General features: G+C 29.2%; 7 protein-coding genes and 2 non-coding genes across 11 annotated transcripts; 3 read left to right on the top strand and 6 right to left on the bottom strand.

Moving 5' to 3' along the window:
* Positions 1–5,626: 5,626 nt before the first annotated feature.
* LOC123296415 lies at positions 5,627–13,649 on the top strand. Its single transcript, XM_044877883.1, has 7 exons — positions 5,627–5,909; positions 10,479–10,620; positions 10,983–11,145; positions 11,214–12,214; positions 12,304–12,370; positions 12,566–12,734; positions 13,355–13,649. The coding sequence occupies exons 2-7, from the start codon at positions 10,492–10,494 to the stop codon at positions 13,476–13,478; spliced, it is 1,653 nt and encodes a 550-aa protein (XP_044733818.1). The 5' UTR covers positions 5,627–5,909; positions 10,479–10,491; the 3' UTR covers positions 13,479–13,649.
* A 3,693-nt stretch (positions 13,650–17,342) lies between these two features.
* On the bottom strand, positions 17,343–24,260 carry LOC123295818 (zinc finger protein 91-like). The gene is made up of 3 exons (XM_044877279.1): positions 23,690–24,260; positions 19,819–20,760; positions 17,343–18,845 (listed from the first exon to the last, which is right to left on the bottom strand). The coding sequence occupies exons 1-3, from the start codon at positions 24,258–24,260 to the stop codon at positions 17,419–17,421; spliced, it is 2,940 nt and encodes a 979-aa protein (XP_044733214.1). The 3' UTR covers positions 17,343–17,418.
* Positions 24,261–26,010: 1,750 nt separating this feature from the next.
* LOC123297014 (nucleolar GTP-binding protein 1) lies at positions 26,011–30,702 on the top strand. The gene is made up of 5 exons (XM_044878776.1): positions 26,011–26,151; positions 26,237–26,511; positions 27,631–27,868; positions 29,128–30,315; positions 30,482–30,702. Exons 1-5 carry the CDS (start codon positions 26,104–26,106, stop codon positions 30,635–30,637), a joined length of 1,905 nt encoding a protein of 634 aa, XP_044734711.1. The 5' UTR covers positions 26,011–26,103; the 3' UTR covers positions 30,638–30,702.
* A 10,344-nt stretch (positions 30,703–41,046) lies between these two features.
* On the bottom strand, positions 41,047–430,570 carry LOC123296842. The gene is made up of 6 exons (XM_044878515.1): positions 430,217–430,570; positions 166,337–166,499; positions 91,501–91,643; positions 84,023–84,170; positions 41,599–41,713; positions 41,047–41,227 (listed from the first exon to the last, which is right to left on the bottom strand). The coding sequence occupies exons 1-6, from the start codon at positions 430,302–430,304 to the stop codon at positions 41,093–41,095; spliced, it is 792 nt and encodes a 263-aa protein (XP_044734450.1). The 5' UTR covers positions 430,305–430,570; the 3' UTR covers positions 41,047–41,092.
* Positions 430,571–432,395: 1,825 nt separating this feature from the next.
* LOC123295813 lies at positions 432,396–434,041 on the bottom strand. The gene is made up of 2 exons (XM_044877274.1): positions 433,395–434,041; positions 432,396–432,944 (listed from the first exon to the last, which is right to left on the bottom strand). Exons 1-2 carry the CDS (start codon positions 433,936–433,938, stop codon positions 432,556–432,558), a joined length of 933 nt encoding a protein of 310 aa, XP_044733209.1. The 5' UTR covers positions 433,939–434,041; the 3' UTR covers positions 432,396–432,555.
* Positions 434,042–451,692: 17,651 nt separating this feature from the next.
* LOC123297023 lies at positions 451,693–451,886 on the top strand. Its single transcript, XR_006535211.1, has one exon. It is a non-coding gene; the product is annotated as a U2 spliceosomal RNA (small nuclear RNA).
* Positions 451,887–484,710: 32,824 nt separating this feature from the next.
* On the bottom strand, positions 484,711–494,213 carry LOC123295819 (platelet glycoprotein V-like). The gene is made up of 4 exons (XM_044877280.1): positions 494,120–494,213; positions 488,405–488,538; positions 486,410–487,393; positions 484,711–486,310 (listed from the first exon to the last, which is right to left on the bottom strand). Exons 1-4 carry the CDS (start codon positions 494,211–494,213, stop codon positions 485,312–485,314), a joined length of 2,211 nt encoding a protein of 736 aa, XP_044733215.1. The 3' UTR covers positions 484,711–485,311.
* A 2,029-nt stretch (positions 494,214–496,242) lies between these two features.
* Positions 496,243–540,236, bottom strand: LOC123294541 (KH domain-containing protein akap-1). 3 transcript variants are annotated; one of them, XM_044875602.1, is made up of 7 exons: positions 540,020–540,236; positions 509,256–509,300; positions 498,906–499,928; positions 498,491–498,808; positions 497,153–497,368; positions 496,935–497,071; positions 496,243–496,549 (listed from the first exon to the last, which is right to left on the bottom strand). In XM_044875602.1, exons 3-7 carry the CDS (start codon positions 499,882–499,884, stop codon positions 496,478–496,480), a joined length of 1,722 nt encoding a protein of 573 aa, XP_044731537.1. In that variant the 5' UTR covers positions 499,885–499,928; positions 509,256–509,300; positions 540,020–540,236; the 3' UTR covers positions 496,243–496,477. The 3 variants fall into 3 exon arrangements, with proteins under 3 accessions (XP_044731537.1, XP_044731538.1, XP_044731539.1); XM_044875603.1 differs by lacking the exon at positions 509,256–509,300; XM_044875604.1 differs by lacking the exons at positions 509,256–509,300; positions 540,020–540,236 and adding an exon at positions 507,380–507,390.
* LOC123297051 lies at positions 505,207–505,340 on the bottom strand. The gene has a single exon (XR_006535235.1). It is a non-coding gene; the product is annotated as a small nucleolar RNA SNORA3/SNORA45 family (small nucleolar RNA).
* Positions 540,237–576,716: the final 36,480 nt, after the last annotated feature.

Raw genomic sequence — 576,716 nt, forward strand, 5'->3', positions numbered from 1 at the left:
CACTCAATTTTTTTCGAAAAACAGCGTAGCGTTAACGTCTGTTCAACAATGCTTTCCGACTACCAGGATGTCATGAAACGTATTATTACTGGAGATGAGACTTGGATTTATGAATTCGACCCGGAAACAACCGACCAATCAGGCGAGCGAGCCGGTTGCCGGCCGAAGACCTTGGCTAGTCCAAGGCTCATGCTCATTTCCCACTCCACGTGGTGTGGTTGGATATAAGAGAATTCTTTTATCTTTTATGTTATCCATATAAAACAAACTGGAATTGATATGGACCGATCATGTGACGATACAACGGCTTCTGCCCTGCAAGATGTCAGAAAACATTAGTGGAGAAGCGGGACCTTCATGGAAAGAGGATAATGTACCAAGTTGTGCTACTAATGAAGAATGTAATGAAGGTATTACTGACAAAATGCAAGAACAAAAAGCATACATTGACCAAAATATCGTGTTTGGATTTCGCGAAAGAGCTCCCCTAAGACGAATCATCCATGACGTATTTAAAAGAGATCCTTCCGGTGACAGTGATCGAACTCTTGAACGAGTATTACAACAAAGCTTCGCCGGAACAGTCTTTATTGTCGCAACACACAACGACCACTACCACGTCATCCACGACTGTACCTACAACTCCTACCAATGTCGATGTGCAAGAATCAACAACTTCCCAACCGATAGATGCAATAGAAAAATTGTTTCAGCAAGGGCCTACACAAGTAAACATTGGCGTAATACCACAATATATTTGTATAAAGGGGAAGGGTCAATTATCTACTGCGAAATCGCCGGGAGAGACTGCGTACGAGGTGGTGAAACTCCTACCAATGTCAATGTGCAAGAAACAACAACTTCCCAACCGATAGATGCAATAGAAAAATTATTTCAGCAAGGGCCTACACAAGTAAACATTGGCGTAATACCACAACATATTTGTATAAAGGGGAAAGGACAATTATCTACTGCGAAATCGCCGGGAGAGCCTGCGTACGAGGTAGTGAAACTCCTACCAATGTCGATGTGCAAGAAACAACAACTTCCCAACCGATAGATGCAATAGAAAAATTATTTCAGCAAGGGCCTACACAAGTAAACATTGGCGTAATAACACAACATATTTGTATGAAGGGGAAAGGACAATTATCTACTGCGAAATCGCCGGGAGAGCCTGCGTACAAGGTGGTGAAACTCGATATCTAACCCTTCAAAGGTATTCGCAACAAGGACAAGAAGGACTATTGGAAGGAAGCCAGAACTCGAAGTCAATTCAATGTCTCCTCGATTGCGGATCCACTGCATCGCAAGATCGAAGAAATAATGCAAATAGGTGCGCAAAGACTGGCGGAAACGGCCATGGCTAGTCCAGGGATCAAGGTAATTTCCCACTCCACGTGTTGGGGTTGGATAAAAGAGAATTCTTTTATCTTTTAATGTTACCCAACTGTATAAACGTCACGTACACATTTAGTATATAAGCAGGTGGAGTGAGTATACTTCATTAGTATGTCTCAAGACGATCTTACACTCAGTCAACAATTAGAGGAATACTTAACTTATCCTCAAGAAACACAATTTGATTTTCAACAAGAATTAAATTTGGCTTGTGACGAAGATATTGAAAATGCCGAAATCACGTCGACCAATTCAAGTTTCGAGTGGGTCCGAGTCGGAGAGCGACCAAGAAATTCAAACCAAGAAGAGGAAAGTGCAATTCAACCACGACGACATGTGTCAGACTCAGGATCTGATAGCGGGAGGAGTCATGGAACGAGAAGACGACGAAGAGCCGAACAAGGAGGACACATTCCTAAACTGGCTCGAGTTGATATGGATAGACAACGTGACCATTCACAAACTTCTACCAGCTATGATCCATTGCCAGAAACGCCTTGTGGAGCAGCGGAATCTGGCCGGAAAGAGAATTTTGTACCCGATAATTTTAGCATTGAAGGAGTTTATGAAAGCTTTGCTGACGAAGTCAAAAAATCGAAAGAGTACATTGACCAAAACATCATGGTTGGATTTCGAGAAAGAGCTCCGAGGAGACGCATCATTCACGACGTTTACGAACGAGACACTTCCGGCGACGGTGTTCGAGATGTTGAACGAGTGTTACAACAACATTTCGCCGGAACAGTGTTTATCGTCGCAACCCACACAGACCACTACCACGTCCTCCATGATTGCACCTATCATTCCTATCAATGCAGATGCGTCCGAATCGCAAATTGGCCAACAGACCGATGCAATAGAACAGTTGTTTCGGCAAGGACCTACAGTTTCCAACACTGGAGTAACACCACAACATATCTGTTTAAAGGAGAAAGGTCAATTATCCACTGCGAGATCGCCGGGCGAACCTGCATACGAGGTGGTAAAACTAGATATATATACCCCTTCAAGAACATTCGCAACAAGGAAAAGAAAGACTACTGGAAGGAGGCGAGAATACGGACGCAGTTCAACATCTCCTCCATTGCGGACTCTCTTCACAGGAAAATCGAAGAGATAATACAAATAGTAGCAAACAGAATCAACGAAACGGAGAAAACAATAGAAGAAAAGGAGACAAAATTCTGAATTGGCTTAAAATGCATTTATCAGCTCCCTTGTCTCTTATTTTCAATACTTCTATTTATCACCAAAGTGATTTTGTGTATACTTATAACAAGTCACATCCGTTACTTCAAACCGTTTCAAATATTTTAGCTACGCAAATTATGGACATGTCGTTTAATGAACTATATGATTTTTACAACGAAGCAGAAGTGTGTATTTTTAATGCGCCTAATGGTAATATTTCGGAATATTATTATGATGTGAACCAATCATTGGATATACTGGACGCTTTAATTAAGTTTCAACATCCTGATGATTTTTTGGATTTAAAAAAAAATGTATATCAAATATTTGATAAGACTTTGACTAAAATAAACACATTACAAATAATATCCGAACCATCGGCAGGAAAAACATATTTTGTGGATGTTATATTATCATATAGTTTATGTTTTGGTTCAATTGGCAACTTTAACCGATATTGTAATTTTCCTTTGCAAGAGGCAATTGCTAAACGAACATTAGTCTGGAATGAACCAAATTGTGAACCTGCGGCTCACGACATGATTAAAATGCTGTTTGGAGGAGATAACTGCCCTGCTCGTATTAAACATCAACCAGATGGTCTTGTAACACGCACTCCAGTATTTGTAACTTCTAATAACGTGGTTTTCCCGGTATCAAAAGCATTTGAAGATCTTTTCATACACTGTTAAAAATGTTTGTAAAATTACCATTTTTTTACTCAACATAAGGTGCTTAAATTACTAATCAGTGTTTACGAATTCAAATTATAACACATTTTGAGTAATTTTAAGCAATATATGAAAAAATTTACTAATATGCGGTGTAATTTTACAATCGTTAAGTATAAATTCTAGTTGTATTGTAATTTTACAAAACTGTTTATTAAATTTTTATAGCAAACTGCAAAAATTTACGAAAATTCTTAGTAATTTGAGTTACAAAATTTTTTTGGCAAATTTACAAAATATTTGATAGTTCATATTACCGTGAAGCAATGAAAATTTACGAACTTTTTTATTATTTTTACAATTTTGACTGTAAAATTATGTCACGCATTGTATAAATACTAAAAAACATTACTTCTCATAAGCTATATGTAATATTACTAAACTGTTTGTAAATTTTCGTGACCAAGCTTATCAAATTAACAAACATTTCTGGTCTTTTAATATAATAATTTTGTTATAAATTTACAAAAAAATTTTGTAATTTAAATTACAATCAAAGTATTAAAAACTCAAAACATCTTTTTGATAATTTTAAAATTTTTGTTGTAAAACAACTAAACGCACTGGAAAACTACTCAAAAACATTATTTTCTATCAGCCCTGTGTAATTTCACTCAGCATTTTGTCAATTTTCATTACCAAACTTTTTAAATTTACAAAAATTGTTTGTGTTTCAAATGACTCATTTAGTTGTGAATTTACAAAAAAATTTTATATTATAAATACAACACAAGCATTGAAACTTTTTAAAATTTTTTTTATAATTTTACACTTTTTGTGGTCAAATTATTCAATGCTTTTTAATTTCGATAAAAGATTTCAGTTTCCTTAAGCAACTTGTATTATTGTCAAGCAGACTATCAATAGCATTCTCCGTATTTTCATTTACATTATTGCCTTGTAAAATTTTGAAAAATAATTTTAAGAGAATTTATTTGAAATTTAATAATCTTTCCATTATTTTCATTATTTTGATTGTAAAATTATACAACATTTCATGAAATTAACTGATATATCAGATTAATATTTTATTAAAAAAACCAAAATTATTTGTATTTTAATTTACCATAGTCTCCTGCAGAATCACAAAAAAAGTATTTATCGACTTGACTGTAAAATCATTTCAAATTTAACAATTTCTCAATCATTATTATTACTTATACAATTATAATTACATTTTTTTTATTCAATTTGAATACATACTGTTAAAAATCTTCAAGCCAAATTTTTGAATAATATAAATTTTTAAATAAAATTTTGTTTTAGGGAAAAATGAAATACATGTATTTTATTTTACTTATAAAGCATTGATTTCTTTTCTTATCGATTTTTTTTATAATTATCATTCAGATTTTAAAACTCACTTTGCATTTAAACGTATTATTTTCTCTTAGTTGATTTTATGTATGGAGAATTTTTATATAAACTATTATTTTTATTATTAAATATTCGATGATGGCTTAGAGATAAAAATTCTTAGTACATAAAAAACGTCATCGGCTTAACCTTGAATTGTTTAAATTCCATTTTCCTTTGTAAAAATCATTTCAGTAGTTTCTTCTTTCTTGAAGACTACCTTTCTTCCATTCACCTAAAAATAGTCATCTTATAATATATGATTTTTTATGTTTTCACGAATCATTTTAATTATTTCAAATAAATAAGTCGAATTATGTAACTGAATATTTTCTTTTACATTTTTATTTTATTTGGAATCATTACTTTTTGTTTTTTTAATATTGAATATTCTAATTCTCCATAAATTTTTATTTTATTTATAAAATATGTTTTCTTTTAAACTATAAAGTTTTGTATATTTATACTAAAGTAAATAATCATTCACTGTACTAAAAAAAATAAATTCATCTGATCTGTTTTGAGAAATGCTCTCAATGTGTCGTCAATGACTCGTCATTCGAAGTATTTTCGATCGAAAATTAAATACAAGTATACGGATGTAAAAAAAAATAAGTATACGGAGGTCACATTAAATATTTGGTTAAGCCTTAACGTAACTTTTTAGATTTAATAATAGTTGAATAAATCGTAATAATAATATTAATAATAATAATAACCGTTGTGGTTATTGTTGCTAAAATTATTTCAATTAATATCATTTTGATAAATACCCAGTAATTTTATAATAATAAGGTTATGTAGAAAGAGTGTATACATTAGAAAATAATCCAAACATTAAAAACTTAACGTGTGTATGTGTATACACACACACACATAATTGTGTATTAGTCCTTAATAGTATACATTATACGTCTATACGGCTGTAGCATGATCTTTTGTTTTGGCGGTAACTCGGCTGGGTTTGCCGGCACGACAATACATATAGTGACACTTGTTTTAGTGGTGGGACAGTTGTGAGTAGTACACGAAGGTTGTAACGTCGTTTTACACTCAATACTTTTATTTATTTGTGTGGACTATTAATAATATATATTAAATGTGAAAATGATTATAAATCATTAATTAATAATTATTTATGTGAATAAAGTGTTAGTCATTTGTTTATTACGCATCTGGATTTTTTCAAAGCAATTTTGTGCTACGGACATCAACGTTAATAAATTTGCGGTATGTAAAATCCAGTTAATTATAGGTATATAAATTTCTTCTACGTCTCTCATACAAAGAATATTTTTTTTTATTGATTTTTTATTTAGTATCTATCTTTATTTATTAATAAATCCACTTTTATAATTTTACGTTATTATAGTTCAAATCAAACAGAAAGAAAAATTATTCATCTATTAAAATTAAAGCAAGTTGAATGCACATTTGTTTTCCATAACATTTTTTAACAAATTATTTATTCATTCATAAATAAAAAATAATATTTTTATATCTATATTTTTTTATATCTATTAAAAATCGATTAAAAATAATATTTTTATATCTATATGATATGAATAAAATAACTAATTGAAACAAAAGAATGGAATTCGATATAATTAGGTTATGCATAGTTTTATATCACAACAAAAAGGAATAATTTAGTAATAAATAAATGATTGGAAATTAGTTTTCCTTCAAGTTTTATTAATATTTATTTTTAATAAATTGATAATAATACGTGTTATCAACTTTAAAAACCTAAAATAAAAATTATAATTAAACACCAACAAACATTTCAACTGTTTTTCACTTTTTAATTTATTTTATTGATGAGGCTTTGTTTTTTTTTGTATTGAGGAAATGTATGAGAGTATGTTTGCGGATAAAATTATAATAAATGATAATGCAAAAAAACTACAGAATTAGTTGTTTCAATCGTGATTATTCTATAAGAAATCATGTTGGTTTTTTATTTTCGAGACTGACCTTTTGATTTATTTTTAATCGACAAATGTAGTTTCACAAGTACCGAAATTTTTTTAAACAAAAATTTTTTTTATTCAATTTAATATCAGTTGTTTATTGTAAATTCATACTAAATTAGTATGATTTTTCTTGTTGATTAGAAAAAGAAGTTACCAAGTAAAATCTTTATCACATTTAATAAAACTTAATTTTCAAAGAACGGAATTTTCGGATTTATAAATTTATGAAATCTAAATCTAAACTTATAATCACTTATAAATTCAAAGTCTAAACGCACAACCACTTAAGAAATTTAATTGTCTAATATTTATTATGATTTTCTTACATACATGAAAATTTGTATACACATAAAGACATCCAAATAATATATATTCATAAATACTTGATAATATTTTTAAACAAATTTTATTGAAATTTGTTCCAGATTTTTGATTCGTCAATCAGTTTTAAATATTATATTATTATACTTCATTAACATTTTTGCGATAAAATTAATGTCATTTAGCCAATTATAACAGTACTTAAGTATATAATAATAGAATATAAATATGTTACGTTTTTTTAATTTTAAAATTATTAAACAATAAAAATGTTTAGAATGGATATTTTAAATTAGTATAAGTATACATTGAATTGTATTATCACGTAAATTGTATAATTTAAAAATTGCCAACGAAATGTTTTACTGTCAATTCTGTAGTTTTGTGCATGTAAAGTTTAATTGTTATCTAAAACATGTTAAAGATCACTCTAGCTTGACAGATAAATTAGTGTGTGGATTTAACCGTTGTAATAAAGTATACACTGTATTAACATCACTGCAAAGTCACGTTCATCGTTGCCATAGTATTAAAACAATTAATGACGTTTCTTCATCAGTAGTAAATAATGTTGTTAATACTGCTACTCTCCTTTCTGAAGCATGTTCAGTAGAGTTTTGTACCCAAAAATTTATTGATAAAAAGCAAATGATGAGTCATTTAAAAATCCACATAAACGATGGTATTAAGATAAAGTGCGGCTATTTAAATTGTGACAAAACTTATAGTATAGTAAATTCATTTTCATCGCATGTCACAAAAGTTCATAAAGACAAAACAACTATGCAACAAACATCTGACTCAAATATCAGTAATAATAATGTAATAGATTCAAATATTAGCAGTAATAACGTAATTAATTTCACTGATACAGTCGTTGAACGTGATGATAATTCAATAGATGATTTATTATCTGTTGGTGAACATCATCAAGACTATAAAAAACATAATTCGGATATTTTTTTAATGAATTTGGCGCATTTTTTTTTAAAGTTAGAGTTCAAGTTTTCTTTACCAGCATCCACAGTGCAGTATATAGCGACAGAAATGTGTAAAATAAATAAAACCAATGATCAAATTATAAGAAATAATTTACTTATACATCTGAACAAATGCAATATTTCCGTAGATGTCACTACAGATATTATTGATAGCTCTTTTAAAAATAATTTATTTGATAATATTGATGAATTTTTAGGAACAAGTTTCAAACGTAGAAAATATTACCAAAAAAATTTTCCATACGTTAACCCAGTTCAAATTCCGCTTCCCACACCAAATGGAAAAAAACGTTTTTATCACTATGTTCCCCTGAAAGAAACACTGAAAAAATTATTTTATAACAAAACTCTCACACATGAATTAAACTTTAATCTACCGAAAAACAATAGTAATGTATTTAGAGATTTCACTGACGGAAGTGTATTTAAAGAGAATAAATTTTTTCAAGACAATCCAGGTGCGCTGCAATTAATTTTATATCAAGATGCTTTTGAAACAGTCAACCCATTAGGTTCAGCTAAATCTAAGTATAAAATTTTAGCTGTTTATTTAAGCATAGGCAATTTTCCAGATAGAATCAGATCTCATGTTAATTCAATGTATCTGGTAGCATTAAGTAAAGAGAAAAGTTTTGATCACCATGCAATTTTTGGTAAAATCGTTGAAGATCTTAAAGAAATTGAAACTGTGGGTGTTGAATTTGCGCCGGGTCAATTTATCAAAGGTTCCTTAGTATTTATAACTGGTGATAATTTAGGGAGTCATGGCTTAGGGGGATTCACTGAAAACTTCAGCACATCGCAATATTTTTGTCGGTACTGTTTGATCACCAAAAATTCATTCGAATCAGATGATGGTATATTCGAAATTTATCCTGAGAGAACGATTGATTCATATAAAAAAGTTATAAATAAATTAGATAAGAAAAGAAGACCTCGTATCAGAATCAAGAAGGTGATAAAAAAAAAACCATTAATAATTCAAGGTATTAAATTTGATTCTGCTTTCAATAAGTTAGGATTTTATCATGTCTGTCTTCCTGGCTTACCTCCTTGCTTAGGACACGATGTTTTCGAAGGTGTACTTGCGTATGACGGTAAATTGTTTCTCGATTATCTGGTTGAACAGGATTGGTTTTCATACAAACAATTAAATAAAAGAATAGAAATTTTTAAATACTCTCCTGAAGATCAACGTGACAAATTATGCTCTGTATCGCCAAAGTCTCAGAAGTTGTCAGGCGCTGCTTGTCAATTATGGACGTTTATTCGATTACTGCCGCTACTAATACATGATAAAATTGATGATGATGAGAATCCTGTTTGGAAATGTATTTTATTGCTATCCGAAATAATTGAAATAATATGTGCTCCTGCGATACACGAGACTTGCATCGTTTATGTACATTTACTTATTTGCGAGTACATAGACTTACGTCGAACATTATTTCCACTTAAATTACTCCGTCGAAAACATCACTATTTTAAACATTATGGAGAACTTATTCGCAAATTTGGACCGTTAATGAAGTCATGGACTCTACGTAGTGAGAGTAAACATTGTTTTATGAAACGTGCAGTACGATTTTCAAGAAATTTTATAAATATTACGAAATCACTGAGTATCAAACATGAGCTATATCAATGTTTTGTTCGTTCGGGTGGAGAGATTAAGTCTGATATTGAATTGAAAAACACCGTAAAATTAAACGTGGGAAAATACAATGAAGCTATTAGACAAGCTTTAGCGAAGTTTGAACTATGTAAAGAAACTGTAGATGAGTGTCATGAAATCGTTAAAAACGGTATAACATACCGTAACGGCGATGGATTATTTATTTCACGATCTGGATATCAATATAAAATAATTGTCGGCAAAATTTGCATAATATTGTATGATTTTGTTGAAGTGTATTTTGTAGTGGAGGTGTTAGAAACTGAATTTATCCCTTACTTAGGCTTGTATAAATTAGGAAAAGCAACAGGTTACCAATGCTTGAAAATTAATCAACTGATAAGTTTAGAAAATTTACATATCTATAATACGAAGTCTTTTTCATGTGTTAAGCCAAAATATGGATTAGTTGAACAGAGTTTACATGAATACTAAAGATTTTTAAGTCTCAAACACGCAAATAATTTGATGATAAGCCCACTAGCAAGGTTAATTTTAAAGGGCAAAATAAAAAAAAACAATTTATTAATTTAATGTGATATCATACTCAAGAAATATGAATGAAGTGTACTTTTATGATATCAAAATTTAAATGTAAAAGTATAAAAGTGGATTATATACTTAACTCCAAAATATTTATAAGCTGTGGCACATAATTAGTACATAATAATAATTAAAAAGTCAATACATGAGACTACAAAACAAAAATGTAATCATAATTTAAAAATATTTTGAAAAATAAATACATAAACTTCTAACTTTATCGCATAGCTTAAAAATTGTAATAAAAATGCATTTGTAAAATTTTAAAACTGATTGACAACAGCAACAACAGAGTCATGGCGTCGTTGTTCAAGGTCTGTTCAATTACTAAGCCAGATGAGCGGAAAATAGTAAAAGCTGACTCAATTGAAAAGCTCATTGCTGCAGCGATAGATAAATTAAAGCTTGGAGAGTGGAAGTATAAGGTATTTTAATTTTTACTTTTATGTTTTGTTTTTTTCTTCTCATATAATACTATTAAAACTTATGTATATTTTAAAACTTTAATGAAAGAAAATACTGTTGGACTCGAATTTTTTTATTATTATAGTTAATAATTATAATCAATTATTGAATTTTCTTTAATACATTCAAAATTCAATGATCCATTTAGAAAATCTTTTGAGCCAAATTTGATAAAAATGTTTATTCCCTAGAACTTATTGTTTTTTCTTTTTCACTGAAATGGGTCAAACAAATATTAAATGTAGTCAAGAACAACACTGTTTTTCTTTTATACATAAACTTTTTGCCTATGTAAAATTTATAATTTTTATTATTCAAACAGGTTTACACCGATGATTTTACTGAAATAGATGAAGATGATATTTTGATTCACTTGGCTAAAGTCAAAGAAACTCAAGGACAGCAACTTGTTTTAACTATTGTTCCTGACGGAATTGATTGGAACAAAACAACTGCTCAAAAATATGCTCTGGATCAACATGCAGGTATTTTTTCATAGATTATTTTTAAATTGAAAAAATATAACTAATTATATATTTATTTTTTATTTCAGAAGTACCTAATGAAAATACTCCTACAAAACCTTCCAATGTACGTCAAGCAACAGCAAATAATAGTTCATCACACTCAGGAGCAACTTTATCGCAATTGGATCATTTGTCGAAAATCTATCCCAAATTTTCGACACATATTCAGACAATTTTACGTAAAGGCGAGAATTTAAAACCAAAAGAAAGGACGCAAATTGTGCACACAGTACGTGATTATATTATTTATGATTTGAAAGATTTGAGTCTAGGTACTGCAGGAGCTATCAGTACTCAACTCGTTTCAAAATATGAGGAAAACTTTACGACAAAGATGGGCAGTATTGATGGTGAGATTCAGTCTTTACAGCAAGCTGTATATAGCGCAGTTCGTTATCAAAAAAAAAGTCAAGGGGAAGATGTCTGTAAAGTGTCTGACTCTTTAGCTGATAATGATGACGAGCTTGTCGATAAGCCGAAGATGCAGGATGAATACGGTTGTGTAGCGTATTTACCAGTTCAACCGCCGTCTGAAGAATTAAAGTCGATGTATCAACAACGATCGGAATTGATAGATGAATTTAAAACACGGGGTGACGAATTGACCGATGAACAACTGACTTCAATGCAAGAAACCTATTATCTGCAAAGAAAGGATGTACATGTGGAACCGGATTTATCAGTAATTTTCGAGCTATGGCCTTTTTTCCATCACTATAAACTAATTATCCAGCACGCTGATGAATTATTAGGCAAAAATACAAGTTCTACATGGAAAGAATCTTTACAAAAATTGGCAAAGCCTATTAATCGTTGGGCAAAAAATGAAGAAATTGCTCGAGAAGTAAAAGTTAAAAATAAAAAAAGTGCAATAGATGAAGAAAGAAGGTTTGTTCGTGATAGACTGAAACTGGCAACCAAGTACAGTGAGAAATTTAAAAACGACATACCTTATCAAACGGTTGTCTTTGAATTCATTGTCAAATATATGAAGGAGGATTCGACATTTCTGTACAATCTCATAAGTGTAAGTTGTAAATTTTTTTACTATTCTGAATCACAAATATTAATAAATTAATAATACGATGTTCAATATAACCATAATTGTTTTTATAGGAAGACATGGAAGATGCGAAAATGTTGGATTCCATTCCTGTTGCAAATCCTGTTTTAGTAATTCGAGGTACGGAAATTTTGTATATTTTTATCAAATTCATAAGATAACTTTTTTTTCTTAATAGAGAAAAAATTTGAGTTGTGTTCATAATGTTATCATACTATTTTTTTACGTATTTGTTCTTGAATAATGATTTTACTAATACTAATCGCTTAAATAATTTAAAATAAAATTTTTAAATATATTTTTTTTTTGTTTTAGGCCAAGATTTACATGATGCCGAAAATTTATACGATATAGTTATAAACAAAGAAATTATCATACATGCAAAATCTTTTTCTGAAGGGCTTTTAACAACATTTCTATGCTATTACGTATTTCGGATTGCTTATCCCCAAGAAATCGAGGGAACACTCGAAGCAATTCAGCGGTGAGTACTAAAGAATTAATTCTAAAAACTTTTTCATAAATTAAATTTTTTTATGCTTAAATTAAGAAAGCTCGTTAACAAATAATATTATTTTATGATAGATCTTGACTTAATTGTATAATATAACTATTCTGTGATATTATCACGTACATGCACGGTTGGAAATATCTAAAATAACCGAAACATATTTAATTGCTGTAAAATGATTAGTTATCAAGAATAAAATATTGAATCGAATATAATATTATTGGATGATAAAGCTTATGATTTTTACTTTAAAGGTACTGAAAAGTTTCATACTTAATCCTCGGTCTTAAAAAATTAATATTGTTCACAATTTTGAGTAAATAATGTTGTTTTCCTATGAGCTTCTCGATTTAATATACTGATTTTTCTTTACTTAGACATATTCTTTGACTCACATTCAATATCTAGATTTTATATTTTTAAGATTTTACTGAAAAATGTTATGTAGCATTATATTTCAGTTTCCAGATGATCTTTCAGAAATAGTTCTACGTGATTTTTCTTCGACATTTTTTAACTTTCTATTTGAAATATAATATAAATTTTTACTGTTTACTTTTTTAAATTTATTTAAGATTTAATTTTCATTACAGATTATTCTTACTGATTTGTCCCCCGAAGGGTACGAAGAGAGGCGGTAAAAGAAAAGCAACCAAGATTCATCCTAAAGTCACCAAGATGACCAAAGATATTGACTGCTACCTCGCAGATGACTGATACGAACTAATATCCATAGTTTTTTTTACATTTTAAGTATATTATCTATGTATATGAGAACTTTATTTCGACATGAAGTAAATTTATTTTATTTCATTATAAAACTCAGTGCTGATATAATTCAAAAAATGTTTGCCATATTATACGATGTACAACAAACATTTTATGCTTCTGCTGATATTAATATTTCATTAAAGTTAATAAATAGTTTTCTTATAAAATTTATTCATATCTTAATTTTTAATTTGTCAATGACGTTTTATTTTTAATGAGTATTCATTTACGATAACGGCTTACAGGTTAACTGGAAGCATGTAAATAGCTAACAGTATTCATTGCAGATATTTTGGGAAAAATTAGTGCATCAGTTTAATTTTCATTAAGAACTATTCAATTAACGTAATTACAGAATTGTTGAGTTGCGAAACTATTTTAGAGTAAAAAATTTTAAGAAAAATTGTGATGAAAAAAAAGACACCGGTAATTTTAATAATCTTAATTGAGCTTAATCGAACGATATAATTGCAACATTGTATCGTAAATGTACTTATTAAATTTACTGTCACTGCTTTGTAAATTTTGTAATTATTAAATAAAATAATTATTAAATAATAAAATTAATTATTAATTATAAAATGTTTTGTAATTTTGTTAAACCTAATCGAAGTAAATTAAATCGAATAATTACAATACTGCTCAGTAAATTCACTAAGCATTTTATGATAAATTATTCGATAAAATTACAAATCAGTGTAGGAAAATTACTAATCAAATTTTATGTAACCGTTTAGTAAATTTCAAAAAATATTTCGTAATTTAATCAAACCTTATTGAAGTGAATTGAATGGTATAATTACAATACTACATAGTAGATTTACTAAGCATATTTATGATCATTTGTTGAATATAATTACAAAACTGTATAGGAAAATTACTAATGGAATTTTCTGTCACCGATTAGTAAATTTCAAAAAATGTTTCGTAATTTTATCAAATTGTATTGAAGTGAATTAGCTGGTAGAATTAAAACACTGCATGGTAAATTTACTCAGCCTTTTTATCGGAAATTAATCACTAAAATTACAAACTTGTTTAGTAAAATTACGAAACAAATTTTCTGTAATTGTTTGGTAAATTTCACAAACTATTTTGTGATTTTCTCAAACTAAATTGAAGCATTTTGTGTAGTAAATTTACTAAAAAGTTTTGCGTTAAAACTTCCTAGACATTTTTGGTAAAATTACCAAAGAAATTTTTAACAGTGTATCTATAGCTTCCATCTTTGGATAAAACTTGTATTTTAACCACTAAGGAGTAATGAAAAGAACGAGATACACTGCACTAACTATAATAGAATTGGGAATTGCTTGGAAACGGTAGAGTTGAGCGAAAATAAAGATTGAAATCTAACGCAATTAGGAAAGTTGCAACATTTAGGAAATAAATTCATTCACGGCTCAGAAATTTGGTACCTGAAGAAACAATGGTGTATCTTCCTTGGAAAAACGAATATTTAGAAATATTGAGTTGAGATTTTTTGGGAGATCTATCAACAACATTTGGAAATTATTACCACTAGCCGGCGTAAATATAATTATTTTTAATCAGATTCAGAATTGAATGAAGCATTACGTGATGCATACAATCATCAAAATTTGGTACCTGAATCAATTTTTACCGTTTGCAGTTCTTGAAATTACTTTCTGCTACTTATCAAGCATTGACATACAAATTCAATTTTGTTCCTGGTATTAACCCCAACTCCGTTAAAATTCTTCTAAGTGCACCAACTCGTCGAGCTGCGTCTGTCATTGGCGGTTCGATTTTACATTCTTTGTTCCCACTACCAGTCGATGTACGATTGAAATGCGACCCCTCAGCAACGATACAGCAAATTCATTTTTTTAAAAATTAATTTCGTTTATTAATAATTGACGAAATCTCCATTTTAGGTACTAAAATGTTACTTAGTTTAAATTCCCGAGTAAATTTTCAAAAGTAATTTATCTTTCGGAGGAATTTAATTGTTGGTTTTGGGAAATTTACAATCACTCCCTCCCGTTGTTCGATAAATTTAGTGTTTTATCCGGCTGTCAATGATCCTTATTCAAATATAATTGGTGCACATTTGTGGAATCATTTTAAATACTTCGAACATTAACCAATATTTCATGGTCGGACTTCGAGAAAGGCCTCCCAGACAACGAATCATCCATGACGTGTAGAGATTTTGTCGGTAAATGGCAATAGTAACATCGAAATTCTTCAACGGTTTCAATCAAAAGTATTTCATGTAATTACTGAATCTCTGTAGTACGTGCGTATTGACGACATTCACCGTAGTATCGAAGTCTTCACAGTGCGTGAAGAAATTGGGCGATTCAGTGAAGGTTATTTGACTCGCCTTGAACGGCATCCAAACGTTGAAGTGATCAATGAATGATCTTAGAAAATATTAAAAGAGAAGTCATTACTGGAATTAACAATTGATCGAGTGGGACATACCAGAACTAGATGGTATGTTTCGAATTTTCTTATGTTGTTTTTTTCCAACTTGTTTTGGTGTTGTATTTGACAGTCCTAGTGACTTTCAAAACTTTTGGACGAAATCATTAGCAACTTTAGAGAAATTGACACCGGAACTACAAATAAAACGAATAATAACGAAAAGAATTCAAGTTTTCAACGATGTTTGGACGAATATATCAGAAAAAGAAACTGGGAATGGATCGCACAATTTAGAGAATAATGTTGTCTAGACGACCATTTATTCTGCACAAAATATTTCGATGCAGAAATAAACGAGAAATTAATGATATTCTTCAAGAATTGGAAAAGAGAGTCGCAAGGTACATGGGACAAATATTGTGGGTCATTCTATGATTTTAGACAATAGTAAAAGAGCAAAGGGCAACTACTGGCAATAGTAACATCGAAATTCTTCAACGGTTTCAACCAAAAATGTTACGTGGACCACATAACAGTCCAAAAGATTTGGCCGACATTAATTAATGCAATGCCAAAAAAATGATGATGAAGAAGCGGGACCTTCATGGAAAGAAGAAATTATATTCATTGATACAAATAGTAAAAGAGACATTGAAACGTCTGTTGACGAAATGCAAAAACAAAAAGTATATTAAGCAACATTTCCAGCTAAACTTTGATGAAATATTATTCCCCTACAGCAGGGATCTCCAAATTTTCCAGCCTAAAGGTCATACTGATTACTCCAGTAAGTTCCGAGGGCCAAAACCATATTATCATTGTTGCCGGTGATAAAAAGTGAAATAGTCCACTGATGAAAAAAGTCCGAAAAAGTACGCAACGTTGAAAAAAGGCTGCAAATCGGATTAAAGTCCGCAATACGGCAACACTGCATATTATTAATTTTCCTGCATACGACAACACTGCATAATATAACATTAAACGTCATTATGAAACAAAACTCAAAACTGAACAAGAGGCTGCAACCCGTGCCAGCTTTCGTGTGGCTCTTGAAATTGCAAAACGTGGAAAACCATTCACCGATGGAGAAATGATCAAAGAATGCATAATTGCAGTAGCCGAAGAAATGTGCCGAAGTAGGGCCTACAAGATTGTCAATTTGAAATGATTGATCACTTGAAGACGGTTTTTTTTGTTGAAAAATTTTCGGTTTTAAATGTTTTATCATTTAAAAAAGATTCTTCTACTTCAGCATTATTGTTATTTAATATTTTATCACTTGAAAAACGTTTTTCCCCTACAGGATTGTTAATTTGAAATGCTTTATCAATTGAGGGTGGTTTTTCTATTACATAATTGTTTAATTTTAATGTTTCTTCTTTTGGAAATCGATTTTTTTGTTGTATGATCGAATAAATGGTTAACAGCGGTAAAAGTGTCATTAAAAACATCGCTTCGAAATGGTTTATCTTCTGTATGATTCAGTGAAGCGTCATGATTGGTATATTGATATATGATTGGATTTTTCTTCGATATGAATTCTTTTATGGCCAGCTAAACTGCTTTGATGAGTAAAAGTTTTATCACAAATTCCACAGGTAAAAAGTTTTTCACCGGTATGTATTCGTTTATGTTCAATTAGATTACCTTGAAATGTAAATTTTTTATCACAGACATCACACGAATGAGGTTTTTCTCCAGTATGTGTTCTTTTATGTGCAACTAAATTACTCGATCGATTGAATTTCTTACCACAAACATCACACGAGAATGGTTTTTCTCCTGTATGAATTCGTTTGTGATTACCTAAACTACTCTGTTGTGTAAATGTTTTACCACAAACATCACATGAGAACGGCTTTTCTCCAGTATGAACACTTTTATGATAGTGTAAACTGGTTCGATGGATAAATTTTTTATCACAAACTTCACATGAGAAGAGTTTGATTCCTGCATGAATTCGTTTATGCCTTACTAAACTATTTTTTAAAGTAAATTTTTTGCCACATTCATCACATGAATGTAATAATTTTTTCGTAGGAATTGCTTTGTAATTGTCTGTATTGATCTGCGTGGTTAAAATTTGTTGAGATAAATCTTCATGGCCATGTTTTAATTTGTGTTTAATTAAGCTACTCTTCAAAGTAAATGTTTTATTACAAACATCGCATGAATTTTTTCGCATAGCCTTTGAAAACGACTCATCAGAAGCATTAGAAATACTTTTTTCTCTAGAGTGAGTTCGCCTATGTCTAACAGAAGTGGTTTTACAAGTAAATGTTCTGTCACAAACATCACAAGAATATGGTTTTTCTCCACTATGAATCCTAATATGCACCATTAAGTTATGTAAACGATTAAATGTTTTCCCACAAACATGACATGAAAAGACTTTCTCTCCGGTGTGAATTCGTTTATGTCTCGTTAAATTGCTTGATTGAGTAAATGTTTTACCACATAGATCACACGAATATGATTTTTCTATTGTATAATTTTCGGTCGGAAATTTTTCATCATTTGAAGGTTTTTTTGTCACAGGATTGTCAATTTGAAATGATTGATCACTTGAAGATGGTTTTTTTGTTGAAAAATTTTCGGTTTTATATGTTTTATCATTTAAAAAAGATTCTTCGACTTCAGAATTGCTGTTATTTAATATTTCATCACTTGAAAAACGTTTTTCCCCTACAGGATTGTCAATTTGAAATGCTTTATCGCTTGAGAATGGTTTTTCTATTACATAATTGTTTAATTTTAATGTTTCTTCTTTTGGAAATCGATTTTTTGTTGTATGATCGAATAAATGATTAACAGCGGTAAAAATTACATTACAAACATCGCTTGAAAGTGGTTTATCTTCTGTATGATTCAATGAAGTATCGTGATTGGTATATGTTTCATCATGAATAAATGAACTTTCTGCAACAAAAAAGGAAATGAATTAATACAAATTTAGAGAAAACTAATGAAAATAAACATTTATTCGAGTAAAATTAAAACTGTTTTGTGATTTACTGTCTTTAATAATTTATACTATTGTTTTTTGTATATAGAGCCTGAAGAACCTATAAATCAAATAGCGAAACGTTGCAACAAAATGTTTACTGATTGATCGTTATCCTGATAATAGTATTGGTACAAGAGCTCGCAATGTCAGCAGAATAAGAATTTTATTATATGTTGCTCTTCTTGTTCTTTCAGTTAGAGCTTGGGCCATCTGGCTGGCGGTAGTGGTTGCGTTTACTACTGCGCAGCCCATATGTACTGGTAATAATCCTAAAATGTACAGGTAATAATCCTTTTAAAAGTGTTTTAGCATGTCTGTAATTTTAATATTCTGTTATTTAAGTATACAAAAACCTAAAATTAAAAAAAAAAAAACAATAGAATTACATAAGATAATAAAAAATAAAAAAAAATTGCTGACTGCTGCTGGATTCGAACTCGGAACTAATAATCCCTAAAACATTAAAAATTAAATACTTGCGCCTTAACGATCATGGCCATTTAACATCTATACAGATTGTCATAACTTAAGATAAACATAACACTAATGTCCAAGGTTTAGCAACCGAATTACCGATTGGCAAATTAATTTCAGGTTTTTGTATACTTAAATAACATAATATTAAAATTACAGACATATTAAAACACTTTTAGAAGGATTATTACCTGTACATTTAGGCTACGCAATACTAAAAGCAACCACTACCACCAATCAGATGGCCCAAGCTTTATCCTAAAGAGAACGAAGAACAACATATCATAAAATCAGCAATAATAAAATTCTCTCTCGAAAACGTTGCGAGCTCCTATACTATATTTTAATTTTTCGGATCTGATCTTATTAAATAAAAACTTTTTTAAAGGAATTTACTATTTTTATGCTTACCTAGTGTATGTGTGTGATCTTGTAAATTATCATTTCCATTTGAAAAAGAATTTTCTATATTATCCAATTGCTTGTGTTCATAGAAATTAGATTGAACAGTTTTATCACAAACATCACGTGAATATGGTCCTTGTTTCGTATGAATTCGTTTATGATTTCCCAACGTACTTTGTTGAGTAAACGCCTTATTACAAACATCACATTTAAATAGTTTTTCACCTGTATGTGTTCGTTTATGCTCGACTAAATTACCTTGAAATGTAAATTTTTTATCGCATACATCACATGAGAATGGTTTTTCTCCACTATGAATTCGTTTATGTGCAACTAAATTATTTCGTCGATTAAATATCCTTCCACAAATATTACATGAAAATAGTTTTACTCCAATTTTATTTAAATTGTTTTGTTGAATAATTGATTTTTCAAAAGAATTATTTTCTCCAATATGATGACTACTTTGATGGATAAAATCAGTTTGTTTTCTTGTGTGAACACGTTTATGTTTAACTAAAGTGGTTTTACATGTAAATTTTTTCTCACATATATCACATGAATACGGTCTTTCTCCAGTATGAGTTCGTTTATGATCCACCAAATTACTTTGAAACGTAAATGCTTTGTCACAAACATCACATGAATACGGTTTTTCTCCACTATGAATCCTAATATGCACCATTAAATTACTTTGTCGATTAAATGTTTTCCCACAAACATGACATGAGAAATATTTTCTTCCAGTATGAATTCGTTTATGTCTAGTTAAACTGCTTTGTTGCGTAAATGTTTTATCACAGATATCACATGAATATGATCTTTCTCCAGTATGAATTCGTTTATGTACATCGAGGTTCCGTTGCATTGGAAATGCTTTATTACAAATATCGCATTTAAACGGTTTTTCGATGGTGTGAAATCTTATCTTGTGTTCTATTAAATTGCCTAAAATAAAATAAAAAGTCTATGAATATGTTTGTTCTTCAGATATAATACTTTTAAGTATAATGGTATAAATTATATATGTGAATCTGTCTTTAGATTGTTAAATTAACACCGTGTGAATTTGTCTTTAGAATAATAAAAAGTTACTAAGAACCATGGATATAAGAATATTTTAAAAGGGGTGGAGTATTAACCGAGTGGGATGAGTCTCACTCAGGGGGAAGAGGCAGGGTATCATTGTGCCTACTTTCTATTGGCTGTTAACTAGGTGCATGCTGAAAGTATGCTCAAAGCCTTCTTTAAGGTAGTACCTACACGAAAGTGATATTCCAAGAATTTCTCAAAACTCAGAATATAAAATATTTAATTCATAATACACTTGCTGTTAAAATTAGAAGATGATTTACCATGCCATACATGAGATATTAGCAATTAAAAGTGACGCAATTTGTACGTGTACATGGGAGAAGTGTATAAAAATACACAAATTTACAAATATTATATTTATTTACCAATGAATGACGTCCACCATCTCTATGAAAAACTAATATAATGTAGAATACTATATTTAGAAAATATATAAATAAAAATAAAAATTATTTACCATATAGTTTCGATAAAAAACTTAAATAAATAACTCGTTTTAGCGATAATTTTTGTGGAAAGCATATAAAAACTAATGGTAAAGGTATATATCAAAGTATGTGTGTGTATACGTATAGAATATATAATGGTGAGTAACTACAGTCTTGTGAAAATAATATATGGTATATGTATAATAGTCATAGCACAGTTAATGCACTGAATGATAGTATTAGTCCAAAACTTTTTGACTGGACGGTCGCGGAGGAACTACCTTAAGTGTTTTTGATTCGTTTGTAAGCATGGAAACATGTTTCACGTAATCACGTATGGTTGACGTGTGTGGACAACATAAATAAATAAAAAGAAAAGTGAAATTTGTAAAGAAAAATAAGTACGTGAAGTATTTAGGCTTGTTTTAAAACAATTTTTTCAACGATATAAGTAACCTAAACGCAACCCCCAATATTCTATTCAATTTAGTGAATATTAAATCTTCAATCCTACAACTGTTAAAACTATTTTAAGTTAGCTACTGAAATTCAAAAGAAGACTTGAAAATGCGTCGATTAATTTTCAATACTAAATTTGAACGTATTATAGAATGTTTAAAATATGAAATTAATGTAAAAATTTATTTGGGGAAATTATTACATATTTATGTATTGAATTATGTACCCATGAACCTAATCTTAATTTAAATAAGTGAAGTTTTATTTTTATTATTTTACAAATTATTTACAACATATTCTTTAGGTAATTAGTCGGGGTCGTAGGAATATTAAAGGTATATTCCTTCATCCAAAGGTAATTAGTTAAAAATATTATATTTGTAATTAATTTCTAAATTGTATTTTTTTTTAAAAATACTTTTTTTTTCTTTAGGGTACAATATTTTACTTCAAATAGAGATTTTTTGCTCGGAGCAATCTACAACACACGTAGAATTCTCGAACCAGTTAAATTTTCCCGCAATTGAGAGTGCGAACAGCCGCAGCCAATCAAAAGCAGGTATATTGCTTGAGGCAAGCTAAAACCATGGATATAGAAATATTAAAATCGCAATCGAAATAATAAAACACATGAAATATTATGGTTTTATTTAAATTTCCTGTAAGTAAAAGCCACAGCCAATCAAAAGTAGGCACATTGCTTCCCCCCTGAGTGATACACCCCCCCTCGTCTAAAGTAGGACTGTATACTACATCCCTACTATAATTACTAGATCCGTGGTAGCGCTAAAACATCTTCAATAGCCCGTGATTTTTTGGACTGTTGAAGATGTCGATTGTACACGGAAGAACTATACGTTAAACATAAATGCAAAATGAACGAAAAACGTAACTGGTGTTAATATTTATTTTATTTTGAAGCTTGACTTTCATTTACTACACCATACAGCTAAATGAAAATGTAAACTTTTTCTTAACATGTATTAACAAATAAAACGCCATTTTGTAAAGAATAGTGATAAGATGGTGTACAAAATGGCGGCCAGATAACTAAAAGATGAAAAATGTGGTTTTAAGGTAGTACCAGCATGAAATCACTTTTCGACAGATTTGGCCGAATTTTTTTTCTCGGGTTTATAATAGCTTTATTTATGAATTCCTAAAATTTCATAATTTTTGACCGTTTAGATCGCGAGATATTTAAAGACAAAGTTCGCGATTTTGAGGGTCATGTCCCATTTAAAGCATGTAAAATGTCCGGTCTCTCCAACTATTTTTTATGATATTATTATATATTGAAGAAAAAGTAGAAAAAAATTTTTATACAATACAATTCTAAAAAAAAAATTTAGAAATTAATTTTCACTTTCGAGATATTAATTTTGACGTAAATTGATCGATTTTGGGACGTTGGCATAATTATTTCCCATTTTAAACGGTCAAAATTTCTGAAACTTTGGGAATTAATAGTAAGCATTATTAAATTCTTAAATTTAATTTTTCATTAAATTCTGTCGAAAAAAAAATTGTACCATTGCTTTAACATAGAAACTGCAAATACCATGCTGGAACATCGTTAAAAACGAATTTAGTTTTCTACAAGTATTTGAAACAATTTTCATTCAGGTTTCCATAAGAATATCGGGCATATCCTTGTGGGAATTAATTTGGCATATAAATAGTCTAATTAATGTTACTTTTGCACATTTGCAAGACAAAAAAAACTATCAAAAACTAAGAATTTGACGGAAAAAAATTTACAGTACTGTTTGATTTAAAATTAGTCAAAATATTAAAACTGACCAAGTTTACCTTTTTTTTCGATTATTTCTTATTTAGAATGCTAATACTTTTTGTTTAAAGGAAATAAAATATTATATTTTAAAATAAATTACCTTGAAATCCAAATTTTTTGTCGCAAACATCGCACGAATATGGTTTCTCCCCGCTATGCGTTCTCTTGTGTGCAACCAAATTACTTTGTCGATTAAATCTTCTATCACAAACATCGCATGAAAATGGTTTTTCTCCGGTATGAATTAATAAATGATTTCCTAAACTACCTTGCTGAGTAAATGTTTGACCACAAATATCACAGGAAAAATTTTTTTCACCAGTATGAACATTTTTATGATAACGTAAGCTACTTTGATGGATAAACTTTTTATTACAAATATCGCACGAAAAACGTTGTTCACCCGTATGAATTCGTTTATGCCGGACTAGGTTGTTTCGAAACGTAAATTTTTTCTCACAATGGTCACATGAATATAATTTTTCATCACTATGAGTTTTTTTATGTACTATTAAAGTTTTTTTTGAGCTAAATATTTTGCAACAAACATCACAGCTAAACGATTCAATTGTTTTTTGTTTAATTTCAAATTCTTTTTTATCTTCAATTTTAATATTTTTACTTTTGATCATCACCAAACTATTAGTATTATAGAATAAACAATCAGCCATTTTAAATTTCTTATGTTTACTTTCAATCCATAATAAATAATATTTTTTTTTTTTTAAATAGTCACTTTATTTTACAAAAAACGATGGATTATTTTATGTTTTAAATTTAATGAAAACAAACACCACATAATTTATAATTTTTATAACAGAACAGCAAATAACACTGCCCTACATGGTTTCATGATGGCTTCCTTCGTTTCGTTTTAACTTCTTGATGTGATGTGATGATTGGATATGACATATGATGTGCTTGTCTTATATCCGTATCCGTTATATTGTATGAGCATTGTGATTGGTTCAGAATTAAGACCACGTACATAGAGCTGACAGTAGTACCACCATGAAGAATAGATAACCAAAAAGTATAGGATATACTCTTTGTAGATAACATGAAGCATTTCATGGTAGATAACTAGGGATTGAGTCACTAAATTTAGTCTTCTATAATAGGAAATATTCATGTATTTTTTTAATATTTTTAATTCCTTGTTTACATCGTTATAATAAAGTAAAAAATATAAATACTGTTTAAAAATGCTGTATTTAAGTGTAAAAAAATATTTAAAATACATTATAATTTTGAGATATTTAAACGCAGTTTTTTTGGCGCTCTCTGTTGATGGCGTATAAGTACGTGATCTGTCAATTGGTGACAGTTCAATGTATAATTTACATGCTAAAAAAATGAATTTACAACATAGAATTTACACTCGTTATTATTAAGTTTTCTAATAAAAAGCCGTAGAATAGTATAATTTAATGAAATACCAAAAAAAATGTAAGTAATTAATATCATACAGCATGTCAACAAATTTGACAAGCCTGTACTTTGATGTCACGTCCGTATACAAATTTGAATTTTCCGTTTTAGAAATAATGGTTTAGTTGAAATGCCCAGTCATTAAAGTTTCGGAAGAAAAATATTTGAACCAAATTTAAATTTCATGAATATTGAATATTTTATTTTTTGAATTATCATTTTCATACATCGTTAGTTCATGATTGTGAACCATAAACAAGTGTTTGTTCTTGAATTGTTTTTTTTTTTATAAATAATTATACATATAAAAATATACCTTTAAACTCCACCTCCCCCCACCCAATTGCAATTTTTAATATATTTTTGTTATTATTAGTCGTGCACATACTTAATGCAAATTTTAGATTTATACGGTTTTCTCATGGATGCCATTGTCAGAATTGAATTCATCAGCTTTCAAATAAAAAAAGAATCAACCAAATCGATTCACTCAGTCGAAAGTCCTTGACAAACTCATATTTTCTCGGAAATGAATCCAACATACTCTTTTCAAATTCCATAAATTTTGAAACTTAGGAAAGGTCTTTAAATTTAATGAACAATGGTATATCACAAGTCAAGATATTTGTTTCAAAACGGCGGAACAGGAGCCATTCGTTAAAATTGTACAAGTTTTTTATTACCTTTTTTTTTTTTGTTTACTTTTAATCATGTATACGCTATTTATTTTCATCATGGTCTCTCGATTATAATTGGTGTTTTTAATATTTTTAATATGATACATGCAATTTTTCACACTACACTTTACTCTTTTGTGCTTTTAAATTGAGGTAAATATTTTCCAAACGCCATAATTTAATTTTTTTTATAAATTATTTATTATTAAAGCTGTAACTTGAAATTAGTTTATACTTTGACAACCAGGTGTCATGCCTCCATTTGTCAGATTCCAATAATGAACAAACCTAATATGAAGAATATTTTGTTTTTTGAAAGTTGTAACATAACCTAAAATTCTTTTTAAATTACGCCACATGGCGTAGACATTAACATATTAAAGTAAAGAATTATTAAAAACGAAAAATGTCAATGTACAATTTTAAAAAAATCGCTGTGGTCCCTCCAGCAAAGGTAATTAAATGAGAAAAGTAGCAAATGAAAATAATCGTAATAGAAAACTAAATAACATACCTAATTATTATTTTTAAATTTTCAGGACTTCATCGATATAATATTATCGAAAACACAAAGAAAAACTCCAACAGTAATTCATAAGAATTATAAAATATCTCGTATACGTGCATTTTATATGCGAAAAGTTAAATTTACTCAACAAAATTTCCATGATCGTTTAAGTCGAATTTTACAAGAGTTTCCTAAATTGGATGATGTACATCCTTTTTATGCTGATTTGATGAATGTTTTGTATGATAAAGATCATTATAAATTGGGTTTGGGTCAATTAAACACTGCCAGACATTTAATTGATAAGTAAGTGAAATTTTTTTTTTTGAAAAAGTTTTTGTCAAGTGATATCTTTAAGGATGTACGAGCGCCAATACAATTTTGAACTCTAGTGCAATGAGTTTGAACTAAGTCTGAATCAATTCCGAAAATTTTAGAAGCGGTTTTCCAAATTATTTAAATAAATAAGTGACTTAGAAAGTAGGCATATTTAATATTGGTCTTATGGGTAAACGATAGATTCTCAAACTATTCAGCTTTCGATATTTCGAAAACACAAGGCAGATATCGATAAATTGTATTCTTATTTTTCGTCTACATTCATGAAGTTATAACAAAATTCATCATCAAAGTCTAAAATAAGGTACAAATAGTTTCAAGTACAAGTCTAAACTTACCTTGGCGCTCGTTCTACCTTAAATCAGTTAAAAATCCGTTTCGTAGGAAATATTATTAAATTTATCCAACTTACCTAACGATTTGTACGTCCTTAAATGAGCTGGCGGAACGAATGAATGTAGACCTGCTATGGGTACCGGGGTACAGGGACATTCCAGGAAATGGTGAAGCCGGCGAGCTTGCAAGATATGGCACGATGCTGCCGGACATAAGCATCAATAAATAACCGGGAGTTCCATTTGCGAACTGCAAGTTACTCCTGAAAGAGGATATTCTGAAAAAAGCCAATCTTAGATGGAAGGGAGAACGTACTTGTGGTACTACAAGACAGATATGGTCTGAGTACAATCGCAGGCGTTCCGAAGTTCTATCACTTCCAAGGGCCCCTGTTCGCAAAGTTGTTGCGGCTATCACAGACGACCTCTCCGACCTAAAGTCAGTCGACGTCAAATCCCTCCTGCTGTTCTAAAACAGCTCCAAATGGTTCATGGAGTAGTGGCCGGGGATGGGCAAACCCATTTACGGTATCACAACGGACCCTATGGTCTTAGTGTGTCCTACCCCAGGACAGCCACTCTAACCTAACCAACCTAACGATTTAAAAAAAAACGCTATAGTTATAAAAAAATTCAGGTGATTTCTGAGGACTCATTTTACTAATATTGTGAGTTTCGTGAAGTTCTTGTCAACCTAATAACAGTTTTGCGGGGAAATACCTTCAGTAATAATTTTATATTTAATTTACAGCGTAGCCAAAGATTATGTACGATTACTCAAGTATGGAGATTCTTTATATCGTTGCAAGCAGCTTAAACGTGCTGCTCTTGGTCGTATGGCCACCATAATGAAAAGACAAGCAGCAAATTTAACATACTTGGAACAAGTTCGTCAACATTTGGCTCGTTTACCTTCAATTGATCCTTACACAAGAACTATAGTTATTTGTGGTTTTCCAAATGTCGGTAAAAGTTCATTTATAAATAAGGTATGTATTTTCGAACATAAGTTCACACTTTTATCGAATAGGGAATATTCATGTATTTTTTTTATATTTTTAATTCATTGTTTACACCGTTATAACAAAGTAAAAAATATAAATACTGCTTAAAAATGTTGTAATTAAGTGTAAATAAATATTTAAAATACATTATAATTTTGATATATTTAAACGCAGTTTTTTGGCGCTCTCTGTTGATGATGCATAAGTACGTGATCTGTCAATTGGTGACAGTTCAATGTATAATTTACACTTTAAAAAAATGAATTTACAACACAGAATTTACACTTGTTATTATTAAATTTTATAATAAAAAGCCGTAGAATAATATAATTTAATGAAATACCATATAAAATGTAAGTAATTTATATCATACAGTATGTCAACAAATTTGACAAGCCCGTACTTTGATGTCACGTCCGTAAAAAAATTTGAATTTCCGTTTTAGAAATTTTTAAATGCCCTCACTGAATTTGTACTTTTATTAATTAATTTTAAGTAATTAAAAAGAATATTAATTACTAAAATAATGGTTAAAGGTGCAATTTCATGCTGACGCTTGACGCTGGTTAAGAGCGTCAAATCTAGTCACGTGGTCCGATTTCGACTAGAGTGCCATCTTTAATAATTCTAGCGTCAAAGCTAAACATTGTTTAGCTTTTTACACTGAGTACTTTCGTAAACTTTGATCTGTCTTCAAATTCAAATCTCTCTAACAAATCTTATAACTATTAGACAATTATTTTTATAAATATTGTGACAAGTGATTACTTGTCACAATAAAATTCTTTTTCGCTTAATTGAAGCTATCTCTGCTTCGTAAATTTTTTTTTGGCATTCGTAAATCCATTTCTGATATTTGTTGGCACCAATCATTTTTTGATTTGTAATAAAATATCCAGCTACGTATAAATACTCAATCTTTACTAATAAAGTCACAGATTCTGTTTACGTTTTTTTGTTTTGACGCTTTCACGCAAGGTTATGAGGTTTGACGCTTGACGCTCGTTGATTTGACGCTAGAATTATTAAAGATGACGCTCTAGTCGAAATTGGACCACGTGACTAGATTTGACGCTCTCAACCAGCGTCAAGCGTCAGCATGAAATTGCACCTTTAGTTGAAATGTCCAATCATTAAAGTTACAGAAGAAAAATATTTGAACCAAATTTAAATTTCATGAATATTCCCTATTGTACATTTTCGTCATAGAAAATCGATCTCATGTATTGTATTTTGTTTTATAGATTACAAGAGCTGATGTCGAAGTACAACCTTACGCATTTACAACAAAAAGTTTATATGTTGGTCACACAGATTATAAATACTTGCGATGGCAAGTTATTGATACACCTGGAATCCTAGATCATCCATTAGAAGAACGTAACGTGATTGAAATGCAAGCAGTAACAGCGTTAGCGCATTTACGTGCTGCAATACTTTATATTTTTGATATTTCAGAACAATGTGGCCACACTTTAGAAGAACAAGTAAATTTATTTGAAAGTATACGTCCTTTGTTTGCAAATAAACCGCTAATTACAGTAATTAATAAAGTAGATGTATTAAAATTGGATGATTTAGCACCAGAACGTCGAAAAATATTAGCTTCGATTGAGGATGATAACGATATTGAAGTTATTGAAATGTCGACTGTGAATGATTTAGGTGTAATGGAAGTAAAAACCGCTGCATGTGAAAAATTACTAAGCTATCGAGTAGATCAAAAAATGAGAACGAAAAAAGTTGACGGTGTACTAAATCGATTACATGTTGCAATACCAAAACCACGTGATGAGAAAGTACGACCACCTTGTATTCCAGAAAGTGTTTTACAAAAAAGACAAAAGGAAGATCAAAAGAAACGGAAATTGGAACGACATATCGAAGAAGAATTGGGTGATGATTATGTTTTGGATTTGAAAAAGAATTATGTTGAAATACCTGAAGAAGAACGATATGATATTATTCCTGAATTCTGGGAAGGTCACAATATTGCTGATTATATCGATCCAGAAATATTTGATAAACTTGCCGAATTAGAAAAAGATGAGGAATTACGAGAAGAATCTGGAATGTATGTTGTACCGAAAATTGAATTGGATGATACAATCAAAGAAATTAAAGCATTGGCTTTACAAATTCGTAATAAGAAAGCAATTCTACGAGATGAATCTAGAATTAATAAACAAAAAACAACACCTGTTATGCCAAGAAATACAACGGCTAAAGCACGTGGCAGATCTGTTACACGTTTGTGTAATGAAATGCGAGATCTTGGTGTTGATATTGATCCATCTGATGATGCACACTTTACGAAAACGCTGAAAAGGACACGATCTCGTTCTTTGTCTCAGGCTGCTGTTGCTTCTAAAAAGATGCGTTCATCTTCACGTAGTGTACCCAGAGATGAACAAGGAATTAAAGACGTTGCGGTACGTATATTAATTGTTATAATTCTTTTATTACGCAAAATTTATTCCCGTTCAGATAGCCCTATTTTTTTGCTTTTTAACACTACAACCCCCTTTTTGCCGATCCTAACTATTTGAAATAATATTATTTTTTCATTTTTTTTAATTTTTAACATTTATTTTTTAGATGAAAAGGAAACTTAAACAAATCGCCCATCGTGCAATTGCAAAGAAGGTTGGTAAAATGGGTCTTAAAGGTGAAGCTGATAGATTTATTGGTACTAAAATGCCTAGACATTTGTACGCTGGTAAACGAGGAGTTGGAAAAACGGATAGACGTTAGATTAATTAATGTTATGATGATGTTTACAAAAAATGTAAAACTGTACATTTATAAAATGATTCCGATAACATCAATTATTATTTTCATATATATTTAATAAAAGTTCAGAATGATATGAAAATTTTTTATTCATTATCTTTAATATTTTCTTTTCAGATTTTAATTTAACACAAAAAAAAGGACACTACATTCGCTATCAATTGCCAAAATCTGTTTTGGCAATTAGAAACTATACATCCAATCGATACATAAACCCGATTTTTGTATTTTTTGGATAAAAATTACCTTACATACAGAGTTTTATCGAAATCAGAAACAAAAATTTTTTCCCGATTTTTTTCGATTTTTTCTAAGGGGTACCCCTTGAGAAAAATACAAAAAATCGAAAATTTTTTTTGCCTTCGATATCGATAAAAATCATTATATAAGATAATTTTGACCTAAAAAATCCAAAAATCGGGTTTATTTAATAATTGGATGCGTGGTTTTTGAGGTATATTCCAAAATTGGACACGAGGAGCGATTTTTTCAGAAACAATGCATCCAATCGATTTATAAATCCGATTATTATTGAAAATAGCAAAAAATCTTGACCCTGTTGACCTATGTTGCTCAACTCGACCTCACTTACTTCCTGAGCCCGCTATGAAAATTTTAGCTTTATATCTTTTTTTGTTTTTGAGTTATCGTGTGGACAGGCAGACGGACAGACAAGCGAAACTGGACTAATTAAATGATTTCATGAACATCTAGATCAAAATTTTGTTCGTAGCATCAATAGTTTTAGGCGTTATAAACTCGGGATTAAACTTAGTATACCTTGATATATTTCATATATACACGGTATAATAAAAGAAGACAATTTAAAAATTGTTTTAATACATTTTATTATAATAATAATATTTTGGGTATACTTACAAAGTATATTTTGATTGATCTATTTTTTTCAAATTTTTCAACTATGTGGAATGCCTATACTAAATATTATAATAATCAAATATGTATTTTTCTATTCACATTAGCCAAAAATAAAGATAAATATATCTTTGAGACTAGAGTAAATTTATTTTACTTATTTTTATTTTACTTTTCATTTAATGTAACTAAAATTATAATTAGAAGTCTTTAAGGTCTGTCTACATTTGCCATTCGACGCGACGAGCCAATTAACTTCACCAAAATAACGATCTGTCTATACATCGGCATAATGTAGATGGACTTTAGTATAATTCATTGACTTTATAGTTATACATAGACCAAGCATCGCCTATCTTTCCGTAGGTACAGTGAGAAGCGTGCCAACAACTGAGGTAATTGCTTAGGTCAGCTAGGGACATTTATCAAAATAATATAGGGACATTTATTAAAAAAAACATACATTGAATGTTAAATTTTCATATCACAAATTGTTTTACATAAAATATCGTGATTTCACAGAACTTTTTCGACTTAAAAAATATTTATTACGTATCACTTTACATTTTTTCTTACGAATCTACAATGGTTGCGTCTAAGCAATTACCTTAGATGTTGACACACTTAAAATCGTTTGACACTCAGTCTATATAACTCTAAGGTCAATGGTATAATTCTAAATCCATTAGCATTTAATTTCATTGTTTAACTGAATTATTTAATATTTTTTTAAAAATATTTCATGTTTGATTGATTGAATCCTAATGGATTTAAATATTTAATTTTAAACAAACGGTGCTAATATAATAATTAAACAAAACAAACAGAAAATTATATGAATAATCTTAGGAATAAAGTCATGCATTTTGCTATACAATCGTATAAAGCTAAAAGCGTAATGCTCTCTCTGTTCAATTGTTTGATTTATATAACTTAGGTATTATATTTTATATTATATTATATTTTACTGAAAATTATTATTATTAAAAATAATTAGTTTGAAATATAAAAATTTAATGAAGATTTTCATTTATACAATGAAAAATTTAATTAATCTTAATTAATTCAAAAATAATAGTAGTTAAATTGTACAATTATTAGGGTTGTCTACATTAACTATTAGGGTTGCCCACTTTATTTGACAAAAAAAAAAAAAAAAAACTAAACTGTTTGAATAGGGGTTCAAATTTTTAGAGAATTTTATCCTCTACAACTTTTATAATAAATTTAAATACGATTAAAGGCAAAGGAAACGAGATATTCTCAAAAAAATCTGATTTTTGCGACCTTTGTTCATCCCTCTACATCGAAGTAGCATGAATATTTTATATAATTATAAAAAAGCTACACAAATAATTAAATAAATAACTTTTAACAGAATTAAATTTACAGTGATGTTTCCATTTTTTTTATTGAAATATAAATAATATTCAAAACATTACAAATAAAACACTTTACATGCTTTGAACAGAAATGTTCAAAATAGTTATTTTACATAAGTTTTTAAAAAATTTGATAACACTAACAGTTAACAATTTTCAACACCTATTTATAAAAATATCTATAAATCATATTAGCAATAGTCAATTTTATCATTATTTATAATATTTTTGGTAAGAATTATTTCTAAAAATTGAAAAAAGAATAACGAATGTCCATTATATTATTTATAAACTATTATATCTGTAATTATTTATAAATTTAGATGATTAAAATTATTTATATATAGATGATTAAATATAAAATAATTATTTTTACATTTTTACTTTTTATGAATTTTTCAAATATAATTGTTATATAAGTTTAAGTTTATGCAAATTGTACAATTTATAATCGGAAAAGTTATTAATTTTATAACGTCGTATAACGTCCAAAACATCTAGATGAATTTTTTTTAAAACAGAACCTATTGAAGAAAATTGATTTACTCGATATTTTCAATTGTCCCGGCCCAATCTTCTTACGAGGTTTTTGAAGTAACGAAGCTTTATTAACGGTTAATAATTCACTTATTGCGTTTCCTATGCTTTTAAGCCTCTATGTTATATATAACCAGGGCGGCCAGATTGTATAATCGAATACAAAAAGTGTATAATATGGTTATTTTATGTATCCAGTTTGTATAACAGATTGCCTCGTATAATTGGATACAAAAATAAAAATTCAAACGTGAAGTAAATTTTGTGAGAGTTAAAATACAGATTATTTGAGATAACGAGAGTTCGAACATTTCTTAATCGTAGATGGCGTGATGCGCTTGTCGCTCTTTCGAAAACTATTCTTATCGAAATGGACGCTCTCTGAGTAATATCCGTTTACAAGTAAACGTAAAAGAGACTTTTTAACGCAGCGCCACTTGCTACTGGAACTGTTTTTTTTAACAATTTTGTCGCTTTGTATAATGAGATTTGATTCTGTATAATTTCAGTGACCAAGCGGCATAAAATAAGTTGGCTCTACTGACAGTCCTGTATATTACCTTTTTGCTCGCAATGGACAAGAATGACACTATGACCGATTAAAAGTCATCTATAAAAACATTGATACTTAACTCATTTAGTTGTTATTTTCATTTCTTTAATATAATTATAATATCTAAATATAAAGAATGAGTTATATTTCTTAATCGAATTAAATATTAATTTTTTTAATTAAAGATGAACATTTTTCTTTTTTACTTTCTTTAAATGAAAAAGTAAATGAAATAGTAAATTAAAATAAAAAATAAATAATGATAAAAATGTTAATAGCTCAGAGAATACAACAGAAAAGTAATTTCATATAACTATTTTGTAAGACTCTCATAACAGCAGAAAAAAATATACCTTGTGTATTATTAAAAATTTTCCCTTATAAATATTTTTCATGACTGCAATTTCTGGCTGAAAACATTTATTTAGTCGTTGCGTTTCGTCCATCTCTGACGCTAGGCAAAATATTAATAATCGATCCTTTTTATCAATTTGTAGTAAACTGAATTTAACGTTTTGATTTCGGTTACGTATCTTAAAAAATGTAATCCATCACCGTGTATGACTGTGCAAAATTTCAAATCGATATTCCTATAAATAACAAAAATATTAGAGTGTCTTCATCTTAAATGCGACACACTGTATATAAAAAAGTTCAACTCAAAAAAAAGTTCTTAAGTGAAACCTTAACTCAACCCATCATACGTAATCAAATAACAAATTTTATGAACTGATAATTTTTTAATAAAACACCATATAAATAATACCAATAACAATATTACAGTACTCGTACAATATAATCTGTATTTTCTTTTTAACCACAATTTTCTTTTAAAGAATAAACGAATAATATCGTGATACATTTGTGAGTTTGGGTACTTACGTTGGCAGCAACTTCGATCCGATAATTTAGAAAAGTATTTCATTCTAGAATTTTTGTAGTTCATTCGTGTATACAGGATGATACATGCTTATAGAATATCTAGAAATCTATCTTTTTTTTATACTTACAATCTTGATCCACAGCCAAATGTAGATTTATTGTGTCATTTCATAGAGGCTGAAAATAAAGTGTTAACCATTCCCACGTACTCAATCGTAAGCCTATTCTGCGTCCCAAAGCGAGAGGCGTTCTCAAGAATGGTGCATCTGTCTCAAGAAAAGGATATAACCGGTTTCAACCAAAATAATCGATGTGGGATCGTCCGCTATGGTAGTGTGTGTATGGCGGGGGGAACGGGTTGTTAGATAGCCTACAACGCTAAATGTGTCGGGAAACATTCAGAGTGACAACAGTACATCTAGTAATTACATAGAAACATTTGTTTTATCCCTAACGGTTTACAAAATGGGTCCTACGGACCAAAGACCCAATTGACCTATGTTGCTCTTTTACGAACTCGACCTCACTTTTAACGTCTTAAGCACACTATAAAAATTTCAGCTTGATATCTCTTTTCGTTTTTGAGTAATCGTGATGACAGACGGACAGACGACAGACGGAAAACCAAAATTTTTTTCGTCGCATCAATATATTTAAGCGTTACAAACTTGGGACTAAACTTAATATACCTCAGTATATTTCATATACATGGTATAAAAATAGCACGCCGTACATTTAATAATACTTTTCTGTGTGTGATGTGTGACTGTATTAGTGTGTAATATTTCTATAGTTATTCTTTTTATTACTTATTTTGTTTCGAAGAATCTATATCAAGTATTATTTAACAAAAAAAAGAAAATTATATTAAAGTAAATGTTATCTTTCAATGTTATTGTTTCAATACTATAACTTTTACTTTATAAGATTTTCCACCTTTTCAGAATTTTAGAAGAGTAAATTTAAAAAATAATTGCTTTTATACTCATCTCAACATATTTCTGGAGTGATTCTTTTTCTTTAATTTTGACAAGGGTAAGTAAATACATATATGCTCGATATACAAAGTCGAACTAAGGATTCCATTGATGAAAAGACTGTAATATATTGTAAATACTAATTATTCCCGAATCGTAACGTAGTGTATTTGTAAAGATTTATAAAATGTACAATGGCAGTTTCTTATTCTTATTTACAATAGGTATATTTGCATATGTATACAGGGTGTTTCGTGACTCGATAGACAGAGCTTAAGAGCGTATTCTTTGGACAATTTTAAGTCGAAAGTGCCTTATATACATTTGTCCAAAACCCAATAGTTAAGGAGCTATGGTCAATATTAAATTTAACCAATAAAGTAGTTTAATGTTATATAAATTTATTCATTACTAGAAGGACTATTTTAGTCCATGTATTGCTCCAGAAAAGCTTCTTCGTCGGAATGTTCTGTATGAGACGTTCTCTCACATTTAAGAACACTCGTTTATTAGAAATTCTTCGATCAGAAAATCGTCTCTGATATTCCTGCGCTGTCTTGCATTCCAGCCACAATATTTGAAAATACAGTTAATATCGGTATATTCTTGATTTTTTAAGGTAGCTCTCCTCTTGACTATTACCTTTAGGGGCATTATATTGCACATAACTCCTTAACTTTTGGGTTTTGGACAAATGTATATCAGGCACTTTCTACTTAAAATTGTCAAAAGAATACGCTCTTAAACTATATGCATCGAGACAACCAACCGGAAAGAAATAGGTATTTATATACGGAACACCCTGTATAAGTACCTATTTTTATAGCATTTTTTGACTGTTTCGTTAAATTGAAAACATGCAGAATCAAAATTAACTTTTTATTTAAGTTATAACTATTTTATTTAATTGAATAAGCCTATAATTGAAACAAATTCAAAATTACTTAACTAGAAGTTACATCATGGTCGCCACCAATGGAGAAAAGGACAGGAAAGGTAAGCTGCCCCCCTAAGGACTCGAAAAAATTGAACTCAATTGTAGTCATTTCTCGTCCGATATAAATTTCCCGCCCAAAAGATTTTTTTTTTATTAAAATTTTTATATTTTACAATTAACAAATATGATTTTTATGTTTTATTCAGCACCGTGACCCCTCATACCCTCTCTCCGGACATTGGCTGGCGACGTTCTTGGTAAACTGTATTTATAATCAATCAGCCTTAACACACATTTAAAAAACTTTAACAAAATCTTACAATAAATTTTATACAATTTGATAAAGAAAATTATTATTTCAAACCTAATAAATAATTTTTCAAAATAAAAATAATTTTCGATATACTTTTAAATCAAATATGTTATTTTATATAATTATGTTAATAATAAAATTTAAAAATATTACTAAACAAAAAATATTTTTTAAACAACGCTTTTTTTTTTTAGTTTTTTTGGTCAGTGAAAAAAAAATGGCAAAACTAGTTTTAGGAGATGTTTATTGAAAATTTTAGATGCATTATTTAAAAAGTATTTGGTAGGTATTAACTTTTAATATTTAACATTATAATTATTAATATTTACACAGGAAAACTGTTTTCATAGAAATTAATTAAAAAATACATCATAGAAAAAATACAATCAATTTGGCACAATTGTTTATTTGGTTGTACCATCTTCGTACTCAAAAATCGATTACCCCGGGGTGGGGGGGGGGTTTGTGCTTAAACTCTTTTGCCACCAATAAAAAAAAACAACTGTGCCAAAATTAAAATTTAAAAGATGCAACATTTTTTTTCCATAGATATTTAATTTTATTGTACTACAAGACATGTATTATATACAAAAATGGTAAACTGAACTTGTTCAATTAGAACGTTATTGAGGTTGAATTCTTACTTTGACAATATTATATTTATATTATATAACAAATACTGTCAAATATATATTATATAAAGACTATTGTTATATTGAGAACTATTTAAAAATATTCAATTAATTTTAGATATTGTCAATATTTATAGAATATTTTTGAATAAATATATTGTTTTGTTTGTTTTATGTACGTGTTATATAAGATCTTATTTAAGATTGTCATTTTAAAATAGTATGCCATAGTTTATAAAAAAAAACAACGGGGAAAATCGTTGGAGCCGTTTCGACGTTTTCTTAAAATGAAGCATATCTAGATCGATTTTTCGTCCCAAAAAACCCCTGCATACTAAGCGTGTAACCACGCCATCTAATGATACCTATCTTTAATGTTTCAATGTCGGTAAAGCAGTTAACTGCTCCCAATTAAAAAAGTAAAAGTGTTACTACCCGCCAATAGATGACAGTAAGAATCACATTATTCAGTTTTACCTGAAAACACGGATAAATCGACAAGCAAGATCGATTTTTCGCTTGAAAAAACCCCTGCATACTGATTTTTTAATAATTAACACGTACAAAATAAACTACAAAACAATTTGCTTTCAGTGAGCACCTATTATCAATAGCATCTTTGTTACGACCGAGCTTTAATTTTATAAATAATTGTAAAATTGTTGTCATTTTAAAAATATTACTTATTTTTTCTGGTTGAAATTATAGGAAGTATTCATTGATAAATATTTTTCTTTTATAAAATGAATAATACTGAAAAATACTTTTACTAAGTTTAAAAAAAAAAGAAGTTTATTAAGAAAACCAAAAGTAAGTTGTAGCATTGATCAATTTCTAATACGTGGTTATATAAAATTGTCTATTATTTTAAATAATTCCACTTAAAGTATTTCGATATCGAAGAAATAAAAATAATCCAAAAAGTTTGAAATTTTACTTATCAATTAATCATTCTTTTATACGTCTTTTGTGAAAAATTCATATCGATTATCTGAACGGTTTAGGAGAAATTAACTATCAACAGAGTTTTTTTTCTTTTTTTGTAATAATTTTGCATTTAAAGACTCCTTCCACTATGATAAAACACATGCTTTGTTTAAGTAGTGTTTTATTGGATGAACTTGATTTTGAGGAATGTATTTCTTATTAATTGATTATAATACGAGTAAGTTAATTATCTCGTAAATTAGGCCTTAGATCCAAATTTGGTAGAGAACATTTTCTTCTTTTTTTTCTCAGCTTTTTCAGGAGGCAATAGTTTTGCAGTCAATAATAGAACACCTTGTATACCACCATGTAGAAAGGACTCTTAAAGAGACAATCGACTTGAAATTTATACAGAAGTCGTATTAAATACTCATTCATCGACACACAAAATATCAGTTTTTTCGTAACACTTTCGATTTGGTATCGAAACACCTTAATATTCTTTTCGTTTTATTTTTGATCAAAATGCTAAAACTCACCTTAGCTCTTCGAAAAATAACAGTACTTATCATCATTATTTATAGTTTTTGCTAAAATGGTTATTTAAAATTTTTACTTTATTAACTATTAATAATTATCTAGGATTGATTTTGTATTTTTATTTTTTTTATAAACTAATATGTACAAATGATATAAATTGAAATCAGTCTCTTAACTTTTTAAATTATATCATATATTTTTTATAATTTTTTCTTTGATATTGCATTTCTGATAAATATTTGGAAAAAATTTTTGTAACTCGATATATATATATAATATATTTTATATACATAATTTTGATAATATTTTTTTGATATAATTAATTACGCATTAAAAAAAAACATAAAAGGCACTTTTTCAAATATTAAAAAAATTATTAAAATGAAAAAACAATTTTTTTTTATAATTTTTTAATTCTTTTTTGAATTTCTAATTTTTAATAATACGTTATTTCTCTTTTCAATTAAATTCAGTTTTTTATACGTTTTGATAATTGTGACAGGGAGCATAGTAGATGTAAGGGACAGGTAAATCGACCGTAGTGCTGTTATCTTATAAAATTTGCAATAAATCATGCGTTTTATTTAAAATAATACATTGTCCTAGTCCTGAAATTAAGCACATAAGTGATTGCTAGCAAAAAACTGACATCTCAACTGAAAAGAATAACTCAAAATTAGTGGGTTTCAAAAAAAAATCCGACTTAATGACGTCATCAGAATCCAAAAAATTTAATTTTGCTCTCTCAAATCCAAATTTCATCCAATTTTGATAAACCAAGTATGTAATCCTACTATATTTGAGTCATACTTTTGAAATTTGTGCTCAAAATTAACCTAGCTCTAATAAGTTTCAAGAATGTGGAATCCTGGTCCTGGAATTAAGCACATAAGAGATAACTAGCGAAAACTGACATCACAGCTGAAAAGAATGGCCCAAAATTAGTGGGTTTTAAAAAAAATTCCAATCAAATCGGATCAAATTTGCCTGGGTTATCAAAAAAATCGAATTTTTTAACTTTATGACGTCATCAGAATCCAAAAAATTTTGCTCTATCACATCCAAATTTAATCCAATTTTGATAAACCAAGTATGTAATCCTACTAAATTTGGGTCATACTTTTCAAATTTGTCCTCAAAATTATTCTAACTCTAATAGTTTCAAGAAGGTGGAGTCCTGGTCACGGAATTAAGCATATAAGTAATAGCTAGCGAAAAACTGACATCGCAAATTTATGACTTTATGTAAATTAATGAGCGCCTTTTACATGATTCTTTACTAACTTTTTGTTTTACGTATAAAACATATTCCACGCCCTAGTTACGGGCCTGTCGATCATGAGCGAGTACATACTCCGACTCGCATTTAGCCGATTGTGTTGATTTGGGTGACTATACCGTGTCCATCACCTTTTTTTGAGTGCTGAATCCACGCCTGTATAACTATAATTTTAAATAAAATTTAAAACGTATAATCAACCATGATAAAAGTCCTAAAAATTGAAGAATCTAGACATTTATAAATTTTTGATGTTTTAGAATAAAAGTACATATATTTTTGACGATAATAATAGATACATACATTTTTCCAAACATTTTCAAATATAACCAGCATATTTTTTTTTTAAATTTTTCATTATATTTTGTACACTTTCTAAGAAATCTAACAAAATACGACTTTTTAATATTTGTTTTTCCTTGATTTTTTTAAATACATATATATTTGATATATAAATTTTTTATTTACATACAAAAAAACATGATATTGTTTTTCTTCATGAATTAAAATATATAATAAATTGTAATGTCTAGTAATAAATTAATGATGATAATATTTAATTACAATTTTTCCATTAATATCTAACTAAATAGTACATAGCCTCTTAATGTAACTAATATTGCTGTTAATGCTGTTAATAATGTTGTTTTCAATGCGAATGTTGCGGTAGCACTTGATGCACTGCATTGATCATCACCATACTCCATACAATGTAACTAAATTTAAATAAAAGACAATTTATTTTCATATTTTTTAAATTTTAATATGAAATAGACATTTAAAAAAAATCCCATTTCTTTTGTCTTAAAAGTTAGTTAAAGTCCAAAAAATGTCATCAAAGCTATCGAAACTGTTTTTTAATCATTCATTTAATTAAAAATTTAATGTTAAATTTCAAATTTTTGCAAGGTAATATGTATAAGCATCTTATATGAATGGTTCTGAATCCAAAGAGTTTATATACAAAGAGAGCGCGAGGGATCTGCTAGCATGTAAGTGGATGCGATATGATGAATGAAAGAGAATAGTCATAGTCATATGTGATAATCATATGATGCATAGAGATTTTGTGTAAATTATTACTTACTTTAATTAGGTTCGAAGACATACGATCCATAAATGAACGAGTGAATTGTGCTGCTTCTTCACCGCATGATTGTCGCATCGTGTTGGTTCCACAATTCATATATTCTTGAAATGAACTGAAAATAAATTTTAAATATGAGTAGTAAAATAGAAGTAAAAATTGGTAAAAGATATATGAAGACACTCGATTTAAATCTGTCGTTTTGATAGTCATATATGAATTTGTTTCTACTTTTTATTAGAGTACAAGCTTGTTATTTAAAAAGTATTTTTTATTTAAAACTATAAAAGGTATGTATAACAAAAATAAGGTGGAAACGATGGGAAAATTAGGCCATGTTTATTTTTCATTGCTAGCCCATATCATTTTTCATTTGATACTCATACCATGAGAGTGTATAAAAAATAACCACCTCGCAATCTTGGTCGATCTGTTATATTGGGTTTAGAATGACGTCTCTTGCATTGCTAACCGTGGATTGCCATCCTAACTAAACGCGTATGCAAAATTTCATACAAACAAGGCAAGTTTAGTAAAAGTTTGTAAAAAATATAAATTATAATCTGTCACCTTGTAAAATATTAAATGAAAAACATTTAATTAACTTTTAATAGAGATGTCACATTCGGTTAAACTATACGTATAAATTTTATCATTACTCAAATTACATAAATAAAAATAGTAGAATCAAATCAGAATTTTATTCGAAAAAACATATCGAGACTCAAATAGAATGGCTTCTACTATTCTGGTTTAATATTAATAATTTTGGATTATACTGCAATTTTCGCCTCATGATTACATGAGTAGTGACATCTCTTGTTGCTACTTATAACCACGTTTTTTAGAGTTCAAGTTTTGAACTTGGCGCCTTCCTTAGAGGTAGCGGCCTTTTACTGTAACTATCTTCATAACATTTTTTCGTGCGAACATAATACACGTGTTTAATGTTACTGTGATAAATTTATAATTTAAAATTTTTTATATTAACTGTGGATAGTAAAATAACCGTGTATTTTTATATTACTTATATATAAAAATGGGTGGTCACAAGAGAAAACACTCCGACCACGGTAAATATGAAAAATGGGAAAAACAACTTCGAAGAATGAAACGCAAATTGAAAAATACAACAAACAGAGGGATAGTGTCAGTGCCGATAAAGAAAATTTAGAAGAAACAACTCCTCTGAATCGCTCAATAGATCAAGGCAAGTGCATATTGGAATTATCTATTATTTAATTAAAAATATTGCATGTTATAAGTGGTGCGTAAAATAAACAATATTAAATAATTTTGAGATCCAGTCGAAAAATAATAAATTTAGTTTATTTATATAATATATTCAATCATAATATATTTTATTAAATTATTTTACGTATGTCATGCATTTCCAAGAAGAAATATGAAATTATAGACGTATTAAATATTTAATCATAGATATACAAAATATTTAGTCATAGACATATGAAATATATAACTATAGACGTTCAAAATATTTTACCATAGATTTACAAAATCATTTAATTTAAATTAGTAACACCTGATTCTGATATGTCGCCATTATGTATAAAACTGTCAATAAATAAACAATACCATTGAGGTTATGCGAGACATAACACAATACGGAAATACACACGGCTGAGCTTATACGAGAGATAAGACATAGCCGAAGACATATGGTTGAACTTACACGAGAGGTAAGGCATAACCAAATAAATCATTTAATTTAAATTAGTAACATCAGATTCTGATATGTCGCCATTATGTATAAAACTGTCAATAAATAAACAATACCGTTGAGGTTATGCGAGACATAACACAATACGGAAATACACACGGCTGAGCTTATACGAGAGATAAGACATAGCCGAAGACATATGGTTGAACTTACACGAGAGGTAAGGCATAACCAAATAAATCATTTAATTTAAATTAGTAACATCAGATTCTGATATGTCACCATTATGTATAAAACTGTCAATAAATAAACAATACCGTTGAGGTTATGCGAGACATAACACAATACGGAAATACACACGGCTGAGCTTATACGAGAGATAAGACATAGCCGAAGACATATGGTTGAACTTACACGAGAGGTAAGGCATAACCAAATAAATTATTTCCTTCTCTTCTCACAAAGATGGTACAAGGCCAGACAGACGACATATTAGAAATCGTAGATCGAGAATCTAATCAAGAGGCATTGTCGACAAATAACGAATTAGACAGAGAAATATTAAAAATTATCGGGGAAACACCGTCAGCAGAACCGCAAGAATTAAAGTTATCCAAGCATATTTCAACTCGGTAGAAAGCCTGGTTGAAAACAGGACGAACAAAAGAGATAAAAGAATTTCTTCTCCAAAAATACCCAAAATTAAACCCAGAATTATTCGCCTCATTCAATGATGGCTCCCTAAAAAGGGACAAATATTTTTCATACACTAAAAATTTAGCTTTCTCCGTATTATCAGAATTAAGTCTTGTTATAGAACCTCCTTTGAAAAAGAATAAAGAGGAAATTGGTTTTAAAATAATGCTATTACAATTGTGGGATACATCACAAATTTTAATTGACTTGTATCGGGGACAAACTGTAGCTAGAAAAGCTTGTATTCCTTGAGTCCAAAATCACGAAATCAAGACAATTCAAGCCAACAAGAATTCGTCGACACTAACTGAGGAATCTGAGGTAAAAATCGCAGGGAGATTAAGCTCGTTCCTCAATAGATGGGCTACAATAACATCAGACCCTTTTATATTGCAATGCGTTAAGGGCTATAAAATACCTTTTATAACGAAACCATATTATCGGAACCATCACCGGAGCGCAAATGGACAAAACCTGAAACTCTTGCATTAAAGTTAGAGATTCAAAGATTATTAAATCTAGGTGCACAGTTGAGGATCAATTTATTTCACCCTTCTTTATAGTTCCAAAATCTGATGGATTCAACAAGTTTATACTAAACCTTAAAAATATCAATCAATACATTGCTATAGACCATTTTAAAACCGTCTGTAAGTTAATAGCACCAAGAATTTGTATGGGAACTATTGATCTTAAGGACGCCTATTTTTTGATTCAGGGCATAAGTCATGTAGAAAATATTTATGGGTGTGGATTATGAATTTGAGTGCTTAGCGTTTGGCATTGCCAACGCGCCCTTTGTATTTACCAAAATGTAAACCAGTTATTAATATTCTTAGAGAGAAAGGGTTTTTATCCGTAGTATATCTTGATGATTTCCTCTGCGTAGCCTTAAAAGACAATTCTTGCATAAAGAATTTAAGAGCAATGACAGAATTACTAACTTCTCTTGGGTTCATTATCAATTGGGATAAAAGTAATTTAAAACCTAGCACATGATTGATTTGGGGTTCTATATTGACACAGAAAAATTCTGTTTGGAGCTAACTGATAAAAAACGAGAGCTTATCTTAAACCAAATAAATACCTTGATGACGAAATGATCTTGTAAAATAATATTATTTGCTCAAATAATCGGTTCATTAATAGCTGCATGTCCAACAGTTGAATACTGTATTTTGCATTGTAAGTTATTAGAAAAAGCTAAAACAGAAGCTCTTGCGCATAACAAAGAAGATTTCGATAAAAGTATGAAGCTACCAAATTATATCTTAGATGATTTAAGATGGTGGAAGGAAAATAAACCCAAAACGTCACGAAAGATTAGAATGGCTATTTATAAAAAAGAAATTTTCTCAGACGCTTCGCTAACCGGATGGGGAGCATATTGTGATGGCAAGCAAGCTCATGGTTGGTGGAAATCAGAAGAAAAAGGGTTACATATTAATAACCTGGAACTTCGAGCTACCTTCCTAGCATTAAAATGTCTCGCAGCTGATCTCTTCCATTGCGAAATTTTGATCAGAGTTGATAATTCAACAGCAAAAGCATATATAAATAAAATGGGTGGATCACAATACCTAAACTTACACTTACTTGCCAAAGAAATTTAGGAGTGGTGCGAAGAGCGCAAAATTTGGCTTTATGCCTCTTATACTGCATCAAAAGACAATAAAGAAGCAGATAAACAATCTCGCATAAAAAATATAGACATGGAATGGAGTTTGGCAGATTACTCATGTAAGCAAATCATAAAACAATTAGAACAAATCATATTTCAATTGATTTATTTGCGTCACGAGTAAACTCTAAATGTAAAAAATATTGCGCCTTCAAGCGTGATCCAGATGCTATTGCTATAGATGTTTTTACAATAAACTGGGAAAGTCATTATTTTTATGCCTTTCAACTTTTTGCCTTAATAACACGAGTACTTCAAAAATAATCAACGACAAGGCTTCAAGTGTTATTGTAATATTCAAACCTAATAAATATCTTTTAACTTCTCCGCTTAGCAATCATCACCATCATCCAATGGCCCAAACACTTATCCTGGCGGCCGCCAGGTTATCAGGGAAGAGAACCAGTAATAGATATTTTAACAGCGTCCCTAGCGGACTTAACATTAAAGCAATGCAATAGCGCATTAAAAAATTGGTGGATATTTTCTATAGGAAACGGACGTGATTCTTTCAATATTGATCCAAACGCAGTTCTGGAATTTTTATCACAAAAATTTAAAAATGGTGCAACATATGGGACGCTGAACACTGCAAGATCTGCTTTTTCGATAATATCAACAAAAATATTGTTTATGATCCATACATTTAGCGTTTTTTCAAAGGAATTTTCAAACTTAGACCCATAAAGCCAAAATATGATTCAACCTGGGACACAGAACCAGTTCTAAGTAAAACAGCCAATTTGTACCCGTTAACCCAATTATCTTTACAGCAATTAACGGTAAAATTGATAATCCTGCTGGCTTTAGGAACAGGACATAGAATGCAAACCTTTGCCTTAATCTCAATAGACAATATCCCACAATACGAAGACAGCGTTCGAATAAAATTCCAGCTATCATAAAAACTTCTAGACCAGGAGCTTTGCAACCGATTTTACATATCCCGTTCTTCGCGGATAAACCAGAACTCTGCGTGGCGAGCACGCTACTCAGATCCCTTGTCACAAAATCTATAAGAGCCGATGAAAAAAGACTATTCATATCTATTCGCTACACAATGCTGGTTCATCTCTAACATTAAGTCGTTGCATAAAGGCTTATTTAACAGAGTGTGGAGTACATGAAAAATTGTATGCCAATAGTAAGCGACATGCATCCACATCAAAAGCAGAAATCTAGATCTCATACGAAAAACAGCAGGATAATCCGAGAGATCGCAGGAGTTTGCCAGATTTTACGAAATACCAATAACAAGTCGATTTAATGACTTTGCGGAAGCAGTTCTTCTTAACTCTTCCAATGAAAACATATCGAAATAGTCACTTATTTAATAATTATGAAAACAGATTGACAATTAGAGTAAATTGAAAAAAAAAAAAAAAAAAAAAAAAAAAAAAAAAAAAAAATTGTTCTCAGGCTCTGAACATCTACTCATGTAATCATGAGGCGAAAATTGCAGTATAATTAAACGATCAAACGAACTTACCTGTACGTGAAGTTCGATCGTAATTATACGATATTTTCGCCGAAATGATTACAGTCCCACCCATACACTAAATCCCTAGGAAATTCTTAAAGAATATCCTTTCCCATAATTCTCTCGAACAATTTTTTAGGCTTTGAAAGTTATGAAGATAGTTACAGTAAAAGGCCGCTACCTCTAAGGAAGGCGCCAAGTTCAAAACTTGAACTCTAAAAAACGTGGTTATAAGTAGCAACAAGAGATGTCACTACTCATGTAATCATTTCGGCGAAAATATCGTATAATTACGATCGAACTTCACGTACAGGTAAGTTCGTTTGATCGTTTAATTATACAGAATGTTCGATTTACATCTAGTCATATAAATATCACAAGTATGACAGAATACATACGTTAAGCAATGCATTTAAGTGAGAGGTATTATATACATGTGTTGAAGCTTCGATATACGTTGAGATAGTTGTAAGACGCTTGGAGAGTGGGAGTTTCTTAGTTGAATAGATGAACTACAACAGATAAGCCACGATACAAGTCACTTTTGCAATTTAATATAACACCTATCATACCTCTTACTTAGATGCAATTCTTAACGCATGTAATCTGTCATACTCTTGATATTTATATGCCTAGATGTAAATCGAACATTCTGGATAAATAGTATTGTCTTAACTTTCTTATGTCTTTACTTAAAACAAGATGAAACGAAGGCTTAAAAGAGTTTTATTAATATTAAAATATCAATATCGTTATATTTAAATGCACAGGAATTTGTAAAAAAAATTTAGTTTTTTGTTCTGATTTAGTATTTGTGAATTATTTTTACTGTACTAAACAAATTTTTTAATGAAAATTGAAAATGTGTTCTGAACAAGTTGAAAATTATAAATACAACGAAAACTAAATGAATTATTTTAATTATATTAATGACTGCAATTTTAGTAGTATTTCATTATTGCAACATAATTTATTTTACCAATTTATTATAAAATAATAAGTACCCAATTTATTATAAAATGAATAATGTGTTTTGAGTGTGCATGCCACACAATTATATTAACAAACCTGAACGCTTCATATTTTAAAATAACATTTTATTAAATACTTGAATTTTTTTCTTAATATTTCCAACAAATAGATAGCTATGAATCTAAATATAAGCGATTTTACCAATTCATTTAATATAATATATACTACAAGTGAAATTTACAAAATTTAAAAAACATCCGACCAATTTTTCGGCTACGGAATCCTAAATTCGCACTCTCCATTAAATTACCTTTCAAATAAAACCAAAAAAATCAAAATCGGTTCATCTGTTTAGGCACTACGATGCCAAGGACAGACAGACAGATACACATAGCGTTCAAACTTATTACACTCTTTTTTTAAGTTCGGGGGTTAAAAATTAAAATATATATGTAGCTTTGTGCACCTCTAGTTCGAAAACTAACCGTAAAAATTTTTGTAGTCGCGAGAGCTTTTGATCAGAACAACCGGAAAAACATTTTGGAGGTGGTTTGAAAAAGTTTCACAGACAACCATTTTCCTATCTTATCGTACGAGATCCTTTGATCAATTAATAAAATTTTTAAAACGCACTTTAAATTGATAACGGAATAGCCATTTATCTGCCTAAAATGTAGCCAGTCATTGTAGTCATTGCTCTTTTCAATCATCGATGGTATTTCATGAAAAAAGATCAATCAATTATTTTAATTGAAAAATATATACAAACTTGTATTATGTTTATTTTATGGAAAACTAAAAAATAGCAGCTTTCTCATTCCATGTGAAATAATAATTACAGTAAACATTCTCTATTTAATCAATTAACAAATAAAAAAAACAGAATTGATTAGGTAAATATCGAATATAAAAATACTTTTAACAAAAAAAGTCGACAAATCAGCACCAGCTTTCAAATAAATAAAAAATCATCAAAATTGGTTCACCTAGTCAAAACTTCTAAGGTAAAAAATATTAAAAAAATACAGTCGAATTTAGAATATTCTTTTTGGAAGTGGGTTAAGACTATAGGATAAAAAATTCTTAGTTCTCATTTGTTCACCTCTAGAAATTCTGGCTCATTTCTGGAAATTTATCAAAATGTAGGTTGTAGAAAGTCATTTAGTTGGAGAAAGATTTAAAAGTTTACGCATCTTTTTGGTGAAAACTTAAAACATTAAGCCTTGCTTCCATTCAAACCCTAACACTAACAGTCCGCTGTTCAGGCAAAGCCGAAGATGATAACTAAATAACACGTAAAATTTTACAAAGTTTATACGCCATCTGATAAAGCGAAAATTATACCTAATGTTGGACAACTTACATCTTTTTGTTTTGAAGCGTAGAAAAGTAGGTACACTGAAGTCGAAATTGAACCAAGCCTTCTGGTTTGTCGGGACAACCTTTTACCATCATGGGTATCAATCATACGTTTGATGTCACATCTATATGTCAATAATTTTTAAACAAACCCTCCATCGACTCATTGTTAGTAAGTGGCTCATACAAGGTTCTATTTTTACCAACAGAATTATAATAAAAAAATTTTTTTTTTTTTGAAGTTGAAATCTCCATGAACATTCTATACAGGGTGTCCCGTGACTCGATGGCCATATTTTAAGAGCATATTCTTTTGAAAATTTTAAGTCGAAAGTGTCGTATATACTTTTATCCAAAACTCTATAATTAAGCAGTTATGTGCACTTTTAAATTTAACCAATAATGTAAAAACATTTTTGAGTAAATAAGTTTAATGTCCCCCCGTTGGCATCATTTGGTCATCAGACTCTTAACTCCTCTTGACATTATCTTTGGGGACATATTATCTCGAGACGACCCAATTGCTCTACAGAGAGACGTCTTCAATTATTAGGAGAGCAATAACGGGTTGCTAGACAGTGATAAAGACAAAAAAAAGAGAAAAAGAGCATATATACTTTAAGTAAAATACTGTCTATAAAAAAAAAACCATTTCTATCATGCTCATACATCCTTATAAATATTGGGTTTTGGACAAAAGTATATAAGACATTTTCGACTTAAAATCGTTTCTACACTATCACTATCGTTTCACAGGCACTCTGTATATTATATCACATCATTATATGGATAGTGATGATTCGGGTAACACGGGGGCGGAAGTCCAATCCCACATAATTGGACAGTGGTCAGATAAGTTGATAAATATAAATATATATATGTTAGTGGTATATTCATAATTGAATATTTACATAATAATTGAAACTTTTATTTTAATTATGAACAAATAAATAAATAAATAAATGATTTGCCTCTTGCCTAATAAATATTTGATATATATTGTTTATTCATTATTTATTATAATTGATAGAAAAAGTGTATTTATAATGAACATATATTCACTAACAAACAATTCAAAGTAATTTTATTTGTCCGATTTGTATGTAATTTTATTTGTCCGATGTACGATTGCATCTCATATTTGAATTCACTACCATAAATACAAGTGAAATTTACGAAATTTAAAAACCCCCGGCAAATGCGATTTATTCCTTGTAAACCGATTTTTGGTAACTTAGCTATATAATGTTCTCGATCAAGTCGGTTCGACCATTTAGGGGCTACGATGCCACTGAGAAACACGCAGGCGCACAGATAAACACTCTAAACTTATAACACTCCATCTTTAATCAATATCAAAGTGATGGTCAATGACATCAGATGAGATGAAAAGGATACTTAGTGAGCTATTATTTTTTGGGACAAATTTTTGGAAATATTTTAATTGAAATTGAAATATTTGAGTTCTCTCAAATAAAGGAAAATCTTTAAGTTGATTTTTCGACCCTCATCTTCTTGGTTCCCGATATTCCATACTTAGAATCCCTATAAATGAAATTGTCACCATTTTAAAAAAATGGAATTGTCAACAAATTCTGCAAGAATTGACTGCTAGCTTCTATTCACTCATAATAACTCTAGGATCATTATCTATTGTCAACAAAATAAATATTTTTTCAACAGGTTTCTTTTCTAGCCATCAAATTATATTAATTATTTTAATATTAAATTATTATTTCACGTATTATTTTAAAATTTTAAAATAATGATTACATTATTGTGGGCATTTCTCTATATTATATTATGTATAGTTTTTTGTTTATATTTGACATTTGTATTAATAAAAATATTCATATTTTAAAAAATGACTTTTTTAAAAATCAATTAAAAAGTATCAATTATATGTTTAAATTAATAAATGCTTTTAAATTATTTATGTCAAAAATATATTGGCATTAATAAAATCAAAAACAAAATTAATTGACAGAAATAACTGGGTATAAAATTGAACTAAAAAGATAATAAAACTATTAAAAAAAAAATGCACGGGAACGAAAAATGTTAAAATTGTAAAATGATTTCACACAACTTTTAAATACATAACTTATAACTATGGTAATATAAGATAGATTTTACGTTTGTTTGAAGTTCTTGGAATCGAAATAAAGTAGTAAAGACACGATTGTGAGTTAGAATATGAAGAATAAACAAAACTTAGTCCAACGTCAAGCTTAATCGTTAAAAATTCTTGTAAAGTATGTGTTTTTTAAACTATTATCAATGACGGTGATTTGATGTAAATTTAAGATTTCAAATAAAGGAAAAATCTGGAAAAACATGGAGAAATTTTTGGACAGAATTAAAAAGATAGTTTAAATGATTTTGTAACAGACGAAACACGTTTTAAACTCCTTTAAATAAATACAGATGGTGCGTTTACATGAAATTAGAAACTTTTGAACAATTTAAAATTATTTTGATAGAAAATTGAAAAACTTATCGATTCTTTTTGGAGTCAAATGATGACAGAAAATACCTACTTTCGGCTAAGAGATACACCAAGCCGACTACACTACACTAAGAGTTTAACATTAGGTTTACATTTGTGAGTTGTTTTCTTTCAAAAAAGGTGATTATCGTCAGTTAGATATCCAAATCCCTTATTCGACCGAAAACTGACGAAAATACTTCGTACTAATTAAAATAGGAAGTGGACCCTTTTTCAATAGTTCCAATTTAGACTACTAGGGGGCAACACTTGTACCAACATTTTTTAAAAACCACTCAAAATGTTCAAATTCAAATCAGATATATTCTGATATTCTGGCGATAAAAATTCATACTATTTAAAACTTTTTCGGTAGTTCAAATTTAGACTACCAGGTTTACTTACCATTTATCAATAATATAGTTATTATTAAGCATTGATTGGAGGGTGTTTAACACACCCATTTGCGGGGTTATTAAAGGTTCATTAATTTCTATTTTATTTTAATTTTATAAAAACCATATAAAATATATATTTTATGTTCAGTTCAACTAACATAAATACCAATTAATTGTATGATTTTAATTTTAAAAATATGATTTTATTTTTTAATTATAATATTTAATATGTTTGATGTATTGGATTTGTGATTTTTCAATTGTGTTTTTTTAATAATAATTAATTTATAATTAATATTTGTTTTATTTTTGTATGAAATATTAACCTTAATAATTATAAAAACAAATTATTCTGATTGAAAAAATTTTACTGCAAATATATTGCAAATAGTCCACGGGAAAACACATTTGAAACTTCGTGGATGCTTTTTTTTTGAGGAGTCTACCAAACTTTCTTTTTACGATTTTTTTCGAAAGTGCTACGTTTTCAAATGAACATGATAACGTCAGCAGAGGGAATTTGTCGAACACTATGACCACTTGAAAACATTAATAATCATTAAACAATAAAATAATAAGGTAACTCAAGCGATCTGTTTGTAATGGAGTGGTTATGTAACTTCCTACACTAAAAATTAATTTTCAATGCAAAACAAAAGTTGAGTTTTCTGACTTTTGTCCGGAAATTTGGTATAAATACTCGACTGTGCTGCGTTTTTTCAGACTGCGTTTCAGCGTTGAAAAAAAGTTTTGTAGATTCATCAAAAGAACGCTACTCAAGTTTCAAGTATGTATGGATCATTTAATAAAAACGTTGCTGTCTTGCGGACTATTTAATAAACCTTATTCGATAACCCAGCTATCGAAGTTCTACATGTATACCAACAGTTCATGTTTGGTAAAATGAATTTTCCAAGAACACAGAATATGTTTTATATAAACAAATGAAAGTAACTATAAATAAATCTTAAACAATGATCATAAGTGTAAATTAATTATCAAAATAATATTTAATTAAATAAATTATAAATCGAATTGTATTCATCAATTTCGTTGAAATATATTAACTGCAGAATAGAAGATATACATTTATATATATGAATTATAATATATTACATATTACATGACATTCGAATCCAATACAACATAATCCAGTCAGCGAATAGCAAAAATGAATAGTGATTATCATCTATGAACCAAATACATTTGGAAATTAGGTGTAGTCATCTAAATTTTACAAAACTAAATATTTTGTTTTGTAGTTAACTACAGTCGCCCTGTTAGCTCAGTTGTTAGCTCGGATAGGGTAGCGGGTTCGATTCCCGCCGTCGCAACAAATTTAATTTAATTAATACTTGATGGTCTGTTGTAGTGCATGGTATATGCATGAAGGAGGTGCACTCGCAGCCTCTGAAATTGAGGAGCTGATAAATGAAATTATCAGCGGAAAGGTGGTAAAACACATATATGGTATCACAATGGGCTCTATAGCCTAAGTGTGTCCTTCGTGGACAGCCAATATAACCTAACCTAACCTAACTACAATACTACTACTATTTCGTTTTCCAGGTTCTTCGGGTTTCTTTAATGGATAATTTAGATCTTAAACAATATTAAAGCCTAAGTGGTCTAAGGCGTTAGTGAATATTTCTTTCGAAAGAGTCTCAATCTATTACCATTTTCTGTCATTAAATGATTGATTAATCATTTATTTGATATTTTCAGACTTTTTCTGACATTTTCAGAGATAGTTTTACTTCATATATTCTCTTTCTGAATTCCGCAACAGATTTATTTTCACATGGGATAAGATACAGCATACCAAATATGCCACGCATTGATTGGAGTAACTTTAAATAATAATATATTATATAGTGATATATATGTAATAATTCCGTTCGTTATAAAGTTGATTAATGCTGTTTTAAAATGATAAATTGATTACATAATTGGTAGTGAATGTGAACACCAAAATCAACATATGTAGTGTATTTATTTTAAACCTATGATATTAGTTATAGCTTTGCCATTATATGTAAGTACAATGTGTAAGAAATATATATTGGTTTTTAATTTAAAATCATACGCAAGGAATAGACACTTTCAACGACGTTTCTAGTTTTTGAATATCTTTTAATGTATTAAATAATATTCCATAAATCATTTTTTAACTACAATTTTTAGCCAATGACATATACATTAGACAAGGACACAGTGAATTCACTGGCAGTCTTCTCAATTATTCATCATATCGCAAGTTTTGGGCCCTGACGTTCTTCTCTAGTTGTATAAACTCTTTAGTATTTTATGAAGTGTCATATCAGATGACGTCATGATTCATGACGCACGATTCTGAAGTGTTTTGATGTCACAATTTTTTTAAGCGAGTATATTTAATTCGAAACACTTTTAAATGTAAATTTTTTATTATAGGAATCATTTTTTTGGTCCCTACAATCGATTCGACGTGTTTTTGGTACATCGAAAAATTTACTGGAAGCGTCTATCTAAGTTCTGATTTCGGTTAAATATCTTAATAATCACCTTGTATGACTGTATGAAAATTTCTTGTTAATATTCCTAAAAATAACGAAAATATGAGGGTATTTTCATCTTAAATACGACACACTATATATCGATTAAAATCGTTCTTTGATTATCAATTCGAATTTGAAATTTGCAAGACAATAATAAGCATCTGTGAGATAGATCATCATACGTGATTTAATTAAAATCTATATCGCCATACATATTATAACAAGGGAAAACAAACAATTGAATAAATTAATTGCTGAAATACCCTGTATAGAAAGTGTTGAATGCCAGTGCTTGCATTATTTTTAATGAATTAGAAAAGTTTAGAAAAAGGGATGAATTTCAAAAAATCCTTTCTTATGAGGCACATACAGTATAAAATCGAAATTTCAAACTTTTAGCGTTAGCAATTTAGGTTATAAATCGATATATTAGTCGCGATATTGCCTATTCCCCCTCCAGATTCTTTCCCCCATCTGAAATGTTTCTAAATTTAAATAATATACAAAAAGAATCATTCTGAAAAAAAATCATCAAAATCGAAGCTGTCATTGAGATTAGCGATTTAGGTTGTGCGTCGATATATCAGTAGCGATATTGACTATTCCCCCTCCAGATGATTTCCCCCATATGAAATGTTTCTGATTTTAAATAAATCGGAGCTGTCATTGATACTCCCTAAGAATGGCTATTTTATTTATTCATTTATCCGACTAATTAATCAATAGCAACTTTTATCCAACGGGTTTATTCTTAGTGGACAAAAGCCTATTGCCTCCAATGCCTAATGTTTACTCCCGCCTTGCGTGGCAATCCTCAAATGTAAATTTAATAAAATGGGAAAATCTTAAGGATGTATGAGCACGGTAGTGGGAGCACAAATTTTAAAAAATATATTTTTTCAATTTTGATGATAAATTATATTATAACTTGACAATATAAGACGAAAAATAAGAATAAAATTTTTCAATATCTGGCGTTATTTTCGAAATATCGAAAATTGAAAATTTTGTTTAATTATTCAGCTTTCGATATTTCGAAACCCAAGGCACATATCGAAAAATTTTATTCTTATTTTTCGTCTACATTCATGAAGTTATAACAAAATTCATCATCAAAGTTGAAAATAAGATAAAAATAATTTCAACCCTAAATCTACCCTGCTCTTACATCCCTTATATGGACGGTGACACTTAGTTTTTTTCTTTTCTAATTCATTGCTAATATGTTTACTTTCTATTAAAAAGTTTTTTTTTAATTTGTTTTCATTCATTCCAAATGAAAATTATCAAAAACTTCCAAAATATGTCGTTTTTTGAGATTCCTCCATAAGAGCCAATCAATGTATTTTATATCGATTTTTAATGACTTTTTTCTTAAAAATTTGCACGGATACCTAAGCTGAAATTTTAACCACACATTCTTTGAGTAAAAGACTACCTACAAACAAATTTTGAGTCTTTAAATCAAACATTGTTGTCATGCTCATACATCCTTAAAATCTAAATAGAATCCAAAATATAAGACAACAAACAAGATTCTGATGATTTTGTGCCAAGATAATTTAAGATGTATTGTATATATTTTACAATAACAAACACGTTGTATTATTATATACGTGTATACACGTATTGTTAGAAGCTATACATATAATTTATAACGTATATATTCCAAAGAGTTAGAGAGCTAATACCTACCACATACTAGGTACTAGGTACTATTACTAACATTGTGTGTGCATCGCGTTTAGTTAATATCCCAGCTCACTGAATTCTGATTGCACTTTATCATTATACACAATCACCAATAATAATAATAATACTACTTCTAAAATACCTCAATGAATGTTATATAGTAGGTACATACACATAGGTAGATAGATGGATGTAGATGTAGATGTACCTACCTAAAGCTATCATATTAATAATATGTAATAGATAGCTAGCTCTCATCATCAAATATAGACTATAATCATGGAGGTTATAAAGAAGGAGAACGATCGCTATAGAAAATATTGTCCCCAAAATATGGACAAAATAAGTGAGGCGCTGGGATCGTTAAGTTGTCTCATTAAAAGCGGACTGTTGTGCGCTAATTTCAAATGATCTATCAACGTTTAATATACGTGTATATAATATCATTCAAAGGAAAAAAAAAAGCAAATAATGAAATTATTATTAATTACTATTATTATTTACTAATGAATAAATTATAAATTATCTATTCTACTTTATAAATTTGAATGGTACTAACTTCATCTACTTGTACTCATTAACAGCTAACTTCGCAGATACTACTTACCGACGACAGCGCGGCTGGTGGCTGAAAAATGAACTATAAATTCTACAAATTTTCAGGGACAGACGCGCTAATGCTTTAGCGCGTAGCGATCGTTCTCCTTCTCTCTAACCTCCATGGACTATAATAATAATCATAGAAAACATATAACTATCGATTTAATTCCTATCTACCTACCTACCTAAATACATACTTATTATACTGGCAGTATTAAAATAACACGGCACTAAATTGGAGCAGGTTCTTTAGCTCAAAAAAAAAACAAAAAAGTTCGTTGGGATGTGGCGTGAAAATTTGAATTAAATATTACAATTTAATATTAAAATTTTATGGAGATAGGCAATGATTGAATAATACTAGGGATTTCAATAAAACTTTATAAATACATTTTTTGATTAACAAAGTTTCCAAAAACCACAAAAAATTCCTAGATCATCGGGACTTTTTATGATTATTTTATCGTTCAAAGTTAGCTGAAAAAATGTTGAATCATATAGATTATCTGATATTTCTATATCAAAAAATCTAGAGAGTGTGATAAAAAACTATCTAAAATATTTAGACAATCTTGTAGTTTATAATATTACCATAAAAATATAAGGTTGTCGATGATATAAAAACAAAATTTAAATTTAATTAGGAATTCATAGAAGATTTGATGAACAGAGACGACTATAGTTAGAGTATTGATGATTGAAGAGTGATATCTTTAATATCAAATTTATAAGCATCACTTGCACGTAAAGCTAAAAATAACACATTATTTGACTACAAAGCATGTATTTGGTTTATATGTATGTACCGTGCAATAAACCAAAACTTTTTTATAATACTGTAGGGAAACAAGCTACTTAAAATCAATTATTTTAACTTTAAACTAATTAATGTTTGTAAAATATTTTCATTTCATTTCTTTAAGTGCTTCATAAGTATAAGACTGTTCTAACTCAAAATATTAGAATAAATCTAGTAATTATGTTAATTATAACAATGTCTGTTAATTTAATGTTTTTTTAAAACAATTCCTTTTGTTTATAATGTTTTGTACAAATTGAATGGAATTTTAACTATTTTCATACAAATACTAAATTTAAATTTTTTCGTCTAATCAGACAATTACAGTATATTGTCACGCATATACACAAACTATCACTAATTTTGGTACCAAAATGATTCAACCAAGAACACAATGTCTAGACGTTTGTGACATTTTAAAAGATACTTTTTTATCATAGTTATTTTAGTAATTAGTTGTAGGTGAAGTAAATTTAGGTAAAATACTAATTATTTTTTTGTTATATGCGACAGGAATATTTTATTTTAATTTAATTAAAGACTCTTTTTTAAGAATTTCATCGAGATGTAAGGTATTAGCACCCTGTAAGGCCCATTTAACTTCAAAACTTATATAAAAGGTGATACTTTTTTATGTTAACATATACTGGAAGCTCGAAAAATAATTTATAACGAGTTAAGGCGCACATCTTACGGAGGCATTAAATTTTACCTCGATTTTCAAGCGCAATGAAAAGCTTACTCTTACCATAACTGGTAATCGATATATGAACATTTTAAATTAGAAAGTTAGTATTGATTAAAATAACTAACATTTTTTGATCGAAAAATGTTTCCACAAACCGTACAGTTTAAGCAAAAACGAACTGAAAAATTTACAAAGGTATGTACAAAGGTTATTATTCCGGAAAATATAGTAAACAATATTTTTAAAAAAAAGTTCAGATTAAAAACTAATTAATTATTTATAATACGTTGATTTTATTAAACTAATTAAACATACTCATTTTATGCGGGTTATAAAATAATTAATTATTTTCATATATTATTTATATTATTCGCAAAAACAAAAATAAGTCATTGGTTCGATTATTTATTCAAAGCGCATTGTGGTTATTGGAATGAATTATTGTGAAACAGAATCGATATTTTATATTCTTTATATTTTTTCTATTTTGATGGATTATATTATAATTTAACAATATAAGACAAAAGGTTCGGTTAGGTTGGGTTAGAGTGATTGTCTTGGGGTGGGACACAATTAGACCATGGGGTCCGTTGTGATACCGAAAAAGCGTTGGCCCATCCTTGGCCACTACTCTATGAATCATTTGGAGCTGTTTTAAGAACAGCAGGAGAGCTTTGAAGTCGGCGGACTCCAGGTCGTCAAAGAGAGGCTGGCTCAAGTAAGTCCATCTACTCATGGAATAATACGAGTTTTACCCGATTGAGCCGATTTATAGCTTACCCGATTGAGCTACCCGCAGTTGATTTGGTTGTAAAACTATCCATGTCGCATTGTGGATAGATGATTATATCAAAGCAGAAGTTAGTGTTAAAAGTAAATTTTAATATTTTCTGGTATTTACATACTAAATGATTAAATAATAATGAATATGAAATGAAAATAATGATTAAATATTATGAAAATTTCAATATAATGAATATATATAATACAAAGTATGATAAGTGACAATCATTATTATTATTTTAAATAAAATATTTTCTATAAAAGCAGAATAAATAAAATATTACTCATAATAGGCAATGGATAATAATCATAATATATTGATAACTATCTATTGAAAATATTAATGATTATTGTTAGTGAAGTATTAAAACAACCCAGAGGGTGGTGGTTGTACATTATAATGGGGACAATATTTTGTCATAGATTTCATTAAAATTTATTAACATTTCATCCAGAGTATGATATAAATCTCTATATATTATAAATGTGAAAGTAAGAGTGTTTGATTATTTGATTGTTTGTTTGTTTGTTACGCGCTTTCACGCAAAAACTAGCGAATGGATATGAACGAAACTGTACAACAATATAGTTCATACATCAGAATAACACTTGAGATATAATTTACAAAGATATATTTAAAAAAAAAATTTAAAGTTAAATTGATTCTGACATTTTACATGATCATTATTTTAAACCATAAATTAAAGATTTCTGTAAAAATTTATAACAGTAAATGTCAAACAATTCATGGCTTTCTTTTCTGATATACTCAATGAATTATAACTATTTTACAATTGTAAAAAATGAAACCTGTGCATATATTTTATGCTGTGTAAAACAATCCCTTTGATTGTTATGGAAGGGGGATAAGTGAGATCAGGAGTGGTGGAGGCTATGAAGCGTTGTTTTTTACTTTTTGCTCAGTGAAACGGGCGGGTATCAAGCTAGTTAATCTATGATTGATTAATAAAAAATATGATATTATACTAAATGATTATATTAAATTATATCAATACCTAATATTAAACAAAGTCCTTTCCTGCTGTTTGTATCTATCATGTCCTACCATGTATGCTTAGATCTTTAAAACTACGCAAGGGATTTTTACTTACACAACCAGCTTCAACTAATGTTTTTAACCTTCAGGGGATGGAAAGATGAAGCGAGAAAGTGGGCGATGAAAACTCGAATATTTCAAATATACCGAAGTGGGGTATCAAATAAAAGACCATGATGTGGACATTACAAAACTGTAACCCCTACGTAAGAAGAAATGGGGGGGGGGCGGTATGTAAGTGGGGATGTTGCCCAGCAAAGCGAATTGTTCACGGCTAGTTTTATTATATTTAATTATATCTTATATAATATTTTTTTTATTTTTTTTTAGGCTTAGAATGGGACTTAATGTTGGAATTGAGTACCTATACGTCTTTCAGAAATTGAGACATACACATGGTCATGCCTCGCTTAAGAAACTGAAGATACGTACTGTAAATATAATTTTAAATTTTCACTCAAACGTACATTTCCACGTTATTTTGTCCATAATGAAATATCATGAATTGTAATTTCTAAACCTCCTCCCCCCCATTCTCTCTCGAGTCCAACGTAATGTATATTGTTATAATACATACAGTAACGATATAAATACTTATAATCGTAGAACATGTACATAGATACAGAATACAGATACAATACAGATAGATATATGTAATATTTACTAATAATATCAATTCAAAACTCATTATAACCAATCTGATTATTTTATCAATGATGCGTTCTCATGCGTTAAATTGAATTTTCGATTTTATATGTAATATGAAATATTTTCTTATTATATGATACGTCATCATTTAATAATAATAATAATAATAATAGGAACCGAACTTCACAACACAAAATACAAAACCGATTTGTTAATAGCTTTTTGTATTGTTTTACATATAAAGAGTGTGACAACGTAATGATTTTTATTATTTAACTATTGGAAATCACTATTTTTAACCCTCGAACTAAAAAAAAATGCTATGTGTGTGTGTGTCTGTCTGTGACATCGTAGCGCCTTTTTGGTTTTATATGAAAGGTAATTTAACGGAGAGTGTTCTTAGCTATGTTTCAAGTGCGAGCTTAGGTTTCCGTACCCGAAAAAACCTAAAAAATTATCGATGGTTCAGTTTGGAAAAGGCATGACATATAATTTTAAAATTAATAATTAATTTAATTTGGACATAATTTTCAATTTGATGCTGTTCGAATTTTAGATTATGAGTCTCAGTTTCTTAAGCGTAACATCAGTGAAATGTTTTTTATCAAGATCTTCGATACTGTTAACTTTAGGAGTGATACACAGGGTCTAAGTTCGTCGTATAGTGATATTATTTCTATAGCCAAAAAATTTTATTAATTAATTAATTTATTTATCGTTTATTGTTATATTTCTGAAACTTATTACAATTTGTTAACGCCCATAGTTATTTTGAAGTTATGGCGGGACTTTTTGAATTAAGTGTTGGTATAGTAGTCTTGAGTGTTTTAACAACTGTCACCACTGTGGTTGTTTACTTTCATTCTGTGGCTGGTTTCTACAACTTTAACTTCTTAGCTTTGTTAAAAAAATTTTATTTTATTGTGATTGGAATTACTACTGCTTAATTTATTGTTGATTAGATTAATGTGTAATATGAGTCAATCCTTATCTATATATTTTTTATTAACGATGATTGTTTTCGGAGGTTTATTTTTCAAACATGAGTGTTAACCTCAAATGTAAGATTTTTAATGTTTTATTTATGTTGATCTGGTGTATTTATGTCAATAACATTTTGTTTTCTTTATGCAGTTTACCTGATACGTCGTAACATTTGACAACTTAACATTCGCATTATTTTTTCCAAGTTCCTGATTCTAATTAATCATTTATAATATATAATTTTAACATATCAATAATTACTATGGAAATGAATGGTCAAATAAACCTGATTCAATTCATTTCGAAAAGTGAAATGGTAAAATAATTAGGTAATTCAAAACAATAATTCAAAAGAACCAAGTCAACTCAAATATTTCAATTTCAATTAAAATATTTCCAAAAATTTGTCCCAAAAAAATGATAGCTTTCTAAGTATCCTTTTCATTTTATCTGATGTCCTTGACCATGACTTTGATATTGGTTTAAGAAGGAGTGTTATAAGTTTAAAGTGTTTATCTGTGCGTCTGTGTGTTTCTCAGTGGCATCGTAGCCCTTAAATGGTCGAACCGACTCGATTGAGAATATTTTATAGCTAAGTTTCCAAAACTCGGTTTTACAAGGAATAAATCGTATTTGTCGGGGTTTTTTTAAATTTTGTAAATTTAATTTGTTTTTAAAAAGCATTATACATGCATGATATCATTATTAATTAAAAATTATGATAAAACAAAGTTGATTTTTAATCTTTAAGGTAGTTCGATTTTCGATACTCGTTAGTATATTTTTAATTATATTACGAAAGAAAAAAATTTATAAGTGTATGTTAAGTGTATTATAATAAATTATAATCAATATCGTATTATCAAAATTATTTTAAAACCTATATTTTATAGAATGGATATCGAAAGTATCTATAATTATGATTATGTTTGTATGAAAAAGATAATTCGATAAAAGTTCCATCATCATTTTAAAACATTATCAGCTTATATCAAGAGTTTATTTAAAACTTTCAAATATTATTTATTAAAATTAAAATATACGTTTATAGCAATCTAAACATACATTTATATTCTTACACAGGGTTTTCAAAAAGTATGGGAATGGCCGAAGAATCCGAGAAATACACTATTTGCGAGAATGAAATAGTAGTTTATGTCCTAGGGGTAGAAAAAGTGATGGGAATTTGTATAATTGTGTTTTCTAACTAAACTTGTGGTCAAAATGAAATATTTTCAATACAAGAATTAGTCAAAATCTAGAACTTTTATATGTCGTTTTTAACATAGCTGCAAAATTTCCGAGAAAATGATGAAAAACTGTCTTTTTTGTTTTTTTATTCTCATTCTCCAAAAGAGTCCAAAATTATCTGTTTGTGTCCATAATAATCATTAACAACCAACCCATAGAGCGTGTACGACAGTTCCAATAACTCGGAAGTATTATTTCTGAAAACGGCGGCACTGATGAAGATGTAGAACAAAGAATCAGAAAAGCCAAAGCAGCGTTTGCGCAACTTCAACCCATCTGGAGATCACACCAACACAGAAGTCACACTAAATTGAAAATATTCGAGACTAATGTCAAAAGTGTTCTTCTGTATGGATGTCAAACCTGGAAAGTCACCAAACTCCAGTAGCACCAACATCAAGCAACACAAATATGGTTGGATTGGTCACACACTCAGGCGAAACAACAGCATTGCCAAAGAAGCACTTGAGTGGAACCCCCAAGGAAAAAGAAGGGTGGGCCGACCTCGTCATACCTGGCGAAGAACCCTGGAGCAAGAAATTACTGAAGAAGGCAAATCCTGGGGAGAAGTCAAGTCTATGGCACAGAATCGAGTTCGGTGGCAAGCATTTGTTGAGGCCCTACGCCCCCTCGGGATCATAGGACATAAATATAAAATATATAAAACTTTTCCTAGCAGAAATTTGGCTGAATTTACCAAAAAAGGTAATAGACAAAAGTATAGCCAATCTTGAGGACCTTACCATAACATTTGAATGATGATAGTAGAGCAAAAAATTACTTAAAATATGTCCTAATGTGAATGAAGATTGACATTAGGACATATTTAATGATACCTTTGTTATCGTATCGTAATAGTTTAGTTGTTAGTGATGATAATAATAATGATAATGATGATTTTAGTTCATCGTCATATGATACACAAAAGATAATATCCATCCTTTCATACGTAACCACCAAAAACTAAACTAAATAACATATACGTACGTACTACATATGTGAATAATGAGAGGTTACGTTACAATCATATAGGTAATAATAATGATAACAATACATGTGCAATGTCATCCAACAATACATATTGTACAGAGAACTCTTTAACAATTAACTGTTGTGTCAACTTGAGAGAAAAGTGTGAACTATTTGTTAACTAATTAAACGATTTCTTACATAAAATAGAAAAAATAAATTATGAAATTTGATGAAAAATTAAAATTTATGTAGAAATATACTTAAATATTTTGATTTTCAGTCATAATAGCACATAATTGTTTTATTATATTAAAATTAAAAATCGTTATGTTTAAACTGTATATCATGTGACCTAAAAAAAGCGAGTCCTGATATGATGTCATATCGGTATTAACCATAGAATATTATACATAGATAACGTGAAGGATATGCTAGCCTGTAAGTGAAATAGCGATATGATGAATGAGAGAGAAGATTGCCAGTTAGTAGTGTCCGACCGAAGGTCGATTTTTGGCCGAAGCCGATTAATCGGCTATCGCCACAACCTTCGGCCGAAGCCGAAGCCGAGCCGAAGCCGAAGGTTTAAAAACATGATTTTAAAACTTTAATCTTAAAGTTGATCTCTAGAAGTTGATTTAGAGGTTATGATCTTGAGAAGTTGATCTAAAAGTCAATCTAAAGATGATTAAAAAAATTACCTTGAAATTTATTTCAAAATAATAACATTTAGTACAATTCGTTCAATTCCGACGTTTGCTAAGAACCTTCGGCCAAAACTTCGGCTTCGGCCTGAATTCAGGCCGAAGCCGAATGTTTGACCGAAGGTGGTTTTTTTAGCCGAAGGTGGCCGAAGCCGAAGCCGAAGCTTCGGTCGGACACTACCAGTTAGTTTCTATGTATCCTTGTCATAGTCATATGTTATAATCATATGATGCATAAAGATTTGTGTAATGTAAACAATATCTAGCTAATGACATATAGATTAGACAAGGACACATACAAACTAACTGGCAGTCTTCTCTCTCATTCATCATATCGCAAATTTTAGGCAATGGCGTATAATATTCTATTACATTGACTGTGAGTTCAATGTAAACAGTTGAGTAAATATCTGTCATTTATATCTATTTAGTTATAAAAATGCAAATAATAACCACTAACGACATGATAAAAAAAAAGGTAAAAACCGATGAAGGCAAAAGTATTGATATAGTGACAAGGGTGGTAAATAATTTTTGTGATGGATTTTGAAACAAATAGCACATTTTTTAACAACATAAATTGTAAAAACGCAGAAAAAGTGACCAAGAATCAACATAGACGTGGTTTATGGTAAGAGTTGGTACGCTATGGGGAGAATGACTTACTGCCTCGAAATGTTTTGAAGTAATGACTGTTAGGTAATGCCGAATGAATATCACAATGTATCCTCGAGTGTTCTATCCTCGAATGTCCTATTATGAGCCAAGCACAAAAATTCTACGTGAAAAATAATTTTTTGATGCAACGTAGGTAAGTTTGATTCAAGGCATACATACATTGGTAGACCATTATAAAATACAATAAGCATATATAGTTAGTTCTACTTTATACCGGATGATGTCTCTACAATAGCTTTAAATAGCTGATGATGATGCTACTGATGATGATGATGGTGAAAGAGGAGGTAGTTGACTAAAAACATTATAGTCACTATCTCTAATGTGTACACCTCAATGCACAATTTTACTATAACTACGACTTTACCACCATCAAATACCAAAACATTACCTACCACTGTGTTCTGTTAGCATTATAATAATCATCTACAACAAAATCATTACATCACGTGGGATGATGCAAGTGATTTGAGTATGAGTTGCTTCTTTGATTTGGTTTGTTTTGGCATTATCAATCCTCCTAGTTGTACATTATACTGTGGCTTATTTTTAACCCCTGAATTAAAAACAGGAGTATTATAAGTTCGACCGCTGTGTATGTGTGTCTGTCTGTGGCTTCGTAGTCAATTTTTTTGGTTTCATTTGAAAGGTAATTTAACGATGAGTGTTCTTAGCTATGTTTCAAATGAAAAATTGGCGATGATCTTCAAAATCGATTCAATTTGGAAATGATATATAATTTTATCATATAAATAATTACTATGGAAATGAATGGTCAAATAAACCTGGCTCAATTCATTTCGAAAAGTGAAATGGTAAAATAATAAGGAAATTCAAAAAAATAATTCAAAAGACCAAAGTTAACTCAAATATTTCAATTTCAATTAAAATATTACCAAAAATTTGTCCCAAAAAATGATAGATCTCTAAGTATCCTTTTCATTTCATCTGATGTCCTTGATCATCACTTTGATATTGGTTTAAGAAGGAGTGTTATAAGTTTAAAGTGTTTATCAGTGCGTCTGTGTGTTTCTCAGTGACATCGTAGCCCCTAAACGGTCGAATCGACTTGATTGAGAATATTTTGTAGCTAAGTTTCAAAAAACGGTTTACAAGCAATAAATCGCATTTTTTAAATTTTGTAAATTTCGCTTGTAAAATCAAATTAATAGAATTTGAATCATTTTTGGGAATCTCTAAAAGGGGGACAGCTGTCCGTAGCTTTTTTGCCCGTATTAAAATGTTTTAGCTGTAATTGTAGTGCATTGTAATATATAAATAGCAATATGATGGACTAACTTCATATGTGTTGACAAAACATTTTGTTCGATGTTATTATTACAAAATTACAAAATATAGTGAGTGGTTTAATAAAATTTATACGGAAGACATTTGAATTGATGCTGGACTAATTTTCTTACAGATGTAAGGAATAATAATTGTATACAAATTTCGAATTATCTTATCAAATTGAATTATTCGTTGGAAGTGGTTACTAGTCCGAAAAACTATACTCTAAATGTCAAAGCATTGATACGAAAACATTAGACAGTCTCGTAAAAAGAAATAAAACTTATGAAAGCATCACATAAATCAGATGCTCAGATAAATGAGTAATTTTCCTGACACATATCAATGATAATTTATTTCTTGTTTAAAGTACTACTTTTTAGTATGTCTATGAATCCCTCTGGGGAGTGTGAAACTACGTTTTGCAAGCAAAAAGAAGTTGTACTACCTGTGTAATATGTGAAAAAAGTTGACCAATTGATATAATTTATATAAAAGAAATAATTTATATAAAAGACCAATCCAATTTCAGTCAACAACCTATTTGAAGAGATCCACGCTATAACTAATGATTGTTTTTGGCAGTACCCAGCGGTAAATGTGCAATGCATAATAACATTGTATTATAACAACAAGCATATTTAGTAGAATCAAAACATTATCTAACAAAACTATCATACAGAGACTTTATGAAATAATGAAGACAATGATAATGTAAAGTTATCAAATTAAAAATGTTTTGTAAAATCACGGACTTATTCACGGAAGATATTGGGATTATGTTCCTTATTCTATGAAATTGCTGCATAATATTCTGCTCCACGAAACTTTAAACGCGTTTTCCCAAAACAGCATTTTCAAAGTCGGTGAGCCAGATTTCTCCGAAACGGCTCGATCGATCGATTTCGAATTTTTACAAAAAACTTTGTATATATTTTCCCCAGGTAGTATTATTCGAAGGAATAACATTGCTGAAAATTATTTCGATATTTTGCACCACTTTGAAGTCGACATCTTGTCAAAAATAATTATTTTGACAATTCCTTCAAAATTTGTATTCATCAATCGATTAAAGAAATTTTCTAGATGTATCCATTTTGAATAATCCAAACCAGAGGACCTCCAGGAGATCGCCTACAGAAACAGTACAATATCAAATTTTTGAAATCGGACAACGGGATCTTAAAATTAAAGCAATGTCCTACCTGTGTCCTTTTTTTATATTTATGTAAAATAAAAATATAATGTTTTTTTTAGGGCTCGAAGCTGGATATAACCCCAAAATTATTACTATTCTATACATTGAGTATATTCAAAAGATTTCCAATATGTATTCGCAAAGCAAACATAATAATGTTTTTGAACTCACTTTACTTATTATAGAGTTTGACTACTCCGACATTACGAACAATAAGAGTAATATCAAAAGCAACATTTAATAATAATAATACTCAGAATAATAATATTCATATCAACAATAAACCAATGCATGCATGTATTATTATATTACTTACTATATGGTATGGTTAAAGTAAGTACTTGTGAACCATTGTTATTACTTAAATACTTACTTAATTAGGTACGTATGCACTCAATTATATTATTATCCAAGTATTATATAACCAAAATGTTTTGTTTATGTTTACAAATTATATATTATGTAACCAAGATCAACATTCAATATGAAGGTGCAGGTAATAGGTACAGTGTACAAACAGAGGTGGATTATCCATACCTACAGGCGCGAGGTCACAAAGAGATACGCGTGCGAAAGTCTTTAAACAAACATACAAGCGAAATTAAAAATTTCGAGTAAGGAACCCTAAACTCGCACTTGAAACATAGCTAATAACACTCTCCATTAAATTACCTTTCAAACGAAACCAAAAAGAAAATAAAATCGGTTTATCCGTTTGGGTGATGCCACAGACAGATAAACAGACATACACACATAGCGGTCAAACTTATAACACCCCTTTTTTTTTAGTTCGGAGATTAAAAATTAATAGTAAGGATGCAAAAATTTACAGCCCGTTATAGTTTATATATACTTTCTGTAGAAAGGGAAAATTTTAACGAAATGAACAGCAGGTCTGGGAACTTTCAATAGTCAAAGAAAAAGACACAAAGAGGATACGAAAGAGAAAGTTCATTGCTGTCAAATCTGCCGAAGACATTATTTCTTTATTATCTTTCCAGGAAACATTTAGAGTGAAACTATATCTAATAATTTTGAGAAAAGACTTGTGGTCGAACTTTAAAAGAGGCGAGAAACATATATGACAGCAAGCAAATACCTATAAGAAATTGGATCAAGCATTACAAAGATTTATTTAATCATGATGATGCGTCTGTAAATAATATTAATTCAAACAACAGAACAACAGTTCCAGGTCTCGAATGGAGTGTAGAGGATGTACAGTGGTCGCTAATGAATGTCAAAAAGGGCAAAGCACCTGGAAAGGATGGCATTCTGAATGCATTCATTTTATGTCTTAGCACTCATCATAGCTTTGTAAGTGTGTTAACGGGACTCTTTCAAAAAATGGGGCAAAATACATATTTTCCGTCAGCATGGTCGACAGGTGTCATATGTAACCTCTATAAAGGAAAGGGGAACAAAAAGGATGCTAATAATTATAGGGGCCTGTCTCTGTTGCCTAACATAAGTAAAGTATACACGGGAATGCTTGCGAACAAAATCACGAAATGGGTTGAAGATAACAGTATTATATCTGAATATCAATCTGGTTTTAGGAAAGGATATGGAGTGCAGGACAATATTATTGTCCTTAAAGGCCTTATTGACAGAAGCATCCGTATGAAACGGAGTAAACTCTATTGTTGTTTTCTTGATTTTACCAAGGCTTTCGACTTGGTAAACAGAGACATGCTTTGGGAAAAATTATATAATATGGGCATACCAAACGATTTAATTGAAGCAGTTAAGTCGATTTACGTTAATGCATCATGGTGCATTAAATACGATAGTAATGCAGTAACTGAGACCTTTAGTAGTGATAGAGGTGTTCGTCAAGGATGCCAATTATCCGCTCTTCTTTTCATTCTATTTATAAATGATCTGCCCAAGTATTTGAATTCTTTGGACACTGTTGGACCTTGCTTTGGATCTCATGAGATAAAACTACTGATGTATGCAGATGACGTGGTTCTGCTTTCACAAAGTATAGGAGGAATGAGAAGAGCTTTGGCTAATGTAAATGAGTATTGCAATCGATGGCATTTAAATTTAAATACAGAAAAAACAAAAATGCTTATAATTAGTAAAGGCTCTAAGCATAGTGTGAAGGAGCAGTGGTCTATTAGTGGAAAAATTATTGAGAATGTGAAAGTATTTAAATATTTGGGAACATACATCAACTATAATGGGCAGTGGAAGACACACCATGAAAATATGATAGTTAAAGCAAGGAGTGTGTGGATGTCCATTCGTAAACAAATGTATGGATACAATGAATTTCCTTTTAAGGTAATAATCCAAATGGTTAAAGCTTTGATAATTCCATTACTCACATTTGCTTGCCAAGTATGGGGTTTAGAGCATTCTGTGGAATTAACAAAATTCTTAAACTTAATCTATAAAGAAATTCTGGGCGTAGCTAAGTGTACGCCGAGCGATGCAGTATTGCTAGAAATTGGTGAATTTCCGCTGGAAGCATATTCAACTCTGCAATCTCTCTCTTACATGTTTAGAGTTTTGAACAATGAAGGTAGGCTGATACAAAAAGAAAGCGCTAAAAATTGTATTAATTACATACAAATGAATGACTGTGCTAGAAAGTTAGTGGATGAAGGCATACTTCACGTTGGGAGCAATGTGGATTATATTATCCAATGGAAAAAACGCGTAAAAGCTCGTGTGGAAGATTTTTATAGAGATAATATGCTGAAAAGTGTTGCAAGCAAAAGGTCTCTACAAACCTTTAATATAATAGGAAAATTTGATAATGGAGCCCCATATTTAAAAATGTTAGATGATAGGAGTTTGAGAAGAGTATTAACAAATTTTAGACTCGGAAGATTTGCTTGGGAAAACAAGGCGAAGAGAGATGGAGAACGTGTGTGTGTTTTGTGCAATGGGTGCGAGTCAGGTCATCATCTTCTCTTAGACTGTGCGGGAGTTGACTTAGTAATGCGAGACCATATTATACGTGTATTGGGTGATACAGTTGACAATATTTTAAATGTGAGAGATCCGTCTATGTGTGTGAAAGTTTGTAAATTTATAAGTGGGTTTTTGGAAAAAAGAAAAAATTTTCTTGTGTAAACTGTTTACTCTGCATCTTTGTATTTTTTCTAACTTTTTAGTTATACGATTATTATATTATTATTTCTGTTATTATTACTAGTATTATTGCTTTCTTAATTTTTCTTTTTTTTTTTCTTTAACTTTTTGTCAGGATTTGTTATTTAAGTTTGAACTTTGTTTGATTCAAATTTTATTAATTTATATCAATAAAGCTTATTATTATTAAAAAGAGGCGAGAATTGTACAGCAATTTTTATAGTAAACAAGTTGCTCCTGTGAACTTCGTTTCACCTACAATTAATTTATTTAATTATAACTTTTGATATTATTGATTAGCTCGTTACAAATATTATTGATTAGCTCGCCTGCTCTTATTTAACAACGATAGCTCGAGTCTGAGAATTGTTACGAATAACCAACGAGATTTTACAAAAAAATTAAAAACTTGAAACTTAAAAACTAAATAAAAAGGTATTGTTTAATGGATTTTTATTACCGGAGGCGCTAATTTTTGAAACTGCCTACAGGCGAAAAATTTCTAAATCCAGCTCTGAATACACACAATGTTATTGAACGAGTAGTCACCGCTCATTACTAATTTCATGTATTTATGGTATTTAATCTATTTTGTCGTATAAACAGTTCAATCAATTTAATAAAATATGGTAAAACCTGATTGTGCATAAGTTATTTTGTACATTATAACTTACAAATTAAGCGGAAAAACAAAATTTGGAAGTTTTTGGTTATTACTAGTAAAATTAGTACAGAAGATCGACCTTCACCGATTTGACAACCAGATGAGATATATTTTTTATGAAATCTATCGAACAAATTTTCATGGCTATAACAGCTTCTTGCAGGCTAGCCAAATGTTCTGCCTTAAGATCAATTCAAATAACGAACTAATATTTACAAAAATAGATATTAGTTGAATTTATAAAATTTTAGTAAATACATTTTTGCTTCTTTCAAAAGTTACTCAAGATAAAATAATAAAAGAAAATTGTTTTGGTCGGCTTTAGTAAACCGCTGTTTACAATCAACTTAAAAACAGATTTTCAGATGAAAAAAGTTTACAAGTTAAACCTAGATTAACTTAAGTCACTTATTTTTCCATTCGTAAGAAATTACAATTCATAAAAACAGTAAAATAAATGGTGGAAGTGCAATTAAGTTATACACTATATCAATTCTTAATAAGCACTATGCATTTATTTGCGCTCCCACCATAATTATTACACGTACATATGTTTGAGAGACATAACAATTCAAAGTTGAATTTTTATGAAATTGTATCGTATTTCTATCAATTTTTGACACTCCAAATAAATAAATAAGATATGCAAATACATTTTTTAATTGATAAAAATGTATATTTTTGCCTACTTTTTTTGTTAAAATAATATTTTTTTATTATTAGGTTCTATACTTTACTCTATCGATTTGAAATTTGGATATGTTATAGGTATTCATATTCTACTCGAAAATCTTGTTAGTTTTCTCAATTTTCATTTTTCATAATCTCTCATTGAAATGGTGAAAAAAAATTTTCTTTTATCATTTTAATGGGAGTGTATTTTTAAAAATTTTTCTTATTCCACTGTACCTGGGTGTGAAAAATGAAAATTGGGAAAATTAACAAGATTTTCGAAAAATACCTAGGGCAAGTAGAATAGCATCCATATCAGTATAATAGTTAATAAAATTTAAACATTAAGTGAAGGAAAGTTTACAAAATAAAATAAAAAAGCAGTAAATAAATGTCAACAAGCATTAGTGTATAAAGTGTTTGACAGCGTTATTTAAATACTAAATATTACATACCATTATCTTTTGTTCCTATTCATTAAACAATAAAACTATCAATTAAATTACATTAAACAACACATACGTTGATGTTTTAGAAGCGGGTTGGGACGTGTTTTAAAACAATACATCTTTCAACGAGACTAGCTTCCATACATAATGTACAGTATGATCAAAACATTATAGTTCAATCAAAGGTAAGTGAAATTTCATACGATTTATTGAAGTTTTGGGTACTGCAATTGGGAACCCATGCCTTAGTTTTACCTGTTTATCTGAACAATAAAAAATTTCATATGCCCAGAAAATAAAACGTTTTTTACAAGTTTATGCAATTTACCCGAAAACTATGCATTTTAGAAAAAAAATAGATCAGTCCAAACTTATCGGGCGTAAAATTTTCGATCGATTTGTATATTTTTTTTGTTCTCAGTCTTTCGAATTTTTGGAAGTAAATTTCACCTAGCTTCATGGGACTTAGTTACATATTATACAACTAGAGGCCAAGGCCTTTCCATCATGTAGCAAGCGGAACCGCAATGTTGAAAGAGCAATAGTTTCGTACTGTCTTGTAAGTAGTATGTATATATATGAAATATATCAAGGTATACTAAGTTTAGTACCTAGTTTGTAACGCTTAAAAACTGGTACGTTGATGCTGCGAGCAAAATGTCGTTTGAATGCCCGTTCGCCCGTCTGTCAGACAACAACATAACTCGAAAAACGATATCAAGCTGAAATTTATAGCGTGCTTAAGATGTAAAAAATGGTATTGAGTTCTTTAATGAGTAACATAGGTCCAAAGAGTCTGAGTTCCGTAAGACCCATCTTATAAACCGTTAGAGATAGAACAAAAGTTTAAATGTAAAAAATGTTTCTTCTAAAAAAATAAACAACATTTGAAACATTTTTTCGTGAGTGCGCAAATTATATAGTATGTATTAAATGGGAACATCCATCAACTATGTGCGTGTGACATGTATGTATATGTGGCTCTTTAAGAGTGGTTATATTTTTAAATATATAAAAGAATAAGCAATAAAGTAATCTGAATGGTATTTTGATTCATATTTTATGTGTTTTACTCCGTCAACACTAAAATGATTTTACTTTTGAGCACTCTATATGATGAAATTACATATAATAATAATTATAAACAGTTAACAAATTAAAGATAAAAAATCTAATTTAATTAATTGAGGAAGCATCATATATCTATTTGCCAATAGGAAATAGATAAAATTTTATCATCTATCGTAAAAAATATAATTTTAATACTCATTTAGAAAAAAATATACCCATAGGTATTTTACTATCTACTAAATTATGTATGCTGAATTTCACAAAACAAAAATCATATAAAAAAATTTGATGTGGGTGGTGACATGACTTCCTTGTACTTTTTAAAACTAATCATAAGTGAAATTTACAAAATTTAAAAAACCCTCGACATGTGCTATTTATTCCTTGTAAACTAATTTTTAAAAACTTTGCTAATAAATGTTCTCAATTGAGTCGGTTTGACCGTTATGGGGCCACGATGTCACTGAGAAACACACAGACGCACAGATAAACACTTTAAACTTATAACACTCCTTCTTAAATCAATATCAAAGTGATGGTCAAGGACATCAGATAAGATGAAAGGGATACTTAGAGAGCTATGATTTTTGGGACAAATTTTTGGAAATATTTTAATTGAAATTGAAATATTTGAGTTGACTTTGTTCTTTTGAATTATTGTTTTGAATTACCTAATTATTTTACCATTTCACTTTTCGACATTCATTTCCATAGTAATTATTTATATGTCATGTCTTTTCCAAACTGAATCTACTTTCAAGATCATCGCCAAGTTTTTAGTTTTTTCGGGGTACGGAAACCTAAGCTCGCACTTGAAACATAGCTAAGAACACTCTTCGTTAAATTACCTTTCAAACGAAACCAAAAAAAATTAAAATCGGTTCATCCGTTCAGGCGCTACGATGCCACAGACAGACACACACACACATAGCGGTCAAACTTATAACACCCCTTTTTCTAGTTCGGATCAAAAACTGTAACATCCTAGAGATGAACATATCGTACATAAGTATGTGCGTAAATACGACAGGTTGAAACTAATCAAAATGAATTCGAGATGCTGAATATTTTCGTGCTGAAAATTGAAATAATCCCTAGTTTTTACAAGGAAGTAAACATAACATTTAAAAAGCCTAAATATGAAAACAATATGCAATATTTTTTTTTATTACTTATGCCTCAATTAGTTTCTAGTATCGAATAAATTAAATAGCACAATATTATAGCACCACTCTCTAACTCCGCACATATTATAGCGATCGCGTTTTTTGCGAATCAAATTTTTTTCTATGATCATTTCATTTTGTACAGTAATTAATACAATCAACTGTAAATTATGTGAATAAAAATGTTTTATTCACTCACATAACATCACATGTGTATGGAAAAAAAAATTATCATCCAGCTAACAATACAATAAAGAATGATATGATGCAATTTTAATATTTTTTACCTGGGTGGGTGTAATGACTACAATGTTGTATATATCATAAAGATATTCATATAGTTTGAAAATTTTAATATCGAAAAATAGATTATAGAATGAATCAATCAATTTTAGTGTAAACCGTTACTACCGCGTTCGGAGATAAATGTGATCAGAGACAAGATTCTTAGGAAAAATTTTCATCAAATTTTATAATATGCAAAGTTGTGACTATTGTAGTACTATCGGTAATAGACTTTGCATTCAGAATTTAATGAAACTTGGCATAGTTGTCCATTATTATATCATAATTAACCAGTTAAATTTTTAGGGTCCTTCAGAGAACTGAAAAAAAGATATTTTAACATTGATCCTTATGGGAAATCACAGATTTTTTTACCTTAATAAAATAGTGTATTAAACTTCTTTATTTAACAAATGAAAACAAACAACTGACGGAGTTAATTGTTGAAATACCATGTAAACACAGTGAAAGACAGTCACATTTCACATTCATACATGCCACACATACATAACTGATATTGCCATATAATACATACTATACAATTTGCGCCCTCACGGAAAAAATAGTGTTGTTTACGAAAAAATGTTTCGAACAAAAGTTGTTTATTTCTTATAAGGAATATTTTTTCCCTTTAAACTTGTGTTCTATCTCTACCGGTTTACAAGATGGGTCCTACGGAACCAAGACGTAATTGACCTATGTTGCTCATTTACGAACTCGACCTCACTTTTTACGTCTTGAAAACGCTATAGAAATTTCAGCTATCTCTTTTCGTTGTTGAGTTATCGTGATGACAGATGGACAGACAGATAGACAGACAGACGGACAACCGGAAAGGGACTTATGAAGTAATTTTATAAACACCTATAGAAAAATTTTGTTCGTAGCATCAATATTTTTAAGCGTTACAAACTTGGGACGTTACAAAACTAAATACAATCTTTTAGCCATCCTAGAAATGAAAAAATTTTTCTCGGTGTTTTATTTTTCATGAATACATGAATACGTCAATTCTGGGAAAACTTTGCTGCACATTTTTTCCAAAACTATAAAAGATATAGAGCCGAAAATTTGTAGGTATTCAAACCCATCTGAAAATATCAAAGGGGGCGAAAATGATTCAATTTTCGGAGAAAAAAACTAAGGTCTTTGCCATAAATGGCATTCAACATCGTCTACACAGAGTATTTCCACAATAAGCTCAGTCAAATTCTTTAAAAAAAAATTTAAATTCACTTTAAAAAAGCATTGTAGAAAGATTAGCTATCTCTAAAGACAGTGATACAAAGATTGTTCGTATGTAGTGATTTGTGGTCCAAATTCGATACTGATACATGTTTCTACACGTTCATTATATTTTTGTTACGGAAATTGTAAAGTAAGACTTTAAATCATTCATTTCAAAATATTTAACGTGTTTAATTTGTATAATCTAATATCAATTAAATTACAAAAATATCAGATTATTTTATTTTTTCAAGATTAAAAAAAAAAATTAATTTTTTTTCAATTTTGTTACAATCATTATTTTAATACAAACGGTATCAAAATATTAATTTTAAATTAGGTTTTATTATTTTTTTTATGACATTGTTTTTTATAATCTCTTTTGAATCCGTATATAATTTGATTCGTTTTATAATCTTTCAATTATATACTTTATCGTCAATGTAATAACCAATATATACATATTATATGACAGAAAAATTGAATTTTACCAATCAAAGAAATCAATATAGATTGAATATTTGATATATTTAATTAAAGTTCAGATATGAATAAATTATTGTCAAATATTATTTTTGTAAGTTGGTTTCTAACAAATTAAGAGCATTTTGTGATAAGAGGTATCAAATATCGAAAAGCATGAGCTTAAAGTTTTTATATCCTTATCTACATTATTTTCCTTAAAAGCTTGATTATATTTATTAAAATTTCAACATGATCACTGCAGTTAATTCCAAATGACTATAAATCGCGAGCCCATTATGCAGCGAAACTTAAATGGGAAGTTTATTAAAGTTTGACTGCTATGCATGTGTGTCTGTCTGTCTGTCTGTGGCATCGTAGCGCTTAAACGGGTGAACCGATTTTATGTTTCTTGATGTTGTTTGAAAGAAAATTTAATGGAGATTGTTCTTAGCTATGTTAACAGTGTGAATTTAGGGTTCCATACCTGAAAAATTGGTTGGAGGTTTACTATCCATTTTTATTGAAAGCATTCGTAAATCGAGCAAGCGATCTTTTTTTTAGGTTTTTTTTGTGTAGATGTCTTGCAACTAAAACTTCAATTAACATCAAATTGGAAGAATTATTATTTTAAAAGTAGCTTTGCTCAATTTATCACCTTTTTAAGAGTATTCTGCAGCAGGTAGGTAGACATTGCCTAGTAAGATATTTGAAAGCAATATAAAATATAACAAGAAGTGTGCCTGTATATTAAAAGTTGACGTGTGCACATGATATATCATCGACAATAAGTTAATTTGAAATAGTAATATAAAAAGCGTATAATTTGATATAATTGAATCAGCTTCAGTATATATATCATAAAATATATAATTTTATTGTGTGTCCTATGTGTGATAACAGATGTTTCTCTTATCATAAAAAACAAACTTTAAGAATGAAAACGAAATTGAAGAAAAAAGGCAGTACATAGTCAGTGTGGTACTGAAGTCGTGTGAGTGCGACCCCTGTAGTCCACACGACTAACTTCCCAGAGGGGGGAAAAACATTAAAAAAAGGTCTTTTTAGCCTTCCTAGATTATTCTTCGAACATGTACTGCAGCTTATGCTGGAACGATTATTATCTCCATAGATAAATGGCGTGTTTTATCCACTTTTCAGATTCTGTTTATTCAGTTTACTTCATTTTTTATTACCATTAAAAACGACTCAACTAATTCTGCTGAAAACACTTTCAGTTCTTAAATACACGATTACGTGTCGAATAAGCCTAGTCACGTTTTAATGTCATAACTGGTTCGCGAAATAATTGGAAATAAACACACACAGGTTTGATTTGAATACTGCGGCCTTGAAACCGCGGAAATATGTAAAACTGGAGATTTTCAAAATCGGCCCCATTACATTAACTACGTCTGGGAAGTTCGAAATTCAAGGAAATGTTTAGTACTTATTCAAAATAGAGTTTGAAAGATGAAAATTGTTACTGTAATTTATTAACAGGTGTTCTTGTAACAATATATGAGTTAAATGATTGTATTTTACCTTTTATGTCTAATTTAATTATGTTTTTTTCCATTATCCGTAAAAACTCCACACTACATATATATACACGTACCAATTTATTAAATGAAGTTTTTATGTTTATGGGCTATTTACAATCCAATAAACATAGATACACAACTTATAAAACAAAAATAAGGTATTTTACCTTGGTATAGTTTGTTTTAATATAATATTATTTATGGGGGAGCTCATGTGTGTTTAAAAGAGTCGTATCCTTTTAGAAATTGAACTCATTTTATTCTTAAACAATTATATAAAACATGTTTCAGATCGTAATGTTTTCTTTTGAGTTACAAAGAACTTCAACGGGTTGTTTTCCTATTGATTTTATGATAACAGATATAATATATTTTGGTTCAGTAGACCGACCAATCATATCAATTTTTGATCGATTTTAGATAACGTTTCCAATCGCCATCCATCTGAATTAAACTATTCCGTGGATATTTTTGTGATAATATAAAAATTGATTTTGTACCAACTGCAGGAAATTGATTATCTACGGGAGAGTCAAAGATTTAAGATCATCCGTCAGATACTCATTTGTTCAAGAACATACATGCTAAGCTAAGGTTACGTTTCTTACATTTTACTCTTAACACCCCAACGAACTAAAAAAAAAAGGGTGTTATAAGTTTGACCGCTATGTGTGTGTGTCTATTTGTGGCATCGTAGCGCCTAAACGGATAAACCGATTTTAATTTTTTTGGTTTCATTTGAAAGACAATTTAACGAAAAGTGTTCTTAGCAATGTTTCATGTGCGAGCTTAGAGTTTGTACCCGAAAAAACTAAAAAATTGGCGATGATTTTCATAATCGATTCAGTTTGGAAAAGGCATGACATATAATTTTAACATATAAATAATTACTATGGAAATGAATGGTCAAATAAATATGGCTCAATTCATTTCGAAAAGTGAAATGATAAAATAATTAGGTAATTCAAAACAATAATTCAAAAGAACAAAGTCAACTCAAATATTTCAATTTCAATTAAAATATTTCCAAAAATTTGTACCAAAAATCATAGCTCTCTAAGTATCCTTTTCATCTCATCTGTTGTCCTTGATCATCACTTTGATATTGATTTAAGAAGGAGTGTTATAAGTTCAAAGTGTTTATCTGTGTGTCTATGTGTTTCTCAGTGACATCGTGGCCCCGAAAAGGTCGAACCATCTTGATTGAGAATATTTTATAGCTAAGTTTCCAAAAATTGATTTACAAGAAATAAATCGCATTTATTCCTGTTGTTTAAATACTAAATACTAAATCTATGTTGTTCATAAATTGTATCAATAATGTTTAAATTTGAAACAACATAAACATACATTGATAGAGATTAATTTTAATGCTCTTTATTGCATCATTACGCTATAAAAAATAAATGAGATTATAAGATCACTCTTTTTCAATGGCTAGCTATTATTTTAATTGTATTCAATAAAAAAAATATGTTCACAATACATACCTACATGTACAATTTATGTAAATTATTGTCACCATCTACGTATGGGATTGATAGGATAGTAAATATGACAAAAATATCATTAAAACTAATTACAATTATTTATCTGTTATGGCATAGTGTTGGCAATAACAAGATTTATCGAAATTAAGCTATAAAATATTCTGAATCAAATTTTTTCGACCGTTTAGGGGCCACGATGTCACTGAGAAACACACAGACGCACAGATAAACACTTTAAACTTATAACACTCCTTCTTAAATCAATATCAAAGTGATGGTCAAGGACATCAGATAAGATGAAAGGGATACTTAGAGAGCTATGATTTTTGGGACAAATTTTTGGAAATATTTTAATTGAAATTGAAATATTTGAGTTGACTTTGTTCTTTTGAATTATTGTTTTGAATTACTTAATTATTTTACCATTTCACTTTTCAAAATGAACTGAGCCAGGTTTATTTGACCATTCATTTCCATAGTAATTATTTATATGTTACAATTATGCCTTTTCCAAACTGAATCAATTTTAAAGATTATCTTCGATTTTTTTGTTTTTTTGGGTACGAAACTCTAAGCTTGCACTTTTTATTTTATGATATTAAGTTGATTCGACCCAATTTATAAAAAATAAAAACAAAAAAATTTGTTTATAGATTTTTCAAACACATATTTCATCACATACTTACTTAATGTTAATTTTCCGTGTTTATAAACATTAAATATTAGAAATAACAGGTTATAAACACATTTTGACTGACGATCGTTCGTTTCTTTGTCGGATATGTAGTTTTGAATTGATATTACCTTCATATATAGCTTTAAATAAAACTAAAAGATAAATTACACTCGATAGCTTAATAACATATTTTGAAATATTATATGGGAATATTATTAAAATGACAAAATATAATTTGATTATAACTTTTATATACATCTGCCTATAGTTTATTGTATATATTCAAAGTATTCCAATCTAGTTAACATTCTAAGCACTTTGCTATATAGATCAATATCATTTTCTCTTTATGAGAGTCCTTAAAAATTCAAAATATTTTGTTTTTCTCTAAAAAGCGAAATTGAAAAATTATCTCTTTGAAGGGCCACTCCACTAACTCAACTCAGCTCGAGAAGAAATGCTAAGGAGCGATAAATAAAAATGGTCCTAAGAAAACGTGAATTTTTGGGAACGCCATTAAATTTGTTGTTTGTTTCAAAAACTTCTGATGAGAACCCAAAGCTAATAGTAATAAATTTATGCCTGAAAGCTTTAATAAACATAAATATACACAATCAATAATTATTGCAGTTAATGATCTGTATATCGGTAGCTTTAACACAAAAATTAATTCAAATTTATACTTTTTTTTTTTTTATTACAACTGTTAAATTATATCGTTTAGCAATTTGTTGAAAACAGCTTATACAGCGTGTATAAAATATAATTGTGTACAAGGGCGAAAATATCAGAGTGATTATTACCTAAATTGGTCCATTTTCCAGATATCAAAGGTTTGTTTTTCGAAAATCTGCCACACGACAAGATCACTAGTTAAAGCTTACTGCAAATTTTTAACTGCCTATATTTTGTAAGTTCGAAGAAAATGGATATCAAAGCTCTGTCCTAACTTGCGCCCTCGCAGTGACAAGTGTGGTAAAAGACTTTTCGACAGAATCAAAAAAAAGAAAAATTACTAATGTCAATACTTAAAAAAAATATGCTCTCTCTAAAAAAAGCGATTGTTGTAATGAATTTTGGAAAAAAGGAGCACATTTTTTCAATGAATAAATATTAGAAACGCAGAAAAATCAACATAGAAGTTGATAATGATGCGAGTTCTGCTATGGGGAGAATTACTGTTTTGAAATTCTTTGAAGCAATGATTGTTGATTTTACCAATATAAAGTCACCAAAATGGTTGACAGCGTTTTTGACAAAATAAAAATGGTTTCAAATTTAATTTAATTTTATGGCAAGAAAGCTTGTTAATTTTGCCCGAATATAATTTTTAGTGGCTTTTTACTAGGAAAATCAACTTTTTGAAGTACTTTTTCAAACATTGTAGAATACCCTTTTGCGAAAATTGAAATTAATTATTGATACTACAGCTACAGAACTATATCTACCTACAACTATCTTTCAGAAAATTTAGCTTTAAAAAGGTTGAAAGTATACTGAATGCAATAAAAAATTTAATCCCTTATTAGATACCAAATTAGGTGGGTACTAATATTGAGTGTGAAAATAAAGTAATATTTTGATAAATATTAGTGGTTATATTTAATTGTTTTTGTCACACCTCCAACTATCATTTTCAGTTTTCAACAACAACAAGCAAACAAACGTTGTCACACAAAACATTACTAGTTGACCTTTTATCTTTGAATTAGGTTATAAAATACATATGTTTTTATTGCATTCATAATAATAATTACAATTTTGTTCTGATAATCGTTGCTGATGTTGTGGGCAAGAAAATCATTCAATTTTGATAGTATTTACAAGCCTAGTTTATATTTTGGAAGGATATAAAAAAAGGTCATGTGTTTAAAATAACCAATACAAGAATTTGAATTATTTTCATCTTCTCTGTCACTGTTCAGCTCTTGCCACGAATAGATGGACATAATTGAGCTAGTCTTTCTTTAACAACCTCTCCGACCTAAAGTCCATTGATGTCAAAGCGCTTGGGGAAGCGTATTTCAAGATAATTCCAGAAATTGATTCAAGATATTGTTTTCTCAGAAATTACCCGGCCAATCGTTAAATGAAATGAAACTCGGTATATAAGGTATTTTGACCCAAAAAACACAAAAATCGGGTTCATATAACGATTGGGGAACCAGATTTCAAGATAATCCCAGAAATTGGTACAATATATCGTTTATCTCAGAAATTACTCGCTCAATCGTTAAATGAACCTGATTATTGAATTTTTTGGGTCAAAATTACCTTATAAACTGAGTTTTATTAAATTCCGGGAAAAAAAAATTTTCACGATTTTTTCGATTTTTTTCTAAAATCGAGACAAATTTATGGTTTCGGATTTCGATAAAACTCAGTATATAAGGTAATTTTGACCCAAAAAACACAAAAATCGGGTTCATTTAACGATTTTATCAAATTCCAGAACAAAAATTTTTTCACGATTTTTTCGAATTTTTCTAAGGGGTACCCCTTAAGAAAATTGCAAAAAATCGAGCAAAATTTTTGGTTTCTGATTTCGATAAAACTTAATATATAAGGTAATTTTGACCCAAACAACACGAAAATCGGGGAAGATTCATTTATCAATTGGGGAAGCACTTAAAAAAATAATAATTAGGCAACCTTTATGACGTAAATGTTAAGTGTTTGTCAAATACTCGATAACTATTATACATGTATAACGTATACGTAATTCAAGTTGCCTATTTGTTATTAATTTTGTGAGTCAACTTTAAAATCACATAATGTCCATCATTTTAATAATAATTGATAATTGATAATATTCTTGCAATATATAATAATAATAATAATAATAATAATAATAATAATATGAGTAACCTATATCTATACATTTGTGGTGCGAATATAATAAAATAAAGATATTCGAGAACGTACATTTAGAATATATAAGAGTGAGTAAAACTAACTAACTAACTATAACACTTACCAGCATACATTTTTAATGGTATCATTTTCGTTAGTTTCGTTAGATCGGTCTAGCTTGTTAATTGCTTCAAGGGCTGTCTGATATCTCATCGTACAAATCTCATAGTCTTTGACTACACTGTGCATACATGGCAGATGTCGTAGAAATTCTGAAACAAAAAAATTTATATGTATAAAAAAAAAACAGTATATCAAAAAAACAAAACTTGCAATTCATTCAGTTTTCCTTTGAAAAGTTTTCGTTTAGAATTTTGTAACGAATGTCACAAAAGTAATTGTCATGCAAGTTCAGAGTCTATATAAAGACGATATTTAACCCGTCAACATTCACGTCAACTGTTCGGTAATCTTTAATCGCGTGATGAGAGACTTTTCATTTCACGAGCTAAATATTCTTTAACTTTGTAAATCATGTGTGCAAAATGCTCATAACGCGAGTGTTGACGTATTAAGCCGAGTTTTATTTAGGTTTACTCGAATTTGCAACGTTTATGCTAAAGTATTTAATCTGGACGCATTTTATAAGTGAGCCTAGAAAAAACTACAATGTTTTTTTGAGGATTTTCAAAACTATTGCCGAAAAGAATTGTTATTTGGTATAAAATGCATCCATCTTAGACACTTAACGATGTATGAGCATGACAACAATGTTTGATTTAAAGGCTCAAAATTTGTTTGTAGGTAGTCTTTTACTCAAAGAATATGTGGTTAAAATTTCAGCTTAGGTAACCGTGCAAATTTTTAAGAAAAAAGTCATTAAAAATCGATATAAAATACATTGGCTCTTATGGAGGAATCTCAAAAAACGACATATTTTGGAAGTTTTTGATAATTTTCATTTGGAATGAATGAAAACAAATTAAAAAAAAAACTTTTTAATAGAAAGTAAGCATATTAGCAATGAATTAGAAAAGAAAAAAACTAAGTGTCACCGTCCATATAAGGGATGTAAGAGCAGGGTAGATTAAGGGTTGAAATTATTTTATCTTATTTTCAACTTTGATGATGAATTTTGTTATAACTTCATGAATGTAGACGAAAAAGAAGAATAAAATTTTTCGATATGTGTCTTGGTTTTCGAAATATCGAAAGCTAAATAATTAAACAAAATTTTCAATTTTCGATGTTTTGAAAATTAAGCCAGATATCGAAAAATTTTATTCTTACTTTTCGTCTTATATCGTCAAGTAATAACATAAATTTATCATCAAAATTGAAAATATCTATTTTTAAATTTGTGCCCCCACTACCATGCTCATACATCCTTAAGCATAAACTTTCAGTCAAATTCGGGCAAATCTACATCAAACATGGCTTGGTGTTCAGAATCAGGATTACTAGGTTGGCAGAAAGTACCCAACGGATCATGGAAGTGAGTATCTTCTTAATATCCGTGCATTACCATAATGCATCTCAGTCCAGGGTGAGAACAGATGTAGCCTGAAAGCCGCATTTGCTACACATTTCTCTCCTAGGAGGTCAGTTGGCGGGAGGTGCAGAATTACCTCAAGTGATTAAGATTGGGTTGTCCGTACATATTCCGAGATTTAGTATGGATTCTAACCGTTGGACTTAGCCCAGTATTTTTTGGTGGATTATCGAAGCTGGTGAACGTTTGAAAATGCACCTTTGAAGCAAAAGAAGTACAGTAGATACGGTATATGGTCAGAGTACAAAGGATCGTGTAAGACTTACTCCTAGCAGAAATCTAATCCAAATTGATTATCAAAATCCGGTATATTTCATCACAAATAAAAATAAATTAATTAAAACACTAAAGAAGCTTAACAGACTTCAAAATATAGTACAAAAAATGCGTTTGAACTCTCTGTAAAATAACGTAGTGAATAAATACCGTAGAGACAAAGTTTTTTTTCCATGTGAATGTGTTTGTAATGTTATGTTAGGTAGGCATTCGGTAGGTATAGCATAGCATACATTCATTCAATCCTGCTGAGTATAAAAATATTATTATTAACGGATATGCTTTAATTAGATTTAGCATTTTGATAAAATATATAATTTTTTAATAGCATTATATTCACCCATTTTATTTATTTATTTGGTTAGACAAAAAAAAATAAGTAATAAATCATTTTTTGAATCAAATTCACCACTACCAACCACCAACCATTCTGTTCTGTATAAACAAAAATAAATTGTGTTTTTTATCTTTCAGGAAAGACTGTGAATGTAGGAGATGGTTTTCTAGGTAGGCTGGCTATGTGTCTAGATCGTTCTACAGAAATATTACATTTTTCGATTTGGTTAGGTTAGGTTATAACGGCTGTCTACGAAAGACACACTTAGGCCGTAGCGCCTATTGTATGTGTGGCCCATAGATGTATTATAAAATAATACCTTTTCCGCTGATAATTTCAGCTCCTCTATTAATTTGAGAGGGTGAGTACACCTCCTTCATGGATATTCCTTGCACTACGTTTGCCCATCACAATTATTAATTAAATTAACTTTCATTGTGGTGGCGCGAATCGAACCAGCTATCTTTTCCATATCGCATAGGGAATTAGACTTCACCAACTGAGATATTAGGGCCGACTAGTTGCTCAGTTCGAAGATAATTAACTCAATTCTTGTCATTAAAAATTTATGTTCTATAGCAATTACTCCATGTGTTCTCCAATTAGTGGCAAGTAAATTTAATAAAAAGTTGTTTGAGACATAAATAAACATGGTATCATCATGGTAGGTATTGTGAATGCAATAAAAATTTAATTCAAGACTAAAAAAAATGAATATATATCAAATATGGTGGAATCGATGGGAAAATCAGGATGCCACATCACCACCTTACCATGCATTGTCATCCAAACTAAATGTGCATGCAAAATTTCAGCTCAATCGGAAACTGGGAAGTAGATCAAATATGATTTGAAAGATTTGATTACAGACAGCTTGTGAAAATGATTAGATTTCTCTCTTCAACGAAAATAACGGGGAAAATCTAAACTATAGCCCATCTTGACAACCTTCCCTTTTATATAATATTTTTTTGTTTATCATGATTGTATTATTTTAATATCTAGAAATTCCTTTTGTTAACAATAATTATTATTTTCTAAGATACCAGTAATAAGGACGGACGATTTCGAAATGATATCAGCTATATTTTAAACGAATTGTTAAGTAAATCATTTTTCAATTGATTGTATTTTCAGTAAAATTTCTTTATTACCCAGATTGAAACAAATATTAAATTTTATTTTCCTATGGAAATAATAAACTGAGAGATGGAAACATAAATGGCAAAAACTAGATGCATTAAAAGACATCTGGCTGCTGAATATTAAGGATGGTATAAGAATACAAAATACCGACATCTTCAAAAGGGTTTGTTTCCATAATGCCACAAGTCACAAGTGTACTTGTTGAAAGTGAACTAGTGACTTTTTAAAAGTTGTTTTTATACTTGTAAGTAGTACACATTTAAAAAACAAGTGAAAACAAACAATTGACTGAGTTAATTGTTGAAATACCATGCATAGTCAGTGTTGATTTCTTTATCACATAACACATACATACATGTGACACATACATAACTGATATTCAAGTATGGTACATACTATAAAATTTCCGCCTAATTGGCGCCCTCACGGATAAACAGTGATGTTTACGAAAAAATGTTTCAAACAAAAGTTGTTTAATTTTTGATAAGGAACATTTTTTACATTTAAACTTTTGTTCTATCTCAAACGGTTAACAAGATGGGTCCTACGGACCCAAGACCCAACTGACCTATGATGCTCATTTACGAACTTGTTACGAACTTTTTACGTCCTGAGTACGCTGTAAAAATTTCAGCTCGATATCTTTTTTCCTTTTTGAGTTATCGTGTCCACAGACGGACGGACGGACGGACAACCGGAAATGGACTAATTAATATTTTTATGCGTTACAAACTTGGGACTAAACTTAGTATACCTTGCATATTACATATATGCATGGTATAATAAGCTAGTGTAACGCCACTTTCTCATAAATTGACAGTGAGCCATTCAGGCTTCTGTAAATACAATCTATCTAAATATATAAAAATAAATGAATATATTTTTCTACTTATTTAAAAGATATTATTAAAAATAAATTGAAAAGTTTTTAATAGAATATCATAAGTCAAATATAAATGACAAAAAGAATGAGAAGAGAGGTAAAGAATACATTCAAAAGATTGATACGATAAACAAAAGAGCCATTGATGATATAACAAAACAGTAATATAAATAAATAAACATATTAGATAAAAAACATTGTTATTAAAAATAATTATTTTTTAATGAAAACGAAAAACAAACATTTATTTTTGTAAATGTGATCGATGTTGTCATTGCATGGAAAATTTTATTGCAAATAAAATACGCTTTTTTTTACCTCTTATCCTCTATATAGAGACTATATCGGTAAAACTTAAAATGTGGTAGAAACGATGGTCTATCGACAAATATCATTATTTACTTTGTAATAGAAAGTAATTAGACCGTGAGATATCACGGTTGTTTTTAAATGATAAATATATACTTGAAACTTCGTGAATGGCTTCCTTTAGACGACTCTACCGAGCTATCCTCTACGAGAGTTCTCAAATGAGCATGATGCCGTCATATTTAACTTGTCGTTTTGAAAAAACACAGCTGGGAATTTGTCGGACACTATGCCCACTTGGTAACATTAATGTTGGGTTGAGTATAGTAAATAGCGGAACTGGAATAACATTTAAATTTTTCAATGGGTTTAAAGTTTAAAATTTAATTTCACTCGCATGGAATGAAGTTCATAAATTAATAAACCTGCGTTAAGAACGAGAGCTTTAAGGTGGAAAGGTTAAACTGTTAAAGGTTGTTATATGAGTAAGAATGCATTAACTATGCTCGTGAAGGTTTTCTGAAATTGTATTTTGTTAAATACAGATTTTGGCAAAGTTACCACCAAAATCGGTTGCTAGCGCACTGCCTACAAATTCCTATTCTTAACCAACCTTCTTTCTTTGAGGTCATGATCATGAAATCAACGGATGTAATTTGATAAATAATATTAGAAATAATGATTTTGGTGGTCTCTGTTATCAGTATAATTAAAAACGAGAGTAAAAACAATTTATCCTAAACTATTGGAGCAAATAATTTAACTTTATACCATTAATTTAGGATCAGAAATAGCCCTTATTACGTGGAATTTAGAAGATGGGGATTCTGGTTTTAATATGATCGCATGGAGTTACAATTTGCTGCAATAATTTATCAATAAAACGCTAAGAAATTGTTATTCAATATCCAAGAATAAAGATCTAGTGTGCATATGGAAGTTATGGAGTGCACATAGTTTATAGCCGCCCCATTAGACTTAGATATACATGTGATTTTATTTTATTATTATATTTTTGTATTTATTATCTCTTAATATTGATTATGATTATGTTTTCTTATTATAGCTTAGTGCCATAGTAAGGTAATATGCAGTCAACCAATCATTGTAAACTTCATATTTATACATTAAACATACATATATACTTTTTAAATTGGGAGTAGTAGTATTCCGTAGCAAAAATTTGACGCTGTATTTCAAACTAACTCCACTACGTTTCTTGCTTGATACTAATTGCAAAATAGACCATTTTACGTAAATACACGTAGAGATTAGAGATGTGCTGACTCTAACTTTGGCCGACCAGCCGATTAATCGGGTGTAAAAAACCCAACTGGTCAGCCTAACCTGTCACAAGCCGGGGGTTTACGATAATCTACGCGATCTCAAAACCCCCTTGTAACGAGTTTGGATTGATTATACGACAAATTTCTCGAAAACTCCAGAAGGCGACGGGGATACCGTTGCACACATGTACCTCTGAAACCAATTCTGTCACGATATTCGTTTTCAGCGATCGAAAAAACGCTCGTGTATCGAGTTTAGACCGATTATATAACAACAAATTTCTCGAATAATCCAAGGGGCGACGAGAAACCGTTTATTCTGAGCACCAGGTACTTTTGAGACCAATTCTGTTATAATTGAAAATTAAACGTCTGGAGAAAAAAATTACAAGAGTACTTTTTTGCTTAAAACATAAAAAATACAAAAATATTTTTTATATATTAAGAAAAAATTCAAATTTTTGTACTTTGCGCACTTTATTACGACCACCTTATTAAAATAAATACGATTAAGCTTTAATAAATACGGAATACTTTATATTATAACTTGTTTCTCACTTAAAGAACTTTTTTTTTAGCCAACTGCCCTAAAAGAAGGAAAATATTTTATGTTTATTTAATGTTTATTATATTTTTATGATGAAAATCAGTTTTCTAATCAAATCAATCAATGAATTTTTCTTAACATGCAATCGTTGTCTAAACAATATTATTGTTTCAATTTATCATAGATTTTATTTGCTTAAATATTCGTTGCGTGATATCCTTTGTCTACTGATATTTTATTGAGTACATATAAGCTTTAATCGGTAGATATAGTACAATTTTGGATAAAACTTTTCAGTCCTTTTTTGTCTAAACTGTACGGTTTACGTAAAAGAATTTGGAAACACATTCATAAAAATATTGTACCATTTATTTTTCAATATTTTTTTGTAATTTATTTTTTTCTGTAAATAAAAATAGGTCATATGACAAATAATATGTTTCTTAATGTTTCTTCAGTTTTAATTTATTCTACCAATTTATTATTTTCTTTTATTATTTTCAATGACCTTGAGATTATTTAAATTTAATAAGTTACGTCAAAATCGCTTATTTATTTGTCTATAGAATAAAAACAAATAGTATTCTGTGATATAATTATGATATGTGAAACATGAGTCTATAATTGCTTGCTTTCGAAGCTATAGATGTCAAAACCACACTCGCCATTTGTAATTAAAAATTTTGAACATTTGACAGGCAGCACAAATCTGCTCGTCAATTTGCGGTTACATTTTCCAACACAACGATTTCGAATAACCTAGCTCATACGACAGAATAAAACATAGGATATAATTTATAAAGATACTGGCAGTTACCCGCCCACTTCCATGATCGATTTTGAAAACTACTGAATTAATTTTAATGAAACCTTACAATAATATTGCGCATGCAATAAATTAACAAGGATAACAGTTACCCGCTCGATTCGACTGTTATGCATGGGGAGGGGGGTATAATTGATATCATCCAGCGAAGCAGGCGGGCTAGACTAGTTCATTAAAAATTTACTTTACTTTTTCGTAGTTGTCTCAATAATTTATAAAGAAGGTTAATGGAAACCAAAAAAAGTATGTATAATTTTGTTAATAAATATTCTTTTATATAAAAAATGTTGTTTTCAAAGTTTTTTTTTTTCTCATAATAAGATTTATTCAGACGTTTACCTACATTTTAAAGATTTATTTTCTTTTATCGGTTAGAAAACTAAAATAACTTTTAATTAAAATAAAATTTTAACAAACAAAAAATAGGTTATATTACTCACCTTCTTGATATGGTCCTTCTTTGCATAGTTCTTTAATCACTGTTGATGTACCACGATATAATTCATGAAAATGATTGCGTTGGCTGAGTGTCATACAGCGTAATGTGTAGCTGTGTATACATAATAAACCTTTATGTAAACCTCTGCAACAAAAAAGAAAATGAAACATTATTAAGGAGATATGCAAGGATTGAATAATACTAGGGATTTCAATAAAACTTTATAAATTCGTTTTTGATTAACACAGTTTCCAAAAATCACAACAAATTTCTAGGTCATCGAGGTTTTTATTTATTATTTTATCGTTTCAAGTTGGCTGAAAAAATGATGAATCATATAGGTTATCCTTTTCAATTGGATATTTCTATATCAAAAAATCTAAAGAGTGTGATAAAAAACTATCTAAAATATTTAGACAATCTTCTAGTTTATAATAATACAATCAAAATATAAGGTTATCGATGATATAAAAACAAAATTTTAATTTAATTATGAGTTCATCGAAGATCCATCATTTGTTGAACAGAGACGACTATAGTTAAAGTATTGATGATTGAAAAGAGATATCTATATTATCAAATTTATAAGCATCACTGTCACACAATATATTATATATTTTTGTAGTTGCGTGGTATTGTAAAGCTAAAAATAACTCATTACTTGACTACAAAGCATGCATTTGATTTATATGTATGTACCGTGCAATAAACCAAATTTTTTTACAATTTTGTAGGTTTACAATCACCTTAAAAATATGATATTTCTAGTCGAAATCATCACAAAATAATATTACTGTAACAGTACATGTAATTCACATATATTGTTATACCTATAACAGTTAGAATGGTAAAACACGTGCATTTTTTGTGACACACCGAGTACATGGCCTGTGCTTTATAATCGCCAACGATAAAAACTAGAATGTTTAATGATTTTACTATCAAAATAAATTAAAAATTTATTTGAAAAAATTTGGCATTTTATTGTTTTTTTGTTGTATATTTTATATTCAAATAAAACAAACTATAAATACATATCTAATATTAATTTAAAATAAGCAGATGTCAATCATTTTTATTTTATAGCTATGTATCAGAAACAATTGATAAATAAATTATTATATATTAAATATTTTAGAGCATATTCTAAAAATATATAAGAACAAGTGAAAACAAACAATTGACTGAGTTATTTGTTGAAATACCATGCATAGTCAGTGTTGATTTCTTTATCACATTACACATACAAACATGTGACACATACATAACTGTTAATCAAGTATAGTACATATTATAAAACTTCCGCCTAATTGGCGCCCTCACGGGTAAACAGTGATGTTTACGAAAAAATGTTTCAAACAAAAGTTGTTTAATTTTTGATAAGGAACATTTTTTACATTTAAACTTTTGTTCTATCTCTAACGGTTTACAAAATGGGTCCTACGGAACCAAGACCCAATTGACCTAAGATGCTCATTTACAAACTTGACCTCACTTTTTACGTCCTGAGTACGCTGTAAAAATTTCAGCACGATATCTTTTTTCGTTTTTGAGTTATCGTGTCCACAGACGGACGGACAACCGGAAATGGACTAATTAGGTGATTTTACGAACACCTATGACAAAATTTTTTTCTTAGCATCATTATTTTTAAGCGTTACAAACTTGGGACTAAACTTAATATACTATGTATATTTCATATATACATGGTATAACGAATATAATATACTCGAATAGAATTATTTATTTTTTATATGTCTGTTGATGTTTTACAATTTCTTATTAGTAGAGTGAAATTACGCCTTGTGTATGGATTAAAAGTTCGAGCAACGAAACTTTGGGGTTTTTCTTTTCACATCAAAATAAGTATTTTTTGAAATTTTTTACTTTCCCGGAGTGGTGCAACATGTTTAAAAAACAAAATGGCGTCAAAAATGAAATTTTTTTCAGAAATTTTATCATTTTTATTTTATATTCGCAAAAGGAGGCATCGGTGCATATCCAAATTTGGTAGGTTTGTAGTCCATGTTAAGAACTACTCCTCATAATTTTTTGGTGGGGTTTCGTCCCTTCCCCTCCCAGTTATATATATATGTATTTACATATGGTAAAACAGTTCATTTGACTATAACTTGAAAAATATTCGATTGATTTTAATGAAACTAATGTCAATAGTAGGTTTTATTACTTACAACTTTCGGTTAAAATTTTAGCGAAATCCGTTAAATAGTTCGGCCAAAATTTCCAATTTAGGAAATTGTTTAAAATGGCTGCCATTTTATGCCATTTTGTCCTACGAGGTTAAATTTTTTTTTAAATTGTAGCATTTTTTATTATCTTTTGATTTTATAATAAGTGGCTTACCCGTAAAATGACTCCTTGATCCATATTTTTGCGAAAAACGGAAAATTTAGCACTTTAGGGAAATAATTGATTGGGGGGTGTATGGACTGGCTTTGGGGGGTGTTTTTTGCTTTGGCATGAGAAAACTATTTTTAAAAGAGGTCTATATGGTTTAAAGCAAAATTTTTAAGTTTTAACCCCCGCGCTGTAAGGGGGAAGGGGTGTATGAAATAAATGTGTCTTAAAAGATTTTAAAAAGAGGTCAAAATAGCTTAAAATGCTAAAGTAACCCAAAATTTTAGATGCTTTTATTAATATAGCACTTTTTACAACACCCACCCCTTCCCCTCCCGCTTTCATATTTTTTGCAAATTCAAAATTTTTATGACGTATAAAGAGGTTTTGGGGGTCGCTGATCTCGAACCAAATTTGGATATGCACCGATGCCTCCTTTTGCGAATATAAAATAAAAATGATAAAATTTCTGAAAAAAATTTCATTTTTGACGCCATTTTGTTTTTTAAACATGTTGCACCACTCCGGGAAAGTAAAAAATTTCAAAAAATACTTATTTTGATGTGAAAAGAAAAACCCCAAAGTTTCGTTGCTCGAACTTTTAATCCATATAACAGCCTTTTTTTGCTTAGATTTACTCCAGTATATGTTTATTGTCAAAAACTTCAAAAACTGAAAAATACTAACATTCAAATCAATAGATAAGAATATTTATTAGAATTTTCTTTTACAAATCAATAAATTGCTTGCGTTCCGAAATGTCCCGAAATGCTACAATGACGCCGATTAGAGTGTGTAAGCCTTGGTATTATAAATAATATTAATAATCGAAAGACTTTTGATGGTGTATTGTTTATAAAATTTAGTACGCTTTTCAATAATTTAAATTAATATATTTATGTAATTAATAACACAGATACCACAAAAACTAACTAATATTAATATGATTATTGTTGTTATTATTTTAATAATGTGATATGTTAATCTCATAAATGTTGTTGCTGTTATGTAATGTGTATGATGTTAACGAATAACATGTAAACGTAGAAGAATACATCATACAAACAATGTCGAAAGTTCTAAGATAAGATGAAGTCTTGTACCTTAAAGAGAATGTACATCACTCTACAGTTTCTTGAAAGATTTAGGTTTGGGTTTGTGATAGTCCTGATACAGGTAAAGTACAGTAATAGTGCAATATTTCATGTTTTAAGCACCCTAGATCAAATTTTTCAGTTTTGGAGATAATTTATGAAAACGGTTCATTTGGATGTTACGAAAAAACTTAATGTTTTGAGATATTTTATTAGAAACTAGAATAACGAATCCAAAATATTTAGAATCGACCCCTATTTATCAATTTGAAGTAGGCTGAAATTCTCGATCAGATTTTGCTTAAGTATCTCAAAAATTGCCACCCATCATCCCAAAAATATGAGGGTGTCTTCATCTTAAATGCGACACACCGTATAAATTCTCAAGGAAATACAACGTATAGTTCTGCTAAGAGGAAAACCTATTTCCACTGTTACATGTCACAGTACTCTCCCATATATACAACAAATACAAAACACACTTTATAATACTCTAATATTATTAATTTTATTTACAATGAAGTAAACAACATAAAATATTATTATAAATAAATGTAGGTGATTCTTAAATACAAGAGAAGTAAGATTTACACCATTAAACAAACGTTAGTTGTTCTTGTTATCAAAGAGAATATTTAAAGTACTTCCTAGAAAACCTTAATGCTTTTACATTCAAACTAACTTAACGTGCTGATTGTATTGTTTTTCTTTAATAAAATTCAATTTAAAAGGTCTCTGTTTACGTTTTACCATGCAAATAATATTTGATATAATTATACTGCCAGCTAGTGACTGAAAAAATAATACATTTTTTACAGATAGAAGACATCAGTGGCGTACGTTACATCAGAAAGACACTGATATCCCATATTATTTATGTACGAGTACTATCAATAAACAAAAATCTTAACGGGTATCATCTATAATTAAATTAATCTATAATTAAGTAACTCTATACGGCATACATTGAATTTTAAGTAACTTCGCATTGCGCTGCACTAACGCTGCTGAAAGACACGAACTATTCTAGCCTAAATGTTTATATGTGTTTATTCATAATGACACACTTAAGACAGTGTCTTTTACAACACGACAAACTACGACATTTACCGAAGTAGCTTCGTTTTTTATTCATTTAAATTCACCTACACTACAAGTATTTGATTGATCAGTTGTGAGTTGATCTCCATAATTTATAACGATTAGTGACCTACGCACATAAAGCACTATTATTTTCTTGTCTTGTTGCTTTTATACTGAGTCGAATCGAATATTTATTGTTTTGGTTAATTTGTGGTTATATTATCAGGTGTTTAAAATTTTAACGTTGTTAATTGTTTAGTCGGAAACTATTCCTGGGAATACTTCCCGTGTTTTTTCGATTCTTGATCTTGATGGTGATGTAGATGATTAAAATGTTTGTTCGTGAAATAAATGAAACACTTAATTTTTGGGTTTATGAATTAATGTTTATTCCCCAAGAGAAGAAAAATTATGCCAGTGATAACTGGGCAAAAAAAAAAACTCCTCAAAATTATGTTTTTGATACAAAAAAGTATATAAGACGAATTATCAATCACTTGGTATTTCACAAGCTTACAACAATAGTTTATTTATATGTAATCAAACGATATTTACTTGGTATTTCACAAGCTCAACAATAGTTTATTTATATGTAATCAAACGATATTTACTTGGTATTTCACAAGCTCAACAATAGTTTATTTATATGTAATCAAACGATATTTACTTGGTATTTCACAAGCTCAACAATAGTTTATTTATATGTAATCAAACGATATTTACTTGGTATTTCACAAGCTCAACAATAGTTTATTTATATGTAATCAAACGATATTTACTTGGTATTTCACAAGCTCAACCGCCGAATAATATAGTGATGCTAGTGTGGGAACTAGTTTTAAGTGATTCACGTTCTAGGAACTAGGAATCCCTTATTTTTGCACAAGTAATTCACGTTTCTGTTTTAAACTAGGAATTACTTCACTGATTTTTTATTATTTGATAACTATTCCATAAATGCACATAACACAAAAAATTGCACAATTTTGTTGAACAATGTTCGATAATTAGGATGAAAAAATAGTCAAAAGACGCTGAGACGTTTTTAACATTAATGGCGGATATCTTGTTCAAACCAAAACCAATCTGTCTATTAATGGCCGCTATGGCGCATTAATACATCATTTTGATAATCGTATGACATGAAATTAATGATTGTATGATAAATAATTCCTCACAGGATTATTTAGTTTACAATTAATAGTTAGAATATTTATCAACAAACAATATTTAGAATTAATTAACAAAATTCAATTAATTAATAATATAATTAGAACTACTTTCTTGTGCATGCGCATGTATAAGAATTTACGAATCAGTTATCAATTTAAATCAGAGATGTCGCCATGATTCTTAACAACTTAATAATTTAAATCAGAGATGTCGCCATGATTCTTAACAACTTATTAATTTAAATCAGAGACATCTCATGGGTTTAAACACACTCCCCCCGTTGCGAGTGAGTGAGCAATATAATATCTAGATGTTAATGTAATAATTTCAAGTTTGAAATTTTTTGAACAAGACAATACAGTAATTAAGTATTAACAATTAATAGGTAAAGGACATATTTGAGTAATATTTCTTTTGAATATTCCTTGAGTAGTTTTGATAGAAGCGACTCGAGCAACGCCATCATCTCCAGGAAAAGTTTCAACGATGATACCCAGATTCCAACGCATACATGGTTGATTTTTATCCATAAGTAGCACCACCTGATTTGGTTTGAGTTCACCTTTTGATGAATGCCATTTTTGTCGTATTTGTAATTCATGGAGATATTCTAGGTACCATCGATTCCAGAAATCTTGTTTTGCTTTAGTTATAAACTGCCATGCACTGAGACGATTATCTGGAACACTCAAAAAATTATTTTCCGGTAGCATTGTGAGAGGGCGTCCTATTAGACAATGAGCGGGGGTTAATGCAATAGGATCATTTGGATCACTTGATAGAGAACATAATGGACGAGAATTAAGAATAGATTCAATTTGAATCGCTAGAGAATTTAATTGTTCAAATGTAAGCAGCTGATCTTTTACTACTCTTTTAAAATGATGTTTAAATGATTTAACAGCAGCCTCCCAAATACCTCCAAAATGAGGTGAAAGGGGGGGATTGAAATGCCAAATGATGTTTTTCTGTATTGCATATTGGTTAACTAAATCCTGGTGTGATTGAGATGTGAATAAATTGTATAATTCACGTAATTGATTATTTGCTCCAATAAAATTAGTACCATTATCTGAGTATACATGAGAAGGAATACCTCGACGACCTATAAATCGTCCAAAGGCACCCAGAAAACCATCAGAAGTTAAATCACTGGCAATTTCAATATGTACAGCTTTGGTTGCCATACAAATAAAGACACAACCATAAACCTTGATTGTAGTCCTATTTCTATATTTACGTTCTTTAATAAACAATGGTCCAAAATAATCAACACCTACATGAGAAAATGGGGTTGATTCAGTGACTCTAGAACTAGGTAAATCTGCCATTTTACCATGTAATGGTACAGGTCGATTTTTTATACAGTCAATACAATTGCGTGTAATTTGTCTTACCTGGTTTTTACCATCCAATATCCAAAATTTATGTCTTAAATTGGATAAAGTACCTTGTATGCCTGAATGAAAATTATGTTTATGGATTTCTCGTATAATTATATCAGTGATATGATGATGCGAAGGCAATAATATTGGATGTTTTTTAGTAAATGAAATTGGAGCATGTTTCAAACGCCCACCAACTCTAAGTAAACCGTTATCGTCAATAAATGGATTAAGACCTCTTAAACGTAAATTTTTGATCTCACCAGTTTCTTTTAATTGTTCTATTTCAGCAGAAAATTGTTCATTTTGAATTATTTTTAAAATTCTAATTTCTGTTTGTAATTTTTCCTCTACACTTAAAGCTTTATATTTAAATGGATTATTTTTAAGATAACGGAGCCAATATGAACAAATATTTAAGAGTTTAGTGTAAGAAGAAAAACGTTCTAAGGTATCATTAGGAATAGAAAGTAAACAAACATTCTTTCGAATACCAGGCAAATCATCAGAAACTGTTGGTGTTAATACTGGCCAATTTTCTTGGTCTTGAGAGAGCCATATTGGACCTTCAAACCACATTTGATTATTAAAAAACTCAAAGGGCAACTGACCTCTAGACAAACAATCGGCTGGATTATCTTTAGTTCTAACATGTCTCCATTCAATTTTATCTCCTAGAGATTGAATTTCTGAAACCCGATTGGCTTCAAATACCTTAAGAGAATGAGGTGATCTTTGAAGCCATTGAAGTACAATGGTAGAATCAGACCAAAATATTATTCGAGAAACAGAAAAATCAAAGGCTGGTATTGTATCACGATATAACCGAGCAAGTAACTGTGCACCGCATAATTCTAATTTAGGAATTGTTATTCCTTTAAGTGGTGCAACTCTTGATTTTGAACAAGCTAACTTAACAACAACTTGTCCTTTTTGGTCCACTGAGCGTACATATAAACAAGCGCCATAACCAACCTGACTAGCATCACAAAAACCATGTAATTCAATATTAATAGGATTTGGAATAATTAGATTACGTTCAATAGAAAATTCTTTAATGTAAGGTAATTGTTCTGAAAATTTTAGCCATTGTAAATGTAATTGTGGTGGGACAGCTTCATCCCAATGAACTTTGGATTTCCAACATGCTTGTATTATAGTTTTTGCAGCCAAAACTATAGGACCTAATAAACCGATAGGATCAAAAATCTTTGCAATATTAGATAAAATTGTACGTTTTGTTATTTTACTTAAAGGATCTATAGGATTGACAGTAAAAATAAAACTATCCGTAAGAGAATTCCAAGCTACACCTAGAGTTTTAGAAACTGGATCATCATTTATAGCACAATCCAAATCTAGTGTCCTTTGATCAAAATTATCTAAAGCATGTTTATGATTGGATGCCCATTGTCTCAATTCAAAACCTCCTTTTCTAACTAGTTGAATTAATTCATCACGTAACTGAAGAATTTCATTCAAAGAATTAGCACCAGTTAATAAATTATCAACATAGAAATCACGTTTCAATATCCTTGAAGCTTTAGGAAAGTTATGAGATTCATCATCAGCAAGTTTATGAAGTGTACGTGTTGCTAAAAACGGAGCGGAAGAGACTCCAAATGTAACTCTTCTCATTTCATAAGTGCTAATTTTATTATTATGGTAATAAAATATTTGTTGATATTTATAATGATTTGGATGTACACATATCTGTCGATACATTTGAGCAATATCCGATGTCATCGCGTAAACATAACTTCTGAATCGTAATAAAATAATAAATAACGTATCTTGAATAGTAGGACCAGTTAATAATACATCATTCAAAGAAATACCTTTATCAGTTTTGGCTGAGGCATTAAAGACAACACGAACTTTTGTTGTAGTACTAGAAGCCTTTACAACAGTATGATGAGGCATATAATATCCTTGATAATGACCATCTGATACATGAACCATATGACCTAGATCAATATATTCTTGCATAACCTTACAATACTCTGTTTTAAGTTTCGCGTCAGAATTTAATCTTCTTTGCAAGGATAAGAATTGTCTATAAGCCTTACTCTTTGAATTCCCAAAATCAACATTTTCAACACGGAAAGGTAGTTTTACTACGTATCGTCCGTCTGAGTTACGAGTAGTATCACGTTGATAATACTGTTCACTCATAGAATCATCTAAAGTTTTAGAATTTTTTGTACCTACATCTTCAATTACCCAAAATTTAGTTAATTGATTTGATAAATCAGTAAGTTTACAAGATACCGATTTTATTTTGTTATTATTGTTGATTCCTCCGGCTATAACCCATCCAAGTTGTGTTTTTTGTAAAATTAAATCACAACCATCATGAGAAAGATTAATCTGACCGATTGATAATAAAGATAAAGTTGTTCCGGATCCTATCAAAACATCGACCGTTCGAGGAATATGAAATTGAGGATCAGCTAATTTGATATTCTTTTTAATCTGAATCATGTTACGAGGAAATGTTTCACTTGGACTGAAGTCCGAAATTTGATTAACAGTTAAAAATGATAATGACTTTTGATAATTGTTATCCAAAGATTTACAAGATATTTGCACCATATGTTTAGAATAAGTTTGCATTCCATTAACTGCTCCAATTGGAATAGAACAAATTTTCATTGGTAATTTTAATTTAGAAGCAAAATTTTCAGTTACAAAGTTAGCAGTTGCGCAAGTATCAAGTAAAGCACGAGCTTGTATGAAATCACCGTTTGAACCACGCATTTGAATTATTGCACTCATCATTAGTTGAAATCGTGGTAATTTTAAATAAGTAGTAAAATTATGTAGGGATAGTCATGCTGAATCCTTGTTTGTTATTAGAGAATTGTTAATTTCAAGATTAGAATTATTAGCATTAGTTGTATTGGGAATTGTTGATTGTTGATTCTGAGATTTGTTAGAATGTAACAAAGTGTGATGAAATTTATTACAAATTTTGCATTTAATGGAATTACAATTTCCTTTATGCAATCGAAGACAATTTGGACACAAACGAGATGATTTAACGAATTTTACTCTTTGATCAACAGATAATAATCTAAAATTTGAACATTTGTACAAAGAGTGAAGACCTTTGCAGTGAGGACAAGGAATTCGAGCTACAGTAGTGAATACTTGTGTTGAATTTTCATTCTTTTGAATTTTGTTAGCGTTACCGTGACGATCTGAACCTTTTCTTTTGAATGATTGATTATTATTATTATTCTGTTGTTGATCAGTTTTACGCGCGCTGAGTTTAAAAGCTGTCTTGGTTATAAATTTACTAAAAAGATCGAAATCTGGGAGAGTGTTATCATCATCAAAGGTCTCTTCCCATTTGTCCCTAATATCCATAGGTAATTTGAGTTCCAAAATTCTTACCAAAAATGCACCGGTTGGGCTAGCATTTAATGATTCCAAATCATTTAAGTGTTGACGCGCCTCATCAATAAATTTAGTTAGATTTTCAGTATTAGCTTTAGAAATCGAAGAAATATTTAAAATAGCATCATAATGTTTAAGTACTAATGCACGTTCTTTTTGATACGTTTCTTCTAACAATTTCCAGGCTTTTTCATAATTTTCAGGGCTAGCATTATAAAGCGATAGCTTGTTACGTGCCGTGCCAGTAAGACATCCGCGAAGATATAAAAATTTGTTAGTATCATCAATATCAGTTCGACTATCTATGAGTGCTTTAAAAGTGTTTTTAAACGATAGCCAATTCTCAAAATTACCGTCAAATTTAGGCAATTCAGTGGTTGGAAGTTTTGCAAGACGTTGTGTTTCAACAAAGGAAAAATTCCCTTGTGTTGAAGTGGAAGCACGAACGGTTGAATTAAGTAATTCATGTTCTTTAGTTTGATTATGTGCTTCAAAAACACCCATTAGATTAAAGTATTCTTGTCGTAAAAGATCAGCAGCAGATGGATCATTCTCATTTGGTTTAGTTAATTCTACGTCATTAGAGTCATCTAATTCTGAATTAGTAATAATGTTTTCATAATATTCATAGAGTGGAATTAATTTTTTAAAACGTATTTCAGCTACTAAAATAGTCATTTTTCCATTTTTTAGAGCATCTTGAATTTCTCGAATTCTCTGTAAAATAAGTTCACGTTTTCGTGATAATGGTACATTTGTATTATCCATTATAATAAAATATTAGATGCCGTTTAATATGTTGAATGAATATTTTGATTTTTTTGAATAATTAATAATTATAATAATTGATTAAATAATAAAAAAAAAAGAAAAAACTTAACTTATAAATTCACATCCAACGATATTGAAGTTGACTGAATAAGGGTTGACGAATTTGTGCTGAATTACTCCATAGATTGTGTGAATTCACCTCACAGGAGGCACCAAAATGTTTAGTCGGAAACTATTCCTGGGAATACTTCCCGTGTTTTTTCGATTCTTGATCTTGATGGTGATGTAGATGATTAAAATGTTTGTTCGTGAAATAAATGAAACACTTAATTTTTGGGTTTATGAATTAATGTTTATTCCCCAAGAGAAGAAAAATTATGCCAGTGATAACTGGGCAAAAAAAAAACTCCTCAAAATTATGTTTTTGATACAAAAAAGTATATAAGACGAATTATCAATCACTTGGTATTTCACAAGCTTACAACAATAGTTTATTTATATGTAATCAAACGATATTTACTTGGTATTTCACAAGCTCAACAATAGTTTATTTATATGTAATCAAACGATATTTACTTGGTATTTCACAAGCTCAACAATAGTTTATTTATATGTAATCAAACGATATTTACTTGGTATTTCACAAGCTCAACAATAGTTTATTTATATGTAATCAAACGATATTTACTTGGTATTTCACAAGCTCAACAATAGTTTATTTATATGTAATCAAACGATATTTACTTGGTATTTCACAAGCTCAACCGCCGAATAATATAGTGATGCTAGTGTGGGAACTAGTTTTAAGTGATTCACGTTCTAGGAACTAGGAATCCCTTATTTTTGCACAAGTAATTCACGTTTCTGTTTTAAACTAGGAATTACTTCACTGATTTTTTATTATTTGATAACTATTCCATAAATGCACATAACACAAAAAATTGCACAATTTTGTTGAACAATGTTCGATAATTAGGATGAAAAAATAGTCAAAAGACGCTGAGACGTTTTTAACATTAATGGCGGATATCTTGTTCAAACCAAAACCAATCTGTCTATTAATGGCCGCTATGGCGCATTAATACATCATTTTGATAATCGTATGACATGAAATTAATGATTGTATGATAAATAATTCCTCACAGGATTATTTAGTTTACAATTAATAGTTAGAATATTTATCAACAAACAATATTTAGAATTAATTAACAAAATTCAATTAATTAATAATATAATTAGAACTACTTTCTTGTGCATGCGCATGTATAAGAATTTACGAATCAGTTATCAATTTAAATCAGAGATGTCGCCATGATTCTTAACAACTTAATAATTTAAATCAGAGATGTCGCCATGATTCTTAACAACTTAATAATTTAAATCAGAGATGTCGCCATGATTCTTAACAACTTATTAATTTAAATCAGAGACATCTCATGGGTTTAAACATTAATAGAGAAAAAAGGATAATATTCACTGCCAAACTTGTTCAGATGGTGTGTGTATAGAAAAAATAATTATGCGTTTTCAAAACTATCTTTCGATGACAAAAAATAAGTGATCGTTAAAGATCGTTGTACACCGGCTTTGCGATTAATATATTTTAAGATACATTAGTCCTACTAGCTTAAATTCATATTTTATTTCTTAATTTAAAAAATTTTTATATTATAAAGAGACGATTTAGTGATCACAACTTAGAAACATGACCATAGTATAAATGAAATAAAAAAGAATCTTAAAGGAATATAAGCAGACAACGTGTTATAGTCAGTCGTTGGTTTTGGTTGGTATGTAAATCTGATGAGTAAGATGTGTGCAAAAAAACGTGCTACGAATACAAGAAAATTTGAGATAAATAATAAAATATTTATAGAAACCAGTCAATTGGTTTTTTTTTATTAAATGTATTTCAACTAGAAAATTGAACCTACATAAAATTATATAATTTTATGAACAATTACGATTAGGTAATTTAATGAACGATTGCGACGTCATTATATTAAATAATTATATTTATAATTATTAATAAATAAAATATAATGTTTTTTAATGTTTTCATAATAAAATAAAAAATTTAGTATACCTTGATATATTTCTTTAATAGATGGTATAACAAACTTGGGACTAAACTTAGTATACCTTGATATATATCATGTATATGTATATGGTGTGTTCAATTTTCTTTTAATAATAGCAAAAAAATTCTCCCTAATGTAACTTGCCAGTGTAAAATTTTATGTCAATGAAATCTATTATTTTATGTCAATGAAATCAAATATGCGTCATTTTCGTAGCGAGGACCGACTTCTACGAAAGGATCATTATCTTAAACGGACACAAACTTTTATGAAACTCCCATATAATACAGAGTAAATGTATACGCACAATATACGCATATGTTTGTATAATACTGTGAGAGATATAATAATTTTAATCAAAATAAATTGTTAACACACAAATATACTTAAATTACAATACTTGATGTGTTCTTAAAACTAAAATATAGGCGTAGAATTAAAGTATTTGTTTGATAAGTAAGAATAACTAACTCCAGTCGCTCTAATATTGTATATATGTTGCAGTCAGCTAGTTTAATTAGACCATTAGTTAACAGTCCAGCCTTTTAACTAAACGATGTTGCAAAGTGGGAGTATTTATATCAAACTACCGGACAAAAGACAGAAAATTCAACTGTTGTTTTGCATTAAAAGTTCTTTTTGAGTGTAGTTAAATAACCACTCCATCACAAACAGGTCACTTAGTTCAACCTCGTCTCCTGCCTGTTTTGTAAGGCGCAATCTACCTGCTCTTACGAATGCATGTTATTATTGTTGTCTCTCGACTTACCGTGTCATTCAATTTATGTTTACTGTGTTTGCCACTACACACTTCCATTGTACTTTTTTTTGCGTTAAAGCAATCAAACTGTGAGAAAAACCAATAGTATTCTTGCTTGCCGACGTCATATTGACAGTGTGTGAGTTTCAGCGCCAGGTGGCAAAAAGTTATGAGCTAGCTGTATGATTGAATTGCTGAATTGAATTTTTCAGGCTGTTGGTTGAAAAGCTCCGTTTAGTAAAAAGCCTAGGCTACTAATTAAACGGCTAATTAAAGTATAGATGCCTGCAGCATATATATGTCTATTACATTTACAAAACAAATGTACAATATACCAACCTATACTTGTATGAGTTCTATGTAACATATTTAAACCCTAAAATGGTAAGCCACCATTATTATGTACTTCGTTCTTGTTAACTGACATGGCTTTATATTTTATACAGATTGTTTTGACAACATGCAGACATTTAAAAGAATCCTATTTTAACTTATATTTTAGTTTTGAAAACATATCCACAAAAAGAAGTGTCTGCGATATTGGTGAATAGATTCAATTTTCATTAAACAATAAATTACATTGAGCCCGATTATGTGGCTGATACATTAAATATTCTGCTGCACGCATACCCCAAAATTAATTTTTTGTGACAAGTATGTCTGATATCCTAGATTGAACAGATGTCCATAAATTGAATCTCCTTTACGCTGTTTGATTCATATTATTTTTTATTTATTTTTTAATTATCTTTGCCAGTTATTCGAGGACAAAAACGCGAGCGAAGCCGTAGGTAATAGCTAGTTATTAATAATTATAATTACAATGTTCATAATATTTTAAAACTATTTATGTCGTTTCATTTATTATTTAATTATAATGCATATAATTTGCGTAATTAAACATTAATGTCAATTATATTACTAATGTAAATTTTATAATGAAAAGTATATGATAGTAATGCGGAAAATAGTAATATTTCCAAAAAGGGTTTGTGGCACAGTTAATTTTCGAGTAAAATAATAGATATTTATTTTGACGTAAATATTAACAACACAATAATGGTTATAATAATACTATAAGTACATTAAAATTTTATTCAGGCAAATTTAATTCATTTTATAAAACAATAACAGAGCAAAGAACTCAAAGAGATATGCAAGGATTGAATAATACTAGGGATTTCAATAAAACTTTATAAATACATTTTTCGATTAATAGAGTTTCCAAAAATCACAAAAAATTCCTAGGTCATTGCAATATTTATTATTATTTTATCGTTCAAAGTTGGCTGAAAAAATGATGAATCATATAGATTATCTTTTTCAATTGGATATTTCTATATCAAAAAATCTAGTGTGATAAAAAACTATCTAAAATATTTAGACAATCTTGTAGTTTATAATAAATACCATCAAAATATAAGGTTGCCGATGATATAAAAACAAAATTTTAATTTAATTATACGTTCATCGAAGATCCATAATTTGATGAACAGAGACGACTATTTATTAGAATATTGATGATTGAAGAGCGATATCTATATTATCAAATTTATAAGCATCACTTGCACACAATATATTATATATTTTTGTAGTTATAATGTAATTTAATACTTTTGGTGAGCATTTATTTTATAGCCGTGTAATTTTTTGTTCTCAAGGTATGAATTTTTGTAAAAAATTTAAAATCTCAAGTTTGCTCATAATTTAGAAAACTTTGTCTGGAAAAAAATTAGAAAATATTTTTGATCCTAATTTCTCAAAACAATCCTGATAAATGTTGTGTGTTTGATTTAATGGTTATTTTACGAAAAATGTGTTTTATTGTTCTGTTCATTTTTAGTTTCATTTCAACATTGCCTTTCCCATATTTAGCAAAGTAATTTTTTTGAACCCTACATAAGCCCTGTACATCTACTAATCCCTTTGAAATTGTAAAATATTTATTGATAATATAAAATAATTATAAAATATATTAATAATTTGTATAAATAGTATCTAAAAGCATTTATACAAAATATCTAGAGGATAGATATTCAACATATTAGTATTTAATAAAATTGGTTATGTTAATCCTACATTAATTATATCCATGTAAGGTGAAGTACCTTCCTGTTGGTATACCTAAACCTTTAAAATATAAAGTTATCACCTAATTCCCTAATATAATATTTATATGTAAGGCATAAAATAACAATAATAAAATCGATCATGTGGGCGTTGTGATCGAAGGTTCTCATTCATGATTCCATGTTCTATAATCACCAGCTAATTAAAAATAATTTGATTACGTGATTATTGAATGATGTTTGAGAGCGAAAATATACGACTTATGTTAAAGTAACGATAGTACACGAGCAGGCCCGAAATATTCCAAATTTTTCTACACTTTTACCTCGTTATGAGAGAAATTTTCACCAATTTTGAAGTACTTTAAAAAAATAATTTTAAAAAATCCAGATAGGTTGAAAAAATCTGAAAAAATTCATAATTCGAAAATAGATAAAATTCTATGAAGGTAGAAAAAATTCAACCACATATAGTTTCGACCACAGCGTAAGTACAATTCTCATAATGCCAGTGCTGGCGGGTTAATAGAGTTTCTTTTATTTTTCCAAAATATATATTTTTGAAAAATATTTAAAATCCGCTTTGTTTAATGCAAAGGTATCCTAAAAACTAAAATCATAACAACACTATTATATATTAGATACAATCGTTATGAAGATTAGTCAAAAACAGTGTTACAAAGTGTGGAGACTATCTTCCTAAATAAATACTATATACAAACCTCAACACTAACGCCAAAATATTCAAACAATATGGGTAATTATTATTTAATACCAAAAGGAATCTCTTAATTAACATATTGTTAAACTTATCTTCTTATATTTAATATACCACCCAGATAAACGCAGGTTGCTATCAAAGGACTTCATAAACTTAGCGCAAAAGTGGAATATAAAATAAATCCTTTATCAGTTTTACTAACGTATGTCTTCGTTAATAAAATAATCTATTAATGTATGTAAAAATACAATAGTTTGAAATAGGTTATATAAGTTAACTCTAAAAACACTTACAAATTCCAATAAGATGGGATCAAATTTGATTGTGTTATAAAAAAAAATCGAATTTTTTAACTTTATGACGTCATCAGAATCCAAAAAAATTAATTTTGCTCTATCACATCCTAATTTTATCCAATTTTGATAAACCAAGTATGTAATCCTACTAAATTTGGGTCATACTTTTCAAATTTGTGATCAAAATTAACCTAGCTCTAAAAGGGTTCAAGAATGTGGAGTCCTGGTTCCAAAATTAAGCACATAAAGGATAGCTAGCGAAAAATTGACATCACAGCTGAAAACAATAACCCAAAATTAGTGGGTTTCAAAAAAAATTCCAATAAGATCGGTTCAAATTTGCCTGTGTTATCAAAAAAATCGAATTTTTTAACTTTATGACGTCATCAGAGTCCAAAAAATTTAATTTTGCTCTATCACATCCAAATTTTATCCAATTTTGATAAACCAAGTATGTAATCCTACTAAATTTGGGTCATACTTTTCAAATTTGTGAGCAAAATTAACCTAGCTCTAAAAGGGTTCAAGAATGTCGAGTTCTGGTTCTGGAATTAAGCGCATAAGAGATAGCTAGCAAAAAATTGACATCACATCTGAAAACAATAGCCCAAAATTAGTGGGTTTCTAAAAAAATTTCAATAAAATCGGATCAAATTTGCCTTGTTGAAAATACTTACTGCCCAGCAATAGCATCATTTGCACAATAATTTCGTTCTAAATTACATAATCAATATTCTTTTCTCCAAACGTAGCATATTTAGAGCATATGTGTAGACAAGTGTAAGTAGGTAATATGAGAGTTATTTCACTGAATCGTTGCCAATATAATTTGTGACACTATAATTTAAGTCCAACAATACAGAATGTACGGTTCGAAATATCCTTAATTTAAACACTGAACAAAACAGATTTCGGTTAAGCATCATAAAATATGTGACCAATCGCTCTGTATTTTGTACAAAATTTCAAATCGATATTCCTATAAATTATGAAAATATGATAGTGTCTTATCTTAAATGCGACACACAAGTAAATGGAATTGAAATATTTGAAATCACTGTAAAATTGCAAGGAACGTTGAAATGCACAAAGAAAGTGCATTGGGGTAGAATAAGGTTGTCTATTAATTAATTTTTTAAGTCATCTTTAAATGGACCGTTTTATTTTATTAATAACTAGCTGACCCGGTGAACTTCGTATCACCTGCAACTTTTTATTTTACATGGTTCGTGATTATGTCAACCTTTAGACTCTAATTTATTTTTGTCAAAAATTAACACTTGTTGTATTATCTACGGTTAAAATGGTATTATCTTATTAAATGAAACTTGTTGGTCATTTTAACATGTTTTGTGTGTTTTATTAACACAACAAAATATAATCAATACATAACAAAACATAATAAATATATCTATGCAATTTAAAGCTTTTTGATAAACTACGTTTTTAGTTTGGTTTTTCGGAGCATAAATATATAAAGACGATGGCTTTCCTACACTTGAACACGCGACATATAGTTGTCCATGCGAAAAACTTCCAACGACTGGCTTTGCGATTTGTTTATGATCATCGCAAAGGCCATGCGCACGGGTATGTTAATAAACATACACAATATAAACAATATGGGAATAAACACAAATAAAACAAAAGTAATGATAAACATTCTTCTTGAGTTTCTTCTTGAAATTTTTGGTTATGTTTTACAAACTGAATATAGATAAATAGGATAACTTCGCTGTATACTTGTACGTATCTTCCTATATATTGAACAATTTTGGAACACTCTTGCAACCTTGAGGATCAAGCGTAACAATAACGATTCCGATACAAAATTAATAAATTTTGATTTCTCTTTAGTTTAATTTTTGGGTTTTTTTTAATTTAGTTTAGTTTAATTTTGAAAATCGGTCCAGCCGTTTTTGAGTTTTAGCGAGACTAACGCACAGCAATTTATTTTTATATATACAGATCAATAAAATTGAAAAAAAAACCCAACTCAACCCACACCCACACCCACACCCACACCCACAACTACACCCACACCCACACCCACACCCACACTCATCCCAACCCAACCCAACCTAACCTAGCCTAACCCAGCCTAACCCAACCTAACCCAACCCAACCAAAAATTACAAAAATTTTTTTTTTTTTAAATTTTTTATGATTTTTTCTATTTTTACAAATTGCAAAAGTGTAAAAAAATTTTTTCTTTCCAATTTCGATAAAACTAAGTTTATAAGGTAATTTTGACCCGAAAATTACAAAAATCGTGTTTATTTGACCATTAAATGAGCAATTTTCGATATATTTTATGAATCTGACTGTAGAGCCAACATTTTCATTCCGTTCTGTCTCTGAAATTATTCCGCATTGAATCTAATTATTCCTAAATTGTCCTCTAAACATATATTAAATAGATATATACAGTACAGATAACATTTAATAAATAAAGATCGACATATAAAATTTAAATGTAAGTAGGTTTGAACTATCCTTGTTTAATAAATAAATGGTATATGTACAGTTATGAAGTCCCACAGGAATGCTGTCGAACGGGATAAAAAGTATCCTATGTTATTCTCGTGGCTCTAAACTACCTCCCTGCCAATTTTCAGCTAAATCGGTTCAGCCGTTCTTTAGTTATAAGTAGTGTCACTAACACGACTTTGTTTTATATATATAGATTTACGTTTACGAATGATTATTTGACCAAAAAAAAAAAACACATTCTTAGTAGAAGGTGAGCGGTTTTTTCATTTTTAACCGACTTCAAACAAAAACGGAGGAGGTTATCAATTCGACTGTATTCTTTTTTTTTATGTTTGTTACCTAGAACTTTTGACTGGGTGAACCGATTTTGATGATTCTTTATCTCTTTAAAAGCTGATGCTTCCCGTTTGATCCTATTTCATTTTGGTCCAGTTCTGAGAACGGCATCCATGAGAAAACCATAAAAGTCTTTAATTTGCATTAAGTATGCATGACTTACTGTACTTCAGATTCACTAAAAAACACAAAATAAAAAAACTTTTAAAAAAAGAAAACCGACTTCAAAAGAAAAACTTTTCCAAAACAAAATAATATGCACTAAAAAGTGAAAAAATAACGATAATATAATGTAGTTAAAATTATTGTTATTTTTGGAGTCGGTGTCAATTAGCTAATGTAACTGTTCTGTCAGAGTTTTTTCCTTGGCCGACACCGACTCCAAAATTAACAATAATTTTAACTACATTATATTATCTTTATTTTTGACTTTTTAGTGCATTTTAATTTGTTTTGGAAAAGTTTTTGAAGTCGGTTTTCTTTTTGTTAAAAGTTTTTTTTATTGTAACAACTATAACTGTACCTATTATATAGAAAAATATTTGTTAATGGTTTACAGAATAAATCCAGAGTGAAATTCCTAACTTACATGTAATGTAAGCAAATAGTAGGTCAAATTATTACTTTTGTGCTTAGTTTCTCATACATATTTATGTTTTTAATAGCGAGTAAGATAAAACTAAATAAAAAATGACCTAAACTAAACTACAAGCATGTATTATTATTATTATTATTTCTCTTTTAAAACTATTCGTTGTGTGCGTAGTCATGCTAGGGACAATAAAATCGATGCCAGCGTATCAGTGAACAATTTTGGCGTTAAAGAAGGCTGTTATGACTAATTTGCAATTCTTTACATGTTAATGTTATAGAAAATGTCAAATTAAAATTATTGAAAAACACTAATTAATTAAACTTAATGCATTAAAAATTGTGAAAATAAGAAATCAAATTGCACAAATATTATTTTTCAAATTATCATAATTATTTGTTTAAATATGTGAGACAATAATATTAAATTTTCAATGTAAGTCTTAAATGCAATCCATACAATTATATATGCATCCATACAATTCTATAATTAAAGTAGTGTATCGTTACCATGGAAACGCCTCCAAAAAAACTCACGCACGGTGCGAATAGGTATATAAAAAATGTTTTTAATAAATGATTGCAGTAAAGTATACAACACGGTATCCCTAATTTATAATAATTATGTTTATTAACTTAGGACTCATTAATTAAAGTTGTAGTAGTTGAATATAAGTCTACATGGAAGTACGATGGTTATGGAGAGCAACAATCACTTGTGTAAGATTAAAAATTTGCAAAAAATATTGTAATCTATATTAACCCGTCAGCACTCGCGTTAAGAGCATTAATTTTTCAATTTTTCAATTTTTTCTATCTTCATATAATTTTATTTATTTTCGAATATTGAATTTTGCAGATTTTTTCAACCTATATACCGTTTCTTTAAAGTTCGTCAGAAATTTTGACAATTTCTCTCATCACGAGAGCAAAGATGTAACCAAAAAAGTATTAACTTCGGAAATTTTCGGGTCTGTTGTGTACTTAGTTAAATGTAAGTCGTACTGCATAAATAAAAAATCTTGTAATAGAAATATGGTGAAACTAGCTTGATACCCGCCCGCTTAACTGCGCTTAAAGTAAAAACTATCACTTTATAGCCTCTACCTCTCTTGATCTCATTATGCCGTTACGCGCATTAACGGTTTACAAAATGGGTTCCATGGACCCAAGATGCAATTGATTTATGTTGCTCATTTACGAACTCGACCTCACTTTTTACGTTCTAAGCACGCTATAAAAATTTTAACTTGAAATTTCTTTTCGTTCTTGAGTTATCGTCATCACGACGGACAGACAGACGATAGACAGACAGACACACAGACAGACGGGAAACCGTAAATAGAATAATTAGGTGATTATGAACACCTATACCAAAATTTGTTCGTGGTGCATGACATAAGTTTTTCTTAAATGTACCTACAATTCATATTATTCTTATTCTTCATAAAGCAACTTTCTTCCTCTTTGCCCATCAGTTGGCGACGCCCTTGACTTGATTGTCAATTATCATAGTTAAATATTGACTAAAAACTCTAAATGACCATACAACAAACTCATTAGAAACTCAATATGATATTGTATTTCATATTATATTATAAAAATGATATTCAATCATCTAAAACTTTGAATATCTATATATATATATATAGACTATAGATTGACTGTAAACTGTATATAAGTTGTATTAAATGAGTATTTTGTTCCCTAAGGAAGGTACATTGTAGATTGTTTGTGTAAGCTGTTTCCGTTACATGAATTATTAATTTTCTAAATAATAATTTAAAATCCATTTGTTGTGTATAAACATACATAAATGATTGATTACTGATAAACTGTAAATTATTTTATGACGTGAAAAAAAAAACATAAAAATAAAAGTAGCAAACAAAATCAATAAATGAATTCATAATATTTATAATGAAGGATAATCAAATTTATGTAAATATGTACCATACTAGCTTGATACCCGCCCGCTTCATTGGGCTTAAAAGTAACAACCACCGCTTTATACTTGATCTCACTTATTCCCCTTCCATAACACTCGAACGGATTGTTTTACACAGCTAAAATATACTCACAGTTTTCAATTTTTTAAAGTGAATAATAGTCATTTCAAAATAAATTTTTCATTTTAGTTTATATGAAAGTAAATCCACATTGACATCCAGTCTTTATCCTACCTACATTCTGATAAAATGCCCTCTTTTCAATTATAGTTTTTTTAAATATATTTTTTTCAAAATCTTCAGAAATTGTGGGATGGCTATGTAAATATGCTGTCCAGTAAATATCAATATCTGACAAAAAACTACAGAATTATACTTTACAGGTACTACATGTTACCTTATATTTATTTTGTTTGAGATTTAATCTTTAAGTGAATAAAAAATTATAATACATTAATTCTTAAAAAATTAGTAAATATATTTGGAGTATACAAAATATATACATTTTATTTTTATGTACTAATGCGTTTGTTGTACATTAATAATAAAAAAAAATGAAAAGTTTGTTGTTTTATTACATTTAAACATCCTGTTGATCACGTCAAAATCGAGTTGATAAAAAATTATTTCAAGAAGTAAAAAAACATTTTTTATGTCTTTATTAACATATTGATTTAAATGAAATGTCTTTAAATATTGAAAATTATGAACATAATTCGACAATTTTGAACAATTTTTATGATTGCAATTTTATATTAAAGTTTATAAATACAGTATGTTACGAAGAAGATGTTATCCACAAATTTAATGATTATGTCCACGTTGAAGTATTTTGTTTTAAATTGAAAAGTTATTTCACTAAAGAAGTTAAATAAACATTACTTTCATTAAAGAAATTGATTTTAGTTTAAAATCATGCATTTTATTGATGGAAAATAAAATTGTACTTAGTGTGGAATATATAATCGTGTAAATAAATCGAATCGATGAATTAAAAGAAATTTTCTTTGCGTTTGCTTTAAATAAATGATTTGGTTATGATGATGACATATCTATCATGTCTGGTCCATATGTGATTATGCCAACTACATGAAGATTGTTGTTATTCACTTAAAGAAAGTTTGAAATAAACTTATTGATCATTTTTATATCATATACCATTTTTAACACTTATGGAACAAGCATCGATAGCGCAGTTGGTTTAGCTGAGAACTTAGAACACTTAAATCAATAGTCATTGATATGTAACTTGTTCAAACCCGACTCGAGGAAATCTAATCATTTTTAAATAAACCAATAAGCAGATATAAATCTTTTATTTTTTTACTTGCTCATGTAGTTGTGGCAATCACATCACTATTTTGTTATAATATTTATATAAGTGGCAAAAAAGATTGTTTAAAACCATGTTGCATTTCAAAATAACAATATTTGAAATCTTTTAGACAGTATATTATTACTCTCATACAAACAGCTCATGCGATTGTGTCAACTTCACCACTCAACCCCGTATGGTAGTTATATCACATTCGTGGCACTATTCGTCATATTTGATCTCGCGATGAGGTTGAGACAACCTCATATCTATATATTTTTCTATGTATCAAATACCAAATTTTTGGAAATTGATATAATCGTGATCTAAGTGATCTGTTCAATAAAATTTTTATTTATAATTTGGTATAATGGTGTATTTTATACACATACCTCCTTCCACCTCACCTAAATGTACAAATGTAGTACCTTCTATTATTAGTTAGATGTGCACTTAAGTGATCTAAAATTAAATGCTTTTGGGAATTCTGGAGGATCTAGATATCTATAACGAATACAGACAGGAATACGTTGTATATCCAAGGTAGGTAGGTAGTAGCTACATATGTTTGAGAGATAACTAATGTATGTGACAAAACATTAAAGGCATACACATATAAGTATAACGTAGATACTCAATGTCCCATTTCAAACAATCCAATTAAATTTATTGAGAAAATGGAGTGGAAATTTGAATTAAAATAACTATTAATTTAACTCTAACAAAAATTATTTTAATTTAATTCAAGACGAAAGATTAAGTTTTACAAAACAATTTGCCCAAAATAATAAAAATATGAACTGATATTGGGGGCTAGGTGAAGTAAGGTTAGATTATATTAGCTGTCCACGAAGGACACACTCAGGTTATAGAGCCCAGTATTTGGGATTAAGTTGCGATTGATTTTATACAAATCATATTTGCCATTTTATGATACCCTTTTAAAACCCTTAGTTTTTGTAATAATAATGTGGTTTCACCTTCGTTCCTCATTATTTTTAATCTTTATTTATTTAAACTCCATTGGAATACATACAATTACGTTTATGATGTGGGTGGTACTTCCTTCTTATCCAAACGACGACAGTGTGATCAATTTACCGCTACATTAATTGTAATTGATTAGATTGCTACAAAAAAAAAAAACGAAAAAAAAAAAAAAAAAATAAAAAATTAACTGTCCACATTCAAACCCATAACCTACCAGCTTTTGTATAAAATTCGAGCTTTGTTAGTTAAGGTATTTCTAAACCGCGCTTACATATTATACAAGTGCATCGATACCGGCATCATACATTTATTAAATATATTTTAAGTGTAAAGATGTTAGATGTAGATGTTAAATTTTGTGTGTGTTCAAGTGGATCCGATGATGGTTTAGATTTCGATTCACTACAACTGTTTTTGAGGGCTCCGGACCAAAAAAATGAAATTTCATTAAGTGGTGGGAGCGCATTTAACTCATATATTACATTATCAATACATAGTATAAAACAAAGTCGCTTTCTCTGTCCCTAAGTCCCTATGTCCCTATGTCCCTTTGTATGCTTAAATCTTTGAAACTACGCAACGGATTTTGATGCGGTTTTTTTTAATAGATAGAGTGATTCAAGAGGAAGGTTTTTATGTATAATACATCCATATTATAGTAGATTAAGGGGTTGAAATAGGGGTTGAAAAGGATATGCTTCAAAAAATAAAAAAGTTGTGCATCGATTAAGCTCAAATATTGACACGATATACAACCAGCTTCAAAAATCTATTGTTTTTATCTACTTTTAACCTTCGGAGGGTAGAAAGGTGTAGCGAGAAAGTGGGAAGGAATTATCGAATATTTACAAATATACCTAAGTGGGGTATCAAATAAAAGAGCATGACGTGTACATTACAAAACTGTTATCCCACGCAAGGAAATGTGGAGGGAGGGGTGCAAGTGGGGATGTTGCCCAGCAAAGCGGGTAGTTCACAACTAGTATTACATATTTTAATAATATTGAGGTATTAATTATTTTTATCATTGAAAATTACATTATCATTGAAGTTTGAATGTTATCACATGAGTTTGGAGTGAACTGGGTAGTTGAGGTCGAATTCAAATAAACTTCTATCAAAAAAATTAGCTAAGAAATATAAAATTTGATTGTTTAAAATGGTACATCTGGTATACAGACAATTTTCGGGAATGCTATATATAAAGTTATCTGTCCTAAGTGAAGCAGATAATGTAATGACAGGGATATATTTTAACCATAAGGGAAAGTACTATTTTATATATGTATATAATATTATTTTATTTATAAGGATAATATTTCATTTTCATTTTGAATTGTAGTATAATTTTATTTATTTAAATTTTAATGTTGTTTAGTAAATATAATTAATTTATTTTAATATAATTACGTTAATTTATAATATACTCAAAAATAAAATCAGTTAATTAATATTTAAGGACTTATCATAACTTGTAACTACTCGAAACAGTTCGGTTACCATTTCATAATCTGGGTTGTTTTAAAATCAAATAGCCCACAAAAAATTTCTAATCTAGCTTAATTTTTTTTAAGGCGAACTTTAGACTACAAGGATTTAATAATACTATGGATTTCAATAAAACTTTATAAATACATTTTTTGATTAACAAATTTTCCAAAAATCACCAAAAATTCTTAGGTAATCGGGATTTTTATAATTATTTAATCGTTCAAAGTTGGCTGAAAAATGATGAATCATATAGATTATCTTTTTCAATTAAATATTTCTACAGCAACAAATCTAGAGAGTGTGATAAAAAACTATCTAAAGTATTTAGACAATTTTGTAGTTTATAATAATACCATAAAAATATAAGATTGTCGATAATATAAAAACAAAATATTTATTTAATTATGAAGTCAAAAATCCATCATTTGATGAATAGAGGATAAACTTAGGTTGGAAAGGGTTAAATTAAAATTTTATATCTGAAATTCTATCTAGATTTTATCGAGTAACAAATGAGCCATTAACTACGTGGCTAAACTCTCATACTAGCTGAATAAATTCTCCCTCTAGCTAAAGTTTTATGAACGCTTTATATATATTTTTTCAGTTTCGTGTTCGCAAGGGCTACGAGTAATAGATAATATTAGATTGCTTAAATAGGTCAATATTATTACAGATTTAAAGTAAAAATGATTGTACTTCCACTAAGCTAATTAAAATGTAAAAGAAATATATTAAATCAATAATATGAATATAACTGTGTATGTTAAAGCTATGGAATAGAATGTGTTTAAGTTAGCATTACAAAAGTTAGCAAACTAACAAAATAAATACAGTGCTATTCCAGTATCGTTCTTCAATTTTTGACATATCTTAGTTCCAATAATTTTAGAAGAGATGTTAGCTTCACAAAAAAAAAACTCGTATCACAAGAGCTGCGTTAGCTAAGTGAATTCCCTCAGAGATTGAAAAATAACACATTTTTCTAAAAATTGAATATTGCATTTTTATTTTTCAATAATTTTTATTTCGAAAATTAAACGTCTAGAGAAAAAAATCACCAGAGTGCTTTTTTGCTTAAATTTGATTCAAAAATACCATAAAATCAGAAGTATGCCTTTTTTAAACTAATATTACAATTGTTCAAACAATAAAAAGTCAAAGTAGCTATCAAATTAAATTCTTTAAAGAATAAAACTAGTATTTGAATATCTTGTAAATAAAAAAAGTAAGCGTTACACCTATAATATACGAAGGTACGAAAGGAACATAGTTTCTACTGGGTATCCCAAGACACCTCCCATTCTTTTTTTTTGTTAAGTTAGCAGGTCATTTTTTATATTAAAAAAAGACGGAACTATAGCTGGAATCTGCTAAGAACTAAAAAACTATACTGGCTGCCACTACATTTTTCCTTTTTTATATAAGGTAAAACTCTTGTCAGCATGTGTAGAATTTATGAGATGCTAACTTCACACACAACATTAAAATAGATATGTATAAAGAAATTTGATTTTATTAAATAAATGCATTTTACAATTATGATATTTTCTATTTAATCCTATTTCATTTTTTTTTTGCATTTAAAAATGACTTCTTTGCGAACCGTTTATATGTACAAAGCAGCTTATGTTATTATCTTTAATATTCTTTCTATATTTTGTTGTAACATTAGCTAAATGAAATTACTTTTATATTACTATTCTGACTGCTTCTGCTGTAGCTAGTGTAGAGTCTTTGTAAGTAAGACTAGAAGAAAATACTAACTAAATAATAAATATCTATATTACTTTATAATATTCTTATTACCTTGCATACAAGCTTATGTTTGCGTACGATGTTTAGGACAGAGAAAGTTTGGGAGAATATCGCGTTAGTCAGAAGCAAGACCAAAACCAAGACAAAGGTCTTCTCACTCTTGGGTCTTGGATTTGAGGATGCATAAGCACGGTAGTAGACGATATAAGACGAAAGAATACAATTTTTCAATATCAGGCGTATTTTTCAAAAAATCGAAAATTGAAAATTATGTTTAATTATTCAGCTTTCAATTTTTGGTGAATCAAGCAGGTATCGGAGAATTTTATTATTATTTTTCGTCTACATTCATTAAGATATACTAAAATTCATCATCAAAGTTCAAAATAAGATACAAATAATTTCAACCGTAAATTTACCCTGCTCGTACATCCCTTACGGAAGGAGACACATGGTTTTTTTTTCTTTTCTATGTCACTGCTAATATGTTTACTTTCTATTAAAAAGTTTTTTTTTTAAATTTATTTTCATTCGTTCCGAGTGAAAATTACCAAAAACTTTCAAAATATGTCGTTTTTGAGATTTTTCCATAAGAGCAATGTATTTTATATCGATTTTCAATGATATTTGTCTTAAATATTTACATGGATACTTAAACTGAAATTTTAACCACATATTCTTTGAGCAAAAGTATATGTGCCTATAAAAAATCTACCTATAAAAAAATTTTGAGCCTTTAAATTAATTATTGTTGCCATGCTTATACATCCTTAATCTTGCAGCAAGACTCAATTTTCAAAAGAGAAACCAGTACACCATCTCACCCAAGAAAATAATTTTTCCGGCTTGTTCAAAATTTGAATTTTTAATTTCAAAGAATTTAGAATTCGATCTATACATGTAAAATTCACCGTTGATATCAAAAAATTTTATTTTTCGTCTACATTCATGAAGTTAATTCATAAGGTACAAATAATTTTACAACTAAGTCTAAAATTGCCTTGTCGCTCGCACTCCCTTAACTTGGCCGTTCTTATGCTTTTATGACTAGTAAAAATTTTCTAGAGCCAAAAAAATAAGTACTTGTAGGTTGTGTCAAATAAACTTTACTACATAAAGGAATACAATAATTTACTGAATCAGTAAGAAACTTGGTTGGGTCTCCAAATCTACACAGTTTGTCAAAGAGTGATATTTTGCGCATGTGGTTAGTTGTTTTTGTGAATACAGAGAAAGAATAAATACTATGTTGTAACTAAATATATAAATATCAAATTGGTTTTATTCCCAACGAGTGTGGAAAATCCTTCCATCTATTTATATATGGAATTTGTTATTCGTCAGTCACAAGTTAGAATTTGTTGACAAAGTAAAAGCTTATTGTACAAAAAAAAAAACTCATTACTTTAAACTAAAAAGCCCGCTAGCACCAAAAAGCTATTCGAGAATAGGTAGATGTAGAACCTGTTTGTCGACATAAACTCGTACATAGGTACACACCACATTTGTTTGTAAGTTCAGTATAAACACCGGTTGTTTAGTTTTTGTTATACAGACATTTGTCGCCGTTAGGTAGAAGAGTATGCAAGTAAAAAACATGCATTTTAATGCGGGCAACGCTTCTGGTTTGATTTAACTGCCCCGAACGTAGATATGACATTGGGAGGCCGAAGAATGTAGGCACGTTTTGAAATTTCAGAACGTGTTTATGTAAATAAAATTTCAATGATTACTTCATTTTCAATGCGATTTTCAGGTTATATTAAGCAACTTTTTTAGAACTATGTTCCTAATCGCACGTGATCGTTTTGATTTGTTTGCAGGTTGGGCGGTTAAATCGAAAAAATTATAATAAAAATATCGACACCAAAAACCGATCATTTTCATCTAGGTCACCTAGGAAACTAAAACTTTTTCATTCGATTAAGCTTGCCATGAATATTGAGAATATGCAAAAATATTTTTTGTTAAAATTTTATGTTTTTTTCATTTAAAAAAATGAGTTGTGAAAGTGAGTTATCAGAAGTTAAAGATAATAGAGATAACTTAAAGTAAATACAAGGAAATTTTACGTTATGTCATAATAAATATCCTGATCAAACCAAATGTAATGTACGCACATATTGCGTTGACTACTAATTCAAAAGTAGCTAAATTGTAAATAAAAAAGTAACCGCTACATTAATCATGTACGAAGATACGAAAAGAACATAGTTCCAACCAGGTGCTCACGATACCCCTCGTTCTTTTTTGTGTCTTAAGAGACTCTTCAGGAATGAATACTCCCAAACGACAATCCTTGGAATTAAAAAAACGTTCAAATCGATTTTCTATCCTGTAACTTAGGTTAGAAGGGCTTTGTAAGTGTGAAAAGTCTTAAAACATACGATTTTGTGATATAAATAGCTAGAAGTCGATCTGCAAAGTTGATATCCTCCAATCATAGCCTAAATCCAGCCTTCAAACCCATTTCAACCGTAAAGCTCAATTTGGAAAGTCCGCATGGATGTACATGTCCATAAAAAGGTTGATAAAAATGATATTCCCCTTATGAAACACCTCAAAATTATCGCAATGATCTTCCCTTCATAACTACGCACCCTAAGTAGCGATAAGATTTTAGCTTAAGATTTGAGTGACAACTTGGAAAGACTTCCATACAGCTTCTCCAAATTGAGTTACAGGTGTGAAAATCGGTTTTTAGGCTGGGTGCTTCATCAATGCTTCTAACCTCCCTTAGGAGGAGGATCTTCCCTTTATAACTACGCACCCTAAGTAGCGATAAGATTTTAGCTTAACTTGGAAAGACTACCATATAGCTTCTCCAAATTGCGTTACAGGTGTGAAAATCGGTATTTAGACTGGGTGCTTCATCAATGCTTCTAACATCGTTAAAATATTTTGTTTGTAGAAATGTATAAATGTATAGCTACCTATCTACCTGTATAAGATTGAATACCTTATTCAATAAAATGTTATATAGGCTTTATACATTAAAACACAACCTACGATTTATAAAGGTAGGTAGATATATTAGGTTTCGTATAGGTAGGTATAGGTATTTGTTTGAATGACTAAATTATGGTAAAATACATATATAGACAATATTTTATTCAATATGTTTTAATAGAAAATTATTTCGAATCAAAACTTAATAATGACAAAACATTAGATCCTTCAAAGGAAAAACTAAAATTTTTATACCTTAAACAAAATTAATGGAACTTGAATTTAATTACTATACAATGTTGGAAACACACTTGAAATCATTTAAATCGGTTTTAGAACAATACGAAACCTTGTTGATATAATTAATTTACTCTGACTTTTAACATTGTTCGAAAAATCAAATAAATTATATAATATATCGTAACCTTTCTGATATTTAAATGACTTTCAGGCAACAGGAATTCAGTTTCTAAATATCTCGCATCTTTTCGAAGCTTAAATGAGAAGTAAGGAATTGATTTTTTTTTAAAATGAGTTCTATAAAGGTTCAATCAATTGTACTTGATTAGGTTTTAATTAAAAACGAAATAAGAATGGAATTGGGTAGATAATTGATATCGAATTTGCCACATTACTCATAAAATTTGAAAGTTAAATTAAAATTTATTAAAAATCGAAGAACTTTGCATTCAAACATAGTTTCCCATCTCTTTCTTGCTAAACTGAGGTTTATATGTAATCTCTACAGCGATACTCAACAATGACGTCACTTTCAAAGTATTTCTCTCTTTGTTTAACTAGAAGTTTCAAACGCTCGCGTTTTGCGTACCTACTACTAAAGATTTTCAAAAACGTACTTTTCTGTCCGTATAGTGAGAATTCTTCATCCGAAGTGAAAACAAATTTAGTCATTATCTCTATTGAGTTCTTGACGATTGATAAAGTGATTGACGACAGGTTCGAACACAAAGTTATTATATACTTCATCGTATCATAATGAAAAAGAAAATAAGAAACGGTTGACAATAGATTATGATTAAAGTCACGGAAGCACGACAGGTTGTTTAACTTTAAAGTTTGCTTTAGCTCGAAGAATAGTTTTTTTTACCTTGAAACATACTGTATATAAAAAAAAACCCAACCATGTCTATTTTATTTCTGCAAAAAATTATAAATGTTGCAAAACTACAAAAAAAAGTAGCATTTACCAACTTTTATTAGACGCAATGCAGTTATAATTATTTAAGATAGCGTTACATATGAAACAAAGTTTATTTTGGTTTTCTGGTTTTTATTTGTAGAAGAATGTAAATAATAATAAAAAAGTAAGCATTTTTTTTGTGACGAATTGTTATCACTTATTACAGTTTCTAAAAAAAATGAATATTGTTCAAACAGCCACTAACTATTTTAAGCTGGTTAATTAATTTAAAATTCTATGTAGATTTGAAATATATAAATGTAACAAGAATTTGTTTTAACAAAAAAAGCATCTTTTACAAGGATAAACCTTGGCACACCTAGTCCATATTGTACCTATCGTTAAATAGTATTGATTCATATGCGAAATTTCGAAATCCAGTTCGTAAGTGCAGTTTTACTGTCACAGGCTCTAGGGGTAATATAGATACGATTTTAATGAGCAATTTTTGCAATATTTATAAATAAAAAAAATGACTAAAAAGCACAACAAAAAAAACGGCTAACCATGCTAAACCGGCTAGACTAGAAGTAAAACTTGTGTGCAATTTTTTGAAGTCGTTTCAATTTTATATATTGAATGAACCTCATTGTGTTCTGACATTTTTATCGTTTTTATGGATATTATTTTACTGATTTTTTCATAAAAATTTAGAATCTTTTCATAAAACAATCTGCTATTTACTCTCAAATGCACTCTACTTCAACAAAACAATTTCAAATAAAAAAGACTTTTTCTTTTCTTTCTTAAACATTAACAAATTGTATTCAAAATGTTCATTTGTGCTTGTAGAGTCAGTCGAAGAGAGAATAACTATAATTAAATAAAAAGTTATTATAACAAAATTGAACATTAAATATTAACAGCGTCATTTATTTAAGTCATGATGATAATAAAAATGATGTCATCACGTTAATAGAGAATGTCAAAGAAGAATGATAAAGAAGAACATTACCAACTGATAGAATGAATATTAATAATATTCATTTTGGTTGTTGAATGAAATAAGGTTGGTACTTCTAGTTCACTTCTCATTTGTTCATTTTTTTCCCCAACTTCCATGCACATATTACGTGTGGATAGTATGCAGTTGTGGATAATATACAACTTTTGTATGAGATTTAAATGTTTGAAAGAGTATTGTACAGCAATTTGTATGATATATAGGACCAGATGAATGTGACCAACAGGTTTGCTGGGTGTTGTTTCTGCGAAAATTCAATTTTCCTATTATTGACCGCATAAATACGGTTCGACATCATCGACGGCATTGTTTGTATTTACTTTTAAGAGCCCTATATTAAACCTAAATGGCCGTAATAAAGAGCCTAAATGACCGAGTGGTCTAAGGCTTTTGCCTTGGATCCAGGCAGCGGCAGTGTGAACAATTTATAATTAATGGGAGTGCAGAATTGATCACATTGTCGTCGCTTGGATAAGGACGAAGTAACCGACTCCACCTACATCAAAATGTAAATAAGTTTGTAATTAAATAAATAAAGATTAACAAATAATGATGTGGGTGGCCTCTGTTATAGGCGTATATGTCAGAGAAACGGAGGTTAAACCCCATTATTATTATTATTATTATTATTGTTATTATATTAAACCGATCACGTTTCGAGGACGTTCGATTAATGAACCAATTATTTTAAGCCGTTTCAAACATTTATAAATAATTGAAATATATGTAAAATATACTCACTAACTAAAATATATACCTCTCTTGATCTCTCTTGATCTCACTTATCCCCTTTCCATAACACTCGAAGGGTTTTCAACTTGTTTAAGTGTAAAATAGTCATAATACATTAAGTAGTCCTTAAATTTTCCAGCCACATTCTGACATCGTAGTCTGCGTACAGAGGTCTACGTACCATTCACACAAAATTTTTAAATACAGAATATTCTTCTCTTATACATATTTTACAATTCTTATTCACAGCTCAAACAATTTCTCATTTCTTTTGTTACACTAATATCTTTTCAATTTTCTCCCGTCTTACGTTTTTTTCTATTTCGTTTTCTTTTTTATGCTATCCATTCAACAGATTATTATTATTATTGTTATTTAGTAGACATATTAGAGGTAAAAAAAAAGTACGTGTTGTAAAAAGGAAAAAATATTACAAAATGGTTACAATTGTATAATAATCATAATGAATTCTATAGGGAATTCCCTATTGTGCATTTTTTTTACCTTACTCTATACAAAACAGTTTGTAAATAAAATTCTACAGATTTTCATGTGTAATAATCATATTTTCTTTTATCGAATATACAAGGAAAAAAAAATTTTGGAAATAAAATTGACTTTTCATTGTATACGGAAATTAGATTTTTATTTTGATTTCGTTTAAATCAAACGCATCATAAAATGTTTTTAAAAGAATCATGATTTTTGTTTTGTGTTTCTTTCATATTTAAGTTCTTTTTCATTAAGGTGTGACAAAATTGGTTTTTTCAATGCCTATTGAGCTTTATTTATAAGCCTTTCATTATATTCGAATATAGAGAAAAGTGCTTTGATAATGATCCCTCGAGGTAAAATGATCCTTCGCTGTTTTAAGCTTCCACGGCGATGTATAGACGTATCAGCTATTTTGTGTTTCATAGCAAAAATATTAATTCTACTGCTTATGATCTATAGTAAGAAAAACTTCAGCGTAAAATTTCTTTCGATGGCACAATTTGATACAACTTATTTTGATAAGCGTATAATACATTTTAAGGCCAGTTTCTATAACGATTTTTAAAAATGTCCTTACGAGTAAAATGATCCCTATTTTGCATGTAAAACTATAATAGGTAAAATCCCCATCATGTGACAGGTCTTAAATGTGTTGCTTTAGATGATTTTACTAGTGATTTTTGTTTTAATATTAATCGTTGATGCAATGTAAAAGAACAATTAATATTTTATGGGAACAGTTTGGTAAAAAATGCAATGAGATCATTTTACTCACCGATTTCTACAGGGCCAGTAAAACGATCCGTTTTGAGAAATATAGTTCTAAAAATATGAATAAATCAAAGAAATTGAGGCATGCCAATATTGCAAAACTTGAATGAAGAAACCAAAACTATATTTACGTTACACATATCTCGAAATTCGTAGTTTGGCATCCGAGAAGGTGTACTTTCAGCTAGGGAATACAGAAATTAATTAATTTAATAAAAATAGTGCTGTATTTTCATTTATAAATTTATAAAACATTTTAGAGTGTGCTGCTATGTTCGAGCAAAAATTTATAAATGATAAAACAGTTTTTTTTTTGTTAGGTTTCGAAAATTTATTCAATTTCTTTTGCTACACTATTCACAATATTATATGCCATTAGTTAACTGTAAATATTCCAAAATATATATAAATTGTGATCATTTAGTATTCCAAAAAGGGTTGGTTTATTTTCATTACTTGAATGTTTGTTTCCAAAACCTAATCTAATTTGTGCTATACGAATAAATATATAAATCACCATTTTATTCGGGTGAAGTTGTGATACATTTACATTATCTGTATACAGGGTGTTCTCCGTTTAAATTGCCTAAAATCACAAAGGTAGCACAGGACTGCCGTACGTCCTTAATGAGTTAGACAGTTGACAAATTATTGTAAACCTGATATCCATAAGAGGATATCTTAAAAAAGGCTAATCTTAGATGGAGGGAGGAACGTACTTGTGGTATTACAAGACATATATGGTCTGAGTACAATCGTAGGCGTTCTGAAGATCTTATATCACTTTCAAGGGCCTCTGTTAGCAAAGTTGTTGTGGCTATTACAGGACACTGGTTGGGCGGTAGGCAGACTGAACGCCTGGTTCTGCCAGTATATCATGACTATTGCAGGAGCTGTCACAGTGGTAAGTAGGAGGAGAAAATGTCCCATCTTCTCTGGCACTGCCCAGCTCTTGTCATGAGGAGATGGACTTACTTGAGCCAGTCATTCTTTGACGATCTCTAGAATATATAAAGTCCTAGGACAATGTCTCATATTCTCTGCCACTGCCCAGTTCTTGCCAGGAGGAAATGGACTAACTCGAGACAGCCATTCTTTGGCAACCACTCTGACCTAAAGTCCGTCGACGTCAAAGCGTCATTTTCTTGAGATTTTTGGAAACTTTGTAAGTTGTTAATAATTTATAAAGTTTTATTGAAATCCTTAGTGTTATTTAATTCTTGCATATCTCCTTAAACCGTGAACAATCTGTATATGTAAAGTAAGTAAATGTAAATAATATTGTAAATTTATGTATATCTAAAACATAAATAGTTTTAGTTGAATTTGTTTTGATGCTGCACCATATAAATATAATGAATATTATACAACTTTTTACTGATATCAACTTACTATTTACTATTGGTCGATAAATACGTTCAAGTCTATACAAAATATATATCACCAAGATATCAGTATAACGGCCAAGATATTAGTATTACTATTGTTATCTTTAATCAATATTACTATGCACTACAGACCCTCGACTACGCTTCATTCGATTCAAATTCTAGAAATCATGTTCAAACACCAACGGCATAATATATTTTCAACAAGAAAGTGCACGAATTGCCGAGTCCGATATATTTTCGTAAAATTTAGAGACGGGAAAACTGTTCAACAACTGTTAAAGAATGATAGAGACAAATTTTCTGTCTAATCTAACAAACTGTTCGAGACAAATTAAAAATTTCAGTAGTTTTTGTTTTTCGAGAACCTTTCTTTACACTAATTGCAACTCCCTGTATTTTTGATAGTTTTGTAGAAAATGGACACCAAAGTTTTGCCCAATAAAAGTTGTTTATTTTTTATAAGAATCATTTTTTACATTTAAACTTTTGATCTACCTTTAACGGTTTCAAGATCGGTCCTACTGACCCAAGAGCCAATTGACCTATGCAGCTCATTTAACAACTAAAACTCACTTTGTACACGCTATAAAAATTTCAGCTTGATATCTCTTAACATTTTTGAGTTATCGTGTTAGTGGGCGGACCAACGAAAATGGACTAATTAGGTGATTTTATGAACATCTATACTAAAATTTTGTTCATGTCATCAATATTTTTCAGCATTACGAATTTGGGACTAAAATTAATATACCTTGATATATATTACATATATTCAAGGTATACTAAGCCAGCAAATATATCAAAACAAGTGAAAACAAACAATTGACTGAGTTAATTGTTGAAATACCATGCATAGTCAGTGTTGATGTCTTTATCACATTACACATACAAACATGTGACACATACATAACTGATATTCAAGTATGGTACATACTATAAAATTTTCGCCTAATTGGCGCCTTCACGGGTAAACAGTGATGTTTACGAAAAAATGTTTCAAACAAAAGTTGTTTAATTTTTGATAAGGAACATTTTTTACTTTTAAACTTTTGTTCTATCTCTAACGGTTTACAAGATGGGTCCTACGGACTCAAGACCTAATTGACCTAAGATGCTCATTTACGAACTTGACCTCACTTTTTACGTCCTGAGTACGCTGTAAAAATTTCAGCTCGATATCTTTTTTCGTTTTTGAGTTATCGTGTCCACAGACGGACGGACGGATAACCGGAAACGGACTAATTAGGTGATTTAGTGAACACCTATGACAAAATTTTTTTCCTAGCATCATTATTTTTAAGCGTTACAAACTTGGGACTAAACTTAATATACTGTGTATATTTCATATATACATGGTATAAAAACGGTGGTGGTGCAAATAAATACATCATACATAGTAAGATATGATATACTACATAGTTTATTTGCGTTTCCACCATTTATTATATTATATCTTAAAACATTCAAATACGAACAAAACTTGAAAACGGTAGAAGCTTACTTTCTAAAATGTTTTTCTATAGTTTCTATTTTACAGTAAAACGTTAAAGTGATCTTTAGAAGGCAGTAGTTTGCAATTCTAGAGACAAATATTTCCTTATCTGAAGCTATAAAAGTAAATAAACTTTGGTATAAAATACAAATAAGATCTTTATCTAAGTCTTCTTAAAAGACCTTGAGTCTAAAATTTATACGAATTATTATATTTATTATTATTATCTCTATGTATTATAAATGTGAAAGTAAGGTTGTTTGTTTGTCTATTTGCGACGCTTTCACGTAAAAACTATTGAATGGATTTGATTGAAACTCTACCGTAATATGTAGTCAATGACTTTTCTTTTTAACAGGAAAACAAATTACCGCGCCGGTAAATGAAACTTTCTTTGCTTCGTTATTTTTGTTTTTTCATATTTCTCAGTTTATGTGAAAAGATTTAATACATATAAGATAATAAATTTCATAAATTTATTATTTTTTCGAAAATAAAATAGGTCTTCACGTAGCCCGTTCCGAGAAAAACTGATCAAGTGTTTAGTTAAACATTTTATTTACAACGAACGGTATGTAATGCCTGAATATTTATCTATTTTTTTTCAAAAGTACAAAAATAATAAAGTACATATAATTTAGTATGTAAAAGCAATTTAATTTTGTATGAAAATGATTTTGATTTAACCTTAAAAACAAGTCAGGGTTGTCTAGTGGTCTAGACAGCATGTTTATAATTGAAAACTTAAAAGAATAGAAATCGATATTTCAATTAAATAATATGTAATTAATATTTTCAATTTGTATTTGTTAGTATGAATTTTATTCTAAGAATTATCGGCATAAAATGTTTTATTCTACTTTTTATATGACTACTGCACAAGTTTCGTACTTTTAATAAAACTACTTTAAGCGAATAAATAAAACCCAAAAAACCGTACTTGTGTACAACTCGTTTTTGACAGAAATAAAAATTATTTTGTGGTTCCGGTCAAAAATTTAATTTGAAAGCAATTAGAAATTATATTTTAGATAATTCTAAGTATTTTTTTATTTGTGAAAATTTTCAATAAAACTCACTGTTTTCGATATAACCCTACGTAATAAAAACCTTCCCCACTTCAAATTTTGTATATCATTCTATCTAAGCGCTTCTTTTCTACCTCCAACTTTGACCAAAACTTTATTGGAATCTATTTGATTCACGGAATCCAGTCATTTGTCACAAACAAAAAAACAGAAAAGTAGATGTTATTTTCTATTTGCAAAAACAAGTGAAAACAATTAACTGAGTTAATTGTTGAAATACCATGTATACCATGAAATGTTGATTACACTGTCATATTACACATACATAACTGATATTACCATATAATACATACTTTTTAATTCGCGCCCTCACGGGTAAACAGTGATGTTTACGAAAAAATATTTCAAACAAAAGTTGTTTATACCTAAGGAACATTTTTTACATTTAAACTTTTGTTCTATCTCTAACGGTTCACATGATGGTACAATATGAAGACCCAATTGACCAATGTTGCTCATTAACGAACTCGACCTCACTTTATACGTCCTGAGTACGGTATAAAAATTTCATCTTGATATCTTATTTCGTTCTTGAGTTCAGATGGGCAAACGAACAGATCAACAGACGGACAGACAGACAACCGAAAATGGACTAATTAGGAGATTTTATGAACACCTATATCAACATTTTGTTGGTAGCATCAATATTTTTTAGCGTTATAATCTTGGGACTAAATTTAGTATACCTTGATATTTATTACATATATACAAGGTATAAAAATACAGACATATCCAAACACAAAGTTATCATTATTATCAATAAACTTTATATATCAAAATACTTATGTATGTTCAATGGGAATAATATTTACAAAGCCCTTAAAAAAGACCTTTAAATTGAATCGTATATAATATTTTGAATTAGGAATAAAATATTACGATGAAAAGAATTCTAAGAATTGTTTAATTGCAAAGAAATATTTAAATAAACCTCTTGATTTTTTTTTTTTGCATAGAGACAGACATGTATGAGTTAAGTGGTAGCGGAAACATTTTATTAACTTTGTATAATGTAGTAACGAAGTGTTAAACGATTGTTCGAAATAAAAACATAACAGTTAAACGTATTTGTTGATTACAGATCACGTTCAATTCTAGGATAATCTTGAGTCGTGAACGTGTCAAAGAAAGGTACCCATATAATATATATTTAATATACAGAATGGTTCATAAAAATCTATCAAAAGCAAACTATCGAATCGAATTTTTTAAAATTTGATTATATAATGTAGGATAGATTAGGTTATAATGGCTGTCCTGGGGGTGGGACACACTTAGACCATATGGTTCGTTGTGATACCGAAAAAGGGTTGGCCCATCCCCGGCCATTACCCTATGAACCATTTGGAGCTGTTTAAGAACAGCAGGAGAGATTTGGCGTCGACGGACTTTAGGTTGGAGAGGTCATCAAAGAAAGGCTGGCTCAAGTAAGTCCATCTCCTTATGACAAGAGCTGGGCAGTGAGCTATATAATGTAAAATTCTACGAATAATTTTATGTTGGTAATAAGCAATCAAAGATTGCATTCAACGATTTTCCATCCTGTTTTAGCAAAACAAAGCTTTATATGTATTCTCTATAGCGATACCCACGTATTACGTCGGTATGTTCCTCTTTGTTTAGTTAGGAATTTTAAACGTTCATATCTTGCATACTAGTAAAGATTTTTTAAACCAACTTCACTTTTCTATTCGTGAAATGAGAATTCTTCATCAAAACTAAAAAATTTAGTCCGAACCCCAATTGTCTTTAATATTAAAATATTTCACTGATGTTTTCGATGAATTTTCCAATCTGGATAATAGACCACTCTGTAAACGTACAATAATATATATTACCTAGTTGTTTTTGTATGTATAAAATAGAATAAAAAAACCGAAAAAAAAGGTTTTTGTTGGTGATATATTTATTTATTTATAAAACACAAATAAACACATACTATGCACAATTGAAAAAATAATTTAATTTGATTATTTTACGCAATTGAGTCAACAAAATTGACTGTTTTTTGGATTACAATAAATATACATTGTGAATTCATTTAAGTTGAATTGCTTTATTATGGCGCTACATAGAAAATTCTTTAAGTAAGGGATTATTCACGGTTTAACACCACCTCAAACAAATTCCTAGTGAATAGAAAATGTAAAAAGTGGTATTATTTCGTTTCTATTTAAATTATGGCTTTATTTTCGGACAATATGTCAAAATTCTACGTAAGCAAAAAATATCTAACTAACTTTATGTTTGTCCAAATAGAGCTGTTTGACAAAGATATATCTTTTGTGTTTTTTTGATATTCTGATTAAAAATAAGTAAATGGTAAATTCAAATGAAAAGGTGTATTGGTTTTCTGTGACTTATGTTAATAGTACACAGTATTTAGCTTGTAGTCAGTGACGTATTTAGAAATTTCTTCGGGAAGTCATATTTAAAATTTTCGAAAAATCCAATAAATTGCGAAATTTATCAAATAGATGTACCATATGAAGGTTTTGTCATGAAGACTAGGGAACCTGAATATCAGAAGGCACATTCGGCGTAAATACGAAATCCCTCTCTCAAAAGACACCACCGTGTGATGTGGACTAATCTCCAATCAAAAATGTACCCGAAAAAAATATTTTGAAAAATACGAATTGGTTGGCTTGAGTTTTGTCGACTATAAAGAAGTTTGGTTCGGCCCTGATGTTTTAAGTCTTTGCATTAAAAAATTGGACACTATTACATTAAAAATGTCCGAAAGTTTAGGAAGATAAAATTAATAAAAATAATTCGCCAGGACGGTTCGGAATGACACGTCGAGACATAATCACCAATATAAGCTCTAACAAACACACATCTGCCCATTTCCAAGAATGTATTTAATACTTTTCTGGACTCTAAGTAGTACAGATGATTTCTATTATTGATAAAAGTGCATCCAAATTACATTTTAAAGTCATAAAGTCGCTAACATTACAGCTGTTGTAATAGTAACTATCTTTTATGAGAGAAACCAAATAAAACAAATATTAGTTTTTTGTAAGAAAATAATGTAGAAAACATGGAATAAAAAACACAACGAATATAGAAAACAAAGTTTATTCATTAAGTCTGTATATTATATAATAATAAAAACGAAAACCATATGTTTATTGTATTGTTTGTTTAAGAAAATTGTTATTTTACACTTAAGAAAATTCAACGAAATATCTAGTTATTTACTTAGATATATACAGGGTGAGCCATTTAAATCTATACACCTAAATATCTCAATTTGTAGTTAACTAATTAAAAATGATTTAAACAAAAATTGTTTGTTCTTTTATGAGCATCAATTTTCTAATTTAAAGTGTTGTTCTATCTCTTACCGTTTAGGATCTAAATGGACTAATTAAGATTCCCGGTCCAATCTGATGTCAGAATATGATATCCCCCATCAAATTTGATTGGTTAGCTAAAAATCGATCTATTAACTATTATAAGGTAAGATGTTGTACCTAGAGTATCATTTCAAAATTTGAATAGTTAAAAATGAGAATTTAAAAACAAACCAATCAAACTCTCTGAAAGTAAGTATAAGACTATCTTTTCGGAATATAAAACAGTCTTTTTTACGCGTTTGATTCCATAAAAAGCAATGGATGGAATTTAATATAAAAATGTTATTTGTACAAAATAACACAATAATATTATTATTATAGTCATTTAATCCTTCTTTTTTATCTTTATTTTATTTGCGTTGTCACATTTTCGTGTAGTTTGGTACAATCACATTTTTTTTTTTTTTTTTTATTATAAATGATGAATGAAATATTATGTAAGTAGTAATAACTATTGTATTGTATTATTTTGTGTTAAATACATATCAAACATTTAAGTGTAGAAAATCTTTACAAATTCGTAATTATTTTATGTAGATAGTGGAATCTACTCCACATGCTTAATTATTTTTCGATTCATTCTTGATATTAAGCGCCTCAAGCTTTTACCAATTAGTCAGGTATGAGTGACTCATAGATAAAATTTTTTTCTACTTTTTAGTACAATAAAAGCTTGTCTCTTAAAAAGTATTTTTATATAAAAATTTACGACTAAAAAATGTATATACAATCAGTGTTCGTTACATCTAGGCTTATAAATATAACGAGTATGATAGAATACATGCGTTAAGCAATGGATCTAAGAGAGAGGTATTATATACATGTGTTGACCCCCACAGAAGATCTGTTGAATAGCTTAAAGGACATCGAAGCCACGATAAGTCACTTTTGCAATTTCATATAACACCTGCAATTGCTTGATGCAATGCTTAGAGCATGTACTCTGTCATACTCGTGATATTTATATGCCTAGATGTAACGAACACAATTTGTATATATCAAATATGGTGGAAGCGATGGGAAAATCAGGACGCCACAACCTTACCATGTATTATCATTCAAACTTAATGCGCATGCAAAATTTTAGATCAATCGGAAACTGGGAAGTGGATTAAATTTGACTTGCAAGATTTGATTACAGACAGACAACGGGGTGCAGGTGCAACTAAATAAAAGCTTGTAAAATCAAGTTCAATCTTACATAGTACCAACTTTATGATATTTGAACTATACACATAATAACATTATTATTATAACAACAGAATTCAGCATAGATACATTTTTTTAATAGTGTTATGTTTTATGTGTGAAGTTATATTACATGGTATACAACAACAAAAATATAACTTTATTATTTTATTAATAAATGGGGTGAGAACAATTTTAAAAACAATGTTATTGTCTTGTTTCATGATATGTGTTTGTGCAAAAAAAATGGCTGTTTTAATGATTGACTTTACAGTTATTGTATAAGAACGAGACGAGTGACGAAAAATGTATACAATTACGAAAACTTGATAAAAATATTACTTGAAATTGAGTTTGTTGTATTATTCCATTCTTAGATTAAACAAACTGGTAAAAATCGTCACGTAAGCATGTGAGATATGTACCATATCCATAGGAAATTGAGCTTGTTGTATTATTCTATTCTTACAGTAAACAAACTGGTAAAAATCGTCACGTAAGCATGTGAGATATGTACCATATCCATAGCAATCACAATATGTTCACCTACTTGACACAAACCAAATTCATTATTATTTTGTTACCTGTCAAACAAACAATAATCTATAAGCGTCAATTATTTATTAAATATATTATAACTATAAGTTTATAACTTTATTTAGGTGAGCAATCAAAAACAGATTACATAAATAATACGGGTTTAGAGAAGTAAGTCAAAAAATTGAATATAAGGATTTATTTAATGTTAACATTTGCTTTGTACAGGTTTCGTAACGAATTTCGTTCCAATCGGGGGTCTTACGACCGCACCTTTTTATAAATAATGATTTGTTTTTACAGTTTTTTTGTTAATTTCTTGTTAATCATGTTTTCTCTGATTCATATTGCAATTTCCATTGAATTCATAATTTTAAATAAGATTTGTTTTCAACAACATTTGAAATATGAGATTTCATATTCAGATTGGTAATCCTTACTTAAGCCACATCCGTGCTCGTATAAGAAGAGATTTGTACATATACAAAAAATAAATTGAACATAATCCAAAACAAGATATCATATAAATTACAATATGTTCCATGAGAAACGAATAAAATATTGAACAAGCAGCAGGTAAAGAGTCAAACAGTAGACATCTCAGAGAAAAATACTACGCTTAGACAATACTACGTTTAGATAAATATCTTAAAACCTTAAAGAATTCAAAACAAGTGAAAACAAACAACTAACTGACTTAATGGTTGAAATACCATGCATAGACAGACATGTAAGAAAATAAAGAAAATCATACTTGACTGTCACTCTTAGATAGTCACAGTCAAGTATGTATAACACGCCTTTGGTGTCACATACACAAACCCAAGGCTGATCTATGTTGCTAATTTACTAACTCGATTTCACTTTTAACGTTCTGAGTACGCTATAACAATTTCAGCTTGATATCTCTTTTCGTTCTTGAATTATTGCGTACACAGAGAGACAGACAGACAACCGGAAATGAACTAATTAGATGATTTTTGCAACTCCTGTACCAAAATTTTGTTTATAGCCTCAATATTTATAAGTGTTACAAACTTGAGACTAAACATTGACTTATATTACATATATACAGGTTATAAAAATACCCACATACCAGGAGTAGCGCCCGGTTCTGTGTATAGGGACTTCTAATAAAAATTGTTTCCCATTCACAAACAAAAAAATCTAAATTGCTCCATCCGCTAGGAGCTACGATGTCACAGACAGAAAGACACTCACACACGCATGCACATAGCGGTCAAACTCATAGCACCCCTCTGTTTCTGGGGTAAAAACCGGTGTACAAAACCAATAGTTTCGTTGCACTGAAACATACTGTACATGAGAATATTTGATGATGTATATTAAAATCTACTATTTATATATTTACTGCAAAATCAGTTTTCTTAGTATAAGTTTGTTGTATATCATTGAATATGGAAAATAGATTTCATACTTTTATTCACAATAATCGATAAACGAAAAATTTTATTCTGTACACGTAAAAATCGTAAAATGGATTATTTTCCAATATTTTAACAATGATCAAAAGTATAGAAGAGTATAATTTTCTTAAAGTAAAACGGATGTAGTAAAATATCTTTTGTAAAATAGATAAAACTTAAATAATTATTACTACTTAAAACATTCATTCGTCGATTTGAAAATTCACTTAGAAAATGAACGAAAATTAACAAAATTCAATAGAGCATGAAATTAAAGCATACTAATCAATTCACAACTAATTGAGATAGGAAATTAAATAGTTCACTTTTCTATCTATACAATCTAGTTCAAAGAAAAGGATACAACATGCACTATTTTGCTTTTTTTATTTTTCACAACATACAAGGGATAAGGAATACTTCTTCTTCTACTTGTTTTATACACCTGTGTTATTCTTACTTTTTAAGGAGGTATGCAAGGATTGAATAATACGAGGGATTTCAAAGAACAACATCATAAGAATATAAGGTTGTCGATGATATAAAAACAAAATTTTAATTTAATTATGTGTTCATCGAAGATCCATCATTTGATGAACAGAGATGACTATAGTTATAGTATTGAATATTGGAGAGCGATTCATTACACAATCAATGTTAGTGGTGATATCTACTCGAATCTATGTGATTAAGTAATCGAAAAAGTTATATTTTCTGCCTAGTTGCTTACTGTGGGTATCATTTGATACGGAGAATATGCTTGTCAAATTTTTTTAAAGAAATGATCTATGACTTAGACGATACAGAAAAATTTACGTTCCTAAGCTTTTGCATCTACCCTTAAATGTAATTATATTTAGCACAAGTATATCTCTTGATTTAGAAAACAAATATTACTATTATTATTTTTCATAAAATTAATTTATTTATGTAAATAAGTTCTGTTTCAATACAATTTCAATGATGAATACTGCCATTCGTGACTAGTTTCATAATAATAAAAATATTTAATAATTTTAAAATGAACAAACAATATACATAGGTATGTTTAAGGGGTAACACCCACCAAGTCATAATCTTAAAATATTCTTTTCTAAAATAAAGTATTCTTTAATAAGCTCTCTCTAAATAAGACATTCCAAGCTCACAATTCAATTTGTACTAAAAACTTTGGTTTATTCCATATTTTTTTTTAGAAGAATAGGTATGAGAAATCCATTTTCCTTAAACTTTTTCATGAAAATTTGCATCAATCATTTGTTCAAATGAGAGTCAGTTTCGCACACGATCGTAATGTCCTCTACGATTATAGATACATGCTATTTTTGCAATGCCATCTATTATTATAAATAAAAAGTAACAATCTAATTTTTTTTCGGTTTTCAATTATCGAATGCCCTCTATAAATATAGATAAATACTATTTTTTGCAATGTCATCTATCATTATAAATAAAAAGTACTAATCTAATTTTTTTTGTACTAATCTAATTTAATAATTTTTATTATTAATTTGCTTTCTTTTTTCTTTTTTTTAATATTTCTAGTTATAGGGGCGTTAGTACACACTTTGTCGAGCGATAATACACACTTTCGTCAAAATTTCAATTAACTTATTGCGGTTTATAAGATACTAACCCGTAGACAGGCAGGCAAGAAACAAATAGTAATACTATCTTAAATGTTTTCTTCGGTATTTAAGAACTGCAACGCGTTAGTTATCCGAGAATTAATAATTAATAATATGGTAAAATGATAAATTAATATTAAAACAACGAATTTTTCCATTTTCTTTAGATTTAGGTATAAACCCTTAAATTTTTTCAAAATAAATAACATATTACTTAAGAGTGAATAATAATCAAATCGAATTCATAAAATTTGTTATAAGATACATCAAACAATGTTTTTATATATTATGTAAATCAAAATTAACAATCTAAATATCTCTATTATAATGAAAAACAAAGCTAATAAATAGAATAGAAACGAATGACGACATGAAAGATAGTTATTTTAAATGAAATAACATTGATAATAATTCCAAAAATTGTATATATATTCAAATCAAATAAATTCATTTCTATCTTCTCCATAAATTTTTATTTGAATTTGCTTTGCAATGTTTTACTGTTAAAAGGTAAACTCTGCGTCACTTACTTTGCACAAGTTGATTAGCTATTTTTATTAATTCAGTAAAAATTCTAAGGTTTCTAAGGTTTAAAATAGTTATGACATGTATTTATCACATGTATTCATCAAATATATTTTAGAGAAAAAGGTATGACACCTTTTTTAATTTTATTTTGTGCAAATTTTGTGACACCGAGTATACATAGAGTATATACAGGGTGTCTAGCTAAGTTGGCTACATATAGAAAACTTTTTTATTGTAAGGTTTACGAATAAAATGTATAGTTTATAAAAAGCTCTGCTTTCAAAAAATTGACATTCAGCTATTAACTTTTGACATCGAATAAACAGGATTTAGAAATGTAGACTACTTTGATCAGATAATAAGAGAAACAGTTCAAGACATCACTCCCGATATATGTAGGAGTGTATTTAACAGTTTTGGATATAACAATTTGATAAAAACCTGTCCTTCCGGGTCAAAATCGGTAAAAACTGAAATAAGTCCAAGATTTTCGGGTTTTTTTTTATTTTTCGGCAGGATCCGGTCGTTTTCCGAGGTCAAAAACTTGGATTTAACATTGCAAACAACATATCAAAAAAACCAAATATATCTTATCTGATGCAAGGTTCTCACCCCTTTTTAAAGTATAATTTGACTGGATCAAAACAGATAGAGAGATGTCTTTCGAATTTAAATTAACATAGAAAATTTAATTAATTTATACAAATGAGTAAATTTTTTTAATCAAAAGTAAATATAAAATATTATTGCAACGAAACAGAATATTGTGAATTACTGAATACACTCTATTCTCCGTTTATTTGCATTGAATTGATATCAATTCTATGAAATATCATTATTTATCAATGCCATAATAATCACTGTAATCATAACAAATAGTAATAACATAAATATAACCGTACTAGCTGTTTAACCCGCTTCGCTGGGTTGTTTTTGCACATTCAAAATTGTTAAATGAAAGACTTTTATTCTCGAACATTCTGGAATGTTCTATGGATTTTTATCGAATTTTCTCAAACTTTCTCGAACATTCTGGAATGTTCCATGGGTTTCTATCGAATTTTCTCAAACATTCTCGAACATTCTTGAATTTCTATCGAATTTTCTAGAACTTTCTCAAACATTCTGGAATGTTCTATGGATTTCTATCGAATTTTTTACCGATCCCAATATTATGTCTACACTCTCTGTGTGTACGGAAAAGTAAGATTTTTTTGGCCGATCCCAATATTATGTCTACACTCTCTGTGTGTACGGAACAGTAAGTTTTTTTTTGGCCGATCCCAATATTATGTCTACACTCTCTGTGTGTACGGAAAAGTAAGGGAAAGATCGATAGAAACCCATGGAACATTCCAGAATATTCGAGAAAGTTCTAGAAAATTCGATAGAAATCCATAGAACATTCCAGAATGTTTGAGAAAATTCTAGAAAATTCGATAGAAATCCATAGACCATTCCATAATGTTCGAGAAAATTCTACAAAATTCGACAGAAACCCATGGAACATTCCAGATTGTTCGAGAAAGTTTGAGAAAATTCAATAAAAATCCATACAACATTCGAGAATATTCGAGAAAGTTCTAGAAAATTCGATAGAAATCCATAGAACATTCCAGAATGTTCGAGAAAATTCTAGAAAATTCGATAGAAATCCATGGAACATTCCAGAATTTTCAAGAAAAATCGAAAGACATTTGCGCCAGTAGCGCCATCTAGTGAAAATTGTACTATTGACAGTGGCGCCATCTATTGAAAATTATTAGAACTATTTTTTAATCTATTTTCTATGAATTCCTAGATCATTTTTAATTCCACCCCCACCAAACTCCCTTATTCACAATGGGAGCCTAAGGGCTACCCAATGACATAATCCCCTACCGAAGGTCAATGGTTAGTTTCAGGGAAAATCGGGGACATACAAACAAACACTCTCTTTTTATATATATAGATTGACGGTTACATAAAAACAAGAATATGTAAAAATAGAAAATATATTTGTCAATTGTGTTGTTATTTTTATGTAGATGATATATGAAAAAGAGGTTGGCCCATCCCCAGCCACTACTTCATGAACCATTTGGAGCAGAAATTGGATTCCTTACTAAGAAAATATACAAGTTTAGCTTAAAACACTTTTTTCCAGGACTAAAAAAAGCAACAGACCATTTTATACATCCAATTGAAACAACATTATTGCGTATTGATTTGGTTTTTATTTTTAGTAATCAGATTTTTATATAATTTAATTGTATATTTGTATCGATTTTATTAATATTTACTTTTCATTTTCATGTATTATTTGTTTTTAATAAACACAAAAAATCACTTTAATGTGTTGAAAAATTTATTAAATTTTATTTTATTATTTTATCCTTTTATTATATTACAAAAATGAATGAATTTAATTTATTTAAATTTTTTGTATGATTATATGTGATAATATATAACGTGTTTATATAATGGGAAAATATTTTATATGGGGGGGGGTGGTAGGGGGTAGAGAAATAATGAAAAACTTTATTATTATTATTTTTTTGGAACACATCATGACTTTAAACTAATTTTATTCTTGTGTATGTGGTCCAATCATTTGTTTATTAAAAATAAACATTTTTGTTAGTATCCGCGATTTTTTTCCCCATTGTACCTTATATATTTACCCGACTGAGCAACACAAAGGAGTGTTAATATGTTTATCCCTAAATATTATGAATGTGAAAGTAAGGATGTTTGTTTGTTTGTTACGATTTCAAACTAAAACTCTTGAATGGATTTGAATGAAATTGAACGATAATGTAGTTCATACGTCAGAATAACACATGGGTTATAATTTAACAGATATATTTAAAAATTAAAAAAATTACATTTAATCTGACATTTTACTACTCCATCTATGGTCTTCATTTTGAACCATAAATTAAAGATTTCTGTAAAAATTTAAAATAGTAAATGTCAAACAATTCATGGCCATCTTTTCTGATATACTCAATGAATTAGGACTATTTTACACTTAAAAAAATTGAAAACTGTATAAAGTTCAGCTGTGTAAAACAATCCCTTCGAGCGTTATGGAAGGGGGATAAGTGAGATAAAGAAAGGTGGACGCTTTAATGCGGTGGTTTTTACTTTTAAGCCCAGTGAAGCGAGCGAGTATCAAGCTTGTCAGTCTATATATGTGTGTTTCTATATAGCACACTAGAGACCAAAAGCGTGGGCCGTTATTGTTAATTCAAGCGTCAATCGATTTGTCTGAAAAAAAGGACAGCATAATAAACCCCATAACTTCGAGTAAGTATAAGCACCGCTCCTCGAATATAAGTAGAGTGTGATATAATATTACAACTTTATAGATATTTAAATTTCGAATAATTCCTGTGACGAGTAAAAGGTATTCTTATGTACATAATTATTATCCAGAAAATAGTGATAATCTAATAGAATATTCGAAGATAGTAAAAAGCTTAGATCTTCTCATCTGCAAGTTTCAAATTGTTATGGATGAAAAACACATTCAACAAATGATATTTTCTAAGTATATTTTCATTTAAAGAGAAAACTTACTATAGAAATGTTTATTCTTATATGAATATTTTTCCATGACCCCATTTCTATAAAAATGGCTTCATTTTACCAATCAATAAAAATTTAAATTTTCGATATACTTACATAAAAACAAAAAAAAATATATATATATAAGATATCTTTCAGATAAATAAGCTGTGTATAACTAACTTGTCTCTTTAAACTGTTTCAAAGAATTATATAATATTCATAAAAAAATCATCTTATATTCTCAATAAATTCAATTAGAAAATGTTTATTTGTAGTTGACCTGCTTCAGTGGAAGTAAATAAAAGTAAAGGAAAAACGAAAACTATTATTTCATATTAAAATTAATACAAATACATGACAGAGAGTTTAACAAATTATATCTCTACGAATTTGTAATAGAATAGTGAAAATTAAACCGAAATTTCTAATTGCTATAATTTATTATTTAGTTTTCAGTGTTTTCCATCATCCATCCGATAGACCTTTTCTGAATTATCACAAATTATTAATCGATTTTAGTCTGTATTTGTAAAACTATTCGACCAGTCAGCAAATGAACCCGATATTTGTACTTTTTGGGTCAAAATTACCTTATATACTGAGTTTTATAAAGATTAGAGGTAAAAACATTTTTCGATTTTTTGTAATTTTTTTAAGGGGTACCCTTTTGAAAAAAACGAGAAAATCGCAAAAAAATTTTTGTTTTGAAATTTGATGAAACTCGGTGGATAGGGTAATTTTGATCCAAAAAGTATAAAAATCATGCTTATTTAATGATTGGATGCAGAGTTTCTGAGATATCGCAAAATTTGAATCGATTTTAGTCCGTATCTCAAAAACTATTCGACCAGTCAGCAAATGAACCGGATTTTTGTAATTTTTGGGTGAAAATTACCTTATTTACTGAGTTTTATCAAAATTGGAGGTACAAAAAATTTTTCGATTTTTTGCAATTTTTTTAAGGGGTACCCCTTTGAAAAAATCGAGAAAATCGGAAAAAAAATTTTCTTTTGGAATTTGTTGAAACTCGGTGGATGGGGTAATTTTGATCCAAAAATTATAAAAATTAATTTAATCATTCGACCTATAGAAACTTACAATATCAGCGAGTATCATTAAAAAGAAGAAATTGTTCAGCAAAGTGGGCGGGTATCTGCTAGTTTAATATAAAATTTGTATCAAATTACTTAAGAATTGTTGAGATAAACATTTTGGAACACCCGATATAAATATATATAAATGATATTCATTTAATTAATTTATCTTTTTCAATGTTCGTTACATTATTTTAATATACATTAAGTGGATTTACATTATGTCAAGTTGAATTCTCAACAATTTTTCCTCAGCAGATAGAAAATTTTCATATAATGTCTTCTCTTCATTGAAGTAGTATCAACCAAGTGAAACGAATATTTTCAAGTAAGTATCGTTGTATCATTTAAATTACATTACCTATATATATTATTTATACAGGCTTGGACTACCCTTATTATTACAAGACTAGGAATGTTCCGATTATTCGGCGACTTATCGGTTAAGCCACTCTCACAATCGGCGAATAATCGCGCAAAAAGCGTCGACTTGCGCACTAGCGACTAGCGGCAAAATATCTTGATTGCTAATTAACATTTTTATTGTAGCCAACAGTCCTACATATTGGGTTGGATGTCGGTGTGTTTGATATGGTTGTTCAAATTCGTAGTATTTGCTGTTTTTCCATACCCACCGTGCCAAATTATCATTTGGCACTGATTATACTTTACTTTACGGGAATCATTCTCCAACATTGTTCTTCTCAGCCCGAAAACAAATCAGAAACGTGCGGTAAGAAATATAGGGACAAAAACTAGATCAATTCTTGACAATGATAATTCCTAAAAAATCGAAAATCACTCGAAAGAATATTATATTATCATTAAATCTTGTATTTTACGTGTATATAAAGTTATCATGTGCAATCATTGATTTGTTCACGTGTAGGAAATACATTTTGCTTGGCTTCTCTAAACACTATTATCAGTTGATTTCCCATAATATGTTTACAAATTCTCCACACTTGTTATTGTAACAAACATACTATGTTGTCGATTGTTTATTAGACCATGCGTCATTAGAAAATTTTCACTAAATGTAATTGAATATTGAGCTTTTTTGAATTTTGTGAGAATAGGTGAATTATATTTTTGTTTTTGGAACTATGTTCCATATTATACGTTCTGATTTGTTTGCGGATTGGGACTTAAGGCATAGAAAAGTGAAACATTAAAATGATACAAAAAATCGACCATTTTCACCTAGATCACCAAGAAAACTAAAACTTTCTCAATCAATTCAGCTTGCGATGAAATTGAGAATATGCAAAAATAATGTTATAATTTTTCATTTGTACTTTTTAAAATTTTATGTTTTTTCATTTAAAAAAATTACTTGTGAAAGTGAGTTATCAGAAGTTAAAGATAATAGAGATAACTTAAAGTAAATATAAGGAAATTTAACGTTATGTCATAATAATTATCCTGATCAAACCAAATGTAGGTAATATACGCACATATTGGACTGACTACTAAATCAGTAGTATGTCTTTTTGAAACTAATATTACAATTAATTCATACAGAAAAAAGTAAAAGGCACAAAAAAACCACATGGTTGAAAATAGAAGAAGCATATTTGTTTTGAAATTTGCTCTTATAAATTCACTGAGCCTGTGCTTCATTAACTATTTTGGACACTTGACATCTACGCCACAAAGTTTTGTTTTTCTCCTAGCCAGTTTCCCTGCAATTTTAGTTTAATTTAATCCGTTTTATATCAATTTATTCTTGCCTTAAAAGTAATTTTCAATCATAATTACTAGCATGACAGAAACTTGCATTCATAAGCTGACTTTTAGAGAAAATTTCTAAGAAATAAATAATTATAATTTGTGGATAATAGAAGGAAGAATGCAAGTTGAATGAATCTGATCCCTCCTGCTAACAACAGAGACTACTCGTGTAAAAATCAAATGTCGTAGAACTGATGTTGAAAATGACATTTAAAAAAAAAACATAAATTAAAAATTTATTATTTATGATGATATTGAAAATTGATGGAATATGATTAAAATATCACAAATAAATGTCATTTAAGATTGAGGTTATATGCTTCGAGGCTATTGTTCGAACTTACATTTTATATATATAACAATAACATATAATATAAATAAATATATGCCTATATTTGATTTATCGTATCATCTAATATAGAAGACACATATACAACCTTAAATACTAAAACTGAAACACCTTAAGGTGTTTGTCTTACACCATGGCACCTGGATGACCGAGATTTACTCGATATTTTTTGAGTTAAAAAGGTACAAATTTTATCAATAAGAACTATTTAAAATGTCTCTACACAAATACACAAATTTGAATGTTTCCGGTCATGTACTTTAATTCGCCACCAATAGATGTCAAGAAGAAAAATATTTTGTAGTCAATATTTCAGTTTTTGCTGAAATCATGGATAAAGCAATTTTCTAAAAATGTCGATGTCTAGCTAGATCCGATTTACATGCTTGTTAGATAATTATTGTAAATTTACGCTGTCTTGGATCAATTTTTTTGTATTCATGCGTACGCTTTTAAACTCAATATACCCTTGAAATGAATGGAATCGATCACAAAATGGAAAAAAACAATGTTATTCATTATTTTTTGTTGTCAATTGAAATAGAAATATTTGTCGGCCGTCATTTCATCAATTCAAATAGAAAACGATGAATAAAGAAGAGGGACAGTTTCCTTTTTCTCATGACGTGACAATACATCGATCGACACATCATTTTAACAGCATTGATATGTCACGCATTCAATAGATGATTATATATAAACGGGAAAATTTTGCTAATTTTTTCTTGTTTTATTACATTTTCATGAATGCACACTTTTTTTTAAGGTTTTCTTACATTTATCAGAACTTTCTTTTTATACCCTGTATATATGTAATATAATATAAAAGTATACTAAGTTTAGTCTCAAATTTGTAACTCAAATTTAAAATTATTGATAGTACGAACAAAGTTTTTGTAGGTGTTCATAAAATCACCTAAAGAGCCCATTTCCGACTGTCCACCTGTCTGTCTGTAGACACGATTACTAAAATGAGGTTTTTGTTCAAGAATATTTCAAAATTATATAATTAAATTTCTTTCGAAAGTACACAGAAAATTGTTGTAGTTCTAAAACATTTTGGAGATACATTTCAAAATATACTCTGTTAACACGTGTTTTTTAACACTTATTACCTTACATGTACAAGTTAAGTCGTCGGTTGCAGTTGTAAAAATAATAAAATTATGAATTTTTAAATATGTTTTTTTTTTTTAGAATTCTGATTAAAAGTAAAAATATTTACAAACTTTAACTTTATTATAAAGTTAGTACTGAGCCAAACATACGATTACTTTTGATGCTTATATTATTTTTATAAACGTCGTTTATAACGCTACAACTATAGCTCTTTTTAAAGAATAACATCTTTCTTGTAACAAGTTTAAACAAAAATATTTGTTGATCTCTAATTCTAAACAATACAAACTTTAGATAAAATTACTATGATAGCATGTATACGACAATTTGAACAATTTCAGAAACGGAATTTTCGAAGTTTGATACAGTTCTGAAGCTGTCGAATATTTGATACCTCTAGAACTATAATAATGTTCGAATATTTTTTTATTTTTTCATATGTTTTCATATTTTCAAAATTTTTAAGTTTAAAAAATTAACTGCAGCTTAATCATTTATTGTATATACATTAGGGCTGACTGGCCAGCTCTGTTCTCACATTTATCTGACTGATATTAACTGTTATTTATATGCAATATACAATCTTTATCACAGTTTTCGGCTTTAGTGAATTCATTTAAATACCATGGCAATCACAAACGTTTTGATAGCATATATCTGACTCCTTTTAACTCCCAAACTAAAAAAATGCGATGTGTGTGTCCCTGTGTGTATGTGTCTGTCTGTGGCATCGTATCGCCCAAATGGATGAAGCGCTTTTAAGTTTTTTGGTTTCGTTTGAATGGAAATTTAACGAAGAATGTTCTTATTTTTGTTTCAAGTGCGAGCTTAGGGTTCCGTAACCAAAAAATTTGTCAGGGTTTTCTTTAAATTTTGTATATTTCACTTTTTTACCGTTCGTTTGACTGACCGTAGTATGTGTCTATACACAACTACTACAACCAATCTTCAAATGATCAGCTTTAGTCAATTCTGATAATTTTTATTGGCCTAGCTCTTAATCCATTATGAAAGTCACCAAGATTTAAGAATACAATCGAATCGTACATAATTTGCCCTGTACATTTTAAAAATTTATATACTTTATAATAGGAATTACGAATTTCTACATAAAACTATGATTTTCATACTAATTAACAGGAAATTATTAAGAAGTGAACTGTGAAAAAACTACGATAGAACACTTGAAAGTTTCTTTTTTAGTATTTAATGAAAATAATTGTAGAAAGCAGAAAAGTTTTTAAGAAGCACAACTTGTTACAAACATTAATTCGTTGACTTGGTTGGTATATATGGTTCGTTCTTCTTTCTTATACATACTTTTATTTTACTTAAATTGTAGGTACTATAACTAACTAACTCTCTAACTAAACTCTTTTAAAGAATTAAATAATATAGTTTTAAAAAACTATCTAGTGTTGTACACTTTATGTCATCTACATTATTTATTTACAGTATACATTTATTTTTTGTGTTTTATATGTATTTTTTGATATTCAGTTTATCAGTAATTAAATTATTTATTATTTTAATTTAAACATTTACTAATTTAGAGTATTTAACGATATAGAAAATAGATCCAGGGGCGTAGCTACGGGGCCCCCGAAAGGCCACAACTTAACGTATGTAAGCAAAATGTTATCGGACTTGTCCCTATTGTCTATTGAGGAAAAATTTTTAGAAAAACTGAAGTCTTCGTCTTCAAAATTTGAAAATTTCAAATCGATATTCCTATAAATAACGAAAATATGAGAGTGTCTTTATGTTAAATGCGTAACACAGTATAAAAAATGAAGGTTTGAAAATTACTGACGATTAAAAAATATTTGAATTGTAAAATTAATTCGAATATCATGGTTTATATATAAATTTCATTAATAATATTAAGTAGTTGTATCTTGCCTTATATAAAATGTTTAAAATAATACAATAATAAAAATATAAGTCACGTTTAAGAATTATCGAATAATGAAAAGTTTTAGTTAGAGCAAATAAAACGTAATTTAATTCCTTGAGCATGAACCTTTGAAATAACACGATTCTCTATAAACAAAAATCAAATGTTTTTCTAAAACCAACAAAGCTTATTCAATAAATCAAATCATTTGTGTATCATTGTAAGAATACATTTCATAAAAAGAAAAAAGAAAAGCGTATACTTCGCGAAATGTAAAAAGGTAATTAAAAAAAAGTTTTTAAAAGTTAAAAACGTTTCAGTAATAAATATGTGACATAGTCGTCATCAAGCGTAGCATATTTACATTCTCACCGACCATTGGCGTAAGGTGTTTAAGTTACATTGTTTTTGTTTGTGCTTAAGCTTTTTAAGTATATTAATTATAATTTCTTCTTTTTGACTTTTTACCAATTATTTCCAGTCAACATAAAATATTCTTAAAAATGTTTTCTTGTTAATTTTGAAGCCTTAAATTTATAGGAAACAAGTGAAAACAAACAATTGACTGAGTTAATTGTTGAAATACCATGCATAGTCAGTGTTGATTTCTTTATCACATTACACATACAAACATGTGACACATACATAACTGATAATCAAGTATAGTACATATTATAAAATTTTCGCCTAATTGGCGCCCTCACGGGTAAACAGTGATGTTTACGAAAAAATGTTTCAAACAAAAGTTGTTTAATTTTTGATAAGAAACATTTTTTACTTTTAAGGGGGCGTCCATAAATTACGTGAGATGATTAAGGGGGGGAGGGGGTCGAGTCAAATATCATCTAATCTCACGTTGGGGAGAGGGGGGGTCTCGACAAATATCACGCAATTTTTTTTTCTGATTGAAACAAAAAAATATTATACTATTTTGTTGAATTTAATCCAAATTGTATGTACATGTTTAAAATTTAATCTTAAGCGTTAACGTAATATGATTACGATTATTCACTAATTCGTTCGGAAAAAAATTATTTCATTCATACTTCGACGTTATATATCTACTGAATGTCGAACCACCATATTTATTTTATACTAAATAGCTCAATTTAGTCTGAATTCACGGTACAGTGTAGCCTGTCCTTTGTTTTCGCGCCACTATCAGCTTTTTACAATAAACAATCTAACGCGTTTACGTAATAAACCCACATTCTGAAAAATCTCACGTGAGATTGGGGGACGGGGGAGGGGGTTGATTAAAACCTCACGACATCTCACCAAGGGGAGAGGGAGGGACAGAAAATTTAAAAAAACACCTCACGTAATTTATGGACGCCCCCTAAACTTTTGTTCTATCTCTAACGGTTTACAAGATGGATCCTACGGACCCAAGACCCAATTGACCTATGATGCTCATTTACGAACTTGACCTCACTTTTTACGTCCTGAGTACGTTGTAAAAATTTCAGCTCGATATCTTTTTTCGTTTTTGAGTTATCGTGTCCACAGACGGACGGACGGACGGTCGGACGGACCGACAACCGGAAATGGACTAATTAGGTGATTTTATGAACACCTATGACAAAATTTTTTTCCTAGCATCATTATTTTTAAGCGTTACAAACTTGGGACTAAACTTAATATACTATGTATATTTCATATATACATGGTATAAAGTTCACATTATCACATTAAATTCTGGTCATTAAAAAAAAATTTTGATTGAGTGTCAATATGTGGACGAATCGGGGATTCATAATTTTGTATTTTAAGTGCTATAAAATTAAATAAGTGTTTTCAACAATTTTCCAACAAGTTACGACAATTGTTAATTAATTAAACTTAATCGAATTTTTGTATCCAATATCAAGTTTTATTTTTCTAAAGAAAATCTAAAAAATAAAAATATTTACAGTTTTTAAAAAGAACCATTAAATTTTATCTGGTTTCTTTTCAATATAATTTATGCCAATCATTAAGAAACAGGATCACATCTGTATGAAATTGAATCGTTCTAATAAACTGACAAGTTAAAAGGTTATTCTATAATTTTTAAAAAATGTCGTATAAATGTGAAATTCTATCGCAAAACGTCTAAGTTAAGCTTTTTAATATTATCTTATGTTTTTATGTTGTAGTTAGTAATTATATTATTTTGGTTTAAATGGTAATAACATTAACATTTATATGAAAACATATTATTATATTATTTTAATTAAAGAAGAAAAAACAATGGCTATACCTTAGTTACAAGAAACTTCATAAATGGTCTGTAATATAAAATAAATTTTTAATAATGTTCCAAAATACTGCCGTAAGAATTTCATGAAAAGTTTGTATTAAATTATTTTTCATACGACTGTGTGGAAAATTTTTATTTTGGCCCAATTTAATTGTATTTGAATGAATTTCTTTTTGAAACCCACTAATTTTGGATCATATTTTTCATTTTTCGTGAAAAGTTATTCGTTTATATAAGCCCTGATACCCAATGTAGAAAACATAATATTGTATTATCGAATTTAATTGTAGATATGTTAAATTTGATCAAATATTTGACCCAAAATTAGTGGAAGTACATACTTGATTGATCCAAATTGGATAACATTTTCGTGTGGTAGAGCAAAATCAATTTTTTTTGGATTTTAATGACGTCATAAAGTTCAAAAAATCAATTTTTTTGGAAATTTTAGCCAAATTTTTGTATTTGAATGAATTATCTGTTGAAACCCACTAAGTACGATATATTTCAGCTTGATATCTCTTTTCGTTTTTGAGTAATCAGGTTGACAAACAGACATAAAACCGGAAAGGGACTAATTAGGTGATTTTATGAACACCCATTCCAAAATTTTGTTCGTAGCATCAATATTTCTAAGTGTTACAAACTTGGCACTAAACTTAGTATACCTTGATATATTTTATATATACATGGTATAAATATATTTTGTGATTTTCAAACGGAGCAACTTTGTATTCAGATAAGTTTAAGATTAATCGACTGATTTTGAAGTTAAGTGTACGTGGTAGATCATTGTCTCATTTTTCAAGACCACCCTGTGGAGATAAAAATGAACTAGTGGCTCTGTACAGAACAGAAAACAATGGAACTCAACACGCAAAACAAAATACAAAAAAATACTAACTGCATTATTATTTATTTATTAGATTTGATCTGTTGTACTTCCTTGTGAGTTTATTTATAAACAAAATTGAAAAAAAAAAAAGAAACAAGCATCTAAATTGAGGAATAATTTTATTATCCACTATATGCACTTTCTTGTTGTGTTGTGAACGAACGAAACGAACGAATGGTAGCATGTTGTTACAAAATATCTTATTTATTTATAATAAATGGTATCTTTGTTTTGTATTTTTATTTATTAAAGTATCTACGTGATAGGGTAGTTATCTATCTACATGTTCCATGGATACCAAACATATGATACGATCATATTTTATCACATACATATTCAATTTCATAAAAAAATGTTCAATCTACCTACAACACAGTACAATTCAAAAATATAAAAGTTAGGTTATGTGTGTCACCCTGGTAGGTCAGTTGGTAAAGGCGTAACCAATTCCGCCTACAGTATGGTCAGGGTAGCGTGTTCGATTCCCGCCGTCGTATACTCAATAACCTTGCCTCAACAACCTTAAGTGAGTGTTGACTCATTAATGTGCTAAAGATCAATGCCTAAAGCGTTAGGTGATTGTAAACCTACAGTATTGTAAAAAAGTTTTGGTTTATTGCACGGTACATACATATAAACCAAATACATGCTTGTAGTCAAGAAATGAGTTACTTTTCACGCAACTACAAAAATATATAATATATTGTGTGCAAATGATGCTTATAAATTTGATAATATAGATATCGCTCTTGAATCATCAAAACTTTAACTACAGTCGTCTCTGTTCATCAAATGATGGATCTTCGATGAACTAATAATGAAATTAAAATTTTGTTTTTATATCATCGACAACCTTATATTTTTATGGTATTATTATAAACTACAAGATTGTCTAAGTATTTTGGATAGTTTTTTATCACACTCTCTAGATTTTTGATATAGAATTATCCAATTGAAAAGGATAACCTATATGATTCATCATTTTTTCAGCCAACTTTGAACGATAAAATCATAATAAAAAGCCCGATGACAAGAAATTTTTTGGTAAGTTTTGGAAACTATGTTAATCAAAAAAATGTATTTATAAAGTTTTATTGAAATTCCTAGTATTATTCAATCCTTGCATAACTTCTTAGAAAAAAAAATTTTGATGGACATTAGTGTACATTATTACAAATATAAATTGCAGGTATTCCGTTTGAATATTTCGACAAAAAAGGTAGATAGAAGTATGTAGAATACTACAAGTATACACACTTGATTTATTTATACCTAAATTTAAGAAGATGAATACTATTTAATGTATATTTTTTTATATCATATATGTGTAAAAAAAAATCTATTTATGATGTATAAATACTTACCTTTATTCTAGTATTATACAATAGCAGTTATAGTAAGTATAGTAATTGAAAATTTTGTCTAGTATCTATCTACTTACTTTATCGTAACTTACTTTTATTATTATTTCATTTGATGTTTTTTTTTAAATTTTTATGTATTTATGTTTTGAATAAAAAATGATACATATGGAATAGACATGATATCATATATGAAACTACTTTGTGCTTTGAATTTTAGAAAATATCAAACATATAACAATAACTTTTTGATTCAAAAATATAAATAATTAGTATAAGTACACAGTTACCATAATTTTAACCATGGAAATAAAATTACGAAAAAGTTGCAATGAAATTTATAAAAAATTATATGTTCTAAAAATTGGCTTATTACCATTTTTTAACTCCCGAACTAAAAAAAGGGATGTTATAAGTTTGACCGCTATGTGTGTGTGTCTTTGTGCTTGTCTGTCTGTGGCATCGTAGAGCCTGAACGGATAAACCGATTTTAATTTGTTTGGTATCATTTTAAAGGTAATTTAACGGAGAGTTTTTTGTTATGTTTCAAGTGCGAGCCCGAAAAAACTAAAACATTGGCGATGATCTTCAAAATCGTTTCAGTTTGGAAAAAGCATGACATAAAGATAATTACTATGGAAATGAATGGTCAAATAAACCTACTTCAATTCATTTCGAAAAGTGAAATGGTAAAATAATTAGGTAATTTAAAACAATTAATCAAAAGAACAAAGTCAACTCAAATATTTTAATTTCAATTAAAATATTTACCAAAATATATCTTTTTAAATTATAGCTCATGTGTTATTCTGATGTATGAGCTGTATTATTGTAAAGTTTCATTCAAATCCATTCAGTAGTTTTTTCGTAAAAGCGGAACAAACAAATAAATTAACTTACTTATTTTCACATTTATAGTATACATTTATAGGGAGTATTCTACTTTTGAATAAGTGGAATTTGATTGAGCCATTTTCCCAGAATATACTAATTACAGTACAAGACAATGGTAGTGACTCATGATCTTGTTTTGTGCATTACAACTACATTCGTTTACAGAAAATAGAACTAATATTATGCAATAACAACAATTCAATCTAACGTCCTGCTGACATCTTTGAACTTTGTGTTTCTCTAAAGAACAAGATAATCACACAAACATACATTTATAGAATGAACATTTAGACAAGACGAATTGTTCGTATTTGAAAGAAAAATTTATTCTACTCAACATGAACCAATAGGGTACTTCACAATTTATAGTAATTAAGATTGAACTATTCAGTACTTTACCATAAAATCGTAAGAGAAAAACATAAACCCCTGAATTTCCACATATATATAAAATACAAAAGGTTTTCATTGCGTTTTAAAAAATATTCTATTCAAATTATCCTTTGATTATTATTACGAAAACATTAAACAGTTTTTATACAGAGTGAAACACTATTCGCAGCGACTGTCCAAAAATTTTCTTATTTTAAGAGTAGCTTGAAAATAAATAATAGTTTAAAAAAAGTAAAAAACACGCTTTTATAAGAAGCTGTACTAAAAAGTAGAAAATAATTTCAACAACAAAAAAGTTCAACAAATTCAGGAAAGTACAGAAAAAATTATTTAATACAACATTGTTTATGATAACAATTTACATTTCGAAAACATAAAGAACTAATTATTGAAAATTGATTTAGATTTTTAAAGCATGGAAAATGACTACTTAGAAATTTTTTACAACTTATTCGTAGTTATGAGACACTAAGTATGTGATTGATAAATATAGTAAAAGGGGTAGCTTTTATCAAAGGTTTTTTTTTTTACTCTTGTTTTTATAAGCAAAAATATTTACGAAGCTTATGTTATTATAATAAACGCATTTGTTTTTCTTTTAATCAATCAGAAAGCTTCATCGGATCGATTTATTGTAAAAAGTACCTACTAATAAACTCTAATGCTGTAGATTCCATGTTTGTTCAGATGCTGTTTATATATCATAAAATATAATACACTGAGTGACATAGAAAACGAAACTTAAATACAATAAAGATAAATCAAAATAGAAATGTTAAATGTTCCCGGTCGTATAATGCCAGTGATAGAACAAAATTAAATTTTTTGAATTCTGAATACGTCATAAAGTTAAACAATTCGATTTTTTTGATAAAACAGGCAAATTTGATCCGATTTTATTGGAATTTTTTTTTGTAACCCACTAATTTGGAGTCATTCTTTCCCACTGTTAAAGAATGGGTCAATTTTTCGCTAGTTATTACTAATTGGGCCAATTCCGGGACCAGGACACCACATTCTTGAAACCTATTAGAGCTAGGTTAATTTTGATCACAAATTTGAAAAGTATGGCCCAAATTTAGTAGGATTACATACTTCATTTACCAAAATTGGATAAAATTTGAAAGTAATAGAGCAAAATTAAATTTTTTGGTTTTGATGACGTCTTAAATTTCAAAAATTTGATTTTTTGATAACACAGCTACAGGCAAAATTTATCCGATTTTATTGGAATTTTGGGTCATTCTTTTCAGCTGTGATGTCAGTTTTTCGCCAGCTATCTTTTATGTGCTTTATTCCGGGACCAGAACTCCACTAGGTTAATTTTGATTACAAATTTGAAAATTATGGCCCAAATTTAGTAGGATAGCATACTTGTTTTATCAAAATTGTCAATATGGTACTTTTTTTTACCTTAGTTTTCACTTCAATAACAAAATAAGGACATATAAAAATGTGCTAAAAGTCTTTTAAATTTCGAGACATTTAAACATGAAGTTGGAACGAAAATATTATCTATATAATGAATGTATTCAAAATGAAAAGTCATCCAAAGGTTATCATCTCCAGTCCTTGTAGTGAGAAATTATTGTCCCAGTGTTATATTCTAATATGTTTCCATATATAGATATGATAATAAGATTATTTATTTTGATTATAATTAGCCACAATTGTTTGATCTAAAGCAGTAAAACTTTTGTATATAAAATAATTTTAACATATTTTAATATTACTATTTATTGGTAGTTCTAATTTAAATTTTATAAGTCAACACACATAAATAAACACACAAATTTGAAATGAAATAAATTTTATTTAATTGTGGTAAATATTGGAAAATTAATATTTATTTAATATTATTATAACAAATTCGTGGGCGTTTTTAATACTTCATAATTTATTCAATATTAATATATTATAATTTACGACGGGAAATTGGAAATTTCAATAATAAGTTTTATCGAAAAAATGCTTCTGATAAAAAAAGTTTGGTATATCGACGCATACCTAACTCAAACATGAATATAAAATTGGCATAAAATTGTCTTTTCGATTTTTTATTGGGACTACAATATTTTAATTATAACTCATTCACTAATTGATATATGTATACTTCTTATTATAGTTTTCTATAGCATGAAAATTTTTAAAAATTATTCTGATTTGTGCGTATTCAGTTCTAGAACGCCGTAGCTATACTGGGGTTTCAAAATTATTATCAATCAATAATACGTCATATTTTACAAATATCATCCATCAATTATCTATTTCATTTAGAAATTTTATGTGATTTGAAATTACTTAGGATTATGTAGATGAAATATAATAAAATATCATATTGATTGATTATTACTTACTCGCGGAAATGTGTTATGGTATTATTTTCAATGATATTTTGTAAATTAATCAAAAATTTTACAAAACACGTGTTAGTCACTCTTACATACAAAGAATATCTTTCTTCTCACTTCCTCAGTGGAAATATTAATAAACAAACAAATACATAATACATACATTAAATGTACACTTGATACAATACAATATATGTACATAAAGGCTTTAACTTAATTTGTACCCTTACGGGTAAACAGTGATGTTACGAAAAAATGTTTCAAACAAAAGTTGAAACTCCGTATAGTCACGATAAAGACATCTTCCGAATTTTATATTTATTTATTGATTTGGTTAATTATATCGGCTTCAGATCGAAATTTTGTAAAGAGATTTTTCGTTCGTCTTTATAAGCTTATTTAGGAACTGAAGAGTTCTGGGATCAATTACAGAACACCCTGTATATCATACTATTGTGATGGCATACATTTTTATGTATTTAAAATTAAAAAATTTTATATATTAAAAACAATTAAATATTTAAAAAAAAAAAAAATTAAAAACAATAATTTCAATTAATCATAAAGCTTCAAGAACAATACCACAAATATTTATGTATTGAATTTATAAAAAAATTTATAAACAATAAAACAAATTAATTTGAAAAGGCAATTAAAAATATGAAAATAATCCTTAATAAGTACGATAATAAATACAAAAAAAAAAAAGGAATTGATCACCATAGATTTGTTATTGTTATTATAAATACATAATCTTCTTATATTTTATACCTATATAAATAATATGATAATATTCAATATATGAATAATATTTTTTCTTTACTCACGCAGGGTAAGTTCTATCTAAACTGGTTACCTTATCGCTAGTGTGCTTGGGTACTCTCTGTATATTTGAACAAAGAACGTACATAATAAGGACATAATACTTCATATGCCGAGCTATTCGCTCCGTGCGTGAGTTTCGTTTCCATGGTAACGATACACTACTTTAATTATAGAATTGTATGGATGCATATATAATTGTATGGATTGCATTGAAGACTTACATTTAAAATTTAATATTATTGTCTCACAAATTTAAATAAATAATTATGATAATTTACATTTGAAAAATAATATTTGTGCAATTTGATTTCTTATTTTCACAATTTTTAATGCATTAAGTGCTGGCATCGATTTTATTGTCCCTACCATGACTACGCACACAACGAATAAGAGCCCGTGGTTGAATGAAAGGTGCCTAGCTGGATGGCGTTTAGTCATCGGTCCTTGCGTACTTTGTACTGCGAATCAAGCTGTACAGTTTTCAATCACTTTCAATTGATTAAAAAAGATAAAAAATTGAAAACAAAAGACAACCTGATGTGCACAGAACCAAGTACGCAACGATAGAGAAGACTAGACCTACCTGAGGCGCCTTTTTTCTTGCTACCCTCTCCACTCGAATTTTACGTCCTTGTTACATACGTTCTTGATTTGTACATATCTATATTTTGATATCACAAATATTGGAAAAGTCACATGCCATCGTCCTTAGATATTCAAGGTCAAAGGTTGACAAAATCAGTTTTTTGAGAATAACGTTTTTTTTTTTGCCAGTATCATCATAAGAAAAGTACACTAAGCCCAAAACGCCTCTCTTTCAAAAACGGTTCAATGTATAAAAAAAAGGTTTCAACGAAATTTGTAGAAAATTTTATCCTCTTTTATAATAAATTTAAATAATAATAATAATGGGGTTTAACCTTCGTTCCTCTGACATATACGCCTATAACAGAGGCCACCCACATCATTATTTGTTAATCTTTATTTATTTAATTACAAACATATTTACAATTACATTTTGATGTGGGTGGAGTCGGTTACTTCGTTCTTATCCAAGCGACGACAATGTGATCAATTCTGCACTCCGATTAATTATAAATTGTTCACACTGCCGCTGCCTGGATTCGAACCCGCAACCTAAGTCTAAATGGACAAACAGTCCAAGGCAAACGTCTTAGACCGCTCGGCCATTTAGGCTCTAAATAGATTTAAATACCATTGAAGGCAAAGAAAACGAGATAGTCCCAAAAAAAACTGATTTTTGTGCTCTTTGACTTCGAATATCTAAGGACGCTGAAGAATCGCTACATGTGAATTCGAGACGACATTTGCACTAATCAAAATAAGGGTTTGTGCAAGTATTCAGCTTATTCCGTTAGATTCCGAGGGAAAACTCTATAATGATTAGACTAACAGCTTATGATATAATTTACTTATCGCTAGAGAATTACCATTGGCTGAAATTTGGTAATTATCTATTTGCCATTGCACGGAAAATCGTATAGAAAGAGAAGCAACTTGTACGGATTTTCTATTACATGCTTGAATAATAAAATTTCCTTACAGTGTTCGACAATTTACGCACTTGTTGTACAATATACTAAATTCAAATATGTACATTTATTATAAATGAATAAATGTATTATTTATAATATCTGTTGCTACCTGTTGTTGATTTATTAAAATAAATATTTAACCACCAAAGTTTTCGTTTATATATTATTTGAATAAAATATTTGAATTTAAATTAGATTATTTTTTAAAGGATGCTTTCATCATCTTCATGTCTAGATCAGGTATATTGGATTAAAAATATTGTTTCTGCTCAAAGGAATACTTTAAAAAACTTTTTAAGATCCGATGGAAAATATCATGGACTTAGTAGTAGTTAATTTCTTCTAAGCCGTACAGAGAATCGATATGCATTTTTCACAAAAGACATATAAAAAGATAATTAATTGATAAATAAAATTACAAATTTTTCAGATCATTTTCATTTTTTCGGAATCAAAATACCTTAAAAAAAACAACCTATATAAAAAATCACCTATCTGGTATTTTTTGTCTAGGTTATGATAGCGACTGTGTTATAAAACTACACGAGTGTGTTTGTAACATCTAGGCATATACATATCTGTAGTATGACAGAATACATCCGTTTAGAAATGCAACTAAGCGATAGGTATTATATACATGTGTTGTAAGATTACAGATACGATACGACAGATCTTCTGTTGTATGCATGCAGAGAGTGGGAGTTTTGATGAACTTACTAGTTACCTGTAACTAAAAAACTCCCACTCTCCAAGCGTCTTCCAACTAATGTTCAATAAATGTATATAATACCTCTCGCTTAGATTCATTACTTAATGGATGTATTCTGTCATACTACAGATATGTATATGCCTAGATGGTACAAACACACATGGTATATGAATCAATCTCATTTTACTAGCACCCAATCCAATTTAATTAAAAGTATCTCATTTCACTAGCCTAGGTTTTTAATGTCCAATCCAATTTAATTATAAAAGTATATAAATAAAAAGATAATAATATAATTATGAAGAAATGAATTTAGTCAGTAGCTGCTGTCAGTATCGCATTGGTGTGGATGATTTTTAACACATCGAAACAGTTAAAACAAATCAAAATTTGAATAAAAGTTTTTAACGAATATAAAGTATCATATAATGTGAATCTTTATATCTTTTTTTATAATGAAGAAGTAGCTAGTTTTTGTTATGTGCGTTCATCACTAGGAAAACGACAAGCGACAAATGCTGAGAATTTTTTTCTTTAATTTGTTCCATATGTGACTGACACTACATTTGACACAAAGTGCATCTTATTTTGCGTCATATTATGATTAATATTATGTAAGCTATTTTAGTCTTAGTATAATTTTATGGTTGATTCTACATTAATCCCTCTGTAGTAAAAAATGTGCTCATAAAACTTCATGATATATGATTTATTTAACAAAATGCAAATGCGTCTGACACTGCATGCAAAAAGAAGTCGCGTTACAGAGTGATTTTAAATTGTGACAGGGGCCAAATTACATAAAACAAATTATTGGAAAAAGATAAAATAAAGAATCTTAAGATTTTAGAATCCAAATTTAAAAAAAAAATCGTGACTGCAACTAGCATCACTTTGGATTGCAAAATAGTTATATTTGAGTAATTTTTTCAAAGAAACCTTAGAAATGAATATTACAGGACACAAGATAAGAACTTCTTAACCCCCAACCTAAAAAAAGGGGTGTTATAAGTTTGACCGCTATGTGTGTGTGTGTGTGTCTGTCAGTCTGTGGCATTGTAGTGCCTAAACTGATGAACCGTTTTTATTTTTTTTTGGTTTTGGTTTTGTTTGAAAGGTAATTTAACGGAGAGTGTTCTTGTACGGGTTTAGGGTTCCGTACCCGAAAAATTTGTCGAAGGTTTTTAAAATTTTGTAAATTGTACTTGTAAGGATATAAAAATGTACTAGAAGGCTATTTTTGTAGTTTAATTCATATAAGAATCGAAAAGTTACTAATAAAATTTAAAATAATTGAAACTTTAACGTTCTTATAAACATAAACAGAGAAATTCTAATGAAAAACTTAACAATTACGAAGAAAAATTCTATTTAAGTATTTAAGATACTGAAAGCTAAAAGTATACTACTGCGATGGCACCATATACTAAAGTATTATTACCATCCAATCAGTAAAATTTGTTTCCATTCATGGGAAACTTTTTCTTGAAATCACTCTTTTTAATTTTCTCATAATAATACTACACGTTTTGAAATAAGTAAGGTGTTGTTGTCATAAGATATGAGACTTTTTTTATTACAAGCGTCTGTGATATTAAAAATTATACAAAAACTTATTTTATGTATTTTATTCGTTGTGTGCGTAGTCATGGTAGGGACAATAAAATCGATGCCAGCGCTTCCAGTGAAAAATTTTGGCGTTAAAGGAGGCTGTTATGACTAATTTGCAATTCTTTACACGTTAATGTTATAGTAAATGTCAAATTAAAATTATTGAAAAACACGAATTAATTAAACTTAATGCATTAAAAATTGTGAAAATAAGAAATCAAATTGCACAAATATTATTTTTTAAATGTAAATTATCATAATTATTTATTTAAATTTGTGAGACAATAATATTAAATTTTCAATGTAAGTCTTAAATGCAATCCATACAATTATATATGCATCCATACAATTCTATAATTAAAGTAGTGTATCGTTACCATGGAAACGAAACTCACGCACGGAGCGAATACATAACGCCAAATACACTTAAATTTACGTGTAGTATGAAAACATTTCTATGTCATAAAATTTACAGACTTGAAGTTCGCGTATGATGCTATGAACGGACAACAGCTAGTTAATGTATTTATAAAGTTAAATTATTATCATTTAATGGTCCTACTTATGATGTAAGAGTATTTTCGTGTATTCACTAATTAAGAAGTCAACTAACTACGAGTAAACTTATTACTTTCTGTCTTTTTTTTTGCAATGTTCTCTAATGCATTCATGATTCAATATCAAAACTTCACAAAAAGAATTTCAACAAAAAATTTTGTAGAATATTACACAAAACAAAGGGTCTTCTTCTTGAGAAATTTTAAGTAGAACTCGAAACGAAGACCACACGGGCAACTTGAATTAGTCTTTTATTCACCAAAATGGCTAAAAATCAAACCAAGTTGACTAATTGTCGTCATAGAATTAAAAACAAATATATTTTGTAAGAAACTCTGCATCCAATATATCTCGATACCTGCGATATCTCAGAAACTCTGCATTCAATCATTAAATTAACCTGATTTTTAAACTTTTTGGATCAAAATTATTTTATCCACCGAGTTTCATCAAATTCCAAAACAAAATTTTTTTTTGCGATTTTCTCGATTTTTGCAAAGGGGTACCCCTTAAAAAAATTACAAAAAATCGAAAAAATTTTTTAATCTTCAATTTCGATAAAACTCAGTATATAAGGTAATTTTGACCCAAAAATATCAAAAATCGGGTGCATTTGCTGACTGGCTGAATAGTTCTTGAGATACGGACTAAAATTGATTCAAATATTGCGATATCTCAGAAACTTTGTTGAAAAATTAACTAAATTCTTTAAAATGTTTCGAATACACCAATTCATAATTTAAAAAAAAAATTTTAAAAATAATATTTATCACCCTTGATAAATATTACAATATTACAATTCACAAAAATTTTTGGCGTGAGATACTCGTATTTTACACTATTACTGGAGATAGACTTCCGGAAGTAAGAGTTTTTTTATTGGAAATTCATAAACTTTTTTTTTTTAAATTTATTAAAAATATTCTGACACATTTTTCTAGATATCACTCCGACTCCAACGAGTTATCACACGTATTTCTACGACAAATTTCTCACGAATTCGAACTTCATCGACTCGACTAACTTACATGAACAAAAAATAATTAAACAAATTTTAATAAACGTAATAAAAACAATTATTCATTTATTCATTAAGTATTATATTAATTATCTGTTAAATGATAAATGATGACATATTGGTCATAAAATATATCAATGTTGACATATTTTATTAGTATATAATGAATAATAATCATTTTAATATTAATAATAATTTAAGTTTTTTATATATTATAATTATCATATGATAGTAGAGTGAAATTACGCCTTGTGTATGGATTAAAAGTTCGAGCAATGAAACTTTGGGGTTTTTCTTTTCACATCAAAATAAGTATTTTTTGAAATTTTTTACTTTTCCGGAGTGGTGCAACATGTTTAAAAAACAAAATGGCGTCAAAAATGCAATTTTTTTCAGAAATTTTATCATTTTTATTTTATATTCGCAAAAGGAGACATCGGTGCATATCCAAATTTGGTAGGTTTTTAGTCAATGTTAAGAACTACTCCTCATAATTTTTTGGTGGGGTTTCGTCCCTTCCCCTCCCAGTTATATATATATGTATACATACATATGGTAAAACAGTTCATTTGACTATAACTTGAAAAATATTCAATTGATTTTAATGAAACTAATATCAATAGTAGGTTTTATTACTTACAACTTTCGGTTAAAATTTTAGCGAAATCCGTTAAATAGTTCGGCCAAAATTTCCAATTTAGGGAATTGTTTAAAATGGCTGCCATTTTATGCCATTTTGTCCTACGAGGTTAAATTTTTTTTTAAATTGTAGCATTTTTTATTATCTTTCGATTTTATAATAAGTGGCTTACCCGTAAAATGACTCCTTGATCCATATTTTTTGCGAAAAATGGAAAATTTAACACTTTCTGGAAATAATTGTTTGGGGGGTGTATGGACTGGCTTTGGGGGGTGTTTTTTGCTTTGGCATGAGAAAACTATATTTAAAAGAGGTCTATATGGTTTAAAGCAAAATTTTTAAGTTTTAACCCCCGCGCTGTAAGGGGGAAGGGGTGTATGAAATAAATGTATCTTAAAAGATTTTAAAAAGAGGTCAAAATAGTTTAAAATGCTAAAGTAACCCAAAATTTTAGATGTTTTAATTAATATAGCACTTTTTACAACATCCACCCCTTCCCCTCCCGCTTTCATATTTTTTGCAAATTCAAAATTTTTATGACGTATAAAGGGGTTTTTGGGGTCGCTGATCTCGAATTTTGCAATAGATTATCAAAAACAATTGTAATATTTTTAGGGGGTGTACTTATTTGGGCCAAAAAATCGTGATCAGCGACCCCCAAAACCCCTTTATACGTCATAAAAATTTTGAATTTGCAAAAAATACGAAAGCGGGATGGGAAGGGGTGGATGTTGTAAAAAGTGCTATATTAATTAAAACATCTAAAATTTTGGGTTACTTTAGCATTTTAAACTATTTTGACCTCTTTTTAAAATCTTTTAAGATACATTTATTTCATACACCCCTTCCCCCTTACAGCACGGGGGTTAAAACTTAAAAATTTTGCTTTAAACCATATAGACCTCTTTTAAATATAGTTTTCTCATGCCAAAGCAAAAAACACCCCCCAAAGCCAGTCCATACACCCCCCAAACAATTATTTCCAGAAAGTGTTAAATTTTCCGTTTTTCGCAAAAATATGGATCAAGGAGTCATTTTACGGGTAAGCCACTTATTATAAAATCGAAAGATAATAAAAAATGCTACAATTTAAAAAAAAATTTAACCTCGTAGGACAAAATGGCATAAAATGGCAGCCATTTTAAACAATTTCCTAAATTGGAAATTTTGGCCGAACTATTTAACGGATTTTGCTAAAATTTTAACCGAAAGTTGTAAGTAATAAAACCTACTAACACTGATAAGTCCCCGGTCTGACACATAGATGGCGTCGCTAGTATTAAATGCATATTATTTTTATATAGTACCAACCTTCAAATGATTCGTGTCAAAATTTGACGTCTGTAAGTCAATTAGTTTGTGAGATAGAGCGTCTTTTGTGAAGCAACTTTTGTTATTGTGAAAAAAATGGAAAAAATGGAATTTCGTGTTTTGATAAAATACTGTTTTCTGAAGGGAAAAAATACAGAGTCCGGAAACTCATTATCAAGCCAAGTTTTTGCTTCCACTGTATTTTTTCCCTTCAGAAAACAGTATTTTATCAAAACACGAAATTCCATTTTTTCCATTTTTTTCACAATAACAAAAGTTGCTTCACAAAAGACGCTCTATCTCACAAACTAATTGACTTACAGACGTCAAATTTTGACACGAATCATTTGAAGGTTGGTACTATATAAAAATAATATGCATTTAATACTAGCGACGCCATCTATGTGTCAGACCGGGGACTTATCAGCCAACCTATTATTGATATTAGTTTCATTAAAATCAATCGAATATTTTTCAAGTTATAGTCAAATGAACTGTTTTACCATATGTATGTATACATATATATATAACTGGGAGGGGAAGGGACGAAACCCCACCAAAAAATTATGAGGAGTAGTTCTTAACATGGACTACAAACCTACCAAATTTGGATATGCACCGATGCCTCCTTTTGCGAATATAAAATAAAAATGATAAAATTTCTGAAAAAAATTTCATTTTTGACGCCATTTTGTTTTTTTAACATGTTGCACCACTCCGGGAAAGTAAAAAATTTCAAAAAATACTTATTTTGATGTGAAAAGAAAAACCCCAAAGTTTCGTTGCTCGAACTTTTAATCCATATAACAGCCTTTTTTGCTTAGATTTACTCCAGTAGGTAAAAGGTACTTACGGACACACTTTATCCAATTCAGCTTTTGATGAAACAAATGTTAATTCAGTACTATCCGATAAAATATGTAAACGTTGTGCACATTGTACCAATTCCTCGTGTCCACATCCTTGATGGTGTTGGTTATGTTGTTGTGGCGCACCATTTATCAGTCTTGTATAGACTAGAAAGAAATAAACAAAATGAAAATTAGTTTAATTTTTTCTCCTGAATTTCCACGGGTTAATTTTCATTTATCTGGGTTTTTTAATTTATCTATTATTTATTAAATTTATCTATTATTTATACCGGATCGTATGATTTTCGAACAAAAAAGAAGGAGGTTTTCAATTCGACTGTATTTTTTTAATGTTTGCTACTTTTGGAATAATTAATTGCGCTTGACCGTCTGAAGTTAAACATATGTCAAAATAGAAAAGAAAGTGAGTATTGCCAACTGTAGCAAAAACAAAAAAATTTTAATAATTTATTCTCAACTTTCGTTTGGGTGAACCAATTTTGATGATTCTTTTAAACCGACTTCAAACAAAAACGGAGGAGGTTATCAATTCGACTGTATTATTTTTTTTTAATGCTTGTGACTTCAGAACTTTTGACTGGGTAAACCGATTTTGATGATTTTTTATCTGTTTGAAAGCTGGTGCTTCCCGTTTGGTCCCATTTCTTTTTGGTCGAGTTCTGATAACGGCATTCATGAGAAAACCATAAAAGTCTCAAATTTGCATTAATGCACGACAAGAGGACGAATAACTCTGACACCGACTCCAAAAATAACAATAATTTTAACTACATTATATTATCGTTATTTTTTTACTTTTTAGTGCATTTTAATATATTTTGGAAAAGTGTTCCTTTTGAAGTCGGTTTTCTTTTTGTTAAAAGTTTTTTTTATTCAATTTGAAGCTGGTGCTATTACATTAATGCATTTAATCAAACACGCTATCTACGGAAAAATATCACTGTTTACTCATTAGGGAGCAAATTAGGTTAGAACAAATATAGTATGTATACATGTATTACATTGCATTGAGTATTCATGAATTAAGTATATATGTATGTGTTTGTTTATTACTATGTCAGCTGATGAAGTGAGAAGAAATATACTCTTATTACTTTGTGTGTAAGAGTAACTATATGTTTTATTTACATGACGTAAAAAATAAACGATTGCGTATTCAAAAAACTGTCTATACATAGTGTTTCAGCAATTAACTCGGTCCATTGTTTGTTCTCACTTGATTCATTATAATTTATTTGATAGTTTATTTGTAGTAAATAAATGAAATATTATTAATTATAAACCCGTAAACTATTCAATTCACGAGCATGTTAATTTTAATGTTGTTTTTATTAATAAAGCTACACATAAAGCTAAATAAATTTATAAATAATTAATTAGACAGTTCATTTGTTTTAAATAATCCAATGTTTTAATTAGTAGTTTTTTTTTTTTTTTTTAAACTAATCGATTGATGGATTTTTTTTAATAAACTAAAAGTTGATTCTTAATGTAAAGGACAAGCTTTTTACCAAAATTTTACCAGATTTATAATTCGTATCTACTTATTCTCTTTCACTCAGTACTTGTCTGATTGAAATGAATGAAAAAGTTGTCTGATTAATCGAAATATTCTAAAAATTAAAATATATAATTAACAAAGGTTCTTCTCGTCAATAATATATGCTATCGTTTGAAAATGACTTAAAACAGTATGAAAAAAGTGAAATTGTAGCATTGGATACGTTCTCCATGACACATTCTGTATAATCCTCGTAAAAATAGGTCAATTATATTTCAATTCATTCAATTGCATGATTAACCTTCGTTTTATTTGTTCAATTTTATTTTTGTACTCAAATCATTAAAAATAATTAAATTTTACTAAGTGAACATTATTAAACGCTGAATGTCAGATTCATATTTTATAGAGAATACAATTTTATTATGAAATCAAAATGTAGAATAGAATAGAGTAGTTTACTTTTAAAAATAATCAATCATAATCGTTAGCGAATGTTAAAGCTTAACGAAATTCATCAGTTATTAATTAACTTGTATTTGTAAGCTACTGCCAAATTTCGACAAAACAGGTTAATATATACCTACAAAAAAATATACAAAGAAAATTTAATATATCATAATTTTTAAGGTAAGAGTAAAAAAAATTTAAATCATATTAAAAAAAAAACCAATAAATCTTTTTCGTCATAATACTAAAATGAAAGATATATCGTAAATATCTCAAAGGAATATTAAAAAATAAATATTCTCTATAACTGCCTTATTTATAATATTGATATTTATGAATCTGCCGAAAAAAGAAAACATCTTTTTATTAGGTTATGGAAAATAAATAGTAAGCGAGTATGTAGGGAAATTATATATTTCCTGAAAATTGTTTAAATTTGGTCGTTGGAAAAATTCTACCAAAACTATTATATTGACACGAAGAAAAAGAGAAGAATTTTTAAAGTGCTATGAATAAGAATTCTTGGCCATTATTCTAAAACTGTCTTTGTCCAATATTACAATGTCTTTGTCTCTCGTCAGGTTGTAGATTTTCGATATTGTTTCGATAATTATTGACCAAATGTACCATATTTAATATTCGATTTTTATTATTTCTTAGTAAATTTACAAATTTGGAAAAAATTATATCTTACGAACCCTTAATTGCTTCACAATACAAAATAATCGTCCTAAATACTAGTAATATCCTTCGAGTATGTTTATTCTAATATATTCACTATGGAATTAAGTTTTTTTTAAATAATTTCGATTTGTATAAATTTGTGATACGATTATATTTATTGTTATTCCCAAAGAACATATACGTTGAAAAGTTGTTTATGGGGTGTACCTTAATGACCCCATTCGAACAAAACAGTCATACAACAGCGATACCTGCGTAATCCGTAAAAAATTGAAAAATTTTCGGACTTTTTTCAGTTTTTGCAGTTTAATACAAAAAATTATTAGTTTTTGACAATAAAGTTCCATATGACTCTAATAGTTTTTGGCATATGATGCTTGAAAAATTTACATGGATTTCAGAAAGATTTTGAGTTTTGTTTATGTTAATCTGTTATAGATAGAACAAAAGTTTAAATGTAAAAAATGTTCCGTATAAAAAATTAAACTTTTGTTTAAAACAATTTTTCGTAAGCATCATTGTTTTCTCGCGAGAGGTCAAATTAAAGAAAAACTTTGGTGTCTATTTTCTCCAAAAATACAAAAGGCAGAGAGTTGAAAATTTTTAGGTAACTTAAACTAGCGACCTTTATGAAAAAGTTATGAAAAAAACAAGTTTTCTAAAAAATACAACTGTCAGCGTGAAGGCGATATAAAGCTGCTTTTTTGGATCCCTTTGGAGAGTGTGAAACTACCTGCATATTAAGTGAACAAATTTTACCTTTTTTTTTTAGCACAACGTAGTTTCCTAACTCCTTAGGGGGTTCAAATAGCATACCAAAAAAGCAGTTGTACATTCTTTTTCACGATTTTAGTTACTTTTTGTAAGCATTTACCAGCGTAATTAATTAACTTACTAAAAATTATATGTCTAATTTCTGAAATAAAACTGAAACAGGATGGAATGTAAAGGGAATGCAAAAAAAATTATGATAAATAATCTCTCCACACTAAGCCATTCAGTATATATATGTTTGGTTTTGAATAGAAATTAATATTCTAAGGAATAAAGAATATTTTATATTTACCAAAATAAGTAAATAATGTTTATGGTTTCTATAATATAATAATCATCAAATGAAAACAGTAGTTTATTGACATTCTATTTTCTATTTTATGTACATAAAACCTCGTTAATTTTATAATATCATATTATTCTTACATCTTGGGCCCCAGCCATAAAAGATCGATCATAATTTACCATAAAAATTCATGCAATTTTGTGCAAAAAAATTTTTGTTTTGGAAAAACTCAAAAACTATTCGACCTATCAGCAAATGCACCCGATTTTTGTACTTTTTGGGTCAAAATTACCTTATATACTGAGTTTTATCGAAATGGGAGATAACAAATTTTTTTTCGATTATTTGCAATTTTTTTAAGGGGTAAAAATCCCTTTGTAAAAATCGAGAAATACGAAAAAAAATTTTTCCTTTGGAATTTGATGAAACTCGCTGGATGGGGTAATTTTGAACCAAAAAGTATAAAAAACCGGTTAATTTAATGATTGAATGCATAGTTTCTGAGATATCGCAATGTTTGGATCGATTTTAGTCCGTATCTGAAAAACTATTCGACCAATCAACAAATACACCCGATTTTTTTACTTTTTGGGTCAAAATTACCTTATATACTTATTTCTGTCGAAATTGGAGATAAATAAAAATTTTTTTCGACCTTTGTATTTATACATTTGTTTATCGAAATATCGAAAAGATAAAGAATATCAGAGTTTTAAGGTCAAAGTTTGTACCCTTATTCAATAGCAATTTATAACGTTTCTACATAAACAAACAACAAACATCAATATGGAACAATAATAATAATTAATGAATTCGTATGTCATCGGTTAATTGATATGACTTGTAAAAGTTCATAAAATTGATTTCTATAAACAATTATCATTTTGTTATTAATCTAGATCATTCTAATAAACATTATACTGGAAATTTAAATAATTCAAGCAATAAAAGATTAATCGTTTTTAATTACTTATTAAAAGCACAGATGTTCAACACTTTCTATACAAGGTATTTCAACAATTAACTCAGTTAATTGTTTGTTTTCATTTGTTTAAAATTGTAGATAGGTTGAAAAATCTTAAAAATTCATAGTTCGAAAATAGATCAAATTCTATGAAGATAAAAAAAGTTTCAACCACGTATTCGTTCCGTGCGTGAGTTTCGTTTCCATGGTAACGATACACTACTTTAATTATAGAATTGTATGGATGCATATATAATTGTATGGATTGCATTTAAGACTTACATTGAAAATTTGATATTATTGTTTCACAAATTTAAATAAATAATTATGATAATTTACATTTGAAAAATAATATTTGTGCAATTTGATTTCTTATTTTCACAATTTTTAATGCATTAAGTTTAATTAATTCGTGTTTTAAAATAATTTTAATTTTACATTTCTATAACATTAACATGTAAAGAACTGCAAATTAGTAATAACAGCCCCCTTTAACGCCAAAATTTTTCACTGGAAGCGCTGGCATCGATTTTATTGTCCCTACCATGACTACGCACACAACGAATACCATTCGAAAAATAAAAATTAAGTATTTATGTTTTTTTATCGAGCTTGATTAAAATAATTAAAGCGCGAGTGCTGACGGATTAAGAAATCATCTTATCAGAAAGAGTTATCTTAATCAATCCACCAAAGAACAGACAAAAAAATTTTGCTTCACCATGAGAGCGTACTGACTAATAATAATACTGTCTTACTCTTACATAAAACGTTTATATGTATACTAGAGTGATACCCAACCACTTACACCCACTGGGTTTAAAAGTAAAAATTGCTCTCGCTTATCTCCTTTCTATAGCACTCGAAATAATGGTAAGGATTGTTTTACACAGGTAAAATATATGTATGGTTTTCTATTTTTTTATTGTATAATAGTAATTATTCATTGAGTATATCAGAAAAGATGGCCGTGAAATATTTTATATGGACTATTTTTACAGAAATCTGTAATTTATGGTAATATCAAATTAAATTCATTTTTTATTTTTTTTTTGTAAATATATCTTTATAAATTATATCTCATGTGTTATTCTGATATATCAGCTATATTGCTGTATAGTTTTATTAAAAACCATTCGCTAGTTTTAGCGTGAAAGCGTAACAAACAAACAAACTAACTAACAAACAAACATACTTACTTTCGCATTTATAATATAATAGAGATAGAGATTCGAGTTATAAACACATAAATAACCATATAAAACGAATAATAAATAAAAGAAAAGCTCCCGATCTAATCATCAAACAAATATTTATTAAACTAAAGAATTTTATTGAGTTTATATATCAAGAAAAATACAGCATAGATACTTGTTTATAAGGACTATAAATGTTTTATATAATATCATATATAATATGAAAAAAAATTGTAAGAGCAAAAGATAACAATTTAGCATTAAGTAGAAAGGGTTGAGAGAATGAGAAACGTAAAACAGACATACCAAACACAAGTCAAGAATCAGCATCACAATGATATGAAAACATATGCGTGATAAATATATAAACTATATAGCTTTGCTTTGGCATATAAGCTATTCAAAAACATCTTCTTTTCAAAAACATCTTCCCTTATTAACACATTTTTATTTATAAGCTTGATCTGTTTGTATGAATGTAACAGACTTTTTCAACGTAATTTTCCTCAACTTGTAGATTGCAATTGATTTGAAAATTTGCAATCGTTTAAAAGACCAAAAATGAAAAGTGATATCAATCTGAAATTTTTTTATCTTACTCAGAATGTAAAAAGTGTGGGAAATCTCGTATATTAGCAACATGAGTCAATTGGGGCTTGTAAACCGTTAGATAAAAACAATTTACGTTGATTACGCAATTTTTTGTTTTATTACGTCATGTATATAAAGAAAAATAGCCACTCTTACATACAAAGTAATAAGAGTATCTTTCTTCTCACTTCTTCAGTTTACATAGTAATAAACAAACATATACATATATACAAAATATGTATACTTGATATAATTACATGTATACATACTCTATTTGTTCTAACCTAATTTACGCCTTCAAGGATAAACAGAGATGTTTACGAAAAAAATTTATCAAACAAAAGTTGTTTATTTTTTTTTATAAGGAGCTTTTTTTACTTTAAAATGTTGCTCATTTACGAACTTGCCCTCACTGTTACGTCCTAAGCACGCTATAAAAATTACAGCTTGATATCTCTTTTCGTTTGAAAGCCTGGGCCTGACAGTGTACCACGACTACTGTAAGAGATATCACAATGGCAAAGAGGAGGAAACAATGCCTCATCTTTTCTGTCAATGTCCAGCTCTTACCATGAGGATGTGGACTTACTTGAACCAGTCTCTCTTTGACGACTTCTCCGGCATAAAGTATGTCGACGTCAAAGCACACTTGTTATTCTCAAACAGCTCCAACAGGTCGTCGAGTAGTGGCCAGGGATTGGCCAATCCTTTTTCGGTATCACAATGGACCCTATGGTCTAAGTGTGTCCTACCCCAGGATCGCCACTCGAACTTAGCCTAACCTAACCTCTTTTCGTTTACGAGTTATCGTGCTGGACAGATGGACAACAACCAGAAAATTACTAATTAGATGATTTAATGAACACTTATTTTGTTCGTAGTATTAATATTTTTAAGCGTTATAAACTTGGGGCTAAACTTAGTATACCTTGATATATTCTTTTAAAGTCAAAAATTTTTGTAGACAAAATTTGTTACATTAACTTCTTTTTATATCTATATGGTATGCTTTGACTATCCTAGATTAGAAATTCGAAGTCTTTAAAGTATTCCTTACATAAATACAATTCAATTGAATTTGATGATATTTTTGAATGATCTATAAACATCGATTTGAACAAACAATATTTTTCCGTATCAACAAAATATTTTTATGAAATATTTCTTTATTTGGAAAAAAAAAAAAAACAAAGAAGTAATAATTTTTTGTTTTTTGTTAACAAATGATCAATAAAAAATATTTTCATAAAAGTATTTGTAATATAAAAACAAGACAAGAAAAGCATGCACACATAAAATAATATTTGTAAGGCTGAGTAGGGAAAAGGTAAAGGAGGAACAACAACAGCGGAAGACGAAGAACACACACATACTCTTCACTTTTTGAATTTATTTTTCTTGGAGCATGTAAGCAATATTTCATATGTTTTTGATTGTTCGAAGAAGAACATTTTATTATAAGTGTAAAGTGATAGAATGAGTTATAAAAAGGCACCATCTCGAAGAATTGCCAACGTGATAAATCATATGTTATTCAATACTTTGTGCAGCAGAAGCAGTACCAACTGTGTTTTGTGAGTGTGTTGCAGAATCATATATACCAAAAGACAATAACTATAGGAAAAGTTATTTATAGCAATGTTGAAAGGAATGTAAATATTTGGATATCCGTAAAATTTTATGAGATAATAATATCATGATGAAAGATTGGCTCACGCGTTACAATAATACAATACATAATTTTATAAAACAGAAAAATAATTTAATTCATTTTAACTAATTTCATCATATTTCTATCACATGTTTTTTTAATTTACTGAGTACGACTTATACTAAACTAATGAATGTACACGAACAGCTCGAAAATTTCAATGTTTTTGCTAACAGCATTACTCTCGTGGTGAGAGAAATTCTCATAATTCCTGAAATACTGGAAGAAATTATAGATAAAATTTTTTTTATTTCTAAATTTTATATAAAATTAAGGGGTAACATTTTCCACCCATTCAATCTTTCAAAACTAGAAAGTACAAGTTTTCAAATGAGCTATTAAGGTTCCGAATTCAATGATTTTTCTCGAAGATACAGCTCTTTGAAATTTAGATAAAGTTTTGTGTAAAAATTTTATTCATTTAATAAAGTGGCGCAGTATATTCCAAGCGGTTTTATAGTTAAGGTTTTGAAAGAAAATAACGATATTTAATTAAAAGCGTGGAATGTATGGTTCACATATCGTTCAAAACTACTTTTACTATACTTTTACAACTACCAGTTGGTGGGCTTTTGTACTATTTTGATCCTCCTATACGATTATTATTACCTCATATACCATGTGTGTTTGTACCATCTAGGCATATACATATCTGTATTATGACAGAATACATCCATTTAGTAATGAATCTAAGCGAGAGGTATTATATACATTTGTTGTAAGACTACAGATTCGATACGACAGACTTTCTGTTGTATGCATGCAGAGAGTGGGAAATTTGTTGCATATTTACCAGTTATCTGTAACTAAAAAAGTCCCACTCTCTAAGCGTTCAACACATGTATATAATACCTCTCGCTTAGATGCATTACTAAACGGATGTATTCTGTCATACTACAGATATGTATATGCCTAGATGGTACAAACACACATGCTATACAGTTATATACATAACCTACAGAATGCTACATTTAACTTGAGACTAAGTTCAAAATCCAAAAAATTATTTTACAAAAAAAGTTAAAACATATAAAGCTATAGTACATTTTAATTGAGCTGGGAATTTCTCGGCTAAGAGGTGTATGTTTTTAAAAAGGTCCCATACCCAAAAAGTTTATTTGGAGTGGAAGTATTTTCCCGATATAAAGTTATTTATATCGCAGATATCAACTGCAGAAAATTTCCCAACAAAAAAGAACTTAAAGGAAATCGAAGCCTAGAAAAAAAAATGTAGGTCTCTATTTAAATAAATAAAGTTATCTCTATTTACGATAAAAGCGTTCATTCAATAGGGTATTATAGTTAGTCAAAAATAAATCATGAAATTTGAAAAAAGTTACAATTTATGTAAAAATATACTTAAACATTCTGATTTCGAGTCATAAAAGCACATTTTTCTTTTAAAATATTAAAATTAATATTCGTAATTTTTTAAACTGTATATCACGTGACCTAAAACGCGGGCAAGCCTTGCTGTGATGTCATATCGGTATGAGAAATAGACCATCAGTTAGTTCAGTGTAGACAGCTGGGTATAATATATCCATAGATAATAAGTATTTATATTTATTATAATCAGATGTCTATGAATATATCTGTCAAAGTTATTTGTGTTATTTCGTATAATGATACCGATATTACGTCATCAAATTGGATGACCGCGTTTTTGACAGTTTAAAAAAGGTTTAAAATTTAATTTAAGTTTTTGGCAAGAAAGCGTGAGTATTTATCCGAAATAAAGTTTTGGTGGCTTATTATTAGCAAAATCAACATTTTGAAGTACTTTTTCAAAAGTAGTGGAATGCAATAATGTAACAAAATTTTAAAGCAAAAGTGCACCTTTAAGATGAGAAATTCCTGTGTTGATTAAAATGAATCACTCTATAAGATATATAATCTGATAAATCATTTATCATCTCTTTTAGTAATAGTATTGCTGAATGCTGTGCTGATTCTTACCTATTCTTCGTCTCCCTTAAATATTTGCTCTGTTTGTTGAATTTGTTATTAGATATAAGAGAAGTAATATCTCTTACAGATCTTATTAATTTCTTTTCATGTTTTCTTGTTCATATAATCAATTATATTGTTTGTTGACTTTTCTTTTATATTGTGAATAGTTATGGTACATAGTCTAGAGGTTATCGATAAAATGTCATATTATTTTATTCCCAGAATACCTATCAGATTCTAATTAATCATTTGGAATAATCCACAAACATAAATAACATTAAATTTGAGGAAAATTCGTCATTTTTTAATTAACTACTAAACCGATTTTAAAAATTATTTCACCTATAATAAGATACAATGTAGAGTTTCTGAGGCTATCGTATATTTGGATCGATTTAAGTCCGTATCAAAATTACCTTTTATACTGAGTTTTATCGAAATTGGAGATTAAAAAAAAATCTTCGACTTCTTTGCAATTTTTTAAAGGGGTACCTCTTTAAAAAATCGAGAAAAACGCAAAAAAAATTTTTGTTTGTAGTTAAATGAAACTCGTTGGATGGGGTTATTTTGATCCATAAAGTATAAAAATCAGGTTAATTTAATGATTGGATGCAGAGTTTCTGAGATATCACAATATTTGGGTGGATTTCAGTCCGTATCTCACAAACTATTGAAGGCACTAAAAGCTCAAAGTTAAGAAAAAAAATGTATGATTTTTCTGATAAAACTGCAGTAAAGTGAATTCGAGAGTTATAATCAATCAACGAACCAAAAGGCAAGTGTAAACGTCACAATTTGTCATGCATATATTTGTTTAAATTGTATCTCAACGCCCAGACTATACGAAATTTAGATAGGTCAATTGAATAGGTGGCCTATTTATTATATTTTTACCTTATTTTCGGATTTAATTTATTAATTCTGAATGATTATACATATTTTAGTAAATGTTTATTTTTATTTTTTTTTAATAGAAATAATGCTCTTTTTGTTAAATTATAAATAATATTTTTATTCTATTCATATTTTTCACTTACAGTGCGGATCAAAATAAGAATACTGTTCAGTGTATTTATTTTACTCTTATTACACCAGAACAAAAAACACAAATCTAAATTTTGGTATTTTTTAGATTTTTTGTTTGTTTTCAACCAAAATTTCAGATAGAAGATTATATACTTTCATGATTTATTTATAATTTTTAATTTGAGTTTAATTTGTAATTTATTATTTTAAACCTAAAAAAATACTCGAATAGACTTTCGCATAAGGATCATGCTCATTGCCCAAGCACTAATCAACTGAAGGAAGCTGATTGGCTGGCGTCACTGACACTACAATTTGACAGATACTTTGAACAGTAAAAGTTGTAGGTACACGAAAATATCAATGTGCAGTCCGCCACCAAATTAGCAACGAATAACATACATAATAAGAGTAATTACGATTAGCTAATTCATACTCATGATGACTACTTGGTAGTCGAAATACGTATTTATAAAATACAAAAAACTGACCAAGGATATTGGGGCAAAAATCGAAATTTATATTGATTGCAGTAATAATATTCCATAGAATTAAAAACTTTCTTTTTTGAAATCGGTTAAAATATTGAATACGTTTGTGTATTTCATCGATTGTGTGTTTTTTTAATTATAATAAATATTGTTTGATCAAATATTAATTAAAATTTTCAATTTGATATAACAAAACTGAAGTGCAGTTTAAAAATAAAATTTTAACAATTTATCCACATAAATTGTTTCATTAATTATATCAAAATTTTTTTTCCATTTTATAAATTTTTGATATTATCTATTTTTCATTTGTTTGAATTGCTTTAATCAACTAATGGCTTTAATTTAAATTGCTGTGAGTTGTGAATGGTTCTGAACAAAAAAACCGAAAATTCGGTAACGATTGTGCTTAATTTAAATAGGTAGATGTAATTTAACAAAAACATTATTTGTGGTTTATGATTATCTGATGATCGGGGAGACAAAAGGCTTTTTTCGGGAACTAATATTTCGTAGAAGGCTTCGTGTCGATGTTTCGATTGTATGTGGTATGTTCTCTTTTACGCAGTTTTGAAACTTTTTAATCGCACGAACAAGATACACATGAAAATCAATACAATCGTTTTAAATTTGTAAACCTTTATATCGGAGTTTTATCAAATTTAATAAAATTAACTAGCTGATAAACTTCTCATCTATTTTCATGCAAACTTAATGTACCTACCACAACGAAGCATAGCAGGGTACAGCTAGAATAATAATAGATATTTTATTGACATAATTGTTTAAAAATATAATATATCAGTGTAATCATTTTAATTGAATTGAGATTGAATTTTACCAAAAAATACTAATCAGCATACCTACGTGTGTTTACCTATTGAATATAATTTTAATTCGAATAATTATATATATTTTATTCATCGAGAGATGAAAGCACATAGCGTTCATTTGTGTTGCAGATTATTTCACTACTTCCCAGCCGAATAGATTTTTTGAAAAATGCTGGAAACTTGTTAAAAAAAAGTCTATTCTCCTTGGTACAATGGTAAGCTACAGTACACGACTCGATTTTCAGTAGATATTTTTATTTCAGTAATAAATGAAATTTACAAAATTTAAAAAAACCCCCGACAAGCTTAAGCTTTTCTTAAAGCTTTTTCCAAACTGAGCCGATCTGGAAGATCATCGCAAATTTTTCAGTTTTTTGGGTACGGAACCCTATATTCGCACTTGAAAAGCTGAAATCTTTCAAACAAAACCAAAAAAAATCAAAACCGGTTCATCCGTTTAGGCGTTACGATGCCACAGACAGACAGACAAACAGACACACACACACATAGCGGTCAAACTTATAACAACCCATCTTTTTTAGTTCGGGGGTCTTTATTCAAATTTCACTTCAAATAATCTACGTTGAATTCGCGAAAAATTACTGATTTGCTATTATTTTGCTATGTATTTCCTTGATATTATTTATCGGCGCGTGTTTGTGGAAGTTTTACTCAAACAAAAGAAATTATTGCTACATATTCAGGTTATCAAGTTATTCGAATATTCTATTAACTTACAATCGATCTCTTGGTGAATTGTATATAGTGCAGATTTGTTATTTTTGTACCTTGCTTTTTGTTTTCATAACAATCATAACTCATCATTGTCTATGTTTTTGGTTTATGTATAGCTCATGTGATGATAAAATAACCTAATAAAGGTAACATTACATTGAATTTATGATTTTATGTTAGTTTTGCCGCGGCAATGCATACAGGGTGCTTTTTGAAAACAATAGAATAACATAATTGTTGCTTGCTGCTTGTGTTATGTTTAGAAAAGTTACGGATGTTTTCAGTAAAGCTTGACAAATAAATATATACTAGCTCGGCCAGAGAGGAATTCCATAGTTAGCGTAAATCGGTGGCTACCCTGTGTTTGCTTTAAAGAGAGGATTTGGTCCATATGTGATTGAACCAACTACATGAAGATTATTGTTCCTAACTTACAGAAAGTTTGAAATAAACTTATTGATCTTTTTAGGTTAAGCTGTAGACACTAAAATCAATAGTAATCCATATGCCGCTGGTTCCAATCCGAGTCGAAGAAATCTAATTTTTTTTAATAAACCTATTAGCAGGTATAAACCTTTTAGTTTTTTTACCCGTTCATGTAGTTGTAACAATCACATAAGTATTTTGTTATAATATTAATAAGTGGTAGAACCAATCGAAACAAGATTGTTTAAAATTATATTACATTTCAAAACAACAATATTTAAAATTTGTTAGACAGTCAACTTCACCAGTCAACCCCGTACGGCAGTTGTCTCACATTCGTGGCACTATTCGCCATATTTGATCTTACGATGAGGTTGAGACAACCTCATATAGGTTGGTATAAATAATTTTTTTTTCAGTTCGTGAATCGCTACATATTTTTTACAGTTAATTAAAGTTTTAGATAAAAAAAAAGACAGAAATTAATTTAATTAATAACTTTAAAAGTCAACTTTTCATTTATTTATAAAACTATGAAATTACTAAACAAAATTGTATATTATTTACCTATTATTATTATTATTATTATACAATTATTTTATGAATATGATTTTAATACAGATATAATTGGTATATGATAGTATTGTAATATTATTTTATTTACTATTTTGTTAATTATATTTTTATACCAATATGTAAAATAATTTATAATAAAATATCAACTCAGCTGGAAAATTATTTATTAGCAATTATTATGATGTTATGTTAGTTTATTATCATGAATATTTATTGCATTTACAGATGATACATAAAGCAACCGTAGCGCCCGTTCAAACAGAAATACATAACTATACCCCAAATACAATAATCAATGGAATGAATATAAGTATATTAAGTTAGTACAATCAAATTCATGTTTTGCTACGAACCGCAAAACCAAGCGTTTATCATTAAGCCAAGTATATAGTCCTACTAAACTTGGGTCATATCTTTCAAATTTATGGTCAAAATTAACCTAGCTCTAATAGGTTTCAAGAAAGTGGAGTCCCAGTCCCAGATTTAAGCACATAAGTCATAGCTAGTGAAAAACTGACATCGCAGCTGAAAAGAATGACCCAAAATTAGTGAGTTTCAAACAAAATTCCAACAAGATCGGATCAAATTTGCCAGTGTTATCAAAAAATCAAATTTTTTAACTTTATGACGTCATCAAAATCCATAAAATTTAATTTTTCTCTATCACATCCAAATTTTATCCAATTTTGGTAAAGGAAGTATGTAATCCTATTAAATTTGGGCCATACTTTTCAAATTTGTGGTCAAAATTTACCTAGCTTTAATAGGTTTCAAGAATGTGGAGTCCTGGTCCCGGAATTGGCCACATAAGTGATAGCTAGCGAAAAACTGACATCGCAGCTGAAAAGAATGACCCAAAATTAGTGGGTTTTAAAGAAAATTTCAATAAGATCGGATAAAATTTGACTGTATTATCAAAAAAATCAAAATTTTGAACTTTATGACGTCATCAAAAACAAAAAAATTTAATTTTGCTCTATTACATTCAAATTTTATCCAATTTTGGTAAATGAAGTATGTAATCCTACTAAATTTGGGCCATACTTTTCAAATTTGTGATCAAAATTTACCTAGCTCTAATAGGTTTCAAAAATAGTCCCGGAATTAAGCACATAAGTGATAGCTAGCGAAATATTAACATCGCAGCTGAAAAGAATGACCCAAAATTAATGGGTTTCAAAAAAAATTTCAATCGGATGTTTGCCTGTGTTATCATAACTGTGTATAATCATATTTTACGGTCGATGAAATTTTATATGTAATTTTACTGTACTAGATATCTATAATATATATTTTTTCAAAAAACACAAATTGGATAAAAAAAAAACTACGCTAGAATTTTAATTGGATTTATTCACAAATATTCAATCAGTTATAACCCAAACATATTTATCATATAATGAATATACCTAAATGATAATAATTATCTGTAAACTTTATGAAAATACTATAACTAAATAATTTTTTTAAATTATTCTTAGATCTTACGTGGGCACTATATAGCCACACACATGTCCTAGAAAGCCACACACATGTAACTGATATTATCATAGAATACATACTAAAAACTTTGCACCTAATTTGCGCCCCCGCTGGTAAACAGTGATGTTTACGAAAAAATATTTCAAACAAAAGTTGTTTATAAGGAACATTTTTTACATTTAAAATTTTGTTCTATCTCTTACGGTTTAAATGATGACTATTGACTTATGTTGCTCATTTACGAACTCGACCTCACTTTTTATATACTGAATACACTACAAAAATTTCAGCTTGATATCTTTTTTCGTTTTTGAGTTATCGTGTACACAGACAGACAGACGGACAGACAGACAGACAACCGAAAATGAACTAATTAGTGTGATTTTATGAACACCTATACCAAAATTTTGTGCGCATCAATATTTATAACCGTTACAAACTTGGGACTAAACTTAGTATACCTTGATATATAATACAAATATACATGGTATATAAATAAATAATTTGTCACATATCAATCAATAATATTTTTTAATAAATGAAAATAAGTCAATTGGAATAACATAACACATACGTATACGAATGTAATAAAATGCCAATATGTCTGAATTAAGTTCTTACCTCTACCTATATGTATGTATAAACCTATTACAAGAAATAATATTTCTTATATTAAATGAACTGTTCATAATTGACGTGTTAAAAAGACGATATATACTGAAAAATACTTCTTAATACATATATATTTCTTTTATTGAATTGAAAAACCATTTATATATATATACGTTTATTTTATATATTTCGTTCGACAAATATCGTAAAAATAAAATTATGATATAAAATTATTAGAACTATCTCTTTAATTTTTGTGTTCATTTTTATATTTTTACTGCAAAACATGTGCTTTTTTACAAATAAAATATATAAACAAACATTTTAAAGGCAAGCTATTATATCACAATGAAATAAATAAAAATCAACTGTTTCTTTGAAATATTTATGTTTAAAGAATTTTCTAAGGTCTTTGATAGTATCGAGCAATGGTATGCTCAGGGTAGCGGTCGATTCCCGCAGTCGCAATAAAAAATTAATTTAATAGTTGCGATGGGCTGGTGTAGTGCATGGTATATGCATGAAAAAGGTGCACTCAGCCTCTGAAATTGAGGAGCTGATAAATGAAATGATCAGCGGAAAGGTGGTAAAACACATATATGGTATCACAATGGGCTCTATAGCCTAAGTGTGTCCGTGGACAGTCAATCTAACTTAAGATAGGAAAAATTTAAAATATTCTGTATCATTTTTTTCGTTATAAATATTATTTTCACATTGTATCGTGTGTTTTATTGGTCCTAGGGACCACCTACGATCTCTTCCTTTTGTGTCTCTGAAAAAGTTGAACAGCAAATATCTCCAAAAACATGCAAAATAGACCAAAAAATTATAGGAAAAGGCGTAAAATTTTCTATAAAAATATTCTTAACATTCATATTTGTCACCGATATCGAGAAAAACGAACGTAGAAACGATTGAAAGAATAAATATATTTTCTACGCATTTAAGTATCTAAGAACACTCCATTAAATTGGCTTCTTCCTTAAAGCCTTTTTCAAACTGAACTGATTTGGAAAATTATCGCCAATTTTTAGTTTTCTCGCTTATGGAACCCTAAATTCGCACTTGAGATCGTTTATCACGCGAACCTTAAAGATTAAGGCGATTCACTTTATTACAAAAGATACTCAGAATTATTGACTTTAGCGCGTTATCTAAAAATTAATGGAGCATCATTCCATTTGAAAATTCGATTTTAGGGCATATAAGGTCAACTTTCGGTGTAACCGGAAGTGTCACAAATCTGAAAGTATTTTAAGCGGATATATTCCAGGCGGTTATGGCGGAATAACAATTTTCAGATTTCTATTGTACCTGGTTCTCCAGAAACTTCTAATAAGCGGTCACCGTGGGACACTCTGTATATACAAGATACGTGCGAAAAACAAAACCACTCCTTAATAATCGGGTAAAAAATAGTTACAAATTTAATTAATATTCTAAAAATAAAAGTAATCTACAATTTTTTCAATCAATATGTATTATCTTTTAATATAAAAAATGTTTTTCGCAAATATTAAATTTTTAATAATAAAGTAAATAAATAAAAAAAATTCATATATGGTGTCTTTTATTTATATTTTATGACCATATGGTGAAAATATTTAATATATATTTTCTCAAAAGCACTTGCTAATATACATTTATTGCTAATGATAATTTATGAGAAAAAAAATTTTTTCAATTAAATCTATATTCAAATATATCTGGAAAGAATTATATTTCCATTCCGGGAAGTATTGTTCTTCGATGGAAGTTCCATTCTATTTACTCATGTTATTACTGGTTAACTTCACAAATAAAATGAACGAAAAAAAAGTAGAATACTAAAAATATATTAGAGAATCATGCATTTCGACATGAAGAAGTTATAAGCATTCAAAGATTGTTGTTTATCTCTTTTTAGCAAAACAAAGTTACTACTCTATGGTGATATCGGACAACGTCATTAATCTATATCTTCTTTTTTTGTCTTATTAGGAATATAAAACGTTCATATTTTGCGTATTTCTAAAGATTTTCGATAATCAACTTCACTTTTCTGTCCGTACAGTAAAAATTCTTCACCTGAAGTGAAGTAAAAATTTAGTCAACATGCCTGGGTCTAATTGATGATAAAATAATGATCATTGAGAAAATCATGATCGTGGTCTTTTGCTCATCACTTATTTTGTAACTACAGAACTTCATTCCTGTAGATAGTTCTGCCTATAGATAACATTCATGTTTATTCGTTGTGTGCGTAGTCATGGTAGGGACAATAATATCGATGCCAGCGCTTCCAGTGAAAAATTTGGGCGTTAAAGGTGGCTGTTATTACTAAATTGCAGTTCTTTCCATGTTAATGTTATAGAAATGTCAAATTAAAATTATTGTAAAACACGAATTAATTAAACTTAATGCATTAAAAATTGTAAAAATAAGAAATCAAATTGCACAAATATTATTTTTCAAATGTAAATTATCATAACTATTTATTTAAATTTGCGAGACAATAATATTAAATTTTCAATGTAAGTCTTAAATGCAATCCATACAATTATATATGCATCCATACAATTCTATAATTAAAGTATTGTATCGTTACATGGAAACGAAACTCACGCACGGAGCGAATAGCTAGTTCTGGCGTTTATGCCTCCAACGAGATGATAATTGTGCCTTGCTCAAAAGTTTATGATATCTTTACTTTGGGAAAGAATAAACCCAAGGTTTTCTGGGTTTTTAATTTATTTCTCTGTGTATGACCCAACCCAGCGCGTTCGTTTCTGTTCCATTTAACCCACATAGTATAAAAATAAAGAAGCATTATTGTAAAATTTTTATAATACCAGTAATAAATATCCTTCCTTTCATACAATAATATTTTGTCATTAAATCAAAGGAGTTGGTATAAGAACCGGAGTTCGTTATTATAAAAGAGGTGTACTGCTGCCAGTAGTAAGTAACAGAATAGCAACAACTCTACTAAAACAGTAGATATTTTTAATTTCCGACATTTTTTTCTTTTCATTTTGAAATATGACATTATTTTTATGAAATATAAAGGGCAATTATTATTAAAAAAAAAAAGAAGAAAAAAAAAGCTTCTTCTTTCATTACACACACAACAGAGACACAGAAATATAAGTACTTACCGCCGGCCGTGCTACATCGCCACTACTATGTGAAGAACAAGCTTTAAAAAGTCATTAAATCTTATACTTTTTTCATTATAAAGTTATCTCATTTATTATTTTTTTTTTTTTTAAGTTTCATTAAACTTTAATGTCAATTAAAAAAATTTCTTTCTTTTTTTTTCAAATATACATGGATAGAAATTAAAGGGGAAGGCCGCACTTACAACGTTGTGTGTCTATTTACACGCTAAAACAACCGATTGTAGTTTGTATGAAGTCAAAATAACGATGTTAACATCGTTCATAACTGGAGGTAATAATTTACGGTTTACATTAAAAATTAGCTCTTTTAGCTTCTTTTGGTTAATTATTTCATATTCATAAGTTATAAAACATGCACTCACTATTTTATGTCACTGAAAACTAAAATCCAACATTAAAATGGCGGTGTATTTGCGCATAGATGGGATTGCCTTTTTGTCTGTGATAGTTTTTACGTATGCCCACGAAATATGAACCGGCAACGGGTCAGAATTAGCCACTATCATAAGAACCGGAACCTCATTGGTTTTACTATCTCACATTACCAATAAACAAGGGGCCCATTTAACTTAAGACTGAGCTGTAACTCGAAGAAATATTTTGTAGAGTATACAAAGTAGTTCTTGGTCAGTAATGCTAGACTGATCTGTACAAATGAGGTATTTTGAAAGTCAATCTCCGCTCAATGCTATTAAGACATAGCGACATTGTATCTGACAATGAGTCCAGTGTTCTGCAACTAAGTTACTGGGTCTCTGTGTAAATGTATAATATTTAATATACTTATAGTATGACATTGATGTTGTTATGTTCTTGAAACGTAATTCTTTCTCTTTCTATCTTCACTAACTCATATCGTCCTCTCAACTTGATCACACCTTTCGTAACAAGCTTGATCAGATATTTACGTAACATTCTGATTATACTTTCTCCAGTTTACTGTCTTCTACTTATTTTGCTCACAGAAGTGATACTTTCAAACTATTCGAGTAAAATTATGTGCTCGTCAGCGTGTAAATTGAAATATATTCCTAAAATATACATAAATAGAAATTAAAGGGGTAGGCGGCTAGAAGCAACACTTACTTGTAAATGTAATTTATTATTACTTTTTTTTTATCATGTATTAAAACCAGAGTTTGTTGTAGACTTTCATCTGATTTTTGTTCAAGTTATGCAATAATTTGTTAATCTTTTTTTCTGAAGTGTGTTTTTTATGTCTTTAAATTGTTAATTTTTCTTTGTTAGTTGAAATTTAGTGCTTTTAGTAGCTTAACAATTGAAAGTTTTTAATTAAAATTAGGTCAATAATTAGGTCAATGGCTTTGGCATATGAAAAACTTCAAAAAAAAACTGGGTAATATTTGTCGGGAAGTTCATTTTCTTTGTTAGAAGAAATATTTAGGGTAAGGAGTAGGGATTGTACGAAAAACGCTTGAGATAATCGATTGTATCGGGAATTGAAAACGAAACTTGTATTTCTTAACGTTGTATAGTTTTCTAACATATATTTTAAAGTGAAAACTTCTATAGCAAATACGTAAGCAAATTTTCAATGAATTTAGACTCCCGCTGTCGCTCTGTACTAAAAATCCTAAGAAAATTATGTACTCTCTCTCTCTCAACTAATAAAATTTTATTAAATGTTAAAATTAGCAGTTTTCCGAGAATTGAATTTATTATGTTAATTCTCGGAAAACTGCTAATTTTAACATAATAAATTCAATTCTCGGAAAATTCATTTATTCATTTTAAGAAAGAAAAATAAAAAGAAGTTTGGTAAACTAAAATAAAATAATAAAAAAAAGTTATTAATATAAATTATAAATATTGTTAACCGACTTCAAACAAAGAAAGGAGGAGGTTATCAATTCGACTGTATTTTTTTTAATGTGTGTTACCTCAGAACTTTCGAAAGGGTTAACCGATTTTGATTTATCTATTTGAAAACTGGTTCTTCCCGTGTGGTCCCATTTCATGTTTGTCCAGTTCTGACAACGGCATTAATGAGAAAACCATAAAAGTGTTAAATTTGAATTAAGTATACACGACAAGAGGACGAATAACTCAACATTACGCCAATCGATTTCGATGATTGCTTTATTAGTGACAAATTAGTTAGTGTACTTCAGATTCACTAAAAATCACAACATAAAAAAAAAAACTTTAAACAAAAAGAAAACCGACTTCAAAAGAAAAACTTTTCCAAAACAAATTAATATGCACTTCAAAAGTAAAAAAATAACGATAATATAATGTAGTTAAAATTATTGTTATTTTTGGAGTCGATGTCAGCCAAGCTAATGTAGCAAACTGTTCTGTCAGAGTTATATCCTTGGCTGACACCGACTCCAAAAATAACAATAATTTTAACTACATTATATTATCGTTATTTTTTTTACTTTTTAGTACATATTAATTCGTTTTGCAAAAATTTTTCTATTAAAGTCGGTTTTTTTTATGTTAGGTAAAAGTTTTTTTTTATCTTGGAAACATTCTTATTACTTTATAATTAGCTCAGGAAAGTCCATTGCTAAAAAATATGCGCAAAAAAAATTGGTCAAGGTCAAAGATCGTGAAAAAAAGTTTTTTTTAAAAAAATATCTCGTTAATTATTCGTAATAGTATTCGGTACTAGATGGCGTACCAATTACTCAGTACTCGGTACATATCGTTTATTACAGCTTTATATATAAATCAGTTAATATTTTCTTTTATCTTTTGCGTCATTACAAATACATTTCAACTAAATAAGACCCATCTGTTTATTTAAAAATAAAAACAATTTAAAAATGTCATTAATTTTGGATGAGTATAAAATAAGTTCTATATTGTTGTTGTTGTTGTTGTGTATTAAACAAAGAATTGATTGTTATTTAATGGTTTGTTGTAGAACAATCAGCAAATAAATAAATATTTTTATTTACTCCTAGCCTTGCCTAGCTCCCTAGTTCTATTGCATTCGTTCGTTCATGTATATACATTACGTTCGTTATTTTAACAATAAGTAACTAGAATAACCTCAACATATCAATTTTCTCTCTCTACAGAGTTGATATTGGTTTGTTTATTTATATAAATTTTATTTGTGATTACAAATCCTTTTAAAAGTATTTTTTTACTTTGATCTGATAAGTCAATTCATAAATGGAAATGATTGATTATTGATTGATAATTACAATAGCTTCTGTGAAATTTTAATTTGTGTATCTATATATGTATTATCCCTATCAATTTTATATTATAAATGTGAAAGTAAGGATGCTTGTTTGTTTGTTACGCTTTCACGCAAAAATTAATGAATGGATTTGTATGAAACTTAACAATTATATTGCTCATACATCAGAATAATACATAAGCTATAATATATGAATTATTAATATATTAAATTTAACCATAAATTACAGATTTCTGTAAAAATAGTCAATGTAAAACAGTTTATGACCATCTTTTCTGATTTACTCAATGAATCATGACTATTTTCCATTAAAAAAAATAGGAAACTGTACATATGTTTTACCTGTGTAAAACAATCTCTACCATTATTTCGAGTGGAAAGGCGATAAGTGAGAGCAAGGAAGGTGAAGGCTATAACACGGTGGTCTTTACCAATCTGTACTTTGAAACCCAACGAAGCGGGTGAGTATCAAGCTAGTACATAATAATTGAGGGGTTGAATTATTAGGGGATGATTGGATGCCATATCATCCCACGTGATACATGATATATGATCATTATTATTTTATTTGAAATGTTCTGTAATCGTAAAATTAGCAAATGGTAGGAGTATATGCTAAGTTGTCAAATCAAAACACAAGGCAGAGAGTAGGTGGAGTGGACAGGTAAATCGACCGCAGTGCTGGTATGTTATAAAATTGTTAATAAATCATGCATTTTATTTAAAATATAACTAATTTTCAATTGTTTATATGTAAGTGGTGTAAAATCAAATTAAAATTCTTGAAAAATATAACACGTATATATTTAATATATCAAGGAATACTAAGTTTAGTTCTAAGTTAGTAACGCTTAAATATTGTTACGATGTTACGAGCAAAATTTTGGTCAAAAGTTTGGTAAAACAAGGAAGCGAAATTGACTTAGTATTCAAATGATTGTAAGAAATTTAAGCAAAGTAGCTTTCGAATAGAAAACGGTTAACGCATTTTTGAAAATTATTGTATCAATATTATTTCATTGTGTCCGATTTTTGTCTTGACCAAGATATACAACCTAGTGGTAAACATTGAAACGACAAACTACTATACAAAATGATTTCAAATCAGTGAATATTGTAGTTGTTCGAAGCATGTTAATAAGAGTAGATATGTTTTATATTAAAACCACAATCCACAGTAAATCTTCAATCATAAAAAGTTCCAGTTATTTGTTCTGAACTAATATTAGAATTTTATAAAATTGTTTTATTAGGGCCTGATTACCATATCTGTAAATTAATTCTAATAGGGGATCGGACTAAATTTTTTTAATCACTTTAAATGAGAGAGAGAAAAGTGAAGTTGGATTTTAAAAAATCTGTACTAGTATGCAATACACTCTAGTAAGTTAGTTGGATATGGTTTAACCAATTCCGTTCGCGGTATGCTCATAATGCAAGTGCTGACGGGTTAAAACATACTGTGCTTTATACTGTCAAACAAAAGTGTCAGCCAAAGCTAATGTAGCAAACTGTTCTGTCAGAGTTATATCCTTGGCTGACACTGACTCCAAAAATAACAATAATTTTAACTACATTATATTATCGTTATTTTTTTACTTTTTAGTACATATTAGTTTGTTGTGGAAAAGTTTTTCTATTAAAGTCGGTTTAACAGTCCAACTTCGAAAAAATAAAGTTATTTATAACTTTGAACACTCAAAGCACGAGTATTGACGGGTTAAAACATATTGTGCTTTATTCTGTCAAGCAAACTTCTCAACTTCACATTAAAAAAAAAAACATACATACTTAAAAAGGAGTTATTTTTTAAATAAACTTTCATTATTTTGGTAAATAATATAAAAGCAATATGAGTAATCAATTTTACACTTACAATTTACTGCTCCATTAAGCTATCTATATTTTATATATCTACCTAAATTCTATACATCATTCAAAAATGTCATTAGTTTTTACCTAATTAAATTACTTTCAAATTACTTATAATCGAAAATTACGGCAGCCTCATTGCGATACTATACTTTTTAACCCCCGAACTAAAAAAATAGGTGTTATAAGTTTGACTGCTATGTGTGTGTGTCTGCTTGTCTGTTTGTGGCATCGTAACGCCTAAACAAATGAACCGATTTTAAATGCTCTTAGCTATGTTTTAAGTGCGAGTTTAGAGTTTGTATCCGGAAAAGCGAAAACATTGACGATGATCTTCAAAATCGGATTTTGAAAAAGTTTGGAAAAGACTTTAAGGATAAAAGGTTAATTATTAATGGAGATTGTTCTAAGCTATGTTTAAAGTGCGAGGTTAGAGTTCCGTACCAAAATAATTTATCGGAAGTTTTTCAATGTTGTAAATTTCATTTGTGTTTTTATTTCCTATGCTTCAAAACAATTTCGGCACGCGAAGCAAGCAGTTGAAATTCGTTAGAGATAGACAAATTTACGCGCACGCGCTTACAACGCTAATACTTGATAAATAAGCGTACGACAGCTAACCCGGTTTGGACGGAGTATTCGTTTTGCGTGATTTTCCTAAATATGTAAAGTAACAAAGTAATTTTGAATAACCTGTAGTATTTGTATACCTACATTGTATTCTAGTACTAAATGTTTGAGTGAACGAACCTTTGATGATATTCTATTAGAGTCAATTTGTTAGGTGTATTGAAACATACAATCTATACTAATTGAATTCTATCTTCTATTACCAAAAGTAAATAACTTTCTAGATCCCTTACAGTTCTAGTTGTTAATAATTAAACATGTTAAACAACATAAAATATTTGAATTCTTCTTTTAATGTATATCGATTATTTCATAGTAACATTTTTATCCTTTTTTTTACTTTTATCTTTAGTGTACAATGTAGTTTATAAAAGTACACTGAAAAAAAATTCTTAATGTCAACCGATATGAGATTGTCTCAACTTCATCGCGAGATGAAATTTGGTACAACTACCGTACGGGGTTGAGTGGTGAAGTTGACACAAACGCATGCATTGTTTGTATGAAAGTATTATACTGTCTAACAAATTTTAAATATTGTTGTTTTGAAATGCCACATTGTTTTAAACATTCTTTTTTTGATTGGTAGTACCACTTATAAATATTATAACAAAGTAGTGATGTGATTGACACAACCACATAAGCAGGTTTATTAGGCTTATTTTAAAAAAAGAAGGTCTAAATCAGTCCAAATGCTTCTTTGATCCCAGCACCAACTTGCACCCTACTGTAGAGGAATAATAACTTGTAATAAAGATTTTTGGAAACCCACTAATTTTGGGTCATTCTTTTCAGCTGTGATGTCAGTTTTTCGCTAGTTATCACTTATGTGATTAATTCCGAAACCAGACCTCCACATTCTTGAAACCTATTAGTGCTAGGTTAATTTTGACCACAAATTTGAAAAGTATGGCCCAAATTTAGTAGAATTACATACTTGGTTTGTCAAAATTGGATAAAATTTCGATTTAATAGAGCAAAATTAAAAATTTTGAATTTTGATGACGTCATTAAGTTCAAAAATTCGATTTTTTTAATAACACAGGCAATTTTGATCCGATCTTATTGGAATTTTTTTTGAAACCCACTAATTTTAGGTCATTCTTTTCAGCTGTGATGTCATTTTTTCGCTAGTTATAACTTATGTGCTTAATTCCGAAACCAGACCTCCACATTCTTGAAACCTATTAGTGCTAGGTTAATTTTGACCACAAATTTGAAAAGTATAGCCCAAATTTAGTAGAATTACATACTTCGTTTGTCAAAATTGGATAAAATTTCGATGTAATAGAGCAAAATGAAATATTTTGAATTTTGATGACGTCATCAAGTTCAAAAATTCGATTTTTTTAAATAACACCGGCAATTTTGATCCGATCTCTTTGGAATTTTTTTGAAACCCACTAATTTTTAATCATTTACTTTGTTATTTATTATTATTATGATTCTTTGAATGTAAAAAAAGGATATTGGGTAGCAATTTTTGAAGGGTAGACTCTTCAGTACCTAGAAATAATAAAGGAAAAAATTGATTAGGTATCTGATTGTTACACATACAGCATAGTAAACGAAAGTATCTTCTAGATTATATTTTTGTAGTTGCATGGTATTGTAAAACCAAAAATAACTCATTACTTGACTATAAAGCATGTATTTGGTTTATATGTATGCACCATGCAATAAACCAAAACTTGTTTACAATCACCTTAAATAAAAGACATAATTTCCACTATATAATTTGCTTTTCAGGTTTTAGATCTTAACATTTCACTTTGCAACGTATTTTATAAAAACAAGTTCAACTTTTTCACACAAACTCCTCAAACACAACACTAACCTCTCATCAAATTTATTATCATTTGAACTTCACTAAACAAACATTACGAAATACAAATTTTACCAAATATTTAGAGTACTTACTGATAAATAACTTGCTTTATTTATTTAAAATAAAATAAAATTATTAACAACTTTATATTTTATTATTTACCTAATACTCGGCAACGAAAATAATATCATGAGATAAAAGTTTTAATATAATTAACAAAATTCAAAATTTATCATTACAAATGTACTCTATATTTAATAATTTGTGACTAAATCTATTAACTGTTTGTTAGGGAATTTTATACTCCTTAAAATATTATAAATAATATAATCAATTTTAATTAACCGAATACCTAAAAAGATTTCACTGATTTTGGTAAATCAGGTTCAGATACTGCAGAGAAACATAAACCTTGAATGCCTGAAAGTGTTTCAAATTAGTCATAAATTAAAAATTTTAATAAAAAAATACTATTTAAGGGACAAGCTTTTCTTGTATTAAAAAGTAGAAAATAATTTGTAAAAGCTTGAGTCTAGAAAAAGCTATAAGAAAAAAGGAAATTTAGTGGAAAGTTTTCTTAGATGTGTTTCAAGTGCAAGTTTAGGGTTTCGTACCGCAAAAATTTGTCGGGAAGTTTTTAAATTTTGTAAATTTCACTTTCGTTGTTTAAATTGAACGAACAAACACACAAAAAGCCAGATTTTTGATATCAATTACTGTCTACATTCTTCGGTTCACAAAAAAATGTTTAAAAAATGTTTGTGTATTTATAAAGAAAAACTTTCTAATGAGAAGCGTTCATCTAATGTTTACCAGTTATGAATCAGAGTGAAGTTTAAATTGAATCTGAAAAGATCGAATTCGATGTCGGTGTATGATGTGTGGCTTTGAAACTATAATTTTGCGTTTGAAACATTTTACTCGATTATATTTATTTATCGAGTTTCAAGCATATGTCAACTTAAGAAAGGGAAACAAAAATTCAAATTCGATGAGTTGAAAAAAAAGTACACTCAGTGCCTAGAGTTCGTATGGCCGAATTGATTAAGGCGCTTGACATGAAACCAAGAGGTCCGGCATCAAATCCTGGTACAAGTATATTTTTTAAAAAATTCTCTTTTATTAAGTTAATCAGATATATGATGTATGAAAGGGCATATGCATTATTTTATTTTCACCATCCTTCCATCCAAAAAAACTAAAAAAGAATAGTTATTTTCAACCCCTGAGTATCCTACATTAAAACTACATTCATCAATAAATGATTAAAAACAATAAAAACATGCATGGTATCATTTGAACATTATTTTTCAATATATCTATAAATCTATTGAATATTTTTAGTTAGCTAATACAGCTACCAGCTAGCTAACATGAAGAGAGATATTTTGTATCAATTGAAAATCTAACATTCAAGCATATATTATTTCACTTCTAAATGTGTATCAGCGCTTCAAAATAGAAGAACTGTTTCTATAAAAAGTTTTCATTCATAGTATCTCTACTGGTAATAAATTTCATTTGATATGGTAACGTTTGTTATACAAATATATGCTGTTGTATAAGTACACGAGTACAGAATGATTTTGAATAAATATATTTTTAGTATAAGGTTAAATTTTTAATAACTTCGAGTTGAGACATAATTATTAAAATATAAATACCACGATACTCGAAATAAAATTGTATATTAAGAAATTTTATTTAAAAAATATAATTCAAAAACATAAAAAAATTGCAACGCAACCATCGTCAGTAGCTAAATTTATGCATATAACACATTACAAACATTTTTTACATAGTTAAAAGTAAATATATGAAACATTACAGTATTATTTTATAAAAATAAAATACAAACATTATCACAAAATTGACAAATTTCTCAAAACCACCAAATTTTTTGTAACATTTCACAACAAGTTATTTAGTAGGTTTAAACATTATTTTATCGACACTAATTTATATGCGTGGGTTGGATGAAAATTTGGTATCGTTTGTGAAATGGGTGTGTCTAAATTCGCTATGACTGACGAGAATTGTTTTATGGCTTTACTTTTTAACAGATTTCCATTTTATCAAATCAGAGTCAAGTATAGGACCTTTTCCAGTTGAAAGTCTTATTGCCCGCCTTGTGGAGTAAAATACTTTCGTAAGCATCTAAGGTATTGTGATACCTAACAGTTTTAAGTAACTTTGAAGGTAGAATTTTGTTTTCTACACTTTAAACATGATTCGCAATGCAATAATTTTCGATTCGATGATTCATGACATCGCTTTTATGTTCCTTTTCGCGAATTTTCAACTGTCGTTTCGTTTCGAGGTAAATTTTATCACATTTTGAACACGAAACTTGGTAGGTACCCGATTTCTGAGAGTTCGGAATTTGATCTTTAAAATATCGACAGTTGAAAATTTTATTTAATTATTTGGCTTCTGAAATAAGGTACAAACAGTTCAATGCTAAATCTAAAATTGCCTTGGTGATCATACTTCCTTAAATTAAATTTTGTTGAGATAGAGAGAATCCGACCCATAATACTTATGTGTACAGCGTACGGGAAAATTGGAACACAAGCAGTGGCTGTGCTTTCAGCAGTTCGGGAAAGTTATTTTCATCATTTTGGGAGGATGTTTATGTGGGCATAAAGATCACAGTCATACGAACAGCATGTTTTCAAAATTTTCTTCGTTCAAAATCAATTTAGTAACAAATTTCATGAGTCATTCTGTCGACAATGGTCTAGGTACATAATACATTTATTATACGAAAGAAGTGAATTGGATAAAACAGTCAATACATGATTCTACTATATCAGTCCATTATATAACACAGGTACAAGAGAGTAGAGAGTCAGTCCTATCGATATCACAAATACTTTGTATATAACCATTCTATCTATGTTATATGGGTAGATATATATGTATATGCATGTGCATTTTAAATTTTATTACCTATGTTTTATAAAACTGAACATTGAAATTATTGCAGCATACGTAATGTCTGTCTATTTTACTAAATTTAGAATAAAAATAATAAAAAAAAAAAAAAACCAAGTTACCTACATTTGTAGATTTATCGTTTTAGGGCGGATTTATTTCAAACAAATTTTTTAAAATTATTTACTTGCATTACAATTTAATAAACTTGATGATTATATTCAACGATAAATAACACAACCGTTTATACGACATACATTTCCTGTTAGTGGATTTGATCGCTTCGTAGTCTAGTTAACAAGTTCAAATTGGTGAAATATATAAATAATGATCGTAATAATACCCAATTTTTCATAAAATATTAATAATTTTTTAATTGACTGAGTTAATTATTGAAATGATGTAAGAGTTGAAAAGACATTTGACGACCCGTAAGTAAAGAAAGATATCCACTTTTCGATAGCCACACATTCATAACTGATATTTCTATATAATACATACTTTAAAATTTGCATCTTTAGTTTGCGCCCTCTTGGGTAAAAAGTGATGTTTACAAAAAAATGTTTCAAACAAATGTTGTTTATTTTTTGATAAGGAACATTTTTTACACTTAAACTTTTGTTCTATCTCTAACGGTTTACAAGATGGGTCCTATGGACCCAAGACCCAATTGACCTATGTTGCTCATTTAAGAATTCGAAAAATTTCAACTTTATATCTTTCTTCATTTTTGAGTTATCGTGATGACAGACGGACAGACGACAGACAGACAAACAGACAGACAACCGGAAATGGACTAATTAATCAAATACAATTAAATATAAAATGAAACTAATTGAATTATTAAACTAGGAATTTTGCTATAATTTAGAAAATACAGTTGAACTAGAAAGAATAATTTGATTCGTTTAGAACTAAGAAACCATTCTTGCCATGTTTATGGATTTCCAGAGCCTCTATTAGATTCATTCTTGAACCTTTTTGGGCAAAATGTAAAATTTTCATGATATCTTTAGGTTTATCCTCTGAATCCACTAGGTGTTTTGAAAAGGTGGAATCATTAATGTTTTTTGGATAAGAGCTTAAATGTTCCCTTTTTCTCAATTCAAAATTTCTACCGATCTGCCCCAAGTATACTTTCGAGCAATCTTCGAAGGTTAATTTGTAAATACCTGATTTTTTCATTTTTTCTACTTTTGATTTGTTGTTAAACAAGAAATTAGATAACTTCACAAGTTAATCTACGAAGAATGCTCGGGAGTATACTTGGGGCAGACCTGAAAAATTTTGAATTGAGAAAAAAAGAAAATTTAAGACCTTGCGGGGTTGCAATATGAAGGTTTTAATAAAATTCAATTTTTGTGGAAAATTTATTAATAAATATATGGTGGATGGTATCTGTCTAAGGTTTATGTCTTTTGTGTGTTACTTTTCAAGACCTTATTTAAATATTGACTATGCAAATATGTATAGAAAGCAAGTATATTATTTTATCTTTCTAAGTTGATGGTTATGCATGCTGCCATGCTATGCCGCGCCGCCTCTTGTCTCATTAATATAACCAAGCACGTTTTTTACACATTATTATAAATTGTTTCAAATTTGTGACACATATCTATTTTATTATATTTAATAAACCTATTTTTTTTTCAATAACTTTTTGCAATTATTATATTCTATTAGTTGATGGTATACATATACTTTAGTATATTCAAGCTTCAAAGTTCAAGCTTCAGTACACTACGAATATATTTAGGTTAGTGTAGCTAACCTGCTAACCTAACATATGTGACTTAGGTTCAATTTAATTTGTTTGAATAATTGAAATCACTGATTTGTTCTTTTTTTTTCACCTATCATAAGTTACAATGCAGAATTTCTGAGAAATCGTAATATTTCGATCGATTTTAATCCGTATCTCAAAAACTATTCGACTAGTCAGCAAATGCACCCAATTTTTGTACTTTTTGAGTGAAAATTACCTTATGTACTGAGTTTTATCGAATTTGGAGATAAAAAAAATTTTTCGATTTTCTTCAATTTTTTGATAAAAAATTGAACCACCCCTTTGATAAAATCCGAGAAAATCCGAAAAAAAGTTTTGTTTTGGAATTTGATGAAACTCGATGGATGGGGTAATTTTGACCCAAAAAGTATAAAAATCAGGTTAGTTTAATGACTGGAAGCAAAGTTTCTGAGATATCGCAATATTTGAATCGATTTTAGTCCGTATCTCAAAAACTATTCGACCAGTCAGCAAATGCACCCGATTTTTGTATTTTTTGGGTCAATATTACCTTATGTACTGAGTTTTATCGAAATTGGAGATAAAAAAAATTTTTCGATTTTTTTTAAGGGCCCTTTGAAAAAATCGAAAAATCGCAAAAAAAATTTTGTTTTGGAATTTGATGAAACTCGGCGAATGGGGTAATTTTAACAAAAAAGTATAAAAATCGGGTTAACTTAATGATTGGATGCTGAGTTTCTGAGATATCGCAATATTTGGATCGATTTTAGTCCGTATCTTAAAAACTATTCGACCAGTCAGTAAATGCACCCGATTTTTGTACTTTTTGGGTCAAAATTATCTTATATACTGATTTTTATCGAAATTGGAGATAAAATAAATTTTTCGATTTTTTCCAATTTTTTTAATTTTCCTATGAAAAAATCGAGAAAATCCGAAAAAAAACTTTTATTTTGGAATTTGATGAAACTCGGTGGATGGGGTAATTTTGATCCAAAAAATATATAAATCAGATTAATTTATTGATTGGACCTATATAAAGCAAAAAAGATGAACATTACACCAAAATTACACCATCAGTACAATAGCAATAGCTCCATTTCCTTCGGCAAATCGCTAAAAATTATAGCTTCATGATTTTCTAAAACGTTTTACGATTATATTTAACTTATTTAATTGTGTAAAACACTGGCTTTGATGACACACGAACTAAAAGTCAGATAAATTGTACAAAAAAAACTTCAAAAGCACCAAAGAAGGAAACATGAAATTTGTATGTTCATTTAAAAAACGTGCGACTAACTACATTCCATATTGACAAACATAATGGAACTGAAATCAAACTTTATATATAAACAATAATAAAAGTAAAAAAAAGAAAATAAATCATGTGTATTGATAAAATTTAATAGAAAATACACATAAAAAAGAAAAGAAACAAATAAAATGAGAGAGTAAATGTTGTTATTGTATGAGCGATTTTCTTTTGTTGAGTAGATGATCCTCGAAAAATATATAAAGCGTCAGACATGTGAGAGAGTACTAAACAAAAAAAGCTCAATCAGGAAATAGATAATAGTCTATTTTTATTTTTTCATTGTTTTTTTCTAAAGGTGTTTGGTATATATGCTTAAATGTATTGGATGTACAAAATAAAGCGGTACGACTAGGTATTTGAAGAACTATTTACATGGTCGAATTCAAAAGGTGAAAATATATATTTTTAATGTCTCTGTAAAAAAATTAGATGACATTGTATTTATTTTGAAAATTCTTTATTTATTCTTCCAAATCAATTTCATTCCCTTCAAAGTAATCCCCTCCCGATGCAATGCACTTATGCCAACGGATTTTCCAATCTTCGAATCACTGGTTGTAGTCACTTTCCAGGATTGCCTTCAGTTCCGTCTTCGCTGCCGCTTGAATCTCCTCTATCGTATCAAAACGGTGTCCCCGTAGCGGTCTTTTCAGCTTGCTGAATAGCCAGAAGTCGCACGGCGCCAGATCAGGTGAATGCGGTGGTTGCGGAACGATATGGGTTGAGTTTTTGAAAAAATTATCACGAACTATGAGTGCAGTAAGGGATGGTGCATTATGGTGGTGTAAAAACAATGAATTTTTCCACAATTCCGGCCATTTTAGGCGGATAGCGTTACGCAAATGACGCATAACATTCAAAAAATATTCCTTGTTGACTGTTTGGCCGTTCGGAAGGAATTCATAATGCACAACAAACGCGCGCAGCTTAAATTCAAATGTCACCTTATATTTACTTATCCAATTAATTTCTATATTTTTACCTAGACTTATCATAATTTGACAAATGAGGTATCGATCATCTTGATCGCCCGGTGGTTATGGGCTATGTGACGTCACATTAAATTTAATATGACGCCCACAAGAGGATATAAAATTATGATCGAAAAACAAATATCTGTTTAATGAATTCGTGTTTGGTATCAAATGAAAGGGCGTAATGAGGGCGTACTTAATTATGAAATTATAACGGTAAAATAAATTAAAAAGTACGTATTTTCGGCTAGTCCCTCCCAGTTTCTAAACTACTTATCATAATTTGACAAATTAAGTATCAATAAAAGCCATCTATGAATATCATAACTAAAATTTGACAGAAGGACAAGAAAACTTGCCTTTTAATTTTTGATTTGAACAATTTGAAACATGCTGTATGACAATTGTGGTGAATAGAGTTGTTATAGTCGTAGTTTTTCGTGTTCACTTATTGGTTAAAGTTAGTTGGTTATACTTTCTAGATGATCTAAGAATCTGGTATGAGTGATCACGTCAAATTTACTCTTTTTTTCGATTCTATTATTATATTTCATATCATGTTTCGTTTTGCTTCTTTTGTTTATTATGTAATAATATCAAAGAAAAATCATTTTACTATAGTAATACCTTTTTTTTTCTATTTTGAAAAAATCATGTGAAATACAAGCACATTCGTATGCTTATAGAACGTTCTATATCAAATACGAGAGTTGGATAAAAATTTCTGTATAGATAATTCTTTTTAAATACCTTTTACAGTTCTACTATTCAGGCTTGGTGAATAACAATGAACCGAAACAGAAGAAATAAACATGTATGAGGTTTCAGATTACAGAAAATCTTTTTCTGTTTCAATACCATAAAAAAATTAAATAAGTATTATTATAACATTGAAAATGAGATAATATGCACATCACAAAAGCTGATCATTTTTAGAAACATTTATTTAGTTTCTGCTGTCTATTATTTGAAATCAAATCATGTCAATCGGATGATAATACATTTTATAGAATGACCTGATTTTGCTATCGCTTTCACCATACTTGATATAACTATTAAAACATGAATAAGAACTACTTCCTATACATTGTAAAATAATTACAAACTTAATATAAAAAAAAAAAAAAAAAAAAAAAAAAAAGCATTTGACTGTATTTACAAAAAAATTAATTCTGTAGTTATTGAAAATTTTTTAATTACAAAGTAAATACGTACATAATACCTACATTTATAAACAATTGATATAGAATAGGAACAACAATAGTAGCCATTAATTACAAATACACCACACCACCATATAGGAAAAATAATTATTAAAATGTCCAAATAAAATAATAAATGAAAATCTATTGTTAATGCTTGAACATAAACATTACAATTACGGGTTCTGTAAAATCTAAATGTATATAATAGTACAACTTATAAGTCGGAATGAAAAGTTGGGAAAAAGCAGCGATTTTATTGAAACTTTTTGTAACGTGTTTACAAGACCCCACTGAACATTTCACCAACTTAACCTTATAATAAGAGGGCATAAGGTACCAGCGATATTTTTGAAATGCTTATTTTCGCTTAAAACTTTGCTCTAGAAGGTATTTTTGGCCGCTGATTAAGAATCCGATGTCAAATTACGCAAATTTTGTCATATTTCTTCAAAAATTCTCTCATTTTTTGTCAAGAATTTCACTTTTGTAGCACAAAAACTGTAAATTAAGTATTTATCGTCCAAACTCTAGGTATTTTTGGTTGGTGATTACGTGGATTTTGTCATGTCCTTTGAAAATCGTGCCATTTCTTGCCAAAAAATTTATTTTTTTGGCACAAAAACAATAAACCAAGTATTTATAGTTCAAACTATGGTCTAAGAGTTATTTTTGGTCACTGATTATGAATCGTAGAATCCGTGAGAATGGACATCGGATTTGTAATGTTGTGCCAAAAAAGTGAAATTCACGATTTTTGTAATACGTGATAGAATTTGTTAATCTGACATTAGATTCGTAATCAGCCACCAAAAATATCTCCTAGTTAACAGTTTGTACGATAAATACTTAGCTTTCCGTATTTGTGCAATAAAGTGGAATTTCCGTTCAAAAACAGCATGACTTTTAGAATACGTGGTGGAATCGTGTAGTCTGATTTTGGATTCGTATTCTGCGACCAAAAATACCTACTGATGACAATTTCAAGAAAAAATAAGCAATAAAAATTAGGGTTACATATGCATGGGCTCTTATGACTAGCACATGGAATTTGTTCATTTATATCTCTCAAAAAAAGGTGCTGCTACATTGATCTTTGTTTTGGTCCGAGACTAATTTTGCTCTTCACTACTTATTGTATAATCTAGTTTCCCGTTTATCCAAAATCAGCCGTGCATAAGTAAGTATACAAATGTCCAACAATAGCCTGCGCATCCAACAGAAGATCTCATGGAATAACGATTGGAAAATGCAATTGGATAAAAATAACTATTGGAAATGTTTTGAAAGCAATTATTACATTTCCAGGTATGGAACCAGTTTTAGAAATGAAAAATTAAACACCCACGAATACATAATCAGTAGCAACAAAATACAAAACTTGAAAAAGTTAGAGAAAAATAATGATATCAAATATACATAACATGGATACATACATACATGTTATTTTACTATTGCGTGTCGACTTTTATCATATGATTACAACTCTCATACAACCTAAGACTTAGCTACAAAAACGAACGTAGGTAGGTATTGTACAAATTGCATGTTATTAATATAAAAAAAAACTAACGCCAATTCATAATGTATATTTAATATTATTGGCACTTAAATTTCAATATCATACGAGTAGACTAGAGCTCAAATTGCTGTCATTACTAGCAATTGTCGTATGGAACCTACTAGTTTTGAAGCATATGTTTTGCATTATAGGTATGTGAATTTTAATAGTTCAAGAGATGCAAGGACAAAGTCATAAATACCAGTCGTAATCCAAATCACGAGAGAGAGATATATACATCCAAAAAAATAGTCAAATTAGATAAGCCTATCTCATTGCACCTAATTTCGTACACACTTCTTCAATAAAAGTGGAAACATACACCTCCAAAGTTTGTGAATTTTATGAAAGTATGTAAACGAAATTTGAAGTGGACTGGTAGATCTTTCAATATTTATCTGTACATGTTTCACGGTATAGACATGTCGAAAAAGCAATCGCGGATCTATTTACGTTTTAGGGATTTATCTTCCATTTTTCCAATTAAACGAGGTAAAATGTTTATATACTTCTATGTACTTATTTAACAAAAAATGTTTTATAGTTAAAGTTTAGGCTAGGCACTATAGATTTTAAACGTATTTTGGTAAACAAACGACAATTATTAATAACTTTGAACTTGAACTTCGATTTAATCGGTGTTAAAGAATTTTTACGTATATACTATTTATACTGTTTGATAACAGATCTATTAATGCTTTTTTCTGGAAATCGATTGACTTTGTAATCCTGGGAATACCCAACTTTTGTTCCAAGACGTGGCAAAACAGGGATTTTTTTCTAAAGTAGGACAAATATGAGTTTTGGTCTAAATATTACATTAATTCAAGCTCAGGTGGGATAGCCACCTTGACTTGTCCTCCATCTCGGTGTGCCCAAGTTTGTAATCGTGTTATCATCATAAAATTAAGTTACAAATAAATACAGCCCCCGATCTTGGACTATAACATATGTAGGTATACATATATAATAGGTTGGCTGATAAGTCCCCGGTCTGACACATAGATGGCGTCGCTAGTATTAAATGCATATTATTTTTATATAGTACCAACCTTCAAATGATTCGTGTCAAAATTTGACGTCTGTAAGTCAATTAGTTTGTGAGATAGAGCGTCTTTTGTGAAGCAACTTTTGTTATTGTGAAAAAAATGGAAAAAAAGGAATTTCGTGTTTTGATAAAATACTGTTTTCTGAAGGGAAAAAATACAGTGGAAGCAAAAACTTGGCTTGATAATGAGTTTCCGGACTCTTTATTTTTTCCCTTCAGAAAACAGTATTTTATCAAAACACGAAATTCCATTTTTTCCATTTTTTTCACAATAACAAAAGTTGCTTCACAAAAGACGCTCTATCTCACAAACTAATTGACTTACAGACGTCAAATTTTGACACGAATCATTTGAAGGTTGGTACTATATAAAAATAATATGCATTTAATACTAGCGACGCCATCTATGTGTCAGACCGGGGACTTATCAGTGTTATATATAGGATTTTACACAATATATTAAGTATATAATACTTTACTAAGAAGGAATATATATATGTAGACGACATATATTCATAAATATTAAAGTATGATTTATAAATTAATACGTATTACAATAACATTTTGCAGTCAATTTTATATAAAATATTCATTTATTTATGAATACTTAATAAAAAGCATATTTGTTGCATATTGTAATATGCAATAAATAAGTGATTCACAAACTTTTCTTATTTTTTTATTCTTTTAAATAAGTTCTAGCATTTTGTAGAACATATTTGAAAAAATAAAAGTTATATACCTGCAAATAGTTTTATAAAGAAAACATAGATTCCGTCAAGTCAAATTTGAACCAGCGACATATGGATTACTATCGATTTTAGTGTCCTAAATTTCAAATTAACCAACTATGCTATCCATGCTTGTTACATAGATAACAAAAAATATGGTAAATATTATAAAAAAGAATCAATATGTTTATTTCAAACTCTTTGTTAACTGGTAACAACAATCTTCGTGTAGTTGACTCAATCACATATGGACTAGACATGATAGATATGCGATCATAATAATCAAATACTCTATTTAAAACGAGTTCTTTTAATTCATCGATTCGCTTTATTAACACGATTATATATTCCAACTAAGTGCAATTTTCCATTAATAAAATGCATGATTTTAAAATACAACCAATCTCTTTTAGAGAAATAATGATTTTGTTTATTTAACTGCAGTGATTTTGTATCAATGAATTCATATTTTAAATTCAATCCTATTCTATTGTAAGTACAAATATTAAGCTGTACTTGTTCCAATCGTTAGACAATTATTTGAAAGTATTTTTACTTTATTTCGATCAACTTCGGAATGAGGTTGTTATTATTTTAATTTTTTGTTCACTGTTGGAATAAGTGATGAGGTGAATTTACCCCTAGACTATTCTATATATATATATTCACACTATTATTATTTAATTTTTAAATATTATTTATAAAATAACTATTTCTATATAAATATCGTTTGTGACATTTTTACAATAATCACGTATGATTGTTTTGAAATACCATGTGCTACAATTATAAATATATAGTTGTGTAATATTATAATAGTACATGTGGGGGTGGGTAGCTATATTGTATATAATAGCTTTAAAAACGTAACATAAAACACGCAGATCAATGATTACAAACCTACAAAACAGTTTTACTTAGAAATATTATTTTTTCTTAATAGAAATATTATTATTTCTATTTCTTATGAATTTATATGAACAGAATGTCCCATCAAATAAAGTGAAATTTAATGAAATTCTGGTGGCTCTAATAGGTTTCAAGAAGGTGAAGTCCTGGTCACGGAATTAGGTACATGAGTGATTGCTAGCGAAAAACTGACATCGCAGATGAAAAGAATGATCCAAAATTAGGGGGTTTCAAAAAAAATTCCAATAAGATCGAATCAAATTTGCCTGTGTTATCAAAAAAACTTAATTTATTAACTTCATGACGTCATCAGAATCCAAAAAAATAATTTTACCCTATCACATCCAAATTTTATCCAATTTTGATAAACCAAGTATGTAATCCTACTAAATTTGGGCCATACTTTTCAAATTTGTGCTCAAACTTAACCTAGCTCTAATAGATTTCCAGAATGTGGAAACCTGGTTCCGGAAATATGCTCGTAAGTGATAGCTAACGAAAAACTGGCATCACAGCTGAAAAGAATGACCCAAAATTAGTGGGTTTCAAAAGAAATTCCAATAAGATCGAATCAAATTTGCCTGTGTTATCAAAAAAACTTAATTTATTAACTTCATGACGTCATCAGAATCCAAAAAAATAATTTTACCCTATCACATCCAAATTTTATCCAATTTTGATAAACCAAGTATTTAATCCTACTAAATTTGGGCCATTCTTTTCAAATTTGTGCTCAAAATTAACCTAGCTCTACTAGATTTCCAGAATGTGGAAACCTGGTTCCGGAATTATGCTCATAAGTGATAGCTAGCGTAAAACTGGCATCACAGCTGGAAAAAATAACCTAAAATTAGTGGGTTTCAAAAAAAATTCCAAGAAAATTGGATCAAATTTGCCTTTGATATAAAAAAATCGAATTTTTTAACTGTATGACGTCATCAGAATCCAAAAAATTTAATTTTGCTCTATCACATCCAAATTTTATCCAATTTTTGTAAACCAAGTATGCAATCCAACTAAATTTGGGTCACACTCTACACATTTGGGATCAAAATTATTCTAGCTTTAATAGGTTTCAAGAAAGTGGAGTCCTGGTCACGAAATTCTTCGAAAAATGTACCATTTAATTCCAAGAATGATCCACCTTCTTGTGAATTTTCCAAATACATTACCAACAATAAACTGGGTGGATGTTTTGTTGATTCTATTAATAATTAATTTTATTTATTTATTATATTTATTCATTAAAAGCTTTTGACAAATATTTATTTTTACAGTGATTATAAATAATATATATAAACGTGAAATACAAACATTAAAAACCTTTTTTTTAACATATTTAACATTTATTATTGGAAATAATTATAACAATAAATATATTTAAATATTTAAACAATAAACGTGTGTAGTATTCTATAAATAATATACAGCACAATATTCATTATGTAGGGTAGGATAGATACAATTAGTTCCAAAATGTTTAGCAGTTAATTAACTTTGAGTTAATAGGAAATATTCATGAAATTTAAATTTGATTCAAATATTTTTTTCCGTAAATTTATTGGCTGAACATTTCAACTAAACCATTATTTTAGTAATTAATATCTTTTTAATTACCTAAAATTAATTAATAAAAGTACAAATTCGGTGAGAGAAATTCGAAATTTCTAAAATGGAAATTCAAATTTTAAAACGGACATAACGTCATAGTATGTGGCTTGTCAAATTCGTTGACATACTGAATGGTATTAATTACTTATATTTTGTATGATATTACATTGTAGTTATATTATTCTACGACTTTTTATTAGAAAACTTAATAATAACGAGTGTTAATTTTGTGTTGTAAATTCTTTTTCTTAAAGTGTAAATTATACATTGAACTGTCACCAATTGACAGGTCACAAATTTATACGTCATCAACAGAGAGCGCCAAAAAACTGTGTTTAAACATCTCAAAATTATTCTGTATTTTAAATATTTTTTTCACTTAATTGCAGCATTTTTAAACAGTATTTATATTTTTACTATGAATTAAAAATATAAAAAAGTTCATATTTCCTATTCAAAAGCGTGTGACGATAAACATTGATTCAAATTTTTGAATGGGGACGATCAATAAATATTTTTATTAGTGCTAGGTGTAAAATTATCATTGCACGGATACAAAAGTGAAGTTGCAGTTGAAGTTATAAGAAAATTCATTTGTTCATTCCCACTGACAGGAGACCGTTATGAGAAAAATTTGAATCGGTCTAGATTTATAATGGGTCCCCAATTTTAAAGTTGTTCGATTTCAAGATCATTAGAGACCATTATCATAACGCAATTTGTATTTAAATAAATGAAAATATTGTGTATTTAATTGAACGTTTTCAAATATGTCGTTTGTGTATTTAAAATGTTTTAAAATATATTCATTAGAATCTGTTTTGGTTGGAACACATTAAATGAAATGATGATAATAATAATAAATAAATAAAATACCAATTTATAAATGATAATTTATGTAAATAATTATCTTTAGTGTGAATATTTCTATTTAATTTATATTTTATATTTTATTCGTAATTAACTAACATTATTATTTGTTTTTTATAAAAAAAAACACAAAAGGACAATATAAAAAAAATCATTTTTAGGGATTTTCAACAATCGATTTTAGCAGTTTATCCGCGGGGCCCTAATTAGATTGTACCATTATAGTATAGTATTAATACTGTGTCTAAAAAATAAGGTAGCATTTGGCAACAAGGAATATTATTTGAACGTTATGCGTCACTTGCGTAACGCTATATACTGCACTCATAATTCGTGATAATTTCGTCAAAAACTCAACCCATATCGTTCAGCAACCACCGTATTCACCTGATCTGGCGCGCGCCGTGCGACTTTTGGCTATTCAGCAAGCTCAAAAGAACGCACCGGGGACACCGTTTTGATACGATAGAGGAGGTTCAAGTCGCAGCGAATATACAAGTATCTATCTATCTATTTTCTCTTCAGTCAACACTGTTTATACATGGTATTTCAACAATTAACTCAGTCAATTGTTTGTTTTTTACTTGTGTATAACCGAAAATTCCTCAAGTAGACATACATTTGATTAAAAAAAAACATGTCTTTTTTTACAGCCATACAATAAAGCATTATTTTTTTTAGCTGTACAATAAAATTCATTGTCATTGTAATAGTGCAATAAATAAGCCGGAAAATGTGGAAAAGTGGTGGAACAGCTCCCATTTCAAAAATTTTTGGTGTACGTATTCCTTAGACCTCTGGGAACATTCAGCCGCACTAACCTTGGCATAACAAAAAAAACTGAGAAAGTTAGGGTAGTTATCCCATCCCCAAAACTCTCCAAATAGTAACAGTGAAAACAAATCAATATTTCAACTCAAAAATCGTCTTCCGAGGATTTTTGAGGTCGTTGATCATGAATTCAAGGTTAAAAAGCAACTGAATATGGTTGCAACCCCAATAAAACTACCCTTAAAGCGATAGAGACAAAAACTTTATTAAATTCAAAATTTTGCCTCAGAAATCGTGTCTCGTGGAGCTTTTAGGTTCGGTGTTCACAAATTTAAGGTCAAAAAGCAATTGAGGATTGTTTCAACCCCATTAAAACTATCCCTAGAAGTGTCAATGATAAAAAAAATTTGAAAATTCTGAATTTCACCTCAGAAATTGTCTCTCTCTGGTTTTAGAAGTCATTGATAATGAATTGAGGGCAAGAAGCAACTGAATGTAGTCCCAAACCACCCCTAAAGGCCACCCTTAGAAGTGACAGAGAAAAAATTTAAAATTGTTCCTCGAATATCGTCTTTCGGGGGGTTTTTGGAGCCGCTGATCACGAATCCAAGGTCAAAAAGTAACTTGGACGGTTGCAACCCCATTAAAACTACCCCTAGAAATGTCAATGATAAATTAATTTTGAAAATACTGAATTTCACCACAGAAATTGTCTCTCTGCGGTTTTAGGAGTCGCTGATCATGAATTTGAGGTCAAAAAGTAACTGAATGTCACAGCATCCTTATTAAAACCTCCCCTAGAAGTGACAGAGATAAAATTTTAAATTTGAATTCTCTCCTCGAATATCGTCTTTCGGGTAATTTTGGGGGCGCTGATTACGAATCCAAGGTCAAAAAGTAGCTGAAGAGGGTTGCAACCCCAAAAAAACTACCCCCAGATGTAAAAATGATAAACATTTAAAAAAATTCAAAATTTTCTATCATTCCCACTTCTAGGGGTAGTTTTAATAGGGTTGCAATCATTCAAGTTACTTTTTGACCTTGAATTCGTGATCAACGATGCCAAAAACCCTCCCGAAAGACGATATTCGATTAAAAATTTTAAATTTTATCTCTGTATCTTCTAGGGGTGGCTTGGAACTACATTCAGTTGCGTCTTACTCTCAAATTCATTATCAACGACTTCAAGAACCGCAGAAAAACAATTTCTGAGGTCAAATTCAGAATTTTCAAAATTTTTTAAGTATTGACACTTCTAGGGGTAGTTTTAATGGGGTTGCAACCATTTTCATTTGTTTTTAAACCTTGAATTCATGATCAGCGACCTCGAAAACCCTCGGAAGACGATTTTTGAGGTGAAATATTGATTTGTTTTCACTGTTACAATTTGGGGATGGCAAAACTACCCTAACTTTCTCAGTTTTTTTTCTTATGCCAAGGTTAGCGCGGCTGAATGTTCCTAGAGGTCTAAGGAACACGTACACAAAAAATTTTTAAAATCGGAGCTGTTCCACCACTTTTCCACATTTGATGGTATTTTCCGGCTTATTTACTGTAGTATAAAGGCAATTATTGTTATAAAAGAACACCACTACAGTACAAAGTTTATATGTTTTCAAGCCTACTACATTTTCGAGTACTAGCTTATAACATAAATATATGTTAAAGGTAAGTATTTTGAAGTTAGCTATGACAAACAAAAACAAGAGGTGGAGAAAATCTCGTAACATACTTTTTTTTCTGAACAAACATGAAATAACAACAACAACGATGATAAATGTTATTGTATAAATAAAAAACAAGCCCAATTTATTTATACAAAAAATTTTTGTCAACACTATAAAAAGAAAAATTAGTCTACATGACTACTATATATGTTTGTGAGACATTTATAAAAACTTAAAAGAATTATTATAAGAAAAATAATTTTATAAATAAATAATAAACAAAGAAGTTAGTAGCAAAAGAAAGCTACTAACTTCTAGAAAGAAAGAAAGAATAGCGCGGGCCACTAATCGTCTCTAAATAGACAACATTAAAATTTAATTTAAAATTATTTATCGCGTCCAAAACGTTTATAAACAAATTGAAACACAGTTAAGTTGAACTAAGAATCATCAATCAGAACATTACAGTTGATCCTGTTGTACGTTTCGTATCTTTATTGAGACTTCTTCAGCAACTACAAATTATAATTATCTAAATGACAATACAATATATAGTCTTTCGATTAGGTATTAAAAACACACAAGAGGGATCTAAGGGGTTCACGGTTTTTTTTTTTTATAGCAAGAATCGTTCAATGGGTTATTAAAAAAAGAAAAAACCGCGGAGTGCCATTCTTAATTGAAAATATCTCATGTTAGACATGATAAATTTTCTTCAAATTTTAACAGCGTGTGCACTAGGTTTTTTATTACTTATATTTCAAGTTTTAAAGATATTTTAAGGCTCTGATTGCGTGGCCCATCTACCTGAAGGTAATTTTTGTGGTAAATTTAGAAAATACTTTTCGTAAGTCATCATTCAAATGAATACTATAATTGTCATCTTGTATTCTTCTTGTAACTTGTACATATGATCATTTGTAATTGAGGAGCAAAAAGTCGTGTTAAAACGAAATACTTTTGGTGAAAAATTACAAAGCTGGTTGAATGAATTTAAACGATCGATTTATATGTTATGTTGAATACGTGTTAAGATTATTTTGATACCAAGTGTTTCAATAAAACAAAACATTAAAATGATGAATGATATAACGAAGTAATTGAATATTATATCGTAGCGGCTTAACCCGTCAGCACTCGCGTTATGAGCATTTTGCTGATGAAACTTGGCGATGATTTTCAAAATCAACTCAGTTTGGAAAGGCATGGCATATAATTTAAACATATAAATAATTACTATGGAAATAAATGATCAAATAAACATGGCTCAATTCATTTAGAAAAATGAAATGGTAAAATAATTAGGTTGTTCAAAACAATAATTCAAAAGAACAAAGCCAACTCAAATATTTCAATTTCAATTAAAATATTTACAAAAGTTTGTCCCAAAAAATGATAGCTCTCTAAGTATCCTTTTCATCTCATCTGATATCCTTGATCATCAGTTTGATATTGATTAAAGAACGAGTATTATAAGTTAAAAGTGTTTATCTGTGCGTTTATGTGTTTGTCAGTGGCCCCTAAACGATCGAACCGACTTGATTGAGTACATTTTATAGCTAAGTTTCCAACAATCGGTTTACAAAAATTTAATCGCATTTGTAGGGGCTTCTTCAAGGCTTCTGGAACCATTATGTATATACAAACAATCTTTTCACGGAATACTAATTTTAATGTTTAATTGAAACATTATGAAATAATCAAATAAAAACCCCAAAGATATAATTATTTGACTAAATTTTATTTTAATAAAAACTAATATAACCCATAATTTTTCATAAGAAACCTTTATTAAATCCATTCTACCAAATGAAATCATCTATTTTTTGGTACACACAAAAATATAATGTACTTTGTTTTAACGATATTACTGTAATAATCTTAATATATTGGTGTACTTTGGGGTGGTGCATTGCGGTCACACTCAAATAAACAAAAATATATGTTGGGTATTTGTTATTACATATGTGTGTTGTTAATATAAAAATGTTTGAGACGACAGTATAATAAGAAATTATATATTAAGAGAATAATCGAAATAAAGAAAATTAAAAATAAATGATAGGAAGTCGTGGGGACTGCCAACAAAAGTGAAAACTTAAAAAGTTGAAATAACTGTGTTTTTTTTAAATATAATTATAGTATGATTGATTAAAATTGAAATGATTAACATACCAGCTAAATCCGGCCACGTTTCGCTGTGGTTTTTTTTCGCTGAACCCAACCCAACCCAACCCACTATTAGGGAAGTAAATAAAACTTCCCGTGAGAATTTGAGAAAAGATCTTTGGTAAATTCTGATTGTTGTTCAGAGATGCCTTTTTACGCAAATACAATTATGATCATAAAATTGATTTATTTTTTTGTTTTATTATAATAATTAATAAGAAAATGCTATTTTCATTACTTAAAAACAAATTATTAAATACAATTTTATAACCATTCCTTCATTGTGCTAGTTATTCAATAATTTATATCGAAAGGAACATAGTTAGTACCGAGTGGCCCACAACCTATCGTTCTTTTTACTTCTTTTTGTTCTCATTTTGTAAACAAACAAATCAACGCTAAGCTTTCCGGATCAGTGTATTAACTAAATTTTACTAAACTAAATTTTACAAAGTAAAACTTTTTTTTAACTGTAAATTTGCACCGCTTAGAGAAGTAAGCTCTGACGAATATAATTGTAATATACACATTATAGATTTTATTGGGCAATTTATCATTTTTTAGTTATATATTTGTGCCTAATATTTGTCTTATATGTATTTCTAAAACTATATGCAAGTCATCATCAATTTCCTGTCTGAAAAAATTCGACAAACATATTTACAAATAATGTTTTGCACGTCTTTTGTGTTACCAAATCCAATTATTTATGAATGTAGGCATATGGCGTATACAAAAATGACAAGATATAAATTATAAGAAAAGTTACCTATATTATCATCACAACAATAAATGATAAGTTTATGGAAATACGTAAAACGTGTGATAAATTTTCTGTATACATACTGTTTCCGCAAAGTGCCACCAAAATTTTTTTTACCTGCAAAAAAAAAAAAAAAAATTAGAATTACTACTTGTAAATGTTTTCTATCTCTGTTTAAGTAATATAAAACGATATTGTTCATTTCTTTTTAGAATTGTGTAGAATTCTAGATAATTAGGCAAGCGAAGCGAGTCTCTACTAGGTTAAAATGTAACTTTTTGGTGGTAAACTTTACAAAAAAAATACAAAAGATTTAGACATGAAAGGAAATGTTCTATTTCCATATTTATGTCCAGATGTGTTATCAATCATTATTTTTAGAAATAATTATATAAATAATAAATAATAAAAAATAACAGTATTTTTTATTTATTACATGTATGTATACAATCTATATACATGCAGACAGTGGCACCATCTGTGAGCTACATCTTATACTAGTATATAATTGGCTACATTTAATATTAATTTTAATTGAGTGGCCATCTGTAGATTCTTTCAAGTATTAAAAAACGTCATAATGAAAAATACAAAAAAACGTGATAACAAAACATAAACAATTAATTTTAGCAAAACATAAACAATTAATTGGATATGTGTGTGACCCGTTGAATGAATATATCGTCGGGTTGTTTATAACGACGGATTATTTATATTGTCGTGTTAATTGTTTAACACCACAAGCCTTTTCAATTTCCTGATGTAAAAAAATTTTATCCGACTCGCCCAAGAATGAGTATTTCTATTGTATTCTAATTAAACAAGCAAATTTTACAAGTCTCTATTAAGTTGGGTACTTTTGACGAATCACTCTGTATAATTTTATAGTAAAGTTTATTTTAATGATATTTCAAAATAATAATAATGATCAAGAAAATCTCTTTTTTCCATCAGGTTAGAAATATTGAACAAAAAAAAAATTTATTTTAAACATTTTGTGATCTTTCCTTTCTAAAATAAAGAAAAAATATACGATTTTCACACATATTCAAACATACATGTAAATGAATGTGTAAGTAATGTGCAAAAAAAAAAAACAAGTGAAAACAAACAATTGACTTAGTTAATTATTGAAATACCATGTATAGACAGTGTTGATTACTCCCTCATATTACACATACATACGTGTCACACATACATAACTGATATTCCCATATAATGCATACTATATAATTTGCGCTCTCACGGGTAAATAGTGATGTTTACAAAAAAATGTTGCAAACAAAAGTTGTTTATTTTTTTATAAAAAACATTTTTTACTCTTACACTTTAGTCCTATCTCTAACGGTATACAATATGGGTAATACGACCCAAGACTTAATTGACCTATGTTGCTGATTTACGAACTCGACCTCACTTTTTACGTCCTGAGTACGCTGTAAAAATTTCAGCTTGATATATCTTTTCGTTTTTAAGTTATCGTGTCCACAGACGGAGGGACGGTCGGAGGAACAACAAAAAATGGACTAGTTAGATGATTTTATGAACACCTATATCAAAATTTTGTTCGTAGCATCAATATTTTTAGCGTTATAAACTTGGGACTAAACTTAGTATACCTTGATATATATATTCCATATATACATGGTATAAAAACTAAAAGTTTTACTAGAAAACAAAAGCAAAGTGTATGAAAAGTAGACGAAAAGCATCAAATAACAAGATAGCTGGAAATGGTTGTTCGTTGTAATAACATAACGTTGTTACTACCACACATCTCATCTAAAGAGGCATTGGTCCGCGAAAATGCTTTCATATAATAATAATAGTACCTACCTACCTTACAAAGTACATTTTGTGCTACTACGTGTAGTATCATCGCCACACACATAAACATCCACACATACCTAGATCTATATAAAAAGTAGTAAAGTGCAGTGTGCAGTTCTTAGAATGAAAATATGAGGCCAACCAATGTTCATGTTGTTGTTGCCAATGCAAACGCAGCACCGAATAACATACGAACGGAACGTCATACATATAATGGATGGTAGTGTCTTCAATTCAAGTATTATTTTCTTTTCGTTCTTAACCCGTCACCACTCACGTAAATTGTTCGGTAATCTGTAGTCGTGTGATTGAAATTTGTTCACGCGTTCTGCACATTTAGACGAAGAAACGAAGAGATAAAGTTAGAAAAATTTGAACAGTAAGTCGGATTTGAATGCAGCTTTCGGCATTCGATTCGTTAGAGCGTCAAAAAATTTTGTGACCTTGTCTGATTTATCAGAAATTAAAAATATGCAATAAGCATCATTAATATGCATTTTATAATTGAATTTTAAATGAACCGTTAATTTTAAATTCACAATTCACAATTATCATGACAGAATGGGTCTCAGGGATACCTGGTGCAACGCTATCCCTGTCGCCTCCTGTAGTTTTCGAGAAATTCGTCATATAATCAGTCCAAACTTGTTACTCGGGAGTGCTGTTCCGCGGACTAACAAGTTCCTTAGTACAAAGTTGGTCAGTTTGTACTAAGTTTGTCGACACAGAAGAATTGAATTAAGTAAGCAAAATAGTTTTTGAAGAGAGGGAAGCCATAATCAGTTTTTATATTATTGATAGCTTGTAATGATTCGGCATTTTGTCAGTTCTTTTTTTATAATATTTCTATGTTATTAGTTGACCAAAATGATAAAGCTGTTTATGATGAGTCTTAAGGATGTTCCCAAAAAAAATGAGTATATAAATATTGACGGTGGATTCTGTTTGAATTTGGAAAAATTGGACGAAAATGAAGATATACTTTTTCGATACATACCATAATTTTTGAAATATTTATGTCTAAAGATTTAGAGAAAATCACTTTTAGAAGAAATAACATCATAAATGCCATTCATTTCATCACTTTAAATGTATTTAATGCAAAAAGGAAAGCTGCTTGTAATAATTTTCATTATAGGAAAATATTTGCATTGTTTTTAACTAATTAATATAATTTTTACAAATGAATCTATAGAAAATTATATCTTTAAAAACACTTCAATAACGGATTTATATTTTAAAACCCAAACTTTAACAGCGCAAATCCGTAACGGGTATTAAAACATTTACCTCATTATAAAAGGCATTAATGAGAATGCATAAACACGATTTAATAAAGATAATTCTAAGAAAAGGTAATTTTTTGGGAACGTCCTTAAAATCTTTTTATTATTTTATTTGCCTTTGTTACAAGAAGCAGTGATTTTGCATTATTTTTTTGCAGATTTCATACTCTGTCATATACGGAATTTTAAGAGTTTTAAAAAATATCTTATAGAGAGACTCTATATATAAGTACACATAACCCATGTATAAAGGAATACACTTATGCAGGGTTATAATATTGTACAATGTCAAGAATGAGAATATCCTTTGAGAATACAAAGGTTTCTCGAATTGGTAGAAAGAAAAAGAAAGAGTAGTAGAGTTCATTCCATAAAAGTTATCATTATTCGGTATCAAACTTTTTTAAAAGAAAAAACTCAATATCAAATTCCAAATATTATCAAACAAGTATCAAGAGGGCTATAATATTTACCTGTGTATAATACAATACAAGTTAAATGAGAATTGTGAAAATCGGTTTCTTACCAATTACTATTTAAATTTGTTTTTGATGTTATCTGATGTTATCAGATAGTATTCATGACCTGTATAATTTCGTGTATAATAATTTCTGCAATATTTAACACATAATAGTCTTGACTTATCCCCAACACCTCAGGATAATTGCAACTTTGTACACAATTGTCACCTTGCAATTTTCACCAATATTTCTAAAGAATTTATATATAAGCTAACAATTATTGAAAATTTAATACATTTTTTAATGAAGCTAAGTGGCCGAGCGGTCTAAGGCACTAAACTTTTTGTTCACTTAGACTTAGGTTGCGGGTTCGAATCCAGGCAGCGTCAGAGTGAACAATTATTAATAGGGGCGGTATTATTGATTTTCGTCGAGTGGATAAGAACGAATTTACCGACTCCACCCACATAATAAAAAAGGTTAACAAATAATGATGTGGGTGGTATTTGTTATAGACGTATATGTCATTATTAATTTACTATTTTCTGATAAATATAAATAAGTAATTATGTGAATTTACATTTAAAAAATATTATTTATGCATTTTTTTTGAAAACCTTCTAATTTTGGGTTATATTTTTCATTTTTCGTGGAAGTTATTCGCTTCTGTTATCCCTAATACCACATTTTGAAACCATCAAACTGAATTTTCGAAATTTTTTTAAAGATCGCTTAAATTTGACCCAATATATGAAAAGAATGGCCCAAGATTAATGAGATTACATACTTGATTGATCTAAATTTGGTAAAATTTGCGTTTGGTAGAGCAAAATGAAATGTTTTGTATTTTTTTGACGCCATAAAGTACCAAAAATCAATTTTTGGATATTTTCGTCAAATTTTATCGTTTTGGAATGAACATTTTTTCAAAGCCACTAATTTTTGGTCATATGTTTCATTTTTTCATGGTATATATTCATTTTCATTAATCCTTATAACAAATGTAGAAACTACGATACTGCATTTTCGATATTTATTGAACATACGTTAAATTGGATCAAATATTTGAAAACAATGATCCAAAATTAGTGGGATTACATACTTGATTGATCTAAATTGGATAAAATTTGCGTGTGGTAGGGCAAAATCAAATTTTTTTGATTTTTGTGACGTAATAAAGTTTGAGTTTGATGAAATCCATTTTTTTTTTATATATTAAGTTTTATTGTGATCGAATGAACTTCTTTTCGAAGTCTTAGTCATTTCCATTAAAACAATTTATTTCAAATAAAATAATGATTTTTACTGTACAAGTAAGTATGAATGCTAGTACAAACATTTTACCTTCAATTTAAGTAAGCTCCTTAGATACAATTTTCCAACTACTTATATGTTAGCGAACAAAAAAATGAAAAATGTTTATATACTGACAATTTATTAAATGATATAATGAAAGTTGAACGTGTTATATGTCATACATTCTGTTAAATAATCTACATTTTATAAGGGTTCCTGCTCTCAAAATACTTATTTTTTACTTACTTTTACTGAAAGCGTAACTTAAATACATTCGGTAGTGAAAAATAAATTATAAAATTTGATAAAAATTAAAATAGCCAGAAAAACACATTATTGTTTTATTATATTAAAATTAAAAATCGTAGTTTTTAATCTGTATATCACGTGACCTAAAACTCGAGCCGTCATGATGTAATATCACAACGGCAAAACTAATATGCATTAATTACTAATTTGTTGATGGCTTTCATAGTACTTGTAGGTTGAATTCCGTTAGAATTTGAGAAAATAAAACAAAAATTAAGTGTAAAATTTTTCGTTATATACCATAATTTTGGTGTTTGAAGATTTAGAGAAAATCATTCATAGAAGATATAACACACAAATATCATTCATTTTATCACTTTACATGTATTCTATGGAAAAACGAGTGCCGCTTGTTATAATTATACCATGTATATATGAAATATACATAGTATATTAAGTTTAGTCCCAAGTTTGTAACGCTTAAAAATAATGATGCTAGGAAAAAAATTTTGTCATAGGTGTTCATAAAATCACCTAATTAGTCCATTTCCGGTTGTCCGTCCGTCCGTCCGTCTGTGGACATGATAACTCAAAAACGAAAAAAGATATCGAGCTGAAATTTTTACAGCGTCCTCAGGACGTAAAAAGTGAGGTCAAGTTCGTAAATGAGCATCATAGATCAATTGGGTCTTGTAAACCGTTAGAGATAGAACAAAAGTTTAAATGTAAAAAATGTTCCATATCAAAAATTAAACAACTTTTGTTTGAAACATTTTTTCGTAAACATCACTGTTTACCCGTGAGGGCGCCAACTAGGCGAAAATTTTATAATATGTACTATACTTGATTATCAGTTATGTATGTGTCACATGTTTGTATGTGTTATGTGATAAAGAAATCAACACTGACTATGCATGGTATTTCAACAATTAACTCAGTCAATTGTTTGTTTTCACTTGTTTTCTTTTAATTTTCATTAAAGGAAAATATTAGTAATGCTTTTAACTAATAAACATAAATTTTCCAAATTTTTCCTAAGAACATAAGCCTTGTTACATAATAAAGCATACCTTTAAAAGTACTTCACTATGGGATTTATATTTTAAAATTTAACAGTTCAATTCTATAAATTTCACATCGGAAGTGGTATTAAAAAAATGACCTGCTTATAAAGGGCATTAATGAGAATGCATATACACGATTTAAAGCTGATCCTAAGGAAACGTGATTTTTTATGAACGTTCTCAAGCAAACTTTTATTTGGACAACGCATTTAGGTACCTATAAATAATTATATCTCTCCTTTGAATTATTTTCTAAATCAACGAATATTTATAAATGATTATAAATAAATTTTTTTTTTAATATTCCTAGTTTTTTATATATTTAGCTTTTAATAGAATTGATTATATATTTTATCATATGTTCCTTCTTAGAATTACTTTCTTCATAAAAATTCAAAAAGATAAATAAAATTTATCAAATTTAACCCTTTACTTTCACAGATAAATTTTAATCAAACATTTCGAACGAGTTTCTGAGATATCGCAATATTTGGATCGATTTTAGTCCGTATCTCTAAAAACTATTCGACCAGTCATCAAATGCACCCGATTTTTGTACTTTTTGGGTCAAAATTACCTTATATACTGAGTTTTATCGAAATCGAAACTAAAAAAATTTTTTCTATTTTTTGAAAATTTTTTAAGGGGTACCCTTTGAAAAAATCGAGAAAAACACCAAAAATTTTTCAGTTATTTGACGTTAAATGCTTCGATTATCAATCGCCAATACCTCGAAAAGTGTTGACTTTTCGAAATATACTTAAATGACACTTTTTTTTCGATTCTATTGCTCAATATATTTTTTTCTACCCCCTAGGGGTGGTAGTTACCACACCCTATTCAAATGCACCAATGGGTACCATATTACTTTTGTTTCTCGGGTTCTATTATCTACGTACCGTCAAATTTTCAAGTCAATCGGAGCCATAGGAAAGAATTTGGAGGATTAATCCTCGTTCTACTAGAGTAGAAGTGAAGAACTTTAAAACAAAACAAGTGAAAACAAACAATTGACTGAGTTAATTGTTGAAATACCATGCATAGTCAGTGTTGATTTCTTTGTCACATTACACATACAAACATGTGACACATACATTACTGATAATCAAGTATAGTACATATTAAACAGTGATGTTTACGAAAAAATGTTTCAAACAAAAGTTGTTTAATTTTTGATAAGGAACATTTTTTACATTTAAACTTTTGTTCTATCTCTAACGGTTTACAAGATGGGTCTTACGGACCCAGGATCCAATTGACCTATGATGCTCATTTACGAACTTGACCTCATTTTTTACGTCCTGAGTACGCTGTAAAAATTTCAGCTCGATATCTTTTTCCGTTTTTGAGTTATGGTGTCCACAGACGGACGGACGGACAACCGGAAATGGACTAATTAGGTGATTTTATGAACACCTATGACAAAATTTTTCTCCTAGCATCATTATTTTTAAGCGTTACAAACTTGGGACTAAACTTTATACATACTATGTATATTTCATATATACATGGTATAACAACCCAAAATTTGTTTTGATTTTACATCTAGAAAATAAGGTATACCCAGGGTTAATTCTGGATACATATAATAAAAAACATATCGTTATGGTATACGAAAAAGAATTTTTTATAAATAAAATGGTAGTTTTATTATATTTGAGAATTTTCATCATTAGTATGTATATACCGCACACTTGAAGTATAAAAAATTCATGTCTCACCGATTTCTACATCTTTTCTCATACAATAATAATATAAATATTTTTGAGTACGGTAACAACACATTTTCTTCTCAGAGTTTTATATTTTGTGTGTGTGTTGTTGTGTGTTGTTGTGTGTAGTTATTATAATCTCTCATTTTTCCCACCGTAATGTGAAAAGCACAAATAAAGTGTAATAATAATGGCCTGTCATACCAATAAAATGGTTGTCATAAACAATATGAAATAACTGAAAACTACTTAAATTAAAATATGACGAAAAAATGAAACGATAGCAACTTGAGCTACTCATTTTTAAAAATAACTGTGATTTACACTGTTTTAATATCGATGGCTATGTAGTTTTTTATACCTCCATATATAACACAGTACTTAAGGAGCAATGCAAGGATTGAATAATACCAGGAATTTCAATAAAATTTTATAAATACATTTTTTGATTTTAACAAAGTTTCCAAAAATTACAAAAAATTCCTAGGCCATCGGCCTTTTTATTATTATTTTATCGTTTAAAGTTGGCTGAAAAAATGATGAATCATATAGGTTATCCTTTTCAATTGAATATTTCTATATCAAAAAGTCTAGAGAGTGTGATAAAAAACTATCTAAAATATTTAGACAATCTTTTAGTTTATAATAATATCATAAAAATATAAGGTTGTCGATGATATAAAAACAAAATTTTAATTTAATTATGAGTTCATCGAAGATCCATCATTTGATGAACAGAGATGGCTATAGTTAGAGTATTGATGATTGAAGAGCGATATCTAAATATCAAATTTATAAGAAACACTTGCACACAATATATTATATATTTTTGTAGTTGCGTGGTATTGTAAAGCTAAAACTAACACAACACATTATTTGATTACAACGCGTGTATTTGGTTTATATGGATGTATCGTGCAATAAACCAACCTAAACTTTTTTACAAAACTGTAAGGAAACGAACAATTTAAATACATAATTTATATAAAAAATTAGCAAAACTATCGAAATTTTAAAAGACTAGAGGAGCAAATAGGGCACAACACATTAAAATGTAAAATGGAAGATAGGTATCTTTTGTCTTTTCATTCAATGAAACAATCGGAGTTTAAAGTATGATTTACATTTTTTTACTGGTGGCGCTAGCATCTTAGCTTATGTCATAGCTCCGTTTAAATGAGTAGTCGCGTAAATTACAATTTCTTATTTTCATACTTGTGCTCACTGCGCGGCAAGTTTTGAGTCAAGTACAAGTACATCTCATCAAGAAAAAAGTATACATGTATTATTTTATTTCTATATCGAGGTCCTGCTTTTATTACTAGATATTTTTGCTGTCGCTTTTGTTTCTTTCTATCTGCATCATCAACTTTTCAAACTTAAAATGTTATAATATCAGTATAATTTTATTATTATTAGCATTTTATTAAATGATTTTCCAATTTTCGCATGATTAATGCCATATTTTCGATACTTTAACGATTACATATTTTATAGAATGCGATATTAAAACTAAACAAGTGTTCGAAAATTTCTCGTATAGATAATAGCTTGATGCCCGCAAGCATCGCTCGGTTTAAAAGTAAGAACTGGTCAAGACCACCTTGTAATAATCTCCACCTACCTTATTTTTAAATTTTCTTTATTTTTCCCTAAGCGGAACATTTTGAGATCGTGAGCCTATCTTTCGTCAGTAGTCAGCACGATAAGCTTAAAAATGAGAGTTAAATCATGTAGTTTGATACAAGAATAAGGAAGATTTTCCCTGAACATGAAAAAACAGGCTAAAAAAATAACATAAAATATATATATTCGCTTAAAATAAAACAAATAACACTTGAATAATATAATAAATAAGACACACAAAAAACATAAAATGGTAGTATTTTTCACAGATATGTAATATCTATAAATATATATTATTTTTGGTCTTACATAACAAATAAATAAATATTATTATCAGCTAATAAATCTATATTGAATGTCACATTTTTCGAATATAAAATTATGTCTCATAAATGCTTTGTGAAATAGTATCACTATCTTGTTGCACATACATACTATAATGCAATAAATATTATTCACAATAACAATACCATTTTTGATATTTTGACATTATATTTATATTATATGGATAACACGTTATAAAATTTACTATTTTTTAAACTAAACTTTAAGCACTCTGCTCATAAGAAGAGCAGGCGCAAATCCAGCCCTCAAAGAAGGTGATGGATACGCTACACCCAGCCGAAAATCGGCCAAATGCGAGTTGGGAGTATGAACTGGCCCATGATCGATTAGGTGCATTTCTACAAAGGAGATGTTTTAACAAGTGAAATTTACAAAATTTAAAAAACCCCCGACAAATGCGATTTATTCCTTGAAAACCGATTTTTGGAAACTTACCTATAAAATGTTCTCAATCAAGTCGGTTCGATCGTTTAGGGGCTATACCACTGAGAAACACATAGACACACAGATAAACACTTTAAACTTATAACACTCCTTCTTAAATCAATATCAAAGTGATGGTCAAGGACATCAGATGAGATGAAAAGGATACTAAGAGAGATACCTTATTCAAATTAAGATGAGCATTTCTGTGGGCTGTATTATGCATTTTGTTAAAATATATCCCCTTAAGGACCCACAATAAAAATATTTAGCTAGATTATAAAATTATAGCTAAATATTTTTATTGTGGGTCCTTAAGGGGATATATTTTAACAAAATGCAAGAGAGATACCATTTTTTGGGACCAATTTTTGGAAATATTATAATTAAAATTGAAATATTTGAGTTGACTTTGTTCTTTTGAATTATTGTTTTGAATTATTGTTTTGAATTATTGTTTTGAATTACCTAATTATTTTATCATTTCACTTTTAGAAATGAATTGAGCCATGTTTATTTGACCATTCCTTTCCAAAGTTATTATTTATATGTCAAAATTATGCCATACCTTTTCCAAAATGAATTGATTTTGAAGATCATAGCCAATTTCTTAGTTTTTTTTCGGTATGTAACACAAAGCCCGCACTTAAAACCTAGTTCAAATATTTAACATTTAAAATAAACCTGTCAATACTTTTTTCGACAGTAACTTTAACGATCAACCCCATTATTTTTACCGTTGTTTAAATCGTATATATATATTTTTAAATCGAAATAATTTTAAATGAAAACATAATTCATGAATACATAAGATATTTTCGTGGAATAAACTCAATTTATTGTTAATACATTTATAAATAATTGCAAAAAAATTACATATTCCATGAATTATCTAAAAATAACCGTCTAGATATTATTGTTGAGATCTTATTATAGCGCAAATGTTGCATGTAAAGATTACATAAACCATTTTTGATTATTGTTTTGTCTGTATATTTATTCTTTTTTACTTTTCTTCTATTGAAATTTATTTATTTTTTTCGGTAACTAAAACACGAAATATATCAATTCATGATACATATAGTTATTGTTGAATAGAAAATTTATCTGATTGATAAAAACTATTTTTATTAATCATTTATTGAATGATTTACAAATAACAAAAACAATTATTCAAACAATGAGTATGTACTTTATAGATTTGAAAAATAAATTTCTAGCTTTCTGGTATTTTCACGTTTTCAGGTTTCGCTTCAACCATTTTTGTAATGTTTAACACTGTCTGAATGTACGAATTTATTGTGATCGTTTTACAAATCACAAAGTTTGACTATTGATAACATAAGAGGAAGCAGAGCACAGAACTGTTTGAACTTCTAAAAGAAAACTGGTGAGTTGAAATATGTCCGTCAGAAAAGCACCCCTTAATGCGGATTGTCATAAAATACTGATTCATTGCCCATCGTTGGTACATAAACTTTTGTTTGTCCATCCTTGAATTTTAAACGATGAGGACTGTAAAATTTACTTCAGAACCCCCAAATTCAAATTTCAACAAAATGCAAATTCGTTAAGCCAGGATTTATCGAAGTTTGTCGATTCCAAAAATTTTCTTTGTCTGCCCTTTAATTTTAAATGTTGAGATAATTCAGAATTTGACATTGGCACCCTCTAATGCCAATTTTTACAAACTTTAGATACACCATTTGTATCTCGATTGGAAATTTTAGTCAAATCTGGCCCAGATTGGGATAGTAGCGCAGTTGCGAGGTCCTCTCAAATTTGCCTTCCTGATTTGGTAACAGTTTGGAAGCCAAATTAGAGAGAATCTCGTAACTGCGTTACTTCCCAAAAGTGGCCCTGATTTGAATGCCTCATTTATCGCAAGTTTAAAAGCCAAATTACAGTACTTCAGCAAATCTCCAGTTTTCGTTACTTTTTGCCAGTCAGATTTTCCTTATTGTATGCCGGACTTGTTCATTGCTATAGATTTCGCTAGTTACATCCAATATTGGCAAGTCGAACTTCAGAAAACCTCCGGTTACCATTACTTTATACCAGTCAGCCATTTCAATGTGTGCCATCATTCACTTTATTTCTCTTGAGAGTGAAACGAATCTTTAGAGAGATATATTAAATTAGAGATATAATTTTAGCTGAGATATCTGTAATTTTTATACAGTATCGAAGTACTAAGAAACATTAACTTTATCATAGAAGAAACACGAATTAAAAACTATTATTTATTAGTTTAAATTAAAAAAATATACAAAAACACACCTAAATTATAAAAAACTAATATTAATATGGCAAATAAAATAATGTAATAAAATTTATATGTATTTACAATAAATATAATTAATTATTTATAACTAACTATATGACATTTATATCTAATTTCATTTTATCATCAATACAGAATGAAGGCTCTATCTAGTTTTCTACGATAGTAAAGGTAATAGGTAATATACATAATGTATAATAAAGGCATCTACATAACATTCATTTGATTAGGTTTATAACAGGAAGTAATAAGGAAGGAAGATATATTTAACTATATCGATTCACCAATATAGACAGAGAAATAAATTGAATTCAATCCATATATATGTGACAATTAAATTTCAAATATTATATACAGTCAAACTTGTATGAATGGTAGCAGGAAAACCGAAAAAGCTCTATAAGCGAGAGTAATCACTTAGTACCGCCATTTATATAAATTTTAATAAAAAATACTTTTTAAGGGACAAGCTTTTATTGTACTAAAAAGTAGAAAATAATTGTTTCTATGGGTAACTTATACACGACTATTTACAAGAGGAGGTGTTCACTTAAAAATATCAAGAATGAGTGATCCACGAAAAAAAAAGCTTAAACGCTTCTATCATAGTTTTTCTATTGAAAAGTGTTCATGGCTATTTTTAATTAGATTAGTTTTAATCAATTTTTTTTCATGACCGACTTTTAATATACCATTATTTTCGTAATTAAACTATCTCTCTTTTGATAACAATTTCGATTGGTTAAGAGATCGGTATAATTGCCTATTATATTGACTTCATATGGTATGAACAGATCTGTTAACCAATCAACAATCTACATCGATCTGTTAATCAATCGAAAATTGATTAATATTAATTAAATTAAAGCCAGGAACATTTTTTTATAGAAAAGCTATGATAGACATGTTTAAAATCAATTAAATTTTCCAAAATATATGTCTCATCTGGTTATCAGATGGACGAAGACCGTCTCTTGTACTATCAAATATGGTGGAAGCGATGAGAAAATCAGGTAATGCTTTCAATAAAAATGCATGGTCATTCGATTTACATATTCACGAAAAAATTCAACTCAATCAAGATATTTGCTTCAAAGTTGAGTTTCAAGATTCCACTCGAACAAACATACATTGTAAATTAAATAAAGGCTTGTAAAATAGGAACCTTTACAAGAGACAGTCTTTTTACCCTCGTAAACCTCAAAATATTACAAGATTTTAATAATAAATCATTAAACAAATTTTTATATCACTTTCAGAGACACTTGGTATCTTAAATAAGCACAAATTTATTTTAAAATAAATTTGATTTTAATAATATTTTATATTCAAATTTGATATTTACGAATTGACTGACTGACTGATTTGATAAAATATGATTATATGAAAAATATTGAACATTAAAAAAGTTATAATTTGATAAAATTATAATAATAAAAGAGAGATTTCACAAAAATATAAGTAAAAATTGTGCATGAGAAAAAAAATTGGTATTAAAACTGTTTCTGAATACTAAATTCATAGCAATTTATCAAACTCGATCAAATTTAAACTGATTCTTCGATGATTTTGTCTCTTTATTTTTTTTTTCTATAAGCACATATATATAGATATAATATAAGATATAAGATAGATACGTTGACATTGTTATAGTTAACAGTCACAATTTTTTACACTTTATAAAGGTTGAGAAGAATTATTTCCAATTCGTGATAGTTACATGACTTGGTAGTTAGTCAAGACGAGTTAAAGAGAATATAAAAATTAAAATACGAGTTAAAAGAAACTTAAACTCAAGCACGCAAAAGATGAAAACAATGAAATAAAGTGAATTATTAAATTATAAATTCATTTGAGAGGTCTGGTAGTAACGTGTCAGTACTCGCGTCAACCGTTCGGTAATCTTAAACGAAAGTGCACGAACAGGCCAAACAATTTTGTAACCTCTTAAAAGCGATAGATGACTAAAAAACGATGAGATCTGTCGCTAAAACATGAGAGATTTGGCAGCCCTGATTTAAAAAAACAATTAGTTATAAAAATCAATATATGTGTACGTATTCGGCAGACAATATCAGAGAAAACGAATTCGCGAACAAATCGGATGAACCGATTTTGATTTGTTTCGTTTGAAAGTTAATTTGAAGGAAAGTGTTTTTAGCTATGTTTCAAGTGCCAGTTTAGGGTTTCGTAACTAAAAAAAACAAAAAAGTTGGTGAAGATCCTTAAAATCGATTCAGTTTGGAAAAGACTTTAAGGAAAAAGGTAATTTAATGGAGAGTGTTCTTCGCTATGTTTCAAGTGCGAGTTTAGAGTTAAAATTTGTCGGAGATTTCTTAAATTTTGTAAATAATGAACTAAGATTACAGCATACTTGCTCTGTTTTCACCAAATATTAAATTCGAAAATTGAAAAAAATTTCTATGACTGAAAATCAAGTTTCCTACATTATGTTCGGTTTCCTACAGAATCGGAAACATATTTTTCGGCTTTGATTCTAATCACGATTTGTTGTAAATATTACAAATATAGGATTGATTTTTCTTTAGAAAATCGAGCCTTTTTTTATATTGAAAACATTGTTTTTTATAAATGCGTATCCCTTAAAATACGTGAAAAAAAAAACACAAAAAAACAGGTTAAATTACGTTTTGTGAAACCATAAACCACAAAAAAAGGAAATTGACTGTAATCAAGCAGAAGTATTATGATATAACATCCTTTGAAATTGATTAACACATATTTAATGAAACACACAATATTGGAACGGATATGATGCACGATACATGATCCAACCCAACCCAAACGAAACATATGTGTATATTATTAGTAAGTCTATAATAGTGTACACTCAACGGTCAAAAAATTTGTACAAACAAAGACTAAAACAGCTTGGACGCATACAGCAAGTCAAAATAGTGTACTTATGAGAAAAACCTTTTGATCGGAACTTATTTTTGATTATAAATTAAGGTGATTGTAAACCTACAGTATTATAAAAAAAAAAGTCTTGGTTTATTGCACCAAAGAAATCAAATACATGCTATGTAGTCAAGTAATGAGTTATTTTTGGCTTTACAAGACCACGCAACTACAAAAATATATAATATATTGAGTGCAAGTGATGCTTATAAATTTGATAATATAGATATCGCTCTTCAATCATCAAAACTACAGTCGTCTCTGTTCATCAAATGATGGATTTTCGAAGAACTCATAATTAAATTAAAATTTTGTTTTTATATCATCGGCAACCTTATATTTTATGGTAGATACTATTATAAACTATAAGATTATCTAAACATTTTAGATAGTTTTTTATCACACTCTCTAAATTTTTTGATATAGAAATGTCCAATTGAAAAGTATAACCTATATTATGCAACCAACAATGTTTTCGAACCAACTTTGAAAGATAAAATAATAATAAAAAGCCCGATGACCTAAGAATTTTTTGTGATTTTTGGAAATTTTGTTAATCAAAAAATGATATTTAAGTATAAAGTTTTATTGAAGTCCCTAGGATTATTGAATCCTTGCTTATCTCCTTAATATACTTTGGATATAAAGAATAATAGTACATGTAGTGCCGTCAGGGTCAACTAAGTAAGTGTTTTGATTACTAACCGATTTTGATGTTTAACATTTCATTTTGTTCGTAATTTTATTTACAAAAAAGTCCTTAAATTAGTTGGTGATCCTTTCAAACTCCCTCTTTCGGTAATTCGAGTTAAGTGTGTCCTAATAAATTAAGCTCATTATTAGTTCAGTGTGAATGATTATTATTATTTGTGCTAAAACATTCAAATTTTTGTATAATTAAAAAAAGATTTCGTGATAGTTTCAGAAAGAAAATACAATTTTCATAGAAATTATCATCCGAAAATCATCTCTTGTTATAACTTCAAAAAAAAAGTACCAAAAAGAAAGGATCGATGAAAATGGTGAATGTAAAAAAAAAACTAAAACGAAAAATTTGTATGGATAATGTGACACATCAAACGTTTCATTTTTTGGTTGATATGAAATTGTTGGAGAAAATGATGATAATATTATATATATTTGTAGTAGAACTGAGTGTAAAGACGGCGAAAAGTAGAAAAAGCACCAACACATCGACCGTAAAAGTATACTAGATAGATACAACACCAAGCCAAAGTGACTGAATGTCGTCGACATATATAGTTTAGTTCTATGTAGTTAGAATCTTTTCTCTCTATAAGTCACGTTCAAAATGGTTTGATGTTATTCTTTACCACGACAACTATCATGGCCTTTGCCACACGTTGTTACGTTACCGAGTATGCATACAACAAAAGTGTTATGTGAAGAAAAACCATGGAAACTCTCAACGGAAGTGAAAGCTTAAAGATTTTCTCGATTTATTCAAAACCCCTTAAAAAAATTGCAAAAAATCGAAAAAATTTTTTATCTCCAATTTCGATAAAACTCAGTATATAAGGTAATTTTGACCCAAAAAGTACAAAAATCGGTTGCTTTTGTTGGCTGGTCGAATAGTTTTTGAAATACCCATTAAAATCGATCCAAATATTACGATATCTCAGAAACTCTGCATCCAATCATTAAATTATCCGAATTTTTTTACTTTTTGGATCAAAATTACCTCACCCATCGAGTTTCATCAAATTCCCTTGAATTTCATCAAATCATCTTGAGTTTCATGAAATTCTTGAAGTTGTTCTCTTACTTCTGAAAATCAGCGATATTCACCAGGCAGATTAAAAGGAATATTTGTACAATAGGGATCTTTCGTATAATGTATAAACTTATTTATTATAAGACGAAACCAATCTATTATATCCTTTTTTGTTTCGTAATCAAATAAAATTCTATCTAATTTACCAAATAAATATCTCGACAATAAATACTAAGATAACTACTGATATTGTATCACACACTTGGGATTTATAGAAGAAATAATAAACTTCAATAAACTTTTTTTTTTCTTAACCAAAATCAGTCCAATGATTTTGTAATTTATTGTTATAAAAGAAGTAAAAACACGGATGACTTTTATATATATATTTGTACATTATTTTAATACTTGACAAAAGTTTTGTAACACGGAACACCTTGTAATAATCTCGAACTAACACTCTTAAAACTTTTGTCAATGATAGAAATACGCAACTTAAAATATACAGTGTTATTCAAAATAAAGAAAACACTCTGATAACTGTTTACATTAAATTTCGAATCAAACGGATCCCAGTCGATTGAACCATCGTAAACTTAGTGTAGACCATTTGGGCTACAAGGGACAATGATATAAATCCACGTCAGGATAATCAAATCTACTTTAATCAATTTTCCGTGATCTTTGGAGACAATTTCGTAGAGATACTAGAAATATGACTACGAGCTATTCATTCTATCGATCTTTTTCAGTTACACTGCGATACTACATGGAGATTTGAGACGCCATCAACTGAGCCATGGTCTGTGAATATTTTGAAGATATTCCAAGAAACTTCGCTACCCTATAGTTCTGGACTAGCCAGGGCCCGAGCGAACCAACGATAAAAGCGAATTGAAGAAAAAATTCTATTGCCTTTCGAAGGTAACTCAGCAACTAGTTGATTATATTTCTCAAGATTTAGCTGTCGAGCTACATCTGGGGCATCTGGGGCACCTTCAAATGGAATGCAGATGTCAATGATTTTTAACTTCCCTGCTACTCTCATCCAGGACCACAGGATGAAGAATATTCCTAATGCCGGGTACTAGTCTGTTTATGTTCAAGACAGCACCTCTTTATCTCCGTTCCCGAACCGTCCTGTTCCATTTAATTGGACGACGCCAAATCGAACACGGTAGATAAGGCGGTAATCTCAATATCGAGTGTATCGTCAATTCAGCAGGAAGTGGGTGTTCGATTCCGTTAGATTTGTACAAGAGTATGTCATTCCCTGATCTGGTTTTCGTAGCAGTCTAGCAAGAAAGAAAGCTCGTAGAGTGAGCAGACGAACTCCAACGGAGCGCGCCGTCTCCGGGACAATTATACCTCCGGTGTTTTTCCAGAACGGTTGAAAGTGGAAACCCACAATTATTTTGCTGTTAAGGTGACGAGCACGTATTTCTGTGACCACAAACTAGAAATGTCTCCGCCGCCGCGTGCCAATTGGATCCACTTCGATGTGACGCCTCCTTACAGGTTTCAAGCAGGACCACGGCCTTTCGCACCCTGTCAATGGTGTCTTTGTAAGTTAACAGTCTTAAACTAATTACTTTTCCATAAACATCATTTTGTGTTATTTTCAAGACCAACCGATTTTCCAATAATTTTATTTTCGAAAATTATCGACAAAACTTAAATGTATGGTAGACTCTCGCAACCTTTTATATATTTGCTTCAAACAAAAAACAAGTAGTCGTTTTCGGCCAGTTACAAGATAGAATTGTTACTCGAAATGTTTTTAAATTGCACTGTACATGTGAAAGAAGTAGAGATACCTTTTACATGCTCACACATACACAGTTTGACGCCTTTTCTTCCATTCTTTATTTTTTCTATATATTATTTTGTTCACTTGATTTGAGTTAAGAAAAGATTGGACAATATAAGAATATTAACAAGTATTTTATAACTGTTTCATTCTCCTAACTCCACACTCCCACAATTTTTATATCGTTCAATGAATGTTGATGCTTATCATGTACTAGTATTATTATTATGATTGTTATGGTATGTATACAATTGTTAAATGAGATTCAATACAATTTTCTATCTTTTATCCAAGAATTTTCTCACAATTTTTTCATGTTTCATTTGATAATAAATAATATTATTTTTTAATAAGATAAAAAAAAAACATTTTATCAAAAATTATTTGTATACAGTTTTTATGTTTTGTAAAATCGGGAATTATTTATTCATCGCTTTTATATTCTGTCTATATAACTTGTACAATTTATAATTCATGCCTTGCGAAAATTGTTGAGAGTTTGGGGTGCCACTAGAATATTATTTAGTGTTACCTAGGCTAGGTTCGGTACAGGAATATTCCAGGAAATTGTGAAGCCGACGAGCTTGCTATAAATGGCACAATGCTCCCGGATACAAACATCAATAAATATTCGGCAGTTCCATTTGCGAATCGTTAGTTGCTCCTCAAAGAGAATATCTTAAAAAAGGACAATCTTAGATGGAGGGAGGAACGTACTTATGGTACAAACGTAGGCGTTCCGAAGATCTTATATCACTTCCAAGAGCCTCCGTTAGCAAAGTTGTTGCGACTATTAAACGATATTGGTTGGGCGGCAGGTATGCTGCCTGGGCCTGACAGTGTATTGCGACTACTACATGAGCTGTCACAGTGGTGAGTGGGAGGAGACAATATCTCATCTTCTCTGTCATTGCCCAGCTCTTGCCATGAAGAAATGCACTTACTTGAGCCAGTCTCTCTTTGACGATTTCTCCGACCTAAAGTCCGTCGACGTCAAAGCTTTCCTGCTGTTCTTAAACAGCTCCAAATGGTTCATGGAGTAGTGGCGGGTGATGGGCCAATCCTTTTTCGGTATCACAACAAACTCTATGGTCTAAGTGTGTTCCACGGAGCTATTTTATTTATGACAACATTTTACTGTAATTTTTCACTTTGATTTAAAAATAAAGTAGAAGGGGAATGAAATAAAAAACATTTACCGGAAGGTATGATAGAAATATATAGAAATTTATTTCAAAGGATTAATAAATCTTTGACAAAGCTTGTTTATTATTTTTTTCATTTTACAAAAAAATTATTATTATTTATTGATTCATATTTTAATTGAAATTTTTCCTTTTTACTGTTTATTCTTCAGTCCAAATACCCAATAGTGCAGGCCATAAAAGCGCATGAGTTGGGTAAACTATCAGACGAAATATTTTAATTGGTTTTTCTTAAGGGCTCTTGAATGATTGCCGATGGATCAACGCACAGCATAAGCCGGTGATCATAGAGACCGATAGTATAAGATTTTCCAAAATTCTACCCCTAAAGAAGTATAAAACGGGGGCCACTTTTGTATAGGAAAACGTGATTCCTTAGTCCAATTTACTTCAACATTTGCATAAACATTCTTTAACAGAAAACTAAGGGAGGCGGGCGGTTATCATGCTAGTACTTTCTAGTACCTAAAAAAAAACAGTAATAGTAGAAATTAATTTTTAAATGAAATCGATGCTCGGGTTATTGTTAAAATCTTTAATTGATTTAAAGAGTAAAATTCTAAAAAGAAAGGTTTTGAATCAGAATTTTTATAGTCAGCAATATTAAAGAAAATAAAAGTTTCTTAAGTTATTATTCATTATTTATTCAGATAAACACCAAATATTTACATAATACATAAACATAATCGTATAGTTTACTTACACACGTAAAAATACTACTTTTTAAACGTAAATATTAGACTCCTATCCCCAAAGAAAAACATATAATGTACAATAAAACATGTATGTAATATGTGTACCTAAACTTTTAAGGTTGAATAAGACCGCCTAAAATATATATTTCAAAGGTTATTATTATAACAATATTTATTTATTATTGTATTAAATTACATTTTTCATTTTATATTATATTTATATATTTTTATATTATATACACAAGGGATTACGAAATTTAAAGCTTTTAGTTATTGAAAAAATGCGATAGTTACTTAGCACACACCAACCAAACGAGAAAATGGAAATATAACGACGAATATTTAGTCATACGGTCTGTATACATCAAATATTATAACGTAGACAAAAATTTATAAATCACTTAATGGACTAGCCATTGTATGTTAGTAACAGCACCCTTTGATTTTTTGGATTTTTACGTGAAAAGGATAAGGAAGGTCTAAGAAACCTTCCGGTGAAAGTATAGACTACACAGAAGATGGAAGGTATACACCCTTAATTGTTTTTGACCTGATGTGATAATTATTTTAAGTGAAAGCACGTCGATTTAGGTATCGCCGGCACAATCAAAAATTGAAGTCTAGAAAATTTTAAGTTTCATTCCTTCACCCCCACTCACCCTAACTTTGAAATTTCAAATGGTTCTTCCTATTATGAGATACCTCATTTTCAAAGGTATAAAATTCTCACTTTAACCATAATAAAAAAATTAAATCATAAAAAATTCCTAGGTCATCAGGCTTTTTACTATTATTTTATCGTTTGTTGTTTGTTGAATAAATGATGAATCATAAAGGTTGTACTTTTCAATTGAATTATTATATCAAAAAATCTAGAGAGTGTGATAAAAAACTTTCTAAAATATTTAGACAAACTTGTAGTTTATAATAAATAATACCATAAAAATATAAGGTTGTCGATGATATAAAAACAAAATTTTAATTGAATTATGAGTTCATTGATGAACAGACTATCTAAGATCTATCATTTGATGAACAGACACGACTATAGTTAGAGTATTGATGATGGCAGAGCAATAACTATATTATCAAATTTATAAGCATCACTTGCACACAATAAATTATATATTTTTGTAGTTGCGTGATTTTGTAAAGCTAAAAATAACTCATTACTTGACTACAAAACATGTATTTGGTTAATATATATGTACCGTGCAATAAACCAAAACTTTTTTACAATACTGTAGGTTTAGAATCATCTTCAACAATAGAACTTTAGTCTCTTTGAGGCGAAAAGAAAATAGTTCACGTTATTAGATTTGATGTATATACCTATCACATATACCTTTTATTGTGTAAATAGCCTAAGTAAAGTCGTATCATCATGATGATATCGTATCGTATCATATATACCTACTACATTCTACCGAATTCTACCTTTTAACCTCATATATATATATTACTACGCTATACATATTCAAATGCCTGCAGCTGTTGCGTTCCTCCTCAATTTTTAAATCTTCAATCTTTTTATTTTTTTTACCTTTGTAAGGATATAACCTTTTTTTCACAATCGTCTAGATTATCTTTCTATTATTTATTTTTCATATTGGAGTTTTACAAGCTTTACAATTCCAATCGTCATTTTTATGTCTGTACATCATATATATTATTATATAAATTATTAAAAAGGATTATTTATTTTTTTATAAAAGCACAAGCCTTTTGTAAATTACAATTTTAGGTTGAATCACACAGGAGCCAGTATCTAACGTCAAATGTACCGCAAATCCTTATAGTTTACTATAATTCAAAATTGCTACAAAATATAAAATTTTTGGGCATAAATTCATGAGACTTTATGGGGAAACACGAATATCGTGACAGAATTGGTCTGGGAGGAACCTGGTGCCAAGGATGAACGGTATCTCCGCCGCCTCCTGGATTTCGGAGAAATAATCGTCATATAATCAGTCCCAACTCATTACTCGGGAGGTTCTTGGGGTTGCTGAACACGAAAATCGTGACAGAATTGGTCTCAGAGGTATCTGGCGCGCAGGGTGAACGATATCCCCGTCGGATCCTGGATTTTTCAAGAAATTCGTCATATAAGTAGTCAGAGAATTATAAATTACAAATTTTCATTTTATAATCAGAGAATTATTACAGTTACAAATTTTCACTAGAAAACTACGTCCATTTCTTTTTACTTTTGACTTAAGCTATTTTATTCTCTATCCTTGTCTCAATCTTCAAAGAAAAGGCGCAAGTTTACGCAAGATTTTTTTTCATAAAATTCTTAAAGAATACTTGAAGTTTGCCCAGTTTAAGGACAAATAAACAAAAAGCTTTGAGTTTGATAAATTAAATGAAAAAAGTTATCTTTTTTAAGAGCAAATATGAATCAAAAATATTTAATTATATAAATAGACATTAAATACTAATAAATAAATCACAATCCTCGGTCTTCAGTATAAAACAAATCCTTACTTAATTGCACTAACAAAAACGGTAAACGTAAATTGAATGATACGGTAAATCGAGAGCAACAATAATAACATAAAACCGTAAGAGCGCGGGTAGATTGCGGCTTACAAAACAGGCGGAAGGCAAAGTTAAGATAACTCAAGTGACCTTTTTGTGATAGAGTGGCTATCCCAACTACACCAAAAACCACTTTCAATACAAAACAAAAGAGTTAAGATTTCTGACATTTGTCCCGGTTTGGGATAAATACTCTACTGTGCATTATCATGGAAAACTTTTTCTTGACTTTCTAATTTTTCTCTTAAAAAGTATTGTAATGCAACGCTTTGTTTATGGAATACTCCGTTATTAAAATATAAAAGTTATGTTTAGTAATATAAGTGTGTCTATTGTTTATAGATGCAAAATAAAAAAAATGAAAATCGTTATACACAAAAAATATAAATATAATAAATAATAAATAATAAAATAACAATTTGATTAAATATCTTTAACTGTATATTTGAAATAAATATTCAAACACAATATACAAAAACGGCGTATGTACACGCATATACATATATGAACTAATAATACAGGATGAGCTAAAAGATTTAAGCGACAAAAATTAGGTACCATATGCTGATTATACAGAGTTGACATAAACCAAATACATACTTTGTAGTGAAATAATCGGTTATTTTTAGCTTTACAATACCACACAACTACAAAATTATATAATATATTGTGTGCAAGTGCTGCTTATAAATTTGATAATGTAGATATCACTCTTCAATCATCAATACTCTAACTATAATCATCTCTGTTCATCAAATGATGAATCTTCAACGGATTCATAATTAAATTAAAATTTTGTTTTTATATTATCGACAATCTTATATTTTTATGGTATTATTATAAACTACAAGATTGTTTAAATATTTTAGATAGTTTTTTTATCACATTCTCTAGATTTTTTGATATAGAAATATCCAATTGAAAAGGATAACCTATATGATTTATCATTTTTTCGGAAAACTTTGCCCGTTACCTAGGTATTTTTTGTGGTTTTGAAACTTTGTAAATCAAAAAATGTATTTATAAAATCATTGCTTATCTCCTTAACTCCGAACCAACAAATTAGAACGATAACGTGTGATAAGGAACATCAATAAAAACTGATTCGCGATACATGTGACTCACTCAGTTTACAGATAGACAAGAGCTTATTTAACATTAATAGCCTTACACTACATAGTATGAAGTTAATACTACCAATTTTTATTTTTTTTAAATCACAGTCATGTGTATAGTATTTAGGTAGGTGTAAAAATATTATTACCTGTGTATGTAGTATATATGTCATATTTTTTATGGTATAATTTTATTGCACAAAAACAAATCGAAAAAAAAACAGAAATCCAATAATCTAGCATTACCTTCCAACTACTATATCATATATGTACATATAGAAGTATAGAATACATTTTTGGTTGTACATAATATTTCCATGATTTGTTACGATTGTATACATTTTATCCCTATCTCTATATTTTATAAATTTGAAAGTAAGGATGGTTGTTTGTTTGTTTGTTTGTTTGTTATGCCTTCACGAAAAAACTAGCGAATGGATTTTAATGAAACTGTACAACAATATAGCTCATACATGAGAATAACACATAAGCTATAATTTATAAAGATACATTTAAAAAAAAAAAATTAAATTTAATCTGACATTTAAAAATAGCAAATTACTGGAGTAAATCTAAGCAAAAAAAGGCTGTTATATGGATTAAAAGTTCGAGCAGTGAAACTTTGGGGTTTTTCTTTTCACATCAAAAGAAGTATTTTTTGAAATTTTTTACTTTCCCGGAGTGGTGCAACATGTTTAAAAAACAAAATGGCGTCAAAAATGAAATTTTTTTCAGAAATTTTATCATTTTTATTTTATATTCGCAAAAGGAGACATCGGTGCATATCCAAATTTGGTAGGTTTGTAGTCCATGTTAAGAACTACTCCTCATAATTTTTTGGTGAGGTTTCGTCCCTTCCCCTCCCAGTTATATATATATGTATACATACATATGGTAAAACAGTTCATTTGACTATAACTTGAAAAATATTCGATTGATTTTAATGAAACTAATATCAATAGTAGGTTTTATTACTTACAACTTTCGGTTAAAATTTTAGCGAAATCCGTGAAATAGTTCGGCCAAAATTTCCAATTTAGGGAATTGTTTAAAATGGCTGCCATTTTATGCCATTTTGTCCTACGAGGTTAAATTTTTTTTCAAATTGTAGCATTTTTTATTATCTTTCGAATTTATAATAAGTGGCTTACCCGTAAAATGACTCCTTGATCCATATTTTTTCGAAAAACGGAAAATTTAACACTTTCTGGAAATAATTGTTTGGGGGGTGTATGGACTGGCTTTGGGGGGTGTTTTTTTGCTTTGGCATGAGAAAACTATTTTTAAAAGAGGTCTATATGGTTTAAAGCGAAATTTTTAAGTTTAAACCCCCGCGCTGTAAGGGGGAAGGGGTGTATGAAATAAATGTATCTTAAAAGATTTTAAAAAGAGGTCAAAATAGTTTAAAATGCTAAAGTAACCCAAAATTCTAGATGCTTTTATTAATATAGCACTTTTTACAACATCCACCCCTTCCCCTCCCGCTTTCATATTTTTTGCAAATTAAAAATTTTTATGACGTATAAAGGGGTTTTTGGGGTCGCTGATCTCGAATTTTGCAATAGATTATCAAAAACAATTGTAATATTTTTAGGGGGTGTACTTATTTGGGCCAAAAGTTCGAGGTCAGCGACCCCCAAAACCCCTTTATACGTCATAAAAATTTTTAATTTGCAAAAAATATGAAAGCGGGAGGGGAAGGGGTGGATGTTGTAAAAAGTGCTATATTAATAAAAGCATCTAGAATTTTGGGTTACTTTAGCATTTTAAACTATTTTGACCTCTTTTTAAAATCTTTTAAGATACATTTATTTCATACACCCCTTCCCCCTTACAGCGCGGGGGTTTAAACTTAAAAATTTCGCTTTAAACCATATAGACCTCTTTTAAAAATAGTTTTCTCATGCCAAAGCAAAAAAACACCCCCCAAAGCCAGTCCATACACCCCCCAAACAATTATTTCCAGAAAGTGTTAAATTTTCCGTTTTTCGAAAAAATATGGATCAAGGAGTCATTTTACGGGTAAGCCACTTATTATAAATTCGAAAGATAATAAAAAATGCTACAATTTGAAAAAAAATTTAACCTCGTAGGACAAAATGGCATAAAATGGCAGCCATTTTAAACAATTCCCTAAATTGGAAATTTTGGCCGAACTATTTAACGGATTTCGCTAAAATTTTAACCGAAAGTTGTAAGTAATAAAACCTACTATTGATATTAGTTTCATTAAAATCAATCGAATATTTTTCAAGTTATAGTCAAATGAACTGTTTTACCATATGTATGTATACATATATATATAACTGGGAGGGGAAGGGACGAAACCTCACCAAAAAATTATGAGGAGTAGTTCTTAACATGGACTACAAACCTACCAAATTTGGATATGCACCGATGTCTCCTTTTGCGAATATAAAATAAAAATGATAAAATTTCTGAAAAAAATTTCATTTTTGACGCCATTTTGTTTTTTAAACATGTTGCACCACTCCGGGAAAGTAAAAAATTTCAAAAAATACTTCTTTTGATGTGAAAAGAAAAACCCCAAAGTTTCACTGCTCGAACTTTTAATCCATACACAAGGCGTAATTTCACTCTACTAAATGTAAAAATTATTGGCCATCTTTTTTGATATACTCAATGAGTTAAGACTTTTTTTATAAAAACTGTACATATTATTATGGAAGTTATGGAAGGAGGATAACTTACAGCAACGGTCTTTGCCAGTCTTTACTTTAAAACGCACCGAATGAAAACGTGAATGAGTGAGAGTAAGTAAGCGGGCGAGTATCATGCTAGTAAACCTATAAACGTGTTTTATATTTAGCTAAATATTTTGTTTGTAATATTTATGAAATTGAATAAAATATAGAAAACAAATTAAATTTTTTTACGCAAAGAGATTAAATTTTTTTTTTTTAATCTTTTAAAAAATTGGTTTCATAAAATATAAATATGTCCAACTTTGTCAATTTCAATTAATGTTGTAAATTGTAAGTTACACTGAAATGAGGCCACTCACGAAGTTTCGTAAGGTTATATTGGCTGTCCACGAAGGACACACTTAGACTTTAGAGCCCATTGTGATACCACATATGGGTTTTACCACCTTTCCGCTGATATAATTTCATTTATCAGCTCCTCAATTTCAGAGGCTGAGTGCACCTTCTTCATGCATATACCATGTACTACACCAGTCTATCACAACTATTAATTAAATTAATTTTGTTGCGAAGGCGGTAATCGAAATCGCTACCCTAAGCATACCGCAGTCGAAATAAGTTACGCTTTAACCAACTTAGCTAATAGGGCGACTCGTAAGAGTGTTAGTCACGAAACTATAACCCGTCTCTGTACTGTAGACTATTAATTGAGTAGTGTTATTTTCTACTGTCATCTATTCGTTGTGTGCGTAGTTATGGTAGGGACAAATCGATGCCAGCGCTTACAGTGAAAATTTTGGCGTTAAAGGGGGCTGTTATGACTAATTTGCAGTTCTTAACATGTTAATGTTATAGAAATGTCAAATTAAAATTATTGAAAAACACGAATTAATTAAACTTAATGCATTAAAAATTGTGAAAATAAGAAATCAAATTGCACAAATATTATTTTTCAAATGTAAATTATCATAATTATTTATTTAAATTTGTGAGACAATAATATTAAATTTTCAATGTAAGTCTTAAATGCAATCCATACAATTATATATGCATCCATACAATTCTATAATTAAAGTAGTGTATCGTTACCATGGAAACGAACCCCACGCACGGAGCGAATACAACACTCTGTATAAATTATCTCAAAACGCTCAAATCATTTTCGGTAGCATTTAATAATTTAATATACAGTCTTTATTATTTCTGTTGTTATTTAATACATGAACAACTAAAACTAATTACAGCAACTGGTAAAGTAATAATATTTATGCTCCATCGATCTATATTAATATCATACACATAAAATACGTTGATTGTTGTTCAATAAAATTTTATAATAAGTTTACCTTCTTACTTACTTCTCGACTACTCGTAGAACAAACTAGGTGAAAGCATAATTTAACTGACTGACTACACATTATATAATTTATAGATGTATATTTACATCGAACATTATGGACTAAATTTATTTTGATAATATATTTCGTTAAGTCGTTTATCTATAGTTTGTTGCACACATGAGATACCTCTACTAAACTCTCTTAGTGTATACCCAACTTATATATTAAATGATGTGTTTAAACAAGATTGGCAAAGTACCAAAGATTAAGTTGACGTGATGTAATTACACACGTCATTTTCTTTTTTGTTTCATCTAATTTCATCTAATCATTATCACACTACTTAGAGATACAAAATACAAAACTTTCTAATAACTATTACAAACTGATTAATTAACATTTGATTAACTTGCTTTAAAAGAAAGTGTATCTACAGGATATGGGGTGAAAATATATTTTACATTTATTTACCAAAATTATTTGAATTTCATATTTTCATACTTTTTAAGGGAAAAACTTTTATTGTACTAAAAAGTAGAAATTAATTTTATCCATGAGACACTCATACCCGACTATTTGTAAAAGCTTGAGGCGCTCAATTTAAAATATCAAAAATGTATCGGAACGCCTCATCTACCCCACATGCCTAATTATTTTTCGATTCAATTTTGATATTCAGCGCCTCAAGCTTTTTCAAGAGTAAGGTATGAGTGACACATAGATAACATTATTTTCTACTTTTTAGTACAAATTTGGTGGAAATGATGGGAAAATCAGGACGCCACAACCTTACTAAGCATTGCCATCCAAACTATATGTACTCGCAAAATTTCAGCTCAATCGGAAACCGGGAAGTGGATCAAATTTGACTTGCAAGATTTGATTACAGACAGCAGGACAAATGAAACTAAATAAAAGCTTGTATTAATGAAGAAAATAATAATTTAAACTACTAGCTGACTCGGGAAAGCGTCCCGCATTACAATGAATGAGTGTCGTGCTCGCTAGGAAATTTCAACTTTAATGTGAATTGTGCAAAACGACAAGTCAGTTCGACAAATGTTTGAATAACTTTTGTGCTCATTAATATTTTTGAAAAATTTTCTCGAGATTAATTTAAGAGAATAATCCGTTACCCATTTTACCAGTGTAAAAAAATCAATGCCTAGCATGATTGGTAGTATTATAAATAACTAAATTGCCTACAAAAAGTTACTGCATAATATTAGGAAAAACAATTGACTTTCGGATTCAGCAGAAAAAAAAAATACACCGAAAACCATAGATAGCTTTGGTGGAACTCAATATGCCACGAACACCATCTCATCGGCCGGAATATATCCACTTTCTTTAAAAATTAGAACCACACAATATACAGTCTCGTTATTACTTCCAACGTTATAAAGAATGAAAAAATACAATACTCTGAAAAAACATAAACTCGTTTCGAAGAACTTATTTTTTAGTGTGTATACTCGGGTATTTATCGGTCTAAACGGTTTTTATCTAACTTTATATAAAAATAAATAACCATAAAATTCGAAATTTTAATAACAACGTAGTAAAAAAAAATTTCGGTTAACCCAAGTAAACAATTTCTTTTTTATTTATGACTAATATTTATATTAAACAATGATTTTTCATGTCATAAAGACAAATTATTCTTAGTACAAAACAAAAAAAAAGTAGAAAAACCTAATCCATTAGTGTCATATTCAGATAAATTCATATACCTAACCTATAATAATATTACATAAAAAACAAATTTATTTATCCATTTTCTGCTATAAATAATTTAAGAATATTTACACATAATATTTTGCAGAAACATATAAAATATTATAGAATACGAAATTTTTTTTGTATATATTATACTTACAACTTACAAGTCTTGTTTGTTTCTATACGTTCTATGATAAAAAGTTACGTTACAGGGAAAATTATAGTAGCCGATAACTACTAGACAAGTACAATATCGATAGAAAAATCGATTCCGTCTATCTCTAGAAAAAAATAATAATTTAAGATGATTGTAAACCTACAGTATTGTAAAAAAGTTTTAGTGTATTGCACGGTACATACATATAAACCAAATGCATGCTTTGTAATCAAATAATGAGTTATTTTTAGCTTTACAATACCATGCAACTACAAAAATATGTAATATATTGTGTGCAAGTGATGCTTATAAATTTGATAATATACTTATCGCTCTTCAATCATCAATACTCTAACTATAATCATTTCTGTTCATCAAATAATGGATCTTCGATTAACTCATAATAAAATTAAAATTTTGTTTTTATATCATCGACAACCTTATATTTTTATGGTATTATTATAAACTACAAAATTGTCTAAGTATTTTAGATCGTTTTTGATCACACTCTCTAGATTTTCTGATATAGAAATATGCAATTGAAAAGGATTACCTATATGATTCATTATTTTTTCATCCAACTTTGAACGATAAAATAATAGTAAAAAGTACGATAACCTAGGAATTTTTAGTGGTTTTTGGAAACTTTATTTATTAAAAAATGTATTTAAGTTTTATTGGAATCTCTAGTAGTTTTCAATCCTTGTATATCTCTTTAAACAGAAGAGAATTAATATGGTATGATCGTTAGAAGAATATATTCAATATCGATTTTCAAAAATTTTTTTACTTTGCATGGATACCTAAGCTAATTCAGCATCTATTAACGAATCAATTAGCAACTTTGAATTTACCTAATTATAATCTAATCTGATTGTAACAAATCTAAAATAAATGGTATGAGTTCTAAAAGTTTCGATGTTCTTTCTGACCTTTGTCCATTAGAAAAATGTTTTCATTTCAAAAGAATTTCACAATACAAAAATTTGTTTATTCCACACAGCATAAATAAGTTTATAACTATAGGTCGGTACAATTTTATAAAATAAATTGTACCGAAATATAAGATATAAGTTATACCTTTACAAGTTATATAAGTATACTAGCGGCCCCGACGGACGTTGTCCCGTAAAAACGTAACTCCAATTCATGAATACCTATACTACGTTTAGCCTGTCTGCTACACTCATCCCGCTAAACCCCAATTTAACTCCTATTTATTGGAGTGGCCTGACCTTCGACCTTTGGCCTGACCTTTGATAGTAGGGCTCGCTGCGCTCGCATATGGCTCTAATAAATGCCTATTGACAATACCTGAATACTATTAAAAATACATAGTACACATAGTATACATAATGTGATATGATTTATATGCGCTCCCACCATTTAATGAAATTTCATTTTTTTGGTACGGAGCCCTCAAAAACAGTTGTACTGGACCGAATGGTAAATCTAAACCATTCTCCAATCCCCTTGAACTCACACAAAAAATTTCATCGAAATCGGTCCAGCCGTCTAGGAGGAGTTCAGTCACATACACACGCACACAAGAAATATATATATTAAGATTTACCTATCTTATAATAGATATCATCAGTACTATATATAATATAGCTAGAATTCAAGTGAACTTACGAGGTACTAAGTATGTAAATTCTACTAGCTAGAAATGTGAATAAATACAACTTATATATAAACATTGTTATTAAAATAAAAATAAGAATGAAATAAATTTTTATTTTGTACATAAATAAAATAAATGTTAAAATATAATTTATATTTATAAATGTATTGCATTATACAAACACCTTTTTCTTGAATATAGTTCACATATGTGACAACAATTCCGTGGGACAGTATCCTTTTGTTTATTTATTAATACGTATTTGAAGCTTTGTGAGTAGCTTCCTTTTGGCGAGCCTATCAAACTTTCTCTTTTAAAAGGCTCAAAATTTTTTTTTTTTGGCATAGTCTTTTACTCAAAGAATATATGGTTAAAATAAGGCGATGATCCTCAAAATTAAGGTTAAGTTCGTAAATGAGCAGCACAGGTCAAATGGGTCTTTGGTCCATAGAACCAATCTTGTAAACCATTAGATAATTTTTCGTTAAAATCACTGTTTACCCCCCGAGAACGCAAATAAAGTGAAAATTTATTAGTATGTATTATATAATATCAGTTACATATGTGTGGCTATCTAAGAGTGGATATCTTTCTTTACTTAAGGACGTTCATGCGTCAACGATATTAGTAGAGAAATTAAAAACAATATGATAAAGCGATAGTTTAAATGATTTTCTTTGATTTAAAACAGGAAAAATATCCTGTTATCGAATTAATTTCATTAAATTTTAAGTTTAAAAAGTGACTTAAAGTAAGGTTTAACATGAGACTAAATGGAAAATATAAATCGATATTTTTCAAAAATTATATCGATAACCATACTTGAAACTTTTACCAGTTAACTATTATTTAAACTTTTAATAGAATTTCAAAAAAATTTCTATTTTCTACTAATTTAAAATTCTTTAAAATTTTTTTAAAATTTACATACTGTTTCCCTATGAACGCACATAGCAAAACAGGTACACGCATGAACGTCCTTAAGTGACATCAAAAAACAAAGGATTGCGTTATCAACACTGTCTATACATGGTATTTCAACAATTAACTCAGTCAATTGTTTGTTTTTTCACTTGTTTTTTAATTAACATGGGAAGCCAAAGATCCACCTTAATACGGAGTATTAACTTTGTCTGCAACTTGCATTTTTAATACGAATACGACCATCGTATATTCTTTTTGTGTCGCACTCAAAGTATTTTTATTTAAAAAATACACTTGATGTAATTAAAAATTGTTCATGTATAATGTTTAATTCAATAAATTAGAATACATATGTATGTAGTATATACCTGTACCTACAGCTACGTATAGATACTTTTATACATATAAAAGGCATTATTATAATGACATAATTGAAATAAACTTTAAAACAAAGTAATTAATAACTATTAACATAGTGGTGGATGTATACTTTAGGCAATAAAACGCATTTCGTAAAAAATCTTATGCCTAGTGATAAGATAATACAAAATTAGGCTACAATTCTTTTAAAAACATTACTTTTCACCGAAGACAATGAAACAAATACTTTTATTATCAAAATTTCGCATCCAATAGTCTTCGATCAAGTCTTCATATTTTAATTTTTCCAGTAAATGTAAAGAAAAATTTAGAATTAATTGTTTTATTACATGGACTTACTTGAGCCAGCCTCTCTTTGACGACCTCTGTTCTTATACAGCTCCAAATGGTTCATGGATAGTGGCCGGGATAGACCAACCCTCTTTCGGTATCACAACGGACACTATGGTCTAAGTGTGTCCCACCCCAGGACTGCCACTCTAACTTTACCTAACCATTACAATTTAAGCGTTTATGCTTTTCACTTTTTTTGTACATTTTTCTTTTTCAAGGCAATAATTCAAAATAAACCATTATTTGGTTTTCAAACACAACATGTTATTTATTGGAAAGTACCATGTAAGAATATTTTTGTAAGGTGTTTGTTTCCCTACAGTATCGTAAAAAAATTTTGGTATATTCCACGGTACATACATATAAACTAAATACATGCTTTATTGTCAACGAATGAGAATTATTTTTAGCTTTACAATACTACGCAACTACAAAAATATATAATATATTGTGTGCAGGTGATACTATAAAATTGATAACATAGATATCTCTCTTTAATCATCAATACTTTAACGATAGTCGTTTCTGTTCATCAAATGATGGATCTTCGATGAACTTATAATTAAATTAAAAATTTGTTTTTATATCATCGACAACCTTATATTTTCATGGTATTATTATAAACTACAAGGTTGTATAATATTTTAGATAGTCTTTTATCACATTCTCTAGATTTTCTGATATAGAAATATCCATCTGAAAAGGATAACCCACACGATAAAATAATAATAAAAAGCCCGATGACCTAGAAATTTTTTGTGATTTTTGGAAACTTTGTTTATCTAAAAATGTATATATAAAGTTTTATTTAAATCGCTAGTATTATTCAATCGTTGCATTAACTATTTCATCAAAAAATCTCACTTTATATAGAAATAAATTATTAAATTAAATGCGGTCGATTTAGCTGTGTCCTCCACCTACTAAGTTTCCTACCAATATGATGACAAATTTTGTAGTCCTTAAAATATTTTACTCTAATCCTGGAATGTTAATATGAGTATACACATGTATCCCAGAGGAAAAATAATATTGTCAGCGTTAGACACTAGGATGAATGTGAAATTCCCAATACTATTGACAGCCACAGCATACCTGTACACATTTTATTTAAATGTCTTTTAGTATATAAATACATATTACGTACCTTCATACAAACTAAAACTTACTTTTAATTCACTTTATTTATATTATAATTATACATGCATTACTTATATTATGTTGTTCAAATTAAAATCTTTCATATTCTAAAGTGAGAAAATAAAATTATTTAATGTGTTCTCAACTTTTTAAAAGACATTTTATTTAATTTAATTTAGCAATATGTCATTTTATCTAGAAAAAAAATTAAAACTAGTCATGCTACATGGATTTACTTATGTCTAGTTACTATTTTATCATTTCATTAATGTCCCATTAGTTGGTTTTTATATTTTTATTAACCCCCGAACTAAAAAAGGGGTGTTTTGAATAAGTTTGACCGCTATGTGTGTGTGGCTGTGTGTTTGTCGCCTAAACGGATGAACCGATTTTATTTTTTTGGTTTCGTTTGAAAAGTAATTTAACGGAAAGTGTTCTTAGCTATGGTTCAAGTGCGAGATTAGTGTTTCGTACTCGAAAAAACTAGAAAATTAGCGATGATCTTTAAAATCGATTCAACTTGGAAAAGGCACGACGTATAATTTTAACACATAAATAATTACTATGGAAATGAATGGTCAAATAAACCTGGCTCCATTCATTTCGAAAAGTGAAATGATAAAATAATTAAGTAATTCAAAACAATAATTCAAAAGAACAAAATCAACTCAAATATTTCAATTTCAATTTAAATATTTCCAAAAATTTGTCCCAAAAAATGATAGCTCTCTAAATATCATCTCATCTGTTGTCCTTGATCATCACTTTGATATTTATTCAAAAAGAAGTCCTATAAGTTTAAAGTGTTTATCTGTGCGTCTGTGTGTTTCTCAGTGGCATCGTAGCCCGTAAACGGTCGAACCGACTTGATTGAGAACATTTTATAGCTTATATTTTATATAAGTTTCCAAAAATCGGTTTACAAAAAATTAATCGCATTTGTCGGGGTTTTTTTAAATTTTGTAAACTTCACTTGCACCATTAAATTACTGTATCACAAGGATAGTTGTATTCATATATTTTTACAATATGAAAAAGATATTATTTAAGATCAGACTTAAAAAAAGGAAAATCAATATATAGATTAAATTTAACGAAAAACACACAAGTAAACATAATACAAATACGTTGTAAATTTGTTTTGAAACGTGATTGAGAATTTGAGTTTTTTTTTTATATATACTTATACATATATTTGTTCAAGAACAGTTTTAAAAGTAGAATATTTGGAAAAGTAAATTTCCCAGAGGAAAATCTATAGAAAGATATATTGTTAATTTATGATGTTTTGTTTGGTTTATATCATATATTCATGAGTTTTATATATGTGTACTTACTTATATGAACATTTAAAAAAATTTGTTATTTTTAGTAAGATCAAATAGTTGAATTAAAATAAATTTACTATTTGATTTTACGAGAAAAATTTGCAAAAACATGAATAAGTGACATTCTTTCTTTGCTCCTTTTCAAAGCAACAGCTGTAAGAAATTTTGATACCATGTCGAATTTTAATTCGTTTGGGATTTCAATCTAAAGCTTTGCTATATTTTTAACCGACTTCAAACAAAACGGAGGGGGTTATCAATTCGACTGTATGTTTTTTTTTTTAATGTTTGTTACCTCAGAACTTTCGACTGAGTGAACCGATTTTGATGATTCTTTATCTATTTAAAAGCTCGTGCTTTCCGTGTGGTGCCATTTTATTTTGGTCCAGTTCTGACAACGGCATTTATGAGAAAACCGTAAAAAATCTTAAATTTGCATTAAGTATGCACGACAAGAAGACGAATAACTCAATATCACGCCAACCGATTTCGATGATTCTTTTTTTAGTGACAAATTAGTTAGTGTACTTCAGATTCACGAAAAATCACTAAATAAAAAAAAAACTTTTAACAAAAAGAAAACCGACTTCAAAAGAAAAACTTTTCTGAAACAAATTAATATGCACTAAAAAGTAAAAAAATAATTTATAATATAATGTAATTAAAACTATTGCTATTTTTGGAGTCGGTGTCAGCCAAGGAAACAATTCTGACAGAACAGTTTGCTACATTAGCTTGGCTGACACCGACTCCAAAAATAACACTAATTTAAACTACATTATATTATCGTTATTTTTTTATTTTTTAGTGCATTTTAATTTGTTCGAAAAGTTTTTCTTTTGAAGTCGGTTTTATTTTTGTTAAAAGTTTTTTTTATCTTGTGATTTTTAGTGAACCTGAAGTGCACTAACTAATTTATCACTAAAAAAAGAATCATCGAAATCGGTTGGCGTGACATTGAGTTATTCGTCCTATGGTCGTGTATACTTAATGCAAATTTAAGACTCTTATGATTTTCTCATGGATGCCGTTATCAGAACTCGATCAAAATGAAATTTTATATGCTCAAATTCCTCCAAGAACCGGTTCTAATAAGTTACTTCCTATTATGAAAAATTACCTAGCTTATTCGTTTACGATGGCTTTTATAACCTTTATTTTCAATTTTTGTGATTTGCACCTTAAGGTTGTTCATAAAATATTACAATCCAAACACAAAATACAACATTTTAAACAAATTTTAAAGGTAAAGCATATTAAAACGTGTACCTATCTATATGTATGTTAAAATGAATAAACTAAGAAAATAAAGTTTCAAGTTTATAATAATATGTATTACAACAAACATATTTGTTATACATCAAAACACACAGAATACAAGAATACAAGCGTACAAGAGTAGAAGAAGCAGGCAATGTAACCTTAAAGAGAATTACTTAAACTTCATACAGATGTAGACATTATATATACAAGTATAAAGTGCATTTACTTCTTGTTCATAATATCCTTTATCTATGTACACCGGGTGATCAAATCATTATAACCAATTGTAATTTACTGCTGGCTAGGGACCTTTCTTTCATAGCCCACATTTAACAAAAATAAGTGTTCAAATGACTAATACATTTAAAATTTCATGGACATGCATAAAAACTATCATAGATAAAAAGGTAATCCCACCTAGACACAACAACACCGCTCATTTTAATGTTGGGTTTTAGTTTTCACATATATAAGAAAGTGCATACATGCATGTTCTATTCGCACCGTGCGTGAGTTTTTTTTGGAGGCGTTTCCATGGTAACGATACACTACTTTAATTATAGAATTGTATGGATGCATATATAATTGTATGGATTGTATTTATGATTCACATTAAAAATTTAATATTATTGTCTCACAAATTTAAATAAATAATTATGATAATTTACATTTAAAAAATAAGATTTGTGCAATTTGATTTCTTATTTTCACAATTTTTAATGCATTCAGTTTAATTAATTTTAATTTGACATTTTCCATAATATTAACATGTAAGAATTGCAAATTAGTCATAACAGCCTCCTTTAATACCAAAATTTTTCACTGGCAGCGCTGGCATCGTTTTCATTGTCCCTACCATGACTACGCACACAACGAATAGCTTCAAATGTGATAAAAACAAAAATAGCTTAAATAACAATAATTTATTTATGATACAATTGCGTAAACTATAAAGACAAAAATAACTTGCCAAGTTATCTTAAATGAAAAGAGAATTGTAAAAATACACTCGTACCAGGACTCGAACCCGGATCTCCTGATGGATTCATGTTAAGCACCATACTATTTGGCTACCTTTTCCGTCCTGTGGCAAACTTTTTAATCTTAGAGATTTCCCGAGTGTAATGACGATTTCTCTTATCATAACAATTTCAAATGAAAATGTATTCTTGTTTTCATACTTTTAAGAGCGTGATTTTGTAGTCGGCGGGGTTTCTAGTTTTTAACCTCCGAACTTAACAAAAAAAAGGGAAGTTTGACAGATGTGTGTGTCTGTCTGTCTGTGGCATCGTAACGCCTAAACGGATGAACCAATTTTAATTTTTTTGGTATCATTTGAAAGGTAATTTAATGGAGAGTGCTCTCAGCTATGTTCAGTGCTCCGAAAAAACTTTAAAATTGGCGATGATCTTCAGGAAAAACATAATTTAATAAAGATTGATCTTATATATGTTCAAAGTGCAAGTGTAGGGTTCTGTACCCGAAAAATTTGTCGAGTGTTTTCTAAATTTTGTAAATTTCACTTGTTGAACTTTATATTATAAGTTATATGATGGTATATCACATTATTGTACACCCGGTATAGCGTTGTGTATGTTGTACAGTGATAATGGCTACCACCCTCACAAAGTTTGTATGAAATAACTTAAATTCTTTAATTTATTATTAATATATGATATAGAACATAAACGTATGTTTTGTATATGCAAACTTTAAATTGAAATTCATGTGTGTTGTTTGTTGTTCAAGTCTTTGTTCATTAAATGCCAATTAATAATGTATTTTTATCTTAAAGGTAATACAATTTTAAATTTAAATTCACAATGGATCTGCGGACACTTGATTTCTGCTTTTGCTTGTTATTTCTTACTCCCTTAATTACCTTAAGGTGATTGTAAACTTACAGTATTGTAAAAAAAGTTATGGTTTATTGCACGTTACATACATATAAACCAAATAAATGATTTTTAATCAAGTAATGAATTATTTTTAACTTTACAATACCACGCAACTACAAAAATATATAATATATTGTGTGCCAGTGTTATAAATCTGATAATATAGATTTGATAATATAGATAGATTTGATAATATAGCCTATTCGCTCCGTGCGTGAGTTTCGCTTCCATGGTAACGATACACTTCTTTAATTATAGAATTATGCATATATAATTGTATGGATTGCATTTAAGACTTACATTGAAAATTAAATATTATTGTCTCACTAATTTAAATAAATAATTATGATAATTTACATTTGAATAATAATATTTGTGCAATTTGATTTCTTATTTTCACAATTTGTAATGCATTAAGTTTAATTAATCAGCGTTTTACCACAATTTTAATTTGACATTTTCTATAAGATTAACATGTAAAGAATTGCAAATTAGTAATAACAGCCCCCTTTAACTCCCAAATTTTTCACTGGAAGCACTGGCATCGATTTTATTGTCCCTACCATGACTACGCACACAACGAATAAATTTGATATTTGATCCATCATTTGATGTCGTCTCTGTTCATCAAATGATGGATCTTCGATGAACTCATTATTAAATTAAAATTTTGTTATTATATCATCGACAACCTTATATTTTTATGGTATTATTATAAACTACAAGATTGTTTAAATAATTTAGATTTTCTTTTTTTTTTTTTTTGTAGAAACATTGATTTAAAATGAAATAAATAAACGAAAAGATGTAAAAAAAATGTCTGCAGACTAAATTAAGATTAGTGAATAAGATAGACGATGTTATTATTATCGCTAATGTAACCTGATGTATACAGCAAGTGGATTAACCATAGATAAATAAAATGGTAGTAGTTAGAAAATATCAACTAACACAGTAATTGTTGAAATATCCTGGACATTGAGAGATTAGTAATGTTTAAACTTTTTTTTTTTTTTTTAAATATTAAAAAATGTTTTTTATAAGTTTGAAAATTTTTTTTTGTAAACGTCACTGTTTACAAACGGGGCATTCAAAACCACCAAAGATGGAGAGTTGGAAATTTGCAGGTAACTTCAAATAGTTGTCTAATGATACATTCTCGAAAAATCTCTGATTTAGAAAGTTATTTAACGTGCGAAATATTTGAAGCATGTGTAGAACGCGTGAGCAAATCTGCCATCACACTTCTAAAAGTAACACTGAAGCTATCATTTGTAGGCATTAATGAAATTTTCAATGAAGTAATACTTTTGATCTAAGTCCAATACGTTCCAGTGTACAACAACATATAAAGAAATAAATAGACGGGCATGATACGATGAAAGTTTGAGACAGATTGGTTTTAAACTTCGAAGAAGATTGTTGTTGGTAGCGGTGGGAATTGTTAGTTGATGTTGTTGTATGGTAGAAGGTATATTGTACTCTATTTTGCACACTGACTGCACTTGCTCTGAAGCAATTCGTGTGGTTGATCCTGCTGTGTGTATTATTATTTCTTATTAGAAATTCTGGCTATACTTACAACACATACATGCATACATACATACAACAACAACACAGGTTTCTAGATTGAATTCGAGTGACAAATGAGAATTGGAGATAAATAATAAGAGAACATTGGTGAAGAAACGTTGATGTGAATTGGTGTTTTTAATATACAGAATGGCTGATATAAACGTTTCCAAAAAATACGGAATAACAAGTGTTGCATTCGATTCAGTAATTGGGATGATGACTGACATCGAATTTGCCACATTACATCTGTATATCCCTATCTTGTAAGGGATATAAAAGATACGGGGGTTGAAAGGGTTGAAAATGCAATTTTCGATAATATGTTACTACTATATTATTCGTCTTCGTTATTCTGGATTTTTTATGGATGTATTCGTCTACGTTCTTATTTAACAACGATAGCTTGAGAGAGAAGGAGAACTACCCCCAACAACCAACGTGATTACAAAAAACTTGAAATTAAGGGCATAAACAATGTCTGTATTGATTGATTTTTACTATGGGGGAGCTAATTTTTGATACGACAAACAGGGACAAAATTTCGTAATTCACATGTGATGACTATTAATAATAAAACTTGCGTTAACTTGAGCCACTTGGTAAACAATAATAGTTAAGAAGAGTATTTGTCGTCTACATTCAACTTAAAATTACAAATGATTTCAAATATTAGAAACGAGAACTTATCACAGACATTTTAAAACATATTTCTTTTCAATTTAAAATGATTCTATTTTATGATGTTAATTAATTTTTTTTACTACATTTCAATTACTTTCATCAAAATGAAATATGTCTTAATATTAAAGAAAAAAAATCTTCTTTAGTTTAAAATAAATTTTTTTAATAAATTTTGTTTTATGTTACAATCATACCTACCCTATCTAATTAATTGGGTACATGAAATATCAGATCGATAGAACGTCAAAGACAAAATCGCCTTCATAGAGAAGCATAGTCACTCCTTGACAGTCGGGTAAATATGAAAGTGGACAAAATTTATAAAAACATTTCAGTTAAAAAAATTTAAATATAATAATAATGTTTTAACCTCCGTTTCTCTGAAATATACGCCTATAACAGAGGCCACCCACATCATTATTTGTTAATCTTTATTTATTTAATTACAAATATATTTGCAATTACATTTTGATGTGGGTGGAGTCGGTTACTTCGTTCTTATCAAAGCGACGACAATGTGATCAATTTTGCACTCCCATTAATTATAAATGGTTACACTGCCGCTGCCTGGATTTGAACCCGCAACCTATTTCCAAATGGACAAACAGTCCAAGGCAAACGCCTTAGACCGCTCGGCCATTTAGGCTCCAATTTTAATATATACTTTACTTTTTTAATCATATTTATAATTACGATAGCTTACGTATTTTCGGTAACAACATAAATACAAAAGGATTCCTTAAATGTAAGATACTAAAAAATTGAAAATAATAAAATCAATTTAAACTCTCTAAGTCACTTTTTTTGTGTTTTATTAGTTAAAATTGTCAAAATATATTGATTTTTGAGATGAATTAAAATCCACCAAAATTAAATTTTTTGTTCGTTAAAGGAAGCATTTGAGGAAACGAAAGCACAGAAATCTGAAAAATTTTCTTTTAGAAAATTTGACTAAAAACCTCTTGCGGAAGTAGTTTTTTTAAGTATTTTATAGCATTGTCATCTCAAAACGGGTACCATTTGAATTTCAATTTTCTTACATACAAAATTTTTTAGGTTAAGTTAAAAATAAATTAAACAATCGATAAGTATTTAGAAACTCATTAACTGTTTCCGATTAATTAGATAATGATTTATAATAATTAATACAGTAAATTAATATTTCATTTGATAGTTGAGTAAGCTAATACTAGATATATCACTTAGATGCCAATCCATTTATTATCAACATATCAGTCGATTATACGATTAATTTTAATCGATAGTATTAGACACATTATATATTATTCATAATGCTATAGTTCATATTAATGTTAACAACTAAATATACAGAATGAACAATAAACTAAGATTGTGTGGAGACATAAAAATTGCAAAAAATCGAAAAATTTTTTTTGTCTCCGATTTCGATAAAACTCAGTATATAAGGTAATTTTGACCCAAAAAGTACAAAAATGGTGTGCATTTGTCGACTGGTTGAATAGTTTTTGAGATACGGGCTAAAAACGTGCCAAATATTGCGATATCTCAAAAACTCTAAATCCAATCATTAAATTAACCTGATTTTTATACTTTTTGGATCAAAATTACCCCATCCAACGACTTTCATCAAATTCTAGAACAAAATTTTTTTTCCAATTTTCTCGATTTTTTCAAAGGGATAAGGGAAGGATTTAAAAAAATTGCAAAAAATCGAAAAATTTTTGTTACCTTCAATTTTGATAAAACTCAGTATATAAGGTAATTTTGACCCAAAAAGTACAAAAATCGGGTGCATTTGTCGACTGGTCGAATAGGTTTTTGAGATACGGACTAAAATCGATCCAAATTTTGCGATATCTCAGAAATTCTGCATCCAATCATGAAATTAACCGGATTTTTATACTTTTTTAATCAAAAAAAAAAAAAATTACCCCATCCACCAAGTTATATCAAATTCCACAACAAAAATCTTATACCCAACCTAAGATTCTGTTCCTTGCACTGTTAAGATTCATATATAGCCACTATGGAATTATATTTTAATATTTGTAGCTATAAGTATTAATAATGAAATTATGATGGCTCTAGGAAATAAAGAATTAAAACAAATTATCCAAGATTTTTACATCAATATATAAACTTTATAAAAATTGAAATACATTTAAACTTTTGAAATTCAATAAAGTTATAATAAATACTAATATTTGTATGCAAATAAGATTAAAATAATTCAGTTTTTTTCTCCATTGGTATAAGCAAAAGTTATTAAACTCTTGACATTTGTAATAATAATACAAGTGCGAAAATAAAATGTTTTAGTTTACGGTGAAAGACAACGTTCAAGTCAGTTAGATAATGTTGGATCACTAACAGACAAACATACATAATAAGTCTCAAAGCATTCAGTTACTCGTAGGTATAGTAGAGTTTTTATACCCTGTGTATATGAAATATATATATCAAGCTATACTAAATTTTGGTATAGATTTCATATAAGTGAAATTGACAAAATTTAAAAAAACCTCCAAAAATATTGAAGCTTTGCTAGTTTCTTTACTTTTTATCAATTATGGATGTGAATTGATTTTTAAACAAATTTGAAAACCGAAATCAAATTACTATGAAGTCAATTTTTCCAAAAAGATACATAAAACAAATAATCTATTGAACTAAAAAATTTGAGATAAACAGCAAAAACATTTATGGTGGAAACGCAAGGAAGTTTTATCATATATCCATTCTTACTATGCAATATTCATTTATTTGCGCTCCCATCATTTGTATATATATTTTAAAATAATAACTCATCTGTATTTAAAAATCATCAGCGGTCATATTTGCTATATTATATGCCTGATTAATCGAAAATGATGTTAAGGTTTGTAACTTTGCATGGATTTTCTCCGAGTATTTCGTTCAATTGACCAATGATATTCCATAATATTGGCGATATTATTCATATTTCGAACAAGTTTATGTTCAACTGTTAGCCCAAGGGGTGGTAGCCATATAGAAAGGCTGGTTACCACCCCCTGGACAAAAGCATCACTAGGCATCATATGACTTTTGGAAAAAACTTGAGATTTGATTTGAGAAAAATTCAGAGATTTCGAACTTTATTCTCTTCGTATGTTGGATTATTCAGAACATTGTACACAAATTTTTTACGGAAACCCTATATACAAAAAATTGGCCGGTCACCTAAGGCGCACAGAAACTTCTAGTTCTAAGGAGAAAACAACAGCGTAAGCTTTGGAATGCTATCAATATAAAAAATAAATTATATAAAAGTTCAGTGAATTACATGAGAGTTATGTTGACATTGACAAGGAAAGAAAGCATTACAGAACAGTTTTATTATAGACTTCACACAAACACACATACTTTAAACATACATACATATACATCGAAATAAATAAATAATACGTCACTTTAGTATATAAAGTTGGCACACATTAAATGATACCTAAACCATATAAAGTGTCAACAATGATTGCTTTGTCATCAAAAGTTGTAATCCTCAGACGATACGATGCGATGCGAAGCTATGCGATGGTATTCCACCAACAACAACCACTAGTACTCTTTACATTATTATTATATAGACTAAAGTATACAGAACGAGAACGTTCAAAAACTTTGTCATAACTGTTTAAATGAATTTTTACAGCATGTTTCAGGATATCTACGAAGCATTATAGTATAACACACTGCGTCAAATTGTTAAAGAAACAATATTTTTCCAAAAAATTTTACCCTAAATTATCACCGCTTGTCGCTATGCAGGAACGGTTGAAAATGTGAGAAATGTTATCGTGAAATTTTCTATGTAGATTAGAAGCGTGTAAAAATTTTAAAAATTATGTCATTATGTCAGTTAAAAATTTCCATTTTTTTGATAATACAGGCAAATTTGATCCGATCTTCTTGGAATTTTTTTTTAAATCCATTAATTTTGAGTCATTCTTTTCAGCTGCGATGTCAGTTTCTCACTAGTTATCACTTATGTGCTTACTTTCGTGACCAGGACTCCACTTTCTTGAATCCCAATAGAGCTAGGTTAATTTTGATGCCAAATTTGAAAATTTTGACCCAAATTTATTAGGATTACATACTTGGTTTATCAAAATTAGATATAATTTGGATGCGATAGAACAAAATAAAATTTTTGGATTATGATGACGTCATAAAGTTAAACCATCAAAGAAACAGAAACATGCAGATTCAAGCGCCGGTATCTTATACTATATATTATAGTATTCTCACCTTTTGTGAAAACAGTAATTATCACCTTCTTTTAAACAACAGTGCCCAAAAGTAACACCCAACAAAAAAACAATTTTAATATTTAAAGTACTTTCAGATAATAACACATAAAACATTTTTCTGAACAATGAAAAATAAACACACCCAAAACCCACTAATAAATAAATTTCATTTCTGACAGTTGTTGCTATGTTTTGGTTTTGTTTTCATTTGAGTGTGTTTTTTATATCTCATTTTTTATTATTTTTTGTTTTATGTAACCTCATCACTGAAAATCATTTTGTTACCCACAAAAAACAAAAAACATTGTTTATTTTGTAGGCAGTTAGTTCATTCGCTGTAGCTGATTATTTTTATTATAATAGCTGAAATGTCCGATTTTGTTGCATTATTATCGGATTCTAGATTTCTCGTAACTAGAATCAGCATTTAAAGTATAAAAATTAGGTTAATTTAATGATTGGATGCAGAGTCTCTGCGATATCGCAAGATTTGTATCAATTTTAGTCCATATTTCAAAAACTATTCGACCAGTCAACAAATGCACCCGATTTTTGTACTTTTCGTGTCAAAATTACCTTATATACTGAGTTTTATCGAAATTGGAGATAAACAAAATTTTTCGATTTTTTGCAATTTATTTAAGGGGTACCCCTTTGAAAAAATCGAGAAAATCGGGTCAAATTTTGTTTTGGAATTTGATGAAACTCGGTGGATGGGGTAATTTTGATTCAAAAAGTATAAAAATCAGGTTAATTTAATGACTGGACCTATAGAAAGTTACAATGTCAGCGAGTATCATAGGCAAAACTTCAATTTCCAAATATTAAAGAATATTCTTGGACTCTTCGCGAACGAACTAACAGTTATACACAAAAAATGTTGTAGCCGCATTTTTCCATAAAGAAAATAAAAAAAATAAAGGATTTTAGACAAACTATAAGTATAATAGGTTGTTGTTGCAATGTTGTTATGTATTTTATAAACACAGGAGAATTCCATTTTTTTGTAAAAGGAGTTTACAAAAAAATGAACCTACAAAAAAGTTAAGTATACAAAAGAGAACAATTGTGATATTGTGAAATTAAGTGTACGAGGACATCTCTTTAATATAACCTTTCCGGTTTCGATATTTGGTAAACCAAGGCAGGTATCGAAAAATAGGTATTTTTATTTTTGTCTGCATATCATAAAGATATACTAAAATTCAAAACAAAGTTGATAAAAATAATTTCAACCCTAATTCTACCCTACTCATACACTCCTTATATGGATGGAGGCACTTGGTTTTTTTCTTTTCTTTGCCAATGCTAATATGTTTACTTTTAAATTTGTTTGCATTCGTTCCAAGTGAAAATTATCCAAAACTTCCAAAATATGTCGTTTTTTGAGATTTCTACATATGAGCAATGTATTTTATATCGATGTTCATTTATATTTTTCTTAAAAAATTTTCATGGATACGTAAGCTGAAATTTTAACCACATATTCTTTGAGTAAAAGTCTGCATAAAAAAAAACTTTAACTTTTCTGTTAAATATTATGTATCTATGGGCGTTTCAAACTATAATTCTTTTTAGTATCGCTAGATAGAGTCTTTTTTAGTATTCAAATACAATAAATAAATCTATATAGTGAAATAAATTCTTTTTTTAAATATTTAAAAAACTCTCCGTAAGATATACGAACCTGTGTTGGAATTTATAACGATTTCGTTTTCATTTTTCTCAAAGTAAGCATTTTATTTTTGTGAATACATACCTTGCTATGTTTGTCATTTTTAAAGTGTAGTTTAGATTAAAAGCAAAACATACAAGAGATTAGACAACAGTTTATACTGACCATTGCAAAACGATGAAATCAATTCAATGTAAATACATCAAACGATTTCGTTACAGTTCACATAATATATATAAAATTGTATGAAGAAGTCATCAATGTGATTAAAGTAAGGGTAAAATTGTAATGATACAAATCATTCGATATTGTCGTCAAATAAAATAGATTTTCGTTCAAAACTTGTTATCGCAACGTTAAACAGATTAAATCAAAGATCAGTTCGCTTTGTACGGAGAGTAGAATATAAAAAACCCCACCCAGATATTGGCAGTTTAAGCAAATTTTAGGGCATAAAAAGAAAGAAAGTTTTAATCAACGAAAATTGGGAGAGTGATATAATTTTTTACAAAGCAATATGTAAGGGCTTAAACGAAAGCAGTTTAAGTTTTCAGTTTTTAGTGCGATGATTATTTCAAATGATACGCGATTTTAAATTCAGAAGAGTCAATTTTGCCTGAAAAGCCAAAAGCTCGCCCGGGTATTTAGGTGATGTAGTTCTTTTTCACGAAAAATAACAAGCTCTAGAGTGGTTTAAACAAATTTGTTAGCGCTTTTGGAGAACTTCTAAACTTTACATAAATTTAGCGATAACATTCTTCTCATTCTTTACAAACAAAACCAAAATTTTGGTGGGATTATGGGAAAAATATCGTTCTTTATTCAATTCGTGGAACCAGTAGGTATAATTCATTTAATAATGGGCTGTGTAATTGTTTTAGTTTAAATAAAACATGATAGAAGATTTAACAAAAAAAGAATTATTATTTTGAAAAAGGTTAGAAAAATGTTTGTTTTCTTTCATAGGAATGAATATTTTTGAGGTAGAATAGAATGTGCCTCGGGCGAATAAATCATTATATTTCAACCATAAACAATATTTTAACTAAATTTGTAGGTAAATATAATGTTTATATTTCTTTTATACAGATAAACAAACAAAAATAAAAACAAAAATATCACATGTGGTGTAAGCAGTTGATAAAAAATAATTTGCATTTAGATATTACACTCAACAACAAAAAATGATATCACACATACAAATATTAATAATCATTACAGTTGTTTATGTCAAATGCTTCCACAAAAGTAAAGTACCGGCAGGTCTTTTTTACCCCGACTATACAATGGCGAAGGTTATGTGTTTGACCGATATGTATGTATGTTAAAGTACTTATCATAATTTGACAAATGAGGTATCGTTAATATCATCTTAATCGTCCGCTGGTTATAGGCTATGTTCCGTCACAATGTCAAATATATAAAGCGTATGAACCGATGTCAGAATGGATGACAGGCCTATACTAACTGGTGATATCCATAATACTTCTGGCGAAAAGTACTACTAACACTGTAATGTCACTGATGCTACTAATAGCATACCAGCAATATTTTATTAAAATGACATTAGTTAATCATAATAGAGTAACTAGCATTGTGACAACAAACAAAGCGTTTACGCTTACACTGAATAATATTTGTAGTTCAATAATGCGTATTGATAAATGCGCCAAAAATCATTGCGGGAAAAATAAGTAGCATTGTGACATCTGCAATGTAGCATGGGACTCAAGAGCATACCGTCGAGTTGAACTAACTATTTGCTAATGCTAGTAACGCTACATTAGAAGCTTTGGCGCGCTAACTGGGCGTATCCCAGTGACCTGCCCAGTCGGAGGGGAGTGTTGTTGGGCAGTGCTTGGTGCTTTCTGACCGTGGGTGTGTATACAATGTATTCAAGGTACCTCACGTATGACAAATATCAAATACTTGTTACTGCCGCTAAAGTAAATACCATTAAATTACATTTTTGTTCGTTAAAATGTGAGAGTCAGTGTACTACCAAGTCATAATTTAATTAAAAATTTATTTCAATTAGATTTAATTATTTTTTTATATAATATACAGATTTATAAAATTTGTAATCTACCTAAATTTTGTGTTTTGAAATGATTTTTATAAAACAAAAAAGGCTTTGATTAATTATTATATTTTCTTTTTTTTTTATTTATGAACTGAATAAAAATGTTTAATCATTCATGAATACTTTTATACGATACGTAAAAGCGCGAAGTAAATTCAGTAAATTTGTTATATGAATAGTTAAAAAAAAAAAGCACATCCTTGATTGAAATTGAGCAGTCTTTGAATTAATTTTTTTATTTAAATTGAAACGGAAATTATCCAGATTCATTAGACAAAGCTGTATTTTCTTCACATACATTGTTAGTAGCAATGATTTTGACATTTCGCATCGCAAAAACAAAATAAGTTAAAAGCTGTGAAAACTAACAGTGTTTGATGAAAATATGATTCGCTTTTTATCAACCGAAAATATTTTTAAAATGTCAAGCTAAGAAAACTGGGATACTTTTTATTCAATCAGACAATATGGTTTCAGTCAGTTTAAAAAGCCTAATTAATTGGTTGGAAAAGCAAAATAAACAAAATATAAACAAAAAACAAATATCAATATGTAAAGAATCAATTAATATGTTAATACTTCAAAAGAACGTAATGTTAAAAAAAAATTTAAACAAAATGTTTTATTGACATACAAATGATGTAATACAAAACAAAAATACCTTAAAAAAATATGTTATTGAATTTTTTTGTATATGCGATGAGCAAATATCAAAATTATAATTATCTACGATTAAAGAATTCAGATTGGCTACATTTGGATATATTATTTAACCCTCGAACTAAAATGTAATACGATGTCACTGTCTGTGGCATCGTAGCGCCTAAACGTGAACCCATTTTGATTTTTTTGTTTCATTTGAAAGATAAGTTAAAGGAGAGTGATTTAACTATGTTTCAAGTGCGAGTATAGAGTTCCACACCCGAAAAAACTACAAATTTTAGCGATGATATTCAAAATCGGTTCAGTTTGGAAAAGACTTTAAGGAAAAAAAAAGGCAATTTAATTGATAGTGTTCTTAGATATGTTTTAAGGGCATATTTAGGATTCCGTAGCCGAAAAATAGGATTCATTAAATTTTGTAAATGTTGGCTTTTTATTTACATGAAAAATTTCTATGAAAAGAATGCTCTAATGAAAAGTTCATGTTTTTACTATCGTGGCGCTAAGATCTTAAAAAAATACTCAGTATGAGTTGTTGGTACGCGAAAATAAGGTAAAATGTATCAGATATCAAAACTTCGACGCCAAATGTAAGTGAAATGTTCATGTAATAGTTTTTTTTTTTTGGAGTGTTTCGTTGATTTTCAATAAAAAATTTAACCTTTTTTTATTTAGATAAATCAAACAATGTGAAAAAATACACCATCAAATATTTTTGACATTTGGTTTATTGACAAATAATTCATTAATTAATGTGTGTTAAGTTGATACCAATTTAATATGTTCAATGTATTCAATGTGTTTCACGCATAATTGATTATCAAATTGATTGATTTTTTTATTTATTTAGGAGATTGAATTGACATGTTTTGAAGTTTTACATCATATATAGAAGGGAAAACGTAGTGTTATTGTTATTACATTACAATGGTAATAATATTTCACGTCCATCTTCTCTGATATACTCACTGAATAATTACTATTATACATTTTAAAAAAATAGAAAACCATACATATATTTTACCTGTGTAAAACAAACCTTACCATTATTTCGAGTGTTATAGAAAAGGGATAAACGAAAGCAATCTTTATCAATCTTTACTTTTAAACCCAGCGAAGCGGGTGGGTATCACTCTAGTATAAAATAAAGCTTTCAGTATTTTCTTTGCAACGACAAATCCAATGGAACTAAACAATGTTGCTTAGTTTATGTTACTTACTTTCCCGCTGGGTATGGTTGAAAAATTCGTAGAATATTTAGCTTCGTCTTCTTTGAATAACATTATATGCAATGAATGCAGACTGATTGTATCATCTTTGACTGTATATTATGTAAACAATGAGAAAACTATATATTCCACGTATTAAGACAAATACGATTTACAGAATGGTTTAAAAATATTGGTCGTAAGATCCTTTGAAAATTTAATATAATAATAATCTGAGAGAATACATGTTTAATCCGTGATGGCTCCCACTCAAGAAAAGCTTGCGAGGATGCCATACTAAGAAGGTCTTAAGAGACTAGAAGATAATCTGAAAAACCAACAATTAAAAGCATGAACCAGCTACGAGGGAGGGCGAATCGCCAAAAGCCTGTTGGATGAAGGAAACTCGTTCGGTAACCGAAGAGATCTTGAAACTAAACAGAGCTGATATTAAAGTCATCGTAGAGTTACTCACAGGGCATGATAACCTGAACAAGTTCCAACATCAGATTGGAAAAAGACAATCTCCCGCGTGTGACAGATGCGGAGAAAATTCAGAAGAAACATCAATCCACTTTCTCTGTTACTGCCCGGCGCTCATACAGCAGCGAAGGAAATGGTTTGGTCCGGCCATAGTCGAACCAGAAGAAATTAGGAAACTCCGCGATAGGCAAATCCTGGGTTTCAGTACATCAGTTGGTTATAATAGCCACTGAAAAGTGTAGCGGGGATAGAGTACAAGGGTCTATTTGGCTAGGTGCTCTGAACCATTGCTTCGAGGCGTGATGCTTGAGCATGGCCCGCTAACCTCCATACCATACCATACCATGTTCAATCCGTCAGCACTTGCATTATGATTATTTTGGTCACGATCGATTTAAAACAGACGTAACTTTTATTTTTCAAATGGTACATGTGGTTGAAATTTTTTCTATCTTCACGTAATTTTATTTATTTTTCGGACTTTTTCAGTTCAGTTTTTCACAGTTGTAAAAAATATATTTCCTCCAGAAAAGTCTTGAAAATTGTAAGAATTTCTCTCATCACAAAAGTAAAACTGTAAGCAAAAAAAAAAAACCTTTTTCGGGCCTGTACGTGTACTTTCGTTCGTTAATATAAGTTGTACTCAGTAAATTAGTACTTCAGTACCCGAAAAATTCATTAATGGAGAGTGTTTTTAGAAATATTTCAGGTGCGATTCCAGATTTCCGTACCCGAAAAAATTGTCGTCGGGGTTTTTCTTAATTTTGTAAATTTCACTCGTAAATTGGAAGGAAATTTCCAATGTTTGTTTTAAATATGCCCAATATGTTTATGCATCTTATGATTTTCTACAACTACAATAATTCATACAAAGTTTTCTAAATTTTTACGGAAAATATTTATATTTAAATTCCCCTGTGACTGCATAAGCACGTATTTATTATATGTATAATATAATATTGTTGACCAACATCTCTGATACGTACCGTAGAGAATATGACTCGAAAAGTAAACGAAGAGTAGTAGTCACAGAGAGAAAATATAGTCGGGAGGCTAAGCAATATCACCTTTCATTTTTGGTTATGGTAACGGAATTTGAAATTATGAGATTGGAGCATTCCCATTATGGAGTTCCCGTGGTAAATTCATCAGTTTTTGTGCTGAATACATAAAGAAAAGTTACGAGATACTTTCTTTTCATTATAAGTCCGTTGATTTTCGTGCAAATGACTTAGAAATTTTACCGTTTTCAAAGTTTTTTATAATACTTTAAAAAGTGTATGATATACTTTTCTAAAAACAATAAATTTTTCAGTTAATTGACGTTTGATCTTCCGAATTTCAATCGTCAATAAATCGGAAAGTGTTGACTTTTCGATATAATCAAATGACACTTTTTGCTTAAAATTTATTACTTTTTCGATTTTCGTTGACATTTTCAACATATATTTTTCCACACCCTAGTCAAATGCATCACTTGGCACCATGTAACTCCTCGGGTCTGATGTACTTACTGTCAAATTTTCAGGTTAATCGGGGATATAAGAAAGAATTTAGAGGTTTAATCCTCGTTTACTGGAAGTAAAAATGGGTCTGACATTTTCATCTCACCACCTGAACTAAAATCTTGTATACAATACTATTCATGTAAAAACTGCTGGTAGTAGTACTAGTGGTTAATAGTCAAACGTATAATAATATCAAAAAGCAGTATTTTTGTCTCAAAGTTGTGTCATGTTTGGTTTGAAGCAAAAGAAAAGAGCTTACACTTATAACGTATATATTTGCTTGTTTGGTAAAACGATACGATTAACTTAATGTTGTGTGACAAACTTTAAACCGTTGTGATTTGATTATTTTGTTCATTTTATTTTTTATGTGATGATGGTTTGTTAAAACTCTGTACAATGCATTTTGTAATATCGTATTCTTTTTGAGTCTCTTATAATATGCATAAAGAAAAATTGTATGGAAATTTTATATTAAATATCGTTACACATCAACACAAATGTTCGAGTAATATCAATAAAATTTGATTGTAAATTCGTTTACAAATAGAGACACAAAAAAACTGGAACAAATCAAAAGTCATACTGGAACAAGTGAAAACAAACAATTAACTGAGTTAGTTGTTGAAATAAGCCCTATAGACAAGTAATATCAGTATAAGTAATATAGACAAGTATAAAAGTAAGTAAAGGAAGAAATTCACTCTTAAATGGCCACACACACATAACTGATGGTCCCACATAATACATACTATAAAATTTGCGCCCTCGCAGATAAACCTTGGTTATGGTAAACATGTTTATGGAAAAAGGAACATTTTTAAAATTTGATCTTTTGTTTTATCTCTAACGGCTTAGAAGATGTGTCATACGGACCCAAGACCCAATTGACCTATGTCGCTCATTTACGAACTGAACCTCACATGTTTAAAAAGGTTCGTTTCCACAAGTCACAATATTCACTTGTTGAAAGTGAACTAGTGACTTTTTAAAAGTTGGTTTTATACTTGTGGGTAGTACACATTTAAAAAATAAGCTATGAGTAGCGCCACTTTATCATAAATTGACAGTGAACCATTCAGGCTTCCATAAAGAAATAATAATGCAATACATAATTGAATTTCAATGTTACAAATTGTTATGTCATACCATTATTATAATGATTTATCAAAATGTAGGTGTGATGTGTGTGTGTGTGTTGGAGGACATGTTATTTTTAATTAGTATCAATCAATGTAAACAGTTATACAATATTCGTGTTTGATGCTAGACAGTATTTAATTGTTCAGTTACAATTCATTTTTAAGTAGTTTTAGCAAAATTAATGTAAAGTAAAAACTTATTACATGCGATAAATACAGAAAGTATCAGGTTACATTGACTGCTATAATTTATTAAATTCCAAATTTAATATAAACGGACCCAATAGTCTAAGTGTGTTCCACCCCAGGACAGACAGCCACTCTAAGCTAGCCTAACCAGCCACTCTAAAGTTTAATCAAATCAAATATAATTAAATTTCGATTTATTTTAGTAAGTTAACCACTTGAAATTGGTATCAGAAACCTGTACTACAGGAAATTATTTCTTTCTAATTGGAAAAATTCCCGTTTTTCTCTGCGTTTTCACGGTTTAATCATGTACCTACGATATTAATAATAATTCTGAGATCTTCCGGGCAGAAAGTGTCAACTTTCGTCCCGCGAATTCAAAAGAAGTTGCCACTTACTGGCTCCGTCGTGGAGATAAATAGATAACACACCATGGGAGGAAGTAAAGAATGTCTCAGATCGCTATTTCGACTTCACTTCGGACGACAATGAACATGAAATCTTAGTCATTCTTTACCATTGCTCCCTAGTTGAGTAATATACTATTTTTTTAATTGTCGTATAAAACTGGCTGTAAGCAAGATTAAGAAAAGACTAATAGTACAAGACCAAAACAGAAGTTTGGTTTTGATCTGGCTCACATCCATGCGAATAAAAGATAAAAAATACAATTTAGTTTATTGTATATAGTGAATAGTAAGGTGAATATGATTTCAAACATAAAAATAAAAATAACAAGTGAAAACAAACAATTGACTAAGTTAATTGTTGAAATACCATGTATAGGCAGTGTTGATAACTCACATTAGTCACATTTCACATACATACATATCTGACATATTTAACTGATATTCTCATATAATGCGCAAGTGTTGATGCGCAATCGTTTGTTTTTTTGACGTCACGTAAATAACAAAAGATATTCACTTTGATATTCCTATATTAATACATACTATAAAATTTGCACCTAATTAACGCCCCCGTGGGTAAACAGTGATGTTTACAAAAAAATGTTTCAAACAAAAGTTTTTTATTTTTTTATAAGCAACATTTTTTACATTTAAACTTTTGTTCTATCTCTAACGGTTTACAAGATGGGTCCTACGGACCCAAGACCCAATTGACCTATGATGCTCATTTACGAACTTGACCTGACTTTTTACGTCCTGAGTACGCTGTAAAAATTTCAGATCGATATCTTTTTTCGTTTTTGAGTTATCGTGTCCACAGACGGACGGACGGACAACCGGAAATGGATTAATTAGGTGATTCTATGAACACCTATACCAAAATTTTGTTCGTAGCATCAATATTTTTAAGCGTTACAAACTTGGGACGAAACTTAATATACTATGTATATTTCATATATACATGGTATAAAAATAGGATATCTTTTTAAAATAATTCTTGCTTGAAGCTTAAAGCTTCAAAACTTTATTATTTTCCATGCTATAAGTAAGTAATATCAATAACAGGTATTCTCTGAACATTAAAGTAAAAATGATATAAACCAGTTTAATATTACTATCATAATTTTTTGTGAATTTTTAATATCATATACTATCTATACTGCTTATATATTTATCATGTATGTTCTATGCTCTCTGTTCAAAAGAATTTACATACTTTAAAAGTAACAGAGTCTTTATATTTTCAAAAACTTTAGTCTATGTTAAATTGATGTTTTACTGTTAACATTTAAAGTTTTTTTTTGTTTAGTTTTTGTAGAATATTTTAGATAGTTGTTTTATCACACTCTCTAGATTTTTTGATATAGAAATATCCAATTGAAAAGGATATACCAAAATGATTCAACATTTTTCAGCCAACTTTGAACGATAAAATAATAATAAAAAGCCCGATGACATAGGAATGTTCTGTGATTTTTGGAAACTTTGTTAATCAAAAAATGTATTTTAAAAGTTTTATTGAAATCCCTAGTATTATTCAATCCTTGCACATTTCCTTAAATAGACACATTTTTTCGTACACACACCTCGATTTCGACCAGATTCTACCATAATTTAAAAAATAAATTCAATATAATTTGAGGCATATATGTAACACAATTTCTTTTAAATATTTTTTTGGAGATCCTCAAATGATGAACACTATAAAAAAAATTTGAAGTACCATAGATTTTTCAACGAGAGTTGTAGTTTACTACAAATATAAGAAACATAACAGCCATCTTTATGTAACAATAAAACAATTGAAACAATTACTTTTTCCATAGAGATCATATCTACTAAGCAGTTAGAAAGAAGCGAATACTATTTATGAATACTTCTGTACGAATGGTTTTGTTTTATAAAGTTGTACAAGGTAGTCGAAAAATCTCCTTCTATTATTAGGGTACCATATGTATTATATCTAATATTCGAGTATTAGGGAAATAGGACCTAGTGTTTGTAAAAGAAGAAATATTATTTCATAAAAAAATGAAGTTGGATCCCCATTTCAAATTTTAGCAAGGAGCATACTAGAAAGAACAGGAAAATCAATCGCAGCGCTGTTATCTTATTAAATTTGCAATAAATCATACGTTTTATTTAAAATATGACTTAATCTTCAATTGTTTACATGTAAATACTTAGCTTAAACTAACGGGATCTGCATGCATGGTAAAGTTTTTTGTACTTAACCGAATGGGTGTATCAATTTGTCTTCTGTATAACTGCTACATGATCAATCTTCTAATAATTTTACCTGAAATTAAACAAAAATCCAGATTAGTAATATAGAAAAAATATTTTTAACCACCGAATTAAAAAAAGGGGTGTTATAAGTTTGATCGCTATGTGTGTGTGCGTCTGTGTGTTTCTCAGTAGCATCGTAGCCCCCTAAACGGTCGAAACGACTCGATTGATAACATTTTATAGCAAAGTTTCTAAAAATCGGTTTACACGAATAAATCGCATTTGTCGGGGGTTTTTTAAATTTTGTAAATTTTACTTTTTTTTATTCTTTTCAAATACCCTGTAGTAAAATGACATAAAAGCAGACAGAGATAGATAATAATATGTTGCACACGATATAAAATGTCATATACATAACGTGCTTTTGACGTTAACCGCTAAAGTTTTTTTTATAAAACTATCTTTTTCTATTGCATGTGCTTGTGCTTCATATATGCTTGTGCTTAAATAACATTAATTTGATAACAATAGTTTTTAGTTTTATTTAAATATAGCAGCATACTGTAACAGTACAAGAAAGTTTTAAGTAAAACTAATTAAAACAACGAGGTACTTACTTGGTTTTTGTTTTTTATATCAGTGTTTTTATTAACAAGTGTTAGAGTTAAAAACCTTGTTTATTATATTAAAAACTAGCTATGAACAACCCGCGCTATGCTGGGCAACTTCAATTTTGGAATACAAAGATTTTTGTGATAAAGTCTTCACTTAGTATGCTGTCACTTGCCTTCTTTTGTACACAAATACATCAATTTTATTATTTTGGAACGGAACCCTAATTTTTTGTGTAAAAGCCCTAACTGTACCCTACCAAGCTTCACTGTATGACATTATGGTTGCTTAAAAATAGATGTATCTAGTAAATTTTCTGCAAAATAGGTACAAATTTTGTAGTATATATTATATGGGCATCAGTTATGTGTGTGTGGCTATCTAAGAGTGGATATCATTCTTTACTTACAGGACGTAAAAAAATAAACGATTGCGTTATCAACCACTGTTTATACATGGTATTTCAATAGTTAACACAGTCAATTGTTTGTTTTACTTGTTTTGATTGAATTGGCAATTTTCTATATTGTACTGAAAAATAAATAGGGAGTGTTATTTAAAATATTAACAGAAAAGGAGGAGTTGACTACGTCCTACACACGATATCTACAGGACTTCCGGATTCTGTGTAATTTTTGTAAATTTCTTTCTATATATTTAACAGTTCAATCAAATTTAACAGCATAATCAATTGTAACCCGCGCACCATTTTAAAACAATTTTCTAAAAGACAGTAGATAGACAAGTGTATACAGTCAGTAATAATTATGCTTCTAGTTATAAAATGTTTCGTTTGTTTTAAAAAAGATAGTAAACAAGTTAAATAAATATATTTTTTCTAATTGCAAAGACAAAAAATACTTGCGAGCACAAGAACTCCACCACTAAAATCATATTTCCGTCTGACTTGGAACTTATTATTTGAGGTTTCCTATCGAAATGAGATTTGGTCTTTTCTTCTTTTCTTGAACGGGGAGGCCGGATTATCGAAACTATCGAAAACATTGATTTAACTTGACAAGTCCAAAAGGCACTTCCTTGACACTATGCAAACCAACATACAAGTTTTTCACACCCAAACTTAATTTGAAGAGACCATAGAGACAAAAAACTGTGATATTTCGACACAAAAAGACACTTTCTTGACATTAACACAATCTACATTTCATTTTTCAATATTCTTGCTCAATTTGGAGGGGTTGTAGAGATAATCAAAGCTTTAAAGACGCCGAACAAAGCTACTATTTCCTCAAAATTAGTTAAATCAACCTTCACTTCGTTTTGCTTAGTAAACAACCTCATATACTGATTTTAAAAGCATTCTCTCCAAACTTCAACTAATGGGAGCCGCTGAACATTCCTAAATTTAGCAGATTTATACTCCTAAATCTTCATGTTGATCTTCAATACAGTGCATAAGTTTATATTTTGGTAGGAACTATGATTAACAAGTGAAAACAAACAATTGACTGAGTTAATTGTTGAAATCCCATGCATAGTCAGTGTTGATTTCTTTATCACATAACACATACAAACATGTGGCACATACATAACTGATAATCAAGTATAGTACATATTATAAAATTCCCACCTAATTGACGCCCTCACGGGTAAACAGTGATGTTTACGAAAAAATGTTTCAAACAAAAGTTGTTTAATTTTTGATAAGGAACATTTTTTACATTTAGACTTTTGTTCTATCTCTAACGGTTTACAAGATGGATCCTACGGACCCAAGACCCAATTGACCTATGATGCTCATTTACGAACTTGACCTCACTTTTTACGTCCTGAGTACGCTGTAAGCTCGATATCTTTTTTCGTTTTTGAGTTATCGTGTCCACAGACGGACGGACGGACAACCGGAAATGGACTAATTAGGTGGTTTTATGAACACCTATGACAAATTTTTTTTCCTAGCATCATTATTTTTAAGCGTTACAAACTTGGGACTAAACTTAATATACTATGTATATTTCATATATATATGGTATAAAAACTATAAAATTACAAGCTAGTAGAAATGATTGAATAGTTAACATTACTTTCATCGTAAAAATAAAATAAAATTAAATAATAAAAATAAAAAATAAAAAATACGATCTTACATCAAACATAATATAAAGCTTTCTTTTATACAAAACAATTGAAATTGAAAAATAAATTAAAAGTTTTGAAGTTGAAGTAAAAGTATAGGAATAGAAATAGGATACTAAATAAATACACAAATACAACAGAAAAATGTTTAATTTGTGTTTGTTAATTATAATTTACTGTTTGCGAATTGTCCTATAAAAAGATTTATGAACACAAATAACAACTGAGTTACTTACTTTACTATAGATCTTTGAGTATACTTTCTTTTTTTTAGGTTTATTACTAAATACAAATAGTTATATAAAAATAAACCATTGTAATCGAAATATGAAAAAAAAACTTATCCATCCTCGAAAAGTTCTTCATTTTATGACATTGATTAAATTTAATCGGTTATTCAGACTTCATTTTAACTTTTTAAGTGATGAAATTACAAAATTCAAATCGTAATTAGCGATTATGTCGGTCAAAGTTGATTCTGTTAATAAGCAAATTTTAATAAACAAAAACTAAAATTTTCAATACAGATCATTTTATTTCGAAGTTGAAATACTATAATACTACTAATTTCTTTGAAGCAATCAATCAATTATCGCTTATATATAATTTAAATTTCACTGAAGAATAAACTTCAGATTTTAAAAGTAACACGGCGTGCCATAATTTTCTTTGAGATATGCAAGGATTGAATAATATTAGTGATTTCAATAAAACTTTATAAATACATTTTTTGATTAACAAAATTTCCAAAAGTCACAAAAATTCCTAGGTCAGCGGGCTTTTTATTATTATTTTATCGTTCAAAGTTGGCTGAAAAAATGATGAATCATATAGGTTATCCTTTTCAATTGGATATTTCTATATCAGAAAATCTAGAGAGTGTGATAAAAAAAATAATTAAAAAAAACTATCTAAAATATTTATCTTGTAGTTTATAATAATTCCATAAAAATATAAGGTTGTCGATGATATAAAAACAAAATTTTAATTAAATTATGAGTTCATCAAAGGTACATCATTTGATGAACAGAGACGGCTATATTTAGAGTATTGTTGATTGAAGAGAGGTATACATTTATAAGGGTCACTTGCACACAATATATTATATATTTTTGTAGTTGCGTGGTATTGTAAAGTTAAAAATAACTCATTATTTGATAATAAAGCATGTATTTGGTTTATGAACCGTGCAATAATACCATAAAAATAGAAGGTTATCGATGATATAAAAACAAAATTTGAATTTAATTATGAGCTCATCGAAGATACATAATTTAATGAACAGAGACGACTATAGTTAGAGTATTGATGATTGAAGAGAAATATCTATTTTATCAAATTTATAAGCAGCACTTGAATACAATATATTATATATTTTTGTAGTTGCGTGGTTTTGTAAAGCTAAAAATAACATATTATTTGCCTACAAAGCATGTATTTGGTTTATATGTATGTACCGTGCAATAAACCAAAACTTTTTTACAATATTGTAGGGAAACAAATACCGTAACGTAAAAAATGTTTTCTTCCAATGCTCTCAATGAAAATTCAGTTTTAAAGAAATAATAAAGTATAGTGAAATCATTTGCAAGAAGTTTCATTTTGGTATGTTTACTTTTTTGTTGTACATTTTATTAAAAAGAATTGTTTTCAGACAGACAGATGGACGGATAGGATTTTCTTTATATTGTTTTTCTTGTATATATTTGTGTATTCAAGAGACAAAAAGTTTTAATGATCTTAAAAACTTAAAAGAGTAGTTGTTGGTGGTTGTTTTGTTCTGTTATTGTGTTATGTCCTTCTCGTATCTTTTGTCATTTTTATTTACTTTTTCTACATAGCACCGTTTTATATAATGTACCACTTGAAGTGTATCTCTTTCGATTCAAATACCCTGTCTGACTGCTATAAAAGGTTGACTTTTCATCGAGAATTGATTAAATATAAAAACTTAAGATCAATTAGTTCAAATGCATTCACAGTACAAAAATGAAGAAATTACAATAATACTAAATACAGTTGCAACATCCTAAAACTTCGATTTTATATAGTAATTCTACATGGAGTGTTTTTGAAAAAATACTCAATAATCATAGCAATACAAGTTCTTTGGTATATGAAAGAAGTCGTTAAAATTTTGTGCTTTATTTGAGATGTTTCGAACAAAAGTTGTTCGGAAATTATTTTAAGCATTTTTATTTTAGGAATTTTGACTTATATCTAACTGTAGACGAAAAATAAGAATAAAAATTTTCGATATCTGCCTTGGTTTTCGAAATATACAAGCTAAATATATAATATAATATAATTCACCATCAAAATTGAACATAAATATATACAGCCCACTACCGTGCTCATACATTCTTTATTAGTTGGCCACAACGCCCACTTTTGACAAATGATAGTCACAACGCCTACTTTAACACAAGACCAATGCCTACTTTTGAAATCATTTATTTATTTAAGAAATCGAGCGAACCCCCTAAAATTTCCAGAAGTTTAACTTCATAGCCTTTTATCGAAAACTTCCCTGGCTCTCATACAACCTTCAGTTATATAAACCATCAGCTAGTCAATAAAAAAATAAAAACTAAAAATTATTGTCCGTTTATAAAAACCAATAACTATTGTTCGAAACAGCGGAATTACAGAAATTCGATTTACACAAATTTAGATTTGCACAGATACTGTTCAACTTTTCATACACGTCCTCCTTTCGTAAACGAATTCGTAATATTTAGTACAGTAATGAGAGATTTGCTCACGCGTGTGTCAAATATTTCGCGCGTTAAATATTCATTAATTTACTGACTATCAATTTTAACAAGTGAATAATTTTAAAACAAAACCAATTCCAATATTTTTGACAAATAAATTTCAACGATTAATACCCCACAGACCCAAATCAAAAATCAAAAAACCTTTTCCAATTCAAAAATACAGATACGGACTATAAACGTAGCATCGAAATATTATAAAAGCGCTACGATGAGTAGAAGAAAAAGTTTACTATAAACGTGATGACTCTAGAGATTTAAGAGTTTGTTAGTTATTTGATACCTGTATGACATGACATAACATACAAACCATACAAACCATACCACTGCTTTCATAGAATTAACAAAATAATCAAATTGAGTGAAATATATATTTATAAGTATAAAGACATTCTTAATATATTCATATCAAAAACATATTTTTGTATAATATCGTATTAATAAATTACCCAAAGGATTAAATCTAATTGTGCATATTTAATGACTATTTAATCTGTTTATGTTGCCTTTTGAGGCTAGGAATGTTAGTAAATACGTATTTATTACACAATAACCCAAAACACAATGCGCTTTACTGTGTAAGTGTAAGTGATGATCGTGATGATGAAATGTGATGAACAAGAATATAACATTATTACTACAAACTTCAAATTTGTATTATTATAAAATGATAAAAGACTTCTTACTATGTGCGTGCTTCACTTTGTTTTCTAGTGCTATCAAGATAGGGAATTTTATTGAAGAGAAAATGTCTTAAGCAGAGGGAAAAACTCGTTTAGTGGTCACCAACATTACGGTTTCTGATTTCACGACCTTTTTTATTTCTCGAGGTAAGAGAATTCTCGACCGGGATTTCTCGAGTTTCTGGAATATCTCGAGTTTATTTTAGTTTACAAATTATAAAATTTTAATTTTTATACCATGTGTATATGTAATATTTATCAAGGTATACTAAGTTTAGTCCCAAGTTTGCAACGCTTAAAAATATTGATGTTATGGAAAAAATATTGGTATAGGTGTTTATAAAATCGCCTAAATAAAGACAATTTGAAAACACTTATAGCTGGGAAATCGTCCTTTTCTAGATTCAGAATAAATAGCTCATTTTCGATTGTCTGTCTGTCTGCCTGGCAACGCGATAACTCAAAAACGAAAAGACATATCAAGTCGAAATTTTTACAGCGTACTAAGGATGTAAAAAATGAGGTCGAGTTCGTAAATAAGCAACATAGGTCAAGGTCTTGGGTCAATAGGACCCATCTTGTAAACCGTTAGGGATAGAACAAAAGTATAATTTAAAAAAATGTTCCTTATAAAAAAATAAACAACTTTTGTTTGAAACATTTTTTCGTAAACATCACTGTTTACCCATGACGAATTTGGCATAAGTTTGATCACTATAAGATATGTACCAAGTAATAGTGTGTTTTTTGCAAGTGTATTTTTTGATATTGCTTGAATTTTGTTAAATATCATTTTTGGATTATTGTGCAAGGGGGCTATGTTTGTTTATTGCTTAAAAAATGCTTAGCAATAGTAATAGAAAATTATTTTGGAAGTGGCCCGAGTAACAGCTAGTAATATATAATATAGAATAGAGTCTATGCTATAGATTATATGGTTAAGATGTATATCTTCATAGATTTAATCTAGAAGATATGTTCGAATCATCTATATGTTTCAATCGAGAGACCATCGTCAAATGAAATCTACGTATCTCTGTAACTACTAGGCTTGAAGAACAATGCTGTCGCGATATTCCCTGCAGAGAGGTAGCCGTTTTGTTTGTCTACCTAAAGAACTAATTTGTCATAAATAAGTAGAAATCCCCGTATTAACTGAAAATAATTTCCATACTAAATATGAGTATTTTTCCTTTATTTAAACTCTTTATTTTAGGCAACTTAGTGGAAAAAGATGATGAAATCAGCCATCCATTTTGTTTTACTGAACTGTGTTTTGTTTACTGACATATTTTGTTTTATTGAAAGGAAACACAAGAAAATTCCAAAGAAGTGATGCAACAGAGAATGAATACCAATGTTCCTCCTATTGGAATGGATCTCTATCAATTCCAATTGTCACCAGGTATTGAATAAAGTGTCAAATTTATTTACTCCTATTTGTACTAAATATAACATACATTTCATATTTCCCCTTAGGCTGCTTGATTAAACACCTCATACTACAGCCCAATATATTAGACGTAGGTATACTGCTAAATGAAAATTTAGTATTGTATTACAAGTATTCATCATAAAGTACAGTCAAAGATGAACCAGATACAGGAAAACGAAATAAACTTTTTGCTAAAACCTGGTGGAATGTGTTTCTTAGGTGTTAAATATCATTCGTAAACCATGACTTAGTTACGAAAATATTTACTTTTATTAATAATAGTCCAATTAATAAGCCGGGAAAAAGTGCCGAAAGTGGAAAAGTAGAAATACAGCACTGCATATATTCAGTCAACTTAACCTAGTCAGGAAAGGGTGTAGGGTCCCAGCGGAGGGTAAATGTAGTCCAAATTTTTCTAAATTATGTGTTTTCATGAGACTTGGTAACATTTAAATTTATATACATTCAAATCTGGACAAACGAAAGCTCAAGGGAGCACAATCTCATTCTCGCTTATAGAGGTTTCGCACAAACCCGAGTTTCTCGCTAATGCAGGTACATGGGTAGCGTTTCTCTTTTATAGGGGTACGCAGCAATAACAAGCCACAGCAAGTACGAATGTAGTAAATATGTAATATGATAAAATGACTGTCGCTTATCTCGAGGCTCGACTTCCGTTTATAAAGGTATAGATAAGTGAGAGGCATCCTCACTTACGGAGGTCCATGAAGGAAAAAAGACTCTCTCTTTCTGTTTCTCGCTGATGGAGGTTTTGGGAGCTTAAAATGACGGGTCCTGGCTATTACTCTCACTTATTCAGTTCTCATTTACCCAGGTTTGACCGTATTTCTTCATGTGGTATTCTAATACTCTGAGAAGCATGTACAGATTCAGTAAGAATCATAATAGATCAATCTATACTTTTAACATTTTCGGAATAAAATTAAAAATACATAAGTTAAATTATTAATATTTTAGTTTTTTCATTGATGTCACAAGTGTATATGGTTGTTCATATATAATAATAATATTTTTAGACTTTAGACTTAACAATATTTTTGTACGGTGTAATATTGCATATATTTTCTATTTTACAACATAATATTTGTGTAACCTTTTTAAACATTGATTTTCTCTGGGAATACTATTTGTCTCAAATTACATTAAACTTTTAAAAAGCTTGTTAATACAATTGGTATTACATTATATATACAATATTTAAAAAAAAAAAATGGTAGTAATATTATGTACCATCGGGTCAAAGAACGGAATAAATAATCGAATACCAAATGTGAGAAGAATTTTGTATACAGGATGATCCAAGAAAGACAATTTAAAAACACTTATAGCTGGGAAATAGTCCTTTTCTAGATTCAGAATGTTGATATCAAATCTAGCACACGGTCTTGGTGCTAGTTGATATATTATGGCTAATAACTCGTTTTGTAATTAACCTATTAAAAATTAACTGAAACAAAAGTTGATAGGGGGATTATGTTCTAACATTAAATAAGACTTAGTTCTTCGTGTTGCTTTAATAGCCAATTTCGAGCTAAAAAGGTAAGAGATAAAACTTTTAATTAAAATGTTGATCCTCTTAAAAAAATAACTTTTTTGATTAAACATATGTCATTATTGCATTTAACCGAAAGAAAATGAGCTAGCTTTAGAAAAGTTTGTTAAAAGTTATCAAGAACAGTACGGGTCATTCGTCAAGATCATTTGTGATTCAGATCATGAAGATCAAAGTCAAATGAAACTAGAATTGGACACAATCGAACTTCGTCTATTGCCCTTGACTTTAGCCAAAGTATTTTTGCTGTAGCTAACGTGTAATGTGAAGTGTATCTGTAAAATATGAATATAGACTTAAAATATCTTTAAAAAATTTGTATACTATTTCAAAACAACTAAATATATTTTGCTTTAATGTTCAACATAATTCAAAATAATCAAATTACTTTTAATAAAAAAATAATACTCAAGAAAAGTGTTTCTCATTCCACAAAAAAACATTATCCGTCCTAAGGATCGTGTCATGCTCCATCGTTTTTATATCTATGGCACAAAATGGGGACGTAGAAAAGGTAGAAGGTTAGAAAGGTAGAAATGCAGTAGGCAGCTATAACAATACTATTATTGTCGAGAATTGTAAATATATAAATAATGTTTATGACACTTTTTATTGCCATAAAACATTTTATTGAAATACAATACAGAGCAATTCTTTTTATTTATTATTATGTTTATACGTTTATATAAAAAAAAAAATAAAAATAAACAGTGAACAGAGTGGTAATCATCAAAGCCACATTAGTACCATTACTGACTCCTAAAATTTTCTCGATTAAAAATGTCAACCAAAGAAGGTACAATCCATGGAGGAAATAACAAGTGAAGTAATATTGGTTCAAATCTGGGTGGATTGTTTATCAGTATTCCAAACTGAGAATCAAAGCGAGATCACTCATCCTATACCATCAAATATTTAGAACGTTTCAATATTCAGATATTGGCTCTGGCCTATTTTGTTATAGCATAATTCTGTTTTTTACCTAGATGGCCCTCCTTATTAATTTACGTTACTCCCACGACCCTTATGTCTGCTATAATCCAAAATAAAGATCCTTAGCTAGGATAAACATTGTTTTTCCATAGCTTGGTTTAAAAATCCTTGGCCAAGCTTAGAAAAGGCAGATAAACCAAGTCTTGTTTTGTCAATCTTTGCCAAAGCCTAGATGGACTAGTAAACTAAATCTTGATCTATTAGCCTTGGCCAATACTTGGGCAAGGGCTAGTAAACCAAGGCTTGCCAAAGCAGAATATTTGAAGAAATTTATGATATATCCTTACGTTTCAAAATTTGGAATAAGGCGTAACAGTTTTTACGAAACACAATATATTCTGTCCAATTCGTATTTTATTATTTTCTAATTTTCCATCTTAGAAGGAGAAATACATCAAGAATTCTTTAAAATGGTTATACAGTATATTTTTATAACAAAAGGAATGTAATAGTACAAGATGTTCCAATTAAGGATGGATAATATCGAATAATTTACTTTAAAAAAATATATATTTGTCGCAGCCAACTATCTTAATTAGCCGTTCAATGAACAGCCTGGTCTTTTTACTGAACGGCGCCGTGCAACTACCGGCTTGAATGATTGGCCTTAGCGCCTTATACAACATTTTATTAATTCACTATTATTGCAACACAGTTTCACAGCTGGCCTATCTCTCAAAGAAATTGAACTTTCCTAAAATTTCGACGCTAATATTTAAATCTGAATATTTGTGCAACTCTTGCCGTGAAAACCAGTTCTTAATAGTACCATGCTTAGTTTCAACTTTTCGTCACTGCACTCTTCAATCAAATTGTGAGAAACATCGAGCCCGCAATCACCCAGTCAGTAGTCAAACTGAGCTGGTTACTCCTACAGATTAGAATTTTAAGCCGTTCTTTTAGAACATCTTGTACTTGTGTGTATATAAGTTATCAATTTGCAATTTAATTAAATATATTTGATGTCTACAGTTAACAAGTGAAAACAAACAATTGACTGAGTTAATTGTTGAAATACACAAAAGTTGTTTAATTTTTGATAAGGGACATTTTTTACATTTAGACTTTTGTTATATCTCTAACGGTTTACAAGATGGGTCCTACGGACCCAAGACCCAATTAACCTATGATGCTCATTTACGAACTTGCGAACTTTACCTCACTTTTTACGTCCTGAGTACGCTGTAAAAATTTCAGCTCGATATCTTTTTTCGTTTTTGAGTTATCGTGTCCACAGACGGACGGACGGACGGACAACCGGAAATGGACTAATTAGGTGATTTTATGAACACCTATGACAAAATTTTTTTCCTAGCATCATTATTTTTAAGCGTTCCAAACTTGGGACTAAACTTAATATACTATGTATATTTCATATATACATGGTATAAAAATAAAGCACATTTACAAAACACAAAAATTAAATGATCATAAGAAACTTTTTATGATTTTCATTTTAAAATGAATACCTTTATATTTATTTATTTATGTTGTTTATTTTTTCATTTTCTTTTCTAGTGGAATTCTTATCATTTTTTCCACATCACGTAATGAACGTATTCAATTTAATTAAAAATTACATTTTCAAAAATCAGAACGTCTGAAATTTTTGTCTTTGTAAAAATGTGAATATAATTTTTCACAATCATTTCTCGATTACATTGTTTTAAGGATGTATGAGCACGGTAGTGGGGGCAAAAATTAAAAAAATATATATATATTTTCAATTTTGATGATAAATTATATTTTATCTTGACGGTATTTGGCGTAATTTTCAAAATAACGAAAATTGAAAATTTCGTTTAATGTCAAGGCACAAATCGAAAATTGTATTCTTATTTTTCGTTTACATTCATGAAGGTATAACAAAATTCATCATCAAAGTTGAAAATTGAAGATAAAAATAATTTCAACCCTAAATCTATTATGCTCTTACATCCCTTATATGGGCGGAGACACTTGGTTTTTTTTCTATGGCATTGCTATTTGTTTACTTTCTATTAAAATTTTTTTTTTTTAATTTATTTTCATTTATTCCAAGAGAAAATTATCTAAAACTTTCAAAATATGTCGTTTTTCTTGAGATTCCTCCTTAAGAGCCAATGTATTTTATATCGATTTTCAAAGACTTTATTCTTAAAAATTGTGTAAAATAAATTTTATCATAATATATAAAAGAAAAATTTGTCCTCCAAAAGCAAATTCCACTGTTACTATTAGATATTTTTCGGCACAGTGGTCGAGTAGTCTAAGGCGTTAGTCCTTGACCGTTTGACTACTGGCTAGGAAGTTGCGGGTTCGAATCCAGGTAGAGACAGCGTGAACAATTAAAAATTCATGAGGGCGATAGAATTGATCACATTACCTATCGTCGCTTGGATAAGAACGAAGTAACCGATTCCACTCACATCATAAAATTTAATTAATAAATAAAGATTAACAAATAATGATGTGGGTGACCTCTGGTATAGGCATATGTCAGAAAAACGGAGGTTAAACCCCATTATTATTATTATTATTATATTCGGTATTTTTATTTGTTCACTTGAATCACTTTCAAGATTGTCTGTCAGTGTGTTTGTTCTTTGAAAAAAAAAAAGTGTTCTGTAAAAATGTCTTCTAAATTTTTTGTTTGTTTTGCTTTGTTTATTTATTTTATTATTATAAGATATTGCAATTTTTTCTTTGAATAATACCTTTTTTTTCCCGTATATTCGATTTATCATCAAATAAATTTCTATTTCAACAGTGAAAACATCGAAAATAAATAAATTTGTATTTATCAATCATGGCTATAGACTTGTTTTGAAGATTGAGACATCAAAACAATTTTCTTGAGTGTTTATTTTGATCAACTAAATCAGTATAGTTTTTATAGCTCTTTTTTTTCTCAAACAATGAAAACTTTTACTTTTGTTCGACAATGAAAATTGATCAACACAATTTGATGTACGATCTCCAACTCTACCTCAATGAATTTAAAAGTTTTAAATAAATTGTTCTAGTTCTGAGTAGTTCGATCGATTAGTATAAATTTTTTTACCATGTAATATACAAGGTATACTTAAGTTTAGTCCTAAGTTTGTAACGCTTAAAAATATTGATGCTACCAACAAAATTTTGGTATAGGTATTCATATAGAATCGTCTAATTAGTCCATTTTCTGTTGTCCGTCCGTCCGTCCGACTGTGAACACGATAATTCAAAAACGAAAATAGAATGAGGGTCGAGTTCGTAAATAAGCACCATTGCTCAATTGGATCTTGTAAACCTCAAGAGTTAGAACAAAAGTTTAAAAGTAAAAAATGTTCCTTATACAAAAATAAACAACTTTTGTTTGAAATATTTTTTCGTAAACATCACTGTGATACCCGTGTGGTTGCAAATTAGGCACAAATTGTATAGTATGTATTATATGGGAATATGTAGCAGTTACGTATGTGTGTCATGTATGTGTGTGTAATGTGAGAGTCATCAACATTGTCTATACATGGTATTTCAACAACTAACTCAGTCAATTGTTTGTTTTCACTTGTTCAATTTAGAATCAAAACCAACCCATATCACCTATTTAAAATCTAACACGCAATCCATGTATACAACAACAACAACAAAAATAGGAAAGTAATAATTAAATCATGCACATAATCTATTCATTTTTATAACACAGAAGACAATATTATTTATCATAATTATCATATAAAAGAACTTCCTTTGAATAGAAAAAAATATATAAAAAACTGTCTGTATAGTATAATGGTTGATCGTATTGTATTCCAATTTATATTCTAATTAAATAATAATAATAATACGTATTAACAACTTAATTGTATAATAAAACTAGCTTGATACCCGCCCGCTTCACTGGGCTAAAAAAAGTAAAAACCACCGCTTTATAGCCTCCATCTCTTGATCTTACTTATGAACGTTCCATAACACTTGAAGGGATTGTTTTACGCAGCTAAAAGATATGCACAGTTTTCAATTTTTTTAAATGTAAAGTAGTCATAATTCATTGAATATATCAGAAAAGGTAGCCATGAATTGTGACATTAACTATTTTAAATTTTTACAGAAATCTTTAAAATAGTAAATTTCAGATTAAATTTATTTAAACAATTTTCTTTTTTAGTATCTATATCTAATTTATAGCTCATGTGTTATTCTGATATATAAGCTATATTGCTGTACAATTTCATTAAAAACCATTCGCTAGTTTTTGCGTCAAAGAGTAACTAACAAACAAGCAAACAAACGTCCTTACTTTCACATTTATAATACGTAGAGATATATCCAGGATTCACCATTTATTTATTTATTTTTTTGTTAACTTTATTATTATATGAATATTTTTTATTTTAATACATATAATGGTCATATTAACACGTATATTTATTATATTTTATTGTAGAATATGCTATCTATTATTATTAAATAATAATAAACATATGTTGTTATATATTATATATTATTTTATATTTATTAAGCGAGACGGAAATTTAACAAACATTGGTACATGCCTGCATTCATACAACATACAGGGCTTAAAAACTACTTTCCCAATCAATGATTCATTAGGTTGTTGTAACGACTTAGGGATTCTTATTTCTGTTTAGTCGCAGAAACGAAGCTATAAAGTTCGAAAAATTTGAACAGTAAGGCGGAGTTGAATGTGGTTTTCGGTATTCGATTCGTTAGATAATAAATTCACTAAATTAAATTTAGTAAATATACTAAATTCATAATTCGGTTAATAATGATGAAAATGATTCCAAACTTGTTTCATGGAGGATTTTGGAGTCGCTGAACACGAATATTGCGACAGAATTTATCACTATTCGACCAGTCGACAAATGCACCCGATTTTCGTATTTTTTGGGTTAAAATTACCTTATATAGGTACTGAGTTTTATCCAAATTGAAGCTAACAAAAATTTTTCGATTTTTTACAATTTTTTTAAGGGGTACGTACCCCTTTGAAAAAATCGAGAAAATCGGGAAAAAAATTTTTGTCCTGGAATTTGATGAAACTCAGTGGATGGGGTAATTTTGATCCAAAAAGTATAAAAATCCGGTTAGTTTAATGATTGGACGCAGAATTTCTGAGATATCGCAAAATTTGGATCGATTTTAGTCCTTATCTCAAAAACTATTCGATTCGATTGATTATGCCTGTACCCTAGGTACTCCGGACACCAGATACCTGATGTCCGACTCTGTCGTGATATTCATGTTCAACGACCCCGAAAACCTCCGAAGTTTATAGCGATTATATAACGAATTTCCTGAAAACTCCAAGAGACAACGGGGATAACGTTTACCATCGGCATCACGTTCTTCGGAGACCAATTCTGATTCTGACGATATTCATATTCAGCCCTTAAAACCCCCGAGTTACAAGTTTGGAATCAATTTCATCACTATTTTAATTTATGGATTTATTGGATAAAAGTTAAATTCTGGTTTCGCGATTATAGCTCCCAATTCCGAGACATTTGGATAGCCCTGTATATATACTACTAAGTTTATTTAATATATATTCATTCATATATTTACAACTTTTGTATGTGCCATCAAAGTGTTTTATGAATGGAAATGAATTTATATAAATGTATTTCCTTCATTGTTTTGTTCAGTTTAGTTTAGTTTAGCTGCTTGTAATACACACACATATAAAATATAATAATGCAATGTGAACATGGGTCGCATCCAACTGATTAAAATAACAATATAGTAATGAATATAGAGCAATTTTGGAAACATACATATATATTATATTTTACATTTATAAGATGGTACACAAAATATGAATTAGATAGTACTCAAGGAAATTAGCAGACACAAGTAGTGTGGTCTTTTATTTTAATAAATAAAAATACATTTTAAGTTACAAGCTTTAATTGTAGTATAAAGTAGAAAATAATTTTTCTGGGGCCTTAGATTTGTAAAAGCTGGAGGTACACAATTATCCAGTAGGATTCAGTCTGTCTCTGAGTGTCTGAAGCATATACAAATAGCCACGAAGGAGTAATTCAGGAAATAATTTATTTTTTACTTTTTATCACAATGGTGAAAGCGATGGGAAGAAATTTAGTTTTCATAAAAATGTTTTATCACCGGAACTAAACCATCGTGTCAATTTTTGTCTCCGTAGGATTTGATTCTAATTCAACTTGAAAGATTTGAAAGGTTTTCGAAATGAAATTGGTTCGAATGATTTATTTGTAAATTAATACTCATCATTAATACAATTATCATCATCAGAAAAGTTTTTTTTTTTGAGAACATTAGAATTTAACATTTTTAAAAACGAGCAACGTGTATGAAAATACACGCTGTGATGTTCTCTTTTTGAAGGACCACCCGATATTTTGAAATATACGAAACATATATCTTTTCCTATTTATAATTTGTTATGATTATGTTTCGTAAATTTTAAATTTATGGAATTCGAATTTTGTTACCTAATATATGGTTTTAGCCCGACTTTTGAATATAATTTAACCATTATATTTAAAATATAACTTAAGTGAACACCTAGGTATAAGGAAGTTTGATCGATATATTAGTTGTAACCCTATCCTTTCTAACGATTATAAAATTCCTTAGTGCGTTCAGAATAAACCATAATTTTTTTCAAATAATAAAAGAAATCGATCACCAACAAAAATAATAACATTTTGTAAATGTTTACTATTATTGTCCAATTGTTTCTTAGAACAATTATTTTTTGGCTGAAACAATAAATTAAATGTATGAATTATATTATTAAAATTACACATATCTGCAATGTTTACTAACACTTACATTTGCAATATTGTATGTCACATGATATATACAGCATGATCTGAAAATGTTTCAACACTCTGAAAATGATTCTTGAAGGAGATTTTTAATTTGCCAAAAGAAAATTAAAATTACAGATGGTATTATTTCTCTAACCTTCTCGGAAGTTAATTGGATATTTTGCTGAAAATTAAGGATGACTTAGAGTCATGAATTGAACAATGAGAATGATGACTAAATCTTTTTTATCACTCCAAGTGAAGGATTGTAATATGTAATATGCAAGGCATACTAAGTTTAGTCCCAAGTTTGTAACGCTTAAAAATATTGATGCTATGAACAAAATTTTGGTATAGGTGTTCATAAAATTACCTAATTAGTCCATTTCCGGTTGTCCGTCCGTCCGTCTGTGGGCACGATAACTCAAAAAACGAAAAAAGATATCAAGCTGAAATTTTTACAGCGTATTCAGGACGTAAAAAGTGTGGTCGAGTTCGTAAATGAGCAAAATTGGTCAATTAGGTCTTGACCTATGGGTCCGTAAGATCCATTTTGTAAACCGTTAGAGATAGAACAAAAGTTTAAATATAAAAAATGTTCCTTATCAAAAAATAAACAACTTTTGTTTGAAACATTTTTCACTGTAAAAATCACTGTTTACCCGTGAGGGCGCACATTAGCCGTAAATTGTATAGTATGTATTAAATAGATTGTATATGTATGTGCAATGTGATAGAGTAATCAATACTATTTGTGTATGGTATTTCAACAATTAACTCAGTCAATTGTTTGTTTTCACTTGTTTTTTAATCAACTTTAATTTAAATTTTAAAGGTATGTTATCGTATCAAGTGTACTTTTACAATTTTATGAATAATGTGATGGTAACTGATTTGCTTAATTCTGAATCACCAGTTTTATAGATATAATCGTACAATATATTACATATAAAATATTATATAATTACTTTATTTTGAATGGTGTAGATAAGTAATTTGAATATGATAAGTGAAATAAACAGATTGTGTATAACCTCTGAAACGTGATGTTCCTAAGATTTGAATAGATTTTCTAACAGAACTAATGACGATGACAACAAGAAACATATTACTTATATTATACATTATACATTACAGTTACAGTTGCAGTATTAAAGTTTGCCTGTCTCATAACTGACTACTGACAACTATTCAGAAATTCATAAATGTAACCTAAGTCTTTTTGTAAACTATATAGACAGCTTTATATTTTGGTTCATTATATGTGAACTATTTGCTCCGTGCATGAGTTTCGTTTCCATGGTAACGATACACTACTTTAATTATAGAATCGTATGGATGCATATATAATTGTATGGATTGCATTTAAGACTTACATTGAAAATTTAATATTATAGTCTCACAAATTTAAATAAATAATTATGATAATTTACATTTGAAAAATAATATTTGTGCAATTTGATTTCTTATTTTCACAATTTTTAATGCATTAAGTTCAATTAATTCATGTTTTACAATAATTTTAATTTGACATTTCTATCACATTAACATGTAAAGAACTGCAAATTAGTAATAACAGCCCCCTTTAACGCCAAAATTTTTCACTGGAAGCGCTGGCATCGATTTTATTGTCCCTACCATGACTACGCACACAACGAATAGGTATGTATTATCAATCTATCGTTCTTGAATATATTAACTGTCGCATCGTTATATTCTTTTATTTGAAAATCGTTATGCATTAATTTATGAAAATTATTAAAACTAAAACTAGAGTTTACCATATTGGCGTTATCTCTTGAAACACTATAATTATTATCAGTACTATTATTGAGCCTAAATGGCCAAGCGGTCTAAGGCGTTTGTCTTGGTCTGTTTGTCCCTTTAGACTTAGGTTGTGAGTTCGAATCCAGGCAGCGGCAGTATGAACAATTTATAATTAATGGGAATGCAGAATTGAGCACATTGTCGTCGCTTGGAATAAAGATAAACAAATAATGATTATTAAAATATAAGATTACCAAATAATGATGTGGGTGGCCTCTGTTATAGGCGTATATGTCAGAGAAACGGAAGTTAAACCCCATTAATATTATCATATTATTATTATAATTATCAGTACTATAATATTAATATAATATTCTAGGATATAGCAATTTTTGTAAAAACACCCACCAAAGATTATGTTTTTCAGTTTTATTCATGCTAGAAAAGAAGAAAACTGGATTGAGTGTTAGATTTTGATACTGTTCGCCGTTTCCTTTCTTCGTCATATTTTTAAAGATATTTGAAAAAAATTTAAATAAGTGCGGTTATGATTGCGGTTCTCCACCCAATTTAAAATTATCGGCATTGTCACTTGGAATAAAATAAGGATTTTAAGTTAAAAATCAAGTTTGTAACGCTTAAAAATAATGATGCTATGAAAAAAATTTTGTCATAGGTGTTCATAAAATCACCTAATTAGTCCATTTCCGGTTGTCCGTCCGTCCGTCTGTGGATACGATAACTCAAAAACGAAAAAAGATATCAAGCTGAAATTTTTACAGCATACTCGGGACGTAAAAAGTGAGGTCAAGTTCGTTAATGAGCATCATAGGTCAATTGGGTCATAGGTCAATAAATGTAAAAAATGTTCCTTATAAAAAAATAAAAAACTTTTGTTTGAAACATTTTTTTGTAAACATCACTGTTTACCCACGAGGGCGTTAATTAGGTGCAAATTTTATAATATGTATTAATATAGGAATATCAGTTGTGTGTGTGTGTATTTAAAAGTGAATATCTTTTGTTATTTACGTGACGTCAAAAAAACAAACGATTGCGCATCAACACTGTCTATACATTTTTGTATGTGTTATGTGATAAAGAAATCAACACTGACTATGCATGGTATTTCAACAAATAACTCAGTCAATTGTTTGTTTTCACTTGTTATTCTTAATTTTCGTCTTATATCCTTATATTTGTTAGAAAAAATAATTAAACATACATACAATCCATAGACTTATTTGTCCATCCATACAATTATAATTAATAAAGTAGTGTGTCGTTACTAAGATAACGTCCTGAAAAAAAAACTCATGCACTTACCGAATATATTATATTTTCTTCATAATAGAACGCCTTTCTGGTATCCTTTATCAAATACGTAGCCTAATCAAACACTTAGGTTGAAACTGTGTAGTATATCTATTTATAATATTAAATGTCCTGTCAAACCGCACATAACACAACATCACAAGAATTTTGTATAACATGACAATCAATCAAAATTGACGAGTATAAATGATAGATTATCTACACATTTTAAAGAGTCGATATAATATCGGTACGCTGCCTGCGCTGTACAAAACCAAAATTTGATTGATAATATGTCTTTAAACGGGAGATGGGTAAAAAAAAAAACTAAATCTTAAAAAACTGTAATGTTTGTATAAGTGAGCATGTTTTTCAATCTTTGTGTGATAAGGATGGATACTCTATTACTATACAGGATATCAATCACAATATTCAAATGTAGTATAATCTAAAACGGTTCCTACAACAAAACGAGTATGTGATCGTTCGTAGAGATAACTAAAAGAGACGTATAAACAAATTAAAAGGGAACTTTTTCTAGCCCGTATCTCAAAAACTATTCGACCAGTCGATAAATGCACCCGATTTTCGTACTTTTTGGGTCAAAATTACCTTATATACTGAGTTTTATCCAAATTGGAGCTACCAAAAATTTTTCTATTTTTTTCAATTTTTTTAAGGTGGTTGTTTGATTACTACCAACACATTCAGATAGAATCATTCTATAAAATGTTATTTATCAGTGCATCAACTAAAACTATATACTAGCCCCAACCAACCCATTAAAACCTCTTCATACAATGTTCTATTAAAATTATATTGACATTATTTAATTTGACAGCTGATGATATATTATATTCATAATATATCATCAAACTCATCTCATTCTACATTGGTAAGTCAATTGTATCGGTATCGGTTTCAATGATATTTTATATGATAAGATTTTGTTAATTATAAATTTATTTTAAAACAAGAGTGAACACTCATGACTGTAAAATAATAACTTACCGTACTCGAAGGAATAATAATTTTTCATATATTTTTAATTGCATACCTGAAATAAAAAGAAAAATTATTAGTTGAAAGTAATAATTCAAATGTTAATAAATAAAATGAAACAGTAAAAATTACAAATAAACAAGTGAAAACAAACAATTGACTGAGTTAATTGTTGAAATACTATGCATAGGCAGTGTTGATTACTCTATCACATTACACATACATACATGTCACACACACATAACTGATATTCCCATATAATACATACTATACGCTTAATTGGCGCCCTCACTGGTAAGTGATGTTTACGAAAAAATGTTTCAAACAAAAGTTGGTTATTTTTTTATAAGGAATATTTTTTATATTTAAACTTTTGTTCTACCTCTAACGATTTACAAGATTGGTCCTACGGACCATGATCCCAACTGACCTATGCTCATTTACGAACTCGACCTCACTTTTTACGCCCTGAGTACGCTGTAAATTTCAGCTTGATACGTTTTTTCGTTCTTGAGTTATCGAGTTGACAGACGGACGGGCGGACAACCGAAAATCGACTAATTAGGTGATTTTATGAACACCTATATAAAAATTTTGTTCATAGCATCAATATTTTTAAGCGTTACAAACTTGGGACTAAACTTAGTATACCTTGGTATATTTCATATTATAGGGCAAATATGTTAACAAATATATAAACATTTTTAAAATAAGCGAAAAGTAGGCGACTAATGTCCTTTTTAAGAAATATAGGGATATCTTTAGTAAAGACGGATAACTTTAAATTGGAATAAAACACAGAAAAATGTTTTTAATATACATAGTTTCAGATTACGCCATTTACGCAACAGCCAAATATTTTTAGCTGCATATAATATTATAAATTAGAAGAGTTTAAAAAATCTTTACAAATATGGCAGCCTTTCGGGTGCCTTTTAAATGGTTTTCGAAAATGGGTACCAAAGTTCTGTCCTAATGGTACAGTAAATCTGGTATTTTGACTGGAAAAAATTACAATAGTGACTCTGAGGTTATAGATCGTTAGGGGGGCTTCTCGGAATCTATTGATTTAAGGGAAAAGTTTTTCAAATAGAAAATGTAGAAGACACTGTCAGCTACATTTTATGTCATTGGAGCAACGTCATACGAGTTAAATTACAAAAAGTAGGTGGCGTTAAAGTATCAAAAAAAGGGTTTTCACGGTTTTCATTAAGAAAAAATGATTTTTTTGTAAAAGTGTAAATAAAAAAGTTGTTTGACTCAAAATTAGCTTCAACTTTTATTTAAACAATTTTTTTGTAAAACTTACCGTCGTTCTGCTTTTTGTAATTTAACTCGTATGACGTTGCTCCAATGACATAAAATGTAGTTGACAATGTCTTCTACATTTTTTATTTGAAAAACTTTTCCCTTAAACCAATGAATCATACGAAGAATTTTAGTTAACACTATTTTTACGCCTTATCTTCAAAAGCAGCTATATTTTTTGTTGCCATGGAATGAACTAATAGATAATAATTAACATAAAATATATCACCAACAGTAATATTTAATTGTTCAATTTCTGAATCATAAAATTCGTTGAAAATTTCATTAAGTAGAACAGTATGAAAGGAAATACATAATGCCAGCCATAACTGTCATTCATATGTCAAATAACATTTTAAATATTTCATAGTACCTACAGAGTTGATGTACAAAATTATCACTGTTGTCTGCCAATCAATTATTACATTAGTGCACCGCAACGAGCAACGAGTAACGAGCATCATCATCATATCATGATTTAAAGTTATACCACAGAATTTTGTGATTGGTAGAGGATAATATTTTATACACAGTAAGCTGGTAATGGTTTGGTGTCAAGTGACATTTTGTAGGACCTGTATTTTATATACATACTTAACGATCATTATTTTAAGATAAAAAAAACTTTTAACATAAAGAAAACCGACTTCAAAAGAAAAACTTTTCCAAAAGAAATTAAAATGCACTAAAAAGTAAAAAAATAACGATAATTTAATGTAGTTAAAATTATTGTTATTTTTGGAGTCGGTGTCAGCCCAGGAAACAACTCGACTCTGACACAACAGTTTGCCACATTAGCTTGGCTGACACCGACTCCAAAAATAACAATAATTTTAACTACATTAAATTATCGTTATTTTTTTACTTTTTAGTGCATTTTAATTTCTTTAGGGAAAAGTTTTTCTTTTGAAGTCGGTTTTCTTTTTATTAAAAGTTTTTTTTATTTTGCGATTTTTAGTGAATATGAAGTACAATAACTAATTTTTCACTAAAAAAAGAATAATCGAAATCGGTTGCCGTGATATTGAGTTATTCGTCCTCTTGTCGTACATACTTAATGCAAATTTAAGACTTTTATGGTTTTCTCATGGATGCCGTTGTCAGAACTGGACCAAAGTGAAATGGAACCACACGGGAAGCATCAGCTTTCAAACAGATAAAGAATCGGTTTACCCAGTCGAAAGTTCTGAGGTAACAAACATAAAAAAAAATACAGTCGAATTGATAACCTCCTCCTTTTTTGTCTGAAGCCGGTTAATAAATTTAAATGAGATAGTATGTCTAATTAGAGTAAGATGTTGTACCAATATAATAGTACTATTACCAAATTTACCTTTTTTATACTATGTACATATGATATATATCAAGGTATACTAAATTTTGTCCTAAGTTTGTAACGCTTAAAAATATTAATGCTACGAACAAAATTTTGATATAATTGATATAAGTGTTCATAAAATCACCTAAATAGTCTATTTCCGGTTGTCCGTCTGTCCGGCCGTCAACAAGATAACGCAAAAAGGAAAAGAAAGATCAAGCTGAAACTATTACCTACTGACTCGTCTTGTCAACCGTGAGCAGAAAGATCTCTTATTATTTTGTATGGAAGAGTGACTATCTTTCTTTAAGTACATGGACACAAAACAATTGCGTACTCAACACTATTTATACAAGGTATTTCAACCTCAATTTAACCTCAATTTTATCACCCTGTAATCTATATAATACGATAAGTATTCGGGTCATATCGAACTAATTTAATTTCTAAATTTACAAAAATCAATTTAAAATTCGTTTGCCGTTCGTTTATTATGATGCTATTTTTATATTATTCTACCTTCAAATATACAAGATGTAGCAATAATGTTTTAGGAAAAATCTCGTTTATAAAACATGGCATATAAGAATAACACATGAGCTATAATTTATAAAGATATGTTTAAAAAAAAATTAAAACCATTATATTTATTTATACTTTGGACATTTCATAAAACAGGGTGAAGGAGATACAACTTATGGACATCTTTTCAACTAAGGCTATCAGACATTCACTAACTTTAAAAATAAATTGAAACTAATTATTTATTGAAACTAATTTATTTTAAAGGAAACAATAACTTTTATATAAAACCAAAAAAAAACTTTTTTTTAACGGTTAATTAGAATTCTATTATCTTTTTAGTTATTTCCATTTTTTTTAAGCCATAGGAAATATGTTTGTTTTAAGCCAGATGTCCATAAATTGTATCTCCTTTACCCTGTTTGTTACCGTTATCTTTATTTTACTTTACCAATGATTATGATGTAATATTACCTTAATATAAATTGAAAGAAATGTAAAAACTATTTTAGTTCCACTGTAGGTTTTATGACATACTGTATACTTGGAATGAAGAATGTAAAATATGTGCTTGATTATATCATGATTTAATAATATTATCGGAAAATGTCACCAAATATGATGCGGTTAAATTGATATGAAAAATGTGTGTATGCTATACCATAACAAGTATTATTCAATAGTTAGAACTAATACAAGGATGCTTTCTATGAACTTTAAAATTTTCATATCAAAATCATAATCAATTTAAGCTTGATTCTTGATGTAATTTCGAGATAATTTTGTTTTTTTGCTCATCTACAGAAGTAGTTTTTATTTGCTTTTATAGGATAGACAAGAAATTCGATTAAGAGGGTGGTTTTTGACCCGTCAACATTCACGTCAACCGGTCGGTAATGTTTAGACACTTGAAGAGACATTTACTCACGCGTTCTGCATAAACGTCAAATATTTCGCGCGTTAAATATCCTTTAACTTTGTAAATCATAACCTCTACATAATGTTATATAAATTTATTTTTAACGTGTAGTTTGTAAGTGATGAAAAATGTATAATTATTGTTATTAATATTTTGATAGAAATTATGGAATATTAATATTTTGTTTATGTATTTGTATAAAATATATTATTCTTTATAAACGTTTAGAATGAACGAGCTAAATCTACCAAGCGAAAACTTCTAGTTTGTTATTATTATAATAAAATGAGATGCACTCACTATATTTACTATGTATGTGTATTTTATAATAATTTTCAATGGTTTTGATTCTAAAATGTTCAGTTCATGGACAATAGTTTTATGCAAAGAACAAATCATCATACCATGACATCACAAAGTCAATTTTGTGATTCGGTAATGTTCACTTTAAACTTAACGTTATACAATATTGATAATTAGTTCTTTACAAATTATTATTTGTATTTTGAATATAACCTATACTCCATTAAAAGATGCTTAAACCCCTAAATTCATTGCTATTGCTCCGATTGACCTGGAAATTTGACGGTTAGTAGATAAGACCCCAAAAAACAACCTTCTAGATCTAGGAGATGGAAAAATATCTGCCGAAAATGACAATGCAAAAAAATATTTCGAAAAAAAATTGCCTTTTCGAGATACTTAACGACAACTTCGCAGGACAAGTAAAACTGTATAAGCAAATATATTACTATAAAATAATCTCTATTCTAGTCTCCTTGAATTCGATCATGGCATTAAAACACGCTTTGAACCAACAAATTTTTATCATACCCCCAAAAATTGAGCCGATTTGTATTTCTTACTTTTTTATTTTCTATTCGGTTTACGAAATAAAAGAGTGGAAACTTTCTTTTTAAAAATCATCTGTATATCTAATTGAAATTAAAAGTTGAATCCAAATGTATTCAAATTTAAAAGTTGTGGCGTTAATGAGGTTTATTTAACTTATTTTATCATAAAAGCACAAAGTAAACTAATAGCAAAGAAATCAAAATACATTTCTAAAACTAGCAATCTTTTATTTAACGTTGTATGCGAGTCGGTACAAAAGCTTTATATAGTTTTACAGATAAAAGTTCAACACAGATTTTGGATGTTCTTCTGACTTTGTAAACTTTCTGCAACAGTTTTTTTTTTTTTTTTTTTTTTGTTTCTCTACTAAATTATACAGCGTGATCTTAAATTCTTCATTTGTACATGTATTTTTTTTTATTAGATACAAAAGCTAAAAGTTCATTTTTAATTATTCATAGCATAAATTATATTTAAAAATTTATCCTGTACATTATGACTTGTTATAAAACTGAACAGTTTTTTAGCATTTTTAACCGACTTCAAACAAAAACGGAGGAGGTTATCAATTCGACTGTATTTTTTTTTTTAATGTTTGTTACTCCATAACTTTCGACTGGGTGAACCGATGGTCCCGTGTGGTCCCATTTCATTTTGTTCCAGTTCTGACAATGGCATCAATGCGAAAACCATAAAAGTCTTAAATTTGCATTAAATATGCACAACAAGAGGACGAATAACTCAATATCAAGCCAACCGATTTCGATGATTCGTTTTTTAGTGACAAATTAGTTAGTGTACTTCAGATTCACTAAAAATCACAAAATAAAAAAACTTTTAACAAAAAGAAAACCGATTTCAAAAGAAAAACTTTTCCAAAACAAATTAAGATGCACTAAAAAGTAAAAAAATAACGATATTATAATGTAGTTAAAATTATTGTTATTTTTAGAGTCGGTGTCAGCCAAGCTAATGTAGCAAACTGTTCTGTAATTGTTGTTTCCTTGGCTGACACCGACTCCAAAAGTAACAATAATTTTAACAATATTATATTATCGTTATTTTTTTACTTTTTAGTGCATATTAATTTATTTTGGAAAAGATTTTCTTTTGAAGTCTAGTTGAAATTTGAATCTAAATGAAACTTGACACAAGCGAATTCGCAGGCAAAAGTTAATACATATGTGTAAAGATATTTTATCATCTTACAAATAATTTCAAATTGTATTGAATAGATCAAAATGTCCGTAATTTATGTATATAAATTTTCAGTATTGCACTCAAGGGAAGTAATAAATCGGCTAATATAGAGATGGTGTTTTTCTGGATATATCTGCTGTACAAAATTTAGCTGTGCTATGTACACTAATGAACGTAAATCAGTAGTATTACATATTTTGTCGTATTATTTCGAACAAAAGACATAAACATTCATATAGTAAATAGTATAAAATTCTGAATATAGTGAAAATTCCAAAAATTAATGCTTTTTCCGAAGACGTTCCTCGTACGATATATTAGCCGGGACAGCCTGGTATTTTTTTTCCACACTGATTCCATCATTTTTATACCATGTATATTATGTGTAACATATATCAAGGTATACTAAGTTTAGTCCCAAGTTTGTTACGCTTAAGAATATTGATGCCAATAACAAAATTTTGATATAGGTGTTCATAAAATCACCTTGTTAGTCTGTCTGTCCGTCTGTCCGCCTGTGTACACGATAAGTCAAAAACGAAAAAAGATATCAAGCTGAAATTTTTAAAGCGTGCTCAGGACGTAAAAAGTTAGATCGAGTTCGTAAATGAGCAACATAGGTTAATTGAATCTTCTTGTTAACCATTAAGAAATAGAACAAAAGTTTAAATGTATAAAACTTCCTTATAAAAAATAAACAACTTTTGTTTGAAACATTTTTTCGTAAACATCACTGTTTACTTTTGAGGTCGCAACTTAGTCTGTCTATACATGGTATTTCAACAATAACTCAATCAATTGTTTGTTTTCACTTCTTTTAAATAATCTAAGATATTTTCGAATAAAACTTTCATTCAATATAAAATTATTCGAAAATAAATCAATTAAACAGTTGTAAAATCAAAACCTTGATTAAGTACGACCTTATCTTTCGATACCTTTAAGTTTATTGTATATATATTTACAGTTTACAGTTTATAAGTTACAATTCATCCCTTATAAGAAGAATAACTTTATGCCCCTTAGAATATTATGATATGTTTGTTGTTCTTTATTATACAAAGCAAAACCATAGTTCTCTTGTGTATGAGAAGTTAAATGTGGTATCATGGAAATGTTTACTTCTCTGGTAGGTAGATTCATTCGTATATATAACTACTACAGTTACTGTTACATATAAATTATATAGTAATATATAAGTAACATATAGTACCTAATGTACCTTGAATCATTATTGAATTGTTCGGTAGATATTGATATTAGCTGAATATGATTTGTACTGAAATGAGAATATTTAAAGAGAATACAAGTATGTTGAAAACTTTGGTTTCTACGTGGTTTTGTTTTTGAATAACCTAAAAAATATTTTTTCAGCGACAATAATTTTGATTTATGTGTCTATTAAATAATGATGTAATCATACCAGTCATTGTTCCATATTTCTGTTTAGAAAAAAGTAGAAAATAATTTATTCTATGAATCACTCATACACGATTATTTGTAAAAGCTTGACATGCTTTAGTGTTATATATAAATTATAGTCTAATAATGAACACATCAATAACTAACAACTTTAGATTGTGGAGTAGGCATCTTTCACAAAAAACACTTAGTACCTAATGTACCTTGAATCATTTCATATTGTTCGGTAGATATTGAAATTAACTGAACATCATTTGTATTGAAATGATGATATTTAAAGAAAATGTCAGTAGGTTGAAGGCTGGTTTCTACGTGGTTTTGTAAAAGCATGAGGTGCTCAATATCAAGAATGACTCGAAAAATAAGTAGGTATGTGGAATGTACGGGATGCTCCAATTGATTCTTGATATTTTAAATTGAGAGCCTCAAGTATTTACAAATATTCGCGTATGAAAAAATTATTTTCTACTTAGTACAATAAAAGCTTGTTGGTAAAATTTTTATTATGGGTCTTACAAAAAATTGATATCCTTTTTTAGGGATCAGCTTTCTCATTTGAAGTATTCTTCTATCTCTATCAGTACGAATTCGTAGTGATTTTAAGTGGGAATATTCTGGTCTAGAAGCCTAAATTGAAGGCTTTTTTCAAATTAAGATTATAAAAAATGAAATCATTTTTGTATAGCCATTTTTATACCATGTATATGTGTAATATATATCAAGGTATACTAAGTTTAGTGCGAAGTTTATAACGCTTAAAAATATTGATGCTACGATTGAAATTTTGATATAGGTTCAAATTCGTCTAGTTAGTATATTGTCGGTTGTCCCCCCGTCTGTTTGTGAACATGATAACTCAAAAACGAAAACGATACCAAACTTTTTTAGCTCTTTAACGATTATATAGTGAAACGAGTGACTACTTACAAGTATCATCGATGGGGCTGATTCTAGGTAAATTAGGGTGTGAACTATGGTACATTATGAATCTGTAAACTGGAGTAATATTGAACTCGTGGATGCAAAGACAATTTTGAGTAATTTTTGTGGATATCTATTGCTCATTTGGTCTGGTAAACTCTGATTGTATTCTCTACAGCACGTTATATAAGTCCTTTACTAGAAAACCGTATTAACAAAGTAGTAGTACCTCATAGCAATAGATGATATAGCTAACTGTATGTTGATAGTGTGCACGCGTAGTGTTAATGTGATGCATGAGACCCTTGGGGCGCTGTTGTATCACTAATACTTACAAACCCAATGTAAATAATATGAAATAAAACCTATATAATAATAGTCTCTACTATACACAACTAAGAATTGCTCATTTGAGTTAGAATTTTGTGTTTGTATTTATTTCTTCTCTTATGTTTTATACCCATGTATTCTTGTTAAATATACCATAGACATGTTGAAATATCTACTAGATTCAGAAATTGGCAGGAATTTTTTGAAAGCATTATTTCAAGTATCGACAATAATAAGTTTCAACGACACTTTTTACTTAGAATTAATATCTATATCGATTCCCGTTGTCATTATCAGCATGAAGTTTTCCACCCTCTGGGTAAGGTCGCACAATTCTTTGTTTTTAACTTCTTTCAGTTAGCTTTAAACAATGCAGTATAGCAGTATTACAGTTTTACAGTAAATACAGTTTTATAAAGATTCATTAACTGATTATGGATTCCGAAATTTTGAGATATTTATACCTTATCTATTTAGAAACAAATTTCACGTTCATCTGACTCATCACTATTTTCAATTGTATTTAAATATTCGTTCCCGTGAGAACTTTGGGACGCAAAGTACGTATAACACTCTTGGGTATAAACGCAACGACCTGTCAAAATTTCAAGTCAATCCATCTTCTACTTTTAGAGTTTTGTGTCCATGAACATACGGAAGCCAATTTTGTATATATAAGATATAAAAGGGTATAAAAAAACTATTATAAATAATAAAAAGGCAACAGCACAAAATGTTCCCAAGCGATCTCCCATCCAAGTACTGATTGTATCCGATCATGAATCGGTGTTTTGAATTTAGTATGCATGTCGCTTCCGAGGTGACGATCTAAATAGTGCTTAACAACAAATTAAAGTGTTAAGGCTCTACTAAAAAACTATTATACAAAATCGCCCATCTCGGCTAAAGAAGTTTTTACTTGAATAGAAATGTAGCTTCTTTGCGTTGCACTTTAATTCCATTGATATCCAATAACCAACTATATAGAAAAAATTTAAATCTAAATAGATTTTTGCATATAATTGACTTCATAAATATACAAAATATATTTAACAACTGAAAACAAACAATTGACTCAGTTAATTGTTGAAATACCATGCATAGTCAGTGTTGATTACTTTATCACATTACACATACAAACATGTGACACATACATAACTCATAATCAAGTAGAGTACATATTATAAAATTTCCTCCTAATTGGCGCCCTCACGCGTAAACAGTGATGTTTACGAAAAATGTTCCAAACAAAAGTTGTTTAATTTTTGATAAGGAACATTTTTTACATTTAAACTTTTGTTCCATCTCTAACGGTTTACAAGATGGGTCCTACGGACCCAAGACCCAATTGACTTGACCTATTATGCTCATTTACGAACTTGACCTCACTTTTTACGTCCTGAGTACGCTGTAAAAATTTCAGATCGATATCTTTTTTCGTTTTTGAGTTATCGTGTCCACAGACGGACGGACGGACGGACGGACAACCGGAAATGGGCTAATTAGGTGATTTAGTGAACACCTATGACAAAATTTTTTTCCTAGCATCATTATTTTTAAGCGTCACAAACTTGGGACTAAACTTAATATACTATGTATATTTCATATATACATGGTATAAAAATTATAATATGTAAAGTATTTAAAATAAAAATATGCAGCATTGCGTGTAAGTTTAAACAAATATCATAAGTTCAACAGTTCACTAATCTAGAATGTGAAATAATTTTTAAGTCAATTAGAAAATATTATAAGAAAAATACTTAAGGAATTATTATTTAATATTTCTAATAATATATTGAATTTCATAAATCTATTAATAGCGAAATAGCCATAAACAAATACTACTTATATAAAATACTAACTAGTCATGGCGATAGACACTACCACCAGTATCTGCATAGTACCTTCATGTACCCTTACAAACAATATGATAAGGATAATAAAGAATTACTTTACGGACATCTTACGTTAATAAAGTTTAACGTTTCGTTTATTTGAAAACCATCAACTCGCCTTCAAATTTCGCATTATGTTATTTCCATCAAAACCGATATATATTCTCTTAGATTTTTCATTGATTTCAAATATAACTATGATGGAAGCGCAGAAAACACTCCATAATATTAATAAATAATAATAATAATAAAACTAAAATACGGGTAAACAGTGATGTTTACGAAAAAATGTTTCAAACAAAAGTTGTTAATTTTTAAACTTGGCCTATGTTGCTCATTTACGAACTTGACTTACTTTTTACGTCCTGAGGACGCTGTAAAATTTTCAGTTTGATATCGTTTTCGTTTTGGAGTTATCATGTTCACAAACAGACGGACGGACGGACAACCGAAAATAGACTAATTAGATGATTTTATACCTATACCAAAATTTTAATCGTAGCTTCAATATTTTTAAGCATTATAAACTTGGCACTAAACTTAGTATACCTTGATATATATTACACATATACATGGTATAAAAATGGCTATACAAAAATGATTTCATTTTTTATAATCTTAGTTTGAAAAAAAGCCTACAATTTAGGTTTCTAGACCAGAATATTCCCACTTAAAATCACTTCGAATTCGTATTGATAGAGATAGAAGAACACTTCAAATAAGAAAGCTGATCCGTAAAAAAGGATATCAATTTTTTGTGAGACCCATAATAAAAATCTTTGCCCTGTAGTCAACTTACTGTATATCAGTATATTATGCCCTATATTCGAAAACGATCGGTAGATGGAAGTATAGACAACATTTGTGATTACCTCTAAAATGACAACGTTTAAAAATATATCACAAATATACTCATACATAGCTGCATAAAAATATGAAAAATTTTTCATGAAAAAGGAAAGCCGAAATATAATATTATTCGGTATTTTTATATGAATTGAAAATGTATATAAAAAAAATAAAATAAAATAAAAGTTGTTCCAAGCTCTTTTATTACGTGTGTGTTATGAAAAGGTATGTAAAGTGTATTAGAATGGTATCAAACAAACACGTCGTTCAAAACTTTATGTAACAAATGTGAAACTTTCTTTTTCTTTTGTTGCAGAAAAAATTTTATTTGAAAATACTTTAGTTGTATTTATGTTTAAGCAATTACTGTGGAATTTTATTCCTTGTTTAAAATACTCATAATATTTCACAAAGAAAATTTTGAATAGAAAATTGCATGCAAAAAAAATTAAATTCGAAAATGAAAAATACAAAATATTGATTTAGCATTCATATATATATATGTCCCAGGCTCGAGTTAACAATTTTGATGAAATATAAATTTGATAATATAGATATCGCTCTTCAATCATCGATACTCTAACTATAGTTGTCTCTGTTCATAAAATAATGGTTCGAATTAAATTAAAATTTTGTTTTTATATCATCGGCAATCTTATATTTTTATCGTATTATTATAAACTATTGATTGTCTGGAAATTTTAGATAGTTTTTTATCACATTATCTAGATTTTTTGATATAGAAATATCCAATTGAAAAGGATAACCTAACCTATATGAGTCATAATTTTTTCAGCCAACTTTGAAAGATAAAATAATAATAAAAAGCCTGATGGCATAGGAATTTTTTGTGATTTTTGGAAACTTTTGGTATGATATGCAATCCTTGTATATCCCTTTAAGTGTCCACATCATCAGTATTTTTATTCTGAGTGAAAATTGATTCATATTTTCTAGTTAAAGTTCTTTCCATAATAGCAATATATTAAATTCTGTACTCTAGATGGTCTCCTTTAAGAATTTCATCGTTATGTTTCACCTGGTGATATAGTGTTAAATTTATGTTGCTATTTAATTTTCACCGATCATAATTTTCAATCTAAATATCAGAAGGATTCAGATAGTCACTTACATATAATCACCCATTATTATAAGTTATAAATTATTTTGTAACATATATAAGAAGATCGAAAATATATGCAAGTTTTGTATAAGTACTGCAATTCGACTGGGCTGATATTATTAATTTTTTGTTGCATTAAAAATAAAAATTTCCATGTCGTATGTTTTAACAATTCTGATATCAAATTTTTATTCTATTTGCGAATTTCGAAAATAGTTCTTATACAAAACAAACAGTTAGTAGTGTTCTTAGAAATAAAATTTTCTTACGAAATGCTTTTTAAATTTTTGAAAACAAAAACGGCCCTAAACATTTTTCCACTTTTCATCACTGATACCGCATGGAGTAGATGCAGTTCTGTAAATTATTAGTGTATATAAACAGAAACACATTCATATGGCTTCTCGCCAATGGCGTACTTTAAAAATAGAAAAACTAGACCCTTTACCCTTTTAAGTTAGGATTTTGAAATACCTTTTCAACGATACCTCACTTACCATAGTTTTTCGACTTTTATGTTCAGCCTCGTGAACCGATTTTAACGATTATTACGTTAATCGATTTGTCTATTTAATTCATTTTTTTTAAATTTCATTATTGCCATATCTTCAGTAGCATCGGTCCACGGGTCAAAATCGGTCAACGCGTTTGATCTCTAGTGTGCCACATAGAAACAGACATAGACTAATAAACACATTACCACTCCTTTGTTGTTGCTCAGTCGGGTAAAAAACTTATACGAAGATTTTGAGCGTGGTGTCATAAGAAAATCATTATTCCATAGAAATGCAACCTTAAATGCTTCATTTCCTACAGTAATTGAAATGTTGCCAAGGTCAATTTAGAAATTTATTGAACAATATGGACGATACAGGAATTTCCTGTTTTCCTACATCATAGTTTGGTATACAAAATTAATAATATTGTAGATATATTTGGTAGTTCATTGCCAGTACACGAACACACCAACAGACTAGCGTAAAGACACACCACCAACTGGTCGATTCGACCAATACACTTCTACTATTCTGCTTGTTATTATTCTCTAACCATTAAATATAAATAGTTTATTGTAAATAAGATATAATATACCTTAAAACTCACTACACTCACTCTATCTACAATATATGAGAGTCATAGTTAAAGACATAGTTATAGTGATGTGACGAATATTCGAATATGAACAATGCTAATGTTTTGCGAAACTTTTTAACAAAAAAATGCATATGTTTTTTGTATTTAACACGGTGAAGTTAAGTCCGTACGACCCATCGTGTAAACCGTTAGAGATAGAACAAAAGTATAAATGTAAAAATGTTTCTTATAAAAAAAATAACCAACTTTTGTTTGAAACATTTTTTCGTAAACGTCACTGTTCACCCGTGAGGGCGCAAATTAAATTAGAACAAATAAAGCATGTAAAAATGTATTGTAATACATGTTTTGTATATATGAATGTGTTTGTTTATTACGATGTACACTGAGGAAGTGAGAAAAAAAAGATACTCTTATTGCTTTGTGTGTACGAGTGACCATCTTTCTTTACTAAAATGATACAACAAACTCAGTCAATTGTTTGTTTTCATTTGCCAATCAGAGTTTTTGCTTCTTGGCTGAACTAATCTCTAATCAAAACAACGTGAAGTTTGCTTGCGTTTTTATGGGCTTATACGATTTCTTTAATGAACTTATAGGACAGACTCTTTGACTATAATGAATCATATGCTTTTTAAGTTAATACACAACAATTTGCGAGTGCTTTATTTAAAAGTGGACATCTGAATTTCCATTCGCGAATATTGAAGATAAACATTTGCCCCATTACTAGTAGGTAAGTAGATATAATGGTAGTTTTTATCCATATCGCCATGGTAGGTAGGTAGACTAGATAGAAGATAGGTATTTGTTTTTCCACTGTCTTGTTTCATTTAAAAATATATACTGTTTGTAATATTTTCCAGTATTCACTATTATTATTAAATATTATTTATAATCAAGGATATCTATATACAAGCTGATCAGAATTATAACAAGAAGGTCTAACGTAATCTGGTTCCAAAACAATATCATTTGATTCGAAGTGTGTTGAGATCTGCAATCAGAATTTGCAGAGATTTTTTCCAATCGACTTTAAATAAAATCAAATTAACAGAAAAGTTCTAACAAATTTTATCTACCGCAACGCAATTCTCTGGAAAATCGGTAAAATGGTACAAACACCCACAATCATATCCCCAGGGGAAAAGGAGGCCTGAGTCCGACATACCACGTCGATCCACTAGGCCTGACAATACCTAAAAACATTTTCCTACTTCTATTATAAAAAAATACACACACACATTTACATATAACACACGGTAGTCATATACTATAACTATAATATATGTGTTACTTTGATTTTCCGTAGCTAGAAAACTACTCAGTAAAAAATTTTGATTAGAATAATCCTAAGAATACTTTGGGAGCAGTTTGAAAAAGTTTGACAGAAAGCCATTTTCCTGTCTAATCGTGTGTGTTCCGTTGATAAACCAAGCAAAACGAAACTTTATAAATTATAATGAAACCATTTTATTGGTTCACCCTATATTTATATATATCTAATATCGGAAACAACTACACATTTTCCATTATAAAGGAAGGATAGAATTTCTGGTAGATACCATAAATATGATGACCATATACAACATAATATACTAACCAAACAGCAGGTACATTATTTCTTTATTACGTGTGTAAAAAATATAATATCTTTATTTTATTTAAACCTATGTGTCCTCTGTGCTGTGACCTACCACCAAACATGTAAATTATTAATGGTTTTTATATTCAAGACCTTTATTTTTCTTTATTCTGGTGTTCATTATACACATATCTGTAGCAGTTAATAAGAGTTTGTAACAAATTTAAACTTTTATTTTAACATTTTGACCCAAAAACCTCTTTTAAATGAAATAAAAGTAAATTGAATCCATAAAGTCGCGAAATTTCTTTGAATTTCTTTTGTCTGCCATTTCAAGTCAACAAGTCTCGGAAAAAATGCGAATAACAAGTCATGTTTCCTGCAAATTATTTTTACTAGGATTACATATTGTTTTCTTATCCTGTTATAATAAAATAACAAACAACTTTGTTTCAATATTAAATAAAAAAAACTTTTAACAAAAAGAAAACCGACTTTAAAAGAATAACTTTTCCAAAACAAATTAAAATGCACTAAAAAGTAAAAAATAACGATAATATAACGTAGTTAAAATTATTGTTATCTTTGGAGTCGGTGTCAGCCAAGCTAGTGAAGCAAACTGTTCTGTCAGAGTTCTTTCCTTGGCTGACACCGACTCCAAAAATAACAATAATTTTAACTACATTAAATTATCGTTATTTTTTACTTTTTAGTGCATTTTAATTTGTTTTGGAAAAGTTTTTCTTTTGAAGTCGGTTTTCGTTTTGTTAAGAGTTTTTTTTTTTAATTTGTGATTTTTAGTGAATCAGAAGTGTACTAACTAATCTATCACTAAAAAAAGAATCATCGAAATCGGTTGTCGTGATATTGAGTTATTCATCCTCTTGTCGTGCATACTTCATGCTAATTTAAGACTTTTATGATTTTTTCATGGATACCGTTATCAGAACTTCACCAAAATGAAATGGGACCACACGGGAAGCACTAGCTTTCAAATAGATATTGTCGAAATCGGTTCACCCAGTCGAAAGTTCTGAGGTAACAAACATAAAAAAAAAAAATACAGTCGAATTGATAACCTCCTCCTTTTTTGTTTGAAGTCGGTTAAAAATATCTGGTTTCATATACACACACAGCGCATAGTAGGATATTTATGTACCTGAAAACTTTATTAAATACTTTAGAAACTTTTTCCAATTCTATGTATACCATATTTAAAACACATAGAAAGAAATTGTATTCCATTAAAAATATTTCACTGATAATTATACTTCTTTGTTTTAATTAATTAATCGATTATTTAATAAAAATATGGAGTAATCAAATGAATTTTCTTTCTATATTATTGTTGGTGAATGCCTCTTCGAAAATTCGACGAAAATTTCCAATAATACTATCGTTATCCTGGACTATACTTTTATTTTCTGAAAATTTCAAATAAAACGCGATGATTATTGTTCCAGAATTTTTTTTAATTACAAAGACGTGTTTTTCTATTTATAAAAAATGGAACAACGTAACCAAAAACTTAAGAAGAAAATTTCTGTAGAAATTCGCTGGAATTTTTTTTGCGTGGAGTTATCTGATATACCTTGTATGTTTTTCAATTTGTATGACAATTTTCCTCGGAATCTCGAAGGGTAACTAGACTTTATATTTAATGCATATTCTATAAAAAAAAAATAATATGAAAGTTTTCAATAGATAAGTATAAAGTACAAATACACCAATAGGCATAGTTTTCCTCAGATATAGATTGTTTATAAATGATAAAAAGTTTTCCAAAGCCTTCATTCACATTGGATATGTACAAAAAGACATCCCGGTCATTATAATATACAGGCTGGACTATTTCAATCTATTATGGGTAATTTTTAAGTTAACCAATAGAGTTTGGTGGGGGACATCATATTCCGACATCAGATTGGGCCTAGTTTTCTGGGTTGCTTTAAAAGAATAACACTTTAAATTAAAACGTTGATCCTCATAAAAAAAAAAAAACTAGCATTTTTTATTTAAAACATTTTTTCAAACAAGTTTCGAAGGAAATGGGACTTAAAAGTATGTCATTATTGCATTCCATCGAAAGAAAAACGCTAGCTTCTAATAGACCATAACTTCTAATTTCAAGTTAATTTGACCTTGATCTTTAAATGCTCTTCAAAATTTATCTGGTCTTAGAAGTTATTAACACAGATGAGTGACCTTTATTGGCCTAAAAAATTTTCTGAAGCTAGCGTATTTGCCGTTTAAATTCAATAGTTACATATTTGAAGTCGCATTTTCTCCGAAATCAAATGATTATTAATAGATTAAAATGGACCACTCTGTATAGTAAGGTATAGGTGCAGATATATACCTATCCATACAGTTCTTTTTTACGACACATTGAACATGTCAATTTGAGTGAAATGGAATTTAAATAAATGGTGATAAATTCAACTATAAATAAATAAGGTAAACCTAAATCCAACCTTAAAGGATAAACGATGAAATACCTATTTAAATGGAAACTACCCAATTCATGGACAAAACACACAGTATGTATGTTTTAGAAGTTCTTAGATACCCTATAATAAGGTCTTCCTTCTAAGATAAATCAGATACGAAAAAATGTTTAAAGCAAAATTTGTTCGTATCAAAAGTGGGCATCTGATAAGCCCTCTGATTGGAAATATAATTGACTCCAGTAGAGGTAAGAGATGGAAGAAAACTTGCAATAAGAAAAAGGCTTCTTATACAACGAAGCATATGAATCCTAAAAATGACAGGCAAAAATAATTTAATGAAAATGTTCCGTAATTTATGTCGGTTAGAGTACATAAATTACGAACACAACATATTATATAAAATAATGGATCTATTTTCTTATGCGCAGTGATCGCTACGCGGAGGAATTTACTAACCTACTTGTTTGAGTATTGATTAGGAGTTCTCTTCGATTTGGGCTCTCGGACAGCAAGGATCGCAATGTAAAAACAGTAATGGATCCTACATTCAATGTACAATTTTAAATTATTTTGCACGTGGCACACTTAAACAATATGTGAGCAAACAGTGATATTTTTATGAAATTATCTGGTATGTTTCGATTTATTATAATTATTGGGTTTTTGGAGATAGTTTGAAATGTTTAATTTCAATATATTATGCATCCGTTTAAACCTTTGATATAAGTTTATTTAAGGTTTCTAGGTTTAAAATGACTTAGAATTTATTAATCGTTATTCGTAAAAAACTTTAGAATATGTGTATTTATTAAATACTTGATTTATGTTATTCAGTAAACACTTAATGTGTTAAATTTCTATACTTTGTAAATTTTCATAATGACGCTTAACGCGTTAAATTTGTATTTGATTATGTTTATATAAAATATCTTTCAAGTTTAAAATTACCTTTGATATTGTATTTAACTCTTTCCTTTTGGACATTTTGTTTTGTATATGTGAAATTCAAATCCATACGGTAACTTTTGGAAAAGTAAAGAAATGAAGCCTTTACTTTGAACACTAAACATACCTTTCAGTTCTGATCTTAACCTCTGGACCTGTCAGTTTAAATATCAGGGTGGCTCTAAAAGGTACAATTATCCCGGAAAACTGCATGGGTTGGGCCCTCTAGCACACTTTTCAACTCGTAACTCCGTTAATCTTAACTAATAATTATATTCTCTTTCATGAAACCCCATCATTGGGCTACCATTTTAGTTCTTTTTGCTTCATTTGGTAGCAGAGCGTAGCTTGTGGCCTCACGGGCTAAAAGAGAATGATCACTAAAACATTTCATGTAATTCTTCTATAGAAATATAAAGTAAAACAGTCATTCTGGAAACATTTTAGACAAATGACTTCAAAAGCTTTATTAATTCAGTTCGCAATCACAGATGTCCAATCTTTTGCAGGGGTTTGATCTTCCAAGAAACACTAAAACCTTTATTTCCATGAATGAAGCTTAATAACTTATCTGAATATCTTTGGGAAGACTGCCTGTCAAAGTTTAAAAATGTTTTTATATAAATTTAAAAAAAAATATCAATATATATTTTACATATGTGTCCGTCAATTGGTTTTCTCACCTTTCCATTTATCGTCATCAATAATTTATAATTCATACTTAAATGTGCAGAAATATATATAATTAGAAAACTTTGTAAGCTACAGAAATACTAAGAATAAATGATGATCGACAATAATGCATAAAATAGTACGAACTCATAATTTATCAGTATGTGAATGAATGTTAATTCAATTATTTTAAAATTAGTTTATATAAAAGATCGAAATAACGTTCTGAAATAGAAAATTTTTATCTCTATCAATCGGTCTAAAAACAATTCTAGCTTTTTATTTTACTACTTCGCAATTTTTCCATTCACTTCTTTACTTTTAAATGTATTTTATGGAAAAACGAATTCCGCTTATTATAATTTGGACGGACCCAAGACCCCCAGTTGACCTAAGTTGCTTATTAACGAACTCGGCCGCCCTTTTTTCTGTCCTAAGCACGCTATAAAAATTTCAGCTTGATATCTTTTTTCGTTTTCGAGTTATCGTGTTGACAGACAGACGGGTAGATAACTGAAAAAGGGCTAATTTGATGATTTTATGAACATATATACCAAAATTTTGTATACTGGGACCGGGACTTAACTTAGTATACCTTTATATATTTCATATATACATGGTGTAAAAATCCAAAATTTAATATCTCGAATCTAAAAATTTAACACCGTAGCGGGTATTAAAAAATTTAGCTACTTATAAACGGCATTAATGAGAATGCATTTACACGATTAAAAAATGATCCGAAGAGAACGTGATTTTTTGGAACCATCCTTAAGAAGGCAAATTATACAGCAGAAATATTGTGGCGTAGCAAAATAAACAGTGGTATTATTTTACTGCCTCTCAATTTCATTACTTTAACTTTTTACGGGAAAAAATGAATTGCCTACAATTCCACATAGGCTAGTACAACAATCACTCTGATATTTCGCCTATCAAACATAAAAACAAGGTGGAAGTAGTGAGAACATAAATTATAATGAATATTTCAAAGGTTTATAAAAATTTTTCAGAATGGACGATAGAAACTTTTTAATTTCCACTCTTTCTGACAGTGTAAATAGAAAAACTACCAATTGTATTTAAATTTTTAATAGAGGTAAAACTAAATTAAAATTTCGCTTAAAGGTTACATAAATGATAAATTTGCTATAAATTATGCAAAACGTATATTATTGGACTAAAATAATCATCAATGTTACCAGTGAACCAGTAGATATTATTCTACACCGAAAGAAAATGAACAAAATATAAAATACAATTTAAAACCATAACGAAAAAAAAAAAGTTTCAAATTAACAATAATAATTTTAAAAGTTAAATTTGTAATGAATTTAATAAAAAAAAAAAGTATATATTATGTATATAATATAACACACAAAAAAAAATTTAAATAAAAATTTATGATAAAACTTTTTAATTTAAATTATATGTGTGTACAGTGAAACTTCAACAAAAGGATGTAATCACAAGGGATATCTATATGCAGTATTTAAAATTATATTAATATTAAAAATTAATTTGATAAAAAGTGAGAAATAGATACTTGACGATCTCTGAAAGTGTTTCAAAAACCTTCTATATAACTCAAAGTGAGGTATTTATGTTGATTTTCCTATATTAACAAGTGAAAACAAACAATTGACTGAGTTAATTGTTGAAATACCATGCATAGTCAGTGTTGATTTCTTTATCACATAACACATACAAACATGTGACACATACATAACTGATAATAATCAAGTATAGTACATATTATAAAATTTCCGCCTAATTGGCACCCTCACGGGTAAACAGTGATGTTTACGAAAAAATGTTTCAAACAAAAGTTGTTTAATTTTTGATAAAGAACATTTTTTACATTTAAACTTTTGTTCTATCTCTAACGGTTTACAAGATGGGTCCTACGGACCCAAGGCCCAATTGACCTATGATGCTCATTTACGAACTTGACCTCACTTTTTACGTCCTGAGTACGCTGTAAAAATTTCAGCTCGATATCTTAGTTCGTTTTTGAGTTATCGTGTCCACAGACGGACGGACGGACGGACGGGCGGACGGACGGACAACCAGAATTGGACTAATTAGGTCATTTTATGAACACAACCCGTTCAAATAATATATGTAGTTGAAACTTTTTTATCTTCATACAATTTTATCTGTTTCCAAATTATGCAATTTTCAGTTTTTTCCTTCAAAAATTTCTCTCATCACGAGAGTAAAAGTGTAAGTAAAAAATATTTACTTCATACTAATTTTCGAGCCTGTTCATATGTACTTTCCTTAGTTTAATATAAGTTGTACTCAGTAAATTAAAATAACGTGTGATAGGAATATGATGAAATTAGTTAAAATGAATTTAATAAATTAAATCTTTGCTTTAATATTTTCACTCTGAAACATCATTCAATAATCATGCAATCAAACTATTTTTAATTAGCTGGTGCATGAAAAAATTAATTCAGGTAAAACTAGCTGTACCTCGCACACTTCGATGGGGAACATTATATTTGCATGGAAATAGATGAGAATATTTTGTAAATTTTTTGAAATTTGATAGACCTCCGATAAAAGAGATCTGTTTTATATAAAATTATGTACAGTTGATGACTTACAAAGTTAAAGAATATTTAACGAGCGAAATATTGTTTCTCATTACGCGACTAAAGAGTACCGAAAATTTAACGCGAGTGTTAAGGGTTAGATGAAGATAATTTGGGAAAACTGTCCTTTACAACAATAAATATGTATAACGCTTCAGACACATTTCTATTTTTTTCCTAGATATCATATTTTTTTATTCTCATCCGATTTACACATTTTCTGAAATTATTTTCATCTAAATTTATCTCATGGAAAACTTTCTTAATTTTCAAATAAAAGATTTCTGCCAAATAGACAAAAAAGCAGACACAAAACACTGTAATATTCGTACATTTTCAACATCTTAAAATGCGCCTAAGACTACGTATTCCCTGCGTAGCAAAGATTTTGCTTAATAGTTTCTTTCATGTTATAAATAGAGATAAAACTATTTCGACTATAAAGATTTACAATAGAAAGTTTTACTTACTAAGCCATTTTGACTGTACATTAAAACAAAAAAAAACTATAAAAATGAGAGAAAAATTGCAAAATAATGTAATTTTTCTATTCCAATGTTGCATATTTGTGTATGCATGCATATAAAATACAAAAGCAAAGTATCCAGTAAGGGATAAATGGCATTAAAAACATATAAAACTGAAATTTATAAAAAAAAAAAATATATATACTTATTCGAATCCCATATACACCAATGCATGCATATATACATACTTAGGTATCTACTATACTATGTAAAATATATATTACTAACCATTATGTAATATACAACTGTAACTCTTTCGAATAAATTGTATGGAATATAAAATAAAAACTTACAAATAACTTTACAAGGGTTTATTACAAGACTAGCTAAAAGTATAACTTTGTAATGGCTCGCGAATGGTATCCAATAAAATAGATATTTATAAAATAAAATTAAACTTCAATTATTGACAAATATTTTTAATTTAATTGTTCCTCAACAAACGTTAATTTCTTTAAAACATCAGGTTATAAACCAGGATCCATGTTATTATCCGCTGTGAAAATTTCAATTAATTTTTGATTTTAAATTTATGACAAATACAACAAAATCCATCTTTATTAATTTGTAAATCAAACCAACGACGATGACATACATTACATACTTCAAAATTCAAATTATTTTGAGCAATCTCAAAATTTTCTGCATACATTTTAAAATTAATATCATCTTGATAAAGATATAATTCTTCTTGATCTTGTTTTTGTCGTTTCCGATGACCACGCATTAGTGATCGATTACGATCACGCCGCTCTTTACGACCCGACAACGTACGACGTCGTGTCATTTTATTGCCAGATCGATGCCAGCGCTTCAGTGGTTTGGCAAATGTGATTTTGAAAAATATTAATTAATTAAAGACACGAAATGGCATAAATAATTTTTTTTAAGGTTAATTAGCATTATTACTTACTTAAATTCCTCAGAAAATAGTATTACATTTTAAATGTAAACCATATACAATGTGTCGCATTAAAGATCAAGACACACTCATATTTTCAATATTTATAGGAATATCGATTTTCAATTTTTCATGGAAATATTGTAACAGAGCGAAGGGTCACCTAATTCGAAATCAGAACTTTAACTTATTTGAACCATTGACAAATAAAGCCGATTCTTAATATTTTGCTTAGCTTCAGAGATGGTTAGAGATTACACACTAAAAATTATTACAAGTTTATTGAAATATTTGAATACATAACATTATTAAATTATCAAGTTATTCAGTTTTTATATTCCATAGCAGACTAATTATTGAATTAAAACTTTAAACTAGTGTGCTATAGAATGTAAAAACTGGACAAGTTGATAATTTAATGGTGTTATGTGTTTAAATATTTCAATAAACTTGTAATAATTAAATTTTGGAAAGTTAAAATTTTGATTCTTACCAAGGTTTATAATAATAAACTAAAAGGTACACACAGTTATATATGAATGGAGTACATCACCTAACAGACCGACCAGTGTATCTCCAGTGTATCTATATCTAAGTAGGTATGCAGATACTTGATACTATCTTGAGCAAAAAAATTTATTTAGATAAAGATATACGACAAACTAATCCAAAAGTGTCTGGCACTTTTTATAGGTAAGTTAAATATAATATCAAAATAATAAATTTACATTCCATTTTCGCAAAAAAGAAAAAATGGAGTCTTTTCTAGTCACTGCAAAAATGAGTGTAAAGAACTATTTACGTTTGAAATTTTTTAGGGTGAACTCTGTTAGAACTTGGAAAAATGACCCAAAATTAGTGGGTTTCTAAAAAAATTCCAATAACATCAGATCAAATTTGCCTGTGATATCAAAAAAATCGAATTTTTGAACTTGACGACGTCATCAAAATTCAAAATATTTAATTTTGCTCTATTACATCGAAATTTTATCCAATTTTGATAAACCAAGTATGTAATCCTACTAAATTTGAGTCATACTTTTCATATTTGTGATCAAAATTAACCTAGCTCTAATAGGTTTACAGAATGTGGAGTTCTCGTCCCAGAATTAAGCACATTAGTGATACATAGCGAAAAATTGACATCACAGTTTGCATTTTCATTACATTTTCAATTTTTCATTTGAATATTCTACGGATACGCACCCTGTGCTATATGATATGAATTATAATTTTGAATGATATAATAAAAAACAATATTTTCATTTAAATATAAATGAATTTATTTATTTTATTCACTATATACTCATATTAAGTATTATATTACGTACCTTATCTTCTTACTTATATAGATAGGTCCTTAATACAGCAGGCTACACTCCTCTACAGTAGGCTACTACAGTCGCTCGTAGAGTGGATAGATGAATAGTATAATACTAAAACTTATGACTGTTTTGAGTATTATATACAATAATTTAGTTTAAAAAACATAAAATATCTGCGTATTTTATTAAACAATTTAACTTGTTGGTTGTTATACAAGATTTATAAAAGTATATATGGTATCTACTATAGTAGTAACTAGCTCTTTACCGCGGTTTCGCGGGAAATGATTTCATTAAGTGAATCATTTAATATTTTCAAGAATCCATGATTCATTTAGAAAACGAACCTCGTCTTCACTGATCTCATCTTACAAAGTGTCAACTTTAAAGACAAATCTATCACATGCTATTCTTTAACCCACTTGTTCGCACTTAGTCGATTTCCTTAACACTAACTTTACTCTCTTTCCTTAGACAATAATGCAAGCAGCCTTCGGCCACGAACTTTCCAGCGCTTGAAATTGCTCGAAAACTTGCCGAGTAATCATGGTCATAAATTACAGAGAGAAATATAATATAAAAAAACCAAGTTTTAAAAGCCAAAAAATAGATTTACGAGGGAAGGAAGTAGAAGAAAATTTTAAAGTTTTCTATTTTTATCAAAGGTTTTATGGAATTTCACGCCGAAAGCAAAAAAAAAACTTCTTTTTAGCATATAAAGAAGAAAAAACGTATTTTTCTTCTGTCTGAAAATGGACAATAGTGAATTGCGACTTATAAATTATTTCTGTTAATATTATTTCATAACGTGTCGATTGGGAAAAACCTCATCATTCTACCGTGAATAGAAGTGAACAGGGTAGTTTTAGGAGTTTTTCCCATTTTTCCAGCCAGAATCCTCATCAAAGAAATCAGAAATCATCAAAATAGGGAATATTCTTTTTTCTTTTTTTTTTTTTGCTTAATTAAAAGCGTATTCATGTGACAAAAAGCAGGTAAAAATAATTTTTCTAGTGACTACAAATCAATCAAGATGGAGGCAATCAAAGATTTGTTTATAAAAAAAAAAAAACTTTTAACAAAAAGAAAACCGACTTCAAAAGAAAAACTTTTCCAAAAGAAATTAAAACGCACTAAAAAGTAAAAAAATAACGATAATTTAATGTAGTTAAAATTATTGTTATTTTTGGAGTCGGTGTCAGCAAAGGAAACAACTCTGACAGAACAGTTTACTACATTGGCTTGGCTAACACCGACTCCAAAAATAACAATAATTTTAACTACATTAAATTATCGTTATTTTTTTACTTTTTAGTGCATTTTAATTTCTTTTGGAAAAGTTTTTATTTTGAAGTCGGGTTTGAAGTACAATAACAAATTTTTCACTAAAAAAAGACTAATCGAAATCGGTTGGCGTGATATTGAGTTATTCGTCCTCTGTCGTGCATACTTAATGCAAATTTAAGACTTTTATGGTTTTCTCATGGATACCGTTGTCAGAACTGGACCAAAAAGAAATGGGAAGCATCAGCTTTCAAACAGATAAAGAATCATCAAAATCGGTTTACCCAGTCGAAAGTTCTGAGGTAACAAACATAAAAAAAAAACCTCCTCCTTTTTTGTTTGAAGTCGGTTAAAAAAAGTTTATGATGCCAAATACCATGACGGATCTATCTGTCTAATTAATAGTTTAAAATGCTTCTATCATTCGTATTTTCGGGTCGTTTTTAAATTAAATTTCACTTGTTGAAGAAATGCGAAAAAAATTTCCTAAATATTCCTTATGTAGGCGTAGAAACGTAACAGATAGACAGACAGACATACAGACACAGTTACGTTCGCATTTATACTATTAGTTAGCATATAATGAATGAATGAAGAATACTCTTTTTTATAACTCCACACTTCAAGTACAAATGCAAACAAAAAAAAAAATATAAAAAAGTATAATACGTGTTGTCTATACGTACATAATACCTCTCATCCATCTACACGTAAATTGTTCATTTTTGTTTTATTTAATCTTTAAACCTAGGCTGGTAGAGTATATTTCAAATTAGCTGGATAGTCTAGTTAACGAGTTCAAATTGATGAAATATAGAAATACTGGTTGTAAATATACATGTGATAGCATCATGGGTTCGGAATAATGTCTAGAAAAATGAGGTAGAAGCGTTTTTCAGTATAAAAGTATTAAAATGTTCCAGAAAATTCCAGCATATACATTATTTCCCAAATAATCATAAAATAATCTATAGCAAATAATCTATATGCTGCTTCATTTTAAAAGGCTCGAGCAGCATATATGTAATATGCAAATTATACTAAGTTCAGTCCCAAGTTTGTAAGTTCCAAGCTTAAAAATATTGATGCTACGCAAAAAATTTGGGTATAGGTGTTCATAAAATCACTTAATTGGTCTATTTCCGGTTGTCCGTCCATCCGTCTGTGGGCATGATAACTCAAAACGAAAAAAGATATCAAGCTGAAATTTTTACAGCGTACTCAGAACGTAAAAAGTGAGGTCGAGTTCGTAAATGAGCAACATAGGCCAATTGGTAAACCGTAAGAGGTAGAACAAAAGCTTAAATGTAAAATGTTGCTTATTAAAAAATAAACAACTTTTGTTTGAAACACTTTTTCATAAACATCACTGTTTACCCGTGAGGGCGCAAATTTGTATAGTATGTATTATATGGGTATATCAGTTATGTATGTATGACATGTATAGATGTATGTATAATGTGATAGAGTAATCAACACTGTCTATATATGGTAATTAAACAATTAACTCAATCAATTGTTTGTTTTAAGTTGTTTTTAACAAGTTTTTTCTTAGAACCGAACGAATACATTTGAAATATCCAAGGTTCGCACCCACATAAACCACTGGTGCTATGGTTACAGAACAACTCAAACATCAAGATTAATATTTTCAAGATACAGCCAGTGAGCCAGTATAGTGACGATTTTAAAATTTGTTGATTTAGAAACATCGAAGAATTAAATAAAATGAGACTAAAATATAATTGTTTATACAAAAATACCAGCAACTTTTTGTATAAAAAACAAGTATAAAAACACAAACACTTGAAGTAGGTGCAAGAAAACAACAAACTTGACTATTACATGAAAACTTCAACACACTACATAATAAATGAAACAAAAAAGTATATCAAGCAAAAGAGAGAAAGTGATGTAATTTTAAAAGAAATAACTTTCCACACAGCATTATTCTTGTATTGCAATCTACTGCTGCTACTACTACTAACTACTTGTATAGTATTTTGTCCATGGTGTGTGTATCCTCCCAGCACATAGTATAAAATATAAAGTGATCTAATGAAACAATATCCTTAAATAAGTTGGCGAAACAAATGAATGTAAACAAGGTGTGGGTATCGGGACACGGGAACAATTCAGAGAATTTTGAAGCCGTCGAGCTTCCTAAAAAAGACACAAAACTATCGGATACAAGCATCAACAGACATCCGTGTGCTCTGTTTGAGAAGTGCAAGCGGCCCGTGAGAATATCTTAAGAAAGGCCAATCTTAGATGGAGGGAGGAACATACTTGTGGTACTACAACACAGATATGGTCTAAGAAAAATCGCAGGCGTTTCCAAGATCTTATGTCTTTTCAAAAGAGCCACTATAAGCATAGTTGTTGCGACTGTCGAAAAGATACTGGCTAGGTGGCACGATTATTGCAATAGCCGTCAGAGTGGGGAGGAGGGAGATGTGAGGAAGATCATAATAAATATAGTTACCAGATTCCAATTTGACGCACTATCCAGGTTGCCGAGTCTAAACATAGACTTATCATGTTAGATGAAAAAAGTGTCAAATGAGAAATTTTTTCGTAACCCGATCTATTAGGCCAATTACTTTTTTTTTATATTCTGGAAGATGCGTAGATCAAAATCTACATCGAACTTAGTGCCGCTAGAAAATTTGGACATTTTAATTGGCCAAATAGACCAATTATTGGAAGATATTTCTTAGGTGATTCACTCCTGTTGGTCTAATTGCCAGCAACACTGTGTAAATATTCAACAAAAAGGGCTAGATAAAATAACTCCAAAATTGTGAGGTATTGTTTATAACAAAATTGTCAAATGTGTCGACAGGTATTGTTTTGTTACTTACTTGTGAAAACTGCGGCTACATATTAGAGAATATTCAAATCTGCATATTAAACACTTTTTCAATTTTTCAGAAAAAATAATACTAACTGTATATAACCTCTTTGTACAAAACAAATATAATAGTAGCAGACACAAAATCTCTATGCATCATATGATTATAACATATGACTATGACAAGGACGCAGGGGAACTTACTGATAGTCTTCTCTCTCAATCATCATATCGCATCCACTTACAGGCTAGCATAAACCTCACGCTATCTATTTATAATATTCTACGCTCTGGAACACAAACGCCATCTTAATTTAATGCAACGGAGGGACACTTTAATAGCACAGAGATTGTGTTCCTTTACCTCTACACTCCATTATAATAAACAACCTGTATGAAATAAATAATACAAGAATTAAGGATTCCAACAAATTAAATTGGTGCTTCAATTATAGGTATCACTCCATATAAATGGTAGGTATAATGTTGTATATATAACATTTAGCTCCAACTCCTATACGTAGAATAATGTTATATCAGAAGGATATATTTAGAGTACATAAAAACATAAATCCTTCAGATTGAATTTGTAATCTTTGTTTGTCTAATATTCATATTGTTATATTCATTTCATTCTATTACATATTATACATTGTTACAATACTATTATACATATATTATATATATTATACATTATATTATACTATGTTATGTATATATGAAATATACATAGTATATTAAGTTTAGTCCCAAGTTTTTAACGCTTAAAAATAATGATGCTAGGAAAAAATTTTGTCATAGGTGTTCATAAAATCACCTACTTAGTCCATTTCCGGTTTTCCGTCCGTCCGTCTGTGGACACGATAACTCAAAAACGAAAAAAGATATCGAGCTGAAATTTTTTTTCACAGCGTACTCAGGACGTAAAAAGTGAGGTCAAGTTCGTAAATGAGCATCATAGGTCAATTAGGTCTTGGGTCTGTAGGACCCATCTTGTAAACCGTTAGAGATAGAACAAAAGTTTAAATTTAAAAGATGTTCCTTATCAAAAATTAAACAACTTTTGTTTGAAACATTTTTTCGTAATCATCATTGTTTACCCGTGAGGGTGCCAATTAGGCGGAAATTTTATAATATGTACTATACTTGATTATCAGTTATGTATGTGTCACATGTTTGTATGTGTTATGTGATAAAGAAATCAACACTGACTATGCATGGTATTTCAACAATTAACTCAGTCAATTGTTTGTTTTCACTTGTATAGATATAGATATAGATATAGACGGTATGTCATTTCTATTATATTTTCAACTTAATCGTCCTGTCCTCGATATCTTTTTTTTTTTTTTTTGTTACACATTCTTCAATTTGATATACAATATTTTTTATGTGAACAAGAAAAAAAAAAGGAACAAGCTTTCATTCAATTTATAAATATTTACGTAAAGTTCATCCGTTTCATTTTTTATTTACCTCTATATGCAAAACTAATCAGTGGAAAACTGCGAATTGTATGACTATTAATTAGGTAATGTAGCTTGAAGACCATAAGAAGGTAATATAGTTGAAGCAGTCGATTTTCTTGCCATTCTAAAACAAACAATTGACCGAGTAAATGGTTGACATACCTTGTATAGACAGTGTTGATTACACTGTCAAATTACACACAGATACATGTCAGACATACATAACTGATACTCCCATATTAATACATACTATATAATATGCACCTAATTTGCGCCCTCGCGGGTAAACAATGATGTTTACGCAGAAATATTTCAAACAAAAGTTGTTTATTATTTTATAAGACACATTTTTTACTATTAAACTTTTGCTCTATCTTTAACGGTTTACAAGATGAGTCCCTACGAACCCAAGACCAAATTGACCTCTGTTGTTCATTTACGAATTCGACCTTACTTTTTACGCCCTGAGCAGGCTATAACAATTTCAGCTTGATACCTTTTTTCTTTTTTGTGTTCTCGTGTTCACAGGATGGACGGACGGACAGACAGCCGGAAATGGACTAATAAGGTGATTTTATGAATACCTTTTTCAAAATTTTGTTCGTAGCATCAATATTTTTAAGCGTTACAAACTTGAGACTAAACTTAGTATACCTTGCTATATTTTACATATATACATGGTATAAAAATCCTAGGATAAACTATTGTAGGAAAGTGATTTTCTACAATTTTACTAATTATCAGAATTTGCATTTTCCTTTAATTAAGTTTAATTTTCCTCCTGCACCAAACGCCCTAATTTCCACGTATCGTTTTTGGCAACTTTTTCAATACTTGATGTTATTACGAAATGATTTTCAATTCCACACTTCCAACAAAAAAGAAATGTTGGGTGATGAAGTTCTATAATTTTGACAATAATTTTGTTTGCATATAATTCTGAATTAAAAATTGTTTAATTCTCTAAAGGAGACATTCTTATGGAAGTTATGCGGTGTTTACAAAAGATTTTCATTATAAAATATTATATAATGCTTTTTTTATGTTCATGAATTTATACGAAATTTTTCATTAGTAATTTTAGAAAATTCTTATCAAAAATTTAATATCCTTGTATTATTCTTAAATATCTGTATTAAATCTGGAAAAAAAAGTTCATAAAATATTCGTTTTATGTACATGTTACAGGAAAAAAAGGAGACGTGGATATAAGAAGCAATGTTAACAAGTATAGTTTACAAAAATAAAAAAAACTCCGGACAAATGAGGGTTCTATCTTGTAGCTCCCTCCAAACTGAATCAATTTTCTTAAAACATAGCTAATAACAGGTTTCCATTCAATTACCTTTTACAGGTTTCCATTCAATTACCTTAACAAACAAAAAAATCAAAATCGGTTCGCCTGTTTAGGAGCTACGATGCCATGGATAAACACACAAACCCACACTAATAGCTGTAAATGATTCGGGGGTTAAAAATCATCTTAATACAAATAATATTAATTCTAGAACAGAGAAGGCTAGTTTAAACGCGAAAATAATTTATATTGAAACTCCGATCGAGCACTTCTTTGTTCATTGAACCAAGAATATAGCAGAAAGAATTATATTATGAAGGCTAGTAAAATATTTCCGAAAGCTGGTTAAACGATTTTCCATCTTATGCCTTCAAGAATACTAAAAGAATAAATTTACTACAGAAGAACTGTAAAATCTAGTATTATTGGCTGAAAATTTAAAGAGCAATTCTTAATTAAATTCCGTTTACATCAAAAGATGAAAGTGTTAAAGACTTAACGGCTCTGCTTCGCATATTAATTTGACAATTAGAATAGACAAGGAGCACTCTTGCATTTACAGTTACCAGATTATGTAGAAAAATATAGATAGAATTTTGAAAATGGCTTTCTGTGAAACTTTTTCAAACCGCCCCCAAAATGACCTTCGGATCGCTCTGATAAAAAAAACGATGAATTGCATCTTATTGATTTAAAAATCTTAAGGATTCTTTCCTAAAATGAAAATAATTTTTTGAATGGATCAAGATCTGACCGAAAAGCAAGCTTTAAACAAGTGAAAACAAACAATTGACTGAATTAGTCGTTGAAATACCATGCATAGTCAGTGTTGATTTTTTTATTACATAACACATACATACATGTGACAAACATACATAACTGATATTCAAGTATGGTACATACTATAAAATTTCCGCCTAATTGGCGCCCTCTCGGGTAAACAGTGATGTTTGCGAAAAAATGTTTCAAGCAAAAGTTGTTTATTTTTTGATAAGGAACATTTTTTACATTTAAACTTTTGTTCTATCTCTAACGGTTTCTATCTCTATCTCGATATCTTTTTTCGTTTTTGAGTTATCGTGCCCACAGACGGACGGACGGACAGCCGGAAATGGACTAATTAGGTGATTATATGAACACCTATACCAAAATTTTTTGCGTGGCATCAATATTTTTAAGCTTTACAAACTTGGGACTAACTTAGTATACCTTGCATATTACATATATGCACGGTATAAAAAGTTGTCTCCAGTAGTTTTAAGATTTGAAATACGTTAAATATCTTAAAGACTAACCTGTATAAAATAAATATAAAATATAATCTACATACGATGTAATAAAAAATATATACAATTTCAAATTATTCAAAACCATGATTTTTTTAAATGGAATTAGTTTCATTTAACATGAAAAAACATTTGAATAATAAAATTTGTACCATAATACGTGTGTAATATACACATTTTAATACCTGCTCTATTCATTGTGATAATATTTTAATTAAATATTAATTCTTTTTTTTTTCCTTTTTATTCAAGGGAAATGAGATGAATATTTTTGTATATAAAAAATTATCATGAAGTTTACATAATTAAGTGCAACGACGAAAAACTTTAAGAGATGCACTAAAGTAGCAGAAAATCATATTGTTTTAAAAGAAAAGCTTTTTTTTATATATAGTACTTACACAATATAGATAAGAATTTAATTTATTTTTATACCATGTACCTATATATGTAACATATATTAAGGTATACTAAGTTTAGACCCAAGTTTGTAACGCTTAAAAATAATGATGCTACGAACAAAATTTTGATATAGGTGTTCATAGAATCATCTTATTAGTCCATTTTCCGTGTCCGTCTGTAATCACGATAACTCGAAAAATAAAAGGGATATCAAGCTGAAATTTTCATAACGTGCTAAGGACGTAAAAAATGAAATCGGATTCGTATATCAACAACATAGGCCACGTTTGGGTCTTCTCTTGGGTTGGTTGCTGTCTTTCCCTTTGTCATCACGATTGCACAAAAACGAAAAGAGATATCAAGCTCAAATTTTTATAGCGTGCTTAGGACGTAAAAATTGAGGTTGAGTTGAGTATATGAGTAATCTAGGTCAAGTTCTTGGGTCCGCAGGACCCATCTTATAAACCGTTAGTGATAGAACAAAAGTTTAAATTGTATTAACAACTTTTGTTAAAAATATTATTTCGTAAACATCACTGTGACCCCGTGAGGACGTAAACTAGCTTAGAAACCAAAAACTAATCAAAGAATGCGTAATCAACACTGTCTATGCATGGTATTTCAACAATTAATTCGGTCAATTGTTTGTTTTCACTTGTTTTTATATTAAAAATAACATTTATTTTTCTATATAAATTCATTTAGCTTGGATAATCATGTTCATATAATCTTGTTTGAACTATGAATTAAATCGTTTTACACGAACACTAAACTTTGAAATAATTTAATAATAGATAATTTGTTTGCATTCTAAAAATTTGTAACGAAAAAAAAAGAAGCTTTGAATACAGATGATTAAATAACTAATTCCCTAAAACAGTGCTATATGTTAAGTTAGGTAAGAGTGGCTGTCTTGGAGTGGGGCACACTTAAGCCATAGGGTGCGTTAAAATATCCAAAAAGGGTGGTCCATCTCCGGCCTCTACTCCATGAACCATTTGAACCATTTTATTCCCATCTACTTTTTTTTTCGAACTACTATTCGAAAAAAAAAAAGTGTAAGTATTTAAACATCTGTGTATTGCTATTAGCACATAATAACATTTTCAAAAACTTTCAGATTTAAAATATTTTTGTTGTAAAAAAAAATATTAAATGTTACCAAAGTAAACAAAGATTTAAGAAAACAGAAGAAGTAAAATTTCAATACGATATTGCAAACAAAAAAAAAATTTTTTTTTCACCATTCTGATTGAAAAACTTTTTTTTTTTTTGTTTATAAAGTTAATATTATTCTTAAATCTGTTTATTCTATTCATTATAAATTGAGTGGTAATAAAAAAACTTTCCCAGTTATTGTTTCAACTATTCAAAGATACCAAGTGATTGATTAATTTATTATAAAATTTTAATGAATTGATTAATTATCGTAGGGATACTGTTGCATTACTGTTTCCTTTACACTCTGTAATATATTTAAATTGCTTCACGAGGTCATGATTACATAGTCTAAAACAAAGTCCCTTCCCGCTGTCTGTCTGTCCTTTGTATGCATACTTAGATGTTTAAAACTACGCAACGGATTTAGATGAGATTTTTGTAATAGCTAGAGTGATTTAAAAGGAAGGTTTTTATATGTACAGTAGAATCTCGATAACTTAAACCTCGGTAACATAAAAACCTCTGTTACTTCAAAAAATACTATGTTCCCTTCCTATCAGAGCCCAAAACCTCTATAACTTAAAATACGCAACCTCTATAACTTAAATAAATAATCTCTGTATAGGCCCTCAGTAACTACATAGAAACATGTACATACCTCTATATTAACCTTTACCTAACATAGACACTTGATAACTTAAAACCTCTATAACTTAAAATATTTTGTGTTTCCCTTGGACTTTAACTTATCGAGATTCTACTGTATAATAAATGCATAATAAAGTAGCAATAATCTTGACTTTCGCCAAGAAAACTTTTTTAAAAGCTATGTATAATTAAATATAAGTTAATTAAAAAGAATAAAATATACAAAAAAATTCACAGATTACAAACATTATTTAGGCATAGTGTGCTGTGCCCGCGGCGTAGAAATCACGTACGAAAACCTATTTATAAATATACCAAAATTATTAAAAATATTTCGTCGCACGATATTTTACGAAAAATTTTTCTGGCGGCATTTTCGTTTCTCTAATGAAAAGTTAAAAAATAACAAGTGAAAACAAACAATTGACTGAGTTAATTGTTGAAATATCATGCATAGACAAAGAAATGTCATGTAAGTAAAGAAAGATAGCCACACATACATATAAGCCACACACATATAGCTGTGATATTTTCATATAATACATACAATATAATTTGTGTCTAATATGCGCTCTCACGGGTAAACATCGATGTTTACGAAAAAAATATTTAAAACAAAAGTTGTTTATTTTTTAATAAGGAACATTTTTTACATTTAAACTTTTGTTCTATCTCTAACGATTCACAAGATGGGTCCTACGGATCCATCATCCCACTTCTTTCGTTTTTGAATTATCTTAAATTTTTAAGCGTTAAAAAATTGGGACTAAACTTAGTATACCTTGATATATATTTCATATCTACATGATATAAAAAACTGTTTTATTTCAAAACTTATATGAGATCTTTACATTTTTGTAAAAAAAAAAATTTGTTCAGCAACTCAATTACATTTTTTCATTTATATTCGAAGTTCATGAAAGATTAAAAACTAAAGCATCACTTTGTATCTGCTTAAGCTCAATAAGTACCATTCAAAACATCTTAACAAATAATTATTATTCTTTCAGAAATAAAAAAAGAATATGCTGTAAATCGAACAACATAAAACCTTATAAAATAAAATTGGCTATTTGACTAAAGTGCTTATAAAATTACAATTCAGTATATTTGTATAAAAATAAATATCCGTGATGGTCTTAGAGTGTGATTTATACTTAAAATATACTTCATTATTCATAAATAGTTATTTCTATTCGGTATTCGTTGTGTGCGTAGTCATGGTAGGGACAATAAAAACGATGCCAGCGCTTCCAGTGAAAAATTTTGGCGATAAAGGAGGCTGTTATAACTAATTTGCAGTTCTTTACATGTTATAGAAAATATCAAATAAAAATTATTGAAAAATACTAATTAATTAAACTTAATGCATTAAAAATTATGAAAATAAGAAATAAAATTGCACAAATATTATTTTTCAAATGTAAATTATCATAATTATTTGTTTAAATTTGTGAGACAATAATATTAAATTTTCAATGTAAGTCATAAATGCAATCCATACAATTATATATGCATCCATACAATTCTATAATTAAAGTAGTGTATCGTTACCATGGAAATGCCTCCAATAAAACTTACGGTGCACGGTGCGGGTATGTTATACGCTGAGCATACAAGAGAGTTATCTTTTTCTGAAATTTTTGCACCAAAACTTCGTAACCCATATTACCTCGCTTCTTTATCACGAAAATTGAATCTGAACACTCACCATTAAATTATCATTTCAAGAAAAGCAAAAAATAAAAATCGAGTCATACGTTTAGGAAATAGGATGCCACAGACAGACTCACGCACACACACACACACAGCGAAAACATCTCCAATTTTTTATTCCGGGGTTAAAAATAGCGTCCAAGTGTAATGCTCATATTTTAAAATTTCCTACCAATTATTTTTTAAACTCACTCTGCTTCTTGATTGATAAGATAAGTGTATCAATAACAATATAAAACTGACAGACATATAACGTATAATTAAGTAACGTCCATCATTTTATAATATCGATATGACGTACACATAATATGAAAGCCATTATTTTTAAATGAAGAAAACTTCCAAGGTATACTTATCTGATATAGTGAGTATACAATTATAAATTGAAGTCTATATGTTGTTCTAGATGTACAACGAACGCAATACACTCACAATTCTGTCAGCAGTTTTCACAAGTTTCCATAATAAATAATTTTCTCAAGTAAAATCAATAATAAAGTGTTTACTCTTACGATACACTAACGTCATAAAGTATAAAGTTTAGTTTGTATAACCTTTTGGGGAAAATTCATATCGATTCCTTGTACGGTTTATAAGAAATGTGCTTTTTGGGGGGGGTGAAACTGACTTGATAGTTAATTTCTCCTGAAACCGTTCAAAGAATCGAAAATAATTTTTCACAAAAGAGGTATAAAAGGATAATTGCAGATTGATAAATAAAATTTCAAAGTTTTTGGATAATTTTCATTTTTTGGGTATCGAAATACCTGAAATAGACAAAATTTTGAAAGGAACATCTTTTGTTTGAATTATTATACCATGTGTCTTTGTACCATCTAGGCATATACATATCTGTAGTATAACAGAATACATCCGTTTAGTAATGCATCTAAGCGAGAGGTATTATACACATGTGTTGTAAGACTACAGATACGATACGACAGATCTTCTGTTGTATGCATGCAGAGAGTGGGAGTTTTGTGCATACAAATATTAACAAATAAAACTCCCACTCTTCAAGCGTCTTCCAACTAATATTCAATACATGCATATAATACCTCTCACTTAGATGCATTACCAAACGAATGTATTCCGTCATACTACAGACATGTAATATGCCTAGATGGTACAAACACACATGATATATAAACGCACTTTCCAATCGCTTGATTCCTGAGGGTTCGTAAACAAGGTAAACACTTTCGTTTTGTGAATTTTTATTGTATAACTAAAGGTTACAGCCTGCACTAATTTTTCTTAATGTTGTTGTTGTTGTTGTTCCTTGCGTCTAGCAGATATAGAAAAATAGCTTTCTGTTGAGGTTCCCTAAACAAACATCGGTAGAAAGACAATATTTTTCGGTAGGAAGACTCACGGTTGAAGCTATCAAGCGTATTGAAATGAATTTTTTCATAATTTATGACTTGAGTGTAAATATAATTTTGTTATCGAAGTCAACTTATCAACTTTTTTCTATACAACCTACACGCCATTGTCCGTCATTTTATTTTTCTTAAAATAATTTTATTTTCTTTAATTTACTTAACCTACATGTACTGGGTGGTTCATTTTAATAAATTGTGGCTAATAGTTCGTTCTGTAGTTAACCAATCAAAAAATAACTAAGATAAAAGTTACAGGACTAAGTTTTGGACTAAGCTTAGGGTTGCTTTAATATTCAATTTAAATACTAAAAGCCCCTGCCCTTGATAACTTTTGGGTAAAGCTCTTTTTCTGTAGTTAGCATGTTTTCTTTCGATTCAATGTAATAAAGACATATGTTCAACTTGTATTTCCTCCAAAAGCTAACGATTTTCGAAAAAATGTTTTAAATAGAAAATGGTAGTTTCTGTATGTGGATTAATTTTCTAATTTAAAGTGTTATACTATTTCTTGCGTTTTAGGATCTAGATTAAATATTAAGGCAATCAGGAGAACTAACCTGAAATCAAAACATGATGTTGCCCATCAAACTCTGCAATTTTTGCTAGTTATTTTTTGATTGGTTAACTACAAAACTATTTACTAGTCCACTCTATATATATGTTTATACAATGTATATACTTACAATCGTAGACTTTTTATTTTCTTTGCATTTCCTTGTTTCTCTATTTCTTCAATTTCAACTTGGTTTCACAGGTTTGTCGTTGTATTTTTATGAAGGGCTTTATGAGTTATAAGCAGCAACTTGTCTACATGAACTTTGTTATTGAGCTTAATTGAAAAGTAAAATAGTACTTAAAAATAAAAAAGTTTTATTCATAATTGATATAGAAATCAGTATTTTTTAGAAAAATGCGTTTAAAGTTTCAAGTACTTATCTGAACTTACCATCCATCTGTTTCTTCTAACTGCTGTATCTTTATAACGATTACAAATTTAAATCGATTTTTCGAACTCACTGGGGTAACCCCTTAAAGAAAAAAACTCAGAAAACTCAATTTGGATCACCCTTTATTTTTAGAGTGGGAAAAAAGTTCATCTAGGCATGTCGTTGTTTAAATTTGACTCCTAAAAAGAAGTTCTTTTTACGCGACTGTCAAGGAGTCGCTTGCCTTTAATATCTCGTATCTTCCAAACGGCTCAATAGATTTCAACGTTTAAGGTATCGTTATATTTTTCCGAAAAACGCAAGTGTTCTTAGATAGGTGTTTGAAAAAATAAAACAAAATGGCGGATTTTTAGAGCGAAATAGTAAAACGTTAATAAAAAAAAATTTACAAAACCTATCGAGTAGGATATCAGAATAAAGGACATTTAAAAGTAAAAAAAAACCCGACTCCTTTGAATAAAATCTGAAAAGAAAGAAACAAGTTCAGAAGTTTACATAGTGACTTTAACAGTCGGGGCCCATTCAATTTTTAAACCAACTCAAATCTGCTCAATAATGGGCCCCGGCTATTAAAGTCGCTATGTAAACTTGTTTCTTTCTTTTCAAATTTCATTTAACGCAGTCGGAATTTTTATTTATATATTTTATTGTATTCACATCCAAAATATTGACTTACACAAGTTTATGTTAAAATTCTCTTTATACAAGAATTTCATGTCAGATAAGGTATAAGAGAAGTGGCAAGAGGAAACAATGAAATATTTCATTTAGTCGTTAAATTAATTAATTCCTAGTGTTTTTAAATATAATAAATATAAAGATGATGATTATCTTACACCACAGGAGTTTTTAAAGCCCATTTATATAGATAACAGAATTTTGAAGGTTAAAGGTTGTTAGGTACTTCTTGAATTAATATTATTGTCTCATACAATATCACACTTACAAACCGTTTTGTTTATATCTCATAAAATATACAATATATACTAACCAGACAATTTTGTATACAAATGTTTTATGGCCAAGTACCGAAAGCAATCATAGAGCGAACAAAATGACTACAATGTTTTGTTATCATCAATATTTTGAAGTCATTCTCATATGTCAGTAATCATCCAATATTCTCTCTCCATAACCTTTAATCTTAGAAGCATTGACAGATTTCGATGCCTCCTTTTCTCGTTTCTGCCTTGAAGGAAAAAATACTTTCAAGAATTGATTAAAATGAAATAAATTTTGCTGAGCCGGAAAAATCGTGCCTGTTTCGAAATTTAAAAATAAATTTTTAGACATGTTCCTTTCTGTTTAAAACTATAGAGCTTTTAGCTCACTCCGAGACAGAATAGGGAAATGGAGAAACTTAGCTGTATTTGTACCTTATTTTCAACTTTGATGATTCATTTTGTTATAACTTATGAATGAAGACTAAAAATAAGAACAAAATTTTCCGATATATGTCTTGGTTATTTTCAATTTTCGATCTTTTGAAAATTACTTCAGATATCGAAAAGTCTTATTCATCCTTTTTGTCTTATATTGTCAAGTTATAACATAATTCATCATCAAAATTGACAATATACATTTTTTAAATTTGTGTTCCCATTACTGTGCTTATACGCCTTTAATAAGTTGGGCACATTTTTTTTGTTTTCAACAATTTGTTGAAACCCAATACCATTTAAATAGTTTTTTTTTTCAACGACTAGATTTGTAATCGTGACACATCGTGTTGTGCTTGGTTTTTAGAATGATTTGATCATTTTCGGTGTTTGATTATAACATAAAACAAATCTTTTCTAATTCGTTGTATATATTTTAAATTTTTGTATATATTTGTATATATTCAGAATTAACAATGAAATAATTAACTAACTAACATGCCTACTGAATATTCATTTTAATTACAATTACAAATCATGAATAATTTTTATGTATACTATCTGATACAGGGTTATTCAACTGTAATAATTAATCTCTTGATGATATTGGCGATAAACGCTTTAACCCATTTTTTCATTCATTTTAAAACAATATTTTGATATTTCTATTTATCTTAGTGCAAATTTTTCTCGGGCAGTTTACTATTAAATTTATATATAATTTCTTCTAAGCCATAATTAGTAAATGCCGAGCATACTTCTATATGAAAAAACTAGTTAGAAAAAGTTGAAAATGACACACCGATTATTAGTCTAAAGTAAATTTGAAAATTTGATTAAAAAAAAACTTTTAACAAAAAGAAAACCGACTTCAAAAGAAAAATCTTTTCCAAAACAAATTGATATGCACTCTAAAAGTAAGAAAATAACGATTATAATGTTGTCAAAATTATTATTATTTTTGGAGTCGATGTTAGCCAAGGAAACAACACTGACAGAACAGTTTGCTACATTAGCATGGCTGACACCGACTCCAAAAATAACAATAATTTTAACTACATTATATTATCGTTATTTTTTTACTTTTAGAGTGCATATTAATTTGTTTTAGAAAAGTTTATCTTTTGAAGTCTTTGAAGGTTTTCTTTTTATTAAATTTTTTTTTTTACTTTGTGATTTTTAGTGAATCTGAAGAACACAACTAATTTGTCACTAAAATAAGAATCATCGAAATCGGTTGGCGTGTTATGGAGTTATTCGTCCTCTTTTCGTGCATACTTTATGCAAATTTAAGACTTTTATGGGTTTCCCATGGATGCCGTGATTAAAACTGAACCAAAATGAAATGGGACCACACGGGAAGCACCAGCATTCAAATAGATAAAAAATCATCAAAATCGGTTCACCCAGTCAAAAGTTCTGAGGTAACACACATACAAAAAAAAATTAAAATACTGTCGAATTGATAACCTCCTCCTTTGTTGTTTGAAGTCGGTTAGAAAAAAGATTCTGTATTTCATTCAAATTTCGATATTGTAAAAAATAAATGTACCTACTTTCCTTTACTGAGTAAAATTTCGATTTTTCGACAAACCTCGTATGCGAATGCAATAATTTGATATCTGATTATTTCTTTTCGTGTTATAGTTCATGCAGACTGAATTCGAAGTTGTTATTGGTTTAATAATAAATTCCTTCAATTAAGAAAGTTTCTGAGCACAAAACATCTTCTACGCTTATGGACATTGTATATGACCTTCACTACATTCATGTAGCCTGAATCACCTTGTAATTTAAATATGGAGTAATATTAAATGCCATATATCCTCCTTTAACACAGATCCACTGCAACCATAGTAACAGACTGACATAGAATGAGAGTACATGACTGACTGTCTGACTGACAAGCTAAACTGACTATAGTCTCCCAATAAAATTAAAAACCAGAATGTTTTTAACTATGAAAATGGAAATCAGAACAGTACAATGAATTTTAAAAACATAGATATACATATATACATGTACATGTAATATGTAAATACAACAACAATTGTTCATAAAAATTTATGTTGTGGATTTTGTGAATAATTTTATGTTTTATGTTTTATGTATACTAAATATAAACAATTATTTATTTTTATAAGTGAATTTCCAATTATTTATTAGTTACATACATTTATTCAATTTTAATTAATAATACAGGCTGTACTAATTTTAGATCATATAGTTACAGTCAATTATTACCGTAGAGTCTAGCAAATTCTAGAACATTCACGTGTAATCTATTGCATATATTTTACTTGTATATGCTTTCTATCTCTGTTTGAGTAATACAAAACGATATGTTTTTTTTCTTTTTAGAATTGTCTAGAATTCTAGACAATTCTATAGTATTTCCAAATTACATTTGTTTTTAAGAAAGTTCTAGAGTATGGTTGACTAACCATAGCGAAAAAGTAATTGAGAAAGATATGAATACAAAGTGTATTCATAGTCGAAGGTTGTTGCTGTTACCACAGTTGTCCTACAAGCCATGCAGATAGTAAATGCGAAATATTTACAATTTAATTTGTATAACACAAGTGAAATTTACAAAATTTAAAAACCCCCGACAAGTTTTTGGTAACGGAGCCAGTTTTAGATAGCTATGCGCAATACTTAACTTAATTTAATAAAACAAAAATATCGAAAACATAAAAAAAGTACACCTTACGAGTTGGTTTTTCAATCTGATTAGTTTTTTAAAATATTTATATGTATAATTTTTTTTCCAATCCTTCAGAAAGTTTCTCTCATCACGAGACTAAGAGACTAAGGGTGTAAGCAAAAACTATTAACTTGGGAAATTTTCGGGCCTGTTCGTGAACTTTCGTTAGTAATATAAATCGTATTCGTAATATAAAATTTTGTGATAGAAATATGGTGAAATTAGTTAAAATGACTTTAATTATTCAGATTATTTCTCTGTTTTTTACTCTCAAACATATTTTTACTCTCAAACATCATTGAATTATCTAACGGCTGACGCGAATCGTATTGCAAGGAGTATACTAGGTGGATGGGGCAGCTAAATGCAACCGCAGCGGTGTTATCTTATAAAATTAGCAATAAATCATGTATTTTATTTAAAATATGATTAATTTTCAATTGTTTACATATAAATGGTATAGTAAATGACAAATGAAAATAAATTAAATAATAAATAATAAATTAAGTAAAATTAAGTGCTAGTTTAGCGTTCTTTTCTCGGAGGTCTCCGAATTCTTTTCTCTTTTACAAAATATTTCAAAAATAAAAGTACATAGTGTTTATCTTTTACGATGGTACAAAATTCATCATAAAACTTAAAATTTCGTAAGATTTTGATTTAAAAAAATTGGGCTACAATACAAAACCACACAATCAGAATGAAGCAGAGAAATATTTATAATGCACAAAATATAAAAGTGGTTTTGGGATATAAGTATACTCGTGGACAAAAATATTGAGAAATAGAAAACGTAAAATACTCTAGTTAACACATCCGATTTCCCCAATTAAAAATTTTCGTTTTGTCTTTGGGGTATCCAAAGTGTTTATACGACTTTGTTTATATTTTGTTTTAAAACTTAGAATTTTTTGTGAACATTTCAAAGGATAATCCAAGTTGTTTTCCTTCGCTTTCCATTAAAACTCTGAATAGAGCCCGACACCAATAATGGACCGTTTTCAATTTATTTTTAGCAGTAAGCGAAATCATTAAAAGAAAAGAGCCAGGAACAGTTTACAGTTTACCTAAGTTCAACGGCATCCTGAAGAAGCACATGTAATATAAGGAGCAAAAGTAAAGAATATCTCAGGTCTTATGGTTATTGTCGCAAACATGAGATCTAAGACTTGCTCCTGTGGTGTGGTTACTATTTTAAAAACAGAAAATTTCTTGTATCTTAACCAAACCAGAGAATTGTTAATTTCGACATGTATCATTTTATTATTCTAAGAGTTCAGATACATAAACGAACCAAAGTCGTAGCTTAACATTTCATTATTTTACGGTCTCTAAAAATTTAGTGTAATTTACTAATCCAATTTTTATGTCTGTACAAGTATACCTACATTGAAATAAAATTTGAAATGAGTACATTTAATAAATATATAATAAAACTATATAAATATGATTGCAGTGGTTTTTATTATTATTTTCAGTATAATTTTATATATATTTTTTTTACAACAACAACAACAACATAGTATAAAGTATAAACAACGATAATAATAAAATACAAAAAAAAAAATACCATTTATTTTTATAATAATTGATCCAATTTGTAAACCGCAAATATATATTTTTTTTCTATACCTAAAAACCAACATATAGAATGTATACCAAGGGTTTTCCATTAGGTCGTTTGCAATCGTTTACTAGTCAATCGCAAAGCTAGTAAGCTTTAGTCAATCGGTCATGAAGAGTTGAACGCAATGCATTATTAATAGTAGTTTTATACGGTTCATTGGATAATTCTGCTTCTAAGCCTTTTTCATCTCCTAATTCAATAAAATTCACCATTAAAAGTTAATTCGTTGTTGGATTATATTTATTGCTATTGGGTTTTCCAGCTAAGAGATACTATAATAATAATAATAATGGGGTTTAACCTCCGTTTCTCTGACATATACGCCTATAACAGAGGCCACACACATCATTATTTTTTAATCTTTATTTATTTAATTACAAACATATTTACAATTACATTTTGATGTGGGTGGAGTCGGTTACTTCGTTCTTATCCAAGCGACGACAATGTGATCAATTCTACCGCCCTCATTAATCAAAATTGTCACACCGCCGCTGCCTGGATTCGAACCCGCAATCTAACTCTAAATGGACCACCAGTCACACACGCCTTAGACCGCTCGGCCATTTAGGCTTTCAGCTAAAAGATACCTCATTTAGTATCTCCGCATCTCTGATAATCAACCTCTTGTTCACAACATCAAGACTTGTTCACTGTTTAAAAATAATTTTTTGGAATATTGATTCAAAATTTGTCTACTAAATGGCTACTAGTTTCAGTAACAATCGTCCACATTTGTCGGTATTACATCAGGGCGTTGGGATGAAGGTTTTCAGGTGAATAGAATAGAAAGACCTATTGATAAATGGTAAATAATCTGGTAATCTAAATTGGAATTACTGGAAATGGGTCAATTTCCCATTTTAATTAGTACGAAATATTATCGACAGTTGGCGGGGTTTCAACTCCCAATTATAGAATTTGAATTTGAATTCAGTTCAATTCAATTCATTTATATATATATTAGCACTTCAAGCCTCAAGGGCTCATGGCTTCTGTCTTTTTGACAATTTGCTTCCACTTTTTCCTGTTCAAAGCATCCTTCTTCCAGTTCTGTACTCCTATCTGCCGGAGATCTTCTATGGTGGACTCTAACCACCGTTTCTTCGGCCGTCCCGTTCTCCGCTTACCACCAATTCCTTGAGTGAGTAGTTTATTCGGAATCCTTTCTTTTGACATCCTATGGACATGCCCCAACCATCGGATTCTGCGTGCTTTGTCAATTTTTACTATATTTGGGTCACTATACATTTCGTATATGTTCTCATTTGTTCTTCTTTTCCATTGTCCACTTTCGTCTTTCTGGCCTCCAAAGATTCTTTGTAGAATTTTTCGTTCCCAAATCAATAGCTTATTTTCAATTTTTTTATTTACAACCCATGTCTCTGCTCCGTACAAAACCGTTGGTCTAATTACTGTCTTATATACTTGGACTTTTACCCTCCTTGAAACCATTTTGGACAGCATGACCCCTTTCAAAGAGCTCATGGCTCTGCTTCCACTCTGAAGTCTTTTATTAATTTCGGATTCTTCTTCACTTTTGTCTTCAATTGTCACCCCCAAATAGTCGAATTGTCTTACTCTTTCGAATGCATATGCTTTTTCGTTCGATCGAATTTGTATACCATTTTCATTTTCCTCATTATGGTTTCGTAGCTTAAGATACTTTGTTTTTTGTTCATTTATGGTCAACCCGTACTCTTTGGCTTTATGTTCAAGGTTTTTAAACACAGTGATCAACTCTTGCTTTTTTCTAGTTATAATAGCTATATCGTCCGCAAAAGCTACAACCTGATGTCGAAAGTGGTTTACAGTTCCTTTGGTCTGTAATTTACATTCCCGAATAATTACTTCCAGCACCAGATTGAACAGCATTATGGACAACGGGTCACCTTGCCTTAATCCTTTTTGAACATTAAAAGCTTTTGATATTTTCCCTTCCCATGTTACTTTACTCCATGTTCTCTTCAATGTCATGAGTACCAATTCAATCAATTTTTTGGGTATCTTTAGCGTCGTCATCGCTTCTATCATTTTTGTTCTAATGATCGAGTCGTATGCTTGTTTAAAATCAATAAATAGGATATGTAGTTCGAGATTTCTATCAAAGCTATCATTAATTATCTCTTTGACAGTAAAAATTTGGTCAATCGTTGATCTTCCCTTCCTGAATCCTCCTTGATACTCACCAATTACATCCTCCATGTAAGTAACTAGCCTTGATCTTAAAATCAGCGCAAACACTTTGTAAATTACATCCAGAATAGAAATTCCTCGATAATTTTCACAGAGAGATTTGTCTCCCTTTTTATGAATTGGACAAATCAAGGATCCTCTCCAATCTGTGGGCATAGTTTGTTCCTTCCATATTTGCAGGATGAGCTCAAAAATTCTTTTATGCAATACCTGACCACCTGCTTTTAGCATTTCCCCTGTAATGGCACTTTCTCCAGCGCTTTTGTTATTTTTTAATGAAGAAATAATTTGCTCTAATTCTGACGAGGTTGGCTCTTCCAAGGTAACTTCCACATTTTCACATACCGACTGAGAATTATTTACTGCAATGTCACTATTCTTTCCTTCATCATCCAATAGCTCTTGAAAATGTTCTTCCCACCGTTTCAATTTCTGAGATATTTCCCCTATAAAATGACCATCCTTACCCCTACAGTACGTGGCAGTTTTCAGACCATTTTCCCTGCTATTCTTAACTTCTTGATAAAAATTTAATTCATTTACTCAAACAAAACAAATATTGTACAGAAAATGTCATAAAAAGGGATAGGAAAAATGAAAGGGAGGGGGAAGTATGCAGCTATGGCTAAATTTTGAATATTTTTGTTAGCCTTTAAAAAATGTATTGCCAACTGGTAGTGTAAATTAGAACTACTAAAAACGGGTCCACTTAGTGCAAATTTTTATCGCCAGTTGCCGTAGTTGCAACTCTTTGGAATCAATAGTTCACTGAAAACAATGAGGTATCATTTTCACCTATTTTTTCCTATACATGTATGTATATTGCCTATACAAAGAAAATTCAACATCATATTAAATACATTCTATCATAAATAATTTAAACATATAAATACGATTATTATTTTATGATATATACTCAAATTTTTTTTATAAACAATAATAATATACAAAAACTAAATTGTAATGAAAATAGAAATATCATAAATCATTATCCTATAAAATAAACAGAGGTTTATTTTATAGGATACCTTATATTACTGGTTGACTACAACAGAGGGGTGGACCTTCATTTTTAACTCTAATAAAGTTATTGGGTGTGTTTAGAAAACACAATAAGCGCTTTTTCGTCGATAGGATTCCTTTCTTCTATTTATAAGAATAATTTTTCGGTGTATGGTGTACTGGGTCTTTTTTAAAAAATTTTCTATCTCTGTACAATAGTTTTAATGATTTGAAATTACTAATAGAGCATTCGCAAAATCCTGTCATGAATTTTCTCATTTTCATCTCTCAAAAAATAATACATCCCATTTTTTCAAATCGATAAGAAGCAAGACATTGTTACAAAATAACACAATTTTCAGTTGGATAGTACCTATGGGTTTTTTGGTTCTTAAGGTCTCAGGTAAACGAATCAGGCAGCAGACATCATGCCTCATATATTTCATATAAACAATGACTCCTTTCGGAACCCAGTCTATAAACCGATTTACTATCACTAACGTATCAATCTAGTTATCTGTAATAAAAAAAAAATTGAAAAGAAATCAAACATATTTGTAATAAATAAATATTGGGTGACTTCGAAAAGAATGGGTATTGTGGCGTATCTACGAGTGATTTGATTGGTTGACTATATAATAACAATATTAGAATAATAACTAATAACGATTTAATATCTTTTTATTACATCTAAATGATAATGTATAAATTTTATTATTTACTGATTTATATCATCAAACATTAATTTGTTATATTATGATTACTTTTGATTTTATGCTTTGTGTATATAGGCTGCTTTAAACTATGTATACTTATTGGCAGGAAGCATAGTCGATGATGGAGTCAACTAATGCGACAGCAGCGCTGTTATCTTATAAAATTTGTAATCAGTCAGATGTTGAATTTAAACAAGTGAAAACAAACAATTGACTGAGTTAATTGTTGAAATACCATGCATAGTCAGTGTTGATTTCTTTATCACATTACACATACAAACATGTGACACATACATAACTGATAATCAAGTATAGTACATATTATAAAATTTCCGCCTAATTGGCGCCCTCACGGGTAAACAGTGATATTTACGAAAAAATGATTCAAACAAAAGTTGTTTAATTTTTGATAAGAAACATTTTTTACATTTAAACTTTTGTTCTATCTCTAACGGTTGACTATGATGCTCATTTACGAACTTGACCTCACTTTTTACGTCCTGAGTACGCTGTAAAAATTTCAGCTCGGTATCTTTTTTCGTTTTTGAGTTATCGTGTCCACAGACGGACGGACGGACGGACGGACGGACAACCGGATATGGACTAATTAGGTGATTTTATGAACACCTACGACAAAATTTTTTTCCTAGCATCATTATTTTTAAGCGTTACAAACTTGGGACTAAACTTAATATACTATGTATATTTCATATATACATGGTATAAATATGACTAACTTTCAATTGTTTACATGTAAATGGCAACGCCTTGAAATAAAATAAAATAAAACTCATGCACGGAGCGAATAGCTAAATAAAATTAATATATCAAAAAACGATAATTTGATTTTGAATGTCAATTTTTAGTTTTTATATACCATCTAAAGCCCGCTCGACAAATCTCCGTTTAATACACACTGAAGTACACTAACTAATTTGTCACTTAAAAAATAATCATCGAAATCGGTTGCCGTGATATTGAGTTATTCGCCCATTTGTCGCGCACATACTTAATGCAAATTTAAGACTTGGATTAAGATTTTCTCATGGATGCCATTGTCCGAACTGAACCAAATTGAAATTGGATTACACGGGAAGCACCAGCTTTCAAATAGAAAAAGAATCATCAAAATTGGTTCACCCAGAAACAAACATTTAAAAAAATACAATCGGATTGAGAACCTCGTCCTTTTTTGTTTGAAGTCGGTTAAAAATTAGACATAATTCGTAAGTCGAATTGAACCATAGAAATTAGGATGAGATACAGAGCCTCCTTAGAATAAATGAGCTTTCTAAATAAATAACGATTAACTTTAAATTTTGTAAAAGTTGGCGGAAATTGAATTAACAAAAGCCTTCCTATCTATGGTTACCAATCAAACTTTTAATATTTTAAACAAAATGACAGAAAATTTTACTCGCATTTCATTTTATCAATGAATAAAAATTGTTTTTTTAATAAATTTTAGTAAAGTAAATTTTAAATAGATAATTGCATTTTGGTTCTAATATGGTTAGCAATAATGGCTCTAGTGTAGCAACGGAAAACGGATGCAATGAAAACTCAAAAGTGAACGAGAAAAAGGATTCAAATTTACGAAATATTCGAAATTATAATGGAAAAGAGTATAATCTTTCATCAAATAATATTAAATACAATATACTTCCATCATTACAAAATGAGGACGATTCAACCGTTACAATGGTTTTAGCAGAGGATATCAATGATTGTAAAGCGTACAACCAATCGTCTTGCGATAAAGAGTGTTGCAATAATCAAAATGAGGATGAACCAGCTTGTGGTCGACTTTGTAGAGCACGCCAGAAGAGAAAAGCGGCACAAGAAGCGAAAAAAAAGGAATGTGCATGTGATTACTGTGAAAGATTAAATTCCGATGCAAGCAACTGTAATCGAAAACGAAAGAGAAGTGGAAACGATGGAAGTTGTGGTAAAAAAGGAGGTTCTTGTGGTTGTGGCTGCACTGGAGGCCGAGGAACTTCAAATCGTTCTAATTCGTGTTGCGAACCAAAATGTAAATGTAAAAAATGTTGCCCTCCCCGTTGTTGTGAGTCTTGTGAATCGTGCTGCTCTGCAAAATGCTGTGATTCGTGTGAATCATGTTGTCCACCAAAATGTTGTAAATCATGTTGTCCACCAAAAAGTTGCAAATCATGTTGTCCACCAAAAAGTTGTAAATCGTGTTGTCCATCAAAAAGCTGTAAATCGTGTTGTCCACCGAAATGTTGTAAACCGTGTTGTGAACCAAAAAAATGCTGTGAGGAAAAATGTTGTGAGCGCAACAACTGTGCTTTAAGTTCCAAGAATGCGGCGCGCCTCGGCGATTCTGAATCAACGTGTTGTAAAACGCCAGGATGTAATGTTCATGACCCAAATAGAAAACCATTATTAGAAGAAAATAGCCAAGATTCGTTGAGACAGGCAGCAGGTAAAATATCAAAAAGGAAAAAAATGGATAGAGCTGATAGAGTGAGATAAACAAGAAAGTCGAAAGTCAAATTAACTAGTGATTATTACGTATTTATCTGTCTATTTATTTATATTTTAATCGATGTATTATTTGTATCTAAAAACTTTATTATATCCCTGATAAAAAAGTTGAATTCAATTCGAATTAAAATTTTCGAGTTCATTTCGCTTTGATTTCGAGTTCAAAGGGAATAGAAATTCAAAGCGAAATGAACTCGAAAATTCACATAAAATTTTTTTTTGTTTTTAAAATTACAATTAAGGGGATTGAATTCACATTGGCCCAGTTTATACATATTGAGTAATTTAGTTCATTTTAAAATTTGTTTATGCAACACCAATTACATGTTTGGTGTAATATTTTATAACTTTCTGCATTACCATCTGAGATTGCAAATTTCTAGTACTCTGCTGTCACGTTCAGATGGCACAATTTTATATAATTTTAGGCATTTTTAGCAAAATAGCGTCAAAAATGGCTTTTTTCTGAAATTTTATCATTTTTATTTTCTATTCGCAAGAGGAGAAATTTGTTGGGTTTGTAGTAAAGCTTCAATAGTAAACCCCATATTTTTATAGGAGCATTCGCACCAGCCCCCTCGAGTTATAAATATATGTTTACATACATATGGTAAAACAATTCATTTGATTGTAAATAAAAAATATTTGACTGATTTAAATGAAACTAATACCAAAAGTAGGTTTTAATACTTACAACTTTCAATTAAAATTTTAGCCAAATCCAACAAATAGTTCAGCCAAAATTTGAAATTTAGTAAATTTTTTTAAATGGCTGCCATTTTATGCCATTTTTTACAACGGAGTAGCATTTTTTATTATCTTTCGATTTCATAATAGGTTACATATCCGTAATCTATTAATAAATAATGTCTCCTTAACCCATTTTTTTTGAAAAACAGAAACTTTATCATTTTTTGAAAATAATTGTTTGCTGGTTTTATTGACTGGCATTTTGTATACCATGTATATATGAAATATACATAATATATTAAGTTTCGAAGAGAATCATCTTATTAGTCCATTTTCGGTCGTCCGTCCGTCTGTGAACACGATAACTCAAAAACTAAAAAAATATCAAGCTGAAATTTTTACAGCGCACTCAGGACGTAAAAAGTGAGGTCAAGTTCGTAAATGAGCAACATAGGTCAATTGGGTCTTGGGTTCGTAGGACCCGTCTTGTAAACCGTTAGAGATAGAACAAAAGTTTAAATATAAAAAATGTCCTTATCAAAAAATAAAGAACTTTTTTTTAAACATTTTCTTGTAATTATCACTGTTTAATCACGAGGGCACACATTAGATGCAAATTTTATAGTATGTATTAATATGGGATTATCAGTCATGTATGTGTGACATGTATAGGCATATGTGTTATGTGATAGAGTAATCAACACTGTCTATACATGGTATTTCAACAATTAACTCAGTCAATTGTTTGTTTTCACTTAAAAATTTTTAGTTTTAACCCCCGCGCTATTGGGGTGAAGAAATCTAAGGCATGTAAGGTAGTTTTTAAAGTTGCTGATCTCGTGTTTTTGGAAGAGATTTTTCAATTTTCAGATTTTTTCCCTCTTTTTTAGTTCAAATTAAAAAGTCGTTGAGAATCACCATTTTTTTGCTATTAAATCTTCTTTTAGGTTTTTAAAAAGGTTTTTTTTTTGTGTCTTTGGTATCGAATCTAGTACCAATACATTGAAATCATAGCTTGTATGTTCCTATTTCTTACTACGAACAACAAACTTGGCGCATTTCATGCCAATAAATGGTACAAACAATTTAGGGGGTCTAATTTTTAAAACTAAACAAAGGGGGGGGGGGGAATGAAACTTGTATCAATTTGATCATAAATTCGAGATCAAAGACTATACAAAAACGCTTACATGGCTTGAAAAGGTTAAATTTTCAAAAAAATGGTAACTTTTTTAGGGAGTGTAAATGTGGGCTAACAGAGGACGAAGAGCAACCAATTTAACACTTAAACTGAAATTTCAAGATCAGCAACCCAAAAATTCTCTTATACGGCGGGAGGGGGGTGGATAGTGTAAAAAAGAGTATATTAATAAAAATATCATTAAAATCTTTTAAAAGGTATTTATTCTTTACCCCTTTTTCCCCAATAGCATGGAGGTTAAAACTCAAAATTTCCGCTTTAAACCATTTATACCTTTTTAGAATAACTTTTTTAGCCAAAGCAAAAAACCGCCAGTCAATACACCCAGCAAAAAATTATTTTCAAAAAATGATAAATTTTCGGTTTTTCGCAAAAATATGAGTCAAGGAGTCATTTTACGGATATGCAACCTATTATGAAATCGAAAGATAATAAAAAGTGCTATAATTTAAAAAAATTCAACTCCGTAGGACAAAATGTAAATAAATTTAAAATTTTGGCTGAACTATTTAGCGGATTTTTAACTAAAAGTTGTAAGTATTACAACCTACTTTTGGTGATAGTTTCATTAAAATCTGTCAAATATTTTTCAAACTACAATCATATGAACTGTTTAATCATATGTATGTATACATATATCTATAACTTGAGGGAAGGGGGCAAAACTTCCCCAAAAAAATATGAGGTGTAGTTTTGGATCTTTACAACAAACCCACCAAATTTGGATATGGACCGAAGTCTTCCCTTGCGAATATAAAATAAAAACAAGTGAAAACAAACAATTGACTGAGTTAATTGTTGAAATACCATGCATAATCAGTGTAAGTTGATTTTTTTTTATCACATGTGACACATGTGACACATACATAACTGATAATCCAGTATAGACGGACGGGCGTACAACCGGAAATGGGCTAATTAGGTGATTTTATGAACAGCTATGACAAAATTTTTTTCCTAGCATCATTATTTTTAAGCGTTACAAACTTGGAACTAAATTTAATATACTATGTATATTTCATATATACATGGTATATTGATAAAATTTCTGAAAAAAGCCATTTTTGATGCCATTTTGTTGGTTAGACATTTTGCACCACTCCGGGAAAGTAACAAAATAAAAAAAAAAAAAACTTATTTTTATGTGAAAAGTAAAACCCCAAAGTTTTGCTGCCCGAACTTTTAATCTAAACATGTCGTAATTTTATTCAAATAATATAATTATCTATTTGTCCTTTACAATGATAAAATGTCGCAGTATATTGTCATTTTAAATCATTTTTGAGGTAATTGTTAAAATACTCTGTATACACAGAGTTGAAAATCAGTGCCTGCATTATTTTTATAAATTAAAAAACCAACCTAGTTACAGCAGTTTGAAGAATTTTCTAAAAAAAATATTTTTGTTTTAGAAATTCTTTTGCAAGACTTGTTATTTGAAGCTCCTACTATAATCAATTCTATCTTTTATAGTTTTGGAGAAACTAGACATCAAAATTTTGCACCCTTACGGAAAAACAATGATATTTACACGGATAATCAAACATTATTTTAGAATTTTGATAAGCTAAAATATAATTTGAAGACCCGTTTTTCAGCTTTTACAATGGCCTTTTTGGAGTTTTTCCGAACATGAAACTGTTAATATCTCGAAAACGAAGAGGTTTAAGAAAAAATCACAAAGCCTTTTTGACGTTAAATAACCCATGGAATCAAGAATAACTTTTACTTGATTCAAAAAAATTTCATTTAACTTTTTTTTTGGAGGGGGGGGGGTGTATACAAAACTTGGACCAAAAGGGTTTCTGGCAAGATTCACAATATTAATCTATAAGCTTTTCTAATCAAGAAACAATTGACAAAATGTGGTACTCATATTTTACACACTCAACCATATTCACCGCCTGTTCTAAATTAATAATACTTGATATTCATACATACAGTTCAGGTATAAAAATTCAAAAATGAAAAAATATAGTTTGTATGGCAAAAATATATTATTACCATGTAGAATTATTACTTTATAAATTACAGGGTGGTCCCATCATACAAAGAATACTCAAAAAGTACATAAATTTAGTGTTTTACTTTAATAAGTAAATTCTTGGTAAACTTGACTAAACACAGTAAACGTAAAGGCCAAAAACCCGCGGACCCACACTAACACGATCCAATTAAAGCCATGGACAACCCATAGATCACACGCTATTCCTGTTATTCGCGGGGTTGACCATACCTTTAATGGAATCGTGTTAGCAATGTTTTCTGTGTCATCTTCGTTCATCGTGATCTTCGTCAAACTTTAACTGTAGTCTTTTTCAAAAGATTGGAAGTTATTACGACAATATATCTTGTTATTGTTCAAAATTTAATTTAAAAAAAATTATTATTTCATTAATTTTCCACACACTCTAATGCATACACCCCCGGCTAAATAGTTAACAGTCACACTGTTCTCACCAGCATAATATGGCGTCGGATTTATCAAGTCATTATTGGATAGTATATTGATGTATATTTCGGAAAACGCCTAATGCTGTGACAATTGTTTCGATCGATTAGGTCAAATATATTATTTACATAAAAAAATTTAAAACATTAAATTACATTTAGTTTCATTGATTTTACTTTTGTCGTGTTAAATGCAACTTGTATATAATGTGTCAGATAGAGAATTCTGGCAGGAAGCGGTCTCCAACATCTCTTAGGAAATACCAGAACGGAACATGATTGGATTTGGATATAATATTCTTATTATAGTAAAATCTAATCGTTTCCTTACATGTTTTATTATTTTACATAAGAAAGAAAGTATTCCACAGAAAGCTGTAATTAGGTAGTGGCTACAGCCTTGTGGTGTGATATTTAAAGTACTCGATTTTGAGAAAACATCGGTATTTCTAACCGATGCATTGAAAAATGTCGATGAATAGTCTCGACGTATTGCATTCAAGAAAACATCGATGTATTTTCTTAGTGGACACTCCTAGTTATAATTCTTTCAAAAATATTCCTAGCCTATTCTAATAAATTGTAAATTAATGTTTACTTCAAAATACAGGTGTGTTCAATAAGATTTTACCAAGTAGCTGAGAGACATTTTGTTCAAAATGGCAGAAAAACATTGTTGAATAAGATGTTAACATTTAAATGGGGAAGACATGTATTATTTTAAGCAGTAAATTAATATTTTATTTTTAATAGCAACTTGTATTAACATAATTTTTATTTTTATACTATATTAACTGTATGGTTTGGAGATCTATTTTTTAACATTCCTTCTTATACTATATTCTTAAAATACACGTTTTCCCCATTTCAGTGGTAACCGTTTTGCACAATGTAGGTACTTCTTCCATTTATGTGGAAAAATTTTTTTGACCATATATTTCACATTTACATGTTAAAATTGTATTGAACAACACTGTACAACGATATAAACATTTTTTTCATATTTTTACCAAAAATCTACTTAACCAAAAGCAGGTAGAAAAGTACAGTTTTTTAATAAATTGAATGGTAATACTAGGTACAATTTTTCATTCATAAATGTTTAGTATTGAATTTTATTTAGTTTAGACACTATGTTTTGGTAAACCGTACTATATACTAGGTACAATTGTTCATTCGTATAATGTTTAGTTCCTGTGAAATTTTTGTGACGTGAAGACATGTGTATTTAACAAAATTTTTAATGTAAGTAAATTATATTCAGATTTTCAAAATATTTTAATAATTATATTATAATATAATTTTAAATTAAAACAAAAATCTTTTTTACAGATACAATGAGAACGAATGGAAAATAGAATTATGGATCAAAATAAGGTAAATATTTTTCAATTATTAGTTTTATATGTGCGTATTATATTAATTTTAGAAAATACCTGAATAATTTTGAATTCTACTTGTGAACAATATGAAAATATTCTTTATATATTCCTTTTTATTTTTAATTATCCGTTTATTCAAAATTAACTGCAAGCAGCTTAACTGAGCGATTGAATTGAACTTGCTTTTACTTGAATGGGATGCCGATAATACCATGAAAATTGTAAAATCGTTTATTAAATAGTTGATTGAGAATTTTGTTTTTATACCTAGAATACAATGAAAATCAGTTGCTTTAATACTAAATTTTTTAATGTAACAATATAGTCTAGTCATTCTGTTTTGAGCGAAATATTAATTTTCCGTAACCAATATACAGGAAACCGAGACATATAAAAATGGAAATTTTTCTGGAGAATTCAATGCTCTATTTTTCTATAAACTGGCATTAGGGGCTCTTGTAGAAATGCAGCGGAAGTTGGTAAAACCGGGTTACTTAGTTTAAAAAAAAAGGATTTGTTTCAAAAACAGTTCCGTACAAGTAATTGTTAAATAAATTAATTTAAAAAATATCGTTAAAAATGGGATTTTTAGAAACGCGCGCACCACTTTAAAAAAAAAATTTATACGAAACTTGGTGAAAAGTTCTAAATAAGCCAAAGAAGAGCGCTTTTGAAAATTTGAAAATTATTCAAAATTTTTGGAAAATCGATTAAAAAAAAAAAAAGAAAAGTTTTTAAAAATCCAATTTAATCCCATCCCCGTGCGTTTTTATAAATGTTTTTTCGCTTAAAATTTTCATACTTAGTTGCAGTAATGTATGTGAAATGTCCGTTTTTTTTTTCTAAAAGTCCGTTTTCTTCTTTTATAATATTGTATTAAAGGCCATGCTATAGCTGGGACTTTTCAAATTTTCAAATATAAAACAATACGTTCGACTAGTGTATATAATATATTAGGCTGCGACACAACGCCCTCTTTCTTTAAACAAGTTACGGCGACCTCGCACAGTAATTGGTGAAGTCGGATACGAAATAATTTCAATTTTGTATTCTAAAAAATGCATCGGTGCCTCTGAGTGATGATTTGTCAGTTTAAAGTTCACTTTTTTTTTATTTATTATTTATTTTTTTTATATAAATAATTTATTTAACAATTTTTTGACATCGGCCTGGACTAGATCGATCCGAAATAAATAGTTAAAAAAATTTTGTACGAAATTTTTTTTTTTACAAAGCCTATTTTTTCAAACTAAATAAACCGGTTTGCACCAACTTTGGTCGCCATTTTTTATTATAATTTTTTAAGGCCCTTTTACACTAGTTTAATTAAGATTTTTTCAGTCCAAATTATATGAATTAATAACACTGAGCGACTTGGTGAAAATATTAGTTGGCGGTGTAAGTAACATAATATAAAGAGCTTACTTGAACCGTTACAAATGTCTGTTTTAAATTGGTCTATTTATGTATATTGTTTACTAAACCGCTTAAAATCTAGAAAAACCGAAAATCAGGATTTTTCGTCCCATAGCTCAAAAACGAAAAGAGATATTTATAGCGTGTTCAGGAAAGAGTGTAAAGCGTTAGAGACAAAACAAAAGTTGAAATATAAAAAGTGTTTCCTATAAAAAAAATAAGCAACTTTTGTTTGAAACATTTTTTCCGAAACATCACTCGTGAGGCCGAAAATTAGGTTAGAAAGACGATCTTTAATGATTTTCTGTTTACTTATTATGGCAACTTCAAAAGCTCAACCTTGGTCAATTTGTACATTTTAAAGTTATTTTTACAATACCTAATAACTGGGAAGATGCATTTTACAATATTTTTCGAAGACTTACATTTTCACATTTTTTGGACTTAATTAATCGTTATAAGTAAGTCTCTTTCGTCTTTGGTCAAATTGTATTTATAAAAATTTTTAAATTTTTACGACGTTTCAAGCCATGCAACCGGACCTTGGAAGAAATAATAATTATTATTATGTTAAATTTTTTTGAAAATAAAGAGAATGTATTTTTTTAAATTCTCAAATAATAAACTATATATGTAACTTATTTATAACTTATATAAAAATTTTTATATACAGGGAATGTATTTTTTTACATTTTCTTGTAATACAAAGGAGGAAGGAACTTTTTTTTTCAAATTTTTGAAAATAACTTATATATTGCTTTCACTATGAAGGCTTTTATTTATAACTTATATAAAAATTTATATATACAGGGAATGTATTTTTTTTTACATTTTCCTGTAATACAAAAGGGGGAGGGAATTTTTTTCAAATTTTTTAAAATAACTTTTATATTGCCTTCAGATGTTCACCGATCGATCACTTTTTCGATTGATATAAGTATTTAAGTGTGATTTGATTTGTTCAAAAGTCGATTTTTTTTTTGTTCATATTTTAGTGCTAGAGGCTCTAGTATTTTTTAAATTTAAAAATTTATTTAGTGTTTCTTATTTTTTTGATTAAAATAAAAAACTCCCGGAATAACGTACTAGCCCGTAATAATGTACATTTACCTTAAAGTTTAGAAGCGTACCCAAATTAAAAAAATTATTTTAAAACAAATTCATTTAGAACAGCCGAAAGCTTGTTTATTTCTCCTGAAAATGAGATATAAAAAATTACTGTACGTAGTTTCAGTTATTCCTCTTATGTCTTGATAGTTCATATTGGTCACATAGATAAACTTTGAAACTTCGAGATGCCCGTATGCGATCAGTGGCAGGAAACATATTTAATGTTAAAAATAATGTCAGTTTCTATTTTTTGTCGAAAATAACTCAACTTAAATTTTGGAAAATTTTCAATGAATATATCTTACAAATTATTTAATAATTAATTACTAAATGGTAATTTTTTTCCAGATAAAATTGGTCGTGAAAATGGAAACAGTACAGATGCTATATTAAAAGTATCATTTTAATTTTTTTTTTGCAATCATATCTGATCCAAGAGAAAACAAATGAATTAAAATTTCACAAAACTCGCTAGGCCTATGGTGGTATCCAACTATGGGGAAGTGCTTGCAACAGTAACATCGAAATTCTTCAACGGTATCAATCAAAAGTGCAATAAAAAATTGTGAATCTCCGTGGTATGTATTGTGCGTAATCACGCCATTCACCGTAGTATCATGGTGTCCACAGAACGTGAAGAAATTTCGCCATCCAGTGATCATAACGTTAAAGTGATAAATGTTTAGACAGTCTGTGACACCATAAACAGGCTTAACTGACAGAGTGTACTTAATTTAAGATTTATAATTACGTAGTTTCCTATAATTTCAACTAGGTATTTATAGTATACATACTATAATTGCGATCAGGTTATTCCCAGTGGGTTATTCCCATATAGCATATAGTAAATAAACTTGATACTGACAATAAAAGATCTATCTTAACTAATATTGAATATATATTAGAATATAAAAAAAATTTGGTAAACAATTTTGAAATTAATTTTAAATCAAATTGAGTTTAAACTTAGAAATAGAAATATTAATGATAGAATCCACAATTTGTTATAATTTTTCATATATGTGTATCTGTCGTCTTGAGTCGTCCAAAATTAGTTCAACAGCTGAAAATACATATTGGTGCAATGACTCTTTAATTTTTCACTAATATTTATGATTTGGATCACTAATTGATAAATGTCTATAGTAATTTCGATTATGTAAATGGTTAAAAGATCGGCGTAATTTATTATAATTTTAAATAATATCCATTTTATTTTATTTATTATAGGAGTAATCAAAAATTTATGATAACTATCTCTACCCGTCTGTTGGCTGTCTGATTCAAAATTTGTCAAATTATTGAAAATATTCGCAATGGTGCAATGATTTTTAAATGTTTCAGTAATATTTATAATTTTATTTCATATTAATTGACGAATCTTTAATGTTTGTATATATTTATTAATTTCGATTATGTAAATTGTTAATACTAAACCGTAAAATGCTCCTGAGATATGTAGCCAGTTCTTGCATTTGGGTTTGGACATTGACATTTTCCATAAAATAACTAATTATTAATAATAATACAAACGACATTAAGATTGTACAATGATAGAAATAAAAAGAATTTATATTAAAAAATATGTCATTGTAAATTTTCGTATGTGTTCGACGAAACTACAGTTTTAAATAATTTTTAATTATCACAACTTGTATTAGTTTTTTAATTATAGCAATTTTTTTATAGTCATTTTGTAGTCATAATCAAAACTTTGTGATAGCTATCTCTACCCGTCTGTTGGCTGTCTGATCCAAAATTTGTCAAATTATTGAAAATATTCGCAATGGTGCAATGATTTTTAAATGTTTCAGTAATATTTATAATTTTATTTCATATTAATTGACGAATCTTTAATGTTTGTATATATTTATTAATTTCGATTATGTAAATTGTTAATACTAAACCGTAAAATGCTCCTGAGATATGTAGCCAGTTCTTGCATTTGGGTTTGGACATTGACATTTTCCATAAAATAACTAATTATTAATAATAATACAAACGACATTAAGATTGTACAATGATAGAAATAAAAAGAATTTATATTAAAAAATATGTCATTGTAAATTTTCGTATGTGTTCGACGAAACTACAGTTTTAAATAATTTTTAATTATCACAACTTGTATTAGTTTTTTAATTATAGCAATTTTTTTATAGTCATTTTGTAGTCATAATCAAAACTTTGTGATAGCTATCTCTACCCGTCTGTTGGCTGTCTGATTCAAAATTTGTCAAATTATTGAAAATATTCGCAATGGTGCAATGATTTTTAAATGTTTCAGTAATATTTATAATTTTATTTCATATTAATTGACGAATCTTTAATGTTTGTATATATTTATTAATTTCGATTATGTAAATTGTTAATACTAAACCGTAAAATGCTCCTGAGATATGTAGCCAGTTCTTGCATTTGGGTTTGGACATTGACATTTTCCATAAAATAACTAATTATTAATAATAATACAAACGACATTAAGATTGTACAATGATAGAAATAAAAAGAATTTATATTAAAAAATATGTCATTGTAAATTTTCGTATGTGTTCGACGAAACTACAGTTTTAAATAATTTTTAATTATCACAACTTGTATTAGTTTTTTAATTATAGCAATTTTTTTATAGTCATTTTGTAGTCATAATCAAAACTTTGTGATAGCTATCTCTACCCGTCTGTTGGCTGTCTGATCCAAAATTTGTCAAATTATTGAAAATATTCGCAATGGTGCAATGATTTTTAAATGTTTCAGTAATATTTATAATTTTATTTCATATTAATTGACGAATCTTTAATGTTTGTATATATTTATTAATTTCGATTATGTAAATTGTTAATACTAAACCGTAAAATGCTCCTGAGATATGTAGCCAGTTCTTGCATTTGGGTTTGGACATTGACATTTTCCATAAAATAACTAATTATTAATAATAATACAAACGACATTAAGATTGTACAATGATAGAAATAAAAAGAATTTATATTAAAAAATATGTCATTGTAAATTTTCGTATGTGTTCGACGAAACTACAGTTTTAAATAATTTTTAATTATCACAACTTGTATTAGTTTTTTAATTATAGCAATTTTTTTATAGTCATTTTGTAGTCATAATCAAAACTTTGTGATAGCTATCTCTACCCGTCTGTTGGCTGTCTGATTCAAAATTTGTCAAATTATTGAAAATATTCGCAATGGTGCAATGATTTTTAAATGTTTCAGTAATATTTATAATTTTATTTCATATTAATTGACGAATCTTTAATGTTTGTATATATTTATTAATTTCGATTATGTAAATTGTTAATACTAAACCGTAAAATGCTCCTGAGATATGTAGCCAGTTCTTGCATTTGGGTTTGGACATTGACATTTTCCATAAAATAACTAATTATTAATAATAATACAAACGACATTAAGATTGTACAATGATAGAAATAAAAAGTTTATTTACAAATGTGCCATTGCAATTAAATTTGCAGGACTAACAAAAAATTTATTATAACTTTGTCAACCCGTTTACGGTCTGTTTCATTAAAAATTTGTTAAAAACAACTGAAAATACATAGCGGTGTAATGATTTTGTTATTTTTGTAGTATTTATGATTTTCTTTCGTTTTTATTGATGAATCTTAAATGTTTATATATATTTACTAATTTTGATTTTGATGTAAATGGTTAACAGTTCGATGTAAAATGCTCTCTTGCATACTGGTACCTGTCATGAACTCCGACAAACGTACATTGTCGTTTATAATCAGCCTTTATGGCATACATAATAAACGAGGAGTGTTAATGTCATAGCTTCAGGACCTCTTAAAATGTACAATTTGGCTACGAGTGATACAAATCAGCGCATTGCTGTCGTCAGGTCCGGGATCTTAAACTGATTTTAACAATTTTGCATAAAATCATTGACAATTAATAATAATATAAACGAAATTAAGATTGTACAATAATAGAAATAAAATACTAATTATAATAAATTTAACATCAACTTTTATTAGGTGTCCGAATCTACTGATTTATGCTTATACATTCTATTAAATTGTTTTCAAATAGCAAAAATTGTATTAGTGTTGTAAATATTTGTTTGTTTTTTTTTTTTTTTTGTTAATAATATACATTTTCTTAGAGTTACTTCGATTTAAGTCCTATGATTAAGAAATAAAAAGACATTTTTTCCATAAAGTAACTCATTGTTAATAATAATACAAACGACATTAAGATTGTACAATGATAGAAAAAAAAGTATCTATATAAATAAATATGTCATGGTAAATTTTCGTATGTGTTCGACGAAACTACAGTTTAAAAATAATTTTTAATTATCACAACCTTTATTAGTTTTTTAATTATAGCAATTTTTTTTTATAGTCATTTTGTAGTCATAATCAAAACTTTGTGATAGCTATCTCTACCCGTCTGTTGGCTGTCTGATTCAAAATTTGTCAAATTATTGAAAATATTCGCAATGGTGCAATGATTTTTAAATGTTTCAGTAATATTTATAATTTTATTTCATATTAATTGACGAATCTTTAATGTTTGTATATATTTATTAATTTCGATTATGTAAATTGTTAATACTAAACCGTAAAATGCTCCTGAGATATGTAGCCAGTTCTTGCATTTGGGTTTGGACATTGACATTTTCCATAAAATAACTAATTATTAATAATAATACAAACGACATTAAGATTGTACAATAATAGAAATAAAATACTAATTACAATAAATTTAACATCAATTTTTATTAGGTGTCCGAATCTACTGATTTATGTTTATACATTCTCACCATACATTCTATTAAATTGTTTTCAAATAGCAAAAATTGTATAAGTGTTGTAAATATTTGTTTTGTTTTGTTTTTATTTTTTTTATTTAATAATATCCATTTTCTTAGAGTTACTTCGATTTAAGTCCTACGATTAAGAAATAGTCCAAGTTGGCTTTTGAAATAAACGGTATTAATTCATTTTGGGAAAAGAGGCGATTTATATTCATTTGAATAAAAGATTTTTTTTAAATATTATGTGTTTTTAATTATTTTAGCAAAAACAAGTCCAAATAAATTATTACTTTTAATTATTAAAATTAGTATTAAGCGGTCTATTCAATAAAACTTAATTTTAAATTTATATTATTTTTGAAAATTGATTTATAAAATTTATGTAATTTATTGTGTTAAGTATGTAAATTTATTATGAATGTATAAAAACAGTATTAATAAAATAATTGTAAAGAAAATTTTGCGTAATATTTTACCCAAGTCCTGTACGAAATTAGCTTAAGAATAATTAGTTACTCATTCCCGGAGTTTCTTTTATTCCAGCATATGAGGGAAGTTTTTAAATAAAATACAACATTGTTAAAATGAAAGAAATGAACGTGCTGTCATAAAGCATGATACAACTGTAGTAAAATATTTTATTTTCTTAAACACTAATTAACTGAAACAAATCCACCTAAAATGCTCATACGGTTAAAATTTTAGAACTATTTTTAAATTTATTTCTCCCACAACAGTTAGAATGTTTTGTATAGCATAGAGTTCTAGAGAGGTGAATGGGAAGATTTTCTTGGTTTATCCCCTCACAAAGCTAAAAATTATTATATTTCTCTCGCAGACAGAGTATTTTAATTTCTTCTACGTCTAGCCAACATTAACAACATATAGATATGTTCTCTTTGTATAAAAAAATTGTTTTACGTTTTGAATGGAAGTAGATCTTTATAAAAGGTTTGCATTATTGAATCGCTTTCAAAGTCATTTAATCGAAAATTTTTCATAGCTTGGTTCTTGACTCTTCATCTAGACAACAGAAACACCAATAACAACATATAAACATGTGCAAATTGCATAAAAATATTATTTTATGTCTTAAAAAAAGTCAAGATTTTGTACAAAGGATTGTATCATTTCTTTACATTTCCTCTTCCTCTATATCTAGGCAACAATAACAACATATAAACATGTGCAAATTGCATAAAAATATTATTTTATGTCTTAAAAGTAGCCAAAATTTTGTAAAAAGGATTGTATTAATTTTTTTAGTTTCGTTTACTCTATATCTAGGCAACAGTAACAACATATATACATGTACAAATTGCATATAAGTCTTATTTTAGGTCAAATTTTTAAAAAAAGTTTGAATATTTTTTCGAATTATTTTCGCATTGAAGCCTGAATTCGGTTTATTTTTAAGAACTCCAACTTTTTTTTAAGTTTTAGTTCATCTAAAATTTAAAAATTTGTAATTTTAATGAATCGAATTGTATCGCTTTCAAATCGAATTTATTAATTCGAATATTCTAATTTATTAATACCCTTTTTGTATCAGGGATATTTTATATTGTCTTGAATAAAGCTTATTGCATAAAAATTAACAGCTTTCTTTAAAACAAGAAATAAAAGAATTTTGAAATGGGATAACAGATAACAAGTTAATCGAGATATTTAGACTAAAAATTTACCAAAAACTCGAAGTTGAAAAGAACTCCAATTTTCATTGAACCGTCGCAAACTGTTTGCATGAGGATGTAAAAAAATCTGTTTAATCAGAAAATGTGATCTTTATAAACGAAGATATAGAGCCATGTTTTGCCATGATCTGTAGTCCTTCCAGTGTAGTTGTCATATTGTAAAATTGGTGGTGAGGGGAAGCTTTTTCGATCATGACGGACAAAACCCCAGATGCGGGGATGGGGGTGTGAACATGAAAATCTGCTCGTGATATGTTATACGTACCTCCATATGATATGATAACCAAAAAGCTTAAACCATCGACATCTCGAAAACGGCTATCATAGTGCCCGACAAATTCCCTGCTACGTTAGCTGAAATATCGTCCAGATCGATAGCTGAAATATGACGTAATCGTGCTCATTTGAAAACCCAAAACTTTCGAAAAAACTCGTTGAGAGAAAGTTTGATAGATTCACCAAAAAGAAGTCACGAATTGGAAAGTATGTATTAATCATTGAACAAAAAAACAAAAAAGGTGCTGTCCCGCAGACTATACTTGTAATATTAGGGAGGGTTTACTACGATCAGCTCTCATACTAGCTACAAATGTCATTTAATATTTCATTTTATCAATAAATCAAAAATTTTCTCGTTTTAAAATTCCAGTAGAATATTAAAATAAATTCAAAACACAATATGGTTAGCAGTTCTAAGTTTGCATCGGAAAATGAATGCAATGAAAACTCAAAATTGATCGAAAAAAAGGATTCTCATCTACGAACAATTCGAAATGGAAATGAATATAGTTTTTCATCAAACAGTATTAAAAAAAATATACTCTCATTATTGCAAAATGATGTAACATCAGGTGTTTCTACCATTAAAATGCGATTAGCGGATAAAGTAAATGTATGTTTCAATAATAGAGGTGACAGAAAATTGTGTAGTGTATGTAAACCATGCCATAAATCATGTTTCGATAAAACAAGTGGCAGAAAATCATGTTGTGAATGTAAGCCATGCCATAAATCGTGTTGCGACAAATCTTGTAGTGGTTGCAAATGTAAAAATAATCAAAATAAGAACCCATCGCGTAAGGATGAATGCTCTAATAGACGTTGTAAATCGCATAGAAAATCGAATGACAAATTGAATTATTGGGATGATTGTCATGGTTGGGATGAGAGTAATGGTTGGGATGAGGATAATGATTGGAATGAGTGCTGTGATGTCGAGTGTTGTGATGGTAGCTGTGATGCATGTACGTGTTCTTTAAGAAGTCCTAATAATAGTTGCCGCTCTGGAGGTGGTTGCAGAGGAGGTTACAACCGAAGTTGTGGTTCTGGTCGATGTGGTGGCGGGAGTTGTGGCGGCGGTGGTTGTGGCGGTGGACGTTGTGGTGGTGGTGGCTGTTGCCGAGCCGCTCGTTCCCAATGTGGCGGCGGTGGATGCAATCGAAGTTTTTCTAAAGGTGGTTGTGGTTGTGGTCCAAGAAATTGTGCAAAACCCACTTATACGGGACCCTCTAATGGATCGTCTTGTTGCAAAACCCCGGGATGCACAGTTCATGGCAGATCACTTAATAAACGAGATAAAAAAGACACGTTGAGAAGCGAAAACGGTAAAATATCAAAAAAAAGATATCCCCGTAGAACAGAGAGGACGAGACAAATAATAAAACGAAAGAAAAATTAATTAGTGATAATTGCGTATCTATGTTTGTTTTAATTTGATAATTAATGTAATAATTATAATTAAATTCTTTTTAATCTACATTACATGGTTTTCAATAACTGCTCTAGTAGTCCAATATTACAATCTGCGTCAAATCCAGGAGTGCTGATTTCACATAACATCCACCATTTACGCCAAAATTATCCACTGGATGCGCTGGCGTCGATTTTATTGTCCCTAACATCAAACTTCTAATAATGTAAACAAAAATTTAATGACATTTAATTTTAACAATTTTAGAAAATTCTAGTAAAATATTAGTATTAAATTTAAATAAATTCAAAATATATGATGGTTAGCAATAATAATAAAAGAATCTCATCTGACGAAAAAGATAGAAAACAAAACAAAACGAAAAAATTTAGCAGTAAAATATGCAAAAGGAGAAAACATGTTAGTGTAGGAGAAACAGATAAAAAGAAAAACGTGCGGCAGGCTGGACAAGGTTCAGGGAAGAGTGGTTGTCAATGTCAAAAATGTTCGGCCCGAAGAAACTGCCCTCAGCATTGCAAAAGATGTTGCGCAAAGAAAGTTAGTCAGAAGAAGCAACCATGTGGTCATACACCGATGCATATCGGAACATGTGGTAGCCAGAATCGCGCATACCCATGTCATTGTTCAGGATGCGCTCGTCAAACAATGCTACAGCCACAGAAAGGCGAAAGGCCGGATCAGCCAAAACCAAAGAAGTCAAAACAAAACGAATGTATAATACTTAAGTTTTAATGTATAGACATTTAAATTGTTGAAGTTCATTAAAAATTCACTATTTCAAAACAAACAAAAAATAAAATTCGTAGCGCAGGAGTTGCGTTAGCTAAGCAAATTCCCATAGAGATTGCTAAATAGCACATTTTTCTTAAAATTGAATATTGCATATTGTATGGGACTATGAGAGTCAATATCCCGAAAAAGGGAGTAGGGAAAGGCCACCAACTAATTTAAGGAGTCGTGAAGAGCCAAAATAATCCGTGCTGGTTTAAAATTGGTTCATTATCAAAAAAAAAAATGAGTCGATCTTGATTTTACATTCATTTCCAATTCGTGGACCCTTACTTGAAGCATTATCTACAATCATATTTAAGGCTCAGCAGACCGTAACCATAGCCATCAGTAAATCATGTGGGCAGCTCTCTAACTATAGAACCATGGCAACATTGAAGTTCCAATGTCAGAAACAAAAAAATCAAACTTATTTGCATTCAAATTTTGTATTTTAAAACATAATTTAAAAGATTTATAAATTCTAGTTTAAATAAAAATTTTATTTTTTAAAGTAAATTAAAGTTATGTATAATGACGATATCAAGTCACGTATAATGACGATTATGCGCAATTCAAACTTAGATTTAAACCACAAGAATGGTTCAAAATTAAAAACAATTAGAAAAAATATTGACAATAAATATAAAATTCCATTAAAAAAGATTAAGAAAGCATCGTTAAAAAATGAACTCAAATTCGATGTTCTTTCGAATACAATGGGACCATATAAACTTGGTGATTTCAAGGATAAACTAATTAACTTAGGAGGTTGTTGTGGAGGAGGTGGCGGCTGTGGAGGAGGTTGCTGTGGTGGGGGTGGTTGTTGCCGACAGTCTAGTTGTGGTGGTAAGAAAACTTGTTGCAAAAAAAGTTGTTGCGAAGAAAGTTGTAGTAATAAAAAATGTTGTCAAGAAAGTTATTGTACCGAAGAATGCTGTCAGAAAGGTTGTAGCCAAGGTGGTTGTTGTTGTAATCTTGACAGTGAAAAATCGAATTCAAAAGAAACACGAAAAAAAGGCAAAATAAAAAGGGAAAACGAAGTGAGAGAAATATTAACTCCTGATAAAAAAATTGATGATAGGAATGGTTACTGTTGTGAATCTTGTGAAGAAAAAGAACGGGCAAAAAGAACTAAGAATAATTGTTGTTATGATTCTTCCGATGAATGGTTTGCCGATCCATATTAAAATTATTAACTCATAATAATGTTTTGTAATTTTACACGATATGTGTTTCAAAACAAATTGTACAATAAATTTAAATATCAAATTTTTGTAAAACTTGACAAAAAATTTTTACTGTTTGTAACGCTTAGAAATATTGATGATACGAACCAATTTGATATAAGTGTTCATAAAATCACTAATTAGTCCATTTCCATTTGCACAGAGCCTAAATGGCCGAGCGGTCTAAGGCGTTTGCCTTGGACTGTTTGTTCATTTAGACTTAGGTTGCGGGTTCGAATCCAGGCAGCAGCAGCGTGAACAATTTATAATTAATGGGAGTGCAGAATTGATCACATTATCGTCGCTTTGATAAGAACGAAGTAACCGACTCCACCCACATCCAAATGTAATTGTAAATATGTTTGTAATTAAATAAATAAAGATTAACAGATAATGATGTGGGTGGCCTCTGTTATAGGCGTGTATGTCCGAGAAACGAAGATTAAACCCCATTATTATTATTATTATTATTATTATTATTTCCATTTGTCCGCCTGTCTATCCATCTGTATGTTAGCACGATAACTCAAAAAAGAATATAGATATCAAGCTTTGAGTCTTGGATTCACAGGACCCATCAAAGGTAAACCGTCAGACAAAAGAAATCGTTGGACAAAAGTTTAAATTAAAAAAAATGATTCTTATAAAAAACAACTCTTATATGAAACATTTTTTCGTAAACATTTACTCGTGAGGGCGTAAATTAGGACAAAACTTTGATGTCCATTTTCTTCGAAACTATAAAAGACTAGCTGGGAACTACCCGCTTTGCTGGGCAACATCCCCACTTGCACCCCTCCCTCCACATTTCCTTGCGTTGGATAACAGTTTTGTAATGTACACGTCATGCTCTTTTATTTGATACCCCACTTAGGTATATTTGTAAATATTCGATATTTCCTTCCCACTTTCTCGCTACACCTTTCTACCCTCCGAAGGTTAAAAAAATTTCTAAATGTAATTTAAAACATTCTGACCAAGTTTTGAACTATTAAAAGCCATAATTGAAAAATATGAATTTTTTATTCATGAACACCCCCGCAACCCCCCTTGTGGGTGGAACTTCGTAAAATCGGAATTCGTGATGAGTGACTATCTATATCTATAGAAAGTCTCCTATATATTTATAGATAAAGAAATTTGCAGGTACAACTTTTTTTGCTTGCAAAATGCAGTTTTACACTCGCCTAAAATTTGACTGGCGTTGTTGGTACAGTTCATCTATGGACTCTGATACTATGGTAACGTTGACATTTTAATTTTACAAACAAAAAGCAAATTTAATTTTTGTTTTCATGACATTTAAAATTTTATACCAAATTTTTCAAATTTTAGTGAAATAAACAAATTTTAATTTTAATTTAAATTAGAATATGGAGACTGATAATAATTGTGAACCGAAACAAATAACCGAGGAGAACGTGTGTAATCCAACAAAATTGAATGAGAACAGTAGTAATTCCACTCTTCGAAAGATTCGAAAAAGCGATGGTAATAAATACAAAATATCACGAAAAGTTATTAAAAATATCATAGCTCCAACATTGAACGATAATACGGATTATAAGCGTCATAGCGTAGTGGAAAAATTAACTAAAGTTTGCGAATCGGGTGTTCGAGAATGTGGAAAAAGTGATTGTGATTGCAATGATTGTAATGGCTGTTGTTGTGGCAGTTGCAGTGGTTCTGCCCAATGCCGTCGTGGCGGGAAAACCTATTTTCAAAGAAGTTGTTGCGAAGAAAGTTGCTGTCAAAAGAAGTGCACTGAAGAATCATGTTGTAGTGAGTGTTGTAATAAAAATTGCCAAACAGGAGGTTGTTGCAACAAACTGGATAGAAATAACAAGCTAAATAGGAAAAAAGGAAGAAGTTGTCACAAAATTGATAGCAACTGTCATTGCAATGTGAATAAAATGGATACACTAGAAGAGGAAGCCGAAGCAAAAAGATTGAAAGAAGCAACAAGAGAAGAAGATGCAAAAAGAGTAGGGGAAGGAAAAAGTGAATCCGAGGCCAAAATAGATGAAACAAAAGAAGACGAAACTTTTAAATCAAATAAAACTGATAAAAAGGAGAGTTATAATAGAAAAGATAACGATGATACGAAAGAAAATGATCCTTGTCGTTGTCAATCGTGTTGCAAGTCTCGTCTTGAACGAAATTGTGTTATAAAACGTAATAACAGTAAAGAAAGTTGCAAATGTTGTTGTCAATCCTGTTGTAAAACATGGGATGAACGTAATGACTGTAATAACTGTAAAGAATGTTGCAAAGATTGTTGCCAATCGGATTGTGGCTCTTGTAATGATGATATAAAAGAAAATGATCCTTGTCATTGTCGAATATGTTGCAAGTCTTTGGATGAACGCAGTGACTGTGATATAAAACTTAATCACAGTAAAAAGTGTTTGAAGTGTTGCCGTCGATCGGGTGGCGAGGCTTGGAATGAGCGTAATGACTCTGAGCAAAACCGAAAAGATAATAACGAGTGTTGCAAATATTCCACGTTTTGTAGTAAACGAAATAGTAGTAAACGTTGTTGCAAATGTCGTATCAGGAAATGTAAAAAACGTTCAAAGGACTACAAATCTGCTGAATCATGTTATCAAGAAGATAAAAACAATACATCCCGATGCGGTCGCCGAAAATATGAACCCACTGTGTTAAAGTTTTACTTGCAAACTGATCGTAATCGTAATTGTAATACAACAAAAAAGTATTTAGCTGTAAAATTTTAGTGTTTAAAAAAAAGTATATTTACAATTGTTCGTTGCTTTTTATTATTTAATATTGTTATTTTATATTTGATAAATTTTATGAAATTGATAACTCTAAATTGTATATTGTTAATAATGATTATTTAATTCGATTTTATTGTTAAAAAAATATTAAAATTAATTTCTAAGGAATGAGAATGCAAACTCTTATGTGTGAAGATTTTACTTGTAAACTGATATTCTAAAATACCAGAAATCCTGAATTTTCGAATTAATAAAGGATTTCTATCAGCTATCAAATTATCTAATTTTTTTTTTGAGAGCCTGTGTATTTAAAATAACCAAACGCCATGCATCTTACTAAATTAATCATTCAAAATATTAATTAAATTATTTACAACGCACGTATCTGAGATGATATCTCGATATAATGCAAGCTGATAATACATTAACATATAATAAAGCAGTTATTAATCAAAACCTTTATTGATAAATGTACAAAATACATGTTGATTCAGAAGTTTGATAAGAAATATGTAGTCTTGAAACAATACACGGACAAGTATCTACGAATCAAGCTATAATTAATCCGGTCACATACTTTGTAAGCTCCAGTAAGTTATTCTTTAGAAAAATCTCTCTTTTCGAGAATATTAACATATACAGTTAACTATTCACTTTTGACATCGAATGTATAGGTTCTCAATAAATTGAAAAAGTTCTTCTTGGATGTCAAATGGCCACACATCGACTACAGAGTGGGTAGTATTTTGCCTAGAATACAAGAAATATGGGCAAGTTGTAGTTGAATAAAACAAATCACACTGTATATGTAGGTAGATAGGTATATCCCGCTTTTAATAATATTGACATTATTATTATTATTATATGAAATTCAAAGTTTATTTGATTCTCTGAGGTCATATGTTGTATATATATGTCGTTATTATCCATATAATATCGTAATCGTAACGTTCCCTAAGGTTAATTAAATAGTTCATTACTTACCACATTAACTATCCTACCTAGTTCGTTTGTAGTACCTGGATAGTTACCTAGTACTGATGCATTTTAAGGTTGTTGAACGAAATGCTATTTACTGATAAACTCTCCAAAAATAGAAAATATTTATTTATATATATAATTATTACATACACGACTGTTGTTTTTACCAATATTACGTCACCAAAATGGCTGACAGCGTTTTTGCGAGAATAAAAATTGTTTAAAATTTAGTTTAATTTTATGGCAAGAAAGCGTGTTTATTTTGCCGAAATATATATTTTTTCGTGGCTTTTTATTAGGAAAATCAATATTTTGAAGTACTTTTTCAAACATAGTAGAATACCGTATTGCCAATCAATTTTTCATATAATAAGAAAAGTTTAGCGAAAAGCCCTCCTCAATCCCTTAAATTTTCAGAATTGATTAAGACTGCATGAGCCAGAGTGAAATAAAAGACAATGAGACCACCTTCCCCATGTATAACCACCTTAAGTGTCGTAACACAACTATTACCATTTATACACAAATAACACTTCATATTATTATAATCTCTATTTGTTTAACAATACTCACGTAGATAGAGCTAGGTAGGTAATTCGTTGGGTTATGAATTTAGATTAGCTTTTGTACGGAAAATTAATAGATTTAGTATTGTTTGGTGTGTTCGTGGTGGTGGTATGTTGCTCCTACGTACTCACCTGTAACAAAAATTTAATTGAAATTAATATTTTAATATTATATAATTATTATTTATATAATTTCAGAACATAATTATTTCTTTAAAATTTGATATTATTTAATAATATTAGCGCTTATAGCGCAGAAATTATCCATCTAATCGATACATAAACCCGATTTTTTATTTTCTTGGGTCATAATTACCTTATATACAGAGTTTTATCGATATCGGGAACATAAATTTTTTACCGATTTTTTCAATTTTTCCCTTAAAAAAATTGCAAAAAATCGAAAAATTTTGTATGTCTTCGATATCGATAAAATTCATAATATAAGATAATTTTGACCTAAAAAAACAAAAAATCGGGTTTATTTAATGATTGGATGGATGGCTTTTGAGATTTAACCCAAAATTGGACACAAAGAGCGATTTTCTCAGAAACTATGCATCCAATCGATACATAAACCCGATTTTTGTATTTTTTGGGTCAAAATTACCTTATATACAGAGTTTTATCGAAATCGGAAACATAAATTTTTTCCTGATTTTTTCTAAGGGGTACCCCTTAAGAAAATTGGAAAAAAAACCAGACACATTTGACCAATGTTGCTCATTTACGAACTCGACCACACTTTTTACGTCCTGAGCACGCTATAGAAAATTTCAGCATTAAATCTTTTTTCGTTTTTGAGTTATCGTGTTGACAGACAGACGGACAAACAACCAGAAATGGACTGATTAGATTTAATGAAAACCTTTACCAAAATTACGTTTTTAGCATCAATATTTTTAAGCGTTACAAACTTGGAACTAATTTTAGTATACTTTATTAATATCAAATATACATGGTATAAAAAGAAGAAGGCATAAAATTAATGAATGAAAAAATAATCATTTAATTTAAATTTCTAGATATATCCAGTTAAACAAATTCTCTCGTCTTGATATAAAAATATATAACGTGACAAATTTAATTTAAAAATATATTTTTATTTTGTATTCATTGGTTTTGTCTTACATACAGTTTAATGATAATACAACATCGTCTTTAATTCAGCGTATCTTGTGTCATTAATAATATCAATTACATAATTAAGATCAATGAATGGGTGAATTAACAAATAATAATAACATATCATCTACATTTCATTCCACGACCAATAATTTTTTTTATTTTTTTTATCATCATTTTATTCCCACATTATTTTTATACATCAAGATGTTTATACAGAGTGGATCATAAAAATAAATACGAGTATTATCGTTAGTCAAAAATCAAATTATGAAATTTGAAAAAAGTTAAAATTTATGTAAAAATATACTTAAATATTCTGATTTCGAGTCATAAAAGCATATTTTTCTTTTAAAATATTAAAATTAAAAATCATAATTTTTAAACTGGATATCACGTGACCTAAAACGCGGGTAAGCCCTGCTGTGATGTCATAGTGGTATGAGTCATAGACCATCAATTAGTTCAATGTAGGCAGCTTGGTATAATATATCCATAGATAATAATCACTTACATTTTTTATAATCAGATGTCCATGAATATATCTGTCAAATTTATTAGTGTTATTTCGTATAATGACACCGATATTACGTCATCAAATTGGATGTGTTTTTGACAGTTTAAAAAAGGTTTAAAATTTAATTTTAAGTTTTCAGGCAAGAAAGCGTGTGTATTTTTCCGAAATAAATTTTTGATGGCTTTTTATTAGCAAAATCAACATTTTGAGGTATTTTTTCAAAAATAGTGAAATACCCTATTGTTACAATCTGACTAGATTTATTATAAACTAACGAATTTTACAATATTGCGGCGACATATACATTTTAGATAGAATATAACTTGATCCTATTGGCAGTATAATTGTAACAGCAACATATTACACCTTGTTATTAATTTGCTTCCTATTAAATAACTTGCAATATCTAAATTAAGGTAGTACCAGCATGAAATCACTTTTCGACAGATTTGGCCGAATTTTTTTTCTCGGGTTTATAATAGCTTTATTTATGAATTCCTAAAATTTCATAATTTTTGACCGTTTAGATCGCGAGATATTTAAAGACAAAGTTCGCGATTTTGAGGGTCATGTCCCATTTAAAGCATGTAAAATGTCCGGTCTCTCCAACTATTTTTTATGATATTATTATATATTGAAGAAAAAGTAGAAAAAAATGTTTATACAATATAGTTCTAAAAAAAAAAATTTAGAAATTAATTTTCACTTTCGAGATATTAATTTTGACGTAAATTGATCGAAATTGGGACGTTGGCATAATTATTTCCCATTTTAAACGGTCAAAATTTCTGAAACTTTGGGAATTAATAGTAAGCATTATTAAATTCTTAAATTTAATTTTTCGTTAAATTCTGTCGAAAAAAAAATTGTACCATTGCTTTAACATAGAAACTGCAAATACCATGCTGGAAATACCTTAATAACAAAATCGCATGTTTTTAATTTAAAAACATTGGTTTATAAACATTGATGGATAAACAGTAGTTTTAGTACAGTCTTTAGTTACAAAAAAGTCGTGTAATTTTGTGGGAAAATCCCTTCTTTATCCCTATATATTATAAATGTGAAAGTAAGGATGTTTGTTTGTTTGTTTGTTACACTTTCACGCCAAAACTAGCGAATGGTTTTTAATGAAACTATACAGCAATATAGCTCATACATCAGAATAACACATGAGCTATAAATTATAAAGATATAGCTATTTTATTAAAAAAATTTAATTTAATCTGACATTTACTATTTTAAATTTTTACAGAAATCTGTAATTTATGGTTCAAAGGGTGTAAATTATATTAGAACAAATATATTATTATTATATTGTATTAACTATACTTTTTTGTATATATAGGGCCGGCTCTACTCCCAAATCAAGGTAGATCGATCGAGATCGTCTCTCGGCGCCTTTTTTCCCGCAAAAATTATCTTGTATTTCAATAATCAAAACTTAAATGGGCTTAACTTGGCCCTGATTCCATTTGCTTAGTCTTGGACCGGCGCTGTGTATTTATGTATGTGTTTGTTTATTACTATACACACTGAGGAAGTGAGAAGAAAGATACCTTTATTACTTTGCGTAGAATAGTGACCTATAAACAAAATAATAATCCCTTAAAAATGTCTCTTTTTTTTGTAAATTCAGACTGTACTATTTGTAAATGAAAAATGCACAACATGAAATAAGTTCGATATACACTAAAAAAAGAGGTTAATATGATGTTCTTCACTGACGCTTGAACTAATAAAATATTGCATTTTGTTTTCTTCTCTCACTTATATTTATGTAAACATTATTATCTATCTCGATTTTATACACGTTGTAGTAGTGTAGTACAAATTAACTTCACATGCCACTACTTATCATAATACGAAAGTGTAAAGTAGAGAGGGGAGGGGGGGGTCTCTAAACTTTTTATATAAAAGGAAAAACTATATACAGATGTTAAGTAACAAAGAGAGATGCACTTAAAATTTAAATATTTATACACCTGTACACAGTGTCCAAGTTATGAATGATTTTTAACATTATCTCTATGTAAAATTTGACTATTAAATACATGGCAAAGAACTCGATAGAAATAATTCACTAATGAATTGATAGTCGTTACTTTAAACAAGTGAAAACAAACAATTGACTGATTTAATTGTCGAAATTCCCTTAATTAAAAAACCAACACAATATATTGGTTTTCGAAAATGTTCGAAATTACTTTCTAGAATTTTGGTTTTGTTTTTCGAGAATTTTTCACAAGACCGCTAGTTGAAGCTACCTGCAAATTTTCAATTCTCTATCTTTTATAGTTTTGAAGAAAGTGTACACCAAAGTTTTGTCCTAATTTGTTTCAAACAAAAGTCGTTTATTTTTTTATAAGGAACATTTTTTAAATTTAAACTTATCTTCTATCTCTAACGGTTCCCAATTGACCTTTGTTGCTCATTTACGAACTAAGCCTGATTTTTTACATCCTGAGCACGCTAAAAAAATTCAGCTTGATATCTCTTTTCGTTTTTTAGTTATCGTGTACAAACGCACAACCGAAAATGGACTAATTAGATAATTTTATGAAAACTTATACCAAAATTTTGTTCATAGCATCAATATTTTTAGGCGTTATAAACTTGGGTCTAAACTTAGTATACCTTGATATATATTAGATATGAATATGGATATATACAGAGTCTAAAAATAGGCACAATTCATACTATCTTGGTAAACTCAGAAGACTGTATTGAGTTAATACTAGTCGGATTAATATTGTTCGGATAAAGGTTGACTTAAATTGCAATCTGACGGTAACATACTCAATTTTCTCATGAATGTTTTTTTTGTTGTTGAGGATTTTGACACATTGTATATCACTTCAAAATCAAATAAACTTACCTGTACTGTTCGGTGGTTTCTTTATTTAAATCATTAATAAACTAGATAAGTTCTTTATTCAAAAAATAGGTTTTATCGAACCGACGAAATACACTGCATAGTAAATTTCATAGTAGTAGAGAGCATAGTAGGACAGCTAAATTGACCGCAACGCTGTTAACTTATAAAATTTGCAAAAAACCATGCGTTTTACTTAAAATATGACTAATTTTCAATTGTTTACATATAAATGATATAGAAAATGTAAAATTAAAATAATTGAAAAATAACAATTACAGTCAAACCTGGGTAAGTGAGAAAACTCTATAAGTGAGAGTAACAGCCAGGACCTTTCATTTTAAGCTCCCAAAACCTGTATAAGCGAGAAACAGAAACCTCTATAAGAGAGAGTCATTTTTCCCTCATGGACCTCCGTAAGTGAGACTGCTACTTATCTATACCTCTATAAGCGACAGTAGAGCTTTATTTATTTATATTATTAAGGAGGACCTTTAGCTACAATCATATTACATATTCACTGCAATCGTACTTGCTGTGACTTGTTATTGCTTCTATAAGAGAGAAACGCTATCCATGTACCTGCATTAGCGAAAAACTCGCGTTAGTGAGAAACCTCTATAAGCGAGAATGAGATTGTGCTCCCTTGAACTCTCGCTTATCCAGGTTTGACTGTATTTAAACTTTTTGCATTAGAAATTGTGAAAATAAAAGACAATCATGAATAAATAATATTTTTTAAATATAAATTAACATAATTACTTATTTAAATTTATTATAAAGTAGTATTAAATTTACATTGAAAAACACAATCCATAGACTCATATGTCCATCCATACAATTATATTAATCAAATAATGTGGCGTTACTATGGTATCTTCTTGAAATAAAACTCATGCAGGGAGCGAATATATTAGAATGATTTTAGAAACAAATTACTTTCTAGTTTAATTTCGTAGTTCTATTTATAAAACAACATTTTTAAAATTACTATTTATATGTGAGTGTATTGGTTTCACACGACAAACACACACACACACACACACACATGCACATTAGTTTTTATTTAGAAATATCGTATGATCCATTCTTAGCCAATCAAAATGGTTATATTGTGGGCTCGGTATGTGACGTCATCAAATAACAGACTTAAGTACATATGTATGCATAATATGTGTGTGTTTGTGGTAGTTGTGTAGTAAATAACAATAGGTAGGTATCATTGCAATAGTAAAAGAAATACACTTTGAATCATTCAAGAGAAGAAAAAACAGTTGCTGCAATTTACACAACAACCGGCCTTCACCTTACTTAAGGTTGTTATGTAGATAATGCAATTTAATGACCAACTTTCCAAAAATTAACACTCAATTATTCACATAAGAAAGAAAGCCTATCCAAAATATAGAAGACAATCCTGTTTTTGGTTTTTGTGAAAAACGAATTTAAAGTTACTAGTTTAAGACGGATTATCACATAATAACATTCATAACGAATTAACGCATAGTTATAAATTAACTTTTGATTGTAAAACATAGAGTAAAACTATTTACAGTCTGCCATTCATTTAGAATAAAAGGCAAAACTGTTTAATACACTAAAAATTGATTGGCATACGATTTTGTCATGTAACAAACTTTAACATAACTAAAATTCGCTGATAAAATATTGTTATGCTAAAGTTTGTCTGCCAATCAATTTTTAGTGTATTTAACAGTTCTGCCTTTTATTCAAATGAATGGCAGACTGTAAAAAGGTTTTTTCTGTGTTTTACAGACAAAAAAAAATTTTACTATGAGTTAGTTCGTTATAAATGATATTTTATACAGTTTTCTGTTGCTTGTGGCTGTATAAATTTCCTCTATCACTTTCAGGCTGTAAAAAAATGACTATGTTTTTCTGTTATGAGATGACAGTCTATGCGTTGAATATAAGTTATTTTGTGTGTAGGGTACATTTTCTGTTATCTCACGAGTAAACAATGATGTTTACAAAAAAATGTTTGAAACAAAAGTTGTTTATTTTTTGTTCTATCTCTACCGATTATTATTGTATTTTGTTCTATCTCTAACGATTTACAAGAGATGTCCTACGGACCAAGTCCCAATTGACCTATGTTGCTCTTTAATGAGCTCGACCTCACTTTTTACGTCCTTAGCACGCTATAAAAATTCGGATTGATATTTTTTTTTTGTTTTCGAGTTATCGTGATGGCAGACAGACGAACAACCGTAAATGAACTTATGAAGTGATTTTATAAACACCTATGGCAAAATTTTGTTCGTAGCATCAATATGCTTAAGCGTTACAAACTTGGGATTAAACTTAGTATACCTTGATATATATTTCATATATACAGGGTGTAAAAATTGGCAAAAATATACATTTTCATCAAATACTAAATTTGTTTATTTAAAGTTGGCAGCAAATACTTTATTCTTTTCATTTTGCATGGGACAGAGTGAGAAGGCCATTGAGACCAACTTCCACTTTTATAACAACCTTAAATAGTTGAATATCAACCCCTATACTTAACTCACGGACATGTTTTTAAAAAAAAGATGTTATTTTTTTGAATTATAAATTATTAATTCTAAAAATAGTTGAAATATTTTTAATAATTAACTACCTGTATTCCATAAAATAAATTTAATATCCCCATTATTAAAATTATTTATATCTTCAGGTTATCGTTTGCAGTGTTAATATACATACTTGTGTGGCTTGGTTGCTATAGATTCAGTGTACTAAAAATAGAATTTTATTTTTAGTTATAATACCTTAGGCAAATCGAATTATTGCTAGAAAGATTATGGTTTATGTTTTGAAATTGCGCTTTTTTCACTAAGCTGTCAGCATTTACAACAAATATTCTTTAACTTTGTAAATCATGACAAAAAATTCGATAACTAAACCAAATTTTTTTGATAACACAGGAAAATTTGATCCGATCTTATTGGAATTTTTTTTGAAACCCTATAATTTTGGGTCATTCTATTCAGCTGTGATGTCAGTTTTTCGCTAGCTATCAGAAATGTGCCTAATTCCGGGACCAAGACTTCGTATTCTTAAAACCTATTACAGCTGGGTTAATTTTGACCACAAATTTGAAAAGTATGGCCAGAACCAAATTTAGTAGGATTACATACTTGGTTTAACAAAACTGGATAAAATTTGGATGTGATAGAGAAAAATTAAATTTTTTGGATTCTGAAGACGTCATTAAGTTAAAAAATTTGATTTTCTTGATAACACAGGCAAATTTAATCCGATCTTATTGGAATTTTTTTTGAAACCCACTAATTTTGGGTCATTAGCTATCACTTATGTAACTAATTCCGGGACCAGGACTCCATATTCTTGAAACCTATTAGAGCTAGGTTAATTTTGACCTCAAATTTAGTAGGATTACATACTTGGTTTATTAAAATTGGATATAATTTGGATGTGATAGAGCAAAATTAAATTTTTTTGATTTTGATGACTCCATAAAGTTAAAAATTCTACTTTTTTAATAACTCAACCAAATTTGATCCGATCTTATTGGAATTTTTTTTGAAATCCACTAATTTAAGGCCATTCTCTTCAGCTGTGATGTCAGCTTTTTGCTAGCTATCACTCATATGCTTAATTCCGTGACCAGGACTTCACTTTTCTGAAATCTTTTACAGCTAGGTTAATTTTGATCTCAAAATTGAAAAGTATGACCCAAATTTAGTAGGATTCCATACTTGATTTATTAAAATTGGATAAAATTTGGACGTGATAGAGCAAAATTAAATTTTTTTATTTTGATGACGTCATAAAGTTAAAAATTCTACTTTTTTAATAACTCAACCAAATTTGATCCGATCTTATTGGAATTTTTTTTGAAATCAACTAATTTTGTGTCATTCTTTTTAGCTGCGATGTCAGTTTTTCGCTAGCTATCACTTATATGCCTTATTCCGGAAATACGACTCCATATTCTTGATATATATTAGAGCTAGGTTAATTTTGATCACAAATTTGAAAAATATGATCAAAATATAGTAGAATTACATACTTGGTATATCAAAATTGGATGAAATTTGGATGTGATAGAGCAAAATTAAATTTTATGGATTCTGATGACGTCATAGAGTTAAAAAATTCGATTCGACACTTGTGCTATGTACCCTCGGTACGGCCTTGGTATCTTCATTTACAATTAACTGTAAATTGATATAATATTTGAAATAAAAACGGAGAAAGTTATTTTTTATTATTAATAAAATAAAAAACAAGTATGCAAAAAATATTAAAGATATGTTAATGTTTAACTTTACAAAAAACAAAATCAGAATATTTTTGTTTCTTCTTCTACGAAATACGAGAATTCACGAAAATAATAACGATGAGAATTTTCAAATAAATAACATTATTATCAAGTTACATTTTTGTATTCAAATATTCAACATTTTTCCATGGTTTGATTTGCTTGCTGTACGATAATACGAGTAGTAAATTTTATAATTCGAAAAACTTTCATATTTTATTACAATATGCCTTCAAGAAAATAAAATGTTTATTTTATAGTTATATAAAATAATTCTGTTTTTAGAAATTTTATTTATTAAGAAAATACTAAAATTCATTCGAAAAATCACTATGAGAAACTGTACAAGAGTTGACATTTGTATTCATGTGCTTAAAATTGTTTTTAACCGACATCAATGAAGGATAAGGTTCTCAATTTCACTGTTTTTTTTTATGTTTTTGTGTGGCTCCCACTCAAGAAAAGCTTGCGAGGATGCCATACCAAGATGGTCTTAACAGATTAGGAGATAATCTGAAAAAAACCCACAATTAAAGGCATGGACCAGCTACGAGGGAGGGGGAATCGCCAAAAGCCTGTTGGGTGAAGGAAACTCGCTCGGTAACAGAGCCGAGGAGATCTTGAAACTAAACATTTCTGCATGAGCTGATATTAGAGTCATCGTAGAGTTACTCACAGGGCATGATAATCTGAACAAGTTCCAACATCAGATTGGAAAAAGACAATCTCCCGCGTCAGACAGATGCGGAGAAAATTCAGAAGAAACATCGATCCACTTTCTCTTCATACTTCAAACTGCTCATACAGCAGCGAAGGAAATGGTTTGGTCCGGCCATAGTTGAACCAGAAGAAATTAGGAAACTCAGCGCTAGGCAAATCCTGGTTTTCAGTACATCGGTTGGTTATAATAGCCACTGAAAAGCGTAGCAGGGATAGAGTACAAGGATCTGTTTGGCTAGCAGCTCTGCACCATTGCTTCGAGGTGCGATGCTCGAACATGGCCCGCTAACCTCCATACCATACCATACCAAACCTCAGAACTTTCGACTGGGATAATCAGTTTTGATGGTTCTTTTTTAATTTGAAGGCTGATGCTTCCCGTGTGGTCCCATATCAATTTGGTCCAGTTTTGATAAGGACATTCATGAGAAAACACTATATAAGTCTTAAATTTGCATTAAGTATGTGCACGACAAGAGGACGAATAATTCAATATCACGCCAACCGATTTCGATGATTCTTTTTTAAGTGACAAATTAGTTAGTGTAATTCACTAAAAATCACAAAAAAAAAACCAACTTCTAAAACCAAGTAGTCATTTTTGTGGACCTCAATCAGCCACGAAAATCGGTTCAGCGGCCGTATTAATAATTTCGTAAAGATTTATGAATAAATTTAAAGGCTCCGGTTAAAACTATTTGAATCTAAATCCATTCTTATGGAATTAAGGAAACCATTTATTCGAATGTTAATTCATTAATAAATACACTATGAAGGTCAATTTTAACTCATTTTCCATTGGCCTTATATTCAATAAATATAGTGGGAAGTCTGGAAACGATCCAACATTTTAGATACACACACGGTAATATTTCTCAAGTTCAAAAAAAAAAAAAAAAACTTTTGCTGAAACTACACAAATAAGTAAAAGTAAATTATTTCACACTAGACCAAAGATAGACCAATAAATAAAAATTTATTTATTGTTTTGGTATTGTCCATGACCATTTAATGAGTCATCTAAATGATCTAACTACAAGGTTTTTTTTCTTGTAACTGATATCATCATTAAAAGAAAAGGTAAAAAAGAATCCACTATAAAATCTATTATTGAGAAATGCTTATAAAAGAAAAAATGTTAATGGTAACACATACATGAAGAAAAGCACACAACTTCTGCGCACTTAAGAGTTATGGATACGAAAACATTTACATTTTTTAATTGCTCATTAATCTTACTTTGATCTAAAACTTCTTACATTACATAACACATTGGATTTTCTCATTGTTTAGGCAGCTACAACTCCTCATATTTTGCAAACGATATTCCTTTACTATTAGTAAAATATATTGCACATATTGCAAGTGATAAAAATACAAATTCGATATGGATAATAAATCTAATTCCAAGAAAATAGTTATAATAAAAATATATTATTACAATATGTAATCGATTTTTTGCTGTTATAAAGAATTTGTTTTTAATCAGCAGCTATTGTGTCAACATTTCAAAATTTCTAAAAACTATACATAACACTTCATATTACAATCGATAAAATGAATGCAATTGAACTACAATAATAAACAAAAATGTACACCATATGATTAATTCATGGAATATTTATTAATTGATATATGGATATTAAAAACAATAATCAGATATTTTTATTTATAACTTATGCAGCTGTTCAAATGAGACACTCAAGTTACTTCTATAACTTCTATAACTTCTATTGACCGAAAGCCCAGTGGGATAAAATAATGACCTTAATTTCTATATCAGTCTTGCAGTGAACTTTCGGACTGGCCGAAAAATTTATGACACTAAATTTATTTTCATTTGCGTATTCACGAAATTAATTCTTTCGATGCCATCTCTTGCGTTCTATTTATTAAAATTTGATGATTTTGATGTCGTTGGACTGGTCTGTGTTTTGTGTGTGTGTCAAATTATGTATAGAAACTATTTGTTTTAGTTTTGAACTAGCTTGATATCCTCCCACTTCACTGGGCTTAAAAGTAAACACCACCGTCGTCGCTTTAGAGCCACCACATCTCTTGATCTTACTTATCTTCCTTCCATAACACTCGAAGGGATTGCTTTACACAGTTAAAATATTTGCACAGTTTTCAATTTTTTTCAAGTGTAACATAGTCATAATTCATTGCGTATATCAGAAAAGATGCCCATGAATTGTTTGACATTTACAAATAATTTAAATTCTTACAGAAACCTTTGATTCGTGGTTCAAACTGATGATCATAGATGGAGCAATAAAATGTCAAATTAAATTAAAATTTTTTTTTAATTAAATGTTTATAAATTATAGCTCATGTGTTATTCTAGTGTATGAGCTATATTGTTGTACTGTTTTGCATGAATGTGTAACAAACAAACAAACATCCTTACTTTCACATTTATAATATATAGGGATAGAGGATATATCAATTCATAATTATATTAAAAATATCACTATCATTGTATTAATTATATGTGATCCATCAGTTACAACACGACGCGACGGCTTTCTCCAATTAATGATTTATGTGTAGAAGTAAACGATTGTCGTTCAATTTTTTTTTTATGACAAAAACTGGTTACATTTAAACTTAAAAACCTTGTTAACCTCAAAATATAATAGCATTACACTAAAGAAGTATAGATAATGTAAGCGTATTCGTACCGTGATTTTATTTGAAACTATTTCTGTAACTTTACAATAATAACTTCTGATAAACTTTACAATAACACAGCTCATACGTATCGGAATCAAACATGGGATATGATTTATGAAGATACTTGCAGTTACCTGCTCGCTTCACCGAAAAATTCCTCTTTTGAAAGCAAAGACTAAATAGTTTAGATTCATAATAAAAAGTCTTTCGAGTGTAACGGAAGGGGAATAAGTTAGGGCAAAGAAGGTGAAGGTTATAAAGCGGTGATCTCTACTTTTAAAATGAAAATTTCCCAGCGATGCAGACGGGTATCATGCTAGTAAATAATTAATTTCTCCAATGGTTCAGATAAATAGTATTCATAAAAACCCTATGTAATTTTGCTCTAATTTGTCCATAATAATTTTTTATCGCTAAATTTCTGCCTGTTTTGAACACTCTATTCGATACCGAATTGTATATTTGGAAAATCAAGGAAAAGTTTCGCACTGAATTTATCAGGTAATATTAAAAATGTAAAAACAGAGATTATTTTGAAAAATACATGAGATTAAGCTAAGCATTTTTAAACTCCTTTAATGCGTAAATCAATTATACAAAATTGATTGTATTAGCAATGATTCATTGTAATGAAATGCTAAAGATTTGCGTGTTATTATTATGCAAATATCGATTCTAAATCCTGTGTCAACTATCCCGCTAGCATAAATAAAAATATTTTTAAGAAACATGTTTTAAAATATACCAGATTTCGAGAGAATCAAACCTATACCTTTAGAAATTTCGTACCAGCCGGACTAAGTCATCAGTAGCTAATCGTTTTTTTTTTTATCGTGTTTTTAAAGGTAGGTATGCTTTATTATATAACAAGGCTAATTTTCTTAAGCTTAATTTGGAAAGCTGATATTTATTAGCCAAAAGAATGAAAAATATTTTCCAATTAAGAAAATTATAACAAACGGCATTAGTTTTTCGATAAAATGCATTTAAATTGATGAAATGATTTACATTTGTGTTAATTTTTTCTATAAGTGATCTCTAAATCGGCTTATAAGTGATCTCTAAATCTGTGCCATATTTTGAAAAAATATTATGTTTCGTATAATTTCCCCGATGTTCTAACAGAATCCATTCTCAAAGTTTGATATGTAAGTCTCAAATATTTTCATATAATCATTTTTTTGGGAACATCCTTAAGGTAACATACTTTTGTGCCATGTGTTCGATTTACATCTAGGCATATAAATATCACGAGTATGACACAATACATGCCTTAAGCAATGCATCTAAGTGAGAGATATTAAATACATGTGTTGAAGCTTCGATAGGCGTTGAGATAATTGTAAGACGCTTGGAGAGTGGGAGTTTCTTAGTTGAATAATTGAACTACAACAGATCAGCCACGATACAAGTCACTTTTACAATTTCATATACATAACACCTCTTACTTAGATACATTGCTTAACGCATGTACTCGTGATATGTATATGCCAAGATGTAAATCGAACATTCTGTATATGAAATATGTGAAGTGACGTCCCAAGTTTGTAACGCTTAAAAATAATTATGTTAAAAAGTACGTACTGAATTTTTTAAATTGTTAAGACAAATTGCTTATCAAAGTATACGCAAATTAAGGTATTCTATATATTTCAAGGACAAAAAAAAGGGCAATCGTACGTAGTTAGATTGATAAATATTATTTTTCCCGCTTTATTTAGCGCACTTACAGACACAACTTTTAAAATTATACCTAGATTAATTTAATAACTTAATCATTATTAATATAATTAATAAAAGACTTTTGAGATAATTTAATGAATGATTATAAGTAACGTGCTAAATAGATTATTATTATTTAAATTGCACAATTAACGTGTGTGTCTGTAGATAAATTTATTTAATTAAAACATTTTTAATTCTCCGAAGTAGACAATTAATGTGTCAGTGTTTTATATTGATAAATAACTTATTGATTAATAGTATGTTACGAATTTTACTTATTACTTGCAAAAGAAGCCTCTTAAAGCATACTAATTAAACTTTTTGAAAAAGTTAATAATACAATTACATAATATACCATGTGTGTTTGTACCATCTAGGCATATACACATCTGTAGTATGACAGAATACATCCGTTTAGTAATGCATCTAAGTGAGAGGTATTATATACATGTAGTGAACATTAGTTGGAAGACGCTTGGAGAGTGGGAGTGTTTTTAGTTACAGATAACTAGTAAGTTCATCAAAACTCCCACTCTCTGCATGCATATAACAGAAGATCTGTCGTATCGTATCTGTAGTCTTACAACACATGTATATAATACCTCTCGCTTAGATGCATTACTAAACGGATGTATTCTGTTATACTACAGATATGTATATGCCTAGATGGTACAAACACACATGGTATAAAATTTTGACGCCATAGTTTTCCATGGACAAAGATGTACTATTTTTGAATATATAGGAATCTAGTGTGTGTTCAATAGAGATTAAAAATTTTGTATGACCATCAGGTTATCGGATATCCTGTAATAACCACATTCAGAAATCGTAACATGTCAACTCTCATATTTTCGTTACTTATAGAAATATTGATTTGAAATTTCAGGCTGTCATACATACTACAAATTGTCAAATAGGACCGAATCTTAAAATGTTGCTTAGCATCAGAGATGGTAAGAGATATCGAAAACAAAATCTATTGGAAAAAGTTGCTTAGAATATTTGTAAGCTTACATAGTCTTTCATATGTTGTGACGTAGTACCATGACAGTACATCTGACCCGTGTTTGCTGTCACGTGACCGGATGCATAGATTTATGAAAATTATTATCTAAAAATATTAATAATCCTTAAATTTTATTAAAATTAATTTTGTGTTTTGTTATCTACATATTATGATTAATCATTTTTCAAACGATTTATTCTTAGTGGACAAAAGCTTATTAAATTAAAGAAATGATATCATTAATTTTCGTAAACCACTTTTCGTAAACCACACATTTTATGTTAAATAAATTTTTGACCGTTTGTTCAAAAATTTAATAGGTAAATATTAGTAAAAAAAACTATCTTATCTTTAGTTATTGAAGAATAAATCATTTGATTTAATAAAACCGGTTCTCTAAGACCACAATACAAGAATATTTAGACATATTCTTTGCAAAATTGATTATTATTATGATTATTCTAGAACATATTTATTTTTGACGTATGTTTCTTTCTAATCGTATCAATTAATCTAAGAATAAATATTTAAATGAAATGTTGTTCATATCTATTCTATTGACGTTTTAAATAATTCAATTGCGAAATATGTAGTGGGTAAACTATCTATTTCTTCGATCACTATACCCATCTGGTATTACTTAAGAACGTTCCCAAAAATGACGTTTTCTTAGGATCATCTATAAAAAGTGCATGATTCAATTCATTGAGTTTATATTGAAGTGTTTTCAAGATGCGCTTTATTATATAACAAGGCTAATTTTCTTAAGATTCAGATTTATTATTCATTAATTAAACGGCATTAGTTTTTCCATAAAATATACATTTAAAGTGATGAAATGAATGGCATTTGTGTGTTATTTCTTCTATATAAGTGATTTTCTCTAAATCTTTAGGCATCAATATTTAAAAAAATCTGGTATATATATTGAAAAATTTTACTCTTAATTTTCGTCTAATTTTCCCAAGTTCTAACAAAATTCACTCTCAAAATTTGAAACGTCCCTAATACTCGCATACACTCAGTTTTTGTGTGAATCGTTATTAAATAGAAATATTTATTACATAATATGTTAAATATTTATCGTACTAAAAAAAATGTATTTAATTTTTCAAAAATGAAATTTGAAATTTAATAAAATAAAATAATAATAATCTACCCTTATATAAACGATAATTAAATAATACATGTTCAAATCCCTGTTCTCATTAACATTCCATTAAATTAATTTATTAAATATAATACCATCACTAATCAATGTGGTTTTTATTTAATTATAATTAATTAAAAATAATTTTATAGCCAATATGCGAAATGTTTTAAAAATTTCTTCTAAATAGACAAGTTAAATATTGACAAACTTTGAGAAAATTTAGAGATTACTAGTATCCATTTCACAAGCATTGAATGATTCGGATAAGTAAATATTATCATAGAAACTTTCTTTCAATGTTTTTATACCATGTATATATGAAATATATCATAGTATATTAAGTTTAGTCCCAAGTATGTAACGTTTAAAAATATTGATGGTACCAACAAAATTTTGGTATAGGTGTTCATAAAATCACCTAATTAGTCCATTTTCGATTGTCCAGCCGTCCGTCTATCAACACGATAACTCAAAAACGAAAAAAGATATTAAGATGAAATTTTTACAGCGTACTAAGGACGTAAAGTTAAGTCAAGCTTAGTATGTTAATTCATAGTTTTTTGCTCACTTAAAGTGCGTTGTGGAATCAGTTCATTTGAACACTGGATAAATAAAATATACACATTAATTTACATGAGCCTAAAAGTTTAGTAAAAATACTTTTGAACAGAAATAATAATTACTTTAAACCACAATTATTATCGTTAATGGTAATATTATCGTTTATAGTGGTATTTATACAATTTATGACCAATATTTTAGGACACCCAATATCATATTCACATACAATATCATTTATCATTCTTCTTTAATTACACATATTTAACGCATGATTAGACGACAATTTCATGATTAAATAAAAGAAAATTTAAAAAAATTTGACAGATCTCATCCATCGGTTATTCAAAATATTTATTTGTCACAATAAAATTTTTTTCTTCAATTTTCTGATATTTTTATATAAAAACCAGTATATACCAATGGTACGTCGCTAGTGCAGAGCAAAACACAATCATATTAAGTGGTATTTACAATGTTGTTCACCTTAACAACTAGTTTGTTTCAACCGCAATGATTGTATTTGTAGAGACAGATTATGGATTCAATTTACTAAAAACCATTCTTAGAAACACAATTCCCATCATTCAACTGCTATGCTGTAGACACAAGGCAGTTTTATATTAATTTAATAATTATGTGTCTATGAAGTTGACTTTGTCAACCGCCAATAAATTGCATAATTAACAATAATGAGATATGACCAAGAAAATTTTGAAATGAAAGTGAAGGTTACAATCTTATATATTATTTATCAAGTCTGTTTTCTTCCTGCCCACGAAAGATCTTCTTTATTCCTTTAAAAACTAAAATAATACAAAGTAATATAAAAAAAATTGTATTAAAATTGTAGTTATTATTAATATATTATTCGTTGTTCATTCAAATGTAGCAAAAAGTACCATTTCGGAAATTTTGATAAACCAAGTATGTAATTCTACTAAATTTGGTTCACACTTTTCAAATTTGTGTGGTCAAAATTAACATAGCTCATAATAGGTTTCAAGAATCTGGATTCCGGGTCCCGGAATGAGGCACATAAGTCATAGCTATCGAGAAACTAGCATCGCAGCTGAAAAGAATTACCCAAAATTAGTGCGTTTCAAAAAAAATTTCAATAAGATCGGATCAAATTTGACTGTGTTATCAAGAAAATTAAATTTATTAACTTTATGCCGTCATCAGAATCCAAAAAAATTTAATTTTGTTCGATCACATCCAAGTGTAATCCAATTTTGATAAACGATAGGTATGTAATCCTACTAGCTTTGGTCCATACTTTTCAAATTTGTGTTCAAAATTTGCCTAGCCATAAGAGGTTTCAAGAATCTGGAGTCCGGGTCCCGGAATGAGGCACGTAAGTCTGAAAAACTCATCTGGTTCTTAATAGATATATAAAACCGAAAATAAGGAAAAACAGATTTTTTTTATAAAAAATTGTTACAAACAATTAATGCTGCGATTTTTGAAAAAGTAGCCATTCAAATTCGGGACCAATTGGTCAAAATACTAACATTAGTATCGAAAAAGGTACAACGAATATAGAGTTCCTTTTTGACCGCTGTACTAACTATTAAATATTAAAATATTTCAATATTTTTATACCATGTATATATGAAATATACATAGTAGTCCCAAGTTTGTAACGCTTAAAAATAATGATGCTAGGAAAAAAATTTTGTCATAGGTGTTCATAAAATCACCTAATTAGTCCATTTCCGGTTGTCCGTCCGTCCGTCTGTGAACACGATAACTCAAAAACGAAAAAAGATATCGAGCTGAAATTTTACAGCGTACTCAGGACGTAAAAAGTGAGGTCAAATTCGTAAATGAGCATCATAGGTCAATTGGGTCTTGGGTCCGTAGGACCCATCTTGTAAACCGTTAGAGATAGAACAAAAGTTTAAATGTAAAAAATGTTCCTTATCAAAAATTAAACAACTTTTGTTTGAAACATTTTTTCGTAAACATCACTGTTTACCCGTGAGGGCGCCAATTAGGCGGAAATTTTATAATATGTACTACACTTGATTATCAGTTATGTATGTGTCACATGTTTAAATGTGTAATGTGATAAAGAAATCAACAATGACTATGCATGGTATTTCAACAATTAACTCAGTCAATTGTTTGTTTTCACTTGTTAATAATTTCATTTTAATTAATTAACTGATTGCATCGTGGTATTTTCTTAACTCAGATTGTATGAATTTTTTCATAACATTTTTTATAGTTTAATCTATTTAATTATTATTCTCAAGAATATTTTAATTGATCGTATGATTTTTATAAATAATAAACAGATGTTTCAATTTTAGGCAAAGGGTCACTGTCAAAGAGCAAAATAAATTTTTCTTTTATCAAAATATAATAATTATGAGATATTGATTATTAAAGTAATGAACTTTTATTCAATTGGAAATTTCAATCGAGGGTCTTTTACAAAGATCAAAATTATTGAAAAAAGTTTTAATCATTTAAATAAACTTCTTAATCAAAATTATTGAAAACAATAGATGGATACGACAACTTACGACGTAGCTTGCGTATTGATCTCTTTTCGGATCTATGTGATCTCAAAAACCAATAAAAGATCGTGATGTTGAGAAATTCCTTGAGAAATTTGACAGTCTTAATATATGTATAATTATTTTTCCACCACTAGTGGCTACTTATTTTATGATTCTAGGAACACCTATACCAAAATTTTGTTGATAGCATCAATATTTTTAAGCGTTACAAACTTGGGACTAAACTTAGTATACCTTGATATATTTCATATACATGATATAAAAATGGATTTATATTATTTAAAGTGAAATGAAAATTTGTTATAATGAATAACTTGCTATCTTTATTGATTCGAATATAACCACAATACAGCAAAGCAAGGCTCTCCTTTAGATTTGCTACGACTTGAATAGTTACAACATTACTTTTAAGGGTATTCATTCTAGTTTCACTTTTGATATTCCAAAATATTTATAAATACGCACTTTATGATAAACAATTATTAATTTTTAGTAGACTTCGTATAATTGACTCACGAATAACTAATCGATCTTACCCAAAATTAATTTGATCTATTTCGGAACCATTTTCGAGTAGATACACACCTGTAACAGAAGAAAAAACAAAATTTAGAACATAGAAATTGGTATATTTAAAGTAATGACATATTTTAAAGTCGCTGACTAATTTCCTTCGAAAGCTGACGATTTTCTGACTGTCAGTTTTTTATGAGCATCAACTCTTTAATTTAGAGTGTTTTTCTATCTCTTACTATTTAGAATCTAAATTGGCTGCTAAAGAAACCCGAAGAACTATGTCCAATCTGATGTCAAACTTGATGTCCCCATCAAGCTCTACAATTTTTGTTTGTGCTATTTTTTGATTTGGGTTTTTTTTTTGACGTGGGTAATAAAAGTTATGCTTTCTCTTCCTAGCAAAATTATAACTTCAAAAAAATATTTGAAGTACAAAGTAGTTGTATTCATAATTAAAGAGAATAGAAAAAAACACACTCTTTAATTAAGATTACTAGACAAGATATTTAGTTTACGCTGTATGTATCATATTAAAAAATCATCAATTATAATCGAGAGACCATGATGTAAATAAATATCGTATGCATGATTAAAAGTAAACAAAAGCAAAAAGTAATAGTTATATTCGATTAAAGAAACGTGAATTGTAACACAAAAAAGAACCTTATCAAAATTTTCAAGAACCTTATCAAAATATGTTTTATATGCTTTCTACGCATCAAAATTTACATATCACCAAAAGTTTAGCTATGCAAAAAGTGAGAGGCTGGTGGAATGACTGTTGTATAAAAATTGTCTATTAATAAAACAATTCATTAAGACGTCAGTCAAACAGTATTTTATTTACTTAGTTTGTATACGTCGTAAGTATATACAATTTTAATAAAACAAGCTGCTAACCTTGGCAACTTTACAATTTAGTTTCAATTTAATAAAAATTTTATTTAGTAAAGATATTTTATGATACAGATTATAACTTAAATTATGAAATCATCGCAAAATATTATTATTATATACTTATTAGAAATAAAGCTTTTTCTATTAAAAACCACCTGCGGATTAAACAGCAAAAATGGGAGAAATTCACGTCTGTGATATAACCTTTTTTATGTATTGGATTCTAAGCAACAAACTCTACATCGTGTAGACTACATGCCACTTTTTTCCTGTACTATTTCTACAGATTTTAACCTTAAAAAGCCGTAAAAGTAAGTCCCAAAACTTGGGAATCAGGAAAAGAAGTTTTGAGACAAAAAAAAAGGTTGTTCTATTTCAAAGTTGACTATAATTTCACCCAAAAGACACTATGAACGAAAAAGGTACCCTCGGAAAATAAAATTAGGCACATTTTTAGGCACGAAAGCTCGAAAAAAATCAGGGGCTGCAAATTTTGTTTTATAAATGTAAGAACTAAGCTTTGAAGAATTATTCCACAAGGATTTAAGCAATCTTGCTATGCCTGCCTCTACTGTTTCTTCATTATTTCCTCCATAGTGTCTTTTAGCAAATTTTATCGCTGGTAGAGGTGACACTTTAATGCATCCTCATAGTCCTTGGCAGGTTAGACTTAAAAATTATAGTGCCTTAAAATGCGCCTAAAAAATTATAGTGCCAAGCCTAAACATTACCTAAAATATATCCCAATCTACAACTCATCACTGTTTGAATCTTATCACCGTTAATTACGCATTTCAGTGCATCACAGTAATCTATGGCTGATCTGATCTGTAGTACAAAATCTATATCTCTAAATCTATAATTTGCATAACTTTTGTGAAATCAAGAACCGTTAAATTGATGCCTTAGCTAGCGTACATTTCCTTTACATAGGCTTGATTGAAAATGAGAGTTCATCTCAAGTTATTCTTTTCATCCTTAATGCCTTTCTTGCAAAGTTTAGTATAAAATAAATCTGGCATAAAGACTTTTATAAACTATTTCCTTTGTTTATATATATCTTAAAGATTATATGAATGTATAAACATAAAGTTAGAACATTTTCCAGCATGATTTAAACGAAACAAAACTTTATAAACATTTTTTTTTATTTAGAACATGACACTTGTGAATGAACATATAATTTATATTCAAATGTGTTTCATCACGTGGTGGAATGTAGAACCATACCTACCGTAACTAACTAAGTCTATACTGCAACTATGATGATGGTACAGTAGCGTTAACAACAGTAAAATATTATTCAAATTAATTTTTGTAGTCTGTTTTTTATTATTATTATATCCAATTGTATGAAGAGAAGTGCGAACTAAGTGGAGTAGAGTAAGCTAAAAATGATTAAATCATTTCTTACTCTTCTTTAATAAACCGACGACGAGTGGCCGAACGGTCTAAGGTGATAGACTTTGACCGTTTGTCTACTTAGACAAACATTCTTTAAGTTAAATCATTATCTAGGTTGCTTGCATCCTAGTAAGTAAACTTCGTCAACATATTCGTTGTGTGCGTAGTCATGGTAGGGATACAACAATAAAATCGATGCCAGCGCTTCCAGTGAAAAATTTTGGCGTTAAAGGGGGCTGTTATTACTAATTTGCATTTCTTTACATGTTAATGTTATAGAAATGTCAAATTAAAATTATTGTAAAACACGAATTAATTAAACTTAATGCATTAAAAATTGTGAAAATAAGAAGTCAAATTGCACAAATATTATTTATCAAATGTAAATTATCATAATTATTTATTTAAATTTGTGAGACAATAATATTTAATTTTCAATGTAAGTCTTAAATGCAATCCATACAATTATATATGCATCCATACAATTCTATAATTAAAGTAGTGTATCGTTACCATGGAAACGAAACTCACGCACGGAGCGAATACTTGCTATCTCATGGATAGCAATATATGGTACAAACGATCCGGCGCGGCGTAGTACCTATACATTACTCTATTCAAAATTTGTAACTGAACTTTGTGGCCTCCAATGCGGAAAATATGTTGAACAATCAGGCAAATATATTTAGCATCAAGATCTACACGAAGAGAAAATACAAGAGTGTGTGAAAAGAAAAAACTTGCTCAATGATTTTTGCATACTTAATCAAGTTTACTACCCTAAAATGTCATTGTGTTTCATTTTTGTGTTATATTTCTTGCAAAAGCTTGTATATGCGTACACTAACCAATTTTGTGAACAAAATTACAAATATAATAACAAACTAGCCAGTATATTACACTTCATATTTGTTTTATTACAGAGAGTACAGCTTAAATTAGCTTTTTTCACCGACACACCTTATATCAACAGCAATAGTACAATAGTACGTATGTATACACATGCTTAGTACACATACATAGTCAAATAAAGTATTCTTTTTAACACTAATGTACAAACACGAGGTATTCTCGTAGTCAAACTTCTGTATTATTATCGTATTAAAGCTTGTATGATAATACACATCTCTTTTCAATCACGTATACTTTAAATACAATTGTTTCTGTTCAACGATAAATTTAAATAACTTTGAGAAATTATATCTCAAGATAGAAATAGTCAACAAATTTTCTTTAAACTCAGCACAAATACGTGAATGTTCAGTTAGTTTCTAAACTCAACCGATTTTAAAGATCATCGCCTCCCTTTTAGTTTTTTTCGCGTACGGAATCCTAAACTCAAATTTGAACCGTAGCTAAGAATACTCTCCATTAAATGACCTTTCATAGAAAACCAAAAAAGATCAAAATCAGTCCATCCATTTAGGAGCTACGATGCCACATATACATATACCAGTCAAACTTTTAACTCTTTTTGGTTCTGGGGGCTAAAAAAACTGATATTGTCAACGTTGGACCAGTGCTAAAAATTGACTAAAAACACCAAAATGATTGAAAATGACCAGAAAATATATTGAAGTTTTCAGCTTTCTTATTCGAAATTACAATTCCAGAATATAAAAATTGATGACTTGCTTTCTTATTAATAATTTTATGAATTAGTAGGGACCATTCTGTATTAGTATAGGTAAATGCACCATAGTTTTCCCAACGGTTATTTAAACAAATCAACAACACATATATTTTCTCTACACGTTGATCAAAGAGCATAGGATAGAGGAGAAGCAGCCCATATGAGCTAATGTAAAATCGTAGTATACGAGTTTCAGCGCCTCTACCGAGTCAGGCTTTCAAACTTAATAGTTAATAGTCACCCCCGCAAAGTAGTTAAACTTAATAGCCATACCCGCAAAGGCCGACAAACTTAATAGTTGATCGCCTCAGACTCCAGATGTCACTTATAATTATACTTCTGCTTCTTGTCTATCCTATAGTCTTTGACGTTGATTTAAATCAAATACTTGAAGTCTATCAAGCCGGCAAGTTCGTTTTGCACAATGTGCAGAAACTTGACACTTCTGAATTTTTGTTATTCTGTTTCTATTATGATAAAAATTTATTTTGATAAAAAGAAAGGCATTCTCTTTAATCCTTACTTTTGCTCCCTAGATGTGGAATATACTATTGTGTCAAATAATTGTCGTTTCTAACTTTTGCCAGTCCAACACGTCACTATTTTAATTTTTTTTAATTTTTGGATAGATATTTAAATATTAAAAAACAATACAAATTTGAATCTGTGTATACACAGAATGTTCGATTTACATCTAGGCATATAAATATCACGAGTATGACAGAGTACATGCGTTAAGCAATGCATCTAGGTAAGAGGTATTATAGGTGTTATATATGAAATTGCAAAAGTGACTTCTATCGTGGCTTATCTGTTGTAGTTCATCTATTCAATTAAGAAACTCCCACTGTCCATGCGCCTTACAACTACCTCAACGCATATCGAAGCTTCAACACATGTATATAGTACCTTTTACTTAGATGCATTGCTGAACGCATGTATTCTGTCATACTGTTGATATTTATATACCTAGATGTAAATCGAACATTCTGTATATACCACATAAGTGAACTATCTCTTGGCTGGAAAGCCCAATATGAACAAGCTTATTTTTGCTAAACTACAATAAATGAACTTGTACACCTGTGCATACAAAAATAATGCACATAGTCTCTGTAATGGACGTAGATAGTAGCATGCCGGTAAAATGATTGTGTACGAACATATACACCATGGGATGGAGGTTGATTGTTTGTCACTAAAAATGGAATAATAATATAAACAAATAAAAATATCATTAAAAATTTTCAGTAATAAATGAAAAACTAAATTTTAACGAATACGTTGATATAAAAAAAATTGATACATGGATACACTGAAAAGTATAAAAAACAAATTTTTTCAATTTGTGTTCTCACAACCGTGCTCATACAACCTTACTAAATCGAGCACAACGGGGTTTTTTTTTGCTTTTAACTTTAATTAACTTGAAATATTTTATATTCACTATTTTTACAGAAATCTGTAATTTGTGGTAATGCCAAATGTCAAATTAAATTAAATTTTTTAATTTTTTTAAAATATATCTTTATAAAACATAGTTCATGTGTTATTCAGATATATCAGCTATATTGCTGCACAGTTTTCTTTAAAAACCATTCGTTAGTTTAAGCGTGAAAGCGTAAAAAACAAAGAAACATGCTTACTTTAGAGATTAGTAAATCTTTAAGTAAATTAATATTATTCTTAATCATTATTATACCATGTATATATGAAATATACATAGTATTATAAGTTTAGTCCCAAGTTTGTAACGCTTAAAAATATTGAAGCTACAAAAAAAAAATTGGTATAGGTGTTCATAAAATCACCTAATTAATCCATTTCCGGTTGTCCGTCCGTCCGTCCGGCCGTCCGTCCGTCCGTCCGTCCGTCCGTCTGTGGTCACGATTACTCAAAAACGAAAAGAGATATCAAGCTGAAATTTTTACAGCGTGCTTAGGACGTAAAAAGTGAGGTCAAGTTCGTAAATGAGCAACATGGGTCAATTGGGTCATGGGTCCGTAGTACCCATCTTGTAAACCGTTAGAGATAGAATAAAAGTTTAAATGTAAAAAATGTTCCTTACAAAAAAATAAACAACTTTTGTTTGAAACATTTTTTTGTAAACATCACTGTTTACCCACGAAGGCGTTAATTAGGTACAAATTTTATAGTATGTATATAGGAATATCAAAGTGAATATCTTTTGTTATTTACATGACGTCAAAAAAAAACAAACGATTGCGCATCAACACTTGCGCATTATATGAGAATATCAGTTAAATATGTCAGATATGTATGTATGTGAAATGTGACAGAGTTATCAACACTGCCTATACATGGTATTTCAACAATTAACTCAGTCAATTGTTTGTTTTCACTTGTTTTTAAAATAATTAACTGTTTTAATTTTGACACCATAATACTATTAATTAATAATGAAAAATAAATATTTACAATAGTTATTTGCTAGATAATAACTTGATTGCTAGATATGTATGTCCTTGAGTTTTTTACACAGGCAACAAATTTTATTTTAATTAATATTCTATTAATTTCTTGTTTGTGTATATTATATAATCATGTGAACAATTTAAATAAGTGTAGAAGAATTAGAGTTTTATATCGAAGTTCTTATAAAGTCGTTCGGTTAATTTAATGATTCGATACAGAGTTTCTGAGATATCACAATATTTTGATCGATTTTAGTCCGTATCTCAAAAACTATTCGACCAGTCAACAAATGCACCCGATGTTTGTACTTTTTGGGTCAAAATTATCTTATATACTGAGTTTTATCGAAATTGGAGATAAAAAAATTTTTCGATTTTTCGCAATTTTTTTAAGGGGTACCCCTTTGAAAAAATCGAGGAAATCGAAAAAAAAAAATTTGTTTTGGAATTTGATGAGACTCGGTGGATGGGATAATTTTGATCCAAAAAGTATAAAAATCATGTTAATTTAATGATGTTTCTCAGAGTTTCTGAGATATCGCAATATTTGTATCGATTTTAGTCCGTATCTCAAAAACTATTCGACCAGTCAACAAATGCACACGATTTTTGTACTTTATGGGTCAAAATTACCTTATATTCTGAATTTGCCCATAGCGAGACAACAGCCCTATATGAGGTTTTTTAAGGAAATCTGACGTGATAAAAGAAAATGGATTTTATGTGTAAAAAAACAATTTTTTTACAGACATGTATTATAAAATTTTAAAATATTTTTATTAGTTTGATGATTTAAAACCAATTTTTGTTTTTTCGAAATTAAAATTGTCATTTTTAATTTTAAAATATTATATTTTTATCCTGTATATGGTTTTGTGACTGACGGACGTATAACCCACCACTTATTTGATAACAAAAATATTTGCTTACCTGATATTTGGTTTTAAAACAAATAATTTGTCAAGTGACCCCAAACAATGTCATGATTATTTACATGTGGTCATTACAAACATGACCACAGATGGTAAAGGTATGACACGTTATAATTAAAATTATATATAAATAGATTCAATAATATATTTATATTTATATACCTGTTTGTTAACTTTTTTTGACAGATAAATAAAATAAAATTTATTGGCTAAAAATATCGAACGAAATATTTTTCTTTTCCTAAACTTATTAAGCGGACATCCCGTGACAGTAAAACTGCACTTACATGAATCAATGACTATTTAACGGTAAGTACAGCATGAACTAGAAGTGCCAGCGTTTATCCTGGCAAATAATTACAAGTATTTGGCACTTTCATGGAAACTAATTTGTAACAGACCATTTTACTGAAAATTTGTAGGAGACCATTTTATTTATTTGTAGGAAAATTTGGTGTGACAGCTCTTAGCGAAGCAGAAAGGTCTTTCACATCGATTTTTAAAATATAAAGCCAATAAAATTTTACCCTTACCCCGGAATTACGTTTTTTTTTTTAATTTTGTTCGTTTTGAGTTCTACTTTCGAAATATCTAGGTGTGACAGCTCAAAACTTGACTAATCTGTTATACCAGTAAAAAATAAAAACGAAATTCAGACAAAAGATATTTCTGCCAGAATAAACCTTGGCACACCAAGTCCATATTGTACCTAAATAGTGTAAGTGCAGTCTTACTGTCACGGGCTTCAGAGCTTATAAAATATATTGTATTTAGCAGTAAGCAAGAGATAAAATGACGCAAGTAAATCTAAAGGCACCTACTCATAGTTCTCAAATCATTTCCCCATAAATTGGTACGTAAAAAGAGTCGTATTTATCGTTAACAGAAAAATTTAATGCGGTTGTACCAACTTTTTCAGACAAATATTTACGAAAAAATTAACAAGCAGGAATTTTTTTGTATCCCCTTTTTTTTTAGAAAATATGTGTCAATTAAATAATTATTATACCATGTATATATGAAATATATCAAGGTATACTAAGTTTTGTCCCAAGTTTAAGTAACGCTATTGATGCTACGAACATAATATTGGTAAAGGTGTTCATAAAATCACCTAATTAGTACATTTCCGTCTTTCTGTCTGTCTGTCGTCTGTCCGTCTGTCATCATGATAACTCAAAACGGAGATACCAAGCTGAAATTTGTTTGAACGTGTTGAAGAACATAAAAAGTGAGATCGAGTTCGTAAATGAGCAACATATGTCAATTGGGTCTTGGGTAGGACGCATCTTGCAAACCCTTAGAGATAGAATATAAGTTTAAAAGTAAAAAATGTTCCTTATAGAAAAATGAACAACTTTTGTTTGAAAAATTTTTTCGTAAACAACACTGTTTACCCGTGAGTGCGCAAATTAGGCGTAAATTATATAGTATGTATTCTATTGGAATATCAGTTATGTATGTGTGACATGTATGTATGTGTAATGTGACAGTGTAACCAACACAGTCTTTACATGGTATTTCAACAATTAACTCAGTAAATTATTTGTTTTCACTTGTTATATATGCATTTAATGTGACAGTTCAAATCGACTGAAAGGAAAATAATTACTGCTTATAATTAAAATTATAATTAAAAAATGTATATGATAAATATTTAAATACGTATAATTTTATAATCATAATTCATCATAATTTTATTATTATTTTAAATTGTGTATTTGTTCTTTTTATGTAGAGCTATACGTTTTAAGCCATTTATTATCAAAATTATATTTATTATATCTGGAATTAAATTATATTGCTGTGGACCGCGCCACTGTTATCTTTATTTTAGAGAGTAGTGGGGCTAATAAAATTATTATATGGGTACCTATTTATAATCAAGGATCATTGTTTTATATACGGGAAGCCATTTCATCAAAGCCATTTCCAAATGGAGCCGATTTGGAAGATCATCGACAGTTTTTAGTTTTTTCGGGTACGGAACCCTAATTGAATCGCACTTTAACGTAACTTAGAACAGTCTCCATTAAATTACCTCTCAAACAACACCAAAAACAAGAAAATCGGTTCATTCGTTTAGGCACTACGATGCCACAGACACACACACATAGCAGTCAAACTTATAATACCCAGTTTTTTTTTTAGTTCGAGGGTTAAAAAGGATAATATTCAAATTTATGATAGTTTACTTTACGATATTAGTAAGATAATAGCATTATTAATGTAGTTGGACAATCGCAGAAGTACAAAACTTTATCCACACCTCTTAAATGTGAAAATAGACGATAATAGGGTATTCTACTATTTTTGAAAAAGTACTTCAAAATGTGGATTTTGCTAATAAAATATACACGCTTTCTTGCCAAAAACTTAAATTAAATTTTAAACCTTTTTTAAACTGTCAAAAACACGGGCATCCAATTTGATGACGTAATATCGGTATCATTACACGAAATAAAATAAATAAGTTTGACAGATATATTCATAGACATCTGATTATAATAAATATAAATACTTATTATCTATGGATATATTATATCCAGCTGTCTACATTGAACTAATTGATGGTCTACGACTCATACCGCTATGATATCACAGCAAGGCTTGTCCGCGTTTTACATCACGTGATACACAGTTTAAAAATTACGATTTTTAATTTTAATATTTTAAAAGAAAAATGTGCATTTATGACTCGAAATCAGAATATTAAAGTACATTTTTACATAAATTTTAACTTTTTTCAAATTTCATATTTTATTTTTGACGAACGATAATACCTTATTCAAAAATAGTATTAATATCTTCGATTAAATACATTATTAGAGAAAAAGTAGATTTGATAGTAATGGGTTGGTAATAATTATGAATTTATTACTATAATAAAATAAAAATAAATCCGATAATCATTTTATCTTTGCTAAGAAAATTTAAATTTTTAATTGAATAATAAATTGTCACTTTTATAATAATAAAATTTGTTTGTTGATGAAATAAAAAAATGTATTTATAACAAAAAATTATCAAGTTTATTCATGTTGAAAGAAATATTTTTTTGTAAAATTTCTATTTCAAGGCTAATTAGGGGATTCTCTATTGATTACGAGGTTATATATTACTAACATTTTTTGAATTCGAAATATATAAAAACTATTACGAAAAAATTTCAACGAAAAAAAACTACATAAATCCAGTATTTGCATAATTATTGTAAACATATTTTTATTTTTATTTAGTACAAAGAGTAAATATTTTGGCACAAATAAATTCATTCGATATTAAAGGTTAATTTTAATGATGTTATACATGTTGTTACCATCAAGAATAGCCATTTATCATTTATTGGAATGCATACACATTTTTATATAAAAATCTACACCATCTGATGGTTGGTAGATTTAGAGTTAAAAGAGAATTTCTATTACAACTATTTTCTTCATAAACGGTAAAAAATTTCTTCATGAAATCATTATGTAAGTATTGACACCATGGTGAGTTTTTTTGGAGGCGTTTCCATGGTAACGATACACTACTTTAATTATAGAATTGTATGGATACATATATAATTGCATAGATTGGATTTGTGATTTACATTGAAAATTTAATATTATTGTCTCACAAATTTAAATAAATAATTATGATAATTTACATTTGAAAAATAATATTTGTGCAATTTGATTTCTTTTTTTCACAATTTTTAAAGCATTAAGTTTAATTAATTAGTATTTTTCAATAATTTTAATTTGACTTTTTCTATAATATTAACATGTAAAGAATTGCAATCTAGTCATAACAGCCTCCTTTAACGCCAAAAATTTTCACTGGAAGCGGTGGCATCGATTTTATTGTCCCTACCATGACTACGCACACAACGAATAATCGATGATTTTGCTTTGCTATAAAATTTTAAACATAGATGATTTTACCATTCAATGAATCAGAACATGAGCAACAGTTTAGGCGCACGAGTCGATGTCAGTATAGATGTCAGGCTTATACGAACTGATGATATCCACAATCCTTTTGGGAACAGTACTATTTAACACTATAATGTCACTGATGCTACTTATGGCATACCAGCAATATTTATTAAAATAACAAAATAGGGTAGGAATAATAGAGTTGCTAGCAGTGTGAGAACAAACATAGCGTTTCCATCTGTACTGAATAGGATCCTAGTTCAATAAGGCGTATTGATAAACGCGCGAAAACAAGTAGCATTGCGACATTTGGAATATAGTACAAGACTCAAGAATACCGTCGAGTTGAGCTTATTATTTACAAAAATCGTTTAAATTCGATGAAAATTTATTTCATAAATTTTCTGTCGTAGCTTAGAATCACAGAGCAATTTAATTTCATCGTCAAATGCATGCATGTATTTATAAGTAACGCCTTTTATAAACTTATCTTTTGTCTTAAAATAATATTCACTGTACGAAAAAGGTTATAATTATCAATGGCTGGTCTTGATGGTAACAGCTTGTATAAAGATTTGTTTGTATCCCTTACTAAAAAGTTATTTTAAACGTGGAGTTTCATCAACGATATTCATTCATTTAATTTCACATCAATTAATAATTCAGTAAAGAAGATAGAACAGAAATTATACTTAATTTAAATTAAAATTTGGATTAAAAACTTGCGCAAAATCAAGCTCACATTCCGTAAAATTAAAGTCAGAACCGATTTCAAAAATTATTTTAAAATTATAAAATTATAATATTCCTTTTAGACCTTTAAAAATAGGAAACTTGTTTTATTATTACGCCCAGTAAATCGATTCTCTACGATTTTTATACCATGTATATATGAAATATACATAATATATTAAGTTTAGTCCCAAGTTTGTAACGCGTAAAAATATTGATGCTACGAAAAAAATGTTTGTACAAGTGTTCATTAAACCACCTAAGTAGTTAATTTCCGGTTGTCTGTCTGACGTCTGTCCGTCCGTCATCACGATTATTCAAAAACGAAAAGAGATATCAAGCTGAAATGTTTATAGCATGCTGAAGACGTAAAAAGTGAGGTCAAGTTCGTAAATGAACAACATAGGTCAATTGGGTCTTGGGTCCGTAGGACCCATCTTGTAAACCGTTAGAGATAGAACAAAAGTTTAAAAGTTTAAAAAATGTTCCTTATCAAAAAATAAACTACTTTTGTTTGAAACATTATTTCGTAAACGTCACTGTTTACCCGTGAGAGCGCAAATTATGCGCAAATTGTATAGTATTATATGTGTATATCAGTTATATGTATGTATATGTATGACATGTATGTATGTGTAATGTGACAGTGTAATCAACACAATATATACATGGTATTTCAACATTTAACTCAGTCAATTGTTTGTTTTCACTTGTTTTTTCATAATTTGTATATTTTTGTAAAAATTTTTCTCGACACAAAAAAAACCCAAAGTTTTTATGTTTCGGCTTCTTTACAGATGTCAAATATAGCTCAATGTCAAATATCTAACAAAACTGTTAAGAAAATATATACGACAATGCGGCACGGTTACTAATTTATGATGATGATTAGCAATAAAACAGCCAACTTAAGTAATTAATCTTGCCAATTATATTTGGGATTTCCGGTTGATCACGGGTTTTTTTTTTTTTTTTAAATAATTAATCCGAAGATTTTATAACAGTGGCTTAGTAAAATAAATAATGGTAAATTGAAGGAAAATTGAGATAACACTATTAAATAATTTTATTATTATTATTATTATTTTGGTCACAAACAAAATAATACATTCATATTATAAAATAAAATTTCGATTCAATTTTATCTAATTTAAAATTTATTTATAAAAATAAATTTTAGCTTCCTAAAAATAAAACAAAACGGTCAAGTATGAATATGATTCCGTCCTAGGTATCCGATGTCTTTATTTTGTTTATGGTTAAAATAAAATCAAATATTCGACCGAACCTATCCGACATCACTTATTCAAGTTTTTGTACGGTCTCTTATTATATACACGTCAACATCCAGAAACCACTTGAAATATTTTCAGTTATGATGTCAATTTTCGTTAGCTATCACTTTATGTGCTTAATTCCGGGACAAGAACTCTACATTCTTGAAACCTATTAGAATTAGAGTAATTTTGATCACAAATTCGAAAAGTATGGCCCAAATTTAGTAGGATTACATACTTGATTTATCAAAATTGGATAAAATTTGGATGTGATAGAGCAAAATTAAATTTTTTTGATTCTGATGACGTCATAAAGTTAAAAATTTCGATTTTTTTTTTATAGCACAGGCAAATTTGATCCGAACTTATTGGAATTTTTTTTGAAACCCACTAATTTTGGGTCATTCTTTTCAGCTGTGATGTCAATTTTTCCCTAGCTATCACTTATGTGCTTAATTTCGAGACCAGGACTTCACTTTCTTGAAACCTAATAGAGCTATTGTAATTTTGACCACAAATTTGAAAAGTATGGCCCAAATTTGGTAGGAATACATACTTGATTTATCAAAATTGGATAAAATTTGGATGTGATAGAGCAAAATTAATTTTTTTGGATTTTCATGACGTCATTAAGTTAAAAAATTCGATTTTTTTGATAACACAGGCAAATTTGTTATGAACTTATTGGAATTTTTTTTGAAACCCACTAATTTTGGGTCATTCAGCTGTGATGTCAATTTTTCCCTAACTATCACTCATGTGCTTAATTTCGGGACCAGGACTCCTAATTCTTGAAATCTATTAGAGCTAGGTTAATTTTGATGAGTATGACCCAAATGAAGTAAAATTATTTATTAACTAAATTGATTTTGTTGGCTGCTAGACAAGCGGATAACAGGGTTTCTTTTTTGGTATACGGATAATTAAAATTGTACATGATTTAACAGAATATCTAAAATAAAAACATACTAAAATCATGATATTATTTGAATGATCAAATATGCATACATATTCATTCATTCTGCCTTCTTTTATGATGAAAACAAATTTGTGCACTCACAAATATTATGAATAAATTAGTGCCTACACATTTAATTTTTATTCTATGTATACAAACTGGCACATCAAAAAATAAAAAATATAATGAACGTATTTTTAAATAAAATACTCAAATAAAATTTACAAAATACTCAAAAAAACAGATTGCCAAATATTTCAGAAGGATATCAGCAGAAAATGGTTCTGCATTCATCATCACTACATAATAAAAAACAATGTCACTTCCTGCTCCTGCTGTCTAATACATATTATGTATGCTTAGATCTTTAAAACTATGGAACGGATTTTGATGCGGAAAAGGAAGGTTTATATGTATAATACATGAATAATATAGAGAAACACTGATAATTTCAGAGGTTTCTAAGTGATGTCGTAAATAAACACATTTTTCAAGAAATTCTGTAGTATATTTAGTATCAGCATTACGGCCGTGCGAAGCCTAGGCGGGTCCCTAGTAGTTAATAAAGGAGTAAAAGTTTACTTGCTCAATATTGGGCGACGAAACAATGATAGAGACTGAAATTTTGACGAAATAGCATTGATTTTAGTGTGTAAAATTCAAACATTTTAGGAAATTATTCAAGTATCATAAGATCTATGTTACCAGATCGGGAAGTGGTTGGTTTTTTTCCCACTACTTGTGAGTGGGGAATTTTTGAGCCACATAAATCGTTACATAGACTTAAATATGTGTATTCCTTATCTCGTTATTAAAATAAAAACTTTCCTAGGTGGGATCGATGTATAGTATCTAAAGAAATTTTGTGATGTATAATATCTAAAGAAATCATTCGACTGCAACATTATTTACTTACTATAATGAACGTTCTTTAAATTATTGTATAATGCCCAACCATTGTTTATTGAATGTATTTTAGCATCATAAATACTATAGTGTATCTATATTTAATGGCTAATTAAACATTTACTAATCATAATTAACAAATTTGAGGATATGTCACAGCTGCGTCATATAATAATAACTAGCTGTGAACTACCCGCTTTGCTGGGCAACATCCCCACTTGCACCGCTCCCTCCACATTTCCTTGCGTGGGATAACAGTTTTGTAATGTACACGTCATGCTCTTTTATTTGATACCCCACTTAGATATATTTGTAAATATTCGATAATTCCTTCCCACTTTCTCGCTTCACCTTTGCTACCCTCCGAAGGTTAAAAGTAGATAAAAACAATAGATCTTTGAAGCTGGTTGTATATCGTGTCAATATTTGAGCTTAATCGATGCACAACTTTTTTAGTTTTTGAAGCATATCCCTTTCAACCCCTATTTCAACCCCTTACTCTACTATAATATGGATGTATTATACATAAAAATCTTCCTCTTGAATCACTCTATCTATTAAAGAAACCGCATCAACATCCGTTGCGTAGTTTCAAAGATTTAAGCGTACATAGGGACATAGGGACAGAAAAAGCGACTTTGTTTTATAATATGTAGTGATTAGGTAGGTACTGTTGTCCTTTGATTATAAATAACTACTCTATGTATGTAGTAAATTTTGATCACAAAATTGTCTGATGGCTTGTAAACAATTTGTCACCTCATAAATTAAATTCGAAATATATCTCGGTCAAATAATATTGTGATCAGGTGTAACAAAATGCGTAATCTTATTTCGAGAAGTGCACACGCCTTTCAAGATTGATTTTGTATTAAGGTAGTACAAGCGCCAAGGCAAGTTAGACTTGTGGTTGAAGTTATTTGTGGTTTATTTTCAATTTTGATGATGAATTTTCAGATTTGATTTAGACTTAGACCCAACTTCATATTTAAAAAAATCAATTCTTTTATTAATAATAATTGTCCTGACACTCGTACCTACATCCTTACAATCTTGAAAAATTTACAACCAGTGGTGTTTTTAAAAATAAATGAATTTTATTTTTTAGTATTTTCTATTTTTATACCATGTATATATGAAATAAACATAGTATATTAAGTTTAGTCCCAAGTTTGTAACGCTTAAAAATAATGACGCTAGGAAAAAAATTTTGTCATAGGTGATCATAGAATCACCTAATTAGTCAATTTCCGGTTGTCCGTCCGTCCGTCTGTGGACACGATAACTCAAAAACGAAAAAAGATATCGAGCTGAAATTTTTACAGCGTACTCAGGACGTAAAAAGTGAGGTCAAGTTCGTAAATGAGCATAATAGGTCAATTGGGTATTGGGTCCGTAGGACTCATCTTGTAAACCGTTAGAGATAGAACAAAAGTTTAAATGTAAAAAATGTTCCTTATCAAAAATGAAACAACTTTTGTTTGAAACATTTTTTCGTAAACATCACTGTTTACCTGTGAGGGCTCCAATTAGGCGGAAATTTTATAATATGTACTATACTTGATTATCAGTTATGTATGTGTCACATGTTTGTATGTGTTATGTGATAAAGAAATCAACACTGACTATGCATGGTATTTCAACAATTAACTCAGTCAATTGTTTGTTTTCACTTGTTAATACATTAATATTATACCAGTAAAATTGAAAAGTAATTATTTTGTATATCTAGTGCCATTGTTAAAAAGCTGAAAATTCTAGCATCAAAAAGCAACGAGTATAAAAAATTCGTTGTTGGCATGTTATTAAAACATTTTTTTTTTTTAATTTCTATACGAAAATTATCTTAATTTTATAATAATTGATGGAAAAATATTTAAAATGTAGATACCAACATAAAGTAAAATTAATATCTCAAAGCAGCTACTTACAAAGTAATATAAAATTTTAATTTACCGTTTATACAAGTTCATCTTATGATTAAAATATTATATCCAGCTAATAAATCTATTTTATCCTACAGAATACGATACTACGATACGGAAAAAATATCTTGTAGATACCGATATACAGACTTGGAAAACAAACAATTTTTTATTTTTTTATTTCCAAAAATCCATCCATTTTTCTGATTCATTAACTTCCCACTATAGGAAGTTAGTGTAATGGGTACGATTTTCGAAATCAAAATTTTCACTATGTCTTTACGTTTCATGGTTAGGACAAGAGATTAACACTAATTTTCAGAAGAAGTATTGTATGTGTGTGTGTGCGTAGGTATGAAGTAGTTTCAACAAAAAAGTTGAATTATGGTAAATTTCGTTAAGTTATTTCAGATGTACGTCTGTGTCACAAAAAATGCACCATTCTAACTGTTATAACATTATATGTGATGTACATGTACTGTTATAGTAACATCACTTAGAATGGTTTGACTTTTGCGTTTATTAACTTCCCAGAGGAAGTTAATGTAATGGGGCCGATTTTGAAAATCTCCTGTAGAGTGTCATCGCGACTCGTCAAGGAGACTAGAAACAGTCTAAACAACCTGGCGAGGCACAATAAAGTCAATATTTCCTGGATCCCCGGACACTCTGGTTGGAACGGTAATGAGAGAGCAGACAAAAGCAAAGAAAAGCTTGCGAGGATGCCATACCAAGAAGGTCTTAACAGATTAGGAGATAATCTGAAAAACCAACAATTAAAGGCATGGACCAGCTACGAGGGAGGGCGAATCGCCAAAAGCCTGTTGGATGAAGGAAATTCGCTCGGTAACAGAGCCGAGGAGATCTTGAAACTAAACAGAGCTGATATTAGAGTCATCGTAGAGTTACTCACAGGGCATGATAACCTGAACAAGTTCCAACATCAGATTGGAAAAAGACAATCTCCCGCGTGTGACAGATGCGGAGAAAATTCAGAAGAAACATCGATCCACTTTCTCTGTTACTGCCCGGCGCTGACACAGCAGCGAAGGAAATGGTTTGATCCGGCCATAGTCGAACCAGAAGAAATTAGGAAACTCAGCGCTAGGCAGATCCTGGGTTTCAGTACATCAGTTGATTATAATAGCCACTGAAAAGCGTAGCGGGATAGAGTACAAGGATCTATTTGGCTAGCTGTTCTGAACCATTGCTTCGAGGCCCGATGCTCGAGCATGGCCCGCTAACCCTCATACCCATACCCATATAAAAATATCAAAAAAATATTTAGAATGTCCAATATGGTATTATATAACGTCTTGGGTACATTATTAATAAATTAATAGTTATGACATTGTACAGGATTTAAAAAAAACAAAAAGATGAATATTTTATGTAATACGTATAAAAAAAAAACTGATAACTTCATAAATTTTGTATTACACATACTTAGTTTTAAGGTTTAAATTACGTTATATTTTCCAACATATAAAATAGCTTGTAATTTGTTCGGATAAATTTTCTTTTGCAACAAAATATTTTTAAGATCATGAAAAGGTTAACAAGAAGAGAACATGATTACACTTTAATTGTTTACAAGCGTTTACATTTAAGATAATGTTTCTCTTTCTAGTATATTCAATATACTTTGTACATGATGTTCGGAAAAACCATTTCTATGCAATAAATACAAGAAATCTTATTTCGCGATCAAAGAAGACAGTCCAGGGGACACCACGGTTTTTTTTTTTAAATGATGAATACATACTTGAAACTTCGTGAGTGGCTTTTTTTGACGAGTCTACCAAACTTTCCTCTACGATTTTTTTCCTCTACGAGACTTTGTCGACACTTTTTTATAAAATTTCTCAATTTTTACATAAAATTTTGACTCGATTGCGATTTAATTTTTAGCGACGATCTTTGTATATTGTTTATTTTCGAAATGTTTTTCAGGTGAACAAATTCCTTTCCCGTACGCTAAAAGTGTTGCAACGGAAGAAACACGAACTAAGAAGTAAGCTTTGAACATTTAAGTGTAAAAGTAGCTAGGCTTATCAAGTTTAAATTAAGGTCCTGTGTTGTTTTCAATTTGATTTTCATTTTTTATTGATTTTGAAGGCTTAAAACTTTTGATGCTCCAATCATATTTCCAAAAAATTCATCAAAAGCAATGTTTATGTTGCACTCATTGATTGAAGCCAATATAAATAAATCAAATAGTATTTTATCAAAACACTACAAATGATTCCACACAAACTTTTATCGACTAATTTATTTTTTTTTGCGTTTTTGTCTACTTTCAAACTTAATCTTTAACGTTCTTTAACATATTCGAGACTGCCCATAATTTAGAGTTTTGTAAAAAACCTCTATAAACTTAAAATAATCCCTTTTCACTCTAAAAATATAATCGGATATAGTTGATATCCTTAAATTAGACACTACAGTTCAACAACTCAGTTACATACGAATTGGAATCTTACATATCATTCCTAGTTTCGGCAAAACCTGTGAAAACCTAAATTATACAATTTAGTACGCTTATGATAAGGAGGTTTAAGTAAATGATAAATTGTACCTACTTTCACATCAATTTCATTTAATAATTTTAAAGAGATGAAGGGTTAATATTTTTTCAGAAATTTAATCTTTGCCATCCCTTTAAAATTATCAGATCAGGTTGATATGTTAGGATCTACAAACCCATTAAGAAGCTCTGGGCACTTTTTTGCGGATGTCGTATGGCAGACAGAATTGTTATTTATTTTTTTTATAAATTCACCTTTTCTGAAACATAAAACCGTAAATTTGAAGAAATATTTTTTCGAGATCAATGAAGACTTAGTCCGTGTAACACCACGATTTTTTTTAAAATGATGAGTACATACTTGAAACTTTTTTTGACGAGTCTACCAAACTTTCCTCTACGATTTTTTTCGAAGAGGCTACGTTTTCCAATCAGTATGACGTCATATTTAAGTTATAACAAAACCGTGAATTTGATATGAGGTTAAAATTTTTTCCCTGATTTTTTATTATAACTTCGAATAATCATTTTTTGCAATAATAAGAATATGAAGTTAAAATATAAATAATATAGAATTTCATAAAAGGAATTCAAGATATGTACAATAAAACTTTTACATTAAAACTATTTTAATGGCAATAGAAATAGTATAAATTTTATAATATTTCCAAGTTTTAGTTTTAGATATTAAATTTTATATCAATAAATAATAATTTCCCATAACTATTATAGATATGTATGTTATTATTTGGTTAAAAACAAATACAAGTTTGGTCAGATTTTCATTCAAAAGTTATAACTTTAATTGTTTTATTTCATAAAATAATCCTAAATCCTTACCATATTTAATATGAAATTATATATAATAATACCAACAAACATTATTATTATACAAAATTATTTAAACGGTTTATAATATTTTATTACGATATACACAAATATCTGTATTAATATAGCTGGGTGGTTTTAACATCAAATTCATTTTGCATTTCTCACTTCTTAAAACCCAATATCTCGATGACCGAACTTTTCTCGGTATTTTCTTAGTAAAAAAGACACAAATTGTATCACTAATATAAGACCGTTTAAAATGTCTCCACACAAATATCAATTTGAATGTCCCGGGTAATGTATTTAATTTCGTTAACTACGATACACACCAATAGATGTCAGGAAGATTCACATTTTGCAGTTTATTTTTCAATTTTTCCTGAAAACACTGATAAAACGATGTTTTTTAAAAATAAAACCTATCTAGATCGACTTTTTGCCTCAAAATCTCGCCAAAAAAGCCATTTTCGAGATCCTTGATATATATATATTCCAACCCGAGAGTGGTTCAAACCTGTCTGCAGATTGTTAAATATTTGACAAAAGCTCGGAGATCAAGACTGGCCCAGCACTTTATTAACATCGGAAGTTAACACAGTTTCGTTCTATTCTAACTATTCGTTCTTCACAGAAGCCTGTATGTAATTATATAAAATTAATTAATTTAATTTTTTTTTTAACATTTAATATTGAGTCTGAGTGCACCTCTTTCATGCATATACCATGCACTACACCAGCCTATCACGACTATTAATTAAATTAATTTTGTTTCAACGGCGGCAATCGAGCCCACTACCCTAAGCATATCGCGGATCAAAGTTTTTACGCCTTAACCAACTGAGCTCTACTGTTACTTGTTTGTTACTTTTTTTAAACTTACCTACCATTTGATGAAGCTCTGCTATTACTTGGATCACCCTGTATATATACTAACAGTTCCGTAAAATTATTGTTACAGGAATTCGAATTATAGCTGAATAGAACAACACAAGCAGAAGCAAGTAGTAGCAGTATAGGTACCAACACCAAGTGTAATAGTAATAAATATGCAAATGAATAAATGTTATTATTATTAACTAACAAACCAATTACATATTTATATTTCATATGTGTTTTCTATAACTCAAATATTTGTATAAGTCAATGCTAACTTTTCTCCATATAATATCGTTTTTTTTATTATTTTATTTGCCTTTTCATGAAAATTTACATAAAACATTCATCTTATTATATTATAAAAATATGTACTTACATGTAGTTTATATAATTATTATGGAAGCTATAATAAGACATGTCAGTTAGCAAAAATATTGTTTTAATTATTTCTTTCTGATACTACAACTTATCAAAAATATTCTCGTAAAATTTCAAGTCATTAGGAGCAAAACTTCCCGAGTTTCCGAGCGATTTCTATTTGAATCATGTATTCTTTCCATATTTTATTCATGTATCAAAATTTAATCGCGTTTATCCTTAAATAATTAATTGTATTGTGAATTTTATATGACAGGTACATTTTACCTTGAAGTGTGGTCCATTTTACCTTGATACCAAGGTAAAATGGACCAGAACGAGGCGGTTATAAATTTATCAATATTTTCATAATCTTTAATTCCATTTGAGTCTGATGATCGAGAAGAAAGTCCATTGTAAGGGTATTGAAAGGTTTCTTCAATTAAATAATTAAATTTAAATTTTTCCTAAAATGTACCGTTTAACCATCCTTTACCTTATAATATAAGTCTGGATGTATGAGGTCGCGGGTTCAATTCTCTCACTAAACTGTCTGTGGTAATAAAACAGATATTTCGATGTCAATAACATTTAATAACAATATCAATGTTAGACGAACTCCCATGAATAAAACTTATGATGTATGAATAATGACGATGTATATAAATTTAAAATTTAAATTTTCAAATAAAATATCAGTTTTAATTATTTATAACAGAGATTTTAAGTTGAAATGTTACATAAGAGTGAGTAACAAACATAACATTAGGTTATATATTTGTTAGTTTATTCATGTGTATACACTTAAAATGCTTTTATATATATATATATATATATATATATATATATATATATATATATATATATATATATATATATATATATATATATATATATATATATATATACAGGGCGTTCTGTTATTAACTGCAGATCGTTGGCCTACAGAATCAGCTCGTAAAGACGAACAAAAAAGCTATTTTTTTAATTTCGATCTGAGGCCAGATTTGGGAGATGTGCCTATGGGAAAATAGAAAGATTTATGAATTCGCAAACCTATCAAATTCATTAAATTAGTAGATGTCACTTAGAGGAGACTATCATAAAACAATAATTGATTTAATTGGGTAGTGAATACTAAAAGAAATATTTTGTTGTTATTATTTATAAAGAAAACAAAAATATAAATCACCAATAGCCAGTTAGATGTGGGAGGTATCAAATTATATATTAATATAGGTACGGGGCAGGGGGGAATAAACTGTGTAATACAGAACACAAAATCTTAGACATTGTATCACTTTACAACTTCAACACACAATATACATACTTTGGTTTGTCTCGGTGTATGTATATCTCAGCATATATTTATCAAAACGGACAATTGTCCGTCTTGCCAAATATATGCCTAATGTATGTGATATTCGCACGATTAGTTGCGTACAACACTTAATTTACCAAAAAACGTAGTGTAGGTTTTAATGGGTTAGTTTTTATAATAACAAAAGTAGCCAAATAGAGTTTTTTTGTAATAATTTTGCATTTAGAGACGCCTTCCACTATGATAAAACACATCCTCTCTTTAAGTAGTGTTTTATTGGTTTCATTTAAAATGTTATTGAACTGTGATTCGCTAAAGATATATTAATTTATTTTGTTAATTATCTCGCAAAGTAGGCCTCATATCCAAAAGTGGAAAATAACTTTTTCCTTCGTCTTTATGAGCTTCTTCTGCAGGACAACGATCTGCAGTCAATAACAGAACGCCCTATATATATATATATATATATATATACTATGTATTATGTATGTACCAACTGTACTGTATATACGTAAATACCTACCTACTAAACATAATTATTTAGGTGTATATACTTAATTAAGATCAAAGAAAATGTGAAAATATCAAAGAAAATTTTACATAACATAACTTATATACATATATAGGTATATATACTTTAAAATAATTTTATTTTGAACAAATATTGATGCGTCAATAAAAATGTTATATATAGGATGCTCTTTGACTCGATGGACATAGCTTCCGAGCGTATTCTTGATAATTATGTCTCTAATTCCGGGATCAGAACTCTATATTCATGAAACCTATTAAATCAAGGTTATTTTTGACCACAAATTTGAAAAGTATGACCCAAATTTAGTAGGATTACATTCTTGATTTATCGAAATTGGATAAAATTTGAATGCGATAGAGCAAAATTAAATTTTTTGGATTCTAATGACGTCATAAAGTTAAAAATTTCGATTTTTTTGATAGCACAGGCAAATTTGATTCGAACTTATTGGAATTTTTTTTGAAACCCACTAATTTTGGATCATTCTTTTCAGCTGCGATGTCAGTTTTTCGCTAGCTATCACTAATATGCTTCATTCTGGGACCAGGATTACACATTCTGGAAACTTATTAACAAGGTATGTTTATCGAATCACAGGACACCCTGTTTAGGAGTGATTGTGTTACAAATGTAATGAGATTGCAATAATAGCAAACAGTTTTTAAATACACAAAGAAAAATATATTGGACGTCGATAGGCAAAGCATCAAACCCAATAATTTTGAAGAACTATAAAAACTATGGAGAACTAAAAAAAAAAAACTATAATCCAATTGATTTTTGGATTTAATAGTAAATAAAATAAAACTCTCCTACATACAAACGATGATTCATCAATTTTTTTGTGGACAATAATATCAACTAAAATGGTCGAGTCAATTACATTGTTAATTAAAATATAAATACAAAAATGTCTAATTATAAATATCAAATAAGCTGACCTTTTAATAATTATAAATTATGTAAATTACATTTATGAATGAATATATATTAGTTTTAGTGAAAAAAGATGCTTTATTAACAAAAAAAAAAATTATTGTGGGAATAAATATTTTTAAACTGTCGACGATTTATTATTTTCAAGTGTCTAAATTAACTAACAAGTCATGTGTCTAAATTAACTAACAAAATAAAATAACTTGATTACGATAAAGAGCCAATAACTTTATTAAGGACGTTCCTCGCTAAGTGATGAAACTTCGCTAAATGAGACTTCTATTTCGAATTAGAACTTGGAAAAATTAGACGAAAATTAAGAATAAAATTATTCGATATATACCATAGTTTTTGAAATATTGATGTCGAAAGATTCAGAGAAAATCACTTATAAAAAATACTAATAGCACACAAATAAGACGTCATAATAATCAAAAAAAATTTATTTTGCTCTACCACACGCAAATTTTATCCATTTTGGATCAATCAAGTATGTAGTCCCACTTATTTTGGATCATTCTTTTCAAATATTTGGGTGAAATTTAACGTATCGTCAATAAATTTCGGAAATACAGTATTTAAACCATCTACACTATTGAAAATTTACTATCTATTAACTCATTCTGGATGAAAATATATGAAATTTTAAAATTGGTAAAACGCAATTTTCTCATCTCTCTGCTACTACGGTGGCCCTTTAGCAGGCACTATTGATAAGTATAATAAGCAATAGTTTTTAATGTGGCTTACAAAGAATTAAACAATATAATTTCCTCTAGGTAGTATTATAGCAACTAGGCAACCAACTTTAGCTTAAAACATTTTTATGTTGAATTATATATCGAAGAATAACTAATATAAATTGAACAATATCGAAACCCTTGTGGAGGTAGCCTACCTATTTCTCGTTAGGTATATGAACCTATTATATAACATGAATATCGATTATTTTTGAGTAACTTCAACAACTTTAAAACTTTCAAGGTTTCAGAATAATAAATGTATAAATATATTAATAGTTTAGTCATTGAAATTAAAAACGTAATAAATTAATATTATCGATAAAATTAATAAATCAATGAATATAAGTTCTAATCTATAATTATTTCGTAATTAAATCACAATTCACATAAGGTTTCTAAATACACATTAAGTTAATAACATTAAATTTTAAATTTCGATTTTTCCCTTATTTCTTAGATCAATTTCTTTATTATATAAATATACGTATTTCGGCTAAGATGTATTCATCATCAGTTTGAATTAGCTAATCATACTAATCGGTCTATACCGTCAACAAATTAGGAGTATACGAGTAACATAGTGAAAGTTTTGCGAGTTATGCTGGGCGTTATAAAATATAAAAGGAACATTTTTTTTTTAAATCACCCAAATCGAAGCTGTTAGTGAAGACTTCCGAGTAAAAACATTCATATATGCATGCTATTATTGATCTTAAATTATTTGATAGATTGGTTATTCAATATTGACTGGATATCAAATATCAAAACTTCAGTCGCAATTTTACGTAAACCTTTTCGCAGTTATAAACATTTTGCTGATCTTGCAAATAGTAGCATTATTATGACAATTAAAAAAATACAATAAAAAACAAGTTAAATTTTACAAAATTTTATAAAACACCCAACAAATGCGATATTTTTCTGGTAGCTCCTTCCAAAACGGAACCGATTTTCTTGAAAAATATCTAGGGACACTCTGAATTAATAGTAAATTACACATCTAGGGAGTAAAAGTACAGAATGTTTCAGATCTCATGTTAATTATCGGTGACAAACAAGATGTCTAATGTACAATTTTTCTGCTCGACGAAGGCGGAAAGAAAACTACTTTTCTGCCCAGTGGGAGAAAATTACCTTTCAAACTATAAATAAAAAAACTTTTAACAAAAAGAAAACCGACTTCAAAAGAAAAATTTTTCCAAAAACAAATTAAAATGCACTAAAAGTAAAAAAATAACGATAATATAATGCAGTTAAAATTATTATTATTTTTGGAGTCGGTGTCAGCCAAAGAAACAACTCTGACAGAACAGTTTGCTACATTAGCTTGACTGACACCGACTCCAAAAATAACAATAATTTTAACTGCATTATATTATCGTTATTTTTTTACTTTTAGAGTGCATTTTAATTTGTTTTTGGAAAATTTTTCTTTTGAAATCGGTTTTCTTTTTCTTAAAAGTTTTTTTATTTTGTGATTTTTAGTGACCCTGAAGTGCACTAACTAATTTATCACTAAAAAAAGAATCATCGAAATTATTTATCCTCTTGTCGTGCTGCAAATTTAAGACATTGATGATTTTATGAATATCGTTATCAGAACTCGACCAAAATGAAATGGGACCACACGGGAAGCACTAGCTTTCAAATAGATAAAGAATTATCAAAATCGGTTCACCCAGTCAAGTTCTGCGGTAACAAACATAAAAAAAAGTCGAATTGATAACATCCTCCTTTTTTGTTTGAAGTCGGTTAAAAAAAATCATTATAGGTTCTGTTTAGGCGCTACGATGTCACAGACAGGCAGACACACATAACGGTTAAACTTATCTCTTTTTGCGTCGGGGGTTAATAGAAATACAAAGTATTTGTATCATATAATAAAGTAAGACTATTTATGGCCTGCTTATTATGCTCCAATACACATTTTTATATAAATAATAAAGGTAAGTAATTAAACTGATTATTATACAAAAGGAAAATTTTATATCTACCTTGAATGTAAAAAAATATTATATAAATTATCTTCTGGTATGCGAGTGTTTTTTTTTCTTATTATAGGTATACAAAATTATAATCATCATAATGAAAGCAAATTAGTGAATACGGATAAAAACTCATAGATATTGTTATTTTTTTTTTTATTTAGAAAAAAAAATTGAAAAAATAAAACACAAGATGAAAATGTTTAAGAGTTAATTAACAAGAAAAATTGCAGCTATAAGCAATTACATAATTACTTTTAGTTAGTGTTGCCGCAGGGACGGGGACAGCATTTTAAATTGTATCGACTTGCGTTTGCAACATGTCAGCAAAAATAATCATTTATATTCTGGTTGATTTTTGACACAATTTTTCTAAGACTCAGCTACAAGATTTGATTCGATATTAACTATGGCATTGTTTGTTTAATTTTTAGGATACTATATCATAATTTACATTGTAACAATGCTCGAGTTTTGTTGGTTAAACTAATTAATATATAGTTTCTCATATTGACGTCAAACTCACTAAGTACACGGTAAGCAATGGCGGATTTAACAGGTGTGCAAGATTTTCCCACTGGGCCCTCGAAATAAGCCACCACAAGGAGGCACCAAGTTCATTAGCCAAGACGCTATGAATATATTTTGCCCACTGGGCCTTTTTCCTAAAAATCCTGTCTCCGACAGTAAGCATTAGTTTGATAAAATAGTTCAATAGTTTGCCGTAATTAGTTCAACGAATACTATTGGAAGCTACAGATGTCATTTGGTTGATATTTTATACTACACAAACTGTAAAGAAATGCTGATTCAAATTTACTGTAAAGAAAATTCAAAGATATTTCGGACGCAACTCGTTTAATTCAACTATTATATTCGGGAACACTTGTTTAATTCAAAGACAAAAACAAAAGAACCTTAAAACCTTCCAAAAATGTGTTGTGTAAATTTTAAGATATTAAAGTCTATTAAATATTTATTGGAAAATCAATCACCTGTCTCTAGAGTATTTATTACCTGTCTTTCGAACCTTTTCTTTTCTTTACTACCGAAAATAAGGATTCTGATCATTGTCACTGTTGAGTTTTTCTCGCATCGTCTTGTCTCACTCATCTATATCGGCACCACTATTTTTTGTATCAAGATATAAGAATTTTCTGAAATGTTTTGAAAAAAAAATTCCCCATTTAATTTACTTACATATTTTATTTACATTTAAAGGGGTTGAGAGTAACCTACCGCCATAGGCTTAAACAACTAATGAAAAACTGATTTACTTGAGTGGTTAAATACTCTGTTTATAGTATTAAGTAAAATTATAAATAGTATATAACAAATAGATGATGTTTTAGGTTTTTCAAACCTAATAGATAATATGTACATATACTCCCCATCAATATATTTGGTAAAATAAGTCACATTCTCAGTAATTACACTCAACAAAAGTGGTGTCATAAAAACCCTTAGAATGTTTTATGAATGCATTTTTAATGACAAATAGTTTATGTCATGATATTTTAATGTATGCAATATTTGTATACGATTTATATTTGTTTATACAGTCAAAATAAGTCAAAATTTATTCAGAAGTTCATTCCGATGTATAATATTAACGCGATAGAGCTTCCTTAATTAATTAGAGCTTCCTTAAGTATCCTTTTTAATTTTACAAATTACTCTATTTTAATTGAGAAAACTAATTTTTGTATAATTATAATCTATATTAGCCATTACAGATTAACATGATCCACCTTGTATACAGAGGATAAAAACACATGTGCTTCAATTGATTGGTAATAACTGTGGGCGGGTGATATATACAATTATAAGTATATTAATAACAGATATTACATAATCAAATAATAAATTATTCCTTTGTAAATATTTATAAGCAAAATATTAAATATATTTTGCTAGTTGTATTAAAACTACAACGCAATAAACTTGTTCTTACCTTCATTAATTAAACATATCCAATAGAATAGAATAGAATAGAATAGAATAGAATAGAATAGAATAGCTATTCACATTTTAAAGTTGGCTCAACTGCAATATATCATGTGTGTTTGTACCATCTAAGCATATACATTCGTTTAGTAATGCATCTAAGCGAGAGGTATTATATACATGTGTCGTAAGACAACAGATACCATACGACAGACCTTCTGTTGTATGCATGCAGAGAGTGGGAGTTTTGTTGCATACTCACTAGTTATCTGTAACTAAAAAAACTCCCACTATCCAAGCGTCTTTCAACTAATGTTCAATACATGTATATAATACCTCTCGCTTAGATGCATTACTAAACGGTTCTATTCTGTCATACTACATATATGTATATGCATGGATGGTACAAACACACATGGTATAGTTTATGTACACTGTCATTATCCTTGTGCATTGTGAATTGTTCAAACAGTTGAAAACAATAACTAAACAAATCAATAAATTATATACAATTACAAAACTTGATTCAATCAACTTTAATTAGTGGAGGCACACTCAATGATCAAGTTTCCTTTAAGCGTTTCCTCTAGCTTTATTGTATACATTCAAAGTTAGCTCGATACAATTTGATACATTTCACTTTAAGGACGTTTCCCCAAAACGTCACGTTTTCTTAGGATTATCGTTAAATCGAGTAAAATAAACAAGTAAATTTTTTAATACCTCTGAAGGTGAAAAATTAATTCGTTGTGTGCGTAGTCATGGTAGAGACAATAAAATCGATGCCAGCGCTACCAGTGAAAAATTTTGGCGTAAATGCAGGCTGTTAATGACTTATTTGTAATTCTTTACATGTTAGTGTTATAGAAAATGTCCAATTAAAATTATTGAAAAACACGAATTATTTAAACTTAATGCATTAAAAATAGTGAAAATAAGAAATCAAATTGCACAAATATTATTTTTCAAATTTAAATTATCATACTTATTTATTTAAATTTGTGAGACAATAATATTAAATTTTCAATGTAAGTCATAAATGCAATCCATACAATTATATATGCATCCATACAATTCTATAATTAAAGTAGTGTATCGTTACTATGGAAACGTCTCCAAAAAAACTCACACACGGTGCGAATAGATTTAAACTGTTAAACTTTTGAGTTTTTAACATATAAATCCTACATTGAAGTGTTTTTAAAGGTATGTATGTAACAGTGCTAATCACTACCAGTGCCATTTGGAAAATTAATATTAATTAATTAAAAGCATGACAAATATTTTCCTACAAAGAATATTATAACAAACAGCACTCGTTTATCCATAAAATATATTTAAAATGATGAAATGAATGGCATTTGTGTTAAAAAAATAAGTATTTTTTCAATAAGTAATTTTCTCGATATCTTAAGGCATCAAAAGTTCAAAAACTATGGTACATTTTCGTCTAATTATCCCAAATTCCAACTTTTACCATGATTTTTTTTTTAAATTGTATAATAGTATAAATTCAATTAGAAAGAATACTAAGTATTCAAAATATTTTTCTTTCAATTCAAGGTCACTAAATAAATAGTAAACAAAAATAGAATCTGTTTGTCAAATATAATTTCTCATCAAGTCAGCTAATATTTAAAACAACATTATTAGTGCTTACCACACATATTTGAAAGTTTGTATATGACTTTATTATGAAAAACGCCTTGCATCAAGAAAGTAAATTGATTTCTGGACAAGGCAAAAAACTAATGAACATGTTACTCAAACTTGCAAATTTCGAGGTGTCAAATGAAATGATTTTCAAATTAGATTAAAGACACATATGCAAGGTGTTTTTTTAAGTTGACCTGCAATGTGGGAAAAATAAGCTAAATCGAGACAATGCTATATATATAAAAATACACATACATTCACGTACTGTGAACTATAATTTTTATTCAATAACGGATATGTCACTCAAAAAATTATCAATATTCATTACAGCAAATTCTACTACCTTCGCAAAATTGGTAACATCACTACTTGTAGATAAACCAAAACATTAAATAAAATTAAATAATATTTATACTGACATATAATTTTAAACAATTTAAAATATTATATAATATGAGGTAGTGGTTTATAAGTATAAATAGGAATTATAAAAATCATAAAATCTGGATAATTTACACATAAAATAATTTAATAATTAAAATTCATATCACGTGAATGCAGCATTAACATAAAATAAAATAATAATACTTACTTACTATCAATGACGTCCAAATTTAACTTAGTTTATATTTAAAAATAAACTTTTTATTTTTATGACTATTTTATATCTGTATTTGGGTGACTTTATAAGTTTATTTTGGACGCCACTAACGAAATAGTTTTTTTTTTCTTAAATTAAGGTTTAAAGGTTTTTTTTATTGCATTAGAAATAAATTGTATCATTTTTTCACCACATATCTCTACAAGAGACTACTCTACAAGATATGCCTTCCAACGAGAGAGGACTGGAAGGTCAGCGGAGGACCAAGACATGGCCAAATTTGGTTCACAGACGGCTCAAAAACCGCAGAGGGTGTTGGCGCGGGGTTTTGCAACCCAAGAAGGGCTAATGACACATCCATCAAGTTAGACAGTTACAATACTGTATTCCAGGCAGAGCTGGTAGCCATCATGAGATGTGCTGTCCACCTCCAATTGGCCAATTTGAAGGATGATGTGATTAGTATCTGCACAGACAGTCAAGCGGCACTCAAAGCACTATCAAACTGTACAGTGCCATCGCGACTCGTCAAAGAGACTAGAAACAGTCTAAACAACCTGGCGAGGCACAATAAAGTCAATATTACCTGGATCCCCGGACACTCTGGTTGGAACGGTAATGAGAGAGCAGACAAGCTGGCCAAACTAGTAACCACCATGGCTCCCACTCAAGAAAAGCTTGCGAGGATGCTATACCAAGAAGGTCTTAACAGATTAGGAGATAATCGAGCCCGCTAACCTCCATACCCATACCCATTCACCACATATTAAAGAATGATATTTTTTTATCTAAGAACACTCACAGAAAAGTTTTTTTCGCGTTATCTGCAAATGAATGTGGAAATTATTCTTTATGAAATAATTTTGACAGTCAAAAACTGTTTTGCTTTTTTTATTACGTATTCATTTTACGTATCTAATATTCAGAAAACGAAATATTTGCAATAACTGTTGACATAACATAAGCTAGATTAGGTAAGCAATATCCACAATATTAAATATGCAATGCGTGAAGAAATAAATACCTATTAAAAATTTGATATTATGATTAATCATCAAAAAATTTTATAGACTGTAGAATAATCAAAACAAAATATTAGTCAACAAAAAACAAAGTTGTTTATTTATTGTGTTCACACATGGTGACAACCTTGAATGATTATCATAACTTTGCGCTTAGAAAGGATCGTAATGTTTGAAAACTCCCTTCTAAAATTTGATAGTAATTAAAACACTTCTGGCATTTGGTATAGGTTTTTTTTAAAGTTACACTTTATAGATTTTCTTAGTATTTCAAGATATGTATAATACGGCTTTTGTGTTCTTAAACCACGAATGGTCGAAACAATTTAAAAGGAAAAGATATGATTTCAAAAGTATGACAATCTAAGAAATTTTTTAGATCGCTGAAAGAAGGTACTTGAGGTAGCGTAAAATAAATTATGAAACTTGAAAAAAGTTAAAATTTATATAAAAATATAGATACTTAAATATTTTGATTTCGAATCATAAAAGTATTGAAACTGTATATCACGTGACCTAAAACTCGGGCAAGCCCTAATGTGATGTCATATCGGTATGAACCATAGACCATCAGTTAGTACAGTGTAGACAGCTGGGTATAATATATCCATAGATAATAAATATCTATATTTATTATAATTAGTTGTCTATGAATATATCTGTCAAACTTATATGTGTTATTTCGTATAATGATACCGATATTACGTCACCGCGTTTTTGACAGTTTAAAAAGGGTTTAAAATTTAATTTAAGTTTTTGGCAAGAAAGCGTGTGTATTTTTTCGAAATAAATTTTTGATGGCTTTTTATTAGCAAAACCAACATTTTGAAGTACTTATTCAAAAATAGTAGAATACTCAATTAACATAAAAGCCAAAGGTAACAATTCAAAAAAGATAACAAGATTAATTCTGCAAAAAAAAATTATGAATTATAACTAAATCGGAAATTGGAATATGAGCAATTCAATAACGTAATTGAGATACTGGTTTGTCGAAAAATGTTGTGATTCCTCCAGCAAGTTTAAAGGATCCCAAGTTTCACATCGGATTTGACTTTTGGTTTAAATTCCTTGGAACTCTAGAATTTATCAACAAATGGTGATTTACGATTTGATTAACGTAAAGTTTTTTTACTCTTTCACAACTCATCAAATAAAAATATTGAGAATTGAATCGAATTTAAAACAAACAATCCTAAAAGTATAAAGTTCATTTATATACAATTTTGTTTTTTTCTTGTCTGCATCTAATTTAAACTTTAAAGTAAGACGATTTTATTTTTGCTATTCTACACAAAAATTTAAATTTCTTTCAATGAAGTGTATAAGATAAGAAAAATAAGCAAATATGAAAATGTTTTTTTTTTTTTCATCTATTAACTGCATAAATATTAGAGAAAATTGTAAATATTGTGTTAAATTTAAAAGTTATACAAAATGATTTTATGTCGTATGGATATAATTCAATCGCGCAAAACATCTATCATCATCGAATATGTATCTATGTATGGCAGACACGCTGCCTGCAATCCATGGCTGTATATGTGTGTTGTTATTTCTTTCATGCACTGACTGACTGCCTTGGTTGTTGCTGTTGCAGTTGCTTTCTTCTGCTATTACGAAAACTTACAATTTTACATCCAGAAAAACTTATTGATAAATATATAACACATACAGAGTTAGTTCTTGTTATATTTGCATGTTATAATAAATATACAAGATGTTCTCTATAAAAGTTTATTATTTCCGGGATTCACCCATATTTAAAAAAATTTTTATAAAATGAGCCATAAATCAGAGTCATTTATTTGGTACACCTGCCAAAATTTAGTGCTGCACAAGATTTTCCCCAAGAAAAGTCACCAATTTGTTTGTTTTCGTTGTAAAGAAAGTGTTGAATATCAGTGCTAGCATTATCATCACTACATATTATAACACAAAGTCGCTTTTTCTGTCCCTATGTCCCTATGTACGCTTAAATCTTTGAAACTACGCAACGGATTTTTTTAATAGATAGAGTGATTCAAGAGGAAGGTTTTTATGTATAATACATCCATATTATAGTAGAGTAAGGGGTTGAAATAGGGGTTGAAAGGGATATGCTTCAAAAACTAAAAAAGTTGTGCATCGATTAAGCTAAAATATTGACACGATATACAACCAGCTTCAAAAATCTATTGTTTTTGTCTACTTTTAACCTTCGGAGGGTAGAAAGGTGAAGCGAGAAAGAGGGAAGGAATTATCGAATATTTACAAATATACCTAAGTGGGGGTATCAAATAAAAGAGCATGACGTGTACATTACAAAACTGTTATCACACGCAAGGAAATGTGGAGGGAGGGGTGCAAGTGGGGATGTTGCCCAGCAAAGCGGGTAGTTCACAGCTAGTTTATTTATAAATTAGAAGAGTTTAAAAACCAAAACATTTATTTTGTGACCTTCAAATCAGTGACCTTGAAAGGTAATTAGAACTTGGAATATGTTAGAACTTGGAAAAATTAAGACCAAAATTAATAGTAAATTCTTTCGATAAATACCATAGATTTTGAAATATTAGATGTCTAAAGATTTAGAAAATAACACACAAATGCCTTTCACTTTAATTAAAAAAACAAATTTCGATTAAATCTTAAGAAAATTAGCCTTGTTACATAAAGAAAGCATACCTTTAAAATCACTTCAATATAGGATTTACATGCTAAGAACGCAAACTATGCAACAGCCCAAATCAATAAATTTAACACCGTACGGAGTATTATTGATTGTGGGACCGTCCTTAAATCATAATGATTGTACATGCAATAGGTTTTCAAAATTTTCAAAAATCTAAACCTAAGAGTACAAAATTTAAATATTAAAATTCGATGATTGTATTTTCGATTACTACATTTTATCATTTCTATTCGCTCCGTGCGTGAGTTTGTTTCCATGGTAACGATACACTACTTTAATTATAGAATTGTATGGATGCATATATAATTGTATGGATTGCATTTAAGACTTACATTGAAAATTTAATATTATTGTCTCACAAATTTAAATAAATAATTATGATAATTTACATTTGAAAAATAATATTTGTGCAATTTGATTTCTTATTTTCACAATTTTTAATGCATTAAGTTTAATTAATTCGTGTTTTACAATAATTTTAATTTGACATTTCTATAACATTAACATGTAAAGAACTGCAAATTAGTAATAACAGCCCCCTTTAACGCCAAAATTTTTCACTGGAAGCGCTGGCATCGATTTTATTGTTGTATCCCTACCATGACTATGCACACAACGAATAGCATTTTCCATATTTTCTTCAATAAAACTCAATAGAAACGTTTCATATTGAACATTCTGTGCATCGTGTATGAATATAGATGGCGTTTTGTACGTATATGCATATTGTTAACTTGTATTATATAATACATGAATACGAATTGAAAGAAAATATATTCTAATTTTATTTTAAATTTTCTATTCACTTCAATAAATCAGATAAATATATTTTTAATTTACATGTGCTTGCTGTGCTGTGTTGTGTTGTGCTTGTGTTGCTGCTATGCTGTGCTGTGCTGTGCGATACAAATATTGAAAACAAGTCTATCTTACAAGTCTATCAGAACTATATACAGTGTGTTCACATTTTAATCTATCACTAGCAAAACATAGTCATGGAAACTTGCAATAAAAAAGTGATCCGATACATACGATGGAAAACATAAATTAGACCTTCCAGATCAAAGATGTACGAGCAAGGTATCAACCAAAAGATTAAGGCATGATTTTTATACCGTGTATATATGAAAAAACGAAAAAAGATATCGAGCTGAAATTTTTACAGCGTACTCAGGACGTAAAAAGTGAGGTCAAGTTCGTAAATGAGCATCATAGGTCAATTGGGTCTTGGGTCCGTAGGACCCATCTTATAAACCGTTAGAGATAGAACAAAAGTTTAAATGTAAAAAATGTTCCTTATCAAAAATTAAACAACTTTTGTTTGAAACATTTTTTCGTAAACATCACTGTTTACCCGTGAGGGCGCCAATTAGGCGGAAATTTTATAATATGTACTAGGTATACTTGATTATCAATTATGTATGTGTCACATGTTTGTATGTATAATGTGATAATGAAATCAACACTGACTATGCATGGTATTTCAACAATTAACTCAGTCAATTGTTTGTTTTCACTTGTTTATATATGTAGTTGAAATGCAGATCAAATTTTCAGATAAATCAATTATCAAATCCCATATAAATTTACTGGCGAAAAATCAATTAGATTGTTTTTCGGCTTTATTTCCTCGATGAATATAAGGGATTTACTAAGAAGCAGGCTGCATTTAAGGTTGAAATTATTTGTATCTCATTTTTAACTTTGTTCATTAACCTGATGAATCCAGGCGAATAATAATACAATTTTTCGATAACTACCTTTGTTTTCGAAATATCGAAAGCATTTTCAATTTTCCATATTTTGTAAATTGAAGGCTCCCAAACTGCAGTTGGTGATAGATCGCAATAAACACCCGGTACATATAGTTAATATACCGTAAAATAAAATCTATATATAACAAGCATAATTCAATTTTATGAAAACTTTTACATGTCAAAAAGTGATATCGTACAGAGAATGATGATATTCGTAAAATTGTTGTGAAAAAAAATTCGCAAAACTTTTGTAGATTCTGCGTGCAGGAATTTTTCTATTTAAGTATCGTCATGGAACACAAATGAGTGAACTAAAATAATAAGAATAACTTTCAAATTAACAATTATTAAGACGGTAGTCATATACTAAACTATAATATATGTATAGCTTTGATCGCTCGTAGCTCGAAAACTGCTAGTTAAAAAACTCGTGGCCGAGAGAGCTTTTTATCAAAACGATCCGAAGAACATTTTGGGGCCGTTTTGAACAAGTTTCACCGAAGGCCATTTTCCTATATAATCGTGCGGGGTCCTTTACCATGCCTGTGAGATTTTCAGCTGAATTGTTTAAAATGGGACATCTGGATATATTTTTTCTATTCTCTGGTGTAACACTGTCTTTTTCTGAGGAGTAAAGACTATCTTTCTCTAAAAAGATACGGAAAAATACTTAAAAACGTTCCTCACATGCAAGTCACGTGAAATCATAAGAATATATGAAAAATTTAGTTAATGTAACCCCTTCTGGGGTTACCTAACCACGGCTTGTAGCAACAGTACAATTGTCTCTAAGTTTGGTAATGTCAAAAATTGTAGAAAATGAAAAATCATAACCACAAAACTAACTTAAATTTGTAAATGTTAGCGTACGTAATAACGATAGTAAAATAATTATTTACACTGATTTTGATATGAAGTGATATATTATTTTTATATAAGAGGTATAATCAAATATTGATATCACATTTGTTATAAATACCCTTTTTTTACTATTAGGCGAGTCGGATTAACCTTTTTTTCCTCCAGAAAATTGAAAGAGGCTAGTTTGTATTAATTATTTTTACATAAAAAAATGTTCCTTATAAAAAAATAGGCAACTTTTGTTCGAAACATTTTCGTAAACATCACGTTTTGTCCGAGAGAGCGCAACACTGTCTTAACATGGTATTTCAACAATTAACTCAGTCAATTTGTTGTTTTCATTTGTTGTTTACTAAATTTTGAATACAAACTTTAACGTTAAAGTCTTTCGATTATTATTGATGTTATTTATACGTATGGTGTAAACTATAATGGCAAATAATTTGTCGTGTTAAACCCAATTAAAGAGAATTCAAAAAATGCAAAAACACCAAGAGTCTCTTGTATTCATGCCAAGCGTATTCACCAGCTGGGGCATATTTACTCCAGACACAATTTATAATATTTTCAACTCAACAAATTTTGACAAATAAACAAATTATATTTTTTGTGTTAAAATATTTGAACAATTATATCTGGAATAGATATGGCCCAGTTTGGTTAAGGCGCTTGGCATGAATCCTTGCGACTGGGGTTCGAATCTTGGTATGTGTGAATTTCTTTGAATTCTCTTAACTAGTATTAAATTTTCGATAAAATTCGTAGTTTTTCTTTATTTTATAAAAAAAAGTCTATGGATTGGCCTGAAATTTCTGAGGGGAATCGATGATTTCGAATTAAATACGACTCGTCTATGTAGACTATACAGTGATACTTAAAGCTATGTGTAAGCTTACATAATAACATTCAATATTATTGTGATTAAATCGACAATCATTAATATGTATATGTAAATATTATACATATGTCTAAACACACGCGATACACTCATTTATTTATAAATTTTTATTTGATACATTACTTAGCATGGCAAAGTATCGTACCTTGGATTACTATTTACATTTATATGGCAACATTCACAAAAAGATTCTTTTTTCAAAAATTCAAACACCTTATGTATCTAGAAAAAGACACTTTCCCGGCTATAAGTACTGCTGTTATACCTTTGATCATATCATATTTATATATTCTTTTGAGAATTTATTAAGAATTAAACAATTATCGATAAAAACTATATTAAAATTTTATTAATATACTAGATTATGATACATGAACATAATGTATCATGACGGAATGTACCTTGCAACCATACAACCATAACGGAATGTACCTTGGGTCACCTTAAAGGTTCTTCTGTCTTAACAAATATCATCATATATAGAACCGTATATGAATGGCTTTGAAAACGCTATATTTCACAATACTGTGATAGTTGAGGTGTGATATCATTATTAACCCAAAATTTATTAATGCCAGTTTAAAGTTTTAAAATTTTCATGGAACACCTGCATTACCTCAACTGTTTGCCTTCTGTTAAGTAAACTTTGCCTACATATTCGCACCGTGTGTGAGTTTTTTGCAGGCGTTTCCATGGTAACGATACACTACTTTAATTATAGAATTGTATGGATGCATATATAATTGTATGGATTGCATTTATGACTTACAGTGAAAATTTAATATTATTGTCTAACAAATTTAAATAAATAATTATGATAATTTACATTTTAAAAATAATATTTGTGCAATTTGATTTCTTATTTTTACAATTTTTAATGCATTAAGTTTAATTAATTAGTGTTTTTCAATAAGTTTAATTTGACATTTTCTATAACACTAACATGTAAAGAATTACAAATTAGTCATAACAGCCTCCTTTTACGCCAAAATTTTTCACTGGTAGCGCTGGCATCGATTTTATTGTCCCTAAGATGACTACGCACACAACGAATAGTTGCTATGTTATAAGCAGCAATTGACAATATCTTTCTAAAAAATGAACGGTAAATTGTAAGATACATTCATTGCGTCTCAGGTACAAGACTTTACCTGACATGCCTATATTGCTACGTATAAGTGATTTATGAAATGATTGCCATTTCTTAACGTTTGAAATCACATATTCAGAGAAGGAGTAATACTCATCGCTCATATGTTTACGATAGTATATATATCTACATAATTTATAATGTCAATTTATAATTGTAATTGACAATTGAAATAATAATTTTTTAATATGTTTACCTACTTTTAAAATGACTGTTTACCTAATTCTACACTTTATTAATGACCCCAAAATTATATACAGAATGATTCGTACAAAACCAATGGCAAATATCGAAAAAGGGCAACCAAATTGAAATCTCAGTTCTAAGTTCAAATTATCTAAAAAGGCATGTCATAAGAAAGGACAATCTTGTTTTTTTGGCATATTTATCTAAGTAGAAAGACTTGGAGTTCTTAGAAAATTGTCCGGATTTCTTTTTGAAAAAATCGAGAAAATCGGATCGGAACTTTGGATCGATTTTAGTCCGTATCTCAAAAACTATTCGAACAGTCAAGAAATGCACCCGATTTTTTTACTTTTTGGATCAAAATTACCGTATATATTCAGTTTTATCGAAATTGGAGATAACAAAAATTTTTCGATTTATTGCAATTTTTTTATGGGGTACACCCCTTTGAAAAAATCGATAAAATCGGAAAAAAATTTTGTTTTGGAATTGGATGAAACTCAGTGGGTGGGGTAATTTTGATTCAAAAAGTATAAAAATCAAGTCAATTTAATGATTGGATGCAGAGTTTCTGAAATATCGCAATATTTGGATCGATTTTATTCCGTAACTCAAAAACTATTCGACCAGTCAACAAATACACTCGATTTTTGTACTTTTTGGCTCAAAATTACCATATAAACTGAGTTTTATCGAAATTGGAAAGAACAAAAAATTTTCGTTACCAAAAAAATTTGTATATAAAAACGAAACGCAAACTAGAAGTTTTCTGCCTTAGATTCCATGAATTATTGCTCATTATAAACCTTATCGTGCTGGCTATATTTTTGTTTATTATTTGTATTCCGTCTTAAATAAGAATTTGCCACTGTTTGCCAAAATAAAAAAATTACAAAATAAACTTGTTTGTAAGTTCAACACCGGAGGAGTTGGGTATACCAAAATTGCTATCAAAACATTTCAAGGTTTTAAAAAAAATTAATTAATACTAATATAAAATATTCAATTATTGCTTTACTACTAATTAATGAATTTAGGTCATCCCATCTTCAATTTAATTATATTTTTCATTCCATAACAAAAAAAATATATATATGCAAAAATTTTCCTTTAAATATGTAATGAGCTGATACAATATTTAATTTGAACTATTATTTGAGTAAATTGTATAAAAATATTAGCTACAGGCTACCATAAGCGTGTTAAGTTTTATTATTTTTTTTAACCTTCAAACAAAAAAGGAGGAGGTTATCATTTCGACTGTATTTTTTTTTTTTTTTGTTACCTCAGAACTTTTGACTGGGTGAACCGATTTTGATGATTCTTTATCTATTTGAAAGCTAGTGCTTCCCGTGTGATCCCATTTTATTTTGACCGAGTTTTTATAACGTCATCCATGAGAAAATTATAAAAGTCTTAAATTTGCATTAAGTATGCACGAAAAGAGGACGAGTAACTCAATATCAAGCCAACCGATTTCGATCATTCTTTTTTTAGTGACAAATTAGTTAGTGTACTTCAGATTCACTAAAAATAACAAAATAAAAAAAACTTTTAACAAAAAGAAAACCGACTTCAAAAGAAAAACTTTTCCAAAACAAATTAAAATGCACTAAAAAGTAAAAAATAACGATATAATATAATGAAGTTAAAATTATTGTTATTTTTGGAGTCGGTGTCAGCCAAGCTAATGTAGCAAACTGTTCTGTCAGAGTTGTTTCCTTTGCTGACACCGACTCCAAAAATAACAGTAATTTAAATTTAACTACATTATATTATCGTTTTTTTTTTATTTTTTAGTGCATTTTAATTTGTTTTGGAAAAGTTTTTCTTTTGAAGTCGGTTTCCTTTGTTAAAAGTTTTTTTTATCATTATCAAGATATTAATTGTACCAATCATTTATGAAACAATAAAGCACCTTATAACATATCGTCTAAAGTTTAGAAATTAGATAAAAATAATTTGCTGTCAGTTGGTGGTATTGTTAACTGTTATGAATAGAATTCATTAGAAAACTTGTTGTTTTGTAGTCGAAATTCAAATATTTAAATACAAATAATTCACTACAAAAATAGTTTTAAACATTAATACAATTTTTTAAATCTGTCATTAAAAAAAATAGGTGACATGTCTACACAAAATTTAAACTAGGTCACCTTATTAACGATTCTATTCGTTGTCGAAATTTCAAACTTGATTATAATAAACAATATTATACAACCATTAAAAGAAACCTGTTGAAAAAGCCTGTATACAATTGATTTTAGAACAAAATTTTTTTGGACTTTTTTTTTCGAAGAATTATGATTGCAAATAAAAACTTATTCTTAAGCTATTCTCAGCGTTTTTAGTCATATTCACTCTCTCATGAATTTTAAATAATTGATTTTAATTAACAGAAATAATTAATTAAACTTTAGTGTAAAGTTCAAATGCATTAAATAACATTGACTTCAATAATTATTTTATTTTCAATACATTAGTTCATTAAGTTATTTGTCATCTGGAAAAAAACTGTAGGAAGGTAAGTTTAAATTTCAGACATATACCGCGTTATCCAGCTTATCAAAAAGTTGTTATACCATGTGTGTATGAAATATATATATATATCAAGGTATACTAAGTTTAGTCCCAAGTTTGTACCGCTTAAATATATTGAATGCTACGAACAAAACTTTGATATAGATGTTCATAAAATCACCTAATTAGTCCGGGTAATCCGGTAAATCATCGATTGTCTGTCTGCCCGTCTGTTACAACACGATAACTCAAAAACGAAAAAAAATATCAAGCTAAAATTTTTACAGCGTGTACAGGATGTAAAAAGTGAGGGCGAGTTCGTAAATGAGCAACCTAGGCCAATTGGGTCCTGGGTCCATAGGACCCATCTTGTTAACCGTTAGAGATAGAACAAAAGTTTAAATATAAAAAATGTTCCCTATAAAAAGATAAACATCTTTTATTTGAAAAATTTTTTCGTAAACATCACTGTTTACCCGTGAGGGCGCAAATTAGACGCAAAGTATATAGTATGTATTATTTGCTCATATAGATCAGTTATGTATGTGTGGCTATCTAAGAGTGGCTATCTTTCTTTACAATTGCGTAATCAACAATGTCTATACATGGTAATTCAACAATTAGGCCAGCCAATTGTTGGTTTCACTTATTAATAATAAATTTTAACTGACGAACAAGATTAAGATGAATCTTTTTAAGCATCTACTACCTACTTTTCTATAATAAAGTAAATAGATATATTAACTATATTTTTCTCGCTTGATTTCTAATTAAAATTTGAATGAATGCACAATTTAATCAATCTACTTACGTTATCATGTCAACAATTATTTTTATAGTCATAAAAAAGTCTCTCAAGGCAAGGTTTAATATTAATTTAGTTTTAATATTAATTTAGTTTTAGGTTTAATATTTATAAGTCCTTCGTATCTATATACCTAAACTTTATAAAAAAAAATCTATTACATGGTTTTCAGAGACTCTATTTTTAAATATAAGCCTAGAAAATAAAGCATTAAATCATGGAATTTTGTTTTCCGAAGATGAAAATTAGTGCAAAACTGCTCTTCATCCCTTAAATATAAATTAATATATACAGCTAGTGTTCAAAAGAAATTCTAATAGAGAACCAATGTAGTATAAAATTATTATTTTAAAAATTAATTTTAACAATATCCTACCGAGTTACCCACCTGCACTTTTACGATCAAGAGCATCTTTTAAACGGAATCATTCAAAAATTTTCCGTGCCAAAATTGTTCATGCTCAATATCGGATTTTACCGGGTCTACTAAGGGAAAAAAACAGTTAGCTTGTAAAATGCTAATAGTAAATAGAGCACCAATAATTAATAAATTCAAATAAAAATTTTACCGCGTAAATTTCAATTCAAACACAATCAATCAACTGCATAATTTATTAAAACTACTTTTTTTGATTACATTAACACTAACCTAAGTCACACAAGGTCTTACACAAACGAAGCCAGGTGTTTACAATAAAATAAAAACACTGAACCCAATTTTAAAACCGATACAAATAATATAGCTAAATATTTAAAAAAAAAAAACTTCAAAATTTACATAAGCGCTTTAGCGAAAATATTTCCACTGTGCTAAAAATTATTGTTCCAATAAAAATATTGACCTTAAGCCAGAAAAAATTTTATAACAAGTTGTTAAAAAAAATTCCAATACAATGTTATTCATATATTCCGATATAATAAAATTTTTAAAATAATATTTCATAAAAAACTAGAGGTAAGTTTCAAAAATAAATCCACTGTTTATTAATAAAACAACAACTTGAGAAGGCCAACATCAATTATGTATTTATGTTACTTAAGGTATGTATAATTTTTACGGAAGTATTTTTAATATAAAACATTTGTCAAGGAATAAAAAAATTAACTTACCTGATAAAATAAATGCCGCTACAATTGTATTTTTAAATCCAAATATTGTAGTTTTCCAATGTTGATTCATAATTTGTGTGAACTTCATTATTTAAATAACAGAAAAAAAAACAGAAAACTTAAAAAACAAACAATAATAATATTTGGCACAAATCAAAATCACGCAATCACTTTTTTTTTTTGGAATACAAAAATAGAATAAATTGGTTCACTTTAGTTAACTGATGGACACCATAAAACGTTTTAACACTTAGGCCACGTGTGTATGTTAGGTATAATATTTTTGTGATAAAACTATTACGCAAAGCACGTGTATTATTGAATGCTCAGTACAACAATACGTCTACTTCGCACGATGACTGATAGCAAACTGAATTCTTGTAACGCGTATAAATATTAACCAAGCTAAAAGTAGTACCTCTATACTATATTGTACAACTCTACACCAATATACAACAACAGGAACACATACAACGTATAAGTTTGTTTAGTTAGTTTGTTTGTGTGCATACGTGTGTGTGCAATGTTCGATACATACTCATACAACATACTACTTGTGAGATATGTGAGTGTGTGTTAAGTTGTTTAACTTCGTTTGTAATCAACTAAAACAAACGCAAATTACCGTAATTTACCGAATTAAAGAATAGGGTATTCCACTATTTTTGAAAAAGTATCTCCTCAAAATGTTGATTTTGCTAATAAAAAGCCACCAAAAATTAATTTCGAAAAAACTTAAATTTAATTTTAAACTGTCAAAAACGCGGGCATCCAATTTTGATGACGTAATATCGGTATCATTATACGAAATAACACAAATAAGTTTGACAGATATATTCATAGACATCTGATTATAATAAATATAAATACTTATTATCTATGGATATATTATACCCAACTGTCTACACTGAACTAACTGATGGTCTATGACTCATACCGCTATGACATCACAGCAGGGCTTACCCGCGTTTTAGGTCACGTGATATACCGTTTAAAAATTACGATTTTTAATTTTAAAAGAAAAATACATTTTTCAAATTTCATGATTTATTTTTGACTAACGATAATATCCCTATTGGCTACGGACGGCAAGCCCATTTGGATTACTAGGACTTTGCGTAGGGCATGCGACAGGCCAAACTTTGTATAACCACAGCTAAGCCATTCTCAACCATGCTCGTCTGAAGCTTACTAGAGCACAGTTGAGAAAGTTGGTGGAAAGAGTCCTACTGTCAGGACACTGTCGATTGCACTAGTATCTTCATAACATGGGGGATCTCTGATGATCCCACTTATAGGGCTTGTAAAGAAGACGATTAAACTTTCATTCATGTTATTTGCACCTGTAGAAACTTGCAGGGCATCATGTTCAGAATGCTTGGGTCCAAAACCCTGAATCTATTAATACTGGGAGAAATCTCAATTAGAAAAGCTTTGAGCAAGTGGGCATATCTTACCCGGAGACGTCTCGTCTTCGAGTGATAGATTGTTCTCAAGGAGGGCATACAGGACCCCTGGTCTAAGTGGAGTAAAATTTTATTTTTGTCATAACTTTGATTTGGGTTGATACACGTAGACAAACGAATGACATTTGCTTTTCATTTGGGGGTACTGATGTCTAATTTTAGCTACTAAGAGAGATATCCTTCTAAGATTTCTTTAAGGCCAATTGCGTAAGCCGATTTTAATGATTCTTAAGTCAATCGATTTATCTATTTAATAGTTATTCAACGATATCCTACTTAACATAGTTCGTCGACTTTCATTTTTTTCTATCACAATATGGCGTCTGTCGGTCGCTATGTTGAATTTTCATTACTGCCCATATGTTTAGTAATCCTAGCAAGATCAAGACAAATCGATTTCATCAATATCGGCCTACTCTCTAGTTTGCCTCATTGTAACATACATACATACATACAATTGTAGACTAAAAAACACATTAACTCCTTTGCGAAGCACAGTCGGGCAAAAAATAGACAAAAACAGAGTAACTCGTTTATATTTTTATATTTATTACAAAACACAGACCAAATGAGTGACAAGGTACAACATAGTAGTTTTGAGTGTTGATTTTTCAATTGAAAAATCATTAATTTTTTTGGAAACTTGAAATCATAAATATGAAACATCTAAATTTTAGTTGATCGTACCCCAAAAATGGACAAATATTGTTACAAAATTCTAGAACTTTTGAACACTTTTTCCCCTTTCCAGTTATTTAGTTGTTTTTTTTTAAATTTTTTTAATATTATGACTTTAAAGAGGTTCGATGCAACCATAAACTTAGTATTTCACAATTTTTGAAATTTTTTGATTTTTTTTTTTAAGATTTATGTTTAATATCCACGGAAAGGAGGTCTAGGGCGGATAACTGCAAAAATTTTAGGTAATGCTTTACGCGGTTTATTCTTTTTCAAATATTTATTATCCGCTCGCTCTGATTCTTTTAATCGATCAAATTTGTTATAAAATTCGTACAGTTCGTAGTGTGCTAACCATGATGGGATAGTATTTACTTCATCAATTGCTTGAATTGTCACCATTTCGACAGAATTTTTATTTAAATTACTGATTCCACTTAATATGTTTTTATCTGTTGTGGGTTCTTGTTTCACGGCTTTACTAAGTTCTGGTTTTGGATTTTTGGCAATTTCTTCTTTTGTTTCATATGCTAATGGTCTAGTTACTTCTATGGGCAGGACTCGCAAGACAGGTTTAGATTGGGCTATAAAAACACATATTATACAGGATTAGAATAAGTCGAAAGTAAACTTTTTGAAGAAATACTGATCTAGGGTATCGGAGCATACTATCGGAAGCATAAAGTATCGGAGAAGAGAATACATCCAAATAGCATCACATGATCACTATACAAGATGTTTTCTTAAGTTTTTAAAGTGTTATTCTATTTCTTACCTTTTAGGATCTAATTGAGTATTAAAGCAACCCGGATAACTAGGTCTAATCTGACGTCAAAACATGATGGTTCCTCTCCAACTTTTATTTAAGTTATTTTCTGATTTGTTTACTACAAAATCAGCTATTAGCCAACTGGAGCTTTTTCACGGCGTAGACTCCTTTTTCCAATTTATAGAGAGGCTTACTTACGCTTTAGTAGGCTATCTGACTACAAAAAATATACATCGTATCGTAAAAATTATAGCTATTTACTTACGTATAAATTTATTATCTTTATTAATGTTTTGTCGTTGTTCCTTAGATGCGTTGGTTTTTGAGGATGTTATAGTGTCGTTTCTTGAGTTTCTAAGAAGTGTATCTCGTAGTAATTGCTTTTCTTTCTCGATGATTGCAGAGCAATTAATAGCATATTTTGATTTTGAAGATATTTCGGCTCTATGTTTCAAGACTTTTTTGTCTTGAATTACTTCATTTAAGCTTGGATAATTCGAAGATGGCTCTGTTTCAACTCTTTTATAATGATTTCGATACCATTGTTTTACTCTTTCAAATCCTTGAAGACGCTGTGCATTATCCTGGCTAAATATCCAGGTATTATTATTTCTAGATGAATTAGACGATTTTGTATTGCCTTTTTCATTGTTTTCAAGTGATGCCGTTTCAGGAGGAATGGCTGCAAAAGCTTCACTTCCATGTGTATCCACTTTCGGAACTGCTGTAGAGCCTGAACGTATTTCCGAACAAGCGAAAGGATATAAAGATCTATAAGTAAATTTTGCAAATCTTAAACTTTTTTCCATATTTTATGGTTAGCACACTATCGAAGCAGGAAACTTGTATATCCGGATATTAACAAATGAGTCATGAACATTCTTGAAATTTTGAAATTTTGTATTCCTATTTTTTGACATGACTCAATATTTAAAAAATTATTTGAACAAAATAATTCAACTATTTTCAATTACCATGACAGCGCAATTAAATCAGGAAATTGTAGTAAATCATTATAATTATTTTCGGGGCGGGGAGAAAATGTGTGAAAAGTCAACGCCCATGTCCGTTATATCTATACGATTTTTGACCCAACCCTCCCCTCAAAAAGTTTTCTTGAAAGTATTTCAAAAACTTTTCGAAACTGGTACAAATGGCTGTTGGAAGGTAATCTAATGCTACCCTTTTGGTGTGTGTTATTTGGGCCCCTTACGGGGATGTAGAACTACGTTTTGCAAGCGAAAAAAGTCGTGCTACCTGAGTAATATATGAAAAACTATACAATTCCGAAAATTTGGAGCACAATATTTTTTTGCTTGCAAAACATAGGGATCCAAATAACATACCAAAAAAGCTGCTTTAGGTATATCACGTTTTGCGAATTTAATGTAAAATTTAACTGGCGTACTAGACAAACTTTCGAAGAATAATGTCAACTAGAAATTTATTTGCTAATACTTTTAGAATAATATTAAAGTAATGTAGAAATAATTATTTTCATTGCTATTATAAACCAAGGAGTTATTATAGTTAAATGCTTTTAAAGGTAATTGTTTTTTACCATCCATTAAAAATTATTTTATAATGTGCTTCTATGAAGCTTAGACAAAATTAGACCAATGAATTATATCCACAATTATTTTTCCTCATTTTGGAAATAAACATTTCGGTTTTTATATACTGGGTGTTCCCGAAAGCTGTGTACAATGTTCCACTAGGTACTCCGATTTCAGTAAACTTGCTTCCTTACTAAATTGCTCCTGTTCCAAACCTTTTATGCGCCTAGTGGCCCTTTTTGAATCTTTTTTTTAAATAAACTGAAAACGGCTGATGTTTGGTATTATGATTTACCAATGATGTTCAATTCGCATAAAGAGTACTTCAATATTTAATTCAGCTAATTGTCAATTTTCACTTATTTTAATATTTAATTTCATAATATATAATTTATATATAATTAAAATTTTAACTATCAAATTATGGATATTTTAAAAATAATAACAAATAACAAGTGAAAACAAATAATTGACTGAGTTAATGATTGAAAAACCGTCAGATAAGTCAAGAAAGATAGTCACTCTTACAAAGTAGATATTCTAATGACTTACAAAGTCATTAGAATATCTTTCTTCTTACTTCCTCAGTGGATATAGCATATGCTATAAACAAACAAACAAATACTAATAAGTAACGTATAAATTTAAAATATATACAATACCTGTATGCATACTATACAATGCTTCTAACCTAATTTTCACCCTCATGGGTAAATAATAATGTTTACGAAAAAATGTTTCAAACAAAACTGGGTTATTTTTTATATAAGGGTTTACAAGACCCAATTGCTCATTTACGAACTCGACCTCACTTTTTACATCCTAAGCATACTATAAAGTAAGTTCTGAGTGCACTATAAAGTTTTCAATTTCTTTTCGTTTTCGAGTTATCGTGTTCACGAACGGACGGACAGACAGACAACTGGAAATGGACTATTAGGAAATTTTATGAACACCAAAAATTTGATCGTAGACTCAATATTTTTACAAACTTGCGTTACAAACTTGGAACTAAACTTAATATACCTTGATATATTTCATATATACATGATATAATAATAATAATAACATATGAAATTTGTTAAAATATTATCAAATTAAATAAAATTGAAAATTATATCACATTTCAATAAACACAAAGTATCAAATATTTTTATATAATTATTTTTTTGTTTCGTATGAACTTGGAATGGGCCTAAAACAACTTGCAGTTTCCCTAGAATAGGCTGGTTTTATATATTTTATATATTGTACTTTTAATTATTGATTATTTCGAAAAACTCTACGAATAAAAATAATAGCAGACAAAACATGAAGTTTTACTTTTTGTAAAATCCCCCTATGCAAATTAGGAAATTTCTTATTAGATTTGCTTCTAGGAATATCTCATACCAAAATCTCACATTTCCCTGACTCTTTTATAAAATACTTGCTCGATACATAGAGACTTCCGCACTGCGGTATCCGTGGCTAAAATAAGGTTAGAACCTCATATATAGTGAGTACTTTACTTTCTTTTTATTAATAGGCAATTTTATTACAGATATGATTTACAAATTATATAATGATCAGAATAAATCTTAATACCTAATAGCTTCTGAAACAAATTCGACAAAAAATTTCGATTCACCTTTGAATTCGAACCATTTTACGATATTATAGCAGTACATTTTTAGACCGCGAGTCTAGTTTATGCTATTAGCCAGTACGATAAGCTTTTAATTGGGGGTTAAACATGGAATTTGATAAAGAAATAATAAAGACCTCTTGGAGGCACAGAAATGCTATATATAAGATATGTTTAGAGTGCTGTCAGCTTATTTTATTATAATTTCTTTAAAAAATTCTTATAGTGTGCAACTACCTTTAATGTCTTTGTCAATGATGTTAAATTTTATTAGAATTGACAACTAGTCCTTCGGCTTTAAACATATTACATAACGAAATATATCTAAAAACCGAATTTAAAGATATAAAAACACAATAATTACATCGTTGATTATTCCTTCATCTTTTTTTTTTTGGGTTCTTTTTTCTGTAATTGTGTGATTTTGTTTGAAATGAGTTGGACCCCTAAAATACATAAAATGTAATGAAATTAAACCAACCTATTCTTGGAGATAGTAAGTATGTTTTGCTTTTCTTAAAAGTTATGCCAAGAAGAATTGGTTATTATGTTTATTGACGACTATAGCAGGATGAGTTTTTTTTCGTTTCTACCTAATTTGCTCGACTCGTGCGGAATTTCCCAGAACGGTTAGTGAAATAATATGTAAATGATAAAAAAATTTACTTTCTTTTTATTAATAGGCAATTTTATTACAGATATGATATACAAATTACATAATGAACAAAATAAAATCTTAATATTATTTCTCGAGCTTGTTTTTTCCTAAGCGGTATATTTTTAGTCTATGAGTCAGTAGCCAGTACGATAAGCTTGAAAATGAGGATAAAATAATTGAATTTGATAAAGGAATAAGGAACATCCAACGTGGACAAGAAATAAAAAGGCTAAAGAAATTGACCCTACCAACAAATTAACCCTACCAATAAATTTGGTACCATATTAATGTATCATACTGTGTTTGGCAGTCACCATTGTCACCAAATTTATCATTCTATTTACCAGAAGAGATCAAACCTGATTTATTCATTCGAGTCACTTAATATAAAATCTTCTCTAATCTAAGAAAACACAGTCTCTTAAAGCCCATTCGTTAGCTACGGTAAACTTGAATGTAGTTTTACGCCGAATAACTGGTCAGAAGACTGCGAAAATGATATGCATACTTAGTACTGTTGGTGTAAGGAATATAATAATCCCTAGCTGCAAACTTTACAGTTGTTTGAATCTGTTTAACTCCAAAAGCCAAGCGAATGGTTGGTTGGACACGAAAATAAAGAAATTCCTAAATAAAACGACTTTAAGTGTAATGACGTATTTTTGATTTACCTACCACGTAGAATGGAGGACTGATGTAACAACAAAAGCAAACCCAACGTTTCTTTAATTATCTTGTATTTTCTCATTTGTTATACCTTGTGACTGACTATACAACATCTTCTTCTCCGCGCTGTTGTTGTTGTAAGTATTTGAAATTCGACCGACCGACGCATATATTCATTCGGTTGGTTGTTTGTTGGTGTATCCTAGCGAACCGAACAATTAGTTAGAAAACTCGGTTTATATCTATATATTTTATGATATTATCCATATATGGTAAGGAATGAAATACGTTCATAATTTTAATGCCTGTTCAAATTATGTAACATGAAAAAAAAAACTTCAAAAATGTCGACAAATTATCAGTTGTGGTTACAAAAAATTATCCGTAATTGATGCACGAAATACAAATGCATATAACTCTTTATATATCGAACAGAAAAATTTGCCAGGGTAAATCAATCTAAAGAAGATAAACAATGATTCGGTTTTGACTGAAAAATATTCCCGAATTTCGATACAAGTAAATTTTCAAACAGTTTTGGATTACCCAAAGCTTATTCGAAAGATTCAGCTTTGCTATTTATGAATCAGTAGTTCATGTTCTTAAAAATCCTTCTTTCTTCTTTCAAAATCTTCAAAAATTCGCTATCGATCTCTTACTTACTTTGCCGAGGCTTAAAAAGAGAAGAGTTTACTCTTCATTTTCCAAGATCTTTGAACAAACGCGGGGTGTAAAAAATTTTTCGCAAGAAATACAATAAAAGAACTTGAAAGTTTGATTAATACTCTTGCAAAATGTGAGCTATTTTGGTCGAGTTATTCACTAGCAAAGCAAGACTGGCGCTCTTGATTGTACTTTTAAACTCGGTTAAGTTAAACAAAAAAATAATAAACGAATAATGTCCCTTTTTAAATTTTAGAAATAGTATAGTTCAGTAGTAGTATTTAGTATAGGTTGCAGGGTTTATTTTGCTTGCAATCTAAGAATGACAACGATTCTTTGCGGCACGATGTAAGCTTGAGGCAAAGAAGACCATTCTTCAGTTAATACCTCTGCAAACTCATTTCTCCCCAGACCATTTTGTCCGGGTGAATAACGCATGCATAACGACATTGTACCTTTTCCCAATTGTGCTCACGAAACTATATATATAATTATATATATATACAGAGCTATATATAATTATATAGGGCCATTTTTCATATATAATTATATACAGGGCGTTCTGTTATTAACTGCAGATCGTTGGCCTACAGAATAAGCTCATAAAGACGAAGGAAAAAGTCATTTACCAATTTTGGATCTGAGCCCTAATTTGGGCGCTACCGGTATGACAAAAATTGATAAATTGGTAAATTCACTGGCTATCATTCGATAACCAGTAACCAAAGAAAATCAGTAGATATTAATAAATGTCATTTGATAATATTCAACTAAAGAAGGGGTATGAATTGATTTCAATTGGTTTATATTATTTTGAAAAAAACATTTAAAAATACCTATTTTATTATTTCATTGGTTTGATCAATTCCCACTTTTTTTTATTATTATATTTTTGCAAGAAAACATTAGATTCTTAGTAAAAAAACAAATAACGTCACAAAGAAGGCGTTTTTTGTTTATTTACGCTAAATTAAAAAAACTCTTTTTGTGACGTTATTTGTTTTTTTACTAAGAATCTAATGTTTTCTTGCAAAAATATAATAATAAAAAAAAGTGGGAATTGATCAAACCAATGAAATAATAAAATAGGTATTTTTAAATGTTTTTTTCAAAATAATATAAACCAATTGAAATCAGTTCATACCCCTTCTTTAGTTGAATATTATCAAATGACATTTATTAATATCTACTGATTTTCATTGGTTACTGGTTATCGAATGATAGCCAGTGAATTTACCAATTTATCAATTTTTGTCATACCTGTAGCGCCCAAATTAGGGCTCAGATCCAAAATTGGTAAATGACTTTTTCCCTCGTCTTTATGAGCTTATTCTGTAGGCCAACGATCTGCAGTTAATAACAGAACGCCCTGTATAATATTATATATAATTATATATAACTTTTTTACTCGGGTAATTCGAAAGTACAACGTATTTTGACTACTTTACGAGCTATAATTTTGAAATAATTTATTTGGTGACCGAATTGGACAAGAGATAAAAGAAGGTTGTAGAGCATTTAACGAATTTCATTGTTTTCTGTCAAGATTCATATAATAATAAAGTGGTATAAGTATTACAACTTGTTTAGGAATTAAGTTAGTAGAGTAATTCTATAACTTAAGAACATTTGGTCTTGACCTTTTAATCAATACTGTATTATAATATTAAATTAACTTTATCTTTATCAATCTTTAATTTTTATTATTAGTTTTCTTTTTTTTAAATGCTAATCTTATTTTCTGCTTAATTTAATACTGACTTTTAAATGAGGAAATATTCACAAAACGTACTAAGTAGTTATGCCTTTTCTATCACTTGTGATTTGGAGCAAAGCGTAGTCAGATATACTTCTTCTATCCTCTAACGATTTCAAGATGAGTCCTACCAATACCCAATTGTAAGTAACCCAATACCCAATTGTGACCTATGTTTCTCATTTACGAACTCAAAATCACTTTTTATGTCCTGAGCATGCTATAAGAATTTTAGCATTATATCTTTTTTCGTTTTTGGGCTATCGTGTTCGCAGATGGACAGGCGAACAAGAGAAAATTAACTACTCGGATGAAACCAATTTGGGACTAAAATTAGTATAACCAAGATATATATTTCATATAGACAGGAAATTACCTTTAAAACAAAACCAAAATAATCAAAATCGGTTCAACCGTTTAGGCGCTACGATGCCACAGACAGACACACAGACAGACAGATGCAGAGCGGTCAAACTTTTAACACTACTTTTTGTTAGTTCGGGGGTTAAAAATGAATGAATCACAGTTTTAACATTCAGTTTGTAATAAATAATTCAGACAACATGATAATAATGTAATTAAAATAAGAGAGCAAATAATAAGTTGGTGATCTGTTGGATGACTTGTCTAACTAACAACTAACTGAACAAGTGAATGTTTTAATTAATTGGGTAATTTAAAGTCGAAATCATTTCTACATAAGTTGATGATTGTTATAATATATTTCTTGAAGAAAACACAGCCTGTGTGTCAGTGCTATTCTGAAATAGAACATCTGCTACAACAAACAAGTATCATCTACTATAACTAACTATACACTATATCTATACAGCATGTTAAATTTACATCTAGGCATATAAATATCATGAGTATGACAGAATACATACGTTAAGCAATGTATCTAAGTGAGAGATATTAAATACATGTGTTGAAGCTTCGATATGTATTGAGATAGTTGCAAGACGCTTGGAGAGTGGGAGTTTCTTAGTTGAATAGATGAACTACAACAGGTAAGCCACGATACAAGTTACTTTTACAATTTCATATAACACCTATAATACTTCTCACTTCGATGCATTGTTTAACGCATGTACTCATGTCATACTCGTGACATATTTATATGCCTAGATATAAATCGAACATTCTGTATATGTATTCTAGTAATAGTTCGAACAGAAAATTGTTGTAGCATTGTATTGTAATAATAAAGTATGTATTAGTAAAGAGTTGAGAACACAGAGTATGTTCGTCAGCGTCAGCATCAAAAACAATAAAAAGTTTTGTCTACTCTTGTTTCTTTTTGTATTATTGCATAATTTATGTAGAAAGTTTAGCCATTTTTATTGTTATTACAATTTTATATTTTATTTAATTATTGTCTTTCTAATAGAAACTTATTATTTTTACTTCTTTTTTTTATCGTTTAAGTATAAACTAAATTATTTTTAGGACTCCTTCATCAGGCACACCGGGAGGGGGGTGTAAGGGCTGCACTTTTACCTTCCTGTTTTGGAGGAAAATACACAGCCAAAGATTAAAAATTCAATACCCTTCTCTACTCTCCAGCACCTCAGTCCCATAAATTCTCCATATCTCACCATTAATTAAACGTACAGTAATACACTGAATTCATCAATAAAAACACATCTCGCTACATCCAGAAGTTTTTCTGTTTTTTTGACACAGTCCAGGATTCACATGCATACAATAAAACAGGCCACACATAACCCTTTAGCATCAAAGTCTTTGTTCTTTTAGAAATGTTTTTGTTTGCCACTAACGACCTTAATTAATAAAAAGCTACCTTTGCTAGAATCACACGGCTCTTGATCTTATGTGCAGATCTACCGCCTTCAACTGTAAGACCTCCAAGGTATACATATTCGCATTTCGTTTTTGTTTGCTTATGACGAAGCATTTTTTCGTACTTGGGTCTTTACGGGTCTCTTCCATCAACTATGCTCCCTGCCACTAATCAAATTATTTTCTTATATATATATACAAGAAAAAAAAAACTTGTAAAAAAAGAAAATTCTTACATTTAAAATAATTTCTTCAGTTATAAAAGTTCAATTCTAGAGAAAAAAAAATCAGGTATTCTCTTATACCTTCGGGAACTGAGTAAAATAGTTGATAGAATAAAGCAGAGTTACATAAAATTTATTATTTATAAATAATCACTTACCACACTCTTGTACTTCGTATAAACATATAGCAAGTTATTTACTATTGACGTACATACAAACGTATATAATATAGGTATATATTATATGTATTTATTTACGACTGGATATTATTATTATTATTATATATTTGTGTATATTTCAGGATAGTGATGGGATACTCTCTAGAGTACAAAATAAATACTCAAATATCATATTTCGAAAACACTTTTCACTTCTATACACATTGAATAACTTATCTATATTTATACAGAATGTTCGATTTACATCTAGGCTTATAAATATTACGAGTATGACAGAGTACATGCGTTAAACAATGCATCTAAGTAAGAGGTATTGTAGGTGTTATATGAAATTGCAAAAGTGACTTGTATCGTGGCTTATCTGTTGTAATTCATCTATTCAACTAAGAAACTCCCACTCTCCAATCGTCTTACAACTATTTCAACACATATCGAAACTTCAACACATGTTTATAATATCTCTCACTTAGATGCATTGATTAACGTATGTATTCTGTCGTACTTGTGATATTCATATGCCTAATTGTAAATCGAACATTCTGTATACGTAGTAACATACAGAGAGTTTTTAAGAGACTGAAAACTATTGAGATGATAACTAAATTTTTGATGTATAACATCTTTCCGCTCAACTGTTGTAAAGTTGTTGAATATAATTTTTTTTTTGTAATGATTTTGTAAAAAAGACTTACTTGTGTAAAGGAAACGGATGTGTGTTAGCCCAAAGCGCTCGATATTTAATTTCATTTATATTTAACTACAACATTTTTCTCTAGTATAATTATGTATATAAATATTTTCCTCGTAAAATGACTCAGTAAGCGACCGCGATTTCTTTATATTCCAATATATCGCTATATTTTCCAATATAGCAACGCGAGTAGAAAACATACGAAGTAGCAAAGTGAAAATCTAAAAAACCATCTATTTTTAAAACTCCCACCAAAATTTTTCAGGTAAAACTACCAGATGATTATACTATCAACCAAAACTGCTTAAAAATAGGATTTCGTTCTAAAGACACATTCATAACACTAACTCAACTTTCATATGAATTTTCAACCAAGTGACAATCCCGAAAAAAATACCAACTCAAGTTACAAGCTCAATCTTGACGGATAGTAGAGATATTCCTCATTTTATAACAGGGATCTCCGTTATATAGTCGCTTCCCCCTATAGCGAGGATCATCTTTTATATAGCGAATGTGGGGATTGTGAAACGGATTTATAACAAACATCACCCCTCCTCGTAATATTTCGACCAGTATATATATTCGGGGAAATTAGGTATAACTGAAAACAAAGTTTTCATATTTTTAGGATAGAACAGTAACCATTTAACGGAACGACTTTCCAGTCTGAAAGTCCTATTTTCCGATGGTACAGAAAGTTGGAAATATCACCATTCGGTAACGCGGACCTGATTTATAAAGGAAAACAATTTTTCTTGATTTCTGACCGTACCGTCTTTCTGACCGCATTTAACTCCAAGAATAACGATTTTTGTGTTTTTTTTTGGAAATCAATTAAAATTATATAAACTCTTTATTTATATCACATACACTTAAAAAAAAACCCAAATTTCTCCCATTAGGATCGTAATCAACTTCTCCTTTAGGATCGTAAAAAATCTCCTTTTTCAGTACTCAACTGAGCGATACAGGTGTTACTGGGCCACCATATACCATGTGTGTTTGTCCCATCTAGGCATATACATATCTGTAGTATGACAGAATACATCCGTTTGGCAATGCATCTAAGCGAGAGGTATTATATACATGTGTTGTAAGACTACAGATACCATAAGACAGACCTTCTGTTGTATGCATGCAGAGAGTGGGAGTTTTGTTGCATACTTACTAGTTATCTGTAACTCCCATTCTCCAAGCGTCTTCCAACTAATGTTCAATACATGTATATAATACCTCTCGCTTAGATGCGTTACTAAACGGATGTATTCTGTCATACTACAGATATGTATATGCCTAGATGGTACAAACACACATGGTATAATACCCATAAATTTATGTATATACATCTACGTACTACATGAGGACATACTTTTGTATTTTAGTATTTTTCTTGTTCACTTCTTTATGTTAGTTTTACGCCTGAATACGTCCTGTTATATTCGTGTTAAGATCCTTTTTGCCATCAATTCTAAATTCCTTTTCCATTTCAATATTCCTTGTGTTTGATGAGCATACATGTACGTACTTGCTTTATAGGTAACTGAATGATGTGTATCGTCATGATACACTGTGTTCAATTTACTGTTCATTAAAAATTATTGAATTAAAGAAAAAAAAAGTATGCTAGTTTTTCGCTAGCTACTCAGAAACTTATTAGAGCTAGGTTATTTTCGAGAACTTTGAAAAGTATGATCCAAATATAGTAGGATTACATACCTGGTTTATCACAATTGGATAAAATTTGGATGTGATAGAGCAAAATTAAATTTTTGTATTTTGATGACGTCATAAAGTTAAAAAATTCTATTTTCTTGATAACACAGGCAAAATTGATCCGATCTTATTGAAATTTTTTTTGAAACCCACTAATTTTGGGCCATTCTTTACAGTTGTGATGCCTGTTTTTCGCTAGCTATCACTAATGTGCTTAATTCCGAGACCAAGATTCCACATTCTGGAAACTGATTAGAGCTAGGTTAATTTTGATAAGAAATTTGAAAAGTATGACCCAAATTTAGTAGGATTACATACTTATTTTATGAAAATTGGATAAAATTTGGATGTGACAGAGCAAAATTAAATTTTTGGATTCTGATGACGTCACCAAGTTAAAAAATTCGATTTTTTTTTATAACAAAGGCAAATTTGTTCCGATTTTATTGGAATTTTTTTTAAACCCACTAATATGGGTTCTTCTTTTCCGCTGTGGTGCCAGTTTTTCGCTAGTTATCCCTTATGTGCTTAATTCCGGGACTAGGATTCAACATTCTGGAAACCTATTATAGCTGACTTCTATAGAATATAGGTTTTCTGATCACTGTTTGTTTGCAAACAGTGTACATGAAAAATCTTTATATATTTACAAAATAATCTATTTATGTATATTTTATCAGAGAAAAGAACTATTTTTATAAAAAGGATCAAAATTATGTGAAAGGAATAGTTTTCGATTGATTGTATAGAAAAGAATCTCATTCAGAAGAAAATAGCACCGTCATATTATTTTCAATTATTATTTATTATAACCACAGAGAGACCATCTCATTTCAGCCACTGTATGAACATGAAATACCAAATTTAAAAGTGTTAAAACTGTACCAAAAGGTAATTTTTCCTTAAAACATTAAAAAGGTTTTCTTTTAAATTATTTTTGGTAATAATTTACTTGGATACAGAGCATATATTTGGTCTATATACGCGATATTGTATTTTACCATTTACAATCGTTGGTTATTCATTACTTGTTACTCATAAAGTATACTCAATTCCATAAGTACAGCTTAAAAATTTAAATTTGGACATAAACCATAAATTTAAGAATCGCATATGATTCATAGGGCTCGATTTTACAAGCTTATATGTAACTTTTGAAGCAGTTATCGTCAATTTTGTATGCACGCTAACTTTACATGTCAATGCTTGGTTAGGTAAGTGGCGTCCTGATTTTCCCATCGCTTCCACCATATATGATATATATGTATATGTTTTTCCGGGTAGAATCATATAAATCAATTTTGAAGCAGTTATCATCAACTGATTGAACTGAAATTTTGCATGCACGCTTAGTTCGGATGGCAATGCATGGTAGATCCTCATTTTCCTATCGCTTCCACCATATAGGATATTTGTTTATATATTTATTTATACAGATAAATTCTATTCGCTACATGCAAGAGTTTTATTTCAGGTAGTAACCATAGTAACAACACACTACTTTATTAATACAACAGTATGAATGGTCATAAATCTATGGATTGTATTTATGTTTTATATTGAAAATTTAATACTATTTTCTAACTTTAAATAAGTAATTATGCGAATTTACATTTAAAAAATAGTTTAGTTTGAAATTTACTATACCATTTAAATAAAACACATGATTTATTACAAATTTTATAAGATAACAGAACTGTACCCTTCGCTTACTATGTGGCCTACTAATATTCAAAAGTTTGTCCACATTATAATGGACGAACTGTAAATATATTTGTATGTATCATAATAAGATATATTACGTTTCAAAAATATTGTAAAATTGAATTCCTAATGGTATTGTATTTTCATAATAATAATAATAATCATAATCATCATAAAACCTACTAAAACAACCATTGCTTGTTCATCTAATATCCATCCAACTTCACTAAGCCATATATTTTTCGGTACATCAAGAGAATAGTTACTTACATTTTCAAATTTTCATACAAAAAACACAAAAACTGAATAAATTTATTTAATGGTATATATTTTGTTGTTTGAGAGTGTATCGTGGAATGGTTTTTTGAACACAACAATGTGAAATATGATTCTTGTCATATTTTTCAACCATCTAACGTCCATGAATTGTAATGTTATGTAAGTTAGATAGGTTAGAGTGGAATCGACCATTATTATATGGATATGGGATATGGAACTAACACACACGTAACAATATACTTAATGCATAATATTTCAATGCGAACAAAAATGTATAATGTATCCATAAAATAATTTATGTTTTATATATATTTATTTATTTTTTATTTCCACTTTTTTAAATATAAATTTATGTAGGCTAAATAATAGACTTCAAACTGTATGTATACGGGTGATTCCATGAAAAAGAGAATTGAAAAATAATATTACTGTTTTTGATGGTATAAATACTTCAGTTTGGTATCAACACTAAAGTACTTTTAGCTTTCAGTATCTTAAGGTGATTGTAAACCCACAGTATTGTAAAAAGTTTTGGTTTTTTGCACGGTACATACATATATAAACCAAATACATGCTTTGTAGTCAAGTAAGGAGTTATTTTTAGCTTTACAATACCACGCAACAACAAAAATATATAATATATTGTGTGTAAGTGTTGCTTGTAAATTTGATAATATAGATATCGCTCTTCAATCATCAATACTCTAACTATAGTCATCTCTGTTCATCAAATGATGGATTTTCGATGAACTCATAATTAAATTAAAATTTTGTTGTTATGTCATCGACAACCTTATATTTTTATGGTATTATTATAAACTACAAGATTGTCTAAATATTTTTGATAGTTTTTAATCACACTCTCTAGATTTTTTGATATAGAAATATCCAATTGAAAAGGATAACCTATATCATTCATCATTTTTCCAGCCAACTTTGAACGATAAAATAATAGTAAAAAGCCCGATGACCTAGGATTTTTTGTGATTTTTGGAAACTTTGTTAATTAAAAAATGTATTTATAAAGTTTTATTGAAATTCCTAGTATTATTCAATCTTTGAATAACATTTTTTCTTCGTAAATGTTAAGTTTTCATTCAAATTTCATTATTATGAGCACATTTTTTACGACAGATTAATAAAAATGTAGAATCATTGCGTTATCAACACTGTCTATACATGATATTTTAACAATTTACCCAGTCAATTGGTGGTTTTACAGTTGTTTTTATTTAACATATCATAAAGATTGTATCAAAAAGTTTTCTTGCTAAGTATATATTTATTTCAAGGGAATAAAATGAGTATTACAATTTGTTTACTGTATTGTATATGCAATGCATTTACACATGTGCATAATATGTGGCATATATGTATACAATGTGTTAAAGAATTCTAGTAAATTTTATAAATTAGATGTTGAATACCACCCATTCATTCGACATTTTTTATACCTTGTAGGTATACATGAAATATACACGGTGTTATATAATTGAACTGTAGAACTCTGAACCAAATCCGTAACTAGGCCGTTCAATTTTTTTTGAAACCCACTAAGTTTGGGTCATTTTTTTCAGCTGCAATGTCGGTGTTTTTCTAGCTATCATTAATGAGCTAAATTTCGGAACCAGGACTTCACGTTCTCGAAACCAATTAGAGCTAGGTTAATTTTGATCACAAATTTGAAAAGTATGACCCTACTTTAGTAGGATTACATACTTGTTTTAGCAAAATTGGACAAAATTTTGATGTTATAGAGTAAAATTAAAATTTTTGGTTTCTGATGACGTCATGAAGTTAATAAATTCGATTTTTTGGATAATACAGGCAAATTTGATCCGATTTTATTGTAATTTTTTTTGAAATCCACTAATTTTAGTTCATTTTTTTCCACTAATTCTTCTAATAACTTCTTAGGTAACGTATAAACAAATTTTTTAGGACAAAAGCCTATTTATTTACACACAAATAATTTTTCACTTGAACATTCTGTATATGAAGGTCATCTTGATCTATGTTAGTACAAACACATACACAAAAAAGATACATTACAAAGTCGTACAAAGTGGCTTGGTACTCTAAAAGTCTAAAATGCATCATCATTATCCACAGAGAATTGTGTTGTATATACATAAACAGCTATACACGTAGAATTTTTCTACGTATATTCAATATTAGCTGTGAACTATCCGCTTCGCTGGGAAATTTAAATTTTAAATACAAATATTATTGTGGTAAACCTTCACTTCATATGCCGTCACTTATTTTTCTTTTGTTCACAATTTCGTCGATTTTCTTATTTTGATACGAAGCCCTAATTTTAGGACAAAAGCCCTAGAATTTTTTTATCTCCAATTTCGATAAAACTCAGTATATAAGGTAATTTTGACTCAAAAAAGTACAAAAATCGGGTGCATTTGTTGACTGGTCGAATAATTTTTGAGATACGGACTAAAATCGATACAAATATTGCGATATCTCAAAAACTATGCATCCAATCATTAAATTAACCTGATTTTTATACTATTTGATCATCCATTATTAATTACGATTAACAGTTTTAAAAAAGAATTCACCGTGTACATTGTCGTTAAGTAGTTAACTACGAATCGCTTCTGTTGGCCATTCCACAAGCTTTTATGTGTGTATGATATGTAATTTATATGCAGGGCCGGATTTAAATTTCTGCCGCCCTGGGGCACTGAAGAAAATGCCGCCCTATGACTGAAATTTTATTTTAATAGTTTGGATATCTTATTTAAAAAAATTAGAATAACTAATTAATTGCAGAAAATTTATTATGTATTACATATTATTTATTACTGTTCTTTTAAATTTAAATTAATTAGTGTTATTGGATAATTCTCCAATTTTAGGCAAATTCATTGATCAATTAAAAAAATTTCAAGTTTCTGTTATCAAAAAGACATAGATAATTTGAAAATATTTTTAATTCTTCAAAAAAACTATATTTCTGGAATTTATCAATTCCAGAAAATACAAATATCAAATTTTATTTTTGCAAACCTTTATGGAAATAAATTGATTAAACTATTTTAATAGTTTTCACTTAAATTTCCTATATTATAATAACCCATGTAGGAACCGCCATAGTTGAACGACGGGGCCTAGCCTGGTCCAGTACTGGGGATCCCAGCTTTGGCGCCCCGATATTGGCCCATGCTTGAGCCAAGATGAAATAATTAGCCTTGGCCGACCCAACTATTGCCCGAGCCTGGGACAAGGCTGGGTTGCCCAGCCTTGGCCGATCCAATGATTATCCAAGCCTGGGCCAACATGGGTTTGCCATAGAACGGCCAACGCAAGGGAGCCCAGTCTTGGGCCAAGACTAGGCATCCTAGCCTTGGCCAATCCAATGATTATCCAAGCCTGGGCCAACATTGGTTTGCCATAGAACGGCCAACGCAAGGGAGCCCGGTCTTCGGCCAAGACTTGGCATCCTAGCATTGGCCAATCCAATGATTATCCAAGCCTGGGCCAACATTGGTTTGCCATAGAACGGCCAACGCAAGGGAGTCCAGTCTTGGGCCAAGACTTGGCATCCTAGCCTTGGCCAATCCAATGATTATCCAAGCCTGGGCCAACATTGGTTTGCCATAGAACGGCCAACGCAAGGGAGCCCGGTCTTCGGCCAAGACTTGGCATCCTAGCCTTGGCCAATCCAATGATTATCCAAGCCTGGGCCAACATTGGTTTGCCATAGAACGGCCAACGCAAGGGAGCCCAGGCTTGGGCCAAGACTTGGCATCCGAGCCTTGGCCAATCCAATGATTATCCAAGCCTGGGCCAACATTGGTTTGCCATAGAACGGCCAACGCAAGGGAGCCCAGGCTTGGGCCAAGACTTGGCATCCGAGCCTTGGCCAATCCAATGATTATCCAAGCCTGGGCCAACATTGGTTTGCCATAGAACGGCCAACGCAAGGGAGTCCAGTCTTGGGCCAAGACTTGGCATCCTAGCCTTGGCCAATCCAATGATTATCCAAGCCTGGGCCAACATTGGTTTGCCATAGAACGGCCAACGCAAGGGAGTCCAGTCTTGGGCCAAGACTTGGCATCCTAGCCTTGGCCAATCCAATGATTATCCAAGCCTGGGCCAACATTGGTTTGCCATAGAACGGCCAACGCAAGGGAGCCCGGTCTTCGGCCAAGACTTGGCATCCTAGCCTTGGCCAATCCAATGATTATCCAAGCCTGGGCCAACATTGGTTTGCCATAGAACGGCCAACGCAAGGGAGCCCAGGCTTGGGCCAAGACTTGGCATCCGAGCCTTGGCCAATCCAATGATTATCCAAGCCTGGGCCAACATTGGTTTGCCATAGAACGGCCAACGCAAGGGAGCCCAGTCTTGGGCCAAGACTTGGTATCCTAGCCTTGGCCAATCCAATGATTATCCAAGCCTGGGCCAACATTGGTTTGCCATAGAACGGCCAACGCAAGGGAGCCCAGTCTTCGGCCAAGACTAGGCATCCTAGCCTTGGCCAATCCAATGATTATCCAAGCCTGGGCCAACATTGGTTTGCCATAGAACGGCCAACGCAAGGGAGCCCAGTCTTGGGCCAAGACTAGGCATCCTAGCCTTGGCCAATCCAATGATTATCCAAGCCTGGGCCAACATTGGTTTGCCATAGAACGGCCAACGCAAGGGAGCCCAGTCTTGGGCCAAGACTAGGCATCCTAGCCTTGGCTGACAATATTCAATTATTGAAGGGAAATCGCAGAATAAATCGTCATTTTATTATTATTATTATTATTTAATTAATTACATTGATGACATAAACTCCTGAAATGGACACATTTGACATTGTAAAAATTTTAAATACCTAACAAAAATTGGCATATACAACCAAAAGGTATACAATGCGCATGTGTAATACTGTTTATGGAGTAGGTACATGTACTTACAATAACTTCCTCCTTCTCTGTCTTTTAGTCACTATCCTTTTTACAAAGTAATATTTTTTTTCAAAACCTCTCACTAGTAAGATGTTCTAGTAAGGTGTATATAAACATACAATGTTATCGCTTCTCGGCTCAATGAGTTAAACTCAACGTGCAGTATGTGTTCTTATCAACTCAATATATGGTACGCCTCGCATTGCGAGACCAGTATATTAAACTATTATTTGGAACACGGTAGATTGTTAGGAGCTTGCTCCTCTTCTACCGCGGGTTGACTCAGTATTGCGGTACAGCTGGGGTTGGCCCTGTCAAATGAATCACAAAATAGAATTCTTCATAAAATAATCTTAAAACTTAACTATGGCCTAGCCCTGCCAACCAGGCATGGGCCAGACTTAAAACTTAACTATGGCCCAGCCCTGCCAGCCAGGCATGGGCCAGACCTAAGACTAAACTATGGCCCAGCCCTGCCAACCAGGCATGGGACAAACTTAAAAATTAACTATGGCCCAGCCCTGCCAACCAGGCGTGGGCCAGACCTAAAACTTAACTATGGCCCAGCCCTGCGAACCAGGCATGGGCCAAACTTAAAAATTAACTATGGCCCAGCCCTGCCAACCAGGCGTGGGCCAGTCGAGGTAACCAGTCTTGGGCCAGCATTATCATTCCAGACTTTACCCAAGTCTGGGCCAAGTCTGGCTTACAAGTCTGGCCCAGAGTTCTGCATAGTTGGACCAAGCCTGGGCCAAGCCTGGGCCCGCCATACTTTCCTACATGGGAATATACAAAATTTTGATTTGATACATAATGCATAAACTATATTTCTTGAAAAATAAAATATTTATTTAAAAGAATTAGTTAATTATATATTGTATTGAAAATATTTTCTCACTTTCCAAATTTTGCCGCCCTAGAAAATTTGCCGCCCTGGGCACTAGCCCCGACTGCCCCTAGTGTAAATCCACCACTGTTTATATGACTTCTAGCATAAAGTTTTCCTTTGTATCATATATTTAATATAACTACAATGATAATTCCTCTATATTCGTCTCAACAACAAAAGTTCACAAAATATTATTTCAAAAACATACTGCATTGTAGTTTGCCATATAGTTTAATATTTAAAAAATTTTATAGAGAATTTTACTGTAGTAAAGTTTGTAATAATATTTGCATTACCATTTCCAACTTTGATTCTATATATATTAGAACTTGATATATACAATTTGATGAAAATTAAGAGTAAAATTTTAATTCTTAGCTTGGGGTATGGGTATGGAGGTTAGCGGGCCATGCTCGAGCATCGCGCCTCGAAGCAATGGTTCAGAGCACCTAGCCAAATAGACCCTTGTACTCTATCCCCGCTACGCTTTTCAGTGGCTATTATAACCAACTGATGAACTGAAACCCAGGATTTGCCTTGCGCTGAGTTTCCTAATTTCTTCTGGTTCGATTATGGCCGGACCAAACCATTTCCTTCGCTGTTGTATGAGCGCCGGGCAGTAACAGAGAAAGTGGATCGATGTTTCTTCTGAATTTTCTCCGCATCTGTCACACGCGGGAGATATTTTCCAATCTGATGTTGGAACTTGTTCAGGTTATCATGCCCTGTGAGTAACTCTACGATGAGTCTAATATCAGCTCTGTTTAGTTTCAAGATCTCCTCGGCTCTGTTACCGAGCGAGTTTCCTTCACCCAACAGGCTTTTGGCGATTCGCTCTCCCTCGTAGCTGGTCCATGCCTTTAATTGTTGGGTTTTCAGATTATTTCCTAATATGTTAAGACCTTCTTGGTATGGCATCTTCGCAAGCTTATCTTGAGTGGGAGCCATGGTGGTTCCCAGTTTGGCCAGCTTGTCTGCTCTCTCATTACCGTTCCAACCAGAGTGTCCGGGGATGCAGGTAATATTGACTTTACTGTGCCTCGCCAGGTTTTTTAGACTGCTTCTAGTCTTCTTGACGAGTCGCGATGACACTGTACAGTTTGATAGAGCTTTGAGTGCTGCTTGACTGTAAATCGCATTTGTCGGAGGTTTTTTCAAATTTTGTAAAAATTCACTTGTAGCGAGTTTCTTCATTGAAATTGAACAATAATGGTCTTTTATTGTATTTATTGGAACATTTTTTTCGAAGAATGCCTAAATCTTGCAGGAACAATTATACGAAATAATAATTTTTATACGAAAAATTTTGGGTAAAACTTTTCAGTTCGTTTTTGTCTTCGTTTTATTTCGGATATCAAATAAGATATATGCATACTTTATTAAGTGTGTACGTACGTAATAAAGTTATGATAATGTATTTAAGTTACATAAGTAGCTCTTTTATAAAGGGAAAATGAAAACATTATGCTTAAACTATGTAAGTATATGTAATATTAACACTTAACATGTTTGTGCTTTTAATTGTTTTATTTTATGTTAATTTTAATTTATTTTAAAAGCAAGAATGCTTAAAACAACAAAAACAAAACAACCCATCTTACAATTTCATCTTTTTATCACATTTAGCATCTAGTACAAGAAATAGAGATTTTGAACACAACCATTTTAGAAAATTGCTGAAAATTAAGTTTTAGGGAGTGAAAAGTACCTATAAGTGAAATTTGCTAGAGAAATAATGTATAGTTTGGCCACCATCTCGTTAGGGATTTACAATAATATGAAGTAAGAAGAGTTCTTACGGACCGGACGTTCCTATGTACAAAACAAAGAAAGAGAGACAGGTATGTAGTGTGTGAGTACCTATTTTCAGCCAATTTTTATACTAGAAAGTATAATAAATAATGAAAATGTGCAGAAATACGTCAGTTACCTTAAAATTTGTATAGATTTCAATTTTGTGGGATAGAATTGTGTTTTTGAATTTTATTCTGATTTTTCTTTCCTCCCTTTTTCAAAAGCTTCAAGTGCCCGAAATTTATTAATGTTATTTTTACCTACTTTCAACTATCTAATAAACTAGTTTTCAACGATTCCCTAAAATCTTTTAATTAAATAATTACTCTATCGCTTGTACTTGCTATAATTCATATTAAATAAGTTTTAAAGAAAGTGTTTTTATTCATCACAGAAAGTTAAGTTTACCAGATTTATATTATACGACATTCATCAAACACGTTACATTGTGATATTGTACAAAAAACTTTTGAACGTGACTATTATTGAGATTTTCATGTAATACCCCAAGAAATTAAATCTTCAAATTGTTTCAGTCAGAAACCAAAAATTTTGATCCTGTGTATTTTTGCAGAAAATCCATTAATTTTTTTAATTTGAATTCGTTTGAAGTGTTTCCAAATTATACACAACGTAGCAAAAGTAACGTGAAAATTCCAGAACTTTCCAAGCATTTTTTAAGTGAAAATTTCTATAGGCATGTTAGACGATATTTGGTAGGGTAAAATCTTATGGATTTACACAGATATATAACTCCGTATCCTAGAAAACTAACACTCTTCTCAATCGAAAAAACGATACCTATGTAATAATAACTAAAACTGTACAATTAACTATTAACTTAATGATTCTGATCTTTGGTAACTTCTGATTACTGTTCATAGGAGGTGATACTTATGATTTATTTACATTTTTATATTAATGGCTATGTAAACCAAATATTTGGAGACCAATTCAAATATTTAAATTCAAAGTTTTAAGTTTTCACTTCCGTCGACAGTTCCCATGGCTGGCTCTCTTGTTCTTTTTACAAAAAACCGTAATTCTTAGGCTTTATCAAGTTTGTTTTTAAATTTATTACGATTCTTTAGACTATTTGTATTATAATAAATGCCTTCTGTTTGATTTCTTATCTTATTATTGTTCTCATTTAATCAATCCTTCTTTAAATCACTTTTATAAATAGATACGCATGTAATCCTTACCTGTCATGTTTATGGATATTACAGATAATTTACATGATCTTATTGTAATTAAACAAATTACATACTCATTCTATTGACAACACCTCATCATATGTCACACGTATTGACATAATCCTTCTCATAACTCAGTATTGACAGTGTAGAATTATTATAGATATAACCCAAATTCAGATGGATAACATCTATTAATTTATTAAATTAAATAATTAATACATTTCACTAATTAAACATTTATTAGAAGAGTCGAATGAGATTGATTTGATAATTTCTGCGTTCAACAAATCTACATGTAAAAATTGAATGGACTCAAAAAACCTATTCTTCTGTTTATGCTGAAGCAAACTGTAAACTTAATTTTTTCGAAGTCAAAATGTTAAGGTTCATTATGGCTTTTACCTTGAAGTATCAAGGTATACTAATTTTAGTGCCAAGTTTGTAATACTTAGACAAATTGATGATACGAACAAAATTTTGGTATAGGTGTTCATAAAATCATCTAATTACTCTGGTTTCGTTCTGTTGGTTTTCGAAACTTTTCTAATTTATCAAAAGTAATACAAACACTGATATTTAATATTGTCTACAAAGGGTAGTTCATTAAGTCCTTATTCGATTGTCCACCCGTTCGTCTGTCCGTGTGTCCAACCGTCGACTCGATAACTCAAAAACGTAAAGATATACAAGCTGAAATTTTAATAGCGTGCTCAATGACTTTGAGTTCGTAAATGAGCAACATAGGTCAATTGAGTCATGTTTCCGTAAGACGCATTTTGTAAACCGTTAAAGACAGAACATTTTGAAATGACAAATGACACAATGTGACAAAAGTTTGGTGTCCACTTTCAATAGTATAACATTACCAATAGCTATGGCGGACGAGTCAATGCATCATTGGTTAGTGATATCACAATACTTCTGGGGGATAAACTGTAATATTTATTATGCTAACATAGATACTATAGTATCTGTCTTTATACGAAAACCAGCGTAGCGTACACGGTATAAAAAAGAATTTTTATAAAAAATTTTCAAAATTCTGTTCTTTTTCTAGACAATTTAATCAAAAGAAAATACTCATTTTAAAATTCAATTCAAGTACCCTTTTTTCTCACCGAATATGATCTATACAAGATAAATTGTAAAATGATTTGAGTGTATATGTGTCTGTGTCTCAAACCGAATCGTTCGTTATAAGAGAGTTAATAAAAGATTCCATTGTGAACGCATAAAAATCCCAATAGAAACAAAAACCAATAGATGATGATAGTCGGGCTATTCTCAATACATAGGAATTTGTAGAAGCTAGCATCGTGTTACTATCTATTCGGTTAGGTGGTAGTAAAGGAAACAATAAGTAAACGATGTACAAGAAAAATGTGTTTCATTCATACATAATTTATGGTGACGTGATCAAATATCACGTCTTAAAAGGTTCGTATTTTTAATGAAAGAATTTTAAACTTTAATTAAACAATCTGTTATTGAGATATCATGAAAATTTTCGAAAGGAAAACTTCTACAGACGATATATAATATATGTAAAATAAATAATATTTGGTAGGGTAAAATCCATAGAATTAATAACATAGAACCGTAATGTGGCCTCCAAACCGTAATGTGGCCCCTTAGTAGCTCAGAACACTCATTTTGATAAAAAAAACTTCAATATTTATCAAACGTTGTTCAAAATTGCATTTAATATTAGGTTAGGCTAGATAAGGTTATATTGGTTGCCCACGAAGGATACACTTAGTCCATATAGCCCATTGTGATACCACCTTTTCCGCTGATAATTTCTTTCACCAGATCCTCAATTATTTTGAGAGAACCATGCACTACACCAGCTCATCACAACTTTTAATTAAATTAATTTTTGTTGTAACGGTGGGAATACAACCCGCTACCCTAGGCATACTGCGAACGGAATTGGTTACGTTTTAACCAACTGAGCTTCTGTGGTTGACGTGTAATGTTAGGTTTACATTTCTCTGCCGAAGGGTGAAGATGTAATTGAAAATTTTTAGTATACAAATTATATAATCATTATTATTTTTATTGGTTAAATTGAAGAATGGAATTGGTTCCCGGATTGAGGATCATATACTGTTTATCTGTGACACATTAACTCGATCACTATAGAAACTCATGACAAAACCACAATATTGTACGTGCAACTACCCACTTTGGATATTTGGTATTGTGGATGTCTTCGAACGTAGTAAATCACAACACGTGAAAGTATTTTAAGTGTTCATCTACAAAATGATAACTTGAAAGTATATGTAGCTTGAATAATGTTTATTAAAAATATTTATTTCAAACGCAATTTTGATTTCGAATTGAAAGAGAAGTTTAAACTTGTGGTTCAACTTTGTTGATGAATTTTGTTATAACTTAGCTAAATATAAACGAAAAATATGAAATTTTTTTCGATATCTACCTTGGTTTTCGAAATATAGAGAGTTATATAATTGAACAAAATTTTCAATTATCGATATTTTGAAAATTACTCCAGACATCGAAAAATTTTATATTTACTTTTCATGTTATATCGTCAAGTTATATCGTCAAGTTATAACATTATTCAAAATCAAAATTGAAAAGTAATTTTTTTGATTTGTGCCCCCACTACCGTGCTCATACATCCCTTAATTAGTCGGGCACAACAGGTTTTTTTTTTCAATAATTTATTAAGGTTTTAACTTTAATTTTGATAGTTCTTTTTTTTTAGTTTTAACCGACTAAGTTTGGAGAAATCAATGAAAAATATCATTCATCTACCGATTTCCCAGAAGGCCAGTGTTAAACATACAAGCCAAACAGCAAAATGGAACGAAATAGTACCAGAAAAAAAAAATCTCATTTAAGTTTATAGTTTAGTCACTCTTAATGAAAAACTTTTTATAATTTTATTTTTTTTGTGTGTAAAATATTAGAATCTGCTCACCATAAAATTTATACAGGATGTTCCATGACTCTATGAACTTAAAAGCATATTCTCTGGACAATTTTAAATTGAAAGTGTCTTATTTATTTTTATCGAAAACTCAATAGTTAAGGAAATAAAATGCAACTAAGACAAAAATTTGAACATTTTGATAAAATTCGAAGCGATTTGGTCAATATTACTTATTTTATGTTTTAAACGGGATCCTGTAAACATTTTCCATGCGAAAATTAAACATGCTCAATGGCGGATTTTATCTTCTCTATCTTATCTTTGGCAACATAATAGTGCACATATCTCCTTAACTATTGGGCATTGTACAAAAATGTATAAGGCACTTTCGACTTAAAATTGTCCTAAGAATACACTCTCAAACTATATTCATCGAGTCCAGGAACCAGGAACGCCCTGTACATATATGTAACCAACTAGAATATTACTACTACTTGTCAATAAGGGACAGCACTGAGGGAGACCGTAAACGGATGTGATGTGATAGTGTTGCTGAGATTATACGAATGTGATGCTCTCTCATCACTGCACAGGTAGGATATAATCTCTTGTAGGTATGTAATTACATTTCACAGAACTCATTCTTGTATATTTCAGTTACACAGATAATCCACAAAATCCACACACAAATAGAAAACCTCTATAGATACGTATGTGTTGTTATATCAACTAAATGAATGATCAATTACATTTGCTAGAAACTTTTATTTAATAAAATTTAATTTCAAATACAAACAATATACTAACTTTTAAGTTTGAACTTACAATATCCTTTTTTTTTGTAATTTCAAGTTGAGATATAGTTATTGAAATAAATACCACAATACTCGAAATAAAATTGTTTATTAAGATTATTTAAAAAATATAATTAAAAAAACATACATAAGACTTACATTTCGTTAAATATCGATACATTGTTTGCAATCATCGTCAGTAGCTAAATTTATTCATATTATACATTCAGGATTGGATTGTCATTAAAGTATGTTGCTGTTTTCTCGGGTATGTTCCAAGTTTATTCGAAAGCATTTCATAAACAAATACAAAAATTGAAATCAGTAAACCTATACTGTAAATTATGAAAACAGATTGCAAATGTTCCATTGAGAATATAATTTGATTAGAATCATTTGCCACTGAGCTTTTTGAGAAAATCAAACTCATGATTGCTTTAATTTCATACTCTATCAATCCGCTCTCATACATTTGAGTTAATAAACCATTAACTTTTTCGTAAATTGGCAAACCTTTACGTAAAATTATTATTGTTGGGCCTGTGATCAGTGGCTTTTCGAATATGTAAATACTTTTCCCTTTTTTATCAAAATCATTAAAACTTGAAAAAAATTTAGCTGCATGATAAGATACCATTGTAGCTGTGTTACGTTCATACGCAGTGCGATTTAAACAATCAAGACGGCCAGGACAAGTTTCTGTTATTGAGGCAACTCGATTATATTCAGCGAGCGAATACTGAGTTAAACCTAATTTTACAGCTTTTGAGATACAGATCTTTAAATTTGAATCAAAAAGTTCTTGAAAATTTGTAATTTGGTGTTCATAGATTGGGATCGTAAAAACGTTAATCAATACCGATTCAAATAACGATTTTATAACTAAAATGTACATCAAAAAGAAAAATAGCATACAACGAATTCCAATCTTATTCAGAGGCAACTTGAACGGCGAATCATTATCTAAAATTAATGCCCAAATATATAACAAAAGTTTGATTTTGCTACCTCCATTTTCAACAACGTTTATTGCCAGAAACACAAATGTTACACTTAAAGTAGAGATGATAATTGAATACCATACATTAGCTTCGAACAAATAAGCTAAAACTTCACTCTTTGGAACAAGGCCAGCTTTAGGTACAACCCAATGCATTGATTGAAATAAACAAACCGTAGAAAAGTAATCAAATTTGTGCGTCAAATAATTATCATAAGGACTCCCTCCATAAATGATATCTGCGGATCCATTCAATAAATATACAACATGACCATCCCAATGTAAATTTTTTATGCGTCGAACTGTATAATCATATTCACTTTTAATAAATCCAGTCGTAAAATTTAAACGTTCCTGTACTCTATTTATAATATTGTATTCTAAGCCATACCTTTTGCCTTTAATTACAAAGAAGTATGGCAAAATTTCCATCGGTACTATTTTATACGTCATAAAATTAAAATCAGTATAATATTTTGTAGAAAACAATTGATCTTTTCGTACCATTTTATTCGTTTCGTTGTTAGATAAATCAATTTGAGTTATTAGGTCAACTGAAGAATTTTGATTACGATAAATTTGACTTAAATCGTCAGTTTTCCACGAATAAACATCAATTGAAATATTTTCATTAGCCACACAAACTATAAAATGATTAATAAAATATTTTTTAAATAATTGAGAAATATTGGATTTATTAAAAATTTTATTTTCAGTTAAAATTATAAATTTTGCTCTTGGATTCCAAGATGAGCTGTTTTTAAAAACATTCAAACTTTCTTGTAGTTGTAAAATAGTTTCAAAATATAACACATAATTATTTGCACGTTCGTAATAATCATTAAAAGTTGCATTAAAAATAAGAATTTTAATATTTTTAAACGGTAAATTTATTTTTTCCATAAAAAATAAGCTGACATATGTGTCATCGTTTGAGTTTACCGTGGATTCAACTAACATTTCGAATTTATTTAAAAAATTTTCATTCCAAACATTATATTTATATATTGGAAAATAATTCAGTAAGAAAGTTTTTGAATAGCTGATATAAATTACTACTAAAATGAAACTAAACTGTATCATGACCATGTCTTTTAAACACTTTATGAGAAAATTGAGTTCCGTAAATATCCATTTACTATTTAAATGATATTTTCGGTTGATATTATTCTACAATACATATATATTAAATATTAAAATAAAAATATTATTCATTAAATAAATTAGTACGACAAACTATAATCGTTAACTGTTATCATTATGTCAATATCAAAAAAATATAAGTACTCTAAATGTATAAATTAAAAAAATACAAGTAAATGCAAGTGAAAACAAACAATTGACTGAGTTAATTGTTGAAATACCATGCATAGTCAGTGTTGATTTCTTAACACATTACACATACATACATATGACACATACATAACTGATAATCAAGTATAGTACATATTATAAAGTTTCCGCCTAATTGGCTCCCTCACGGGTAAACAGTGATGTTTACGAAAAAATGTTTCAAACAAAAGTTGTTTAATTTTTGATAAGGAACATTTTTTACATTTAAACTTTTGTTCTATCTCTAACGGTTTACAAGATGGGTCCTACGGACCCAAGACCCAATTGACCTATGATGCTCATTTACGAACTTGACCTCACTTTTTACGTCCTGAGTACGCTGTAAAAATTTCAGCTCGATATCTTTTTTCGTTATTGAATTATCGTATCCACAGACGGACGGACGGACAACCGGAAATGGACTAATTAGGTGATTTAGTGAACACCTATGACAAAATTTTTTTCCTAGCATCATTATTTTTAAGCGTTACAAACTTGGGACTAAACTTAATATACTATGTATATTTCATATATACATGGTATAAAAATGTACGGAGTGTAAAAAAAATACTTGTAATCGAAAACTCTGATTTAAAAAAAAAAAAAAATCCAACTATAAAAGGTTGAAAGCGTTGTGATAAGAAATGATCTTGAAATTGATGTGGAAGACGTTTTTAGGGCTTATTTGTACCAACTTTGAAAATTTCAACAAAATAAACACTTCTTTTAAAATCGAGCAAAAAATTTTATGTCGACACATGTATACATAAAACTGAGTCTAAAGAGGGTAAAACTGTAGAGTCTAAAGATTATGAAACTCGACTTCAAAGACCTTGGAAATCTACTTCAAGATATATTTCCAATTTTATTTTTAAAGAAGTGATGACTTTGAAATATACCTTGATATCGATTTTCATAAATTCTCATGAATTTTGAAATGAGCTCTAAAAGTGAATGGATAATGTTTGTTTTAAAAATTGCATATTCACTTTAAAAACATTACCCAGCTTTTGTAATATATATGAAATAATTTCAAAGAAACAAGGGTTTTAAATTTCTTAATTACCGATTTCTATTTTTCCCATAATAATATCTCCCAAATTAGACCTCAGATCAAAATTTGGTAAAGCGATTTTCCGATTGTTTTGATATGCTTATGTAGAAAATGTTTAGGTCTGCAATGAATTATAGAACACCCTGTATAACTCACTTTCCATATAAATATTATCGAAGATAATAAATGAGAACTCTAGGATATGTCGAAATAAATTTCGATTTTTGCCCCAATTCCTAGATCAGTTTTTTGTATTTTTAAAATACGTATTTTCGACTACCAAGTAGTCATCATCAGTAAGAATTAGCTAGTGAATGTTACTCTTTGCTAATTTGGTGGCGGACTGCACACTGTTACATTCGTGTTTTTACAATTTATACTGTTCACAGTATCTGTCAAATTGTATTGTCAGTGGCGCTAGCCAATCAACTGCCATCAGTTGACTAGTCTGGCCAATGAGCATGATACTTGTGCGCAGGCCCATTCGAGCAGGCCAATACTCGAATGGGCCTGCGCACAAGTATCATGCTCATTGGCCAGACTAGTCAACTGATGGCAGTTGATTGGCTAGCGCCACTGACAATACAATTTGACAGATACTGTGAACAGTATAAATTGTAAAAACACGAATGTAACAGTGTGCAGTCCGCCACCAAATTAGCAAAGAGTAACATTCACTAGCTAATTCTTACTGATGATGACTACTTGGTAGTCGAAAATACGTATTTTAAAAATACAAAAAACTGATCTAGGAATTGGGGCAAAAATCGAAATTCACTTTCCATACATACTGGGCTCCCAATTTAGTTTTTCAGTCACTCCATACCTAAACAACGTAAGCCAAATTATCAATCTAAATGAAGAGAGTAAATTTAATTCAAAAATTTGAAATCCCTTGAGAATGAGAGACTTCATTGAAAAAAATAAATACAAATTTACCCCTCACATCCCCTATTTATTTTATTAGTAACTTATTCATTTTTAATTAAGAATAAAACTTCGTTTATTTTGGTACTGGTACTCGGAAACTATTTCACTCGTGAGTATTACCGTGTATAATTTCAACTATTGGGAAAAATTTTAATTAATATTTTAAATTGAAAATTATTTATTAATATCCTTTACAAAGTTAAAATACAATACGTCTTAGAATCTATAGTGCCTAGCCTAAGCATTATCTATAATACATCATCTTATTTCATAAATACATCGAAATATATAAACATTTTACATCGTTTCCTAAATGGAAAAATCTCTATATATTATAAATGCGAAAGTAAGCATGTTTGTTTGTTTGTTTGTTTGTTACGCTTTCACGCTAAAACTAGCGAATGGTTTTTAATAAAAGTGTACAGCAATATAGCTCATATATCAGAATAACACATGAGATATAATTTATAAAGATATATTAATAAAAAAAAATTTTTAATTAATTTAATTTGACATTACCATAAATTACAGATTTCTGTAAAAGTAGTCATTTGACATTACCATTAATTACAGATTTCTGTAAAAAATAGTCAATATAAAATATTTCACGGCCATCTTTTCTGATACACACATATAGTTTACCTGTGTAAAACAATACTTACCATTATTTCGAGTGTTATAGAAAGGGGATAAGCGAGAGCAATCTTTATCAATCTTTACTTTTAAACCCAGGAAAGCGAGTGGATATCACTCTAGTCTTATATAAAAACCATTGATAACTAAAATTAACCTAAGTTTTACGGATAAGCCGTCCCTAAAACTGGACCTAAAAGAAAAATATTTACAATTTAGATAACACTGGATCAGTTGAAATCGGCATTATGTGGCATGCGGTATTGTTTCCTGAAATGCAACGTATGCGGGTTGAATTGGCTCAGTTAGTTGATTTCAGGGAAAGCATTTTTGCGGGTTGATTGGAAATAGGATTTCGAAATGGTTTGGATGAATAGAAGGACTTTGAAAATCCGCCGAAGAAAACGATTCTGAAATTTTTGCATTTTCGCAAGCTGCAAAGGTGCACCGTTCGACCAGATTGGGGTAGCGTACGTGAGTACGTTGCCCCGTTTACGTATGCGTTTAAGTAAATATTAGAGTAACTCTCCGTTTTTTCGGAAATATTTTAAGCTTATTCGAAAGTATTTCATAAAAGAATAAGCAAATTGAAATCAATAAACCTATACTGTAAATTATGAAAACAGATTGCAAATGTTCCATTGAGAATACAATTTGATTAGAATCATTTGCCACTGAGCTATTTGAAAAACTCAAACTCGTGACTGCTTTAAGTTCATACTCTATCCATCCACTCTCATACATTTGAGTTAATAAATCATTCATCTTTTCATAAATTGGCAAACCCTTACGTAAAATTATTATTGTTGGTACTGTGATTAGTGGCTTTTCGAATATGTAAACACTTTTCCCATTTTTATCCCAATCATTAAAACTTGAAAAAAATGTAGCTGCGTGATAAGATACCATTGTAGCTGTGTTACGTTCATTTGCAGTACGAATTAAACAATCAAGACGCCCAGGACATGTTTCTGTAATTGAGGCGACTCGATTGTATTCAGCGAAAGTATATATAGTTAAAGCTAATTTAACAGGTTTTGAGATACAAAACTTTAAATTTGAATCAAAAAGTTCTTGAAAATTTGTAATTTGGCGTTCATAAATTGGGATCGTAAAAACGTTAATCAATACTGATTCAAATAAAGATTTTATAACCAAATTGTACATCAAAAAGAAAAATAGCATACAACGAATTCCAATTTTATTTAAAGGCAACTTAAACGGTGAATCATTATCTAAAATTAATGCCCAAATATATAACAAAAGTTTGATTTTGTTTCCTTTATTTTCAAGAACGTTTATTGCCAGAAACACAAATGTTACACTTAAAGTAGAGATGATAATTGAATACCATACATTAGCTTCGAACAAATAAGCTAAAACTTCACTCTTTGGAACAAGGCCAGCTTTAGGCACAACCCAATGCATTGATTGAAATAAACATACAGTAGAAAAATAATCAAAATTATGCGTTAAATAATTAATATGAGCACTCCCTCCATAAATTATATCTGCGGATCCATTCAATAAATAAACAACATGACCATCCCAATGTAAATTTTTTATACGTCGAGCTGCATAATCATATTCACTTTTAATAAATCCAGTCGTAAAATTTAAACGTTCCTGTATTCGTTTTATAATATTGTATTCTAGGCCATACTTTTTACCTTTTATTACAAAAAAATATGGCAAAATTTCCACGGGTACTATTTTATACGTCATAAAATTAAAATCAGTATAATACTTTGTAGGAAACAATTGATCGTTTCGTATCAATTTGTTCATTTCGTTGTTAGATAAATCAATTTGACTGATTAGTTCAACTGAAGAATTTTGATTACGATAAATTTGACTTAAATCGTCAGTTTTCCACGAATAAATATCAATTGAAACATTTTCATTAGCCACACAAACTATAAAATGATTAATAAAATATTGTTTAAATAATTGTGAAATATTGGATTTATTAAAAACTTTATTTTCAGTTAAAATTATAAATTTAGCTCTTGGGTTCCAAGATGAGCTGTTTTTAAAAACATTCAAACTTTCTTTTAGTTGTAAAATAGTTTCAAAATATAACACATAATTATTTGCACGTTCGTAATAATCATTAAAAGTTGCATTAAAAATAAGAATTTTAATATTTTTAAACGATAAATTTATTTTTTCCATAAAAAATAAGCTGACATATGTGTCATCGTTTGAGTTTACCGTGGATTCAACTAACATTTCGAATTTATTTAAAAAATTTTCATTCCAAACATTATATTTATATATTGGAAAATAATTCAGTAAGAAAGTTTTTGAATAGCTGATATAAATTACTACTAAAATGAAACTAAACTGTATCATGACCATGTCTTTTAAACACTTTATGAGAAAATTGAGTTCCGTAAATATCCATTTACTATTTAAATGATATTTTCGGTTGATATTATTCTACAATACATATATATTAAATATTAAAATAAAAATATTATTCATTAAATAAATTAGTACGACAGACTGTAATCGTTAACTGTTATCATTATGTCAATATCAAAAAAATATAAGTACTCTAAATGTATAAATTAAAAAAATACAAGTAAATACAAGTGAAAACAAACAATTGACTGAGTTAATTGTTGAAATACACATACATACATGTGACACATACATAACTGATAATCAAGTATAGTACATATTATAAAAGTTCCGCCTAATTGGCGCCCTCACGGGTAAACAGTGATGTTTACGAAAAAATGTTTCAAACAAAAGTTGTTTAACTTTTGATAAGGAACATTTTTTACATATAAACTTTTGTTCTATCTCTAACGGTTTACAAGATGAGTCCTACGGACCCAAGACCCAATTGACCTATGATGCTCATTTACGAACTTGACCTCACTTTTTACGTCCTGAGTACGCTGTAAAAATTTCAGCTCGATATCTTTTTTCGTTTTTGAATTATCGTGTCCACAGACGGACGGACGGACAACCGGAAATGGACTAATTAGGTGATTTAGTGAACACCTTTGACAAAATTTTTTTCCTAGCATCATTATTTTTAAGCGTTACAAACTTGGGACTAAACTTAATATACTATGTATATTTCATATATACATGGTATAAAAATGTACGGAGTGTAAAAAAAATACTTGTAATCCAAAACTCTGAATTTAGAAATAAAAATCCAACTATAAAAGGTTGAAAGCGTTGTGATAAGATATGATCTTGAAATTGATGTGCAAGTCGTTTTTAGAGCTTATTTGTACCAACTTTGAAAATTTAAAAAAAAAAAACTTCTTTTAAAATCGAGCAAAAAATTTTATGTCGACACATGTATACATAAAACTGAGTCTAAAGAGAGTAAAACTGTAGAGTCTAAAGATCATTAAACTCGACTTCAAAGAACTTGGAAATCTACTTCAAGATATATTTCCAAATTTAAGTTTATAAGATATATTTCCAATTTTATTTTTAAAGAAGTGATGACTTTGAAATATACCTTGATATCGATTTTCATAAATTCTCATGAATTTTGAAATGAGCTCTAAAAGTGAATGGATAATGTTTGTTTTAAAAATTGCATATTCACTTTAAAAACATTACCCAGCTTTTGTAATATATATGAAATAATTTCAAAGAAACAAGGGTTTTAAATTTCTTAATTACCGATTTCTATTTTTCCCATAATAATATCTCCCAAATTAGACCTCAGATCAAAATTTGGTAAAGCGATTTTCCGATTGTTTTGATATGCTTATGTAGAAAATGTTTAGGTCTGCAATGAATTATAGAACACCCTGTATAACTCACTTTCCATACATACTGGGCTCCCAATTTAGTTTTTCAGTCACTCCATACCTAAACAACGTAAGCCAAATTATCAATCTAAATGAAGCGAGTAGTAAATTTAATTCAAAAATTTGAAATCCCTTGAGAATGAGAGACTTCATTGAAAAAAATAAATACAAATTTACCCCTCACTCCCTTATTTATTTTATTAGTAACTTATTCATTTTTAATTAAGAATAAAACTTCGTTTATTTTGGTACTGGTACTCGGAAACTATTTCACTCGTGAGTATTACCGTGTATAATTTCAACTATTGGGAAAAATTTTAATTAATATTTTAAATTGAAAATTATTTATTAATATCCTTTACAAAGTTAAAATACAATACGTCTTAGAATCTATAGTGCCTAGCCTAAGCATTATCTATAATACATCATCTTATTTCATAAATACATCGAAATATATAAACATTTTACATCGTTTCCTAAATGGAAAAATCTCTATATATTATAAATGCGAAAGTAAGCATGTTTGTTTGTTTGTTTGTTTGTTACGCTTTCACGCCAAAACTAGCGAATGGTTTTTAATAAAAGTGTACAGCAATATAGCTCATATATCAGAATAACACATGAGATATAATTTATAAAGATATATTAATAAAAAAAAAATTTTTAATTAATTTAATTTGACATTACCATAAATTACAGATTTCTGTAAAAGTAGTCATTTGACATTACCATAAATTACAGATTTCTGTAAAAAATAGTCAATATAAAATATTTCACGGCCATCTATTCTGATACACACATATAGTTTACCTCTGTAAAACAATACTTACCATTATTTCGAGTGTTGTAGAAAGGGGATAAGCGAGAGCAATCTTTATCAATCTTTACTTTTAAACCCAGGGAAGCGAGTGGATATCACTCTAGTCTTATATAAAAACCATTGATAACTAAAATTAACCTAAGTTTTACGGATAAGCCGTCCCTAAAACTGGACCTAAAAGAAAAATATTTACAATTTAGATAACACTGGATCAGTTGAAATCGACATTATGTGGCATGCGGTATTGTTTCCTGAAATGCAACGTATGCGGGTTGAATTGGCTCAGTTAGTTGATTTCAGGGAAAGCATTTTTGCGGGTTGATTGGAAATAGGATTTCGAAATGGTTTGGATGAATAGAAGGACTTTGAAAATCCGCCGAAGAAAACGATTCTGAAATTTTTGCATTTTCGCAAGCTGCAAAGGTGCACCGTTCGACCAGATTGGGGTAGCGTACGTGAGTACGTTGCCCCGTTTACGTATGCGTTTAAGTAAATATTAGAGTAACTCTCCGTTTTTTCGGAAATATTTTAAGCTTATTCGAAAGTATTTCATAAAAGAATAAGCAAATTGAAATCAATAAACCTATACTGTAAATTATGAAAACAGATTGCAAATGTTCCATTGAGAATACAATTTGATTAGAATCATTTGCCACTGAGCTATTTGAAAAACTCAAACTCGTGACTGCTTTAAGTTCATACTCTATCCATCCACTCTCATACATTTGAGTTAATAAATCATTCATCTTTTCATAAATTGGCAAACCCTTACGTAAAATTATTATTGTTGGTACTGTGATCAGTGGCTTTTCGAATATGTAAACACTTTTCCCATTTTTATCCCAATCATTAAAACTTGAAAAAAATGTAGCTGCGTGATAAGATACCATTGTAGCTGTGTTACGTTCATTTGCAGTACGAATTAAACAATCAAGACGCCCAGGACATGTTTCTGTAATTGAGGCGACATTACCATAAATTTGACATTACCATAAATTACAGATTTCTGTAAAAAATAGTCAATATAAAATATTTCACGGCCATCTTTTCTGATAATGAATGAATAATTACGACTATTATCCATTTAAAAAAAATAGAAAACCATACATATATTTTACGTGTGTAAAACAATCCTTACCATTATTTCAAGTGTTATAGAAAGGCGATAAGCGAAAGCAATCTTTATCAATCTTTACTTTTAAATCCAGGGAAGAAAATTAACCTGGGCGGATAAGCCGTCCCTAAAACTAGACCTTAAAGAAAAATATTTACAATTTAGATTACACTGGATCAGTTGAAATTGACATTATGTGGCATTCGGTATTGTTTCCTGAAATGCAACGTACGCGGGTTGAATTGGCCCAGTTAGTTGATTTCAGGGAAAGGATTTTTACGGGATGATTGGAAATAGGATTTCGAAATGGTTTGGATGAAGATTTCGATTATGGGGTGCCCAATTTCTTTGTGAAGAGCCGGATATCATAGAAGGATTTTGAAAATCCGCCGAAGACAACGATTCTGAAATTTTTGCATTTTCGCAAGCTGCAACGGTGCAACGTTCGACCAGATTGGGGTAACGTACGTCAGTACTGACGTACGTTACCCCGTTAACGTGTGCGTTTAAGTTAATATTAGAGTAACTCTCCGTTTTTTCGGAAATATTTCAAGCTTATTCGAAAGTATTTCATAAAAAAATAAACAAATTGAAATCAATAAACCTATACTGTAAATTATGAAAACAGATTGCAAATGTTCCATTGAAAAAACAATTTGATTAGAATCATTTGCCACTGAGCTATTTGAAAAACTCAAACTCATGATTGCTTTAAGTTCATACTCTATCCATCCGCTCTCAAACATTTGAGTTAATAAATCATTAACTTTTTCGTAAATTGGCAAACCTTTACGTAAAATTATTATTGTTGGGCCTGTGATCAGTGGCTTTTCGAATATGTAAATACTTTTCCCTTTTTTATCAAAATCATTAAAACTTGAAAAAAATTTAGCTGCGTGATAAGATACCATTGTGGCTGTGTTACGTTCATACGCAGTGCGATTTAAGCAATCAAGACGTCCAGGACATGTTTCTGTAATCGAGGCAACTCGATTGTATTCAGTGAGAGAATACTGAGTTAAACCTAATTTTACAGCTTTTGAGATACAGATCTTTAAATTTGAATCAAAAAGTTCTTGAAAAGTTGTAATTTGGCGTTCATAAATTGGAATCGTAAAAACGTTAATCAATACTGATTCAAATAACGATTTTATAACTAAAATGTACATCAAGAAGAAAAATAGCATACAACGAATTCCAATCTTATTCAGAGGTAACTTGAACGGCGAATCATTATCTAAAATTAATGCCCAAATATATAACAAAAGTTTGATTTTGTTTCCTTTATTTTCAAGAACGTTTATTGCCAGAAACACAACTGTTACACTTAAAGTAGAGATGATAATTGAATACCATACATTAGCTTCGAACAAATAAGCTAAAACTTCACTCTTTGGAACAAGGCCAGCTTTGGGCACAACCCAATGCATTGATTGAAATAAACAAACCGTAGAAAAGTAATCAAATTTGTGCGTCAAATAATTATCATAAGCACTCCCTCCATAAATGATATCTGCGGATCCATTCAATAAATATACAACATGACCATCCCAATGTAAATTTTTTATGCGTCGAACTGTATAATCATATTCACTTTTAATAAATCCAGTCGTAAAATTTAAACGTTCCTGTACTCTATTTATAATATTGTATTCTAAGCCATACCTTTTGCCTTTAATTACAAAGAAGTATGGCAAAATTTCCATCGGTACTATTTTATACGTCATAAAATTAAAATCAGTATAATATTTTGTAGAAAACAATTGATCTTTTCGTACCATTTTATTCGTTTCGTTGTTAGATAAATCAATTTGAGTTATTAGGTCAACTGAAGAATTTTGATTACGATAAATTTGACTTAAATCGTCAGTTTTCCACGAATAAACATCAATTGAAATATTTTCATTAGCCACACAAACTATAAAATGATTAATAAAATATTGTTTAAATAATTGAGAAATATTGGATTTATTAAAAATTTTATTTTCAGTTAAAATTATAAATTTGGCTCTTGGATTCCAAGATGAGCTGTTTTTAAAAACATTCAAACTTTCTTGTAGTTGTAAAATAGTTTCAAAATATAACACATAATTATTTGCACGTTCGTAATAATCATCAAAAGTTGCATTAAAAATAAGAATTTTAATATTTTTAAAAGGTAAATTAATTTTTTCCATAAATAATAAGCTGACATATGTGTCATCGTTTGAATTTATCATGAATTTAATAAAGATCTCAAATTTATTAAAAAAATTTTCATTGCAGATTACATTTTTGTTTATTGAAAAATTATCCAACGAAAAACTTTTTGAATAACCGATGTAAAAAACTAATAAAATGAAACTTAACTGTATCTTGACCATGATTTTTAAACACTTTTTTAGAAAATTGATTCCCTAAAAAATCCATTTAATATGTAAATGATATTTTCGGTCGATATCATTCATTACACTATAATAATTGTACATAATTATATTATTTATTAAATAATTCAATGAGACAGATCGTGGTCGTTAGCGATCGTAATCATGTTAAAAAAAATATATTTACTTAAAATGTATAAATAAATAAGTAAATAAAAAAAAATGTACTGGATGTAGAAAAAACACCACCTATTGTTCAAATTTACTCCGGTTTTAGAAAAAGAAAGCTAATTATAAAATATTAAAAGCGTTGCACTAAGTGACGATCCTGAAATTGACGTGGAAATCGATTATTAAAATTTCTATACTTCGTGTTTGTCTCTAGGTAATTCTGTGATAAACTATGGCTTTGAAGCTAATTCCGGGAATGGAAAAACATCTTTCCGAGATACACACTTAACATAGGTAAATTGAAAATAATGATTTTGTTTAATGTAATTAAGTTTATTGAGTATTTTCATACAAAATTTGATTGAAATACAAAAAATTTATAAATTTTTCAATAATGAATAGAAAATTTAAAAAAATCCGCTAGATGGCAGCACTATGGTGAGTACAAATATATCCTGCCATCTAGAGGATCTTTTTTTAATCTTCAGAGGAAAAAGGCTAATTCTGATCAAACATTTTTCAAAATTTGAGCACTTATATATTAATTGCATTGAATCGATGATGTTAATTGAATAAACGTGCTTTTTTTGGGGTCTTGATTGATTTATTCAATTTTCTTCATACGAAATTCGCTTAGTTGATGCCACTTCAGAGTTACCAAAATATTTTTAACGTCATATTACAGAAAGTCTTCGTGTTTTCTGGAATATTGCAACTTTATTCGAAAGCATTTCATATAAAAATGAAAGGAATGCTACCAGTAAACCTATACTGTAAATTATGAAAACAGATTGCAAATGTTCCATTGAAAATACAATTTGATTAGAATCATTTGCCACTGAGCTATTTGAAAAGCTTAAACTCATGATTGCTTTAATTTCATACTCTATCCATCCACTCTCAAACATTTGAGTTAATAAATCATTAACCTTTTCGTAAATTGGCAAACCTTTACGTAAAATTATTATTGTTGGTACTGTGATCAGTGGCTTTTTGAATATGTAAATACTTTTCCCATTTTTATCAAAATCGTAAAGACGTGAAAACATTTTAGCGGCATGATAAGATACCATTGTAGCTATGTCGCGTTCATTTGCAGTACGATTTAAACAATCAAAACGCCCAGAACATGTTTCTGTAATCGATGCAACTCGATTGTATTCAGCGAAAGAGTACTGAGTTAAAGCAAATTTTAGAGGTTTTGAGATACAAAACTTTAAATTTGAATCAAAAAGTTCTTGAAAAGTTTGAATTTGGCGTTCATAAATCGGAATCGTAAAAACGTTAATCAATACCGATTCAAATAAAGATTTTATAACTAAAATGTACATCAAAAAGAAAAATAGCATACAACGAATTCCAATTTTATTTAAAGGCAACTTAAACGGCAAATCATTATCTAAAATTAATGCCCAAATATATAACAAAAGTTTGATTTTGTTTCCTTTATTTTCAACAACGTTTGTTGCCAGAAAAACAAATGTTACACTTAAAGTAGATATGATAATTGAATACCACACTTTAACTTGGAACAAATAAGATAAAACTTTACTCTTTGGAACAGGTCCAGCTTTGGGCACGATCCAATGCATTGATTGAAATAAACAAACCGTAGAAAAATAATCAAAATTATGCGTAAAGTAATTATGAAATGCACTTCCTCCGTAAATTATATCTGCGGATCCATTCTGTAAATATACAACATTACCTTCCCAGCGTGAATTTGTTATTTGTGGAGCAGCGTAAGCATATTTACTTGTTATAAATTCGGTTGTAAAATTTAAACGTTCCTGTATTCGTTTTATAATATTGTATTCTAAGCCATGCTTTTTACCTTTAAATACAAAGAAATATGGCAAAATTTCCACGGGTACTATTTTATACGTCATAAAATTAAAATCAGTATAATATTTTGTAGGAAACAATTGATCTTTTCGTATCAATTCATTCATTTCGTTGTTAGATAAATCAATTTGAGTAATTAGTTCAACTGAAGAATTTGGATTACGATAAATTTGACTTAAATCGTCAGTTTTCCACGAAAAAATATCAATTGAAATGTTTTCATTAGCCACACAAACTATAAAATGATTAATAAAATATTGTTTAAATAATTGAGAAATATGGGATTTATTAAAAATTTTATTTTCAGTTAAAATAATAAATTTAGCTCTTGGATTCCAAGATGAGTTGTTTTTAAAACCATTCAAACTTTCTTGAAGTTGTAAAATAGTTTCAAAATATAACACATAATTATTAGCACGTTCGTAATAATCATTAAAAGTTGCATTAAAAATAAGAATTTTAATATTTTTAAACGGTAAATTTATGTTTTCCATTAAAAATAAGCTGATATATGTGTCATCGTTTGATTTTATCATAGATTTAATTAACGTCTCTAATTTATTAAAATAATTTTCATTCCAGAATTTATATTTGTTTATTGAAAAATTATGCCCCAAAAAACTTTTTGAATAGCTAATATAGATTACAAATAAAATGAAACTTAACTGTGCCATCATTGGCTTTTAAACACTTTATGATTAAATTTAAATTGCCCCTGAAATATCCTGTTTAAATAATTTTTTCGGTTTGACATTTATTATTATTCATTACACTGTAATGGCATATATATTATTATTAAAAGCTTTTTAAAAGCTTTTATTTAACTTCACTTGTATGTAGGTTCTGGAATTTCGCAATCAATTTTTCGCTCACTTTTGCATAAAGTTCATTTTGTATCAAGTCCAAACTCTGGTCTTGGGTAGAAGGAGTTTTGTACTAAATACTAAGTCGACTCTATCTAACTTACTTTGTGCAAAGACTGTTTAAATGCCATTGGTATCACAAAATTAATTTTGCTTATTAACACAAATAACTAATCAAGCATTAATTGATTTCTACTATAAAGAATACACACCATATTTTATGAGTCATGTTTACTTTAAGTATGCGTGTGAATATGTTTAGGTTTTCTCTTTATTTGCATACTAAACATTAAATGTAATAATAAATATATTTTGTTTATTTGGTGCTCCAGCTATATTACAGTACAATAGTGGTCATAAATTCCTCAACAAATTAATCGATGAGTTAAAAGTAATGCAGTCTCAATAGTACAGTTAAAGATGTTACAAAAATCGGCTCATGAAGGAAAATAAAAGAAACCGTTCACATTTTGCTAAATCCGCATGGAATATGCTTCTTGGGTGTCAAATATCATTAGTAAAGCATCAGTTAGTGATACAAATGTTTTTATTTGTTAATAAACAATAAATTTTTAATTCTATGAAACGATCAATCTTCAAGTTAACTTAAAAAGCAGTTCATAGGCAACTTGTATGACGTAAATGTAACTCAAGTTGCCTATTTATTAATTTTGTAAGTCAACTTTAACATTTAATTGACAATTTATTATTTATTAAAAAAAATTGGCTCATAAAGGAAAATAAAAGAAACCACTCACTTTTTGCTAAATCGTGTAATATGTTTCTTAGGTGTCAAATATCATTAGTAAAGCATGAGTTAGTGATACAAATGTTTTTGTAAGTCAACTTTAACATTTAATTGACAATTTATTATTTATTAAAAAAAATTGGCTCATAAAGGAAAATAAAAGAAACCACTCACTTTTTGCTAAATCGTGTAATATGTTTCTTAGGTGTCAAATATCATTAGTAAAGCATGAGTTAGTGATACAAATGTTTTTATTTGTTAATAAACAATAAATTTTTAATTCTATGAAACGATCAATGTTCAAGTTAACTTAAAAAATCAGTGCATAGGCAACTTGTATGACGTAAATGTAACTCAAGTTGCCTATTTATTAATTTTGTAGGTCAATTTTAACATTTAATTGACAATTTATTATTTACATATTAACAAAAATTGGCTCATAAAGGAAAATAAAAGAAACCACTCACTTTTTGCTAAATCATGGAATAAGTTCCTTAGGTGTCAAATATCATTAGTAAAGCATGAGTTAGTGATACAAATGTTTTTATTTGTTAATAAACAATAAATTTTTAATTCTATGAAACGATCAATGTTCAAGTTAACTTAAAAAATCAGTGCATAGGCAACTTGTATGACGTAAATGTAACTCAAGTTGCCTATTTATTAATTTTGTAAGTCAACTTTAACATTGAATTGACAATTTATTATTTATAATGATAACTAACTCATGATATTTGACACCTAAGAAACACATTGCATGAGATTTTAGCAAAATTCAAGTGATTTTCCTTCATCAGTCAGCTTCTTATTTTATTTATATAATATTATCCCTTCGGATAATTTTTAAAAGAAGGTGAATATATTTTGTCTTAGAACATATTAATTAATGAATTGCGTCGCTAACTTTCCAACATCCTTTTATATTACGCTACGTAAAAATACGCTAATAAAAAATTAAATTATGAATGTGACATTAAAAACGTAATAAAAACTAGCATCCAGCATATTACAGACATAGAAAAATAAAAAATACCTACGTTATATAGTAATAATTATTAAAATATAAAACCGTCTAATATTTCTATTTTTTTCATTTTTAAATTAAAGTACATTTTGCATTGAATAGTCATAATGTATGTATCAAATGAATGTATAGAATGTATATTGAAATTTTTACAAGTACCGGAATAGTTAGGAATAAGAGACCTTACTTGGAACCCTACATAATACGCCAGTCAAGTCGATGTTAAACTACTTTTTAGTATGTTATTTGGACCCTTTAGGGTAGTGCGAAACCATTAAGTAAGGAGAATAAGATGTCCGGAAGTAGGACACTTCTGTCTCACCCTATGGGCGTAAATCGAAAAAGCACAAGTTCGTATGATTATGCTTTTGTTTAGTACACTCATACAAACTTTTTCCACCGACTCGCATAAATATCTACTGATGAGGAATCGATTTCTGAGTTAAATGCTTCGTTTCCTACTTTAATAGTTATTATAGTAAATCTATGAGCAAAGCTTTCTAACATAATGTGACGATCATTTTAGTAATGTGTCACTTAGTCATTTATCGTTTTCATGATTATATGTTAATAAACTGAATTCAACTTCAACAACCTATACATTAAAAAAATGTTACTGTGGCCTGTAATAAATAATACGTACAGGTGTTCCGTAACTCGATGGACATAGTGGTTTTATACGCCGAAAGTGCTTTTATACTTTTGTCCAAAATCCAGTCGTTAAGAAGTTAGTAAAGTAAAGACGTTATTGTGTAAAGAAGTTTAATGTTTTATTAAATTTTTTTTCTTCGTACACTTCTAGAGGGGCTATTTTCGACAATGTTAAAGATGGCTCGTTCGCCGGAAAGTTCTTGCTGAACGGGACGTTTTGTATTAGTTCTAAGGAAATTACCTTTTTGCCAAATGATGATGCATATTTAAGAACACTTGTTTAATAAGAATTGTTCGATCAGGAAACCACTGCTGATATTCTTGACTCGCTTGCATTTCGGTCACAATATCCGTAAATAAAGTGAATATCGCCATATTCTTGATATGTAAACGTAATCATTAAATTTATCTTAAAATTACAATTTAACAAATAAAAAACACAAAATGGCAAAACAATTACATGGCATACCAGAATAATTTACTATTAAGTTTACTCTTCTTGACTATTATCTTTGGAGACATAATAGTGCACATAACTCGTTAAATATTGGGAAAAGACACGTTCAACTTAAAACTGTCCCAATAATACGCTCTTAAGCTACGTCTATCGAGTCACGGACCACCCTGTATATATATTAAAAACAAAATATTAAAAACAAAACACTACTATTAGACGTAATATAGAAAAATATAAAATGCATTAATTCAAGCAAATATAAAAATACATCAAAGAAATGAGAGTATAATATTACAAAAGTTTTTGTTTAATATTTTTTTTATATTTCAATTAAACAAAAAATTATATGTATCTAGAAAAAAATAATATTCAAACTACTACCAATCATTTATTAATATAGAGCATAAAGATCATAATATCTTTTACTCATGACTTTGTTTAAGATAGTTCTATCCCAGTAATCCAGTCAAAAATTATCTATAAACCAATTATATATGTATAAACCAAGTTTTTTTACTATAACTGTACCTCTACAGATACTGTCTCACACATATACTAGGAATGAATACACATATATACCAAGGCGAATACACACATACTGCCCTCCATTAAAAATAATCCTCTAAATGTAATATTTAACTTAATATTTTATGGAAACAAAATGGTAAACAATTTTCTTTCTTTTTAATAATTCGAAGTATAATATTCTTAGAAATATTTATCAAAAAGGAAAGTCTTCTTCATTGGAAAAAATTAAAAATATGTTGAAGATTTCTTACAACTTTATTTGCTAGTCCACCGTGGTTGCCATTTTGTCCCTTGTCGACCGTTTCTGACACTTATAAAGACAATAGATGTAGAAACTAGAAATACGTAATACTTTTCTGATAAAATTTTAAAAAGGTGATACAAACTTATTAAGCTCGTATCACTAATGAACAATATTGGCTTTGCAATATCAGGCAACACATCTGAGACTTTGAATTGTTAAAACTATACATGTATCCCTATAAATTTAATTCCATTTATACGAAACAACAAATCAAAATGACAGATAACAACAGTAAAATAGAAACATTTACTACTACACCGATTGACATGGAAAATAGGTCATACCTAGGCAAATTAGCCTAATATATGATCGTCATTAACTCTCTCATATCTGCCGTACAAGAAATGAAGAATTATTTGGTAAAATTTCGACATAGCTAAACTTTGGAGTAACAAGGGTGCTTTAAATATTTTATGATGACACGATAAGTTTTTTTTTGGATATCAGTAACGGTGTGAACGCCATATTCATTTGAACATTGAGGAATAGTAACATCAGTAATAGTTATGGCGTACGAGCGAATACAGTCAGGTCCATACTGGTTGGTGACACCCACAATACTTCTGGTGGATAACCCTATTCAATACTGCAATATTACTTATACTAACCCATATTCTACTGCTTGCTTCACTGGACGATTCCGAAAACTACTGAATAGATTTTAATGAAACTCTACAATAATATAGCTCATACGACAGAATAAATCATTGGCTATAATTTATACAGATATAAGCAGTTACTCACCGGCTTCGCTGAACGATTTCGAAAACTACTGAATGCATTTTAATCAAACTTTACAATAATATAGCCCATACATCAGAATAACACATAGGCCATTATTTATAAAGATAGCGCTTACCAGCTTCGCCGGACGATTACGGTTTTAAAGGCAAAATAATTTGGTTTCATAATAAAAAGTAACAGATATTTTGAGTGTTATGTATGGGTGGGATAAGTGAGATTGTCCAGCGAAGCGGGTTAGTTAAGCTAGTTTGATATAAAATTGTTTCAATTTCATTGGTGGTCGATATAAAACTATATCTCCATTCTTGATATTTACAATCAGTAAAGTAATAGTAAAGTTCACTATTTCCCATATATCTCTTATCTTCTTTTTTTTCCGATACTCAATAAATGGGTTTACTTGTTTTTTTCTTCTATTTTCATTTTTATCGATAACATCACCAGCCAACAACGTCGTGGTCGTGGATACCTAACTAATAATATACAGAGACATTCAGAAAGTGTGAATCATATTCTAAGTCTATAAAAAATTAACCGAGAATGTAGATTATTTTGAAGATCATCACCAATTTTTTAGTTTTTTCAGGTACAAAACCCTAAACTCTCACTTGAAACATACCTAAGAACACACTCCATTAAATTACCTTTCAAACGAAACCAAAAAAATCATAATCGGTTCATCCGTTTGGGTTCATTCGCTACGATGCCTCAGACAGACAGATAGACAGACACACACACATTGTGGCCAAACTTATGGGTATGGGTATGGGTATGGAGGTTAGCGGGCCATGCTCGAGCATCGGGCCTCGAAGCAATGGTTCAGAGCACCTAGCCAAATAGACCCTTGTCTCTATCCCCGCTACGCTTTTCAGTGGCTATTATAACCAACTGATGTACTGAAACCCAATTCTTCTGGTTCGACTATGGGCGGACCAAACCATTTCCTTCGCTGCTGTATGAGCGCCGGGCAGTAACAGAGAAAGTGGATCGATGTTTCTTCTGAATTTTCTCCGCATTTGTCACACGCGGAAGATTGTCTTTTCTAAATCTGGTGTTGGAACTTGTTCAGGTTATCATGCCCTGTGAGTAACTCTACGATGACTCTAATAAAAAACTTATAACATCCCTTGTTTTTAGTTCGGGAGTTAAAAATACCTACTGCTAGATAATCTCTTCTAGACCTTCCAAACATGCTAGCTAGAATCGTTCTCTTGGTGAAAAAGCAGTAGAGTAGCGGAAAAAATCCTTAGCTGTTCTTTCTACTTTATCTAAGAACGGTTTTTAATTTTTGCTACTAAAATTTAAGAGGTATTCGCCCTTTCTGAGACATTTGTTATTATCTTTACAATGACAATATAAGTATACGTACTACGTAGGTACAATACATTTATTTGCGATGTGGTTGGTTAAAAATAAGTTTTATTACATCAAGTAATTGCTGTTGCAGGTGTTAAAAAGTTCAATTTAATCAAACAAATTTATATTCTTATTCAGTCACATTTTATAAAATATTGTAATGTTATAGGTAAGTACTGATGTACTTGAGGTACTTGAAAATTAAGTACTATTGCACAATAAAAATAATTCGTGATGGGTATGGTCTCTTGGCTTGGTACATAATTTTCCGAGACAGTTAATTATTTTATTCATTGATAAAGTCTAGAGCTATTTATTTTCTACAACTTTTTTTATGATAAATGTTTATATTTACAGAATGATTAAATAATTTATTGAACCGAAATTAAGCATATTAGTGATAGCTAGCGAAAAAGTAACATCACAGCTGAAAAAAATGACCTAAAATTAGAGGATTTCAAAAAAAATTCCAATAAGATCGTATCAAATTTGCCTGTGTTATCAAAAAAATTCAATTTTTAACTTTATGGCGTCATCAGAATCCAAAAAATTTAATTCTGCTGTATCACATTCAAATTTAATCCAATTTTGATAAACCAAGTATTTAATGCTACTAAATTTGGGTCATACTTTTCAAATTTGTGATTAAAATTATCCTAGCTCTAATAGGTTTCAAGAATTTGGAGTTTTGGTCCCGGAATTAAGCATATAAGGGATACCTAGCGAAAAACTGACATCACAGCTGAAAATAATGACGCAAAATTAGTGGGTTTCAAAAAAAATTCCAATACGATCGTATCAAATTTGTTTGTGTTATCAAAAAAATCTAATTTTTTAACTTTATGACGTCATCAGAATCCAAAAAATTTAATTTTGCTCTATCACATTCAAATTTTATCCAATTTTGATAAACCAAGTATGTAATCCTACTAAATTTGGGTCATACTTTTCAAATTTGTGATGGAAATTAATCTAGTTCCAATTGGTTTCAAGAATGTGGAGTCCTGGTTCCGGAATTAAGCACATAAATGATAGCTAGCGAAAAACAGACATCACAGCTGATAAAAATGACATAAAATTAGTGGGTTTCAAAAAAAGTTCCAATAAAATCCTTTGCCACGCCCTAGTTACGGACCTACCTTTGGCCAGGTAATTATCAAAAGTGTTTAAAACGAGATTGAGAATTACTAGCCCATCTAACTAATATAACATATACTCATTGTAATTATTCATATGTTCAGTAAAATGATAATTTGATTAATGAAAAATTATGCTAAATTGTATGCATTAGGCTATGCGGTCTGGTTTAATTTAAATTTATTGTATAATTATTTTTGTTGTAAAAACAATTTGCTATTATGTATGTATTGAAATTAGTGATGTGACGAATGTTCGGATTCGCATTCACGAGCATTCGCATATTTTTAAACATTCGCAATCACCAGAAACGATGCGACTGTTTTTGACAAAGAAAAATGAAATTATACTCGGAAATGTAATAATAAAAGAGTTTACGGCATCAATATTTTGCAAAATAAGTTCAAACTTCACTAATATGTGCTTTACTCATACCTTTTTAATCACAGATAAATTTAACTGTTGGATAAATGCAAATAGGAGCAAACTAATCTCAAAACATACTGGAGTTTGCTTTTAATGGACGGACTCTTTTACCCAGTGCCGGATTAAGCCCATCGGGGGCCCTAGGCCAATAAAATTTTGAGGCCCCCCTTTTTTGAATAATTGTAAAATTAATCGTTATTTGTGTATTCATAGCATTCGTACAGCTTATTCATATCATTCCAAGGTTATAAACGAAATAAAATGAACAAAATATTGAATCATAAACTTTATAATAAGCCTCATTTCGAAATTTGAAAAAAAAAAACTTGAAATTGAAAATTTTTGTTCAAAAATAATCATATCAAATTTTCGTGGGGGCCCCTGCCCGCCGGGGGCCCTAGACCATGGCCTAGTCCGGCCTAATGGGTAATCCAGCACTGCTTTTACCCTAATGAATACTCAATGTCCGAGTGTTTCATTTGAAAGTTAACATTCGTATTCCCATTCGCGAATGTACAAAATACCCATATTCGTTCCATCACTAATTGAGATAAGGTTAGATAATATTGGTATATACGTATATTATTCAAAAATATTATCAATTCATAAACCAATCGTTGTTCTAGAAAATTTTCGCTCGGTGAATTGTGAAAAATGTCAGTTTCAAATCATACTCAAACCATTTCTATTAAACTATCAATAATTGAAAATAACATCGAGATCTTCAATCTTTGGAATCAATATTGGCAGATAAATCGTGAAATTTAGACCAAGAATGTTACTGTGGATGTTCCATTGCTGGTTTCGACTTGAATTATGATTGTTCGATTATGATTGTGTCCTAGATCCTTTTCAATTAACAGGCTTTGCAACAATAATTTTTCGAGCGAATTGCTTTTTCGTAGAGCTTGGATTCACGTCCTTAAGGTTAGAAAACTGTCTGCAACTAGATGTTAATGTAATGGGCTAAGAGAAATCGAATTCGCGTCTCTATTTAGAAAAGATTTCAGAATTTTCGAATTTTTGAATATTTCCAAATGATTTCAATTTTGTAAAGAGCTTTCGAATTCTCAAAATGTATCCCTTTTGCTGTTACATTTTACAGTTCTATCCTACACTTTTAAGGAATTTGATATTAATCTCAAAATATTTTGGGGATCAAATTCTGAATTTTGACCAATAATATAAGAATATCAACTCCTTCCAATGACATTAAGATGGTGAAATTCGATTTCTCAAAACATTAACGCTTTCCTTTTAATGTTAAGGCTATTCCCCTTTAATGTTATCAAATCGGGTTGGTATAGGGACAATACATCAATAAAATCTTGAAATTCCCTACCAAACGGGAATCTTCTAATTTTCAACTTTCAATTTCTTATAGTTTCGGATGCAAACTCTGGAACCTTATCGAAAACTACGTACTCTGAAACGTGAAGCCTCAAAATTTAAAGATGAAAATTTGTTTCGGTCATACCTGGATTACAATAACTTCTATTCATCGTTTTTTGCACAAACGGGAATGTAAATTAAAACACAACAAATTCTTAAATGACATATGCAGTTGGTTTGTGTGTATAATTTCGTTGTTTCAGACTCGTTAGTCACCAACCAAACTCATCCAACTAACCGAAATAATGTGGTATATGATTACCACAAACTCGGCAATCTATGTGACTTCTGTCATTTGTCAGTAGGGAGCTTAGTGGTTCACAGTAAATGTATATCGTCTTGTTAAACCATGTATACCTATATGAAAGTATATCAAGGTATATTAAGTTTAGTCCCAAGTTTGTAACGCTTAAAAATATTGATGCTATCAACAAAATTTTTGTATAAGTGTTTATAAATCATCTAATTAGTTCATTTCCGGTTGTCTGTCCGTCTGCCTGTCCGTTAACACGATCACTCAAATGTGAGTTTGTGTTCGTAAATGAGCAACATAGGCCAATTGGGTCTTGGGTCCGTAAGACCCATCTTGTAAACCGTTAGAGACAGAACAAAAGTTTAAATGTAAAAAATGTTCCTTTTAAAATATTAAACAATTTTTGTTGGAATATTTTTTCATAAACATCGAAAGCTTAGTGGTACACCTCTTTTATTCAAAATCGACCAAAATCTAAATGGCTTTCGACCAAAATCTAAATTTATGGATAAGATAAGATAGGGCAGTATTAACAAAAACAAAAATGAGAAATGATTAAAAAAACAACTTCAGTACTTCAACATTTTGTTTAATTACAATAATTATTATTATAATATTAATTAAAGCAAAAATTAAGTATTTTATTAAAAATTACATTTTATTGCAATCATAATTTATATCCCCTAGCCGAAAGTACGTACTTTCTGGCTTCAGAAAGAACGACTTTCGTGGCTTGTTATTTTTGTACCATAGCAACAATTTGTAAAATTATAAAATCATAAAAAAATTTGCAAATTCTCACTTGTGGAATGTTGGGACCTTGTGGGACCATAGTAGAATTAGACAAGGTATGTTCGATGGAGGACGAGTTTTGGTTCAGTTCGCGCACGTACCCAGTCGACGCCATCTTAGCTTGAGACGACTTGACAATGCAAATATGTAAACAAAACATTGACCAACTTGACAGGTCGAACATAATAGTTTAGGCGCTGAGTGGGTTTCGTATACATTTACGGGTCCCACCGAACAGGCAGTGAAATTTGCTGAATCCGAATTTTCAAGTTGCTCAGTTAACGATTGTCAGATCGCCACTTTCGGTTAGGGGATACAGAAAAATAGTATACAACCCACGGCTCGAATATTGGATGCCCTGACGTGTATCATGCCAGTAAATCCAACTTTCTGGTCTAGGGTCGTAATTTACTATTAAGCTATATGTGATTTAGAAATTTAAAAAATGTATTTTTTAGATTTACATAGACGTAGGGGGCCATCGGGGCCCGTTTGCATAAAACATCCTTGCTGTTTTGTAATTTTAATAATATGATGGAAAAACTTAAATATATCTAAACTTAAATTTGGATCGTTAACACATGTATCCAAACCTGTAACCGTACACACTGGTATTACACCCAATTTTGATTGAAACCAAGTTTCGTTATCATCTTGTATAATATTATATTTTTCCATTGTTTTCACCATTTGAAAATAGCACTTACATTGTATTGGATTCTTATCAAATGTGAAATATTTTAATTGTTCCAAATTAATAAAAAACTCATCTTCGACAAAGGTTACGTTATTCCCGAATATTGATAAACTTTCAATCACACTACCATTTAGTGCTAACGGGTGAATATATTTTAAATTATTGTAACTTAAATCAATTTTTTTAACAGATCGTATATTTGAAAAAATCGAATCTGGTAAAGTTTTAAAATTATTTTTAGCTAAAATAAGTTCTTTTAAATTTGGAACATTTGTAAATAACTCATTCGGAAAAGTTTCTAACAAATTGTCTTCTAAACTTATTAATTTTAACTCATTCAGCTTTCCAAATGCATTCGGTTCAATTACACGTATTTTATTCGAATCTAAATAAATATTTTCTAAATTAAATAAATTTGTAAACAATCCATTTGATAAAGTTTGCAGGGAATTGTTTTTTAAACTTAATGATTCTAACATGGTCATAGTTCGAAATGTTCCCAATTCAATTTGATTGATTTCATTCGAATCTAAGTTAAGTTCTTGGACTTTAACTAACGGTAAAAATCCGTCTTTACCCAAATACGTTAATGGATTATAATTTATTCTAACAACAGTTAGCTTCGAAGTATTATTTTTGCTTCGTCCGTCGAAAACACCTTCATCGATTGTAAGTAATTTATTTTCACTTAAATCAAGAGCTTTTAAATTAATATTACCTGAAAAAGTTTTCGGTTGAATCTCAACAATATCATTGTTATGGAGAAATAAATTAGTTAAATATTTCAAGTTTTTAAAAGTTCCTTCTAACAAATTTTTTATGTTATTGAACCGTAAATCTAATTTTTGGAGTTTTCTTAAATTTTCGAAATCGTTTGATCTTAAAAAGTTTATGCGATTCGAATACAAATATAAATATTCTAATTTTGATAAATTTTTAAACAACATTTCTGGTAATTCGGTAATATAATTAATCGATAAATCCAATATTCTTAATTCAACCATATTATCGAAACAATTATTATCAAATAAACTAATCAAATTCTGGCGTAAAGATAAGTCAGTTAAATTGGTTAATGTGTTAAACACACCATTTGTTACTTTTGTTAACCTGTTAAAATATAATGTTAGTTTTTTTAACGTGGGACTAAATACACCTGGTTCGATTATTGTCAAACCTATATCCGATAAATCAAGGTCAATTATGGAATCATAATCAAAATTTCTGCTATGTAATCGAAAATTTTGGTTATTGGCTAAATTAATATGTTGGATGGATGAAATTGGTTCTATGTACGGTGCTCCAGCATACTTTCGGATATAATATACAAAATGGTCACGTGTAAATTCCAAAAGGTCATTGTCCTGTAATTCTAAGTGGACAATATTATGTGAAAAACGAAGCAAGGTTTTTGGTAATTGTTGTATTTGATTATTATTTAATTTTAATTGTTTTAAATTTTTTAACGATTCGAAAGCGTTTGGTTCAATAATACGTATACGATTTTCATGTAAATCAAGGATTTCTAAATTTGAAAGTCCTCGAAATGCATTATTTTTGATGACTTGTATAGGACTTTTAAATATTGTTAATTCTGTTAATTGGAGTAAGCCATAAAAAGTATTTGGTTGAATTTCCGAATAAAATGCATTATAATGTAATGTTAATCGTGTTAAATCATCCAAATTTTCGAATGCTTCGGCTTCAATTTCTTGTATATTTGTATGAAATATTTCTATTATTTCTAAAGCAGGTAATTCAAACGATGCCGCTGTTAGTTTTGTTTCATTGAATCCATCAAAAATTAAATAATTTATTTTATCCTAAAAAGAATAAAAGTATATTAGAAAATTTTTGTATAGCATGAGGAAAGAATTTTCGTACTTTAAACAAATTTTTAAACCCCGAAAAGAAAAACTTTTCCAAAATAAATTAATACGCATTAAAAAGTAAAAAAATAACGATTAATATAATGTAGTTAAAATTCTTGTTATTTTTGGAGTCGGTGTCAGCTAAAGAAACAACTCTGACAGATCAGTTTGCTACATTAGCTTGGCAGACACCGACTCCAAAAATAACAAGAATTTTAACTACATTATATTATCGTAATTTTTTTACTTTTTAGTGCGTATTAATTTATTTTGGAAAAGTTTTTCTTTTGAAGTCGGTTTTTGTTTTTATTTTGTGATTTTTAATGTATCTGATATTGCTTGATATTGAGTTATTCGCCCTCTTGTCGTGCATACTTAATGAAAATTTAAGACTTTGATAGTTTTCTCATGGATGCCGTTGTGAGAACTAGATCAAAATCAAATGGGACCACACGGGAAGCACCAGCTTTCAAACAGATAAAGAATCATCTACATTGGTTCACCCAGTCAAAAGTTCTGAGGTAACAAACATTTTAAAAAAATAAATACAGTCGAATTGATAACCTCCTCCGTTTTTGTTTGAAGTCGGTTAAAAAAAAGGGGTGTTATAAGTTTGACCGCTTTGAGTGTGTGTGTGTCTGTCTATCTGTGCCATCGTAGCGCCTAAAAGGATGAATCGTTTTTGATTTTTTTGGTTTTGTTTGAAAGGTAATTTAATGCGGAGTGTTCTTAGCTATGTTTCAAGTGCGAATTTAGGGTAACCGAAAAACTAAAAATTGACTATGATCTTCCAAATCGCATCAGTTTGGAAAAGGCTTTAAGGAAAAAAGCAATGTAATGGATTGTTCTTAGATTTGTTTCAAATGCGAGTTTAGGATTCCGTAACAATTCAACCGTAAATGGTCTTTGGGCGGATGCGCCCATAGTTGAAAAATAAAAAACATATAAAAGTTATATATTTACCCGTATTGAAGGCGATAGATTATTGATATCAATCAAATTTGATTTCGAATCACAGTTCAACCGATTATCACTAGCTCTACAGCCTGCATTCACGTTAAAATAATTATTATTAAAACATAAAAATAATAATAATAAAAAACACATCTTTAAACTTTTCTTTACCAAAATAAATTTTTGCAAAAAATTAATACAATTATATTTACAAATATAAATTTTTATATGCAAAAACAAAACCTGTTAGGCATGATAACCAGTTCTATATTAATTTATTATTACTTATTGGATACAGTTTTGGATGTGATAGAGCAAAATTAAATTTTTTGCATTCTGATGACGCTATAAAGTAAAAAAAATCGGTTTTTTTGATAGCACAGACAAATTCAATCCGATCTAATTGGAATTTTTTTTGAAACCCACAAATTTTGGGAAATTCTTTTCAGCTCCGATGCCAGTTTTTCTCTAGTTATCCCTTATATGCTTAATTCCGGGACCAGGACTCCAAAATCTTGAAACCTATTAAAGGAAGGTTAATTTTGATGACAAATTTGAAAAATATGACCCAAATTTAGTAGGATTGCATACTTGGTTGATCAAAATTGGTTAAAATTTGGATGTGATAGAGTAAAATTAAATTTTTTGAATTCTGGTGACGTCATAAAGTAAAAAATTTGATTTTTTTGATAACACAGGCAAATTTAATCCGATTTGATTGGAATTTTATTTGAAACCCACTAATTTTGGGTCATTCTTTTCAGCTGCTTTGCCAGTTTTTCTCTAGCTATCCCTTATATGCTTAATTCCGGGACCAGGACTCCAAATTTTTGAAACCTATTAAAAGTAGGTTAATTTTGATCACAAATTTGAAAAGTATGACCCAAATTTAGTAGGATTGCATACTTGGTTGATCAAAATTGGATAAAATTTGGATGTGATAGAGCAAAATTAAATTTTTTTAAATTCTGATGACGTCATAAAGTTCAAAAATTTGATTTTTTAATAACGCAGGCAAATTTTATCCGTTTTTATTGGAATCTTTTTTGAAACCCACTAATTTTGTCAGTTTTTCGCTAGCTATCACTTATGTGTTTATTTCCGGGACCACGATTCCACATTCTGAATGAATGTAACACCATGGATCAACCTGATGACAAGTTCGCATATTCACTATTGTTTTAAAAAATAAGCGAAAAAGAAAATAAAACTATAAGTGAATCATTTTTTTTGAATTTGAGTCTATAGATACTTGGATTAAATTTTTAATTTAAAACTGGTTTTTCGAGTGTTTTTATAACATCAAAAAAAGTGTAATATGACTTTTTTTTTTAATTTAATTATTATACCATGTATATATGAAATATATCAAGGTATACTTCGATTAGTTCTAAGTTTGTAACGCTTAAGGAATAGATGGAAAGTGGAATTTATCTTGGATGGGATTGGAAAAAAAATACACAGGTAGCTTTAACTCCAAATATATTAATTAATAATAAGTATACCAAATATGTACAAAAAAAATTATCAACGTTTTTAATTACAAACTAAAAAATCCATAATAAAACTACCTAAAACTATATTGTTTTATTTATATTAAAATAATTTGATAAAAAAAAACTGAAAACAACTGTAGATAATTATTTGAGACAAATTCAATTGTGTTAAAATTAAAACCTGTAAAATTACATTAAATAAGAAAATACTTAATGTCCTATTGTAAAAATAAACTTAAGTTTGTCATACTCAACATAGTTTAATTAAAAGCACAAAAAAAAAACCAATTAATAATATTAGAAATTAAATTATTTAAGAATTAATTTATCTACAAAATTATTTAGAATTAACAGAAATTGATTAACTATGATAAACAATATTTTAAGACTAAATAAGTTTAAAATAAATACGGGATTTTTATTTTAACGGAAAAAGAATAGTTTTAGTTAAAATGGTAAAAAAATAAGTTAGCAGTTTCTTCGAGTTGCCAGTAAAAGACGACTATTAATAGAAACTAAAGTTGGTTGTCAAGTTTATTAACGGTAATTCGTTGTATATTTTAAATCAAATTTAGCCACATGTACACATTAAGCAATGTGTATAAGAAAGAGATAGATACTATTATAGGTATGTTTTCCTGCAGATGTTGTAGCTTCGGTTTGTTTTGACAGTTCACTACTGGGATATGTGTCAGTATTGACTTTAAAGAGTGAATTACAACACAAGCAAGAAAACTATTTGGAGATCGGTACACTCTTTGCCTTTGTGAGTCAAATATCTCTTAGTCAAAATAAACGCAAAAATAAAACCATTCTAAGTGTTATTACTAGCACATTACATGTGATTCACACATAATTATTATATTTATAACACTTAGAATCGTAAAACTGGTGCTTTTTGTGACACAGAGTGTACTTCAAACAGAAAATCAGAATCTTGGAATAAAAAATTCGCTCAAATATAAATAAATTTAAGATTTCGATTCTGGCAAACGATTACGGTAAAAAATTTTTAATCATTCACTCTTCGATAACTGCTTTGAAATTTCGAAATTTATGATTGTATAAACACAATTCTCCCAATTTTTATTATAAAATTGAATATAAATAAAAAAGATTATCGCAATTTAAACTATTTTAACTCCTACTTACTTAAGTATTAGTCTAAGAGGCGATATAAGGTTGACCTTCACCTATTTGATAATCAAATGGGACATATTTTTAATTGATTGATAAAACACGCCTATGATAGGTTCATAACGGTTTTTTGCAGGCAATCTTGTACGATTATTTTTGTAAATAAATTATCTTTCTTCTGATACCTGTTCATACCGTATAAAGAGACCTGCACCGATCTGTTAACCAATCGAAATTGATATCAGAAGTCAGATAATTTGATTACCTGAAAAAAACCGTATTTGAAAAAATTGATAAAATTAATTTAATATAAAAATATGACATATATGGTTATGAGATGGGTGAAGGTCGATCTTTTATCGCTTCCTGTACTTTTTATTAAGCATGAAAAACGTGTGACGCATTGTAGTATACAGAACCAGATTATTTAATATTGAAAAACTATAATTTAAAATGTTTGCAAACGTTAACAGTTTATTTTTGATATACATTTATTATTTTAACGATGCAGTCTGAAATATGCGTCAACGAATTTTAAAATGCTTATGGAGGATCAGAGTCTTAAATAAAACGCTACTAACGTTACACAAAACTAATAAAATAACCTTACCAATATGAAATCTCAAAATAATATCCTTACATTCTAAAGAAATTGTTTTAAAAATAATTACAGTACATATTTACAATTTTAATTTTCATTCCATTTTGAAATCTTTACCATAAAAATGTTTCTTATTTATTGATATTTAATAAATATTTTATTTGTTTAGAAATACGGTGGAAGAATCGACTTTTAACTAAAAAAATGCTCGAAAAATAAGTTTTGTCGATAAAAATAATTCAAGCAAAAAATGTGATGTTCATTGCCACACATTTCACGCAATCATTATACTGGACCTGAGCTATCAGGTTCAAATAAAAGTTTTCTCTGCGTCAGAGCTCATGACGGATAGAAGAAAAAATTAAAATTAGTAAGTTATTCCCTTATTTAACATCTTTAAGACAAAACCTGATTGAAAAGTTGTACCCAAAATTATCTTTTACTTTTATTATCACGTTTTTCAGGAATTCAATTAATAAATTCACAAAACTGTAGATTTTTTTAGATAGAAATAGAATCAATTTAGGCCTTTTAATAAAGCATAACTTTCTAATTTAAAGTATTCTCACTTCTGAAGCAGAATAAACTTTTTGTTGACCCTGAAAATCGAAAAAAATCACCCCGCATATCAATAATTTCACCAGAGATTTAGAAAAAGATTGTCGAAAAAACTATTTAAATAATGGAGTCAATCCTAATCCAGAATTAATTAGAGAAACAAAACTTTTAAAGTAGTCTCGACCTAATGGTTACTTTCAACAAAGGAGAAGTTTGGAGGGTACAACCTCCAAAAGGTTAATACACAGGTACAATATTTGTGTCTCAATTGTAAAAAGAACAAATTGATATCACTGAAGTGCGATTAACAAGCCGCAGGCTTCTATAGTTTTCTAACTAAATCATTTGACCAACCTAAGTTATTTCCAAAAATTCCAAAAAAAGAGTAGGAGACAAGAAAAATAATACCGAAGTATTATTTTTAAAAGTTATACATGTACCAGAAATGAAAATCTAGATCTCTGCCCTACCAGAATCATTGTTCTCGAACTATTATCTGTTGTCTCTATTTAGAGTCTGTTGTCATTTTGTCAAATAAAGAAGTCGAAGCTATCTATAAACTTGTTTTATTTTCACGGCATAAGCACAAAAACAAAAATTTCTTTCAAAAACTGAATAAGAAGCTATTATTTCTGGAAATAGAAACGGTTCGAGTTATAAATCTGTAAATAAAATATGTATATTTGAAGATAAACACATTGAACTGATTTATAATTAAGTAATAACGATTTTATTTCAAAAGCATAAAACAAAATTTTTATGATGTGAAAATAAAAAGAACATAATTATTAAATTATAAAATATCAATAAATAAGTAACATTTAATAATAATTATTGAGCAACAATATTTTTACAATAAATAGTAAAAAATATATTAAAATGCAAGTTTTATTTTTTAACAAATGTACTAATTTAGAGGGGAACAAAATTAACATGCGTGCATTCGAATTTATTTTGTGTATCGAAAAATATTCTGCGGGGCAATTTTATTGTCTAATTTTCCTCTTTATTATTTATATCAAGAATATAAAATTGCTTTTCTTAAAATATCAATGTTTTTATTTTATTGTACAATAAATAATACAATTAATAAATTGTGGCGTATTGTGCTTCGATACATTTCAAATTCAATAGACTTTACCCAGAATTTTTTGTCTTTAAATTAAAAATATTCCATTATTCTCAAGCATCTCCGGTAGTTTGCATCAAAATTGAACATAACCTTTCAGAATAGTTTCGATCCTTTCAAGTTGACCACTTCAAAATTTGTTTACCTTCAGAAAATTTCATGCTTTACTACTACCTAAATGTGAAAATTGAAAAGAAAATTTTAAAAATTCTTGACAATATTTAATAATCTGGGATCATCATTATATTGAATTATTATATTGCATAAAAAATATTTGATATGATAATTAAGAAAAATGAATTTCATTGTTCAAATATAACTTACAACTCAACAATGTGAACAAAACTTGCACAATTGATATATTTTTATTGCTCGTAAGAATATTTCTAAATATTTTTGTATAACTTATTTAGTATCTAAAGGAATATATAAATATCATTAAATATTATTTTAATTAATATTTAATTATAATTAAATATAATCAGTATACAAAATATTTTTATTATTCTTATTAATAATATTATTATTAATATATTTTTAGAAAAAGAAATACATATAACAATCATTTGATTTCTGTTTACATGCTACAAAATTATCAGTTAGCAATAAAAATACAAAGAACAAATTATTTACAAGAAGTATGGACCAAGAGGCGTCCTCAAAATTTCTTGGATATTGTTATATTGATGAAAACCATCAGGAATGGCAAGCATCCACTGATCCACCAGGCAGGTTGAATTCATATTGAATTTTTAGCGTTTGATTTCGGCCGTTTTCGACAAAATGTATTTTCTCCATCAAACTCGCGGTTGCGTCGGCGTCCACTAATCCACCAGGCCGATTGAATTCATATTGAATTATTAGCGTTTGATTTCTACCGTTTCCGACTAAATGCATTTTCCCCATCAAACTCGCGATTGCCTCGCAACATGGGTCATTTTTTATCCTTGACTAACACTTTGAACACTACAATTTGTCATAGGTTTGATCATTACAACATACGGACCAAGGAAGTGTCTGATTTTAGCAATAAAATAGTTATTTACGATACTAGTGGGATAGCAGCGTTATTAACGTACGCCTGCGAAATTTGCTCAACGAGTGCGTAGCACGAGTTGGACAATCACAGAAGTACGTTAATAATGCGTTATCATAACGTCACAAAACGTTATCTACGGCTCTAAAATGTGAGAATAAATGATAATTATTATTTAAAATTTGCCAAGGCTTATTGAGAAAAATAGAAAGTTAAAACAGTTACCCTAGTGCGGGAATGAATTCATTATCATATTAGGGCGGTAATGAACTATTTTTCCCAAGCATACTGAGTGAGAAAAATATTTCTTTTCTCACGGGCGTAGATAAAATCACTTCTCCTGGGATCATGCGGATTCCAGGCAATCGTGGGGCTTATTCTTTGGAAATTTTGCAGCCGCTTTTAAAACGTTGCATTTCTTGGAATTCAATTCTAGCAATTATGGTGAATTGTCTGTTTATTCGTCCATTCCCAAGACAATGCCGAAGGAACGTGCAACGAAGATTTAAACGTGAAACTAATTTTTTAATATTTGTATGTTAACGTGCAAAAAGATATTTTGTCAAAAAGATTATAAAATCATGTAAACAGATATCAAAAATTTTTGAGAATAAAGAGAAAGTTTTTTTTTTTTGAATAAACATATCTTAATTATATTCAATTTTAAGTTATCATTTTATACCAATTTTTATAGACGAGACATTTTTATATTTAAGAAATATATTTAATTAACTTACATACTTTTAAAAGTTAATAGTAAATATTTTCTAATATTGGGGGGTACGTTTACTAAAGCCCTGAATCTATAATAAATACAACTAAGAAAAATTCTTGTCTATTATAAATAGGATATTTTGAAATGTGAACTAAAAATTGAGTTCGATTTTCAAAACTAAATAAAAATTTTTATTAAAAACTGTATTAGAATTAAAACTACAAGACATTTTTTTTATGCTAGTAAGTTGAAAATGCAGCAACCAGATGTTAATGTAACTTTTTGGAATATTAAATGCGTAATTTTTTCAATTGTTTTCGGTGATCTTTACATTTCGAGAAACTTCCCGAAACATCTCGCTCAGTTTAACTTTTAAACAGTGACGTCCAAGGTTTATTTTCGGTATACTTAAAAAAAATTACCTTTATCATGGTGGCCACTGTTTTTCTATAATAAAATTCCCTGACTTTTCCAGGTTTTCCAGTTAAATAAATCAAAAATTCTCTGGCCAAATTATTACTTCTCATATCCCTTCTTTAGTTGAATATTATTAAATGAAATTTACTAATACGTACTGATTATCATTGGCTGCTGGTTATCGAATGATATTCAGTGAATGAACAAATTTATCAATTTTTGTCATACCTGTAGCGCCCAAATTAGGGCTCAGATCCAAAATTGATAAATAACTTTTTCCTTCGTCTTTATGAGATCTGCAGTTAATAATAGAACGCCCTGTATATACAATATACGCACTTAACTTACGATATTCATCTTTCCGATTGTCATTATTAAATTGCTTTATTATTTAAAATGAAAAATATTAAAAATTTTTCTTGGATGCTAGAAACTGAGAGATGGCAATCGTGATTATGCTTCTAAAATTATTTCATTTAAACTTCTAACACTTCAGTTGATTCGACAAAAATTAAAAATATATCACTTTGATTTGAACAAATCTTTATTCTGATTTTTTTTAAATATTTTCTTTAAACTAAAATTAAATTGAAATTGAATTTGTAAGAAAACAAAATGATCTTTATTTCTGGGATCATTGTGTTATAAAAAAAAAGACAATGTAACAAAAATGTTCTAATACAGTTTAAAAAAAAATGAACCAATAAATTTTAAATAATAACAAATTAAAATAAAAAAGAAAAGGAATTAATTAAACCTGTGATATTTACATTTAGTTTGTTTTTGTTTTTTTAAGGGTAAAGGTAAAAGGTAAAGATATTCAAATTCATATAAAAATATCAATATATATAGTTAACAACAACTTTATCCAATCTATATCCAAATAATATATGCTTGATCTTTTTGTAATCAAGTGACTTAAAAAAAGTGTACTCTATAATAATATGCCTAGAGCAAAAAATAATTAACGGTTTTTTGCTTGTAAACACACATTCAGACTTTATATTCTTCCACCCAATCAGCAAAACCTTGTTCGGCGACTTCACGATTTAAAAAGACAATATTCTAAAAATAAAATTTTAAATGATTAAAAATTGTTAATTAGAAAGAGCTTTTTTAAATCGGTTATAAAAGACTGTAAACCCGCGAAAATTCACTATATTTCGACCCAAAAAAAAGGGGTAGGGGTGGGGTGTTAGGAAGTTAACATTCAGCGGGTTTGTTTAAAGATTTTTCATTTAACGCTTGCATGCACATATTTAGGTTTTTTAGTTTTAAGAGATATTTTTGTTCATCCCAACGGAAAAATCTTCACCCCGGATGATTCCTGCGCAAGGGTCCGATTGACAGGCATTATTGATTATCAGATAAACTGATTCGTAGAAAAAATTCGAAGACCCTGAACACCTATGGTTAGTATAAATTAAGATAAAATATAAATTATACTTACACCTGGACCTAAAACTACATAAATAAATACACAAGGCATATTTTCGGGAGTATAACCTACAACTTGTGTTTGAAGTAGATATCCTCTCGTTAATGCGTCTACGAATTGTATACCAAATTCTGGTGATATTGTTTCATCTGTAATTCAAAATTATACATTTTATTTTTTATAAATCTACAGCTTAATTTCTTTTTTAAAAATAAAAAAGAATTACATACCTGATTTAAGTCTTAAATTTGCCAAAATACATTCTTGAGCTTGAAAGGGTAAGGTCATAAAATCTCCACGAATTTGTCGTAGTGATGAATTTTCTATATTACAATAACCACCAAAATCTACAAATTGTACTAAGGAAGCATCGTTTTCTTCATCTACTGATAATATTGTTGCACGATACCATTCACTATTTAACGGTGCTGCGACTATGCTGTTTACTGTAACAGAGAAAAATTTTCCATCACATCAACTCATTATAAATTGGAATATCGTTGATAAAGGGTTATTAAAAAATAATCTCAAAACTAAAAAAATTGTTTTTTACTTATGTGAACTGTGTACTAAAAGTACAGAGTATTTTCGTATTTTTCCCTACAAAAAACTTTTCTATTAGCGTAGATATTAACTAAAATTGGCCCTCAGTAAATAAAATAAAACCCGCCAGCACTCGCGGTATGAGTATTTTGCTCACGCTCGATTTAAAAATAACTTTATCTATTTACGAATTATGAATTTTTCTTATTTTTTCAACCTATCTACAGTTTTTTTTTAAATATACAGGGTGCTTAAGTCAGATACAAAAAAATTGTTTCAAACAAAAATTTGACCATTTGAAAGTCTCGATCAATTCCAAATGCATATCTTTTAATTTTATAGTTATTGTGAAATAATATTTCCTTTCTAAGGTTTGGAATTATAAACAGAACTTTGATATCTAGTAAAAACAAAATGTTCCATGACAATATAACAATAGCGCAGATAGAGATGCGGAGGTCGCACAAAGATTAATTTAATCAATAGTCAATTGTTTAACCCTCGCATCTATTATCACCAATCACTAAAAATTATTGGTGTCATATCAAGCAATTTGAATAAAACTTATTTAGAAGCTCATAACTAAGTTTCTCCTTTATTAAAATTAATTTTTTTAAATTTTAATAATAAGTGACATCTATGTGAGTACTCAAAGTGTGAAATGGTGGAGTATATACTTTTAAATAAAATTGGCAGCAATACGTCGTTTCCAAAGGCAGCATTTAATATAATTTTAGGTTAATATTTAAATATCGTTATTGAAAAGTTGCTAGTGATTGTTAGCACTGTAGACCATTAGAATGTTTCTGTCCGAAACCTAGTATCAATCAATCCTGGGAAAAATCCTGGCGGAGAATCTGGGAGTCTTCTGCGTGGTGTCTGGCCTAGACAGAATCCTATAGCTTCATCTGCTTAACTAGTATCTCTTACCCGGAGACGCCTCGCCTTCTGGCGACTGATTATTCTCAAGATAGGTACAGAGACTTATAATGCATATTAGTAAATATAAAGTTCAAAATTCTTACCTTTGGTGGGTTTAGGTAGTTGTGGAGAATCTGGTTGTTTGTATGTTGTGTTCATACATGTGACAAGTCTGCTTAAACTGGGATACGATGGATGTGTATGCAATTGTAAAAATAAATGCATTGGTGATTCTACATGTGATATTATTGTATCGTTATTAATTCCTTCTACTAATTTTAAATATACACATTCTGGTATTAATGTACATGTGGGTGGGGGTAAAACAAAATGTACTTGTTCTAATGTTAATGATGGATAACGTTTTTCTGGGAATTTTTGTCGTATCATTTTTAAAGCATTATCAATTTCTTTTTGTGTTCCTGAAACAGATGTTATTAAAAAATTAATATTTCATTCAATTTTTATAAAATATGTTCTGTGTAACAGTTAAGAATAATTAAAATTTGTAATAGTTACCTTCAACTGCACAAACTTTTAATTTGGTAGAATCAGGATGCCTTTTAATTAAAATATTAGCTTTTGTTTTATTTTTAATTTGCTGTACAACAGCACCATGACGTCCAATTAATCGTCCAACTAGATTTTGCGCGATAACAAATTCATAAACGGTTATTTGATCTTGTGGACAATCACCAGACAATGAACCATCTCCAGCTGGTGTTGCCACATCGCTACAACCTTTTCCACTGTCGCTAGAGCCTTCACTATGATTATCGGATATGCTACTTAATGAAGGACTAGCTAACATAACATCAGCAGGACTATGATTTGCTGAATCGCGTTCAGAGCTCTGACGATCTGAACAGCAATGAGAAGAATTATTCCCACCACTTGATTCAACATTTACATCGTCAAGTACTGGAAGTTTCATTGTAGCTAATTTTTCAACAACAGTTGAAACAGTTTCAACTTTATGTATTGTTTTTTTGCCTTTTTGTTTATGTTTATTTTCTTTCTTAGTTGAAACTTTTTCCATTTGTGGTGTTGACATATCAGATGGACTGTTTGAGCACTTTGGAGGAGTTTTAGTTTTTTCCAACTCTACAGACAGTGCAGAGCGAACTGCTCGTTTACGGTTTGTTGTTTCAGCAAACGGTGATTTCATTGATTTGATTTTTGCAATTTCCTTATCTAAATCTTTATCAGATATTATGACTGGAGGTGTTTTTGTTGATTTTAAACTATGAGGTATAATAATATCAATTGGGGATGATTCTACACCAGACAACGAACGTTTTATAACTTTTTCTGGTGTTTTATTTTCAATCGAATTATCTTTTACTTCAATATTATTTTCTTTTATATTTTCTTCTTTTTCTCCAGGATCACTTTGCGGGCCACTTCTCTTTCTTTTGTACCACAAAAAGCTTAACAAAATTGCAATGGATGGAATTGTCCAAACTAATAATTGGCGAGACTGAATGATTGGTGCCATTTCTTATTAAATCCACTTTTAAAAAAATTGTTAACGGAGCAATCCTGCAACAAAATAAAAAAAAAATTTAATTATTTCAAAAATACTATCATCAAGCTTATAAAAAAAATGTAGCCTTTTCGAAAAAAAAAGGAGTGGCAAGTTTGGTAGATTTGTCAAAAGGAGGCCACTCACGAAATTGAAAGTATGCATTCATCATTTTAAAAAAGCCGTGGTGTCTCACAGTCTATAACAGTTATTAAATAATAATTTTGAATAAATGAAACAATATAAATAAATTTATTGTATAAAAATAATAATAAAATAACACCTTTTATAATAAAAAAAAACATAATTTAAGGAACAATATATTTACTATTTAGCCTTCAATTTTAAAACACAGTAGGATGGAAAATTTCTTTTAAAATCATAAACAAAGCATTATTTTCAATACGTCTTTTTAAAAAATTCTCGCTAATCATCAATTTGCTCAAAGGTTCGTCCGTGTATCACTTTAAAGCGATGGTAGTCGAATAAAATAGTTCGAGATAACCGAAGTTACATTTTATGTCATTTTTTTGAATTTAGTTTTATATTATTCTAAAAATTTACCAAATCAACACTATCAAGCTAACAATTAGCATCTATAAAATGCTAATAACCTCATTTGACGACCATTTTTGCAGTGCTTATACAAATATAAAAATTTACCTTTTATGATCTTCATTCAATTATTTACAAAAATGGGTTTACATTCATTAAGAAAATCCAAAAAAATTCACGGGAACGTAAACACCATGATTTTTTATTTATAAACCATAAAAATGTTAATAAGATTTTTTTTTTAAATGATTTACATGCGTGAACTTAATGTAGAATAAAATGTGAAAAAACAAAAAAAGTCAAAATCATAACTTTCAACCGGAGTAAATATAAGTTGGCCATGTTTTTATATTTATTCATTAGTAGCGCGAGTTCTGTGTATTAGTCCAAGAGACCAGAATAATATTATTAAAAGAAACTGACAAAAATATGTGAATATTTTGGCTTTGGTCACACAATGATTTGTTTTTGGGATTACTGTACATGAAAAATGTTTTTTGAATAAAAGGTTTTCCTTTTAATGCAATTTAATGGACCGTTTATTAATTTTTGTTGATCAAAAGCTAATATAATTAATATTGGTAAAACATTTTATATTAAATTTAAATTTATTTTAAAACAAAGTCATAAAAATCATCATAAATTAATCAAAGACAATAAACTGTTATCGATTTGTTTATTTATTGTTGAATTAAATAAAAGTCCGTTCATATCAAATTAACAATAATAGGCTATTTTTTTTAATTATCTAAAAATTATTAAATAGTAACATTATTTCTTTGTGCCCTATTTATTATTATTATTGCTTTAATTTTTGCCAGTATGCCTTTAAAATAATATCCATTTTATTTTTTGTATGCCATGTAGTCAAAATTATTTAATTAATTTAATGATTGGATGCACAGTTTCTGAGATATCGCAACATTTGTATCGATTTTAGCCCGTATCTCAAAAACTATTCGACCAGTCAGCAAATGCACCCGATTTTCGTACTTTTTGGGTCAAAATGACCTTATATACTGAGTATTATCGAAATTGGAGATAAAAAATATTTCTCGATTTTTTGCAATTTTTTTAAGGTACTCCTTTGTAAAAATCGAGAAAAACGCAAAAAAAATTTTGCTCTGGAATTTGATGAAACTCGGTGGATGGGGTAATTTTGATCCAAAAAGTATAAAAATCAGGTTAATTTAATGATTGGACCTATAGAAAGTTCAACACAACACAACGTCAGCGAGTATCATGGACAAAACTTCATTTTCAAAAAAGTTAGAGTTCGCAGAAATATCTATTTGCGTAAAATTATTATACATTTCTTAAGCTAAATCAGGCCCTAAAGACTAAAAATTATGTACAGTCCTCGAGATATCATTAAAAAAAACAGATCGAAGTCAAATTTCAAACTCTGTGATACAGTGAAATCTATCAAAAAATGCGAAAAAAGTATACAACGAAAACTTAGCGAAATATCTTAAAATTAGTGATATTAAAACCTGAGATAAATTTGACAGTTGTTTATTTACAAAATATATATATATATATTACGTCACAAAATGGCCGAAGGCCATTTCTGTTAGCGCTTAATTTGAAATTTTAATTAAATAATAAATAATCACTTTTCAATAAATTTAAAAATGGGAAAGCTATTTTTGGCTCACCTGTAGATGTTGTTATGGAATTATTGGATATCTGAATGTGTGAAAAAATGGATTTAAACTACTTTTAAAGACAATTAACACATTTGTACAGGTAACAAAGTACTCCTACAGGAAAGTGAGCAATTGACGTACACATTAATTTAGTCTCGTTCTTACTCGTCTATTTTTAATTCTGCGACTATGATTTTGAGGTTGTCGACTTATATTTTTGGATACTGTTAAATGTTTATAAACAATATGTTTAGTAAACACGCTTTTATAATATCTCTGTGTACGAAAATAAATTTTCATTGCGGCTGTCGGAACACAGACATACTTTATTGTTACGGATGTTTGTACTTAACTAATATTGTTCTACATTTCGATAAAAAGTAATCATCAATGTTTAAAAAACTAATGGATTTTTCCACAAAAATTTTTCAAATGTTGCGATTCACAATGTAGTCAGTTATGCTACATTACTATTTGTGAAGTATACAGGGCGTCTCAGGAGTAACGGAAGCTCTTGTTACATCAGGTAGAAAATAAAATTAAAACACGGAAAGTTCTCTTCTATTTCTTGATCCGATGTACTTGCACACGTATGCATACATACACACCAGCTTAACGGCGTCTCACTCTCGCAGGCTCTTACTATTTACTTCCCCCCCTCCCAAACCCACTACCTCGTCGCTTCCGATTGGCTGCCAAATTTAATTAATAGCTGATTATCCGTGCATCGGATCAAAAATATGGAAGAAGACTTTTCGTCTTATAATTTTATTTTGTACCTGTTGCAACAAGAGCGTCCGTTACTCTTGGAACACCCTGTATACATAAACACGTTGAAATGGGTAAATGTCAAACAATTCATGGCCAACTTTTCTGATATACTCAATGAATTATGACTATTTTACACTTTAAATAATTGAAAGCTGTGCATATATTTTAGCTGTGTAAACAGTGGTGGATTTACACTAGGGGCAATCGGGGCTAGTGCCCAGGGCGGCAAAATTTGGAATGTGAGAAAATATTTTCTATACAATATATAATTAACTAATTCTTTTAAATAAACATTTTATTTTTCAAGAAATATAATTTATGCATTATGTATCAAATCAAAATTTTGTATATTATAATATGGGAAATTTAAGTGAAAACTATTAAAATAGTTTAATTAATTTATTTCCATAAAGGTTTGCAAAAATAAAATTTGATATTTTTATTTTCTGGAATTGATAAATTAATATACTTTTTTTGAAGAATTAAAAATATTTTCAAATTATGTATGTCTTTTTGATAACAGAAACTTTAATTGATCAATTAATTTTCCTAAAATTGGAGAATTATCAAATAATACTAATTAATTTTAATTTAAAAGAACAGTAATAAATAATATGTAATACATAATAAATTTTCTGCAATTAATTAGTTATTCTATTTTAAAAAAAATTAGATATCAAAACTATTAAAATAAAATTTCAGTCATAGGGCGGCATTTTCTAAAGTGCCCTAGGGCGGCAGAAATTTAAATCCGGCCCTGTGTGTAAAACAATCCCTTCGAGTGTTATGGAAGGGGAATAAGTGAGATCAAGAGAGGTGGAGGCTATAAAGCGGTGGTTTTTATTTTTAAGCCCAGTGAAGCGAGCGGGTATCAAGCTAGTTTCATATAATTCAGAATTATGCAATTTTCATACAAATTCAATGGCCAAAATACTGAGAAAAGTCCTAAAATAATAAAAATAAAATAAAAACAGATAATTTGATAACAATTTACGTTTAATGAAAACGTTTAGTTAAGTAATTAAAATTAATGAATACCCACAGGTTAGGTAAACCAAACATGTGGTTTTGGTTCTTAATTAGATAAAATATTAAATACTTGGACAATCCTAACATTTCAAAACCACCAAACACACTTTAATTACAATTAAAATACTCAACTAAATAAATACAAACCATATTACATAATTTTCAAATTCGATTATCACATATTTCACGAACACTTATATAATTATGGAAATTATTGCGCAACCTAGTGTAACCTATTTTATATATGTTTTACACTCGACACCACTGCTGTTCACTGACTAGTACTACGAGAGAGAAGAAAAAACCACCCTAAAATGCCGGTATACAATATGCCGGTATGTGACGTCAATCGACGCGACTATTCCCGCCACACCCTGAACAAGTGAATGGTATAGTAAAAACATGCTCACATAGCTCCATACTAACCACGTGGGGGAGGTGAAACTTTTTTTTCGATATTATATTTTAATACTATCTATCATTCACATCTTTTCGAGTACATTTTTAACAATAGGGAATATTAAGGCAAATTTTTGTTGCATTTCGTAACAAAATATGGAAAAGTCGTAAAAGAGATGACAAAAGGTGAAATTCAAATCGGCAAAGAAATACGACAGGGAGATCGATTTTACAGCGTACTCAGGACGTAAAAAGTGAGATCGAGTTCGTAAATGAGCATCATAGGTCAATTGGGTCTTGGTTGGGTCCGTTAGAGATATAACAAATGTTTAAATGTTTATTTTTATAATTGTTATACTCTAAATATATGTAATATATATCAAGGTATACTAAGTTCAGTCCCAAGTTTGTAACGCTTAAAAATATTGATGTTACGAACAAAATTTTGGTATAGGTGTTCATAAAATCATCTAATTAGTTGATTTCCGGTTATCCCTCTGTTTATTTGTCGATACGATAACTCAAAAACGAAAAAATATATCAAGCTGAAATTTTTATAGCGTGTTCAGGACGTAAAAAATGAGATCGAGTTCGTAAATGAGCAACATAGGACAATTGAGTCTTTGGTTCGTAGGACCAATAGAGATAGAACAAAAGTTTAAATATAAAAAATGTTCCTTATAAAAAGGGAAACAATTTTTGTTTGAAACATTTTTTCGTAAACATCACTGTTTACCCATGAGGGCGCAAATTTTATAGTATGTATTATATGGGAATATCAGTTATGTATGTGTGACATGTGTATATATGTGTAATGTACCAGTGTAATTAACGCTGCCTATATACATGGTACTACAACAATTTAGTCAACAACATCAATTTGGTGGGGATTAAATGTTATCATTTTGGTACCTAATTTACACTTCAAATAAATTAAATTAGGGCATAAAATGATTCTTTACTCTTCGAGTTACCTGTAGCACTAAAAAATAATTGAAATTATTGACTAGTGACTCTAGGCTCGATTTTAGATCCAACAATTATAATGAAATTGTGAAAAAAAAAAACATACATACTTTTACTACTTGAACACACTGTATATACCATGACATTTCAATATTGGGTGGAGATTGAATTGAAGCGATAAAATGATCTAGATTTTTTTTATATAATATATTAGCAATATTTTTTGTATTATAGAACTTAATTATTTATTGACATATTTTAAAAAAGAAAAAATACCATTCAGAGTAATTTAATATAAACGTCAATTTTTTTTAATTCACCGTTATATACGACCTTTTACACCACATGTTTGCAAAAAATTTATATAATTTAAAATTTAATATAATTTTAGGTTATATAATAATGAATTTATTTAATTACAAGATACCGTATATAACAATTATTTTTATAATTTGCAAAATCTATCAAATTTTTTAAATTTTATTTTAGATATTTAATCGATCAGAATAATATTAACGTTATATAACAATACTGTGGCTAAGATTCGATTTCAGTAGAACTATTACTCCTTGCACAGAGCATTATACCTGTTCGTAGATATTAAAATCGTTACAACGAAAAAAAACGATAGTCAGTCATGGGAACTGTCGACGGAAGTGAAAACTTAAAACTTTGGAATAACTGTGTTATTTTTTAAAAAATTTTTAAATAATTTTAGCATGAATAATTAAAATTTCATAACTTATTAAAATTATTAACGTGCGTAGAAAAAACTATTATAAATAATATATAAAAATCCATCTATGAACAGTAATCAGAAGTTATCAAAGATCAGAATCACTTACTGATTAATTGTACAACTTTAATTATTATTACGTAGGTGGCATTTTTTTTAAATTGAAAAGTTTTTGTTTTCAAGTTCTCATGTCAATTTGATCTCAAGTTAGCCCGATAAAACTAAGAATTTGGTTTTTTTACGGAGCTCTGAAAATAAGAATAAAAATTTTTTTGCATGTTAAAAATACAGTACAAATGTAACTGTAAAATTAAATAAACGTTGAAATTTATAATTGTAAGATTGATTAATATATAAGTTCTTTTACTTAGTAGTTTGTACGGTAGGTAAGTGACTACACAATTTGACGCTGATACACATAACATAACATACAGAATGATTCAGGGAGAATGGTAACGATTGACTAGTACCATGCCGACGAAAAATGTGGAACGCGCTTCAAAACGTTTTAATATAAGTATCTTAGATATATATATAAAATAAAAAACTGACTGATCGATCAACGCACAACTGAAACTGCTGGGTCTGTGACCATGAAATTTTGTACACATGTTCCTTAAATGACGTAAGTGTGCACTTAAAAAGGGATTTTTGGAAATTAATATCGTAAGGGTTTAAAATGAGGGTTGAAAGTTTGTATGAAACTTGGTCAATTATGAAGTTAGAAATGTATAAATTGATAAATGAGGTCATGGTTCTAAACAAAAGTTTACTGTATCACTTTTTAAATTTATGATGGGAGTAAAGCTGATGTTTAAGGGGCATTCTAATCGAAGGCATGAGAGTAGAAGGATAGCATATGGGTTTTCCAAGATTGCATTGTCTATATTGTAAGTAGTATATAGAGCGGATAAGTGAGGAAAAGTCAGGTTTTCTAAATGAATCAATGATTTACAAAATAAATCTCTTTACGTAATTCATTGAAATGAATCCTTATCGCGAGCGAACCTAGTTGAAATATATTGACTGAGTCCGCTCATGGTGTAAATATTGACCATTCACCTGGAACATGTTGTAGGTGCCTACAATATATAAATCGATCAGAATACCAGAATAAAAACTAGATCAAGTTGTTATAATGATAAATATGATATGATATCCGGATATAGAAACTTTTGTTTATTTCATACAACATGAATGGAGAAAGTCAACATTAACGATCAATCAGTTCGTTATATTACTGCATCCAACTGTCTTAGTGTCTGGGTATTGGATCCTATAACTGACTTCAAATCAAATTATTTTTTTGGGAGTGCAATTAATGAACTAGACTAATTATAATAAATGAACCTGTATTCGATACTTTAAATTAAGTGTACACATTATTTATTAAGTAATATTATGCATTTTACTGAACAATAAAATAGAACTTGTGAGCTGAAATTACACATTTATAGAAAAAATTGAGTATTTGTAGGAATTTTAATATGGTTAGATAATTAAAACTAATTTTATGAAAGTTATATTTAATTATATTAAAATTCCTAAAACTGGGTTTAAGGTATTCTTATATATGTTTAAGGTACCAACAAAAGTTTGTCATTGCTTCATTTCTTTTAAAGTTCATCGTTTAAAACATTGCTTGAATGTATCATTAAGTATTAAAAATAAAAATATGAAATTAATATAAAAAAAAAAACATGTTTTATTAAAACAGATTTTAGATTAAATGATCTCATTTTTTTTAAATGTCGATTTGAGATGAATAATAATTGATAAGATAAAAATGAGACCATTCATAACAATATAGGGTATCATTTAAGAGTATATATATCGGGTGTTACAAAAGTAACGGAATGATTCAAAAATTTTCTAAAGAAGTATTGTTTGTTGAAACGCTTTAATGTGATGTAAGTGAATCTTTGGTAAGGTTTATCTTCCAATTGCTAATTTCAACCTTTTTCGTTCGGTTTACAAAAAAATGATTCAAGTAAAATCATATTCTATATCTTTTACACGAGTCGAAAATAAAAAAAAAGCGAAGACAAATTTGAGCTTTAGAAGTTGATCTTCCTAGAGTCTCTACTACATTCAGATCACAAAAATACGCTCACTAAATAAATTTGAAACATTTAAAAAAAAAAAACAAAAAATTGAATCGTTTCGTTACTTTTGTGACATTGTGTATTCAATTAAGAATAGTTCAACATATCGGAGCGAAAGCTGTCTTATAGCACACCCTTGCAAGAAATTTAAGATTGCACGATTAAATTTATGTAATATATAATATTTACTATGTATTAATATTTTAAGATATCCCAGTCAGCAAGTGTTCAAAAAATATTTCTATTCAAGATGTTGAAAAAAAAAATATTATTTTTGGACAGTGATTAATTTTTATACCATGTATATATTAAATATACGTATATTAAGTATATTAATAGAATATTAAGTTTAGTCCCAAGTTTGTAACGCTTAAAAATAATGATGCTAGGAAAAAAATTTTGTCATAGGTGTTTATAAAATCACCTAATTAGTCCATTTCCGGTTGTCCGTCCGTCCGTCTGTGGACACGATAACTCAAAAACGAAAAAAGATATCGAGCTGAAATTTTTATAGCGTACTCATGACGTAAAAAGTGAGGTCAAGTTCGTAAATGAGCATCATAGGTCAATTGGGTCTTGGGTCCGTAGGACCCATCTTGTAAACCGTTATAGATAGAACAAAAGTTTAAATGTAAAAAATGTTCCTTATCAAAAATTAAACAACTTTTGTTTGAACATTTTTTCGTAAACATCACTGTTTACCCGTGAGAGCGCCAATTAGGCGGAAATTTTATAATATGTACTATACTTTATTATCAGTTATGTATGTGTCACATGTTTGTATGTGTTATGTGATAAAGAAATCAACACTGGCTATGCATGGTATTTCAACAATTAACTCAGTCAACTGTTTGTTTTCACTTGTTTCCACTAATGTTCTGATAGAGAGTTTGTTTTATCTATTCTAAAAGGCATTACGTTGGGAAATTCAACAAGCCGACTGCTTTTAGTATTTCAAATCCCTTATAGAATTATTTGTCATTATTTTATAAAAGGTGGTAAACCAAATACACTTTGTATTTTATAGTTCATTATGAAGGCAAAAATTGGATATAAGTCGTAAAAAATGTTTAATTTTTTTTTATAAAGTTACATTTACTGTGTGGTACGTAATTTAATGGTTGTTATACACACCGTGAAATTTTGTCAAATATTAACTGCAAATGTATATGAACGTACCTGCAATAAAAATTAAAAAACAATTAGTATATATTTTATAATAACAATGAATTAAAATTATATCGTAAAAAATTTTAGTTAGCAATTTTCAAATGATCAGTTATGATCCTGAGCTGGCTACAAATTCAATCTAAAAATCAAGCAAAATTTCAAGATCACCAGAAGGTGCATCTTTTTCTTATCTACTTTGTAGTAAACAAATCTTTTTTAAATATATCTTTTCCAGTCCTTCAGAAATTGTCAGAATTTCTCTCATCACGAGAGTAAAAGCGTAAGCAAAAAAATATTAACTTCGAAAAATATGGGGTAAACATGGATTATCAATGAAAAGTTGCCCGGCTTCTAGATTATTACGTTCGTGGTCAAGTTGAAGAACGCGATCAGTCATGTTATAGGTGTCCATGTCCAGTAATGTTTATAATTCTTAGTGGATTTCATTTAACCACATGATGTGAATCAGATGAGTGCACGGATGCATCAATGAAGGTACAAAAAAAAACCGGTATTGAGATCAGAGTCCGTGTCTTATTCATATATTATACAAATTATTACAATATGTAGAGAATCATTGAACTTTTACACCAAGTCATGTAATATTATATTTTAGTAGTATTTCTTTATGTTTTGTGTTTGTTGGTAATATTGTTTAACAGTTTAAAAATCTGTTGGATAATAAAATATCGGATAATTCTATATTTAATTCTCCCGATGAGACAGGCGTTTCTTTTGGTTTTTCATGGATAATAAAGTTGACCTTGATCGACTATGGTAACCCTAACTAGATATCGAAATAAATTGATAAAAAATCACTAAAAGATAAAGCAAAACCCCCAAATAATGCAATCACGTAGAAAAATCACAAAGTATGTCCAAAACATCCAAAAGATATTGTAATCACATGTACAGGGTGAAAACCCACAAGATAATAAAAGAAAAACAAAATAATGCAATCATATACAAAATATGTAAACCACATCCAAAAGATATTGTGACCGCATATACAGGGTGGTCCATTTTAATCTACACACCTAAATATCTCGTTTTGTAGTTAACCAATCAAAACATATCTTAAACAAAAGTTTCAGAATTTGAATGGAAGCATCATGATGTTCTGACATCAGATTGGACCTAGTTCTTCGGGTTTCATTTATAGCCAATTTGGTTCCCAAACGACAAGAGATAGAATAACACTTAAAATTAGAAAATTGATCTTCATAAAAAACAACTAACAACTTTTGTTTAAAACATTTTTTCGAAATACGTTACCTTTCGGAAGAAATGCGACTTAAAAATATATCATTATTGCATTTAACCGAAAAAAAATACGCTTAAAGTTTATCGGTAATTGTAGGTGAAAGTCATAGACACGGGCGAATGTTTTCTTTCAATTAAATGCAATTTTGAGATATTTTTTTAGTCACATTTCCTTCGAAACGTTTTTCGAAAAAGTTTTTAATTAAATAACTTTTCACTATTTCAATAATTTCTAAGGAATTTCAAAAATTATTGAAGGGTATAATGATAAAAATGTTACGAGGTCAATAAATATCACGAAATTAAAAGGGTGCCGTTTTAATATTTGCATACGAAACACTTAAAATTGAAAGTTAGTGAAAAAATTGACCCTTAACTGAATATTTATTTAAGTATACTGACTAAAGTTATTAATATTCCAGCATAAATCTAAATTGGAGATTCATTCAATTAATTAACATGATATTTCATGTACATAATTATTTCGTTTCTGTTGGCTACTACTTAAATAATATTTAAATTTGTCCCAAAATTACTTTATTATATACCGGAATTACACTATACAAACAAATTAAATTACCAATTAAAGAGTATAATTTAATTAAAAGAACTCTTATTTAATTGTTTTATAGTAAAACAAAGAAATATCTTGAAAAGACAATCCTAGTGTTGCCTAAACTGTTATAATTTTATTGAAAAACAAGTGAAAACAAACAATTGACTGAGTTAATTGTTGAAATACCATGCATAGTCAGTGTTGATTTCTTTATCACATTACACATACAAACATGTGACACATACATAACTGATAATCAAGTATAGTACATATTATAAAATTTCCGCCTAATTGGCGCCCTCACGGGTAAACAGTGATGTTGACGAAAAAATGTTTCAAACAAAAGTTGTTTAATTTTTTATAAGGAATATTTTTTACATTTAAACTTTAGTTCTATCTCTAACGGTTTACAAGATGGGTCCTACGGACCCAAGACCCAATTGCCATATGATGCTTATTTACGAACTTGACCTCACTTTTTACGTCCTGAGTACGCTGTAAAAATTTCAGCTCGATATCTTTTTTCGTTTTTGAGTTATCGTGTCCACAGACGGACGGACAACCTTATTTCCGCTCTGTCTATAACATTTAATTACGGTAACAAAAATTGTTAGGATTTTCTTGAAGACAATAAATTCTTTTAACATCAAGTAGATAGATAAGTAAAAATAAAATTAGGTCGTGCAGAAGATTCAACGCATGTGTAATGTATTGATATATATGTCAAGGTCAAGTATTGTTTAGTATTTTATTAAATTTAATTAGACGTGTGAATTTAAATATCCGTAATTTCTAACGACGATTATTTACAATATTCGTTTTTATAATAGTCGAAAAAAAAATTCTAAGATATCATTTTCAACGTTTTGATGGAAAATCCGTAAAAAAATTTTTATGAAAGACCGACGCTAGTGCATTAGTTGAATAGTTTTTCCTGTAGCATCCATTATTTAAAAAACCTTCGAATTTTTTTAAAATAATAATTATACAGTTTTTATAACATTGCGATCGCAAAAATAAATAACAAATATTTGATGAACTTCCGTTTAAATTGTTATTTAAATTATAATAAATTTTAAATAGATACAGCAAACACTTGTATATTAATTATTATTAGAACTATTTTTTAATTAGTTCCATAAAATATTTAATTAATTGTTTAAATATTACAAGTTTATTTTTCCATTTCAATTTGGGGAAATTATAATTTTTTTTAAAAATAAAATTAAAGAAAATGCCATCAATACCGGAAAACTTCAATGCCATCAATACCGGAAATATATATATCTGAAAACCATTTTCGTGAAAAAAATTGATAAATAAATACAGGATTATTCAATAAAATGTTACCACTTTAATAGGTAGAACACGTTTTCGAAAATGATGTCACCACTCTCATGGATGTGTATTTTAAGAATATAATTAGTAGGTAATAAATATTTACAGTGTGTCACATTGAAGATGAAGACACCCTCATATTTCTCATATTTTCGTTATTTATAAGAATATCGATTTGAAATTTGAAATTAATCGGTATATCCATATACCGATTTTCATGACAAAATTCGCATTTTTAATTTGCTCATTATTTTGGTACACACTCATAATTATTACAAGTTTATTCAAATATTTCAATACATAACACTATTAAATTATCAATTTGTCCAGTTTTTACATTATCAGCGTACAAATCATTAACAGCCCAGTTATTAATTGTATTAGTATTTTAAGTACAACTAATAAAAATGAAAAAGTCACTAATAAAATTTAAATTCACTGGAATTTTAACGTTCTTTAATAAATAATGTAATTAGAATGGAAACTTAACATTAACGAAGAAAAAATATTATTTAGGTACTTAAGATAACTATTATAGTGTTGGCGCCATACTAAAGTAATTTTACCACCAAAAACAGTAATATTTTTTTCCCATTCATGGTACACTTTTTGGTGGACACACCCTGTAGTTATTATTAAAATCTAAGATTTGTTAAAATACCGTAAACGTGCCATGCGCTGTGTTTTAGAATGCTTCCAAGATATTAACCACTAACTTGCATTTTTAGGGTTATTCACATCTGATAAAAAAAAGCACCCATCACTGTCCGTAATCACTTCTGTCCCAGACTATTTTTTCCAAATCCACAGGACACGAAACTTACAGGAATTTTTTTAAATACCTTGAATAAATTAATTTTAATCACTTCTTTATCTAAATATTAAATTTACACTAATTTTTTTAAATAAAATGGCATTCATTGTCTTATCATCAAAAAGTATAGCTTCGATATTGATGATTAAGCACTTGAGTAAAACATAAAACCGTAACTAACATTACAAAAGTTTTTTTATTTTAAACAAAACGGATATTATTATTTATTTAAAAATCATAATCAGAAATTTTATAACTAAAATAAATTTTAATTGATAGGAAATAATCAATTTACGCTTGCTTGAATACCATAACTGTTTATAAGAATGTAAACGTATGAAAGTATTTTTATTAATTTATTTTAATACAAAAACAATACATATAAATATTTACCACTAAAAGCAATAATTTGTTTTTCCTGCTTAATAAGTAATCAATTTTTGCTAATTAATTAAATAAAAGTCAGGTTAGTCACCCTTTGAAATATTAAAGACATACAAAACGGTATGTTAGTTGAATAAGGGATAATCCTAATGTCGAATTGGACTTATTACCCATAAAAAAGTAAAACTAGACTTGATACCATGACAAAATTTGAAAGTGAAATTAAAATTGATTAAAAAACGAAGTTATTGCAAATTTTTTAAGAAAACATTCGCTCCGATCAATTTAATTGTACCTTCTATGTACGCAACGAATAGTGCAGATTAGAAATCAATTTGAGAAGGCATACCACGATCTGTTACCTTTAGCCGAAATTCGAAAATGTTTAAATCGAAATAGAGCATCAGTGATTGGGCAACGGACTTTTAATCCCGTATATTAAGAAAACTCAAAATGAAAGGCTTAAATAAAAAATTATATAAATGCTCGACTTTTTTTATTTTTATACTATTTAAAAATTGAAATTATCTTATAACTGTGCAAGAAGATATAAACTAGTTACAAAACTTTACGCAATCAAATCACCAACACTAACATTTAATTTTATTTACAAATTTTAATTAAATATTATTAAAATTATCAATAAGAATTATTGATGAACAATTTTTCAAGGCCAAAAATACAAAATAATCTAATCTTGAGTCGTAACTCAATACGCCACGTTATATCATAATAATGAAATTATACGTCGACAAATAAAACAATAACACAATAGTTAATCAGCATGAATTTTGAAAGAAATTTATAAAACATAGTGGACTCAGGGTCTTGTCCACGTGACCATCAAACATGCAAAAATTAATGAGTATATTTCAAATTTAACCATTTCTAGTAGCCCCAAAACCTAATAACTCGAAAACGCCAGATTTCTCAGCAAAGGGTAGGGAAAATAGAATTATTGTCTTATATCCAACTTTCAAACTACCAACCATAAGGAGGTTAGGATTTTTACTAGAGATGTTCCGACCATCTGATCCCTTTTGTAGCCAGCGACTTTTCGGCAAAAAGTGTCGACTATCCAGCTTCTTACTTTAAGGTAGTACCTACACGAAAGTGATATTCCAAGAATTTCTCAAAACTCAGAATATAAAATATTTAATTCATAATACACTTGCTGTTAAAATTAGAAGATGATTTACCATGCCATACATGAGATATTAGCAATTAAAAGTGACGCAATTTGTACGTGTACATGGGAGAAGTGTATAAAAATACACAAATTTACAAATATTATATTTATTTACCAATGAATGACGTCCACCATCTCTATGAAAAACTAATATAATGTAGAATACTATATTTAGAAAATATATAAATAAAAATAAAAATTATTTACCATATAGTTTCGATAAAAAACTTAAATAAATAACTCGTTTTAGCGATGATTTTTGTGGAAAAGATATGAAGACTAATGTTAAAGGCATATGTCATAGTGTGTGTGTCTATATGTATACTAGAAACAGTAGTGAGGAACTACAGTCTTTTGAAAATAATATATGGTATATGTATAATAGTCATAGCACAGATAATGCACTGAATGATAGTATTAGTCCAAAACTTTTTGACTGGACGGTCGCGGAGGAACTACCTTAAATGTATTTCTCAATAAAATAAACATAGGAGAAATTATATTAAAAAGAAACCTTGAAGTCGAAGCGCCACGGAAATTACCAAATACATCCGAACACACCTCTAATTATACCATGTATATGAAATATACATAGTATATTAAGTTTAGTCCCAAGTTTGTAACACTTAAAAATAATGATGTTAGGAAAAAAATTTTGTCATAGGTGTTTATAAAATCACCAATCAAGTTTAAATGTAAAAAATGTTCCTTATCAAAAATCAAACAACTTTTGTTTGAAACATTTTTTCGTAAACATCACTGTTTACCCGTGAGGGCGCCAATTAGGCGGAAATTTTATTATATGTACTATACTTGATTATCAGTTATGTATGTGCCACATGTTTGTATGTGTAATGTGATAAAGAAATCAACACTGACTTTGCATGGTATTTCAACAATTAACTCAGGCAATTGTTTGTTTTCACTTGTTTTTACATAAAAATTCATGTCAGCTCCTCAGCTAATATATATTCAGTTTATATTCAATCAATAAACAATATAAACATTTTCTATGAGCGAATGAAATTATTTTCGTACAAAAGTAAAAAATATGAATTCACTAAAAAGATCTCTTACGTACACAACAGGTTTTATTTGACTATTTAAATTTTCGAATAGATTTTAAAGCTTTCCACTCGTGCCAAGGTTTTATACATTTTTTAATTTGTTTATACAAAATTATTATTGATATTAAATATACAAAGTTTTAATGTATTAACAGGTGGTTAGCGACGTCAAATTAAATGTAAACAAAACATTTGGTATATTTTTATATTAATACAATTCCTATTTTATGTAAATAAACTAACTTAATTGAAAATAGCTGAATATTTTTTCAATTCAATAATTTAAAAGTTGACCTTGTGTTTTAAAACTTCACCACGTTTTTTTTTTATTCCGACCTTCAACTTTCTGGCTCTCGTATGTCGTAGGGTGATTCCATGACAAAGTGTGACATGAATGGGAAAAATATATTACTGTTTTTGATGGCAAAAATGCTTTAGAATGATGCCAACACTGCTATAGTACTTTAAACTTTCAGTATTAATTATTTATGATTAAAAGAACGTTAAAATTATTATTTCAAATTTTATTACTTACTTTTTGATTCTTATTGTACTCAAAAATTGCATTTAAGTACATTTTCAAATCTTTAAGGAGGTATGCAAGAATTAAATAATACTAAGGATTTCAATAAAACTTTTATAAATACATTTTTTGATTAACAAAGTTTCCAAAAATAACAAAAAATTTCTATGTCACCAGACTTTTTATTATTTGTATTATTATTTTATCGCTCAAAATTGGCTGAAAAAATGATGAATCATGTAGATTATCCTTTCCAATAGATATCAAAAAATCTAGAGAGTGTGATAAAAAACTGTCTTAAATATTTCGACAATCTTGTAGTTTAATTAATAATAATACAATAAAAATATAAGATTGTCGAAGATATAAAAACAAAATTTAAATTTAATTATGAGTTCATCGAAGATCCATCATTTGATGAACAGAGACGACTATGGTTAGAGTATTGATGATTGAAGAGAGATATTTATATTATCAAATTTATAAGCATCACTTGCACACAATATATTATATATTTTTGTAGTTGCGTGATATTGTAAAATCAAAAATAACTCACTACTTAACTACAAAGCATGTATTTGGTTTATATGTACGTACCGTGCAATTAACATTTTTTTTTTTTTACAATACTGTAGGTTTACAATCTCCTTAAAATGTAGTGTCAGTCACATATGTAATCATCCAGTGACTATAATGAAGACAAATAACATTGAATTATTATCAAGTACAAATCGAACCCTTCAATGTGTCTAGACAAATTAGAGTTATATCATAAAAATTGAATTATTATCTATTAAAAATTAATAATTTTGGTATAATTAATGTATTATAAACAAGTTTACCTTAAAATCATACAAAATATTCAAAATATTACATCATTTTATATGAAAATTATTGGGAGTAGTATACTAAACAAAATAATAACAATATTTAAAATCACTGTCACCTAGACAAACTAGGATAACCGGTTCCTAAGAAAGTTGTCTATGTGTTCAATTTATTGGACAATGAGAGTATCTCTCGCATCTATTAGCAAGTTTTAGCAATCATCGTTATACGAATGTTCATGTATCTTAAAATAAGTTTTTCAAATAGTTTCTTTGTCCATTTAAATTTTATTTTCAGAATTAGTAGGTCGAATTTTAGTAGGAAGTATTTTAATGTTTTTATGTCGTTCAATTCAAGGAATTTTAATTTAGGATAAACATTTTTTAACATAATTTTCATTTAACCTTAACAAACTTCATATTTATAAATTAAATACCTACATTATTCTATTTTGTACGACATAACAAATGAAAATTTTTTACAGTAATTGTGCGGTTTTTCCTTACATAAATATTATATAATTAAAATTTTCTTTTAATTCATTTATGTTAAATATTATTTAAAAAAAAAGTATATTATAGATAAAATTCCAGTCAAGTTATTTATGGAAACATGATATAGTCCAAAAGAGATATGCTTGCTCTTCCAATCAGTTCGTTTGTAAAATGGGAAGAATTGATCCAAAAAGAATTTGAAGAAAAAAAACAACAACGAGGGACGTTGTGGGACACCCAACAAGAACTATGTTCTATTCGTTATAAATAATGGATTATTGAATAACAATAACACTGAAAGAATTGTAATAGAATTATATTTAGTAATTTTTTTTCAAGTTTTTGATTATGTTGTTTTTAAAACAGATATTTTATTATTAGTTATTATTATAAAAATATGTATATATTTAAATAATACATGTGCAGTTATCGAGATTTTTATCTATGGTATTTTATTTTATTTTTTTATAATTTTATCAGTAAATTATCAAAGTTAGTAACAAAAGGTACAAATTTTATGTAAAAAGCCATCTAGGAACAGTAATCAGAAGTTATTCAACAATGAATAAGTTTTAAAAAATCTATTGACGGCTTCGACTAGACGACTTGGCGCATGAAGAGCGAGCACCATAACCACAAAACTACGAGCTTAATGAAAACACTATTATTATTTCAAGACAATAAATTCACGGCCGGACAATTTTTTTAAAAAAAGCAAGCACCATTTCCTTTGGAAATTCAAAAAAAAAAATTAACATTTGAAGATATTTTTTAAAATCGGTACAAAAGTAAGCATCATTTCCTTTGGAAATTCAATGAAAATGGCATGCTAAACATCTGAAGGTGAGTGTTACTCCTTCTCAGAAGTGAAGTATTGGAAATATTTCTCGACTCTTGAAGGATAAATAGAAAACTAAATCAAAAACTTGATAAAATTCTTTGAAAATAAGATTCTATAAATAAATAAATAACCTTTGAAAAACTACCATTTTTGAAAGTTTGAAATACAGAGTTGGCTAAAAGTCACCACTCGAAGAAATCATGTTTTTACAATGTTCATACGAGACACACGTGTACTTATTTAAAATTTAAATTGGATTACACATTCATTATATGATGAAAATTAATCATTCGTCGAATAAGACCATTGACCATTATTGTTAACTGATGATGACTGATTGGTTATGAAATTAATTATTTTTATTAGATTTCATTTTTTTTATTCAATATCATAACATATTTTTTGCTATATTTTCTGTATAACCAAACCGGATGGAGATATATAATTACAAACACTCATGGTTTGACAAAAAAAAAATTACAAGGTCAACATAAAATTTCATTCAGAAATTGAAATATTTTTTATTATCTTTTGTTTTTCATTTTTTTTATCTTTAACAAAATCTTTTTTTATTAGTTTATTTATGCAAGAAATTTTGGTGTAGTTTTAATAAAATGCAATCGATTCATTAACAAAACCTTTTGATATTTTTTGTATTAATCAGTAAGTAGAAAATTAGTCACGAAGAAATATTTTCCGTAAAGAAATTTCAATGAAATTTGTTAATGATATATTTTCACAATAATTAAATTTTAAATATATTTAAAAAAATGCAAATTAATTATTGTAATGAGATTAATTTTAAAAAAATTGATAGTCAGGAATTTTGGTATTCACGCTACATTACTGTCGAGTCAGCTTTTCCAAACGACATAAAACAAATACAATTAAAAGACAACTTTTAATAATTTTTTTAATTAAGGTGTACTATCGGTAATAGACTTTGCATTCAGAATTTAATGAAACTTGGCATAGTTGTCCATTATTATATCATAATTAACCAGATAAATTTTTAGGGACCTTCAGAGAACTGAAAAAAAGATATTTTAACATTGATTCTTATGGGAAATCAGATTTTATTTTATTTAATTAAATTCTGAATGCATAGCCTATTACCGATAGTATTACCTTAAGTAAATTTAAAAATAAATAATTTTTAGAATTATAAAGATTATTTCTGTTCACAAAAAGTTTTTCATACCTTGCCATGAAATGAATAAATCCAAAAAGCGGGTTTGTAATTGTAGTTTAAAGCCGGAATAAGAATTCGCGCCAAATTGATGTAAATTTTTTTAAATTTAAATGATTTTTATTTAATTGGGTCATACTACTAAAATCAGGCCAAAAGTAAAAGATAAATAAGAAAATTGATAAAATTATTCATACTACTTGAAGTAGATTTATTACCAAAAAAACTGTTTTTTAACTTGAGTTTATCTGTGATCACATGGTTGACTTCCTTGTATAAATAAATAATCTAATCAGTTTGAATAGACATTGAAAATTTCGTCAATAGTAGGGTAATACTTAAAATCTTATGATTTCAAATAAACGTTCATTGTCTACACATGCAAAATATAACTGACGCTTACGAAATTTCAATAAGGAAATACTTGGAACAGCAACACGTCATTGCAGGGAATGTTGTTCAGCACGACTAAGATTAAGGAGAAACAAAATTTTCTAGAAAGAGTGTATCAGTTCAATTGATGTAATATTTCTTTTAAAATGATTTCTTACAAAAATTCGAATTATTGAAATTTTAATATCTGAGGAAAAAACCTGTTAAAATTTAAACAACATATTCGCACCATGTGTGAGTTTTGTTAAAGGCGTTTTCATGGTAACGATTCACATTTGTTTCGTACTAAATGATTTATAACCAATGTGATAAAATGCATAAGAAATATCTTCTATCTTAGTCCTACTTATTGCTGTCAGTACGAAAAAATAAATTCTGCACTTGCGCATATGACATGATGAAAAGGTCTATAGTTTAAGTTTAATTTATTAGTCTTTTTCAATAATTTTAATTTGACATTTCTTTAGCATTAACAAGTAAAGAATAACAAATTAGTTATAACAGCCTCCTTTATCGCAAAAATTTTTCATTGGAAGCGCTGGTATCGATTTTATCTACCATGACTACGCACACAACGAATACCACACTTTTGACTCGTCATTCAGTGGGAGACTTTCCCCTATAATTGTTTTTGTGCTTTGCATACTTTGTATATTTTTAGAAATATACAAAGTATGCAAATTCTAAGAAAATAATTTAATTGATTTCAAGTATAGTCTTATCTATTTGTTAATAAAAATGAGTCTGGACAAATTTGCAATAAAAGCTTTGTTGACAGAATTTTAATCAATAAGTTATATTGGGTACTTAAAATTGGTTCACATTTCTAAAAAGGGTAAACATAGATAATTGCGTGCATTCCTAATCGTTGCTCTAGCTAAATTTGTAGTTTCAAAAAAAAATGGGCGATGATTCTCAAAATCGGTTCAGTTTGGATAACGCTCTAAGGAAAAAGGTAATATAATGGAGAGAGTTCTTAAATGCGTTTCAAGTGCAGATTTAGGGTTCAGTAGTCGAAAAATTTGACGGAGGTTTTTTAAATTTTGAAAAGTTCACTTGTTAACGTGTTTTTAATCCGATTTTTAAGTAACATTATTTTCATGGAATGTTTCTGCCAGAAGTGGCTGCAATTTTTAAATTATATGGTTTATCTATTGACGCCTGTCTAAATTACAAGTAAAGATATTTTACTAAATCAAAAGATAACAATTATCGGTAGTGATTATTCAACTACCTTATTTTTCAAAGTGTTTAGATTAAATTTTTACTTTCGGAATTTTTTTTTATACAGTTTTTTCTCAATTTTCCATTATCTCACTTAATTATTGTTTACAATAATCATTTCAAACATAAATTCTAAGTATTTTATACGGTACATATTGATAACAAGTGAAAACAAACAATTGACTGAGTTAATTGTTGAAATACCATGCATAGTCAATGTTGATTTCTTTATCACATAATACATACAAACATGTGACACATACATAACTGATAATCAAGTATAGTACATATTATAAAATTTCTATTTAGTTATAAATTTTGAATGATTTAAACCAGGCATGGGCGAGTTATTTTAAGTCAAAGCCTGTTATAAGTTTATTGCGTGCCATAAAGTTTATTGTGTGTCCTTTTATGTAAGTCCGCATTGCTCTTAGAGGAGGAAGCGAGAAAGATATACGACTCTTTTACCTATCTCAGTTTCTCAATTAGTAATGAGATAGGTAGAAAAAAAATGTTGTCTCTCTGTCTTACTCGTATTATTGGTTGACACTGGTTAGGGTATCACTGTCTTACTCGTCTGAGTGGGTCCTTCAAGCCACGTTTGCCCATGGATGATTTAAGGTAGTTCCTCCGCGACCGTCCAGTCAAAAAGTTTTGGACTAATACTATCATTCAGTGCATTAACTGTGCTATGACTATTATACATATACCATATATTATTTTCACAAGACTGTAGTTCCTCACTACTGTTTCTAGTATACATATAAACACACACACTATGACATATGCCTTTAACATTAGTCTTCATATCTTTTCCACAAAAATCATCGCTAAAACGAGTTATTTATTTAAGTTTTTTATCGAAACTATATGGTAAATAATTTTTATTTTTATTTATATATTTTCTAAATATAGTATTCTACATTATATTAGTTTTTCATAGAGATGGTGGACGTCATTCATTGGTAAATAAATATAATATTTGTAAATTTGTGTATTTTTATACACTTCTCCCATGTACACGTACAAATTCCGTCACTTTTAATTGCTAATATCTCATGTATGGCATGGTAAATTATCTTCTAATTTTAACAGCAAGTGTATTATGAATTAAATATTTTATATTCTGAGTTTTGAGAAATTCTTGGAATATCACTTTCGTGTAGGTACTACCTTAAACTAACTGGTTTTTATTATTGCTAAAACGTATTTTAAATCATAGTAAATAATAAATTTATGCTTATCCAACACTTTCTTACATGTTATCTATCATTATCACATGCGTCATTTCAAAAATAGTTCGAATTGATTACGTTCAATGAAAAGCGATTTTTAAACAGTTATCAAATATTTTACAATAACATTTATGTTTATTTATTGTAAATAAATAGCTATATTATGTCTTAAATTAAGTGCTAATTCACTTTAGGTTCATTACCATTTATAACTTCACTACATATTATAAAACAAAGTCGCTTTTTCTGTCCCAATGTCCCTATGTTTAATAGCTAGAGTGATTCAAGAGGAAGGTTTTTATGTATAATACATCCATATTATAGTAGAGTAAGGGGTTGAAATAGGTGTTGAAAGGGATATGCTTCAAAAACTAAAAAAGTTGTGCATCGATTAAGCTCAAATATTGACACGATATACAACCAGCTTCAAAGATCTATTGTTTTTATCTACTTTTAACCTTCGGAGGGTAGAAAGGTGTAGCGAGAAAGTGGGAAGGAATTATCGAATATTTACAAATATACCTAAGTGGGGTATCAAATAAAAGACCATGACGTGTACATTACAAAACTGTTATCCAACGAAAGGAATTGTGGAGGGAGGGGTGCAAGTGGGGATGTTGCCCAGCAAAGCGGGTAGTTCACAGCTAGTATAAATTAAAAAGAGGTAAGATTAAATCAACTCTAATTCAACCTATGACCTTCCACTATTCTTTACAATGTATACTTAGCATCTGTAGTAGTAAAATGCACAAGTTAAAACATTCTAATTGTTATTACTATTAGAATGTGATTTAGCATTGCAAATATATTGGACTGAGTATCTGTATGAACTAGCTGCCCCGTAAGTAATTTTACCAACCAAGTATGCACCCGGTTTACCCTCAAGTAGGCACACGCCCGCCATTTCGCGAAGGGCTATAGAATTTTGTAAATACAGACAATTTTTTTACATCGAAAATTAGTTAAAATATACAGTTCTTTTACACAAATATGTTAAAGAATGGATTTCGTGTGGATTAACAGGTCTCACCGACCAAGGAGTGTATTTCAACGTGGTTAACCCGTTGAATTTTCCCGAATTTTCAACTTGCTCGTCGATCAGAGTGGGGAAAAAATTTTAGGCAATTGCAACGAAGCTTATTTTATGTAATAGCAGCATCGCGTTTTTATTGAACGTGAGAGTATACATTGAAGTACAAATATACGAAAATTGAAATGTTTTATGCACACGACTAAAAATTCTTATTAAAAATAAATTTTATTTTAAATCATATGACGGACGATATATTAAATACATTCACTTTATGTTTTTTAGTCAGTCATACTTCATACTTAAGATGTACGCACACAGGAACACACACATAGTATGCTATAATTGTCATATTTTCACGAGCCAAAATTACACTTGCTTCCTAAAAATATCTATTCAAAGGGAATAGGCGTTGAAATATGGTTAAAAAATCTTCGAGCGCGTGTTATAAGTTACACTTTTTAATTAAATTGTACAGGGTGGAGTAAAGATATATGCAATTATCAAAAATCTTAGCCGGGAATGTCGGAAAAAACAAACGTTTATATATGGATATACACATTGAAAAAAAAAAATCTTAATATCAATCGACATAAGGTTGTCTCAACTTCATCGCGAGATCAAATATGGCGAATGGGGCCACGAATGTGATACAACTATCGCGGTTGATTGATGAAGTTGACACAAACGCATGAGCTGTTTGTTTAAAAGTAATATGCTGTCTAACAAATTTCAAATATTGTTCAAACATAGTTTACTATCTTTTTTTGATTGGTTCTACTCTTATAAATATTATAGCAAAATACTGATGTGATTGTCCCAATCACATGAGCAGGTTTATTAGGCTTATTTTAAAAAAAATAAAATTTCTTCGAGTCTGATTTAACCAACTACATATAGATTATGATTGATTTTAGTGGCTTACGTCCACCGCTGTACCAACTGCGCGACCGATGTTTGTTATAAAAGTATAAAAATCCACTCTAGTAACAGTGTTAATATCAGTGTGTCTTTGTTTATCGGGTAAACTTACATTTAATTTTTCTTAATTGAAAATTTCTTTCTTTTGTTATCATGAAAACAGAAAATGAAACTTACGTTATTAATTTTTGCGCTTTTCAATTTTATTAACGTCTTTAAATGAAAAGTTTGATTAATATTTCACAATAATACAATCTTAAAACCTTGATGACATAAATTTTTCTCCTTCCATTATTTCAAAACACAACATTGACAGAAATATGAATAAATATAAAGAAATAAATAACAAAAATAGTGTTTTTCTCAAGTCAATGTATTTCCATTTCTTCTATTCTTAAGTGTTTTGTATACAATGGAAAGTATTGTCTATTATTATGGTTTCCTTATGTTTTTATTATTCTTAATAACATCAAGAATATCCTTATAAAGGTTGAATGGACGCGACAGATTACAACATAACCATTAGAATTAGCATTAGAAGTGTGTGTGACTAATGTTGGAGGTGGAGAATTATTGTTATTCATATAATTAATTAAAAAACAAGTGAAAACAAACAATTGACTGAGTTAATTGTTGAAATACCATGCATAGTCAGTGTTGATTTCTTTATCACATTACACATACAAACATGTGACACATACATAACTGATAATCAAGTATATTACATATTATAAAATTTCCGCTTAATTGGCGCCCTCACGGGTAAACAGTGATGTTTACGAAAAAATGTTTCAAACAAAAATTGTTTAATTTTTGATAAGGAACATTTTTTACATTTAAACTTTTGTTCTATCTCTAACGGTTTACAAGATGGGTCCTATGGACCCAAGATCCAATTGACCTATGATGCTCATTTACGAACTTGACCTCACTTTTTACGTCCTGAGTACGCTGTACAAATTTCAGCTCGATATCTTTTTTCGTTTTGAGTTATCGTGTCGAAAGACGGACGGACGGACAACCGGAAATGGACTAATTAGGTGATTCTATGAACACCTATAGCAAAATTTTGTGCGTGGCATCAATATTTTTAAGCGTTACAAACTTGGGACTAAACTTAGTATACCTTGCATATTACATATATGCATGGTATAAAAATAACATTAGGTGTGAACGTGGAGATTTTTTCTTAATATTTTTTTGGCACAATTCTATTATTATGTTTATTTTTTTTATAGAAAAGAATAAACACATCTAAATCATGTAAATATTTAGGTTTTATATGTTTACTAGCGGCCCCGACGGACGTTGTCCAGTAAAAACGTAACTCCAATTCATGAATACCTATACCACGTTTAGCCTGTCCGCTAAACCCATCCCGCTAAACCCCAATTTAACTCCTATTTATTGGAGTGGCCTGACCTTCGACCTTTGATAGTAGAGCTCGCTGCGCTCGCATATGGCTCTAATAAATGCCTATTGACAATACCTGAATACTATTAAAAATACATAGTACACATAGTATACATAATGTGATATGATTTATATGCGCTCCCACCATTTAATGAAATTTCATTTTTTTGGTACGGAGCCCTCAAAAACAGTTGTACTGGACCAAATTGTAAATCTAAACCATTCTCGAATCTCCACGAACACACACAAAAAATTTCATCAAAATCGGTCCAGCCGTCTAGGAAGAGTTCAATTACATACACACGCACACAAGAAATATATATATATTAAGATATACACCTAAATAAATTGAAGAATATTAAAAATAGATTGTTTTTACCCGACAGTCAAGAATTGCTCTCAAAGGTACCTGGTGCTACGGTATCCTTGTCGTCTCCCGCCGTCATATAATCAATCCAAACTCGTTACAGTTTGAGATGGCGGAGATACCGTTGCACCAGGTACCTCTGAAACTAATTCTGTCACGATATTCGTGTTCAGCGATCCCAAAACGCCTTAGTAACGAGTGTGAACTGATTATATGACGAATTTCTCGAAAACTCTAAGAGGCGAAGAGGATGCCGTTGCACCAGATACCTTTGAGACCAATTCCGTCACAATATTCGTGTTCAGCTACTCCAAAAACCTAGGTGTAACAAGTTTGAAATCATTTTCATCACTGTTAACCGAATTGTGTATTAGATACTTACGGTCAATTTAAAATGCATTTTAATTATGCTAATTGTATATTTTTAATTTCTTATAAATCAGACTAGCTAACAAAATTTTCTGATTATCTAACGAATCGAATGCAGAAAACCGCATTCAAATCACACTTACTACTTAAATTTTTCGAACTTTATCGAATCATTTTTTGTGCTTCGTTTCTTCGTCTACGACTTTGTATACTGGGTGTAAAAAGGATAATATTCTAGATAGGTCTATCGTCTTCTACTCAAACCAAAAATCAAAAGTATGCAAAAAATTGTTACTACCTCATGCTTACTTTCCCAAAATTTGTTTACTTGATCCGAAAAAAGTTTCGTAGATTGAGTTAAAATTTTTCTTTTTAGGATTTTGATATTTTTTTGAGTTTAAATTAATTTTTGCACAATAGAGCAAATTTATATACGCGGATATTATTATTAAGATAACTGACGACCGACAAAAAAAATTACAAATATAAACTTTGTTAAAGTAATTTTTTTTATTTATCTCATGCATGTCATTTGAACCTCATAAAAATATTAAATGAATTGATATAGAAATGAGTAATTCTCCCAATTTAAAGTTGTTATAGTTACTTGTTCATTGATATAATTCGTTGTAAATTTGCGTCTCAATACAAATTTAACCTTGATTTAACCAATGTTTCTCTATGTTAGTTTAAAAACCTTTATATGAGTGGAATTATGCCAAATCGATGTGTTATGTATATTTGTTACTAACAATAATATACACAATGTTTTCTTAAGGTTGATCGGACATTAGAGGCGATGTATGTTTAAAAATTTAACGTTGTTCGAATATTGCTGCAATGTATGTATAAAAATCGGAATTCCACAAAGTAAAGCTCGACACAATCAAAAATGAACAATATTTGCTATAAATATTCAAATTATAAAACAAAACGAAAAGGTCCTCGCACAAATTATATGTTATCTTCATTTCGGTCAAACTTTTTCAAATTTTGGGAAATGATAGTTGAAGTCATTCTTAAGAAAAGTTCCTATGGCCACAAGTTATGAAAATGACAGGATTTCTTGTTATAGCTAAATTAAAGTTGGAAAATGTACTCATTTGTATAATATATACCTATGTGAATATAGGCAAATACGTATACAGATATGTATAACTACATGCATAAGTATGGCTTTTAATGTAAGGGTGTTGTTTTTTAATTCTTGTTTTTTTTTTAAGTATATGTAACGATTCAAAGAAGAAGCAGAATTAAGTTCAGTGGATCAATAATATGAAGTGTTAAGATCAATATTTTCAGCTACATGATTTTAGACAGTTAAATTACAATAATTTTTTATATAAATGAGTACATTTTCCAACTTTAATTTAGCGATAACTTGAAATCCTATCATTTTCATGACTTGTGATCATGAGAACTTTTATTCAGAATGGCTTAAACTATCATTCCCCAAAATTTGAAAAAGTTTGACCGACATGCAGATTACATCTAATTTGTGCGAGGTACTTTACCACTTTAATCTACACAACAACTTAACAACGTCATTTTTATTAAAGCCCTTTTCTTTGCATACAATTGTTTACACAAACTCAATACAAAATAATCTTTAAATTAAAATACTTTTCTATAGTTGAATACGATTCAGATTAAAGCATACATCTCTTTCTTCTATATCTCTACACTCTACAGAAATAATAATATTTTTGTTGTGAGATGAAAATAAGAGAATATTCTCGAAGGTTATTTACAAGGGTAGTAATAACAACCCTTATTTTTTGTTACAAGGTTATTCACATAAAATGCTCGTTTTAAATAACACACATTCAAACGAAAACTGATTATAGCCATATTATTGTATTTTGCAAAAAACTTACTTGAAGGCTTTACCAGTTTTTTCAATAAAAAAAAAGCTGAGTTATCACAGAAATTGAATTGAACTTAGCCCAAGATTTTTTAAAAATGTTTACCTATTGAGAAAAGTAGGAAAGCTTCTTTTTTTTTACAATTAAAAGTAATTTTTTCCAGAAAGAATAACTTTTAAAATATCATGGACAAAAATTTTAATAAAAAGTGCTTTTTAAGGGACAAGTTTTTAATGGACTAAAAAGTAGAAAATAATTCTATCTATGAGTCACTTATACACGCATATTTGTAAAAGTTTGAGGCGCTCCGATTCTTAAATATTTTAAATTGAGTGCTTCCAGCTTTTATACAAATAATCGTGTATAGATAGCTTCCTGTAATAGTGTCCCATTTTTGAACGCATAGCTAAAAACTTCAGAACCCAACTAACTCTATAGTCGACAAGCTCAACTCAATCAATTCGTAATTACATCAAAATACGAGTTATCAATATCAGATGTGTTTGTGATTTATATTTCGGGATCTATTTTTTCCGATCCAAAATGTGGAAAGTCATCTGGGGATCTATCATTGTTTACATCATCATGGCATGGGCGCGTTTATGTTACTTTTTATAATTCTCAACGTTGATGTTTCACTATTAATATCTTAGGTTACTCAAATAAATCGATCACTAAATTTACTCTAGAAAATTTAAAATGCATTAAACTACTTTGATTTTTATAATTTTCAATTCTAATTGTTTAGAATAATATCAACTAATTATATTGATAACACGTTTGTGATATATTTATGTATAACTGATTGATTTCGACACGGATTGTGTTTCTTAATTTTGTATTATTAAAAATATTATTTCGAAATTATTATTATTTTAATATATAATTAATTTATTTAAAAAATAAATAAACAAGTAGTTTTAGCTTTTATATAACTTAAATATTTAATCATGTAGATCAATCTATATAATATTAGTTATTCGCTCCGTGCGTGAGTTTCGTTTCCATGGTAACGATACACTACTTTAATTATATAATTGTATGGATTGCATTTAAGACTTACATTGAAAATTTAATATTATTGTCTCACAAATTTAAATAATTATGATAATTTACATTTGAAAAATAATATTTGTGAAATTTGATTTCTTATTTTCACAATTTTTAATGCATTAAGTTTAATTAATTCGTGTTTTACAATAATTTTAATTTGACATTTCTATAACATTAACATGTAAAGAACTGCAAATTAGTAATAACAGCCCCTTTAACGCCAAAATTTTTCACTGGAAGCGCTGGCATCGATTTTATTGTCCCTACCATGACTACGCACACAACGAATAGCAAGCTTCATCAGATATTAACATTCTCGCTTTGGAAATTTTGTTTTCGATAATAGACCGTCGACCAGAAAGAAGCGAAATTTCTATTATTCTTAGCTTGATTGATAAAAGTAAGTTTGGAAATAAAGAAAACTTTCAATGCATCTTTGTCATTAATGGAAAGAAAAAAATTTTTATTTTTAACTCGAATTATATATTAAAATCATCGTCTATTCCAAGCATGGGCGAGTTATTTTAAGTCGAAGTCAATATTGTCCTAACTTTATTGTGCGTCTCTTTACCCAAGCCCGCATTGCTCATAGAGGTAGAAGCGAGGCGGGTATACGACTCTTCTACCCATCTCAGTTTCTCTAATAGTAATGAGATAGGTAGAAAAAGTGTTGTCTCTATCTTACTCGAACTTTTTGTCACCGGTTAGGTTGTCGCGGTCTTACTCGTATTTTAGTTACAGAAGCCTGAGAGACTCCTCTAAGTAACATTTGCCCATGCCTCTACTCTAATGTTCTAATTCTAATCATCTTAAAGTTATGTTACCAGATGTTAAAATTTTTATAATTTGGGTTAAAAAACAAAAATACAAGCTTGTATTTTTGTTATACCTATATTCGCTAAACTAAAAACAGAGAACAACTTGTAGAGATAACAAACTTGATACCTCTACAAGATTTTCAAATAAAAACTTCAAAAGATAAATCTACCTGATTGTAACCAAACAATACATCTGTAAGTTGAACACCTGGGCATGTGTAGGAAGTCTCTAATTTCATTTCAATTATTGTATTGTGTGCAAGTATAGTTAAAAATTATAACACTAAAGCAAAACCTATGAATTATACACTCTCTGTGTCATTAAAATCGCACTAGTTTAAAACATTCGAAGTGATATTACATGTGATAAGTACACATAAAATATTTTAACTGGTGCAATTTTAATGAAATCGAATATATGTGTAACTATGTTTGTTTGAATGGAATCATTTTTTGTTTCAATTGATAACTATTTTGTAAAAAATACAATTGTAAATATAATACTTGGGCTACGTTGAACATATAAAAGCAAAAAAACAAATGAAATTAATATATTATTTTTAAATGTTACGCTGTTTTAATTTAACCTTGAAAAATAAATTAATATTATAAATCCAATGTTCCAAAATTTTGATTGATAACATCAAAAATCATATTTCTCATTTTATAATTTACATTATCGATTTCATTATACATGAGAAAATAAAATTTACAACGATTTAAAAATCGTACAGTATAAAAACCGCGGGAGATTATCTCTTATCAAATTTCGAAATAATACGGTTTACATGAAATGGACAATGTTTTTACGTAATATTGTTACGAGCTTAATAAAACGAATTTATTAAAATTGACCATAACTATCATTTATAATCAACATTAAAAACATTTCTGTTGAGAAATTGGGAATTAGTGTAAAAATTTTGCAAAAATTTATTTTTGATGTCGAAATAGATTTATGAATTATTCATAATACAATGTTTGAATAAGTTTTTCGTATCTCGGTTGTAATAAAACGGTTTTGATTTTAATAATAAATGTAATTGTTAATTCTAGTAGTCTACCGTAGAATAAAAAAAATGAGGCCCCAAGGCCGTATGACGAGCCGCTCAATTTCTGCAAGTTATTTTTTGATTGATTATCTACAAAAGGAGCTATTAGCCATAATATATTAAAATAGATCACCCTGTATATACAGTAGAACCTCGATAACTTAAACCTCGGTAACATAAAAACCTGTTACTTCAAAAAATACTATGTTCCCTTCCCATCAGAGCCCAAAACCTCTATAACTTAAAATACACAACCTCTATAACTTAAATAAATAATCTCTGTATAGGCCCTCAGTAACTACATAGAAACATGTACATACCTCTATATTAACTAGGGTACATAGAAACATGTACATACCTCTATATTAACCTTTACCTAACATAGACCCTTGATAACTTAAAACCTCTATAACTTAAAATATTTTGTGTTTCCCTTGGACTTTAACTTATCGAGGTTCTACTGTATTTTCATTAAAAATTTGTCTCAATAACTGTACATAAGAAATATTTTTTATGATCGATAAAGATAACAATATGGCACTTTTTTTGCCGCTACAGAGCGCGTGCAGTTCCAATTTTAAACAATGGTTAATTGCCGGCTTTTGAATTACACCTAGTACAAATTTAATGAGTTTTTTTAATCCTGAGAAAAAGATCCATGTGTTTTAGGGGATCCATATTTATAAAATAGTCGATATATCGATAGTTATTATTTTCATACTTACGTCATCTAAATATGTTCGCCATATTTTTTGTACCAAATTTATACATTAATATCATTTTTACTTTTCTCTTCAACTTTAATTTAACGAGGTTTTGCTATATACAAAGTTATTATATTTTTATGCGCACGTGGTAGCATCAACATATGCTTAAGATATTTCTCGAAAGTTCCAATAAGAAAATGATAAAATATTAATAACAAAATAATAAAAACATTTTCATAAAACACAACAAAGTTTTTCCTATCGAATGATTTCTTGTAATCCTTCTTCTCAACACGAACAAAAATAATAAATATTGTATATCATAAAACAACCAAGTTTACGGAACGAAAATAAATAATTTTTAATTAATAAGTAGATTATAACTCTTTTTTAAACAAAATAGTAAAGCGTATAGCAATTAAAACAATAATTACATTATATAATTAACATATTTTAACTTATAATTGTAAAATAAACTAAATATTATATCTGTTAATATATAAAACGTTTTTAAACCAGAAACCGGTTTTTAAAATGTAGCTTTCAAATAAATTTTTTTAATTTTAAGCCATATTTTTTATCCGAAATAACTTCCCCATATGGTTTAAAATATAAATAACGTAAAAATAAGGAACATACCATTGCCAAAAAAAAAAAAACGAATATTCCAGAAAAAATAAAACCCAATATCACAAAAAAAAGTAATACACAAAACACAATCACTACAATAAAATAAAACAATGTTTTGGCTAAATTAATAAATTAAAAAAATATAAAAACAAAACTATTTTTAAAAAATTATTTAGAACAGTGCTTCTGAACAAGTTCACTATTTGCAGTAATCTGACCACGTGGATTAAATAGAACAAGTTGCCGGTTTTAGGAGTCTATGTACGCCACGCTGTCGTTCAACATCAACATTCTCACAGAGTTGTAATACCAACACCAAGTATATAAAAATATTAATGTATTGCGCATGTTCTGATATTTATTATAAACTGTGTATATGTAAGATATGTGAGTGTTTTGTAAAGGTAAAATGAATATTATAAATTCAAAAAATATTAATGAATTCCATTCTCTGTTCTCTGCATCCGACTGACTCTATATGTGTTGTAGATATAAATGTATAAATATTATTTAATACTTATTGGTAAAATTATACAGAATGTTTTCGTTTAAATATTGTATTTGGTTAAAGTGAACAGCAGCTTTTATGAACGGAAATGCAATATAAATATAACCAATTTTATAATTTATTTCTTTTACGCTTAATTACAAATAATACTTTATTGTTTGTATAAAAAAAAGTTAATTATTTGCGCTTCCACCAAATATTTATTATAATCACATATACTTCTTCCCATTACCTCCACCATGACTAAAAGTTCTATTTCGTACCGTATTTTTGAGTTAATTTTTGATATCACTGATATACAAAAAGTATACTAGACATTAATATGTATTTCGAAAGGCAAGCACAATATTATTTTCGAATCTGTTCACCGTAGAAATCTTGTCTATCTTATTTCAGACAAAATTGTGGAAAATCCGATCAAAATTTTTATTCCATGTAAATATGAAATATATCAAGGTTAAGTAGTATGAAATATATAATTTTAGTCCCTAATTAGTCCATTTCCGGTTGTCTGAGTGTCCGCCAGTCATCAAGATAACTCAAACACTCATAGTCCAGGAGCTGTCGATCTAAAAAGTTCCCTCATACGTGCATATATTTTTTTTAAAGAAAATAGATAGTTTAAAACTATAGGAATTCGAAACGGTAGGTTTGCGTGGTTTTGCAAAGCCGAAAAAATGTTAAAAAAAATTAATTATTAAAAAAATCGATAAATGTTTGTCTCTCATGTTGTGAAATGGTTTGCCTAAAGTATATTCTACAGAAAATTTAATTATCTTTCAGAAAAAATTTACGCAAACCAATTTTTTTATCCGGGAGAGTCAGGCAAGCCTTTTAAAGTGTGTGATGAGGGAGGAAATTTCTCCCTCATTACGTAACATGATTTTTTTATTTTTATTTTGTTCCTTGCAGTGTCTACTTTAAGATTATCTTGGTTTGCGGGCTCAGAAACGGCCGGAAATGTCCAGCAAACCAGCTTAAAGTTCATTTACTCTGAACTCATTTGATTTGATACATTTTTTCACAAACATCACTGTTTACCAGTGAGGTCGTAAATTAGGTCAGAACATTATATAGTATGTATACATGTATTTATTGTATCAAGTATACATGTATTGTATATATTTTAAATTTATACGTTACAAACCAAATTATATGATGTATACGTTTGTTTATAGCATATATTACTTTGTGTGTAAGAGTGGCTACCTTTCTTTACTTACATGACGAAAGAAAACAAACAATTACGTAATCAACACTGTGTATACATGGTATTTCAAAACTTAACTCAGTCAATTGTTATTTTCTATTGTTGTATTCAAAAGGACGAAGAAGAAGATGGTTGAAATCGTGAGAAACAAAAATTTGTAGTATGTATTTCCGTTAGTATTTTAGCAATAAAATGGAAATACATATTCATCGTTTCTTTCTAAAATTTATATATCGTCTTATTAACAAATAAATTAATTCAATAAGCAAATGCCAAGTTTAATAAATTAATTGGTCTTAACAAAATCAGCTTGGAAAAATAGGATATGTAAATTTACTTAAACTACCCCAAATTCTTCAAGTGTAAATTTTTAATAGAAACGTAAAATTTATTGCTCATTAGCATTCACCTGTTAAAACGGAATGTAAATATATCACACGGTATAAATCTTTGAAAAGGCCTTAAAAACAACTTTTACAATGTAAGTAAGTTATATAACCGAAACATTAATATATTAAGAATGTTTCGAATTCTTTAAAGAATGTATAAATGTTTTTAAATCGAATTTTTAATTATTTATTTTATTTTATATTAACAACCTAATGTTTTATTGAAAAATAATGAGAATAATTATAATTTAAAATTATGAAAAATTACTAACAATTTTATTGATGTATAAATAAAATTATAATCTAGATTTAAGTCAATACTCCACTCAGATGGTGGCATTTAGCCTCAAATGTAGTGGTTTTGACTTTTTCTTTAGTAGGCAAATAATTTAAAATTTTAAATAATTTATAGTAATTATTGAAACTTTTGTGGTAAAAATCGAAACATACTCTGATAACATTGCTGTCTAGTGTTTTTTTTTAGTGATTTACTATCGCCTGTTTAGTGTGCTTAAAAATTGAAAAGTTGGCAACACTGCTCAAATGCCTGTATTATTTAAACATTAGCATTAATCAATCAGAAATCAGTATTTTGTATATCGTCTTTATGAACGTACACCAATAAGCATCAATTTTGAAATAAAAATTTTTACTAACAACATATTCCTGGACGGCCCTAGAACACGTTTCAAGCATGTTTAGCTTTAGAATGCATACGTATAAACTGGGAGTTCTCCCTTATGGTTTTTGTACCTTAACATAGTCACCCGAGCTACAATAATGCAGCTCGGGCAGATATTTTTAATTTATGGTTCAAAATGATGCTCATAAATGGCGCAGTGAAATAAGAGCACATACTACATTAACTACTTAAAAACAGAGTGACTATATTCTATACATAAAAGAATCGAATAATATCTTAAATTCAACTGGTTTCATTTCAATCCAAATTTCAAACTACTTCAATCGAAAGTTCTATGTACAGAGGCAGAGTAAACTAAATTAATGGCAAAATAAAAAAGTAGTATGTGTACAATAAAAAGAACTTTTAACAAAAAGAAAACCGACTTCTATAATGTAGTTAAAATTATTGTTATTTTTGGAGTCGGTGTCAGCCAAAGAAACAATTCTGACAGTGCTTTGCTACATTAGCTTAACTGACACCGACTCCAAAAATAACAATAATTTTAACTACATTATATTATCGTTATTTTTTTACTTTTTAGTGCACTTTAAATTGTTTTGGAAAAGTTTTTCTTTTGAAGCCGGTTTTCTTTTTGTTAAAGTTTTTTTTTATTTTCATCGAAATCGGTTGGCGTGATTTTGAGTTATTCGTCCTCTTGTCGTGCATACTTAATGCAAATTTAAGACTTTTATGATTTTTTCATGGATGCCGTTATCAGAACTCGATCAAAATTAAATGGGACCACACAGGAAACACTAGCTTTCAAATAGATACAGAATTATCAAAATCGGTTCACTTAGTCGAAAGTTCTGAGGTAACAAACATTTAAAAAAAATACAGTCGAATTGAAAACCTCCTCCGTTTTTGTTTGAAGTCGGTTAAAAAAAGGACAACGTATACGAAAGAAACATGTACGTTACTATAGTGACAGATTATATTTAACGATTCATTTCAATTTTCTCCATGTGAAGGTACCACGTTGTTGTTTTTGTTGAAAGGAAGAAAACTTAAGAAATAGTTGCAATATTATGAAAAAATTATCAAATATATAACAAATTTTAATAAGCGGTCAAGGTTTGTGTAATCTTCTTTGATTCAAAACTTTAAAACTATAAAAAAATATTACCAATTTATTTTTTTGTAAAATTTTTAAAAATTTCGCTAACATATGACCTTGTTATATAAATTTGTATTTATTTTCATTTGAAGGACAGAAATTTCACCTTATCTACATTTATACCAAAATAATGATTTTGGCAAAGTTTGTAAATTGATTATATATAAAACTTTACTGAGGTTATCATCACTCAAAATATCAAATGACATTTTTAATCCAAAAAAAAAATTTTTAGGCAATAATATGTGGCGTTTAATTTGTTTTTGTATGCACCTATACCAAATAAGGAAATTTTTGACCTAAAATTAGGGTTCTGCGCCAAAATAATAAAATCGGTGAAATTGTGAACAAAAGGTGGATAAGTGACAAATGTAGTAAAGGTTATAACATCATAATTTTCCAATTTAAAAAAATATTTCAGTACTTTTTAAACCTGGAAAACACAGATAAAAATAAGTGAAAACAAACAATTGACTGAGTTAATTGTTGAAATACCATGCATAGTCAGTGTTGATTTCTTTATCACATTACACATACAAACATGTGACACATACATAACAGATAATCAAATATAGTACATATTATAAAATTTCCGCCTAATTGGCGCCCTCACGGGTAAACAGTAATGTTTACGAAAAAATGTTTCAAACAAAAGTTGTTTAATTTTTGATAAGGAACATTTTTTACATTCAAACTTTTGTTCTATCTCTAACGGTTTACAAGATGGGTCCTACGGACCCAAGACCCAATTGACCTATGATGCTCATTTACGAACTTGACCTCACTTTTTACTTCCTGAGTACGCTGTAAAAATTTCAGCTCGATATCTTTTTTCGTTTTTGAGTTATCGTGTCCACAGACGGACGGACAGACGGACAGCCGGAAATGGACTAATTAGGTGATTTTATGAACACCTATGACAAAATTTTTTTCGTAGCATCATTATTTTTAAGCCTTACAAACTTGGGACTAAACTTAATATACTATGCATATTTCATATATACATGGTATAATAGTCCTAGAGACTAAAGAATTTCTTTCGGGGCGATAAGCCCAAGATACGTGAAAGAGAACATACCACTCACAAGAAGTTTCAAAGATAAAAAAAGTTTGGAATCTGGTCGCACCGAAGCCGCTCATGAAATATTAACTCAATGCTTATTATTATCCCAAAATATGGTCTCCCAAACAATAAATTAACAAGATGATTGTGTAGAAAATTATTCATGGTCACTCGGTTTATGGTTTTTTTTAAGTAAATAAATAAAACAATAAAATCGACAGGTATTCAATTGTAAATTGTATGTGTTAGATATTTGATATACAGTATTACATAACAAGTTCGAATATATATGATAGGCAATGTTTGACTTGCTTACTTACTTGGCTTAATTAACAAAATCAAGGATATAGATTGTTTTGAAGTAGAATGGTAATCGTATTTCCAAAAACACTGAAGCATGTATGAGTTTTACACAAAATAGGAGTCATTACCATATTAGATAGATGTAACAATTTTTAAATCGATAGCATTAACTACTTTTAGAAACATTAAATGCATTTTCTTAATGCTAGAAAAACGAATTGTGTTGTGGGATACCCGGTAGGAACTATGTTCCTTTCGTTATAAATTATGTATTATTAAATAACAAGCACAATGAAGAAATAATTATTTTTAATTTATTTATTTAAGGACGCTTTTTAACATATAGATTTCTTATTATTTTTATAAAAATGTAAACAAATCAATTTTATAATCATGTTTTTAAAATTTTATATGAAACACCATCTACGAACAATAATCAGAAGTTACCGAAGATCAGAATCAATTAATTGTACGGTTTTAATTATTAATACATATGTGTCGTTTTTTTGTTACACTTTATTTCGTTACCATCGAGATAATATATAATTATTACACAAACAAATGGTACGATTTTTTTTGGTCTCGCCTCTAGACTTTTCGTTTTCGAAATATACGGTTTCGATTACGTCTATTCACTCCATATCGGAAACAGCTGGTTGGATACTCGAATGTACATTCCCATGAAAAGTACATTGTATTTCATCTGTGAAGTTTCCTTTCAAGGGCAACATCAAAGGCTCCCAACTTGTAAGACTCTTTCTTATTTTGGAAAAAAAAAATGCAATATTGACAACCATCAGTCCCAAATAGACCCACGAGAGACGGGCGAATTTCTCTAATATCGGTTCCTATTTCACACTTGTGCAGTCTTCTCGCTAATCCAAGTCTCATTCATCCAGATTTGACTATATTTGGAACATTAATTTTTACTCCTTAAGTTGGAACTTTAGTAGCCAATTATATTGCACAACGTTGAGTATTATTAAAGTTTCGCAAATTCATTTTTTGATCATGAACAAAAAAATATACAATTTCAAATTCTAAATCATTTTACTATTGAAAAAATAATAATAATTACACCTTCGGGATTGTAGAAGGTCGAATAATACTACCCTAAAACCTAAAAGCGAATTTCTTATAAATTCGAGGCTTGCAAAAACTCTTTTTTAGAGAAAGTATAGATAGGATTGCTGTTGTATATGTTAAATCGCATTTTTAAATAAAACAAGGTCTTGTACAAATTTAAATATACAACAGCACAAATATTATTTGCAAATTAAAATTAATAACTGTAGCGAATAAATAATTGTCGACTTTTGATTTGGTGATATCAATGGAGTTGTCAATACAATATTGTGTGATAAGAACGAAGAATTTATGATATTTTAATTGTTTTTATCAGAATTAACAATTATTTATAATTTTAAATAAAACATTGATATATTTAAATAAATAAAATGCCAGCTTGGAAGAATTTTTTAAAAATTGCTTACATACAAAAATTACTTAGAACTAATTAAACTTTCTCTTTATCCAAAAATAATTTACAAAAAAAACTTAAATGCGAAATAAAAATTAAATTTGAACTTGGGTTGATGAACAGATTGTAAATAACATTTTGCAATGTTTATTATTATTATTTACCTTATTAACCAAATACCATGAATGAAAAATTGACACGAAAATTGTCAACAACGTTCATATTAAATTTAACTATTATAGGATGTTAATTCAAAAATAATTTAATAATATAATAAATATCGAATCAAATAAATTATGGATTTAATAAATAATATGAAACCAATATGTGAAATTAAGAGAATGTTAGATCACCGGTTTGATATAAATTTATTAAAGTATAACAGAGTAATAAATAAATATTAAACTTACTTTAAATATAGAAAGATTATTTTCACTGATGCAATATAAACAAAAAATTACACAAATTTCACAAAAATGACCACTTTAACATATAAATAATAGCGAATTTTTAAAAAAATATGCGGCTTTCCACGTGCTCACAATGTTTTCGTCGCTACCAAAAACCAATATGGCCGGTAGAGGCAGCCACATGCGCAATTATTTGCACTCAGTAGATACACTGTGATCACACAACCTTTTTCGGTTGAAACATAAGTGAAGTTTAATTTTATAATACACAAAAATATATGTGGCTAGTGACACCTTTAACTTAAATATGGAAGTATTTTGATTGAAATAATCAACAAAATTGAACGTATCCATTTATAATCAACATAAACGTAGCCATTTTAATATTTTTTATCGTAGTATTTATTTAATATTGAACGCAGCCAAAATCCGGCTATTATTATGAAATGCATGTGATTATTTTGGAATACCTACTGATTAAATTAAACACCATTAAACAATGTTTGCCAGTCACATAGCCCCATCCCCCATTAAACATAAAATGCATGACAAATGTGTAACACTTTTTCATTCAAAAAAAAATCTTCTGGCTAGTTTTAGAATAATCTGTTCTAAAAATTAAAAACAGAACATTCACGTAAACGACATTACAATTTTTAGTTAAAATTTTCTAGAAAATTCGTTGAATTGTAGGAAATAGTGTCAAATTAATTAGTATTTCACATTTTTAGTGATTGGTCAATCATTTTATTTTTGCAAGGGGTTTGCTCAGGGCGTAATAAGTTAGTTTTGTTTTCTTATTGGCTCTTGGATCCGTAAGAACCATCATGTAAACCATTAGAGATAGAACAAAAGTTTAAATGTAAAAAATGTTGCTTATAAAAAAAATAAACAACTTTTGTTTGAAACATTTTTTTTGTCAACATCACTGTTCACCCTTGAGGGCGCAAATTGAGATAAAACTATGGTGTCCATTTTCTACAAACCTATTAAAAGTTGAAAATTTGCAGATAGCTTCAACTAGTGATCTTTTAATAGATTCTCAGAAAACGAAATTTAATTCTAGATAATACTTTCGAAAACCAAAGAATTGTCGGCTGAAAGACCACCGTTATTGTGCTGGTTTCTAGAAATTCATCTAATTTGAAAAAAATAATGCCAGCACTGACATTCACCATTTTCTATACATGGTGTCTCAACAGTTAGCTCAGTCAATTGTTTTTTTTTTTTCAATTATTTATGATGATTGAATTTGAATATTTTTATTGGCCTTCGTTTCTGTTGATATGCTTTTTTTGCCATAGTGCTATCTGCCATTAAGTTTCTTAACTAACATTAAAGTATACAGCACATTTATAGAACAGCTTTTAAGAATACTGTGCAGTTTTTAATATTGTCTCATAGATGGCAGTATACAAATATTCTAAACTAAAAAAGTATTTAATTTTTGATGTCCATGAGATTTGTTAAGAATTTAATTCGTTATACAAAATTTAAAAGTAAAAAATTTTTATTTTATAAGTAGATTTAATTACATACACAGAAAACTAAACATGCAAATAAATTAAAACTTTTTATTTTATAATAGGGATAATATTTTCGGTTCTACTGTGAAATGTCCCCAATTTGAGCTAGGTTCAAGTTTCTAAGGGCTAAAGCATTGCATCTTAGCGGTTCGCAAGTTTACAGATATGCAATTTCATTGCCATCACTAAATATACTTTGAATAATTTATAATAAATTGTTGTTCCATATTTCATTAGCGTCTGATCCCTAGACTAGACTAGATGATACTAAGAATTTCAATAAAACATTATAAATAGATTTTTGATTAACAAAGTTTCCAAAACTCACAAAAAATTCTTAGTTCATCGGGCTTTTTATTATTATTTTATCAAAGTGAAAAAATGATGAATCATTTTGAATAATATTGGTTGGTAATAACTTAATAAGATTACAAAACATTGTATTCTTAAAGCTCCTAAAAGTGTGTAATAAAAAGAACAGAAAACGTTATAAATAAATTTTTAGTTGATAGTAAAAGTGCTATTTTATTTGAAACATAATGTTTTCATTGGTTATATCCATTACTTCATTGATGGAACACTCCACGTGTATTGAAGGTCGTGAATTTCCCGGGTGTTTCAAGGTTATAAGGACTTTCAACCTTCACATTTTCCATTTATACGTAGGCGAAGTACAAGGGTTTATAAAAATTTATTTATAACAAATAGAATTTGAAAGAAACAAGTTGAATTGCCAACATTTTATTGGTGGCTTGATAATTGCAATTCTTCACTTCCCTCGATGGGTTCAAACCGCATAATTATGATAGTTTAAACCACATAACTATGTGGTAGAAATTTTGCGTCTTCAAAAAAAATAATACTATGGCTGATTTTTGAGTTGAGCATAATTCAGCCATAACAAAAAACATGCAGAAAACCCGACTAAAGGGCTCCCGAAAAGTAGGAATTCTTATCAAGCGCGAATTCAGCCCTTCAAAAAAATTATGGGTTGGTGATCGATATTCAAGTCTTTGACACCAATATTTGGTTCAGGTAGTAAAACTCCCAACTGAAGTTGATCGAGTATGTGTGGATCTGCCACTGAAATCGACCTGAAATAAAGTAATATTATCAGAATACTTCGAAAAAAATCGATTTGATCGATAATAGGTAAAGATGAATTTTTTTATTTTACAGAGCCCTGAGTGTACGCATAGTTTTTTTAAAAGTAATATCTTTGTTGTTTAGGCAACTTCATTATTAGAAACGTACATATAATGCCTATGTCGTTGTAACACGGGCTGATGACCTTGCTCTACTGCAGAACACGACTATATTCGTTTTATATTTTCGTAAATATTCGGTGTTTGTGTTCATGAACTTAATGAAATACAGAATAGAGGCTTTGATGAGATGGGAATTTTCGCGTTCCACATCACATTTGAAATAAGTCTATAATGGAAATTGGATTGAGAATGATTATAAATGTTTACAAAAAGAAATCAACTCAACATTGAGAGCTTTGTCGGAGTAAATTAATTCATTTTAATAAACTATTAAAAGACGGGGAATGCAACGAAACAAGCTCATTACAGGGTGGACCATTTTAATCTTTTATAGCTTATTAGGACAGTAAATACCTAGAAAAATACCTAAAATTTTCAAATATTTCTCCCCTTAAAAAAAATCTTTTTTGTCTTCTATTGTCATAAAAACTTGGATTTAAGCTAATTTTGACCCGGCGAAAACGATGGCGTCGATTAAAATGCGTTCAAATTTATAGTTTTGAAAATATCAGCCCCATAGTGGTGAAACTCGAATTCAGAAAAATTGGCTAACGTGATATGTTGAAATATATATTAGTCGGGCATTCAAATGAATGTGATTTTTGTAATATTTGGGTCAAAATGACCTTAGGAAATGATTTTTATGATTATCGGAAACTAAAAATTGTTTTGGTTTTTTCACATTTTTCCAAAGGGGTACCCCTTAAAAAAATCGAAAAATTTCGAAAAATCTTTTTTGTCTCCTATTGTTATAAAAACGTGGATTTAAGCTAATTTTGACCCGGCGAAAACGATGTGATCACTTAAAATACACTCAAATTCATAGTTTTCAAAATATCAGCTCCAAAGTGGTGAAACTCGAATTCAGAAAAATTGGCTTTACGATATTTCGAAAAATATATGTCGGGCATTCAAATGAATGTGATTTTTGTAATATTTGGGTAAAAATGACCTCAGGAAATGATTTTTATGACTTTTTTTTAAATGTAAAGATACAGCAAAGATATTACAAAAAATATATTAGGATGTTAAACCTACCGCCACTGTGATTATTTCTGTGGTGTAGCTGTAATAAGCAGAATGTAATAAAAACTAAATATTAAAATTTTACTTATATTTATTCATCAATTTGACCATGAACTTCACACTAAATATCTATATTTAAAACATTATGCTTAGTCGCGGAAACGAAGCACTGAAGTTCGAAAATTTGAACAGTAAGACGGATTTGAATACAGTTTTCTGCATTTGATTCGTTATAGAGCGTCACGAAATTTTGTGACCCCGATTCTGTCACGGTATTCGTGTTCAGCGACCCCAAACCACCAGGGTAACGAGATTGGACCGATTTTATAATGAACTTCCTCAAATCTCCAGGAGATGACGGGGATAACGTTTATCTTGGACACCAGATTCGTTCGAGATCAATTCTGGCGAGATATTCGTGTTAGAATTACAAGTTTGCAATAATCATTTTCATCACTATTAACCGAATTTTGAATTTAGTATGTTTACGGTTAAACAAAATGTTCTGACGCTCTAACGAATCGAATACAGAAAACCGCATACAAATCCGTCTCTACTGTTCAAATTTTTCGAACTTGGCTATTTTTAGTGTTTTGTTTCTGCGACTTACTGACAATTAAATTGTTGAATGCGTGTGTGTGTGTGGGTATTTGTAAAAGCCTAAAAATATAACTTTTAAAAATATTATTCTTTTGTTTATAAAACTTGATACATTCAGTAAAAATGTTTAAAAATTATATTAGCTGGACAGGCACTAATTATTATTATAAAATTACTGAACAATTTCATTATAAAATCACTGAGAAACTCGTAAAAATATTAATAGTGAGCTTAAATTTTATTACTTTAAATTATTTTGTTTATCATAATTTTATTTCTTTAGTTAGTACAGTCAAAAATATAACAGACTAGCTGACCCGGTGAACTTCGTATCACCTGCAACTTTTTTTTTTACAACTTTTGGTTCGTAATTATGTCAACCTTTAGACTCATAATTTATTAATGTCAAAAATTAACACTGGTTGTCTTATCTACGGTTAAAATGGTATTAGGTTATTAAATGAAACTTGTTGGTCATTTTAACATGTTTTATGTGTTTTATTAACACAACAAAATATAATCAATACATAACAAAACATAATAAAAATATCAATTCAATTTAAAGCTTTTTGATAAACTACGTTTTTAGTTTGGTTTTTCGGAGCATAAATATATAAAGACGATGGCTTTCCTACACGTGAACACGCGACATATAGTTGTCCATGCGAGAAGCATGGAAATTCTAAATTAATCCCGCAAACTTCCAACGACTGGCCTTGCGATTTGTTTATGATCATCGCAAAGGCCAGGCGCACGGGTATGTTAATAAACATACACAATAAAAAACAATATAGGGATAAACACAAATAAAACAAAAGTAATGACAAACATTCTTCTTGAGTTTCTTCTTGAAATTTTTGGTTATGTTTTACAAACTGAATATAGATAAATAGTTTAACTTCGCAGTATACTTGTACGTATCTTCCTATATATTGAACAATTTTGGTACACTCTTGCAACTTTGAGGATCAAGCGTAACAATAGCGATTCCGATACAAAATTAATAAATTTTGATTTCTTTAGTTTAATTTTTGGGTTTTTTTAAATTTAGTTTAGTTTAATTTTGAAAATCGGTCCAGCCGTTTTTGAGTTTTAGCGAGACTAACGCACAGCAATTTATTTTTATATATACAGATCAAAAAATTGAAAAAAAAACCCAACACAACCCACACCCACACCCACACCCACACCCACACCCACACCCACACCCACACCCACACCCACACCCACACCCACATCCACACCCACACCCACATCCACATCAACATCAACACCCACACCCACACCCACACCAACACCCACACCAACACCCACACCAACACCCACACCCACACCCACACCCACACCCACACCCACACCCACACCCACACCCACACCCACACCCACACCCACACTCACACCCCAACCCACACCCACGCCCACGCCCACACCCACACCCACACCAACACCCACACTGAGGTAATTTTGACCCGAAAATTACAAAAATCGTGTTTATTTGACCATTAAATGAGTAATTTTCGAGATATTTTATGAATCTGACTGTAGAGCCAACATTTTCATTCCGTTCAGTCTCTGAAATTATTCCGCATTGAATTTAATTATTCCGAAATTGTCCTTTTCATTTCAATTACGATTCATTACTGTTTCGGACACACAGTAATAAGTTGGACAAAGACCCAAGATATTTGTTATTCATTTTATTACATTAGTTTTTTAAGAAACTGTCCGAAACAAAAGGTAATCAATTTTTAAAATGAAAATGATTTTTTTTCTAAACCGTCCCTGAACTATAGCGAACAAAACAAACAAAAAATTTTGAAAATCGGTCCAGCCGTTTTTGAGTTTTAGCGAGACTAACGCACAGCAATTTTTAAAGAAAATGAAATAAATCACGCACTTTTTGCTAAAACTTGAAGTGTGAAATATGATTCGTAAACCACGAATTAGTTGCACAAAGGTTACTGTTTGTTAATTAAAAATAAAATGTTAATACAAAAAAAGTTGTGTTAAAAAATTAATAAATAGGCAACTTGTATAACGTATGTATTATACATGTATAATAGTTTTTCGATTATTCGACAGACACTCACATAACATATACGTAGTACAAGTTGCCTATTTATTAATTTTTTTAATCAAATTTTTCATGCACCTCTCTGTTAATTACTAATTAACTAACTCATGATTCACGAATTATATTTGACATCTAAGAAACATATTTCACCACGTTTTAGCAAAAAAGTAAGCAATTTATTTAATCAATTAGCGAATATATGATTCATACTTGCTCAGGTAAGTTAATTTATCAGGAAAGTTTCTTTTTTCCTTTCTTTCCGATTTTAATCTAACTAATATGAAATTACCTCAGTTTTTTAAGAAGGTATCTAGTTAGCCACCTGCCACCTGGGTAATTTTAATTTCGAATTAAGTTTTTATAATGAAGGTGCGTTAAAAGTAAGAATCCGCCACTGAGATGCAAGCATGTTAAAATAGTCGACAGGTATTATAAATGTTGGTTTTTTTATCAGATTCGATTTTATCATTGGGCACGTTTGTAAAATCAATTTTTATAAATTGAGACAAATATCATGTAAGAAAGACATTTATCATTTTCTTGTATGGTGACATAGTTACAATATATTATAGTTTACCTTACCTTACATAGTTATTGGATACGTGTAGGAGCAACACTTAACTCATGTGTTCACGCCACACATTGTACAGTGAATGCCATTTATAACTCTCTTTAATCTCTTAAGGACGTTCTCAAAAAATCACATTTTCTCATGCATGACCTTTATAAGTTGGTAAATTTCTTAATACCCATTACGGCGTTAAATTTATAGTTTTGAGCTGCTAAAGTTTGCGTTTTAACATGTAAATCCTCAGGCCCGTAACTAGAGAGTGGCAAAGAAGGTACCCGCCACAGGTGCAACGGAAATAGAGGCGCAATAAAAAAGTATGTTTTATACGTAAAAAAAAGTAGTAAAGAATCATGTAAAAGGCGCTCATTAATTTACAATATTATAAATATCATAATTTGGTGATAGAGCAAAATTATATTTTTATAATTTTGATGACGTCATAAAGTTAAAAAATTCGATTTTTTTGATAACACAGGCGAAATTGATCCAATCTTATTGGAATTTTTTTTGAAATCCACTAATTTTGGGTTATTCTTTTCAGCTGTGATGTCAATTTTTCGCTAGGTATCACTAATGTGGCTAATTCCGGGACCAGGCCTCCACATTCTTGAAAACTTTCAGAGATAGGTTAATCTTGATCACAAATTTAAAAACTATGTCAAATTTAGTAGGATTACATGCTTGATTTACCAAAATTGGATAAAATTTAAATGTAATAGAGCAAAAATAAATTTTTTGGTTTTTGATGACGTCATAAAGTTAAAAAATTCGATTTTTTTTATATCACAGGCAAATTTTATCCGATCTTATTGGAATTTGTTTTGAAATCCACTAATTTTGGGTCATTCTTTTCAGCTGTGATGTTATTTTTTCGCTAGCTATCAATTATGTACTTCATTCCAGGACCAGGACTCCACATTTTTGAAACCTATTAGAAATAGGTTAGTTTTGATCACAAATTTGAAAAGTATATAAGTTTTGGTTTTACCCCTCAACCAGCAAACAAACCAGAACGATAACATGCGATAAGGAATATTTCCAATAAAATAGTTACAAACTGCTGGAGAAATAAATGACTTTTTAAAGTGCAATAAGGAATAGTTCCATTAAAATAGATTCAAACTGCTGGTGAAGTGAATGACTTTTTATTCGACTTTAACTGTATATATTTTCGCTATATTATAGTGATAGGATGAATCTGAATTTATATTATACACACAGATTATAGTTCATATAATGGGTGGTAAGCATACATAACACATATTACGAACATTTCAAAGATGACAAGCAAGAAGAACGAACGAACATTGATAGAGAAGAAGAAAACTTCTATACTTGTAAGTTGTAACCCATGGTTGGTTTGTATTATATTACATTTGAGAATATTCATATAATAATACATATAATAATATACAACACAATCTGCTTGCTCAATGCGTTCGTTAACATCACGGCCAAGGTTACTGGAATAATTGAAACATGTTATTACATACACCGCGATTACAAATACATGTATAATGATGTATGTATGTATTATTTTTACCAAAAAAATATATTCATAATTATTTATAAATACAATTCACGTATCCATACATTTTTATTTTATGTTATTTTTTTTAAGTTAAGGCGTGTTTCTAAAATTAAGCATTGTTAGTTGTAAGTAATTAACAAAAATCAATATTATACCATGTATATGAAATATATACAAGGTATATTAAGTTTATTCCCAAGTTTGTAACGCTTGAAAATATTGATGCTTCGAACAAAATTTATGTATAGGTGGTCATAAATTCATCTAATTAGTCCATTTTCGGTGGTCAGTCTGTCTATTTGTCTGTCCGTCGGACAGACACGACCGTCTGACAACACGATAACTCAAAAACGAAAGGAAATATTCATATTAAGGACGTAAAAAGTGAGGTCGAGTTCGTAAATGAGCAACATATAGGTCAAAGTCTTGTGTCGGTAGGACCCATCTTTTAAGCCGTTGTTGGAGATAGAACAAAAGTTTAAATGAAAAAAAAAGTTCCTTATAAAAACATAAACAACTTTTGTTTGAAACATTTTTTCGTAAACATCACTGTCTTCCTGCGAGGGTGCAAATTGTATGGTATGTATTATGTGGGAATATCGGTTATGTATGTGTGGCATGTATATATGCGTATTAATGTGACAGTGTAATCAACACTGTCTATACATGGTATTTCAACAATTAACTCAGTCAATTGTTTGTTTTCACTTGTTCTATTATGAATTCAGTGCCGGTTCTATACTTCCAACAAATTAGATTATGATTGATATGATTTACTAAAGTTTTGGAGGCAGCAATGACACCCACTTATGCCAAGTTTAAGCTTTTTACAAGTAGAATAAAAATTTTCATTCGGAAAAAAGGGTTATTTTGGATAAGTCAACGATTTTCCACGTTTTTGCAAAACTTTATAAAACTATCCATTTAAATTTTAACAACTCATTTGAAACTAACATAGATTGGGTTGGTTTTGGGGATGAACATGGAAAAAACTACCCTTTTCATCTATATATGCTAGAAAGACACAGCGGGGGCAAGTGGGTTTAAGGAAAGCATGTGGTGGATTTGTCTTTAAAGTTGGCTTTTAGTATACTGCGAGTGGTATATAAAGAGGATAAGTGAGGATAAGGTACATTTTCTAAATGAATCAATGATTCTTTGAATGAATCAATGATTCATTCAAAGAATTATTTAATAAGACAATGATGAATTTTGAATAAATTTATTAGCTACTGACTGGTTTAGAGATTAGTTTAAAATCTAGTCGAGTTAGCTAAGGAACTAATCGTCACTCTCACTGGTTTCTATAAAAAATTCAAATAGCTAAACAAGTTCATGTTATAAATGGGTAGCTATTAGCTATGTAATATAATATATTATAATAATATATAAGCATATTTATATATAGCGAATCGCGTTAATATAATATAAATAATATTTATATACTTACAATGCTGGTACTCTTTGGTGTGTATGTAATAACTAAGTGAATTGAACTTCTGATGAAGGACAATGACTTGCACACGCACCATCGTGTACAACTTTCATTCAAGTTCAAGGGCATATAACGTATATGAGGTATGTATGTATGTACACATTATTATATTATACATATAGTGCGGTTCTAATGTAATGAGGTCTTTTAAGCTAGCTACAAATTTTTTCGACAGATCAAATGGAAAAACATTAGAATCCACATACGCTCAAACACACACACCAGATCCATGATAACGATACGTTGATAGCTGCGGTTTGAATTTTTGCATCCATTACAGAGACTTTCTTTCACTACTTCCTGACAGAGTTAAGGACGTTCATTTACACCTTTTTTTAAATAATTTTAGTCGCAGAACCTAATACTAAAAAGGGTCAAAGTTCGAAAAATTTGATCTGTTAGTCGAATTTGAATGTGATTTTCGGCATTCGAGTCATTAGAGCGTCACGAAGTTTTGTGACCTAAATTGACCGTAATTATACTAAAAACAAAAGTCAGTTAATAGTGATGAAAATGATTTCAAACTTGTTACTTGAGGGTTTTTGGTGCTTAGGCTAACCAGAGTATCCGAGGTACCATGGGCAGCAGGTACCTCGGAGACAAATTCTGTCGGGATAATCGTGTTCACCCGAAAAACCTCCGAGTAACAAGTTTAGAATCAAGGAAATTAATAATCTAAATAAAGGAAAATAATTTTAAATAACAGTTAGAAGAAAACTTTCAGTTAGCTTAATAGACCTACTGATAATGTAATGTAGGTATGATGGTTGGTTTGCGATCATGGGTCTATGTACTTTCTTACAATGTAAGTAAGAAGTCAATGTACTCAATGCTATTTATTGATATTGTCAATTTATCTATTTATCGATTGATAATAGTATATATCTTTGTGTAAAAACTAACAATATTTTCATCTAACTTCCTTTCCCCTAACTAACCTTCAAAAAACCTTCCCTTCTGAGCTACAGCCAATTTTTGTTTCGGTTAAAATTTATCGAAAACCCTGGATTAATATAGTTTTGATCTTACTGATCAAAAATTCTTATGGACTCAACCCTCAAAAACTCTGAAAAGAAATAATTATAGTCGTAGAATTTTACACAATTTGAATGAGAAACAGTTGTGTGGTAAAGTATTAGACAAAAATTATACCTTTTTTCGCACACGAGCTTATATTCTCTTACTGCGCATATAAACCAACACTATTTGCCAACATTGTAGCAAGACAACAGCCTTTAATAGGGTGTTAATTGACCAATAGGCAGACAGGTTACAGCTAGTTCAGCAGTAACATGTATGGTTAACTGAATAAAAATTTTAAGCTAATGTAATTAGGATAATTATATATGAAATGTTTAATAGGAGTAATTATTTACAATTTACAAGGGTGAAAAGGCATAATTATTGGGAAATGATCAATTATTGCACAAATAATATATATTAATAACTCAGTGAGTGACCCATGCTTCTTGATTGGTTGAACTTTTATTTTTTATTAAATTACCAAATTACTTAATTCTTGGTAAATATCATAAATGTTCGTATTCATAAAAAAATTGTTTCTTCAAGCCCAAATTCTTTACAACAGCATATCACGTAACTAAAAGAAGAAAAAATCTAAATTTAAAATCGACAAAATTGGTTAATACACTAGAATTGGAGTGCGGTATAACTAAAAGTATTGGATTTTTTCAAGAATAAAAGTATGTAATTAATTATATATATGTATTTTGTTCAAAAAGGAATATCGATTATTTTATTTTTTGTTTACTTTGATAAAAGCTCATGTAAAAATTATTTTTCGAATAACTATATAGCAAAGAGAATTTGTCATGGCAAACATACTATCTGACGTTAAATACTATGTCCGATCTGTCTGTCTAATTGATTAAAGCGCTTAAATTACCAATGGTGCACGGTAAGAAATTTTTTGTGAATATCACAATGTCAGTATCATAGAATTAGTACCATTAGCAATAGTTATGTCGGACGAGTCATAGTAGTATGGGTATCAGGCACATTTTTATACCATGTGTATATGAAATATACATAGTATATTAAGTTACATAAAATTACCTAATTAGTCCATTTCCGGCTGTCCGTCCGTCCGTCTGTGGACACGATAACTCAAAAACAAAAAAATATATCGAGCTGAAATTTTACAGCGTACTCAGGACGTAAAAAGTGAGGTCTAGTTCGTAAATGAGCATCATTGGTCATTGTGTCTTGGGTCCGTAGGACCCATCTTGTAAACCGTTGGAGATAGAACAAAAGTTTAAATGTAAAAAATATTCCTTATAAAAAATTAAACAACTTTTGTTTGAAACATTTTTTCGTAAACATCACTGTTTACCCGTGAGGGCGCCAATTAGACGGAAATTTTATAATATGTACTATACTTGATTATCAGTTATGTATGTGTCACATGTTTTATGTGTAATGTGATAAAGAAATCAACACTGACTATGAATGGTATTTCAACAATTAACTCAGTCAATTGTTTGTTTTTACTTGTTCTGTTTGTTCTTCGTAACATTATTATCCGATAGGTTTCGTATGAAATAAGGATCAATAGACTCAATATTTCAGGCTTCTTACAAATTTTCAACCTTTTATCTTGTATACTTCTGACGAAAATCGAAACTAGAGTTTTGCCTTATTTTGAGCCCTATAACGGGGAAACTATGAAGTTTTCGAAAAAAAATTATCATACAAAAGTTATTCACTTTTTTGTAAGGAACATTTTTTGTATTCAAACTTTTCGTCTATTTCTTACAGTTTAAAAGATGGGTACTACAGATCCATGACTTTATTGATTTAAGCTGCTTAAACTTTTTACGTCTTGAATACACTATAAATATTCAGATCTATATCTGTTTATATTTTTAAATTCTGGTCATTAAGAACGGGCGGACGGTCAGACAAACGGAAATGAATTAATCAAATGATTTTATGAATACTGATACTCAAATTTTTCTAATATCATTAATATTTCTAAGCGTTACAAACTTGAGGGTAAATTCTTGATATATTTCAGATACAGAATTTTTCAAGCTATACGACACATAATTTTAAAATATACAGACAATAACCCTCCATCTATTCTTGAAAGAAAATTTTGTTAAATTAAGCCGTTTAGTCATAATCCTGGAACATCAGAACTTTTATATTATCAGGAAGGGTGAGTAAAAGATTATTTTGGGAAACTTCTTTATTTACAAGTAAAATGATTATAAACTATGATTAGAAAAAATCTTAGTGAATACGGCAGAAAATATTTAAAAACTTGATTTGGTCAATTGATTATAGTTCATAACATTGAATAACCTTGAACTTTTGTTGTTATTAATCATATTAACCATAAATAATAATTAAATTGTAAGTAATAATATGTAGTAATAATTTTCCCCTTAAAAATTTCCATTAAATAATAAAATGCGTGTAAAACTTTGTACTATAAAATTTATTACACGACATTTAAATGAATTTGTGTAACAACACTTTATTTGTGAAAACTTTAATAGCGAATGTTTAGAAAATTTATGAGAATGATGAATGATAAAATGACTAAAGTTTTTGTTGTAGGTACTTTATAACATTACACAAAGAAATTATCAAACTTATGGGTACTTGTTGGGCGTATTTCAGGAAAAAACAAAACATTTTTAAATATTTGTGACTTGTTTCTGGAATGTCCCAAAAAAAAAATAAATCGACGTACATATATATATATATACAAATATAAATTTGAACGATGGTCATTTCTGACATCTATTAGGTTGGATCGATGCACGTTTGAAGAAATTTTTTCAAAATTCCATCATCAGAACAAAAGCAATAGCTTCATTTCCTTCGGAAATTCACTAAAAAGAGACAATGATTTTCAAAATCAGTTGAGTTTGGAGAAACCTATTCGGAAAAATTTCCAGTTGTTAAGGTGATTGTTTCCCTACAGTATTGTAAAAAAGTTTTGGTTTATTTCACGATTCATACAAATAAACCAAATACCAGCTTTGCAGTTAAGTAATGAGTTAATTTTGGCTTTGCAATACCACGCAACTACAAAAATATATCATATATTGTGTGCAAGTGATACTTATAAATTTGATAGTATAGATATCGCTCTTCAATCAACAATACTCTAACTATAGTCGTCTCTGTTCATCAAATGATAGATCTTCGATGAACTCATAATTAAATTAAAATTTTGATTTTATATCATCGATAACCTTATATTTTTATGGTATTATTTATAAACTACAAGATTGTCTAAATATTTTAGATAGTTTTTTATCACACTCTCTAGATTTTTTGATATAGAAATATCCAATTGAAAAGGATAATCTATATGATTCATCATTTTTTCAGCCAACTTTGAACGATAAAATAATTAATAAAAAACCTCGATGACATTGGACTTTTATGTAATTTTTGGAAACTTTGTTAATCAAAAAATGTATTTATAAAGTTTTATTGAAATCCCTAGTATTATTCAATCCTTACATAAGTTACATATCTCCTTAAAGATCTTTTGAAAGTAAAATTCATTGTAAATGCCTGATTATCCATATTTACATAATCAAAAATATAAATTTATTCTATAATAAAAATATAATAATGATAGATATAACATATATTTATTTATTTATAATACTACGTGATAAATTAAACATTTTTTTAAATTGAAAAACCTTGACCTTCATTCAAAAATTTTTTAATATTTGCAAAACGATTTTTTTTATATTATCAGTTGTGAATAATGAATGTTATTGCTAATCAAATAAAGTTATGAATAACTTTGTTTAAATTTCACAATTCTATTAAATTATTTATTGAAGCAAAAAAAAAAACACGAACTCGTTTATCTACGGGCGTCATAAAGGAAGTTCACGTAGGGGTAGCTGCCCCCCTCTTGAGATTTCCAAAAAAATGAGTCGAAGCCCCCTCATTTGATTAAAAATTGAAACATTCTTAATTCTACTGAATCCAAAATTTCATTGATCAAATCGCAATTCAGTTAAATGAATGGTAAAATAGGTATAATTTTCAAAACACTACCATTTTCGCGTTTTTTCGTTGACCAGCCATTTTTATTGACTGATTAAATGAAAGAAAACGCTTAAAACGCAATTGTAAAATGTAATTCTTCTTCAATATTTTTTAATGTAAAATATAAAAATTTCTCAACGTCAGAATTCTTTCTAAGTAGAATCAAAAAATCTAAAGAAGGATGTTTCAGACGTTTTGTTTAAGAACTCATATGAAAGTGGGACATTAGCCCTATTTTTAATATTCAAATCTAAAATTTTAGAAGAAAAACTAAAAAAAATAAATAAATTTTCTTTATCAAAATTTTTTTTTACAAAATATAAGCAGTCCGTAATAGCTTATCATATAAAAAGCTTTTTAAATCCGCACATAGTAACACAAAGTAATGCATCTTTCATTACAAAATAAACTTTTAAACAAACTGCAATGACCAAATTCAAAAAAAGCTAAACAGATTATACATATTCTTTCTTTATTCATGCTGGATAAGTTGATACTCGCTTTTCATACTGTTTCTCTACAACATATAGCTGATTGCTGATGCAGCTTACAATACTTTCAGATCAAGCTTTCCAAAAAATATAATAATAATAAACATTGAAGCGCGAATTTTTCTAAGTAAATATGAATGAAAATCGGAGTTTCAAACCATTTTTTGGTTTAAATACCGGTATAAATTGTGCACTGGTGATACACTTCTAAAAAAAGAGCCAAACGCCACCCCCAACAAGACTCACACCAAACTCGACCCGGACTAACTAAACATAACGCAAAGAGTTTATTATGGTTAATAGGTATTGAGTAAGCTTATCTAAACAATTACACATATTGAGTTGCTTACCTCCTTTTAATGAAATCGGTTAAAAATTGAAAAAACATTTCAATTAAAATCAATATTTGCATACCACTCTTAATATTTAAAAGATTGTGTGATATTTATAATTTATTAAAAATAATCAGAAACATAAAAATGGACATATATTTGTTTACAGTAACAAAAAAATAATTGACTTGGTCAAGGTTATAATTAAACTGAAAGTCAATTGGTATTGATTATTAATCGTTAATTAAGTCGATCGAATTGGATCGTCAATATAAGGATTGTAACATTTAGTGGGATAGCTGATAGCAGTTAAGCCTTCCAAGGAACACTGAAAGTCTATTTTTAACACCCGAACTAAAAAAAGTGGTGTTATAAGTGTTACCGCTATATGTGTGTGTCTGTCTGTGGCATCGTAGTGCCTGAACAGATGAACCGATTTATTTTTTTTGGTTTCATTTGAAAGGTAGTTTAACGGATAGTTCTTGGCTATGTTCAAGTGCGAGCTTAGCCTTTTCCTTTTTCGAAAAAACTAAAAAATTGGCGATGATCTTCAAAATCAATTCAGTTTGGAAAAGACATGACATATAAATAATTACTATGGAAATGAATGGTCAAATAAACCTGGCTCAATTCGTTTTGAAAAGTGAAATGGTAAAATAATTAGGTAATCCAAAACAATAATTCAAAAGAACAAAGTCAACTCAAATATTTCAATTTCAATTAAAATATTTCCAAAAATTTGTCCCAAAAAATGATCTAATCTGATGTCCATGACCATCACTTTGATATATGATTGTTTATCTGTGCGTATGTGTGTTTCTCAGTGGCATCGTAGTAGCAACCTAAACGGTCGAACCGACTTAATTGAGAACATTTTATACCTAAGTTTCCAAAAATCGGTTTACAAGGAATTAATCGCATTTGTCGGGTAGTATATATTGTGAAAAAAATTAATTATGTTTTACAGATAAAAAAGCTTTAGAAAGTTCAAAAAATTAAATATGTTCATTAAAGCTTTCATTAATTTTCGTTAGAACATCGTTAGTAAAAATGTATTTTTTATTAGAAATTACTGTTATCTTTAGAAGTTCAGAGTTTTAGTTGTAAAGGGAAAAATGAAAAACTAGCATGCTTATGGATTGCGAACGATTAAAAGCTATAATAAAAAACACTTAGAAAAATAAAATAGCACATACGTAAAATAAAAGAATGAGAACGGTAATTTAGTGATTATTTTCTCAACTTTTCTCAGACTAAAACAGTGGAAATATATTTGTTTTTGTTACTGAAAATTTATTGTATAGTTTTTCTTACCGTTTATGGAACAGATAACAAATATATGTGTGACACATACTAGAAAGATTTTACATACAGGGAATTTTTATAATATTGATTGTGAAGTTATTTTTATACCCTGTAGATATGAAATATCTATCAAGGTTTACGAAGTTTAGTTTCAAGGTATTTTGGTATAGTTGTTCATAAAATCACCTAATTCGTCCATTTCTGGTTACCTGTCCTCAGCCTTATCTCAGTCTCAGCAAAATTTCTTATCTCAGTCTATTTCAAACTCCAATGGTTTATTTAGGATCTGCCAATGTTGACAGCCTTGGTTCGATGCTTTACCAGCATTGGTTCTCCTTCATGTATCAGCCCATCACAACTATTAATTTAATTAATAGTTGTGATGGGCTGATGCATGAAGGAAGTACACTCAGCCTGTCAAAATAATTGAGAAGCTGATAAATGAAATTATCAGTGGAAAATGTGGTAAAACATATATATGGTATCGCAATGGGTTCTATAGCCTAAGTGTGTCCCTCGTGGATAGCCAAAATAATCTTATCTAACCTAATCTAAGCCTAAATCTTTATAAATAAACCAGGATGGAGCGAATATTAGCGCGTTTGATTTTTCCTGCATGAGAAGACGTTTTTTTTTGTGAATTTGTAATGATTCAAGGGGAAAGGGATTCCTTGTGACGAGTCATCTATAAACCACCATGAATTTTTGTTACATCTTTCTCCCCACGTAGAAATATGTAAATACTCAGATTAACCCATTTCTCTCGTTTACTGTTACGTAAATTTTCACATTGGTATACCATTTCTGATTCTAAGCTGAATTAGTACTCTAGAATCTTACGAGAAAACTCGAATTTGTAACACAGTGTGGACAAAAATAGTAATTTAGTGTCCTACCTCCCTCTTACAGTGTTACGCGTTTTGTAGGCGATCCCTAAAATTTACAAATACCTGTCTTTGAAGATTCTCCCTGAATTTGGATATAACTTCAAAGAAGGGTTGCAGTTAAACAGTTTGAATAGAATATACAACTACAGTAAAACTTCTTTCGTATTTTCAAACTATAACCATTTCTAAGTATCATTTTTAAATATTATCCTCAATAATTTCGTACTCCTTTTCGTAAACACCAAAGAAAATAATACCAACAAAGAACAAACAACACAGTAATAACTAAAAACTAAAAAGTGTTTTTTATTTTCCATCTTTGTATGTGTTTTCGAGCTAGAAATATAGTATGAGCTAGAAGAAGTTTCGTTGCAGACAACAATGTATTATACTACACTCTTTCTACCTATGATACACACTCTAGCTAGTAGGTAGATTCGAGTTGACGAGAGCAAAGTCAGTGCAGTCAACTGTGCTCGAATCCAGTACGTATATGTTGCAGTATTGTATGTATACAAGGCCGTATAACAGATTGAATGCAGACGGAGGGTTTGAGAGAGAGTGAATACACTACGTACGCAGACTGGTGAACTTGTATAGTGAAGGGTAGTTACTTCACATTCACTTCTACTATGATGGTGGTTGGCCGTGGCTCATATTACTACCCTTGCACATTTTCATAAAGCTCATGAATTCTATATCTAGAATCTAGATTGTTTTTTTGATGATATAATTATATACTTGTAAGTATGAGTTTCTCTTGACAGCATTTTATTATAATTTTTCACACATTTCTTGGTATTTTTATGAATAATTATATCACGATTGTTGAATAGTTCTTACGCATATTTATATACCGGGTGAAGAACACGATTTTTGATAAGGTAAAGTCAAGGAAAATACCACTCAACCAACTGCGCTACCAATGCTTGTTAGATATAAAGAAAAAAATATGCTATATGTTATAAAAATGATCAATAAGAATATTTAAAACTTTCTGTAAGTTAGTAACAAGAATCTTCATGTAGTTGACACAATCACATATAGACTAGACATGATAGATATATGTTGATAGTTACTAAATCCTCTATTTAAAGCAAACGCAAAGAAATTTTCTTTTAATTCATCGATTCGCTTTATTTGCACGATTATATATTCCAACTAAGTACAATTTTATTTTCTTTCAATAAAATGCATGACTTTAAACTTAAAATCAATCTCTTTCATAGAAGTAATGATTTTGTTTATTTAACTTGAGTGATTTTGTATCAATGAATTGTAAATTCATTCCCATTCTATTGTAAATACAAATATTTAGCTATACTTGTTCCAATCATTAGGAAATTGTTTGAAACGGCCAACTTCGGGATGAGGTTATCATTATTTTAATTTTTTTTCAATGTACTCTAGTATAGATATAATATATTAATGTCGTTTTCAATAAAACAAGGGTGTTCTATTGATTGGGGGTGTATATGAATGAGTATTATTGGTATTAGTGTTCGCTAGTACACTGTATGTTAGAGGTTAAATAGAGGTCACGATATCTTCTTATATTATTGAACCGTATTTAAATGGCTTGCACCGTGTATATAGTTTAAGCAGTTTTTAAAGTACGTTTATTATGTTTTTAAATATCTAAATATCCACATATTTAACTTTAGATTTGGCTTTTGGTACAAATTTCTTGAAGCTTACGATATTATCATCCTGATCAAAAGTACAAACAGGCGGAAGCCTCTACTACCACTTGTCTCGGAACTTAAGCCCTTAAAATCCCCGAAAATCGAGTATCGCACGCACGTTTTTGAGATAAAAGTTATCCAAGTGGATCATTTAATTAAATTTTTGGTCTAAAAAGGAGACATGTACTTTTGATCTGAAATTGCGTGTATCATGGTTAGTTCAACGAAACCGAATAGGTATTTGTTGTAAATATTTCATTTCTAAAATCCCTTTTATTCCTTTTTGCTATGTGCTACCATGCAATTAGGTGAAATTTACTGAAGGGAAAATCAACCCTTTTCCACGTTTATCGATAATTTTTTGTAATTTATTCGAAAACTATGTATTTTAAAGAAAAACTGGCGCGGTCCAAAGTTATCTGGCTTAAAATTATGTATAAACTTTTTACTATCGTTAATATTTTCTGAAAAATCAACCTCAATGTAGATAAAAGTAGTAGCATAAAATTTCGATTGATCTGTATATTTTGACTATTCCAATCTTTTGTATATTTGGAAAAATCGATATTTAAATGATTTTTCGCTGATTTTTCCGAAATTTTTTTCTCTGCGCAAATGAGAACTTTTAATTTACTGGTAAAAAGCTAAAACTTGGCAGATTGCTGCCTCCAAAACTTGTAAATAATATTAAATTTAATCTCATCTGATGGGAGTAGGTATATAATCTCATCTGATGGGAGTAGGTAAGTATAGATAAGTAATTTTGATACAAAATCTTAAAGGAACACAATAAAATTATAAATAACCATCGTATTACATATTTGATTACATTACATAATTACATATAATATTTGTAAAATTATTATAAAAATGTTACAAAAAAACAATAGGATACCTATACGACATGACATGTAATAGAACCAATATCAAACTGAACTCTGAATGAACAGTAAACAGAGCAAGCAAAACGATTTGGTTACTGATGCATTTATAATGCAATAACAGAGACAAACAAAGATATAGGAAAAGGATGACAAGCGTCGCGACGCCGCGGCCTAGGGCAACGCCCGTGTACCCTCCGGCCGACGACCTGCGCCTGCTATAGTTAGTTGGTTGGTTGACGGTTCTCACACTTATTCGTCTGCGATTACTATGCTATGTTTATATACATATATATATGTATTATAGAATATACAGACATCGACATCTCCTGTGCTACGGCTAACAACAGTGAACAGAATAAGTATTGAGTGCAACCAACATAAACTAGCTCACTATTTAAAGCTCCAAGTTGGTAGTCTAGTCTACCAACACACATGCATACATATATAAACATTACATACATTTGGAGCTGTATATGAGAATGTAGGACGATCTCTTCATTGTTTTGTTTGTTGTCCCCAACTCCACTTTTACTAGATTGTCGATAATGGCCAACTGGAAATTATCATCACCGATAAATATCTCCTTCTACACCATCACCGATTAATGCACTTTAATTTCTCGTTTAATAGAGTGGAAACATGCTCACTTTGTTAAAATGTTGGATTCCTACTCTTTCTTCGGTTGTTCTTGTTTCTATGAAATTTCTGGTTAGCTTTTCTAAATAACTTGCTTTATCAAAGCAAAGAGAAGACTGTTCCAGCCTCTATATCGTCTTGGAAAATAAATGTAGAAGCAGGGGTGACAAAGGGCATAAATAGATGTTACTCTGTCTAAAAAATAACTCTAAGAACAATCACCACATACGGAGTCTTGACTTCAACGAACTTAAAGAGAAAGATTCTGTAGTTATCGAACCAAATAGTCTTAGGAACTATAGGAAAATGAGGCAGCGCTAAAATCAATGCTAGTTCCAATGGATTGGAACATTAAACACAGAAATTTATAAAGATTTTAGAGGTACTGGTCGAAAACAATGCTTTAACACTGTTTGAAACGAATTTGTGGAACTCCCGATTCTTGAAGATACTGGTGCAAGAGATATAAAATGAGAAGTACTCAAGACTTCGATTTTCTAAGCTGGTCAAGGGACTATAAAGTGCAAAAGAGTCTCTGTAGCCCCCGCTAGGTCTGATGAAAATTTATATTTTGGCGTAGATTCTCGATATTTAGGAGTCACATAGAGGAAGAGTGGAAAGTAGCCGTAATATACTAAAGAAAGAAATTTGACTTTGGAGGATTTTGTTAGCTAAAATTTTCCCCTTCCTCCGGCGATTTCTTCCATTTCTATTTTTTTTTTGCAACGACTAATGTCATTTTATGTAGGTACGAAGGCGAAGTTAGTATCAAAACAATATTTTCACTCTACCAATCCAAGTACAACCTGAACGATAAGCATTGAACAGTTTATTTAAAATGCTTGTTTGTTATTTTGTGCTAACAGCATGATGTTATTATTGCAAGAGTGAGATTATAATACTTAAAATTGATTACTTTGTAAACGAAAGAGAAAGAGATACCGACGCCACCTTTAAGATAGTTGACGTGTCGCGACGATACGACTCTATTTTATACTGCAGATAGAAATAGTTATAAGAGAAGTTGAAAGTGTTTTACTAACATAAATTTTGAGGTTTAATTCGTACGTAGGTCGTTAATTGTACTACACTAATTTATCATGGATAATACAATTCTATGATGTTCGAAATCTACTTCGAACTTCGAAAATCGGACCCCTTACAATACCTTCCTATACTGGGATGTTAATTAATAATAAAAAACTCTTATCCCACAAAATAAGCGAAGGACCGTACAAGAATATTCCACCATTTTCGATCTTTGGCTAGACGAGGCCAAAAACCATATTGATTTTAGCTTTTGAAAAAAGTTTCTTATCGAACGTTACAGGGTTAGCGAATGTCATTAAAATTTTTGATGGCTCCATCTGTATACGAACCAGAGTATCTTGTGTCCAGAGTTCCAAGCATTTAAATAGAATTTTTGGCTACATATGCTCCCCTTTGGGATCCTATGTCCTTTTATAACTAAGTTAAATTGGCTCAATGTTCCTTGGGATCCTATAAGCACTTACGTTACAAAAAGTTTGATTAAAATCCGTGCTTATTCCAAACTTTTCCAATGCATCCATGATTCTACTCTATTTCTATTGTTTTCTATTTCTTTTTTTATACTCGGCTCTATTTCGCTACATAATTCAGACGGATAGAGTCGAAAATAGAGAAAAAAACTATTTTTGAGATACATTCTGTCATCAATTCTCGGCAGTATTATTGAATTCACGTAGATTTTATTAGAATCTATGAAATTTGTTACCCGACTACCAAATGAGGGTTTTTTAGATAAAGCAATATGGTACTCCCTGCTATATGCCCTAAAATAACCAAAAAAAATTAAGCAGAAGAATTTTCTATATGATAAAAAACACACTTTTCGTGGAAAAATCCCTGGAAAAGAAAACTATTTCTCGTAATAACTAGTATTTATCTATTATATGCATGTATAATGTGATGTCTATATCATATCGTTTTAAATGTCATGCGCAATATGCGAATGGGGATGAGAAAGTGCAATGAAACAGAAATATTACAGACATCGTAGGGGTGAGTTAATGTCTGTATATGAATTTCCCCTTGAAATTTATAAATTTATGTATATATAATATATATATATGTATATAGGTACAGCTAGCTATATATAGTTAAATATAGCTAAATATATAGTTCATTTGCGTAATATACTTTATACAAACAACTAGCTGTGAACTACCCGCTTTGCTGGGCAACATCCACACTTGCACCCTTCCCTCCACATTTCCTTGCATGGGATAACAGTTTTGTAATGTACACGTCATGCTCTTTTATTTGATACCCCACTTAGGTATATTTGTAAATATTCGATAATTCCTTCCCACTTTCTCGCTACACCTTTCTACCCTCCGAAGGTTAAAAGTAGATAAAAACAATAGATCTTTGAAGCTGGTTGTATATCGTGTCAATATTTGAGCTTAATCGATGCACAACTTTTTTAGTTTTTGAAGCATATCCCTTTCAACCCCTATTTCAACCCCTTACTCTACTATAATATGGATGTATTATACATAAAAACCTTCCTCTTGAATCACTCTATCTATTAAAAAAAACCGCATCAAAATCCGTTGCGTAGTTTCAAAGATTTAAGCGTACATAGGGACATAGGGACAGAAAAAGCGACTTTGTTTTATAATATGTAGTGATACAAACAATGTATATAATTGTATAGACATATTATAACCTGGGAAATAATGCCATAAAATTTCAAATAATTTGTTGCACAGGTGTTTGGTGTTACAACAGGAAGAATTACGTAAAAATTGAGAGGAAAATGATGGTCACTGGGTTGTAAAGGAGCTTGCGTTTTTATTGGTCACAATTTTTTATAAAAAACTAGCCTTACAAACAAATACATTTACATTTACAAACTCGAACTTTTTTGAAAATGAAGTTTTGTCAATGATAGACATTGTATAGCTTTCTACAGGTCAAATCATTGAATTTACCTGATTTTTATACTTTTTGAATCAAAATTAGCCCATCCACTGAGTTTCATCCAATTCCATACCAAAAATTTTTTGTCCGATTTTCTCGATTTTTTCAAAGGGGTACCCATTTAAAAAATTGCAAAAAATCGAGAAATTTTTTTTACCTGCAATTTCGATAAAACTTAGTATATAAGGTAATTTTGACCCAAAAAGTTCAAAAATCGAGTACATTTGATGACTGGTCGAATAGTTTTTGAGATACGGACTAAAACCAATCTTGATCTTGATCAGTTCATTGGTCTTAAACGTAACGTTTTCTTTTTAACTATAAAGAAAGCCATTCTTTAATTGTAAAGTGTCCACACTATGTTGTACGATCTATCCCTATGCAATAATCTAATGTGTACTTTAATGGTCATATAATCACAGCGTGAGCCGCAATATTCACGCTGTGAAGCTGTACAGAAAGTTAGACATTAAGTGTTTTATGATTATGATTATTATTAAGACCAGTTTCTTGACCAGCATTATGATAAAAGAACTCTAAATAGAGATTGGGATAATTGGGCTTTAAATGGAACAGCTATTGGTAAAAGCAAAGTCATTATAAAATATTCTTAAAAGCACTCCCAAGTTCTAACAGTCCACTCTCAAAATTTGAAACGTAAATCTCAAATAATTGCATACAGTCATTTATTAGGAACGTATTTATAAATATTTTCATAGAAGTATAATTGATTTATTTTTCAAATTGATTGTCTAAACACTATAAGAGAAATTTAAATAAAGATAGAAATCATATATTTGTCTTTTAATGTCTGCGTTAACAATTATAATTATAGAGACTAAAACTTTCTCAACAAAAAACAATATATATTCTTGTTAAGGTCAAAAGTTCAGAGATACAAATGAAGACAAAATATATAATACCTACAGCGAAATAAAAAACTAGGAATAGATCAGAATATTAAAAAGAAATTTGATATAAAAAAATGAATTATTTATATTTTATACGTAATCTGTTTCAGGTTTTACGAATAATGTTTTACTTATGATAATTTATCATTCTATTAATTCGATATCTTTTAACAGTTTAAAGATAAAATGGTGTTGGCAAAAACACATCAAACGTGTAATACCATGTGTGTTTGTACCATCTAGGCATATACATATCTGTAGTATGACAGAATACATCCGTTTAGTAATGCATCTAAGCGAGAGGTATTATATACATGTATTGAACATTAGTTGGAAGACGCTTGGAGAGTGGGAGTTTACAAATCAATTAATAATATTTGTATGCAACAAAACTCCCACTCTCTGCATGCATACAACAGAAGATCTGTCGTATCGTATCTGTAGTCTTACAACATATGTGTATAATATCTCTCGCTTAGATGCATTACTAAAAGGATGTATTCAGTTATACTATATGTATATGCCTAGATGGTACAAACACACATGGTATATTATCAACCACCATTGCAAATATTTAAAAAAATATCGTTGTAGGTAAATAAACGATTATTACAAGGTTTGGGTAACTTGATGTCAAAGAGTAAATTGTAAAGACGTATTTTCTTGTACTCTTCAAGTAATTCTTAAATTTCGCTTAAATACTAAGAATTTATGTGTAATACTTTTTTTTAACCCCCGAATCAAAAAAAGGGTGCTATACGTTTGATCGCTATGTGCTTGTGTGTGTGTCTGTCTGTCGGTGGCATCGTGGCCCCTAAACGGATGAACCGATTTTATTGGAAGTGTTCTATATAGCTAAATTTCCAAGAAAATCGGTTTCTTTTAACGAAAAGAATTAGAAGGAAAAAACCGCATCAGTCGGGGGTTTTTTAAATTTCACTTGTACAATTAGGTACATAGTAACAGATAGTTACATATAGAAAAACAATTTTACAATTTTACATTATATATACCGGGTGGCTGTGTAACTATTGCCACCTTAAATATCTACAAATCTACAGGTATATTCCAAGAAAAATTAATGCAACAAACCATGCATTCTAAAACGACTAAGAATTGTTCTTAAACCTTGTTAGTCATAAAAGCTCAAACAAATAAAATAAAATTCAAGTTTTTTTATTCATATTTCGTCGAATCTATTTATATTTTGAACAAAATATTTCAAACGAAAAGTGTTGAATCGTTTTTTTTTTATCCATGCATGACTTTTATTTCAGGTAGTTACCATTGTAAAGACCCATTACTTTATTAATATAATTATATAGATGGATATATAAGTCTATGGATTGTATATATGTTTCCACAACTCTTTACATTGAAAAATTAAAACAGTACAATCTCACTAAACCGGCATTTCAATAGACCAATATTAAAATAATGCGGCACCCTCCGGCAATCGAATTTTATAAAAAAAACAGTTTTTAATACTACCGGATTAGTGAAGTTGCACTGTATAATTTTCTAACAAATTTAATTAATTATGATAATTTACATTCTAATGCAACAAGTTAAATTAATTGTTATTTTTCAATAATTCTAATTGGACATTTACTATACATTTACATATAAAAAATTGCAGATAAGGCATAACACCTCCACTTAACGCAAAAGCTAACCACTGTGAGCGCTGGCATCGGTTTGATTGAATTTACCACCTTTATAATACAAATTAATGTTCTATTTCTAAGCAGTAACATATCCGAGTTGATGGTCTAAATCAAATTCGTGGTGATCCAAGGATTCCTTACTTTCTTCCCTGGGATTTTCTGATTCAAAGATATTGAAGGTGCTCATAATTACTGGTCCATCCGGTGTATATATGCAAGTACATTGTCTGTTATATAGCAGCATATACAAGGGTAGGTGTATATAGTTAAAATGAATGTGTCATGACCCCGACCTTAAAGCGTATACCAATATATTTAGTAAAGAGATGGAGGGTGATGGTTAAGCGTCGACATCAGGTGGTTGACCCTTATATTGCGGCGTCGAGTTTGCGCATCACATCACTAAATGTGTTTTAACTTATATAATATATAAAATTATAATTCACATTCGCTATCTATTTTAAATATATTATAATAAATTATTTCTATAATTCTCTTTCGATAGTACGAAGTTTTCTAGAAGAGTCGTCTGTAGTTTACAGCACTCTACCAAGTATGTTTTGTACATACAATAATGTGCTGAAAGATAATTGAACTTTTCCAGTACTTTCAATAACTCTAAATATTACATTTTTAACCGACTTCTAACAAAAACGTAGGAGGTTATCAATTCGGCTGTATTTTTTTTTTATGTTTGTTACCTCAGAACTTTTGACTGGGTGAACCGATTTTGATGATTCTTTATCTATTTGAAAGCTGTCGTTTCTCGTGTGGTCCCATTTCATTTTGGTTCAGTTCTGACAACGGCATCCATGAGAAAACCATTAAAGTCTTAAATTTGCATTAAGTATGCACGACAAGAGGACGAATAACTCAATATCACGCCAACCGATTTCGATGATTCTTTGTTTAGTGACAAATTAGTTATTATACTTCAGATTCACTAAAAATCACAAAATAAAAAAAAATTTTAACAAAAAGAAAACCGACATCAAAAGAAAAACAAATTAATATGCACTAAAAAGTGAAAAAATATCGATAATATAATGTAGTTAAAATTCTTGTTATTTTTGGAGTCGGTGTCAGCCAAGCTAATGTAGCAAACTGTTCTGTCAGAGTTGTTTCCTTGGCCGACACCGACTCCAAAAATAACAATAATTTTAATATATTATATTATCGTTATTTTTCACTTTTTAGTGCATATTAATTTGTTTTGGAAAAGTTTTTCTTTTGAAGTCGGTTTTCTTTTTGTTAAAAGTTTTTTTTTATTAGAAAACTGCTCCACAAATTAGCATTTTTATTTACAAATCAATATTACCATTTGTTCTTAAACTGCAGGGGGACCGATCGTGGAGGTGGTCGCATTCAAAAGAACGGCTCATAGCATTTTGTTTATTGCAAAGAACCTAGGACGTCATATATAATGCAACAGACAAACTCTCCTTTGCAGAAGATTCCTATTTTCCAATTCTCTCCATTTAACAAAAATTTGTGCTATACTTATTTCGACTACCAAGTAGACATCATCAGTATGAATTAGCTAATGGTAATTACTCTTATTGTGTATAGGAAAGTGCGAAATTCTTTACATTTAGTTTGTTTGGGAATATAAGAACTTGTAGCCTGGAAAAATTAATCATTCATCAAAGATTATGCGAATTTTTAAGCGAAAGATTATGTATTCCTTCCTGGAAAATTTCATCACATCATCGAGAAACCATTGCCAAGTCTGTAGGGTGAAGCATGATTTAGAAAAAAACATCATCCCACGTGACTTTTGAGGAAAAAAGTTAAACTTTTATGTGTTGTCTGGGAAAATAACAAACATTCTGAAAAGCTCAAGCTTTTTTTTTGCGTTTTTTTTCGTTTTTTTCAAAGAAGTAAGTACCCTTAAAAAAATTGCAAAAAATCGAAAAATTTGTTCACAGAATATAAGGTAATTTTGTCCCAATTAACCCAAAAAGTACAAAAATCGAGTGCATTTGTTGACTGGTCGAATAGTTTTTGAGATACGGACTAAAATCGATCCAAATATTGCTACATCTCAGAAACTCTGTTAGATCTTGAGTTTAACATCAGTCAGAGGATGAATGTTGTTTACACAAAATACTCACTTTGTTTTTCAAATTCTGGTTGGTATGTATTCACAAATGCATCAGATATGCTTGAAAGAAGAATGCAAAAGAAATATGACACAAATTTTTTGTTCAGTAATTCTTTATTATATGCAAATAACCAGTAGCCACTTAAACAATGATATCTCTCACCAACTATTATTGCATGATTTTGCTGACAAGTCCAGACAGGATTAAAAAGCAATATTCTATATTTGAAAATTGTTTACTAAAAATGCTGTTAAAATGAAAGCTAATAACATGATGCAGTATATATTAAAGCATTATCGATACCTATATTTTATTCTTGATATTATTTGTATTTGAGATACGTACGGTCAAATAATGCCAAAACATGTTCTAAAACAGTAAAATCGTTACTAAATAAAGGATGTACGAGCGCCAAAGCAATTTTGGATGAAAGGCTTGATTTTTTTTTTTTATATAAAGTTGGACTAATTCTAAATTAGTATTGAAAATTTTAAGAAGGGGTTGCCCGATTATTTAAATAAATAAATTACTTCAAAAGTAGACCCAAAAGTACAAAAATCGGATGCATTTGTTGACTGGTCGAATAGTTTTTGAGATACGGACTAAAATCGATCCAAATATTGCGATATGTCAGAAACTCTGCATCCAATCATTAAATTAAACTTGATTTTTATACTTTTTGGATCAAAATTACCCCATCCGCCGAGTTTCATCAAATTCCCAAACAAAATTTTTTTGCGTTTTTCTCGATTTTTTCAAAGGGGTACCCTTAAAAAAATTGCAATAAATCAAAAAATTTTGTTTATCTCCAATTTCGATAAAACTCAGTATATAAGGTAATTTTGACCCAAAAAGTACAAAAATCGGGTAAATTTGTTGACTGGTCGAATAGTTTTTGAGATACGGACTAAAATTGATCAAAATATTGCGATATCTCAGAAACTCTGCATTCAATCATTAAATTAACCTGATTTTTATACTTTTTGGATCAAAATTACCCCATCCACCGAGTTTCATCAAATTCCCAAACAAAATTTTTTGTTTGCGTTTTTCTCGATTTTTTTAAATTTTTTTATCACTACATAACTTCTTGAGTAGTCTGTTCTTGGAAGAGACACAACTATGTTTATTATTTAATCCAAGAAGTTATTATTGCTAATATTTTGAATAAAGCATATAAGGTTGTAAAATATTTCTGTGTTTATGTAAACAGGCTAAAGTATGAAATTAAATGTATCATAATTATTTTCAAAAAACTCGGTATATACAAAATATTTAAAGAGTTAACTTGGTTAGTTGTAATATTTATTGTCATAAATCGGATAAAATAAATAGATAGAGAACATTTAAATTAAAATTATGAAATATTTTTATGGTATTATGATGATTTTAAATATCAACAAACATACTTTGATGATTAGTGCAATACACCATGTTTATCAAGTTCAACCAATGTTAAATATATAATAAATCTACAGATTGTTTCATAAGTTTTCATACCTCACAAAATTATCTGCCATTAAAGAGTTTAAAAATGAGACTCGAATGTCAAATTTGTGGAAATTTTCGATTTCAGAAACTAAAACATCAACTTTCAGTTAGGTTAGGTTAGAGTGGCTGTCCTGGGGTGTGACACACATAGACCATAGGGTCCGTTGTGATACCGTAAATGGGTTGGCGCATCCCCGGCCACTACTCCATGATCCATTTGGAGCTGTTTAAGAACAACAGAAGGGCTTTGACTGACTTTAGGTCGTAGAGAGGCTGGCTCAAATAAGTCCGTCTCCTCATGACAAGAGCTGGGCAGTGACAGAGAAGATGAAACATTGTCTCCTCCTCGTCACCACTGTGATAGCTCCTGCAGTAGTCGTGATACACTTCCAGGCCTAAGCGTTCAGCATGCTTGCCGCCCAGCCAGTGTCCTGTGATAGCCGCGATAACTTTGCAAACAGAGGCCCTTTCAGTCAGTTTTTTGAAAATTTCTGACGGTTAGTATTTTTCTAAGTGTTACTCCATCTTTCAAATCTCTTCCATGCCACTTTCCGATTTGACAGCCAATCTTATGGAGTCTTCTAGTGAAGCGAGGGAGACCACATAGTTATCTTGGCCTTAGTCTTGATCTTGACGATTGAATATTTGTATTGGAATTATTAGTCTTAGTCTTGATCTTGGTCGTGTTAAAATATATCTTGGACTTGCAGAATTGAGTCTTGGTCTTGCAGAGTTGAGTTTTAGTCTTGATCTTGCAGAAATAATCTCAGTCTTGGTCTTGCTCAATCGAGTCTTACTTCTTATAATCATTACGAAATTATCTACATATATATTATATAATATTTATATAAAAAGATGAGATAAAATGATGTAATACCGAAAGTTAATAGAAAAGTTATTGTTTTTTCTTTATTTCTCTGGTTTTAGTTAAAATAAGTTTGGTAAAGGTATTTTTATGAGTCTTGGCCTTACGCAAATAAGTCTTGGTCTAGCAGAATAAGGTCTTGTTTTTACAGGGTTGAATCTTGGTGTGGATCTAAATCATATAAATATGATCTTGGTATTAGTCTTGTCGAACTGGTACTATATTGGTCTTGGTCTTGAAAATTTGCAACACCTGGACTAAGACTGCAAGACCGAGACTAATTTTGCTCATAAGTATTCTACAATTAAATTACTTAAGCGCAACCTCTCCTATATTCAGCATGCTTAGGAAATGAACTTTAATTCAGTTTATCTCGATCGATTATCTGAATTATAATATCCTTAATAACTATACAAAAATTTAGAATATTCCGACACTATGCTCATAGCGAGACAATATCTTTAATGATGGGTACCAGGTTGTTTTGCGGGTCCATGAGCTTTAAGTTCACCGCTTGGCATGAGGCCACCTCACGTGTCCCATTTGTGTTATAATACCTCTGTAAATATTATCGAATAGTCTTTTAAATAAATATGATTTGAAAATTATTGCCAGAATTAAAGTAGTACGCATAAAAATCACCTATTTATGAAACATACATATAAGTGGAGTACATGTAATACATATAATAAAAGATATAATTACTACAAATAATATAGGTTAAACAAAGATAACACTATAAAATATTTATTTAGTGGTATACTATATTTATATGTGGAGGTGTTATATAGATAATGTGACAAAGATAGGAATAGCATTTATATTATAAATATATACTTGTGTATATATAGAGATTGTGTGTCGGGACGTGCAGGGAATAGACGGGATATGGGGCATTCACCCGGTTGTCGGCCAAGGCCGCCATTTCTGCCTTCACGTCTCTTTCAACAACAACATTATTACATACAATGATGCATATATATATATTCGCTCCGAGCGTGAATTTCGTTTCCATGACAACGATACACTACTTTAATTATAGAATTAATGGATGCATATATAATTGTGTGGATTGCATTGAAAACTTACATTTAAAATTTAATATTCTTGTTTCACAAATTTAAATAAATAATTACGATAATTAACATTTGAAAAATAATATTTGTACAATTTGATTTCTTATTTTCACAATTTTTAATGCATTAAGTTTAATTAATTAGTGTTTTTCAATCATTTTAATTTGACAGTTTCTATATCATTAACATGTAAAGAATTGCAAATTAGTCATAACAGCCCACTTTATCTCCAAAATTTTTCACTTAAAGCGCTGGCATCGATTTTATTATCCCTACCATGACTACGCACACAACGAATAGTCATATATACATACTACAACGCCCGTTGTACTCTTCATCTAACAACGACGCATTCAAATAAGCGTCGCCGCCACCGCCGTCAGTAGATTTCAACCATATCACATACATATATACATAATTGTGAAAATTTTGAACATATCTCTTTACCAAACATTTTAATGATATCTAGAAGGAATATCAAAGGTTGCATCTTTGAGATCTTCCACATTTGTTTATCAGCACTGAAAAAAGTTAGAGAAGTTAGCCGTTTCATATTGAAATTAAAAAAAATTCTCTCAATCAATTGCCTAACGATTGGAACAAGTACAGCCTAAATATTTGTATTTACAATAGAATGGGATTGAATTTAAAATATGAATTCATTTGATACAAAATCACTGAAGTTAAATAAACAAAATCATTACTTCTATGAAAGAGATTGAATGTATTTTAAAGTCATGCATTTTATTGATGGAAAATAAAATTATACTTAGTTGGAATATATAATCTTTTAAATAAGGCGAAGGATATATAAATAAAAATAACATTTCTTTACTGCTCGTGTCGTTGTGACAATCACATTAGTATTTTGTTTATTAATATTATTCTAAACAACAATATTTGAAATTTGTTAGACAGTATATTCAGTATATTATTTTCATACAAACAACTCGTGCGTTTGTGTCAACTTCACCATTCGCCATATATGATCTCGAGATGAGGTTGGGACAACGTCATATCGGTTAGTATAAATAATTTTTTTTTCAGTGAGGTTATAAAAACTTGGTACCAAAAAATCTAAAACCTAAACCCCCTTTTTGGGAGGTAGTTAGGGTTTACATCAGTTTTTTCCAAAAAATAGCAAAAAAAATATCAAACAAAAATTGTAGTTGATTTTATTTTGCACATTTTTTTGTCACTATGACCATTTGATTACATTAATAATTAATTATGCTGTTGTTATTAATTATTTAAAGCTTAGTTAACGCTGGTTGTTTTTGATATTGAAGAAATTATTAGAAGTCTATGAAATTGTTTTAAATAATTTTTAATTCGATATTATATGTTGATATTTTTAAAACGCATTGCAAAATATTAAATACAAACTTTTAATTTAATAAACAATAAGTACAATATTAGTAATAATGCAGTTTACTTATCAGAAAGTAAATATCATATTGCACAATGCAAAAATAAAAATGTGTGTGTTCTAAGCGCAATATTAAGGTAGTTGGGCTACGCAAGCAAAATCTTAAGAAATCTTCAAAACTTCTTTAAGTCCCAACACACGCTCTTAAAAAATGAAGACAATTTACCGTTTCTAACCTGAGATAATTGCAATTATAAATGGCATTTTTAACACACGTAGCATGGCCTACGGACCCATGACACCATTTTGCTCATTTACGAACTCAACCTAACTTCTTACGTCTTTGATATCTCTTTTCGTTTTTGAGTTATCGTGTTTATAGACGGATCGACAGACTGACAACCGGAAAAGGACTAATTTGGTGATTTTTATGAACACCTATACCGATATAGTATCAATATTTTTAAGCGTTGCAAACTTGGGACTAAACTTAGTATACCTTGATATATTTCATATATATATGGTATGAAAATGTAAATCATTCAACATTAAATTTCCGTAAAATATTAAATTGAATATTACATTTAGAGGATTATTTTTATTACAAGAAGGGGTGCATGTGTGTTTTCATCCTAGTATATATGTTTATTCATTCTTGGCATTTGTAATTATCCTTGAAAAACATAAATAGAATCACAACCTGATGTTCGATCATCGTTCAACTCTCGGAAACTACGAATAATATCTAGAGAGGTTTCGTTTTAATTTCTTAGAAACAAGAGACTAGTGTCCTGATGTCGATTTCAATGTATTTGTCCTTAAAATTTGAAAATTTGTGAGAATAGATGACAAGATCTGAAATTAAAATTAAAATCGATTGATAAACATGAAAGATATAAGCAATTAAATAATTTTGCCTAACTTTTTCTTGCAAAGTTATTTTTGATATTTAGTCTCAATAGCAGTCGCAAGTTATGACGTCACAACGTGCAATTTTCCTGTCTTTCTATTTGAACATACAATCTTTCATATTTTCGTAATTGTTATCCAAATTCACACGATGTTCTCGTTCGATAACGAACGCCAATTGATGCAATACAAACATTTTTAGGACACAGGACATAAATTTGATGGTTATACGTAATAAAAATCATAAATAATTAATTACTAAATAGACCTTGAATGTATATAACGCTAAAAATATATAAATAATATGACAATGACCTTAAAATAAAATGTTGTTTATGGAATCACAGAATATAACATTTTCATATTATTATGAGAATATCACAATTAAAATGTATAATTATATTACAATAGTGATAAGAATAAAACAATGCACTTGAATTTATTTCATATTTATAATAATTGTGAATTTATTATCAAAGTTTTGAATATGATAAATATTACTGCCACTAAAAACAAATATATTTCCCTCTAAGCAACTTTAATAGTTATCGCTTTCAAAGTCAGGTATTTTTTAACGTTTTCCTTATGATATTATTGAGAAATTGATTTGCAAAACAAGTATGTTGTATCCACATTCTTGAAACCAATTCGAGCAAGGTTAATTTTGATAACAAATATGAAAAGAATGGCCCAAATTTAGTAGGATTACATACCTGATTTATCAAAATTGGATAAAATTTGAATGTGATAGAGCAAAATTAAAATTTTTGGTTTTTGATGACGTCATAAAGTTTAAAAATTCGATTTTTTTGATATCACAGGCAAATTTTATCCGATCTCATAGGAATTTTTTTTAAAACCCACTAATTTTGGGCCATTCTTTTCAGCTACGATGTCAGTTTTTTGCTAGCTATCACTTATGTGGCTAATTCCGGGACCAACACTCCACATTCTTGAAACCTATTAGAGCTAGGTTAATTTTGATCACAAATTTGAAAAGTATGGCCCAAATTTAGTAGAATTACATACTTGGTTTGTCAAAATTGGATAAAATTTCGATGTAATAGAGTAAAATTAAAGTTTTTAAATTTTGATGACGTCATCAAGTTCAAAAATTCAATTTCTTTAATAACACAGGCACTTTTGATCCGATCTTATTGGATTTTTTTTAAAACCCACTTATTTTGGGTCGTTCTTTTCAGCTGTGGTGTCAGTTTTACGCTAGCTATCACCAATGTGGCCAATTCCGGGACCAAGACTCCACATTCTTGAAACTTATAAGAGCTAGGTTAATTTTGACCACAAATTTGAAAAGTATGGCCCAAATTTAGTAGAATTACATACTTGGTTTGTCAAAATTGGATAAAATTTCGATGTAATAGAGCAAAATTAAATATTTTGAATTTTGATGACGTCACCAAGTTCAAAATTTCGATTTTTTTAAATAACACAGGCAATTTTGATCCGATCTTATTGGAATTTTTTTTAAAACCCTCTAATTTTGGATCATTCTTTTCAGCTTTGATGTCAGTTTTTCGCTAGTGCCAAACAATACCGACCGAAAGGCCTAATAGAGGCCCAATTAACTCAATCAATTGTACGTTTTAACTTATTTTATAATAATCTTGTACCATAAAGTATTTATATTAATAACTAAAGCTGATAAGCAAATAAAAAGTCACACAGAGCAGCAGAGTACAAGTCTCTCACCACTTTAATATTTAATATAATTAATGTAATATATATTAATAATAATAATTATTGTTTAAGATAATTATAATAATAAAATATAATTATTTGTTTTAGTAACTAAATACTCTGTTTATATCAGTAAAATGCAATCAATATTTTTAAGATATGTAACACAAACAATATAAAAAATTATTAATAATAATAATAATAATAATAATACATAAGAGAGGTATATACCTCCTTAAAAAGAACTTCTTACCCGAGACGTTTTCGAGTAATACCGCT

This window comes from Chrysoperla carnea, chromosome 3 (assembly GCF_905475395.1).
Source record: "Chrysoperla carnea chromosome 3, inChrCarn1.1, whole genome shotgun sequence".
Taxonomy (NCBI): domain Eukaryota; kingdom Metazoa; phylum Arthropoda; class Insecta; order Neuroptera; family Chrysopidae; genus Chrysoperla; species Chrysoperla carnea.

Excerpts from the sequence above, each read along its gene's own strand:
- LOC123296415 (XM_044877883.1), top strand. The coding sequence starts at position 10,492 with ATGGCGTCGTTGTTCAAGGTCTGTTCAATTACTAAGCCAGATGAGCGG. Across the intron at positions 10,621-10,982 it reads TTGGAGAGTGGAAGTATAAG|GTTTACACCGATGATTTTAC; the intron begins GTATTTTAATTT and ends TTATTCAAACAG. Across the intron at positions 11,146-11,213 it reads TGCTCTGGATCAACATGCAG|AAGTACCTAATGAAAATACT; the intron begins GTATTTTTTCAT and ends TTTTTATTTCAG.
- LOC123295818 (XM_044877279.1), bottom strand. The coding sequence starts at position 24,260 with ATGGCTGATTGTTTATTCTATAATACTAATAGTTTGGTGATGATCAAA. Across the intron at positions 20,761-23,689 it reads CAAAAAATTTGGATTTCAAG|GCAATTTAATAGAACACAAG; the intron begins GTAATTTATTTT and ends ATTTTATTTTAG. Across the intron at positions 18,846-19,818 it reads AGATCACACACATACACTAG|AAAGTTCATTTATTCATGAT; the intron begins GTAAGCATAAAA and ends TTTTTGTTGCAG.
- LOC123297014 (XM_044878776.1), top strand. The coding sequence starts at position 26,104 with ATGTCAATGTACAATTTTAAAAAAATCGCTGTGGTCCCTCCAGCAAAG. Across the intron at positions 27,869-29,127 it reads AAAGTTCATTTATAAATAAG|ATTACAAGAGCTGATGTCGA; the intron begins GTATGTATTTTC and ends TTTGTTTTATAG. Across the intron at positions 30,316-30,481 it reads AAGGAATTAAAGACGTTGCG|ATGAAAAGGAAACTTAAACA; the intron begins GTACGTATATTA and ends TTTATTTTTTAG.
- LOC123296842 (XM_044878515.1), bottom strand. The coding sequence starts at position 430,304 with ATGAAGTTCACACAAATTATGAATCAACATTGGAAAACTACAATATTT. Across the intron at positions 166,500-430,216 it reads AGCGGCATTTATTTTATCAG|TCTATACAAGACTGATAAAT; the intron begins GTAAGTTAATTT and ends ATTTCTTTCTAG. Across the intron at positions 41,228-41,598 it reads TGTCTTCGAACCTAATTAAA|TTACATTGTATGGAGTATGG; the intron begins GTAAGTAATAAT and ends ATTTAAATTTAG.
- LOC123295813 (XM_044877274.1), bottom strand. The coding sequence starts at position 433,938 with ATGGAAAAAAGTTTAAGATTTGCAAAATTTACTTATAGATCTTTATAT. Across the intron at positions 432,945-433,394 it reads TAAAGATAATAAATTTATAC|CCCAATCTAAACCTGTCTTG; the intron begins GTAAGTAAATAG and ends GTGTTTTTATAG.
- LOC123295819 (XM_044877280.1), bottom strand. The coding sequence starts at position 494,213 with ATGCATTTAGTCGGAAACGGTAGAAATCAAACGCTAATAATTCAATAT. Across the intron at positions 488,539-494,119 it reads GGACGCCGACGCAACCGCGA|TATTATTATTATTTTTATGT; the intron begins GTTTGATGGAGA and ends AGATGTGTTTTT. Across the intron at positions 487,394-488,404 it reads ATCTATCGCCTTCAATACGG|GATAAAATAAATTATTTAAT; the intron begins GTAAATATATAA and ends TATTCTTTTTAG.
- LOC123294541 (XM_044875603.1), bottom strand. The coding sequence starts at position 499,884 with ATGGCACCAATCATTCAGTCTCGCCAATTATTAGTTTGGACAATTCCA. Across the intron at positions 497,369-498,490 it reads ACTACCTAAACCCACCAAAG|TAAACAGCATAGTCGCAGCA; the intron begins GTAAGAATTTTG and ends TCTCTGTTACAG. Across the intron at positions 496,550-496,934 it reads ATGTAGTTTTAGGTCCAGGT|AATATTGTCTTTTTAAATCG; the intron begins GTAAGTATAATT and ends TTTTATTTTTAG.